The sequence below is a fragment of the Miniopterus schreibersii genome, assembly GCF_964146895.1.
Source record: "Miniopterus schreibersii genome assembly, chromosome: 19".
NCBI classification, from domain to species: domain Eukaryota; kingdom Metazoa; phylum Chordata; class Mammalia; order Chiroptera; family Miniopteridae; genus Miniopterus; species Miniopterus schreibersii.
In genome coordinates this window covers 20,766,469-21,343,184 of record NC_138119.1, presented here as the reverse complement: position 1 = coordinate 21,343,184, position 576,716 = coordinate 20,766,469, and the positions used below count along the sequence as shown (strand labels likewise).

General features: G+C 46.3%; 1 protein-coding gene across 1 annotated transcript; it reads right to left on the bottom strand.

Annotated features, from left to right (window-relative positions):
* Positions 1 to 165,514: 165,514 nt before the first annotated feature.
* CACNA1E (calcium voltage-gated channel subunit alpha1 E) lies at positions 165,515 to 517,051 on the bottom strand. Its single transcript, XM_081120447.1, has 50 exons — positions 516,981 to 517,051; positions 456,105 to 456,534; positions 410,295 to 410,561; positions 384,548 to 384,653; positions 383,951 to 384,090; positions 340,363 to 340,466; positions 338,852 to 339,004; positions 337,515 to 337,696; positions 288,603 to 288,706; positions 248,644 to 248,759; positions 244,413 to 244,466; positions 243,731 to 243,820; positions 242,910 to 243,119; positions 242,078 to 242,190; positions 240,386 to 240,498; positions 239,898 to 240,029; positions 239,346 to 239,418; positions 238,391 to 238,508; positions 236,584 to 236,651; positions 235,777 to 235,874; positions 231,638 to 231,694; positions 229,827 to 230,480; positions 229,154 to 229,461; positions 227,097 to 227,250; positions 225,838 to 225,967; positions 225,356 to 225,415; positions 224,548 to 224,654; positions 216,081 to 216,092; positions 214,367 to 214,463; positions 211,868 to 212,028; positions 211,207 to 211,344; positions 209,948 to 210,149; positions 209,061 to 209,225; positions 208,296 to 208,406; positions 204,829 to 204,912; positions 203,943 to 204,068; positions 200,807 to 200,872; positions 197,085 to 197,176; positions 196,389 to 196,554; positions 193,106 to 193,233; positions 188,102 to 188,198; positions 185,953 to 186,058; positions 185,017 to 185,124; positions 184,444 to 184,544; positions 184,163 to 184,269; positions 180,601 to 180,712; positions 177,827 to 177,955; positions 176,650 to 176,830; positions 175,614 to 175,804; positions 165,515 to 174,567 (listed from the first exon to the last, which is right to left on the bottom strand). Exons 2-50 carry the CDS (start codon positions 456,518 to 456,520, stop codon positions 174,022 to 174,024), a joined length of 7,353 nt encoding a protein of 2,450 aa, XP_080976573.1. The 5' UTR covers positions 456,521 to 456,534; positions 516,981 to 517,051; the 3' UTR covers positions 165,515 to 174,021.
* Positions 517,052 to 576,716: the final 59,665 nt, after the last annotated feature.

Sequence of the window (576,716 nt, the reverse complement as noted above, 5' to 3'; positions counted from 1 at the left end):
GATCTTTGTACTTGACTTTCAAGAGAGAAGCTTCTCACAATATTACTATATGATTAATGCTGTTACTAGAAAGCTGTCTGCAACAGGACAGTTATGTGAGAATAAATAAATTACAGATAACACTGCAAATAATTTGTCATGTCTTCCCTCTGCTCTGAAAACAAGAAGTTTTCAGATTTTAAATGAAAGTTTGCCAGATCTGTGCTCCCTCAGTTCCAGCCATGGCCTGCCATGTACATGCATCAAGTCCGTCCCTGAACCCAAGGGTAATCTATCCATTCATTTGATCTATCCATTCATTTGGCCATCCAATCACCTATTCTTACTCTATCTCCTTGTCAAGACCAAGTCTAAGAACCTTTGCTCAACTATTTAATTCTGATTTCCCTAGCACACAGTAATTTATAACTTAGATTAACCTTAGGTTTAGTCACAAACACAAGTGCCTCCCAAGGGTTAGGCATTTGTAAATGAAGTCTTCTCTGTGAGTTAGCTAACAGAGAGCTCTGGGGACTAGAGAGAATTGAAAAATGGGCACTCTCATTAATGGGCAGCCTCACCTTCTCTCCAGTCAATTGCTTTCTTTTGGGACTGCAAATCAAGGGTCTTAACTCCTAGTTTTTCAAGAGAAGCCAGATAGCTTTTTATATGATTTTTTTTTAAAGCAGTGATTCAACTTTACAAAAGCACTGTGTAGGGCAAACACAATGGGTGTGTCACACTGTAGGTTGGCAGCCTCTGACATCAATTTTCTCTTTTCATGAGGTGATGAGCTTCTTGCGTTTGTCATTTTCGAACTCCCCACAGCAGCTCATGTGCTAACGAGCAGCATAGTAGGCACCGGATAAATGCTTGTCCGACTTTCCAGAATACCACATCCAAGCCAAACAAAATTATTGCCTCGGCTGACTCTGTTGCCTATAGGTAGTGCAAAGACAAGTCTTCCCCTAAAACTCATTTATGTGCTAAAGCCTCCTCCTGTCCCCAAATCTGGTGGGTCTTGATGCATTTACCTGGCAGGCGTAAATGAGATATCAATGTGTTCTCTGTCACCTTTACGTAAAACTCTCCTTCAACCTTCCATTGCTCTAGAGCTACCACTAACGGTATAGACTCATTACCTCTTTTTTGTCACTCATCCTTCCACATATACTACTCCCCAGAAGTCACTCTCAATAATAAGGCCGCCAGTGGCCTTTCTGAAGTTGCGTGCAGTGGTGCCAATCAGCCCCGCACGTCCTCTTACCTGACTTGAATCATCTATAGCATTTCACTCTGTTCATGATGTCTTCCTTAAAATTCCTATGTTCCTCAGTCTTTGGAACTCTGCTCCCTCCTAAATTTTCTTCAGTCTTCTTGGATATTCCTCAATAGGTTTCTTTTCCTGCCCAATCCCTAAAATGTGAATTTTCTGCAGGTTTCACTCTAGGCCCACTCCCCTCCCCCTCCACAGATTCACCCTCGATGACCTTATGCTCTCCCATGTCTGTCTCCGGCCCCTGGTCCCATGAGTGCTGATGACGCCTAGGTCTGCCGTCTCCGCTCCAGATTCATCTAACCAGCTGCCTTTGGCAGTGTCTGTCTCCATTGATAGTTCAAACTTGCACGTCCAGTCCAAGGCTGAGCTCATCTCCGATCTGCCTCCTGCTGCCCCTCTTCCTGCGTCCCTGTTGTTTGTGAGACGCATGCTATCACCTAGCGGCCCACACGCGCATTCCATGGCTTTCCCAGTGCAGGACTATCCAATAAGCACCAAAAAGCACCTGCTTGAAACACCAAGAAAACAAAATTAGGGAGCCAAAAAATCATTTTGAAAGTGCTTAGTGCTTAAATGTATCCAAATAGCCATCCTAGAATAACACAGAAACTTTGGGGAATGCCTTATAGCTGTTTTATGGCTAGATATTACCTTTATTCTGAATGATGTATACAGGAGGGTGGGTGGGCATAACCTTTTTCAGGAATTAGAACCACTAAGTTCTTAGCGGGTCGTTCTCAGCCACCACTCTCCAGCCTAATTGGTTCCTGAGCCCTTGTTGATTTTGCTTCATTGAAAACAATTGAGCCAACTCTAATGCTGCCTTAGGGCTTTTGCTGTTTGCTACCTGGATTGCTACAGCAGCTGCACAGAGCTGTGGATCTGCTTCCTGCATGTCTCTCTCCTTCCTAAGGTCTTTCCATTGCAACTTAGTAAATTCAAGGGAAGTTCCAATGACTTAGCCTAGCTGACAAGGCCCTGTGGGCCCCACAGACCCTGCTTGTCCTCACTTGGCCTCTTCATCTCCATGCACTAGTTCACTTCTAGCCTTCACTCTACCCTTCTCAGGCTTATTCCACCTCCTACCACTCCCACATGCCCCCACCTGAGGAGAGGGTCTGCAGGAGAAGTGAAAGAGAAGGCAGAGGAATCTAAACTTGTGGTCTCCAGAAAAGAAATTGACCCCTAATTCCAGCTCTTCGAAGCTTGTAAAAGAGGAATAATCAGATATGCAGAGGCAGACCTCAGCTAAGAAATCTTTTTCTCTGTCCCTAGGTTGTCTTTTGGTCATGGCTTTTGCCCATCAAATGCAGGTAGATTTGCTTCTGGGGCCACATGCACAAGAGGGTCATTGTCTTCTTTCCCTCAATGCTCCACTCAGTGCGAGCATCTTCACATCGCCAGCCACAAGCCAGCCCCTCAGCTGACAGAACCCGTGTCTGCTGTAAACAGGGCCCGGGAGAACACTCTGTGTTCCTCCGGTCAGGGCTCGGCCTTGGCTAGGGAGGATGGCATTACTCACTGGAGCCCCATCCACTCCTGTCCCCGACATTGTTTGCCCATTTTCACCAGGGTGCTAAGATGGCAGATGGAGGGGGAGGTACAAGGACACAGAGGAGGGGGCTGTTTGTTTTCTTCTTTGTGTTAACAATACAACATCTGTTCCCCAGCCTGGCAGCTGGACCAAAGTGAAATGATGTGAGCTTTCATTGCCCTCTGGATCGGGGGTGGGGAGTGGGAGAAGGAAGGATGGAGAGTGTGGCAAGAGCCAGAGCATCCCTGAACAATAGCAACAGCAACAGTAATGAAAATACCTTCAACTATTTGCCAGGCTGGAAACCCACGGAGCTGGGTAACTGGATGTTCCGGCTGATCCACATTTTGCAACTAATACACCAAACAGCAGTCTGTGTGCCTTTGTAGAAGAATCAGCCAATTAAAAGGACAGTGTTTACCTGGCAAATATCTCTTTTGGCTCATGCACTTTGATAGAAAACTTATTTAGCCAAAAGTGATGCCGAGAGAGGTGAAGTGGGAGCTGGAGCCAACAAGAAAATGAGAGTTGGAGAGAGCAGTGATGGGAAAGAAGGGCCCACATCCTCCGAGTTTTCCTCCCACCTTCTTCCCTTTCCTTCTCATTTTCTGATGGCATGCTCAGGTTGGCATGCCCCTGGACTCAGTCAGTGGGCCCTGTCTTCTACCTGTACTCATTCTCAGTGTTTTCATCTAGTGTAATGACCATAAGTACCATTTAGGACCTTTTTATAAGGTCCTAACTATATCATTGCACAGACCTTGAATTCCATCCTCATATATCCAAATGCCTGCTTCTCTCCAATTGGATGTCTACAGGCAATTCCAGACAAGCATCCCCAAAATGAGAATCTGATGTCCCAGAACCTAATCACTTCTCCCCACCTCGTCTACTTATCACTCCAAGCTGTCATTAGTTCTTACCTAGATTGTCACAACAGCTTTTCAACTGCTTTGCTTTCACTTGTGTGCCCCCTTCCATCTTGTTTATTTTCAAGACAGCAGGGATTCTGTAAAATTGTAATGTAGATCAGCCTCTTCTCAAAACCCCCAACAACTCCCCTTCTCAATCAGAACAGAAGCCAAAGTTCTTACAGTGGCCTACAGGTTCTCTTCAATACGGCCTCCTCTTAACCCTGACCTCACACACTGTTAACTCTGTAGTATAGGGATAGTAGTTCCTACATCAAAAAGTTGTTACAGGGATTAATGAATGTATATTGGTAAAACGACAGATTGGTTTACTAGGGCTGCCATAACAAAGTGCCATAGACCGTGTGGCTTAAACAACAAATTTACTTCTCACAGTTCTGGAGGGTAGAAGTTCAAGATCAAGGTGTGGGCAGAGCTGGTTTCTCCTCAGGCCTGTCTCCTTGGCTTGTAGATGGCCACCTTCATGCTTTGTCCACACACGGTCTTTCCTCTGTGTACACAGGCCCTTGGTATCTTTTTTCTGTGTCCTAATCTCTTTTTATAAGGACAAAAGTCACAATAGATTGGGGCTCACCCTAACTGTTTCATTTGATAGGACCTTTTAAAGGTCCTATCTCCAAATGCAGTCACGTTCTGAGGTTGTACAGGGATTAGGGCTTCAACATGTAAATTGGGGGGGGGGCATAATTCAACCTGAAACAAGTACCTAGAACAGCGTTTAGCACATAGTATGTTAAATAAATAAATAAAATCCAATGTCTTGTTTGGATTCTCAGCCTCTGCTGCTTTTTAGGAGCAGTGAGTTCTGCAAGTTCATTGCCACGTGTGCACAATTACACTTCCTTCTCTTGTTCTAAATGCATCTCTCTCCAGCTTCCAGACGGTTTCTAGTCCAGGTATTTTTACACTATTGGGTTTTGGAAGATGCTAAGTTTACTTTCTCATATCCTTTGTGATTCTCTAGAGTTTGGTGATATCTCCTTTTATCTTGCGAGACTGAGTGGTTCCATGGCACAGCAGGAAGACCTGGCCTAGGAGTCAGGGGACCTTGAGCCAAGCCTCAGTTCTGCTACAAGCCAGCTTTGGGCAAGCTCCCCCACCTTCTGAATCTGTGATTCTCTAGATGAAGATGCGGAGAACGGACACAGTGGTAATGCTCCATGTCCAGTGACCATTCAATAGAACATGATGGCTAAGAGTATGGTCTTTGGAATCAAAACAGATGTGAGGTTGAATTCCACCCCTGTCACTTTCTGGTTGGACTTCCTTAACCCCTTTAAGCCTCAGTTGTCTCAACTGTAAAATGGGGATAATAGTATCACCTCACTTCATAAGGTGGCTGTGAACCTTCCGTGAAATAATGCAAATAAAGTCCCCTTAACACAGCCCCCTTTAGTATAAAGCCTGGCACATCCTAAGTGTGCAAAGCCCCTTCCCATCTTCACTCTTTCCTCAAGTCACCATCCCTGTATGTGTCTTTTCAAACAGGAGCACCCAGAACCATGTGCACTGTCCATTTCAGGTGGAGCGAGTTTGGTTGTGTTTGAAGGAAGAATAGTGTTCACTCTTTTGTTTCTGGTTCATGATGATGTTCAGTATTTTGTTTGCCTTTTTTGGTTCAAAGCAGTACATTCATCTCATGTTCTCTGCTGGGTCATAAATAGAAAAAAATTCATCAGCCAACTGAATAGGCTTACCATAGTGAGACTGCTCAGTTAAGGCCTCTGTCACTATCAGGATATGGAAATTAGTGTCTGCAAGATTCTTTTCATTGAGTTTTATTATCATACTTTTTGTAGTCTTTTATTATAGCAAAGTGCCCCAAATTTTCTTTTTAAATTTTTGTCTAACTTTCACTGCGATGTACAATTTAAATTAATAAATTAATAGCAATATTAACTTTGGAGCATTAAATCCATCTTATGTTCCATCCACAGATAAAGAAAAATAGAAAAGGTGTTGTACTCACTTCCTTGACAGTCAAGGCACATATTTAACATAAAACTTCTTGGCCCCATCTGAAAGGCTGAGACATTTTATCCCTAAGTATGAGTCACAGATCTTGTATCTTAGCAGCTCTTGAGGTAGTTGCAGGAAGAGATGGTTGAGGGGGTGGAAATAAAGTGGGGACTCCTTAAAGTAAGTGACACAGTTTCAAACCAAATGAAATAACAATTAAGATTCAGTTGGAAGAACATTTTGATGTTCTAGGTTTATTCTGCTTCAGTTGTTTTTAAAAATGAGAAATTTTAATGCAGCTAAAACGGTTTCTCTCTGTTCTCTAAAAATATTTCTGATTTTGTGAAAAAGTGTGTTAATTGTAGCTAAAGGGATGCCAAAGACGCCTAAATCTGATTACCAAATGACAACCTATCAAGTTTTAGAAAACAGTTATGTCACTTGGAAGTCTGCAATTTTCTTGGTTAAATATCTTTAATTCCTTCAACTATTTCTTATATGAAAGGGCTGTCCAATTCTGGGTGTTTTGTCTAGCTGTCAGTCAGGGTGTTTGTCAGTCTGGAAGTTGAATTTACCACTTCAGATGTGGATTGATGTGATTTTAAAAAAAAAGTGGTACTTCTGCAATCCTTTGGAATTTTTTTTTATTTTTAAAAAATTTTACTTTTTAATTGTAGTTTACATTTAATATTTTGTATTAGTTTCAGGGCTACAGCATAGTGGTTAGACAATTATATATTACAAAGTTCTCCCCAATATTTCCAGTACCCACCTGGCACCATACATAGTTATTATAATATTATTTACTCTATTCCCAATGCTGTAGTTTACATCCTTATGACTGTTTTGTAACTGCCAATCTGTATTCTCAATCCCTTCACCTTTTCACCCAGTCCAGCACTCTCCCATCTGGCAACCATCCATCTGTTCTTTGTGTCTGTGAGTCTTCCATTAACTCTATCCACATTGGCATTAACTTGTCAACCACATCACAGTATTGTAGTCAACTAAAGCCTCTAAAATATCTGCTGTTTTCTTCTCATGAACAATATTTTCCTTAAACTTTTTATTGTGAAATAATGATAGATTCTCGGATGTTGCAAAGATAGTACAGAGTGGTCTCAAATACCCTTCCTCCAGCCAGGTTCTCCCAGTGGCTACACCTTGCTTAACTATAATACAATATCAAAATCAGAAAATTGACATTGGTACAATGTGTGAGTACAGTTCCATGCTATTCTATCTATTTTTTTGACTTAAACAAATCAGAGTTCATTAAACAACAAACCTTGTAACTACATAAGTTTCTTCAGATGCACCTTCTTTTCCCCATATTGGAATCATTTGTAATTATATTGCCAGATTTGGATGCTTAAAACTTCTCATTTCACTTAAACTCTCCTTTCTTAATATTTCTTGACACCTCCTTTGACAAAAACCAACCAACCAAACATAAAATCCTCCCCACTTAGTGTTTTCCACATCAGTAAAATGGTACCGCCATTCACTCAACTCAAACTAAAATTCTTGGAGACGTTGTTGTTCCTCCCCTTCACTTATACCCTATATCTAATTCATTAGCAAGTCCTGTCCATTTCAGTTTAAATTTATCCTGAAGCTGACTATTTTTACCACTCCCTCTATGACCACCTTGGTCCAAGCCACCATCACTCCAGCCTCAACCACTGATCTCTGGCCTCCTACCTGACCTCTCAGTCCTATTCTTGCCACAGAGAACATAGAGAGATCCCTTGCAGAAATAATTGAAGCCATTAGCACTCTTCTGCTTAACATGTCCGGTGGCTTTCCACATAATAAGAGCTAAATACTTATTTATGCAGCACTTGTTATATATCAAGGAATGTTACTTATATTCATTACATATATTCATTTCATCTTCACAAAAACCCTCTGAGGTGGGTTCTAGTATGATTTACATCTTAAATAAGCATTCTTGTCAGAGAGAAGTTAAGTGACTTCCCCTAAGCATGCAGCTAGTATGTGGAAGAGCCTGGTTGAGGTCATGGGCAGGCTAGCTCAAGAGTGCACGCTTCTGCTTTCTGCCTTGTGCCTTTGGAAGGAAGTCACTACGCACAGCCCACACTTAAGGCCTTAAGGGGTGCGAGTGAGGTCCCACCTCATTCAGGGTGAATTAGCTACATAAATTATTGGGAATTCTTCTGCATGGGAGACTTGTATCTTCATTTATTTATTTATTTACATTTTATGGACTCACAGATATTTATTTTATAGTTGGGTAATAATTTAATACTGCTTTATTTTATTGCTCAAATTACTCCAGCTTTGGCCATTGGGAGTTCTTTGGGTGTGCTCCTGGGGCCCCTTGGCATTCTCCCGTTAGTGTGGTTGTTTCATTATTGCCTTTCCTTTTTGTTCACTTCCTTACTTTTCGGCACCACAAGATGTTTCAAACTTACCGTGTATATTTCCTGCCCTAGCTCTAGAATCAGCTATTTCTCCAAAGAGCTTGCTCTATTTTTTAATGACACTTATCACTACTTGACATTATATATTTATTTGTATACTTGTTTTTTGTTCCTCTCGCCCCTGACTAAACTGCAAGTTCCCTAAGGGCAGGAACTTTGCTTTAGTCAATGTTGTTTCCTAGCCATAGAACAGTGCCCACCATATAGTATGTGCTCAGGCAATATTATTGAATCCGCTTCTGACCATGGGACCAGTGGTGTTTTCCCTCAGTACTTTAATTTGCCTTCCAGGAGTTCGGAGTACGCAACTCAACATTTACTTGTTTGGTTGTTGGTAGTTTTGGCTATATCATGAATATTTTTTTCCTAAAACTTTTCTCATCACTATGATTCTGATGACTCCTTACTTGTTGATCAGATTTAAGTCTAAATTTAAGCAGTTCCTTTATTGCTTCCTCAATTTTAGGTGCAAAAAATTTTGAGAACTTCTGTTTTTAGAAAAAGCAATGAGACTTACAACAAATTTCCAGATAACTGAAAACAATCTCTCTTACATCCATATTTTCTATGTTATGTTGAGCTAGCATCATGCTCAGTCCAGCCATGTTGCTAGCTACTGGCTTGTCTTATTTTTAGATGTCCCCTAAATGGTCTCCTTTGGACTTACATCCTGAGTTCATGAGTATCTAAGACTTGTCATGTCCTGTAGGTCCAGCAACAGCCACCCTTTTATGGCCATGCCGCAGTTGCCAGGCACTGTCCACCAAGTCTCTAGAAATCCTTAAGATTGTATTTTCATTCTTACATGGGAACTTCCAGTTTATTTTGTTACTTAAACTCTGGTATTACTACTGAACTCTATTACGTATGCCTTCTCCTCAGCCATTTTCCACTATGGTCTCTCCTGGCTGCTCCTAATAGCCCGCATAGAATCTGGTTTTGTACTTTTATCAAGGACTCTCTTCTCACTCTTTAGACACTAGTAGAAAATTCCCCTTTACACCTACATGAGTAACTTTTCTGTCACCTCCTTTCTTGTTCTTCTTAGACTTACTCTAACTTTGGCCAGAACTTCATCTTCTCTTATTATAGGTTAGAATGCTAAATCCTGTGCGGTGTTTCATTTTTGTTTCTAGTGCATTTCCTTGGGCATCTTTTCTCTTCCTACATTCTGAGATGGACTTGAAAGATTAATAGCAATAAGAGCTAAGGAGGAAAGATGAAGGAGGCAAAATTATGTGACATGCCGAAGTAGGAGTTGGCATTTTAGATGGCATGCCCGGGACGGCCCCAATGAGAAGGGAATGTTGGGTACAATGCTGAAGGAAGTGAGGGACTGGGACATGTGTTTTTCTGGGGAAGAGCATTACTGACAGAGAGAATAGCAAGTGCAAAGGTCCTGAGGCAGGAGCAAGCCTGACACGATCTAGAAATAGCAAAGTAACCAGTGTGGCTGGAGCCAAGTGAGGGCAAAGGAAATCAAAAAGAAATAAGATCGGGCAGCTAACGGGAGGGGAGGTTATATAGATCACAGTAAGGACTTCTTGTTTTTATGCTGAATGAGTGATAGAATTTCACTAGAAATTTTATATGTGAGTATACTTGTGAGAGTGCATGTAGGGAAGGGGAGATTCCTTGTGTCTAGGAGGCTTGTAGCTCAGACGAAGCTGAAAAAGTGGTAAACTAGGGCTAAATTTTGCCAGACTAAGATTACACTGGCTCCCCAACATGTACCAGTTTTGTGAATTGGTATAACTGGCCTCAGCTTCATCATCTATAAAATGGAGATCATAATGGCATCTATTCTCTTGTATTTTACAGGGAATAAAAGAGAATGTTTATGTAAAATGCTTAGCACAGTGCTTAAATCATAATTAAGCTTTGAATAAATGTTAACTCTTACCATTTTTTCATAGATTCTGAGACACATCCTGAAACTGAGTCTTACAATTGCAATTGCCAGCTTTTTTGCTTTCTTAGAGACAATCAGAGCTATCTTAGATTTGATGAAATAGGTATGAATGCTTACTAGAATACACCATAGTCAGTGACTTTAGCAAACACAAATTTACACATAACAGTTGGGTAAATTTCTAATATTTTGTTTGAATAACTTGAATAGGTCCAGAAAATATCCACTTGTATCAGCAATTATATCAGTGAGCCTATTCAATAATAATAATAAATACTTTCAAAAATATTCCAAAATGTCATCCTTTTATTAATTCATGGGGCTTCCTTCTAAATAATGCAAATTGATGGCATTTTTCACACCTACAAAATTAATTTTTTTTTTTTAGGCATTTGATGGCAGCCAACTATATTTGGATCTAGTGAGGGTGGTATAATGGTCTTTGGTTGCAACGAGAGGGATTACAGTCAGACAAAGGAGGACTGGATTAAAGTACAGGTAGAACTACTTACGGTGGGTTCCCCTTGTCCTTCCTCTGAGCTGACCTGACACTAATTAAGAGTCCTGGGAGACTGCTAGCAGCATCTGCTGTGAGGATGCTGCTAAGGATATATCCATCACATTTCTCAGTGTCCCTTTTATGAGGACTTGTCAGAAAATGCTTTTCCTCGTTTTTAGTACCAGCTTTTGTTCAATTATTTAACAAATATTCACCGAGGCTTCTACTAAGTGCCAGCCTCTGTCCTAGGAGGTACAGACCAGGTCCTTGCACCCATAGACTTTCTATAATGGGAGAACTACACAATAAACAAGTTATCAAATAAGTAAATTAAAGTTTTTCTTGTAGTGATTAGGTGCTATGGAAAAGACCAGACATGGTGAAGCAATAGCACATTGGGACTGGAGAAAGGGGGATCACTGTCGATTAGGCAACCAGAAGCTGCTGATCTGAGGAGGGGACTTTGAACTGAGGCCTGAATGACAAGAACAAGATAGATATGCAGAGATCTGAGGAAAGGGCTTCTGGGAAGAAGAAAAGAATGGTGCAAAGGGTTTGAGTCAGGAATGACCTTGGTATGCTCAAGGAACAGAAAGGTATAGGGAGGAAGCAGGGGTGTGAGCTGCTGAGACTGAAGCCCTGGAGGGACCTGTGCAGCAAGCTTTCTAGGTGCGGGGGAAGCTGCTAGAGTTAGAAATGCACCTGGGCCGCTCTACCATACTAATCTATGGACCCCACGAACTGATATCTTAAGCCATTTCCGATTCTCACCTACTGCTCAAAAGTGTAGGGCCAGACTTGTACCTTTGGTAAGCGCGTGGAATCCTGCATTTTGTATTAACTTCATTCCTGGCACTATCTTGTGCTGAACTCTGTGGGCCCTTTTTCTCTCTCTCTAAGACTTCTCAGTGTACCTAGTCCTGCTCCACGTTATCTTTCAGGCAAGTCACTTCAAATCTTTTTGGATGAAGGTGGGTGTACAGTGCGTACATGCAGAAACAGGATAGATTTTTATCTATCCAGATGAACTTAGAGGTTGGCTCCTCTGTCTATGACTTTCTGCTCCTTGGATTTTAGTATGTGGCTATGGCTTTGGAAGGGATACAGTGGACTCTCATTATTTGTAGTAGTTATGTCCTATAAAGTTGTGAACACTGAATTGATGAATATTGAACCATTGTTCCAAGGAAGATACAGGGTTAGGGGGTGGGAGCCTCTGGTCACAACTTTTTAATGAACGAAATAATACATCACCTTGTTTTATATGCCTTTCTGTTTAAAGACACCTTTGTAGTAAATATTGTTGATTCATTAACATTGAACTCACAGCCGAGAGCACTGTGACTCATGCCTGAACCTAGTTTATCTAACATGTATTTCCTCCATAAGTTACATCGCAGGCTTCTTGTGCTTGGGAGCACCAGACAGCACTTTAGCACTAGGCATGGCGACCATTTTAAACAGTGAAATTATTGACAAAAAGTACAAAAATGTGGAAAACCTGGCATCAAATAGATTGGTAAAAGGACCCTTGTTTACAATATGAAAGCTAGAACAAAAGGGCAGAGCATCACCTAGTTCAACCTTAGCTGGTAGCAAGCACGCCCAGAGATTCAACTTTTTCTCCACTCTGCACATGTCTGTAAATAACTGAGACAGGGCCACTAGTATTGATTTGGGGGTACAGATACATTTTAGTGAGTAGGTAGATTTGCAAATACAGAATTCATAAATAATAAGGATTGACCGTATCAAAAAACATCTTGTTACCTTCTAAGTAGCCCAGTGTAATTCTAGTACTGTGACATATGTCAGCAAGACTGAGAGCTCTCTATTTGTTCATTGGATTTATAAGACCCTCAAGTAGAGTAATCCTTCAGGCATATTGACCCCAATGTGAAAAATGCGATTCATAGTTCAAGTTTCTATATACCAAGAGGCTGAGTGGTTCAGGCCCTGTAGTATTGGTGTGTAGAGATTGTTTTCACTGCTTAGAACAGTCTACACTATTGGGAACATTTGGCTGATGAATCTTAAAACTTGTTTCTCACTGGTTTTTTCTAAGGAAGTTAAGGAACCAGAAGGTGTGATCAGAGTGGTCTGTTGGATCAGAAATTCCTTGAAACACTGTGGTCAAGAGGAGAGTAAAAAAATTCCAGCCTCTTATACAGAGAGGGCTCTCACTCTTCTGAAAATCTGGACCTCACACACAGGTGGCTTCACGATGGCTGTGCAGATGGGGTGGAGAGGAGGGACAGGAGAGTCTAAGCTGGGCTCTTCAGACTGTTTCCTCTTTGTGACCTTCCCTTGGCCTGTGGTTGTGGTTCCCAGTATTTTCCTAGTGTCAGTCTCAGATCATCCTTGGTGCCCCTTTCCCTCTATCCCATTGATAGCCAAATTATATTTGTTCTTTCTCTTGAATTTGGGTCCTGCTTTCTATGCCCACAGACACTGTATTACTCCATGCCTTCATCAGCACTCTCCAAACTTATTGCGATAGTTTGCACAGGCAAAGATGCCCAGTGTTTTTCTCTACCTCTGGCTTCAACTCCCTTCAAGCCTAATTCTTTCTAAAATCACCCCCTACTCAAAAACCTCTGTGACTCTTCATATCTACTGATTTAAACTCAAATACCTTTGACTTCGAACTCATCGATCTTTATTCATAGTTCTTCCCAAAGTGATTCCAGATGCTTTTCTAGTCCCACCTATCAGGATTCCTCTACATGTGTTCATATACTCTAGGCAAACTATCGTCCTTGCTATTTTCAAAACATAACTAAATATTCCAACCCTATGCCATTGCTCATCTTGTGCTTTTTACCAGATATAACTTCCTTTTATATCTATTGTTTAAGACTAGGAACAGCATTAGTGACATGTTTTTTAATTCTCCCCAAATAGATGAAGTTTCTGATCCCCAGACCCTCACAGCATTTTGCTTCTGCCTCTAGTGGAATTTTACATATTTTGCTTTATCTTAATTATTTTGGTTTATATATTTCTTACTATTAGTTCTCATTATAAGGGACATAAAACTTTCTCTCTCTCATAATCCTTAAAGGAGATCTTATGCAGAATAGGTGCTCAATAAATATTTATGGAACCTGAATGAGATTCTTAACTATTCTATGGTAATTTGGTAGCCACCTCTCTAGGAAGGAAAGGAGAGAGAGGGATGCCATCAGGAGTCTATACCTCAAGAGGTATAAGACAGGACCAGACAAAAACTGGGGATGGCCCTGCCCGGGTGGCTCATTTGGTTGGAGCATTGTCCCATACACCAAAAGGTGTGGGTTTAATTCTTGGTCAGGGCACATATCTAGGTTTGCAGGTTCAATCCCTGGTTGGGCACATGTGGGAGGCAACCAACTGATGTTTCTCTCTCACATTGATGCTTCTGTCTTTCCCTTCCTCTTGTTCTATAATCAATAAAAACATCCTCGGGTGAGGATTTAAAAAAAAAACAACCCAAAACTGGGGAATATATTCCACATCCCAGATTTCTAAGAGGCCAGAGATGAGTCTTAGAATTCCAGAGAAATATAAATTAATTTCACAAAGTCTGGAGTGAAGGGTCAAAAAGAACTGGAAATCTCAGGAATTTCCATCAAACGTTATCTTGAACTACTATGGACATCCCAGAGTTTGTGGTCTCCCTAGGCCTTGGCTCAGGGGTGATTCCAGGTGTGGCAAAGCCACCCCAGGCTGACTACATTCCCCTGGTCATCTCTAGTCCTTGGCTGAACCAAACTGGAAGCTTTGAGAAGATAAACAGGCCAGGGACCTTGTCATATTGTGGTGACCACCCTGTTCTTCTCTATCCAAACTATCATTTAAAAAAAGGGTGAGTGTGTGATTAGAGGAGGGGCAGGGGAGGTTTACTTATAGGTCCTCCCTAGGATAGTGGACAAAGATAAAGGACAGAGATGATTCTATAGGCAATAAAGTAGCATATCTGTTTTACTTTAAAATAACTATATTTCTCTAATTCTAATGTTAACCTGAGGTGAAATGCTTCCATTCACTTACTCCATAAATAGTTATTGAGTGCTGGTTATGTGCAGGCACTTTTCTGGGCATTGAGACACACTGTTGACATTACAAGAACCTTCTCTCCAAGATTATCTGGGCCTTCTGCCTATAGTGACCATAAGGCTGGCAAGGTTCTCTGCTGCCCTGAACTTGGTGATTGATTCCCTTTTATATAAGACGGTCATGCTCAATGAACTGCACAAGGACTTAATGAAGGAGAGGCTGGGGGAAAGTAGGGAAAGGACTTGGATATTAGTGCGACACCCTGCCATTTAAATATCTGAGTGAGAGAGCTGCACGTGGCTAATTCCTCAATGGCTTGGGCCACTTCCAACCCACCGTGAGCCCTCTTTGCAAACTTTACGTGAGCCCATGTGTACATTTGTTTTAAGACATGAGTTAAAAAGTGGAGGGTGCATTTCTTCATTATTTTGCCTTTTCATGATCCTCCTCACAGCTGGCTTCTGCCACAGTTGGCAGCAGAAGAGCTGACCTGTCATGGGAAAGGCTTTCTGGGGGACATGTGGCCTGGGCTGCAGCGGTGACAGCAGCAGCAGGAAGTACAGGAAATCTCATGAGACGGTCTGTTCTTGAACACTCGTCAGCCTTCTTCTGCACACTCATGAGTTAGAGAAGCATCCAAGTTACTGGGGAGGTAACTGGAACAGAGCCCCAGTTCTCAACAGTCTGAGGTTCACCCATGACCGCAGGGCACAACTGTTAGACTCCAGCCTGTGGCCATGGGCTATAGGTTGAGATACTTATGATGCTAACGGTTCAGCATCCAGGGAGCCCAGCAGTTAGCACCAGCCGTAAAAGGCCTCAAGCAGGGTTTTCTCTGCAAGCATTATATTGTGCTGGCTCCTGGCAAGACCGTTGCTATGGAGTCCTGGGGGAAGGGATGGTGGCCTGTTTTTGTGAGGCAACAAAGTAGCTCCTTCTAAGGGGAACACAGGGCAGTCTGGGTCATAGATTAGAGCTGACTTCTCTACAAGACTCAGGATGGGGCCCTGTGACTGCTCTTTGCATTTCTGGACAATTTAGCTAACTGATCACACACAAATATAAACTCTGGGATGAAGAAGCTGGTTCCAAGCCAGCAGACTTCTGAAAGTTTCATCACTTATTGAGGGCGAGAATGAGAGAGAGGGAGGGAGGAAGGGAGGAAGGGAGGGAGGAAGGAGGGAAGGAAGGAAGGGAGGGAGGGATGGAGGGAGGGAGGGAGGGAGGGAGGGAGGGAGGGAGGGAGGGAGGGAGGGAGGGAGGAAGGAAGGAGGGAGCCTTTCTTTGGCAAGTATTGCATCCTAATACAGCAAGCTCCATTCTTACAAATGGTTGGGCTTCCCTTCTAAAAGCTTCGCATTAAAGCCAATACAGAAAGGCTGGCCCCAGGCTGAATGCTCTGACCCACCTAAGTTTCCCAGGCATGTGCCCAGCTATAGCACCTTTTTGGTTTTTGACCACATCTGATCCTCTTATGCACACCCGCAGAGCTGGAAATTCTGGGATGGTTGGCTCTTTCTCACATACAACACAACCACTGGGCCAGGCACAGCCCAGCCCCTACCTTACAAAAAGCATCTAAGGAATACAGTGGCTGACTTTTTTGAGCAAGACCAGCAGGTCAACCTAACTGGAGGAAGGATGAAAAGCAGGTCAAAATACGGCCGGAGACCAGAGAGGGGTCCTGGACCAACCATTTACCCATCGTGAACCTGGGATTCCAAAAACTCTCTGCTACTTCTCTTGCCTGAAGGGGGCCCCTCTCCAGGTTGAAAACATGAAGAGCAGAGCTGGGTATTATCAGAAGAGGGCAGCCTGTAATGGTGGCCTGCCAGTCAGGAGACTAGATCTGTGGTCCCAACATTGTGGTCAATTGAAAATTATCGTCTGACTCGCCCACTGGGCATACTGATGAGGCCCTTGACCTTGTGGCAGGGCTTACTTTGAAATAGACCATCCATATAATTAAGTTCTGAGGTCGTTTAATCAAGGGAGCTGAAACAAATACATAGATACAGAAGAGTTTATGGAATTGAAGGAAGTCTCCTGAGATATAAGACTTAACACCCTGGTAACACCCTGGCATGGATCCCAGGAGAGACCTTGAACTTGCCAGTAGGATGGCTCCTAGAATGATGAAAAAAGTAATGGTTCACATTGAGAGAAGTTGAAATGCCAGAATTATAGTGGTAGACAGTGGGTGAAGGGATCAAAAGGGTATGGGAATGGTCATGCGGCAGTGAATATACTAGGTATGGCCAGATGATCCACTGAATGCTTGTTTCAGAGCAGTGCTCAAAGGATGGTATCAGAAATTGCTACAGACCTTGGCTTGCTTATATTATAGCAACAGAGGTGATAGGATCTTGACGTAATAAAGGCCAGGAGGCAGCCTTTAACTGCCAACATCAAAAGATTGTAATTATTGAAAAGACTGGTGAGATCAGAGTGACAGCAACAGAGGTCTGATTTGCAGAGAGTTATGGGAACAGTTAATACAACATGGTGCTCCCTGGAGAAAGTAAATGGGATGCTGATCAGGGTATTACTCAGCTTGAATCAGCAGGAAAAAATGAAGATGGATGATGGGAGATGAAGTGTATATTAGAAGAGGGTGGTCATCCTGATATAATCACCATCCCTTGCATAGCTCCTCCTAGATATGAGCCAGTCTTTAGCTTTGGGACGCTGTCTGATGAGGTGGCTGGGTCTCTAGGTAACAACTTGAAGGACCCTGTAACACCATGACAGGTGGACAGGCTATTTCTCTAGTTCTTTCCCAAAAGGAGCTATGGCTATTTTTTTTGGTAACTATACAGGGCAAAGGAAGATATCCAGATATTTTGAGGACTGTTGGGCACAGGGTCTGAACTGATATTGCTATTCAGTGACCTGCAGTATAATCTTGGGGGTTATATTGGGGCATATGAGGGCCAGATATTAGATGGACTCCTAGCCAAAGTTCTGCTTACTGTGGATGCTAGTCTTGTCTTACAAAGGACAATTTGGGAAATTACTCTTTGTATTATAATCTTCATGACTACTGTTCTTATTTGTACTTATTTACTTGGTTAGCATCGTTATCTCAATAGCAAAAAACCAAGAGAAGTGCAAATAGGTGACCTCAGCAAAATGCCCTCAAAGACAAAATTATCTTAAAGGTTCCTTCTCTCCCAGGTTATAAACAGGATGGGGCAAAAGTAGGTTTACAGCTGTTTGTATGGAAAATAATACAATAATTAATAAATAATAATATAAGAATAAACTGTTTTGTGTATTCACACCTGTAAACCTACTTTTACCCCACCCTGTACAGGGGTAATAGTACTTTCTATGACCCAGTATCTACTCTTATACTATGCAAATACACGTTTAAAGGCCCAAGAAAAAGCCAGTGATTTCAGAACTCATGATCCCAACAGCAGAATTCTCCTCATAGGGCTGTTGTTAACATGAAATGAGACAGTGAAAATTCTTTGTAAACTGTGAGGCCCAGGACATGTGTGGGTGGTGATGATGATAGTGGTAGTTATGAAGATGATCGTCATATAGACCAATTTATTAATCCTGAATATCCTTCTTCCCCTGCATGCTTCTCTCTAGATAGTTTATTAGAAGCTTTGTCATGCATGTCTCCTGTTCAGCTAAGTCCCTCCTCCCTCACAGTCTCAGGGGGTCCCACTCTATGGATCATAGATGTCAACATTGGCCAGTCTCACATAATGTGTGTCAACATTAGTCAAAGGGCGGAGTACAGAAAAGAAGGAGCATGGCAATGGGGAAGGCCTGTCTACTGATCCCCGTGAAAGTTTCTTAAATTACTTGTCCTTGCACCACGCTGACTGCTCACTTTTTAATGGCTAAACTCTCTTGAGACAGTTACATAGAAGTTTCCACTTTGGTGGGGAAGGCAGACATGGCAAAGCATTATAAAAGTACACATAAATACTGCAGGTTCCCAGAGCAGGCAGCTACAATTTCATTACGGTTGGAAGATAAAAAAGACTTTATGGAGGAATTAGTAGTGAGAACAAATGGAAAAAAATTGGAATAAAAACTAAACAAATGTGAGAGGTTTATTAACCTTTCAAAGTGGTTCATTTGTTTTTTCCCCCCAAAGAAAAGTATCATTTTCCTTGTGTCCGTGCTTCTTCCACATTGATTGTATCCCTTATTCTGGCCGCTGAAAACCTCTGCCTCTAACATTTGGGGACTTTCTCTTCCAGAGAGCCTTTCCATCTGCATGTTGATGCTGGTTGATACATCTTTGTCCAAAACAACTGTGTATAGGAAAAAAATCTCAGTTCTTCGAGCTCAGGGCAGGAGGTTGGAGGTAATAAATTTGACCCTCCCCCAAGTCATGGCCAGCAGGTGTGTCCATCGAGCCATCTCAGCCTTGTGGAACTGGATCAGTGACATAACTGTGCTAGGCCCTGCTGCTGACAGCACCTCTCTTTGGAAGGACATGGGGTATTTATAAGAACTCTTGCAGCTCACTGTGGGACATGAGGAGGTAACGCCCCATCTGTCCTCATCACAGCACTTGAACCTCAATCCTTTGATGATGGCTTTATCAGATTTTTTTGGTTAGTTTTTAAGCTCTGGAAACATTCCCAAATGCTATTGTGTTTCATCTCGCTGGCTTCATCTCATTCTGTGTGTTCTAGCCACTAGTGTCTGGTGCTTCTTTCATAGCAAACCTTATCATGAGAGTTTTGGGGGACTAAAGTAGGTGTTCTTCATATTGACTCTTTTGATAGGAAGATTAGGCAGGAGTCCAGGGATGTAAATAGACAGACCCAAGAGAATGCTGTGTGTGTGAGCAGATCCCAGAGTGTCATGGGCTGCACTGGGTGGAAGGTAGAGTTCGACCAGAGACCTGGTGAAGGCTTACCCTCTCCCTAAGCCCCCCTGGCTCACTGCAGAATGAAATGATGGTTCCATAGAGTCTGTCTCCCATGTGGTCAATATGGCCTCTTGCAGCAGTCTGCTTTGGCTTTGCAGACACAGTTCTTCATGTGAAGTCAAGACTGGAGGAGTCACCTGAAATAAGTCAGAGACAAGTTCTCATTCTATTCTGGGCACTTGTGAAGGTAAACCGAGAAGGGAAGTGAGGGGATCAAGTGTGCATGGTTGGGGTCGGGAGTGAGAGGGAAAGAGAAATGTACAAGGTATCTGGGGGTGTTTGGGCCCATTCACAAGAATGCTGTGAGGTGTAGAGAGTGAAGGGTGTCTACATGATCCTGAAATGGACTAAGATGGCCATTTGTTTATTTATTCTATATAAAAACCTCTCCATCCATACAATAATCTTCCATAGGAGAGAGCTATACTTTTATGGTGTGTGTATTTTTAAGTTAAAGGTGTGTATGCATTTTTAAAATTAAGTTTTAAATTACCCAGCAAGGTATATGCACATTTACTAAGTTAAAAGATACCTCCTGAGTGCTCCAGGATAGACTAAATTTAGCAGGTTTTATTGATACTGTAATGAAGATGAATAACTAAAAATTAATGGTATGATGTGTGGAAAGTTGGGTCCTCTCCTGAGCTTCTGGAACATTCCATACCAAGAGACTACCTTGTTCCCGGCTTCCTAAGGGCCAGAGGATAAAGTAGTTGGGCTGTTTTACCTTGGGCAGACTGATTTGGGTGACTAGATTTTATGAAGAAATATAAAACAGCAATGACACATTGCTTCAGATGTGCTCGGGACCCAATAAGAGTAAATGAGATGAAACAGCAGCAAAGAGGAAAACTCACTGATGCAAAAAATTGTATCTTATTATATCTTATTGCCCTCGTGAGTGGATTTGGACTCTGTGGGTCGATCTAGTATTAAATAGGAAAAACATCTATTCATGAAGGCATGGATAGAGTTAGGTGACTAGACTGAGCACCCTGAGATCCTGCTAATGTTCAGTGTCTATCGGGTTACACTTTTTCCTTTCAGACCTTACCGTGCCAGTGGAGGTAGCACCTTTTTGTAGTAAATGCTAGCAGAGCTCCATCTGACAGGGCCTTCCCAAAGGTGTACTCCTGCACAGAATCCCCCACCATAAGCTCTGTTTAATTTGAGGCATCCTGGACTTTTCTCAAAGAAATAGGCACCAAGAAGACACTTCCTTCCTGTAGATAGCAGAAGCCTTCAGTGCCCTACAAACATTTCAAAAATGTCAGGAGTCCGTCAAGTACGCTGAGCTGGCACTTGGGAGAACTATATCCTACCCTGGCCTTGTTAACTGGCTGTGAAACAGGGGCAAGTGGCTTAACCTCTCTGGGCCTTGTTTTTATCACCTGTGTCAGGAGGGTTTTTTTAACTAGGTAACTTCTAAGGTCCTTCCCAGTACTGGCATTTATAATTCCTTTGTAACCTGTGCCTTCCATGCTACACCCAACTGGGTCCAAATAGGGTCATATCAACAATATAGTAGTCCCCCCTTATCTGTGGGGGATACGTTCCAAGACCCCCATTGGATACCCAAAATTGTGCATAGTACAGAACCCTATACTTTTCACTTAAAGGAAGCACTTTAGGGCTTGTCTTTGGCATATTCAAGTTGCCAGCATCACTGTTCTTGCACTTTGGGACCATAATTAAGTAAAATAAAGGTTACTTGAACACAAGCACTGTGATACCACAACGGTCAGTCTAATAACCCAGACAGCTACTAATGGGCAGGGAACACACAACATGAATATGCTGGAGAAAGCGATGACTCATGTCCCGGGCGGCATGGAGTGAGATGGCACGTGATCTCATCATGCAAGTCAGAATGGCATGCAATTTAAAACTGTAAACTGTTTATTTCTGGATTTTTTTCATTTACTATTTTCAGACCATGGTTGACTGCTGTGGTAATTGCTGTCGCACTGGCTCCTCCTCCTGTCCCCTCTGTGAGATCTCTCCCTCCAGTTTTCCCCCCGGAATGCCCAGGGATCTCTTGCAAGTGCTCATGTGCTCCCACATGGCATCTGCTATGTGTTTTCTCGTCTGCCATGTACTCTGATGGATGCCCACTGCCTGAGAAGCCACTTGAGGACCATAGCTGCCAGTGCCCTCCATGACAGTGCTGCTGTCCCCTCAGTGTCCCCAAAACTCTTTAGACCGGTGAGCTGTGACAGTCTCAGAATAACCTCAATATGCCTGAAATGCCACAGCGCTGACATGGAAACAGATGGAATGTTCCTCCTTCCCACTTCCAGTTGCCCTCTGTTGTCCTGGCATCAGATTTCTGCTTTTTACATCTCCTCCAACTTTGAAAACTGTTGCAGCTTCAGCTTGCAGCTTCTCTTTCCCTGGGGCCAAAGCAGGGATCTGCTGCTGCCTGAGATCCCCACTCCCACTCCTGCCACATAAATCCCTTCCAAAGTGACTCTTGCCCCCTTTATGTCACACACACCCAGGTAGTCCTGAATCCCTGAAATGGGCACTATTTAGGCTGAAGGGGGGGGGCCCTGATATGCTCTTCAAAGGGGAAAAAAAAGAAAGAGCAGTTATAGGAATCCTGAAGCTATTCATCTTAAAGACTATTCATGGAAGCAGGGAAATGAAACACAGCATCGTTGAATATATACTCTCCTTCCTTACGCTTGGCCTATTGTCTCCTTCATAATGACACTTTACCTCTGGGAGTTGGAGAAGCGGGCACTGACTGCTGCGCAGCACAATCGCATAGGGCTATTGCAGGTATCAGGAGGAAACAAGAACAAAGCTGCATTGTCAGAAAGCCTGAAGGCTGACCCAAACACAGCAGAACTCCAGAAATTATTGTGGAAAGTGTTTCCTCCATAGCTGCCTGTGGTCGTTCAACCCAGCCCTTAGTCAGACTGGACTGGGAGAGGAAAACTACCTGTCAATCAGCGGAGAAGCCTGGGCGTTGCTGTTCCATTAAGGAGAAACATTCAGAGAAAAGCAAGGATAGTGGAGAGAGCCACAACTCCGGGGAAACCCACTGTCTGCCCTCAGTCTCTGTCTCCTCCGCTTTCCAGGGCTCACACGTTCTAGCTCTATAGGCCTTTGTCATCAGAAGATATTGATTTGATTTAACCACTACCTTTTTTTAAAGGAGCTTCTACCTGCTCACCTGCTCATTTGATTCACTGGGGGCTCGATGAGAGTAAGAAATCCCAGAGGCAAATGGGAGGTGAACCAAGAATCTTTAGTAGTAAATTGTTGGGCTGGAAAAATGGTCAAAGTGGAGTCTAAAATGGGCTCTGTCATCAATAAGATCCTCTATCCCTTTTGCTTCTCTTGAGAATCACATGGCCATCCCCAAGTAGATTTAAATGCCCTACCATAGGACATGGAAGCTATTGGGTATGTGTGTTTAAGCCACAGTTTGGGCAAGATTAAATTTCTCTAAATCACAATCTATCAGGACTTCCTCATTGAAATGTTTGTAGTATTAGTAAATCAATTCCTTTTTTAAGAGTGTGGAAGCTGTGGAGATATCCTACAAAGGGAGTGAAGATGAAATAAATATGAAATGAGAAAAGGGGAAGAACTTCTATGAATGAATTAGTCAGTTCTTATAGGTGACAGCTGGCCTTGGGGATTCATTTATTCATTTATTTATCCATTCACTCAACACCTATTCATGAAACCCCCTAGTATATGCCAAGCACTATGCTGTTAGGAGTAGATGAGTGAACAAAATTAAAAAAGGGTGCTGCTTTCTCTGAGCTTGAAACCTGGTAAGGGAGATAGACTAATATGACACAAATTATGTAACTGTAATTATGATAAGAGTTAGGAAGGAGAAGCACAGGGTGCTATGAAATCAAATAGCAGGGGTGGTGATAGGTCAGAAAATTTCCATGTGGAAAGCTGATCCCTGAAGGATTAGCCAGATGAAGGGGAGGGGAAGTGATCTAAGCAGGAAATAATAGCATGAATAAAGAGAGAGGCAACTGAAAAAGTGAATCTCAAAAAAAATAAGAAAAGGAATGAAACCATCCATAAAGGGCAAATGGGCAAAACTCAATGGGGAGAAGTCAAAACAAAATAAGGACAAACCACAGGGGCACCCAAAATCTGCTCCAGAAAGCTGCCAACCATGGCAGGGGTGTGGGTGAAGGGCCCTCTCCATCCAACCTGCCTTCCGTCCATTCCACATTGAGAGCAAGAGGTGCTTTGTGGAAACACGAGGTCAAGTCCTTCACTGCCGCATCCCCAAGATGTTACCCTAAGCCAGATGGATGTCGTGAATTATTTATAAAATTATAAAGAATGGCAAATGACATTATCAAATGACAGAGTGGCACAGTTGGAGGTGGGAAGGGAGCTAAAATTCCTGAGCACCTCTGCTGTGGCAGGCAGTGTCCAGGCACTCTGTGTGCATCATCTCATTTGCCACTCACATAGCCCTGCATGGTGGATCGCACAAGTTTTGTCCTCTAAAGGGGAACTGCGGTTTGGAGAATGTGAGTGACTTGCTCAGAGAGTTAACAGCAGAGATGAACCAGCCTGTTGATCTGACTCATATGAATGATGGTGCTCCCACAATGCTTTGCAACCTCAGAATAACCTACAGAGTTATCTGGTCCCTGCTACTCTTTAGAGGGACATAAGAGACTCATGTAGGGAGTGGGGGTTAGTGGCAAATGTAGGACTAGACTTATGGTTCCCAACTGCTGCCCCGTACATCTTCCCTGTTTCTCCCTTTTTTATAAGTGTAGTAAAAACCCACACTTGTGAATGGTCAGGATGCCAAAACTACACCTAAATTCACCATCATGTTTCTTGAGTTACACCCTTTCCCTCCCTGAAAACTTTAGTGTTGAAAAATGTAGTGGAAACTTCCTATTTAAAAAAAAAAACAAGCAAAAAACAGAATGATACATTTTCTAATGAAGCAGTCGTTTATTTTTGAATTTGGATTTTTGTATTTTGAACTCTATTAAAGCAAGACATGCTTATATTAAACAACTGATTTGTGCCTTTTATATAATATTCTTCAATATTCACTTAATAAAAGGAAAAATCTTAAAGTATATTTAATTGATTAGCTTCTCTAATAAAATCTCGTATCCAGAATATCTTAAAGTCATTGAATGAGTGAGCCAATATTGTGAAACGGGACGGTAGAATATGGCAACCATTGCTCCATCAGAGATGAATTCTACATTTGTCATTACATAGTTGCTTCTAATCAGTTTTAACTTTGAACATACCATTCCACTCTCCTGGCTTTGGATTCTGTACCTGGGCAATGAAGGGATTATACCTGGTGGTCTGCACCATCCCTTTCAGCTTTGAACTTCGATAAGACAGTGGGTCTTAGAGGTATAGTCACAACTAGCCCACCCTCTCCTTCTCTTCAGAAGTCCCTGGTTATCATTCTCACCTGCGGGTCCCTTAACTTCAATTTCCAGCTCTTCCCTACTGGGTCTTAGAAATACTAAAGGGAAAACACCGACATTATCAATTTCTGGGCCTGAGCGCCCCCTAGGCACACATAGGCAAACTGTTGTAACTGTAAAAAACACACGTAAGTGTGTAACTGTCCTAGGAAGATGGTCTCTAAGGTCAGCACCAAATCCCTCAGCTTCCCTGTGTGCACTCTGAGGCAAGAAGGTGGGACTTGCCTGTCTTGGGCAGGAAGGGATCTTGGAAAGACAAGGGGCGCGGGTGGCAAGCTCTGTCATCAAGCAGACACTGCAGGGCTCCGTGGGGCTGCCCCTGACAGCAGGTACACTGAGAATGGGAGGGGGCGAGCTGGAGGCCTAGTAGATGCTGCCTGTGGAAGTAAGTCAGTGGCCTCAGAGTGCGTGTGCTGGGGCTAAAGAGCAGTCACTGGAAACGCGTCCTGTTCAACTAAACACATTCGCAGAGGACAGTTCAGAGATGATTAGACATCAATTATTTGTGTTATTTCCTGTCCCTGTAAATATCTTTTCTCCAGAGATTTTTATCTTGTATGCGTACCATTTTTGCTGCTTTCCCCCATTCTTTTACTCTTTTGTATCCATACCTCCTACATTCATAGTCCACATAACCATTATTTTAAACCTTTATGACATGGTTATACCACATTGAGGCGCTTTTTGAGGAGTCATGTATATGCAAGAGCATGAGTATGTATATGGTGTTGTGCACTGTGTATGTGTTTATATGTGTGGTGCAGACATTTGTGCATGTGTGTATATTTGTGGGGTGTGTGTGTTCACTCCTGTGTGGTGACTGCTGTAGCCCTGCAGGTCCAGATGCTCCGCTCCTCCCTCTGGCCTTAGCACCTATGCCAGAAAACAGAGACTTCCCACCAAGGCTGTGCTCCGTGTCTAGAGAGAGAGGCAAAGCATTTCTCATGGCAGGTGTTTAAAAGCCTGCAGAGTCACCGTGTGCCTGGGCATGTGGCCTGCCAGCTGCCCCTGCAGAGGACGGGTGTCTGGGGTTATCAGCAGCGACAGACTCTCAGGAAGCCATTATCACAGGCCCCAGAGTGCTTGTGTGTGCTTTCTCTCTGAGATCATATTTTTATTCTCTATTAAAAATAAAAAAAGGAAAAAGGAACTGGAAGACATGACTTGGGAGCATCAGCCAGCCATTCTCATTAGGCCCATTTTATCCTTTAATCTTCTTCCAGAAGCAGGGAGAGGCCTTTCCCCCTGCATCCTGGCCCCAGTTCCCTGCTGGACTTGCGCACCCAGCTCTGCCTCACCCGCACGAGTGGGCACAGCTCCTCCATGTGCCTCATCATCGGCCTCCTGCCTTCCTGACTCCGCTCAGGCCCAGAAAAGGAAGACACTTTAGGCCATAGATTCTAGGTTTAACTTTCTGTTTAAACCCATGATGAATGAACTCTTCTAACATTCACTGAGCAGGTGAGGCCATGTGCTGGGTTGGGCATGCAAGATACAGTGACGAGCAGTATAATATAGTGGTTGAGAGGGTGGCCTCTAGAATACGATAAAGCCTGCTCACCCCCCATCTTCGCCCCTCTGTGACCCAGGACAAGGCAAATTCTTTAATGCTCTGCCGCCTCATCTCTAAGATAAGCACGTGGCCCACTGGAGTGCTGCGAGGCTGGGCTGGCACGAAGTCCACAGCAGAGTACCTGGAATGGGATAGTCAGTGCATGGGAGCTGTGGTGAGCACTGGCTCACTCCACTGCATTCCAGCCTCCTTCCAGGTGGAGGGGTTGGAAAGCTGAGCACCGTGTTTTCCATACGTCTTTGCAGTCAAGAGTTCTAGACGTAAACTACTTGGTCTTCCACCAAGTAGATGGACTCAGCATATAAAGTGGAAGGCAGAATCTGCTCCCTTTTTAGTCATTTTTGCTGGCAAGCAAAGTTGTGGAAGTGTGAGGATCTTCTGCAATGCTGCTCCGGAGCCCATTCTCCAGCTTCTCTGGCATTGAGAAGCAAGGGTTGTAGGAGAGGTAGCCCCAGCTTCTTGATTCCAGCCCAGCCCCAGAGGTGCCCCAGAGGTGCCCCAGAGGTGCCCCAGAGGTGGTAACTGCCCTGGTAGGTTATTTCTGTATGGCTTAGGGAGCTGTTTCTGTAGCCCCAATCTAGACTCTGTTCCTTCACCCCTTCGACTAACTTTGCAAGCACTTTATCCCTTGATTAAATCCCTTCCTACTTAATATAAATAAAGCAATTTCTATTTCCTGCATAAAACCCTGATGGATACAACTATTATTACTTGCAAATAAATGAAAAATTAAAATAATAGCCACCACCTATTGGTTATAGCAGAAGTCCAGATTTTTCCAGATGTTATCTAATTCCATCTTCCCAGCAAAATCATACGTCGTGAAAGGTCCTAATCAGGGTATGAACCTAGGTCTTTCTGCCCAAAGGCCAGGTGCCTAACTACTGCACTCTGCTGTCCCTTCTTAGGAGTTGCTCACAGCACAGCGAGGATGGCTACCATGCAGTCCAAGAAATGCTAAGAAGAGCTGTGGGCCCCTAGGCCTGTGGGAGCCCAGAAGAGAAAATGTCAAATTATGCCTGGGGCTTGGGATTTCCAAGGTGGTGTCTGCTTTCCACTTGGTCAGGGGTCACAACCTCTAGATTCCTTAATACACTGAGGGACCCTACCTCAAAGATCCAGTGGTCTGTTTTTCAAGGAATCATGATTTCGGAACCCCAAATCTGCATGTTTGCATTAGGCAACCGTCTGCTTTTGTGTCCAGTTGGGACATCGCATGCCCTGAGACATTCAGATTCCTTTGTGGGACTCATTCCTGCTGGCAGCCAGAGAGGCTCACTGAGCCGAGGTTTCAGCCAGCCTGGGGCAGGTGCGTGCACTCATCTTCAGTGCGGCTCTCTCCCTGTTTCTCCTGAGACTTCTCATCAGTGACATCTCCTTGCTGAGAATGCCTCAAGATCAGAGACCTTGCCTTATTCAGATCTGTTCCACTAGCACGTTGCATATGCTCAGTGAGAGTGAGTGAGTGAGTGAATGAAGTGAGTGGAATGGAAGAGCCCCAGCCTGCAGCAGATTTAGGATACCTGGAGAGCCGGATCCTTTCTATCCCATTCTCAGTTTTTCACCCCTGCTCCTGTGCCATGCTTCACACACATACCTGGCCTTCCACAGACCGCAGTCTCTCATCCTCTCCCCAGCATCTAAAAAACTGGGGTTTGCCTTTACTTGGTGCTTCCTTTAATGTCCATGAAATGATCTATCTTTTCATGGATTAAAATAATTTTCCTCCACTACAATTTAAAAGCTTAAGTGTTAATATAAAAGGTTAGGACTTCCAATGCGTTCCTGAAAGGTCTCTTGATACTGAAACAAACAAGACCTTTTTTCAGCTGAAGGACTAGGGAAGGTTTCTGTCTCTAAATGGGAGGTTCATCTCAGCAACTAGTTATAGCTGGCCTTCCCTCACTGGGGGCCTGGGGACCCTGGGCTACAGAAAATAAATGTTATATGCCCTTGTAGGCTTCTTGATCAGCTCCCAACTGATCAAAAGATGCAGAGCAGGGATTACCCCTGTTTCAAAAGAGTAGCTTTTGAAGAGTCCCCACAGCCAGTAAGTGGCTGAGTCACAATCTGTGACTCTGAATCGGTTCATTTTCCAACTTTCCTTGTAACCGAACCTTTCCCAGAGCTGCTGGAACAAAGGGCAGGGCATCTCTGTTTGCTCTTCCCCTGCCTGCTGCAAGCGTGAGGGAGGAGACGGCTCTGCTCTCCCAGCTGGATGCCGGAGCAGGAAGCACAAAGCCAGCCTGCAGCCTCAGCCCAGGGAGCGGTGGAAGCGGGCTTCTGCTGAGAAACAGGGCCCAGGCCCAGGAACCCTGGCTTCCTGGCACTCAGCTCCCTCATTTCCAGGATTCACTCCCACCCCTTAATTTCCAGTCTATATGAGTCTTGCAAAATTTTATAAATTGGACAATCAGGAGCCTAATTATGGAGTACCTTTTCTAATTCCTAGCCCTTGGGTAATTGGCTCCCCTACCTCCACAGTTAGCCCAACACCCATGACCACACCCTCAGCAGAGCCCTGGGCAGGCATGCAGGGAATTGCAGCAGATTCCGGTCCCAGGAAAACTCTTAGGTGACGTGTACCTCAAATAGTCCTGGGTCACACAGGACCTGAAATACCATGGTATTTTATAGGGGACACAGAAATCATGCAGCTTCTAGAAGATGAGATGATAGGAAGTTACCGTGGAGATGATGGCACACTTTTAAAACACTGATACCAAAAATTGCATGTGTATAGTACTTGAAAATTTAAAAAGCTCAAAGATATCGTTTCATATAATTCTTAAAGTAACAGCCTTTTAAAGTAGGCAGAGCAGACATCATGATGCCAGTTTAAGATAGTAAACCTGAAGCTTGGGGTTGAGGTCCTCTGATCCCAAATCCAGCTCCCTAGTGAAAAATCAGGACCAATATGATATAAGGTTACACAAATTTTTAAAAAAAATCTGTAGTCCAGGTTACCTGATTCTGGGTCTCACTTGTGTATGCAGTTCAGTTTCCTTCAAATTCCCCCTTGACTAGTTCTGGAGGACATTAAGGGGTTTCTCACATGTGTTCAGGAACAAGGCCACTTGTGGAAGTTTTGCAGCTGGTGACTACCCCAGGTCAGCTGGACCTATGAAGGTCCTACCACCAGGACCCACCAACACTGCTCTTGTCTCTGGAGCTGTTCTCTTTCCTGTGACTCCACCAGGCCCAGCATTTCTGTCAGTGCCTGTTTTAAGGATATGTGGTGGTCTGTGGCAGAGTAGGGGCAGTGACTCTCTCTTTGTGGAACTGCACTTTGTCAGAGGCTCCCAAAGCATAATTACTGTGATTGCAGTGTCATACAAAGGTTAATTTAAAAGCTGTGACAGTTTTCATGTATCCCCAACCACTCCCATCCCTGATTCCTGGCAACCCCTAATTGCCTAATTATCTGGAGGTTCATTGAAGTTGTTTTATCAGGAGCTCATTCTTTTTATTGCTGAGTAGTATTTCACGGTATGGATGTGCCATAGTTTAACCATTCACCTGTTGAAGGACATCTGGGTTGTTTCCAGTTTTTGGCTATTACAAATAAAACTTCCATTTTACAGGTTTTTATGTGAATAGACGTTTTCATTTCGCTGGGACAAATGCCCAGAGGTATCCTTGGTGGGTTGTATGGTAATTGCATGTTTAGTTTGATAAGAAATTGCCAAACCGTTTTCTAGAGTCTCACTGTACATTGCTACCAGCATGTAGGAGTGATCCGGTTTCTCCACATTATCACTAGCAAGTCAATTTTTGACTGACGACCCCACTGAATCACTAGGCATGCCCAGATAGATCAGAAGCCAATCAGGGAGCACAGCTTGAGGCTGTTGGGCATTTTTGCCCAGCAGGCTCTTTAGTCTCCATGCAAATTTGACTTCTACCCAGCCCTCCTGCCATTTCTTTTGATGTGTCCAGACTTGCCTGAAGCCTCAACAGTGGCTAACAATAGTGAGATGTTTTATCCCCAGAGCCCCTTCCAAAGAACTGCCCTGCCCCACATCCCCTACTGAGACGTAGGCCCCAGAGACTGGTTTGGACCCACCCGCCTGACGTGAGGGAGGTCCTCTGTGTTCAGACAATCGGCTCCTTCCTCTTAGTATCTGCTGTATGTCAGGCACTGTTCTAGGTGCTGCAGATAAAATAGTTACCAGGCAAGGCCCCTTCTCTTGTGAATCTTAATTCTATGAATGGGAAACTGACAGTAAAGAAGCAAGGGGATTTCAGAGAGCAGTAGATACTACAAAGATAACACACAGGGCATCGTGATAGAGGAGAGGAAGATGGACTCTCAAGGAGCTGAGCCTTTTTAGTATCAGGATTCCTACAGGCTTCTTGTTTTTCCAAAGCTAATCATTTTCATTTCTTCCACCAGTATGTTTTCTGAACCCAAGATACCATGGTTGACCTTTGCTATCAACAATTCCTTTTATTTGTTTAAGATCTTTTCATAATTTACTCTTTGGATTAAAAACACATTTTTTCCAAATATGGAATATACACTACAGATAGAGTAAAATGCATTCCTAATTTGGACACCGTATTTCCGTGAATGCAGCCAAAGATTGCAGGCCTTTGGTGGGCCCTGACTTCGTCCATTTCTTGTTGTGTGTGTGTCAATATTCTGGGGTCCTTTTCAAGTGAATACTATGAAGTCCGATGTCTCACATCCTGTACTAGTTTCAGTGACTTTTGACAGCAGGGTTATTATATAGATATACATCAAACTCGGTCTTGCTAGCCTCAGCCTGCCAGGTTTTTCTGCCCCCTGAGCCTGTCATTTAACATACATATCAGGCATTCACCCTGCCCAGCTTCAGGATCTGTGGGTGTGATAATCTGCATTCTCAGGCCAGATTTCATGCTCGGGCGTTGAACAGGACAGAACACGGAGGCAAACCTGGCCTTCAGCTTCACACAGGCTGCTGAAGACTCTCCGGGCTTAGTTGCTTAGGGAGTTAGGAAGCCACCCTGGTTTTCCTGTCTTGCCCACGAGTATTATGAGAGCTTGGGTAAAATGCTTTGCTCAGGTCAAGCTACCTTAGATGACCTGTTTGGTAATACCATCAAAAAAGCAAATGAGAGTTTGATAAGACTTGCTCTAAATGATACCGTGTTGGCCTCCAGCTCTTTAGTCCTGTTTGCAATCTTACACCATCTGCCTCAAGCAGTCAGCCTAGGTTTTTTCTTGTTCTCCCTGCTCTGAACACAACTAAAACAAAAATATTTGTTGTCCTTAGGCTTTTTGCAAGTCTCAGCTTTTTCTTACACTGGTCTTTTGGGGCCTTTTGTTCCATCTTTTGTGCTCATCTTTTAAAAATCTGAGTACCCTGAACAGCCAAACTGTTAGTTTCCATGTATTAGTTTTGGCATGGTTTTGAACACATGCACAGCAGGTTGGGTGACTTATGACTATATTAATAAAAATGTGATTTTAAAAATAATCTTCCAAGCCCCTTGAGATGTCCTGCCTCTCAGAGTCATTGGCCATAGATTCATTCTCTCTTTTCTATTTATTTTCACATCCACTTTCCTAAAGTTTAACACGTGTGGCTGATTCTCCTAGAATTCTCTTTCTTCACTATATGATCTTTAAAACGGCATCGTTCTCTTTCACCAATTTAAGAGGCCTGGCTAACAATATGGGCATCGGAGGTAGATCAGGGCCTTATTGCTAGCTTAGTAACCTTGCACTTGTTAACCTCTTTGACGGTCAGTTTCCTCATCTGTAAAATGGGCAGAGTTGCATAGGATTGTTGGAGGACTAAAGGAAGTAATGCTTGACACATAGTGAGAACTCGATACATGTTAACTTTTCTAAAGGTCTCGATAAATGTAAACGATCAGTATTTTCACCATCCTTGTACATTAGGGTCGAATGCAGAGCAGCATTTCCTCAAGCTACTTCTTTTTCTTTCTTCAAAAAGGAAAGAATGGACCAGATTCTTTTTTTTAAGTATTAGTCTTTCTGGTGTTCAAATTCTCTTCTCTATTGCTATTAAGTATATTATTACGTTAGTTTTCTAACCATTCCATTTCTCTATTCTCTAACGCTCACCCAGAAGCATCTATTCTCTGCTTTACAAATGTCCTTAAAGGTATAAATTATACAAGGTGGGGTAAAAATAGGTTTACAGTTGTTCGTATGGAAAATACATAATACAATAATTAATAAATAATAATACAAGAATAAACTCTGTGTTTTGTGTACTCACAATCATAAACCTAGTTTTGCTCTACCTTGTATTTTGCAATTTTTTCGCCCTTAAGTTAGTTGTACTTCTTTTGGGCAATGGATGCTGTCTCAGGTGATGCCCGCCCCACCGATGGCACAGAATATATTCTAGCTATAAGTCACTTTCTAAAAAGTCTACTTCTTCTTTATAAAAGCATGACTTCCTTTTTATAAGAATGACACCTTCACTTTTATTATCTATGCTTAGCTCATATCTGAGATCATATGTTTTGCTACCAAACCTTTCTCCTCTTGTTTCCTGGAGATCTGCACCACTATTGTTCTTTCTGCTCAACACCCGAGCTTCCCTTCATGTCACGTTGTCAGTTTTATCTGAATCTTTTCTCCCCCCTCATAAAATATTAAGGTAAACCTCCCTTGATCAGTTTATGAACTTTCTGCCAAATTCTCTCTTTCTGTTCTATTTGTTGTCAAGAGTCCATTGCTCTATTATTATAAGCCATGGCCCAGGAAAGGAAAACTAATTTTTCAACTTGTTTATGAAGCCAGCAGTTCCCTTCCATTATCTCCTATTTTCTTCCAAGGTCATTACTTTTGACTGTAACACGAGAGAAAATGATCCTCAGTGATACCCAAATGCCCGTTTCCTGTTCATGATTTCACAGCCCTCTGAGAGGCACTGTCAGATTTCTTTATGCCGCATTTTCCCTTTCCGTGAAGACTGGGGAAAGCAGGTAGTGGTGAGCAGGCGTGGCAACTCTTGGCAGGCTCTCTTATGTTCAGGTACCTGTGTCAAAAAACAACAAACCTCCTGGGTTTCCTGCTAAGTTCTCTTTCAACACCATTTTAGTCACATGGGCCTCCTTGCTGTTCCTTAAATACACCGGGCGTAGTTCTGCCTTGGAGTCTGCACCAGACATCCCCCAGAGGTCCCCGAGGGATCCAGTGACGAGTAAGACAGGATTTTATGCTCAATGGAGCTGATGCTCTATGAGGAGAGAAACAAATGAGAAATGAGTAATAAAGTAGGGTAAGTGTGAGGAGTGGTGATGGGGTCATTTTTAGGGGGCCGAAGAAGACCTCTCTGAGGAGGTGCCATGCAAATGTCTGGGGGAGAAACCTTCCTCACCAAAGGATCGCCAATGTAAGTCTCTGAGCTGGGAAGGACCTTTGGTGGACCAGGAATAGCAGGCTAGCTGGTGTGACTGCCGTGGAATGAACAAATGGGAGGTATTAATGCGCGCAGCCTTACCTCTCTGGTATCTTTGAAGATGCATTTCCTGTCTGTCCAAGCCCACGGTTTATTTTTAGAGGGCAGGGAACCAGTACCATTGATATGGAACCATTGTTATGAAATCAGAACATCTTAAAGTTGAAAGAACTTTAGAGATCTCAAGATCAAGTCCACCTACAACAGAAATTTCTATCACCACAGGATTTTCCCAAAATTTATTCATTCAAGTTCCACCTACATGACTTTTTAAATTTATTTTAAAATAAAACTTTGTATTACTAATGTAAATGGAAAACTAGTGTCTTTTAAATGCATGTTAAAATAAATACTTAAGTATTAAAAAGTTATCCCTTGTGCCACCTAAAATCATCTCCCTATTTTAGAACTTGAGGTTTAAACTTCTTTTATTTCTATAAAGTTGTTACAAACAGCCTTATGCTACATCTCCGTCTGTAGTTATGATGACCTATAGGATAAATCCCCAGGAGCGAAATTGCTTAAGCATAAGTAACGCACATTTTAAGGCTTTCGCTGTATCCTTTCAAAAATTGATATGGATTTATGCTTCTCTGATCCGTGTGGGAGAGTGTGTTTCCCCAAACACTTTTCAAACCGCATATTTTCACCCTGTTATGCTTTTTACAGATGAGCTCAACTGGAACTCAGGTTGTCTGCCCAAGTACTGATCATTCTCATCATATTTGCAGGACACACTTCACACAACACACACACAACAATAGAAATTATACAGGTTCTTTTGTTTGTTTCTTTTAACCTTAAAATAAAAATACTGAGGATGATTACTATGAAATTCTAATTTTATTCAAATTAGAATAGATTATCATGCTAAAGAAGACAAAAGGCAAATTATTTCTGTCTCAACCAGGTGTCATATTGGCAAACTTAGACCTTCAGTGTGTAGATCCACTTGTACATATATAATTCTTTGCAAATGGCATGGGGGTTATATTTTCTCTCCTCCAAAGAATCGAAACTCCTTGAGGTCAGGAACCACTCCATACCTTTAGTAGAAAAAGCTAGCGAGCCATAGGGTGTTAGAGCTGAAAGTGGGCTCAGTGTTTCTCTGGTCCAATTTGTTCTACAGATGAGGAAACTGAGTTCCAGGAAGGGGTAGAGACCTACCCACACTTAACAGCTAGTTAGAGGCTACTGGGAACTAGAATTCATGGAACCTGACTCTTCCTCCCATGCCCTTAAAGGGTAAACCTGGTAAGCAGAGAGAGCGTGCATGCCTTTGTGAGAGCAGCTTCATTAGAAGTGGCTCTGAATCACACACAATCAGTGACGACTGAACCTGGCATCCAACCTTTCCAGTGGCCGGCCTGTCCTCACAGCACGCCATCCAAAGCAGATAAGTACCTGGGGACATAAGAAAAATATATTTAATTGAATTGATGTATATCCTTCTATTTTTAAGTGACATTTTTGATGCAACAGAAGCCTTATGATTACCAAAATAAGGACATTAAATGGGAATGCAGAATTAAGAAACAGAAGCCTAATTTCCAATGATCCTAAGAGGTAAGGCAGAGGCTGAGATTAAATATAAAACTTGACCAAGACTTTTTAGAAACTATAGTGAAGGGCAAAGAAAAGAAAAAGAAACGAATAAAGGAAAGGAGAGAGGGAGAGAACAAGTAAAATAGGGTCATTCTTTTTACCTAATAAGTATTCAGTAGTACAAGGTTTTCCTTAACAACTTAACAATGAATGAAAAAGTGGGATTTATAGCTTTCACAGCAATTTTTGATAAAAGAAAAGAAAAGACCTATGCTGAGGGATAAGTAGAGAAAAGCAGATCAATGGGATGTTAGGAGTACTTAGAGGTGTGGATAGATATCATGCCTCCCGGGCTCTCTTAACCAAATATTTCGAAGTGTGATCACTGTCAGCTAGGTTTCTGAGAGCAGTTGGTGTTTGAGGTTAGACTTTGTAAGGCATGCCACCCTGCCAATTAACAATGCATATGTTTTGGAAACAGGATGAATGGGTAGGAAGGTCAGCATGCAGGGACTTCTACTTGAATATCTCCTATGCTGGGGAACTCTTATGAGTCATTAACTCATTCATTGAATATTTTTGAAGGCATTAGATCTGCCAGATACAAGGTGACAAAAACCTAGGCCCAGTACTTACAAATTTCATTGTTCAGAACAAATTTCTCTGCTGTTTTTGTCTGTTAAGTAGGGTCACATACTTTGCTCCTGCCGATGTTGCCTGCCAGTGTTCCCCATTCCCAGGCCATCAGCCATCTGTGTGAACTGCAAGCACAATACGATAGTCCTCTCTCAGACCCCAAGCGACCTCACCCTAGCTATTCCTAGAAAAGTCCATTCTACTCCCATGGGGCGTTTAGAAACTGCCTGCACAGCATTTTCCATACCCTCTTCTCCCCAGAGGACTTTTTGGAGTCAGTCATTTGTCTCGTTGCAACATTGCTTCTCCGCAGCCTTTCCATGTAAGGTTTCTAAATCCTGCCCCTGGGTCCATTTCAAAACCTGTAATCGGATCATCTAGGGGCTGAGCCTGCCGTCCAGTGTCTCAGTGCCCTTCCCCATATTCATCTTGGAACAAACCCACACCAGACCTTACTTTTCGTTGCAAAACTTGCCTGTGCTTCTTATTTCAAAACCACTGCATGAGAAAAATGGCCACTCCTCAAAGCCGCCTGCCACTTGAGTTGCCAATTCAAAATATAATCTGCGTCTAGAAACCAGGGTGCTTTCAAAATTGTTTTGGAAGATGTTCTAGAGGGTCCGTTTAAAACCCTCAGGATCATCTTCCCTGACCACTCCCCGCACCCCCAGCTCTCCTTACCTACTGTCCCTTACTTTAGGGTTCTAGGTCTGCCCACAGATAATCTTCCCAATCTTTGCTCTCAATCTCGTCACAAGAAAATTTTCCCTGATTAGTGTGAGGCTGCTCTGCTGTAAAGTTGGCATTTGGGAATTGATAAGCAAAAGTTATTTCTAAGTCTCCCTATTTCCACTTTAGGTGGAGCCCACTGTGTTCTTAAGCTTCACCAGCACTCAGCTCCTTCTCCTGGCTGCCCCTGCTCTAACCTGCCCCAGGCCCGCCATCCTGGCACACTGGCTCCTTCATCCCGGCGCCGCGGATGAGATGAGGCAGAATCCAGCCGATGGCTTGCCTAAGTCCTCCTACCTGGCAAAAGGAATGCAAATTTGCATTTGTCTGACTCCTGAGCCAAAGCTCTTTCTGGTGCTGTGTCCAGCTAACTTCCTTATTTGAAGGTTAGAGCTAGTGAGGCCTGAAACCTTGGGCAAGCCAGTTAACTTCTGGAACTCAGGTTCCTTCCCAAGTGAAGATGGTGGACCAGATGACTGCTCAGTCCCTATCTCCAGCATCTGTTTCTTTTGCTCTTGGCCTGGCTGAGTCCAGAGGAAGAACAACACCCACCTGAAGCAGTAGCAACAGGAGTAAAATCAACAGTAACATTACCGAGTGCCAACATTATATGAGGTAAATTATAACTTTACGTATGTTAAGTCTTCTAACAAGTCTCTAGGCTTTTCTTATCCCTATTTTATAGATGAGGGGAAGGGAATCAGAGAAATTCAGACACATCCCTGAGACATACATCCAATAAGAAGCAAACCCAGGGGTGTCTGATTTCCAAACCCAGGGGTGTCTGATTTCCAAACCCACACGTATGTGTCCACCATGCTATGTTCTGGGGGGGAGGGGGGGTAAAGGAGGACAGGCATTGTGAGAAGTGGTCATGCAGGGCTAGAGGAATGTATACTACTGGTGGGATGACCAGGTAAGTCAGTTGAAATGAGGGAAGGCTCTTAGGAAGCCAGGTCATTAAAGCTCTCTCCTAGTCTCTCTCCACTTGGCTCCCAACTCTAGGCAGATATGTTCTTTACTTGCCTGCATGGAGTGCTGCCCTGCCAGGAGCTTGGCCTGGGGAGCCTGGCTTGGTACCCAGTCTTGCTCGCAAAAGCCACTTAGACCCTAAGTCACTAAGCTTTCATCTCATTGCTTTTTCATCTCATGTCATTACGGGGGCCATGATTTTCTGACTTCTCTGAACTTTAGCCTAAACTTCCAGACCCCCAGCTCAAGCCCTACCGTTCCCAATGCTTTTCTGGGGCAGCCTGAGTCTTGGTGCACAGTAGGTAAGGCTGGCGGGGGGGTATGAATCATTACCAGCTATGATGGAAAAGGACAATCAGCTTCAAAGAAAAAATGGGTTTCGAGAACAAGCAGGGGTCCATTGGGGTTATTTTAAGCTGATTGGGAAGGGCTGGCCAATTGTGAGGGAGGGCTTAGGCGTGGTATGAAGGCTGACACCTACAGGGTCTAAGGTCCCACCAGCCTTGGGGAAGGAGGTCGAGTCAGTTTTGTAAAGACAGGTACATGACCTGGGGGGATGCAGACATGGGCTCTGGGACCAGGTAGATCTGGGTTTGGATAATACTTGGTACTTCCCCTTTCTGGCCTCAACTTACAGCCCCAGTCGGTAAAGTGAGGGTGACTGAAACTTTGCAGGGTGCCTGCAAACATTAGAAATAATATGCATGGTGCTTTAAGCATGCTGGAGAGACAGAAGGGAGGCAGGAACTGTTATTTACTATTAAGGAAATAGTATGAGAAAGGCTTTTTTCCTGCCATGAGTACTCAAGCAATCATCACCATTTTTCATGCTGTTTTGCTTGTCCAAAACCTGGGGTGTGACCATTTGGTGAGTAAAAGCTGACAATATGCACTGGGCACTAAATTTCAGAATGGAGCAAGTCTCTGGAATTGAAAACCAGCTCCTGGAGACTTTTGGAACCCAGTGCCCAGAGCTTACGTGAGGGAGTCATACAGCTTTTATATGGGAGATTTTGAAAACCTGCCTTTTCCCTACTTCAGAACAGAGATTCAGTTATTGCCTGAGGATCACTGTTGTACAAGGAAATGAAGGAAGGTTAGACCAAGATCAATAAAGGAAAAGGGCCAATCCATCATAGCAGAAGAAAGGTCAAGCAAGGCAGGACTGTAGAAGGGTGAGAGTGACATGTGGGATGGGAAATGGACCCACTAGTCATGCAGGTCACCCTATGCCCTAGTTAATGGCTTTGCCCCAGAATGTTTTCAAAAGCACCCCCTTTTACTCTCAGAGGTGTCCCAGTGGGGATGAGTTCTTTGATCACCTAGTCATATGGAATATAGAGCGTCACTCACACATTTATGTGGTGGGAAGGGGAAACTATGCCATTTGGACTACAAAGCCCCAGATTTCCTCAGGCAGATGGACACTCAGAGAAGGAACTTTCAGAGCTTTGTTCTCTGAGTGGTAGCACTTTTCTTCGTATTTTCACTAAGCCCCTCTATTACTTAGGCCCATCTGCTGGCTGGTGAAATGGAAATGGAGACAGGAGAATATAGGGGGTGTGGGGTGAGCCAGGGAGGGTAGGATAAGCCAGAGGAACCACAGGATCATCAGTCAGTTGTTTTATGCCATGAAATCAAATGGGGCAATGGACTGAATGACTGCGCTTCTCTGCTGCAACTCTGTTTGTCCTTCTGGAAGGCAGAAGTATCCCTTAGAGAGTGGACCCCATTAGTCAGTGGCCTGACTTGGCCTGAGATCAGTGTCTCCTTTGCACGCTCTCCTGTTTGGGGTCCTTGGGAGTGTCCCTAAAAGGAGGTCACCAATTTCTGACCAATGTAGGAGAGACCGTCTGAGTTTTTGGAATTCGCCCAAGCCCCACTGGAAGTGAGGATGTGTATATGTGTGTCCGGTGGGGTGTGGGTGTGCCTCCCGGTACAGGAAATGTAAAAAGGCAACTCCCACAACCCCGGCCCTACCCAGCCAGCCCCCTGGGTTCTATTTTACCAGCTCCCGGGTTGCCCGATCTGAGGTCTGTCCACCCATCCCCTCCTTGTTTACTGGAACATTGGGTCACGGCAGTGCAGCTGGAATGCGATCTCTGGGCGATTCAGCAAGGCCGAGGCGGGCCCTACAAGGCGTCATGTCGTTGCACTGTTTTCCTCCCCTCCCACTGAGTTTTCTTGGAAGTTGTGAGCCAGGCCCAGTGCGGGTCCCCAGAGATGCATTCCAAATTCCCAGCTGCTGGCCTCAGCAGGCCTCGCTGCCTCTCCTTTTCCACCAGGTGCCCTGAGAGGTTAGAGATGAACAAGCCTGGGCAGAGGGGGATCTGAGACTCTTGGCGTGTCTGCTGCTGACCACTGTCACTCATGGTTGAGCTAGGTCCCCTCTTAAAGAGCAGAGGAAAAGAGCCCTTGTGAGATGCCTCTGTGACTTGGTTGAAAAGACTGAGGAGCAAACTTGCCTTCAGCCTGTGCATCTGTCCCCGCCAAGGGGGACGGGGTGGTCCCAGTAAAGGGCGACTTTGCTGCCCTTTCCCTTCCTGAGTACAGATGTCACATGATTCTCTACGCCCCTGATCTCTCACAGTCCTGCTCCCTGTTTCCTTCTAGCCTTTCTGCCCCCTGAATTTCTTCCTTTCAGTCTTTTCTCATTATAGTCACTTCATCCCTTCCTGGGCTAGAGGAAATAATGGGGAGCAGGGAAGAAATAACTAAACACATCGGTTATGTAAAAATCATATTTGTCTCATTAAGAGTGAAAAAGGAACCTTGCCTTTTCTTAGTCTTCTTTTTGCTGTTGGATTATATACTGATTGTTTAGGTCGCCCTGGTTCTCAAAGCGTGGTCCTCTGACCTACAGCCTCAGCGCTGTTGGAAATGCACATTCTCTGGCCTGAGCTCAGACCTGCTGAATCAGAAAACCTTGGGGTGAGGGACAGCACTCTTGAGTTTTAACAAGCTCTCCAGGGGACTCTGATGTATGCAAGTTTCAAAACCCCTTGGTAGAGGATTCTCCATGGGGGTGGGGAAGGGGAAGTTTGAGGTTTCTCTCTGCCCTCCCCATGTCGGAGTTAGTGTGAGGAGGACAGCCTGTGCTCTGCTCTCAGGCCTAGCTTATGCACCTTGCCTTTCACACCAGGGCAGGTGCGAGGGTGAATGTCAGGAGAAGGGCTGGGAGATGATGGCAGCCCTACTGGATGCCCTCAGTGAGCTGGCTTCATGGGCTGCCCTCTGGAGCTCCCTGGTCTCCTTGTGTTCAGCACCCCTCTAAAAGTACAAGGACACCTGATACGAGTTATGCAATGGAGTAGATTCCACCCCTCAGCTTCTCATCTGCTCTTAGGCAACTCAGCCAACCACTAATTGTAGATGGAAATTGTGGAGTTTATTCCTTTTATTTTTTTCTTGGACTAAATTAAGATAGTAACTAGAAACATGTTCTTCATCTTGCCAATTCTTTGCTTTCTACCCTCTGAAGAGTCCCCAAGGTTATTAAGAGTTGGAATCCATGAGCTTAGACTGGTGATGTCCAGTTTGGTAGCTCCTAGCCACATGCGGCTAGTGAGCAATTGAAATGCGGGTAGTCTGGACTAAGACTCACCATATTGCCAAGGCTTAGTCCAAGAAAGATGTAAATTATTTCATTAATAACTTTATATTGATTTTATGTTGTAATCATAACACTTTGGATATATAAGGTGGGGCAAAAGTAGATCTACATTTGTGAATACATGAAACAGATTTTATTCTTGCATTATTTATTAATTATTGTATTATTTTCCCTATGAACAACTGTAAACCTACTTTTGCTTCACCCTGTATTGAGTTAAATAAAATATATTATTAACATTAATTCTCCCCATTTGTTTTTATTTTAAAAAATGTGGCTAATTGGAAAATAAAAATGACAGCGTGGCTCACATTTGTGGTTCACATTATGTTTCCATCAGACAGTGTTGGTCCGATTATTCTGGGGTTGTAGGCAAATGGAGGGTTTTGAGTAAAACTGGTGGATGTGCCAGAAGCAAATATAAGAAAATAGGTATAAACTTCAGCATGTTCAGGTGAGGCAGTACAGCCTAAAGCCTGACAGTTCATCTGAACCTTGGAGCTATAGACATACCAGACTTGAATCTAGACTCTGCTACTTACTTGGTCAAGTAACTTAATCTCTGTGAACCTCAGTTTTCTCATCTGTAAAATAGATTGTCTTGGTTCCTGAAGCAAAAGGTTTTTGTAAGTTAAGACAATAAATGTAAAAGGCTTAATACTATTCCCAGCTGTTAATAAGTACTCAATTAACACTGAGTATCCTTAGATAAGAATACATTCTATTACTAGGTGGTGTTAGATACTGTTCCCGGAATCTTCATTTCTGAGGGTCTTTTACATTTAGATGGATTTTCCTCTATCTGGAATGGTTCATATGTCATCCTACCTCAAAGCAACTTAGAAATCTTCTGTTACTTAATCATGCCCTGGGGGACATCACTCCCCACTCTTAGCTGTTTTTCACAGGACTTGCTATAATGGCCTCTCCTTTATGAGTTGTGACAATTCTGTTCTCTGTGCCTTGCTACATATCTAGTAATGTGTTAGAAAGCCTTAGAGATGGGCTCCCTGAGGGTTTCCCCTTACACCAGCTCCAAGAATGGCTAGAACATAGAATTTACAAGAGAAGTGACAAGAAATGTGGTTAGGTGGCCTATGAGTAGGAAACAAGATTATGAAAACCTTTGAATTCCAAAAGTGGACAGAGAGGGCCAAAGGAAGGTTAAGCCGTTGACTGAGCCTCACTGACGAAGACTGGCTTATTCCTAATTGCTCTAAGGTATGAGCTGTCCTCTCATTTTCTGGGGACAAAAATCCTGCCTAAAATTTCCTTGCTGCCTTCTATAATTCCAGATACATGTTTGGTGGGTTTGAATGGGCCACCAAGAGAGGCTGTACATATTTTTAGAAAGAAATCCTTTGCATTGCAAAAAGTCAGATTCTTAAAAGGCAGAAAAAGTAGAGTCTGTATGTTTATCTAGGGTCTAAGATCCCCTCTAATCCCCCCAGCCTGTTCTAAAAGGCTGTTTCAATTTTCCACTCTCTCCCACTAGGAGGCAGCACCATTCCCATTTTCCTCTGGAACGGGGATTCTCTGTCCCATAGTACATAATATAAACATAAATACATAATATACACATAAATATATATTCCACTTTAAATGTTGCACGGTGTCTTGGCCAACTGGCCTCAAAACTCAAGACAGAGAGTTCTGGAACATACAATTCTCTGACCTCTAACTATTGCTGAAGGAGCTGCCCCACACACCAGTAAAAACTATTTTCTGCAAAGCATCTGAATGGTAGATTGGTTCTATAAGCAACAATTGGCAAGTTCAAAGATTTCAGACTCCTGTGCCGGGTAAAGAGGGTTTAGATGGAGCTGGGCTGTCTTTTCCTGTTGAGGTTTCTTTTTGTTTTGTTTTTTTAAATATATCTTTATTGATTTTGGAGAGAGGAAGCGAGAGGGAGAGAGAGAAACATCAGTGATGAGAGTCGTCATTGATCAGCTGCCTCCTGCACACCTCTGTTGAGTCTTATGCAACTCTGGGTCCCTAGGGAGTTTCCACAGAAAATTGGTTCAGAGTGTGCTGGCCTCTTGTGGTGTAGCTTTCTGTTTATTTCATAGTGGTTGCAATTTAGTGGCACTTGTCCTTATGCCAGCAGCTTGAAGCCTTTAAGCAAACTAGAAATGTAATTCTCTAGCAAGCAGCAAAAGTATACTCCAAGCATATTTTTCTCAAGGCCCAGGTTTTCAGGATTACCTCTGCCAGTGGTAAAAGGAATACTCAAGGAAACCTATTTATTTGATCAGTGCTGCCAGTGTGTCAATTATATGTTGTCTGGGTGTCTCAGACTGTCTTGGAAAAGATTTGTCAATCAGTTGAACAGAACCTCTCAAAGCTTGTTACATCAGAGGAGTTCAGGTTATTTCTGAATCACAAGGTGGGACAGCTAAGGCCAAGGACATGGTCAGCCTCACTTGGACATACAGCTTCTGTCCAAAAAAAAGTTTTAGGTGGGCCTCTGGCTTAAGTCTCTTTAAGAAAGATTTGCTTTGGTAGGTGACTGGTGCAAAGACCAAGATTATAAGCTACTACATGTCCGTGGGAGGGAGACAATGCAAAGTTTTAGGAGGAAATCCAGCCTTTCTTCCTTTGAGCTTTGCTGAAGTCCTTCCAGAATTTACAAAGGCAAAGTCAGCACTCTTCCTTCAATAAACATGTATTGAGCTGGAGCTCTTGCCAGTGCTGAGGACACAAGGGGAGTAACACTTGGCGTGCATCTTGGGCCATCACGCCTGTTGCAAATGGGCTTGCACTGTGCTAACGGTACGAGCAAAGGTAAGTCCTTTCCACATAACACATCATGAGAATAAATAATAAAAGGAAAGGAAACACTACTTTTGAAAAGGAAATAAATATTAAAACAAAACAAAAACATTGCTTCTGATTTTTGAAGCTATTACAGTAGAAGAGTAACACATGTATATAATAATAAAAAAGATTGATTATAATATAGATAATTGCTATCAACATAATATAAGTATTTTCTAAATTATTATGAAAATGCAGAAGGAGTTATTGAGACGAGTTTAACTCTTCTCCCACAGAGAATTTATAATGCTGATGACAGAAAGCCTGGTAGAATCACCTACCGGGAAGACAGTGTTCTTACTTCAGGCAAATCTTATTCATTTACTCAAATATTTATTGAGCACCTACCATGTGTTGTTAGCTTCTTGGGATTCATTAATTAATAAAAGGAAAGAAGATTCCTGTCCATATATTGTAGCAAAGAACACAGGCAATGACCATTAAAATATTACTTCTTAAGTAACAGGTAGAAATCTAATTGTTTTTTTGTTGATAGGACTACTAAAAGCCATAGGACATAATATCTCTTGATCCGGAAGCCTAACTAAAACAATAGTATCAAACAGTGTGTTAGAATAATGATTGTCCCAAATAGATCCTGACAATGGTTTTAAAGTCAGTGTGGGTTAATGGTGTGGTGGTGAACATTTGATAAATGGCTCTCAGAAATTAAATAAAAATAAACCCTGAGGGGCAGCCAGCCGGATGTGGGGAGCCGGCTGGCTGCCCCTCAAAACCCATCATTTGTAGCATTTGCTATTTTTTGTGTGGTGTAAATACTCTCACTGTGACAATTTAAATTACCAATGAGATGTCACTGAACACAAAGTTGGGAAGAGATGTGCACAGTGGCTCTTAAGAGCCAATGGAAGCTCACTCCAGCACACCACTGGTAGAGGGCTCAGAGAATAGTGAAACATTCCAGATGGAAGGCACCTTGGCAGTCCAACGACTAGTATGTCTTGTTCATGGTGTGTACACAGGGAACTTTTTCATTTCAAGGCTGAAATATGAGATAATATTTTGGTGAATCTGTATCCAAATTTAGGGAACCAAACACCATATGTAGTATAGCTTTGGAAATATAAAAAATATGAAGACATAACACAGCAACCACAAAAACATAACCTTTGACTCTTAGAATCAAAACAATATCCAGTAGGTTAAGTATCAGCATTTAAAAGAGATGCAATGTTTCTGGCTTTCAAGGTAGAGGAAGGAGGCTGCCAGCCAACGAATGTGGCAACATCTAGAAGCTGGAAAAGGCAAGGGAACAGGTACCTTGATTTTAGCCCAGTAAGACTCATATCAAACTTCTAACCTTTAAGATAATACACTTATGTTGTTTTAAGCCACTAGGTTTGTGGTAATTTCTTACAGCAGCAATAGAAAAAGAATGCACAGGTGTTCTTCTATATTTCCCAATCTCTCTACAGTGATAGTGTAGGTGGAACCGTGAGACTAGCTCTGGCTCATGGAATGTGGGTGGACCTGATATGCATCCTATCCAGGCCTGGCTTCTGAATCCTTGTGCAATGTGCTATAATCTCTTTCTCTGCTGGGTTAGACATCAAAATGCAGAAGGTCAGCTGAGGATCCTAAGGAGGCTCTAGTGGATGGCAGAGCCAGTGCTTGCAAGGAGCCTGGATTCCTGAGTCACCATATGGAGCAGAATTGCCTGAGGGGGCTGTTCCAACCAAATGCCTGAGTTTCCAGAGTTCATTTTTCCTGTAGGAGAGCTTCTCCTATTCTAACTAATACCCAAAATCAGAGATTCTAGAACAATTTTTAAAAATATGATATTTAAGGTTTTTAAAATTAAACTATTCTAAATGAGCAAAGTAAGAACTTTGTTGGGCTTCTTTAGCTTTATTTTGTAATTTAGTGTTTTTAAAATGTTAAGTAGCATATGAGGAGCACTGTAAATTTCTATGCTTAGGGCTGGTGAAGGTATTAACCCAGTTATGCTTTTTTGGCCACTGAGGCACTCACAACTGCACAGTGAGGACAGATAGCTCATTGGACTCTTACAAAGTTGTGTGGCCCTTTTCTAAATATGCTCTCTACTCCCATAGATTTCTACTTTTGTTCACGAATTCCCTTTTCTTAGAATATTTACCTCTCCCCCTCCTTCAAGCTCAATTCAACTCTATTTCTTCCAAGAAGCCTTTCTAGATTCCCCAAGGAATAGTCAATTTTTTTCCTCTATGATTCCATGAATTCTTTCATAATACTCTTACATTTGTATCTGTCCCCTCCTGCCAAGTATACACACATGCACACACTAAAATGCAGCTTCAAGAAGACAGGTAATATTTCTTACTGTCATCTTCACCATAACATCATGCCTCTGAATGCAGGAAAAGTTCAATGCATTTATAAATTTTAATAAAAGCATCTTTTGCTAGTGGCAGAGTTGGTTGATTGGCTGGTTGGTTGGTTGGTTGATTTATTGGTTTGTATTAGCAGACAGGGCAATGTGGTGCCTTTTAAATGATCACATAAACCTCCTGGCACTGTGCTAAATGCTGGGGCACTGTGTACCCTGTGTAACTATCATATGTCACCAACTAGGACAGCTGCAAACCACATATAGTGTATACCTACTAAGTGCCAAGCTTTCTGCAGATGCCTCATGTCAGCCTGAGATTCTGGCCAAGGCTTTGTTTTCCAGGACTTCTTCCTTTTCAGGGAGAAGTGTGTACTCCCAACTTCTAGAGAGCTAACTGCTTATTTGTTAATGTTTGTTTACACATCACAATTTTTTACTTTTAGGAACAGGCTGTTCATTTCTCTTTGGCTCAGATCTCTGTGTTCCAATACCACATTTATGATGAATCTGTCTTATAGAATTAAGCTCAATTCAGTTTTGAAATTGTGCAAAAGATCTACCCCACCCATTTTCTTTCCATTAAAATGCAAGAGGGAGGTGTAGGAGCAATTTATTAAGGGGCCCTGGGGCTATTTCCAGCCCTTTATTTCGCCATTTCCTTACAGATCACTGAAAAGGGTGGGGGACAGCAGGAAAAGGGAGACTTGTTCTTTCCTGAGTGATTGTTTGGCCAATCCACAGGGACCCTACCATCCTACACCCATTAGGGAAGCAGCATTTGTAGGGTCATCCCAGGGACAGGGCTGGCTGTGTCAGGCTGTGATGAATAGTCCAGACTGGGAGGTGGAATTTGGGCAACAACAAGGAGAGTGTAATAGGAGATGATAATTGTTAGAACATTAGACTTTCAGAGTAGGATCCAAGTCTGTTCTGTGTATTCTGAGTATCGACACGAGTTGGCTTAGTGGCTGATCCATAATGTTTAAATAGATGCTAAATGAACCACTGAATGAATGAATGCCGATTCTTGCTTCCTTCTCCAAACATTCTTTATAAAAGCATCTTATTCATGTCTCCTCTATAAGTCAGGGACTTGGCAAGGCATGTAGACCATTGCTCTGAAGTCATTCTGCTTAAGCACAAATGCCCCAGGGGCTTGGGTGTTGTGTTAAAAAGCACCAGTTAGTGGGGGAGAGAGTGGAGTAGGGTCTTTCTAGAACCTTTTCAAATAGGCTAGAGCCCCACCCCACTTTCCTATGCGGTTAGTTTTACGCTTCTCTGCCATCCTTCCAACATGTTGAAAGCTCTGTAAGAACCAGGATCAGCAGTATATGACGATAGTCAAATACTCTGCAATCTACAACTCTGGGTTCTAGTCCTGGTTCGCCAATGATGACAGAGAAGTCACTTAACCGTTGCCTTCAATTTCTCATCCATTAAATGGGAATGAGAATAGTACCTATCTCATAAGGTTGCTATGAAGATTAATTTATATATTATTGACATAAAGTACTCAGCCCAGTCTCTGGGACACAGTAAGCTCTGAATAAATGGGAGCTGTTACTATAATTAGCTCAAAGCATAGCACACAAAACTTCACAGATTTTTTTTGATTGCATAAGTGAAATAGGGCCTAGCTTGGAGGAAGCTGAACAAATTAGGATTAGGCAGTCGGTTGGGATTCCTTCTAGATTTGTGATTATGGTGCAGTTCAATCTTTTGTCCTGGCTTGGTCGTTTCTCCAAATGCAAGTAATTTGGGCTCTTCACAGTAAGGAGAATGGGTACATTTGCAGGGACGAGCTACAGTTTTAGGAAAGCCCTCTGAAGGGATGGTTTTTAGGGGACCCATTCTTGGCTTAAAGTGCCTTAAAGAACTTGAAGGGTGTCGAAGAGCTATTATCCATCTTCATTAAGGGCAAGGTAAGAGGAAATGGAACTGATGGCAGCTGGAGCACCCCTTGCTATACAGGAAGAAATTCCTTGAAGTAATTTAGTCTCCTCAGGAGGGCAGGGGATATAATTACATACAACAAAATGCACTCCTTTGTTGGGTAAAGCTTAATGAGTTTTAACAGATGAATACACTCATGTAACACTGCCACAATCAAGATAACTCATTGAACTGGCAGGTATGGGGGGAGAGCGAATATCTTCGGTTGCTTTGTCTCACACACATGGTTTATTCCACTTGTCTGCGGTTGCGCTGAGCCTTTAAACCAGGTCTGCCTGGCTTATACATACACTCGCTCTGATGTTTAGCCTTCTCCATGCCAGACACTGTCAGGAACCCCCTCAACAGTGAGGTGATTGTGGGGTGTGCTGGTTGACACTGGGAAAGTGGGAGGAGGTGACAGAAGGAACTGTGGTAGGAGTTCCAAAAGCAAATATTGCCTTTTTAACAAGTTTGCCAGCTCTCAGAAGGTTTGTAATTCTATCCATTTGGACACAGAAGTTCCCACACCTCTGTCTATTATGGGACTGCCTGGTCTTGTTTATCTTGATATCCCCAGTACCCAGCCCAGAGCCTGGTGAGTGGTCAATACTCCATAACTGCTTGTTGCACTGCATTGAATATCACCTGTCCTAGTCCTGAATAGAGCTCGAGGGATCAGAGCTGGAACAAATCTCAGAAATAATGGAGCCCAAACTCCTGCTGGATTCAGGAATTCCCTTGCATTGAAAATCATAGTGCCATAGGTTAAAGCACAGGATCTGGAGACAGACTTCCTGGGTTTGAGTCCTAGCTCTATTATTTCAAATTCTTTAAGTACAGGCAGATTACTTAACTTCGATATACCTCAATACCTTACAGGGATATTGTACAATTTTAATAAGATAATATATATAGATTGTTTAAAACAAGGCCTGTACATAGGAAGTGCTCAGTAAATGCTGACCATCACTATCATCAATTATTATTATCAGTTATAGGAATACATTGAGGAAAACCTTTCTTCTCATAATTTTCATTCATTGGGGCATTAAAAGCATCAGAATTACTTCTTAAACTCTGCCAATTAACATTGAGTTTTTGAATACCTACTAGATGGCCAGCACCATGCTGAATACTCTGATGGGTACAAAGAAATGTGGCATGGTCCTTACCCTTTGTTAAACCAGCCCCTAGGAACCTACACAGGGTAATGGAAATAAAGGGCTTAGTTTTCTGACCGGTGGGCACTGAGCAGGGAAATCTCTATATGTTAACTTTAATATGTGATGCCAGCACATTTTCTCCATAAGTCACCACTCATCTTTGTCTCTAGAGAAGAGATTCAATCATTTCCCACTTCCTCACTGTATATTCCTTGTGAATCGATCACTTTAAGAATTAAAATATACTTTTGGAGATTTCCTTAATTTTTTTTGCCTTAAATGGCAGGACAATCAAGGGCCAGATAAGGCTCAAAGCAAAATATACTCACTGCACACAAAAATAAAAACAGCCCGCTATATAAAAACTAATCAGCACCAAAGAGGAAAACCAGGTCAACACAAACATTTCCTCCCTGAGAGAAATTTCTCATTTTTCGGCCATGCTCATTTCTGTTCATTTTCTGAGACTTCCCTGGGTCGTATTTGGTTTGTTAAAATAATGAATGACGACCAGTGAACCCACTTTGACTTAAGCAAGCACCCCATGAACCTGCCGTTCTTAGAGATCCTGGAATCACTTTGGAAGAGGGAATGAAACATTTCTCTAGGAAGAAAACAAAAACTTCCTTCTTTTAAAAACTTCTAGTGTCAGTTGAGAGATGCTGAAGGATAGGGGGCAGCTCCACATGGCCTGAGGGGTACACCCTCTATAATCTGAGTCCTGGGCTTATATGCTTGGAAGTCTGTTTATCCCATGGCCTTGGCTACATTTAAATCTAGGTGACCCCTGAGAACAGTGTTTCCTCAGTGTGTGCCCAGCATTCATCAAACCTGCATAGACTAGGGTGCTTGTGAAAAGTGCAGATTTTGGAACTCCACTGAGGCTTAATGACTCTGAATCTTGGAGGTGGGGCCAGGAGTCCACTTTCTTTAACTTTCCCAGGGTGCTTTCCCCTCCCCTTAATCTGTCAGCCACTGAAAGGGCAGCGGGACTTCAGCCAGCTCAGACTTGGGGACAATATCGGGCAGCAGAGCATCCCTTCAGCAGGCAAGAATGATGGCGAGGAGGAAGCAGTGACCAGTGGCCTTTGGCTATAAAAAGGAGCCTAAATAAATGCCAGAACTGGAAGCAAAGTCAGGCTAAAAAAACCCAAAACAACAAAAACCAAAAACCCCCCCCACAGCCTGATTATATGCCTGCCTAGAGATCCCTTGGCTTTTAATTCTTAAATTTAATAAGAAAACCAGATTTCTTCTTCCCACACTCAATACCCCTTCAGATACCCATTCCCCTCCCAGCACCTCTTATCCAACCTGTACCCAAAGTGACCAAATGGAAAGTTTAGTCCAGGAGGAGAAAGGATGTGGAGCAGCAGGGGTGGGGGTGGGGGTGGGAGCGAGGGGTTGCCATGGAAACCCTGCCCGCCGCAGGGTCTGAATGGTTTTCTGTTTGCTGGTGTCCAGTGCTTTAGGGCAGACGCTGGCACCCACAGGGGCCTGGACGCCACATCCTGTTTCCAGCATCCGGCCCGGTGGCATCCACCCCAGCGGGTCTCCTGGTAGCCGGCAGGGTGTCCGGGCCTGAATGCTTCCTCTGCCCCCTTGGCCTGCTGCTGGTGCCCTCCCCAGCTGGGAGGTGACGGGCAGCAGAGGGTGTCCCCCGCGCTTTGAAGAGAGAGCGCTTGTTTTCTCTTGCATTTTATCTTTTCTTCCCTTGTCATCCAAACATGAACCTTTGGCCATTTGCCTGTCCCCCTGCCGGGCAGCTGGCCTCGCCATCCTCAGTTCTGAATCTCTTTTTTAGCTCCTAGGGACTACAGAGTGTGTTTTCATCCCGTTTGGTACACTGGGCGAGCTCTTGGCTCTAGTTTGTTCTCTGAAATTTTGCCTCCAGCAGCTGATTAGAAAAGCTGGAGTGACCATCATCCAAATGATCCCAGTAGACATTCGATGGTTTTAGCTTATTTGAAAGGTTTATTAGACTCAGGTTAGTGAAGATCAGGCCTCCATGTGCCCAGCTCATGCTGTGTATGGAGTTTATGTCACCACACTGCAGGTGACCGTCGCATATACCAATTCCTCCAACTGCCAGCTATTTTCACATCTCTAGGCCTTACACAGGCTATTACTTCTGCTTTGCAAGTCCTTGCTGCCCATTTTTACTTTGGCTTACCCAGCCCTTACCAGAGATGTGGAGCTACTACTTAGTTCAAAAGGAGACAGATACATTTCAGAAGAAAGCTCTTGTACAATTTGGTTCTCATGTTTCCTGGTCTTTCATTATATCTGATGATATTTCAGTAGTCTAGGCAAACAATGATCTGATAAGGTCTTAAATTAAACCGAGTCCCAACTCCTTTACTACTGAAATGATCCTATCATTACAGGGTCTTATGATGCTCAGTCCCAAATCTTGAAACACTTGGATGGGGGTTGGATTTCACACACCTCTTTGGGCCTCAGTTTCCTCATCTATAATAAAGACGGTGGATAAGACCATCTCTAAAGTACCTCCCAGCTTTAACATTTTGTGATTAAAAAAATCAAGGTAACTAACATTGACCTTTGAATGCTTTGAACAGTTTCCCAGTGTCCCTGGAACTCACTGTGGGTGCTCTAGAGCCTGGGAACCTAGCTGGGAACCCCAGCTTTGAGCATCTCACGTTTGCGGTCCCTCTCAGAGCATACATGAGTCACCTTTTTCCCACATCAAGTGAGATGTGGCCCAGAATACTATGGGAAAAGGGCAGAATGTAGGACCAAGTACACGAAGAGGAGAAGAGAGACTTTCAGGACATGATGTGACTCCTTGGTCCAGCAAGGAGTGATGCTGAGGGTGCCATAGGTGGGCGCGGCCATTTCAAGAGCACATGCCTTGAGTGTGGCTGGAAGGGAAGGAGAGACGACTTAGCGGGTGAGGAAGATGTGGCCTAAAGTTAAAATGAATTGAGAGGAAGAAATGCTGAGACAAGCAAAGGAAGAAGAGGGAAAGAATAACAGCCAGCCAGTAAAATGTAGCAGAAAGACCATGAGCCCAGCAGTCAGAAGACTACCTATTTAGCTCAGGTTGACCACCAACTACCCGTGTGAACCTGAGCAAATTTGTTGACATCTCTGGGCCTCAGTTTCTGAGTCTGTAAAAATGGAACTAATAGCGCCCTTCCCACAGCAACAGGACTATTTTTCAGATTAAAATAAGCTTATGGACATGAAAGTGCTTGAAAATAATACTTAAAATGAATGGAAGCAGAAATGATTGTGTCAAAAGGCGCATGAACAGTTATGGAATAATATAGAAAAAAATGCCACCACATTAAAGAAAGACTGCCTTGAATTTATAACTCATGAGGAAATGGACCAAAGAGGTCAGGAAAAAGTTTTTTCCCCCACCAAAGGCTTGGTCATATTTTTCCAATTGTTTAAAAGAAAAAAATGAATAAATGTTATCTTTATGTTACCCAAAGGTGACTTACAGGAACTGCCAGGGTTGGGCCAGGACAAGGAGTTGATGGATCAAAACGTGCCTTTGATGGAGATAAGTCCTAGGTAATTACAGTCCTGGAAAGGTTCCCTAAACCCAAGGCCCTGGGCTAAGCTATCCCTCAATCGCCTGCAGATCCAGCCAGGACAACAAAAAACCCTCAAGCAACCAGCAAAACCCGAACCCAGAGCCTGAGAGGAGAGCTTTGAAAGAGGTTGAATAAGCTCATCACCAGATAAGAACAGGACTTTAGAGACAGAACAGTGACAAAAATAGAATAGACAGCTGCTGTTGTGTGTCCTCATTTTAAAGCTAAAATTCAAACCCATAGGTAAATGGTCAGGTTCCTAAAGTTGACCAAGTCCATCTTCAGATCCCCTTCTTCCATAAGGTGACACCTCCAACCCTGGCCTTGGTCTAATACCCTGCCACCTGGTGTGTCCCACTTTGCTCCAAGCCCCCGTGCTAGGCCTGCCTGACTTTCCTTTCTGCTATGGCATTTCCATCAGTACTCCATGTTGTTGGCCACCCCCAGAACCTCTACTGTCCAGCCTCCCATCTCTTTGGGTTGAGGTTTGCTAAATTTTCCAAACCACACATTAGCCAAAGCCCTGGTTATATGCAAGTGGCCAAGGGCCAGTGGTAGCCTGCCCTCCGGGACCAGCTCTTAACACCTCCTCTCTGGGATCTGTAAACTTTTCCTGTGATAAACCAGACAGCAAATATTTAGGCTTTGTAAACCCTATGATCTCTGTTTCAACTACTCAATTCTGCCATTGCACAAAAACGGCCATAGACAATATGTAAATAAAGGGCATGGCTATGTTCTAATAAAACTTTATTCGTGGATCTGAAATTTGAATTTCATATAATTTTCATGTATCATGAAATATTTTTTTTCTTTTCATTTTTCCCCCCCAATAGTTTCAGTATGTGAAAACCACTCTTAGCTAGTGGGCCATACAAAAATAGGCAGCAGGGCAGATTTGGCTCTTGGGGAGTTTGCAGATCCCTGCTCTCCAGCCACACTGTCACAGATGGCTCTTAAGTACTTGAGATGTGGCTTGTCTGAATTAAGATGTGTTGAAGTGTAAAATATATCCAGATTTCCAAGTCTTAGTAGAATAAAAATTTAAAAAAGAATATAAAATCACAATTTTTATATTGATTACATTTTGAAATGATAGTATTTCAATTTATTTTTGATTTTATCTGTTTCTTCTTAGTTTTTGAAATATGGCTACTAGAATATCTACTCTTCCATGTGTGGCTCGCGTTATGTCTTTGTGGGACAGTGATACTCCAGAGGTGATGCCTGGGCCTTTGCTGAGTGATTTCATGGGTTAATAAAGCACTGGTAGAGATTGTCAGGCCCGGATCTCTCATTTCATGAAGGATAATCTGAAGGTGAAGTGCTCCCCCAAATCTTGCAGCTGGTTGGACAAGGACCCTGGTCTTCTAGTTCTATCAGCCTATGTCATTTCCATGACACCATTTTGACCCCTGAAACAGGTTCTGGTATTGAGCAGGGGGCAGACGGGGCCTTGTGCTGACCTCACAACTCACAGAAAGTAAGCACCTTTCTGTTCTGGTATCCCCGGGTGTTGGGATAACTCCCTTGCAATCTTTCTCCTTTACAGTTTCCAAATCTGTCTTAAAGTCTTGTCCCAGGACTGCTGATCAGAATCCTAGAAGGACATTTAAAAAAATACAGATTACAGGCCCCATCCCCAGAGATGCTGAATTAGTGGGTTTGAGGTGGGACCTCTGAGTCTGCAATTTTCACAAGAAGCCCCTTATGAGACTCCTTCTGCACATGAACCTCTGAGTTCTTGCGCCCCTTGAGTGGCTTTGGAATCCTGATCTACACAACACAGAGAAAATTTCTTTTTTATGGTAGAAAAGTAGACTAGAAATTAAAATGGGTTGAAAGCCCTTATTTTGCAAGCATTATGATCTCCTTGAAAGAAAGTGCTCACTTAGGTAACACGACTGCAGCAGTAACTATTGATAATCATGCTTTCTTTTTCTTCTTTGCACACCCTCAGGTCTCTCTAAAAGGAACAAATTTTTATCTGAAAGGTAACTCTTAGGCCTTTGAGTCCCTTGCAGATTGTGCCTTTCAGTATTCTGTACAGTATCAACTGCACGTGGGAGCACAATATATTTTGAATAATGTTTGTCAAAATAGTCCCAGTGTGTGTGCAGGGAGCAAGGCTTAGCCAGTGCTCTTCAGAGTTGCTGCCATGGTTGACAGTTCTGCATTCCAGCATCAGCCAGAAATTCAGGCCAACTCATCGCAGACAGTTTCTTTTGCCACAAAAGTGTCTTTAATTTTGAGACTGCTGGTAGTAATGGCACAAGAAACAAATGATAATATCTGTGTAAGATATATAATTTGAAAGAGTGCCCAGTGCAATCTTCATCTTGTGGGTAAGGTAGAGTGTTTTCAGGTTCAAGTTAAGCAAAATCATGCATTTGTGAGAGAAACAGCTACATTCCGTTTTGGCATGACAAGCACAGAACTCTCAGTTCTGATCCAGGAAAGGGCTCAACCTTTCCAAGAAGACTTCAATTCAATGTGCTACTGCAATTTTAAATGACCAATAAAATGTGGGAGATTGTCAGATAAAAAATATAAAATATTGTCTTAGCCTTGTATAAACCCACAGCAATCTATCACATGGAATGCTTCAAGAACTTAGAGTTATCTAATTCTGATAAAGAAATCAAAATGTTCCAGAAAAGAAATCAAGCAAAACCATTGATTCATATACAGAGCGTCCCCCAAAAAATGTATACATACTTTAACAGCTGATTGCTCTATTGAAAATGAAATGTATTCTACTAAGCACTGCCTTTATAATTATTCAAAGTGTGTGTATACATTTTTGGGGACACCCTATATTTTTTATGTATTGACTAATATGCATGTACCTAAAATAATACGAGTTCTTAGGAAATAGATTCAGGCTTTGCCCTCAAATAGCTATAATCTAGAAGGAGAAATATGAAATGTTTAGTATAGCTAAAATCAAGAGAGGAAGTGAAAAGTACTATATGAAGGATCCAAAGGTATATATAGTCCTGTGGTCATTTCACATGAGAGTGAAATCACTTCCATCTGGGGAGCATCAAAAAAGGCTTCGGGGGGGGGGGGGGGGAGGGATAATATCTGAGCCAGTCAGAAAGTGTAGGTTTTGGATATGAGAAGATAAAGGCCAGGAAGAGAAAGGGAAGGGATTTCAGTTTGAAGGGTCATGGGAAACTGATGGCATAAACAGGGATCGTCTTACAGCTGTTGGTTTGCCTAGACCAGGGGTGAAGAATCTTTTCTCTGCCAAGGGCCATTTGGTTATTTATAACATCATTTGAGGGCCATACAAAATTATTGTTGCTATAAAAAAAGTTCCTAAATTTCTTGAATTTCGAGTCTCGCCTGTGGTTGACCTGGCAAGGCCAGACCAAATAATTTTGGGGGCCTTATAGGGCCCTTGGGCCTGGCATTCCCCACCCCTGGCCTAGACTATGGGGTCATGAAGGGAGGTGTGAGATGGCTGCCTTACAAAAACTGAAAACATGATTTTTGTGCATGGGAGAATGAGGCCTTAAAGCGAATATAATAAACCTAAAGAAAATCAAAAGTTTCTATGAGAGGGAATTGGAATTTACAAGTCTTAGAGATTTAGAATTAAGAGCTTCTCTTTAAAGATGGAAGATAGTAGCATTAGCTCAAAATAAGAGGAAACACATAGTACATACTAATCTGATGAAAATCATCTGTGCAAGCAGAAGATTTAGATTCAGGAAGGATTTAATTAATGTATAGATAACCAGACGGTCATGGTTGTTGGACCAAAACAGTTTGGGGACCCCATCTCCAATCTTATGTGGCTAGTGCCTTGCAGAGAGTATGAGTCTTCCCTAAAAGCCTTGACCCCAGAAAGTAATGGGAATCTGAGAAATGGTGACAATGATGTCCATCCCTCAGTATTGTTATGTGAACAACATATTAAATAAGAAAATGCTTGAGAAGTGCATAACAGAATGCCAGTACTGCATAGTAGATGTTGGCTGTTATGTCTATTGCTTGAGTTGAATGGACCATGGGATCAATTTGGGGTGATATTCCTAGGATATGAATTTAGGATTTCAAAGGAGTCAGGAAATATGTCAGAGCTGGCCTTCATAAGGGGCCTAGCAGGTATGTGTTTTATATGTAACATGCCCAAGGGTTGTCACTACTTGTATGTATAGTGTTGAGTGGCTTGGATCACACGTGAATTTGATTTTTGGTATCTAAAGTTTTCAACTGTTGAGCTAAAAAATCCACACAAAACTAATCCTATCTTGTGCCCATGGCTGAGCTGAGACTGAGGGTTTTGAGAGCAAGGGCTGAATATATCAGCTATAAGAACGTCTAGGCCAGGCTAAAAAAAACATGGCCTGAGCAAATGTGATATTGAATGAAGATTAAAGTAACAGGGAGCCATGGCTGGCCTGGGCAAAAAGAGAAAGTTGAAATTGCTTGTCGGGGGTGGGGTGGGGTGGGGTGAAAAACACCAAAGTGAACAGCTCTCAGGAGTCAAGGTAAACAAAGGGAGTAATGGGTCAGTGGGAGAGATGGCCCAAACTGGAGGCCACAATGATCCTGTCCGGAAATGCTAAATTCAAAGCTGAATTCCCAAACCAAAAATGTACTCAGAGCTGGGCTGCGAGGAACAGTCCTGAGAATCTCTAAAGAATCGTAGTGGACAGAGAGCAAAGATGTTAATTGCAATTACTCAGTAGAGCTGGACCCAGCTCTTCCTTTCCCTTCTAAGAACTCTTTTGTCATGAGTTTGATGATTCCTGAGGAAATCGGTTATAATGAGACTCTCCTTGACGACATGAATTTGGAGACCCTCAGGACTCCCCTGGGGCCACCATGAATTCACTTCTCAGAACAGTATCCACTCTCCCAGAGTGAGCTTCTCCGCAAGCACCCCTGTCCCCAGTCCCTGGGGATTACTTCCAAAGGGACCTCCTTCCCTCCCCAGGTGCTCCCATCAAAGACAACTCCCTTCTTCTCCATCTTTCTCCAAAACCTAATCTGGCTCTCCTCAGAGCCATCCTCCCCAAGCTTCCCCTGAATTTACATATCTCAACTGTTTTGAAAAGAAACACAAGCACTCAGGAATAAGACTTGAAAGAAATTAGAGTCAGAAAGAAGTGTGACCTTGATAGTAACAGTACTAATCACAACTTGTAATCTTCCTGGGTTCCAGGTAGGACTAGGCCAGCATGGATTTACAAGGGCAGAACATCCCACCCTGCTTCCCTGCTCTGAAGCCTAGTCTCATGAGAATGACAAAGACAGAACTGTAGCCTCAAATGACATTGTGGGTCCCATGAAGGCAGAGGAGCATAGAGATATAGAGCAGGCCTGGGCACTGGTGGACAGACCTGAATTCCAGTCTCAAACCCATCATAGTATAATCTTAAATTAGTTAAACTCGTTGAGCCTCAGTTTTCTCAGCTGCAAAATGGAGACAAAGTACATAAGCTATTGGGTTATTATAAGAATTTAAAAAAATTTAATCCTGGCCCTGGCCAGTGTGGCTCAGTTGATTGGAGTGTCATCCCATGCACTGAAGGGTCGTGGGTTCAATTCCTGGTCAGGGCACGTACCCAGGTGCAGGTTCAATCCCTTGTTGGGGTATGTGCGGGAGGCAACTGATCGATGTTTCTCTCTCACATTGACATTTCTCTCTCTCTCCCTTCCTCTCTCTCTAAAATCAATGAAAACATATCCGTGAGTGAGGATTTTTTAAAAAATTTAATCCTGTATAGCACAATTAATTCTCAGTAAGTGGTAGCTGACATCAGAAGTCACCAAGGACCCAGCAATGTGTCTTCCAAGCTGACAAACCATTCGACTAATTTTAAATATCAGCAAATATTTTAATTATCTGAACCATATGGTTATAAACTTATCTGAATAACTAACTCAAAATTATTTTGAATATTATAGAGAGATCCTTTGAAAATGAAATAAAATATCTTTGTGTTTTTCTAGACTGGGATGCAGTGACCTTGATGAGAAACCCGTTTTTCCATCACTTTCCAAACATTGCCAGGTAACTCAACACATTCCAAGACTAGATTTCAGAGATTGTTTCAGAGGCCTTATTAAAAGAGAATTTTGTTGAGCAAAAGTCACTTCCATCATTTTGGTTAGGAACTGACTCTTCATAACCAATCTTACCAGGGAAAATAGCTAAATATTTGTTTTTCAATCTTTCTGACTCTATACTCTATTGAGTAGGAATTTAAAATCCATGAGTACAACTAATGCTAATGCTGATTCTTATTACAGCTAACATTCAGTGAGAGCTTACTAAGTCCCGGGCCTGGCACTGCCATAAGTGTTTTGCATTATTAACTTATGCAGCTGTCAGAAACAACTCTTATTGGTGCTAACATTAGCCCTATTTGACAAACAAGGAATTAAGGCACACAGATGTGGAAACACACAACTTGGTGGCTCCCAGCTGCAAAGCAGGGAGCTGGGACTCAAATCCAAGCAATGTGGCTGCTGCGCCTAGTAACAGCCTCCAATAGATGGATGCCTCAGCCTTGCAAACAGTCAGACAGTCCCCGACTCAAGCATCGATAACAACTTACAATCTTTCAGCTCATGACGGCTCAACTTATGACTTTTTGGCTTTATAATGGTGCAAAAGTGATATGCGTAATACATTTCATGAGATATGTAATGCTTTATTACAAAATAGGCTTTGTGCTAGGTATTTTTGCCCCGTTGCAGGCTAATGTAAGTGTCCTGAGCTCATTTAAGCTATGCGAGGCTAAACTGTGATATTCTGTAGGTTAAGTGTATTAAATGCAGTTTTGACTTGGGATATTTTCAACTTATGGTGGGTTTATTGGGACATAACTGCATCATAAGTGAAGGAGCAGTTGTACGTTGAGCCAAATATCCTTATTTTACTGAAAGATTATAAGCTCTTTCATTTTTCTCACTGAGAAACTTATTTTCATAAGCTGATTAGATTTATTGCTATGTGCAAGGTACTAAAACATATTGTTTCCATGGTCTCATGTCATCATTTCTCCGTTTTTATGCTTACTTTTTATTTACAAAAGTGATACTTGTTTTACTCTGACAGTGAAACTGTAAAGTTTTGTTCTGGACCAACTGGTTTAAGTTTAAAAATCTGCTTCCAGTCAAGTGCTGAGGCATTCAATGTCTGACATTCCTAGTCACCTTGTTACCAATTCCTGTGGAAATGTGATTGGCCAGAAAGGACTCCAGCCCCCTTGTAGGGATAAACATACTCATGCTTTAATTGTTAACTGTTCATGTTTTTATTGAAAATATTTATTTTAAAACTGCTCTAGAAGGGTGAACATTTTTCAGGTATTGCTCCACAGCTGATTTCTTATCTAACACTGCCAAGAACAAGAAAGGAGAGAATAAAGTTGAGGAAGGTGCCAGGCTCAATAAACATTGCATTTAGTTATTATTTTAAACATTTAAACCCCGCCCTTATTATTGACAGGACCACCTTTGTAATTTTGTAAAATTGCATTTTGTAAGAAAATGAGAAAAGGGAGCACTAGTGCGGGGGGAAACTAGGGTGTTTACTGCCTAGAGGAACCAGGAGGTCATACAGGGCTGGCTGGATTAAGAAATGACAGCTCAGCACAGGGAAGGGGGGGGGGAGGGGGGCAAAGACGGCAGCAGCAAAGCAAGAACAAAACATTTTAAGAGATCTGGCCAGAACTGGTCCACACAAATCCCAAATTGTGCCCCGCCTTCCTCCTCCACTCTTCTGGAAGCAGCAACAATCTTGGCTCCTGCAACAAACCTGCCTGCAGCTCCTCTCTCTGAGCCAGCTGTGCACCCTCCCTGTGCATCTGCTCCCGCTGAAGGCAGACCACGTGCGAGGGAGGGTGAGGAGTGGAAAGGGAAAGACAACTCAGCTGGCTGGGCCTGGCCCTTGAAGAAAACAGAGGCAGGGAGGGAAACATACTGTTCCCTGCAATCTGATCACCGCTGTGCAAGCCTCTGGGTTACACACCCTGGGACGCCCAGGCCCAGAGGCGAAGCTGATTAGGCCAGGCAGGAAAACCGAGTGTGGCAACTGTTCCTGGGCAGACTGGAAACACACTGCTGGAGAAGGGGGGTCAGAGGGGTGTGAGTGTGCATGGCATGTGGCTGTAGGTGGGGTGTGGGGCTGTCGCAACTGGGCCAGGGCCAGGGCAAAAGGACCTGGGATAATGCTTTATTTGTGAGCTGAGAACCCAGCTCCTGGGGTGGCCCCAGGCAGTTGCCTACGCCTCACAGTGAGAAGTCGGCATCAACAAAGGCACTGGGACCAAAGGTCTCTGGCCAGAGGGGCTTCGGGCTTTAGTGGCCAAGAGCCCTTCAGTTCTGAGGGGCACAGATCCACCCGGTATGTGTGAGCAGGGAGGCAGACTGTCCAATGGGCTCATTGCGGAGAGAACGACATTTATTGGGCATTTTCTGTAGCAGGGCTCTATGCTGGGCTCTTCTTACACGTCTGGAGTTTGCGATCACAGTGTGGAATTCTCACTGAAGTGGAAAACAGGAAGCAAATGGCTTTTCCCCCAGGTTACTGACACCTAGAGTTGCCCAATATCATCACATCAGTGTCTTTTGAAATGTTAACTAGGGGCCAGCTGGGAAGTTTGTCACTGGAAAACCAATACAGCATGCGCCCCTTTAGCTTCCAGCCAGGGCAAGGCCATTCAGAGGTGTGAGGACCAAAGTGTGTCTTCATGTCTAGCCTCTGAGCTGCCACCCCAGGGAGCCCAGGGAGCTCAGCCCCTCAAACTCCCCCTTCCCCCGGCTCCTCCCACTCGCTGAGCCACCGCTGCTCTCCTACGGCCTCTACTCTAGTGCCACCTGGTGGCTGCAGCTGCTCCTCCCTGCCCAGGCTGGGCGTCTCTCCTTTATGGCAGCCACCGGATGCCACCTCACCCAGCTTTGGGAGGCCCCCGGCCTTTTGCTCTGCCTTTTACCCCCGCCTTGTTAGCACTCTTTCATGTTTCCAGGCTTCGTCGGTTCTCTGCTGCTTCAGCCTCACTAAGGCGCCTCCAGTGTTATTTTGCCAGTGGACCAACTTTTTCCTTTGGATCTTCAGTTTTCTGAGGGCTCCATCTCTCCCTCTCCCCCAAAGATTTGGGACATGTTTCTGAAAGCCTGGTTTTCCTCCGTTTGAGTGGCACAATGTTGTATCCCACCCTAATTTGTCCCCTCCCGCCAGAGCTCCATCAGTGTTCACGTCCAGGGGCTGAGACTGAGGACAGAGGCTCTGTCCAGCCACAGGGTGCGTTTCCTGCCCACCTGGGAGCCCCCTGAGAACGCAGGGGAGAGCCTTTGCCTGGTTTGGTGTCCGATGGTGTGTGATTCCGATTCCTGGGGCCTAGCCAAGCATCGTGGGAAAATCAGTCTCATGGGCAGTGGGCGTGGTGGCCAAGCTTGAGTAAGAAGGGAGTTTGTCCACAGCAGCAGCTGCAGATGCACTCTGAAGGGTTAATGCCCATTGCAAAACAGAAGGGCAGCCAGAGAGGCGGGGTCAGGACAAGGACACTGAGAGTCAGAGCCAAAGAAAGGAGAGGAAGCACAGGGTCAGGTCTGAGGAGGCCAGATGAGACCCAGGAGGAGACCACAACAGCATGCAAGACGCTATGTTAGGGCTCTTAGGGCCTGCTGCCTGGCAGGGGGTTCAGGTGGACAAATAAGGAGTTTGCAGAGCTGGCCCTGACCCATGGGGCCAAAAACACTTCCCAGAGGTCTGGTTACTGTTTCTTCAAGGAGGCCTATCGAGACCTCATGTAGAACCCCCAATAAGCCACCTTATTGTACATAATGCCCACAGTGGAAACAGAGCGCAGGCATCTCTGGGGTCCTTGTCACACTGATGTAGTAGGTTGATCAATAGTGCCTTCATTTATATAGGGCTTCAGTGAAATGTTGGCTTGTTTTTAATTATTTATTCATTTTCATTCAACCAGTGTTTTTTAGCATCTACTAATATGCTGGGTACAATGTTGGCTAATGGAGCAGTAGGACAAATAAAATAGGGTCTCAACTATAGTAACTTATAGCTTTGGAGAGAGAAACATATATATAGTATAATATCGCATCATTATCTCCCCCAAATTTCACAGTAACCCTGTGAAGTACCCAGGGTAGGACTCACTATGAGCACTTAGCGAACTCAGCTGACTTCCTGAGACCTAGTTTTCTCTTCTGTGGAATGGTGTTTTGGGATCATTAAAGCCAGTGATATCAGTAAAGTGCTTAACACCGTATCTCTATGATGATTTTTATAAATTTGAAAGTCAGAAGGGTAATATAATTGGCCCAGGGTTATCTAGCTAATAATGCAGAAAGTATAGACTCAAAGTCTGGATCTTCTGTTTCAAAATTCCGTGTTCTTCCATTTACTCTTTACTGCCTGGTAGTAAGGTGCTGTCATAGAGATGGACACAACAGCTGGATGTTTTTAATCACTTCTAATGTTTTTAATCACTTTTCAACTATAAAGTTAATATTTTTTTAAAAACACCATGATTTAGGAGGTAGAAAGGCAAATTACTGTTGGCTCACAAAATATGTCATAGCTATGCTTCTTCCTATGAACCAGGGTCACACCTGAATCAGAGATCACATAAAATATTTATAGACATGAAAGGCAGCTGTGAATTCCGTATACAAGATTCTCCTCTGTCCAGGCTAATTGAGGCAGGTGTCAGTTTGGATGAGAAATACACCAGTTCAGTGGGGCACAACCCCGAGATTCCTGCTCAGTAAGTCCCTACTAAGGTATAGGAATCTGTGATTTTAAGACTCTGATGATAAGACTGGACCAGACACCCCTCAAGGGCTTCTGTTATTCCATAGACTTGCCTCTCCAAGGAAGGTAGGGTCAGTTTAACTCAAACAAGGCTGGGAAAGAAAGGCAACTGGACCATGGAGGATGGAAGTCAGCAAGAAGCTCTGAACTCAGAGAATTGATGTAAATTCTGGCTGTGAGAGGAGCATTGCCAACCTGAGCCCTCCAAGGGCAGAGCCGGCCTTGGCCAGCTCAAAGCTGCTGGCGAAAGACCAGCCCTTGTGATAAAGTAAGAGAAGAGTAGGTGTGTATTTGTCTTCTAAGTTCTCAGCAGGGTCTGATGGAGCTGACCTAGGTTAGCCCTTAAGAGCAATTCATCAAGATCACTGTCTTAGGCAACATGAACCAACGCTCAGAGAGATAAGAGGTCTATACAGTCGCATTGGCTAACCTCTCCTGAAATTTTGCCGCAGGGTCCCTTATTAACCCGCATTGTCCTTCCAGCCAGTTCTTTGTGTGGGGTGAGGCAGCACAGGGACAACAGCTCACAGATGCCCTGAGCTCAGGCAAGCAAAGAAACAGCTGGGTCCCGGCCAGACCGCATGGGGACCTTGCCCAGCCCAAGGTCCCAGACTTCCAGTAAATCGCATCTGCAGGTAGTATGTCCACCTCAGAGAACTTCTCCAGGCTCCACCTCCTGACCTTGGCTATAAACCTTTCTGTGCTTCTGTGCTGTTGCTCCTTAGAGCTCCCTCTTGAATTCTCCTTGCTTAGGTCCTCTCTTTTCATGACGACTCCCTGGATTGTTTGCCCTGGGCTTAATTCTGTTTCCCCTTGAGCTCCTCCCCTCCCCGCCATGCACTGCATCCCTCTGTGGGGTTCCCGGAGCCCCAGCACCACTGGTTTCTAGGACACAGCACCCTGGCTTGTGTCTGGCTCCTAGGGAGCTTGTCTAGAGCAGAGAGCAAGGGCTGGGTTCCACAGCCTGAGCAGGAACTGGGTGCTTCCACCCAAGGCAGCACATAAACTGAGAGCCAAGAGGAGAAGAACAGAGTAAAAGTTAGAAACAGGCAAGGAAGCCACGGAGCCCTGGGGTTTTCGGTTTGCCCGTTGACCAGCAGGCCGAGTGCATGGCTGCCTTAAGGACTAGGTCAGAGGCTCTCAGTCCTTGCTGCCCTTTAGACGCACCAGGAGAGCTTTCAAAGAAAAATGCTGATATACAGCCCCCATCACAGAACAATTAAGCCAGAATCTCTGGGGATGGTCCTGACTTGTGTGTGTGTGTGTGTGTGTGTCTGTACGCATTTTAAACCTTCCCAGAAGATTTTGATGTGTAGCCAGGGTTGAAAACTGAGATGATAGCAGAATCAGTTCCCTTTGCCTGGTCTTCAGTGTCTCTTGTCTCTCTCCTTCCCAGCAGGGTGTGGCCAGGTCCTCCCAGAAGCAGCTTCGTGGGGTAGAGAGAACCAAGACTTTGGAGTCACACATGAATTCAGATCTTGGCCACATCCCTTACTAGTTGTGATCTTGGGCAGGTCTTAATGTTTCTGAGTCATTTTGAGAATTAAAAGAGATGGAATATTTAAGCATCCAGTGTTGGCAGGTTTATGTCATATGTCAATTCCCTTCCTTGTCATTACATAGATCTGTCTTGGTGCTGAGAAATCCTAGAAGAAATGAGAGACACACAGAACCATTGCCCCACATTCTGTGGGGACTGAGCCTCATGCTGTCCCAAAGTCTGTTTCACTGTCAGTCCTTCCTAGAATCCAGTGTCTCCCTAAATGGCTCATATTTCTCCTTGCCTCCCCCCCACACACACATTGTCCCAGAATACATGTATCTTAACCTGAGCTAACTGTTGTTGGACTCTCCCTAGCCATGTCCTCTTTAATGAGAACAACTGTCAGTGACTAGCCTGGAGCCTCACTTAACTCATGTCATCGTTCTTCTCTGGGACCAAGCCCAGAACCACCGCAAGCCACCACACTATTTGTGTGTTGTAAATATTTGGTGACAATTTTGTGACTGTTGTGGAGTTTGGAGAGAAAGGGAAAAAACCAATTGCATTAAGGTGGAGCTGTCTGCCTGAAAGGGCTCTATAAATTAACACGGACACTACTGGACTTCTTACCACTTTGTATGGAATGACGAGGTGCCTTTAATATGTTATAGGAAATATCTAGGAATACATTAATCTTTTCCAAAATTCAAATCAACTCTAAGTCTTCAACAAAGACTTCTATCTTCTGCATTAATTCAAACAACCCAGATATGTGGAGCATGTGACATAAAGCCATAGTTTCTTTCTGGAATTACCTCTGGAATTTTCTCACCAAAGTCATTCTTTATGGGCAGTAAACTCATACTGACTTCTTGAGGATAGCTTGAATTCCTTTTTTTGTTTTCCCACACCAACAAATTAATCAATGTGGATAAACTTGGAAAACAGGCTACAGAGGATTTCTAATGTAAAAACTCTAAGTAAAAGTGTTTAGGATACAATCTATGGTAGCAGATCAGCTTTTGATGTTGCTCAGGCTCACACAGCTGAATCAGAATCTGAGGCTCCACCAGAGATAATAGTAGAGTGTAGGCCAAGCACACAAGTTGGTCCTGTCTCCTGTGCCAGCTCCAATCTGTGTATGTTGGCCTCCTAGAAAACTATACTCAAAGAAGTTGGGAGGCCCAGTCTTGGCTAATGAAGAAAAAAAAAGTGCAATGATCGCTTAGCGATGCCTGCCATGAGCAGGAGAGCATGATAGTTCATAGCCGGGGTGTGCAGTCAGAGAGACACCAGTTCAAGTTCTGTCACTGCCGCTTATTAGCGGGGTGACCTTGGGCTACTTACCTGATCACTTTCAGGCTTGTTTCTCATCAGTAAAATGCACATAGATTATAAAACCTGCTTCACAAGATTATTATGAAGATTAGCTGAGATAATTCAGGTCAAGTGCTTAGCAATGTATCTGGTACAGAGCACTCAATAAATAATAGCTATTATTGTCATAAATATTATAGGCCCAGGAGTGGGGTGAGGCAGCTTGTGCTCAGCACATCTGTCATCCCAGGTTCAGGCTTATACAAGTCCTTGGAGAGACTTGTGTTTAAGATACCTTTTAAAGGCACTTTAGAGGTTTCTGGAACTTCTTTGTTCCTGGAATATTAGCAAAAGGTGTTCAGTTGGTGTTGGTATTAAGTCTTATTCTATAGATACAGTTTTTCCTGCATAAATACCAAGTGATATCTCAGGATCACCTGGTAGCAAAGACCCTCATTGTAGGTAAATGCAGGTCTGATCTGACCTTCTTGTTGGAAATTAATTGCTTATAGGGCAAAATAAAATTCCTCTTTGTCCTTAGGATGGCTTTAAAATATTTACTCCTGCCTGACTTCCCAGCCTCATCTTTTGCTTCTCTCCGCTAAGTACCCTGAGCTACAGTTCTACTCAACCACTATTTCCCAAATTCATGGTATTCTTCTCTACTTCTGTGCCTTTGCAAATGCTGTTCCTGCCTAGGATGCCTTTCCCCACATTATCCGTCTATACATTACTCTCTGGAATGCTTTACATAAGATTGGAATTATTTCATATTTGAGTGTTTGGCAGAACTTTCCAATGAAGAATCTAGGATAGAGTTTTCTTTGTAGGAAGATTTTTTTATTAGGTATTTAATTTTTTTATTGGCTAACAATTGCTCAGGTTTTATACACATATATATACATATATATATTTGAATCAGCTTTGGTAAATTATAGGTTTTAATTTTTTTAATGAACCAACTTGGCTATTTATTTTATGACCACCATACTATCAAAATATCTGGGAAGAAACTTTCAAGAAAAACTGGAAAATTACAAGTACGATACAAATTTGTGTCTCACTTGGAAAGCTCTAGAAGAACGATTATTATTTAGGTTTTTCTCAGTGTAAAATCATGAGTGACTAGGTGTTGAGAAGTTCAGAAAAGCTCAAGGTTTGTAAAATTTTTCAGCCTAGTAAGATTCTATAGTGTGGCAGATTGCTTATTTTTTTATGTAGATATTTTAATTTATTGTATACAGATTAGGTGCACAATTTAAAAAGGAATAAAAATCTTACTCTCTAGAACATGAGAAGACAATAAATAGAAGAGAGGTGCTATTTTACAAATGGAATATACGAATATAGAGACTATGCATATGATTTTCAACCATACTCATATTACACACAGTTTTGAAGTTATCTAATTTCTTACAATTACTAACTGGTTATTTGAAACCGTAGAGTTAGTAGAGAATATATGCCATTTAAGTATCATTTCAAAGACATAAACAATTTTATTGGTGGTATTTTTGTGTGTGGGGAGGAGAGAACTGTTTACAGTGTATACCTGTCATGTTTCAGGGGACGTGATTTGGCAGTGAAGTTTTATATTATGGAGCAAGTTTAAGTATTAGCTATTTTAGAAATACCACTGAAACTAGAATGACATTTCTTAACTATATTCAAGGAACATAGTAAACTAGTTGACAAAATTCACCTATCTTAGACAAAATCTTAGCCTGTTGAGATAGACAATGTGGAATTTAGCTTGCTGACACACAGCACACCTGCTATAATGTGAGTTAGTGAAAGAGCTACTGCCATGAATACTTGGCCAACTCCTGACCTACATACAAAACCACAACAAATGAATAAAACACCCTTTCCTTTATTTCTCTTCTGTTGTTTCAGTTCCCGAATACATCTGGCACAGGGCTGCATTAGGGCGATGTATAAAATCATACATTTCACCTCCCAACTCTGTTAACTGTCCCAATGAAGACACACGAAGATAATGGTCTTTGAACACATCTGGCAGCTTAGAGGTCTTGTTTGGAAGATGTTGAGAGCATCTAGCTGGTGTTAGAAACATCAGCTCTTTAAACGTAGAATTCATTTCTTCAAACTGCCATCTTCTTTTTTAAACTTTGCAAGTATGGTGTAGTAGGCACATTATATTTAATGAACAACTCCCCCTAGTTTGTTTGGATCTAGTTTTGTCGTCTTGCTCTTTTTTGCAATCTTGAAATACTGCATTTCCTTTTTATTTTACATTTTCTGTTTTCCTGATTCTTCAATGTTGACCTCTTGGATTTGTACCTTGGTAGCACAAGTCTCCTCAAAATTTCCTCCAAGTTTAACTTTTTCGTGACTCTTCATTGTTAGAATATCTACAATTGCATGTCTCATCTCTTCAACAGGCAGAGCCCCTGCCAGAATGGCCTTCTCATAGATTGAGCTAATAATGTCGCACATTGACTTTGGAACTCATCTCCGTAACCACGACAGAGCCTCATTGTTAGTCTTCAAATTATGTGTCAGTTGCCATAGTTGAATTGGTTAATTCATTATAATTTTTTCCATTATTATATTATTTTTGTTCCTGTAGGTCTACTGACATTTTCTTTATCAGCCAATTTTGTCTTAAGTTTCAGAATTTTGTCTCTTCTTGGACCTGACCCTCAGATGTCATCACTCTCTGGTCTCTACCGCTCTGAACGCAAACTGAGAGAAAGTGAAGATGAGGGCTTTGGAGTCAAACTGACCTGGACCTACCCTGGCTCTGTCATTTACTTACTCTGTGACCTTGGGGACATCCTTTTTCTCATAAGTGAAACAAACAGGAACCCCCGAGTTGCAGCATTACTGTGAGGATTAGCAAGTACGTGTGGCAATCACCTTAACCCTATGTATGTGCTCAGTACATAGAAGATACTTGGGAAATAAAAGCTGTTCTTATATTGATTTGGGGTTTGCAAGCTTCTAAGAGCCTGGCATGCTTCTCCTTCCGTTGTACTTTATTTTAAGAAAGAATAGAAAGCTTCTAATTATACTTATCCTAGAAAGAAAAAGGTTGACTGACACCAAACCTCATATGCCTGAGGCTGCAATTTTCAGCAGAACCTACTCCAATTTCAGTATTCAGTTTTACTATTAATCAGCATTTTCTAGCAATGGACTTAGACTGCCTGTGAAAGTCTACTTTTATTTATTTATTTGGATTGGTTTTATTTTAGTAAAGAGAATCTCTTATTCAGCAAAGAAGGTGTCTTATGTCACAGGAATCAAGTATTCATTCATTCATTCATTCATTCATTCATTCATTCATTCATTGATAGTGCCTTCTTGAGGCCTAAACACCCTTCTAGCCCTTTCCCCAAACCCATGTTTACTACCCCAAGTTTACTATTACAAGAATCCCTGGCCCACACAGCAACACTTCTTAAGAGTACCCACTCACACCCCAGACTTGGATTTTAAAACTTTGGGTCACCGAATCCACATTAGAACCTGATATGCCTAAAATTAAGATGCATCCTCATGCCTAGTGCTTCTTAGGGTGTTTTCAGGTAGATTCCCCAAGAGTCTGGAAGCCCGCAAATGACGCTGGCCTACTGGTGGCTTTCAAAGCCAATGAGCTTCAAAGCTCGAGAGGCATGTACATCATTCAAGCTACTGCGGTTAGAATGGCGTTAGGTGCTGCTAACCAGAAGGAAAATATGCCCCGAATTTTACACTCTTTCCACTGAATGAAAGTCCAGTGATTCAGCCACTCTATTCTCCAATAATCTCCTTGTGAGATTCAAATTCCATAGAACAAGGAGGCGAGACTGTGGTTTATACTTGCAGGAGTACACAGTGTGGGGGTTCAGCTCCTAGGACAACAGCCCAAGTTCCGCTAAGTGAAAGACTCCAAGAGTCTTAAAGTATTCAACAGTTAGCTAATAATGAAAGTAGCAAAAGAAAATTGGATTCAACTTTAAAGCTGACCAAGTGAAACAAAACAAGCACATACAATAGGGAAATCTTATAACTGGTGAATTTACAGGAACTAGGCAGCAATTTGGAAGCGTTATATCAAGGCCAAGGGTGGGGTTAAAGTCGGGCCTCCACCTGGGTTACCTTGGAAGCTACTTCTCTAGTCAAATAAGCTTATGTTCATATCAAATTTTTCTCTTTTCCACTGATGAGACAGGAAATATGGTCAGACACAGAACACCTCAGGAACATAACTTTCCATATTTTACTGTAGTCCTTATCGGAGATTAGATGTTAGAGGTCAACTAATATATATATATTTTTTTTAGTCAAGAATTTGTGTAATTTGCCCAAGGTTATTATCAATAATTAACCAATGAATATTTGGTAAATAACCACTTAACCTATCATTCTGAAATGACATCATTGTGTGGTAGCTCTGACCTAGTAAAGTGGTTCCTGGAATGTTTTAGGTTGAGAAAGATTCTAAGGTATTGACCTTTCTCAGAAGGAAAGGAAACCCACTCTAATTAGTGACAACTCCATGAGTACAGGAGGGAAGAAAAGCAGCCTGTACAGGCCTTTGCCAACCTTGTACGAACCTTGCATTCCTGCTATATTGCCAGTAGGCACACTCTCTTCTTCCCTCCATCCCAGTTCACTGCTAAAACCTGGGGACTCCATCCAGCCTGACTTCCTTTGATTCTTCACCCCACTCACATCTGTGTCATCAACAAGGCCTTTCTGAAACCTCACTCCCTTTCCAGTCCTCCAGCCCTAACGTTGGCCCAGGTCGGCTTTTTAGACTTCCAAAGATGTTGTCATTTAGAGGGACATAGTATACAGTCCAGGTGATGCCAGTTGTGTGCCCAGAAATAATCTAAGTTAGCAGATCCTTGAGTCTCAGAGAGAGACTTACCTTCCTGAAGATAGCTTGGCCCAGCACAAGGCCTGGGGCCATGCCTCCTCTGCTACATCTTCTCCCCCATTCTTTTTCCACTAAAGATGCTGATGAGCCCAGCTGAGCGTGGCTCAGCGGTTGAGCATGGACCTAGGATCCAGGAGATCGGGGTTCGATTCCCAATCAGGGCACATACCCAGGTTGTGGGCTCAATCAATGACTCTCTCATCATTAATGTTTCTATCTCTCTCTCCCTCTTCTTTCCTCTCTCTGAAATCAATAAAGATATTTTTTTTTTTAAAAAAAAGATGCTGATGAAAGTTCCTATTCTCTGCTCAGAGTAGAGAAATTCCCAGTGATGGGTTTTGAGGCCCCCACCCTACGTCTGACTTCCCGCTCTCTGTCCCCCAGATTTTTTTCATTCTGCTCAGTCATGTGAACCCTGTTCCCATTTTCACTTGACCCCGCATTTCAGCTCCTGCTTTGGCAGCTGCTGAGCAGAGAGAAAACAAGTTCAGAGTGTGCTTCTAGGTCCCATTTGAGCGACATGGGGTATCAGTTTGGCAGGTCGCCTTCTACTGGCACCAGGCTCAGGACCCTGAGATGGTAAGGGACAAGGAAGGGACAATTAGCTGGGAACTGAATATTTTCAATGCATGTTTGATTCTCATTTCCATTCAGGGCTCCTCATTAGGCCACCGAGGCAGCACTGACCTGTTCCTCATTGTGAGCTGGCAGGGCCCACAGCCCCATTAGTGGTGGCATGTACCAGCGGGACTCCAGGGAGAGGAAGGAGGCTGAAAGGACTTGAGTTTCTGGTCCAATTTTTTTAAAGAAAAGAAGGGAATAAAAGACCTACAAAACTTAGAAACACTCTCTTCCCTTGGCTCATTCACATGGAAATACAAGTCGGATGATCACGGACCAGGGGGTGATGACCCCAGGAGCAGGGATCAGGGTGACCTTCAGCTCCTCTGCTCTAAGCCCTCGTGCCAGCAGGACTCACCTCCTGAGTCACCAGTGCCAAATGAGAAGACTTTAACGCCACATCTTTGGACACTTGGCAGAAAGAAGCACGAGCGTCCCAATTAGTAAACTCATAAGCACTCAAGACCCCAAGCAGCCCTTCCTAGTGCACGTTCTCCCAAGTATTGGGTGCTGGGGGAACTCCTCAAGCACAAGAAGCCTCTCTGATTGCTGTATTCATGATGCGGAGCAGAAAAAGGGTAGCCGCAGTGACACTGGCGGCAGCTGTCGAAGGTTCCTCAGACGGCTGCATACGCTCGGTAGGTATAAAGCCCAGGCCTGGTGGGTGTCCAAGAAAATGCAGAGAAAGGAAGCTGTGGATCCTGTTTCTTGAAACTTAAAGAAACAGGTACTGAAACAAGATCAGCGTTTTGCAGCCTGAGCTCTTGATGACAGGCGTAGTCAGCAGCATCACCTCTATGACAATCAACCTGCTTGTCACCTCACCTGGAAACACACCTGCCCTACACAGCATAACAGACAGTGCATGGAAAAATGCCAGCCCTAGTTTCAGCGGCACAACCTTCACTGAAGTGGACTCTCAGCCCACCCTACAGCCACCTAGAGGGGCAGTCAGGGTGGCGTTAACCCTCCCATCTTACAAATAGTGATATTGAGTCACTGCGAGTAAATGACTGGTCTATAATTAGCAGACTTAAGACTCAAACCAAGGACTTCTTATCAACTCCAGTACTTCTTCCAGGAATTCAACTTTCTAGAAAGATTTCAAGCTAACCCATGTGGTCAGGATTGGGAAGGGGCATCAACTTTGGGACTATGAATAACTCTGTTTGAAGATCAGTTGCAGGACACAGGCTTCCTGAAGATCCACCAATTGGCTGACTTTCTGTAAGAGACCCGAGCTGAGGCTCTCATCTCAAGAAGCAGCCTTAATAGTAATACAATCAAACAGATACATTGTGCCCTTCAGTTTACCAGGCTGACTTCCCAAACATGGTTCATTTTCTGCTTTCCAGCTGGCCTCCAGATTTCAAATTCCCTTGGCTCCTCCTACGACTGCTGACCTATTTCTTTCCTTTCCTTGGGTTTATTGTCTGTCTTGCTACCTTCTCTTCTGTTTGTTGTTAGAGGCCAGAAAACATGAATCCATTGGAGGAAAGAAAATAAAGCCATTCAGTGAAGCTACATATATGTGGATGTCCTACAAGCACTAGAACTTCTCATGAATGCACTTACCCATCAGATTAGACGGCTGTAGAGCTGCACCAACCTGCATGTGGCCTCAGCCTCCTAGAGGGGTTTAGAAGATGGAAACTGACTCATTTTACAACTGTGGACCCCGAGAAGATTCATTTGATGTGAATCCCAAGAAGGAATTTATCTGCTGAGCTGAACTCTCCATGGTCAACTTAGGGCCCAAATTACATAAGTAACAAGAACCTAGGGGGCATTTGCTGATAGGGGCTTTCATGTGCTCTGTCATACTGGGAAGAAACTCTGACTGAACCCTCAGCTTCCCGCTTAGCTTGTTTACTCTGCCTGAGTCAGCCTCTGCGGGAAGTCCTGGTTTCATCTTTCAGCCAACGGAGGGAGACAGGCCCTGGCCAATCGGAATTGCCCATCCCCTCATTTGCATCTATACTACCCAACAGAACGGCAGGATGTAGGCCAATCAGACTGTTGGAATTTGGAAACTGGATTTGCCTAAAATTGGACCAGTTGGGAACCTGCGCAAGGACTTTGTCTATAAAAGGTGGCCTCCCCTTTGTCTCGGTGGAGGACACTTTTGTTTTTTACTGGAGGCTGCCTTTCCCCCAGTTTGCAAACTGTTTCAGCTGAATGAAGTCTCTCCTTCTGCACCTCTTTGGGGATTTTGGTTTACACAAGTGAGAAGTGATTTCCCTGAAGTTACAGGGCTTGTCAGTGGCAAAACAGATGCTCATTTCTACTTGTGGCATTTTCTTTCTTTTTCCTATAATATGTAAGACTGAAGGATTGAGAGGAATATTCAGCTCCTTTTTAGATGGGAAAACAAATCATGCAAGTCCACATTGCCAGTACAAAAATAAATGAAATCAAGACTGTCCCTCTTAAAGTTTTTCATGGAGAGAATCGTGAATTGCTAGGTTTTTTTTTCTTAAGTTTAATTTTTAAATATATATTTGGTTACTTTCTTTTTAAAATAACTTTTATTATAAAATTTAATATTCATTGTAGAATATTTAGAAAATACATATAAGCCAAAATAGTGAAATTTTAAACATTTATGATCTCATCCCTTCAAGATACCCAGTGTTAGTAATTTGTTTCATTTCCCTTCTAGGCACCCACTGGATTACAATGTTCAAACAGCCTCACATTTTTGCGTTTAATATACCAAGAAATATTTACCCACAACATTACTCCCATGACTGATTTGTATTCCTTTCTATGGTGTTCTATTATCTTATTAACCGATTCCATATTGTTTGACTATTTTAAAGCTACAGTAAACATTCTTGGAGTTAATTACTCCAGAGATCTCTCAAAGTCTGAAGCAGTGTTTTCCTACAATGCTTATTTCCAACATTTTGACGTTCAGTAGTAGAGAAGGCATAAAAACTGTCAAAGACCTTCAAAGCATCATGCTGAAAATAACTTAGGGGGTGACTGAAACAAGTCAGGGCCCTAGAAATGAAACCTTAATAATAAAGGGCAGCATTGCCCATAGAATGGTATCCCTTCAGGCACTCACTCCAGAGTGAGGGGGAGGCAATGCGGTGCTGTATGAACTGGTGTGAGATCAACAGCTCACCCCGCACACCATCGGCACCATTATATTCCCTTATCTCGCAAGGTGCCCTTCTTGCATTTATTTTTCTCTTCTATGTTGACCTTCACTAGAGAATAAAAGTTGTAGAGAGGTCAGGGATTGCCTGTGTTTTGTGCTGAGTTCCATGACCCACATCCCCCATCCTACCCCCATTTATCAGGGCTGGCCCCAGTGTGACATTAATAAACAGAGGGAGGCCCTGGCCAGGTAGCTCAGTTGGTTAGAGGGTCGTCCCGATGCACCAGGTTTATGGGTTCGATCCCCAGTCAGGGCACATTCAAGAATCAACCAATGAACGCATGAAGAAGTGGAACAACAAATCAATGTTTCCTCTCTCTCCCTCTTAAAAAAAAAAGACAAAAAAAAAGATTAGTCATCAATAAACAGAGGGAAGAAGGCAGATGAAGACACGGCAGAGAAGATCTGAGCATAGTCCCTGGGAGCCTGGTGCAGGCCGGCCTGGGTACAAGTCAACAGAGTCTCATTCCCTTTGTTGCCCTAGACTAGGTTAACACTGCTGGCTTCTGCACCGTTCATCAGTTGTCAAAATTACAAGCATAATAGCTTCAGTGACACACGTTGTAGCCCAAATACAACAGAACTTCCTTTATTACCCCAATCTAAATGAATACATTTATGAAAAGAGGCCACTTCACATTAGCTTCTTTAGGCTACTTTGGGGCAATTTTGGTTTTCAACTACAGCCTTTTCATTCCATAAAGTACCTTGCTATGTGACTGTTCTAGATGCCTGATTTTGGCTGCTAGTGAGAACTACCAAGGGATGCCGCCAGCCCCTCTGTCTCTTCTCCCCGCAGGCCTGGAGTGTAGCCCTCTCATACGGGGTCTGCATTCCTTTCCCAGGAGAGGGCCTGCCCCAGGGAGGGGACCTCCTTCCAGAGCACCCTTTCCCACAGTCCCTGATGTCTACGTTCTGAGATAAAAGCAAGCCTTGTGCTCCATCCCCTTGCCGAGCATCTGCTTATCACCAGGCAAGGCAAATATCACTGGAATGTGTTCAAAGCACTGCTTGCTAAACAAATTCCACGCAGCCCGGATCACCTGGGTAAGCGTCCTGAGTGCCTGCCAGTCCTGGCATTGCCAAGCTCTTGAAGGAGATCAACAGCTTCCGCGGAGATAAATGTCAGCTTGTCCTTTTGCATTGAACCTGGCAAGCTGACCTGGAAGAATATAAGCCCCACAAGGGTGGGGTGTTTGCTTGTTTTGCCCTCTAACCATCCCCTAGTACACCAGGAGTGCCACCAAAACAGTACCCAAGAGAGTGCCAGGGACATAGTTGGTACTCAAGAAATGATTTTTTTTTTTTAAATTGAGTTAAAGTTTCCTTACAGTGAACCATCTGTTCTTGAACTTCACTATAAATGGAACCACTTAGTATGCATTCTTTCTGTATCTGCCAGATTTTTAAACTCAAAATGTTTTAGAGACTTATCCACGTCATTCCATGTATTAGTAGTTTATTCCTTTTGATGACTGTGTAATATTCCACACATGACTATTCCACAATTTGTTTATCCATTCTCTTGTTATTTGTTTCCAGTTTCTTGTTGTTATTTGGTTGTTTCCAGTTTGGGGCTACTGTGGATAAAGCTGCCCAAAACATTTCTTGTGCAAGGCTTTCTGTGAGCATATGTTTTCATCTCTCTTGGGTAAATACTTCAGAGTGAAATCACTGGATTACAGGGTAGAGTTAACTTTATAAGATTCTGCCAAACTAGCAATAAATATTTATTGAGCCATATCTGAAACATATCCAGATAAGTTCTTTCCATTTGAAATATCCTTTCCCTTTCATCAGTTATAGTAAAATTAATTTTTCAGAATTTTGCTGCCTCCTACATAAAGAGTTCCTAGGTTGCCACAATTTGTATTCAGCACTTTTGATGTTTAATGGATATATATTGCATATCTATGAGGTTCCTTGTATTTTATTATTTTCTGAGGCTTATAGAGATGAAAATCATTCCTTGTCCCCAGGAAGCTCACCGTCTAGTGGAGAAGACAGTGACAACAGAGGAAATGGGGTGTACACAGGAGGCTAAGGGGCTACAAGTACATTATTCAGCCTGAGATGTTTTTCTAGGACTGGACACCTCAGTTGAATCTAATAGTTGGGGTGGAAAAAGAAGATGACATTCTAGGCAAAGAGAACGAACTGCAGATGCAAAGAGAGGTAAAGGAGCGTGCTTCATTTGAGGACAGGTGGGTCCCCGAGGCTAGAGCACTGGGTGTGAGTGTGGGTTAGGGGAGGTACCAGGGAGACAAAGCGGAGTGGTGAACAGCCAAGACCCAGGTCACAGAAGGCCTTGAATCAAGGCAACTGGACTTTACCTTAAAGGCAATGGAGAACCACTGAATGACCTTAAGCAGAGGGGGTGACATTATCAGAATGAACTGTGCCCCCTTCCCTGCTTTTCCACAGCAATTGGCTTGACCCTGATCACGCCACTTGCCTCAGTTCGCCTCTTGCTGCTGTGGTTCGCACATGCGCCTCCTCTCCATCTGGCCTGCAGGGTGAGCCTCGTGAAGGCCTCTGGGCCTCCCTGACCCCCGGGCGCCTGTCAGCAGGCGTGTATGCCATAGGCACAGTGCTTTTAGGGTGTCTGGTACGTAGGACCGAACCGTGACTTCCTAGACCACTGTCACCCTCAGGGCCGCTAGTCTGGGATTGAAGGAGGGTGTTATTTTCATTGGGGCACAGGGCCCATTGAAACGGATCTGAGAGAAAAGTTCTGTATCTAAGATTAAAGGAAGGGGAGAAAAATCACACACAACTAACAGCCCTCGTAACCTTATGTGCCTCCCACCCAGAATCCCACTGAGGTATTTTGGGGCTGTTTTGCAGCCAAAACCTGGTTGCTTTTCACTAGATGGAATTTCCATCTAGTGAACAGATGGCATTGTTTTCATATGAGGAGCAAAAGAATGTCATGTACTCAAACACTGAAAGCTTCAGAAAACACACAGAGCACGGGTAGTAATTAGAGTGGGGAAGGAACATGATATGTCAACAGAGAGCTAGACTCTGTACAAAGCAAGAATGCAGCCAGCAGTGAGGACTCTGCAGGGGTGTCAGAGTTGGGGGGTGTAGGCACTGAGGGGGTGGGTGCAGCTGAAGCAGGCTGTGGGCCAGGCTAGGGTCTCATTTACAAGCCAGCTGAGTTGCTCCCCCTCTCCCTATAATGTCCCTGTTATTCGGGTGGCCCTGAGAATTCAGAGATGAAAAGAGATAGTCTCTGCCCTCAGGGGGCTTTCAGCATGGTGGCGGAGGCAGTCTTGTAAAAGATTTGCACAGAAAATGAACACAGAGGCCCTACCCCAGCCTGGAGGGATCGGGAAGGGCTCCAGGGGAAGGTGACATCGGAGTTGAGTCTTATGAGTTGACTGGAAGCTGGCCAGGAGGGGTGGTAAAAAGGCAAATAAAGGACATGATTAAGGGCATTCAGGACCAAGGGGACAGTGCGAGAAAGGGCAGGGAGGTCCCAGGAATGAGGTAAGTACAGGGACGTCATACAAACAGTTTGGCATGGCTGGAGAGGGAGTGGCAAAAATGAAGCCAGAGAGGCAAGAAGGGGATTAGAAATATTTGAATATAGGGAAATATCTGAGCACAACAACATCACACAAATTCATGAAAATTACTTCTCAAACAAGGTGCACCCTATCAGCAAAACTGTGCATGAGATTGAGGCATGGGCATATTTGGTGACAGAACCGCACTGCCAAGATCAACAGGCTGCCCAAGGGAGAATTAGTCACTTTGTTATTTAATCTAAACACATACATAGAGCATGTGCATGTGCCAAGCACCAGGCACGGGAAGCCCCATGATGAATGCCATATTCCTAACAAAATGACTAGCACTTGGCACTCTGTGTTGGCAACTAGGTGTTGGCTGCATAGACAGTTTTTTGAATGAATAAATGAATGGTCAGTTTGGACCCCTGCCCAAGGAACTCACAGTCCATTAGGAGAATCAGAGAGATAAACCAACAATTATGATATCAAATGATTACAACTGAGATAGAGCTGGAAATTCATCCTAAAAATGTCTGCTAGAGCCAGCAAAGTAAAATAAGTAAGTGAAGAGACCTTCCGGGTGAAAGACAATAGGGACTAGTGGGGACTACAGCCAATGAAAAGAATATGCTCCTTCTAAAAGGAATAGTTGCTACTCAACTCCAGGCCAATAGGATCAAATAATGCTGGAAATTTGTGTTTTTATTGAGTAAAATATCACTGTCTAGACTGGTTGCTCCCTCGTGCCCAGGATTCCAGGGTGATCAGCCTGGTACCCACCTGGAGGTGATGACACACAGAGAGACATTTGTTAGCAAGGCACAAGGCCTAAAAAACTGCCTTTGTGGATGGACATGGCATGGGCCACAGTGACCTGCATAATCAGAGGGGGATATCCTAACCCTCACAGCCAAGAGGGCAAACAGTGTCAGGCACGGCCAAGCAGCCAGGACCCCCACCTCCCCACCAGCCCATCGGGCTCATGTGCACCTGGCGAGGGCCTGACTCTAGGTCAATCTCCGGCCTTCTTGGGCCAGGACTGGGCTCCGGTGCGGCTCCTCCCCCAGAGAAGACCCATTTTGCAGTTGCTAATTCTCTGGCCATGGGGATCTGTTTGGGGCTGTTTGTTCCGCAGAAGGAAATAGGAGATTGTAGTGTGTCCGACTCCTGCACCACTGCCTCTCCCACATTATAAAAGCTGCTGAGCAAACAGAGAAATCAAAGATGATTATAAGCTGCTGGAAACCCGAGTGCTTCCGCCTGGCTGCGTCCCCTGCCAAACTGTTATGTAAGCTACAGCCCCACTCAGGCTGGGAACAGAGATGCCATTGACCAGCTCAGGACCCTCCGTGACCGCTCATCGCCCACGGCTTTCTCAGATCCTGTCCCACCTGCAGCAGACCTGCACCGGGGAGGGGAGGGACACAGCACAAGCCCACAAATGGCTTCCCCTTTTGTTTTGGGACACCCCCCACCCCCCCCCCCCAGCTCCGAAGCCTGGGTGGGTCAGCAGTAGGAACTGCCTTTGGCCTGATTCCAAGTGACTAAGGCTGTCAAGTTCCGACATTCCTGGGTAGGTACATGTTTTTCACCCTCCGAAGTGAGTAATTCACTGTGGCTATTCGGATACCAGAGCTTAACAAGTAATTCCTGGAGCCCAAAGTGATCTAGCCAGAAAGGGCCTGACCACACTGCTCTGATGACTCCTGCTTATTTCTATTTAGGGAATCAGGGCATGTCCTTCAGCCCTAAACCACGTAAATGGACTTAGAAGAGCTTTTCCTTTGATATGTTAGTGACTTACGTAAATGAGCTGAATTCTCAGGGCTTTGTTTTTTCCTTTCTGCAACACAGGGTTAGGAATACTCAATGGCTCCTGCAACAAGTGCGCTAGAGATTTTCAATGTTAATTCTGACTTTCAGGCATGGTTATAATTATATCTGAAATGAGGTCTCAGCTACTTAGTGTCAACCATGTTCAGGAGTTCATAGGTCCCTATCTATTCAACACTGGGCTTCCATTTCTCTCCTTTTTTGCAGCCTTCACTGACCACACCCCATGTGAGAGGCTCAAATCTCAGTAGAAGAGGCCTGGACATTGGAGCCTGTAGCTTGGAGATGTAGCTTGGTCATTCAGAGCCTGTGTGACCTTTTGCCATAGCCTAAACCTTGCTGAGTCCTTGGAATCTACTGGTTTCCCCTAATTTTCCTACTTCACCTTAGAAAAACACAAGGCTTCCTAGGAGGCTGATTGTGGCTTTAGAGAATGGCTGACGGTGTCCACCTCTCGCTTGTTTCGTCATGGGAAGGGGAGTGAGTGGGTCCAGCGTGCAGCACCTGTAATTCATTGGTTAGGTTGCCCCAAGAGTGAGGAGCTGGACTGGAATCTTGGGCTCAGTCCCCTTCTCCTGGCTTTCATCTCTTCTCCTATTAGCCCTGCAGGGAGCCCCTCACAAGCTAAGGGCCTGGGTGGCTGTTCAACCCTTTCTCCCTCTTGATGACCTGGGTGCCAGATCCTGTGGCTGATGTAGATACCTCTTCCCGGGAAGAAGCTGGCAAATTCATATTCCTTGCGAAGGTATTTGAAAAAGCTCAGACCAAAGAAGGAATTTCCTTTTCTAGATCCCAATCCATAGAAAGACTAGTCAATAAGTCCCTGAAGCCTGATAAGAGAAGGGATTCATGGGGGTACCCCAGAAGCACCATGTCAGGGAGAGAGACAAACTCTAGATATCCTGAGAACTCTTTTCACTAAGTATTGCGTTGTAACCACACCATGGAAGTAATAGATTACTCTCCCATTGAACTCTCCTCAGGCCCTGATCTCCGTCAGGGACGCTTTGCTTCCCACTGCTGCAAGATGACTTTTGGCTGGGAAATCAATGTGGATTTTTTCATATGGCCCAACTCTCCCAGTCCAGAGGGATAAAAATTCCTGCTCCCCAAGTCCAGTGGCTTCTGTGAGTGAACTCGACCAGCCCCTGCTGGTTTATTGGATAATAATAAAGTTCATGTCCACCAGCCTTGTTATGCTATTATCTAAAAAAGAGATGTGGTATCTAAACAAGTGATGTGATTGGGATGGGGCTCCGGGAAGCAAGCCTGCTTGAACACCTTTCTCCCTCTACCCAGCTACTGGCTTCCTGCCTTGCTATACAGCCTTGGACAAGAAGGCTCCCTCTTCCCTGGCTGGTGTTGTTCAGTGGTTAGAGCATAGGCCCACAGAATGAAGGGTCCCAGATTCGAGTCCAACCAAGGCCACGTACCTCGGTTGCAGGCTCAATCCCAGGCCCTGTCTAGGCAACCAATTGAATCAATGTGTCTCTCTCACACATGGATGTTTCTCTCTCTCTCTCTCTCTCTCTCTTTCTCCCCCTCTCCCTTCCACTCTCTCTGAAAAGCAATGGAAACAAAATATCCTCTAGTGAGGATTAAAAAAAAAGAAGCCTCCCTCCTGGGTCCCGTCAGATCTCCACCAAGAGATAGGAGATGAGCGTGATAGGAAGTTGAATAATCTTGACTAAGAGAATTGGTTTCTTCCTAAAATCGTGCTCCCCTGAATCTGGGCAGGGCAGGCAACAGGCAAAAGCAGCCCTGTGAAAGCATCGAGGCTGCATCAACCTGCCCCACAAACAGGCGCAACTAGAGGGGAATGTTTAGCACCAGAAAACACTTTCACGTGCCTGAGAACTAATGCAGTGAAAAGATGAGCCCAGCCTGCAAGGCTGAATTCATAAGCTCAGGAAGCATGACTGCAATTCAACAGCTCTTAAGAGGTGGACAGAGGGGCCTGGATCAGCAACATAGGCGGCTTAATTTCCAAAGATATAGAAAACGAAGTTAAAAGGTATGTTATGCACAATTTTTGTCAATCACATTTTGTCTATAAAACAAGAGCATCAGGAATCAGAGTGGTAAGATTTAGAGATACACAAACAATCCATTGCACAATTTTGGAACTTCTGCACTAAACTTGAATCAAAATAATTACTGCTTGGTCTAATCTGGGGCATCATCTTAGGTACAGTAAATCAGTTGTTCTGGAAGCTTCTAAGAATGCAGCGTCTGCTGGAACATATATGTGGCTTTGGAGAATGAGGTGCTTTTAAAAAGAAATGAAACAAAAACTAAAACTAAACTTTATTTTTTACAACAATTTTAGATTTGCAGAAAAATTGCAACATAATACAGGGTTCCCATGCAGCTCTCTTCCAGTTTCCCCTATGGATAACATCTTACATGAGTGTGGTAATTTTTTTTTTTTTTTACAGTTAATGAACCAGTATTGACACATTATTATTAACTAAAGCCCAAACTTTAGGGAATGGGGGCTTTACAGAAAATTGGCATTAAAATGCCTTAGAGGTATCTTAACTCAGGCTTTCCTGTGCCAGAGAGAAGTACTTTGCTGACCTCGACCTCCTCTCACCTCTTAGAATATTCACTGCTGTTCATCCTTTGCTACCCTTTTTTGCAAAGGAGAAAAAAAAAGTTTTCTGGTCTAAGAGCTTGACTATTCATTGTGAAGCAACTCCCTTACATCTTGTTTCAAGCGGTTCTCCTTGAAAATATTTTAAAACAGCAGGGGAGTGAGCTGGTGAGGAGAAGGGGTTTGGGAATCAGACAGAATTGTGCTTCTGCCATTTCTAAGCTCTTGCTTTATCAGGCCTTATTTTTCTCACCCATAAAATGGAAATAATAATAGTATCTTCCTTACTGAGTTGCTGTAAGGATTGAATAGTTCAAAAGCACCGAGCTCAGGGCCAGGCATAAAATAATAGTCCAATAATGGTAGCCACCTTTAAGTTTAAAAGGTGAGGCCCCTTTGGAAAGTAACCGTGGGCAATAGACTAGTCATTGAGCGATCTAGATGAACTTGATGAAAAATAGCTTTTCAACAAGGATCAGTTTCAAAGATGAGTTGGGAGAACATGACTACTTATAGAAGCATAAACTTAACTGTTTGAAGAATTCTCTTTAAATTGGAAAGAAAAAGGGTAATTAGAGGGACTCCCAATGTGAAAACATGTGAGGAATTGCCCATGGGCTTTCTCTGTTTCACCATTCTGCTTAAAGGATCAAAACGTTAGTAAATCTTTAGAGCAGTAAATATCTCTATCAAAGGCATAGTTTAGGGAGAAATGATGTCTCAGGGCTGATTAGGAATATCGTGGAGATCTGCCCTCCCTTCCCCCCAGCCATCTACATCTCCGGTTCCCATTCACCACATCCCCTCTCGCCGCTTCGTCCCACACTCCAGCCATGTGGGACTATGGGACTTTATCAAACACTCAGGCTCCCTGCCCTGCGTGCCCTGGCATGCTCCACTCCGGCCCGGGAGCGCCCACGCCTCCGCCTGGCTAAGGATTCGGCTCAGGCCGCACCTCCCCTGGAAAGTCCTCCCAGCCGCTATGATTTGGGTTAGACATGCTCCCACAGGCTCGCAGGCTTCGTCCTCAGGGCATTTAACGCATTGTGTCACCTCTCTTCCTCACTGTGTTGCGAATACCATAGTGCCTGGGACGTGATAAGTGCTCAAAACACATTGGCTAGTGCAAAGGCTTTTGACCCTTCCGTCAAAGGCTGACATGGAAGCCATTAGGGGAGGCACCAGAATTTGGTGAAAGTTGCCTTTTTATATGTGAAGCATACTTGAGAAAACTTTAAAGGTTTCTTTTTCAAGGATATAATTAGAGCCAGTGTAGGACCTGAGGGCAACAGATATTTTGTGTAGTGGCTTCCAATCCCAGGGCATGAAACGATGTTGGTCTGCATGCAGTTTTCCCAGGTCAATGGGATTCTTCTAAAAAAATTGCCACCTGTCTCATGAGGGTGCCCAGTGCTGCGAGCAGGTCCTCGGCTGAGAACGGCCTCAGAGAGGGAGTGTCCTGCAGGCCACTTCCATCAGCTCTCCGAGGACAGCGGCCCGGTGGCCCTGCCCATCTTCCTAATGTGTATGGTGTCCATTGTGATAAGTTCAGTTGAGGAAATAAAAGTAAAGTAACCTCTTCGAGGTCACATAGTGGCCAAGTTTTGAAATTAGCACCCAGGTCCATCTGTCAGATTCCAGAGCATTTCAGCACTGTCTGTCCTCACCTGGCACCTGTTGTCGTAGGCTTGGTGCCCAGAGGATGGAGCCTCCCTGGATGGGGCTGAGCTGACAAACCCACATCTATTTCACATGTACACGTGTCCCAGGCTGGACTGTATCGGTGCCTTTTAGCATCCAAGAAGCCTTTACATCTCCTGCCTCTGCTCTCTTTTTCCCTGAAGTGCCTGCCCTCTGGTCCTGGAGGAAGACAGCATCCCAGAGTAGATAAAGAGGGACCTTTATACCTTCTAATAGTTTAACTTACCCCACAGCTGAAACCACTCTGCACCAGAGGATTGTGGTAGGATTTCTAGTGGTAGGAACAGTGCCATGGGTCAAATCATGCCACAATGGACTCCAAAAACCTCTTTAAATAGATAAATTGGACAAGAGCCTTGTACCAAGATCAATAGGTCTTTGCTGGTTTTTTTATAAATATATAAGATTATTTGTTATAACATTGCTATTTTCTTGGCATGAAATTAGTCTTATATAAAACAGTAACTACAGGACGCTCATAACTTTTTGGTTGAATTTTCAGCATTTCTGGTTCATAAGTCAAGGCAGCAAAATACATACAGTTACAGTATAGATTCCCATGCAAATAGCCCCAGGACCCAGCAGCTAAGTATTTTCTGATTGTGACTCCAGACACAGGCCCAGAGCCATGGCAGTCCTGTCCTTGGGCTGAAGAGCGCCTAGGAACAGGTGAGCTGAGCGGGGGTGCCGAGGAAGGTGCACCGCGGTCCTGCTTAGCATCCTGCACTTAAAAGAAGTTATTACTTCTGTCCGAGTAATCACCCTGTCTGACAGCATTCTTTCCCTTCAAAGTGGTGAGCTAGCAGAGGTAAAATATGAGCGGATTCAGAGATGAAAAGCCATCCGGTGTTGACAAAACAGACAGAAGCACAAGGCGGGCCCACAGCAAGTTAGGCCTGCTGTCCCCTCACTGGGCGATCGCTCCGTGCATTTGGCACGGGACACCGACCTGGGGGAGAAGGCAAAGTCTATGGATATGGTTGCCTTTTCTCCTCCAAGCCAACCAGTGCCTTGTTTTTCTGGGAGCCTGCCACTGTGGGAAAATTGTGAGAGTATAAAGTTTCCCTCTTTGTCCCCAGAGCACTTCATTTACCAGGGAGCCAAGCTGGGAACAGAGCCGCCTCTCACACAGCTCATGAATGACTCCGTTTTCTCAGGGCAGCTTCTGCCTGCCCATTGTCTAACTGTCATGCCCTCTTGTGTAGGTGTTCCTGCTGTCCCCACGGTTATGTAATGCCTGTGCAGGGAGCATGGCGTGAGAGCGAGAGGAAAAACCCAGGGGACAACCAAGACAAGCATGTCTTCCCAGAGAAGGAAAAACCAATGCTGGCCACTTGTCTGCTCTTTCCCTTTGGCTGGTTCGCCTGAGCGATACACTTTGATTCCTGGCGTCCAAAGCCCATGGCTGGCTCGAGTGAATGTTGTTTATATCCATGAAATAGGACATGCTGTGCCCTCGTGCCCACAATGGTGCAGCTACCACCTAGGTCCTCCCACAAGACACTGACAAGAAATCCTACCCCCTTTCTCCTACGGCCTAGAGGAAAGAACTTTCTCTCTCCTCGGGCAGCACTTTCTATGCCTCCCTCTCCTGCTACATCACTGGCCCGCCGAGCCTCTCAGTCCTGCTCAGAGAATCACATGTCCTTGAGCTCGCCTAAGGCAATTTCCAGGGGCCTTGTCTCTCCATGAACGATGCCCCCCTCCCTCACACTTGCACCCTCTGGCTGCCAGGCTCTGGGCTTAACTGTGATCTGTCACCCCTTTGGTCACAATATTGTGGTGAAATGGAGAAAGATGGGGCTGGTGTTTACCGTCCTTTCTCTCTCTGCCCCGGCGTTTCCCCCGAGCTTGTGTTGCAGAATCCCAGCCCCGATGCCCAGGGAGCCATGTGATGGCACATAGACTAGGATCCCACGCCACTGCAGGGTCACAGCGCAATGCACCCCCTGGGGGGGGGGGGTGGCGATGCTGGTGTAAGCAAACCTACTGCGCTGCTAGTGTGTAAAGAATAGCACATACGGCTATATACAGTACACTCTACTTGATAACGATAATAAATGACTATGCTCCTGTGTAGGTATTTCTGTACCATACTATTTATCGTTATTTTAGAATGCGCTCTTTCCACTCAGAAGAACTTTGCTGTAAGCAGTATGTCATGTTATTCTGGCAGCAGCCCCGTACATCTCGTGCTTACCGAATCTTTCGATTGTATCATTTTTTCTTTTGCTCGATTTTATCTTGGGCTGTTTTGTACAGTAGCAGGCTGTGCAGGCTTGTAGCCTGGGAGGATGGGCTATACCATCCGGCTAGGAGCGTCGCGGGCTATACCATCCTGCGTCGTGCACGTGCACTCTGATGTTCGCGCAAAGATGCCATTGCTTAATGGCACATTTCTCAGAACTTACCCCGTCATGAAGCGGCGTGTGACTGTGCTCACAAAGAAAAGAGAACAAGAGCACAGCTGGGCCCCAGCTGAAGACATTCTGTCCTCACAGGAGAATCGGCTGCAGAAAGTAGCTCTGTCTGCAGCCCTTTCTAGTGCCCAGCTCACCCAGGAGCCATTCCAAGAGGAGAGAGTAGAATATGCCATCTGTAAATTCAAGTAATAGGACTGTTTCAGAAGCCCCTATTTTGCTCTCATGTTCAAAAACACCCAAAGAACCTGGTGGTGCTTTTTTTTTTTCTTTTTCAAACATCATGTTAAAATCTTGGCAAACTATTACATTGGCCAGGGATACTTTCTAAATAGAAGAATGTGCTTCATCTCGCAAAACCTGTTCTTGGTGAACCAATCTTAAATCCTAGTCATTACCACTTTCTTTTCCAAGGATCCACTGACACTCCTTTTAACCAACCGCTCCAATGGTCATTTTTCAATCCTCATCGTGGTTGAGTTTTCAGCAGGAGTTGACACAGTCGATCCCTCCCTCCCTCAAAGCCTTGTCTCCCTTCACTGGCCTCCAGGACACTACTCTCCTGGTTTTCCTCCCACCTCGCTGGCTGCTCCTTTTTGGTCTCCATGTGCTTCCTCCTCTTCTCAACATCTCATCGTTGGGATCCAGCTCAGTCCTTGGGCTTCCTCTCTTTTCTTGTTATTTTAGTCCCTTGATAATTTCAGCATTTTCTCGGACCTAACTCTCTAACCTTGGCCTCCTCCCCAATCTCCAGACTCGTGAATCCAACTAGATGGCACATGTCTCTTCTTGGATGCCAAATAAGCATCTCAAATGTAACGTATCTAATGACAAGCTCCTCACCTCCACCCATCCCCTAAGCCAGGTACTCGTGTAGTTGCCCCATTTCAGTTAATGCCACCCCACCGTTTCAGTTGATCAGGCCAAAAGCCTGGGAAGTAACTTTGACTCCCCTCTTTTTCTCTCATCTTCATTCAGTCTTTTAGCAAAATCCAACTGTGTCTCTCCAGGATCTGCCTATTTCTTAGACCATGCCTCATCCTCTTTAGCGACCAGCCTGATTCGAGCCACCGTCACTGAACAGTTTATTACAGGAACCTCATGACAGGCCTCCCCGCTTCCACTGCAGCCTCCCTTCAATCTATTACACCATGGAGTGAACTTCTAAAATGTGAATCAGAGCATGTCACTCCTCTGGTCAAGGGCTGCCATCTGTCTAAATCACACTCCTAGTCCTTACAAGGGCCTGCAAAGCCCTGCCCCGTCTCACCTCCTTCTCTGTCATTCTTTCCCTGAGTCCCTCCCCTGCAGCCACACTGGACTCCATGCTGTGCTGGGAACACATCAGGAATGTTTCCCCCTTGGGCTCTTTGCACTTGTAGTTCCTTCTCCAAGAGCCACCCGTCTTTAGTTTTTACTAAAATATCTTCTTATGCCAAAGACCTTGAGTACTGAAACCCTCTCCCTCGAACATTATGTGTCTTCTTTTGCCCTATTTTGTTTTTCTCCATACTACCTATCAGCAACCAACATATATATTTACTAATTTTTTAAAATTACATGTCCCCACTGCTAGACCTACTACACTGACCAAGGCATGGATTTCTTTTTTTGTTCACTGCTGTGTTCCTCGGGTCCAGCACATGATAGAAATGTAATAATATTTGTTGAGTAACCATGTAGTCAGTTCTGCCTGGCACTGACAACATTGAGAAAATTTAATTCTTTTATTTTCAAAACCTCAATGCATTCGTTCATCTCTGTCTTCTAGACTTTTCTTGATTGTCACCATGTTTCAGAGACTGCTAGGAGCTCAGCCATATAAAGTAGCAGCAGCAGCTAACAGTTATTGAGCACTTAATAGGTACCAGGCTGACTGCTAAGAACAGATAGAGTCTTATTTAAGCCCTTCAGCAATCCTATGAAGATTGTTTTACCCATTTAACGGGTGGAAAAACTAAGACAAAGATTGATTAGGTAATTTCCCCAAGGTCACACAGCTAGCAAGTGACTGAGCCAAAGGTCAAACCCAGATAGTTTAGCTCCAGGGCCTGTGTTTTTAACTACTCTTCCACATCTACCCTAATCCCTTATTGAAAATTTTTTCAGAATTCTGCAATGTAATCATTCAGGCCAGGATATGTCAACCAACATGAGGAGTTAAGTTTCACTCTTGCACACCTCTCATTCTTTGGGATTGCAGTGTTTTCTGCTCTTTTTGGTCCTGAAATCATTCACTTTGATAAAAGGAGCTGATAGCAAAATAAACTGGGCTGTTTTCCTGTCATTCTTAATACCCCACCACCCGTCCCTAGACACAGACCTGTCTCCTTTGCCAGCTTGAACAAAGAAGCTTTAAGAAGCCTTGTTAATCTTCTGCAGGACGCCTACATTCCCGACGTCACTCTTACAGCCCCATACCAGTCTTTTATATTTTTACGTTGCTTTTGGTCAATGGCCACTCTTTCCACCTTTTGCACACGTTAGACACTGAGCTCATCTGAGAGTTAGTTTCCTGAGTAGCCACTCTTGTCGGTTTATTTACTTCTCCACGTTCCTTAAGGTGGCCTTTTTAGATCCCTCCCACTCTCCTTCTACCTCAGGGGCAGGTGAGGTCTTATTCCCATTTGGCTGACACCCCCCGAGTCATGTTCCCTGTCCACAGCATGGAGCCGGTCATTGCCGGGAGGGGCTTTGCAGCAGGGACTACATTTCGCAGCCCCACACAAGGCAGGGAGCCTTGCGGTTGAGTTCTGACCAGTGGAATGTGGGTAGAAGTGATATATACTGAGTGCAGGGTTAACCCACAAAAGCCCCCTTCCTGGCTCCCTGCCACCCCTTCCCCCCTGTGGAGAGGGGGTCTCCACTCCAGCTGACTTATAAGCTGCACGTCACATGAGGTGGGGCCTCTGCCAGCCTGGGTGCCTGAGGGAGCCCTTTCCTGATTGGATTCTGTGGGACTAGGAAATACAGTAAACTTCCATCTGGTTAAGGCACTGAGACTTGGGAATTTATATATCACAAGATCTAGAATCGTCTTAACTAAAACAAAGCACATGTATGTTTTCCCATGAGCCTATTGAAGCCTCTCTGCAGCCTGAAAAATGCACGGGGCCTGTAGCCCTGGTTTCTCGCCCCGGCCACCGCCAGCTTTAGAGCGAAATGGATACATCCGCTCAGTGGTCCCGTTGCCACTACGTCCGTCACGAGCAGTTCCTTTCCGTCACAGGGAGGTCACAGTTTCCCCATCATGCTTTCTATCTGCTGGCAGAGGAAACTGTCAAAAGGAATGCAAGAGGCAGCTCTCTAAACAACAGGCTTGGGTCCGGAACCGCCTGGATCCCATTAAGAGAGGGGAGAGTGAGAAGAAAGCCAGGCTGGAGGGAAGAGGCTCGTGTGGGTTCTTCCTGTGGGGGATCCTGGGACCAGCTCCAGGGTGCCTGAGAAACTTGGCATTGGGCCCCCAGCGCTGGGCCAAGAAGCAGGCCCTCACCCACCCTGCGAAGGCGGCGAGGCTACGGGCAGGCCGAGGGGCTGGATGGGCTCTTTGTGCGGCCTTCAAGGCGCAGTGGCAGGCGGGGGAACGAGAGCAGCGCCCTGGTAGGGAGGGTGCCAAACAGAGCTTCCTCCCCAGCGGAGAAGGGAGTCCCCAGCAGGACGGTCCAGGCGCACTGGTGCTCCCCAGCGCAAGGGAGCTCATGGGGGAAGTGGTGTGGCCAGGAACCCTAGTTTGGGCAGCTATTGGCTATTTGGCTTCAGCTTTTCTCTTCTTTTCCTGCATAAAATGGGATTAAGGTAACAAGTTTGCTCTGTTTGGAAGTAATATTAAATATCAACTATAACCGGTATCAACAACAATAATAAATATTTATTGAACCACAGTTCTAAGTGCTTTCCAAAGCAAATTAATTCAGTTCATCCCCAAATTCTATGAGGTGGTGCTATTATAAGGGAGTTGAAGTCCGGAGGGACAAATGGCTTGTCTGAGGTGACAGGGAGCTTGTGGAAGTGCGTGGCTCCTGAGTCTGTGTTCTAAACGACTACACCAGGCCTCCCAAGTGCACTGTGATGACTGTCCCCTGAAGGAGGGCAATGAGCTAAGTATCTTTACCAGGCCTGACACACTCTAGGCACTGACTACACCTCACCCCCCTCCTCCTGCCTTGTCTCCATGCTGGGGGACTCGGAACAGGACTCAGCACTCATAACAGTGGCACCATCCCAGGTTTCAAAGGAGGAGGTGGCTTTGTGTTGTGGCAAAACCCCAAACTAGAAACCAGAAGACCTGTGTCTGTCACTTAGCTTCGGGATCTTAAGCAAGTTACTTAAGCAATCTGAGTCAAGAAAGGAAAAGATGCCCCTTGCAGGCCTCTTATGAGGCCTGCCCCTGACAAGACATTTAGTGGCACTTAAATGAGTTGGTTGAGGGTGAGTCTGAATCAGGATTCAAGTCTGTGGAGATGGGAGACTGAGAGAGGGGCAGGGGCCTTCGAGCAGGAGGCTCTGATGTTGCTTGGGAGGCTGATGTCCACACGAGTCATTGCACTTGGGCTACTATCTACTCCAGTCCTCAAGAACAAATGTCATGCCATCCCTGAGCAGTTTGGAGCGGCAAGGTCAGAGCAGATGGCCAGGTGGGCTCAGCCTCCCTGGCAGAGCCGGCTCTCGCCTGCTCAGCTTCCAGGTGTGGCTCAAGCCTTGAGGCCCATTTCTCAGGAGGTGATCTGGAGCACGTGTAGCTCCTGAAATGCATGGCCCTGGGCTCATGAATAGTCTTGGCTGTATGACTGGTCCCTGCCCAGGAAATTAACCCTTCTCCCTGCCCCTCTGAGCACTCCCCAGCACATTCAATGCCCCAAAGTGAAGCTGACAACTGTTGTTACCTCTGCTGCTTGCTATCGCAATAAGGGATTAGACAGTGGGCTTCTGGCCTAGACGGACAAGGTGGGACTCTAGCTGGTCTTTGGGCCTCCACATGGGGTTTTTATGGAGTCCACATTCACATGTCATCTGTGGTCTGATCCTATGGGTGATTTTGTCCCCACTCCTGCCACCATCTATCCAATGGGCAGTTACAGTTCTCAGGGCCCCACTCTGTTGATAGGATTAACACTCAGCAGGCGTGTGCTCCCTACTCCCTGAGCCAAGAAGGCCCATTCCTGAGCTTTCTGTGCAGCAGAGAGCTCAGGGCTCAGAGGAGGTGGTGGGAGAGCATGTGACAGATGTGTGAGGTGTCGGTCATGCGGCCAGTGCTCATTTAATGAAACACCCAGGACTAGACAGCAGAAACCCGAGAGCGTCTGCTGGGGCCGGCTCGGCTGGGAGAGCTCCTTTTTCTGTACATGAGTCTGTCCCGAGTCAGAGGTGGTTCCTGCTGCTTCAGCTGGGCTCAGGATGCCAAGAGCAAGTTCCAGGTTCAGGTCCAGATTCTTCAGAGCCAGTGGGCTCCTCTGAGGGATGTGGGCTCGTGGTGGGGAGGGGAGGAGATGTATTTTTCTCACATGTGCCCCAAGATGGTGCCGGTGATCCTTCAATGACCAAAAGGCATTGGTGAGCGTGATGAGATCAATGATCCATCTTCTATGTCCTGGTGAAGAAAAGAGATCAGAGGAGGGGAGGGCACAACATACCGGGCAGTTTGGGGGTCAGATACAAGGCCCCAGGTCTTTTTCCCCCCTGAGAATTTCTTGAGCCTCTGTAACACAGAATGTGTATTTCCTTTCCTCCATCAGAGCATCTTACAAATATTGGCTCTGTTGCGAAGGGCTGGCCAGGGCTTCAGGAGCCCAGGGAACCACAACCAGGCTCTGGGCAGATGGTGGGGCGGGGGGTGGGGGAGAGTGAGGAAGAGGAGCCACCCCCGGGGTGCTGTCCTGGGATGTGTAGGGAGGGTGGGTCATCCTGCTCGAACAGCAGCCTTGCAGCAACAACGATGATAGCGGCACACAGACCCAGATACAGAGGTGACACGCTTGGCATCTAACGGGCACTTGCTGGACGCCTGGGATGGGACAGCCCTGTGCTAGAATTCAAAGTGAAATAGACCTGGACTTGTGGCAGAGGCACAGTCGAGGGGAGGAAAGAGCAGCTATTAGCAGCCTGGCTCACCCACCCACCCACAGGCCTGTTGTGCTTGCAGGGTTAGCAATTCCAAGAATGCGACCTCCTGCCACAGACACTTTCTCTCCCCTCACTTTTGGAGGAGGGTCCAAGGGGCCACATGACCACCCAAATCAGCATCCCAAGTTCTGCAGCATCACTGGGCTGCTGTCTGGAGCCTAAGCGTTCATTCGTTTACTCCAAATACGTCCCCCGAGCGCAGGTGACAAGCCTTGCTGTAGGAGACGGGAAACCTGGGGCTCTCCAGGGGGGAAGACAGACCCATAAACAAATTACGTGCCTCAAAATGAAGAACAAATCCGCGATGCGGATGCAGAGCTGGGAGAGGGTGACACCCTGGCATGTGCGTGTTCAGGGTGAGCCATGAGGGCAGAGCTGCAGCTTGTTTACCAAAAGACACTGGTCAGAGTGATGGGCTCAACACTCGTTTCCCTGGATTCCACCTGGCACCATTCTGATCGCATTATTTCTACCCTTCCTGGTTCCTACCCGTGAAAGGGCATTGGATGGTGCTGACGTCAGAAGTGACAAGTGGGGACACACACCGAGTTCCAGCACACTTGTCCAGCTGCCCCTTCCTATTGCCCCAGGGACAGGCCCGACTTGAATGGACGGCAAGGAATGCCCAAGCCTTACTCGACCCTGGGCTGGGACGGCTGCCTCAGGCCACTGGGTGGTTGTTTTCCTCCTGTGGTTGCCTTGCTGGTTGCCTGACTCACGCATGGGAGGCGCAGGCCAGCCTGGGGCAGGGGAGGGTTATGGCCCAGCGCCAGCCCGGGGCTCCGGCCTGGGCTGCCCCGCATGCCCAGGTCCTAGGGGAGGCCTGCTCTCATGTGGACATGCTCGTCTGTTTTTCAGGGCTCAGCAAGGTGGCCTGATTAGGACACATGGGGCCCTAGGAGGAAGAAAGGAAGGGCAGGGAGATACATGTTTTTGGCCGGAGCTCCATCAGATAGAGGAGAAAGTGCATTTTCTGGGGAATGCGTGGTACACTCTGTCCTTGAGGCTCCATTTCCCAGACAGGCCACGGTGGGCGGAGTGCTGACTGCGACGTGGGCTCGCAGCTCCCCACCCTGCCCGCGGCACGCACACCTGGGCCGCGGCTGAGAGTGGACTCCCTGGAGGAAGCTTTCCTCATCTTAGGCAAACTCAGAAGGAAGCACAATGAAGGCAGGTAATGAGGTCAGGGTGGAGCCGAGAAGGCAGAGAGCAAGGCTTTCACCCACCCTGCAGGCCTCCTCCTGTTCTGTTCTCCCCTCCGAGCGCCCTGAGCTCATTGAGCAAAGACCTCAGACTTGTCACTGAAGACCAGAAGCTGGTCGCAGCCCTAATGCTCACAGCCTGTACCTCGGGGCAGGCGAGGAGAAGGGAGGAGGTTCATGAGGGTGCAGCGGCCCTCAGGCTCCAGAAGAGGCATCTCTGAGGTGCTCAGGGACCTGCATCCACCTCCCAGCAGCTCCCTCTCTGGTTTTAGGATGTGGCTCTGCTGGGCTGTGTCAGGCACGGCCACACCACAGCTCTGCTTCCAGCACAAGGGCTGGGTTGGGGTGCTGTGCCCACTCGGACAGCATTTCTGCCTCCACCCCTCTCTCTGGCTTTGTGCTTGATGACCCTTTCTCAGTGTGAACTGGTCCAAGCGAGAAGCCAGGCCCTGCTCTCCACGGGCTCCTTGCTCCCTGCTCTCCACGCGCCCCTCACACTCCACAGAGTTCTACCGGGGACTGAGCAGGAGCACCGGCCCCTCAACCTCCCCAGAACATCCCAGTGTTGACTTAAGGAAACTCTGCTCACATGCAAGGGATCTTTCTCCTAATCACCTAATTCATCCTTCAGGGCCCAGATCAATTCCTACCTCCACGAGGAAGGGTCCCCGTCAACTGCAACCAGCCACGTCTCCCTCCCCCTTTATGCATTTGCAGTCTTTAACCTCCGCACCCCTCTTCTGGCTTCCTTCATCACTTCCCGCGGGCTCCTCCGGCCGTGCCCTCACAAGGGCCTGCCCCAGGAGCTGGGCGGATGGCACATGGTACCCCACCCCTCAGAGTTGCCTCAATGCAGTTGAGAAGATGTGTGTACAGAGCAACCATCTCACATGGTTCCAGGGGGAGAGCCACAGAAAATACTATGGGATAAGGGAGGCAAACACTGCATTGACCTGAAGGGGCCTCACAAGTGGCATCCAAAAAATGGCATTCTAAACACATAGGATCCGGATAGCAGGAGTCAGTCTAAGAAGACTTTCTGGCAGAACCAAGTGGATAAAGACATGGAGACAGGAAAGAGTAGATGGATACGTGGGGAGCCACAATATGAGCCCCGCCAGGCCAGCTCCTTCAGGTTGGCCCAGTTGGCACTTGGACTTCCCTCCTGCAGGCTTGACTCACTTTGGCAGCTTTCTGACCATGGCCACCTGCACACAGTGACTTGGGGAGGCCACAGAAAGAGGTAGAAACAACAGTGCGGTCACTGTTAGGTCAAACTCAAAGTCAGCCTCCCAGGCCCACATTTTCCATGCATGGGTACACTGACTATGGTTTACCCCAGGCAATACCAGGATGCCTTCCAGGGGCCTCCATTTCATGAGGTCCTGCTGAGAAGACTGCCTGCCTGACAGGTGGATGAGCTGAGCACTAAACCAACACTGCTCAGCTACCCCGTTTGCCCCTGCAGACTTGTCCTGAACCCTGCAGCTGGTGGAAGTCCAGCCAGTCAAGGGGTGGGCTGTGATCTCGCTGTAGCAGCTTAAGTCGAGGCTGACATAAGAACAGAAAAAGAGGAATGTTCTTGGGGGAGCTGAAGACTGTGCCCAAACACACCGCTTGTCTTTGTGACCCAGGAGCCCTCTCCTGCTGGAGACCTGGAGACACCCTGCTTGGCCTTCCAGGTTGAAGTTCTGTGCCAGGCAGAGGGATGGGCTGGGGGTCCAGCAGTACTAGGTTTTCCTAACGGATAAAGTCAACTTTGTAACTGAAAGGCTGGCCTATGGAATAGAACCACACAAGTGAGAATTTGGCCTGCCTGCCTCAGAATCACCTGGGAATCCCCAGGAGCCACCTGGCAGCCTCTGATTCAGTGGCTCCAGGTGAGGCCTCTGTGGTTTTTCGTTTAGTTTTTTTTTAAAGAAACATACAAGGCCCCTAGAAGAAGCCTTGGCATTAGCGAGAATTGGATCCACAAATGGCTGCAGAGGCCTACTGTGTGCAGGGCAGCAGCGCCCAGGCCTTGTCTGTGCCTCAGTCACACTCTGAGATTGGCCTAGAGTAGGTCTCCCGTGGACTGCTTCCCAGAGCGGGCGAGGCGTCCTGTGCCTCCCTGGAAGGGTCCCTCATTCGTAGGGCAATGCTGCCACCTGCTGGTCTATTCTAGAAACATCTCCCATTCGCCAGGTGCCTGGTGTCTATCCAGACAGGAAACCAGGTGTCATGCCTTTACTCTCCCCCTCTTGTTCTGATTCCAAAGCCCTGTTCTGAGAACTGCAGTGTCCTCCAATCTTGTGCCTCTTCTGGGGCCTCTCATTTAAGCCCCTCTTCTCTGGGTAGCCACCAGTCAACAGGCAGATCCTGCTAGTCCAGCCTTGCCCTGCATTTGGTTCAGTTTAGCACACACTTGATAAGAACCAGGTGCAGAGGAAAACAATGCAGAAGGGGGTGGGAAGTGGGGGCAATTCAGGCACGTGGATAATTTCTGAGGTGACAGCTGAGCTGAGTCCTAAGTGAGAAGCCAGGTGAAAAATAGGAAAGGAGATTCCAGGCAGAACGACTAGCAAGACAGAATATTTTGGCTGTTTAAACATAGAAGAAACTCAATCATTTTCTTTTTATTCCACTTCTTTGCCACCCCCAAAAAGATAGAATGCAAACATTTCCCCTCAATTTCTGGGCAGATTTAAACATTAAGAGAAAGGAAAACAAGTTTTTCAGTTGCTAAAATTTGATTCTGGGTGTTCAGGGCCTCCTGGTCTATTGGGAAAGAGCAAGACAGAGGCCTGGGTTTGCAGGAAGATGCTGAGTGACAGGGAAGCAGGAGGCAGAGAAGGTGTCTGCCTACTAGAGTTTTCCTGGTCAGCATGGGGCTCCTGAGTGACAGCATGGGGACACCATTCCCAGTCTGGTCCCTGCTGTGCCCCAGAGAAGTACCAAGGTCCCAGAGGGAAGTGGCCGCATAGTACCAGGATGCCCTACCCTTCCAGCCTTGCAAAACATTTCCAGGTCCCAAGAATGGCAGAGAGGCATCCCAGAGCCAGCGGACCTGTGCACTCACACTGAAAGAACCCCATGGGGACAAATGCCCAAGGACCGGGCCCCTTGGCCCTGTGAAGGACTAGAGAACCTTGATGTGGACCCAGAAGTAGAGAAATACAAATTCAAACCACAAGGAAAAACAAGGGAACTCAGTGTTCTTGCACATCAGGCTTATGGCAGGTTCATGCTGGTCACAGTAACAAAGAAGGTCAAGGTGTGGATCAGATAAAATGCAGAGGGTGTGCTCATTGCAAAGCCAACTGTCTGGGTGGTAGGTGGGAGGCCAATAGTCCAGGACATTCTGTGGCTCTGGAGGTTCCAGAGTCCTAGCCAAATGTTTTCCCCAGCCCGTTCCGTGCCCCAGACTGTTATGGTGATCAGGCTCCTGAGTGTCAGCTCTGCACTTGTTCTGGGGCCAAGCTCAACAGCGGCCAAATTTGATAATGTTCTTCTTCTGCTCACAATCCTTCAGCAAAAGAATGATATAGCTTCTAAAGTAAAAAAAAAAAAATCATCCTTCAGTGGCCGCCTCCCCACCCCCGTGGTCCCAGGATGGAGCCCAAACGCCCACAGGCCCTGATTCAGCATCCTAATCTCCGCAGCCTCGCCTTTTCTCACTCCCTCTAACTCCAGCCCTAGGAAGGGCTCCCAGCTCCCAGCAGTCTCTCAACTAACTTGTGCAAGTCCTTTGGGCATTATGTTGAGTCATTTTCTGAATTCCCACCTGCACCACCATGGCCGAGTTCGGGGTTTCTCTCGTGCGTGCCCACATGCTCTGGGCTTGCCTTTAGCACACTCTCAAGCCGCCTGCTCACTTCTTCGTCTGCTTTACCAGACTGTGGATGACAAGGGCAGAAACTGTGTGGACTGTCACTTCTAGGGCCCCAGCACAGGACTCTGATTTAAAGAGGGCGTTCGGCAAGATTTCTTCGAGGAAATGACAGTCAACGTGAGACCTAAAGGATGGGGGTGGGGGCAGAGGTGTGATTTTAAGAAAAGAAATTGCAAGCCAGCAAATGCAAAGGCCCTGTGGTTGGAGGGAACTTGGCACATCCAAGAAGCATGCTGAGGACACTGGTTGGAATGTAGAAGGAGTGGCGTGGAATTTGTTCTGAGAGGCTCTAAGCACGGCAGGAAGTCACTGAGATGTGTTAAGCTGGGTAAAAACATACTATATCCTCAGCGTCTTCCCTTCCTCTTTTGGCTGTCATTGAACACTGACTCTCTTCTGAGAACAGTTCCCTGAAGCCGGCTCAGGTGGACTTACGTGTGTCTTTCATATCCTCCTTCCACTGGGCGAGGCAGGCATCTTCCTCATTCCTTCTTGCTGTTTCAGACCATTTTTCCTTAAACCTTCCTGGGTTTAAGGTTCAAGTCCCCAGCCTGCAGCACCCACCACCCCTTGCTGGTGCAGGCTCCCAGAAGCCCCAGATCCCTTTCCTGCATTCCTTCTATGGATCTCTCACCAACACCCTCCTGTCACCATTATTCTTGGGAATATAACCCCACGGAGCTGGCTTCTCAGTCCCCTGAGCTCCTCTCCTCTAATAGTCTCGTCCTCTATACTCCCTCAAATATTCACTCAGATGGCCAAAGACTAATGCCTGATGTCAGCAATAACTGCCCCCCCCCCCCAAATCTCAAGCTGGTGCCTCTCCCTCCCTGACCAGCACCTCCCCCCTTCCCAGCTCACTGCTCCTGAAATCGCATCACCCACAACCCTTTGTGGCTGGACTGAAGGGCTCCATTTGCCTGCTTGCATCAAAGCCCAGTAAGACACAAACAGGAGTTTGCAGCAAAGAAAGTAAAGGTTTATTTCAGGAAGCGGCCCACGCCCGGATGACGCAGGTGGGCGAATGCTAAAGACCTGGCTCCAGGGGGTGGGCTATGTAGAGGAAAAACCATTAATGATGGTGGCGAAGGCAGTTAGGGTCATGGTCAGGGTCGTGGTCTCCACCGATTCGTGCTAGGGTAGGGGGTAGTGGACCATCGCATCTGGTACTGATGTCAGCAGTGACCTCACTTTGTCTGGTTTCACTGCTTTTCTGGGCCCGGAGCTGAAACACAACCGAGGTCTAGATGTTATCTCTAGTTTGACCTAAACTGTGTCTCTGGGGTCAACAGCCCGGTGGCTTTGGTCCTAGGCTGTTCTCTCCTTGCCCTGAGGGCTTAGTGATTAGGAGTGGGCGTGCAGGGGAGAAGGGAGCAGGGGCGTCAGGGTGCTGGAGGTCAGTGCCAATCAGGGACAGGAGAAAAGGCCATGCTAGAGAAATGAAGTTTGCACGCGGCCACGCCTTCGCCACGGGGGATCTGACTCTAGCTTGTCCCACTCCCCTCGAGCTCTCCCCACCCCACTCGGCTTAAATTCCATGATTTATCACCTCCACAGCTTCTCTTTTTCATGCACCCTCGTCTTCAAAACCCCTCTTTAGCTTCACTGGGCTCCTTTGGCGAACCCGGGGAGCTCCTCTCCCGAGCCCACCCCATGCCCGCGCCCACAGCCCCGGCCACGGCTGGAGCTGGGCGCAGCCTCCTGGGCTTCAGTTCTGGGCCCTGGCTCGGGTGGGCCTGTACTGCTGGTGGTCACGGCCCGTTCATCCTGCCGCTCCCGATGGAGGCTTCACACCTCCTTTCTCTCCTGCCCTCGCAGCGATGGCCTCGATGGCCTCGCTCCCCTCCGCCCTGAGCAAAAGCAGCCCGGGACCCCTGTCCCCCGCTCCCTCAGGCTCCCTCCTCTGCGTCTCCCCCCTCCTCCACCTGCATCTGTTCTGTGGGTGACCGGCCTGTGCTGAGACCAGCCCTTGCTTGGGCACTGGACCCCATCCGCTCTCACTTTCCCAAGGACATCACCCCAGAAACTCCCTCCAGGCCTAACTTGTCAGCTTTTCCCTCTCTCCTGGGTAACTGTTCTCAGCGTACAAACATAGCTCCCATTTCTCAGCTCCCTCTCAGTGAAACTCCTTGAATGAGCCGTCTAAGCTCATTGCCGGCAATTCTTCTCCCCTCTGAAATCAACTCCAATCAGCTTTTGATGCCCATGTGGCTGAATCTTACAGTCACTTAGTTCTCACTGAGCAGGAGCTCTCCGCGGCATTTCACTTAATGGATCTCTTCCTTCCCCTTGAGCCATTTTTTCCCTTGATCTGGGAACATCACACCATTCTGATTTCCCCCAAATCCCTTTGTTCTCTAATTGTCACCGAGCCCTGTCTTCTCCCCCACTTGTTAGTGCTGAATCGGTCCAAGGCTCGGGCTCGGACCTCGTCACTGCGTGTACTCTCTCGGTGACTCGTAATCACGCGGCTTTAAATGCAATCCATACACTGATAACTTCATTTTTATGTTCGATCAAGACCTCCGCCTTGAAGTCCAGATGCTTGTATCCAATCCAGTGCCGATATCCAATTGTCTCTTCGGTGTTTTCTCTTGGATACATTTTCTGAGCCTAAACTCCTGACCTTCTCCCCTCACATCTGTTTCCCACAGTCTTCCCCGTTTCAGTTAAGGGCAACTCCATCCTTCCAGTTGCTTGGGCCCCAAATCTTAGAGTTGTTCCTTTTCTTTTTCTCTCTCACCCAGATATCTGCACATTTTACTCTCTTGCCTCCTTCAAGAGTTTACGTAAAAATCATCTCAATGAGATCTAACTCACCCAGGTGATTCGAATTGCAACCCCACCTCCACAGTTCCAAGGCCCTCAAACAGTCCTATTTTTTCCACAGCATTTCTCAACATCTAACAGATTCTTTTTCTCTTTTTATTAAATTTTTTGAGGTGACATTGGTTAATAAGAGCTTATAGGTTTCAAGTGTACATGTCAATGATATGTGATCTGTATCTTGCATTGTCTGGCCACCACCCTAAGTCAAATCATCTTCCTTCACCATATATTTGGCCCCCTTTACCCTTTACTACCCCCCTTTCCCTCTGGTAACCACCATACTGTGGTCTGTGTGAGTTTTTGTTTGCTTGTTTTTATTATTTGTTCATTTGTTGCTTTCAATTTTATATCCTACATATGAGTGAAACCGTATGGTCATATGGTTCTTAATTTTTTCTGTCTGATTTATTTTGCTTAGCATGATATTCTCAAGGTCCATCCATGTTGTCACAAATGGCAGTATTTCATCTTCTCTTATGGCTGAGTAGTGTTCCATTGCTTACATGTCCCACGTCTCCTTTATCCAGGCCTCTATCCAAGGACACTTCTGTTGTTTCCATGTCTTGGCCACTGTGAACAACGCTGCAATGAATGTAGGGGTGCACATGTCTTTGCAAATAAATGTGACATCTAACAGATTCTATAATTTGCTTACTTATTATGTTTATTTTGGATGTGGAAGGTTTAAAATTATAAGTTTACTTCTCTCCCATGCTACATGCTCTCTGTGGGCCTGATGAACCGAGGCTCTGCTCATCACAGCCACTCAGGAGTCCAGGTTACTGGATGGTGGAGCTACCATCATCTCCATTGCCCTGTGAGAGGGTACAGGGGGCTTGGAGTCCCAGCGAGGCAAATGCATGCTGTCCGAAGGACACTCTCACCTCACGGGCCAGCAGTAATCCCATGGTCCCCACTGTCCACAAGGGGCCAGGGAATAAAATCCTGCCATATGCTAAGAAAGTGGGAAGCTGGAAATGTTTGATGGACAACAAATGATTGCTAAACAGTCACTATTTTTATTAAAAGAACGAATGAATCAATTTGACGGAGTGAGTTAGAGGTTTTTGCATTTGATGAATGCTTGTCTAATGGAAATGGAGAACAGGGAAGAAATATGATACGGGAGTCATCAACTAATATAATGTGCAGACTGTGAGAAAATCCAGTTTGACCATCAGATTTTCCATCTACGTGAGTGGAGGAAGGGTAATAGTGACTTAAAGGAGAAAAAGATAGAGTAGGTAGAAATTTAGGTGTGTTCCTTTGTACGTACTGGGTAGAATGCAGATAAGACAGCTGCATGTTGACCTCACTTGTTCCTAGATAAAATAGGACATTTTGGCATCAGGCCATTTGTTCAGTAGATTGTGTCTACTTTGTGGTCAGGCACTGGGGACCTGGCTCAGAATCACAGCTGACCCCTGCTCTGAAGGCAGCTCACAACCTATTATGGTTGCAATTTGCATGTGTCATCTCACAACATTCCTTCAGTGCAATGTTCTTATAGAATTTATCACTGGAGATGCCTGCCTGGTCCAGGACCACATCCTTCCAGGGGCTCCCTGCATCAGGTGACCAGGTGAGGGACAGGTAGAAAGGCCTGGCCCTCTGGACATGGAGTTTTGTTTGTGGCAGGATCACAGAATTGCTGGATTATTCTTCAGTTTTTCGGTACATTTTGCTTTTTCCAAGAAGCAAAACACACCTGAAGCTTTTATTTCTCTGACGGATTACAATTCTCATACATAAAGCACCTGACAAGTCAGACCTGCTCCTCCAGCTTTCCATTGGTTTCAGTTTAAGGCCACACCAAAGCAACCTTAAATCAGAGCTTCCAAAAGAAATTCTTGTCAACAGAGAACTCATGTTCATTATTTTCTTTATTTTCATAGTATGTGTTCTTAATTTTATGGGAATGCCTGTCTAGTAAGGAGCATGTAGAACCACAGGTGATGTCTTCTCGAGCCAGGGTAGGTCATGCTGCAGTGGTAGGTCATGGCTTATCACTCCCATCTATGCCACGATGAAACTAGATATTCTCTCAAAGCTTAAAAAGTAATTTAACAATACAAAAGTTGCATATTTCTGAGTTATATATGTTAAAGTCCATTACACTTTTCTATGAAATTACCAAACTCTTGCTAATAGCTCCCTTAGTTCAATATTTCAAGTTATGTCTACGTAATGAGAGAACTTTATTTGGCTTCCTAAATGACATTTTTAAAAAAACTCGTACCTACGATACCTCCACTAGAGAGAAATATGGTAAAGCTTAAAATTGGTCTATTTTACTATTTGTTGGGAGAATTAGTTACATTTTAGTGAGAAAACAAGAACTGAGGTTAGGAGTAAAGTTGATCTGCTATTTAACAGAATATCCTTTTATATTTTAACAGCAATGTTATCTGGTATCAAGAGAAAGTTTTTTTTAAATAAACTTGGCGGGTCAATCTTTATTGAGCAAAGAAAAACAACCCCCACATTCTCAGAATTGCATTTTATGATTTCCTAATTAAGGGTGAGAAGACAATTCCCAAGCTTCCTTCCGAGGAGATTGGTACCATAAGCATAATTAACTCCAAGAGGTTTAATAATAAATCACCCAACCTCCTGAGCATAATAAATACAACCAGGGAATTATTTTTATATAGACTCAGCGGAATAATCACAAATTCAACTTCAAAGCAGCATGAGTTAGAAATATCTTGCAGATACATTGAACTTTTCTGGAACTCCAACTTTTAAAGAAGCTTAGTTTTCTTAGCATAGATCCTGCGACATGCTATTTTTGAGGCCGTTTATTATTGAAAAGAGAAGGGTGTGTTGATGGATAGGTTGGGCTGTCCTAAGACAATGTCAGCCAGGATAGCAATGCCCTCCTACGAACTCTTCACAGTACCTCACTGGAGGGAAAATATGTGGCTGAATAAAGAACAGATTATGGGTGGATATAGGCCAAGAAAGACCTTCAGAGCACTGTAGGACTTTGCAGTCACACACACAGGTTTCATTGTTAACGGTACGCTGATCTCTCTCATCCCCAGAAGTACCCTGATGGGGTCAGTATTTTTGAGGCTCTTGTCCCACACGTTCAGGTCAGTGCCTGGAACATGCATCTGATAGACGGTCCACTGATGGATGAGACAAATGGTTTGATGTGATTCCAACTGTATTAGATCTCACAAACCCAGAGCAAGCTTATGGCCAGTAAGAAATGTGCTGGTCCGTTGAAACCCTCGACTCTGAACCTCCCCCCCCCAATCTGATATGATAGATATGTAGACAATTGGCTGGATCAATAAAAGTCTGATTTAAAGTACTTAGGTTTAAGTATCTCCAAGTCAAATTAACAAAGGGCCACTTAACTTGTTTTTAGCTTATAGATTCTTCAAAACAGAAGAAAAGAATCTTGGAAGTCATCTCCTTCAATCATCAACTTAATGCAGGAAACTCATACAGACGGTCACCTAACCTCTTCCTAGACACTCAAGATGATTTGAGTAACCCCAGGAAACAGAACCTAAAGGGATTCACAAGTGATTTATTCACTAGGGGTGGGAGGTGGTGAGGAGGGAGAGGAAGCAAAGGAAACGCCTGCAGCATCCTGCAGAGGCCACCATCCAGGGCAAGAGGCTCGCGTGGTTTCCATGGTGATAAAGATACCCACCCCTGCAACGAAACCTCATTCGCTTCGGGGCCAGAGAACCTGATCTGATGATTTCACTCAAGCTGTGGAGTCAGAACCACTCAATCCTGTGTCAGCTCCGGGTACTGCCTCTAGAAAACGCATTTTATTTTAGGAGGTCATTATTAATGATTCTTCTCTCTCATCTCAGAAGTGTTCCCGTGCTCAGTGATGTGCTGGGTGAAAGAGGGTTTTTTGAAATTTTCCATCTTCTTCACAGCTTTCAGATTTGGCGCATGTGAAAAGAGTTGAGAAAGTGGAAAATTTCCTTCACCCAGACCGAGATCTTCATCACCTGTTTTGTCCATATACGTGACTCTACACTGTGCCATTTCCCTGTTAACATCCATAGCAGTTTTGATGTCAGTGGTGGTTTGGGTTCATTTCCTAGACCCATCCCTTCCTAGTTCTGTGGTTTGAAGCAAGTTAATAAATCTCCCAAAGTCTCAATTTCCTTATTTATATTATGGGGTATGAAGCTAGTACTTGCTTCATAATAGAAAAACGGATATAAAGTGCTTCATGCACTGCAGAAAGCTAAATAATTTACTATTAATAACACATCTAGACTGTTTTTCTGGCTTTTCCATTACTTAATGGAGAATTTAATTTCTTAGTAATTTTTAAACACCTATTATTCAAAGGAGTTGGGAAATGTGGTATTTCAGCTAATTGAATATTATGAGTAACAGAGTTGATACACACAAACACACACACACACTCAACATATGAGATCAAGATTTAGGCAATGAGATTCACAATTAGATTCAAGAGATAATTTTATTGCAAAGCACTTCAAACTTAGACTTCGAATCTAGCTGGCTAACTCCGGAGTCCCTACTTTAAGCTTCCAAAGATATGAACATAAATGGGTTCTGTGTGCGCCCATCTCACAAGTACATAAGCTGAGGAATCCCCTTTTTATCTATGAGCTTATGACACCTGAAAACACAGACCCTCATTGTATAATCATTAGAAAGCCATTTAAACGCTCAAGCATGATTTGCCTGATCTGTAAGATGGAGACAACGTTAATTCCTCCATCCTGGAGTCGCTGTGAAGTCTCAATGTGACAGACACCGAAAGAGAAGGGAGCATCTGGTATGGATGAGCCTAAGGATCCTCTCAGCGCCCCACCTGGATCCTCTTTGCAGGCCGCGCGCCCGCCCCCTGGCCGCCGTTCCCCGCATCTGAGAACAACCCGCAGCGGCCCCTGCTCCTCACAAGTCCTCAGCCAAACAGAAGTTGCCCAGCCCAGGAAGCAACACCTCCCAGCCCGCAGGGCAGGTCTCAGCCAATGGCCACAGGCTGGCTGGTACAAAAGGCTGGGCCCGGCCTCGAATTGGGCTTAGTTTTGCGGTGCAGCTGCAGCCTCTCTGTGGATCCCAGCAGACACTAGTCTTCAGCAGGTACGACACTCTCATTTAAGCTTTCTACTCGTGTCCCACTCTGCTTCTTTCACTCCTGTGTCCTGGGACCCCTTCCTCGGTCACAATAATTTTTTCATTTCAGGCCTAGGGGCTCAGGAAGCCAACCTAAGACACCTGGCCTCAGAAGCTGTCTTCGGAAGCCGACCCTGAGGCCGCGACTCTGGACTCGGCTCACTTGCTGGCTGGACGGCCTAGAGGAGCCCCCAGCTGAAGGTAGGTGGAGAGCCGGCCCTCTCTGCTGTGCTGCACACCCGGATGCTAAGGTGTCCATGTGGAATGAGCAGGGGTGGGGTTCAGGAGGAAGGGCAATGTGCTATGCGGTGCAATGTCTCAGCATGTGAGAGGTGTGGGGAAAATGACGACGACAGGGTCTCTGGAATTGGGTGGGGAGTTGAAGGGAGAACATCACAGGCTCAGGTTTATTGGTCAGAAATGCAAAGCAGAGCGTGAGAGGCAGGAGGCCTTCACTGCAGCTTCCATGAGGTGGGAGCAGAAGCAGCTGAAGCTGGGGCGCGGGACTTGTGATGGTGCAAAGCTCTGGGAAGGCTGAGTTCTGAGCCGAGGCAAGTCTCTTAAGCCAGAGTTGGGGCCTTAATGGGGAAAGAGTGCGACCCTGAGGTTTCTGATACAGATCTCTCTGTATCGCTGCACTTTGAACTTTCATTCCCCTGACCCCTGAACCTGAAGAAGTGGCCCATTTCTCACTGTTGAAGATAGAGCCTCCTACCCACTTTGCTTAAAGACTATAAAGAGACTTCAAATAAGCCTTACAAAACAGTGCAGGGCTCTTTTCAGAACATGCTCCCAGTTTCCCTCCTACCACCAGACCCATAACTAGCTTCAAATCTCACCATAACTTAATCAGCCAAGGGGGAGGTGATATTCTATGTTGAAGGAGCCTCAGAACCTAGAGAAAGTTTATAGGCAGAAGCTGGGAGAATGTGTCTAAGAGGACCCTGAGAGTGTTTTTGACCAAGGGGGAACTGAATGTAGTTTGAGGGGAAGTTTGTGGATGTGGGAGCACTCGACCACAGCCCTAAGTTAATACCCTAGCAAGGGCCCAGGAGATGACTCTAAATTGTGGCTGGGATAACTCTTGGGAGACTGGAGAAAGCAATGACCTACATGCAGTGAAGTAAAAATGCAAGAACTGCTGTAGCAAGTGATGAAAGAAGGAATCAGCTCAGAAAAGTGGATATGCAGGATTGGATCTGCCTTATAAGACCAGGATGCCCACTAGCTGGGCAAATTCTCAGGAGGGACCAGAGGTGACTCCAGTTAGCAGGGCAATAAGGAATGCCCTGGTGAGGAGGACCTCAGCATCACGGAGAACCTCAGCAGTAGCTGAGTTTTGTGGGCTAGGACTAAAGGGTACACATTTGGACTCCCTCAGGCAATGGGATGGTAGGATTCTGGAAAAGCCGAGGCCACATGACAATCATCAGAAGCCAAGGTGGGTATAATTATGCTAATGGGCAGCAGGCTCGGAATGCAGCCAGAGACTACAAGACACTTGCTTCAGATTTAAGGACCTGTGAGTTGGAACAGGTGTGAGGTAATATAGTGGTTACAATTTGCATTTTCCTGATTAGGGATGTTGAGCACCTTTCCATGGGCCTGTTGATCATTTGTTTTTGCTTGGAAACATGTCTATTCAGATCATCTGCCCATTTTTTAACTGGATTTTGGGGTGTGGGTTCTTTGTTTTTGTTTTGGTTTGGGGTTTTTTTGCTATTGAGGTATGTAAGTTCTTTATATTTTGGGTGTTAACCTCTTATCAGTTATATGATGTACAAAGTATTTTCTCCCATCCAGCTGGTTGCCTTTTTATTTTGTTGATGGTTTCCTTTGCTGTGCAGAAGATTTCTTGCTTGTAGTTCCACTTGTTATTTTTGCTTTTGTTGACTTCCCTTTGGTGTCAAATTGGAAAAATTTATTGCCGAGACCTATGTTAAGGAACTTACCACTTAGGTTTTCTTTTAGGAGTTCCGTGGTTCCAGGTCTTACATTTAAGTCTTTAATCCATTTTTGAGGTTTTTTGTTTATGGCGTAAGATGGTGGTCCAGTTTTATTCTTTTGCATGAAGCTGTCCAGTTTTCCCAATGTTTGTTGAAGAGACTGTCCTTTCTCCATTGTATATTCTTGGCTCCTTTGTTGTAAATTAACTGACCAGGTGTGTGTGTTTATTTTTGGGTGTGTTTTTCTATTCCATTGATCTGTGTCTGTTTTTATGCCAATACCATACTGTTTTAATTACTTTGGCTTTCTGATATAGTGCCTCTGCTTTGTTTTTCATTCTAAAGATTGCTTTGGCTACTTGGGGTCTTTTGTGGTTTTATATAAATTTTAGGAGTGTTCTATTTCTGTGAAAGCTGGCATTGGAATTTTGATACAGAATACACTTACATATAAGATTTTGCGACATATGACATATCCATGAGAAAAGAAAGCATTCTGCATAGTGACGGTGCTGGGATGAGCTAAGAATTTGTAGGAAGCATCAGTTGTATAAACTCATGGAGGGCAGGGACCTCTTCTACCCATCTCAGACCTTTAGTGCCTGGAACATAGGCACTCATTAAATAAATATTGAACTTATATTACTATGGGTTTATAAAAAAAATTAATGATAGTGAAATAAGAAATTAAATGGCTATCAATGTAACCACTTAGAAATGCCTGTTTATAAAGTACTAAGTTACTTTGTCAGTAACTGACACAGGGTTGATATAGAGAAATTATGCAATGTAATAAGAAAAGCACTAAGCACTACATGAATAAAGAAGCAGAGTTATGGCCTGGCCAGTGTGGCTCAGTTGGTTGAGCACCATCAGATGTACCCAGGAGGTCACCAGTTTCGATTCCTGGTCAGGGCACCTGCCCAGGTTGCAGGCAGGATCCCCAGTAGGGGGGTGCAGGAGGCAGTAGATCCATGTTACTCTCTCATCGATGTTTCTCTCTCTCTCCGTTTCCTCTCTCTGAAATCAATAAAAACATTTTTTTTTTAAAAGGCAGAGTTATGGACAGATAATTAAAATGAAATCATTTTAAACAAACATACAGAAAAATATATTAAAGACATTTCCTCCTAAGTTAGCAGAAAATTTTCAATAGAAATATACAATGCTGGTGAATGTGTGGGTAAAAAGAGACATGCATCTATGCCTGGATGTATTACGAATTAGCATAAACTGACTTTTAAAAAAAATACCAAGAATCATGAAAATGTGAATCCATTTCGCTCGCATCTTTATAGTTTTGGGAATAATCCTAAGAAAATATCCATCCTAGGGAAATAATCCAAAATTAAAATTAACATTTAGACATTAAGAAATTCATGGCAGCCTTATTTATAACAACGAAAGACTGGAAACAACATTCAAGTCTACCCTAGTGGAAGGGGTAAGTAAAATATGGCAAATCTGTTCTATGGATGATCTGTAGTCACTAAATGTGTTTCAGGAGCAAGGCGCGGAAAGGAAATTGAAGGGTTCATTGTTTAAAGTGCAAACTTTCACTGAATTCCCGGTTCAGTGCCTGGTGTTTCCAAGTCTGGACTCTCTCTTGTTCAGTTTCACAGGAGAGTCAACTTCTGACCTTTTACAGGGCTGGGTCGACTGGCTGTGTGGTTTTAGAAAAGGGGTTGGGAGGACCCCCTGCCCTTTCACAGATTCCAGCCCGGCCCCTATTTCCAGGCCTCCCCCTCCCCTCTTCGGCAGCGCCTGGCCCCCACCTGCTGAGCCTTTCCAGGAGGCTGTTAGCAAGTCACCTTTTTCTCTGCAGGCCGTGGCTGGTGCTTACTCCAGTCGGCAGTGTCTGTCACCGCGCCTCCCTCTGGTATTTAAGCTTAGTAGAAACGAGATATAAAACTGCCAAATCTTATCTATGCTTTCCTTCTGTGTTCTCTTGTTCCTTGTGGATTTATGTATTTTTGGTCCTTCACTGTGAAAGAGAAGAGGTTCTTTTAAAGGATAAAAGATAAGCCACCTTGTTTACCTGGAGACATATTGCTTTTGTAATGGAAAAATCTGGGAAAAAAAAGACATGGAAATGCCAACACAGCTCAGCTCACCTCGGTTAACAAATCTGCATAAGTACTTCGGGAAAGTGGCCAATGCACCTAATTTATTTGACCTCCCATCTACCTCCCCCCTCCAATACCAACAAAGGTTTCACAGTTATGTAGGTGCTTGTGCAGTTCTTGGAATATCAAAGTGTAGGGATTTAATGTCACAAATATTTATTGATGAACAAAATCACATCGTTGAAATCCTTTTCCAGAATTGTCTTCTGCAAACTGGCGCAAATGGTGCAAAGCAGAAATTAATATTTTAGCTTTTTATTGCTTTGATCTTTGGTTATTTCTCCAAGCAAAACTGTAAACATGAAAAATTGGCTTTTTTGGAGAAGGGACTGGATATAAAAGTTTATCATTTGAATTGACTGTCTTGTAACAAAACCTTAGGCACATTTTCTGAATGTTTCTTATGTTTTTATTGTACCGTTCCTCTATTAAATTTATTCCATAAGGTTAATTTTTCCGTTCATATTTAACAGTGAGCTAGAAGCTGCTTACTCCCCTGGACATCCTCCCACCAACTAGATTACCATGAAAACATAATTTGCTCCCATTATGATACTTCTGAGGATTGTGGGAGGCAATGCAGCCCCTGCTCTACTGGAGGCGCGTGTGCATGCGGGCACACACAGACGCACACGCACACATACACAATCACATATACACACACATATATATTTTCTTTATTTGTTGTTGGACACTTAGCTTGTTTCCATATCTTACACAGGAGTACAGATATCTCTTTGAAATCTAGATTTCCTTTGGATATATACCAAGAAATGGGATAGCTGGATCCTATGGTAGTTTTATTTTTAATTCTGAGGAACCTCTATACTGTTTTCCATAGTGACTGCACTAGTTTACATCCATCCCCCCAAAAGCACACAGGGCTCCCTTTTCTCTGTCCTCACCTACACCTGTCTTTTGGATAATAAACATCCTAACAGGTGGGAGGTGATACCTCGTTGTAGTTTTGATTTCCTGAGCACCTTTTTTATTACCCATTTGGCCATTTTTGTGTCTTTGGAAAAATGTCTATTCAGGTCCTTTGCCCTTTTAAAAGTTGTATTTGGTCTACGTGTGGGTGGGAGTGAGGCATCGGCTGAGACAGGGAGCGGGTGAAAATGTCAGGGCGCCGTGTGGGGAAGGGCGCGCCGGGCAGTGCAGAGGACGCGGCTGACACGGAGATGGTTGGGTTTCTCCCTTGCAATCAGCTATCCAAGCAGAAAAACGTGACGAGATGGCTGGAGTTCCTTGGGGTTAGAAGTTCGCAGAGTGATGGCAAGATAAAGACAAAGACACAGGGCTCTGTAAAGTGCTGGTGAGACAATGGCTGATGAGATGAGCTGCGGGCCTGGGGTGGGGTGCAGGTCGGAAGAGGGGCCAATGGGAAGGAGAGGAGAGAGGGGAAAAAATAAGATTTCATTAAGTCAGAAAAATGAGAGTTGTGAGAGGAAGGGCAAGACGGAGAAGGTGGTGGTCAGCAAGGGGGTTCTGGAGTTAAGGCTCAGCAGCTGGTTGGCCCTCCTGGCACACTGGGACCTGAGCGCCCATGCGCTGGCATCACCCCTGAGCAGCAGGAGGCTGGGTCCCAGCTCTCCCATTCCTCCCTGGAAGGCTCTAGGCTGTCAAAGCTGCAGGGGCATAAAGTGGCCCACCCACTCACAGAAGTGAGATGAGAAAGGTTCATTAGGAAATCTGGGTCCCCTCCCTGGGCACCACACATGTCTTCAAGTGGCCGTGGTGTGTAGGAAAAATGCACAGGGGCCCAAGAGCTGCTTTTCTCCCCCCCCCCCCATCTCTCCCCAGCACCCACTCTCTTTCTAGGGAGCAGTGTTCTGTCTTGGCTGCTGCTGCAGAGACTGGGGTAGGGGGAGTGGGCATTCCCATGTCAAGTCTACTTGACACTGAATACATCTCTACTCCTGAAATTCTCTCCAGGTCACATTTGCTGGGTTTTATCATCTTGTGGTCCTATTGCTCTCTCCCTTCCTCCCCCCACCAGGCTCCCCACATCTTTGTTTCATTTTTCCAATTTTCACTTACTGCTCTTCCAATCAGAAGTCATCTGTTAACACTGTATTGGAAGAAGAGCAGAAAGGGCCTGTCTTCCTGAGCGATTGTTGGAGGTGGACTGTTTAGAGGTTCCACCTGCCACTGCTGAGTGGCTGTCATCTGTGCGTCCTGAGCACATCTTTTGGGCCAGCTTTTATCTCTGTGGTGTTTGCCCCTGAGTCGCTAAGGGCTTGATTCGTGTAATGTCATGCCTATGGCACAGTCAGGGGCTACTTTAAAGTTATAACAAACGCTCTTAGTCATGGGGCCATATGGAGACTTGGTGGGTGGTACCATTAGCTGTAAAGCCTGTGGCAGGTTTTCAGTTGCCTTGCCCAGAAGAGAGAATCCCAAATCAGAAATGTTCTGATAAACTATACTTGGGAAGGATTTTAAGCTGCTCCACCATCTAACAAGAGTCTTCCTGTTCTCAATGAAATTTTTCCCCCCCCAAATGATATTGAACATGACATTTATGGGCAGAAGCTTCTGATCATCTTGTCCCACAATGGCCACACTTGATGATGGCTCTCCCCAGAACCAGGAGGCGGCTTTCTCAGCCCAGCATGTAGGAGATTCATTGGGAAAACAGTGATAGTTTCCCATTAATATTTCGCCACAAACCCACATATTTCTGGTGCACTCACAAGTAAACAGCAAACGTCGTAAGGCAAGCTCTTTATTATCAGCCAATGAACTATAAATAATTCTTAACTTATGCTATGCTGCATCCAGCTCACCCGTCAAAGTGACCTCATCAGCTGATTGGGCTATCACATGGACCAGAACAGCCCGTGACTGTAAGCAGCCTGCAGGCAGGGCATGAATTTAGCAAAAAGTGGGCCCTCCTGGCAGAAATGAACTGAATCCGGGCTGGCAGGAGCCTACAAGGTCATCTACTTTAGGATTTACACAGATGGGTTCCTTGAAATGTTTGGGCCCAGTGAGATAGAGGTTAAGAGTTAGAGGGAGCGGGAAAGAGGGGGTACAGGGGCTGCTTCATGGCCAAATTAGTTTGGAAAATAATGTGAGAAGCAAAATTGTTTTTCATCACAGGACATACTAAGTTTTTTAAGTGCTTCTGAACCTTGTGAATGACCTGACGAAAGTGGTAAAAATGTGACCGTGTGTTCCCGCTAGAGGGCAGTGTGCCCATCTGGGAAAGGCTGCTCCAGCCCCACCCTCCCATTTTATAGATGAAAATGAGGCCGAAAGAAACATTTGACTTCTTAGTAGCACGTGTGGGATTAGAACCCAGACCTCTCCTCTCTCTGCATTTTCCACAGGAGGTCTCTGCATAGCCCTCTGCATCCAGGTACTAGGGAAAGAGCCCAACGAACGAGCCAGTAGCATGAGTCTGATGTCGAGAGCTTGTTTCCAGCCTGACATTTCAGAGACGGATGCCCTGTGACTGTCGAAAATTACCCCAAACCTCCCCAGGCCCTCAGCGGAGGAATGCATTTTCCCTTACAAGCCATGCAGCTCCCAAATTTCTGATCCGCGGGCAGAGATGTCATGCTGTGCTTTATATTTTATTCATGTTAGTCCAACATCACTTCACCAAAAAAAAGACAAACAGAACCTTTACGGACTCATGCAAGGCCCTTTGCTGAAACAAGATGACAAATAAAATGCCAAGAAGAACGGCAAAAACGTGCACGGAACACTAGACAGAGCTGCGCATGTGATGGAGTGGGGGGGACTTCTGAGTCATTTCCCTAAATTTAGCAATGCAGTTTAAAAAAATAAGGCTTTAAGATCTGCTTCCCAGAAATTCTGCTATTTCTCTGCATATGTCTTATGTAAGCCTGTGCCACAGGCCTGCAGGAATAATTGGATGGGAAAGGCACAGCCCAATTTCGAAAGAACCGAGTGAAATCCAACAGAGTTGCAGAGGATAAGAAACTCGGGACAATCCAGCCTTTGCCTTTTCTACCCATTCAGCTGTGACTGGTGCCATCTGTTGGAAGTGATGTCTGTGAAGTGCTCCCACCTCTACGTTGTAGGTGACTCTAAGATTTATTCATTTCTCCCTCCTGAATAGAGCTGTCATTGTTGTTAATCCTTTCCAAGAGACTTCATCTGTTCTTATTTAATTCCTAAAGAAGCATCTCTGCCCCCTCCCCCCTCATTCATTGGTCCTGTCAGGGTCCCCTCCCAATTTCCTTTCTCTAGGCTCACCTGTGAATGGCTCCAGAAAGAGGCCTCCAGGGTTTTCAGGACCCCATATTTTCAGATTCCTCTTCAGCTCTCATCTAGTCATTGCTTCCATGTTTTCCTCCTGGTGAGTGGTACCGCGGGGTGAGAGCCCTGATGGTCAAGGCGGGATTGTGTTGGAGGCCGCTCGGGTGAGATCATTGAAAGAAGGTGGCATTTAGGTTGGAACAAATGTGGGGATGTTTCCTGCCTCTCTGAATGCCACGTGTGGGGTCCGCTTTGAGCTCACTGGTGAGGAGAGTGGATGTGGCAGTGATGGCTAACTCCTCTCCTCTCCAGAAGCCCCTGCAGGTGTCTCCCCTGCCTGCCCCCTCTTCAGGCCATGCCTCCCACCTGGGCCCCTTTTCCCTGCCTCCCGTAACGAAACCTCTTTCCCAGGCTGCAATCTTATTTAAGTCTCCTTTGCTTCCCCACGGAGCCTCTAGAGAGAGGCATGAATCCCTGCTCGCTGGTGCTCCGGAAAGAAGCTGATAAACAAATTCACAGCATTCTATCAGTGGCTGGTACTGACTTCATATATTACCTGCTTAGGACACTTCACATTTTTAATAGGAGAGAGCTAATTAATTCATAAAGTTACTGAGGTGCCTACCATGTGCCAGGCCTTGTTCTAGGAACCAGTTCAGGCAAGGTTCCTGCTTCTGGTGTAGGGGGAGAGACAGACAAAAGCAAGTAAACTAATAAGGCCACTTGTGACAGCGGCAAGTTCTGTGAACAAACTAGAGCCAAGGTAGCCTGGCAGTGATTCAGTGAGCTGGAGTGGGCGGGAAGGCTTCGCCAAGCAAATGACATTTGGGCCTTTACCTGAATGACCTGGGAAGGGTGTTCCAGGCAGAGGGAAGGGCGAGTGTAAAGTTCCCGAGGTGGGAACAACTTGTATGGGGATAGAAAATAGGCCAGTGTCGCTAGTGCGGTGAATGAAGACAAGGTAAGTCTGGAGAGGTAAGCTGGGGTCAGGCCATGGAGCACCTTGGCACCCATAATAAGAAGCTTGGATTTTATATAACTGCAAAGGGATGCCTTTGGAGGGATTTAAGAAGGGAATTGGCATGATCGAATTGAAATCTTAAAAGACCAGGCCCTAACTTAGTAGAATGGCTGTCCTAGAGGAGGAACTTTAAGCCAGTGGAGGAAGAACTGGGACATGATGGGTTGAGAAGTGGGTCCGGGAAGCGTGGATTACAGTTGTGACTCTGCCCGAAACAGCTACTTCAGCTCAGTGCGCTTTTCACATAGGGGATGAGTTTGGACCCACATGGAAAACGATAGTTGTACAGGACACCTGGAAATAAATGAGGCTCCTCAGGCTGCCTCTCCAGTGCTTGCCCAAACCTTCTGACCCATGATCGAATCCCAGCCCCCCAACTTACTCCTTACTCAATCGATCTTTACAAGGTACCAGATATTGGTACCCTGCCCTATAGAATTCCCAGGGAGATTTTCTAAGCCCCGACTTAAATAAAAGACCTTGTATCCTGCAGTCATCCGCCATGAGCTCTCTGAATTTCCTTTCTCTCAATCTTAATATTTATTTCTATCTTCCTTTAACTAGGTAACATTTATGGAGCAGGCTAATAACACTGGATACTATGCTAAGTGCTCTGCCAAATATTATCTCATTGGTTCCTTATAACAAACTATGAGGTGGGTGCAATTTCTACCTTTAAAAGATATGGGATTCTGGCTTAAAGATGACAAATTGCCTAGTTCACATAGTTAGTAGGCAGCAGAGTTGGGAGATTTTAAAGCTCCTCTCTTCTTTGTCAAATTTCAGTCCGTCCGTCCGTCCATCCATCCATCCATCCATCCATCCTACAAGCAAATACCGAGCACCCACCTGTTACAGACACAGAACTAGGTGCCTTGTTGGATACAAAAGTATATCACATGTTCTTGCCTTCAAGAGTTAGAGTCCCCTACTTGGCGGAGTGGGTAGTTGAGAATGAAGAAATGCAGAAAGACTAGAAAGGGGGGGGGAGAGAGAAGCCACTGTACCCAGAGACATCCAGACAGCACTTCCAATACAAGTAACTTCTATTTCTTCCGTCCAATGACAGGCTAATCTAAGACTTAGCCCTTTGGTTCTTGAGAATTTCAACCCAAGTCAGAATATCAAGAAAGTCTTCCAAAGATGCTAATAAAAACACCCCCCCCCCAATAAATGTTTCCCAACCTAGTCAAAAACAGAAAGGTAAACACTAAGAGGGACTGTCTTAGAGCTAGATAGCGCCAGTGCCACCTCTTTCTAATAGCCATGTCACCAGGAAGAGCCACCAGCCTATGACCCCCTCTGGAAAAGCAGCCCCTGAAGTTGCCATCTTTGCTTTCTTCCTGGACCTGTAGAAACCTGGGATGGGACAGACCAAGTTGGAGAATTGAAGACCTATTTGTTTGTGTGCTCACTCCAGGGGCTAGTATCACAGGCTCTATTAGTATTAATACAGTATACATTAGTAGTAAATATCCTAGTGTTCTACCTGATCTTAGCTATTTAACGCTTCAAAAATGTCCAATTCTGTAGTTACAATGACTTAGGTTTGGGAACCATCTATAGAGATGAAGATAAATGATAAACTAGGACAATGGGTGAGAGAGAGTAAATGAGACATGAGAGAAGAGGGCATCCTGACACCTGAAGCTAGGAAGGATACTTGGAGGCCATTTAGAGGTCACTTAGGGCCATACCCATTCAGTCCTGCAGAGTGGAGTGGGCCCAGCAAGCTCTCAGGACTGTCAGGGCATTAAGATCTAGTTCTGCTCTGAAAGTGGGTGTATGTATTGCAGCACTCTGAGAGCAGGTAATTCACGTGACAGTAAGTAAAAGCTGGCTCTCTGAGCTCTTAATTCCTCCTACCAGGTGAGTGACACCCCAGGAAAAAGTGTTTACCTTTCATTATCATATAACCCATTCTCCTATTGCTTAAAAAACTGCAGACAAATATAACGCCTGTCAACAAGTTTTTTTAAAAAAAAAAAATTTCTAAATGAAAATACATCATGGAGGTTCCCATTATGACATTCACTTTATAAGCCCAAATATTTTTCTTTCTACCATCCACAGAACTTGCTTCCTATGTTCCTACCTGTGAAGCTCTCTGCTTCTCCCAATGTCTCTCCCATTTCTTCACCCAGTTCCTTTTTCTCCAGAGACTTGGAGCAGACAGACCTGATGCACCTGACTGGTTAGAACTGAACTTGTTACTTAACCTCTCTGAAAGTCAGCTTTTGCTTCTGAAAAGGGGGTTAATAGTAGTTGCTTTATGGTTATTGCAAGGTTATATGATATAACACAGGTAAGGACTGTAACTCGGCATTTAGACCATAAGGAGAACTTATTAATCGCTGGCTGTGATATTTAGCCATTGCTGTCATTGCTACTGTTTTCATTTCTTATTCATTCATCTTCCCTATTTTCTCTGTTTCCTTTCTGTTTTCCTACAACAGAAAGCCATTTCTGGACTTTCCCCAATTTTCTGCTTAAGGCAGCCCCATTTATAAAGCCCAGAGGTTTGCTCATGCATCACAGAGTTTTCAACCTGTAACTGGAAGTATCAATGATGGAAATGGAAATGTCATAATGTTTACTCAGGCTGGGGGACCTGGGTCTCCCTCTTCAACTTATTCTAGTGCAAGGTTTCCAGTACAGCCGTTTCCAGTAAAAATTGTTGCCTGAGGACCCAGAGGCACCTTATTGCCCTGCTCTACCCCAGACTCCATGGAAATTTGGCTCAAGCTATTGCAAAGCTATTAGTTGACAAAAACAATCTAGCCAGGCTCTGGGAGGGCAGAGTCCATCCCCTTGCCCCCACCCTATGTATGCATCTTCCATCTGTCTTGGGGCTCAGTCCTGGCTCCTGGGGCCACACCCAGAACAGAAACAAGGAACCAGCCAACCTAGGTTCTCAGATGGCCCCAAGGGTGCCTGTTGAAATATGCATAACCCTAGTCACTTAGAAATACATCTTATTAAATGAAATATTTTTTAAAGAATGGGAAATAATTTATAAAGATAAAAATAACTAAGCCTTGCCACAAAAGTGCAAAAATAAATTCTGTCCCTTCTCTGCCTGGTTCAGGAAGGGAGGAAAGAGAGCAGGGGAGAGAGAAAGAACATGAGAGGAAGAGAAAGATGACAAGAGAATATGTTTTGGCTGAAGCTAAGTAAGAATAGAAGCTTGACCCACCAGCAGTGGTGCCTTGAGGCCCAGGGATCTTGGGCAAGATCGTGGGAGAGAATTAAATTGTTAAAAGATCCATTCCTCAGTTCTGAGCTCATCAAGTCATTCCCAGTGTGGAGCTTTGTTTCTGGACAATGGTGCATCACAGAGGTATGAGTACATGTGGCCCTAGTTTCTCTCCCTCCCCAGCACCTTTTAATTATAGGCCTCTGAAAGCAGAAAATAATAGAGACCTCTCAGAGGGTTCTTTCTCTCAGTGTTTTTTAAATACGCTGCTTGGAGCATGTTCTTGCTCTCACTTGACCTCAGTTTCTGCTTAAAAAACAGCACCATGCTCCTGCCCCAGGGCCTTTGCACTGACTATTCCCTTTGCCCTCCAGGATGTCCTTCCTTCAGACACTCAGAGCTGCCCAGGCAAATTTTGGTAGCACCTGTGACTACCTATAAGGTTTGTTCAGCTCAGATTATACCAGGTAACAGTGGCCACACTTGTACTTTTAGAAATTGGAAATGGAATTATAAGGAATCAATCCATTCATTCATGAAACCACTATCCAGTTCAAAATATAGAACTGTATCAGCACTCTTCCTCCCCATAAATAACCTCCAAAGGTAACTGCTATTTGACCTCTGTCACAGAGATTGGTTATACCTATTCTTGACCTTCATATAAATGGACCCATACAGGACACATTCTTTTTTTTTTCTGACTTTTTATAAAATACTATGTCTGTGAGAGTCATCTATGTTGCATGTAGCGGTGATGTTATATTCCTGTGTACTGTATCATCATATGAATAAACTTTATTCATTTTGTTAATATACATTCAAATTCTTTCTAGATTTTGCATTATACATAAAGCTGCTATGAACATCCTTGTGTCAGTCTTATGGGGGCGTTTTTTATTTCTTTTGAACATAAACCCAGGATGGAAAGTGTTGGATCCTGGATTTATAGGTGTTAACCTTTAGTAGAGACAACCCAGAGGTTTCCTGAGATGATTATATCAACTTGAGCTCCCACCAACAGTATGTGAGAGTCCAGTTGCTCTGTTTACTCACCAACACTTGGTATTAGCAGTCGTCTTAGTTTTGGCCATTCTGGTAGGGGTACAGTGGTATTTCACTGTGACTTTAAATTACATTTCCCTGAAGATTCATAATGCTGAGCAACTTTTCATTTGTTTATTGGCCATTTGCCTTTTAAATATTGTTGCTTTGTATTGTCCTTTGGTTTATAGGGGTTCTTGATATATTTTAGCTATAAGCTCATTGTAAGATATATATATATGTATATAGCAAATATCTTCTCCCTGTATTTTGAATTTATACTGTTAATGGTTCTTAATTTTTAAAAAAGTCCAATTACTGTATCCATTCTTTTATAGTTATTGATTTTTGTCTTCCTTCTAACAATATTTAACTACCCCGAGGTTTATGAAAATGTCCTTTCTTCTAGAAGTTTTATTATTTTACTTTTAATTCTAGGTCTATGATCCATTTTAATTTGTATGTATGATGCAAGGTGGAGGGAGACGGTTTTCTTTTTTTTCCTATACTGACAGGCACTTGATTCAATGCCATTCATCAAAAGGCCCATCCTTTCCCCCCGACTTGTAACAGTATCTCCATCGTAAATCGCGTGATGGTACTTGCGTGAGCCTGTTCCTGTGCTCTGTTATATTTTATTGTTCTATCCTTTCATCAGTACCACATAGTGTTTATATTACTGTAGCTATAAAATGGGTCCTTGAACTTTTCTGCAAGATTTTCTTTGCTATTCTAGGTTTTTTTTTAAGTTCCATATGTTATAAAATTAGCTTATCAAGTTCTACAAAAAATAAAAACACACAAAAAACACCTGACAACTTGAATGGAATTACACTTAATACATAGTAGATATTCTTTAATTTTTTTCAGCAATGTCTTGTCATTTTCAGTGCCATATATGTTTTTAACCCTCACACAAGGATATGTTTTTATTGATTTTAGAGAAAGAGGAAGGGTGAAGGGGGAGAGAAAGAAACATAGATGTGAGAGAGAAACATTGATCGGGGATTGAACCCGCAACCCGGGCATGTGCCCTGACCGGGAATCGAACCCCGATCGCCTGAATCCTAGGTTGACGCTCAACCGCTGAGCCACACGGCCAGGCATCGGTGCCAGCGTTTTAAGCGCTACACTTAATCTCCTGAACAACCCTGAGAGACAGGTACTGTTATTCTCATTCTTACAGCCAAGGAAACTAAGTCTCCCAGAGGTTAAATGACCTGCCCAGGGTCACCTAGCTGGATACAACATAAGGATGCAGGGACAAGCTCTTCATAGAGTCATAGGTTGTAAAGTGCTCCCCAAGCGTCAGCTGTGATTATGGCTCCGTGTCCCTGAGCACAGGGGCCTAGTGCTCCTGCTTAAACATCCAGAGCCTGCTCCTCTGGGCACCCTGAGCCCTTGACATCTGGGTGTGGCTAGTTGTCTTCTGGACTTTACTCTGAATTCCCCCTTCTGAGTAAAATTTGGTATCCTAAGAAAGACACCGTTGGTGCAAGGACCGTGTTTTTCTCGTTCCTTTGGTCCCTCACTGTCTGGCACGATGTTTAATACATAATCTGTGTAGTAGGTGTTTGCTGAAAGGATGGTTTAGTTTTGATCCTGAATTTTGTTAACACTAATCATACTTTCCCAAAATAAGTCCTTTGAGAGCAAAGATCACCATGGTGCAGCAGAAATTTAGGAATCCAAAGACAATTTGTCTATGCTCAAGTTCAGGGGCGGGTAGGAACAGAGGCATGGTCGGGGAATCTTCCTCTCTGGCAAGATTCCTCTTCTCTGACCTATTTCTGAGTCACTGCAGTCCCATTTCTGTTTTAGCCGCCCTATTTCATTAGCAGGGATGCAATTTAGTGACCACTAGGTTATAGATCAGGAGGGAAGTTATTTCAGGTCTTTCAACTAACGACTGTTTTCTTTTCGAAAATGTCCCAAACATGCAATTATGGAAGACCATTTGCTGCAGAAAAATGGACCGCAGAACTCAATGCTAATGGCTCATGGGGTGGGCAAGTTGTGTGCATTTCCAAGAGGGTAGAGCAGTCAGGGTTTGAAATTAAAAAGAAAAATTTCCACCTAATCTCCATTACTGTAAAACTGAAAGTGTAAAGTGAAAACACGTGATCTTTTATAAGCCTGTCAAGCTCAGGTTGTCTGAGCAAGGAAAAGATGTCACAGTGGGTTTCATTGCCACTGACCCATGGTTTATAGTACAGAACCTGAGCAAGGAAACTTCTAAGGTTTTAAGGGAACAAGTCATCACCTGTTCGTGTGTGTGTTTTTGACTATGCATGTGACCCACAGACACCCCAAAATCTGAGCTAGAATTACCTCATACATTCTCACTGGCAGTTTTAGGCATTGATGATTGCTAAGATGGACAAATAAAATCCAATGATGGGGTAGCAGGAAATCAAAGGAATGTAGGAAAAACTATGTACAATTAAAAAGACAGCGAGGCAAAAAATGTACACATAAAGAAATAACAAGTTTCTTTAATTTAGAAATTTTATTCATGAATTTTTTTATTTACTTATCCAATATCAGCTCCCCCCCCCCTTTTTGTCTTTTTTCATTTGTGGGAACTTCAAGAATTAGAAGGAAATTGTCTCTATTTGTGTGTAGTTTATATTCTGAAAATGCAGCAGTGCCAATAGATTCCTCTCTGTGAATTTTTCTCACCAGCCCTCTGACATTAATAACTATTGCCCTAGAGAAGCACAGAAAAGATTAATGATTATAGTAAAAATAATAGCACTGACCGTGAATTTATACAAGGACTTTCTTATATCAAGTGCAAGATGGTTCTTGTATATTTTAACATGAATGTCACATAAAATCTAGGTGACTTCTGGGATTAGGTTCAAATAAATCAACTGGCTTAACATTACACATAGTTTCTCTGGATAAAATAGGTCAGATAATTCCCAATTCCCTCTTCAAACCTCTTTCAAATGGGTTCTGCCTTTCTCCGCTAAGACACTCGTCTCCACTAACACACTTTCCCTCTTTTCTCCTCTCATGTTATAGGAAATTAATATCCATGTCCTTTCACATTGTGTCCCCTTTACTGTTATTGCAGGAAATTAGCAAATGTCTGGCGAACAAGTAATACAATCTAAAGTGCGCTGCTGGCAGTTAAGGTACCTTTGAGCATTACAAAAATTTAACAGCTAAGAATGCAGCTTTGGGGCACATTTAATATTGAAACTTTAAGAATGCAATGCAATCACCCAATTTTATTCTTGTTTTCTTAGTCCGACATTTTCTGATGGTGATCCTAAGTTATTTATAAATCTCAGGATTCAAAATATTAATTCCCTATGTACATCTATTTAAAATAGTTCCTCAGGTAGAAGTTACAGGCATGCAAATTATGAGACATTATAAAGTAAAGATAACTAACAGTATCTGGGAGACTCAAAGGATGAGCGTACATTTGAGAAGGATCTGTTGCAGGATTAAAATGATTTCAAGAGCCTGGCTGGCGTGGCTCAGCAGTTGAACATTGACCTATGATCCAGGAGGTCACTGGATCATATTCCAGTCAGGGCACATGCCTGGGTTTCGGGCTCAGTCCCCAGCAGGAGGACAGTGGATCAATGACTTATCATTGATGTCTCTCTCTCTCTCTCTCTCTCTCTCTCTCTCTCCCCCCCCCCCCTCCCTTCCTCTCTCTGAAATCAATAAAATATATTTTTAAAACTTATTTCAAGAAACCATTCAGCCTCAAAAAGTTGAAGGTTGGGAACTCTATGAATTAAGAGGAAAACAGTCACAAAGGGAGACTAAGCTGCAATATGAGAATCATAAAATGAGATCGAGTAGATATAAAAAAGTTTGCAAGGAAACAGCAATACAACATTACAAATTTACAGATTTAAGACTTACCATGATGGACATAAAGAGAAGTGAAATTGTAGAGAACTGAAAACAGTGGACAGAATTGGGAAGATCTCAGAATTCAGATTAAAATGACAAATCGAAAAAAAGCCCAAGAAGATGATACATGTGCGTGGTAGGAAATGGAGCTCAGTCTATGGATATATAGCAGATATTCTTGGACAAAATATCAGTAAGTAGAACCAATGCAGATGTCCAAAATAAAAGAAGAGAAAAGATTTTCCATTATTTAAACACAAAACCTGTGTTTGCTTCCAGGCTTTAGGCAAAATAACTTTAAGAGGAAACCCATACCTAGATATAGCCTGATGAAACTGGCTTTAGTTAAAAATGATCCTACAGGCATCAACAACCAGACTGACAGCAAATGATTTTTTTTATAAAATGAGCTAGGGCTACGTTTTAAGCAAGGGTAGACTAGGTTATTTTCTCTCTTGATACAAACAACAAGAAAATACTAAATATTCCCCTGGTCGAAAGCACTGGAGAGCTTCCAAAGCAGTGAGAGTTTGCAGGGCTAAGATCCCGGGAGACAAAGGAAGCAAAGGGGGAGCCCAGCCTTTCATGGACCCCTCAAGGCAGCTGTCAGGTTCAAGAGCAGCTGCTAAGAGCATGGAAGGCTGAGCGAGGCTATAGGCCCGTGCAGATAAAATGACAAGCACTGGAGTTAGGGGCTCACCTAGGAGCAAGGGACCAGGTTTTCGGCTGGGCCCTCAGGGTTATGTCCTAGGAACAGGCAAGCTTTAGGAATAGATCGGCTCCCACAGGGACAGAAAACCAACTTGGCAGCATCTAGAGCAGGGGCGGGGAACATGTGGCCCGCGGGCCGTATACTGCCGGTGAAATCATCTGGTCCGGCCCTGCCAAGGCAACCACAGGCAGGGCTCAACATTCAGGAAATCTAGGCGCTTATCTCATAGCTAATTTTTAAGCTGATAATTTTGTATGGCCCTCGAATGATGTTATAAATATCCAAATGGCCCTTGGCGGCAGAAAGATTGCCCACCCCTGCTCTAGAGCCTCAACTATCTATACAGTTTTCATTAACAATCATCTAGCACTCAGTCAGATATAACCAAGCGTGTGAAAACACAAGATCTGACTGAAAACCAAGAGAAAATAAAAACTGGCAATAGAAACACATTCATGGGAAATGCAAGGGAAGTTAGTAGGGACTTTAAAAGCTTTGATTACCATGTGGAAGGACTTAAACAAGAGGGAGAACTTTGGCAGAAAACTAGTAAAACTACTTAAAAATCAAATGGAAATTTTAGAATTGAAAAGCAGCTGTAATTAAAACTATGAAAGGGTTTAGATACAACTGAAATGGAAGATGGAATAACCGGGAAAGGGGAAAAAGAATCTATTAAAGGGAACTGATGAAATCACAGAAACACATTTAAGATACAGAGAGTTTATGGCAAAAAGGCCTAACATACACGTGGCTTTAATCCCAAGGAGAAGAAAGAAAGATCGAAGGCAGAAGCAATATTTGAAAAGATAATGTCTGATAATTTTCTAAAGCTGAAGAAGGGCTGTGAGCCACACGTGGAGGAGCAGTCGTTCCTCGGGGTCCGGGGGGATCCGTTCCAGGACCCCCGCGGATGCTCAGGTCCCTTCCATAAAATGACATGGTATTTGCATATAACCTAGGGCATCCTCCTGTGTATTTTAAGTCATCTCTAGATGCCTCATAAACCTAATGCAATGGAAATACCATGAAAGCAGTTGTTCTACTGTATTGAAAGGAAAATCTGTACGTGTCCAGCAGGGACTCGCCCATCACAGGCCTAAGTCCATCGTGCATGCCAGCAATGAGGTCACTTTTTCCCCCCAAATATTTTTGATCCACGACTGGTTGAATCCACTGATGGGGAACCGGTAGGTATGGCTGGCTGGCTGTGCTATAAAATTCAAGCAAGATAAATACACAGACAATTATACCCTGGAACTTCAGAATAAATTTACCAAAAGTTGATGATACAGAGAAAATTTCCAAGGAACCAGTGTGGAGAAAAATCAGGCTGGATCATAGCAAAGGGAAAGAAAAGGAAGGATGAATAGATTTTATTATATTAAATCTTTATTATATTAAAACTTGTGTGTGATCAGGGTATTATAGTAAATCATTGTAAATGGGACGTTGGCAAGATATATTTTTAACACACATGACAGATTAAGTATTAAGTCTTCACATATAAAATAGTACTTCAAATCAGTAGAAAATAGGGAACTTTTATGTTTGAATTTACTAGATATCAAAAATGCATATCAAAGCAATAAAATTTCATTGTCACTCATCAGATCTACACTATAAAAAATGATACAAACCAGTTTTGGCAAGGACATGGGGGAATGTGTACTCCCATTTCTGGTCAGGACTGTAAATTCAGACAAATTTTCTTGATGGCAATTTGGCAACGTGTATCGAAAACTCTAAATATTCCTTTAATTCTGTTCAGCAATCTTTCAGGATTTTTATCTAAAGGAAATGTTTAGACAAGGATACATTAAGTTGCAACATTTAAAAAAATAGCCCAAATTGTAAACAACATCAATACCCAACTGGCAGTTTATCATGTATCTCCTGAACGTGAAGACACCCCGTCTTCCCAAATTGAATGCGCGCTGCGGTTGATATTAAGAGACTGCCTGCGGATGCCAGGTGGGCTAGTAGGTTATGACGCACTTGCCGTTGCTTTGCAGGCGTGAGCTTCACTATAGACCATAACTTGGCTTGGAATTGTCATTTTAATTGAGTTGTTTGCATGGGTGCACCACTGCCAGATCCCTCACACTTGTAACTTCTTTGGCATGCCTCTTTAGTGTAATGGGGTTCTCAACGTGGGACCCCGAAATGTGCCCCCAAACGTGCCACGTTGTGTATTTCAAGCTGAAGGCATTGGGGCAGGGGCGGGAAGGATTTTCTGACCTTCCTCTAACAGGTCAGAGGCCTTCATGTGTGCGGCGCCCTCCTTATACCCGGAGGAAAGAGCGTCCTGATTTCCCAGGACACGGGACCGCAGAGGGGAACAGATGGCCTTGCCATCCCTCACTTTACTACGCTTAGTTCATACCCCACCCCACCCCCCTTTTTTTTTGGTCCTACCACATTTTTTCAGAAAATCCTAGTCCTCAAGCCGAGCATAAAAACACTCAGGCTTAACCATTTCTTTGCATCTTCATTTCCTTATTAAATAAATCTGGAGCTTGGCCAGCATGGCCCAGGGGTTGAGCGTCGACCTAGGAGCCAGGAGATCGAGGTTCGATTCCCGGTCAGGGCACATGCCCGGGTTTGGGGCTCGATCCCCAGGGGGGGCGCGCAGGAGGCAGCCGATCAGTGACTCTCATCATTGATGTTTCTCTCTCACATCAATGTCTCTCTCTCCTCCCCTTTCCCTTCTCTTTAAAATCAATTTAAAAAAATAGCCTTGTGTGAAGATTGAAAATAATAATAATAATAATAATAAAATAAATTCCAAATAGGAACTGTAGACAAAATCCTGGCATTCTTCAATATGCTTTGAAATTATGCTATTAATTCTGATGGTGCCAAAAGATCACTGTTATGAACATAGGCTTAAGGAAACATAAAATTACTGTAATTTTATATGTGATTTTATATTGACCAAAATGTTTTATAATAATCTTTAAACTTTAGATGAGAAGACTTAGATGCAAACACTGGCTCTAATACGAAAATAAAATATTATGTGAACATATATATGTTTTATTGTCTGCTAGTGAAAATGAGCAAATGAAAACAAATAATGTTTATATCATTTAATGCCTTTTTCCCATAAAGCTGTTATTAAATTAATGGTATATATCAAGGTTAATGTCATCCTAGAAATGGAATGCAAAATCATAGGCATAAAACAAATTAACTATTACACTTTTCCTTTGTAACTGTAGATTCTAGACAACAATGGAACACAATCTAGAAAATTTTGTAACCTAAGAATTTTGTGCACAGCTGAGCTTTCTTTCCTTGTATGTCAGCAATACAAAGATATTCTCAGATATTTAGGGACTCAGAAAAGGCCCTACTTACACATATTTCTTTTAATACCTACTTGAAGTTTTGCTCCAAATGAATGTGGGAACAAAATTTAAGTTCAAGATTAGGAAAGTCAGGACATGAAGGGGACAGCAATGACTGCTTAATCCAGTTAAAACAGAGCTGCCTAAAAACTTGCTCTACGTCTGATTATAAAATTTTATAAAAATTTAAAATTATTTAGAAACATTAATAATATAAAATAGCATAATAGCAATATAGATAAAAAATGTCCAGATCATTGTGACAAAGACCTCAAGGTTGATGGTGATGGAAGGGTAGAGTGGAGAGAAATGGTGTCAAATGAGGGGAATTAAAAAATATTGTTGAATTCTTTAATTTTAAAGAAATAGAAGTTAACAGAATGCTTTTGAGAAATTTATAGGAAACCAATTATATAATTATGAACTGCTTATATATATATTTAGGAACTGCTTATGTGATTCAAAAACTATAAATCACAAATGTAGAGAAAATATAGTTTATTAAAGGGCTGAAAGCAGAAATAACAAGAAAACATTTTTTTAAAATATAAAACACCACAAAAGAACTACGACCAAATTTGCAATATTTAGAAATAAATGTAAATGAGATGAATTCTTCCATTTAAAGACAAAGAAGTTTAGGTTGAGTAAAAAACAAAACTAACTATATTCTATTTATCAGAGACATTTAAAGTGCCAATAAAATTTATAAGCAAACATAACAAAAGTATTTATGCAAATATAACTAACGAGAAACAATATCAATATCAGTAATAGTAATTGATGGTGAACAGTATCAATATCAGGCAAAACTTACTTTTTTTACATTTTTACACAAAGAGGACCATTTTACTAACAAGGTAATTCTCAAAGCTGAAACTGTCAGAAATCTTTAAGTGCCATATAACCCTACCTCAATGTATTTAAGGGTAACGTGTTAGAAATATGTGAAGAAACAAATATAATAGTGATTTTGACATATTTTAACACACTAAACAGCTAACTAATAAGTAAGGATATAATTAAATAACATGTACAGCAAAATGTCTACATTATGTATCAGGATTCTCCAGAGAAAACTAACCATCATGTGCTACAAAAACACACAGATTTTTTTTTTTTTTCCTCCTGTAATTCATAGACTATTTCAATGAATCACGTATTAAGCCGCAAAGAACAATCAGATTCTAAAATTAGGCCACAATCTCTGACCAAAATGCATGGACTCAGCATCATTAGTCACTAGGGAAACGCTAATGAAAACGACAGTGAGATACCCTTCGCAGCCACCAACATGATTAAAATCTTTTAAGAGACTAAGCGTTTGCAAGGATCTGTAGGAAAAATCGGGGTGCAGGAATCTGGAGGAGCTGTTGCGTTAAGCAAGATGGCCACTAGGTGGCAGTGCGGTTCCACCCACAGGTCATCTGAGCTCCTGGGTCAGGAACTGGCCCTCGCTGCTGGAAGTTCAAATTCCCTGGGGCCAGGAACTGGCCCTCGCTGTTGGAAGTCCAAATTCCCTGGAAAGCTGGAGGACTCATGCAGTACTTCCTTTGTTTTAATTTTTTTAAATAAAGCAGTGACGGAAAGTTGTCACAGAGGTCACTGTAAGCATTTCTTCTTTGTGCAAAGGACATTCTTCATTTCACCCTAAGCTGGTGCTTTCAGCAGAGGGTGGTGGAGGGAGACAAAGGTATATGAGGGTCTTACCGCTTCTTAGACCAGCTCTCAGCCCTTCTTCTGCTTCCACTTCACCTTCACCTTCATTGTTGGAGGCGTCCTGTTCCTCTCTGGTGTTCGGCAGTGTAGTTACTTCCACCGGCAGCTCCCATTTCAGCCTCCCCGGCTCTGTGGGGTCTGTTACCAAAGGCCCCTCTGCTTTTCCCACTTTAAAATGGTGTGTTTGGTGTTATTTCCTTTCCTGTTTTCTTTGTCGTTCAGGATTTATTCATTTTAAAATGTCCTGAATTGTCATGTTTAGTACGGTTTCAGGAGTTAGCAGGCAGAATGTGTGTTTGGTCCACCAGTTTTAACGGGAAGCACGTGTGAGTGTTCCCTGTCCTTGTGCAGCACGACCTCCTGATAGGACCTTCCCTGACACCCACCCACAGAACCAGCGCTTCCTCCCTTACAGCATCCCTGTGCCTGAGCCTCGTACACACTTCTCTTCTTGCATATATAACGTGATTACATAAGGACTTTGGCTTTCTTAGTGGATTATAAACTGCTCGAGTGACAAAGTCCTGTTATCTATGTTACACCCTCAAGATCTAGCACAAAACCAGGTACCTGGATGCTCACTTGAATGCACGTTAAATTGAGTAGAGATTGGATGGTGTTTTTTATAAGTAACTCAGCTTGTGGAGAGAGGAATGGCCCAGTTGTCCTGGAAGCAGAAAGCCCCTAAAAGAGGGTATTTTCAGAAAACCTATTTCATCATCCCTGAAATTGCAGGCTTAGTCTTTCCTAAGGAATTTCCTTCAATCCCGGGACATGCGGGGGCTTGGTTACCTCCCTCAAGAAGAGGGAAGCAGGGTCTGGAACTAAGGGTGGCCTTGGGACAGAGGCCAAGTTGGGTTGTTTTTGTTAATGAGTCAGGGTGGCATGGTTCTGGAAGGATGGGTGTTTATGATCACCGTCTCATGTATGGGGGATGGGATGGGGTCAGGAGTGAGTGTCGTATCCTCTCAAGCCTCCTTGAATGCTCTTTGGCCCCAGAACACACTTATCTAGCTTGTTCTGATGAAAGCAGAGACATCCAAAGCTGGGCTGGGCCGAAGAGCCTCCAGCAGCTTGGAGGCCCTTTAAGTGACATAAGCAGAGATCTGTTAGGTGTCCCTGCTTGTAATCCAGCCCATGATGGTAATGTGGGACACCCTCCTTGTGCTGAGCTGGTCAATAAGTCTGCCTCTTTCTACTGGGCAGAAAGTCAAGAAGCACAGCTCATACTGGGGACCAGGAGCAGCACTAACATGTGGGAACTGCAATCTTTCAGTTGGAGAATCTAGACTGTCGAAAGTCAGCCTGCACCCCTGAAGGCCCACTCGGTTAGGACGGTCTTTGGAAGCGGGGCCTGGAGCCGGGCAGCGTGAGCACGCAGGGCCAGGCTCTTTGGCGGAATCTGAGATCGGAGGCACCAACCCACACTTGGGGACCAATTGTGTGCCTCTAATCTGATGGGTGAGGTAAGGATGGAGAGGGATGGAGCGTAAAGAAGCTGCTCTGGGCCGAATGCCTAAGCTCAGCAGCATTTCTCTCTGCTTAGTTTTTCTGGCTTTAGAAGGGTTGCTTCTTCAGATCTCAGGCTCCTGTTAGCAGCTGAAGCCCCCTGCAGTCTGACACTTTATTCCACACGATAGCTCACCACTCACTGTGGTGACAGTGTTTAGGCTGGGCCTGTCCAGAAGAGAGATTGTAAGAGGGAGCAAGCGAAGGGGAAAAAAACATTCCGTTTTCTTAGTAGTGGGCAGGGATTATACATCTGCCTGGGGGAATAAACCTGTCAGAAATCTGTCGGCCTGGTGGGGCCATAGGCGTGTGAAACGCTGACGCTGAATCCGAGTAGCCTCGCCAGCCTGGAGGATGACTGTTTTCACACCATCCAACATGCACGTGCTGGAGGGAACGAGGCTCTCAGAGCGGGGACAGCCACACTGGGAGGGAAGCGCTGTAGCTGTGGAGGGGACAGTCATCAGTCCTCCAGCCCCTCCTTCTCTTTCTCTGCCTATTTTTCTTCTCATAGATTTAAACAATAAATGAAATTTGGACATGGATCTGGATCTTACTGACTTGCAAATACACAAGTTGCCTTTAGAAAATCAAGAGAATCTTAGAGGAAAAGCCAAATGAGCCAGGAATTTCCCAAGTGGCCTCTGTGATCGTCTGAGCTTGTATACTCCTTTGGGTGCAGAAGGCCCTCGAGTGTCATGAGTGAGGACATGGGTGCGGGAGCCAGGCCCACTGCCCTCAAGTCCCAGCTCTGCCTCTTAGCTGAGACCCTGGGCAGATGAATTAACCTCTCGAGGCTTTAGTTAACACTTAAAAAATGGGAAACGTAGTAATAGGCTGGTTAGGAATGTTACTCAAGAGCATGTAAATAGCAAGGTTCACAGAGAGCTCGGCACAGAAGCGCCCAACACATGCTACAGCGTGTTGGTTTTGTTACCGCTATCATGGCTGGAGGCAGTGATGGCCCGCCCGTGTGTCACTCTACCCTTCTTCGGTCACTCAGAGGACATCATCTAAATTTGGCCCAAGAAATGTCTCCCAAAGAGAGTGGGGAGTAGAAACTACCTTGAAAGTTGTAAGACTCCCAAGAGGAAATAGCTACAAAAGCATTTCATGAATGTTAATATCAGTTAAAGGTATTATTTCCTGGAAATCAGTGCAATGGCGTACACAGAGCCAGACTGTAGACTTAAGACATCTGTTAAAATGGTACCACCGATACTTAGCTTGCAGGTGGCCACTAGGATTTAAGAGGGCAAAACATGTGAAAATACTTTGCCTATTACCTTGGGCATGCAAGGCTTTCCTCAGTGAACGTTAGCTTTTTTCCTTCCCATAGCCTCTCTTCTGTTGCCCACTCAAGAACCCCTGATGCATAATTCATAACCCAGATGCCAGGGCAGAAAAAGCAACTGCGAGATGACAGGATCAAGATGAAAACACCCAGCAGGTCGGAACACCGAGGCCGAGGAAAGCAGCAGGCGCGCCCGGCTGTGGGATTTTAGGGAGAGCGCAGCTCCCACCTTGGGCGTCAGTGCCGGGCGCGCCACACACCAGGTACTGGGTTCGTGGTTCCACGTGGCCAGCGCTGGCCAGGCCATCCCTAGAGCGCTGTGTCCCATCTGGGAGTCACGGTTTTCGAAAGGGAGCCCTGATACCCCAGGACCTCTTCGGGGACATTGCCAGTGTGGCGAGCAGCCGGCGGAATGGCTAAGGAATCAAGGGAGTTTAGTCTGAAAAATAGGAGACTGAGGGAAAACATGGCAGCTATTTATTTAAATATTATTTTATAAAAGAACAGTTGGGCATCGTGTCATACAAAAAAAAAAAACAACCACCACCACATAAAGTTGGAATTTGCAGACAATTTTCACTCCCCAAATTTTTATTCTCTCGTATGTTCATTCACTCACCCAGCAAACAGTGATGGGGCCGAGTGCGCACGGGGCGTTAAACGCGTGTCCCTGTAGGCATGGTTTGCCAGTAAGGATTAGTAACCAGATCTCCAGGAAAACAGCCCGGATTTACAGCACTTGCCAATCTCTGTGGTGTAAATACTCCCACTGTGGCGGATTACAAGCTACCAGTGTAAATGTGGGGTTGGGAGGAGGCGAGCCATTGGCCCTCCCTGGCTGGGGCCGTGGGCCTCAGCGCACATCTGCCTGTAGCTCTGAGGCCGCAGAGCTCAAAGGCACAGCCCTGCATCGGAGGGACCCGCAGTTTAGCGGAAGAAACCTCTCCAATTCTGCTGTGGCCTGGAAGCACACTCGGTTCTGAGACAGGCCTCAGATGTGACTGGGAGGATGTGACTAATTGGGGTTGGATAGGTAGAAAAGCAGGGAGATTTGCCTTCTGACGGGGAGGGGGGAGCAGCAGTGACAAACCTGGGTCACTAGGGGAGATGGGGAATCGTTACTCAAGCTGCCTGGTTTGATTGGAGTAGAGAAGGTTCGCTCGGGGAGGCTGACACTGGAGACATGCAGAAGCCAGAGCACAGTAACACATTTGAGCCCAATTTCAAAGGCAGAGAGGGGCGGATGGAAGGTTTCTACCCGGGGAGTGAGGTGGTGGTGTCTGCACTTTAGAAAGCTCAGTCTGAGGCCAGGATGGAAAATGGACTGCATGAGGTCAAGACTGGAGGTAGAGAGATCAGTTAGAAACATCTCTAGACAACTGACAAAAAGTGATAATGGTGTGAAGGCAGTGACATCGGCAAAGACAAAGACGGGTACACATCTAAGTGCTGCCAAAAATATTAAAAAACACATGGGACGAGATGACGAGAGGGCAGCACAGGGTGTGGTCATGACCGGTCTGCAAAATAAAGGGGAGAGATGGGTTAGGGAGGACATGCAGGCTCCTGGGTCAGTAGTAGACACATTCATCTTGTTAGGAAATAGTTCTCCCAAGAACAACCTTGGAGTGCTTTTTACAATACTAATTCCTGGCCTCCATCCCTAGAGATTCTGGCTTACTAGGTAGAGCTGAGCCTATGTACCTGCATTTTCAAAGCACCCAAGGGGAATGCTATTGGACCTACTTTCATTCATTCCCTTACATACTTACTGGGCACTGGAGATGCTGCAGTGAGTGAAACAAATTTCCTGCCTCTGTAGAGCCTTTAAGAGGGAGAGACCGGGAGTGAACAAATAAAATAGCATATACAATAAACAATGTTGTTTAGGAAACGATGTAATCTACGAAGAAAATCTAGGATAAGGGGATGGAATGTGATGGAAGGTGGGGATAGGGTTGCTATTTTGGGTAAGGTTGTTGGAGAGCCTTCTCTGAAAAGGTGGCATTCATCCCAGGACATAAAAATAAATGAGAACCTTAAAGAAACACTGAGTTATAAAATATGGGGAAAGTTACAGAATGTAATGTAAAAATGGCAGGGATGGGGGAGTGGTGAGTTCTGTGTTGGCCATGACTTAAAGCTCTGTGTCAGCATCTGACTACATCCAAGCTCATGGAGCAGGTCTGGCTCGGTGTGGTTTGGGAGACACCTGAGATAGATGGTGGTTGAAGCCATGAGAGTGTGTGGGATGAGAAAGGAGCCCAGGGAAAGGACGCTAGGAAGGAAAAAGGGGCAGCAGTCAGAGAAATGGGAAGAAGACAGTTTCAAGGAAGGCAATCCAAACAGGTTCAAGAGCTGCCCAGAGGCCAGGTGTGGCAGGGAGAGAAATCTGTGGGTTGTTTGGCAAGGGAAGGTACTTTTCCATCTTGATGAGAGCAATTCAGAAGGATAGTGGGGGTGGGGAGGGTGGAGCATAACAAACAGAGGAGCTAAGAAGTGAAGATAAAGATAAGTTGGGGAAGGAAAAAAAGTCCTGGAGTGTGAGAGAGGACACAGGGTTGAGAGAGGATTTGTAAGGCGGAGAGACTTGGACATGTATGTGTATTGAGCGGAGAGAGCCAGTAAAGACAAGAAGAGAGAGAGAGAAGCTGAGACACTGATGAAGGGGAGGGACTGAGATCTCTTCCCGAGACTAGATGGGAGGGTGGATGCCTGTGCAGGGATGATTCTAAGTAGGTTTGGGAGGGAATGTATTTCCAACCTAAGGACTTTTTTGCTGTGAAATGGAAGCTTAAGCTGTTTGCAAAGAATGGGGTGGGCAGGGGTCTAGGCAGAGCTGGGGAAAGTGGCAACGGGATGTGAAATCTGTCCTTGGAGTTAGGTTAGTGAGGCGACAGGGCCAGGGTGTGCTGGCTGGGTCCTGGCTCAGCTGAGAGAGAGGCCTTGCTTGCCTTTGAGGACCAGCAGTCTGCCCGGGACGCGTGTTGGCGCAGCGGCCCTCAGTGTCCCAGGCGTAGAGAGCAAGGGAGAGGGAGCTGGGTAGATCTGGGGTTGAGGTTCTGCCCATGAGGTTAGAGACAAGGAAGGGAAAACCAGCACCATCAGAGGAGGTCTCGTGCTTCGGGAAGGGGAAACTCTGGTCATGGGATGACCCTGTGGGCCAAGGCTCCCTCTTGGAGTGTCTGAGCTGATCGTTTGTCTCAGGGTCACCTTCAGAGCTCATAACACCTGCAATGGACCTGAGGGCGGAACCTGAGGATTTGCATTTCCCTGAGTTTCCTAGATTATTTTAATGTATACAAAAGTTTAAAAACTCCTCCCTGAGGCCTAAAATCCCTGGACAGCATCTGATACATCTCTAGCGCCATCAAAACACCCCCAAATGGCCTGGCAACGGATCATGCTGTGGAAGGAAAGCTGCTCACCTGCACCCCAACCCCAGTGTAGGCGTGCCAGGCCCTCAACTTCCCCTGGCAAAGCGGAGATCCCAGGTTCTGTGTTGATGCGGAATCAATAGCAAGAGGGCAGCCCCTGGCCTCTGGCATCCTCCTGCAGGCCTCTCTGCAGGTCTGCACGCCCAGGGCTCCCCAGCACAGGTTGCAGAAATGCCCCCCCCCCCCCCAGCAGCTTCCCTGGGGAGCTGGCCGGGCTCCAGCAGCCCCCTCCTCTCCGGAGGAGCCCCTCCAGGGCTTCCTGTCCTTTCCTGGGCTCTGCCACCCTTTCACCTGAAGCTCCTGGTAAATCTGCCTCCCCCCAGTTCCCAGCCCGAGAGAGAGCTGGAATTTAAAAGCCAGAATTAATTAGGCAAATATCAGGCGGGAATGAGTCACAGCTGCCCGGAGTATTTTAGTCCCTTACTAATGGGAACCCTCAGAGCAAGGCGGAGCCCGCCCCACTGTCGCCCGCCCCCAGGGCCCTGATTTAGGAGCCGCGCTAGGGGGCGCCTTTCCCTGGCCCAGCAGGCTCCAGCCAGGGCCCGGTGAGGGTGCTGGTGTGGGTAGGGGGCTATGTGACCCTAACCCTCCCAGGGAATCCTAGTCAGAGTCTGTTGGGGTAATAGGATGCCGAAATAAACCACCAAGCCAAACTGGAGGCTTGCATAGGCTAGAAATTGGAAGCCTTGTCGTGGACTAGGAGGGGCGCAGCCAAAGAGGAAATTCTCAGAGGCTTAAGGGAACCAGCAGCCTGCCCATTCTGAATGTCTTCTTGATTATTTTTTTCCAGACTCAGTGGGCTAGATTCTCATCCTGCTATTTTCTAAGCGGGGGAGGGCATCAGGGAAGTGGCTGTGATTTGTGTCATGTCCTGGCTTGCAACAAGAGCAGAGTCCTTTTTCCCGCCCCGAGGAATCTGCCCCCTTCCACTTCCCCTGCCACCAGGCTCATTCCCCAGACCAGGCAATGATTGTCAAATAAATGTAAAAACTGGGGGGAGTCTTCAAGATCCATTTTCCCACCTTTTAGTGAATTTCGTTCACTTATGCAGCAAAGTTATTGAAAATGGTATTATGTGCCATACTGTTGATTAATGAATCTGCCATGAATTCTGCTCTTGGTGGTTTTAGTCTATGAAAGGAATCAGGACATGCACATCCTAAAATATAAGAAGTGGAGAGCGATGAAAGTACCATGGGAGTGGGGAGGTAAGAGTCAGGAAGGCTGTGATTGTCAGAAGAAGTGGAGATTACATCAAATTGGGAAGTCAGGGAAGGCTTCATGGAGGAGGTGGCATTTAATACATTTGGGCCTGTAAGCATGGCTCCAGGCAGAGAGGCTGGACCTCTTTGAGCTCAGAGAATAAGTGGCAGAGTAGGACCAGTGGTAGAGCCCACTTATCCTCAGATCTACTCCAGTGACGTTTACCCATTAGATGGTGGGTTTTCCTTCATCAGGAAATTCAACCTAACACAATTTATAAAGTATTTACGACACCCAGTACCGGGCTGGGTCTGATGAGGCATCTTTTCTCAAAGAACTATAACTAACAATAGCCACAATAAGCTCAGCCAAAGTGTCCTGGCCTTTCCTGCACTCGTAATGGCACCTTCTCCGCAGCCACACAAGCAAGGCCTTTGGAGTTGCTCCAGCCTCCCCCTTTCCTCCTCTCTCCCCACATCTAATTGATCACCAATTCCTGTTGGTTCTGCCTCATTAAAACTTCGATCAATACATATATATTGGACATCTCTGTTAGGTTCTGGGAAACAAAGATGAACAAGGCACAGTCTCAAGAAACCCATGAGTAATGATGGAAGCCGACTTGCAAACCAAAACTATGGCATTATGTGCGCTGGAGCGATACCTTATGCCAGGAGTGCTGCGGGAGCACGAAAGGGGACAGGAAGGCAGCCAGGTGGGGGGTCAGGACGAGCACCAACATACAGTTTTCCAGTTCCTGCCTCCTCTCCAACCCCAGTGCCACATGTCCCATCAGGCTCTAAGCAGGGATGACTGGACAGTGGCAAAGCCTCTTACTGGTCTCCTTGTCTCCACGCCTCTACCCATGTATTTTCCATTCTGTTGCTAGATCTTAAAAGTGCAAATCCATTTACATATGCACTTCGCCCTCCTTAAAGCTCATCGTTGGTTTCCTGTGGTTTAGAATAAAACCAGAACTCCAGGTCCAGCTTACAAAGCGGATGATGATATGGCCCCTGCTTAGCTTTTCAACCCTGTAACAGACGCCCCCCTCCCCACAAAGTCCTGCCTTGTAATTACCTTGCACATGTTACTCTCTTGGTCTAGAACCCTCTCCCTATGTTTCTCACCAAGGAAACACTACTTTTCTTTGCAGATTCCATAAATGCTCACCTCCTGGGCCCTGCCCTGTGCTTCTTGGGCAGTCACTGGCTCCATCAGAGCTTACCCTCAGCTCTGTCTTCAGTTGCAATGGTCTGTTAGACACCTTCTTCATCACCAGGCATGAAATATCCTCCAGACACGGCTGTGCCTCGCACAGCATCATACTTGCGCGGCCCAGACAGTGTCTGACACATCATAGGCACTCGATAAATGTTTGTCACATAAATATAAGTAACCTGAAAATCAGTATACTCTCAGAAACCACCTACGAATTGAGAAGGAAATTCTTTTTAAAGCAACTAGGCAACTAAAAGTATGTGAAGGTAATTTGGTGTTGACATTACCCTTTAATTTTTAAAGATGTTTCCTTCATCTACAATTAACGGCAGCTAACTTGAGATGGCCTTACAGCTAAAGCTGGTAGTTGGGAATCCTCAGGCCTCAGAGCAGCCGCAGAGATATGGTATATGTCATATCCTCTCTTTGCAATTCTGGTTTTTTCAGCAGTAGCTTTGTGATGGGTAGTTTAACATCCTGGAGCCATGGTTTCCCTATCTATGTAATAATAAGTTGAATCGTGGCCCCTGAACTATATGTCCACTAGGAACTTCAGAATGTATCTTTTTTGGATAAGAGTTTGCATATGTAATTAAGGATTTCAAGGTCATCCTGGATTAGTGTGGGACCTAAGCCCAATCATGGTTGTTGTATAAGAGATAGAAAAGGAGACAGAGACACAGGAGGAGCCCAGGGAGAGAGGCTGTGTGAAGACAGAGACAGAGATTGGAGTGATATGTGTATCAGCCAAGGAATGCCAGGGACTGCAGCCCTGGAGCTGGGAGAAAATGCAAGTCCATTTACAGACACACTTCACCCTCTTCTGTGGTTTCCTGTGGTTTAGAATAAAACCTGAACTCCAGCTTGGCCCCTGCCTTAGGAGCATCCGGAAAGGATCCTCAGTCTCAGAAGGAAACAAACCGGCCAACAGCTGGATCTCAGACTTCTGGCCTCCAGACCGAGGAGATTAAGTTTTCATTGTTTTAAGACACCCAGTTTGTGGTCATTCATTATGGCAGCCACAGGAAACTAATGCACAGCCTTACCTGGCCCAGTGTCTCTGGTGGTGCTCTGCGAAGCTCTGTGAAACACTGGGCCACAGAGCTGGGGGCGGAGGGGGAGCTCCTCCCATCTGAGGGGAGCCCGGGTTCAGTCCCAGGGGACCCCTCCTCTGCAGACTCCACGGGAAGCGTGCCCAGCCAGGGCTCTGCTTTAAGGGCCCCAGCCCATGGGTGCCATGGAGACAGAGGCCTACCAACTCTAATCCATCCCATTACTTCCTGAGGGTTTCTTACATAGTTTCTGGCTGTTGAACCTAGGTTAAATTTATTCAGTTTAGATTATTTCTTTTCTTGGCTGCTCAGCTGTGCTCCTCTGAGCACTTTGGCCTGACCTGGTAAGGGACCCAGGAGCTTGCATCCGCTCCAGGCTGACTGAGTTTTTGTTATTATGTAGAGCATCCCAGACTCGGGAGCAGACAGGCCCTCTGCAGATCAGCACGGCTATGAGGTCGCCTCCCCGTATCTCCAAGAAACCTGCCTCAGCGCCAGCCTGGGCCTGGCCGTGAGGGTCAGACAGGAGACAATCGTTTGCAAAGCAACAGCCTCCAGTGTCGTTCTGGCAAGATGATGGCCACCACCCAGGCCCAGCTGGGCTTGGAGAGCCACCTAGCTATTCGTCCTCTGAAGGGGAGAAAGGGCCTATGTCTGGAGCACACCTGAGAGTAGAATTCAGTTGAACAAGAAAGACATCCCTACTGCAAAACTTTCCTGAGTCGTGCCTCTACCAGGGAATAAATAGATCAGTTCACTAGAGAGCATCGCCTGCCCTCCGCCCCTGCCAGGGTTTTATGGGGACCTTGAGGATTCTTAAGGAACACTGACTTCTCTTCCCGGTGCCTATGGGAACACCACCAGCAGCAGGACTGAGCTGATTTGGGCGAGTAGCTCTGCAGCTGCTTCTCTGCGATTGGAGGGCAAAGAGCTCAGCCAGGGGTCTGGAAGGCTCACGGGGAACAGGCATCCTGGCAGTCAGATGCCTCAGTCCCCTCCTGCCATTGCACTCAAACGCGCTCAGAAGCTGGGACATGTCTCAAGGCCGAAGGGTAGGTCTCCAATTTCCCACCAGAGTAGTAACTGCAGTAAAAACATACCTCTTAGTGCCTACCAGAGCCTGTGCCGATCTTTTGTTCTAACAGGGTGAAGGGAATAGGAATTATTTCAGTCCTGTCTGGTTAGTCCCCCAGGGCGTAAGGGAAAGGCAGCCCAATCACTGGAAGCAGGAGGCGGCAGCCACCGAAGGTCTCAGGCCAAGCTCTTTTAGGGGAAGAGCTCTCACAAAATCCAGATGATTCCAAATGAACCCAGCTTGAATTTTACTTCACCCGTCAGCTACTCGCCAGCCATTCTAATGACCCATGGTCAAGGTGTTAAATAATTCAGTTAGCTACAGGACAGTGTTTTTCAACGCAGGCTGAACGATAGAATCAGAGAATTTGTGAAAAATATTTGCTATCCAGGCCATACCTTCAAAGATTCTGATTTAATTGGCCTGCAGCAGGGCCCAAATACTGGTGTTTTTAAGACCCCCTGGTGATTCTACTTTGCAGCTGGGGCTGAGAACTACTGGTATGAAGCATACCTGACCTTAGCCTCATCCTTGTGACTGTTAATGCCTGGTGTGGACTGGCTGCTGTTGGGGTTTGCTTTCTCAGCACTTGACCCACAATTGGTTGAACCAACTGGCTCTTCATACATGACTTAGGGATCTATAACCCCATTTTCAGCAGTTTAGAGACTTAAAAGTCCTTCTTGGAAAGAGGAAGTCATGTTTGGTCCAGGGAAACCAGCCTCACATACAAAGATGTGTGAGTTCCAAATCCGCTGCTGAATTTAAATTTTAGATGCAAATCAGAGCAAATGGAGTGTTCCCAGAATGAGTCTGAACACCTCTGTGTGTTAAAAGGCACTTAAGGCCAGACCCTGGACTGAGGTGGCAGAACCAACTCCAGCAGCTCCTTTCTGCATAATAACCACATTTTCTAGTTTCTGTATTTCATGCTTTGTCATCTTTGGGCCTTGCTGACTCTGGAGGGATTACCCTTCCCAGGGTTAGCCAATTCCTAGAGACAGTCAAGGACTGGCCTAGAAGCAAGGCTGGCATATGCAAATCAACCAATCTGAGCCCCCCCTCCAACCGCCCCCTCTGTCTGGCTCTCACACTCAGGGCCAATACTCTCCTGTCTTCATCACCCCAAGGTGAGGTACCAGACAGCTAGGGATAGACTGTGCCCCAGAGCCTGGCAAAATTATTCAAACTAGACAATACTAAGCCTGCTTTCTCTGTGTCAACCATGTTTTCCCCATGGAAACCCTCTTCCTCATGTGTTATCTATCCCTCTGCCTCCTGACTGACCCTGGTGCCTCCCCATGTCCCCCCCCCATGGCATGGCTTTCCTCTCCTCTCGGAAGTTTTGAGTATAGCCAATGGCAATCATCTCCTTGTCTGTTGGTTTTGACCTATTCGAATAATAATAAAACCTACATTTTAAAACACCTTCCTGGGTCTGGAGAAAGCAGAAAACTAGGAATCAAGCCAAGGGCAACTATGAAAGAATTGACATCCCTGTCTCAGGGTGGGCATGTGTGTGTCTGAGAATAACCTTGGGTGAACATAAGTTTTAAACCCTGGAAAGGATTCCACCAGTCAGAGTTTGATCTATGAGTGTTTACCTAGCAGAAGGCTGCCCCTGGGTGGAAGTCAGTAAGTCAATGGTGCAATCCCATGAGCCAAGGAGCCATCTGTTTGTACTAAAGGCAGAGTGCCCCAGACAGGATGTCCAATGAATGCAAAACAAAACCATGGGAAAGCCCTCCTGGAGGGAATTTGTGGCATCTGGAGCTAATTGCTCTTTGCCGATCTCAATGACCATTAAGGGAAACTTTGAAGATATGAAAAGGGACACACTGTCCCAAAGGGCTGACATCCACATGGTGGGGTGTATGTGGCAGGAGAGTGGGGTTACACTACTAGTAGTTTTCTCAGGTTCCCTTGAGGGTCAAGGGCAGGTAAGGGTGGCTTTAAGCGCTGATCAGATATAATATCTTAGCATCTGAGACATGAAATGTGGAAATGCAACCCTGTCCTTAGCTCATTTTCTCTCTGCGTTGCCACCTTTAGCTCCTTGGTACCTGCATTTGTGGGAGTTTCGCACACGCAACATTTGGAAAGTGAGGTTCTTTGTCTAAATTTGGTGCATAGCTATGATTCAACTGATGAGTCAAGAGGTTTCACATCTTGATTTCTAGAACTTCTCCTAACTTAACAAATCTTATTCTGGGTCTCAACCAGTAGACCACCATAACCTCAAAACCAGGGTTCATTCCAGATCAACCTTTCTTCTCTGTGACTCATTTTCCTCATCTGTTCAATGGAGAATATATTTACTACCTGCATATATTGAGTGAGTGTGTGTGTATGTGTGTATGATTATGCTTGGTACTTAGTAAACACTCAATAAATACTAGCTCTCATTAACCACTAAGAAAACCACAGGGTGCTAAGAAGTAACTTGTTTGATTTTGTGAGGGGTAAACTATTCCTGACCTTCACATGAAAGGTAAGAGTGGTCAGGGTTCTTGGTCTTAGTTTCAGGGATGCTTAGGATCTGCCTCACAATTCTCAGGTGCTCAGGAGTAAATAATACTGTGCGAGTTTAGGAGTAGAGTCAGATGGGACCGTCGGAGCTTATCTTGCCCCCTGGAAGCTTTGGACTCTGCTCTGACTGGAGATCTTCCTGTTCCTTCAGAGGCAGCCAGGTTCAGGGAGCTGGGGAATCTCAAGGCTGGTGGAGCAGAAAGACAAAAGACTTCCCCATCAGGCTGAGCCAGGCTCAAAATCTATTCTGAGATGTAATAGCAGCTCAGGACTGTCTGGAAAGTGCTTCTGCTCTCTTCGCCTGGATAATCCTTTGCCTTTCAGAACAAGTTCACCACTCCTTTCTCTAGTCTATCTTCTTTTATAACATTGCACTGCCACTCAGATTGAGTGAACAGGTGAACTAAAACAGTTACAGAGCACTGTATTGTAGTTTTGCTCTTGATCATAAGCTCCTCTAAGTTAGGTACTATGTCATTCATCTGTGTATCCCCAGTGACCGTCAGGGCACTGACACATAGAAGCTGTTCAGTAAAAATTAGGGTCAGTGAATAAATTAAGGAAACGCCTCTGAGCGTCAGTTCTAACGTGGGGCAAAGAAGGCCTACTTCACAGCATTACTGTCTGGATGAGGTGAGGTGCTGCCTGTAGCTTGTGCAGGATAATCGGAGCTCAGATTCCTCTGTGCAGGCCTTCAATCAATGCTTATCCCCTCTGTTCCCTCAGGACCCCTCCATGGGGGTCACTTTCCCATGAGGGTCTCCAAGTCCTCCTTCCAGGGGTCCTGGGGAGGCCTGCAGCCCAGTGACCAGAATCCCACTCGGGCATCTTCCCTTCAGTCCTCGTTGCCGAGATTCACCTTCTCTCAGGGCATCTTTCTAGACACTTCGGCCACATGTTCCCTAGATTATCTGGAAATTATGTCTTGTGGTTCCTTCACGCAGATTCTTTGAGGGCCTGCGAAATTATTTCTTCCAAAAAAACCTAAGTCCTCAAATTCAGCTAAATATTTGATGGGAATCCTCAGAGATTAGGAAGAAATTGACCAGAAATAGTATGACCCCAGGGAGCACCTTTTGGGCTCCAAGACTATTTCTGGACAGAAACAACAAAAGTTATTTGCTTCCGGTAGAGACCACCCTGCCACATGAGCTACTTTAGTCTGTCAGAACTATGGGTCTTATTTATCTCAGAGCAGATGACTCTGAGACGGTCCCTTTATGGATGCCCCACGATACTGTTTTCTCCTGCCACACCATGGCCTTTGGGGAAACCCCAGGCCTCAGTGGCCCTGCAGGGTGACCCCAGCTGGGGAGCCCATCATCTGCAGTTTTATGCAAGACTCGGACCATGCTGCTGATTTGCAGCCACACCCCAAACAGGAAGCTGCAACACAATGCAAGATGCTGCAAGACACTGCTGAGTGTGCCCCGAGCTTGCTTTCGAGTTTGCCTCCCAGCTCCAGACGGGGGCAGAGTGATGGACTGCAATAGAGCCAGCAACTTGTGCACCTGCAGAGCACCTGCGTGCTCCCCAGGTGGGGGTTGTGGTCCAGTGGTCATGTCGTCAGGAGTCGGATGACAATGCCACCCGTTGAGCACACGGCTCCTGAGTCCTTGCTGCACTGTCCAGGGTGTGCGCAGTAACACGTGTGCTAACACCATTAACTTCCTTGATTCTACAAGGGCACCCCAGTAACAGAGCATCTGTTCTGCTACTCCAAGAGACCAATCTGTCACACTCCCAGCGCTGCCAAGTGTTCCTGAGACGGGCTGCCTTGGGATCACTTACAGTCATCAACACAGAATTGAAGTCAATCTTGACTGAATGCTCCTAGGAATGCCAAAAGGGCCATATTTTGGATGTAAGTGTCCTGAATCCAAACTAACCTCGTAAATATGTGTCAAGAAGAAAACAAAGGATCCGAAAAAATAATAATAAAGCCAATTGAATGTGACAACACTGGACAGAAACATTGCTTGGAAACATTTTCATCTCTTCTGGAAAGTGCTTAAATAGCTGTGTGTGTGTGTGCGTGTGTGTGTCCCACAGAATAAAAGCATTCTTAGAATCCCTTTACAATAGGATTTGCTAGCTACAGCCAACTCACTGGTTAATTTTAGTAAATCCTTTCCCTCCCTTATTCCCCCTTCTCCGCATCCTCTCCATTTTCTTGCTTTAAGTTACAAATTTCCAAAGGCTCAAAAATGCCTGGCATCAAAAGCAAGACCCATGAAATAACAATGAATTGAACTTCATCAAAATTTTAAAAACTGCTCTTTGGAAGACACTACTATTAAGATAATAAAAAAGCCACACATTGGGAAAATATACTTGCAAAGCACATCTCTGATAAAGGACTTAGAATATCTAAAGAATTTTCAGAACTCAGTAAGAAAATGACCAAATAGTAAAAATGGTAAAGTATTTGTGCAGACACTCCACCAAAAAGATATACAGATGGCATTTTTAAGCACATGAAAAGGTGCTCAACATCATTAGTCATTAGGGAAATGCACATTAAAACCAAGTGAAATGCCACTGCACACCTTTTAGCATGGCTAAAATGAAAGACTGGGCATACCAGGTACTGGCAAAGATGTGGCCAAGCTGGACCTCATACGCCACTGGTGGGAATGTAAAATGGTATAGTAATCACTTTGGAAAACAACATAGCAATTTCTGAAAAAGTTAAACATATACCTGCCATATTTTCCTGAGAAATAAAAGCATATGTTCATATTACTACCTGTTCACTGCTCATATCAGACTAATTTGCACCCCCAAACTGGAAACAACACAAATGTTCATCAACAGGTGAACGGACAGACTGTGGTACATCCATACACTGAAACGCTACTTAGCAAACAAAAAGGAATGAACCACTGTCACATGTAGCAACATGGATGAATCTCAAAATAACTATGCTGAGTGATAGGAGCCAGGAAAAAAGAGTACACACTGTGCGATTCCATTTGTGTAAAATTCTACAAAACGTGAACTAACGTATAGTGACAGAAGCACACCCCTGCTTTCTTGGAGAGAAGGGCGGGGAGAAGGGCTTGGGGAGGGATCGCCAAGAGGCAGGAGGAAACTTTGGGGAGTGAAGCATGTTCACTGTCTTGACTGTAGGAATGTCTTGATGTAGGGATAATATTTAAAATATTAAATCATCAAATTGTGCACCGTAAATGTATATAGTTTATAGTGTGTTAATTATACCTGAATAAAACTGTTACAAATGCCTGGGAGTGGTATCCCACGGGATGCTTTTTCCATGTACAGTTAGAAATGGGGATGGTCAACATATCCGCCCTGCACACAGGCCCTGGGGTTCTGGATTCACGGAGAGTCGCGTGGGGCCATCTCCAGGTCACTCTGAACCTGCAGCTTGGGATGGTTTCGGGGGTGGAGAAGAATCTTGGGATCATCTATTGACAGCTTAGCTCACCTTGCCACACATCCGATCTAGTCCTGTACTCAGTGCTTGTGGTTTAAAGCCAAGGAGAGTCTAGTTCTTAGAGGAATTAATGAGTCTAGTGGAAACAGCAACTCAGCCTCAGCATATAATCCCACGTAAAAATGATGTAGTAGGCTAAGATCTCAGTTCAGTCCTGTGATCTCTTTTGGGATTATTCCATCATTTATAAAGTGGATGGTAATACATACCCTACCTCTTGTGGAGGTACTATCAGCATCAAGTAGATAACTGTGGGGAAGAGTTTGATAACTACTCCGATGTCAGATAGCATTATTACAGGCACACAAGGAGAGGCAGGAGGTGAGGACCGTGTGGGTGAGGACTGGTGGGCTTATCAGGCAGACCCTCCTGGATTAAGTAGGGAACACAGGAGGAGAAAGGAGCTCTAGAAAGCACGTTAGCTGAGGAATTATACTAGCTAAGAGTAGAAACCCTGGGCAGGACTTATGAATGTGGAACATCATAACTTGAGATCAAATAAGTGGTAGATATTTGTCATTCCTTGACTGCCCAGAAGCTGTCCCCTCTTCCCAAAAAGCACTTGCATTTTCTTTAGGGGCACTAGTTCTCCATAAGCAGATATGCCTGGTGGAGAGGGATCGAGGGTCTTGGACCCAATCCGAGGGGCTGAGGCTGTTGACCATTGCGTCTGTCCAACAGCCTTTCCTTCCCAGGAGACCAGCAGCTCCCCTTTTACCTGGAACCATTTTTCTCCAGGTGCTCATGTGGCTATAGGAACCCCCACATGTTCATAGCACCCCCCTCTGCCGAGGTCTTGGTGATTGCTTGAGAAGTGGGTGCTGGCCCGAGTCACGCCTGTCAGGGCCCTCCACTGGCCCTCTTGAACAGGGTCTTATCTAGAGGTAAAAGCTATGAAATGTGAGGCTTAGGCACTGGTGTCCTGTGGAGGAAGCTGAACTCCAGGAAGAGAACAGAGGAGAGAGGGAGGCAGAGCCCTGATGGCATTCCGGGCCCTTCCTGCCCAATGCATCCCTGCCCTGCTCTGGTGTGGTTCTTCAATTCTTATGGGATTGATTTTTGCATTCTTAAAAAACAACAAACAACTCAGCGTTTGCCTAGCTAGTTTGAATTGGGTTTATGTATCACTTGCAACAAAATTTTCTACTTAATAAAAAAAATAATGAAGAGAATATGAATTTTGAAGAAATCTAATTAGGTAGCTATTTATTGAGCACCTACTCTTTGCCTACTGCTTAATATATACCTAATGAAGTCTTCTTTGAATGGTGGAATTATTTCTCTCGTTTAACAAATGTTGAAACTGAAACTGAGAAAGACTAATAGAGCCAGTAATAGGTAATAGAGCTAATAATCAGATTGGGACTCAGACCAAGTCTGTCAGTTCCAAAGGCACCCACACTCTCCTCCCTGTACTTACACCCTCCCGGGAGCAGAGCTCTTTCTGGACCAAATGCCGTCTACTCTGGTATTTTCAGCACCTTGAAAATTACTTGTCACCTAATGGCCATCTTCTCCATGTCTGTTCAATGAGTGAAGTGTTAAATTTAATTAGAATAGTTCTGAATTAAAGAGCTAGGATAGGACCAAGCACGATTGGGTAGTCTCTGCAAATAAGACATTTTACATAATTGATGTATTACTCACAGTGAGTCTAGAATTAGGTTTCCCTGAACCTAGTCATATTTTAAATACAGGGAAGAACTTGTTCCCTAAAGGAACTTATGATAAATTGTTTTAAGCAATAATTATGCCTTTTTTAACAGCTGCATAAATCTAGATTTTTTCGTAATAGGTTTATTGAAAGTAGGAGTTGTGGACCCATAGCTTCTGGGCTAAACTTGGACTTCAGATATGTTGAGTTTAGTTGGCATAGTGTTAAAAATTGAAACAACTGCCAACATTTACAAGCAGGACTTTTCACAAAAAAAGTCTGAAGTTTGTTTTTGTTTTTTAAAAAATGGGATCACATGGCAACAGTGGGCCTGTGTGGTGGCAATGAGCTGAATGAAGTAATGACTGTCCCCTTTGGTCAGAGTGAGGCCCCTGTCTCCACCCGATTCCCTCCCCCTGGTTACCTTCCTGGGTGCATTTGTCTTAGCAACCCCTGGTTTAAGATGTGGTATATGGCTCTAGGTCAGAAGAGCATGGGAAGAGCGCAAAGAGTAGAAGGATTCTACTCCACTTGCTCCCCAAAGAACCCCCAAACTTGGAGGCTAGCAGAAATATTTTTAAAAAGCATTTGTGTTCCTCACTACCTAGAAATTTCTATTTGGTTAAGTGCTAGCAAGCTCCTTCTCGCACCGATTCACTCGATAAGCAGTAGGCTTGGCTTTCTCATTGGCATATGTACCAGCAGTGGACTCATCCTGTAAATTATTATTTTTTCTAATTTTCCCTAATGGCATTGAAGTGCAAATCAGGATGAGTGTGAAACTCGGAGTTTGGAAACCTGGCAATTAGCAAGCTCATCTGATGACTTGGCAAAGGAAAAAATGCTGATGTGGAAGAGAAAAATTCTTTGTCACTCTTACAGTGTCTGGACTGGCCTTTTTATTTAGTAGTTTCATTATCTTATTTTGGTTTTGGTTTCTTGTGCCGTCACCCTGATGGAAGTAGCAAAGGGCTGAGAAGAATGAAGGCTTATTGAAATCTCCCTTCATCCCATTTATGAATTACCTCCTCGGACTGTGTAACAATGACACAAGATACAGTAAAACACAGTTGTTAAGCTCATGGGTCAGAATCAGAATAACCAAGTTCTGACACTCACTAGAGCCGCATGTTATTAGTGAAGCTGCTTAACTCTTCTAATGTCTCAGACTTCTTAGAAGAAAATTCAGAAGTGAAATGTGTAAGTTCTGATATACTGCCTGGATTTGCATCCTGGCTCTATTACTTGCTGCTGTGTGTCCCTGGGCAAATAATGAACTCCTCTGTGTCCCGGTTCCCACAGCTTTTATACACAGATCATGACTATAGCAACTGCGTCATAGGATCATTGCGAGTATTTTCAATGTGTAATTTTCAAAATGTTGAACATGTAATTCTCATGGGTGTATGTAGTAAGGATTACACCGAAGATTGATTTGACTTGTTGATGATGGAACCCAGGAGGATGGCAAAACTGGTTTAAAGGAAGAAGAATGCTTCAGTGAGGTGGCGACATTTAATACACAGCTGGTTAATGTCCTACAATTAAAAGAACCATGATCTTTGGGGTCATTTTTGCTAGCAGACAAAAATCGTTTGCAAAAAATCATTTGTAGCACGTAAATGTTCTAACAGTTAAAAACTACTTAGAGCCTGGGAACTGAACTACAGTAAATGGTAAGTCAAAGTTACTTTCCCTAGAGAATCATAGCAGGGCCCTGGGGCAGGTTGTTAGACTCTGAAAGGTCATGATGTAGTCTCTTTGCCTTAGTTCCAAGTTTTAGATCATTTTATTTAAAGGGATTAAATGCAATAAGTCTTATAAAGCCCTTAGAATGGTGCCTACTAATTGTCCAGTAAATGTTAGGTGTTTTCATCATTATTTGTAAGACGGGGAAAATTAAGTTTACCCCTTTTGGTTGTTATGATAAATAAAACTATATAAGCTCTTAGTACAGTGCCTGGCACATAGTAAGCACTCAGTAAATGTGAGCTGCTGCTGTTGGTGGCTAGAATGTCAGAAAGTATATAATCAGAGTATAACCATGCTGGAACTCCATGACAGCAGGTTTGCACAAGATCACAAATTCTGTGAATTTTGCTATTATTGAAGTAGTTTCAAGGTCAACGCTATATATTCTTATCAAGTGGCCTTACATTGTTCTAACTTATATGAGGAGCACCAGAAGCCCTCAGGATAAAGGCCCTTTTCAGAATGATCCGTCTGCCAATCAACCAGTCAGGTCCACAGAATCACACTGGCCAGCCTGGCTTCTGTGGTCTTGTTCCATGGAATTCATTTTCACAGGGAGCAGATATATTTTCTACTTTCCTGTAAATAGCTTTGAGTGAGGATGTCTATCTCCAAGTCTACCGAGCATGAAATGTAACATTGCTCATCCTCGAAAGGCCTTGTGAATGAGATCCATGAGCTCTGCTGCCATGGGGACCATGCCCACTTTTTGTGATCCTTTCTTCTCCAGGGAATACCTAAAATCTGCAAAGTGTTGGAGGGGGAGAAGGAGTTCTCGGATTAAGAAATGAGGACATATACTTTTTTCACTGTCTGTATTGATTTCATTAGCAATGTCTATGCTTATTGAAAACTAGATTATATTTAGAGCTAATCCCCGATAATGAAGCCTTGGAGGTAGGATATTCTTTCTCATTAACATTTAGCTATTACTGAGCACTCACCCCATGCAACATCCCACTATCGTCTGATACCTCATTTAATTTACCCCAAGGACAGAGATTATGCTTTGGGTGGGACCATTTCACACCCAGCACAGTTATGGGATTGAGCAAAGACTGTGTGTAAGGCAGATTGAAATGCTCAACCAGACAGTGAAGACAGGGTCCTGTCTTATTTTCTGCTATTTGGAAATCAACATCCTTGGGCTTCAGCTAACTTGGACCATCCTAATAACATCTAATTTATATTTTGTTTTCTTCCCCAAAAGAATATGATGAGGGACCTTGTCAGAGGGCATGTCAAATGCCATATTGAAATCCAGATATAGTATGCTTTATGCATTTCCCCAATCTCCTAGGATAGCAGTATCTGTGATTAATTACTCCTATTTCCTGGGAGATGGAATTGTCAGGAAATCAAGTTTAGAAACTTGTCAGACACTTGGGTTTAAGCCAACTAATTCAGCCCACAAGTTATTAAGTGTCTATTGAGTACTTGCTTTGTACAAGGCACTGTTCTCAGTCCTGGGGTACCATGGTGGTCGGAATAGATGAGGTCCCCAACTGCTTACAGAGGTGAGGTAGGGTAGTGCTTATTACCGATGAGGTTTCCTTGTGTGTAATATGAGGGAGCACGTACCTATATTTTCTTTTGATTTCCTTGCCTGTGGAGACATATCTGAAAAAATATTACTAAGAGCAATGTCAGAGAGTTTACTGCCTATGTTTTTTTCTAAGAGTTTTATGGTTTTGGGTCTTACATTTAAGTCTTTAATCCATTTGGAGCTTATTCTTGTATATGTTCTAAGAAGTGATCCAGTTTTATTCTTTTGCATGTATCTGTCCAATTTTCCCCACACCATTTATTGAAGAGACTATCTTTACCCCATTGTATATTCTTGCCTCCCTTGTCAGAGATAAATTGACCATATAGGCATGGGTTTATTTCTGGGCTTTCTGTTCTGTCTCATTGATCTATATGTCTGTTTTTATGCCAGTAATATGCTGTTTGGGTTACTTTAGCCTTATTGTATAGTTTGATATCAGGTAGTGTGATACCTCCAATTTTTTTTTTTTCTTTCTCAAGATTGCTATGACTATTCAGAATCTTTTGTGGTTCTATATAAATTTTTGGATTATTTGTTCTAGTTCTTTGAAATATGCCATTGGTATCTTGATAGGAATTGCATTGAATCTATAGACTGCTTTGGGTCATAAAGACATTTTAATAATGTTAATTCTTCCTATCCATGAGCATAATATATATATGCTTCCATTTATTTGTATCTTCTTCAGTGTCTTTCTTTAGTGTCTTATAATTTTCTGAGTACAAGTCTTTTGCCTCCTTGGTTAAATCTATTTCTGGGTTGTTGTGTTTGTTTTTTTGATGCAATTGTAAATGTGATTGTTTTGTTTTCCCAGAGTGGCAAAATCTTAAAAAGGAAGGGGCATAACATTTAGATACATATAGACACATACTCATACATGAAAAACAAACATATGACACCTGCGGCTCCAGACTAACATGGGTCATTTGACCACATTAGACTCATCAAGAGAGGAAGCTAATATCTTAAATGATGTTGGTTACCCATTAGATTCTTTGGGGGAAGTGTTCAAGAAATCAAACCAGGAAAGATAACATGTTCAGGTTGGAAATTAGGGCAGATTCTGTTTTCTTTGGGAAAAACATCCACTTCATTTCCTTCTGAATAGTTTCATAAAATGCTCTGATTAACTCGATTCTGTTGGGTTGCAGGTGGGAAGACTTTTGATGACTCCTACAGGGAATCTTTCAGCCACACAGGCAGCCATTGGCCCTAATCATAATTTAGATAATAATCAATATTTCCAAAAGCACTTTTACAGGCATCCCAGGACTTCATTGATTAGGAATTTGTTTCTCCATGCCCCGAGGTTTTGTTCTGATTTACAAGCTCTCCCTTCATAGAGAGCATAATTCAAGTGTGCTAATATGATTTCTGAGAGGAGAATCGGTCTAAAAGTCAGGGTAATCTGTTGGCTTATTTTTGTATCACTTTGCAAATACCATAAGCAGATAAATGAGATAAATATTTCTTTAGTGTTGAGGAAGATAAAACTGTTATTAAAGCAGTAAATATTACTCCCTTTGTCCCCAGCTCTCTGCTACAGGCATAAATAGGAGTGTTTTACCCACTGGCCACTTGTTTGACTAGAGGCATCTATTATTTCTAATTGACACTTGAATCTATAACATTTATCCTAATCATTAGAGTCAACATTCTCCCCACTATTTGGACCTTCTGAGCCTTCATCTCATTTAGGGAACGACTGTCAAGTTCACTGCAGAGGGGCTCGACCAGCGCTATTGAAGAGAACCTTCTATGGGGAAGGAGATGTTTTTATATGCACATCCAGTATGGTAGCCACCAGACATGTGGCTATTGAGAACTCGAAGTACAGTATGACTGAGAAGCTGAATTTTTTTAAAATTTAAGTTTAGTGGCCACATTATCAATCAGTACATGGGCTATGCATGATCACTTCTATCTACATCCCAATGGCCAGAACCCATTTTTAGTGTTGCAATCGAGCTGCAAAGTGTACTGGGGAATATAGATTTTTACTGTGTGCTCAGAAAGAGGAAAGCAGGGTTGGTGAGCATCCAGCAAGTCTCTGCAGCAGCTGCCAATCTAGTCAGAGAAGATTTTTCACCCTGGCTTTCACACGTAGGACATACTCACCAAAGGGACACCCAGAGCCCCGAGTGTTACGCAGTCCTTTCCATAGAGTGCAAATGTAGCTTTTCTTAGACGTAAAAGTCCTTGCCTTATACGACACCTATCGAGCCCTCCGGGCACTTAATACAGTTTCTGGAATCTAGAAAGGTCTCAAGAGGTGATTTCCATTTGGAATCACCTTTTAAATACACACACGCATTTGTGCTTTTGCCTGTGTAGACCTCCGCCCTTGCTTGTCTGCATTCCTTATGTACCCTTGCAGCCTTCACGCTGAAAACCACATGGTTCTTCCTAAAAGTCATCTGTTCTCAGCGGCAACATTTGCTGCTCTGCAAGTTCCATCAAAGCAGAGGAAGCCCCCGCCCCCCCCCCCCCCCCCCCAGCCCTGGTAGCGTTGAATTTAGGAGGAAACGTGCTTTGTTTCTTATGGACATGAATACTTATTAGAGGAATATGCTTGGAGCGCTGCTGCTGAGCATTCATCTGTGGGGCAGGATCACTCCTGTTGAAGCGCCACAGCTCCAGGCTGAGAGATGGCCAGGGTGGTCCAGGCAGATACCGATATGGCCTGTCTTTCCCAATCGCTTTCAGCTCAGACTAAATGAGAAGAAACGAGGGCTTTTAAAGGACACTTCCAGTAGAGGTTATTTCCAGCTTTATATAGGCACTATTGACTTACCCACTTAGTTATTTTACACATTTTCCAGGGCTGGGGATGGCTTTGGGTTTCTGTCGTTGTACCTCCTTGGTGCACAGCCAGGGCTGATTCAGTGGGTCTCTGCTGCCCTAACTTCTCAGCCTCCAGGATGGGTTTACTGCTCATCACTAATTCTAAATCTGGGGAGTCACAGGCCCATGTTGAAACCCCTCTCAAGGCACAAAGCTCCTTTTGTTTACCTGTTCAGTCTAATAATTTTTAGAATCTGCAACATGTATCTAGAGGCCAATGAAAGGAAACTCTTGCTAAAACAGCTAAAAAATATCTTCAAAACAGTGCTAAAGATGATCAGAGTCAGATTGGGGTTAAAAGATGAGGGGCCTAAACTCATATTTTGCAGACTCACTCTTTCACCCCCTCTTTTTCTTTGTCTATTTTTTCTTCTCTATTTACGTTGTACATGACTTTCTATTTACATGAATGAGTCAAGATTCAAACTTTAATTTATAGTAGAAATGGGTTAAGAAACAGGTCTCTGACTGGACTTCTGTTTAAAGCCACGATGCAATAGCGAAGACTAAGGCAAACCTCTCATCATAAAACAACTAGAAAACCAGGCAAAATATTTCTTATTCCATTCAGGCTGCTGTAACAAATTTCATAGACTGGGTGGCTTATAACCAATAGGAATTCATTTCTCGCAGTTTTGGAGGATGGAGAGTCCAAGATCCAGGCACCCACAGATTCAGTGTCTGGTGAGGACCCACTCCTGGTTCACAGGGAGCAGTTTTTTCACTGTGTCTTCACCTGAAGGAAGGGGCCATGGGGATCTGTGAGGTCTCTCATAAGAGCATTAATTCCATTTATGAGGGTCTACCCTCACAACCTAATCACTTCCTGAAGCCCTCACCTCCAAATACCATCACTTGGGTATTAGATTTCAACATATGAATTTTGGGGGAATGCAAATATACAGTCTATAGCAATATGAAACAACTATTTTCAGACATTGTACAATAGGTAGTACAGGACTGTGACCCCTAATAGCTAAATGGAGAGAAATGTTTAAGGGGAGCCCCATAATCACCTTGGATTTCTGCCTGGAGGCAATTTCTGGACTGTGGGCATATGAAGTCAGTGCCCTCAATGAAGTCAGGAGATAGAAAATTAAAGTTCTCAGCAGGTCCCATGGTGTAATGGTTAGCACTCTGGACTTTGAAAATTAGAGCTCAAGGCAGCTAGGGTGGGTGGGTATTGTAGTGCAGAATTTTAGAAAACTGTGAAGTGAGCAGAAAAAGGACTCCAGAAACCTGAAAAAAAGATCCTCATGAATTTTTGCTGAGGCCTAGGATATTCACAGAGGAAACTGTACAAAGCTAGGCAAAGAACATCCAGAGAATCGTAATCAGAATAATCCCTAGAGCTCACACAGGTTTCTGAGATCTGTAAGCTGTGAGGAGGTGTTCAAGCTATGAGCAGCCGGATTGGACAGCCACTGGAGATACACCAGGGCGTTCAGTGGAGACCCCAGGCTTTAGCAGAGGGGCTGTGCTATCCATCATAAGATGAAGGCTGCCCTAGACCTGTTCGAGAAAAGTTTAAAGACAAAAGGCAGGAATCAGGTAAAAAGGAACAAAGACTAGATAAGACAAATAGAAAGGTAGTAGATGTTCAACCATATAAATAATTACATTGACTATAAATGTTCCAAATACCCCAAATGAAACACAGAAATCGTCAGATTTGATTTTAAAAGAAAAAAGGGGGGGAAGGAAGACCCAACGATATAGTTTTTATAAGATACTATTAAATATAAAGACATGGATATGTTAAGGAGGAGATAATATAAATCCTACCTAAACTTTTTCAGAAAATAGTGGGGGAGAGAATCCTTCCCAACTCATTTTATAAAAAGCATTAATCTTATTCCAAAAATATTACATAAAAAGGAAACTATAGACCAATATTTCTCATGAACATAAATGTAAAAATCATGATAAAGTATTAGCAAATTGAACCCAGTAATTTGTAAAATCAATCTAGCAGTGTACAAAAGGAGTCAATGCAATCCCAACCATAATTATAGCAGGCTATTGTTGAGGAAATTGACAAACTAATTATAATATTTATATGGAAACACAAAGGACTTAGAACAGCCAACATGATTTTGAAAAAGATAAAGGTGGAAAACTAACAGTACTTAATTTCAAGATTTATTATAAAGCTACTATAATCAAGACACTGTGCTAATGGTGTTAATATGCACATACAAAATAATGGAACATTTTAAATGTTCCAGAAATAGACCCACATGTATATGGTCAATTGATTTTTTTTTTTTTTTTTTTTAACAAAGATTCAATATAATTTATTGGAGAAAGAATAGTTGTTTTTGTGGTTTTTAAAAATGGTGTTAGAACAACTGGATATTCATATGGGTGGAAAATGAACCTCAATCCTTAATTCAGTGCCATAAACAAGCAAAATATACAGAATGTTTGTCCTACAAGAAAACAGATGATCATTATGAGAGGCAGGCAAGTTTCACCCACATCCTTCTTAGGGGAGGCAGAGGAATGGTCCTCAAAATGCCCACATTCTACTTCCTGGAAACGTGCTACTAGGATCCAGGGTGTGATTATAGTAAGAATTATATATATATTTGGTCTTTGTCCCTGTTTCTGGCACAGAACAACCAAAACCTTTGAAATTTTCTGAGTAAGGAGAGGAATAAAGGTGCCTTTTGTCATGTTGCTGAGGCAACTTTTGCAGCTCCTCTAAGTAACCTGAGGATCTGGGCTGCCTGCGAGAGGAGAGGGCTGGAGGCTGAGGCAATCACTCATGCCCGTGATTTAATCAAGCCATCCTATGTAACGAAGCCCCCATAAAACCCCGGAGTAGTCGTTCTTTATTCCACTGCGGGAAGCTACCAGTCCCCAGGGGTGCCAGGAGCTGCTCTGTGCCAGCCCCAGCGCGCAGCTAGCTGAGCTGATCCTTCCCTGGCGCTCCGTTAGCGAAGGGTCAGAGGAACTGTGTCCCCCTGGCCTGAGGACCAGCTGAGCAAGCACTGTGGCCACTCGAGGGGCCCCCGGGAGTCATCCCCGGCGAGGCTTCGGGAGGCCTCCTCCAGCCCCGCAGCCATCTGTCCAGTGCGACATGAGCGAACATGAGTCATCTCTCCCGCAGCAGCGCCAGCCACCCACGGGAGTGCGACCTCCGCCTCCTTCTAGAGAAGCATTTAACGAAGGCTGACCTAATTCCGACAGAAATAGGCCTCCATTAGTGTGTGACTAACCGCTGATTTTTCTAATTACAAAAGAACCTTTCTGCCCTGCTCCGTGGCTAGATTGTGCTGCTTGGTAACACCGCACCTTGGATGTGTTAACTCTTCTCCCCCTCCTCCTTCCCCCCCTTCCCCCCTTCCCTCCCCCCTGCCTTCCTCCACCCCTCTGTCAAGGGAAATGTGCTGCTGCTGACCAGTCATGGTGCCTGAAAAGCCTCGATTGCTTGTTCCATCTCACGGGCTGTCCGAGTGGGGCGCCAACTGGTCCTGGGACCCCTGGGTAAATCATCTACCCCCGCCAAGCCAAGCACCTGTCTGGGAAGCTTTCTCCACCCCCCAAGAAGCACTCGAGCCCATGCAAAATGCCTGATTTTAAATTAATTCTGAGAAGCAGCAGTTATTTAAAACTGCACGGAGACTGTTCATGACGTATTTATGAAGACCCTCGCCTCCATTGGTACTAAATGTCTCAGTTCCAAGCAAAAGCAAAGGACTACATTATAAAGCAAAAGGAAAGGGGTTGAGAAGGAAAAGACAGATTCCAAATACCTAGAAAATAAGAGAAAGCAGCTCACAGGCCTGAGGCAGAAGTACAGCAGGGAAACATATAGTCCTTGGCAAAGGGATTTTGATACTCTGAGTGGGGCGTCAAGTACAACTGGTGAGCCAGTTTCATCTCTGCCACTGGTGTGTTTCTCCTGAGACAAACATTTGAGATGTATTTCACCTTATGTGTAAGATGTGCTCCTGAAAGTTGTTTACGGATCAGTTTGTAGTAAATTCAGTCATATTTTAAGCATATAAAGGGACTGCTATTGTACTAAGCTTTGATGAAGCAAAGATGCTTTAGTGACATAAAACAAGCTTCTGTAATTTATCTCGACCACTGGTTACGATCTGACAGAGGATTTGCTTATTAGAAAATAACTCACTGGTCTGATTTCTTTTGGTCCTTGTTGTATGTGAGGGATGAAGGAGAAGCCCGCAGAGGGGGAGGCACTGTGATGCTGGAGGCAGAGTACTTGGAAGATGGAGGCCAGGGCCGCAAGCCGAGGAATGCAGGCGGCCGCTGAGAGCTGGAAAAGGCAGGGAGCCCTGGCCTGCTTGGCTCAGAGGCTAGAGCATTGGCCTGCGGACTGAAGGGTCCTGGGGTCGATTCTGAGCAAGGGCATGAGCCTCGGTTACAGGCTCAATCCCTGGCCCGTGTTGGGACACATGCGGAAGGCAACCAATCGATGTGTCTCTCTCATATCAATGTTTCTCTCTCTCTCTCTCTCTCTCTCTCCCACTTTCTCTGAAAATCAATGGAAAAAATATACTCAGGTGAGGGTAGGGGAAAAAAAGCAAGGAAACACATTCCCCTCAGGAAGGAACCAGCCCTGCTGATCCCGACTCCAGCCCAGTGAAGCTGATTTTTGACTTCTCAGAACTTAAAACAATTTGTATGGTTTTAGGCCACACACACACACACACACACACACACACACACTCACTCACTCACTCACTCTTGCTGTAGCAAAATGAAATGAATACATCAACTCGATTACCTGGCTCGCTCACTTGCTGGAACCACAGATGACACACCAGCCAGTCATCCTGTCTTTCCCTCCTCTGAACAGACTGCTCAGTTCTGTTTGCTGCTTTCAGTCTCTGCTGTCACCATCCTAGCCCAGGCCTGTCGCCTGCTCAGCTGCGATGGACTTCCCCCTTTGTATTCATTCTCCTTCTCTCAGCCAAAGTGTGTGTGTTTGTGTGTGTGTGTATGTTTTGCAAATCAGACCCTGTCGTTCCTTTGTGTCAAACCACCCCCTGGCTGCTCGCTGTCCTCAGGATGAAGCCTGGGGACAGAGTGCCCCAGGGCAGAGGGCTCCTTGGAGACGCCCGTGCTGGGCTCTGCAGCACCAACCTCAGGGATTTACACGGCTGGGCCGCGCTGGGCTGGGAGGCGGCAGGGTCAAGAGCGATAAGTGAGACCGGTTCTGCAGCCCGAGGGTGCTGCCCCGCACAAGCCCCGTGGCCACAGCCTCCTTCCAGATTGATGGGGTGTGCCAGCTGAGATGTCCCCGGGCGCTTCTCCAGAGTGGGCCACGTGGAGAACGGCTTCGGCAGCATGTTTATGAGTGGAACCTGGAGGAGACAGCTAAGCCCCCAAAGGTCTGATGTGACCCTTGTTCACATTCTCCCCTTCAGCTGGGTACCCCGAGTGTGGGAATTTGGTGGCCAGAAGCTAGTACCGCCAGGTGTCTTTGAGAGTGTTATTTGACTATCCTGACTTTCTTCTTTAACTTCTAGGAGAGCAAACCTGGCTTGGCTTACCCACGTGATGTCCGTGTCCCGTCTTGTCATGATTTGACACTTGCCGTTTGCCAGCAGTGATTGTGCGAAGGCTCAGCTCTGAATGTGGCTTATGAGCTCTTCTTGAACGCTCCAGCCTTATCCTGCCGCGTGCCCTTGTAAAGCTCTGCCCTTGAACTACAGGAAGCTACTTTCTCCCACACCTCTACCTGGCACTCTGTCCCCCATCCTTGTGGCCCAGCTAACCCCTGTCATTCTTCAAGCCTCACCTCAAATACTAGCTCTCTCGGGAGCCATTTCTGACTCCCCAGGTCACTCTTGGGGCTTCCATAGTACCCTGCAAGATCCCCATCCTCACAAGCATCACACTATGGTATAATGGTTTGTGTTTTTTCTGTAATTGTTTCTTGTTTTAATTTTTCAATTACACTTGACATATACAATATTATATTGGTTTCAAGTGTACACCATAGTCATTAAGCATTTATATAACTTATGAAGTGATCACCCTGACACCATACATAGTAATTACAATATTATTGACTATTTTCCCTATGCTGTACTTTACATCCCTGTGACTATTTTTATAACTGCCAATTTGTACTTCTTAATCCCTTCATCTCTCTCTCTCACATCCCCCAACACCCCTCTCATCTGGCAACCATCAAGGAGTTCTCTGTACCCGAATTTGTGTCCATTTAGTTTGTCCATTTATTTTGCTTTTTTTAAGATTCCATACATAAGTGGAATAATATATTTGTTTTTCTCTGTCTGACTTGTTTCACTTAACATAATACCCTCTAGGTCCACCCATGTTGTCACAAATGGCAAGGTTTCATTCTTTTTTATGTCTGAGTAATATTCCATTGTATAAACATACCACATCTTTATCCATTCATCTACTGATGGACACTTAGGTTGCTTCCATATTTTGGCTATTGTCAATAATGCTGCAATGAACATAGGGGTGCATGTATATTTTTAAATTAGTGTTTTGGATTTCTTCAGATAAATATCCAGAAGTGGGTTTGCTGGGTCATATGGTAGTTCTATTTTTAATTTTTTTGAGGAGCCACCATACTGTTTTTTATAGTGGCTACACCAATCTGCATTCCCACCACCAGTGCACGAGGGTTCCCTTTGCTCCACATTCTCACCAACACGTGTTGTTTGTTGATTTATTGATAGCCATTCTGATTGGTGTGAGGTAGTATCTCATTATGGTTTTAATTTGCATTTCCCTGTTTGGTGAAGTTCAGCATTTTTTCATATGTCTATTGGGCATCTGTATGTTCTCTTGGGAGAAATGTCTATTCAGGCCTTCTGCCTGGTTTTTAATCGGATTGGTTTTTGTTGTTTTGTTTTATTTCTTAAGTTCTATGAGTGACTTATTTAGTAGGTTGTCTTTTCGTTTTGTTGATGGCTTCCTTTGCTGTGCTAAAACTTTTTAGTTTGGTGTAGTCTCATTTGTTTGTTTATTCTTTTGTTTCTCCTGCCTGAGGAGATATATCCAAAAAAATATTACTAAGAGCAATGCCAAAGGGTTTACTGCTTATGTATTTTTCTAGGAGTTTTATAGTTTTGGGTCTTACACTTAAGTCTTTAATCCATTTTGAGCTTATTCTTGTGAATGGTCTAAGAAAGTGATACAGTTTTTCTTTCTTTTTTTTCTTCATGTATCTGTTCAATTTTCCCAGCACCACTTATTGAAGAGACTATCTTTACCCCATTGTATATTCTGGCCTCCTTTGTCATGGATTAATTGACCATATAGGTATGGATTTATTTCTGGGCCCTCTGTTCTGTTCTATTGTTCTATGTGTCTGTTTTTATGTCAGTACCATGCTGTCTTTATTACTGTAGCCTTGTTGTATAGTTTGGTATGAGGTAGTGTGATACTCCTATTTTGTTCAAGATTTCTGTTGCTATTTGGGGTCTTCTGTGGTTCTATATACAATTTTGGATTATTTGTTCTAGTTCTGAGGAAAATGCCATTGGTATTTTAATAGGAATTGCACTGAATCTGTAGATTGCTTTGGGTAGTATGGACATTTTAACCATATTAATTCTTCCTATCCATGAGCACAGTATATCCTTTCATTTATTTGTATCTTTTTTAATCTCCTTGGTTAAATTTATTCCTAGGTATTTTATTCTTTTTAATGCAATGTTAAATGGAATTGTTTTCTTAATTTCTCTTTCCAGTAGTTATTGGTGTAGAAAATACAACCAATTTCTGAATAGTACTGTTTTCTTGCTACTTTACTGAATTCACACATTAGTTCTAATAATTTTTTGAGAGAATCTTCAGGACTTTCTCTATATAGTATCATACCATATGCAAATGATGACAGCTTTACCTGTTTTCAATTTGGGTGCCTTTTATTTCTTTTTCCTGTCTGATTGCTATGGCTAGGACTTCCTACACTATGTTGAATAAAAGTGGTAAAAGTGGACATCTTTGTGTTGTTCCTGATCTTAAAGAAAAAGCTTTCAGCTTTTCACTGTTGAATATGTTAGCTGTGGGTTTGTCACTTATGGGCTTTATTATATGGAGGTATAATCCATCTATCCCCACTTAATGAGAGTTTTCATCATACATGGATATTTGATTTTGTCAAATGCTTTTTCTGCACCTATCAATAAGATCATATGATTTTTATCCTACATTTTATTTATGTGGTGGATCATGTTAATTGATTTGTGAATATTGAAGCAACTTTTCGTTCTGGGAATAAATCCCACTTGATCATGGTGCATAATTTTTTAAATGTATTACTGAATTTAATTTGCTAATATTTTGTTGAGGATTTTTGCATCTATGCTCATCAGGGATATTGGTCTATAATATTTTTGGTAGTGTCTTTGTCTAGTTTTGGTATCAGGGTAATTCTGGCCTTGTAAAGTGAGTTTGGGAGTCTTCCCTTCTCTTTAATTATTTGAAACAGTTTGGGGATAGTTTATTTATATCTTTAATTGTATGACTTCTGTTCAGCTAGTCTCCAGGTGGTTCTCAATGATAGTTGTTCCTATAATTTAGCTGTAATTTTGATATGATTGTGGGAGAAGGTGATCACAGCATTTACCTACAGCCATCTTGACCAGAGGTTCACAATAGTTTATTTCTTATCTGTAGCTCTCATTAGGCTGGGGACAGCTTGAGGCCACTACTTCGCCTGGCTTGTTCATTACTGAAACCCTAGTACATGGCACTGTGGTATGTAATTAATAAAGACATTTAATAGGTTAATGGGTTCATAATAGAAATCAGGTTTTATTAAAATGCCTGCTACATCATAGGCACCATGCCAAGTCCTATGTGAGCATGTGTATGTGTGTGTGTGTAATTATGTAATCTCTAATCCTAAATACAACTATGCAAGGTTGGTCTTATTCTAATTCTATAGTTAAGAAAAAAAAGGGTTAGAGGTTAAGGTGGCTGGGCTCACTATTCAATGCACAGCTAGAATTTGGACCCAGGTCTACCTGTTGCTTATGTCAGCATATTTACTGAGCTATATTTATATGAAACATCCTTCCTAGTCATCCATACTGTACTCCCACCCAAGTCAAGCCATTTGATCTGGAAACAAAGGAAACCAGTGTTTCCAACATACCTGGGGACTGGACCTGGATTCTGTCTGTTATTTCCAGGCCTGAAGAGTTTGATCTCTCACAGCTCTTCCTTTAAATTCCTTTGATGCTGGTAGCTCTGTTTTGTGCCTGGTCTTTCCCTTATAGCTCCCAAGACTCTTGCAGGGGCTATAAACGGCTCTGGGGTGGTGCTGGGGGAATTGAAGACTAAGATTTGTTTGTGCCTTTTGCAAGGTAGAGGGTCAACAGTATCCATTAGATTCTCAAATAAGTCTCTGGACATGTGAGCAAAAGGGCCTCCTGGGTGTTTCTCTGATGTTTTCTTCCACTCTTATGTTTTAGAAGGTTGTGCTAGGGTTGCTGGGACCACTACAAGAGCCTACTATGGCTGTCCACATCCACAGAAGACCTCCTTGCCCTCTGGGAAATCCATTTTAGAGTTTTCCTAAATCTCAAATCTCTCACATATGAAATAGGCTGGGCCATTCTGCTCTACCTTTCTGAATTCTATGGTTCCTATGTGTCTTCAAATCATTTAAATATCAGCAAATGGAGGCTACAGTTATTATATTTATGTACACATATGGTCTTGCACACGGAAACAGAGGCCAGAGATCTGGGAGCAGTGCCCTGAGGCATGGGAGTCTCTTTGCTGGATGGACTGACTCATGGTGGTTGGCTTCAGTCTCATGTGGCTGCTATGCCTTTGTGGTGTCCTGAATACTTTCCCGGCCTGAAAATTTCCCCAGCAGTCTTCTGCAAAGCACTGCACAATTTATTCATGTTCAGAGCTGATACCTTATGAATGAACAGTTCTTTATTAACCACCTAGGAATGGTCTTTTAAAAGAATTATTCCTTTTTTCTTTTAATGGAGCAACAATCAGGCCATTGATGCTGAATTTTATGATTCACTTACGTGTGCCATTAATTTGTGAGATGTTTGATATTTCAAATTACCTTGAATATTGCTGATTATATGTGTACAATATTTTTAATGTCACCATTAACTTTATTGCTACTTTTACAATTACTATCTCTCACTAATGTTTCTTCCATTTTGTTAGTAAATGAATATGGAAATTAGAATCGAAGAGTAAGCACATTAGCACTTGTTTCTGAGACAAGAGTGGAGGCACTATTTAAAAATAGATATATAATAATAATGATTTGGTTGCTTTTCAAAGCTAATTTATTCCCTTTTCCTTAGAAACCTGTCTGAGGATCAAATTGTCCTCTTTCCCGAACAGAAGGGGAACACCCACTCTTCTGGTTAAACGTGTCTCTGAATGTTCGGGTTCTGTGGGTTTGGGAGTGTAGTTGGCGACGATGGTGGCATTGATGGTGGTACTTGACTTTTATTGAATGCCTCTTATGGGGCAGACACTGGCTGTTCTCTTCATATGTGATAATTTAGTCACTCTGTACAGTGACCCCATGAGGTAGTTGCTACCACTGTTCCCATTTTAAGGATGAAGAAAGTAAGTTTTCGGCTGAGTGGCTTGCTCAGGGCACACAGTTAATGGTGGCGCAGATTTTTCAGTTGCGTCTGACCCCAGAACTTGCATTTATAGCCTCTATTCTTACTTTCTTCTCTTTGTTGCCTCTTATGTTTACGGTACTCTAGATACAGTAACCTGTGACTAGTCCCAGTATTTTGTGTTTAAGTGTTTAAGGAACTGCAATCTTGGTTTTTGGTTTGAGAATTTTCCCAGCTAATTAGCAAAAGAATGTAGTGTGCAAGGAAAGACAAGTTTGTAATATCCTAGAGGCAAGATTTTGGTTAAGGAACATGTTATAGGGTAACCAATAGATGCTAGAATCATAATACAAAAATACCAGAGAGAAGATCATAGTGTTTATTTTCCTTTGTGTTTCCTACCACCATTCCCCTGGGAGATAATATGGACCCAAGATCTCAATTAGAAGGAAATAAACAAAAAAAACCCATCAATCAATGTAAAAATTCCTTACAAACCAACCTTTGCTGAAACAAACCAATCAGTCATCCCATACAAGTGGGCAAAACTGTCCTCAAGTTCTGTCTTTCCAACTCCAATGGTGATGGAAGCCATGGGAAAGAGAGTATGATTGGAACATAACACAAAATCAGAACTGAACAAGATCTTAGAGGTTTCCAGTCCAGGCTCCAAGAACCATGACCACTTGACAACCCACTATATTTTGTTCATAAGAAAACTGTTACCTAAAAATATCCTATCTTAGGGCTTGAGGAGACACCTTTGAAGCCAACTTCAGAAAAGAGGGACTTATCCTAAAATGCTGGTTTCTATTAAATTGATAAGAGAATTATTCAGATTAAAATAATAAACCCAACACTAGGATTAGAAGAAAGTATTGTTTCCCCAGGGAGAATAAGTTTTTCTCAGAATGGGGAATCAAAGGGACCAGTGGACTCAGGCCTGCCTCTTTCCTTCCATTAAGGGCGCTTTTATGGTTAAATGAGGACTGAGAGGCAGAAGGAAAGAATGGACAGTATCTCCTGAAAGTCTTGGGGAGTCGGCTCCCTCCTGACCTTGGCAGCCAGGCCGGTGTCCCATAATCCTCCCTGCTTCTGGCAAGGCGGCTGCGATAGTTCTAGTCAGGAAGCCCCACGCTCCAGAAAGAGATCCTGCACCTATTTAAAACTCCACACCTGGAGATAATGTCTTGGGTTCGAAAATCTGCTCAACTTTTTCAAGGAACAAGTTTGTCCGGAGCTTTTTTTTTTTTCTTCAAAACAAGGACTCTTTCAAGAAAAGAAAACCTTCCATGGCCGGGTGTCCTTGGGCCTTTGAGAAGCTCTGGGATTCTTCACAGCTGGCTGAGCTGAGCAGATGTCAACCCACGTGCTACAGAACCCGCTGCCCACTTACCCCGAGAGTCCCGGCAAGGCTTCCCGCCCGGGCTCCCCTTTCTTAGGGAGCAAAAACCCAAATCGAGTGAGTGAGGGGCATCAGGCCAATTAATTCTTTACAACAAGGTTTTATTTACTCTTTTCTTTGACCCCCTCCCAAAACACATTCAAGGTGTTCATCTTTCTTTTATTTTTAATGGTTTTCCTTTTGGATCCAAACGAGCATTTATGTTACAGGATAGCCACCTGGTCAACATGCAGTGCTGAGCTCTGGCTTTAGGAGAGAGGCACCGGTGCTCTGGGTGGGCCAGCACTGGCTGCGTTCACACGCTGCCATGAAGGGGCGTCAGGCGGCGCCCCAGGGGTGCGAGGAAGTGTCTCATGCGCCTTGGCTCACACGCTTTGCAACGCGGGTGGCAGTGTTTCAACAGCCCGAGGCAGAGCACCCAGCTTCCCTCCTGATTCCATCTTCCGTGCTCATCCTCCAAGAGCAAACCAAGGAGGGAAGGGCCTGACCTCGGGTCCAGAGCATGGCCTGGACACCCTGTCACCCACCTCCTTGCAGTGCTGTCCTTTGAGGCTAGTACTGGCGCACCCTGCAGAGTTTGAAACCTATTTTTGATAAAGCTCATGCCCTGTCCCACTCGCTGCCCCCTCTACTCCCCTGGCGCTTGCACCACTAGGAAGACCAATGACATCTCTCCGCGATCGGCACTATCGCACTGAAGATGCTAAAGTCGTAGATTGTCTTCGGGCTGCTTTAAAGCAAGACTCTCCTTTCTCTCCATCTCCCAGATTTGGAATTTTTTTCCAGGGATCTCTTGAGCCTCTGAGGCCTTTAAATCCACTACTCTAGGTGAGTTTAACGGAAAGAACCCCCCTGACTCCAGTACCAGGCTAACAAGTTGGCCGTGACCTAGTGAAAAAGAGGGTCCCAGGTCACACACCTCTAAGGTGGCCTCTTCCTGGGACTAGCTGGTCTCACCTCAGCCTTGTCTTTTGTTCTGCGCTTGTCTTTCTAGCCGCTACCTGAGCTGTCCCAGCCAGGAAAGGCCACATACACTTGGTGTGTGAGATTTTCCTCCCCCATTTGATTTTCTGGGCAAGTTCCAAATGTTGGATTCAGTTTGAGTGGACTTGGACTGCTCTCTAATGTCACCAAGGGGGAGGTTCCTCTGCAACTGCAGCACTTACGGTGGCTTTGTATAAATTTTGGCTTGGTCACAAAACACCAGGATAGAAAAACACTGATTGACATTTGGCCTGTAGGCTGAGTATATGTCCCCATTGGTAGCCATTAAAATTCAATACCTATGTTTTTACTAAATCTGCTGGAATCTGCTTAATTTATACAGCTCCATAGCAAATGTAACAAAGACCAGGACTACTGTATACTTGAATTGGCAGTTAGATTACATGGTTTAGCCCTCATTTCATATTACCTTTATTTTTATAAATTGATTAACGGCACTTTGAAATTTTCGAGTGTTTTTTTTCCTGCTCATCCCCTGTGAAGATTTCTAATAGACTAGAGCTTTGAGTGGCAGTTTTGATGTAATACAGACCATCTCTATAAGAAATCAGAACTGGAAAGAAAATTGAGTCACCAATTAAGGTCAGATTCAGATTTGGCAGTTTTGTCTGATTTAGTCTGCTTTCCGTTTGGGGGCCCTCCTCTGGTGAACCTAGAAGGGAGCGGCACTACCTGGTAAAAATTCTGGGATCTGGCTCCAGAACGTAGAGAGCAATCCATTCCCATCTCTCACAAGCTGGCAGAATGAGGGAGAAAAAGACTCCCTCGGATTTCCACCATTGAGTAGTTCTTGGTGAAGAGCCTAAGTATTAGCTTGTGGCGATTTGATCTAAGACTGGCTTCCCAGTCCACAAAGAGACGATAGAGGGAAGCTCTGAGTATGAAAACTCAACTTTCTTCCTGGACTCAGAAACAAAAAGTCTGGATTGATGTTGTTGTGGTTAGAAAGCATGTGAAATCAAAGCAAATCCTGGATTCAGGTTCCAGTAAGCATAAAGTTTCTTTTAAAAATTAAATGTTTATAGCAATGCCAAGAATTTTACAGATTTTTTTCAAATTGATTTGTGGAGACTAAGAGCTTTAACTGACAAGTTAACAACTTTCTTACAAACACCTGACACATCCATGAGCTAGGCAAACATTAGTATTTCAGTTTTCCTAACATGAAAAAGGAGAGATGGCATACCCTTGCTGAAGGCACAAGTTCCTATAGAAGGCTGGAATATAATTTTTTATTTTTGACTCCCAATAAATTTCATTTACCTGATTACTACATGGTTTTATTAATTTTTTTTGGTCTTCTCATCAAGACATCAATTTTGTATTTATTGGTTAAAGATGTCCTGAAAATTTTTATATTCATTCTGTTATTTCCTTGGCTTTCACTGAAGTTTTTAGGCAGCTTTCCATTAATCTAGATTATATTTTAAGTCCCTAGAAGGAGAAGAGACAAAGAGATAAGGGCAGAGAATCAGGTAGAAAATGGGAAAGACAAAAAGAAAGCCCGAGAGAGAAGATGGAGCCAGTGCTGTGTAACCTCAAATATGTGACTCATATTACATCATTCAATTTGACAAGAATTAATTCCTAAGGTGAAGTTGATTCAGAAACACCGCAGAACACACACTTATCCTTCTTTGCAGTTCTAGAGCAGATCTACTGCAAAAACACAACCAACCGAACAAAAACCCAAGTAAAAATAAACACAGATCCCCTTACCTCTTTTAACTGATCTACTCAACTCTTTCAAACTCCCGGAAATAAGAATTCAAACCTCAATAATGTATTTACATAGTAGCATGGCTTATTATAAAATGTTTTTGCATTTTGAAGGTCAAGATACTAGCCCCCCAGATTTTACCATGGGGGAGGGAGTAGAAGGAAGCAAGACTACAAAAATAGAAGGGCAGTTTGGGGCACCAGCCTCACCAGCAATGCAGCTAGACTCTGCTGTGAATCCCACGCTCAGTTCTCAACTCACCAGCTCGAGTTTTGTTAAGAGACTTTCCAGGCCCTTTGGGTAGGTTGGGACTGTCTGTGAATCTGTTATCTTTGGCTTAGAGTGATCGCTCTGGGATGCTTAAGCCACAGAGGGTCGGAGCAGAAAGAGAAACTAGGATGGCCATCAGAAACCAAAGATAGTGGTTTCTGGTCCTAGTCTCTTGTCCCCCAAAGCGCTATGTCCATATTCTGTGACTGGGTGAGAAGCAGCTCACGACCCCTGCAGTCTGCAGCCGAGCCTGTGACAGCTACTCTGTTGGGTTAGACCTGGCTATGCTGTACTAGGCAGTTCAGAGAGGAACAAACAAAAAGACAGAGAGGCTAATACAGGCAGTGCTTCTGACTGTGCAATCTCCTCTGATCACTTCATGGATAGGTTAGGTACTAACGCCTGAGTTCATTCTGTTTGGCTTTTCTTGCAATAAGAGTCTCAGTGCGGACACCTAAACCTGGACCTGATTCTTTAGGGGGCTCTTGTCTGGAGTTAAACTGTTATGCCCTGACTGGCCACTTGCAAGGAGCCCACTTTTCCCTTCTTTTCTGTATCATAAAGTCCTTAATGTCCCGGAATCCAGGAGAGAAGGACAGACAGGATGAATGTGGAGCAAGTGAGGAATAGTTTACCGCAAGACATGGCAGTGCCTCTCCTCACCTTGATTCCTGGCACACGTGGGTACTGGGCCCTGGGTCTTTGAGGATCTCAAAACCCAACAGATGTAAAGCTGATAAAAATAGCAAAGTTCCTTAACCTTCAAGTATCACAGGATCCCTGGAAGCTAGGTTGCCTGTCTGCTCTCCTGCCTTTGTTTTTATACAACCTTATCATATTTATATATAACATATTATAGCTAGGCTGAGAAATGGAAGAATCTCTCAACTTATCCCTAGCTTGATCCACTAAAGAAATACTCTGTCCAAAAATGAGACATCCTGAGCAGGCTTTAGAAATAGGATGTGATGAAAAATTGAGAATGTTCTTTAAAAAAACCAAATTATTACATTTTGTTCCATTATGCCTAGAGAGGCCTAATTTCCTGCAGTGGGCCTTCACTGAGTCTGGACATTTCTCACACACTCCCCACACACCCCACCAATCCAGCACCTCACACCATTTCGAATCGCCTGTTGAGTTCTCAACTGTACTTCATGAGAATAAAGCACTGTCCAGTAGCACTGAGGACAGCAGAGGCAGGCAGGTCAGCAAATAGGCTTGGATCGGGTAGATTTAGCCACCTTAGGAGCTGAGCCAATGTTAACATGCAGCAAAACAAGGCTGGGATGGAGAAGAGGGCACTTAGGTTCACCACACCGGCTATATGCAGGGGTTGGGGATGTGTGTAAGGAAGGGAGATGCTGGCAGAGTTGTGGAACATGGGGTCTTCCTTTTGCGGCCTCAGTCAAGGGAGGGCAACACCCGGAACATCTGGAATTCAGCTTCAGAGAAATGTTCTCCATGATCTCAGGACCCCACAGGGACATTGAGCAGGGAAGCCCAGAATAGAAACAGATTCTTCAGCTAGAAGAATGAATAGGCCACCATCCCTTCATGGTGTAGTACATGTTTCCTGATCTTGGTTAAGAGGAAACCTTGATCTGGGGTCTTAGGTTCACCCTCATGTCTGAAGGCTAGAGTCCAGGACACACACACCCCTCCTCTTCTTCTCATTCCCTCTCTCGTTTTGAGGTGCTGAGGTCTAATATAGCAAAGGAAACTCGGACGTTCAGGTAACGATGCTTTTGAAGGGACCTACAGTGTTGAATGTGTCACGTTGTATATCTCAAACACCAGCAGTCACTCTCAGTTGCTTGGAATTTCTAAAGATGCTGCCATAATTTTTAATCCAAATAGAAGCACGGGTTTGGAGAGCTGAAGGGGCCTCTTCACGGGAAAGCGACAAGGCAGAATGATATCCTGAAATATCCTGGCCAATTACTCGAGGGAAGGTTGAGTTCATGTTCATTCAGAGGCAGAAGGAAATTTATGATTATGATAATGAGTTCTGTGACTTAAGGGAAATTCTTTTATTTTCTGGTATTGAAAGAAGGGTAAATGCAGGCTAAGGGATAAGAAACCTGATTTCTTGGTCAGGGGAAGTTGGATAGAAGACTTCATAAGTTCATTGGAACTAGAAAAACCCAGGTGGTTGGTCAGGGGATTGTATCTGCAGGGCTTTCTACCGCTTTGTTCAGAATTCAAATGCATGTGTGAGTTTCAGGTGTTTGGGTGGCCAGGAAGGCTTCCTGGCCCAGTAAATTTAGTGTTTGTACTGTCTGCAGGCAGATTCCATTTCCAGTAATTGCCCTGCCCGCCCAGATTTCCCCTACTCCTGAAATGGCTCAAGGTATCACTTCAATTCCCTTTCTCCAAACAATGCAATAGACTCGTGGGCTCAGAATGGTTGTCCTGTTGCAGGCCTGGCCCAAGGGAAAGCTGCATTTCCAAGGTGGAAGAAAGCAATTTTGTGAACGCAAAGCTGCCCCTAGCAACACGTTGGCATAAAATGACGCAGAGCAGAGGAAACCTTTCAAACAATACAAGGCCCGGTGTCAGAGTCTTATGTAACAATCATGCCTGTAGGATCAGGGCGCTGTATAGTCCTGTTCACATCCCCAACTGCTCCTGAGCTCACAGGCCAGGTGGGAGAGGGTCTGAGATGGGAAGGCCTTTCTCTCTGCCTCATTGCTCTCCTGCCCTGGGACTGCTTTGGTTTGGGGGCAGACCATGGGTCCTGAGGCTCCATTAATATCTAGGCAAGAAGGCAGGGCCATGATAAATGAATCTGCAGCCACGGGGTTGAATTTGGCTCTCAGAGCTGATGTGGCAATGCCTTATTTCTATTTCAACAACAAAAAAAGGAAAAACAGGGGCTCTTTCTAAGAAAAATAACAGTCACCAACTGCTCCTGCCCAAGGGGTGGAGTCTGGGCTGGAGGAAGATGTGTTCACCCACTGGGATCTTAGTCCAGGGGCCTCCGCTCTTCCTACGGAGGGGTTGAGAAAGGAGGGTCCTTCCACCTACTGTAATGGTGCTGGGGGACTGGGGAGGGACTACGGGGACAGTGCATTTCCACCAGATAAAGACAGGGATGTGTTGATTTGCCAAGTAAGGGCTCGCTCTTTCTCAATGTTTCTGAGTTTTGGGGGTTAGGAAGGATAGCCTGAGGCTGTCTTCTGCTCAGCTCTTACTCTGGGAGGGGATAAAGCACAGTCCTGGCCCAGAGAAATAGGGCCCCACAGAGCCTGCTTTGCTAGAAGTTCCAGCCCAGGGCTAAGCTGAGGTATTTTTACTCACCACCCTGCAGTTTCCTGACACCAGCTGCAGAGCTTCAGGCAGGAGGTCCCCGGTAAACTCTGACTCTTACTGACACTTCTGGTTCAGTGTGTCAGCCTTTCCTACCTCTATCATAGTTCCTACTAAGGGTGTTGTCCCCTCAGGGGAGTGGCAGGGAAGGCTGGGCCCCTGGTGCTTGGCCTCACTCTGGGCAGAGGCCCGCTGCCTCCAGTCAGGCTGTGCTGGTCCTGCCGCAGCACTGTCCCCCCCACTCTGAATTACTTCTATTCTGGGCTGAAAACAGACCCTGCCCTCAGCACTCCCCCGAGGCCAGCACTAAGGTCAGACCCCACTCTCATCAGCTGGTGCCCTGGCCATATGGATTGTAAATACTTTTAAAATATCACCTTTACCAGAGCCTCAGGCACGTCTGTGCACCCTGGGGGACCTCCTTAGCCTATCTTAACACTCAAAGCACCTACTGCAGGGGTGACAGGCCTGCCCCCACCAGCACCGCCGGCTCTCTGCTTCTGACCCTCTCCTCCAGGTGTGGGCTGCTGGGCTATGGCTTTGCTCGTCCAGACCAGCCCTGGCTGCTGCCGCCACAGCACCCTGACCCTCCACGTCAGCGTTGCCTCCCTTCCTGCCCCTACCCTGGCATCCGACGCTCCTGAACTTAGTCTGTGCTTCTCTGGGGAAGCAAGCCCCAGGGTGCGGCAGGAGATGCAGAGGCCCTGGTGGCGATGGTGCGAGCTGGGGAGCTGGTGAGAGAGGGAGGAGACTCTCCTCCTAGGGTCTCCACAGCCCCCCAGTTAAGAGCCAGGGAGGCTTCCAGGCCTCGCAGGGCAATGGGTGTCGACACGGGCCAGCGCACTTCCTCCACGGCTGTTAGAAACGTGGGAAGGGGCAGTGGAAGCAAAGCAATCCTGGTGTCCCCTCCATGGGCATAACCCTCCATGTTCTTGTATCTTCTTTCCCCAGCAAAGAGGCAGAACTATGGCAGTGCCCATCTTGCAAAGGGAAGTAAAGCAATTTGGTGGGTTCAACTGGTTTGCCTCTCGCCCTCTCCTTTCCTGATAAGCACACTGTCCTTCCCTCTTCCTCCCCCCCGGGCCTCACTGGCTTCCCAATTCGGTCTTGGTTTTCTCCGTGTGAGAGAAGAGCATGCATCGGAGGGGGGAGCAGCCTCTAGCATTTGTCGTCTTCTTCCGTGTCACTCAGGAGGTCGCTGACGGCTCCGCACATCATGCCTGGCCCCGGCCCTCCGCGCCTCCGCCGTCGGTAGTGCCCATTGGGCATCTGCCAGCTGTGTCGCAGGGGCGGGGCTGAGCCGATGGTGTTGGCACGGCCCAGGCTGGTGGCCACGGCCGCTTCGAAGGTGAGCGTCTCCTCCTCGCCACAGTCTGAGGCATGGGCGTCTTCGTGCAGGGCCAGGTAGGGCTCAGAGATGTAGCGCTGTGGGGAGGGGTGGCCGTGCTGTGCGGGCCGGGCCCTGGCAGAGTCAGGCAGGCCGGCCTCCGAGTCGTTGCTCTCCAGAGCTTGGGAGGCCAGTGGGGAGCCGCCCTCACTTCCATCCGCCGGGGGAGAGATGCTTCCTGTGTGTCGAATCAGGGAGCTGTAGGAAAGGAGGGGCCGAGGCTTTGGAGGGACAGGTGGGAGCTGCCGACGACTTCGTCTTGGGGTGCTGGTGTCAGAGATGGAGGGGATGGAGCTTTCACTCAAGGAACAGGTGCCCTGTACAATAGGAGAGATGTGGCATATAAGACTGGGCTTGGCATGATCTGTGGGACCCTGCTAAGTTCCCTCACCATCCCACAGCAAGCCCTGGAAGTCTGAATTCTGGAGCAAGGGTCCAAGCTGGAGTCCCCTCTCCTCCAAGTTGCAGGGATTATAGGAGACTGAGAAGTCAATACCATTTAGACTGGGGCATGTCAACCTTTAATATGGGTATGATTTTCTGGGAGTGTTGTTAAACTACAGATACAGGCTCAGAAGATTGGGGGGAGGCAGGCCTGAGATTGGGCCATGAACGAGCAGCACCTGGGAACCTGTTAGACACGCACAAACACTGAGCAGCAAGGATCTGGAAGCTCTATAAACATGGGGGGCAAAAGCAGGTTTACAGTTGTGAGCAAGTGAAAGTTTAATTTTCCATAGGAACAACTGTAAGCCTACTTTTGCCCCACCCTGTGTATAACAAGTGGCCCACTGAAAGAAGGACTTGAAAGTGTTGGGAAAGTGCAGGAAGCTCGGGAGTTGCTGTCTGGAAAGGGGTTGGCATTTTTCCGTGTCTTCACTTGTTGCCTCTGTGTCTTCAGTGGCTGGCTGAGGTTGAATCAGCTTCTATGCCCACACCCTCATCTGCTGGTTCAGGCCTTACCTGACCTGCTCAGCCATGCCCAAGGGTCCCTGAGCCCAGGTGGGTATGACCTAGGAGCCACCTGCTCCAAATCTCCTGGGGAAGGGTCCCTCCAAATGCAGAATTCTGGGTGTCACTTTCTGGCGGGCTCACTACTGAAACAGCATCTTCCAGGTGCCAGGCATATGCAGTTTTAATGAGCCATAGGTGATTCTGTTCTGCATGAAAAACCTGAAAACCACTGCTCTAGAAATCAACTCCACTGCCTCAGTCTCAAAGTCCTAGCTGCCGCTTCCCCTATCAGAGAACACAGCATTAAGTAACTAAGCTCCGTGTGGGTGCTGGGTGCTGCCCTTTTGCACCCAATGCTAATGGCCACCCCTGTCTTTGGGCAGAGGCTTGGCTGCCTCTCCATGCTCACCTGTCTATTGGGCGTCTGTGACCTGCCCTCGCTGGGAGACCTGGACTGACGACGCTCTGGGGACTCCCAGTCAGCCTGGGTCCCTCGCTCCTCTGAGTTGCAGCGGGAGACGTCGGGGGAGAGAAGATGCTTTCGTTCTTTCGATCGTCCCCGCTCTCTGCCCCCCGAGCGGTGGGTGTCGGACTTGTGGCCTAGGAGAGATGACATAAGCAACTGATCACAATTCAGCTCATACTGGCCACTGGAAAGAAAGAGAAGTCTTGGAGCCTGGGCCCCAAAGATCCTGGCTTCTCCAGGCACATCAACAGGAGGTCCGAAAGGGAGATAGAAGAGAATTACCCTTGGGTGGTGAGGTGAGAGTGCAAGTTGCCGCTGGCAGACATGCACGTCAAAGGGTGTAATCAGTTCTCTTCTGTTTGGGCTGAGACACAGTTTAGAATCTTTGCCAACAGTATGGCCCAGGAATTCATGTCCTGAACATGGGTGTGTAACTTTAGGGGGGTGAAGATGGTATCAGTAGAAGGAAATTAAGAAGTTGCTATGAACTAAATACGCTGGCATCATATCAGCTGTGCCATTGAGAACCCTGGGACTGAAGTCCACGGATTTCAGTTCTAGTCTCAAGTCTGGCACTTACTGGCCCTATGATACGGGGAAGTCACTGCTTTTTTAATCTTTCTTATTTTGCTAGATGAAGAAATAAAGCTCCAATATGCAAAACCATTCCAGATAGCACTATCTGGGTTGAAGTGGAGTTGGTGGTAAAAGCCCAGCCCCTACCAGGGGTCTCAATACAATCCCAAGGAAGCCTGAGGGTTCTGCAAGCCATCTGAGAATCTCGATTCTAGTGATGTCTATAGCCTGACTCAAGAAGGAAGGAGTCTCCTAGGCCTGTTTCAGGGTGTGAGTCAGACATGGGAACCCCTTTGGTAAGGAGCACTCTTCCTTCAGTCTCTTCCAGAGGTGTTCAGTCCTTGCCAGAATCGCCCCATCAGGGCAGGAACCCGAAAGGCAAACAGGAAAAAGACCTCCTTACCTGAGTCTGAGTTCAGGCGGTGGGCTGACAGCCGCAGGGAGGAGTGGTAACTCCGGCGACGGGACTTGTAGGTGTTCTCACTGCTTCGCTCCATGGAGAATTCCTCCAACCACGAGGAATTGGAACGCTTATCCCGAATCGTGGAAAATGAACGTCTCATGGAGCTCGGGTCTGTTACCACCTGGAAATATGAGCCCCCAAGGAACACAAGGTATGGATTAATTACAGAACTGGCCTAATAGAAAGGAGTGGGACTGAGATTGTTGAAGACTGCAAACCATAACCACCCTTGAATCCCTCTTGCTCAGACCTTAGCTGGAGGAGGCTATTGCAGAAAGTGTCTTTATGTTACATCTTTGCATCTCTGGGCCTGGTCCAGGTCCAGGATCTTCTCTTTATGGTCAGGAATGCAAGAAGCTGAGTGCACTGTTCAAGCTTCCCACAGAGCCACCTATTGCAGGGACTCAGCCAGGACCTTCAGTGAACCTTGAGCCACTTTGAAATATGTAAGGGCAATTGTCAAAATGTCTACGCCATGAAAGAAGCATGGCTGTGTCTGTTGCCTTCACCAGGGAAGGCCTGTCCTACAGCCCCAGTGCTTAGGAGACCTTGTAATGGAGCAGCTACTAAGAACGTTTTGCTCTCCAGCATCTGTCCCACCCCAGCCCCACCTTAAACTTGGGTGTTTTGATTTGCTACAGATGTTAAAAACAGATCCATGCAAACTTCTTGTCTCTGTCAAAGCTTAATGTAAGACAGACAGACAGAAAAAAGAAGCCAGGAAAACAGACAAAGAAATGAGGCGTGGCCTGCACTGGTTAGGACAGACAATCCCGACACCGAGCTGTGTGTGTTTAAGTAACTGCCTACGTGCTCGAGGAGCCAGGAAAGGAAGGGGAAATCCTGGGAAATATTTCTTGCATGGCTGGTTGAGTCTTGAGGAGGTTGAGCCCATCTGGAGGAAATTATGCCATCCAGGCTGTTGTGCTTAAGGCTTCACTGAAAGCACATACAGGAGGAGCAGGCTCTAGAGAGAAGGCCCATGAGCCAGTTTCTGCTCAGGGAAGGGGTGAGGGCAAGTCAAGGGCTCACCTGAAAATATCAGATGTTTTTCCATAACCCACCAATTCAATACAGCCCAGGATGCCACTGCATATGGTAGGTGGTTGCTTTTTACCTGGGGATCCACAGTCAGGCGTGGCATAGAGGATGCCCTCCCAGATCCCGCATGCTCCTGGGTGTCCGGAGGAAGGTAGATGCCATGGTTAGAGAGCTGCACGCTTTTTAATTCACTAAACTCTGGCTCCTAGAAATAAACACAGCCAAGCTTGTGGGACTTGGTTCCATCTCATTGCTTCTCATCTCCAGTGGATGATTCTACCTCCTCCATACTAAGAGTGGTGTTTAGGAGAGAGACCTGCATCTTTAAGGTCTGGTGTGTGTGTGTCTATATGTACAGATATCTGGTATACCAGATGTCCTAAACAGAAAGCTCTGAGACTGAGAGGTAAAGATCACCTTATTTTATCACTCAGCAATGCCTTAGATTTTATAGCTTTGTAAACAAACATTATTGGTCGTGATGCTTTTTAGAAGGTGAAGTTTACTTTGAGAGTTGGTAGTGGGGGTGCATTTTCTTAACCCAAAGAAGCCATTTATCACTTACATGGAAGCCAGTATTCTAAGGAAAGTCAGAAATATCCGATGTCAAACGTGTTTTCTCAAACCTTAAAATACACGATCGTATTAGCAAAGAGTTTTCTTATTATTGGAACCATCCCCCCAAAACGCAGTGGGTGGCCATCTGCCAGGGATGATCTAGACTGGTACAGTACAATAGAAATATAATGCAAACCACTTATGTAATTTTAAATTTCCTAGTAACTACATTTAAAAAAATGAAAATTAATATACTTATATAACCCAATATATCCAAATATTCTCATGCCAACATGTAATCAATATAAAAAAGTTGAGACATTTGACATTGGTATCTATTTTCCACTTGGAGCACATCTCAATTTGGACGAGCCACATTTCAGGCCCTCAATCACCACATGGGGGCAGTGGCCATTGCACTGGACTGTGCCACGCTAGAGAGTTAGGTGGTTGGAGTGAATATCTCTATTTTCCTGGGCAAAGAATGTCAGTTTGGCAAATGTACATGCTCTAAAGTGATAGCTAGAGGCAGTCCATAAAGAGTGCCTTAGAAATTTTACGTGGGTCACCAAACAGAGACCTAGGAATATCTTAGACATGGGAGATTATACCAGAAAAAAAGCTATTGTATGTTAGGAAATGACAGTCTAAAAACAGGTGTATGAGTAGGGCGTGGCTGAAAGTCTGCCTCCGTGACCATTTGGCTGAGTGGCTTCTGGTGTCAGTGGGAGGACACCTCGACCTGTGATGCGTGCACTCGAGGAAGTTAGTGTTTGCAGGATACACTGTATATAGTACACAAGTCTGACTCGAAACACATGTGGTAACAACACTGGTGTCTACGGGTGTCAGAGGTGGTGCAAGACACACACACACACACACGTCATGGCCACGCCTCAGGATGGAGAGCAGGGGCCCCAAGGGATGGGCAGGAGTACACAGTGGTGAGTGTGGAGCACAGGCTGACACCTGAATCACAGACACCAGTACCGACAATGAGATGGACACATATCCAAAAAGCCCTGGCACTACGGCTCAGCCCTGGGCAACCCGCAGGAAGGATGTGAGAAAGAAAGCTCCCTGTGAAAGAAAGGACACGTTAGTGAGATTTTTCCCACCAGACACATCACCGGGGAAGCCTTAAGATGCTGAGAGGCGCTTTTAAGAATCAAGCTATCTATACCAATTAGTCCCTGGGCCTCGGTGCTAAGTTCCTCAGAGAATTCCCCCCAGGGTTCCTACCACTTCACTAAGAATTCCCTCAGGCACTCATGCTGGGAACCCACGGCGTGGTCTGGCTGTCTCGCCAACCATGTACAATCCCTTGACTCAGTAATCACAGAAGAAGAGTCACCCATTTGTCTGAGCTACTGAAGTGTTTTGCCCCCTCTGACAGGTACCCATCCATCAGACATGCAGGCCACTCTTCATCCACACCATCCCTTCAGAGTGGCTCTGGGGTTCAGAGTAGCAGGGGGGAGGGGTCAGGAGAGAAATGAAGAGGAGAGAAAAACAGATGAATCATAATCAAAGTGACATGGAACTCAGTACAAGCTGTCTGTCTGGACTTCTGCAAATGTTGGGTTTTGTCTTTTTCTTTCTAGGCCAATGAACACTCAGCTCCGGAGGGAACCTGATAGATAGCTCCTGAAGTAAGAACAATGGTAAGGAAAGCCTGTTATCTTTGGGAATCACAGTTTAAGCTTTAGGTTTTGCTACTATCAAAGCTAATCTGTCCTCTCTTCTTCAAGCTAAAACTGGACTCAATAGGTTTCTCAGTAATTTCACCATTCATGCTAATGAAAAGCTGTAGGCTCAGGAAAGTGATTTTCAGGACCCCTTAGAATGTATTTGGCCCTGTAGAATTGTGGCCAAAAGGGCCAATTTTCCTGAACCTACAGAGGCAAGAGACTTCCGTCTCTGCGGGTGGACAGCTGCCACTGTTGGACAGGATCCCCGGGGGGCTTCCTGTGTTCCCCCAAGCTGCCCCTCATCCTAAAGCTCCTTATCAAAGGCAAGATTTTATGATGCTTAAGGGCATACATGTAGAGGGCTTGGACTGAAGCAATATAAATTCCTTCAGCAGATAAATGCTTCCTCTTTACGTTTTACAATCCCAGGGGCCACTTGTCAGAGAACATGAGAAACTCTGCCATAAAAGAGACAGCAGGAAACTGCCAGGGTTCTTGGTTTTCCTGGTGGATCGTGGCCATGAAATCAGATTTGAAAAAGAGTGGGGAGGGATCAGGGAACCAAGGAACCATTCTGAAGTCTTGTAACTCATTCACTCACCAGAGACTGCTGCTCTTGGTACTGTGCGTCATCGGGTGGGTCCATGCACGCCAGCTGGAATATTTCCTGGGGGGAGAGCGGACTCATCGAAGGGTATCCACTCCGGCCACTCCTAAAAAGCAATGCCAAGTTCAAAGGTAATGAGTGCATGAGAGGGAAACAGACATGCCATCGCTGCCACTTCCAAGTCCCAGCCCGGGCGGGCAACACCCTTAGTCTTGGCGGGCTTGCAAGCCTGGTAACTTACAGGTAGCTGGCCCTAGGATAGAAACTTTTTAAAAAACAAACACTGGAAAAGAGACAGCATTGTTTTCAACCTGTACTTGGAACCACTCATCACTCGGCTGGTGACTCACCTATCTGTGACGAATGACATCTTTTGTCACACTCAGCCATATGGAAGACCAATGCTAGACTGTAAACCGGTTTCTGCTCAGTCTCTCCATTTGGCAGAAAAATGCCGTACTTTAAACAGTGAACAGTTTTATTTAAATATTAAGCAGTCATGGTCTTTTAAAAAATTTCCTTCACGCTCAGTAAGAAGATGGCTCTATTGTGCCAACATCCCGGCCAAACGAAATAATTCAATGCCATGAACATTCACTGAAGTGTCTGCGCCAGACACTGCCTGATGGATCATAAACTGGATGGAATGACCTTGGAGGTGGTGGTAAGGAGGCGACCACCTCTGGGTTGATGGCTCTGTAGGAGGATGCTTAAATGGTGACGAAAGAGAACAGGGACAGTCAGCCAATGAAATGAAAAGTACAGAGAGCTGCCTGTTACCAAACCGCTGTTTGGTCCCTACAGACACTCTTAGCCAGTAGGATCCACAGGGCAGGTTAGGGGAGAGAGTCAGCCAATCTTTCCTAAAAATGAGGCTGCTGCCATTCATTGGTAAATAGGTACCCTCTGATCTGTTTAAGGATGAACTTCCTGATCAGGGGAAGGGACAGCAGTCAGTGACTGGGCAGCTAGGAAGGAGGGACGGGAGACCATCATCTCATAGGTGAGTCTACTGCTAATGGCTCTGAGTCTTGAGCAAGGGCTGCCAGTTACTTCAAAATACTCTATAGGTGCAACTAACTTACTGGGAGCACAGGAAAAGGGTTGAATAGCAGAATTTTCACTGCTACAGAGCATCTGATATTTAAGTGACTTACTTTAATGTCCATCGTCTTCTCCTGAGAACCACTGGGAACAAGATGAGCACTGCTATTATAAGAAATAGGTCCCCTTTGGTCCTACAGAAAATGAGTAATTACCCACAGAGAGGACCCTTGGAATCACTGAACAACCTCAGAATTGAATACTTTGACCTCCTACTTCAAAAGCATTGTCTGCTTGTTGTTAGGATCCAGGCCAGAATTCTGAGTGTGGCCTCCCCCGATCTGGTCCTTACCTCCCCTTCATTACTTTAGCCCTTGCTCCCTGAATTCCAGACATATTGGACTCTTAGCTCACTGAATATGGCAGGCTTCTTTCTACTCCAAGACTTGAATACAGGCTGCCCCTGAAAACCCTGCCCATGTTATTTTGAATCCATATCAAAAGTCACCTCCTTAAGGAAATCTTCTCTGTCTCTCCCTCCTAACTGGTCAGATCTCCCTCTCACATGCACTCAGCTCATACTGCATTTGTTCCTACCATTTATCAGAACTGTGATTCATCACTGAAACACGATTTTTCTTTCTAATAATTCTGTTTCATGTCTGGTTTTCTACCAGATGTAAGCTTAATGAGGGAGGAGCTCTGCCTGTCATACTCACCGCTGTATCCTCTGAGCAGTCTCTACTTGAACAGTATAAAACTCGAGAAGCACAGATGGTCCTGAGAAAGGATCTGCTGCTCCCCATCTCAGGAAATGTACCAACATCCACCAGAACCCTGAGGGTCATCCTTGGCCCCTCCCTCTCCGTCACTCCACAGAGCACATCAATCACCAGGGTCTCCATTACCTCTCAAGTCTGACCTTCTCTTCTCATTTCTATCCTATTGGTCCAAGCCACAGTCATCAATAATTTACACAATTGCAGTCACTCACTAAGTGGTGTACCTGTCCCTCAAACTGCTCCTCCAATCCCCTGGATCCACACATGATCTTTGTAAAGTACAAATTGGATCATGTCCCTCAGATGCATAAAACCCCTTATCCTTGGATGAAACAGAACTTCTGTGTCCTGGCCCCTGTGTAGCTCTCCAAGCTCAACACCTGCCTCCTCCATGAACTGTGCTCCACCCATCCTAACAGTCTGGATTTTACACACCTTCTCTCACCTACGTGTTACCTCTCAGGGAAGCCTCCCCTCTCTCAAACTAGGCGCACTGCTTCCTTTACTTACAGGTCACCACAATAACCTACCTTCTGCACTTTAACTGTTATCTCGTAATTTCTTTTTCAAGGTCTGTCTCCACAGGGACTGTGATTCTGTTGACTGTCACATCCCCAGTGCCTAATCCAGCTTTTGGGTCACATAAATATTGATCAAATCAATGAGGAAATGAATCAGTAAACACGGGAGAGAAGCTGGTGTGATCCTCTGATGGGAGGTAATTTGTATATTGAATTGTTGTGGATAAAACAGATTGAACTGGGGGAGAAGGTGTCCTCCGTTTCTAAGCCAGGAACCCTTGAAAACCACTAAATCCTTCCAAATGAGGTGGTCCCGCTCTGCAATCTTACCTCCTTCCTGCACAGATCAGAGAGAAACATTGACTTGTTTTCTGTTAACAGGAGAATCGGTACCCTGCCACCTCATCACATCAAATGTTTATTAAAAGACCCATGGCCTTGGTCACGACTCTGGGCCTTTTCTTCCCAATGTGTTGGATTGTGACCCCTGAAAATGCTTTTCAAAAACAGGTCCCCAACACCACAGGCAGAAGGAGATGAACGGTGTGAGATTCTAAACGGCATTCTGACAGAGGTCTCACTCCAAGGCCTCGGTTTCACTCCCCTGATAATTACTGAGGCTGTGGTAGTGATTATTGGTGCCTGGAAAAGCAGGGCTGGAGTAAACACAATCACAAAAGCTCATTTTCACTGGGTAGAGGGACCTCCTGCCCTTTGGTACTCCATACATGCTTGATGAAAGATAATGTTCCCATAAGATGTCCATGACCAAATTGGGGAGAAGGCCTGCAACTCAAAAGAACTGGCAGATTCCTTAACTGAGTTTTGTGTCCACTGCCAATACAGAAAATAAAGAATTTTTTTTGCCTGATCTAAGCCTCCTTTTGTTCATTTCACATATTCTAGAGTTAAAAAGAAAGGACTTCATTTCTGTTCAGCTTTCTACTAGCTTTGGGCCACTCACTTAACCTCTCAGTCTCCAGCTTCTTCATTTATAAAGTGATACTAACAGATACCCTTCCTTCCCTGGTGCACCCCCAGTGCTCACTGCCTCTCAAGCTGGCCCCAGTCCTAAACACGCCCGGTCTGCTCTTCTCTGAGAGTTGGGATCATTTCTTTGGCATTCCTGGGCAGTGGGTTTCTAGGCCTGCGCACAGGCCTGAGTGACAGACACAAACAGGAGAGCCTGGGCCGCCTGGTTTTACTCACAGGCCTGGCACGGGGTCCTGCTGGAGGTAAGGCAGAGCTTTGGCGTTGGCGATGATCTCCTGCGGCAGAGACGAGGGCTCCATGCGCTGGAACATGGGTGCGTTTTTCTGCCGTGGAAGAAAGGAACTCAAATGACTGTGGGAGAAAATGCACTTCACTTGGGTAAAATAGGAGCATGGCTGAGACCTTGTTGGTTTCTAATGCCCCCGGCCCTGAACCCCAGGGATGCGCAGGCCTGTCCCTCGCGACCTACCCACGACCATGCTATCGGTGACCGTCACCTGTTCCTCCAGCTGCTGCCTCTGCTTCTTCACCTTACTCTGTCTGTAGTAGTCCATGATCATCATTGCTGCATAGATTTTGCCCACAGTCAGGTCAGAGGCTGAAAAACACAATGTGGCATGAAGGACCAAAGAGAAGACAGGTGGGGGGGAGGGAGGACACCTCTAAAGCAGGTGTGCGCTAGGCGCTGAGCATACAAAGTGGACAGGTCCCCACAGGTCTCTTCAGGGAGCTGTCACAGCCCAAGGAGGGGGATGACGTTAGTAACCATCACCTCTGCTGATCTAGATTTCCATCTCTCATGATGACACCCTTTTCCCAACCCCATGAGGGTGGTTGCACAGTATTGTGGGAAGGAGAGGGCTACACACCCAAACACTTTCAGCTAAAACCACAGTGACCCAATTAATAATGACAAAAAGGACTTAAGAAGTGAGGGATTTGTGTTTGTTAAGGAGATAACAGAACAAGTTTCCCTTATCTCCTCAATCACTCTGTGTCCCTCCGCAAAAGATGTGGTTTTAGCATGCTGGGCCTACTGTGACAAGGACATCCAGGAGGAGATGCCATACCTTTGGGCATGGGCACAAGCAGGTCTAGCATCTTCTGGGAAAGGTGAGGCCAGATGGCCAGGGTCTCTTTCTGTAGCTCCGAGTCTAGCTGCTGCCTGTCAGCACCACCTAGAGAGAATAAGATAAATTATTAATAAACAGCACAGACACAGAAATAACAAGGGCGGAGGGAGCAGGAGCTGAACCAGCATGGCACCTTGGATTCTCAGGGGACATCCTGGCTCTTAGTGACAGTGGATCTTGCAATGCTGGGTCTTTCTGCTGAAGCAGCAGAACACAATCTGACTCCCATTTTCAGTAACTTGGGGATATCCTGCCACGGGTCTGAGACCAAGACCAGCTTCCTCATTCATTGGAGAAGCCTCCCAGTTGCTCAGTATATCGGGGGAAATGAAAAGAGCCACACGGGAGTCTCCCCTGCATTATACGGACATCAATTCTTTCCACAACTCTGTGGTAGGAGTGACCTGATTTTAAACAGGATTTGGATCAGGCATGAGCAGGAGGTCCATTGGGAAGCAGAAAGCCTTTTCTCTCCTAAATCACTGAGTTAAAAATCATCAAAGGAACCAAGTACCACCATGACAGCACCAGCCACGGAATCCTTCCAAGGCGTTAAAGGTGCCACATAAGAAAAAAAAGACAAAATTAGAACTCATTTGTTGCATCAACACGTATGTCTAAAATGCCTATTATGTGCCAGACACTGAGGATCACATACTGAAAGATGAAAGGAGCCTTAGTGATGAGTGAACCACTCCTTTCACCAGGAGGAAGTGAGCAATGTTGTAGTTACTGAGTCTCAGAGCTGAAACTAAGGCCCTAGTATTTGATTTCCAGGTCCCTGCGTTGTGGGAGGGTGACAGTTCAAAAATCTCTGTCCTGTACCGCCCTGCATGGGCCCCTCCAGAGCTGCTTTTTCCTTCCTGAGCTCACCTTTGGCGATCTTGATGTCCAGAGCTGTCCGGATCAGAGCCATCAGGGTGGAGGTGAAGTGGACAGTCATGTCCTCGGCCACGGGCATATTCATCAGGACCAACCTCTGTGTGTGAGAGAAAAGAAACAGCAGGGGGGAAGCATATCAAAAGAAACCTTGGTGAGAAGGGAGGACAAGTGCAGAGGTTAAATGCAGAGACGAAAAAGAAGGGCAAGGATCCCCACCCTCTTCCAGCCCTACTCTCCCTACTTCTCCCCAGAGGCGCATTTGCTGCGGTTTGGGGTTTGCTTTGGTTTCTCCCTGAGGAGTGATGCCAAATTCCAGGGCCAGGGGCACTAATCATTCCGCAGGACTCCTCCATGGTCCTAAGAATGTCTTCCATAGGGACCAGAAGTGATTTCTAGAAGGGGCTCAGGGAACGGAGTCAGCTCTGGGAGGTGGCTCCATTCCCTGTTTCAAGGCCTGCTCCCGTGAACACCCCCAAAGCTCAGACGGAAAGACAGTGAAGGGGGAGATTTTGCTTTGCTTCTCTGACTTGAAGACACATCCTGATGCCCCCTTTTTGAGTCTTCCAAAGATGGAACTTGCCAGCACAGGACGGAACATGCAGAAGTCCAGCTTATCCAATGGATGAGGTGGAGCGGGATGGGAAAGGGCAGAGAGCAAACAGGGCGGGTGAGGGGGGGAGCAGCGAGAGAGCATGAGAGACGGGTGAACAAGGCAGGAGCAGAGTGGGCAGGCCGTGTCCCCTCGCCCAAAGGAAGGGATCAAACTGAAATGGCCAAATCCACTTTCCAGAGAGTATCTTGCTTTTGGAATTCTTTCAACGTTTCCTCCAATCCCAACACTCCTCTTACTAAGCTTCATCCCAGAAATTCAAAGAACTCAGGGCCACATTCTACCATTTGGTACTTTTGGATGTGGCCATCATGAGCTGAAAGGATGTCAGCCCTTAAGCTGTGTGTGAGGAGCCATGTGGATGAGCGTCTCTAATGGGCCCTGTCCCAATGAGATGCTCTCTGGACCTATACACCTTGGAGCAGCAGGAGAAGGTCCCCTAGAACTGCCAGCCTAGCAGGGAGGGATGTATGTCTTCCCCAGGCAGGGTCTCTAAGACCCCATTGGAACATGTCGCCTAAGGTGATCCCACAGACATGGTGCCTTAAAGGGTCAAGGCAGTTTCTTGTTTCTACCCGAGCTCCATCTCCCTCCCATGTCCTTGAGCTTCTATAGTAGTAGCAGCAGTGCTGTGGAGCAGTCCTAGGCGGATGAAAGAGCTCCAGTGTTCTGGGTCAGTCTCAACACCAAAGAGGAATGAATAGTAACTATTACTAGTTGTGGAGGAAAAAAACTCCGGCCTCAAAGCTATGAGCCCCTGAATGGCAGGTGACTCCCACTGGACAATGCTGCTCTATGCAAACCAGGGGGACTCCACCCAGAACTGCAGGGCCAGGCCCTATAACTCAGTCATGCCAAGAAGGGAAATCTAATCCTGAATGCGACATGGCCCAGCGTCACCCTTCCCCTTGTGTTGCCCAGAGAAGCTGGCGGCTGGGCTGGTGGGGAAAGGGAGCTGCATCCTGTATCACACCTCATGGGTAGAGGTCAGGCTCCTCTTTTTTTCTGCTACCTAGAAGGAATCAGGCCTCACTTCCTTTCTATGTCATGGAGGAAGAAATTCGTTAAGTTTTCCTCTCATAAAAAATTTCTCCTTGAACCACATTAAGAGGAATTTCCGCATTAGTTCCTTGGCTTATCTGATTGAAGGGGCTCCCGTTTTTATCTGCTGGGAGAGCCGGTGTGCTGTAGGTTCCCTGCAGGCCACCACTCTGCCTCCTCTAAAAGCAAACACGCCACTTAACACTTCCCTCTAGGAACCCACTCACAAGAAGCCACGCACTTGTCATTAAACACAGATAACATGTAACACAGCCCACGGTGAACAGTATTGCAAACCATCCAGTGTGTCATTTCGGGGCGGCATCCTTCCGTGAACCTTCCTGACCCTTTGGTCTCATCATTTCTTTTCACCTTGGTTCCCTCCTCCACCTCCCGAGCCCGGCTTCCTCCCCCCCAGTCTGGCCTCCCCACAGCTGGATCCCATTTTCTGTTGGTCTCTAGCCCAGAACAAAGGAAGGGGTGGTCTACCTTATATGCCACTTTGGAGGGACATCTCTTGCCGAGGCCTAGCGGTGGTGACATGAGAGTCAGCATTTCATACATCTCAGTGTAATGGATGCGGCCACTGCTCATGAAGGGGCGGCGGGTGGGGTGGGAGGGCAGGTGGCAGGAGGGAGTGGGGAGAATGCAGACAGGTGGGGAGAACAGGCATTCCCAGGAGAGCCAAAACCAGACAGACGGACAGTCATACGGAGAACAGGAGAGGAGAACAGAACAACATGGACAAACGGGAAAAGAATAGGAAACCTGTTAATCAAGGCAAATCATACGGGTGACTCCATCCTGGTGAGGGTTTATATCAGCCCCGCACGGCCCCGGGAACGCTGGCGGCGACCTGTGGTCCCTCTGACACGTGCGCACTGTCGCGGGACCCGTCTGTCCGCTCCTCCTGGGCTAGCATCCCCGCTTCCCCGTCCCTCCATCGTCCCCCATCCCACACAAGCTCGCTTCATTCCCGGGGCTGTGAGCGAGCGGTATAAACCGGATAGACGGCGCTCCGGCGGTGGGTCAGGCTTCCAGGCTCTGGCCGGGAAGTCCGGCCTGTCTCCCGCTCTGAACCCACAGACGGGACGTCGGGTATCCCCCTCTGTGCCGTGTGTGCAGCAGGAGCGGCGACGTGGACGTGGTGGCCTGTGGCTGCTGTCAGGTCGCCCGTTGCTTCCACCTGGCTCTGCGAGGAGCAGCGCTCTGGACTCCCCAGCATGTCCCAGGGCGCTGGCGTGCCGGGGACAGAGGAGACAAAGCCAGGAGGAGAAAGAGCGCCCTGCATGCCATGCTGCCCTCCCGGCCTCCCCTCATGCGGCTGCGGGTTTCACCAGGGTCAAGTTTAAAGAGTCTCAGCAGAGGCAGCTGTTCAGCCTCCCGAGTTCGGGAATCGCTGTGTCGCCATCCCAAGCCAGCTCCTGCCCGCTGCCCAGGTCATCACCTTCCTGGGCCTAAGTCCTCTTCCAGCTGCAGGGCTGTGCCACACCCCAGGGCGCCCGCGCTCCCCTCTGTAGCACCTCGAGAGGCTTTCTGATCTAGCAGGCTTGGCCTTGGATGGCAGCTGGGCAGAGGCACTGGGGTGTTAGAGTTCCCAGGGCCTGGCAGCGTTGGAGAGGGAGGTCCTAGATGCCCCGGACATGTATGTTCTTGGTTTCACAAACCAACAGGCCCCCTCAGCCCCCTCGACAGTATATGGCAGAACCCTAAGGCAAGAAATGTGTTGAGGAGCCTTCAGTCCTCTACTGAGACCTTCCCAGCCCCTCTGAGCTATTAGATTCTTCCACACGCCCCCCAAAGCGATCCTTTTACCTATTCTCACCTCTTGCCCTAATTCTTCATTGTTTCTCACCTCCTCTCCTTCCTATAGCTTCTATAATCGCTTCTGGCCAAACCGTCCAGGCGGTGGAGGGCGGGCAGAGGTGGGGTGACTAGAATCACACCTGGAGACTTTACATATGGGGCGATGTTGTTAAAAGGAGGCGTGTCTGTCTCTAGTGAGGGGAAACCAGAACACTCTGCTTTTTAAAAAAGATTTCTGCATTCTTGGGAGGAGAGGCCCCACCGGTTAAATGTGCGGATTACAGGGTGTGGGAAGAGAGTGTGAGAGTGTGTGTCCACGCACCAATGAGTGCATGCACATGAAGAAAGTGAGGTTGAAATGGCTTTTGTTATTAAGCCCTTAGCTCTTTTTTTCCTACCTACCCCCCACCCCCCCAAATGTGTCCTTCTCCCTCGTGTAACAGCTGCTGGTTCTGGGAGGGTTGGGACCTCTTTAAACTCAAGGAAAGCAACATGAAGGTTCCCTCATGTGGCGCGGTGGTGGTGGAGCGGGACAGAGAGGAGGGGTTCCAGGTGGCACCCCACCACCAGTCGCGGCTGGGGACTGGGAGGCAAACCTTGCAAGCCACCCTGTAGGGGCAGTTCTCTCCCAGGCCCAAAGGCGGCGAGATGACCCGCACTAATTTGTACATATCCTTATACGGGATCCTGCCACTGAAAAGGAAGCAGAAGTGGGTTAATAGGACACTCAGAGAAGGCGGGAAAGAAATGACAGCTTAGCCAAGGAGGGCATGGCCGGAAGAGGAAGGGCAGCTTCTTCCTGGGGCTGGGCGAAGCCGAGCCAGGAGAGACTGAGCACAGTGAGCACCAGGGAAGCACCAGCTTGAGACCTGCACTGCTCCCAATTTCCCAAGGCAATCGGGCCTGTCCAGTGTGCAAAGGGGCTGCCTCGTGACCAAGGGCACCCTGAGAAACGTATCAGGCTCACACCTGTCCAGATGCAGGAAAAGGACCCTGGCTTGAGCTAGGCCTCAAAGAACATAGCCTGCCAGTTTGCAGCTGCTCTGACCACTGTCAAGAGCAGCTGCTGTGAAGTGGACAACTGCAGAATTGTTTCTCAGTCACGGCCAACAGTTCCACAGCCCCAGTTGTCGGGCAGAGAGGAAGTCTGTGCTTTCTGCAGACTGCAAGAGACACATTTCCCATTAGACTAATTAGCAAGGAGCATAGTTGGCACAAGGGAAGCTGCAAAGGGCTGTGCTGCTCTTTGTGGCAGATCTGTCTGGATCTGTGTTTAGACAGCAGTCCTCTCCCCCGCTCCACACCACTGCCCAGCTCACAGGCAGCTCCGTCTGATCCAGTCAGAATTCCAGGAACTACGAGACCTATCTTACCAACTCCTTTCCCCACAAGCCAGCTGCAGAGCTCTGGTTTTCTGTAAAAAGCACAGGATCAACAATTGATTCATTTTCCGTGGCTAAAGCTTCTGGTCCGTAGGGGCCACGACAAGAAAGCAACAGCCAAGAACCTGGACACATCCTGGTGTGAGCCAGGGTCTCAGCCTCTGGTCACCAGTCCTTGCCAGCAGCCATGTGGAGACCAGGCCTCAGCCCCAGCCTCGCCTCACTCTTTCTAGCCTGTTCTTGATTTTGGTATTGATTCCTCCTCTTCTTCCTTATAGCAGCTCATCAGTACTTCCAAGTCTCTCGACTCTTAAGAGAAGGTTAATTTAACCATTTGTTTTTCTTACTGTAATTGGGACGTGGATGGGTTGGGACTGCTGTCTATAGGCCACTGGTCTCTATATCAGTCTTCTTTTTGAAGACGTCAGCTCATTGTATCTTTGTCAGTGCCCCCAGCCCCTATCTTATAGACAAGACCAAGGAAACTCTAACCAGAACAAGTGAACGCCATGAATTTCAGAGAAGAGGTTCTCTTTTTTTTCTTTTTGCTCTCTCGCAGCTCATGCATCTAAATCTCATGAGTACTACTCATGGAATTGTTTCATCCCAGCAGCTGGAATGAGTGGAGAGGGACATGCTTAATGTGCATGGCATTTGGGTCCCAAGATAATGTGAAACCACAGAAAGCTGGGATTTCTGAGGGCCAAGGACAACTGAGTGAGGCTAGGTGAGCAATGAACTCCTTTGCTAGCAGCTGGTGTCTCCTCTCTCAGGCTCCCAATCCCATGACAATCCATGCTTTACAGACCAATTTTCCACACTTTCCAGTCACTTTCCCATATGGTTATTGTGAATGATAATAACAGTTACGCACATGATATAATATAATCTGCACAACCAGCCTTCAAGGTTGGTATCATTATCACCATTTTACAGACAAGGGAGCTCAGAGTGGTTAAGTGCCTTGTCCAAGGCCACATTGCTGAAAGATGCAGGCCTGGCTGCATCCCCCTCTGATACCCCATCCTGTGCTTTCTAATCAGCCCATCTACTAGGAAGTAAGCCCAAAGATAAAAGCATTGCTCAGCCATCATAACAGGAATGGACTTGGAGAACTCTGCTCCCTAAGTCACTACTAGTGACTGAAGGGAATGGGACTTCTGATTCACAGTTCTAACCTGTAAAGAAGTGACCCAAATTCCACAGCCTCATAGAAGGACAGATTTGAGGAAAAGTCTCAGATAATGAAGGGGTTCCAGGTGGAAGCAACGTGGCCCATTCCTGTGAAGGGTAGCATTTCTTGTAGTGTTTTCAGAGGGGCCCCAAAATGGATAGATTGGTGAGGTAAGACCCTAAAGCAAAGATTACATGGGACAGAAAAGAGCCTGGGGAGGGAGCACTCATAGGACTCTCGCCTGTCTTCAACCACGAGGGCCCAATGTTGCCTCTAAACTCTAAAGCAGGGATCAGCAAACCTTTTCTTTAAAGGCCCAAACAGGAAATAGTTTTGAACTTGAAAGCCATTCCGTCTCTGTTATAACTACTCAAGCCTGTCTCATAGTGTGTCAGCAGGCTAGGACAACCCACAGATGAGTGAACATGGCTGTGTTCTAATATGACATTATTTTGGAAAACAGACATTGGGCCACATTTAGCCCATGGGCTGGCATCGCCAACCTCACTCTAAGTCCAGAGGGCACGGCATCACTGGAGAACTACTGAACAGTGGAAGAGAACGGGGGGGTTATCGCCACAAATTCCTGACATTTAACTCAGTTTCGTGCAATAAAACCACAAGCATTTAAGGGATCAATCAGTTGGAAGGGCAACTTGCTTGGTTTTTTATATAATTTCAGTTATCTCAAACTGTAGCTTTTGAGAGGGATGAGAGACATAAACACTACTGTCAGTGGCCATGGTGACCAGATGTCCAATTGGCCCAGAAATACCCTAGTCAACCCCCCTGATGATTCAACCATTAGGCAGGAAAAGAAGAAAGATTATTGGAAGCTCCTCTGGGGATTGAACCCAAACACGCTGAGGTGTGGACATTGTGATGAGACTGGCAAAGAAAGGGAAAGTCTGTCACAGAAGGAAAGAGCGGGTAAAGGGAGAGAGAAAAAGCTACGTCTCTGATACCAGAGCCAAGCTGACGGCCTGGCTTCTTCAACGGGCCACAGCCAGGAGGAACCCCCTCTCCTTCTGTAACAGGCAAGCATTTGGGTGGCTCTAATGCCAACCTCTTCCTTAGAACTTGGAGGCCCCTGATGCAGGCCCCAGTGGAGTGGCAGAGTGGCCTACTCACCATGCAGCTCTGTCATATTCTGCCCAGACACGGACAAATTCGTCCAAGTGGTGAGGCCCCAGGATGGATGAGTCCCGAGTCAGGTATTCAAAGTTGTCCATGATGACAGCCACGAACAGGTTGAGCATCTGAAGGGCAAGAGGGCAGAGAAGAGTTAGGGGAACCATGAAGCAGAAAAACAGGCTTCAAGGCCCATCCACAATTCCAAAGTTCCTAAGGCTGAAGGCGCTGACCCAAGCCTGTGGATTTTGCTGAATGCATCGTATCTGCATTGTCTGCACCACACATTTCATTGCACGAACAGCATTATTCATATTTTCTGTGCCACTTTCTATTTGCAGAGTACTCCACAATGGCTTTTCGCTTTTGTTATCTGTTCCATTTATTTGTTATTGTAGCAGAGAGGGGGCAGCAGCGACAACGTGCTCAAAGGCTAGAGGAAGTCAAGCCCCTCCCCTACCCTTGATCTACCAAAGGAGCCAACGGGACTTGTGAGATGTCTCAGAGCCCACTGCATGGCTCACTGTGTGCCGACTTGAAGCTATTCATGGCTCTTTAAGTGGCTTCCAAGACCCTGTTCTCCTACTTACTTGTTCAACAACATTTATTGTCCACTCACCATATTCCAAACAGACACCCAGGTGCTGGGGGTTAGGGGTAAAAAAGTTCCTATCAGGAGATCTAGTCCCATGCCTGGCACACAGCTTAAAGCAAGCAGACAACTAGCTGTTGTCACTTGAGTACTCTTAGTATTTAGTAAAGACTGTGACATTTTGCAAATATACAAATGTTACAGATTTTTTTAGAAGATCCAGGAAAGCAACATATGCAGGTTACAGTGTAAACAGAAAGGAGTATGGATTTGAATTTCATGTAATTTTCATGTCATGAAATATTATCTTTTGTTTTTCTCAACCATTTAAGAATGAAAAAGCCACAGTGTTTTATAAACACAGGTGGTAAAACCGGGTTTGGCCTGTGGGCAACAGGAACCACGGAAGATCAAGCTAGGAGAGAGACCGAGGGATATCTGCGTGTAGAAGGAACGTTTGGTCACGGTGCGGAGGGCCTCACCATGCCCTGAACCAAGCCAGTGGCAGGCCAGCAGCCTAAACTGCACAGCCCAAGGAAGTGGGTTAGACAGGACTAGCTGGCCGCAGTGAACAGCACTGTCTTGTTGATTCTTGGCTGCCCAGCACCCGTTGACTGTACTTCTGCTCTTTTGAGGACCCACCCCTTGCCTGTTCCTACTTAGTGTGGTTCAGTGGGGCACCACTTGGGACCCAGGCCTCAGCCAGTCCTTGGATCCCATCCCTCTGGGTCATAGTGACTGGTGATCCAGTCAAGGCCAGTAAAATAGTTTTGAACATTCAGGGCAAAACACTTGTTCTTCCCCGTTGGTCTTGAATGTGCAAGGACTGCTGCAGTTGTATTGGGGCCAGAGGCTGGAGTGTTTGAGAAAAGAGCTCCCGTGGAAGAGCCTGGAGTGAGAGCGCTGTGGTACATATACACAATGTAACACTACTCGGCTTCCTACACACACTGGCATCCTTAGGGCCAAGCACACAGCCTGACACCTCCTGGCGCATCAGTACATCTTTCTAGGGGAGGGCACTGAATGAAATGAGCAGCTGTGTGACTTGCCCAAGGTCACAAAGTCAGTCCCCTGAAGGGCTGAGATTTGAAGGCAGATCCTCTCGGACTGAATATAGCCTCTTTAAAAATAACATTAGTGTGAATTATGCAGCACCCTCCATCTCAAAGTTCTAACAGTACCTTTATAGTCTCTAATTAATTTTTCAGTTATATCTCTGGTTTCTTTTAAATATTTATTATTAAACATTTATATCATGCAGGATAAAACTGTGATGTCTATATGTTCTTCTATACGCCCCATGTCACCCCACCCATAAGTGCTGAGACCCCTGAATGCCTTTCACCCTCCGACTGGAGGTGACAGAGGGACCTTAATTCACAGCATTACCCCAGTGCCTAGCTTTTTAATAACCACTCAGTATGAATGTGCTGAATAGGTGAATGAATCAACTGAAAACTCTAATTAATATCATTTGAAATTACTTCTCAGTTATTTTCATTAGACATTCTACTTCCATATTTCTAAAGATACTGTTTTGTTTTTCATTTTAAAACCTCCCGCAGGGAGTGTACTGAAACACATGTATCACTCACCAAGCAAATAATACTCTTATCATCAAGTCTTTTTCCTTCCCACCCTACAGAAGCTACAATAGCAGCAAAGCCCAGAACTCAAAGTGGGCTACTAACGTGGCAGTCAGCTCACTCTCTGTGCACTGCCTGCAGGTCACCCTCAGTCTAGCCGCAAGTCACTTCCCCACGCCTGAGAGCTGGACAGGCCGCAAGTCCCCCTGAGGATCACTTTAGGGGCAGAAATGCCTGGACGAGAGATGATTCATTCACTCCGTGATGCCATGAAACTGCCCACTTTTCAGGGGCATTCCTTTAGTTTTTGATTCCTGTACAGCCAGTGGGATCAGCAGCGCAGCTGAGCTGAGGGATGTCAGGGTGACCACAAACACCAGACTGACCCTGCTATTGACTTGGCAGGAACACCTCAACCATCCTCCTGTTCATCTCCGCTGGCTGGATTATGCAGCGTAGAGATTTCTGGATGCTGCTGTGCTGATTCATGCTTTCTCCCAAGAGAGAATGCAGGGGCACCCGGGCTTCTCACTATTCTATAAGTAGGTGTGCACCACAGATATTACTCAATATTTAATAAGACCTGAAGCCATCATATCCTCTCATGTCTATCAAGCCAGCCACCGTCACCAAAGAGAATGCAATCCATTACATTATGTATTGTCATCATTCTACTCTTATTAACACTGTCACCTTATATTTTCAAGGTACCTTTTCGCAAATAGTTCAAAAGTCTCCAGAGAGCGCGATGTTCTTGCCTTACTTATAAAACATCCGATGTACAGAGGGGAAAGGACTTACCATGGGCTACAACAGATTCACCATGAAGTTTGCAGCTCTCTTCACTGACCTCTCCCCCACCCATCACCCCTTCTCCCAGTGATCTTCCCGAGAAGCAGCACAGGCTTTTCTCAACCACAGCTAGCCAGCCACCCACCCAGGAGTCGGACAAGCACGTTGGCCTCCAAGAATTCTCGAGAAAAACCTGGTTCTCAGCATGGGCTGTGGCGTGGTGCGACCGTCCACCAAAGGAAACGTCCCGTGACTATCGGGGCAGGTTGGGATGGGCCACGTGGCAAGCCGAGAGCACAGTGTTACTCACCAGGAAGGAGCAGAAGAAGATGAAGGAGACAAAGTACACGTAGGCCAGGTCGGTGCCGCAGCGCTCGCTCTCGCTCTGCCCCGACGGCGCCGTGGTGTCCGGCTCACAGCCTTTCTCCCCGAGGCACGACAGCATGATCTCCTGCCAGGCCTCCCCCGTGGCGCTCCTGAGCCCAAAGGACATTCTGGTTATTAGTAGCAGGTCCGCATGTCCTGTCCTCTCCTTGCCCCTCCTTCCCAATTCACCCATCTCTCTCTTGCCATAGGCCCAACAGGTCCGCTCGGTACTCATGGTACTCAGTGTTCTCCATCCAGAGATGGAGAGTGCCAACGAGGTCTCTTCTGGGTTCTGCCACCTCACCCACTGCTCCTCTGTCTTCCGAAGAATCTCTGCTGACCATGGTGGGACTTTCTAGATCCCACAGAAACCAGGCCATCCAAGGATGCAGGCCTTAAATGGAATTTGATCTGCAAGAAACCGTCCTCGCCTTCGCCCTCTCAGAGCCCCGAAGGACACGTCGAAGCTGCAGTCTGCAAATTCGCTACTGAGTTCAAGATGATCCCCCTCCTGCCCCCACTCCGCTGTAATCCTGCTAGGAGCAGAGCAAGCGGAACGACAAGGCAAAGGCCGTGGAAGAGACGACCAACTGTGTCCCCAGTGGGAGGGCCCGGCTACAACAGTTCCGCGTCCAGGTACCTGAACAGTAGCATGAGGGACCCAAAGAAACTCCGGAAATTGTTGTGCCGGTTGATGTGACTCTCCTCATCTAGTTTTATGTTTCCAAATACCTTGAGGAGAAAAACAGAAAGCAACGAGCATTACTGAGCTGTGGGATGCACCCAGCGCACGGCTATTAGATGCAGCGTTGGCAAATCCACACGCATGGCTCTTCCTGATGGCCTCACCCCGAAGCAGACAGCTCACACCGGGAGGCTGGTGACCCCATACTCGTGGCCAGGTAAGCAAGAGGACAAAGGAGACCACAGATCTCTGAAATCTTCTGCCTGTATGTATCTCCTCCCACCCGATTTTGTCTTTTGATTTCCATGGTACCTGTCACCATGGCACTCACCATGGTGCTCAGACAGCCTGTCAAAGACAGCACCCCGTAACAGGAGTCGCCGCCTGTCTCGGGTGGTAATGATGGGAGCATCTGAATCTGCAGAAGACGTGACTCATGGCTTGGGAAGATGCTGCCTTCGGTTCGCAAGCTGTTTAGGGCAGAGGGGGGCACCTCTATCTTCCTTGCGTGTGTTCCTACCCAGAGAGTCAAATTTCAGAAGGTCGATATGTCTGTGAGCTACTCTCCATGGGGATGAGCACACACAAAACCAGTCCAGGCCAGTAGGAGGAAAAAGGTCAGGCCAACGGGATGCTTGGCAGAGGAAGAAGGAAATGGGTTTGGGCAGATCTGGCTACAGAGTGAGTTTACTAATCTGTCATTGGTCGCTGGGCGTAGAATGTGGTCACCATGCAAATGCATGTGAAAGAAGAGGGAAAACCCAGAGATCTTGATCTGCAGACATGGTGCTGCCTGGAGCCAAGGTCGACCCAAGGTCCCTTTGGGTGAGAAGGGTGCCCTTCCACATTCACCATCCTCCCCACCCAAGCTTCCGACTTCAGGGTTTGTTCTCGAAAGTCACTGTTTGTACAAATGAAGGCTTCACAGGTCACTTTGCCAGCCGATTGAGACCATTTTCAGCCTATATATGCTAAATGCAACACATTCCCCCCTAACAGTTTTCAGAATATGCAATTGAGGAAAAACCTCTGCCCCCAGCTATTTTGCTCATATAACTCCTGACACCTGCTTTGGGAATTTGTTCTTAATGTTTTTCAAAACCCCACTACTACTTGTCTCTCAGGGAGAATGAAGGGGGCAGGCTAGGCAGCATTGGGGAAGTAGGGAAGGAGGAAGCTAGGATGGGAGAGGACCCCCCAAACAAACAGCAGCACTGAAAAAATCCCAAACGATCAAATCTAATTCTGGATGCCCCAGGAGGAAGCCGTCAGGTCCCCTCGCCTGTGTCTGCATCTCCTCTCTCTTTTCACCCTCCTGGTTCAGAGCCCATGATTTATCCCTGATTCATCACATACACTAAACTTAGTGTATTTTCTCCCCATGACCCACCTGAAGCCATCATTAGATGTCTTCATTATGACTTTCTCAAACACCTTCTCCAATCATGAACTAATTAGAAAGCAGGCTGTGATGTTGCATTAGGTATGTGTGTAATAGTGAAAGAAACCAAAGTTTATATTCAATGTACTCCAAGAAAATTTTCAAGCCAAAAATGTGTATTTATTGTGAAGGTAGTCTTTAAAGTTTTTTCACTTTTTTTTTTTTTTCTTTAGCTTTTCACTCAGTCCTTGACACTAACCCAAATCTCCTATATCGAATGGGTATAGAAGAGAAAGAAGAGATACTGAGACCCATCAGAAAACTTACTGGAAGTATAGGCTTATATCCATTTTCACTTGGGATCACAGAACTTGAGAACTAGGAAGGACCTGTGAAGCTCTCTATCCAACTCCTCTGCTGTACTGGTGAGGGTGTTAAGCCCAGAGACGTTCAGTGACTTGACTGAGTTTGCACAGCTGTCAGTGGTGAAGCTGAGGCTGAAGGCCTTACCTAAGGGCCTGTAGCCCCAGGGTGCTTTTCCATACCCCACAAGTTACCCCTTTCTTCTACATTCAGACTTCTCTGACAAGCTCTCTTCTCCCAAGATGACTTTGGAAATTCAGAATAACAGTCCTTCTCATAGAGACATCTTATTGCCATTTCTCTTTCATGCTTTGTCTACTGCCTTTTCGCCTTTCTGTTTGTATGGATCCTTCTGCTGTTACGACAGTATGAGATGCAATCTTTCTAGTTAGAAGCTTTGCATCTCTCTCTCCCCCTCTCCACCCCGCTCTCATGTGTGTATGTACACGCATATACACACACAGGGAGGGAGGGGGTAAGAACATGCATTTAGCATAGTGTCTGGCACACTCAGGAATTCAAGTAATGATAAACAGCATTATCATCATCATCATCATTAGTATTAATAACCAGTTAGTATTGGTGTAATTCTAGTTTATTTTGATGAAAATGAAAAAGGGGGTAACGACTATTTTTAAGCATAAGCAAAAAGAACTTAATCAAGTTTCATTTGGCTGTTCAAGGACATTTTAATTCTAGAATCAAGGATTTGAGAGTTTGAAGGGACTTAATAGAAGTCACCAAGCCAATCTTTAAGTTGCCCAGGATTCGGCTTGTAACACACCATGGACTTCATCATTAAATCTTAGCTGAAATGTCCTCCGTGAAGGAGAAACTCATTACTTTTCAACCCAGTCTCACACTTTCTGACACTTGACATTCTCTCATATTTTTGGAGAACAAAACTCTCCAGTCATGGGGTTAGAAGATGAACAAAATTGAGATGTGCAGATGAGAGGGAGGAGCAGAAGGGAGAGCCTCTCAGAGGTTCTCTGGAGAGGCTGCCGACGCAGCAAGCCTGGGAGATGTCTCTCTCCAATGGCTCCAGATGGCAGGTGCCATGGAGAAGACAGCTGAGTCCAAAGGTGGCCAGGCTGCCTGACTGCAGGCACTGCCACTTGGCTGAAGTTCTGTGCTGGGGTTTAGTCTCCTTCCCTCCAAGTCAGAAAGTTAGTCTCCCCGAGACAAGCCGAGAGCCTGAGTGCCGGCGGGGTAGGTCCATGGACTATTGCTGCTTGTCTCAGTGGAGCGCACCCACCCTAAATGAAAGTTGCTTTTGAAAGCTCTTGTGGCCTCTTCTGCTCAATGGGCCTCTGGCAACTCCATGAATACTCAGGGTGGGAACCTGACCTCCACTTCTCAGTTCCCAAACGGGAAAGGATGTGGTGACAAGCAAGCTGCACAGCCCTTTGAGAGGAATCAGCTGGACTGTGGCCCTTGGGTCTAGGGTTTGCATGCTGCCAGGAACTCAACAAGCTGTTCCCAGTGGTGAGTCTCACGGTGTAGATCTCAGCCATTCAGCATTTTACTGACATATTTTGTGTCACTGTATACAGAACGACAATCATCTGACCTTCTTTAAGGCCTAGTTCAAATATGTAAGACCCTGAGTATTGGGTCAGCAGGAGCCCTGCTCCCTCCTTAGCCTCATGGGGACCCTTCTGGCCAAGAACACTGGTGCTGACATTGCTGTGGTTTTGTTGTTGTGCCCACGGAAGTCCATCACCACTGTCTCACAACCTCGAATGAAGTCCCTGGGCCAGACCAACCTGAGCAGGGAGGCAGGGACATGGAGAATTCCCAAGGTCATATGGCAACAAGACCTCGGGAGCAGGCCCCTTTAACATACCCTCAGTCCTGGACACTCAGGCTGGTGAGCCAGAGGCAGTCTGGGCCACAATCACCCCCACCAGGCCCTACATGCGCCGCTCACCTGCATCCCAATGATGGCATAGATGAAGAAAAGCATGGCAATCAAAAGGCAGACGTAGGGGAGGGCCTGGAAGGAAAGCAGAGATAGGACCATGAGCTCAAAGGCAGGCAGGTCCCAGGCTCTACAACCTGCAGTCACTGGCAGCACAGGGAGTCTTGCCCTGAGGCTCACTTATGCAGAGACTCTGGGAGCTGTGTTCCCTGGGGTGTCCTGTTTTGGGGTGCCACACTTTGCAGATGTCCACAAGCTGTGACAGATATGGAAGCTGCTGGCCACAGGGAGGCTCCTAATTTACCTTCTGTCAAGAGTATTTCCTCACCCAGAAGGGTGGCCCAGATCTCCTGGGAGATCTGGGGAAACTACCTGGGCCTGGGACTCATCCCAGTTTGCATGCAGAGTACTAATAACGTGGGCAATTGTGATGCAAATTACACAGAAAGTATCCAGCAGGGCTCTCAATCCTGGCATTACCCCTTCCCACTCCCTCACTCAACGAGAAGCCCACAAGGAGAATCTGGAAACAAACTCAAATGCTGGGGTCTTGGCTGTTTGTCAGTTCCTAGCAGGCTCCTTCACCCTCTGAGAAAACATCTTTTCCCAAAGTTTTAGCCTCCTGACACTTCCATGTGTGTCATGCAAAATCCCCAAACCACCTTTCAGGTGTCAGCCACCACCAAGCCGTGAAGTCAGGTAGCACAAAGTTCCCCACTGTGCATGCTAACTGCCACTTGGGGATGACATTTCAATCACGGGGTGGAGGGGGCCAGGGAAGGAGAATAAGGCAGGAGACTGCCCCGGGGGTACGGGCATGCAGACACAGGGCCCTATGGTTTGGGGGCTGCTGGGCACTGTAATTCTGCGGTGATCTAGGTGCTGACATGGAAATCCCTCTTCTTTATTGTCCAGGAAGCTCCCCGGAAGACAGTGCGACTATGTGTCTCCACTCTGTCTTCAGCGTGGACAGCACAGATCCCAGGAGATCAATCACAGGCTTTTAGACTACAGGAGCGGGCAGGGGTTACCAGCAGATCTCACCAAATGGAGAGTCCTGGGAGACTTTTGTAATGTGAATTAAGGATAGAAGTCGGTGGGAGAACCCCTTCTCCACTGAAGTGCTGACTCCCAAGATCTGTGGGCAGAATGGCTACATTTCGAGGGGCCATGGGAAGGCGAGAGTAGGGAGGCAGGTTTCTTGCCACCTGGGTGCGGCTTCCTTCTATCACCTTCTGTGTTGACCTCCTGTCATTCTACCTTCATGCCAATGGCTCCAGTCCCTAGTTCATCTCTGCCTACCCACAGCTTTGGGGAGAGCACTAAAGATTCATTCTGATCGCCTTTCTTATCACGTTATAAAGTCCAACACAAAAGAAAGGCAAAGGGGGAAGAACTGAGTAGGGGCCGGTGGTAGAGAACTGGGGGAGCGCAGGGCTGGGGGGGGGGGGACAGGCAATGGCCATGCTGTTTGTATTGTGCGGCTCCCGCTGTGTATTTGCAGAGGTAGCCTCTGTTATGCCAGTGTTAGGAAAACAACTTCTATGCTGTGCCCCAGGACTGTTCCAAAAAGGAAACACCTGTCCATCAGTGTCACCTGGGGGCAGATTTGCTGTCTTCACGGTATCCGTGTATTCACCGAAACAAGCCAACCGCCAACCATTTGGCAACCCATTCTTGACATGCTTTTTCCTTGCCCTCAACAGGACCCAGTTTTGCAGAGAACTGGCGATCAGGATAACATGACAGGCTGACACATTGTTCTTAAGAGACTCACGAACAGCGGTAGTTTGTTGGGCGGGTTTTTAAGAAAAAGGCTTTAAGAGCATCTGGTTTCAAACTCTTAAATCTGGACTCGCCTGAGACGCGTATGGCAAGTTCTTGCTAAGGTTTGAGATGTCTCCTCTGCAATTTAGCTTTGGCAAAATGGTTTTCCAAAGGCCTCTGTGGGAGCTATCACATCAAACAATCACTCTGAATACGGTAAAAATGTCGAGGTTGATCCTAGGAGCTGGAACATCCTTACACCTGGTCTCACATCTCGAACCCGCAGGCGCTGGGTGCAGGAGTGAATCAGTGCCGAGGGTGCGGGGTGAACCAACGCCCTTTCCGAGTGGTAAGAAACCGCGAACTCGCTGGCTTGCCTTCTGCATTACACTTTGTGATTAAAATACAGGGTGGGCAATACAGTGGCACTGACATTCTTTTGAGTTAATGCAGCTTTGTTATTGTAATAATCATAGCCTGCATGTTTTTTTACCATACAAAAGCTGTAAACCTACTTTTGCCCACCCTGTATATAAATAATTAAAAAAGACAATTCTGTGATTTCTTATCTTTGAACCCCTTAATAGCATCAAATTTATTTTTAAAACACATTCGTGGAGAAACTTGTTTTTTATAAGAGGAAAACAGTAGGCATTTGAATAACATTTAGGCCCCCAAAACCTTAAAAATAACTAATTATGATATTATACTATTTATTTAAATAGGTTTGGAAAACTTCTTTTACCGGAAGTCTCTGCCATTCAAGAGGGTTTTTAACTTATATTTAATTACACATGCACCTTTCTACTGCCCATGTGATCGTTGCAAAGACGCTCCCCGTGTTAACCTTGCCACGCATCCTGTCGGTGTGCAGGGCACAGAGGTGACCGTGAGCACGCCATGCTCTCAGTGGTTCAGGGAACACACTGATGAGGACATGCTGGGACTGGTGTGGCTCATCTTGCTATAAAACAGAACTCAAGGGGTCCTTTGAAGCACTGTTACGTGAAATAAAACCACTGTCACGCCCCTGAAAATGCAGAGAGTATGTGACAACAGGTGCCTGGCTCTCTACACGGCAGGGCTTTGGAAGTCCTGGGGAGGGAAGCACGCCTGCTAAGACACACTCCCTGCCTCAGCGGACAGAGAAGATAACCGAGTTACAGAGTTGAGGTGGTTTTCTAGAATGAGATCTATGCAGGTGGACATCAGTGCCCGCTGCCCGGCCGAGCTGAGCTGTGTTTATCTAACCCTCCTGACACACACCCATCTGACTAGCGTCAGAGGTGAAGGGACGCATGTGATGACGCCGTGATGCCTGGCTGTGCCGTCTGCTACGACAGGGCCGCCTCAGCAAGGAGGAGCTGGTGCCTCTCACCTTAAAGGACTGAACGAAGGTCCAGAGCAGAATACGGATGGTGTAGCCCTGACGCAGCAGCTTGATGAGGCGGGCGGCGCGGAAGAGCTTCAGGAAGCTCATGTTGAAGCCACTGGTGTTCACAAGCTGGTGGACCAGAAGGAAACAGAATTAGCAACATGATCGTTATTCAGAAAATCTAAGCACTAGTTAGGATTTGCGTATTTAGCCCCCATTCAGATCATAAAATTGGGATGTGGATTCTGTCTTTGGTTTTAAACCTGTCTCCAGCTGATGGGCCAGGGAGGACCACCTTTCTCAGCCTTCCCAGGCCCGCCTCCCATTCCCAGGGAGAAGGGTAGGGAAGTACCCCAGAGGGTGCCCTGCATTAGACAGAACCACCTCCTAGTCTTCTTTAAGTGGTCCTAATGCTGCACTTAGACGCCAAAAGAACAGATCTAATAGTCCCTCCAGCACACGGTGGCTCTCCAGCATTCAGAGAGTTACGATGAGCTCTCCAAGTCTTCTTTAGGATGAACAATTTTAGGGAAATGATTCAGGTCTAACAACTTTGAGGGCAAGGATACTGTGGCTCTTTTGTATCTCTTACAGAATCTAGCACCACACTGGGCACTGGGTCTCTTTTGGCACCCTCTCTATTCATTCCACTTACCCTATGAGATGTCTGCTATGGGAGGCATGCAAGTGAAACAAAGCTTCCATGAGATCCAGGGCCCTCCAATGTTGGCATTTTCTGGCTAGAGCTCAGGAGTGAGGAAGTGAACTCCCCACACTCAGATGGCTACGCATTTGGTTTGATGAGTTTAAAATAAACTGAACGTGCAGGGGATTTCTTTAAATGCTACTTCAGGGCCAAGCTTAAAGATGAGCTCTATGAGCCATTCACCTTGCTGTCTGTCAAGATGATTTCTGTGATGCTGCCGATCACGGTGATGAAGTCGAAGATATTCCAGGTGTCTCGGAAATAGTTCTGCCAAGAGAATTCAGTCACGGGAGCATCACATAACAGAGGAAAAGAAAACCAGGAAGAAAATAAAAATTGGAGAAAAGATATCTTTCATTACATAACTGTCACTTGGAACTGCAACTTGTTAATTCATGTACAAGTTCGTTCTATCATTGGCTTCAGTTTCCTATTTCTAACCAGAAATGCTATTTCCCCTTTACGAATTTGGGAATTTCTCATTTGGCAAGCAGTTTCATCACTATTTGAAGTCCTTGTTATTGAAGGTGTCACTAAAAAGCTCATATGTAAGGAAGATTTGTGGCCAAGAACATCACAACTCCAAAAAAAAGAGATTGGTGTCACCTACAAGACAATCAAATTATTTACAATATTACTTCAAAGTTTTCTACAACTATAACTCTAAAGTATCCACCTTGTATCATGTGACCCTATAAGTATACAGTTCTGACTTTCAATTATTAATAAGAGTCACAGAGATGTCCTAAGTGACTAAAGATCAAAGATGTGCCAAAAATCTCCTCTAACTCCACTGAGCCTTTTCAAACCAACTGCTGATTTGCAATAGGATGAAGAGACTTAATCTTTTCCCTCTTTCTCTGCTCTGTTACACCTTTCAAGGAGGTGTAATGAAATTAATACAAGGAAGCAGTAATAGAACGAGTGGGTTGAAGGAGATGGAGGATAAATAAAGGACCCAGAAAATCCACCGTTCAGGTAATACTCTGCCTACCAGAAAGAATAGGCTATGCACCCATTCCCAGGGCTCAGGTGAACACAGACTCTGAACTATATGCCTTAAAAGACACAGGTCACTTGGGTCTCCCCAAAGTCACCTGCTTGCCCTAAGAGTCTCTCAGAGCACTGCAGAAGGGCACCCCCTCCCACCCTCATGACACATCGGTGAATCCTTGCTATGTGTGCCAGATACTGGGCCAGGCCCTGGGCATTCATTCAATTCACTTATTCCTCCCATGAAGTCTATAGGTAGGTAGTGATACCTATGTTTATAAAATACTGAGTGGCAGGGTTGGTAAGAAGAGTGGGGAGAGACAGGCAACCCAGTGGGGAGAGACAGGCAACAAAGATAGGAAAGGAGTGTGGAGAGAGGAGCTACGTATAATGAACACCTACTCAGAACCAGACGCCTTAGATGCCTTGGGCACACTGCCTAACTGGATACACACAACAACTATCTGAGGCTGCAAGGTAGCTACTGTTATCCTCATTTTATGAATGAGCAAAGTGAGGCTTGTCTGATTCCAAAGCCACATGTACCTGCCAGGTATGTAGAGAAACTGAGGCACACAGCCTCACAATCTCACTTTCCATTACAAATACCTACTCCTTCACGACTGGAGCTAAGGGGAGTCTCCGAGTTCCTCCATTCTTAGGGCTCTCCTATGCCCAACCTGGGGGAGCTGCCTAGTACTTAGGCCTCCCCCATATAGCAGAGGGAACACAAAGCTGGGTCTCAGAGGATGGAAGGCCTGGATTCCAGGTGAGGATGCTTCCCGACAGTATGGTATAGAACCCACAGTATAGTAAAGACCAGTACATTATGGTGGACGGCGTGTGGGCTTCCAAGTCAGCCAGGCCAGGATCTGAATGCTGGCTCTGCCTTTTAGGAACCTTGGACAAAGCGCTCAATCTTCCTGAGCCCCAGCCCACCCAAAAAGGAAGACCATTGCCTACCTAATAGAGCTGGTATAAAGCTGAAATGAATATGTAAAGCGTTTGGACTTAATAGACAACTACTGTATGTTCATTCTCTCCCTCTTTCTTCCTCTTTCTATCCCCATTACACTTTCCGATTCTACTGCCTTTTATTGTGTAATCCTCAAAAAGCTATACAATTTTTCTGAACTTCAGTTTCCTCATTTAAATGAATAACAATAATGATGACGATGGTTCCTGCCATGGCTATTTCAGAGTCAGAGAAGACCTGACACACAGCACATGTTAGGGCATTTTGAACACCTAGAGCACTCTCTCAGAGTAAAGACATACTTGGGACTGGCGGTGCCTTTCACAAGTGTGGAAATGCCTCAAGACCGTGCATGAAGATTCGGGGGTGACAGTGGAAGGAGGCAGGCCTTGGGGCCCAATCATCTGGTTAAGCTTGTAAGTATGTATTCAGCACTCACCATAATTAGATACGTAACTGGGGACTGAAGTCACAGACGGAGTCAATACCACATGCAAGTAATCGAGATGTGCAGGAAAACGCCCCTCCTGGCGGTGCCACTTTGCCCTCCCCCAGCTCACTCGCTCGGGGCTAGACTGTATTACCCAGGTATTCTTTTCACTCTTTTTATGTCCCCAGGTCTCAAGTCTCAAAACACTCCAAAGGGAGTGAGGCAAACAACAATACAGCCACCTGCAGTGGGTTTCCTTCAACTCTCCTCCCCAAGCCATCAAATTAATGACTTTTCAGAGGGCCACGAGGAGAGCTAAAGCAACCCCACAATCAGCCTTCACAATTATCAAACCCTTATTCAAACAACAAGCGAAGTTTGTTTTCTTGCAAGGAAAGCCAGATACATATATAATTTGGAATAGAAGCTCACACACGAAGGAAGCGTGAAACAGCTGTCGAGTGGGTTTTTCCGCATCCCACTGGTCTCACTGTAAACGCTGAAGCCAGGGTGGGGGGAGCAGAGAGGACTATTTTGTTTATAGGACGCTGAGGCAACGGCTAGGTTTGCTTAACGCTCTTGAGAGCAGAGGCAAGAACTTGCCGATTATAATTAGTAGCTGAAAAGTAAAGACTCATGCCAGAAAAACTCATCCCAACCCTTCCCAAACCCAGTTCCAGAATCCACACACCTCTCTCTCTCCACCCACACATACACACTTCAAAGGTCATTAACTTTTATAAGCTTAAGAAACGTTTTTGTTGGCAGAAATTACTCTTTGTGTAACTAAGGGGAGAAGGAAAATTAGATAAAACCTATTATCAACTATGTTTGAGGCTAAGAGGGACAGATATTTTCCCATTTGAGTTATAAAATTTTATACCTTTTACAGGAAACTCAAGGTTTATTAGTCCAATCCTTGTTTTGCTCCCTAGCAACAGATAAATCGTCGTGCTAGTGAGACCCAATGACTGTCACCCCTTGACCGCTGACAGAATCTGACAAGACCAGAGCTGGTGGCTAGATGAGCTTGGAGCTGGGGCTCCCCTTTCCTTTGCCCTTTCTCCCAACACCCTCACACATCGTCTCGTCTCTACGGCAGTTTCCCGAGCAGTGGGAAGGAGCCCACAATTAGTGAGTAGGTATATGAACCATTTTTGAGTCGTGGAGCCCACCCTCCTTCCCACAAAGGCTGGGGATACACCCAGAAGGAAAGGGAGACAAGCATGGAGGAGATGTTCCATGACGTACCAAGAAGCCAAATGCGATGATCTTCAGGACACATTCCAAGGAAAACACCATGGTGAAGGCAATATTGAGGTACTTCAGGGCCAGTTCATAAGTACAGGGAGCAGAGTAGTACTGCCAGGAAGAGAAGAGAGGAGGGAAAGAGCCAACCCTTAAGGTGAGAGGGGTCTCCACGTCACCGAGGCCGGCCACCTCTCACCCCTACCCTCAGGGGACACTGGTGCGCGGTGTGGGAGACATGGTCATGGGATTCTGGAGAGAAGTCTTACGTATTCCATGTGGCAGAACAACACAAGACAGGGAAACACAGACCATGCCCTGCCCCACCCCACCACCAAGGCTACTAGTTAGCAGCAGACATTCTTCCTTGAGATGAAGGTGGGCAGGACAGAAACCTTTTCTAGAGTTAATTACTTGCCCACTGAGTATTAAATAAGGTCAAATCTCTCCTGGCACTCCGTCAGATCCCGTGATCATCTCTATCTCCTGACATTTCCGCCCCTGCCCGAGTCTCATTCCTGTCACCACCTCTGGTTTGGGAACTACTAGATGGCTGCTACGTTTCATGGTATTTTGCCCCAAAGACCCAGAGGCTGGGCTGTTGAATGAGAGAAGATCAGGAAGAGACTCCATGATTGAGGAGTAGGTAAGGACACTCGAACTGGTAAGTGGGAGTGTTTCCCAGTATCTGGGCGCACACACAACTGCTCTGCGAGGGAAGAGTCCCGAGGTTGGCCTGCCCCAGCGCCTCCCGCACCGGCCTCTCACCTTCATCATCAGCACGATGGTGTTCAAGGCGATCATGGCCATGATGGTGTACTCAAAGGACGGGGACACCACGAAGTGCCAGACGCGATACTGGAAGGTGTGCCTGTTCTGCGGCATGTAGCGGGTGAGCGGCTTGGCACTGATGGCAAAGTCGATACAGGCCCTCTGGAGGAAAGTCACAGTTGGTTACTGGCCCGAGCCCAAATCCCCCAAACTTTGCACACTGGTGGCTCTACTAGATGGTTACAAGAGGATGGCGTAGAAAAAAAGTAGGGTTGCACAAGCAGATGTAAAAACAGCAGCAGAGATTAGACAAAACTGCAGGCGAGATGCCACCTTAAGTGAATACACAGAACTGGGGGGGGGGTGTTTGTCACATGAGGTAAGGACTTAATGATTATTAATATTGTCCTTTTCACATGGCGCGTGGCAGAGATGTTTAGGCAGGAAGCCTAACCCGATACCCTCAGCCAGAAGTCAAGATCTCTCTATGCATTCCCACAGCACTTTTTGCATTTCTCTTACAGTCTCAGTTTCTAGTTCAGGTCCAATGGACCCTACAACGTGCCAGAACTATGCTTGTTACCAGAAGAGCTGTCATGAGCGAGCCATATCCCCTTCCCTTACAGCACACACACGCCACAGAGGGGACAGCCAGGTGACCGGTGTCTTAACACCCCCCACCCCCCCACACTTCTAGACTCTGCACTGCATCTATGGGCCTTACACAGAGCAGATGCTCAAAACATGCTTAATGGCTGAATCATTTCCCCCATCCTCTCCCTATAGTTATTAGGTTCAGAAAAGTCAGCCTTCCTTCTCAGGGCTGGGCCCGTGCCCCCTTTCTGGAGGCCCTGCTGCCCCCCGCTGCAGACCTCCTGCTTTACCTCGTTCTTCTCCAGGCTGCACTCCTCCATCATCTTGTCCCCCTGCTCCTGGAAAGTGATGATGATGAGAGCCACAAAGATGTTGACAAAGAAGAAGGGGAAGACTACGAAGTAGACCACATAAAAGATGGACATCTCCATGCGGTTGCTGCGGCTCGGGCCCCGGTCCTCCTCTGTCACATCCACAGAGTGCTGCAAAACCCTGTGGGGACAGAATGACGGGGCACGAATGGTGGATGGCCATCTCGGCCACTGCTCTCACTCGAGGTTTCTTTAGGTCATGTGCCACCTGTCACATTTTCTTATCTGATCTCTTTGTCTGTGCAGATCCTCCGTTAATATTTTTGGGGTCCATAATAACCAAGTTGGTGAAGACTCAGTGACCCTCAACCCACTGCTTTTCTAGCCCATTCCATCAGACATCCAACTTCTAAGCAACAGAGTGACATTATTTTATAGTTTAGGTTGTCATATTCAATACCAGGAGACTCCTGGATTTCCAGTTGGCATTTTGTTGCCAACTAGAGTATGCTGCGACCAAAAAGGGGTGTCTTAGTAATTGCCAAGTCTCTGAGAAGTCACTCTACAGCTATGGCAGCATCAGAAATTACATTCTGCCCTGGCCAGTGTGGCTCAGTTGGCTGGGTGTCATCCCATCCACCGAAAGGTTCCCAGTTCAATTCCTGGTCAGGGCACATGCCTGGTAGGGGGCGTGCAGGAGGCAGCCGATCAATGTTTTGCTCACATCAATGTTTCTCTCTCTCCCTCTCCCTCTCTCTTCAAAAATCAATTTAAAAAATCTAAAAAAACAACAACAACAAACCATTTTGTTGTCTTCTTTAGCTGTGTGATCACAGAAAGTATCTCTGGGTTCTGCCATCTCACTCCTAACCCTCAATCCCCAGGTGTAGGACCAACTTGGAGGTTAAATCTGTTTAAAACAGCTCCCAGGGACTCTGGTAAGTGGTGGAGAGCTGTTCAAAACTCATTTGTTCTACAGGCATCAGATGGCTCCACTCAACTCAATACTTGGCTAAAACATCAAGAGTTTCAACTGTTTCCCAGACTTTGTCATCTTCCTCATGCTTTTTGCCTTAAGGATTTCCACTCTTCCTCTCTTCTGCCTCTCTCCCCCACTCATGGCCACTTACTCTCCCTGGAACAATAACAAAGGGTTGACTTTGTTCATCTTGAGTTGGCTTCTCAAGGCAACCACGTGGCCCCACCTCAGCTCACAGACAAGCACACTCATCACTCACTGAGGCCATCCTTCCCCCGTGGAGACGGTGAAGAGCGTGAGAAGGGCCCAGATGATGTTGTCGTAGTGGAATTCATGGCGCTTCCATTCCCGACCCTTCACTTCCATCTTGTTTTTCTCATGATCCACATAGTTGCCTCTAAAATCAGTGCAGAAACGAAACAGAGCCTCTTCACGACAGCTCATGGGAGAGTAAGGAAGTTCTATGGACTTCAAAGACGCAGGGTAACAACGGTCAGTGTACACATGCAACAAAGGAGGATTTTATTAAAGGCAGTGGATAAAAATGGGATTCGGTGCCTAACAGACATGGAACATGGACTTCTAATCCTTTCTCGAGTCACCATGCAGCCTTGAGTAACTTAAACTTTCTGAGCTGCAGCTTCCACATCTATACTATGCAAATAAAACCTCTCTCAAAAGGTTGTTATAAAGATTAAAAAAACCACACCAAGAAGTAAAATGCCAGGCACCATGTCTGACACAAAAATGGTACTCGATCAAAGTTTAGCAACTTCCTATTTTGCCTTTTTCCTAAAAGAGGAATGTGAGGGGCTCAAGAGAAAGAACAGACCTATGAACGGAGCTGGAGTGGGCCTCCTGGGAACATGCTTCAGCAGGAAGGAAGGGAGTGGTTGGACAGGGGTGCTGGTGGCACTTACATGCACTCCTTCTCTGTGTCCTTGGAACTGTCAGTGCAATAAAAGAACTTTCCCTTGAACAGCTGAACAGCGATAACAGCAAAGATGAACATGAAGAGCTTGTAGACAATGAGTATGTTGAAGACGTTCTTCAGTGAGGTCACCACGCAGTCAAAAACAGCCTGTGCACAGAAAAGCCAGGCACGTAAGTCCCCAGAATGGCCTGTGTGTTTGCCTAGGGCTGAGCTGGGGCCACACCCCCACCAGCCAGTCCCCTGAGAAGGTGCCTTAGGAGACATCGCCTTGCTAAGCAGTGATACTCATGAGATTCAGAGCTGGCTTCCAAGCTGGGACCCACCACCTGGGAAGGGGACACATGCTCTGAGTCTGACAGCAAACCCAGAGCAATAGGGACAGATGCCATCAGGCAATGGAGGGACACCTTTGAGGAACCCCATTAGGTGCGCTCTGCCTAGTGGGAAGTCAGACATTCATTGTAAAGGGATCTTTGAGATCATTTAGCCCATTTTAGCCATTAAATAGCTTCTTCCCTGACCTTACACTTATTTGGTGACATTCTTAGATTTGATTCATATGCTGAATATGTAGTTTTCTCTTTACCTTTCTAAATGGATTAGAGTGATAATAAACTATCATTTTTGTGCATTTTAATTATGTTTTATAAGAAGTTTGTGCATTTGCTCCAATTATATTCAACCCTTTATGTAAATGTCCTCCAGTTTAAAGCTGTGATTAAGATGCAACCAGCGATGAGGGAAGGGATGGCCAGCTGCCCTTGCATGGCCATGAGGACCGGGTGGACCGAATCACCCGGTCCTCACCCGAATATAAGGATATTCACTTAAAGGCAATAGATCCACCTCTGGAGAAGCCGTTCTAAGCCCCAAGCCATGAGAAGTTACATGGGACCTCGACACATTTCAAGCCATTTTTAGGTTATTTTCTAGGTTTTTAGGTTTAGCACAGTAGAGAGCCTAGCCCCACGGTGGCGTCACATCTCTGCAGTCGCTTCTTCGCAGGGCTGGGCAAACACTGCTGGCGTAATTAGTCCAACACTGCAGGGACTGTGAGTGACAAGCAGCCCGTGGAACCATCAGAGCCACCTATACTTCCCCCAGGTTACAGAGTAGCAGAGAGGAATCAGCACTTCTTAATTAAATGGAATTAACCAAGGTTGGGGAGGCCCTCCAGTCTGGTAACTAATGTCACTGTGCAACCTGTACCCTCCCCAGGACCCCAACATAGCTTGGAGGAGATGAGACCACTAGACTGCAGCTAACAAGAGTGGCCAGGGCCCAGGCCTCCCGGCCAAATCTGGCTGTGGATGGGACAGAAAGGAATGAATACCTATGGGCACTGCCCCAGTCCAGGCCCAGGGCTGAACCCATTACCAGGTGGAGGGTTGTATGTAAAAGTCTGCCTGACACTGTGGGAGGTGCCTCCTCCTGGAGGGACGGCAGGGCAGGAGGAAAGCAGGTGGCGAGGACACTTCCTGTGGGGCATGAGCCTCTCCTGGGAACCCATGCAGGTGGCCAGGGCCCTGGGCTTAGAGAGGAAGCCATGTCCCTGCCAGTTAGGGGCTTTTCAGAAGTGACTTTCCTGCAGTCCCCAGCCTTTGCTAAACCCAGTTGGTTTTGCCACCTCTCTGTACAGCCAGAGGGTGGAAAGGGGAGCAGTGTCCTGAGGGCAGCAGGGGTGGTAGAGGGGTTGGTGAACCTCATGAGAAAGGGGAACTAGTAAGCAGGGTGAATCTGTTCCCTCCCCAGCGGTGGCTGGCTGTCATTCACAGGAATTCAGGAGAGAACTTCTCTCCTAGGACACTTCAGCTTCCATAACAGCAATGGATGTGTGTAGGGGAGGCAGGTTCAACCTGTTAGCAAACAGGACTGAATGGGAAAGCACACCCCAAGGGCAGGAAGCACCAGGGAAGGAGCCCGGGGGGTGGAGCAGGAGAACCAGGATGGGGTACCTATGAAAGAAAGCTCAAGTCCCAGCAACAGGAAGAATTTAATTCACCCTTGCTCACTTCCCCTCTTCTCTGCTTCTGCCCCAGATGTGTCTGTTCTTGGGCAAGTGACTGACGTGTCTGTGCCTCCAAACCAGGAGGGGTCAGTGCTAGAAGGTCATTTCCTTCTCTAGAATCCCAAGGAGAAACCTAGTGTGCAGACCACAGACAGTGGGCTCCGGCTGCTTTGGTTTGCAGAGGCTCGGAGACAGTCGCAAGGTTTCTTCCTGAACAACAGGCCACAACCAGGGTGTACAAACTATCACCTGGGGCTGAACTCCAGAGGCAAAAGCCCCTTATAGATTTCTTGGGAAGCTGGCTATTTCCCTTTAAAACTAAGACCCGTAGCTCAGGAATGTAGATGAAATGAATTTCAGTCCCCTTGTGTGCAACAGGAACATTCCCAGCAACAATTCTATAAAAGCCAGCCAGCCATGGCTGCATAGAGAGGACGGCAAAGGGGACTTGTTGGGAAGAAACTCAGAAAACATCACCTTGAGCTTGGGCAGGCGTTTGATGGTCTTCAGTGGCCTCAGAACCCGGAGCACCCGCAGAGACTTGATGGTCTTGATGTCCCGCCCCTTGTTGGTTCTGCAGGGGAAAAGCCCCCAGGGAACCACAGGACAGAGGGGGAAATAAAAGTGACAGTCACATTACTGCATTAACAACAGGGTAAAGGGGAGGGGTGAGGCACGCAAAAGGCCAGAAATTGGGTCAGTGTAGACTCCTTCTGGGAGACCCCACAAAACATGCTTTGGGAAACTTTTCAAGACACTCCCCAGTGTGCACACACTCATATGCACACACACCCATGTACCCTCACACAGAGGAACACACAGGCACACATGCACACACACAGAGGCATCCATGCACACATGTTCATAAGCTCTTCCTTTCCTTAACTGCCAGGGGAATGCTGCTCACTAGCTCACTGGCAAAAATGAACAAGAAAAATTGACCAGGGACCATGACAGTCATCCACTGTGGATCCCACTGTGCTTAGGCTACTGCTTCTGCAGTGGTCAGCTCTCCAATCATATTGGTTACAGGAATTAGTAACCCAGGGTTGAGGGCAATTCTCCTTAGGGGACTTCACCTAGCCCTTTCTTTGGCTCTAGGTTTGTCACCTCTGCAGAGTTTGTCAACTCAGGGAGAGCAGGGTGAGGAAGGCTGGTGGGGACCCGACACCCTTGCTGTGCTGGGCTGTCTATTCCAGAGACAGCATGTCATGAAGGCTTCTTGCCAGGACTTTGGCTCACACCCCAATTGTCTGTGTGGCTGGCTCTTTCCGCAGTCCCTCCCCATTTCAGATGCTACGCACAAACTGCAGAGAGCGCCTCGCCACTGGAGAAGGGCCAATCTGCAGCGCCTGCCCCCTCCACCCTCGCCCTACAGCCAATGACCCATCCTCTGCAGCCTCTTGGCAATGCCTGCTCCAAGTAGGTAAGATACATTTCTTTTTATTTTGAATGAAGTGGATAAATCAACCTGCAATTTCTCTTTCCACCTGCTCATCCCCTGAGATCTTTGCATTCAATTCAAACAACTGCAGTTTGTAAAACACGCGGGTGGTAGGAAATGACACTCTCAGTAGTGAGCTCAAGCTCTGCTTCTTTCCTCATGTTGGCCCAGACGACCATCACACCAACTACCCGAGGAAATGGGACCCAGTACATCCGACGGGAACTAGCAGGGCCTCTGCCTGCTCTTTACCGTCCTTCCTGCCATCCCCATCCCCGACGGGGAGAGAAGTCCATCCAAGATCGGAAGACATTTAATATAATTCAAGGAATGCTGGCTCTGCTCAGATTGTAAATTTAAAGACCCTCTTAAAGGTTATAGGCCATGACCAACAAGTCACTTTTACTCAATCTTGGATGTGAATATAGATAATCCAAAAATATCACACTGATAAGGTCTTTTGCACGCAGGGGCTTTATATATTTTATAAACTCATTTATTGTATCAGGATCATCTATCTACCTATCTAAAAAAAGGTAACTTGTAAGCCACATACATATCCAAACCAATAAGAAGGCTTGGCGACTCCTAATTTGTGTGCTCTTAGATTTCAGTGAAAACTCACCACTCACATACACTCACCGAGCCTTCCTCATGAGCCACCCCTTCCCTCCCCACCATGCTTTCTCCCCCGCCCCCCAACTCCTGAGTTGTTTTCCTTCAAAGAAAATTGAGAATAATATTTACCCCAAAGCGTTCCTATGGAGGATCCGAGCAGAAAGCAGTTTAGAGAGAGAGAAGGGTGGGGAGAAGGGAGCGTCAGGAACCTTATGGAGCAAAAGGGAACCTTATAAGACAGGGAACTAGAGGCACACAGGCCCATGAGACCCACTCACAGTTCGTGGCCTTGGCACCTGCGGAGTCCGCAGGCTTTGTGAGAGGAGGGCCAGCACACACTTGCTCCCCACCTCCCACCTGCAAGGGCGGCCGAGTGAGGCTGCCTCTAACTAGATGGCATTGCCTACATTGTACTTTATTCCAGGAAGCCTAGTGTACCTGAAGTTTTCTAAATGTGGGCTCTTACTTCCATTTCTTTAGCCATGTTCAGACAGAAATGCTTCTTGTTTCCAGTGAATGTATAAGAAACCAGCTAGAGGAATTATACCTATTCTGGGCCAGAAAGCACCTCTCTGGAAAGGCATTCAAGTCACTGTGGCCTATTTATACTCATGAAGGACTTCATTCGAAGACAGGCATGTGACCACCCTGAGAGGGTCACTCTGACATCTCCCAAAAGCACAGATGAGCAACACCATAAAACCACCTCAAAATGTGGGAGAAGGCGTGGTCTATCTGGGTCCTGATGTCACACAAAGGGATGCTTTTTGATCAATTAAATGACCAACTGTCCATTGTCAGCTATTTACTGTACACCTTGAAGGAAAATCATCTGAGCTGTACTGGTGAGGTTTAAAAACAATAAGAGGGTCAGAGTATAAATGTACAATACCTGAGAGAGAAATAATGAAAGCTAACTTTTTAAAGGTTTATTCCTGGCTAACCTGTGCTAAGCACTTTCAATGCAACTCTTTATTTGGACTCCCTAATAACTTTAGGGCGTAGGTGTTTCTATCCCATTTCACAGACGAGATTCAGAGAGGCTCTGGGAGCGCTCAGCCTTAGCAGGGCAAGCTGGATGTGCACCCGAGACTGCATGGTGCTCAGAGCTCTTGCTCTGGACTGAGCCTCTGCACCAGCAGATTTTGCTTGGGGCTCCGTCAAACAGATCACCGAATTCCAGAACTGGAAAAGATCCCTGAAGTCCTCTTAACTGCAGAGGAAACCGCGGCCAGAGGAGATATGCCCTGCATAAGATCGCCTAGTTATCGAGCTGCGGCGCCACGGTCAGCTGGCCTGCTGCTGCGAGGAAGTGCCTAGAATTCAGGCTCGGTTCTTAGTTGCTGGCTGCAGTGAAGGTAATTTTTCTTACTTTTCTTAATTTTTTTAAATGTACCACAAACCTATGCTATACTACCATGTGCTACAAAGACTTCCAAAGACTATTTTATGCAATAAATGATCCCGTATTCAAAATTATATTAATTTCACTTCAAATGGCAAATGAATAGTGATTTTGGAAGTAAATCCAAGGCCTCATAACCTTAAATCACACGTGATAATCTCTAAATGTTAAGAGGGCAGAGATAATACCTTCCCCTATATTATAACAGCATCTCCTCACACAGGAGACCAGGCAAGCCAGTCAAGCTACCTTTATGTGTCCATATAACAGCACTGATGGAGGCCTTTATGTGTCAGGGGCTCTTTCTAGGTGCTGGATACACAGTTGTGAACAAAACGAATGAGCTCCCTACCCTCTGGAAACTTACGTAGTCTAGTAGGGAAGGCCGGCCTCCAGTAAACAAGAAAACAAGCGAAAGTGTAACTAAGCTCAATGCTATGGAAAAAATGGAATCCTTTGACTGAAAAGTGTACGGAAACAACCACATAAGACATAGGTTACCCTCTTTCCCCTGGCTGCAATCGTCTTGAGCAAAAGCTAAGGGAGAACCTTCCCCATCCCTCAGAGAACAGAGTGGGATCAATGGACGGGCAGGTGGTCAAGGGTCACACACTCCAGGCTTTCACTTTTGCTTGACTAGGTCCTTAACCCCAAGACCTTTATATCCAGTAGCATTAGAGCAGGTTCTCAGAGGTCCTACTGACACCCATCTTATGAAGAAAGGCCCAATAATTCTCACTCCTCCAACACACCTGGACAAGGACAGAGTGTGCTCTCTACAATTAATTATGCCCCAGAATCCCAAAAAAATATCATGCTACGGAACAAAGGGGACCTCTGACCATCATGGGGTGTGTCCCTTATTTTGGAAAATGGGTTTTTTTGATGGTACGCTCTGATCCTAAGGGCTGATTGTAGCTGTCAATGTACTGTGAAGAATGGGAACTCTGTCCCACTCTGACTCCTACAGATTTGAGGCAGAGACAGTAATCAGAGATGGGTCAAAAGTAAAACATTTTCCAACAGGTCTCATACTGCAGAGGAGCTGGTGAAAACCTCTGGGTTTAGTGGCTGCAGAAAAGCACGCTTGTGGGCTCGATTGTGTTAACATGTTCAGCACCAATTTGAAAATTGCCATTTGAAATGAAAGGAATACTGGGTGACAAAGCCAAAGTCAGGAACAGCCTCAACAACTTAGCCCCTGTCCATTAAAACGCATCCTAATTTACACATGGGCCAAGTGACCTTTCCCAAATCTATGCATGTAGGAGTTATTTAAGCCACTGTCAAAGTCAGCAAGATAGCACAGGAGATGTCTTATCAAACTAGCAGCACAAACTCTTCCAGCACTTTGAACCACATTGTTTCAAAAATAATTCATGTGCTTTTTACAAATCATTTAAGTATAATCATCTGATAATCCTTTGCTAGTCTTTACTACTACATGTATAATCAGATTTGTTTTAACACTGCCTAGCTAATTAGTGAAATTTTGCCACCTTTAAAATTGACTGTTAAAATCTGAGGATCATTTCACAGGCTAGGATGCCCTGGTCCCACTTTGATTGGGACTTAATTGGGCCACCTACCCTTCTATTTATTTCCCACATATTTGGTAAGTTCCCGGCAGCTCTCCAGAAAATAATGCCATGTTTCTCTTCTGTCTCATCAGGAAGATGAGAATTTTCCAGCTCAGTTGTCAAGTTGCCCTCCGGATCCTTCATGAGTAAGCACTCATCATTCACTGTAATCTTGCTCTTTAGCTTCCAGGCCCCCCTTTCCTCAAAGGACATGCTCTCAAATTGATTTCTGCTAGAAACAGACTCTCCTTCCATGAGGGACTGAGCAGGGACATCAGGTTCCGCAAACCTTTTCCTCCTTTAAGGGGCATTGCCTTCTGTCCCCTCCCCCCACATGCCCAGCAGGGGGGTCTGAAAGCATCTCTTGCATTAGGGAACAGACAGCCTTCCTGGAGGGGAAGAAGAGGGGAAGGGGTCACTCTGGGAGGAGCCTTGAGCCCTGCTAACGTGTCTGGAGTATTGTTATGCACTTACTAAATGTTTGGCACTATATTGAACACCAGGATATATTTTAACTTATTTAATTCTCACAAGATCAAAATAGCATTATTTTAAATTTCCACTTAGAGATGAGCAAGTGGATGTTCAGAGAGTTAAGGCAGCTAATAGTGAACAGTGCTGAGATTCAGACCTAGGTTTACTGACTCTGAAACCTTTGCCTTTATGTCCAATGTCATGATGCCTTTTCAGAGGGAGACCTCGGGAGGGTTTTAGCCAAAAAAGGAAACAGCTAAGAAACCAGCAGTTCCTGAGCTCAAATACTGAGCTCTCTGTTCTAGGATCCTTAATCAGTCTAGGGTCTATGAGGACTCTTAGGAAGAACGCGGTCCAGGCAGAACAGCAAGATGGACAATGTCAGAGGTGACCTTCTCCATCGGGCACACGTCTTGTCTGTCTCCAGGCAGAGATAGAAGCACCTGCAGGCTGCGGAGAGATCTGCACCAAGCCACTACTTTGAGTTTACAGGGGTTAATGACTTGGAACTAACTAGAATATCAGAAATAGAGAGGAGCTTAGTGTTGCAGAGAAAGCCCTGAACTTGAAATAAAATTTTAAAAAAGCAATAGTTTAGGAACTGGCTTTGTTACATATAAGTCAAATAGTCAAACCTCAAGCAATCCATTTCTCAACTGTAAAACAGGACTGTCCGGGGATAAACGGCATAGGGTGTGAAAGCACTTTAAAAATTCTAAGACCCGTGGAAACAAGGATGCAGCTTTCCCCTCTGCACTGGCCATGCTAGTCTCTGGAGAGAGAACTTGACGTCCAGCACTCTGACCTTGTCACTGCTCAGCTGTGGCCGAGTGGGGTCACTTTTCTTCCTGACCCATACCTCAGCATTTCCTGGTCACCCATGAGCTCTTAAACCCTCTGCCATCTTTCTTTGCTCTGGGACCAGAGCACTAGCTCTACCCTAAATGGTTAGTGCAGAATTATTTCCTTCTTGCACATGGACCTCAACAAGTTCCCTGAACACATGTTTGCCTTTGCAAACTTTCTCCTTTGCAAAACACAGCACCATCCTCTAACTGGAAGGTACTTTTGTCCAAGCACAGAGCAGCCGCAGGAGACAGCAGAGCATTGAACTGTCTCCTAGCAGATCTGTTATTCAGTCTGGTCAGTCTAGTGACCTGATGTCTTGGTTCTTAGTCTTCATATTCTAAGCACCCCAAACCCCCTCACATGCTGATTTTTTCCAAGAAGGTCTACGTGCTGGCTGAAGTCCAGCCAATACACCCCCTCACACACACCAGCTGGAGACTAATTCATAATGCTAGGCTGTCCCTCTGCCAGTGTGGATTAAGCAGACAGCTGGCAGGTCACATGATCTGAGCTGACACTTTCCAAGTCCCATCATGACCTCTTCTGACCTGAAATATTCTAAAACTAATTTTAAATTTGAGGGCGGTGTGACTGGTTTCTCCTAATCCTGCAGGATCTGGCTCTTCCTGTGGCTGGGAAGGCTCCCCTCCTGCGCAGGGTGCTAACTTCTGGGTCTCGTGATCCATACTGTTGGTTACTATGTGGATGGGCTGTGTTCTCTGATTGGGCCATTTCATTTTGCTTGGTTCTGTGGCCACAGGCTGAGATGCCATTTACGACCAACCATCTCCCAAATCTGTGCTTGTTAATAAAGAGAATACTTGGGCATTCACACCCATTGCCTTCACATAATAAAGGTCTCCAAGTGCACACTCTACAGAGGGTTTTCCAACAGCACCAACAACCCATGTAACAGACAATACACGCGTACTGGGACTCAATGCCAAGAGCAGGTAGAGTGGGCACTCTCTTTCTTTCAGGCACTCCCTCCAGGTGACCCTCACTTTGTTCCTCCCTCTACCCTCCCAGGGCAACTAGAGTATAATATGACACTGGGCACCCCAAGAGTCCATAGACATTAATCATCTTTAGTGTCCCTACCTGGGTGTGAATTCAGGTAAGGTCACTCTCAAGGTGACTCTTAAAGCTAGTCTTGCAGAACAACATCTTTTTACCTGCTCACTGCTGGAAATTTCCAATTCCAGGTCAGCCGGCTTCCTAAATCCACAGTTAATGGGCTACCTGATAGCTAAATTTTCTTTTAATCCTTCATTTTCCTCCACAGAATGGTGGAACAGGATGGCCTGTCTTGCTCAGTGGTAAATGGGTCTTCTTTGCATGAAGCAGAACTTTGCCCACTCTTCTGTCCCCCCTGGCAAGATTGATGTGCACTCAGCTTCCTTGGGAGATGCCCCTTTCAGTTCTAGAAGAACGGGGGCTGCCAAGAAAGAAGCCCCAAGGCAAAGCCTAGGGTTGGGGGGGACTGCCTTGGACACAGGCAGGCAGTGAACGAGAAGGAGAGTCAGCCAAGTGACAGGTGAGACTGCGGTTCTATTGTTTCCACGCTCTACTGAGCTTGAGCACAGACTCGCATTTCAGTTCTAAGTAGTCACTCCTTTCTCGGGGGTGCACATTCACACCTTTGCAAACACAGAGCCCCCAAAGCTAAACCAGGTCAGAGAACCAGATCCTGTGGCTCCTTAAGGGCCCTTCCAAATCTGAAATCGTCTGTGCCTGTGTATTTCATTGAACAAATTCAGAACCAGCTCTGGCGCTGCAGCTGGCTCTGCATGCATTCCGGAGACCTTATCCATTGTAGGGCAGTGTCAGCAAAGTGACACACTTCTAATGAAAGCTAATGTGGGGATTCCCGATCCTCTGGCATCAAGAGGCAGATTGACTCATGTTTTCCCTTTCTGGCTACAGACTGAGTAATAAAAGGCCAAGAGCGGCTGTGATCCAGCTCCCCTGCGTGGCAGGGAGTCCTGACCTCACCTCCTGCCCCATGAGGATGGTGCACAGCGATGGGAAACTTCGGCATCAGCTGCCAGAGCCTGCATTAGTCTCACTGATGCCCAGGCCCATGTTGGGGAGGAGGTGGGAGCAGAATTGCTATTTTTCTTTTAAACTATTTGTGCTGGCAGGCCACTATAAGCAGTGAGTTTACTATTTAGAATCCAATGCAGGAGAGCTCACCTGGCTAACCTGACTTGAGGCAGGCAAGTCATGTGTAGAACAATGGAAATGAAAAGCATGAGAGCCTGGGGTGGGGGTAGGATCACACACATGGTCCACTCCTCTCCTGATTCCCTCCTGAGATGCTGTCCCCTGCCCACCTGCCTGCCCAAAGCCCTTCACTAAACACTGAGGACCCAAAACCTAAGGGCCAGACAGCACTGCACCACCACGCAGGATCCCAGAAGGCCCACAAACTCGACCTGGTGCAGTGGCCACAGGACTTCCCTACAAGCCAGCCGAGTCTGAGGTGGAGGGTGCCCCTAAGGGAGGGAAGGTGCCTGGCGTGCTGATACCCAGAAATGCCAAGGCTGGAACCACCTCTGTTCTGCCACCCAGGAGCCCAGGTGATGGCAATGGGGTGTGAGGAAACTGGGAGAAAGTTTCTGGTCCTCCAGTGCAAAATAAAGATCAGACAGAACAATCCCCCTTTTGCAGAAAGCAGAAGATGAAGGGAAGGTTTCAGAGATCCAGTCACTCACCAGGCTTCTTTTGAAACCTCAAAGATGAGAAGGCACAATAGGCACATTTATAGCCAGCAACAACGAGTCTACATATGGCCAGGAAAGTGGGATGTTGTGGGCAATGGAACGAGGGAGAGCCATCCCCAACCTCTGCCAGCACCCTGCCCACCTCCCTGCACAGCCAGGTACGGGGCTTTAGGAAGGAGACCTGAGTGTTCTTATAAATGCTTTATCATGTAAAAGTGGACCGGGAAGAACAGGAGAGGTGCAATACAGGCATCTTCCCATTGCTTTTCTGAGCCCCTGGTAAGCAGCCCACATGTATAAATCCCCTGCCTCCTCCACCTCAAAAGTCATAAAGTTCCCAGACGGAATTTGTCAGGTTTACATTATAAAGAGTCCCTTCACTTGATATATGCAGCTCTAGAGAAGACAAATTTCCCTTCAGCCACCACAGAAACAATGCATATGCTTATGGAAAATGTATGTGACACTGGGCAGGCCCCCGCCACAGCAGGACGCGTGCTTGGGAGAAGGTGGCACAGGTGAGCCCTTTCAAACACTGGGAACTGGGATGGTCAAACCTATGGAGATATTTTATTCCTTCCCTTCTGTAGTTGCCATCAATGACAGCCGCTCCCAAAGGCTTTCTCTGTCCCTTCATACCATGCAGCCAGCCTCCCTTAAAAGACCTGCTCCCTCTAGTACTCAGAGGCTGGAGGGGATTCTGCTGTGCCACCTGGAGAGTGAAGCTGCTCTGGCAGTGAAACAGGTGCAGACAGAGCCCCAAGGCTGTCACTCCCTCTCTGGGGCACTCCACACATCCGCTTAGAAAAGAGGTCCTGATGACATGCCCATCTCCTAGCCACACCCTGGAGGCCTGGGAGAGCCCCTTCCCTGGCTGGATTCCAGAGGAAAGGTCAGAATGTGTTTGAAAACCTGCTACAGTTGGATCAATGTTTGAAAAAAAAATTCCCCAAAGAAAATGAACATGGTTTAGTCCCCTGAATCAGGGTTTAAGAGTGTCTTCCCAGGTGTCTTATCAAGGACAGTTGGGAAAGTCTTTCCTCTTGGAGTTAAATGTAGTAACAGGGCTCTTACGTCCTTCGCATAGCTCGGGGTACCCCTGCTCATGAGCAGAGAACCCCCACAACCCCCCGGCGAGGATTCTGTGATCCTCAACTTCACTCTACCCTCTGCATATTTCTTTCAAGCTGCCCCTCTATTTGATAGAATCAAGCAATGAAAGGGTCCATCAGCCACACTTGGGTCCCTCCCTGAGCCCATGAGGCACTGCCCACACAGGTTAGTGCCTGCCCAAGCTTACTCATCTCCAAGAAAGGAACTCCAGGCCTCTGACTTCTCCCTAGTGACTCTCCCTGTTCCTCCTTTACCAGCCCTGTCACTCAGGGCATGTGAGCTGAAGTTAAAGTGCTCTAAGGGCTCTGCAAGGGTCCACCGGGGCAGCATTCCCAGGGACCACTCCGCACGAATCATTTCTCAGGCTGGCCCTGGAGATGGCCTCCAATTGGCCAAGGTCTCAGAAAGGAGGGAGGGAAGGTAATCCAATAGGAAAGATAGTTACTTACGCCAAAGCAAAGGCCACCAACGCACCAACTACCACCACAAAGTCCAGGATGTTCCACAGGTCTCGGAAGTAGGAACCATCCTGCAGAATCAAGCCCTGGTCTATCATCTGCAGAGGAAGTAGACAGCCACCGATGAGCCAGGATGTGGGGGCAACGTGTGCCCTGAGCTCTGGGGTCCCCATGGCAATGCCTCCATTGCCATCATCCCTACAACCAACCCCACGTGGGACCTGAAGAGCAGAGGACAGGCTCTCTTCATGTAACTGTGAAGCCACCAGGGTTCAACTACACTCCTGAGCTGGCACAGAACCCTGACAATGTTCCTTCTTTGCTCAGTGGCTCAGAGCATCGCCACATACTCACAGATGGGGAAAATCTGTAAGGCTGGGAGCAAGATAGAAATGTGGGTGTTAGGGTGATGGGGGACAGACTAGAGGAGAGTGAGTGCAGCCAGGACTGGACAGTATCCAGGAAACTCAACCCTGCCTAACCCTTTGCCTTGGTACATACCCAGGTTCAAACCAGTGAGCGCTGGGGAGGTGACTGCTGTCCTCAGTCTGTCTGCACTCCCACTGCCTTCTGAGAGGGCCACACCCACAGGTCTGCCCCAGTCTAAATAGCCCTCTCCAGTCACATCCTGCCAGAAAGACTTCATCAGGATCCTGGGGCCAGAGAAGGGGTCTGCAGAGGCCGCACTGAGGCTCTGTCATTGGCCAGTAGGTGACAGCATTGAGGAAGGTCACTATGCTACAGGAGCAGAGAGGCAACCCATCCAAACCCCACCCAGGTTTCTTCTAGAGGCTTTTACCTTTATAACCATCTCAAAGGTGAACACGCCAGTGAAAACATAGTCAAAATACCGCAGGACCTGTAAGATACATACAGTGGAGGGGAAGAGCTTATGTGTGGCCACCAGGCTCCACACACTCCTGCCTGCCCATGGAGACATGCGGTCTGGCCCGCCCACCAACCCCCCCACATTTCCACTGCAGAACAAAAGCTTGGAATTTTAACCACAGGCGGGAGGCAGAGAAATGAGGAGCCACGGGTCTTGCTAGAGCCGCATAATGTGGTGGCCAGTCCTGGGCCCTTCCCTCCTCTTGGCCAGAACTCAACTCCTTAGGTCTCAATTGGCCTGCAAACCTTTCCTCTCAGTTCTGGCTCAGAGTCTGAAATCCTTGTCAGTTTCAATTCTCCCCACCTCCCTCCTATCTCCTGACAGTTGCCCTTGGGACCCCCACTGGGATGGGGAGGCACTAGGGAGGTTGGCAAAGGGCCCCGTGCACCCACTCTGTTGCGCTCCGAGTTGGTCAGGACAGGGTCCTCGGCCGCCAGGGCAATGCTGCTGGCTGCGATCACCAGGAGGATGCACATCTCGAAGTAGCGCAGGTTCACGATGTAGTGGCAGGCCCTGCGGATCCTGCGGGGTGGGTGAGCCCGCTGAGCCGCCTCCCTCCATCCCTACCCCGCCCTCCCCACCCCCACGCACAGGCACATCAGCCTCTGCCAGACAGCCAGGCCCTGGCCAGAGGAAGCCTTGGGAAGAGCAATTTAATTTCTCAGGCACCACCCTTGATTTAAAGCCCCAGAGGGGGAAAGTAATCAGATTGGCTGGAGGCTGCAGTACATAAGCCAAGATACATTATCTGCAAGCACGTTCCAGCCTTGGGGAGCAGCCAGCATCAGAATACACACATTTGGGGTGCCTTTCACTGTGTCTCAATGTCTGCTCCCCCACTGGACAGAAACTGGGGCAGAGCAAGCAGATCAGAAGAACCAGGAAACATAAAAATATACCTTGGCTCTAAGATTCTTGATGAAAGCAGCAACAGGTATTCATGAGTTTCGGGGATTCTGATTAAGGAGACTACATCCCCTGGACTGCATTCTGGCCTTGGGGGGGGGGGCTGACAGTCCTCAGCCCAGGTTCTTTCCTTCCCAGAGCCTCATCCAGACACTGCCCGTGTGGCCACTGGAAGCCCTGTCTCGTCTTCCTAGCCCCAGAAGCTGGGCCATGTGTATATCTTGCTCAATTAAAGGGCAGGAGACAGCTTATCTTTCAAAATTCCACCTTTCCTCAATCTAATCTTCCAGACTCTTCTCTGCCAACCCCATCTCATGCCCCTAAACACACCCCTTTCAGAATCCACAAGGATTCTGCATTAAGCAGGGGAATCAATACTCTTAAATGCCAATGGAGGATCTAGCCATTCTAGGCTCGAGAGTCTCAGCTATGGACCATTTGGCAACACATCCCAAGTAGACCCCCCCCCCCCCCCCACTGACTGAAGAATAGGTGACATGTCCCTTCCTCATCGCATTTCCTATGCTTTCTTGTCTTACTCTTCTGACTACGGGCACAAGTTCAGAGGACGTTCAGTCCCATGACCCACCTCAACCCGGGAGCGCCCTGTGTGCTGTGCGCGTCTTGTCTATGCCACCGGGGAGCATCAGGGGGGTGACTGGACCCGCATCCCTCCATCTCCCCGCCCGAGCCCAAGCCCTGCTTGTCCACCCCGGCATGACGGGGAGGGTGCGAGGGGCCTTACGGGTTGGTGGTGCTGAAGATAAACATGGAGCTGTGGGGCACCATGGCTTTGCCCGTCTCCCGCTTCTCCTTTGGCTTCTTCCCCTCCTCTTCCTCCTCCTCTTTGGTCTCCGCCTCCTTCAAGGGACTGGCTTCACCATCAGTCTTGCTGCTGACTGCAAGGGGAACATGCGGGCGCCTTCAGAACCCCTGCCGCACGCGAGGATGGAGCCCTTCGTTTCCCACCGGGGATGGGACGGTGAGGCGGGGAAGGGGCCCCGGGAAAGTGCAGAGCGAGGTGCCCCGCACACATCCTGGTGTTTGTTAGTTACACTGGGTTCTGCCCTTTTCCCTCCTAGCCTTACCCTTGTCCTAATTTTACATGATATAGCCTTTGCCATATAAATCATTCATTCTTATCACATTTCCCTGGGTAACAGAAGGGTGGTTTCTGTTGTCAAGTTTACAAAGTTTATTTATATCTAAAATCTGGATTCTTTGCATTTATTCACTTACTGAATGTTCACCTCAATACCTGCTGAGTGGCATGTATCATTGTTCCCATTATACAGATGGGAAAAGTGAAGGTGAGGGAAGTCAAGTACCTACCCTAAGGTCATGCAGCCAATATGGGTTCCTATCTAAAATCTTATATCCTTTCAATGCAATCACATTGCAATGGAAGATTTTTAGAAACCATTCCTCTGTTTGCAGCTGCCTTCCTGGCTGTGCTTTTCCGGGTCATGATTAATGTAGGATGAGAATGTAATATTCATGTGAATATGGGCCCAAGACTGCACTCAGGACTGAGGGGATGAAGGGGCCAAGCTGAATGGGGCTCTTGGGGCTGCTATTCCTTGTTTCTATATGCGAGTGACAGTGGGGTCCAGTGGCAGAGAGGTCGAGACCATCGAGTGGGGCGAGGGGTCCAGTCAACCTCTCCCACCGCTCCATTCAGTGGATGACTCTACCCTGGAACCTTGTGCAAGCAGCAAAGCTCTGAGGTTCGGCCCCTTCTGGGACCTTCTCTAAAATAAGTCATCCAAAGTATCCAAAAGCCCTCTGATAACATGCTCTTACCTATGACCAAGGCCATGGGACTGGCACCAGAATGGGAACAGAGGGAGGGTCAAACTTTCTTAATGTTGTTTCTCATAGAAGAGGGTCCAAAACACTTATTTATTGGAGCATAAAATTGAACAGACTCCAAAAGAGGTGGTGAGTCTGAGATCCTGAGACATGACCAATTCAAGCCCAGGAGCACTGGACATGGGAGAGGTCACTTGTTGAAGCAGTACTGCGGGAGGAAAACAAAGCAAAGATGGAATCCTGTGGTCACCATTCACTGACCATGGGCAGCAGGTGGGATTAGCTGGGCAATGAGGGTGGGGTTGGGCCGAGATGGGGAGGGGGTTAGAACAGGGATAGGGAGGGGTTAGGGCAGAGATGGGGTGCAGGTGTAGTGCTTTCTGGCCCTATTTCCTTTCAAGGGCTCCTGGATTAACATCCTTTGTCTGAGGGAACTGGAGAAAAATAGCAGGTGAGTAATAGATTCATAGTGTTAGTACTGAGACCTCAGAGCCCACCAGTGTTCCCACTTTACAGATGACAAAGAGTCCAGATGAGGGACAGAGGTTTTCCGGAGGCCACGCGCTGAGCAGAGCAAGGGGTGCCGAGCCCTCCTATCATCTCTGCCCTATCAGGGGTCCCCTAATTTGTCCAGGGGCAGAGCACCTTGGAAGTCCAGGAAAAGGCCATCAGATATTCATACAAGTCAAAGAGCTCAGTGTATATCTGGGCACAGAATCACACATGACCTTTCTGAAGTCTCTAGGGCAGTGACACGGCCAAAGGCTTAAGGACATTTTATGGGCTAAACTTAAGATTGAGAAAATTCTAACTTATTTTTCCTGCAAATTTGGATAAAACTGTCACCATTTTCACTTGTTGAATGATGATTTCATCCTGCCAGTGGGGTTTTCCATGCAGCTTTACTGGGGTAACTCCAGAACCATGACTCCCCCCAGACTGGGTGGCATGGGTGGTAGGGGTAGCAGGGGACAGAGACTGTGTCCTCACTGTGCACCACGGTCGAGTCCACCAGAGGGCCCACGTCAGGGATGGCGACAGTGACGCTGGTGCTCTCGGTGGCGGCCTTGTCCGTGTTGGCAGTAACGCAGGAGAGGTCGGGCTCACTCTGGCTGATGACCCGGCCCACATCCAGCTGCACGTCCCCCAGCAGCGCTTGTTCACTGCTGCCCTCGGGCTCCTGCTCCGTCAGCGCCTTCCCCACTTCCAGCTCTGCTTCGGGCAGGACGAGGGGTATGTCAGCCTCGTCAAGGGCTCCTGCCAGCCCGGAGCCTCGGGGAACCATCAGACTATTGGTCCTGTCAAGACAGAGGACAGCGCTGGGGCTCAGATCTCAAGATGCTGTTTCAAAGCAGGGAAAAGTGAGGGGAGCCCGAGGAGCCCTGTTGGGGAGCACAGGGCATCTGCTGCCTCCCACCCAGTGGGCACTGCCCACCACCTTATTTCCGTCCATCCTTCCATGACCCGCTCTCAATGGGAGACAGCTCAGAACAGAGACTCTGGTGTTCAGGGGGACAGATGCCACTGCCTGTCATATGTGCACACACCCTATAAAGGGTGTGTTAGCATCACCTCTTTTACAAAATGAGGCTCAGAGAGGCTTATACTGCAGAGTCCCTAACACCAGCTATGTGCCTCCAGGGTGCTCCTGGGACTAAGTTACCTCCTCAAGTCCTGGGCTCCCTCTTCTTCCTGGATCGTGGGTTCCCTGCTCGCGTGGCTGCCCCTGGGCTCGCGGTCCTTCTCCCCCTCGGTGGGCACACCGTCATCCAGGCCTCGCTCCTGGCTGGCCGACCGGCTCTGGGAGGCGGAGGAAGGCTCCTTGCCCTCCGTCCTGACTCGGCGGTGCCGGCTGCGCCGCTGGCTCTGCCTGTGCCTGGCCCTGTCCTCAAAGGTCACCACAGTCTCGCCTCCCCCAGCCTCCTGCTGGGCCGGGTCACAGTTCCCAAGACAGGGTCTGGCCAGCCACGGCGGCTCCCGTTTGCCCAAGGACAAGGGGCTCCTCTGGTTGTCCAGGGCACTCGAGAGGTCCCCTCCGTCCCCCTTGAGGGACCCCCCGCGGCTGATGCGCTCCTCCTCACACTTCTCCAGGCCCAGGCCCAGGGCCAGCCCCTCAATGGGCCGGGATCTCCGGTAGAGGCTGGGGTGGGCATTGAGCGGGTTGAGGGGGCTCAGCGGGTTGAGGGGGTTGAGCGGGTTCATGGGTGGGGCCTCCTCCTTGTTGAGGGCCTCCTGGCTGGACATCTGCATGTGCCGCCTCAGCTGGCTGGTGCGCTGCTCCCACACTGACATGTGGTGGCGGCGCCTCCGCTCCCTCCTGCCAAAGGGGAAAGGGTGATGGCCATGGTCAGAACCTGACAGCTGGAGGCCAGAGAGGGCAGCCCTCAGCAGCCATGGGAAAAGGGCGGGGCACATGGTGCAAGGGGCAAACGGGAGAGCCCAGGACCTGCAGACAGGAAGCACAGAAAGACGCAAGGAGCAGAGGGGTCCACGCAGGAGTGGGTGGTTGGACCAGTGCCTCCCAGCTCATGGGGCTTCCCACTCACATCCCTGCTCCGCAGTAGCTGGGGCAGTGGGAGGGGGTGGGGTCAGCCCAGGACCGAGTTCCTAGTCCCTGGGGCCTGCAGGGCTGAAGTACAAGGTGACCAGGTTTCCACTCCCCTACTCTAATTTGCTTTCAGGGCATCAAACTTTTCCCACTCTGCCCACCACTGGCCCCTAGTTCAAGGTCCGAGACCCTTCTTCTGCCTGCTCTCCCTCTCCTTTCCCTCTCAGATTACAGCCTGGGATTGCAAGGACAGAGAAGTACAATGGTCAGGACCATCAAAGGGTGACGACAGTGACAAGCAGATCCATGCTACAAAATGTCTTGGCATCACCCTCACAAAATAAGAGTGCTGTGGGTCTCCCACAACAGCTGATTAAAACCTCAGAGGACCCTGTGCAAAAACCACTAGCAGCTCATCCTCAAAACCACTGTGGAGCATTTCGGCTCATGGCTAAGAGAAGCATTCATGGGGTAGCGAGAACACACAAACGTGGCACACAGGAGAGTACATGGGGCTCACGCGGCGGAAGGGTAGCCACCTACTCCTTCATCACATGTGCCTGTGCGTGCACAGCTACAAACTGCTAAGGGGACACTCACATGTGCCCACACACGCGCTCAAGGAGGCCCATGCGTGGCTGTACACAACTGCCTATGTGAAAAGTACAGCCACGCCGACATAAGCCCACTCACAGGCCACACACAGAGCGAGCAATGCGCAGGGTCACATACCTGAGACACACACTGGGACAAGCACATACTGAAAGGGCCAGCGGGGCACATCCACAAACCATGTGCACGAAACACGCACGCACACACCACTAATGTGCACACTGGTGCCACTTTGTCCACGGCAAGGACAAAGACACGGTGTCCCCGCACCCACACATAACCACTCACAAACACGCAAACCGGTCCACACATACAGGTGGCTGCTGCGTGGCTCCCACATCGACATGTGGTGTCTTCTCCTTCTGTCTCTTCTGGGAAAGAAAAACGAACAGGTTCAGTTCACCCCAACCTCTAGAGCAACCACAAGCCCCACAGCCACCTGCCGGTCTCCAGGGAGAGGTACAGAGCCCCCAATGTGCCCACATGTTCTCCACATGCCTGCTGCCCTCTGCAGGCTCCCAGCCTTCCAGTGACCCGATTCCTTGCTACGTGCAAACACGTGGATCTAGATTTTGAAGCAAACGAGCAGAGGCGAGGGACCCATTTCTCATTTCATTGAGTAGACTACTTCAGATGCTCACCTGTCATGCCCCACAGGCACTCACACCTCCACCCAAATATCCTTCAGAGACCTGCTATGGAAATCCTGCAACATCAGGTGAAGAGTCATATTTCCCCATTATTTCTAGGGTAGCACAGCACAGTCACATGGGTGTGAGTCCCACTTATCACTCCAACCTCACACAATGTTCAGTGGACAAGTACTCTGCCACGCACACCATAGAGGCCATGCACATCACAGAGTAGCCCATGGCCAAAGGCAGGCCCACCACTCCACGGCCACCGTCCACATACTTCAGGATGCGAGTGGTGAGCCTGCGTTTGTATAATGCAGTGGCCCTGCCAGAGGCCTTGAAGGTTCAGTATGTTAAGCTGGGTAAAGCCCAGTGTTAACCTTCTTAGCCTTGCACAGGGAAAAAATCTCTTCTACACACACTCACTTGCTGTGCCCTTTCAAATAGGCAATGGAAGGGCAGAGCAGCAGGGTGCAGGTACCACCTGCAAAGGCAGACAGGAGTCCTGGAAAAGTGAGACTGTCAGCTCAGGTCAATGCTCAGGTGGAGGAAACGCATCTGAGACACCTGCGGAGAGAGCCTGCCCCAGTTTCTTGGCACACAGGCCCAGTCTGGCCCAATGGACCCTGCCTAGACCTGGAGGTTGGCAGATGCTGCTCCTTTCCTGATAAAAATGACACCCACCCATGGAGACCATGCTAGACAAATTAGCACTGCCCAACAGTCATGTTCTGTATCTGTTGAAGAGCCTGGTACTCCATGAGGAGGGGGAAGCAGGGGGAGCTGGCCTGAGCCTCCCTCAGGGTCTGGCAGAGGTGTGATGCACATGAGCACCCACAGAACGGATGCAGACACCACTGTGCAGACGCCTGTGAGCTCCCCAACTGAATGCACCCCTCAGCTTCGACAGCTGCAATGCAACGAGGCACACGTGAGGTGGCGGTGCCGAGAGGCATGGGTAGCACATATAAATAGAAGCCCACACTCTAGGCAGGCATCATGAACGCCCACTACAAGCAGCACATTCTAACATCTAATTGCAAATTCTCATATATTCAAATACTGGAGGCAGAGGCATGTGTAAGAGTTTAAGTACATGAAGAATCCTCTCTCTTGCATATGCACGCCTGTGCAAGCTCATGTGCACACACACACAGTTATGCACCAGGCAAAAGAGAAACCAAATCGATAGTCCCCACACAAATTGGACACACACTTCAAACCCCTCTTTACTTCTCCACTCACACATGAAAAGATCCAAGTTCAACCCCATCGGAATCACTTAAATGCATTCGTTCCTCAAATCACACAGAGACGCCTCAACGTATCTCCAATCCATGCATCTGTGGCCTTACACGTAGCCCACAATTATCCTGTGGGCCTGGAAGGCCAGTTAACATTTGTCCCCTTCAAAAATGGGGAAACAGGCTCAGATCCTAAGGGATCTCACCAAGGTCACGGGGCATATAAATGACAGGACTATGACAAGCACTCAGGCCTTTCGGTTTGTCACGACACTCTTTCCGTTTCTTCAGGGACAGGCACATTCTTGCTTATACTCCTAAGCAGTGAGCACGCACCTGGCGTAGTACCTGCCAGAGGCACCCACCTCACAATATACATCCCGCAGCCAGAGCCTGGACCTCTGCTCATCCTAGGAGGTTCTTCCACTGCACTGTGCTGGTAACACATACAGCTCGACACCTACAACCCTGCTACCAGCATTTCATTCATTCTTTCATTCCATAAATTGTGAGTTTCTACTCTGGGCTGAGCTTCTCTCCAACTTCCGGCTCCAAACCCACTCGGCCCCCAGGCTTCCTCGTCACAGCAAACAGAACCACCCACTGCTGAGTGACAGCTGGTCCTACCCAGCTGCATGTCCGGATACCTGTGTGTGTGTTTTTAACCCAAACTTATGAGTTCAGGGAAGGTAGGGTAGAAACTACTCAAGGGCCAGAGGATATTCTAGAGGAAGGAGTTGTTCTGCTTTTCTCCATCATTTTTTAACAAAGTTTTTTTGGGGGGGTTAGTGGTGGTTCTCACTCAGAGGAGGGGTCTAGAGGCCAGACTGTCATAGTTTCGAAAAGTGAGGGCAAGATGATGGCCATGTCGGGGAGGGAGGGCTCCACGTGTAACTCTGGAATGCCCCAACCAGGTGAGCCCTTCGCACGAGCACTGGGCAAAAAGGGAATCCTTCCTCACTAGCTTCAAGAAGTCAATGACAAGGTCTGGTGCCACCTCTTGGGGATCTCAGACCCTCTCCATAGATACCCCAGGGCCACCCACAGTTCTCAGGCAGGCCGAGAAGCAACAACAGAAATTCTATGGCTCCATAGTCACTTCTCAGCCTCTCCCCCAATACCTTCCTCCAGCATCACACAGAGGGGTCACCCCACACAGGCGGTCAGCCCCACATGGGGCGTCAGCCCCCTGCCCCCAGCTCTATCAGCAACCACAGGTCCAGGTTGGATCCTTAAGAGTCTGTCCTCACTGACCACTTCACCACCTCCCATTTGCTCCCTAGATTATTCCCAGGGGCCACTCAACCTACTCTTGCCAAAGAGTACTCTTACGTACAGCTTTCGTGTTGCCAAACCCAATGGTCCCTTGCTGTCCTCATCTCACGTGATCTTTCAACAGTATTGAACGCCACTGCCCTCCCTCCTTCCAGAAGAGTGTCCTTCTCTGGTCTCCAGGACACCGTGCTTCCTGGTTCCTTCTCCCACCTCCTGGCAGCATCCCGTCGGCCACAGGCCTCTGTCCTCAGCTCGTCCCTTCTCCAGCTTGACTCTCCCTGGGTCAGTGAGCCATGCTGGCAGCTGAAATTCCATCCAAATGCAAATGGCTCCCCCCAAACTTTTACTTCTAATCCCGACTTCTCTTCTAAGCTTCAGACTCACGGACCCAACTGCCTATTCAGCATCTCCACTTGGATGTCTTATAAGTAGCTCACATTTAATGTGGCCAAAGTGAGCCTTGGCTCTCCATCGATCTGCAGGGTACCCTACAGACCGCCGCCATCTACCCACCTCTTAAGCCTCACGTCTTAGAACCTGGGAGAAATGCTTCTTCTCCCCTTTTATTCATCCACCCCCGTCACATTTAATCCACTATCAGCTCCCACTATTGGGTCAACCTCCAAACTGGAGACTGAGGGGATTACCTCTCACCTATTCCATTGCCACCACCCTACCTTTAAACCCTGTGATCATTCACCTACTTTAAGAGTCAACTTTCTGTGTCCCTGCATCCACTGTTGGCTCCAACAGCCCATTGTCCACAAAGCAGAAATCATGTCATATCCATCCTTCCACTTTAAACTCTCAGGTTACAGTTGAGTACAAGCTAAAATCCTTCACCTGGGCCATCGGGGCGCCCCAAGCTGGCTCCTGTCTGCCGCCCTGACCTAATCTCATTCTATTCCTCCTCGCTCCTCCACACCAGCCGCTTGCTCTTCCTTTAAATGTCACATGACACTTTATACACATTTAGGTCTCTGCTTAAATGTCACCTCTTCTGAGAACCCCTCCCAGACTGCCTGAAGGTGCTCCACCCAGCCCTTGTTCCTCTGCCTTAGCACCCTTTCACGTATTTAACAGCAGCTACCACTATTGAAAATCACTTGTGTTTATTATCGATCTTGCTCACTGAAATAAAAGCTCCACGAGAACACGGAGCCTGTCTTGCTCACTGCTGTGTTCAAGGGCACTTCCTGGCATGGAGTAGGTGCCCTCAGATAATAACGATTTTTGAATTGATTAACTGCCTGTGAGCACAGGAGTGTGGGGGCAGGGAGGTGGGGACCGCTGACTCACTCGATAGAAGGCATGTTGGGCGCGGACATCGGGCTGACCTCCTTGGCCTTCTGGAGTGCATGCTTCTGGTTGAAGGCCTCCTCTTCTTCCTGCTCATCCTAGACACAAAGAAGACATGCTGTGCCTGGGACCCCCATGAAGAAGAGGTGGCTCCCTTGGCTCTCCCAAGGAGGAGTTCTGGAGACCAGGAGGGGTGAGGAGTGCAAAGGGCGAGGTGAAACAAGGCAGAGTGAGGTGAGACTGGCTGAGAGGCTGCAGATGGCCATTAGCCAGGCCTCCTTAGCCCTGGCATGGCCATAACTCTGGTCTCCTCCCTGCTCCATAGGCTGCCCTGGAGAGCCTTGGAAGTCAAAGCCAAGCCCAGCCCTCAGTGAAGCTGGACACAGCTGTGGAGGTCACAGGCCCGAGCTGACACCTGTCAGGTGTTCTGTCTGGAAGTGGTGGAACAGGGCCCTTCCAGACAGAGCCTCTGAAGCACAGCCCCGAGGCTGCGCCTCCCACCACACCATTTTCCCTGCACAGCTAAGTGTTCCCAGGGTTGAGTGTTTTCTTTATTTTCCAGGTTATATTCCTGCAAAGGGCCCCCTTGAGTGTTCACAGTGACTAAACTGTTATTTCATGTATCCCATGGGAGACCCAGACTGGTCTGAGGCTCATCGAACTCAATGAAAGTGAGTCAGGTTTCCTTCATGGTCGTGTGGCTCTCCAATTGTCCAAAAGCTCCCAGAAAGGACCAGACAATGCAGAGAGCCCCAAAGGCCAGAGGGCACCTAGAGAACCATTGCAACCCCAGAGAGCAATGCTTACCTTGGTCAGCTCCTGGGCATTGGCCAGATTGTCCACAGCGATGGCCAAGAACACATTCAGCAGCGTGTCTGGCGTGATGGGTTAAGGATGGGCAAGTAAGAAAAGCAGGTGACTTCACAGCCGGGCTGAGAGGGGATCTCCATATCATTTCTGCTGGGGACACTAGAAGCTACCCCAAAAAGTCACTTAAGCAGGAGTTGTGGGAGGAGGGACAGAGATACTATACAGCTCTGTTGGAAGGAGAATATGCTTTCCCTCCTTCCATATATCATCTCTTTACACAGGACAAATAAATACATGAATGGAGTGAGAAGGCCTTTAAACGGCTATGATGTCTCCTCACAGCAGTATCAAATAGAGGATCATTGAACAACAAGATGGGAAGAGAACTCAATGCAGGAGCTCATCTCTTTCTGGGAGGCTGGAAATGAAGCCCAGCTAGACCAGTCACGCAAACTGTTCTTCGAGATGGAAAGAAACGAGAACTCGCAACCCCATCACTGACCGCTCGCAATAATGGGATGCTGACTGGTTTTTCCCATTCTTTTCGTCCTGGACTGCTTCCATATTTCATTTAACAAAATGCCACGGAGTGCACAAGATCACTATCGCACCCATTTCTATTCTACGCTGTAACCTCTCAAGTCCCACTTTTCCAACGGTCTTTAGGCCCATGTGTTCTGGAACCTTAAAGAACTGGTTCTCACGTGAAAGTCCAGGTCTGACTGCCTCAGGGTGAAAGGAAATCAAGGTGCCACTGTGACAGACTGGCCTTCCATTCCCGTGACTCACTACACAGCTTTCTTCTTATGGGGTCTCTTCAGTCTATAGTCTGCTCTGGCTGCTATCAGTTACCAGGAAACCTAAGGGGGCATCCTTTCTCCGGGAGATTGTAGAAGACGCCAACCACAGCTGTATCACAACAGCTCTTTGTTTTCACTCTACCAACCCCAATTCAAGGCAGTCCCACTCCCCCCAAACATCTAATGATCCTATAGAAGTTTGTAGTTTACAAGGTCCATTCAAATAAATTATCTCATTTACTGTTCATAACTAACAAAGAAGATACTGTTATTCTCCTTTCACATGTGAAAACTAGAAGCTCAGAGAGATCAAGTCACTTTCCCAAGGCCACACAGCTGGCAAGCAGAGTTGCTGGGATTAAAACCTCATCTTCCTTGATCTAGATCCTGTGACCAGACATGGGCTTTGGAGTTAAATGGACTTGGTTTCTGCTCTCCCTTTACAGTTGAGTAATTTTTGATCTTGATCAAATCATTTCTTCTATGGTGCCAGTAAAGCACTGAGTACATACAGAGACTCATGAAGAGCACAAACACAATATCAGTGTTAGATATGCTTAGTAGCATTAGCATTAATCATATTGCTAGTGTTTTTGAGATCTTACTACGTGGCAGGCTCTGTTCTACGTTAACATGAAATTAACTCATGAGTATTACAATCTGCCCACTGTTTCAGCCTACAGTGATCACTTACTCTTCTTTCCCCCAGTTCATAGCATCTCCAGCCATTCGTGTGTGCTCTAGATTTAGAGGGTGTTCTTTCTTCTTCATATTTATCCCCTTTGCCCAACTAGTGTACACATCCTTTAAGATCAGGATCCTTATTTCTCTTAGTATATGGAGCACTGTCCGTGCCCCCTCCCTGCCCCAGTCCAGTTCTACCACCACCATCACCACCCTCCTCCTTCACTGCCGCCTCCGCAACCACTTCCCCCCTTGCCTCCCTCCTCCCACTTCTCCTCAAATGCTGGACTGGGCAAAGAGGAGCATCTTTAAAAGGATACAGTTTCCAAACAAGGTGAGCACAATGAAATAGATAGCTGACCACATGCCCGAGCTGACCCCACCCTGGGAGCGGATCCCATTGTACATCACCTCATTCCAGTCCTCACCTGTCAGGATCTACGCAAAGCAAACGACAGGCAAGTCAGAGACCTGGGCTGGTTGAGGAAACGGGGCTATGTAAAGGGGAAAAGTCTGGGCCTGAGTCTTTTCCATCTACCCCCTTGCTTGGGTATCCTGCCAGGGAGAAAAAAATGTCACTCCCATGAATAATCTAACTTCCTTCTGATATGGAAGAGAACTTTAGGCATTAAAATAGAAAAAGAGCATTAAAAGGAAAGATTCTATTCCTCAAACTAGAGAGTCCCTCCCATTTCCACTTTGCCAGGCCTACAGGAATCGCTCAGACCAGGTAGTCTGTCTGGTCAGTCCACACCTGTCACCAGAGCTGCCAAGGTACAGTTCCTAAGACAGCAACATGTGGGAAAGAGCTTTAGGGGCACCAGGTTGAGAAACTGGGTTCTGGTTCAGCCTCAGATTCTGGCTAAACAGCATTTTTCTTGGGTCTAAGACATTACTGATTTTGAATTCCCCCCATTATTTATAAAGTCTTTGGGGGAGGGCATTAAAAGTACTTCATTAAATGATCACGTGTTAGATGATGCTTCCAGAAAACCATAAATGAGATATGTTACTGAATATCTTGGATTTGATATCTCTTACAACCTCACAAATGTAGGGAGAAGGCCAACGAGGTCATCACAATGGGGCTCTTCTATTATTGGTAAGAATAGAGCTACAGAAGTCCTAGGAATTACTGTGGTGACGATTCTTCAACAAGCAAGGTAGCCAGGTGCCTGGGAGGAGCCTGGAGGGGAAGAGTAGGACTCTCCTAACCCGTATCACCTTGCAGGGTGCACCCAGGGACCTCACGGAACCTGCCAGTTGGCCTCATACCTGGAACACAGTCATGATGGCTGCAGGAAAGGTGTCAAAGTTTGCCGAAGGAGTCCCATCATTAAAGTTAAACCTGAGAAGGAAATTCAGAGGGAATGGAATGAAAATTCTTACGCACCAAGTTTTCCCTTCCCAAGGTTAGGCCATTTTCATCACGTCTTCCCCCTTTCTCCACACACGCCCCTTCCCTACATGCCCCCCATTCCGCGTAACTTGTAAAGATGGTATTAGAGACTATGACTGTGCACTTTGAAGAGCATGTCTTTGAGGGGCATGGGTAATGAGATAGGGTTTGGGCTGAATATGAGGTACAGGGCCCTGTGCTGCACATTTCAGGGACAGTTCCAGAGGAAGGGTTCCCCGGAATAAGAACCCTGTACAATGTGAAAAGATTACAAGCAGAGACACTTGTTCCATGATACACACAGTGATTGATTTGGGGCCATGGACAAGAGCAAACAAGATGGTAACATGGTGACTGAATTAGTGACCCTGGGGCTCACAGGCTGAAGTTTTAAGGCTCCTTTGGATGGAAAGCTGGCTGGTGCTTACCTGCCTCCAAACAGCTGCATTCCTAAGAGAGCAAAGACAACGATGAAGAGGAAGAGTAGGAAGAGCAAACTGATGATAGACTTCATGGAACTCATCAAGGAGACCACCAAATTCCGTAGGGATGCCCAGTACCTACAAAACCCAGACGACATTACAGCAGTGAACAGCGAATACCATGTTATCCCCAAGTCCAGCTGGACATCTGTCTGGCAGGCTATGAATGAGCTGCATTTTTTATCCTTATAGGAAGGAGCGATGGCAGCAACAGTGTGGCTCCCCTTGGGGGTGTGGCACAGGACTTGGCATCATAGATGTTTCTTCTGGTTTGATCTTTGGAGGAGGAGCTGAAGAACGGAGTGGAGGGTGTGATAGGGAAGGGGGACATGTGGTAAGGGGGGGGGTGAAGGGATGAAAGGAACTATAATAAGGCAGAGAGAAGCTTCCACTCTCAAAGGCGGTTGGGAAGAGTCCACATTCTGATCACTTACTTGGTTATTTTAAATATTCTTAGAAGCCGGAGAGCTCGCAAGACACTGATTCCAAAAGATGTCCCAGGTCTGAAGATTGCCCAGACTACTTCAAAGATACTGCCCACCGTGACCTAAAGAGGCAAACCCAGTCACAGTAAGGAGAGGAGGAAGAGAAGAGAGGAACATTCTGGTAGTCAGCAAGCAACAGTTGTCACTGGTGAAATGAAAACTCTCCCCTCCCCACCCAGCCCACCTCTAAAAGGACTACCTATTTGAGAAGGCTGTCAAAGAAAAGTGAGACTCTGAAGTCTCTTCCCACTGCTCTCCACTCCCCTTGTTAACTTTAATCTTTAAACTGTGGACTGGTTTACTGGCAGCTGTTCAGTCCTTGGCGAAGTATACAAGTGACCGCTTCTGCACAAGTATAAAAACCAATAACTGTTCTTACATTGTAACACCTTGAACAAACGGACAAAAGAGACATCCTCAAAGCAAGGAAACATCTGAATTAATTTCAGGTTGCATTCCAATATAAAAATCTCAGAGAGGGCCCACATTCTCTCCTTGTTCTAGAATTTAGTGCTCACAAGAATGGTTTAGTCACCTGTATAATAAATACCTTTCAGACGCTCAGGTCCCTCACCGCCTAGTGTGATGGTGCTACTGGGTGGGATAGAATCTGACTGCTGTAGGAATCAGCAGTGTCAAATTAAAGGCCAAGTTTGTTTTTTGTTTTGATTATACTCCTATTGATTGTGTACTATGTAGTCTAATACGTTGCACAGGGGAGAAATAACCAAAATTCATCCTCACAGCAATTCTGAAAACATGCAGATAAAGAAACTAAGGTTAAAATGGTGTTTCACTGGTTGTTACGCTGAAACTTGCCCATACCCAGAAACATATGTTCCAAGTTAAAATGCAGATTGGCAAGCGCTCAAAATCCTTAGCAAGTAACTGAAATTTTGGCAGAAAAAGAAGTCTGGCAGAGAGAAGTGGCCCAGGAACCCAAAGTTTTGTGACCCAGTACTGTTGGTAATGGACTATGTGAACTGGGACACACGTCCTCTGTGAATGGGCAGGCTAATCCTGACATGTGACACAGCGGACAGGGCTCCTGAAGGCCATGGGGACAAAAGTGTATGTGAAAGCACATGAAGACTGTTAGCGATATGCACAGTTACGTATCAACACTATTTAGGAAGTAGGCACTGTGGGGACTTTCTAACATAACGTGTGTGTGCACAGCCATGTGCATGTCTATGAGGGTCTATCTAGATAATTGTCCCAACTGTAACTGAACGAAAAGAAACCCAAATGTATAAGCTTCTCTTTTTTTACTGAACCACCTTCTGGAATCAAGTCTTTTGTCTTCCTCTCCCAGGCATCCTCCAGTATACTAAGTGGTTCAAATCTCTGGCTGTGGGTCGCTTTGTCAAATTCACTGAGCTATCCATGTAAGTGTGCCCTTTATGGTGTGTGTTACGCTTCAGTAAAAACATTAAAAATAAAAGAACTTAAAACCAACCAACCAACCCTACTAAGGCAAGGATTCACTCATTCCTGACCTCCTGTCAGCTAATCTTGTTTAGTCCCCTTGTATGATTTCTGATTTCAGTGCTCCATGCTGGGCAAGCGAGCAAGCTGCTTATCTCACCCCGCTGCATATCGACAGGAAGCAGGAGGACATGAGGGCTCCTGAGCACTTACCCCAAAGTCAAAGCAGTTGAATGAAGAGTGAAAATAAAGGCGAGGCCCCATGCCGTACATCTTCAGGGACATCTCCAAGAGGAAGAGTCCCAGAAACAAAAATTCTGCATAGTCTGAAAGCATCAAAAGCAGGAACATTTGTTCCCTGATGGCAGGCTCCTGTATCCCCCAGCCCAACACCCCCACCTGCAGTGGAGCCCTCAATACCAGCAGGACCCACACATGTGCGGTCAGTGACCATAGCAGGTCAGTGCCAGGCAACACCCAGTGACATCCAAATTCTCTGACCCAGCAGGAGCTTCAGGCACTCCACAGGTCAGCTCTGCTCTCCTTCAAGAGAGGGTTTGCCACTGCCCTTTAAACGGTAGGTGGCTCTCGGAAAGACCATATCTATGATGAGCGAGCCAGATTGGCCCTATGCACACCCAGCCATGACAGTCTCCTGGAGCCCACTCACCCCCAGGGTCAGCCTTACCCAGAGCTAACCTGGAAGTCCCCGTTTTGGTCTATTAGAGGTACCTATTCCACTAAGGACTTTGGTGACCAAAACTCCCAATACCATTGAGCCTCCTTAAAATACTAAGTGAACACCTTAGAGAACCCGGGTGGTAACACTATCTTACTGACCCATCGGCAAAGATTTGATTCAATTTGATTCAATAATGTATGACAGATCAGAATAGTTATGGGGACAGCTCTGGCCTCCCTCACTACACGAAGAGGGAGAACTCTGGCTGAACAGAACCACTGCCAGGCCCAGCACGCTCCTGGCTCTCCGACACTTGCACCTCAGTCCAGCTGCCCCGAGAGCCAGCAGACACGGGTCACTTACAGAGGAGGTGGGTGAGCCACTGGGGCTGGTTGTGATGGACGATGGCCACACAGGCGGTGTTGAGAGCCACCAGGCTCAGCACGATCCAGTAAAACACTTGGGATTTAACCATGTGGCGGACAGAGATGCGCAGGAGCCTCTCCTTGTGCCGGAAATAGGAGGCCCCGTCCACCTTTGCGCTTTTGATGCTGGCTCGGGCCAGGGGCGTGCCTGTGGGGGCGACGTGAGGAGGGAACATGAAGCTGCCAAAATGCCCACCCTCTGTGGCAAGGGGCATTCAAAGGGCAAGGTGGATGAAGGCCCTCCCCTTTTTCTGGGGAGAAAATACCTGCCGTCAGCCACAATCTCTAAGAGAACCTGGGATTGAACACCTGTCATGCTAAGGGGTTGTCAGTAGGAATTTGTTTAAATATCACATGGAAGATGGCGATGGAAGGGGGTGGCTGCTGCTGTGGTTAAGCAAATAATTGCAGGTCCTCAAATGGGGGCTACTAGGAGTGACGAACCCTCAGATCCTCTGAACATGTCTCAGAGTGGGTTCCCTTTACCACACAGGAGAGACAGGCCAGTGGAGCACGTGGCCACACGTGACGAATCTGCGTTGGATTCTTAGCCCTAAGCCCATGTTTCATGCAAACAGTATCCCCTGGTCCATTTTCTTCTAAGTCACTGTAGTTTACATCCCCACACCTTTCTCTAATTACAACCCTTGGTTCTGGATTCTTTGGATTCTCTTCTTCCCTGTGATGCTTCTCAAAAGACAGGCTCTTCCTCTTTATGGGAGATTCAGAGAAGTGAAAGACCTAGCTGGTGCCACTCACCCACGGAGGAGATGTCAACACAGTGCTCGTCGCTGGAGTCTCGGGTCATGGCCTCTGTGCGGCTGCGTTTGATGGTGGCCCGTCGAAGCACTGTGCCAGGACACGGGGGGCGGTGAGAACATGGGCAACCAGGTCATTCGGCTCAAAACTGAGGACTATGGGCCAGAGGCCTCTGTGACACAGGCAACTGCCCTGAAATATCTGGGCCAGAGTTACAGAAGTCGCACATGTCTACAGAGACCTGACCCATGCTCAGGGGTACCTGTGAAACACAAGGGCTCTGGAATCCGCGCTAGAGTTATCTCCACGCAGGAGAGAAACAGGCACTCACTCCATAGCTATCTGCGCTGGCTCCTCACACGCGAGGCCACTTCCTGGGAATGAAAGTGGTCCCAAGAGGACCCCTTTATATGCCATGGGTTGTATGTTGGACTTTTTATTACATGCTCTCAATGACACACCCTAGAACCAAGTAACTCTTGGATGTGGTTTTCATCACTTTAAAAAGCATTTAAATTTGTGACTCAATTCCCTTCCTTTTAAAGGATTTTATGACAGAGAGACTAGGGTTTCAAATCCCAGAGCGCCCCTCTTTTCTTTCTTTCTTTCTTCTGATTGAGAGGGACAGCCGCTCATAAGAGGGGGCACCGCCAGTGGGCTGAGGCGCTGACTGGAGCCTTACCTTCCAAGGCCGACGTTCCAGAGTTTTTATTTTCCTCAGCAAGCATGACTTCCTCTACATGGAAACAAACGGTTTACTCAGTTATCTGTAAATGGCAAATTATTTTGCAAAATGAAGATCCCTCAGGGAGGGCATGGGCTCCAGGGCAACAGAGATGGGAAAAAAGGATCATAGTCAGTCGCAGGCAGCAGAAAGCCACTGAGGTCACGGCTCGAGCCCCCGAGACACATCGGAACGAAAGTTCCCACTCAGTGTGCGGGCACTTGGGCAATGAAGGTAAAATGCAGCTCTGTGTCTGACACGCTTGTTCAGGAGGATACTCATGAGAGGAAGAGCTGATTTTTTTAACTAAACCCCCCTAAATGGACAGGAATGAAAAATTTCAATTTCTGTTTTTTTCTACTCAGGTTCTTGCCTTCCTAACCCCTTAAATCTTTTCCAGCAATGGGAGCTTCCTAAGTTTCTTCTGTCTGCAACATAACATCTACCCACTCATTCAGGAGGTGAGACCATGTTTTGGGCCCTGGCCTGTCTACTTTGTGAGGACAAGGCAGGGGACAACACCTATGCACTCTCGGAGACAAGAGCAGGGCTGGAGGGCCGGCTTCCTCCCATCCCTACCACTCCATCCGCCTTGCTGAGCAGAGCCTGAGCTGACCATGCTTGGGACCATCATGAATGTGTCCCTGTGATACTGGTTTTTATTCATGATCTGCTCTTGGCACAGAACTATTCAAACCCTTGGAATTTACTGTCTTTTTTACGCTAAAGAGATGACTCATTGTGGGGGAGGCCTAGACAGTTGAAAAACCAACCTCAGGATTAGAAAGTTATAGCTTTTAGCCCTGTCCCCCTCCCACCTCCTGGGAAGGGAGAGGGGCTAGTTATTATTCAATCACCAAAGGCCAATGAATTAATCAATCATGCCAATGTGATGAAACCTTCACAAAACCTAAACGGGGGCTCAGGGAGCTGCTGGGTTGGTGACCACACCAGGGTACTGAGAGGATGGCATGTGTGGATAGAGAGCATGGAAGCTCTGTACCCCCCGACCTCTGCTCCCACACGTTGATCTGTTTCTTTCTTCATTTTGGCTGTCCCTGAGTTGTACCCTTTCTAATAAGCTGTAGGAGTAAGTATAGTTTTTCCTGAGCTCTGGAAGTTGTTCTAGTGAATTATCAAACCTGGGACCCTCTGAGTTTGTAGCGTAGAAATGCAGGTCATCGGGGGGCTCTGCTTGTGGCTGGCCTCTGACGTGGGGGCAGGCTGGTGAGATTGAGTCTTTTACCTGTGGAGTGTGCACTAACTCCAGGTAGTACCCAGTGTCAGAACTGATTGAATTGTTGGGTATCGGATTAGTTCGAAAAATGGCAGGACTGGATGGTGGTGGAGCAACATATTTGGTTGTTGGTGTTTGGAAAAGAACCACACAGTCCCCTGGCCTCCCCAAACGCAGCCCTGTACTCCACCAAGATGCCGTTATAGGTAGGATACGATTTTCTAAGACTTGTTAGAATTAGCCTCACGAGCATCCCTCCAAACTTGCCAACAAAATAGTCCATGTCTGGTGGGACTCAGAGTCCCCTACTTGGCCCTACCCTCACTTGGCCCAAAATAGACCAGTTTAGGGACCTAAGCAATCATTGCCGAGGATTCCAGCTGCCGGGAGAAAGCTTGCAGCAGGCCCTGTTAAAGGATGGTTTAATTTAAGCACTTGTAACAAGTTCAAGGGCAAGCAGAAGAGGGTAAAGTCATTACCACAATTCCACCTGCATATAAAATCAAGAGCATATAATGAATGTATTTCCCAGGGAGGGGGGCATTTTGAGCTTGGAGGGTACCACGAAGGATGGCCATTATACCAAGTCCTAATGTTTAGCTTCCTTTTTTAAGTATAGCCGCGGGCGAAACTCTAAGTTAGCATGTTAAGTGTTATTGGCGGGATGCTCCTTGATGCAGACAAAGAGGGTTTTAAAGTTATTGGACTGTACAGTTTGAGGGCAACCTTTTAAAATAGGTGCCTGTTAAAATACCTCCTAGCAACCTGAATGACCTTAGCCAGAGTCTTGTTGGCTTTGTATAGTGACTGGGCTTTGGGGTGGGCAGATCTGAGGACCCCCAAAGCAGAGGGAGGTGTGTGGAACTACTGAGCCTCTGGGAAGCGCTGGATGTGCTGAAACCTCCCCCCTCCCCAATGCCTTTTGCCAACTTTGCTTTCGAACTTGAGAATGTCTTTCCAGGGAAATGTAACCCATATGTCTCTGATTCACTCACGCTCCATTTGCACAGGGAAGGGCCAGGAAGCACAGGTTGACGGCGCAGTGCGTCTTTTTTCTTAGAAGGAGAGAACTGGCTTTGCCAACTGGAAGAAAGTGCAGCCTTACAATCCTGCACAGATTTGAGAAGCAGAGCTACAGAGAGCAGCACCCTGGGGCCACCTGACCCTAAGTGCTCGGAGGTAAGGGCAGGAGGGTTCTTTCTCACTTCTGCCGCCGCCCACTCGCTGGGGTGGTCTGTCAGATGGCAACTCCATCCAGGAAGCCAATGGCAGTTGGGACTTCAAGCTGCCTGCCTGGCCTGGTGGCAAATCTGCTCAGTAAGGCTGAGCTACCATTCTAGGAAGAGGGGAGGGTTCACCTCCGCTCAAGAGCCTTGCTGGGGAAAGGGCGAAAGACAAAGCAGTTAATACGAGTGGCTCAGGCTACCAGCAGATAGTCCCGAAGAGGGGGTGGTGATTGTCATCTGGCTTTGAAACAGTATTTTCAATCACACACTCTCTCTCACCCCCGATGGATAATCAGGCATTGACTCCGGAGCAGAGAGAGCACTTCATGTATTGGACAGAATGGGTGTCACAGCGTCATCCCAAAGCTCTTCTAGAAGAATAAGGCTCGGGCAACTAAGCAGCAAATCAGATTCCAAATTTTTCCCGGGAGACCTCACAGTTGTGCTGTGGTTCCTACCAGGAATAGAGAAAAGGTGCTGACTGTCGCGTGTAATTTTTTATTTAAAAAATTTACTCTTTGCTCAGGAAGAGAATGAAGATAAATGGGACCAATGCAATCCAGCCTTTAAAACAGCAAGGCAAGCGAATGCAGTCTTTTTTACTGACAGAGATGAGGTGATCGATGTCCCTCATACACAGCTGAGCCACAGTCCCACTCGGAACTGGCAGCAACGTGGGCTAACGCAACCCTGGTGGGTTTGGACCTACGCTCAGGGCTGGGTGAGAATCATTCCTGATGCGGAGCCACAGAGGGGGGAACTGGTGACAGCTCAGGAAACAGGCAAAACCAGTTCTCACATCATCTGTTCCCTGGCCTACTGGGATGGCTTCACAATTGTTCTCCCTGCTTCTGGCCTTGTCCTCCTATTGTCTATTTTTAAGGCAGCCACCAAGCACTCCTTCAAAATCTTAAATCAAAGCATGTTCCTCCTCTGTTTAAAAACCTCCAGTGGTTCTTGCCTCACCCTCCCTTACAATACTGGTCATGCCCGACCCACTGCCCTCTCTCCCTGTGATTACCCTCATCTTGCCCCGTCCCCCTCCCCTTGCTCAGCCCCTCCTGACCCTGGAGCACTCCTGGCTGCTCCCACATTACAGGCATGGCATTAAGATTCCTCCCTCAGATCTTCCTGTGGCTGGCCCCCTCATCTCCCTCAAGTGTCCCCCAAATAGGTCTACCTTGACCCCTCTATTTAAAACCACTAACTTCCCCTAAGGTCCATGGCCCTACCTGGATCTGTTTTCATTGGATCTTCTTACAAGTTACTTATGTATAATTTTGTTCACCACTGCCTTCCCCAACTAGAGGGTAACGAGCTCCACAAGAGTAGAGCTTTGGCTCACTGCTGTACCCAGGTGCCTGGAACAGGACCTGGCACAAAGGAAGCCAAAAGAAACAGTTGTGGAATGAATGGGTTGTTATTAGTACAAAGTGTCACCAGCCCAAACTCAGCCCCAGGACTGGGATACGTTACCTTTGACTCAGTGCACCTTGCTGAAATGCCTGTCTCGTGAAGGTGGTTAACAGAAGAACAGGGACTGGTAGACGCCAGATAAAGGAAAGGGGGACTCGCAGGGAACCCCAAAGCAAGTGAGGCATCTAGAGCTTCTCCCTGCTCTGGTCTGGGCTGCCCCTTTGCATGGAGGTGTTGGGCGTGAGCAGCAGGAAGGTCCCTGCCACCTGGGTGCCCACTGTGACCAGCCGCCCCGGCCTGCCAGCCTCACCCGCTTTGTCGATCCAGGCGCGGTACCCATTCAGCTCCCGCTCAATCTGCTGCTGGCGCCGCAGTTTCATGAAGGCCCTCCGGTTCTCCACTCTCTCCCTCTCCTTAGCAAATTCCCTGTGGGCAAGGAAGATACGATTCACTAGGTTCGGGCAGTGCCGCGACCAGGAGCAAGGGCGAAGCGAGGAGAGAGTGTTAGCAGACACCTCTGGGCGCCCCCTTTCCCCTTCCTTGGCCCCAGGCTGCACCTATGACCTCCTCAAAGGGTTGCTCAGAAACTCACCTCATCCGGCCTCGCGCAGGGACCTCCCCAGGTCAGTGTCATTTAATCAGCACTAACACCTTCTCCTTGCTCTATTTGGGAAGGTGTTTTCTTAGTCACAGAACAAACCAGGTCTCAAAATGCTCTATGTTCCGCACCCCCAGCTATAACGGAGGCCCTCAGCTTTCTGAGGGGCACGGCTACTCTTTAGCTTTTAATTACAATAGTGATTAATGTGTATTGGCTGCTTATTCTAGGTTAGAAATTTTTCAGACCCATTAACTCATTTAATCCCCACACCTGCCCTATGAAGTAAGCACTATTAAAACTCCTGTTGAACAGATAGAGGAAACACGGCTTAGAGAGGAGAGAAACTTGCTGGGGTCTGCACTCTAACCAGAGCGCTGTGCCTCCTCTGGGCTCCTGTATGCTGTGGTGCTCAATAATGGCTGTCACTGAAGACCAGTGGCGCTGAAGGGCTGACATGCTATCTGAAGATGGCTGGTAAAGGATATAAGGAAAGGAGCAGGAGAAGGGCACCTGGGCCCCAGGAGAAAAACAGTGGGAAGGTGAGCAGAGTGGAGGGGAGATGGTGAGACAGAGGGAAAGCCAAGGTAAGAGTCAGGGAGGAGACAGAGCCCAGCGATGGGCACAGGGGACTACAACTCTGTGGCAGAAGACAAGAGACTAAAGCCTGATGGAAAATGAGAGAAGAGGAATGAGTGTTGCCTGCCAGAAGGGAGATGATTTAATTCAATGGGTGAGCAAATAGGGATCAGGAACTATTTCATTTGCTAGTAGACCTCCAGAAACCACCTGCACCAAGCACCCTTCCAGGCAAGAACTCTCCTGGCTAACGTGGCACCTCCCAGCCGTGGCACAGGCACTCCCCCACTGCTCTGGAAGCTGTCAAGGAGCTCCCCATAAACAAAGAGGTGCCCCTTGAAGATGAAGGACTCCAGTACTCAGTGTGGGTCCTGACAATTACTCCCTCATACCCAGGGAGGAAGAAATGAGCCAGAGGCTGAGGGACATGCTCCTGGCCCTGTGCAGGGCAATGGGAGGGACCTCATCAGGTCCCTCCTGCCAAGACAGAGATGGAGTCCTCGGCACAGACACCTTATAATGGTCATCATCAGGCTGAGGGCACGGGTGTAAGGAATGATAGAAGGAGAAATTCTCCTGGGTTTGGCTTCAGGTTCAGTGGGTTCTACTAAGGGTATGGAAAGGGAGAGGGTCAAAATGAAGAGTGCCAGGGCCAGTGAGTGACAAGATGACAAATTCAAGCCCTGGGGTACCTCCTTTCCCCACCTTTGTTTATGGATTTCAGCAATCAGAAAGTGACGAGGGGCTGGCTTCGTTCATGGTGCCTTTAGGGACCTACCAAAGTCCTCAACTTTGGCTCCTTTTCTTCTTTGTATCCCTCCTACCCAATTAGTGTCAATTGTGTCTTGGTTCTGTCTTTCGAAGGACACTAGATCCACCCTCCCTCTTCATCCTCACTGCCTTGGTCCAGGACCCCACCCTCTCCTACCTGGACCATTTCAGTAGCACCCACCTGGCCTCTCTACCACCTGCCTCTCTTCCCTTCATTTCCTTGACCTCACAGCTATTAGAGTCATCCTTCTAAAACATGTATTGATCTGATCACTTCCAAACCTAAAATAATAACTACAGGGAGTAATATTTGTAGAACACTTTCTAATTTTCAAGCACCCCTGTATACTTCCTCATAATCTTTACAACTCTTCTGAGAAGCAAGCAGAACATGTATTTTCATCCTCAATTGAAAAGCTAAACCACTTGTGCAAGTTTAAGAAACAAAGCCAGGGCTAGAGCCCAGACCTGTCTGTTCCACGAGCCCAAGCTTCTTATGCCCCACGTATCTTCCCAGTGGTGCATCTGTATGTTGTTTTCTTTATTATTTCACATGTATGTGTCTTAGTTTTTCAACTATGCTCTGGGGGAGTCCAGGGAAGTTTCAAGCAAGGCCTCGAGAAAGGGGACTTTAAGCAGGCGGTGACCTCTGCCTCCACAGCCTCCTCCACCTGCTGCTAATGCGGTACACACAGCGAACACGGCCTTCAAAGTCTTGCACAGTCTGATCTGGACGTTTCTTTCCAAGCCTTACCTTCCATCAGTCCTATCCACCCCCATGGCTTTTCTGCCTGGAACCCCTTCTTCCTGGCCCCAGTCTGTTAAAATCTTTCAAGGCCAGGCTGAAATGTTACTGTTTCTGTTTAGTCTCCCCACCCCCCCAAAACACACACCTGTCCTTAGTCTTCTGGCCTCTCTTCTACCTTTTTTAAATGTTTTTACAGCCCATCACACAGCCAGACCTTTACTGGGTTGAGCTGTGCCTGAGACTCTCTGCTTTGTGTGAGCTTTTTGTGAAAACGTCGTGTCTTTCTTAACTTCGTGTCCTCTCAGACTAGGACAGGCCTGGCACATAGTATATGCTCAATAGATTTTTTTTTTAATTAAAAATATCCAGGCTGATTTGGTGAGCATACTGATAGCTCTGTCCTGAATCCCAAAGGCCTAAACAAAGGCATGCTCCCTCTCTGCACTGACCCAAATTGAGCCAGGTGAGTTTGTGGGAATGTACTAGTTGCCAGGTAACCCCTAGACACTGCCACCACTGTTTCTCTCTGGCTCCACTAAAATCTCTACAAAGTCTATAAAGTATGCAGCATCTCACCTCTAGTTGGCCCCTGCAGTGACCATGTAGCGTGATTTCTGGTGGGATAGGCCAACAAGCCCAGGCTAACTACCCTGTGTAGTTGGAAGTTTCCTGGCTCCGGGTCTCACCATCTGGCTTCCCTGCTCTCCTCTGTCATCGCAGGCCCCCGTTTCCTCCCACCCTCCCACCTGGCATCTTCACTGGGCTCACAAGCCCAGAGCCAAACAAATCTGGCCTGGGCTTTTTAAGAATCCTCTTGGATAAAGAAAGTAAACAAAGAACGTGCAGTGGGGACAGTTCCTGCAGCTAATGCACCTCAGTGGAGGAAGGACCGTGTGGGGTGTGGGGTGGGCTCCTATATTATGTTGATGGAGTGCCCTCTTCTGTTTTTCCGTTGGGAGCCTAGGGCAGAAAGTCTGGCACCAGTGTCTTTCATGACACTTCTCCCTCCTTCCCTTGCCATCATCATTGTTTGTGCTCATGGCTCATCGCCCGACTAGTCTGCAGGCTCCACGAGGCCACGCAGAGCCTCTATTGTATCACATCCAACAAGAACCTATGAAAAGCAACCTTAGGCTACTATTATAGCAGATTCAATAGATGACGGAAATAACATATGAAGAACAGCTAATATTCATGTAACACATTTGTGAATTTTTAAACTTATAAATCACTTTCATGTAAATTAGTTCACTTATATTTGCAAAAACCCTGGGAGAGTCAGAAAGGTTCTTGTCCAAGATCACCCAATTAGCCAGAATTCAAACCAATGCCGTCCGATTCCAGGGTAAGTGCTGTTTCCACAAGTGCTGTCTTCTATGCTATCTAGACATTAACCTTTAAAATCTACAAAAGGGATTTCATTTCAGCCCAAGGTTGTGGAAAATAAGGATATAAAAACAAGAGTGTTTGTGTATTTTTCTAAAGGGACTGTCTTCTTCATAGAGAAGCAGAATAAGAATCCATTGCTCTGTGTTGGGTTAGTAAAGACCTAGTGTAAAATTCATAGCATTAGTCAAGACAGTGATGTACTGCTTGATTTTTGTATCCATAGTGCACTCATCATTTATTTATACACATATTGCATTCCACAGAGAACACAGACCAGCAGGATTTAGTTCCATCACCTGTCAAAAATAACAGACTATTCAAACTTTAAAGTCAACATACCCACCACTCCCATGAGTGGATACATGGCCCAACCCAGGAAAGAAAAATATGTTCCTCCCATTGCACCCCTTTCCAGAGGACCTGAGTATACTTTTCCTCTTCCCAGAGGATCCTGGGAGTCAGATGATGATGCTTTTGTAAAGATAAAACATATAACCATTACCCTACTTATTCATTCAAATGACCACTGCCAAACTTCCTATTGAAAGGTGCCTCAAAGAGAGGTCCTTCAAATATCTCAGTTTATCCAGTTCCCTTGGACTAAGCAATAGGAAATTGTAAAGGAGGCAATCTGGCTGACAGTAGAAGAGTATTCATGGCCCCTAAGTCCTCTAGGCACTGGCCTGTAGCTTAGGGTAAGAGGATGGGTAATCAGTCCTTTCCACTGGCTCCATCCAGTGTTTCCACCCCCATTGATGTAACAGAACTCAAAATGGAATGCACCAAGGCTCCAGAATTCCAAACAAGGGGAACGGAAGTAAATCCCCCTATGCTCTAGCAGAAATGCTACCAGGTCTATTCTCAGGGCTAGGCATCTGGGTGGCATCAGCTATTAATAACCTGGACAGTAACCTCTCAGTCTCAGTTTCCTCATCAGTCACTGCTGACATTAGAAGGACACAAAAACCCTCATAACCAGGGGCAGGAGTAAATCTGATTTACTCTGGGAGTCCTGCCTGATTCTTGAAAGGCATTGTATAATAATAAAAATCCAATGAAAAGGCAACATAAGAAATGGGAGAAAATATTTGCAACTCATATATCTAAGAAGAGGTTAATGCCCAATATCTATAAAGAATTCATACAACTTCAATAGCAAAAAAAAAAAAAGAATCTGATTAGAATGGGCAGAGGAACTGAAAAGACATTTTTCTAAAAACATACAGATGGCCAACAGGTACATGAAACCATTCCAAACATCACTAATCATCAGGGAAAAGCAAATCAAAACCATAATGAGATAGAACCTCACACCTGTTAGAATGGCTGTTATAAAAAAGATAAGATGTAACAAATGATGGCGAGGACATAGAGAAAAGGGACCCCTTGTGCACTATCAGTGGGAACATAAATTGGTATAGCGACTATGGAAAAAGAGTATGGAGTTCCTCAAAAATTTAATGTAGAACTACAATATGATCCAGCAATCCCACTTCTGTCTATATATCCGAAGAAAACAAAAACAGTAATTCAAAAAGAGATATGCATCCTTATATTCACTGCAGCATTATTTACAATAGGCAAGACACACACACAACCTAAGTGTCCACTGATGGATAAGTGGATGAAGATGATGTGACACGTACACACAACAGAATGCTATTCAACCACAAAAAAGGAAATCCTGCCATTTGCAACAACACAGGTAGACCTTGAAGACGTTATAAAATAAGTCAGAGAAATACAAGCTTATTTATATATAAATAACCTTATTTTTATATAGACTCTAAAAAAAACCCTGAATTCATAGAAACAAAGAGCAGATTGGTGGTTGCCAGAGGTGGTGGTGGTGGACGGGGGAAACTGGGGGAAGGTGATCAAAGGGTACAAACTTCCAGCTATAAGATGAATAAAGTCTGAGAATCTAACATGTAACATGGTAACTGTGGTTGATAAGTCTGCACAGAATCATACACACATATCAAGTCGTCATGCTGTAGCCTTAAACTACTACAAGCTATATGGCAATTTTATCTCAGTAAAACTGGGGGGAATGCAGTTGTGTTGCACTGTAGATGCTTTCTACCCAGTTCTGTTGGCCATAATTTTTGGCTGCTTTCCCCCGGGAAATACCCTGCAGTTCCCCTTATCTGCTCTCACACAGTAAGAGAAAGATGAGCTGGAGGGGAGCATGGACGAGCCTCTATTCTGGTTGTCACATACACAGGCACAGTTCGGGTGGTTAAATTTTAATTCCAATTATGGGAACTTAGGAAGAGACTGATCTCCACATACTGCACGCTTAAGTACAAATTTCTTCTTTAATCCTAGTTAGTGAATTTACATTTGTGACCACTTTGGTTTACCAGCAGTTTACACGAGAGGCGTAATTGGTAAAAATCAACTATTGATACATAACGCATTCTATATTTTCCATAATTAGATGAAGTGTTAGAATTATATAGATACTCACAGGCAAGGTATAACACCCCGAACTTGTATCATGTGTGACTATGGGTGTGTTTGCCGGGATGGGGGAGGTGGAGTTGTTTCTCAAGTCATATTTAGGTTAAGATTAAAGTTCATTAGTATTTCTAGAACTTAGGGACCTATAACGGAGCCACATCTGTATGTTGAGAAATTAAAGTGACTGGGTTTAGTCCACAGGGTGACAGGAGGGGCTAGAAGTTATCATGGGGTGACTAACTTTTGGGGATTAGAAGTGAGGTCCACTGCAGCCTTACTCCAGCCTGAAACTCCTGCCCTTGCTATGTCACCGCAGTCACAGGGCACCTGGGCAGGCAGGTCTACACTGACCTCGTGAGGAAGGGGTTCTGGGAGCTCTGCTTTGACAAGAAACGCTCTGTTGCTGGACTGCTTGGCTCCAGTTTGGCCTCCAGCGCCAGGCCCCTCCTCCTGGTTCAACACACGGGGGGAGCTCTGTTTGCTGAAGCCGAGGCCCTCGCGGCTGTCATGGCAACCAGGAGGACGACAAAGCCCGCCAGGATGGGTTGCCGTGTGACTCAAAGATCTGTTTACTCACACTCCGGTACACAACTTGTACGCTTCATCGCACACACATTGGCGTGGATACGCACATGCTTACGCTGGCACCCACAGGCACATGCAGGAAGGCTTTGCCAAGCCTACAAATGGCCACATGATCATATCCCTATTAATCTTCAGAGCCCATATTTCCAAAGTGTTTCACTGCCCCCAAGGGAACCTTGCCACCAGTCCTCCTGTAAGATGTCTGCTTCGCGAGGGAGGAATCTGGGTGAGACATCAAGAAAAACCTCTTCAACCCTGTATTAGCTCTAAAACAGACACTGGGGGAAGTCAGATAGGCAGTTGTGGGTTGGCGGTGGTTTAAGTTCAGTCTCATTGGGAAATGGCTGGGGGATGGGGGGTAGAAGAGCTTTTCGGAGTTCTTATGAGCTGGGGAATATTTTCTCCCATTTTTCAGAGAAGCAAACACAGCCCAGAGCAGGTAAACACCTTCCTGAAGGTCACACACTCAGCTGTGTTACAGTTATTCACACCTCATCCCTTGACTTGTTCCAGAAAGGATTTAAGGAGACTTAGGCTGTCAAAGTACCCAGTCTTCTAAAGGCCATCCAGTGTTGACTCTGATAAATAGGACAGAGGGGCATCCAGGTGAGGGATGCACGAACTCAGGCGCCACATCATACTATGTCACTCTTCCTGAGAGATCAGGGGCTTGGGAGGGCTCCTCTGATGAGCAAGAACCCCTCCCTTAACACAGCGAAGGCAAAGAACTGCCCTTCCACAGAGTGCAGTCTCCCACCCACTCCTCTACCCTATACCCAGAGCAATGGAAGAAAGGCTAGGGGCCCCTAGACCAGAATATAGGGAGGACCTGACAAGTCACCTCTCCCAGACTCACCTTTTTACATGCAAGGAAACCAAGGCACAGAGAAGGCACATGGCTTCCTGGTCCAAGGCCTATGGCATGGTGGCTGTCCTGGAGCAGCACTTCGATCTCCAGGTTCCAAAGCCAGTGCCACTGCACATCCCCATGACACTTCAGTCGTGAAAACTCAGAGGCAGATTCTTTAGGGGTCTCGGTATTGGAATACACTGTCTTTTTTCCTCTCATTCTTCTTGGCACTGAGATTTTGTCTATGTATTTGTTTGAGTAGGTGCAGGGGAAGGCCTTTCAATTAACATAAAGGAGATAATGAAGGAGCTGGACTATGTTTCCAGTTTTGCCTTTTAACCTTGAAGTTGGTGTCATCCAGACTGTTGGAGCATATGACTAAAAGCTCTGAAACTGGACAGAACTGGGTTCAAATCCTGGCTCCATCAGGGTGGGATCTGGGGCAAGTTCCTAACCTCTCTGTCTCAGTTTCCTCATTTGCAAAATGGACACAGACACAAGACTGTCTCAAAGTGTCGTGAAGACCAAGTCAAAGAATAGATGGAAACTGCAAAGTGTAGTATCTAGCACAGAGTAGGTGTTCCAAGTGCCTATTTGAAGTATTACTGACACTCCTGAGAACATATCATAATACACACAACCCATGATCAAGGCCTCCATTCATATACATAAATATTTATTCTGCCTCCAAGATGTAATTTATTGAGTGCCGACTATGTGGCTGGCACTGTTTGAGACCATGAGGTTACAGCAGCAAACAGAGGCATCCTAGACTCTCTCCAGCACTCACCCTTCCTTTCTCTCCCCTGCCGGCATGTGCTAGAAAGGTGTTAACAGGTTTTCAGCAAATATAATGAAGAAATCACTGCAAGTAAAATCCAAAACAGAAGAGTCCTCATGTACTCTTAAATGCCGCCCTATTTCCTTCCAAGCGCTTTACCTTTCCTTCCATTAGCGGGGACGAGCAAGGAAGAGCCTGAACTAGGAACACTGTCAAGTTCTGAGAAGGGAACCGGGACTGTACGTTTATCCCTGTTTTGCAGGCTGGAAAAAATAAAGGCTGAAAGAATCCACGTGACTACTGAAAGACACAGAGCCACAAAACAGAATTCAGATCACCACACTGTGTGATGACCCCCAGCCTGTGCCCCCTCGCGCAGCCAAGGCACCAACTCCTGCGCACACGTCTCTCTCGCTCTGCTCGTTATGTGTATAATAGTGTTTCAGTCACAATATTTCAGCAGGTTTCAAAGTCCTGTGGTGCAGGAAGAATGACCCACGGCAAGAGCGAGCATCTGGTATTCTTTCTCCCCCATCTCCACCCGCCACCGCACTCTAACTACAGCATGAAAGAGGCTTCTTGACAGAGAACAAATGGCTGTGTCCTTTCAGGAGACACTTTCTGTGCTCCTCCCAGCAGCTGCAGCAACCGGCACCCTCCCCGAAGGTTTGGAGGCCCCCGAGGAGTGGGTGCGGCTGTGCCCAGGGGAATGACTGAGAGTTTATTACCCACTTCATACCGCCTGGGCACTTTTCCTTTGTCAAGAGCTTTGAATCTCCTTCCCAGAGCCTTTGTTCCACAGCCCCAGATCATTTACACATTAAAGATTCCTTTCAGGAAGGTAAAACCTTCCCGGTTCAGTAGCAAACCATTCTCTGTTAGAACAAGCCCTTTCTTCTGCTTCGGGATGGACAAGCAGAACCAAAGAGAAGGCCCAAAGCTGACAGGATGGGAGTGGTGCAGAGCGGGGAGAGGGGCTGAGATCTGAAGGGAAAGTGGGGCACAGAGAAGCTGATGAGTCCTGAAGGGAAGAAAGTGTGGAGACTCGGTGTAGGTTAAGGCCCCGAACACGAGCTCGCCACACAGAAGGGCATGACCTGTGGAAACGTCTCCCTGGTGGGCCATACAGGGGTTTCATTCACACACCTGTTCATTCGCATCTTCAGGGTATGGTAGAAAGTCCCCAAACTTAGTTCCATTTCTCAGACAGAAAATCAAGGCTTAGGACAGCAACTCTGTTTGGCCCAAGTGACACAGGCCCGTACAAGCAGCAGCTGCACCTCCTCCTTGTAACAGTCCGCTTGTTGGTGACCCTGTTATGCTGGAAACTCGGCGAGGGCAGGGACTGTGCCGAGTTGTCCTTGTTCAGTGTTGCACCCACAGTCCCAGCACAGACTGGCTGCTCAACAGATGCCTCCTGAGTGGGCTGCAGCCCACGGGACAAAGAGCCATTTCGGATTTTGGAACAAGGAGAACAGGTCCAGTGGAGTGAGTGGGATGTCTGCCCTGGGTCTCGGTCGCGAAGACAGGTATACGGACTCAACAGGGGCTGGGAGGTCTGTGGGGATCTTTTGATTCTAGCTCATTCGTCCAGGAGAGGCTTCTCCTCTTAGGCTTCTCTGGTTTGCTCCTTCTCAATCTTCGTTGCTTCTCTAAACAGACATTCCCAGAGCCCAGGTCTAGGTCCTCTCCTCTCGTCATTCTCCCTGTAGGTACCCTAAGCAGGCCCATGGACTCACCATCACCTCTATGCTAAAGGCTACCAAATTTATACCTCCAGCCCCAACCCATCAATGAGCTCCAAACCCATGGACTACAACTGTCTACTTGACACAAGCTGCTTGGATGTCAAACAGGCATCTCAAAAGTAACACGGCCAAAACAGAATTTCTCCTCCACTCTGCTCTTCCTCTCGTCTCTCCCACCTCAGTCAACAATACTACCCAAGCTCGGAGTCGTTTCAAGTCTTCCTTTTTCCTCACTGCAACTCCAATCCAATCCGTAAGCGATTCCTAGCAATCTTCTCTCCAGCTCCACTGCTATCACCAGAGTCCAAGCTACTCTGGTCTCCTGCCTGGACGCTTGCTACCTTCGGGAGCCCCGAATAACCTCCCCAACTCACTTTTTGTTTTCACCTTTGTCCCAATCCCCCTATTCCCCTCATAGGAGAAAAACAAGGGGAGACTTCTAAAATACAAAATAAATTTTATTATCCACCCTCTCTCTGCTTAAGACACTCTCCTGGCATCCCATGTTTAACATCCAAGCTCTTTACTGGAGGTTACAAGGCCCCATGTGGGTCTGACCATGTTTTACCCCTCTGACTTTAGGGGGCCTTCCTGATCCCAGAATCAAAATTTATAATCCTCACTACCTGTCATATTCTACTACAATAACCTGTTCTATTTTATTAGTAACGTTTGTTGCTTAAAAAATGCCTTGTTCAACTACTTGGTATTTTTACTTTTCACAACAATATAAGCTTCATGAGGAAAGGGTCTCTTCTGCTATGTTCGCCATTACATCCTCGGGGCTCAGAATAGTGCCTGGCACTGAAGAGGAACTCAACAAATATGTGTTAGGTGAATGAATAAAGGTAAGCGAATACTCAGAATTATGTATTCTTTTCTCTGGAGGTTACCTTGAGTCATGACCACTATAGACCCTATCTACTGGTAGTGTGGTCAATCTCTCCACTACCAAGAATTAATTCTCAACCAAGTCAATCTAAAAACAAGCTCAGCATCTTTTCCTGGACACTTGATATGAACTTTCAAAACCACAGAGGGAAATGCTTCAGTATAGTCAGCTTAAATATTTCCTGCTGCACTTGAGACCATCTCCTGTCGTCTCACTTCAGTTGATGGTTATCTTTTATTTAGAAGTCTTTCTTAAATTGAGGCTATTTTAAAAATCAACTTCTTTAGCTTGTTTTACAGTTAATCAAAGTTCTTCATTAAAATGTAATTATTACCTCATTGAAAATGTCAATGTCTAGTAGACAAATGCTACAAAAGAGATGTAGAAGCAAAGACGTCCTCCTGAAAGGCCAGCAGGTGGTGGATGGGCGCGCTTAGGACTACTGTGGGCTACACACTTTCCAAAAAGGACTCGGAGACACTAAGTACACAACCAAAGTAACAGAATGTCAGGAAAGATAACTAAATGTGTAATATAGTAAAAAAAGAATTGTATTTGGACTCGGTACACATAACTTTGAATCAGATCATGGGGAAGTCATTTAACCTCTTTGAGGCTTGATTTCCTAATAAGTGACCTTGAGCTTCACCGAGCTGTTGTGCCAATGGGCTCACAAGGGCAGAGGCACCAATCGTGGTGTCTAGCATGCCAAATCTTAAATCTATGCATGCTGAATCCAAATCTGAAGCCCCAAAGTAGCTGGATCTCTTAAATTCTAAAGCACTGAGTGAATGACTCTCACTATTTTATCCCCTTGGGATATTAACTCAAAACAGATATTTGGGTCAAAGATAATATAAATCAACACCAGAAAGGAAAGAATACTGGTGACATTCAGTGAGGAGGAAAGTACATCTTTTGGCAAAGTCTATGTTACCAAACATTATTGACTGCTTCTCAATTCTGACTGCTCACCTCATGGATTTCTGAATAACTCTGCCACCTTCAGAAGAAACCACTTTTGCACAGGGTTTTTGATGAGGATTTCCTTCAGGGAAGACTTTCTAAAGTTTGGAACATTCTGGGACATGTGTGCAAATGAATGCATTAGGGAGGGAGCTGCTGGCTTGTACCATAACCCCCACCGCAGCATAGACTTCTAAGAGATTCAAAGGGCCTTCCCTCACCAAAGTCCACCCTTACGAATTTACAGCCATTGGTAGGTCTGCTCCTCACAGAGCAGTGGTACTCAAAGCGTGGTCCATGGGCCGATACGCATCTGCATTATTACTAGTTCATGGTAAGATAAATTCAGACATTGAAAGTGCGTAGTGTCTTCTACAGCAATGTAATAGATGTTTTATATAGTAAAAATTGGGGCTTAGAGTTTATATCTCTTGGCATTTTTTATTTCATTTTTATGTTAATCCATGTTTCTCACGATTGCATTTCACACATGTTTCAACACACACTAGACACAGATGGTTGAAGGAACAGTGTCTGAAGCAAAACCATTTTGTCGTGGCTAGAAGATGTGGGATTGAGATCATCATACTAATTACTATTTATTTTGTGTTTATGATGTTGCAGCAACTCTGCTAAATGTTTTATAAGCACTATCTCATTTAATTTTCACAAAAATACAAAATACATGATGTCATTCTCATTTTGAAAATGAAGCCAGAGGATGCTGAAATGCCTGTACAAGGTCATAAAACGAAGCAGTGACAGAACCAATATTATTCATACCACAGATTGGTCTAGAGAGACCTGAGCCACTTAAGATTATATTGGTAGCATTTTGCCCCATCTTCTCCATGTAGCTAACTTTCTCTTCTTTATTTCTGTGTACCCCTCCTCTGCCTTTCGCTCTTCTTTTTTCATCCTTTCCTTTCCTGTCTTCCTTTCTGTCTCTCATTCTTGAGGATGGACTCAACCAAAAGAACAGGACCTGAAGTCACAAAAGCCCTTGAACTCCATGACAGGATGTCCCTGCCCTGCTCTGTGCAGGGGAGGAAAGAAAATCATAGGAGGCATTAAATTCATATTCTCATTGTGTGCAGAGAGTAGGAAATTTACATTGCCCTTTTATTAAGAGAAATGATTCTCATTAAAAGCACCAATTTTCAACAGCATAAATAATAGCCATATCCTTTTGCAAGTAAACGTGTTCTGCTAATAAACACTGATCATTTTTATAGCTCTCTTGCATTCTAATATTCAATGAATTCTAACTTTAAGTTAAAATATTACTCCTTCATAAATTTTCATTCTTACCTGAAAAATACTTCTTATCTGAAAACATTACCTGTACATACATGTGGCTACATCCACAGAACTGAAAAGGTGCGAGCACATATGGGTATACACATACGAACGTGCAGAGCCAGAGCCCCACTTGCATGCAGGAAGGCTGACGCCTAAAAACATACACCATGCCCACATCTTTTCCCTGAGTGTGATCTACTCCTTTGTAGTAGTAATGCCTCCTACCTGGGAAACTAGTAAATACAGGCTTTACTTCTGAAGGGGTCACTAAACAGGACTTGGCTAAATAATTCTGCTTATATACAAAATGAAGTAGTCACTACAGTGCTATAACTGAATTCCCACCGAATGCTGCTCAGAAAACTTGTATTTTATGGAGAAGTTGAAAAGTCAAAGAACTGACTTCTACTTCTGGCAGAACAATGCACTTGTGTTCTGAAATACCTTTTACAGAAAACTCCCATATGCCTGATAAACTCAACAGGCATGCTAATGAACTCACTCCTGAGCTTACAGGAAGGTAACAAATCTCCATGGTTAACAAAACCAGAAAACCAGATACGTGCTATATAAACATCTTCTCCCAGTCTGTGACTTATCTACATTTTCTTAATGCTGTCTTCTGATGAACAGAATATTTTTAATTTTGACGAAGGCCAACTTATCAATTGTTTTGTTCTATTGTTGATGCCTTTTGTATCTGTCCAAGAAATGTCTACCTCAATTCTCACAGAGATTCTCAAATTAATATTTATCTACAAAGAGGTAGAAGTATGAATTCATTTCCCTCCCCCCCATAACAATATCTAGTTGATTTGGGGTGATTTATTAAAAAGACTTCCCTTTCCCCAATGAACCAACTTTACACCTTTGTCAAAATCAACCAACTGTCTATATGAAGGGCTCTCTATTCTGTTCCACTCACCTATTTGTCCATCCTTGCACCAGTACCATATTGTCTTAATTACAGTAGCATCCCAGTAAATCTTAAAATCAAGTAGTGAGAGTCCTATAACTTTGTTCTCCTTTTTCAAACTTGTTCTGGCTTCTCTCAAGTTTTTGCATTTCTTTACCAATTTTAGAATCATCTTGCCTATTTCTTCAAGTTGATCTACTGGGATTTTGATAGGGATTACATTGCATCTATACTTTGAGTTAAGAATAATGGATATCTCAATGATAGTAAGCCTTTTGATCCATAAAAAGATGGTATGTCCCTTCATTTTGTTAAGCACTTCTTTATCTCAGCAGTGCTCTGTAGTTTTCGGCATAGATGTCTTATAGACCTTTGGTCAGATTTATTCCTAGGTATTTGATTTTGTGTTACTCTTTATAATTTTAAGATTCATTTAAGTTGAAATGGATTATTGCAAGTATATATAATCCAATTAACTTTCTATACATTGACCTTATAGCCTGTGACCTTGCTAAATAGGCGTATTAGCTCTAGTAGTTTGTGGATTATATTGTTAGAGTTTCAAAATATATGATCATATCATCTGTGAAAAAAAATTGGTTTTACTCCTTCCTTTCCGATCTGTGTGCCCTATATTTCTTTTTCTTGCCTTATTAAAAAGGCTCAGATCTACAGAACAATGTTGAATAAAAATGAAAGTGGTAAAAGTAAAGGTTCTTGCCCACTTCCAGATTATAGGGAAAAAGGGATGTTTTACCATGAAGGTTAGGTTTTTTTAGATGCCCTTCTATCATACTGAGAAATTCCCTCTATCATTAGTTTACTGTGAGTTTTTATTAAAAAGAGTATTGGATTATGTTAAATTCATTTTGTGCATCTATGGAGCTGTCATATTTTTCCCCTTTTATACTGTTAATATGACATATTACATTGATTGATTTTCAAATGCTAAACCAACCTTGCATTCATGAATTAAGCATCACTTGGTAGTGATGTATTATCCTTTATATTCTGTCAGGTTTGATTGATATTTTGTTAAGGAATTTTGCATCTATGTTCACGATGGATATGTTCTGAAAATTTACTCTCCTATGATATATTTGTCAGGATTAAGTATTGGGATTATGCCTGCCACATCAAATGAGTTGGGAAGTGTTCTATCCAACTCTATATTCTAAAGGAGCTCATGAAGGACTGATATTATGTTTGGTAGAGTTGAATGGTGAAACCACGTAGCCTGGAGTTTTCTGTTTATTGGTGGGAAGGTTTTAAATTTCTTTAATAGATATGGGCCTATTTAGATTTTCAATTTCTTGTCTAAGTTTTGGCAATTCATGGTCTCGAGGAACTTGCCATTTTATCTAAGTTGTTGAATTTATAGGCAGAAAATTATTCATACTATACCCTTATTATCTAAATGCTATAGGATCTGTAGTGATAACCCCCTTTTCATTCTTAGTGTTGATAATTTGTGTTTTCTCTCTTCCTTTGCAATTTAAATTTCAAAGTTAAGTTACACAGCAGAGCAGATAGCATTAAAAATGTCAGTGAACTGTGAGTTAGGTTTGTGTTGTGTGTGTTTTTAATGCAGCACAATCAAATAAAAAGATAGAAAAAATGAAAGGGTAGTAGAAATGTTGGATAGAGTGAAGGTCTTAAATAAGTCATAGTTCCATAAAAAGAGAGGCAGCCTGGCTGGGCATGGCTCAGTGGTTGAGCGTTGACCTAGGATCCAGGCGATCGGGGTTTGATTCCCGGTCAGGGCACATGCCCGGGTTGCGGGCTTGATCCCCAATCGGGGGCGTGCAGGAGGCAGCCGATCAATGACTCTCATCATTGATGCTTCTATCTCTCTCTCTCCCTCTCCTTTCCCCTCTCTGAAATCAATAAAGATACATTTAAAAAAAAAAAAAAAGAAAGAAAAAAAGAGAGGCAATATAATGAGAGAAAACATTTGAAAGATCATATCTAAACTTCCCAGAACTAAGCAAATACTCAAATATATAGATAGAATAAGCATGATACATCTAAAAGCAGGATACATTAAAAGAAATCCATAACTAGAACCATTAGAGTAAAACTACATAACACCAAAAAGTCTTTAAAAGAGCCTAAGAAATAAGAAAAAAACTGATCACTTATTAAGGAATGACAATTAGATCTCATCAACAATGATGAAAGGCGGAATACAGTACTTATATCTATAGAACGCTGAGACAAAATAATTGCCACTTTGAGTTATGTACCCTGACAAACTAACTTTTAAGAATGTGGTCAAAATAGACATTTTCAGATGAATAAAAACTGAGGGAATTTGCATTACTAAAGGAACCTCTTGACAATGTACTTTAGAAAGAAGAAAAACAATCTAAAAAGACAAGTCTAAGATGGAAGAGAGAATGATTAAAAAAAAAAAAGGTGATACACATGTGAGAAAATCTAACAAAATATATCTGTTTAAAATACTAAAGATTATGTCTCAATTGCTAGGTTCAAAATATAAATTAGGACTGTATCTTGGTCAATAATAGCTTATAAGCCAAAACAGCGTAGTATAAATCACATTTTATGCTGCATGGCAGGAGGTATTAAGTTTTAAAAATGTCATTAATTTAAAAATGCCTGGAAAAAGTTAAAATGTAGCCACCGAAAGGAGAAAAAAAGAATGCTAACTTCAAATGCGACAGAGGGTACCATGCAGAAAAAGTGAAAAAAAAAATACAAAGCCACGATTCTCTGATGATAAGACTGTTATGTCAAAACGCCAAAGAATCTACAAATAATTTAACAGATATCCCCAAATCATTACAAACTAGATGCCAGAACATTTAATAGGAATAATAATAAGTTAGCAACACACATCATGAGGTCCCCAGGAATAAATCTAACAAAAGGTGTCCCTTCTGGAGTTACAAAATTATATGGAAAGATATTAAAGATGGTGCAACTAAATGGAGATACCTGTATGTCCAAGGACGGGCTTCATAGCGTAAATGTTAATTCTCCCTAAATCGTGCTAACAGAATACAAAGCATCCAATGCAAATCCTAACAGAAGTTGTTCTGAAACCTGATAAGGATGTTACAATTCCCATTCCACTCGATGATTTCCTGTGTGGGGACACACCTGGGTAGTAAAACAGGAAAAGCGCAGAGCTAATGAGCATTACCCTTGAGGGGGAGGCCCAGCTGAGGCATGCCCGCGGGCCTCCCTGCTACTGGTGACGCCCTCCTAAGCTTCATGGCACCCAGGCACTCGTCTTCTTTATGTTTGTATATGGGACTCACCATATATGAAATTACACACATGGCTGTCTTTTGTACATAGAAAGCATTTCAGGCCCAAGGGGTTTTGTAAATCAGTGAACCATGAGTCATGAAAAGACACGGCTTCCTCGTTATGGGGGCGTCCAGGTACCTTGTCTACTAAGGAAAAAAGCACCGGAGCGGAGGGAGAGCTGTCCAGTCCCGACTCTGGCCTGTCCTGGCTACGGGATTCTGGGAAGCCACCCATCAGCCTCAGTTTCTTCCTCTACAAAATGGGGATGATCATTGCTCTTGAAGTTACGGTGGGGATAAAGGAATAAAACATACACAAAGGTGTTCTGGAAACGACGATAAGCCATATAGTACTACCAGAGACGACCAGAGAGACCCTAAAAACACGAACAGGAAGTAATTTTCTTCTAGTTCAAGAAACTGCTCAGTCAGATGCCTTCTTTTATAGCTGCCTCAATGCCCCTTCTTCCAAAAATGTGTAAAGGCATTCAGAAACCATCAGTGTTTACCCTTAGCAGGTGGAGGAGGCGCCTCTGGTGCGCCTTCCTCCCCACAGGGCCAGGCCCAGGCCCAGGCCCAGGCGGCTGAGGAGTGGGCCTGACAAGCCCAAGGAGAATGGTGAGGAACCTCCAGGCCATTTACACATAAGCAACCACCGGACCGCCCAGTAACTCTCCAGAGCATAAAGGATCAGATTCCAGAGCTCAGGAAAGGAGCATGCAAGGGCAGGACAGGACAGAGGAAACCTCCAGAAGCCCGTGAAGGCTGGTGGGGAAGGTCTGATAAGCCCGGGCTCCCAGCACCCACCGGCTACTGCAGGTCAGACGGCGCGCTTCTCAGGCGGCGGGCGGTGGTCCGTGCCCCACCAGCCACCTCTCTTGAAACCTGTGAATGGAGGGGAGCCTGGTGAACCTCCCTCTCTGTCTCATGTTCTCAAGCACATTCTTCTTGCCAAGGAGATAACGAAAGACACACCTATAGTGCCAGGAGGCATAGCAATAAAAAGTAGCATCACAAGTGACCCAGGATCCCCCACCTTGATTTGAGGTAAACTAGAAGCAATTTTAATGTAGAGTCTCTAGAAAGTTCTCTTTGCTCCTTACCGACAAGCCTGCTTCCCGAACACCTCTGTACAGGGGCATTTCCCACATGAAAGTCCTGTTAGCATCACCACCTTGGCCTGTCCTCAGCCCTAAAGCCACACAGACCCCTTCAAAGTCTATCAGATTGCAAATTAGAATTAACCTGTTTACTTCCTATAGCACGATACTCAAAAGGCTCAAACAAAACAGAAAACCTTATGTTTAGGGAGAAAATCTATCTTGAATGGGAATGTGGTATTATCACCAAAGGAGAAATAAATAAACCAAATCAGCAAGCCTAGCGAAGAAAAGAGGCAGAAAATCTGATAAGAAACAGTCTCTTAAACCCAAGCCTGGGATACAATTCTGTAACAGGCTGAAAAATTACAAGCTGAAGAAAATTCAGTAGCAAGTGTTTGGGAATTAGAACTCACGAGGCTGAGGCTTTGGTGCCAACTCTGCCACTGTCCATCTGTGGGGCTGTGAGAATTGGTTCCCCCCCAATCATTTGGACACAGAATCTCATCCGGTACCACTGAGTAAAGAGCCACTTGCTAGACTGGAAAATACAAGGATGTGTAAGACCATCCTGTACTCATGTAAATCCAGTCTTCCCAGGGGACAGACAATAAAACATGGCACATGCTATAAATGGGACCTGGGTGAAACCGGGAAAGAGACAGACCCCGATTCTATGGGAGGAATCAGGGAAGGTCCAGGGAAGAGGTCAACTGTGTTTCAAAGGCTAACAAGAGAATCAGTGGTGACACCAGCCACTGAGGAAACACAGGCTGGATGACGGGACTGGTTGGAAGGGGGGATGAGGGTCTAGCAGTGGACATGCTGAGTCTAAGCTGCCAGGGAGCACTATGTGGGGATGTCCTGCACCCCCTGGCCCTTCAGCTTCCTCACACATGATGAGTAGGACTAACTAAAAGATGGTTCACATCTCTTCTAGTTAGAGCATTTCTAAGTTATCTTGAAGTCCTTCACATGCTTAAAACTATTACGTGTCCCATCCTTTTTTGAAGACAGCTAAGAAAAACCTGAGAAGGTTCACTAACTAACGGTCACATGGAGTCCCTGCGTCAGAGCTTGATTAGGGACGAGGCCATCCATCCAAAAGACAACGTCTGCACTAACCGCTGTGGAGTAATGGGGCAGCCATTAATGCTGTTCACTTTATTTTTGGCTTTCTGCCTTCTCTGAGGTTGGATATGGCCACATGACAAGGCCCGGCAAGTACATCTGAGGCCAAATATTTCAGAGCTCTGTTTTCCCTTTACCACTGTTTAAGAAAGTGTGGCTGAAGTGCAGTGGGCAAGGAGACGATAGGAGGTGATGAGGGCAGGGAGTGGCTGCTCCATCAGCCCAGATTCTAGAAAAAGTCCTGTAACAAGTTGGCATAGAGCCCCCAGCCAACTGGATGATGGGCATGTAACATGAGCAAAAAATAAAGCAACCCTGTTAGGTAGGGAGTATCTTCCTTTTTAGAAACTGGAAAACTGAGTCAATGAGATTAAATAGCTTACTCACAGCTAGTAGGTGGTAGAGCAGGATTCAAATCCTGGTCTGGCTCTGTTCAAATACAACCCCCGTTCCCTGAGGGCCTGATGTGATTTACTTTATTCTGTGCGTCGTGGGAAATTCTCAAAGGTTTTTGCATAAGGGAGCAACATGATTAAATCTATTCTTAGGAAAGTAGCTATGTTTGTACCAAAGATGAAGATGAGAAGGGGGCAGTGTTTGGTAGGCTATGGCAGGAATCTGGGCCTGACAAGATCAAGGGCATTGAAAATCGCAAGGAGGATGGATAGACCGATGGACGTTTCACAGGATAAAAAGAAATCTGCAGACCAGAGAAGAGCAAGAAATTCCCAAGGCCTCCAAGGTGGCTAAGTGGGTGTGTGAGTAGAGAGAGGAGGTGTTTGGTATAGGAAGTTAGTTTGATCTGCAGTGTGATGAGCTTGAAGTAATTCATTCAGATGTAGCACATGGTTGAAAACATGGCTTTGCAGCACAGGAGAGGGGTAAAAGTTGGGGATATGGATCCGAGGGTCATAAGGACACGGACAGCTTAAAGGAGACCTTCCTAGGAAGAGCAAGACAGTAAGGCTTTGAAGGGCTCCCTGTGGGCAACCAATGTTTCACCAGGACCTAGAGACAGGACTTGATGTAATTTACTTCATTCTGTGGGTCACAGAGACCAGCCAAGACAGTGAGGCAGCCACTGCTGATATTCACTCCTATCCAGTTCTCCTCAACTTCCAAGGGTTCTTCTGCCCCCTTGACTTTAGGCAAGACCTCATGACTAGTTCTGACTAATGAGATTCAAGCAGAATTGGTAGGTGACACTTTTATGCCAAAGCATTTGTCAGCTGGAGTCTCTGAGCAGCATCTATGATAAGCAACTTTGACCTTGCAGCTTGAGCAAAAAATAAGCTTCCTATTGTTTTAAGCTACTGAGACTTGGGGGTCGTTTTTCAGCCACACAGCCTAATCCACACTAACTAATAGTGAGGGGGAGTGGTCAGAAATGTAGGAAATGAAAAAGAAAAAGAAAAAGAAACCTAAGGGGAGAGGGATGAAGTTGTTAAGGTTTTCAAATGCTTCAAAGAGCTTCATGACTGAGAGGCTACTGATCTGGTCACCGGGGTTCCCCGGGATAACTGAGGACAGGTACAGGGCTGTGGTGGAGTTTGCTGTTGAATAGACCTGTGTCTGGAAAAGCGTAGGAACCGCTGTCAGGTGGCTTTCTTTTTTTGGCTCCTCATTTCTGGAGGCAGGGAGCCTGAGAAGCAGGGTCAGCTGGGCTGGGGCTGGTGTGCATGTGAATTAGAGAGCACGGGCTGGCGGAACACACGGTTCTTTCCTCTCCTTGGCCTGTTGGTTGGCAGCCTACACATTTCTTACTGTGACAGTTTTCACTCGCTCAAGCCCATTTGGTTGTCATGTCCTTGGCTGTGCTCACCCCAAGTCACATCCTTCACCCCAGTGCTTGAAGGTTCATGAGTCACAGCACACCAGACCTGGATCCTTGAACAGTGCCCTGCCCACCTTCACAAGGACATAGAAACCATGCGAAAAGCCCACTCTCTGCCCAGGGAGTACCTCCAGGGCCATCTCCAATGCCCACTTGCTCTCCCCCTCCTACCCACTGGTTCCTCCACCTATATTCTCACTCCTGTCCTCTGTCTAGCTCCTTAGAGCATCAGCCCTCTCTCTGACTTTGGTCCCCTTCTGGGCATGGATTTGTCAATTCTGTACACTGCTGAGGCAAGTAACAAGCGGTATGCCTATCCTAAGCTCCCCAGGCCACCGCCCATTTAGGTCTGATCTTTGCCCAGCCACTGATAGGGGTATTAAGCAGACCCTCTCAGTACCCCAACCCGTGATAGGTGTTGTACCTTAAGAGAGTGGTTAGGGGCTCAATCTGTCTCCCCCAGACCAACCCAGCCCTAAGAAACACTGGAAGTACTGTGAAAGTATACTTTTCCTCCACTTTCCCCCCTTTTCCCTGTTAACATGTTCACCTTTTTCCCATGTTTACAATGGGCTGGCATTACTCCCTGAGCCTCCCCCCTTAGCTTTCCCAGGACACATGGCCCCCTGAATGTCCCTTCCTCCCATAGGCACTGTTGCTCTGTGCATTTTCCAAGGCCAGCAGAGAACAGGACAAAGCACGTGAGCTTTGGATTAAGAAAGACCTGGATTCAAATCTTAGGCCCTCCATTTACTGGCTGGGGATCCTTGGGCAAGTTCATTTAATCACCCATAGTCCACATTTCCCTACCTGTAACATGAGAAAAACACAGCCCATCTTACTAAATAGATAATATATAAAATAGATAATATATAAAAACTTTCCTACCATATAAATAGATAATATATAAAAACTTTCCTATCATAGTGGGTTTGTCAATGCATTTTGTTAGATTCCTTCATCTTTTTTTTCCAGATTCCTTCATCTTTTACAACTTCATGCCCCAGCTATTAAAATGAGTCTGTCCTGCCTCTTATCTGGGGCTCTGTTATTCTAAGGTGCTAATAAATGAATCGTGCAAAGGTATTATAGGAGTGTGACAGGAAATGTGTCTCTTTCACCATGTGTCATATTTTTAGTTATTTCCAGGCTCTTGCAAAGCCTCAAATTAAAAATACAATGGATAACAGAAAAATTATGTTTCACAAGAGGCTAGTTAAGGAAGCTCTTAATAATAGCTATGCATTATTAAAGATCTATCACATTGTCAGGCACTGTGCTAAATTCTCTGAATTCATTATCTTATTTAACCAACACAGGCAAAAAAAACCACACCTCTATGAAGTATTATGACCCCATTTTATGCATTGGAAAACTGAAGCTTAGAGAGGTTGGGAAATTGGCCCATGGTCATACAACTAGTTGTATGAAGAGTTAGGATTCCAGCTGGAGCCTTCTAATTCTAAAAGAACACCATGCTAGACTGCCTCCCACTTTTGGTAAGAGGCCCTTTCAGAATCTTTAAATCAAGTGTTGCCTTTTTTGTCTGTCTTTACCCCCAACACACTGAAATCCTAATGCCTGTCCAGTGTGTCCTTGTTGGAGACATACATGTTAGAGATGTACCAAAACACAGTAAAGAAAGCCCTAACATGCAGCAAACACTTTATAAACAGCAGCTGCTATTATTACCATCACTATCACATAGAGCCCCAGATAGAGGTGTGTTAACAGGTGAATGGTGACTTTATTGGTTCTGATTTTTCATTTTTCTAAAATACAAAAGGTCTTTATTTTGAAGTGCATCCTGATGTCCAATCTCAAATCTCAAAGCCATGGTCTGGGAGGAAGAAATGCTCTCTGAGCCCTTTTAGAATCAACCTAACCTAACTTCTGTGCCAGGCATGTCTGCCCACAGCTGAGAGTGGCTGACAAGGGGATACAGCCTGGGTCCTTATGCAGAGGCAGCTGGGCCATGTCCACAATTTAACCTTCCTAAAATACCGTGTCCTGCATGGTCATCCTATATCCTCTCTCCAGTACCCACAGTAACTCACCCGCCTGAAGGATCAGGCCTAATCCCCTCTCTTGTAAGACCCTCCATAATCTGGCTAGACCCATCACTAATAAATGGTTCTAAAATATTGTTATGCAAATATATTAAAATATATTAAAGTTAAAATATGTTAAAATGTTAAGCAAATAATAATTGAACTGGATAATATCTGAAAAGGGCTAGAGAATCAGTAGATTATTCTTTGCTGATCCAAAGAACTCTCAAGAATTTGCTTAGTAGAGCTGCCGTCCCCCTCAGGAGTATCAGTTTGCCTGTACACTATATGTCATCTGTTGACCTTGAAGTGGATTACTGCCAAACGGCCAACTGTTGGAGTCTAGCCAGAATACATATAACAAGAAGGGCTTGATACTTTAACCTGAATCAAGCACTCATTTCATTCAACAAACATATATTGAGTAATGACCATATACCAGCTACTGTGTTTGGCGGTGGAGACAGAACAGTGCACGACTAGTGGGCACCAATATCAAGCAAGCACAAGGTGGCAGCAGGGCCCCCAAATTCACCCAGTTCTAAGAACAAGTATGTTAACTCATGGATTGCTTCAAAACGCTGCAAGACAAATGTTGATTATGTGAGAGAGGAATACGTATTGCAACGTTTATAGCTATTCTAATGAGGAAAAAAAATGAACGATCTCTGAACCAGGACCCAGAGTATTGAAGGATTTCTTCATTAAAATACCTTTTGGAAGAGTAAAAAAATTCCAAGATGTTTTGGGTGCATTTCCAGTTTCAGTGTGGTAGACAAAGCAACCATGACCCACGAATCCTCTGGGCCCTCACACCACCTGCTTCCCAGTCCTGCCTTGTCTTGTCTGCAGCCCACACTGCTCCGGGCACTTGCCTTGGGGAGAAGAGCCTTAGAGGTGTGATAAGTGCCCAGTAATGGGGACTTGCTGTTCCACACTGTTGCGCTACGAGTGATGCTGCACAACTATCAGTTGGGGAACAATGGAACCCCCCGAAAGGAGTGATGCTGGGCTAACAGCAAGGAGGACAGGTGCGAGGGAAGAAAGGAAGGAGAAACGGCAGGAAGAAAGCCTGGCTTTCAGAGGCTTCTCCCACACCACGCTTCACACACAACACAGTTTCCTTTGTCAGGATCTCTTAGCTGCACACTGTCCAGGGCCCAGGAGGCTGTGAGCAGCTTTCCAGCCCTGGACCACAACCCCCGCAGTCTCCGCCCGGGTCAGCCAGGAGCAAGCAGCTTCGACAGCCCAGGCCCCCAGAGAGCAGCAAGAAGCGCTCACAGCCTCTTCACAAGTGTCCTTTACTTCACGATCACTGTTTTATTATTTGTATTATTTTAATTCCTTCCTTCTGGGCTCCCCTGCCTTCCCATGCGAAACTAGTTCAGAGATGCCACTTTTGGAGCTCATTACGTTGCCATGGCAACTGGAATTTTCAAAGTTTCATTCTCCTGCTCGTCTCCCCTCCGTGAACTCCCCTTTCCCTGTTCCCATCTCCTGCCACATATACGTTTTTGCACAAGAAATAAAACATGGAAGGAAATATGCCCAACATCTCCGCCAGGTAAATGTTTGGTCACATGCTCTCTATTTCAGCACAGCACGTCCCTACTGGGTATTTGAAATTGCCCCTATTCTCACTGTTTCCAATTAATATTCTCAGACTCCAAATCCCCGTGATCTCGGGAGCAAGTCCCTGGGCAGCCGCCCTCAGCGTGCCTCCCTGTCCTCTCCTCCGAGAAGCAGACAGGTCCCTTCCCGCTTACGTAAGCCCAGCCATGCCGGTCTGGTTACCAGTTAGCCCTGGGACACAGCCTTTAGAAAAGCAGCCGTACATGCGGGAGACTGGAAACGCCTCAGATGTACTTCACAGGCGCTTTCTGCAGATCACAGTTGCCGAAAGGAAATCCCTAAAGAAAATTTGCTAAATTGATTGTTTAATTATAACATTAGCCTTTGCTATCAAAAACTGGATGAGACAGAGAGGGAAAAAGGCACCAAAACAAGAAAGGGAGAGCCTGAACTTCCACAGGGAAGGTGAGCCACCGAAGAAAGGCTGGCCCTGGCTCCCAGGTGTGTCACTCACCCACAGGACAGAGCCCTTGGGCTCCACACGTTGAGCGGGGATCTGCAGGTGACACGGTTGTTCCGTCTACACAGCTGCTAAAGGGGTTAGCACCCTAGGACCTCTGCTCCAGCCCTCTGGGCTGGGGTCCAGGTGATCCGAGAGGTATAGCAGTCCCTCCTTTCTCCTGAAGACAGCCTCACGCCTCTGCTGCTCTTCCCACAGGGACAGGAAAGGTGATGAGGGCCAGAAAACACAAATTCTGGGATGAGGGGGGGGTGGTGAAACTGACACATACAGCCTGGCCCAGATTATGGAGACAGTGTCCAGAGGCTCCAACACAGAATGACCCTCGGCCTCCTGAGAACCAGTATATTTCATTTACACACCTATTGACTTTGAGATTAGGCTCTTGTGACATGAAACATGATAGATGAGAATTTTCATTGAGACTGTTTACTTATTATATCTCTCATAGTTGGGAACACAAGGAGATCCCCAACTGCTTAAGTCATAAAAGCCCCAGACTCTAGCCATGCTTAGACAGACCCTTAACAGGATTAGCTGCGCAGACGGGAGACTGAATCATGACAATGGGCACATGCACTTCACAGTGAGGAGGTGGAAAGGGCAGGGCACTGAGCAGGCCCAGCACACATGGATGAAATGGAATGGCGGGAGTGCTGGGGGGACAGGGCAGAAGAGAAAGGGCAATGACTTCAAGCTGGCAGGGCGGTGTCAGGTGGGGGCTGCTGAATGGGGCAGGGAGGGGGAGTCAGCTGCAGGAGAGGGGTAAGGCTGTGTTGACCTAAACTTTCAGGGCTCTGGTTGGCCTTGTGGGATGTGACAAGCATGTCCTGCCCAGCTTTCCAGCAGAAGGATGGAGAAAGGGAGAGGTGACATTGAACTGGGGAGAGCAAAGGTGCATGAGCTCAAATACAAAATGTCACCTACTTTTCAAATTTTGCCAGGAGCAAATCTTGACCAGGGTTGAAAGACTGTGGACCAGAAATTCCTAGAAAGAAGGGCTAATTTTTGCCTACCTTGCCTGTAAAAATGACCAGCACAGCCCAACCTAGACAATACCTGATGCTCCTTCTGAGGATCATGCTGAGAAAAGGGGCCAGGAATGAGTGACTGAATGAATCGCACACTTCCTCTCGGGGGCAGACAATCTGGGACACGACTTGGCCTGGAAGTCACCTCTGACGTTTCAGACGTTTTTCTTCCTATTCATAGGTGAATGCAGAGGGAAGGCAGAGGGTGGAGACGTCACTAAGAGCAAAGTCCTGGATTCCAGCTCACTATCCAGGGAAAGAGTATGAAGTTGCTTAATCCACTAGTGAACCTCTCACTGCTGGGTTAACACAGAGTGCCGAGTGAGGAACAGGCGGTGTCCCACGCTGGCTGAGTAATGATTCGAGACACTGTTGCTTGGTAACCTGGTCTAGTCCCGTTGGTTGTGAAGGGACATTTTCAGAATAACAGACACTTTCCTCTAGGGAAAGACACAAGGCATTTCTCCTGTGGGGACAGCTGTGTCAGCTGAGAAAAGGGCATCCACCTGGCCGGCGTGACTCAGTGGTTGAGCATTGACCTAGGATCCAGGTGATCAGGGTTTGATTCCCAGTCAGGGCACGTGCCCGGGTTGTGGGCTCGATCCCCAGCAGGGGGCGTGCAGGAGGCAGCCGATCAGTGACTCTCTCATCATTGATGTTTCTCTCTCTCTCCTTCCCCCTTCCTCTCTGAAATCAATAAAGACATATTTTTAAAAAATAAAAGAATAAAGAAAAGAAAGAAAAGGACATCCACACATTTGACCCAGAGGTCAGCCCCACGCAGACTGTCAGGGTCTGGTAGCTATTCCCTCAAGTCTGATCTATTGTATCCCAAGACAGGAGTCAGGCTACTATTCAAAGCCTGGTCATTTTCTTCGTGGCACTGACGATTCACATTGTGTTATTTGCTGGTTTAATCATGTATTTGCTGTCTTAGCCATTAGAGTATGAAGCTCATGAGAATGAGGGGCCACATCTCATTCACTTTCAAACTCAAAGTGTCTGACATACAGGTGAAAATATTTTAATAAGTGATCACATGAGTATTTCTTCCACTTAACTCTCTCTACTTTAAAAAAATTATCTTGTGTCTTCTCCCCTCAATTCTTGATCCCAGATAGCTGCTGGCTGAGATATGAATGTCTGGTAATAAGATCCTCACTCTCCAGTATTACATTTGATCACTGGACAGCTTGGTCTAAAGGAAGAGTGGTGTGACAATGTGGTGGCCAGATGACAGAGAAGATGCTTCTGTGTGTACATTACAGAAGGTCGTAGGGGAAGTGGGGAAGGACCAAACCCCATTTTACTGACATTCCAGTCAACTGTGGTGAGGGCTAGGGGGCTCCTATGGACTTGTCAGCAGGTAAATAGATTAGTTATCAAGTTTAGTTTAATATGGGTAAGAGTAATGGGGCCCCTTTAGCAGACCCTGGGGTCCCACCTGTTCCCCCAAATGCTCTCCTCTCCGTGGCTGTTCATTTCCTGCATTCTCTGTGGGGCATGAACTTTCCCTGGCTCCCCAGTGCTTTCCCTGCTTAGCAGAGTTTGCTTCTTCAACAGGAAAGAGTAATTTCAATATTTTGGCTAAATGAGGAATATTTTGGGATGCGATGATAATTAAGTGTTGAGAATGTAGTGATGCACTTGACATCAAGGGGAAAATAAAGAACTTTTAATTCTACTACAACTCTAACAGCATCAGAACTGAACAAGAAATGCCAAGCACCCAGTATATAACCACGTTGTAAAGACTGTGATTATCAACCGGGGAAATTGGAAGGTATTATTTCAGCCACCTCAGTGTGCACATGTCTACAAATGCACAGAAAACATGTCTAATTATAGGGGCGATGGGCTATAAGCTTGGAATGAAGCGAGGCTCTAACTATTACGAATTTCCATGTGGTGAAATCAATTGCTATGCGAGTCCATAGACCAGAAAGAGAAAAACAGATTCAAGCAAAAGAAATTCTTCTAATCTTGAGAAGCCTAAGACTGTGGTTTGAGCACTACAGGGAAATGAGCACACGGGATGCATTACGACAGTAAAAGAAAGCCAATAAAAGGCCCCTCAAATAGCAACGATTTGATTACAGTGGGTCATGTCTGTCCCACTGATAATGACAAATGTCCCCTCTTTCTCCCTGTAATAGAGAAAGTCTAAGCACAGTTCTTAGATTCATCCCTTGACACCAGCAAAATAATGGAGTGCTACTACGGTAACCTGTGCCCAGTTCTCCCGCTAATATTAAACTTGGGCTTCGGGGGAATTAGACCCACTGCCAACTTCAAAAGCTCATTTTTCGTCATCTTCGTATCGATCCCTGTGGCTCATTCAGCACTTGGGGTTGCGCATTCCTTCTGGAAACCCTGCACCTCCGTATCCTCTGGTTGTGACGCTTTCCTGACGCCCTTTTGTCCAACCTGGATATTCTAGCTCTTTAGTGGTGTTTCTAGAAATCTCTATCTGTGGCTGTTTTTTCTTCTCTACACGCCCTCCGTGGAGAACCTTATCTATTTTTATCATTTTCTCTATCATTTACTGACAGGGTCACATCTTTTCTCCCTCTGTTCTTATAACACAGATACTGGCTGATCCTATGTAGTTGTCTGGCCCTTTTTAACCTCAAACTCTGTCTGACGCTGAACACATCTTGCTCCTAGAGCAAGAGCTGTATTCCTTCATCTATTACCCACCTTAGTAATGGAACCAGGTATCTCCAAGACATTCGTGACGGAATCTGGGATCTATGGTAGGATGATCTTCCCTCACTCATTAGTGTCAGTCACCATGTCCTGACTATTTTAGCACCTAACGTCTTCACCTGTTTCCCTTTACCTTTCAGCTATCAGCTATCAGTGCTTGAGATCCTCATTTGCTCTCCACAACTAGAGCTTTTTAATAGTCTTATTACAAATCAATTACATTTTTACTACCTTTCCTAATCCTCTACAGACTCAACTGAAAATTCAAAACTAACTTGAGTTTTGTCCTTTGATCTAAGGAATTATGGCACTCAGTGATGTCTGGCACAGTGGAGACTGGTGGAGGTGGTCGGAAGTGTATTTTTATTTTTACAAATTCAAAGTTATCAATTGTTTCCTTAATGGCTTATTGATTTGCAGCGTGCTTAGAAAGGCCTTCCCCCTTGGAGACTTTTTAAATGTCCATAATCTCTTTGAATACTTTTATGGTTTAGTTTTAAGATGTTATGTACTTGTTCCATCTGCAATTTATTTTGGTATAAAATATGAGAGTTGGGATTCAATTCAATTCTTTCCTTTCCATGCGACTGCCCAGTTAACAGTACCATTCACTGAATAATTTATCTTCACTAACTTGAGATGAATATATATATAGTAAATACCCAAATACAGGGTGGGGCAAAAGCAGGTTTACAGTTGTGAGTAAATAAAACAGTTTATTCTTGTATTGTTATTTATTAATTATTGTATTACTTTCCATACGAACAACTGTAAGCCTACTTCTGCCCCACCCTGTGTATATATGAGTCTCCTGCTGGTCCTCTTATTCCTATATCATATCACACTGTTCCAATTATTGTAGCTTCAGAATATACTGTACTACTTGTAGAAAAAGCCTGTTCCTCACTGTTCTTCCTAAAAAAGTCCTGGCTATTCATACTTATGCTTTCAGATAGATTTCCATTTAGTAAAAATCTTATTTATATTTATTAATATTAAAGTTAAAGACTACACTAGGAGACATAGACATTTTTGTAAACTGAAGTATTCCCTTTCAAGGACGGAGTTGGTCTTTTCATTTAATTAAATGAGAATATACACCTCTTAGAATCTCCCCATGTTGGAATTCAAGCTCCATGAGGGCAGGACTTTCTCTTTGTTTTCTTCTCTTCTTCTAGAACACTGCATGGCACATATAGAAGCTAATACCTATTGAAAAACTGAACAAAGGAACACATAAATGATGCTATTATTTAGGCAGTAGGAAGCCATTATAAATAATTAAGGCACACAAATCATGTAATTAGATGTCTAGCTTGGAAAGACGGTTTTGGCCATGGAGGAGGCTGGCTTAGAGTAGGGGGAACATTTAAAGAGGCAACTGCTAGTCCTGGACACAGTTCATAAAACCTTTCAAAGGTGGAATCCGTAGGTCTTGATGAGCAATTAGATGCAGAGAATAAGTGAAAAGAAAGTATAAAGATTAACTAAGGGTACGATCTTGGATAATGAGTGTGATAAAAGATAGCAGAGGAAGAATATGGAAGAGCAGTGGCTGTGTTCAGTGGTGGGGCAGGAGAAGGAGACAATGACTTCGACTGGGACATCCTGAGTCTGAGACACCTAAGGGATGTCTAAGCAAAGATGTGCCCTTTGGAGCTTAGTAGCAGGCAGGCAAATAAAATCCAGCTCTCTCTGTTAGCTAAGCCATCTTCTTAAGCATTACTTCATATTATATTATTCTATTAAGTAAATATTCACTCCTCCTCTACAAAGCGGATAAGTAGAAGGAGGTTTTAAAATGGAAATATTATGGAAATAGGTTTAAACACGGTGTACAAGTGCGCAACATAGTGTGCACTGTGACAGGCAAATTCAGAGAATGTCACAGTCATTTGCTGGGTTCCTAAGTGCTTCATGGAGAGACAACAACTGCAGTACAGTATGAACACCGAGTTTGAGCATGAATATAAAGCATCATGTACACAAGTGAAATATGTGTGCATATGTGTATATATCTGTGTGTATAGACATGTGCATATATATACACACACACATGAATAAAGATATCAAAGTGATAGAGGGTGAATCTATATTAAGTTAGTAAGGGTTTGGCAGAAGAGATAACAGGATTGTTTCAGCCACCTAAGAACTTGGTCAACTAGAAATTCCATGAGCAAAAAATCCTTTGGCAGAGAATGGAGGCATTTTATATTTGGCCACTGTCTTCCATCACCAGAATGTCACTTAATAAAGTCCCAATCTAACTGTTCAAATTTTTCCATAAAAAGGTGAGTCCATGTAAAACAGTACCTTGTTTTGATGATTTATTGAGATTAGTCCTACTCACTGATTTCTCAATTCTTTCTCCCTTAACACTCTGACCCTGCCTCTCAGAGTTCACCTTTCCAAGTATGATTGTTTGTTTCTACCAGGTCTCACCTCACTTCTCCATCCCTATCACACATCTTCAGACAATTATCCTCCTACCTTGGCCCAGGCCCCCAGAACCACCTATCCTGGTCCAGCTTCTGCTTCCCCAGATAGATAAGAGGGCACTAGAGCTTAATTTTTTTTAGAGGAAACAGAATTTAAACAATAAAAAAACCTAGAGCCTTTCTCCTCCAAAAGCAGCCACATGACATTTCCCATTCACAGTCTCAGCCCATAAATTTATCAACACAGGACAAATTCAGGGTACTGGTACTGATTATATATCTTTCTAATATATTGATACATTCCAAAATGGGGAGGGGGATATTCTAGAAAATAGAGATTACATGTGCAGTCCAAGAATATAAGCTCCATGAAGGCAGGGATGTTTAATTCCAGTATCCAGAAAAGTTATCTAGCGCGTAGTAGGTGCTCAATAAATACTTGTGGACTTAATAAGTTCCCATACAGGAAATACTAGTATCCTTGTTTGCAAGTGAGTAACTGAGGCTACAAAAATGTGATGTGACTTGCCTAAGGACATACAGATGACAAGTGATGGAAATGGGATTCAAACCCGGATACACTATTTACAGTCTATATTTTACTAGCAGTTGATACCTATAGTGCAGAATAAAAAAGCAGTCTGGACAGGGAGCAGGATGACTGAGGCTAAAGTCAAGATCTGCCACTAAATAGCTGGGTATGACCTCAGCAAGTTGCTTATCTCTATTCAGGTTTCCTTAATTGTAACATGGAGCCCAGGAGTTAAACTCCACTCAACAGTTCCTTCTAGCTCAATTTTTATCACACTCTAAGATATAACTTCAACAAATGAGATATAAGCCAACATCTTAGGGAAATGTAGACTCTTTCAACAAACTCTCATAGCTTTATATGTGACCTCCAAGGTCACACAGCTCATCCAGGAAAGTGTCCTTCTTGTCAGGGCAGAAACCAGAAACACTCTGGTCATCATACGTGCTTAACACAGAATCTCTGTCTGCAGTGCTGGAAGCTCTACTTGTCTGGGCCACCTCGAAGGGCCCCTGCACCTCCATCAAGTTCTGCTGTACTAGATGCCAGGTAGTTTCCTTCCAAAAAAGCCATTTAAACTCTATGGAAGATGTGTTTGAAAGCATAAATGTTTGGACCTCAGTCCCAATTCTGAACCTGCTGTTTAATAGCTTTGTGAGTTTAGATTTAATAAATGAATTTGGCAATGCAACAGGATACAAAATTAACACCCAGAAAGCGATGGCATTTTTATACACCGATAATGAACTCTCAGAAAGAGAAACTAAAAAAAAAAAAAAAATCCCATTTACCACTGCAACAAAAAATTTAGATACTTAGGAATAAACTTAACCAAGGAGGTAAAAGACCTATATTCAGGAAACTACAGGACATTGAAAAAAGAGAGAGAAAAAGATATAAACAAATGGAAGAATATACCATGTTCATGGATTGGTAGAATTAACATCATTAAAATGTCCATACTACCCAAAGCAATCTATAGGTTCAATGCAATCTCTATTAAAACACCAATAGCATATTTCACAGATTTAGAACAAATACTCCTAAAATTTATATGGAACCAAAACAAATTAGAATAGCGAGAGCAATTTTGAGAGAGAAGAACAAAGTTGGAGAGATCACAATACTGGATATCAAGTTATACTACAAAGCCACTGTAATCAAAACAGCCTGATAATGGCACAAGAACAGGCATATAGATCAATGGAACAGAGAACCCAGAAATCGACCCATGCCATTATGCTCAATTAATATTTGACGAAGGAGGCAAGAGCATATAATGGAGTAAAGACAGTCTCTTCAATAAACGGTGTGGAAAAATTGAACAGGTACATGCAAAAAAAAAAAAAAGAAACTAGACCACCAACATACACCATACACAAGAATAAATTCAAAATGGATAAAAGACTTAAATATAAGTCATGAAACCATAAACATCCTAGAAGAAAATGTAGGCAGCAAAATATCTGACATCTCACATATCTTCCTGCCTCCAGTCTTGCCTCTCTTTACACTTTCTCTGGGGTGATCACCCTCCAATGCGAACTGGTCATCTTCTGAGTTTAAACCTGAGGGCCTCCCTCAAGCTTCTGGGGTCAAGTTCAAAGTTATTAGTGTAGCCCATGTGGAGGGCCCTTCATGATGGGTCTCTGCCTCTATTTCCCCTAATGTGCTTCTCTTATAAGGTTTCCCATTGTTCCCATGTGCATTTGTAAGTAGTCCCTGGCCTGGCCGTCCGTATCCCAGTTTGGGGACAATGCCAATGCTCCCCAAGCTGACCTCCTTCTCTCCAGAAGCCCTGGGAGTAGCAGGTAGGTGGTGGGACAGCTCAGGGTCATTTCTGTCTGTGTGAGTCGCTGCCCTGGAGCACCTGACCTGCTTTCAGGATGTGCCTGTGCAGCCCTGGTTTGTTTTCATGGAGACAGGAAGCTCTGCTTCTCCTCAAACCTAAGCTAATGGTTTTCATCAAATCCCACTTCCTCTCAGACAAAGTAAAAATGCTACAACGCCACTGTCCACACTTCCTTTTAAAATACACTGGAGCCGACAAACACACCTCACAGCCTTCCTTCCACCCACACCCACAGCCCTGGGACTGGTGCCAGTGGGCCATGGCTGCCAACAGCCCCTCACTTGGACTCTTCTCATCACTTGCCTAACACAGGGGTACCTCCCTCCATTGCCATCTCTCTGCTTTAGGAAAGCCTTGGGATATAACATTCAAACTGCCCACAGCTCACTGGGAGCACATCCTATGAAGAGAAACCCTTCGGAACTTGTCCCTGGCTTTCTAGTGCAACTCCCAACCATGCCCTCACTCCAAGGAGAAAGCCCACATCCCCTCCAGGGGCATGTGAAGCCAGACCAAGCAGAAGAGAGTGCGTGCCCCTCCCACCCCTGTACACAGAACCCTCCACAGACACCAGATAAAGCCTCGCCACGTGAGTCAAGCATCAGAACGTGAAAAGGCAACCTGGACAAAAATACTTTAGTCGCAGCGTGTAAGGTCTCTATTGTTAACACTCCTATAAATGTCAGCATTTACTCGCACCAGCTGTTGCCAGCTGCTGTTGTTACTTCCTAGGCTTCCCCAGAAGTGCTAAGGAGGCAAATGTCACTTCAGCTCTGTTTCTTCTCCAATCCAAGGAGGCCATCTCCCTGTCAGAGAAGAGCTGATGGCCTCACAACTGGTACGAACCAAAACGACAGCCTGCTATTCAGATGACAGCCACTAGACCTAACAGGTGGAGAAAACCAAGGTCAATATTATCAAAGGGTATTAAGAGTTAACGGCTGCTCCACGCAAGACCCTGGGTGAGGTGACCTTTTCTTATGAGAGAGATAGTGATGTCTCATTTCACAGAGGAGGAGCCAGCCTCAGGGCAACTTGTCTGAATGCACAAGGCCAGTAAGTGGCAGGGTTAGGTTCTCCTCCGTGACTGTCAGACGAGGCTCCCAAGGCCCTTTTTCCCATCCAGAGGAGGAGGTGGGAGGATTAAAAGATGCGATCCCACACCAGAGAGCATCCATCAGAGTGCACACGGCCAGACATAGGACTCGTCCTGCGGGGCAGCGCTGTCCCATTTCCCGCCCCGTGAACATACAGCTTGAACCCATCCTGGAGTCTTATCTGGAGCACCAAGGATGTGTTAGCACAGCATCTGCTTTCTTGCTCTTCAAATAGTAAGAATCTGACTTGAATTTTCTGAACTAAAACATGGACACACTTAGGAACTGAATAATGATCCAGAACAGCAGGTAAGATCCCACCAACCAGAGATGGTCCCCCCAGGAGAAAGAAGAGTGTGGTCAGGCCCTGCCGTAAGCAGTCCCTGGGCTGCACTGGAGTTTCCAGTACGGGCTGTGTGCAGAGCATTGCCAGGACCAGTGCTTGGGCACGAAGGGTGTCAACAGTGCTCAGGGGACGAGCGACTATGCGATAAATTCCATAATGTCTGACCACTCTCCACTTAAGGTGCACACCAAAAAACTCCACACTGTCTCCTGATTTTCCTTCACAGCCACTTCATGTCACCACAGGCTCTGAGTCCCCATAGTTGGACATGGTTGTCTCCTCCTTAATTCTACTGAGTCTGGTCTCTGCCCATGCCAATCCCTCCCCCCAGGTGCCAGATCAATGATCGTCTATAATATATTCCTCCAGCCCAACACCTTTTTGACGGTGCAATTTTTACTTTTACATTTAATGTCTATTTTCTCAAAGTAACACATGCTAAGCTTTAAATTCAAATATTTTTAAAAGACTTACAATGGAAAAAATTGCAGCTCATCTCCCCCCCCCCGCCCCCCCCCAATCTCTGAATCTCAGTCCCCAGGAGCAAGCACTCAGTTCTTTTACCTGTTTCCTCTGGTATTCGTTTCCAGTTTTCAAAACGTTATACTTACACAACTGCTATTTCTTTATCTGTAAATTTTAGATGTTGTTTAAAGACTGCCTTACTGCGGAACCTGAGATTTTAGTCTTTGACATTCCCTTTCCCTTCCCACACTTGTCCTCCCCCATCCTCTCAAGGCCATGATAGGACCATAGGGGCTATTTCAAAATCCAGTTTGCCAGTGTAAATGTGGTTGACATCAGATCTGCCTCGAGGACTTACTATGCTTTTGTTCCTTTAGCGGCAACACTTTCATATGTTGTGGAATTAATTGCTTAGCTCAGGGGGTGCATGTGTATAGAAATATATACATTTATATATTCACATATATTTTATTTATATATTTGTATGTATATATACACACACATTCATATATATATAGTTTTGATAAAAAACCATTAAACTCTTTTGAATATAATAACCAGGAGATATATTCGTTTCATGTTTTTTCTTAAAGAAATCATTTGGAGAGCCCTCTGTCATCCTACTCAGATCTGACCCTGCTTCTCTCTAGGCCTCCGACAGCTTTCATCCTACACTTCCTTTTATCACCCCGGGATCCCCTCTGCCTCTCTCCTCTAGTAAATCCCTTGTTTCTGTGAGTATCATGTCCATCTCTCTCTTCAATTACTTCCTTATTTTTAGTGACTCACATTCTCCAGTAACTTCTTCAGAAAGAGTGTCTGAAAATATTGCTATTCCATCCTCACAAATAATTGCTATTTTGGCTGGGTATAGACTTCTGTCCTGGAAACTTTTCCTTCAGAAAGTTTTAGGGACTTCTCTATTAGTTTCTAATTTTCAACGTCATTTAGGAGTCCAAGGCCACCCTAATTCATGATTCTTTATAAGTAAAATCCATCCACTTCCCTATCACCAGAAGCTTTTAGAATATTCTCTTTACCCAGATGCTCTGAAATTTCACGATGATTCATCTTGGTGTGGTCTCTTTTTATTAGTTCGGCTGAGTGCTCAGTGGACATTTGCATTATACATTTGTTCCCTTTTATCTCCACACCCACCTCCCATCTTCCCGCCATACAAACTACTATTACAATATAGTCAACGTCTGCTTTTTATTTCAATGCATTTTTACAAACTGTATGGTGTGTGTGTGTTTCTATTTATATAAATGATATATCACACTGTTTCCTTCTTGTTTTCACTAAACTCTATGTTTTTAAGATACTCTATGTTGCCATGTGTAGGTGGTATTTGTTGCTCCTAAGTGCTGAATAGTAAGTACATCATGGATTGCATCCAATAGTTTTCCTACCTACTCTCACAGTCATGAATACTCAGGTTTTCTCCAATTCTCCACCATCAAAAAACAGTGCTGGAAAGAGTATCCTTGCACACGTGTCTCAACTGATCTTTTCATTTGGTACTGTGAGTTTACTGGTGCTGGGAACATTTTGGTGTTTTTCTTCATTAATTTCTTCTTTTGCATTTTATGTAACCCTTATTAGTTGAATGTCTGACTCCTCCTCTGATTTTCTTATTTTCATCCTATTTTTTATATGATTGCATCAATTTTATATTCCAGCCATTTACTATCTTTATATTTTTATTACACATTTTACATTAATTCGTTTTACATTCATGTAAATTTTACATTAATTATTTTACATTAAAGTCCAAGAACTCTTCTTAACTGCTAAATGCTTTCTCTTTATAGCAATCTGTTACTTTGTGGATAAAATTATTTCTCATCTATTTCTGCTGATATCAATTATACTTTTTAAAAGTTATCTTCTGCCCTCTGCATTGCTCATATTCCCTCAAGTTCCTTTTTTCTATTTATTATTTTGTTTTTGTCCTTTGTGTTAAATGTTTTCTTCAAATGATAATGATCTCTAGCTATGTGTGTTCATGTTTAAGAGCAAAGGCAGAAAAGCCTTCTTGGAAACTCTGTGTGCATGGTTGTGGTTTGTAGAATGGTGACTATAGTGCCCCCTTTCCCCCAAAATATGTCTATATCCCAATTCCTGGAACCTGGAACTGTTACCTTATTTGGAAAAGGGCCTTAGCAGATATAATTAAGGTAAGAATCTTGAGATGAAGAGGTCATCCTGGATTATCCAGTTAACCTTAAATCCAGTGACAAGTGTCCTCATAAGAGAGGTAGGCAGAAGAGAAGGTGGCAATGTGACCGCAGAGACAGAGACTGGAGTGACACAGCCACAAGCCAAGGAATGCCTGCAGCCACCAGAGGCTGGAAGAGGAAGAGAGAGCCCTTGGAGGGAGTATGACCCTGCTAGTGTTTGGACCTCTCGCCTCCAAACATTAGAGAATTAATTTCTCCCCAGTTTTAAGCCACTTAGTTTGTGGTAATTTGTTTCAGTAGCCATAGGAAACTAATATCATGAGCCTCACCGAGGTGATAGGTGGGAACCATTTCTCTGGTCAACCTCAATTATCAGTATACATAGGTCTTTTCTCAAGCTTAATAGTTTCCCCACAAAGAAAATGAATTCCCCACCAATGCTCTGAGCTCCTGCCAGATGGCTCCAGTTCTGAGAGTCATGCCATTGAGGTAGGCTGGGAGAACCAGAACTCAGTTTGTGGACTTTTACTTAACCCTCCTGTTCTCACCACAATATATCATCCCCACCCTCAGAGGCATCAGATGTTACCACCCCCAGCTTCTCCCATTCAGCCTCTACAGGGAGTAAGACTCCTAACCATGTCTGGGGCGAAGGCTGGGTGTGGCACATACCTGTCAGCATTGTGGGGGGGGAGAGATCTAGGGTGTCGGGAGAGGGCTGCTAAGTGTTCCTTTCAAGGACTTTTGACCAATCCTGTCTCCTTCCCAGTCAACCTCCCAATAAAAGCTTTTTACTTTTCTCAAAAGCTGGTGCCACAGTATTGACTTTGGTGCCCATCAGGAGCAAGCCCTGCTAACACACTGTATATTCCAAACAAAAACCCAACACTTCTCAAAACCATCTCTGATAACTTCAGAGGATATTGATTTGTCCCTTCTCCAAAACACCAATTACCTGCATCTTACATTAGTCAGTAAAATAACTGCCATTCCCTGTTTTAAGTATCTGTGTTGTCATCTCCCCAAAACATAAGGTCCTTAAAGACAGGAACCAGGCCTTATACTTCACATGCCCCTCACAATTCTTCCCATGGCTTTGGACACTGAGTACTTGCTGATTGATGTACACTAACCCAAGCCTCAAATACGGGATCTGATGTCCAATACATGACAAAAAATCATTCGAGGGTAAAGCCTGTATCTTACTCAACTTTATATCCCTAACAGGCAGCACAGAGTTCGACACAGAAGGCCTATGACTGCTGAGCGACTAAATGAAAAGATGGATGGAAAATTGAATTCTCAGTAGATACTGTGTTCAATGCTGCACCTGACCTGAAGATTTTTTTACTTCCTAAGAATAACAAAGATGACTAGACAGGCAGTTCACTACTGCACTCCCGACATCAGGAACATCACTCAGCACACAGGAGCTGCCCAGTAAACATCTTCTAAATGAAGCTTCAATGAATGAATCTGACACGAGTCAGGAGCACCAGTTTATGGTTAGAAAATGGTTAAAAGAAGCATGTGGCTTACCCAGAAAGCACTCCCAGGACTAGGTTGAGAACAAAGAAGGATCCAATGATGATGAGGGGGATGAAGTACAGCCAATTCCAGGTGGCTCCTAAGGCATCATTGGTCTGAAAGAAAGAAGAATGGTTCCTTAATAATTCATCAAAACCTGAAGGCCTCTATTCTCGCAGCTTCCCACATAGGATAATGTTATAAGCACAGTGCAATGCAGTTAAACATTGCCTCGCTCCACTCCCAATCCGGCGTTACTGTGAGTTAACTCCTCTCCCATATGCCTAGTGAAGGACATTGCATCAGCCTCATGCAACATCCTCAGTTGGAGTAGTTGAACACCCTCACTTAACAGATGAGAGAACAGAACGCGGAAAGGTCAACTACTTTTCCAAGATCATGCAAACGATAGCTTTTATAGTGTTTGATGCTGTGGGTTCTAAGTTTCTGCACTCTGAATTGGACAAATTCTTGAAAAGATAGGGGCAGGCTGTGTCCATCACTCTATTCCACAGATGCTGGCCAAGGCCTTGACAGGGCTGCTTGGGAAAAAGTAGGGTCACCCACATCCTGCTCAGCCTTTGACCTGACCTCTAGCTTTCTGAACTCTGGCTTGCTTTCATCCATCATAGTCCCATAGTACAGAGCTGGCCCCAGGCCTGGCCCCAGCAAGGCTCTGGACAAAACAGAAATAAATCTAGATTTGAAGAGTGATCTCTTACTCTCTTTCTAATGCTAACACACAGTGACCTAAAAAATGCAGAGAGATCCATATTCTAGATTCTCATACTGAAACTTAAATGCAAGGCTCTTGAATGGTGGGGGCTGAGGTGCATTACACCACACAGAAGCAACTCTTGGCAGGATATCTTACTAGGACATTGAAACAGAGTTTGGGAGCATTTTGCAAAATTCTAACACTTGAGCGTCTCAACTAAGCTTCACCTTGACTCCCCCTCCCCATGATATCAACCCCAAATCTTTCAAAATAGTCTCCTTGAATTGCATTTTACATATCCAGGGCTTTAAAATTCTCCCCACCACATACACACAAAACTCTAATACTTAATTGAAACTCAATTTCTGGAAAGATATTTTTATTCCCAATTCACTGGAGAAAAAGGCATCCAAGTCAAATGCCCTGCCCCAAATTCACGTGCTAAATTAGTTAAAACGAAGCTGCAAGTTCGGTATTTCTATGGCAACGTGTTTCTTGTCCCTGTGATTTACCTTCCACTGAACTTTGCAAACATACTTTGATTCATTGAACTCACGCTCCCTGTGGATTTCTATGACAGTCTACCTTGTTTTCTCCCAAATGATCTCATTTCCTTTCTGCCTCCCATTCAAGTGTGCCAGCCCATAGGCCACAGCCTCCCACTGGTTATCATGGCAGCCATCACCGTACAGTAGATTTTTCCATTAAAAAGAGCTTTGAGGAAACCTCTTTTCACCAAGCTTGTGTCTTCTGTCTTGCCCCTACACTGTTTGGAGAGATATGATGGAGCAAAATAAAAGTTAAAAACAAACACTTCCCGACTGGGTGGGACAAAGGCAGGGACTTGCTAATTTCAGTGCATAAGATGTAACTCTTAGGGTTGAGCAGGTCTGCTCAGGTCAATGTAAGCAGGGAAGACGTGGGCCAGGCCTCAGAGAAAACTGACCCTGACTCAAATACGAAAAACCAGATGCCAAGGGGCCAAAGGGCTTTCAATGGACATAGAAAACTGTTTTTTCTCCGAGATAGTTGAGGCATGGCCCTTCCTGTGCGCTGCAGGATGGACTGAATATTAGTACAGTTAGCTCTGTCTTTATTCATGATTATAAATGCAGCACTATGTAAAACTAGTTAGCTAGGGTGGTTCACAAGTGGTGCTCAGACCGACAAGTTTCATTCACTCTATGGCTTAGCCAGCTCCCTGCTCAGCGACCTTTGTCAGCAAGGAGCAAGCCTGCTCCCAGCACCTGGATCAGGGCTCAGTTGCCAATAAACATAAGTTGGTGTCAGCGATGGCGATGATGACATTATGCCCTTTAAGGTGTCTTTGGGCCCAGGAGTGATTGAGCTATAGTTTGAAGGGAGCTAAAGCAATTTTTCAGTTGGGTGACTATTTGCCAGAGACGCTGTGGAGTGAAGAGCATCCCCCAAACTGTGTTCTCGTTGCTAGAGGTCCGTCAGATGTTCAGGTGTTCTGTGGGAAATGGGCTTCTGTAACCGAAAAAACTTGGGAAACACAGCAAATTATATTTTCCTCTTAGCCTATGAGAAGACCCACAATAAAGGAACACTAACTTTGTTTATTCCATCATTTTATACACTTCCTTGATTATGAAACTCCCTTTCTCAAGGAAAATCCATGAACGTGTTAGGAAGTAGAGCCTGTGAAATGCAGAGATCAAAGGACTCCCCTCACTGCTCCAGAGTCTGGAACACGCTTCCCAATTCTTCTAGAAAATACTGATGATGAACAGCGTCTTTTCAGTCAGTGTTTTGTGAGAATGTTTTGATTCCGCTGTAACCTACACTCACTAAGGCAAGAACCTAAACCGTCTGCTCATTTCTGTACCTGGCACTTAAAGTGTTTGGCACATATAGCTGTTCAATTAATCAATAAACAACCACAATTTGAATAAGATGATTCTCATGTTTGAAATATACCCAAAAAAAAATCATTCTGATATTCCCCTCTCCATCTGTGCAGCTCTGTCTCAATTGCTTAAGAAAAAAAAAAAGTCATCCACTATGGCATTGGGGCCTGTTGGATGAACAAAAGAAGAGGGAGGGAAGATGGGGAGAAAAAATCTGGGAGGACCCCAGCACAGTGGCACTATGCCCTGGGGGGTTGTTAGAGATGACTGACAGCTTAAAAGGTTCTTTTGGAGAAAGCAGCTTGACAGCCCAGAGATTACTCACCAACCTTTTTAACAGACTTGCCACCCCCTCTCCACACCTTTCTCCTCTCCCTTCCATCCTTCCTCCCCAGGTGGCCTGACCCTCGAGTCACCTGCCTGTCACTGGGTCGATGACACATCCAGTCCAGTAGGGCAAGGCCACGTGCCTCAGCAGGAGGGGCAAGCAGAGGGCCTCCCCCTTCCCTCCTCCAAAGGCTCTTTCTGATGCTAACCAGAGCTTCACTCTCCTTCTGATTCATCATTATTAAAACCTTTAAATTGTCCAGTGTAGGAGAGACAACTACTAAAGTGTCTTCTGGGATCAAAAGAGAAAAACTTAACCGACAACTCCCAAGGCAGCAAGTGCTCGGGACCACGTGAGGTGGGAGTCAGGGATGCCATGCGGAAAGTTGACAGTTCAAGTTCTATCACTGTGGAGGTGGAAGAATTTCTCCCTTCCTGTCTCCGCTGTCCCCCCTGCCGCCACCCTCTGCCCCTGTGACTCTGACAAGAGGCTTACATGTAGGATCATCACACTTTATGTTCCCCAGCGACTCTTCCTTCAGAAACGGGGGACAGCCGTGCTAAGGTCTCTGAGCAAGATCCCGAGGAAGGAGACCCACCGCTTTCTAAACATGTCCAGCCCGATTCTGGCCCCAGGAGAGTCTCGCAGTGAACCTTTCTCTGCCCAGGTCCCTACTGTAGAGCATGGACGTGTGAACCAGGCCCCTCCCTGCAAAGAAAGTGACACAAAGAGTGCCAGCCTCCTGCTTCCCACCATTGGCTGGACACCTGCCACCTCGCCTCAGGCATTACAGAAGCCTGCTACTCTCTGGGGGCAACTTCCTCTTAATGTAAGGTGCTGATTCTCCTCCCACCTGGCCCAGCCGAGCCCCTAGACCGGCAGGCTGGCTGCTCCCCAACCTTCTCACCTGCTGATTCCCTGAGTGACACACACATGCACCTGTGCGCGTGACGGGGGTGATGACAGGCAGAGAAGGCAGTCGGGGGTGGCAGCCCACCTGCACAGGAGTGCTCAGTGGGCCCCGGTCCTGACACAGTGGGAATGTGTTCCTCCGGGAACCTGCTGACTGGGGGTGGGGAGCGCACCCACTCCCTGCGTAAACAGGCACACACAGCAATTATCACATTAATCTCGGGGGACTGGGAAAGCTGGAGGAAGGTGGGGGTGGGGGAGCAGGATGGAAGAGAAAGACAGGGATGGAGACAGCAAGAAGGGGTCCCCTGGTTCTCCGGGTCGGCTGTAATGGGCAGGGCTGGGCTCCACCCTTGGAAACAGGTCTCTAGAGAGGTTCCACAGGGCTCTGGGAAAACACGTGAACTTGCCTTTCAGAGCAGCTCCAGCTGGAGGCTGAGTTGGGACTGGACTTACAATGCTGATTCCGGGGCCCCTTTTTTTGTTTTTTAAAAAAAGAAAGGTTTCTGGGGTACACCTACTCCCGACTGAAGGCAGCACCTGCTGGCAAGCCCTGGACCAACTAACAGCCAGGTTTCTCAGCCTGGCTGGAGAGCTCTTTGCTATGGGTGGGTGTCCTGTGTGGTGCATTAGCAGCATTCCTGGCCTCTACCCACCAGATGCCAGGAGTACCCCCCCCCCCCCCCCGGCCCAGTTGCGATAACCAAAAATGTCTCCAGAATCTCCACTGTGATGGGAGTGAGAGGGCAAAAACAGCTTCCAGCTGAGGACTACTGGCCTCCAGGCTCCATCTCAAAAAAGATATCTTTGGAATTACCAACCAAGCCCAGGTCCAGGGATGGTTAGAGCAGCCACCCTAGCCTGCCAAGAGGCCAGCCATTCATCTCAGCCAAAGCATCTGTGCAAGGCCTCTGCTGACCAGAGAGAGAGAAAACTCAGAGAAGGGAAGGGTGGGGAGGAAAAGGTGGAGGCTGAAGACAGATTCAACTGCCCAACACCTTCCCTATGGGCAACACACCCAGGCACTTGCTTTCCCTTGGCCCCCACTTCACTGCAGGGCCCAGCCCGACAGCTTCCTCCCCACCCCAAGGGCCTTGGAGTCCACGGCTCAGAGCTGAATGCCATATTATGCTCAACAAATCAGCGATCACACAGCGTGTGGCAGACACTCTTCTAGGTGTGGGAGATCAGTGATGAGATCAGACAGTCCCAGGCCGTGCCCATGAAAAACAGAGTATAACAGACGGGTCCACACAGAGGAGGAATCAGATTCCCCAATCAAGAGGAGAGTTCAAGGAGAGGGAGAGGGTGGGAATGATGACCACAGAGAGCTGCTGTTAGCACGAGTAAGGCAAGACGAGGAGGGGCGGGGCACAGAGGACTCCGACAGTGGCCTAAATGCCTTTTTGGATGTGTTCACCCCCTATGAGTCCTTCTTCCCTGCCTTCTCCCCTCCCTCTGCCACACCGTGAGTTCTCTCCTCCAGAAAGCACTGCTCAGCCTCTCCCAAGGCCTCCCCTAAGCACAGCGCTCTACCTCACTGCAGATCCAGGCACTCAGGCTCCCCCCGCAGCTGCATGCACATTCATTCAAAACTCTGAGTGTGTATTTTACACAAGATGAGTAAGAAAGGAAAACAGTCCTCTAGGGCCTTGGGATCCGTAAGAAGACAAAATCATGTGTATAAATACCTATAATAGAAAACAGAACATTAAGTGCTGCACTCGGGGTTTTATTTGTACTTATTTACACACCTTCTTTTTATGTCTTCAATCTCTTTCACATATTGGTCCTACCTTCCCATTAGGGTTGAATGTTTCTCAAAGGCAGAACTGCATCTTTTATTTTTCTGTTCACTCTACTAATGCCTGAAGGAGCCCAAAGAGAGTTAGTTTCATTTATTTTGTGGCCACAGGAAGCACTCTTACTCCTTAGTTAGAACGGTTTGAAAGCAAGACACCATGGCTTTTAAGATTCTGTATCTTCAGAATCCAAGACAGATCTCTGGAAAGCATGCTCAATAAATGTGCATTAGTACTGATGGTGATGATGAAATGCCCAATCTTAGATGCCTATTTATCACCTGAGTATTTTGGGGAAGGCTCTCCACTCTGGCCCTGCTGGATCAGAGTTTCTCAAAGCACACGCTGGGCTAAAGATGTGCCACAGATACCGCTCCACTCACCAGAGATGGCCGCTGGCAGAGCCTGGCACAACCAGAGTCCCCAGGCTGGTCACCTCCATCTGGGAGCAGTCTTGTCCATTTACCCCAGTGTTATGCAAATATTTTCTATGTGTGCCATGATGTGAAAAAGAATGGGAATCACTGTGCCAGATGACCATCTGTCAGGGACACTGAGGAGGGAATTCCTCACTTGGGTAGGTGCCTACATCAGACAACAGATGTGGGGTGCCTTCCCACTCAGACCCACATTCCTCTCTGCTTCTCAAGGGCTCTAATGCTCAGGTTCTGATTCAGCCACCTCCCTAAGCCCTCCTCTTTACTTATGTCTCAATTTCTCCTGTCTTGTTCACCCTGCTTAGAAATTTATCTTGGTCCTTCCTCTTTCCCCTAAGATACACAAAGTTCATTCCAGCTGAGAATTCCCATTGGTTTGGGCGTATAACCAGGTTGAAATAGAATACAGATAATAAAATAATAATGTTCATTGTTTCTCCAGTCTGGGAACCATTAGAAAGAATCCCCTTCAGCTCTCACCATTATTTGCACAACTTTCCTTGCTATGCATTAGGGTGGAAAGTACTGAGGTCAACAATGACAGGTGACTAACACGAGGATGCATATATGTTGTTGGACAGCAACTACAACATGAACCTAGTTACACCTGTTTCTGGAAGTACTAAGGGAACCCAAATGAAACATCCTTAACTAAGTACTTTCCTGTGACTTGTACCCTAAGGTTCCAGTGTATCTGAGGAGGAAATATAACCATGGCTTCCATTTGTTAAAGTACCCATCTATGCTGGACACCAAACCAGCATGAACTCTGATCTTCACAACCATGTGCAAGAGAGATGCAACTGTAAGTTTACATGTTAAACAACAAAATCCAGGCTCGGAAAGGCTGGGAAATTCGCCCAAGGTCCCACAATCAGGATACTGTGGACCCCAAATCCAAACCCATGTTTGACTTCTCAAGACACTACCTTGTGTTGCACCTTGTGTGGTGAGTGGGGGGATAGAAATAATGTTGTTTTAACTTGGAACGTATTTGAAAACAGAGCTACGAATGCGGGTAGTCAACCCTTGGTGTCCATGGGGGATTAGTTCCAGGGCCCCCATGGATACCAAATTCTTCAGATGCTCAAGTCCCCTATATATACAACAGCACAGTATTTGCATATAACCTCTATTTGCATCTAGGCTGCAACAGGGCATGCCACACACCACTCCATTCACATGAATTCAGTGTAGTGCTCAGCAGGTGGCAAACTCAAGTTTTGCTTTTTGGAACTTCCTGAGATTTTTTTTCTCTCCAAGATTTTAGATCCGAGATTGGCTGAATCTGCAGATGCAAAGCCCACAGATACGGAGGACTGACTATTTACAAGAGCAAGGCCAGCAGAGGAAATAGTTTCTGACCAACCTCACATAGTAATCCTATCCAAATGTCAGTTTCCACTCCTTTGAGGCCCACACCTTCACTCAGGGGCTTCTTCTCTGGCCTGGATGTCTAAGAAGACTGAAAGACTGTCACAGCGAGCTCCCTGGCCAGTAATGCAACAGCCACTCCGTTGCCAGGGTGATAGGGTAAAAGTGGGACAAGTGATTTCCACCCACAACTGGCTTCAGGCTTCAGGGCAGGGGCAGTTGTCCTTTCTAACCGATACATCTGTCCTGTCCCCCCCTCCTTACCCTGCTGTGGCTGCCCTGCCAAGTCTCCCACCAGAGCTGACCCCAGTCTAAACTCTCTAGGTCATCCCACAGCCCCTGCTCCCTGCGAACCAGCTCACAGGGCCACACGCCACTCCTTGTAATTCCCTCCTGTGCTGTGCTCTTTCACATCTCTAGGCTTCTGCTCCTGTTTTCCCCACTACCTGGAATACCTTCTCCACCTTTTCCACCTGAAAAGCCTCTATGCAGACCATGATTAACTGTTTCCTTTGCTAGGAAACCTTCCCAGAGTCTGTCCCTCTCATGTCCCTGTACTGAACGCTACCAGACCTCTTAACTCTGTGCCGTGATCACTGCTTGCTCGTGTGTCGTCTTCTGCAAGTCTTGACAACCCTCAAGAACAAGGCATAAGTCTTATCTGTCTATGTATCTGCCCCAGAACCCACCTCAGTGCTCTGTGGGTGCTCAGCAAGTGTTTGTTGAATGAATAAACAAGTGAATAGGTTAATAAGCTGAATGTATGTCTCCGATTAAATCTAAGGCAAGCAGAAGGGAGGAAAGGAGAAAAGGTTGATGAGAAAGAGGATTTCCCTGAGTTAATTAAATGTCTAGAGGATTTTTTCATCACCCAGAGGGCAGAGTCAGTGGATGATCAGTTATCAGCGATTACACTTAATAAGCCCTTCCCAGGTGTATCTCGCTACAAAGGACTTCACCTTCTAAGGCTCTATCACTCTTATCTCTGATGAAGCTCAGGAAAGGTTTAATACAAGACTGGTGCATTCTGCCATCTCGCCCAGCTAGTTTCATCTGGGAGGCTGTATCCCAGGCCTGCAGAAAATACAGACTCTACACTCAACACGCAGGTGGCCCCTATAGGGCCCCAGGCAAAGATTAAGGGTACACTCCCTGGCCTCGGAGTAGGAACAGGGCACCACAGCTCTCAGGGAGAGGGTGATATCTAAAGGGGAAGAGGGCAGGCCCTCCAGGGAAGCATCAGAAAGTACAGCTTCTCCGCCTGGTTCACTGCTAGGAAACACCCAGGTAATGCTGACAGCACCAGGCAGATGGCATTTGGGCAGGAAGGCGATGGGAGAAAACGTACCTCTCAGGGAAGGTGACCCTGCTTCTCTCAATGCCAAAGCTAAGCTTGAAACTCTACATCCCAGCCTGAGCGTCTACCCTCGTCAGCTTTGTGGGGTAGAGATGTTCTCTGCTGGGAATGGTTCTCTCTACTGGGAATACTTTTCAGCCTCAATCCTGAAAATCCCCCCTCATTCTCTCAAAATTATTAATAATAAACACACTGTCAAAATCCCAGCCATTCAAGGCTTTTCTGATATCCTATCTGCATTAACACACTCCCTGGGCGCCCAGCAAGGGCTGCTTCCTCCGCCTGGTGTCCCAGGGGTGCTTCAGGCTTGATCTGAGGTCCTCTAATCCCCACATTCAGACCCGGCCCCAAGCCATTCTCTTGACTAAATCCTGACAATTGATTTAGTCTGGAGAGTGTACATTTTTCTAGGCCAACTCTCTAATACTCAGCACGAGGTCACAAAATATTGATAGGAAGAATCAGCATTTTTTGGAGCAGTCACTCTGTACATTTTACCTACATTTACACGTTAATCCTCTCAAAAAATCTTTGAAGCAGATACTAGTACTACAGCATTTTTCTCTGATGAGGTAACTGAGGCCCAGAGTGGCTGCACAGACAGTAAGGGACAGGGCAAGCACTGCAGTCAGCAGTCTGACCCCAGGACTCTTAATTGATATCCTCTGTACTTGGTACAGTAACTGAAACATAATAAATGCTCCACAAACATCAGATGTTAATATTGTTTCAATAGATTAAGTTCAGTTCCCCTTACATAACCCTTAAAAGGTAGGGGAGGAGGAAGGATGAACACATCATTTATATTCATCTGATCTAAATATTTTACTTGTCTTGTGCTAGGAGACTGGTGCCCACTTCTTTTATTATTTTCAGGTTACTGTACTATTTATCACACCATATAATAATTGTTTCCTTGTCTGTCCTCTGTACAAATCTGTGAACTCTTGGAGAACAGGACTTTGTGTTTCTTTGAATAGCAAGTCCCCGCCACAGGCTCTGAACTGGTGCTCAGTAAACACTGATGTATGAAAGGATGAATGAGCTGATCAAATCATTTAGAATCAAAATGTAAAAGAACAGTCCAGCCATAACTGGTTTAAACTGGGCAAACATAGCCTAGAACAGCGGTTCCCAAAGGGTGGCCCTTGGCCTTGCACCATCAGCACCTTTTGGGACCTTTTTAGAAATGCAGAGTCTTGGGTCCCAATGTTGACCTTCAGATCAGAACTCCAGGGATGAAGGTCAGCACTCAGCAATCTGTGTTTTAACAAACCCTTCAGGTGATGCCTGCTCAAGTATGAGAACCACTGGTCTAAGGAAAAACAAGAAGTCGCCACGGGCAGCCTTAGCTGCTGTGCTGATATATCCAGAAAATAGAGATCTGAGAACGGAGAAAGCCTGAGGTTGAGTGGGGAGGAGGAAAGATGACAGAAGGATGTGGGGAGGGATGGAGAGGGAGGAGACGGGAGTGGGTGAGATTGATTCACCCTGGAATCTCCTGGGAATGAAATGGGTTCATGATCTCAGCTGGGTGCTGCCATAGCAACAGGTTCAGTCCCTCTTCCCACCCCATGCCCAGGATGACCAGGCATCAGACACGCCTACGCTGAGGCCTGGCCCCGCAGAAGGATTTAAGCTTCAGTGAGTTGGAAAAACACAGTGAGGGGAAAGTTTAAGGAGAAGCTCCCACACAGGCTCTGGCCCCCAGCTGGGCTCCTGGGAAGGAGGCTTCTTCCTCAGGGCAGATGGGAGCGATCAGTCCCTACAGACGGGCAAGACACAGCAGTGTGGGGGCACCTGCATTTGTTCCTCTGCACCCGGCTCACACCGGGCACAGCCTGGCCGGATGGCTCGGTGGCCCTGTGGGACTTACTGGGAGAAAGGCTGAGAGGCTTAAGAGGAAAACAGCCCACAGAGCTGCAGGGTTGGAAGCAGAGGGGTTCACAACGAGGCAGGGCTCAGAGACCAGGGAAAGACTGATTACTCCAGAAGCCAAGAGAAGAGAAGGAGACTTATGGGGAAGGAGAATCAGAGCAGGACTCATAGGGAGATTCAAGGCCAGAGGCTCTGGTGGGAGGGGAGAGGGACAGCGAGCGGCAGGCTGCCCGCGGTATTGTCACGGCCCTTTGCTGGGAATGGCTGGGGCTCCCAGGGCACCCACAGGCCAACACATCTAATTGGCTCCTTCCCCAGTAAAGGCAGGATGGGGCTGCAGAAGGACACAGAGATAAGCAAAACGCACAATGCTCCACACAGCCGATGGAAATAACTTAGTAAAAGCCAGTTTACAGCCAATTAGACATAGAAAGTAAGATATAATTGCTGTTGCTATGTTTGTTTCCAAGAAGAACTGTATTATGATTAGACTAACAGTCCAGTGCTGGAATTCTCAGCAAACCGCCTAGAAGACACTGTCTCACTTTCTTTCTCTCTGCTTGAGAGACGAAAGCAAATGAGGAAACCTGGGATCAATAAACCACTGCTATGTCCAGGGTATCTGCCCTCAGAAAATCCTGTGCAGCCTTGGACCCCTTTGGGGGGTGCGGTGCTGAGAGATTTCTCGTATCTGATTTCTTTTAATCCTCATAATAAGCCAATAAAGATGTCATTATCACCCCCGTTTTATGGATGAGAAAACAGCTCAGAGATGCCAAGTTGCACGCAGGAAGTAAAACTGAGCTAGTATTTGAACCCACATCTGCAGAGAGGGAAGTGGTGGTCCATAAATCACCTGAGGGCTGAAACTCCTATTCCAGACAGAACTGGGTGTCTCTCACTGGACAGGTTGTCTCTGTGAGACAGTATAGTCTAATGGGAAAACCCCGGCTTTGCCTGTGACCTTGGACAAGTCATTTAACCTCTCAGTGCCTCAGTTTCTCAATCTGTATAATGGGACTGATAAGCCCTGTCATGGAGCAGCGCTATGAAGATTAAGTGAGGCCTGGCCAGCGTTGCTCAGCAGTTGAGCATCGACCTATGATCCAGGAGATTGCAATTCGATTCCTGGTCAGGGCACATGCCTGGGTTGTGGGCTCGATCCCCAGCGGGGGAGTGTAAAAGGCAACCAATGACTCTCTCATCATTGATGTTTCTATCTCTCTCTCGCTCTCCCTTCCTCTCTCTGAAATCAATAAAAACATATAAAAAAAAAGATTAAGTCAGAAGTGTAGTCTGAGAGGTAACAGCCCACCGCACCCCTCTACCCACCATGTATCAGCTGTGCAATCTTAGGTAAGTTACTTAGCTTTTCTGCCCTTCACCTGCCTCAGCTCTAAAGTGTATGGAATAGAAATAAAGCAGCCAGGGTATGGCAGGCAGAAAGCGTTGGATAAGTGGATGCCTTGTGCTGTAGCCAGTTCCTCCCCTCAGGGAGGACACCCATTCCCCAGCTGCTGGGAACAGGTGCCTCTGGCAGCTCACAGCCTCTCCCCTCACTGGGAATTGCTCTTGAACCTATGAGGGAGCACTTAGCTCGCTAGGGTGGGTCAGCCTCTCCTCTGCCCACCTCGGTTCCTCAGGGGAAACTCCTGAAAGCCAGCTCAACACACATCCTGCATCCGAGGCTTCGATGCAGAGCTGACTTCCAGGGACCCCAATCTCAGAGTACAAGCACCCTCATTTTATTACAGTTCACCTTATTGCGCTTCACCGGTGTTGTGTGTTTGGAAGGCAAGACCCTCCACCATCAAAAAGCTTATGACTCGCTTCATTGTGATACTCGCTTTATTATAGCGGTCTGGAACCGAACCCACAATATCTGTGAGGTCTCCCTGCATCTACATCTCAGGGAGCGCTCAAGAAGGGTAACTGATAACAGCAATCATGACAGCCTACACCCTCAAAAGGCTGACATTGTATATGCAAGTCTGGGAAGTGTTATAAAACTGTTGAGTGGACTGGACATTCTTTAGGAAGAGGGATTGTGCCTGGAATGACTTCTCCAAGCACCCTATGGACAGCAGATCCTCATGAACTGTATTTAACGTGTGCAGGCTCTATTTCCACTCCGCTCAGAACCAAGTCAATCTGCATGGGTCCGGGGGGGTACAAATTCATTTCTGCACTGTTGACACACATGGCTCATAACCGGGGAACATGACCTCAGCAGTAAGGAACTTTATAAATGAAATCCCTCTGCCCAAATAACTGAAAAAGTGGGCCACACCAGTGAAGCAGGTTATCTGGGCTGCTGTTATTCTTAGTTCTTTAAAAATTACATATTAAACAAAGCTCACGTCAGTAAAGACAGGTGTTGCTGACCTGATCCTTCAGCATCCCCATGAGGGAGGCCTAGGCTCCTTGGGGTACAGCTGATCCCAGCAGAATTCTCCCTCCACCCACCTCCTACCAAGGTGACACAGAAAGCCAGTGGCGGGCGCTTGGAATAGAAACCGACTCCCTTATTCCCAAACCCGAATCTGTGGGTGACGCTGTATCCTCTGTAACTGGCTCCTCTGGAAATGCAAGGGAATGTGCACAGATGTTGCTCTTTCCATGCCATGAAGCAGGTTAGCTCACCCCGTTGATATTCCTCAGTCATACCCCTGTGTTGGCTACGGGTGGAGAAAGGCTGAGCAGAGACAACTTGTGTGGGGAATGTGTAGCTGCCGGTGCTGCGTCAGCTCATTCGGTTCAACATGCATCTGTTCAGTGAAGTCCTTGGGGCTACAGCAGATGAGCCCTTTCCTCTGGATGCCCAGATAGGCTCGCTGCTATCTGCGTCCATCTCCTGAGCTTTGGGCACTGACTCTGGACCCCCTGAAATTCTGAGTTCTGGTGGAGTCTTGAGATTCGCTGAGCAGTATTCCTATCACTACAGAACACCTGAGCTGAGCTGATTGGATCCTCCTGGGCTTATAGAGCCAGACAAGGGCCCTAGGGAAGGCCTCATGGACCAGGAGCCTGCCCTAGGGCCCAGCCAGAGCCACCAATCAGAAAAAGTGGTCAAAGTGAAGGTTCCTTAACTCTCTCCTTTTGGCTTGCAATGAGAAGGGATAACCTGGGCATTTTAACAGGTGAGCTTCCAGTGTGGTCCCTGGAAGAGAAGGACCCAGCTTCTCCCTCCCCTCAGCTGCTCCTGGGTCCACTTCACTCTGAGGGGCTGACGGTAGGGTCATCCCCACTGCCCAGCTACTGAGACAGGCCCCTGCTGTCCAGGAGTACAGCTCAAGGCACAACCCAGATCCTCAAACACTCTGGCTCTGCCCCAATACTATGCTGCTGGGGTCGTATTGATAGAGAATTCCCTGACCTCAGGTTGGCCTACTGTCCAGGTGGGGAGAACGGAAGGCGTAACAAATAATATACCAAACAAACATATTCAGAGAGGAGGGTAGGGTCTGAGGGCCCGAGTGGTCGTACAAGACTTTCTCAAACGAAAAGTCCTTCTGAGACTTTTGCAGAGGAAGCCCATTCTCAGCCAGAGGTCTCCAAGGTCAGCCCGGACTCAACGCACAGCCTGGGCTGTGGAACCAAGGATGGTCACCTAATTAGCCTAGGGTCACCCACCTGCCTGGCAGCTTGGCCACCCTGGGCACCGTGCTCATGAAAGCGCCCTATCAGGTAGTGTCAGGTCTGTTCTTGGAGAGTAGACCTCCAAGTAGCACCTTCCAGTCAGGGCTTCCGGCTACCTGAGGGCAATTCCAGAAGGTGCCTGCCCACCTGGCGCAGGAGGAATTAGGCCAGAGCTGGAAAAACAGCACCACTAACCCTTGGGAGATGAGCAGGACTCAAAGCCAGGATACACGGAAAGTACACCACTGAGATATATAAATTATAACTAAGGTGAGAAACTGATGAGCCAACAGGTGTAGCAGGTATGTCAATCACACTGCTTTGCTGACACATGACGGGAAGCCCCTGGGAGGCAGGATGGGCACCTCACTGGGCATCAGGGAACTGTTTTTAGCTGGTTTGAGCAACACTATGGCCAGGCAGTAGCAGAAAAAGTGTCCTAACCAGTCCTTAATTTTCAAGGACTTTTTAAATTTTACTTGTGAAATTTTAAATTACAAAAGCACTATGAGTTAGGAGTAATAGTCAAACAATACAAATATGTATAAAGAAAGAGTTTAATTTTCCCCTCACCTGCATTCCCATCCTGCTGTGTTTGCAGCCTCGTATATACGCTTCCCCACCATCCTCTCTGCACATTAGGGTCACATATCGCATTCTGTTTGGTTTTGTAAATGGGATCCTGCCATCCAGATTACCCTGTAACTTGCTTTTCTTAATTAAAGCACATTAGGAATGTCCCTCCAGAACCCACACACAGATTTAATTCTTTCAAATACACATACACAGAACCACAGCTAAGCAATGCTCCACTGATCTCCCTCCTGATGTTTCTTTGCTTTTGTTTTTGTTGCTGTGAATCTAAGCTGAAATAAATACTCTCCCTTACATATTATGTCCCTGCCGATAGTCCTTTCCATTTCAATAGGTGGGTGTCTCAACAATGGGCTTACAGGGTCAAGGAGAATATGTACTTCCCAGTACTGATTCCCCCAAAGGTTGTAGCAACCCACCAAATACTCCACCAAAAATTCACGAATGCCTCTTCCTCCACATCCTCACAGGTAGTGGAGGTTATAAGCCTTAAATGTTGATCAATCTAAAGGATGAGATATGAGTCCTATTCATTGCTTTAATTGGCATTTTTTCTGAATATTAGCATTATTTCACGTGTTTATTAGCCATATGGCTTCATTTTCCTTTGAATTACTTACTCATATCCTTTGTATATTTTTCCATGTGGTTGACTGTCTTCTTATAAATTTGTAGAGCCTCTTTGTATATCAGTTATATTAGAACTTTGTTTTGGGTGTCATTTTTCTCAGGCTATCGTCTTATGATGTTACATATAACGTCCTTTACCATAGAAAAATCTGTAATTTCTATATAATAATTTCTTAAAGTTGCTGAGTCAAATATTAGACTTTCTATTAAAGATTAAAATGTTCATATTCTCCTCAAACTTCCTCGGGGGCCCTGCTTCATGAATTCGATCTTATGGGCTGAATGCACAGACTGAAGTGAGACAATTCAAGCAACAATACTCCACAAATGTATCCGACAGAAAATCTGGGAGAAAAACAGGAAACCAACCCCTCTTGACGATTAGGGAAACAAAGGTTGGGAACAACCCTTTACCAATGTCCACTCCATGCAGAAGGCTAAGTGAAGACCATCGATGGCCAGCTGCTTGTCCCAATCAGGACTATTCAACACCAAAGTCCTTGCAGCCAATGGGTCCCAGCTACGCCTCTGATCCTGGTCACCCTTGGGTGGCCGTCACCCAAGCAAGCTCCTCCTCCCATCTTTGTCTCCCTCAGCACTCAGCACAAGCAACACCCACTCCTTCTCTCACCTCCCTAGACAGAGGGACTCTGCTGTCCTCACCAGTGACAGAAAGGGAGGAAAGGAAAAGAACATGAGACCAGGAAAGGAGCACAAAAATCCAAAACTGAATGTTCGCCGTTAACTGCCAACTCAAGATCGATCAGGAACGAATGTGCAACACTGCTGAAATTACAGGGTAAGTTAATGGGGAGGGAAAAAAAAAGATTCCATTTACAAAAAGCTGATTGACACCAAATCTCGAGAGCATGGCTGGTTCATAATGAAAGACCTGCCTACACTTCAGGATCGCTGAGCTGCCATTCTCCAGCTACCACGTCTCGCTCTGGGACAAACGGGTTTTGGTCTCAATATGCATTTTTCCAGCTCTTAACGAGTTTTGGGATGATCACTATCATTCAGCCCTAACTGCAGCCAATTTTCTCTGCATTAATCTTGACATCAACACCCCACCCAAAAGACTTCTCTATGATAAAAAAAAGATTCATGTGATAGCATTCACACTTCAAGCTCACATATTCCAGAAGCAACATATTTTTGAGCTGACTGTGAGACTACAATGAAGGCCACTGGCAGTGAGCTCCTGGAAGAAAATTTTCATGTTTTAATAGAAGAAAGACATATGGAGTCCTTTTTTTGAAATAGAGCCCCTGTTTCCACTCTGTAAGTGTATTGGGAATTTACTCCCTAACGTGGTCTCCTGTATTTGAGAGTGAATTTCCCCTTCCCTGGGGCTGCTGAAGAATCTGAGAAAATGGAAGGTTCCTGAGACAACCCCCGTGATCACCCGTGTCCCAGCTCAGAATGACACATGAAAAGACAGTTGAGCTTTTTTCACCTGGGACAAGAGCCAAAGATTATTGCCATTGGCCAGTCACCTGCAGGACACACAGCCCATCTCAACACTTCATCACTCCATCTAACGTCTTAGTAATATTTGTCTTTTTTAAAAATACGACTTAACCAGGCCACAATTCTGGCTTACAGCATCACGGAATATTTCTCACGATCTCAGATGTGTATTTCATAACAAAGAAATAATTTAGTTCACTTTCATCCTAAAATGAATATAAACTAAATGTCAGTAATGGGAGGAAGACGGCCAGACAGAGAAAGCAGGGGAGGGATGGCAAGAGGCCACACTAAAACAATGAAATTACTGGAGCACAATCCCAAAAAGTTGAGCAGCCATTAGCCTCGCTCATTGGATAAGCATGTCAGAGACACGGCTCAAACCTCACTCTCCCTGAACTTGTAAGAATTAAGAACACTGGGGAGAAGCCTGGTGCTCACAGAGGCATCTACCATCTCGAAAGGCCTTTTTCTAAACTCTGAAGTGCCTTGACAACATTCCCTTGCACCTGAACCCCCGAGCTGGCCTGGTGAGTTCTCCACGGCCCACCCTGAAGCCCCTGCCAGTCTCGCCAACACACTGCCTAGTGCGTCCTTCCTCTGCTCAGAACTCCGCACTGGCTACACTCTGTTCATCCGCTAGAGGCCACAAGCACAATCTGGGCCCAATCTGTCTGTTGAGTCTTATCGCCCCTCACTTCCAGATAGGATCCCTCCCACGTACCTAAACTTGACCTTTCCGTTGATAACACATTACAGTTTTCCAGAGACGGGTGCTGTTCCCTCTGCCTGAGATGCCCACCTTCCATATTCTACCAATTGCTAGCTCTTCCCACGAGGCCCGGTTCAATAGCTTTCTCTTCTGTAAAACGTCTTATCCTGTGAACGGCAGTACTTGCAATATCGTAAATGCTGAATAAATACGTAGTGAACGATATGGATAAAAATCTTTGCTGAAATGAACTGAATTTTGAAATTTCTCATTGGTCTTTTACCTTGCGATATTATTTTTTAATCCTCATTCAAGAGAGAGAGAGGGGGAGAGAGAGAGACAGAGACAGAGAGAAAGAGACTGATTGGTTGCCTCCCTTGCATTCCCCAACTGGGGATCGAACCTGCAACCTAGGTATGTGCCCTGACCAGGAATCGAACCCATAATCTTTTTGGTGTACAGGACAACGCTCCAACCAACTGAGCCACCCAGCCAGGGAAATGTTAAATATTCTTTATCAGATTTTGTTCTTCTGGTTATAAAAGTAATACATGAACATTTGAAAAGTACAGAAAAGCATAATCAGAAAAAATAAAACCCTACAATCACTTAGAAATAGCCACTCATTACCCTCTTAATTGTACATTTTACATCAATGCAATTAAATAAGTTTACATGCGGAAGTCCTACACCCTGTGCGTGCTTTCCTGAATTTAGATCAAGTCACACACTATGTACTCACCCAGCATTTGGTTGACCAGAAATCTCTGCCAATGAGCACTCCTACATTTTAACAGCACAATGCAAGCAAATGTTCTTGGTGATGACTGTGGGGTCCCTCAAGTTTCTGCAGTGCTTTTTCTGAATCATAAATTCAGAGAACTTTATTGCTCAGAGTGACCTCAGAGAACTTCTCCACTAATGCCACCTGCCCTTCCTCCCATGCATTTGGCGAACATGGTCAGTCACTCAAGATACTCTTCAAAGATGGCTTTGGACATAGTCTCAGAATCCTTCCTCAGGTAACCAAATCCATCAACTGAAAACTGCATGCAATGTGAATCCTAGTTGTCATCTGAGATTCCTTCCCCTCTTTTTGCAGATGATAAAAGGTCCCAGGAGAGGCTGAGTAATGTCCCGAGGTTCAAAAGTCCATGAAAAGCAGAGCAGGAAGCAGAACTCTCTAACTTTGCTCTAATGCCCTTCACTTTATGTCACACATCGAAGATAAATGGGATTAGTTTTACATTGTTTGAATTTAAAATGTGTTTTACGGTGGTTTGACTTTTTCAAAATTCATAATAAAAAAATCTATATTGCAATGTATTAAGTACTGTATTTGATTAAACAGAAATTTCTAAATTTCTGGACCCAAAGAAATGCCCCTGCTTCAGACAAGTCTCCTAATCAAGTTACTCATTCAGTAAACATTTGAGAAATTTGCATCTACTCTCTGCTAAACTCTGGCAGAAAAAAACAACATAAGGAATGGTCCTTGTCCCTGAGGAACTTATACGTAGGGTGTTTAAGCAACCACTTCAGATCCCACTTTTTTATCATCTGGCTCCAGCCCAAACGGACTCCCAGGAAAGGTGTTGGGGGGTGAAAACAACAGAAGATGAAGCTGCAGTAAGAAACAGCTCCGCCACTGTGATGGGCTCCACTGTGGCTCCAAAATTCATGCTGAAGTCCTCACTCCCAGTATCTCAGACTGTGGCTGCATTTGGAGGGAAGGTGAAGAGGTGCTAAAGCGAGGCTGTCAGAGTGGCCCTAACTCAATCTGACACATGAAGCAACACCAGGCATGCACACAAACAGAAAAGACCACATGAGAAGCAGGCCCATCTACAAGCCAAGGAGAGAAGCCTCAGGAGAAACCAAATCTGCTGACACCTCCATCTTGAACTTCTTCCTATTGTTTAAGCTCCCCAGGCTGTGGCATTTTTGGCCTCACTAGAAAACTGATACACCTACCAACTACTCTGCCTTCATGATCAGAAAAGGTCCAATGGAAGAACCTTGACTTCTCGAATGAGAACAGTCCTCTACTAAGCCAAGAGGTGGCTTCCTGAGAGTTCCAAGTGACTGTGGAAAACTCCAAGAGGAAGAAAGTGGCAGGTATCACCTTGGATATGCCAAGCAAAACTTGAGAACAGAGTGGAAATGAGGCAGCTCTGGTAGATCGGTGCCAAGGGGAGTTAGTAAAGCCCTTGTTGACCTAACACATCCAGGAGAAAGGAGTAGGGACTTTGCTACTAAAGGGCACTCTGGGCAGCGAGAGGGGCCCCATATGGATGCCTTAGTTCAGCAGGGTCTTGTATGCCCCCTGAGGAGGGCATACGCTCATGGTGGGGCTGAGCATGACCCTCACCATGGCTGACAGACCGGCTCCGTGGGTATATATATGCTCCTTCACCTATGCATTGTAGAGAGACTAAGACTGAGACAGGCACGGGCTCTGGCAAGAGTCGGGGCTCCACCCCACAAACCAGAGCTACTAGTGAAGAATGGCCCCTCCCATCCTCACACACACACAACCCTACCTACACTTCCTGCAGGGTCTCCATGGCTACAGAGGAGATACACAAAATACAGCACAAGGCAACACGGGAGCAGAAAAAGCATCATTTCAGGAGTCAGCAGTCAAGAGCTTGAGACATGCCCTGCCGCTTCTGGGCCGGGTGACACAACAGGTTCTTCAGCCTCGCTGTAAGGAGGGCGGATCCATCTCACGGGGTTGTAGGGAGTGAAAGTCAGGTGTGATGATAGATGTTCATGTTGGAAGCCATTATGGAGCTCCGTAAATGCTAGTGGTCCTGGCAATTATTAAATGTACTTACCATATCTCTTTCTGCTTATTAAGTTGTCTTCTCTTACTGGCAGAGTGACTTGCAACATAGACATGCATTTTATAATGAGACTTAGAGCAATTGAGGGAGACAGCCATATGTTCCTTTTTTCCTATCTTCCCTTTACATGTATTAGAGAACTGTGGATGCAGTGAGCATTTAACAAGCACCTCTTTCACTAATGTCCAGTCCACCCTGGGGCTCTACGCTTGGAAACAGTTCCATGCCTTTCCACCAACCCTAACTGCAGTATTTTAACACTCTCAACTCTCCTCTTACCCTATGGCCTTCCTTCATTTCTCCACCACCAGTCACCTCATAACCCAAGCCAGCCAGCACACTGCTACCAAGATCTTTTTAGAACACTATTTTTAAAACATTCAATGTCTTATGCAAAAACTTCTAGTCAGTGACTGACTGCTCACAGGGAAATGTTCTGACTCCTTAGCTTGACATTCAAGGCTTCGCATAATGTAGCACCAACCACACACATTTGTCACGACTTTCTACAGGAATCTTCCACTATGGTCAACGTGGCCTGCTCATTAGTCGAGGAATATTTGCTGAATAAGTAGATGGGGCTTGACTGGCATCACACAGATGACTACATCATGCCCAATCCTACCTCCTTGTTTTTGTCCCAGGCTCTTTGTCCTACCTAGAGTGTCTCTCTGTCAGGGCCACTGATTAAGCACATGACCAGGACCTGTACGGCACTGTTTAGAGTTTTGTACATACAACCCGCACAGCCCCATACGGGAGCCTTCCCTGGCTTTCTTTTACCTAAGTCCCTCCAGTGCTCAAAGGCCAGCGCAGACCTCATCTCCTATGGGAAGGAGCCTTTCCCACAGGGAAAAGACAGTCCATGGTGCTCAACACTGTCTCTCTTTTCATCCCACATAACACACATTGCCTACACCATGTCCTTGGCTTCTAGCATCTTCCCTCTTGCATTCTTATTTAAACTCCCAGGTAAGTCCACCAGATAATAAGTCCTTTAAGGGAACTCTCGTGTCTTCTGCCTCTTTGCACCCCCACACTCACCCCATTGCTACGAATGCACTGCAACCCATTTGGGACTCCTTGGAAGAGGACACTGTTTGACACAAGTTCTCAGTTTCATAGGCAGTCAAGTGTCGACCAGCCCTAAGTATGCTTTGACCTGTGTTATCTCTGGCCCCTTTGTCAACTTTACCTCAAAGTCTCACCTTGAGATGAATGAATCCTACAAGAAATGACTTCAAGTGCACATGTCAGCTCAGGTTTCAACATGTGGATGAAGGGTGTCGGCATGGTGAAGTGACATTATCCAGGTGAGTCGTATCTGCATATCTGTCACAGCAATCAGGACGCACTCCCCTTCGCAGCAAGGAAGATGACACAGCTGACTCACACGGGAGGCTGCCGTCCCCGTGGTGAGGCTGCTTCTGCTGGCCCAGCCCTTCTCTCACCAGGCTCACCTGCAGGTGAGCACGTTCTTGCTCTGTGCAGCTAACTTGGCTAGTGACCCCGAAACCGAGCAACAGTTCCCCAAGTAGGAAAACCCACTCGGGCCATATACTAATGGAGTGCATGATATAAACGTTGTTCTCATCTAGTTTTCATGGCCATCTATGTGCTACAATAGCAAATATAATAATGTAAAATATGTATAAAACAAGATAAAAATAATAAAACCACTTATACACTATAATAGCCAAGAAATATATATGTTCACCACAAATCTCTTCTCTGAACTCAAGTGTCCTGGATCCAGCTGCCTATTCAATTCCTCTGGCTGTGCGATACCATCTCAAACCTAACACGTCAAAAAATGAGCTCCCAGCGGTCCCCTCACAAGCCTGTCTCCTACAATTTTCCCCACTTAGTCATTCCAACACCATTCTATTAGCTGTTCAGGCCGAACACCTTTGGGTCACCCCTGACTCCCTCTCTCTCACATCCTACTTCTGGCTCATCAATAAATGCATCGGCCTTTCCTTCAAAGCCCACCCAGAATTCTACTCCCTCTCAGCCACCACCTTGGATCACTGCCCTGGCTCCTCACCGATCCTGTTCCTTCCTGTTGATTAGCTCTACCCACCCCATCCTCACAGCTCTTCCTCCACCTCTCCAGGCCTTCTCCCACCTCGGGGCTTTCAAACCTGCTATTCCTTCTCAGAATGCTTGTGCTCCCAAACAGGCCTATGTTTTAATTCCTAGCTTTCTTTAGGTCTTTATTCAAAAGTCTATTTCCCTTGGAGGCCTTTCCTAATTATCCTTTATAAAATAGCACCAGCAGGTCCTCCTGGCAAAACCACCCAGGCCCCTTCAGAGAGAATCCCCTTCTATCACACTACGTGTATCACCTCTTTTTTTCTTTTATGTTGTTTAGAATGTAAGTTCCATGAAGGCAGAGCTTTGAATAGTTTTTGCTCCCTACTATATCCCCAGTGCCTAGACCAGTGCCTGGTACATAGCAGATGCTCAATAAAAATTTGCTATGTGAGTAAACTCTTAAACTGAAAGCCACTTATTTTACCTATTACTACCGTGTACCTATGGCCCCCCAAATTTGATAATCTTGAAGTACTTTAGGACCAGATTAAGCAGATACTCTGACAAATATCTTCAAGAATAACTAACCGTGAAGAAATTTTTTACTAGCAGCAGCTATGTGTTTGGTATTCATTCAACAAACATTTATTGAGCGTCTAATACACACCAGGTACTGAAACAGGTGCTAGAGATACAATAGTGACCAGAGAAAATATAGCCTTTGACCTTTTAAACATATAGTCTAACAGAATCAGATTTTAACTTCACCAAGTAATGAAACATCTCTGGATATCAATTGTGTTGTCTATAAAATATAGATGAGGATACCTGACTTACCCAAGGCCAGAGGACTCAACCAGATGATTTTCTGATGTCGCTTTTATCACTATGAATCTGGTCTGCGACACCCACTGTCATCCCTTCTCTGGCATCTTCCTAACTCTCCCCAAGAACATTTCTCTCTGGTTCATCTAGTCCCCCCGTCTCACATAAATACAGACACACAGCCAATTCATGGTTGGTTCACCTGTAACATTCAAAACATCCCTGCAAAATAAATGCCATGCAGGGCCTCACTGTCTGCAGCTTTGGGCCCCGGGAGCGAGGCAGGGGGAAATGCCACCTCAAGTTTGGAGTCTTACAAAAAAGGAATTGCCATGCAGTTCCAAGAAGCTTTTCTTCCCACACTGAAAATAAACTCCCTCAGCTCTGGGCTCACCCAGCTAAATGTGGACAAAGCAGCAGTCACCCAGATGACATGAAAAGGCCTAATGGCACTTCCAAAGGAGTCATTGTGCTAATACCACATCACTCTGTCACTGTCACAACGTTGTGCCCCTTAAAATACCCAGAATCATTGGGCTCTTTTGTAATGGAGAGAGGTGTGGGAGGCAATCTTTCCTTGGGAGAACACGGAAAAGGGGGGGCCTTCGGGAACGTGGCAAAGAACATGCTATATACACTTAAGCCTGCAGCACCTCTCGCTGCTATAATTGTGCAAGATGGGGGTGTGGGAGAAGGGAAGCAGAAGTCCTTGATGAGGGATTAGTATGAAACAGATAGGTGTAAAAGCTGCTAAATCACAGAGGGGCAACCAAACAGAACAAAGGTACCAGTTCACTTGTGGCTGGACAAACGCAGATCCCAGACTCTCTGTTCCATTCTCCTGCTCTTGACAAAGACCTGGATGCTAATTTACTCATCCATTCTGTATTTTCTAGTGGAACATATGACTTGCCATAATGAACAAAACAGGCACTAAAGACACTAGTTAAAAGACACAAATTGCATATAAAACACACCTTAGATATAAAGTGTATGGAAAGGTTGAAACAGAATAGCACATTAAATCCCACAAAATTAGAAGGAAATAAGGAATGCAAATATAGATAAAAAACTTACAATACAAAGAATCAACAGAACCAAGAATTATTCTTTGAGAAGACTAGTAAAATTGATAAACCTCTAACAAGACTAAGCAAAAAATAAATGAGAAGCAGAGATTATCAATATCTGAAAGAAAAAAACCAGAACATTACTCCAGATCATATGGATATTTAAAAAGATAGCAATGTATGATTAACAAGTTTATGCAACTACATTTGAAAATAAAGTAATTTATCCATTGCATCTTAAAAGTCACAATTTAAAAAACAGACATAAGAGGTAGGAAAGCTCAACAGTCTAATGTCTAGTAAATAAGTTAAATCTACAATTAGAAAAAAAAATCACAAAACAAAACAAACTTTATTAAATTCTTTATATCGATCTGTGCATTGATCATGATTTTTCTCCTTTCTTTTTATATAGTGAATTATATTGATTAATTTCCCACTATTAAACAAAGTTGGAACTTGGATAAAGTCAAAATAAAATTTGGGGTGGGTGGGGACAACCACACAGAGCCCAGATGGCTTCATGAGTGAATTATAAGGAAACAACTTCAATCCCTCAATGTTACAAATTCTTCCAAAGAATAGGAAAAAAGAGGGAATGTATCTTGCACTGATATCAAAACCTGCCCAGGACATTTCAGGAAGAAAATAACAGGCCAATCCCTATTATGAACACAAATGATGTAACCCTAAACCAGAACACAGCACATCAAAGCCAGTGACACAGAAAAAGCACAGCACAGCAAAGCTGGTGCTAGTCTAGTGTTGAAAGCTTAACACGGTAAAATCAGCGTAATTCATTAGATTAAAAGAATAGAGAGAAAAAGTGTGATCAGTGCAATAAATAGAGAAAAAGAATTTAATGAAGTTCAACCTCTGTTCATGATAAAAAGAACACAAACTAGTAACTTAAGAATAGCAGAGACTTTCTTAGCCTGAAAGACATTATATATGAAAACCTACAGCAAACATCATATTTAATGAGAAAATACTGAAAGCTTTCCCAATGGGACTGTGAACAAGAAAAGAACATCCATTTTTACCATTTCGATTTAATTTGTACTGGAGGTCCTAGCTGGTGCAAAAAGAAAGAGAAATACATGGTATAAAGACTGAAATAGAAGAAATAAAACTATCATTATTTGCAGATGGCATGATATGTATGCAGAAAATTCAAAATATACATCAGATATACTACTAAAATAAGTAAGTGAATTTAGCAATACAGCTAGATACAAGTTTAATATATAAAAGTCACTTGTATGTTGATATACTAGTAAAAAATATCAGAAAACAAACTTTAAAAATAATACCAATTGTAAGAGCATTATAACTATTGTTTAACAGAAGATTCATCTGCATCAGACCTCTATCTAGAATACTACAGAAAGTTACTGAGAAAAGCTAAGGGAGATCTAATAAATGGAGGAGCGTACTAAGTGCATGAATAGGATGGCTCTGTACTGTGAAGGTGTCAATTCGCCACAATAACCTACAGATCCAATGCAGTCCCAGTCCTCACTCCAGCAGGATTTTTTTTTTTTTAAGCAAAAATTGACAATTCTAAAATATATGTGAAAGTGCTAAGAGAAAAAAATTAGCCAAGAAAAATCTGAAAAGAGAACAAATTTGATATTACCGCATGTCAAAATTTATTACGAAGCCTCAATGATTAAGAAACTGGTACGTGGTGCAAGCAGACGCACAACAAAATGAATAGAGAGTTCAGAAATAGGTTTCTACACTATGGTCCCTTGATTTAGGTCACTTGATAAAGGTGACAGAGAGAGTAATGAAGAACAGTCTTTTCAATAAATCGTGCTAGGTCAATTGGACATCCATATTGGGAAAAAAATGAATCTTAACTCCCACTTACAACATATGTAAAAATCAATTCTGGGTAGACTGAAAACTAAATGTTGAAAATAAACCAATAAAACTTGTAGAAAATAAGACAGGAGAATATCTCCGTGACCTTGAGGTGGGAACAGATCCTGCGAAAACCTGACAGTTTCGTGTATATTCAAAAGGTGAATGAGGGGCCTCTTGCTCGGTGTACAGGTTATGGTAGCGACGCAAGAAAGAGCAGTTATAAATGTCATATGTGTGTGTCTGCTACTGAAGAAGGCCCAGAGGCTGGTGGCATCAAATCAGAAAAGGGATGACACCAAAGGCTATTGCCAGAGGTCAGACAGGATTCTAGGAGGCCCCCAGTGACCCACTTCCCTGAATAAACTCCTCTACACTCCAAAATCTAGCCCTGGGCCTGGGCTGCTCACAAACCTGATCCCCAAGAGGTGACTTGTTTCTCAGGTCAGACCGACTGACTGACCAAGCTTTCCAATAGCAAATAGAACCATGCAAGAACCAGGGCCCATGTATGCTCAGTTAACCCATCGCCCTTCCTCAGGTAAAATACCCGTGAAGCCAATTTGTAATTTAAATGTTTCCCAGAGCAAGAAGAGTGAGTCTCGTGATTGGGAAGGTCAGTGGCTTCAGCCATTCCCTCCAGGAGGGGGAAAGCAGCTGTCTGGCTTGACAGCAGAGGTATATCTGCCCAGAACATCTCACCATCTGCCTGCTGCTGGTCACAGACAAGGTTTTCCATTTTCTGATTAGAAAACCTCAGCAGCAATTGTTTCCCAAGAGAAAACATTGACTTAAACTCAAGCAAAAGGGTAAGTAATAAATATTAGCACCTTTCCTTAGAGCAGTGCCCACAACGGAGCCTGTACATACGAGCAATAAATGTCGGTTGATGGAATGAATGAGAGAAGCATGTGTTGACTGTGGTGATGGGGGTGGGGAGTTTTACAAAAAGTTGAGTCTGAAAAGGAAAGGAAGGTTGGTAGTTAGAAGACACACGTCCCCATTTTTCTAAGGGCTGCTCACGGTCATGGAAATAGATCAGCATGTAAACTATCCCCTGTAGGGGCTACTATGCAGGAGAAGGTGGGTCTTTCATAACAGGATAGAGCTTGAAAGTGTGGACTGAGGAATCTTCAGACAGACCTACTCATTGTGTGGCCGTGGTTAAGTTATAAACTTCCAGTCTCAGTTCCCTCACCTAAAAAGTAATAATGATGTTACATCATAGTTGTTGTAAGAACTGGAAATAGTGGATTTAAAGCCCTCCAGCTCAGCCCCATGCACAGCAGCACCAGGTTTTGCTCTGATATAAATAAAAACAGTGGAAAATGGCTATTCCCTGAACTTTTACTATACAGTAGGCACTCTACTTCCTAGCACTCTATTTTCTCAGCCTTTCTTGACCATCTCCTGACCAGCGCCAAGCACAGGGAAGATGGACAGGGTAAGGGTGGGGATGAGCTCTGTGTTGGCAACTCTCACTCCATCGGGTCAGTTAGGAGTTCCTGCCAAGGAGCAACATCCAGACCCCTCGGCAATCCTGGTTTCCCCCACCCGAGGGTGAGGTTCACCTGTGCCGTTTACCAGCTGCACGATCTTAAGTGAGCTACTCACTCTCAGCCTGTTTTGTCATCTACAAACTGAAGCTAATAGTTCTCTCTCATAGAACTGTTGTGAAAATTAAATAAGGTAATGCATAAAGGAACTAAACAGTGCTTAATGCCACAGTGAATAAATGATTATGATTATCTGCACTGGCTCATTAGCAATTTTCCTCCAGCTTGCACACAAGCACCCAGGCAAAGCCCTCCCTACTCCCCACCCTGGCCCAGAGCCCCTTCTGCTGCACCGAATCTGGGGTGCCCCGCCCATCTACCCACTGTGCCTCTCTTGCTATTTCTATTCTGCCACACTTGGGGCTTTTATTCCTAACCTCTTCCCCAGCATACCTGGCTGTTTTGTGTCTAACATCCCCCATCAAAAATTCATCCTTTCCAAACATCTTGCCTCTGTTCTCTCACCATTGATAAAAACAACAAAGGAAATAAAAACAAACAATCTCTCAAATAAAAAAATAAAAGGTTTTACGTGAAAGGGAGCGTAGAGGAGCCAGCCAGCCCTATTGCCACTCTTTCTGCCAGGGCCCTCACCTCCTGGGGCGAGGCTTTATTTTCTTGTTTGTCTGATTTCAGGCCTAAGCCCAGGAGGCACCTCCAGCATTTCACTTTGTTTCCACCGGGCCATGATGCACCTTTTGTGCTAGAAGGATGATAAATAAGAATTGGCATTACAATAAAGGCATGGCACCAGATAGATGGGCAGGAGGTGGCCCTGCTGGGCAAAGCTCAGGAAAAATCCAGGAAAGAAAAATGCTCTGTCTTCATTTCTTTTTCCCAAGCTCAATATTCTTTGCGGATTGGAGGGGCTTTGCTCTGGACGTGGCTGGCCTGAGTCTAAAGCTGCCCCCTGGTCCAGGCTGGAGAAGGGTTCAGACAGTCAGGAGAGAGCACTGCCCTGGCCCCGCAGGCTCAGAAGCCCTCAGTCAGTCATTCCTGAGTCCTACAGTAATAACAGAAATGTGGAAGAGGCCTCCAGACGTGAGAAAGCGGGCAGCTACAGCAGAGATGCCCCAAGAAGAGCAGAGCAGAGCAGAGCAGAGCACTGGTCACAAAGACCCCTGACATGGGACCAGAATGGGGGAGGGGCAAGCGAAGGGGTCCCACCCAGAAATGCCAGGATTGGGGGCTCTCTGTGAACATACCTAGTGAATGGCAGCTGCACTTCCAAGTCTCATCCATTTTCAATGGTCCTCGAGTTCATCCAGCACTTTCCATTCTCACTTGGCTGTCTTTCTGTCCAGGCCCCTTGTCCCCTCCCATTAGGTCCCATTACAACAGCCTTCCAATCACACGTTGGTTCCCTCAACCCCCATACCTCTGCCTAAAACACTCCTCCAAACAGAGTTTTCATAATGGGACTTCTCTGTGGAAGCATCTTTTTTAATGTCCCTTGTCAGCAGGACAAAACCCAGCGGCACAAGCCTGACAACAACAGCCTCTGTGCTTTGGTCAACGCCACCTCCTTAAATCCTATTTCCCACTGATTTCAGCTGCTCCCTAAATATGCCCCAGCCTCTCTGCTTTTGCGCACACCATCCTCACCTGGACATCCTCACTGATCCTTGCTCAGGTCTTCCCAAATTGTACCCATCTGTGCTGTTTACTCCCCATCTGTCTCCCCTCCCCATCTATTCTCCGCCCTTCTCTGTGTCCCGAGAGGCTAGGCCTTCAAGCCCCATCACCTGGCCCTGGCTCCCTCCAGCAGGAGAGAGCTGGCGAGTCTTCCCCAGCTGCTTCCAGCTCCAGTGTGGCAATTCTGGTTGGGCTGGGTTCCTCTGTGAACACTGTCTAGCAGCCCCTTGACCCGTCTTTCCTGCTCCCAGCTTTCACTGGGCTCATAACCCCATTTCCTTGCCTTTCATGGGTGAAGATGGCAGCCCACGGTATCTGGACCCTGGGGTCTCCACATGGCTTGTAGGCCCTGACCACATTTCTTAAAGACTCCCTTCATGAAATCCTCTTCAAACCCAGCTGAAGGTGCCTGCTGTTTCCTCCCAGGATCCTGCCTGAAACACCATCTTTGCAGCTTCATTCCAAAACCCACCTCCTCCAAGAAACTTTCTTTCCCACTGTAGCTGAGAGATTGCTCATCTCTCGTCACTCCCCAACAGCCTTACTTTAATTCCAACCCTCTGTGGAGCTTTACTGTTTTCAAAGCATTTGACATAAATGAACTCGTCTTTTCCTCACGACAACCCTGAAAGATAGACAAGGTATTATTACCATTAATAATCTCATTCGCATTTTGCACAGCTGAAGCTTCTAGAGAGCAAGAGTCATGGCTGGGAACACGCAGCTGTTAGGTCGTCATAACTCAGGTGGTCTGGGCCATAAGGATGTGGGGATTCCAGAGAGACACCAAACAATAGCGCCAGGTGAGAAGGAGTCTTAAGGCCAAGACTCTTTGGTACACGTTTCTGAATGTCCTGCCCCACCCCCACCCTGTGCTGGAATCAAAGCCCCAGACACCGAGGTCAAATCTTCCATTCACTGGTTCAGTCTCTGCAATGGGCCCGCAGGATGCTATCTCCTGGCGATGCCACAGTGAGCAGGGCAGACACTGCTCTGCTCTCATGGAGCTCACCTGAGTAGGAGGCGTGCACTACATAAAACCTAACACAAACCGCTGGAATGTAGTACAACGGTGGCCAGTGCTCCAAAGGAAAACAGGAAGAGTCATGAATGTGATTTCTGGGGACAGCTGATTTTGTTTAGAGCAGATACTCAGGGAAGATTTTCCTGAGGGTACATCCTTCAAACTGGGATCTAAAATATGAGTAGGAGTTAACCGGAAAGGAGGGGGCTCCAGAGGGAAGAAATTCCCATGCATACAAAACAGTAAGTCCAAAGGTTCTGAGGTTGGTGTCGTGGGGAAGGAGATGAGGGGACAGGACAGGGTGGGGGTGGGGGAGTGCATAATTCTGACAAAGGCTAGTATGGCCACAGTACAAAAACCAAGGCCACCAAGACCAGAAAGGCTGGCAGAGGCCACATGCCTTGAAGATCATGTTAAAGATTTCTGTCTATATTTCAAGTGCAACAGGAACCCAATAAAGGGTTTGAAAAGGAAGTGACCTGGGAGATGTGCATTGTTTAGAAATTATTCTGGCTGCAGAGTAGAGAAAGGATTGAAGATGCACAAGAGGGGAGACCGGGAAGGCAATCAAGAGGTGGCTGCAGTCACCGGGGAAAGAAGACGGTGGCTGGATCAGAGTGTTATAGTGGGGATGGAGACCTGGGAACAGGTGGGGCTATATTTTGGAGGTGGCATCATAAGACTTGATGTTTGATGGGGACAGAAGGTGAAGGAGTGGGAGGAAACAAGGATGACACGGAGGCTTGTGGCTCATGCACCTAAATAGATGGTGGGGCTCTTTTATTGGGGTGGGGAGGCTGGGAAAAGAGGATTATAGGGGGGTCCAGATGTCAGTTTAAGGCTCATTACTATGAGGCATTTAGGAATGGTGCTAACAGTAGGTGATTAGCCATATAAGCCTGGGGCTCAGAAGAGAGTTCTGGGCTAGAAATATAAATTCCAGTCATCAGTGTATGGTCAAGGGACTTTCAACTATGTCCCCCAGAGAAAGAGTGTGTGAAAAAAAATGAGGGCCCGAAGGAGAAGCAGCCAGAGAGATGGAAGGAAATAGGACCTTGTGTGTCACTAAGCCATGAGCTTCAAGAGGGAGGTAGGGAGCAACTGTGTTGCATGTCACTGAGAGACAAAGCAGGATATGCAAATCCACGTGCATATACCTGAGGTAACACCACACCGCTGAGTTTCAGAAGCTCAAATCACCTCATTTATACCCAGCACACCAGGATGAAAGTCTGCATTAAAATCTCCATCTGCATAAATACCTTCGAGGTGGAGCCCGAAACCTCTGCAGCTGAAGCTTCCCCAGACAATGGCCCCCCCCCGCGCCCCCACCCCCCCCACCCCCCGCCCCAGGACCCAGGACAAGGACTCCCAGGCGCTGCCTTCCAGACTCTGGGCAGTGGCGAGCGATGCTCTGAAGCCCCTGGGAGGTGACAGAAATAGCCGCAGAGACAGATAATAGGATCTGTGCTGGCTCCCAAACTGCTAAGAACACTGGGTGTTGATTAAATTTTCATACCTCCTTGACAGATTTTCCCCCTGCCTCTTTTCCCCCCATTTTTTTCATTGTTATTCCTGTTTCAAAAACATGAAGAAGAGAAACAATAAAAGGGATTCTTTGCTAGCATGTGTTTTGGCTTGAGGCTTTAGTGCTGGTATGGGCATCACCCTGGCTGCCAGGAGAAGTGGTGTCACAGCACCTGGAAAATGAAGTGTGTGCACACACATACACCACACACACACACACACACACGCACGCACGCACACACCACACTCATGCACACATGTGTACAAACGCATGCATGAACACACGTGCACATGCATGCGTTCACCACACTTATGCCTGTGCACACGTGCTCACACGCACGTGCACACTCACAGGACCCTAGCCCCCTGCTTTCTGCCCCTGTCCCGCACTCCCTCCCCTGCTCCTCTCCCCTCTGCAGGCAGCTCTGTCCTTCCTCTGTCCGTGTTCTGCCTTCTCCCCAGCTCAGTGCTCTCCCTCACTGTTCTAATCTCTCTCCTCCGTTAAGCGCGTGAATGCACGGGCCTGCACACACCCACTCAGAATTCCTTTCTTTTCTCTCCTTCCTCCCTCGCTCGCTCATTCTCTGGACAGTTCTTATTTCTATTCTCAGGGAAGAGCATCCACTGGAGAGTGGGGCTCTGAGCGAGGCCCATGGGTAACTGCCCATCCCTTCCTCCACGCTCAGAATGACTAATGGGCCTTCTTGGATCTCCCACACACACAGGGCTTTAGGGCCACTGTCCTCCCTTGTTCTACAAATCATACTGAGACAGGATCAAAGATTCACTCTGACCTCCCTTAGAAACTGCCTCCTAGGTTAAGGAACGCAGCCCCGGGCCAAGTCCCCGCCCAGGAGATCAGAGTGGCCCTGAGAGGCCTCCTCTCCTCCCTCCAGCTGAAATCTGGGATTAGACCCAGTGGAGGCTGGAGTAGGGCAAGGTGTGTAGTAAGCACAGTTCTACCTCAGTCCCCCAGGAACTGTGACAGGCGACCTAATTTCATCACAAGTGACTTGGCAACTGGCTCGCTCTTGTCACTAGTAAGTGGCACTAGGAGCCTAATTACAGTGTGAGGCCTAATACTGTGAGAAAAAAACACCCCACTGGCCTCAATGGAGTACTGCCTCCAGGGGCCGGGCCCAACCACTCCATCTCTTCCCAATTCCCAGACTTACCCCAAGGGAAGTGTAGCCAACCTGGGCTCCTATTCCCAAAGGATTCCCCAGCACCCCCTCCACACAAAGCATCGCCAGCCTGCCTGAGAAGGGCACTGTTCGCGCTGTGCTGAACTCGGACCCATCTCCAGGGAGATAACGAGTCTGAGGGTCCTGATTACTCCCCCAAAAGGAAGGCCGACAGAGGTGGAGCAGGTTCCCCAAAGGCCCACACTTTGGCAGTGGATGGGACCCCAGTCTGAGGCAGGGTCGAGTGAAACTATTCACCTGCTGCAGGCCGCAGATGGCACTGGGGCTGGAAGCTGGATTATCTGGGCACTGTTCCCGGGACTCAACAAGGACCTTCCTTTCCAATCAGGATGAGTCCAGCAAACACGAGAAGCCCAGCCCCTCTCTTAAAATCAGTGCTCGCAGAATGAGAGAGCCAGCCTGCTGTCACCCACGGTGGAGGGCAAAGTATAGAGAGGAACAGGTTAGAGGGCAACCCCCGGGCTTCCTCTCAGCTAAGTGCTTGTGTCTTCTCCTGCCACCCTCTGCTTGAGCTGCCTTCGGAGGTCCACAGGTGCTGCTGTCAACCTGATCGCCCTGCCCTAGCTGCCTGGTGAGGAGCCAACACATCACCCGCGATGGAAAGGCGGGAAATGGGCTCCTCTGAGAACTACAGAACCCTCCCTGGGTAATTAAGAATTCCTTAGTACAGAGGATCAAAGGTGAAAAATGCTTAATAGCATCTGACTAGTCTTCAAGTGTCCCAAACCCTCCAGGACATTTATCAAAAGGACAGTCCTACTTTAACATTCTCTCTTATGAAAATACCAAAAAAAAAAAAAAAAAAAAGTGTCGTGAGCAAAGCCTCCAGCTAGGAGCAGTGAGGGTGGGGGAGAGACCAGTTCTCTCTTGGAAATACTAATTACAGTGTTCACACATGCATGCCTTGTAAAATAGTCAGTTTTCACACACAGCTACTCCCTACAACAATATCACAAATCAAAATATAACATGTAAGCATATCAAACAACTTCTCTACTCTCCTAAACGGCCCTTTAGCGATAATCATTTTGAGACAGTTGTAACACATGGTTTAAAGCACAGACTCTGGGAACGGACTGCAGTGGTTTTCTCAACTGTAAAATGGGATATAACAGTCCTATCTCAAAGGGTTGCTGGGAAAATCAGTGCATTTATCTCTATAAAGGGCTTAGAACACTGTGATTCCCCACCATGGTCCTTTCCCAACACTATATAGCCCCAAGGATGTAAATAATAGGTCTTCCAATTCTTAAGGCCAGTAGGTTCTCATTTCGGGTTTTAAGGTTCACTTACCTCCAATTCATTCACAGATTCAAACTCTACCTGGCAGTGTTTGAGCCTTGCTGTGGCTCCAGCTCAGAGCTGGGACGAAGGCATCATGAGGACTCCCTTGGGAATTCTGATCTCCTCCCAGAGACCATAGTTATCTTTAAGCATAAATATGGATCTTGTGGACCCACTAATTAATGACTATTGCTTTTGTTAACAGGACCTCAATGAGGCCCTTTATGGACTGATCTAACCTCAAACCTGGGATGGTCAGTGTGCTAACAATACTAAGGACACCCAGGTGAATGGCTCAGCCCTGTGGAGGCCAGCTGGCTTCTAGAATGGCGATGCTGTTCTAAGAGCAAAGATTAGGTCCCTAATGGCAGCCACCCATCTCACCAATGCAATGGTCACCAGAGGACCTGGTGCAATGACCGGGGAAGTTACAGTAACTGTAACAGACACAGTGCACTGACCTCCCCCAGATCATCATTTGGTCATTCAGCAGATTCCATTGCCTCACTGAGCCAGCACTTGGTCTTCCCTCTTAGGACCCCAGTCTACCCAGGAACACGAACCTTGCCTGCCATCCTGAGCTACTAGAAGCAGCTGTGACTGTCAGTTCATGGAGCCCGGGCGAGGTTACCGCAGAGAGTAATTGCCCGTGTTTAGTCTGTGTGCGTGTGACAGCGAGAGTGAGGGCGCATGCCTCTCTTTTGTACCCAAGATATTTATTACACTTGCCTTATGACTTCCATTTAGAGCTAAATAAATGGCAAAGTAGGTTATTTAAACTGGATCTTGGGCATCTTTAGCAAGGGGGGAAGTGGACAGTGAGGAGGTAGAAAGGAGGGAGGTTGGGCTGAGGAGATTCAGAGGAAGGGGCCCAGAGAAACAACGTGGCTCCTTTCCGCCGTCAGCAGGGTGTGCTGTGCGGCTTGCATACCTGGAGCCCTTTTGCTGGAGGATCTTGAAGAACTTTCTCTGTCTTGGGCATTTGGGAAGTAGGACATATCTCGATTTACAATTTATAAATAAATAAACAAAGGCATGGCTAGCACTGCAGATCTCACAGTCTGCAGGGAGCTGCCCCATCTGGAAAGGTAGCTCCCCACCTGTTTGGGACCTGACGTGATCACAAACGTGCCCGGCCTTGTGCATCCTAGCAGAGGGCAGCCAGGTAAGGGAGTGTCCTCGGGGAACACTGTGGTCACTGGACCCAAGTGCAGTTTCATCTCCCCAGGCATGCGGCTGTGTGTGCACATCGAGCTCCAACTCCCTGCAGGCCGGGACAGCTCTTTGTCATTTCCAGCGACTCTCAGTGGATCAAAATCACTCATGAATTTCCTTTTGTACGGATTTGATAAAGGGTCTTTCTTGAGTACCAGAAGTACTGTACATAATTCATGACATGAAGCAGGATGAAGTGGAAAGCGACAAGAGATAATAACTGAGGAATTCAAAGCTTTAAGTTTTGTCACATGCGGGGAGAATGAATCAGCAGCACACGTGTCTTGAGGGGCGCTGCACACAGGCTGGTTTTGGGGTTGGGACCTAGGTCTCCAGAAGACAAGGACAAGGGGTGTGTGGAGGAGAGGGCATGAGGGGCAGAGAGAAAGGGGCAGGTTGTAAGCAGACTGAATTCTAGCTCTGCCCTGCTTGTCCCCTCGCCTCGAAGGAAGGAAATGTCCTGGGCCTTAATCATCTGCCCATCTCTCATTTCTCTGGCGGTTTAATTAAATTCCAGCTCTAATTTGGAAGAGCTTGCATATCCTTTTCTGCTGTGGCGACCGGTCTCTTCTGTGAGATCCACCCTGCACTCAGAGGAGCTATGGCCTCTGCGGGGACTTGGAGCCCCTGTGGCTTCTGCAGTGCGGAGCAGAGGCTGGCTCGGGAGGAGAAAGGGCATCTCTTGCTGCTATCAGTCATCCTGCTTCCCATGGCTTCAGCATGTCACTCCTCCCATTCATACATCTTTTCTTTCTTTTAAGAATAGTTTATTGATTTTTAGAGAGAGAGGAAGGGAAAGAGAGAGAAACATCGATTGGCTGCCTCCTGCACACCCCCCACTGGGGACCAAGCCTGCAACCCGGGCATGTGCCTGCCCTTGACCCAGAATCAAACAGGCAACCTCCTGGTGCACAGGGTGACGGCCGACCAACGAAGCCACACCGGCAGGGCAACCATTCACACATCTTTATGTCATTGGCATTGTGCTACCTCTCCTCTCTCGGAACAAAACACACTTTGTTGGGACCTCTTTGACCATTAAGGGATGCTTAAAAGAGAGATGAATGAAAGACAAGGAACATGATCTTGGCGGCTGGGCAAGCCACGAGTGGCTCTCAGCTGTTCCTTCCCAAGGTCCTCCAGTGGCACGCTCCCCGAGGCACTGTGTGATGCCACTCCAAAGCAACCCGCTGAGTCAGAGGAACCTGTCACAGGGAGAGGAGAGTGGGAGACCTGGGGAAGACGAGGAAGGTGAAGAGACGGAGCCCTGATTGGAAAGCCTGGGAGAAACGGAAGCTTCTGACTGAGCTGTGCCTGGCGGGCTCACAACTCCAGCCCGGCCTTTGTTTGGGGGACATGTATGGCCAAGGACTCAAACATGACAATGACTGGTGGTACGAGGTATGATCACCTGGGTGCACATGTGCCTGCCGCCCTTTGGGTGCTGCGTTTCCTCCTGAATCGGGAAGGGCAGCCTTTCTGATTCAATAAGACAGTTGTAAGTAGCAGCAACCCACGAGCGGGTGGGAACACACCTCAATCATTCAGATAAAGGTGGAGTCCCCTGGGAAAGGACGCAAGCTCCCACACTCCCTTTCTTTCCCGCCCCATCTAGAAATCTGCTGTTTTTATACAAGTTACTTGGGGGGGTGGCTCTAATTTATATCATCAAGGAAACGGCTGAAAAAGGTCATGGTATTATGGTGCTTTGTGCACAAAGGAAAAAGAAAGATCCCAACAATATTTTGAATATATATTCTACCCTTCTTACCCCATTGGCCATATCTGTCAAAATGCATTTAAAGACGATACGTAGAAAATCTGCATTGTGGAGTTCAATAATAGAAATCCTAATATAACTGTTTAAAAGCTTAAAGTATTTTAATAGTACCTTAAATTTCTAAAGCATGTCTCAGTGCACAAAGCATTTTCACATACGCATCTTCATTTACTTCTACAACCGTATGAACTTAGTACTGAGTTGGTGTCCAATTTCACAGAAGAGGAAAATGAGCCTTGCTGGGGTCATGTGACTTGCCAAAGATCACGGTGTGGGGGAGGGGAGGTTAATAAAAAAAAAATCTGCCTGGCCAGCATGGCTCAGTTGGCTGAGCCTCTTCCCCGTCTTACCAAGAGGTCACCAGTTCGATTCCTGGTCAGGGCACATACCCGGGTTTCAGACTCCATCCCCGGTAGGGGGCATGCAGAAGGCAGCCAATCGATGTTTCTCTGTCACAGATATTTCTGTCTCACTATCCCTCTCCCTGCCTGTCTCTCTAAAATATCAATAAAAACATATTTTAAAAAAATAAAAATAGCCCGGCTGGGCGTGGCTATCTAGTTTAGCAGCAACCTAGGATCCAGGAGATCGAGGTTTGATTCCCAGTCGGGGCACATGCTCGAGTTGCGGGCTCGATCCCCAGTAGGGGGCGTGCAGGAGGCAGCCGATCAATGACTCTCATCTCTGATGTTTCTCTCTCTCTCTCTACCTCTCCCTTCCTCTCTCTGAAATCAATAAAGACATATTTTTTTAAAGTAAAATAAAATAATAAAAATAAAAGTAAAAAACAAAACCCAGGCTTGAACCCAGTCTTCTGAGCACAATCCAATGTCTACCGCTGCCTATTTCTATGCTATTCACTCTACGAGCCTAAATGGTTTGCCAAGATATTCATTCTTCAGTGACGAGTCACATAAACCACTACTTACTCCTGTTCAAATTAATGTAAAAAGCTCAATGTCATGGGAATGAAAAAGAAAACCCAAGCACCAAGCTAACAGCAAAATTGTGTGTCCGCAGTAAATTATTTATATCACTATAATTCTGTTAATACATTAGTCTATTAGCTAAATAAAATCTGTATTCCCACACATTGTTCTAGCTCCCACAGATCAGAGACTTTTTTCACAAAACAGAAACAGAAGAATACAGGCTTGCACTAGGCTGGTTAACTTTGTATTCTGCCCAGAGAGCACATTATCATTTCTTAAAGTCACCTTCAAGTTGAACAAATTTAGTTTCATGGAAAACTATAACGTCATTATTTTCTCATTACGCCAGACTGGTAAAACTTTGTCAAGGGCTCAGTCCCCGCCCACTTGGGAACACACGCGCGTGTGTGCAGGGAGTCTTCAATTCAGGGGCTCTTGGGGGCTGTTCTTGGTCACGTTTCATCACAGAGACAGGGTCTGCTCTTCCTTCCTTCTGTTTCAAATCTCTAACCATCTCTCGGATCGCCTCGGTATGGGTCTCTTTAAGAGCGTTTCCGAGCCAGGTTCCAAGCCAGAGGGGCCAACTGTGTCACAGAAACAAACTGCTAATTACATACAAACCCTCTATAAATACTCAAATAAATTACCGTCCCGCTGCTGGTTGGTCCCCAAACCCCCCCCCCCCCCCCGCCACCTGTCAGAGGGAAAGGAATAAGGGAGGTGAGCTGGAGTGGAGCAGGAAACGCAGACAGCAGTTAACAGTAGCGACAGCCCAGGGTCGAGCATGAGCGCCCCCCCCGCCCCCCCCGACAGCAGCTCGCTCATCTGAACACAGAACCCGGTGCCCATGCTGACAGCCGGGCAGCCTGGGAGCCGAGGCCCCTCTGCCGGGCTCTCAGAGCCACTCGGCGCAGTCAGCCCATCGATGGATGCCTACTGAATACTTAACCACGTCTGGGGAACTACGCTTGATGCGGGAGATGAGATGGCATTTCCATAGGGAAAACGACAGAGAAACCTAAACGACAACTCATACGAGGGGAATCTTGGAAAACCAAATGAGGGCTACTAACATCTAGGTCTGTGGGTGGGGGCGCAGAGGAAAGGTCTCCTCTCCTTTGAATTTTTCAGGGACAGTCAAGGAAGGCTTGGTGGAGGAGGTGACGCCAAAGTTTTGGAGGAAAAAGTGAGCTCAGGTAATTCAAAGAACATGGATGCAAGACTGGCAAAGATGCAAATGAAAAGGTACAGAGTGGCCAGGCTGAGAGCCAGGCTGATCTGTGCAGTGGGCGGCGGAAGATGCTTCACCTGTACCGTGGGTGAGCGGTTTTCACAAGACGGTCCGGATGATAATGTAACCCCACAGTTCTTCCTATGCGCCAACTTATCTCACTTAATTCTCACCACAAGTCGATGAGGTGGGTTCCATAAGTATCCTCACTTTACAGGCAAAGAAATGAAGGCACAGAGGTTAGGTACGTTGGCCAAGTCACACGGGTAGGAAAGGTGGGAGCAGGATTCCTGATCCCTGGTGTCCCGCCTCTAGCACAAAAGTCAGTTTTTCAAACAAGATCTTCATCAGAACATCAATGCATACAACTTACAAAAAGGGACACCTTTGCCTGGCCGGGGGGTCACAGTGGTTGAGCGTCGACCTATGTATGAACCAGGAGGTCACGGTTCGATTCCCAGTCAGGGCACATGCCCGGGTTGCCAGCTCGATCCCCAGTAGGGGGCATGCAAGAGGCAGCCAATCAATGATTCTCTCTCATCATTGATGTTTCTATCTCTCTCCCTTCCTCTCTCTGAAATAAATAAAAACATATAAAATTTTTTTTAAATGGACATCTTTTGGCATAAAAGTATTTTACCTACTTAACATAAATATACTTATAATTATAATATAAAACATTTATTTGATGTAGAATCAATTGCTCCAAAACTGAGGGGTTTTTTTAGGAAGAAAAAAATTTGAAGCCTGGGTGAGAGATGACTGTTGCGAGTCTTGAATCAGCTTTGGCATCCAGTTTATTTCTGTGTTTTGTTTTAGTTTCACAGTATTGAGAAAACCCTGAATCATACAGAAGACTAATAGCGTGCTCACTTCTATCACTTTATGTGAGCAAACAAGCTCAGGCCTGGATCTTTTAAAAGACTAACACAGGACTACACGTTTTCTAATCATAGCACGTTAACACAAAGTTCAAATGAACGTGGAGATAACACAGAAGCTTTACAACAAGGTCTGCGCAAGACAGATGAAGCCAGCACAGCCACGGGTGGTCTCCTCGTGTGAACATTTGGTCCGTAACACATTGATTATGTGTGACTTTTTAAATCAGGGTGGCTTTCTTTTCTGCAACGTTCTACTTCCTCAATTCTAAAGTATACCCTTCTTTACAGCTGAAGGTTTCAGAACTCAGAATATAGAAATGTGTAACATACAGAACGTAGTAGGGTTTTGTCCCTCCTTGATGTGCTGTTATTAAATGTTTAGTAGATCTTATAATCACTGGTATATATCTTGGATTCAAGAAAATATGGTAGTAAAAAGATATATTTTGAAAACAAAATTTGAGACAAATTTTGTAGAAGCCACCAGAGCCATCTACGGATCTCAGATGACAAGTCTCCTGTTCAGGGCAAAGGGCAGTGGCCTGGGGACAGTAAATGGGAGAGTGAGACCCAGAGGGCAAGGGAGGAAGGCACAGGGCAAAGTGCCCTCGGGAAGATGGAAATGCCAGTGGGCCTTGGTCAGCTTCCCTGAGATACCCCTTTGTACCTGTCATTTTATATTAGACAAATACTGAATAAAGTATGACCTCATGGAAATCCGTCTAGTGGGGAAGGGGCAGGCTGAAGGCTTTTTCTTCGGTAGTCTCTCCGAGACCTTGCACCCCAACTCACCCTCCCCAAGCCTGATAATTGCAGTCACGTGGAACAGTGGCTTTCAGACGTCAGTGTGGCCCCAGAATTATGGGGAGCTTGTTACAAATACAGATTCCTTCTTCCTCCTTCTGGAGCTGCTGGTTCATCAGATCCAGGCAAAGCCCAGGAATCTGCAATTATACTAATTGCCCCCAAGTGATTCTGAGATGGATCACACTGAAAGAAAGTGCCCAATAAATACTTTTCCAGAGAATGATAAATTGAGGAAAAAGGGAATAGAGACCTCATGGCTTGCCCAGTGTGCTAGAGACAGGCACGGTGCCATCCCTGGCTGGCTGAGATTCCGTAAGGATTTGGGCTCCAGAGTGAGCCAGTGGAAAGTGCCTGAAACAGCCACTGAGTCACCAATGCACCACCCCAGTTAATTTCTGCCCTTTAATCCTAAGGCCTGGTGTCACCTCAACACAGAGAGATTATAGCCTTAGGCTGAGTCACACGTCAGGCACCGGAGGCCTCTGGTCTTGGATCAGAAATTAAACTGCATATTAGAGTGGGCTAAAAGAAAGGAGCCCTGAGCCAGCCCGATGGCTCTGTACAGACAAGATTTGGAGACTGGCCTGGTGCGTGGTGTGAAATTCAGGCGCACGATCAGGAGGCAAACTTAGCATATTTGGAATATGACGGCCTCTCTGGTTTGACAAATTATTAAGATATCAAGATGGATATGAAAGAGTAGGAATAATTTCGGGGGGGAGGCAGCTATAAATGGGGAAATGTGTGTGAAGGAGAAAGAAGGAAAACCAGCTTCTCCCACCGAGGGAGCCAGGGAGTGGAGGGCTGTGGGCCAGGCTCCTGGCCCAGTGGGCCGAGAGAGAGGACAAGTAATTAGCATGGAGAACAGGCTGCCAAAGGCGGCCGCAGAAGCTGCAGCTGTAAATGTGTTTTAATAAAGACTCAGACAGACACTCCGAGAAGGAAAACAGGATTACCGAGTACAATGCCTGTGAGGAAAGTGGGTGGGCCTGGGGGGATGTCAGTCCCCAACTGTTCCGCCAAGTCGGTGTTCTGCATGGGACCGAAGCCAGGTGCCCGGGGTGAAATCTCGGAGGGCTCGGGAGGCGTGCGGCACGTTCTGGTCACAGCTTACTCTGCACGTGGGCACACACGCCCATTCCCTTACACACTCGTTCGCCTTCTGCCGGGGGCAGTCTGAGCATCAGATTAGAAATCAGAACATTTGGTTTCAGAACTCACTTCCTGCTTCCTCTGTGCAGTAAGACACGCTTCCCAACTTACTCCACAGATGGACTCTGTCCAGAAGATTCAAGAGTAATATTTCAAAAAGGGCCTGCAAGCCAATTTATCCTACTCGCTTTCACAGTCTCTCCCCCACCTCTCTCCTCCCCACCTAGCTCAAATTCCTCTGCCACGCTGAGAGCACGGTCTGGACCCTCTGTCACATTACTGTGCTCCCCTGGCAGGAGCATCTGGTTAAAGCCAACTCTCTATGTAGGTCCTGCCTGAACCTCAGTGGCCAAATGTGACCAAAGGAAAACATACCACATTCACGGGTCTCATCACCACTAACCCCAAATGGGCCCTGAATGCTGGCCAGCAATCAGATTTTACCTCCACTTACTCCCTCGCTCTCCTAGAAAACGATTTCATGCCTTCTCCTTGAACTTCCAACATTCTCCACCCCTCACCCTCCACTGAGGACCTTGGCTTCCTATTTCATTGAGAAAATAGAAGCATCAGGAGAATTTCCACAAGCTACCATCACCCCATCTACATGCCCGTGTGGCAGCCCCTGCAGCCTTCCCTCCGGGATTGTGATGAAGTGTGGAGCTTCGATCAAGCCGAGCCTTCCATGTGGGCTCTGAAGGCTCAAGCCCATCCCGTCACCTGCTTTTGGAGGTGGCTCCATCAGCTGTCCGCCCCCTCCTTCATCACCAATAATTTTTAATCTCTTCTGGGTCATTCTCATCAGCAAATGAATAGTATTTTTCCACCTGCCCCATTTTCTCTGCTTCCCTTCCAAACAAAACTCAACGCCATGGTCTGTAGTCGCTGTTTCCAACCCTTTTTAAAATCTTCTCCAATCAGGCGTTCAGCCTTCAACTCCACTCAACCCACTCCCGGTCCCTGATGGTGAATTCTCATCTGTCATGCTACGTGACCCAGTGGCAGCATCTGACTCAGGCGACTCTGTCTCCTCTTTCCTGAAGCCGTCTCTTGGCCTGGTCTCCAGGATGCCACACTCCCCGATTTTCACCTCTCCTCCCTATTGCTCCTCAGTCTTCTTGCTGATAACTCCTCAACTCACCAACATCTTAACCCTGAACCTCACTTCTGGAACCTCTTCTCTCCAAGTAGCTAGATATTCACTTCCTTGCTGTCTTATTTAGTCTTATGACTTTAAATACCATGTATACACTGAAAACTCCCAAATGTATATCTCCAGCCTAGACGTCTACCCTACACTCATTTATCCAACTCCCTCCTGACACCACCATATCAAATAAGCATCGCAAATTCTGAATTCATGTCCAAACTCAGTTCTTATTCTTCCTCCCAACCTACATCACTTCTCAGCCTTCATGGGAAAGGGAACAGACTAACTTCCAGGATCCACTTATCAGCCCCTCTGTGTATAAAAGACAAGCCACAGGTGAACAGACACTAGTATCGGATTCTAAGGGTCATCTGTATTACAGGGTCCCAGACTCAGGACACAGGAAAAGGGCAGTGCAGGCAGGGATGTGGGGAAAGAAAAGCCTGTTCTAGAGCATGACTGATCCTGGACACAGGAATCTACAAATTTTACCAATTATATTCCTGACCTGAGGTCAGCCTGTGCACCTTATTGCTCTAGCACCATAAGATGATGGGAGGCTCCTGCTCCCTATTTGTCAAATGAGTTTTGAGTATGTTCTGTTCCCAGGGCATGTGGAAGAAGTGGGGGTGGAGAATGAAGTAAAGATGTATAAATACACTCCCGGTTTCATGGACCCCAGAACCAACGGCGTTCTCTGTGGATACCACAAAATCAGAGAAGTTCAGGAAGTTGGAGATGGCATTTTTTTCCATCAATCTCGGATATGGTATTATTCTTAGGAATGACACACATCAGCAAAATGTCAACGAGGCAAAAGTGAGTCGCTGTTAACCACTGAACAGATATTAACCATGTGCAGTTGGGAGAAGGCAACTGAAAGAGCCGTAGGCAAGTTACAGACCAAAGGACTTCTGAGGACTCAGGAAGACTCTCAGAAAGCATCCAGACTACAGTTGCCTCTTCTTGCCAAAAGCCAGTAAAATCTATAAAAATGTCTTCCACCCCAGCAGCATAGCGTGTCCTAGGCAGTCATAATAGATACAGCTGGCAAACCTGCAAAGCTGAAGAAACAGCAGGTCTCCAAGAAATGCCTGTATCTGCATAAGTTTATCAGCACCAAGTGAGGAGAGAAATAGCTCAAGCTACAGGAATACAGGTGAAAAGATACTGGATTTTAAGAGCACAGATGAAAGGAAATGCAAACAGAGACTGGGAACCTCTGCAACCTCTATATTAGTCCTCATAACACAAACAACAGATGACACACACCCAGAATGACAAAGAGAAATAAGACCAGAACCGGGAGAAAGCCAGTTCTCGGAGTCAGTCTGACCCAAGTGATGGTGGTTACAAGTTAATACCTGAGCCACAGTCGCATCTGTAGGGTGAGCATTGTTGATCAGAAAGAGAACATATTGTACTGGAGAAGGAACCCCTATCCAGACTAGGAGAAATACCTGAATTAAATGAGTAAGAACAGAGGTGTTTGCAAGTTGAGGAGACCTTTGTTTGGAGAGACAGTCAAAACAGGAAGAAGCAGCCAGAAGAACCCCAGACTGCTTTGCATTCTTTCTACCACAAGAGAGAGGCAAGCCAAGAATACAGTTGGAGTTTGACCAAGCAGAGTGGAAGTTTTGGTAGAGACTAACTGGAGCACAGAGGACTCGGGTTGCCATGACGATGGGAACCCGCCAGCCTTACAATAATGCATTATAAGGAGAAAAGCTGCATGCAAATGAAGTTAAGAGTCATCAGTGGCAGAGCACCACAAGGTCACAGGAGGCATTTAGCAAGAGTCTGTGCAGCAGATAAAGGATGCAGCCCTGGCAAAGCACTTAGGTTGTATATAAAGGGGTTAAACTGAGTCCGCATGCTTGAGAGAGCATCTATGTACAGTGAAAACTTGAAGGTTCTCCTACTGGTTTGGGCATAACTGGCACCAATAAATCTCCCATATTTGTTGCCACCAGTGAATAGAAGGGGTGTTGGACTGGGAAACAGGGGTTCCCCTTTTCTTGTGGCCGGTGTGAGGAAATAAGCAGCTGGATGAATTGGGCCTTCCCAGACTGGGTGGCAGAAAAGAGAAAACCCAGTTACATTTGTATCTTATGGTGGTGGTGGTAGTAATGGCACAGTGAGCAATTTCTCTACATGTAGAAACATACATATATATACATATATTTATAATACTAATTTGACTAGCTAGCTATTCATTGTTCATTCCATGGTGTGCAACCAGTTCTAATATATGTGCAAAATGTTGTCATTACAAAGTTGTGAGTTAAAATTAAAAGAAGAGAAATACTCAGGTAGTGCTGACATGGACCACCAGAATCTCTGATTTTCAGGCAAGATCCCAGGAATCTCTCATCTCACACCTTCAGTGGGCAAAAAGCTCATTGAAAGGATTGGTAGGTAAAATTAGTCTGTACTAGTTAAGTCATTTTCTCCCACTCCCTGACCCTCTTTCCTGTCCAAGCTGAATGGCTGAATTTGGGTAAATTAAAAGCTTATATGATGTGACTCCTCCATATATTTCTAGCCCTATGCTCAACACTAAGAGTCCAGTACGCTGAACCCGCTCCCCCAGGAGCAGACAACCCTAACTCCAGAATGTGTGTCCTGCTCCTATAAAAGAGCACCGCCTGGGTCATGCTTCACACCCTAGTTCCCTGCTCAAATGAAGCCCAGCCTTTGCTGGCTCTCTCTTTCTAGGGAGGCAGGCTTGGTTCTTGTTTCACTGGCTGAAATTGGGGTGCCTTTTCCATACAATTTCTCCTGAATCAAGGTAGTCATCTACCTCACTATGACCATCGCCTCTGCCTGTGGACTCCTGGCTCCATGCCCTGTCACTAGATCCAATGCTTCGGAAAGTGATGTCATTTCAAAGTGGACATGAGGTCATTCTGCCAATGAGCAGCCTGCTATGTTTTGGAAACCAGCCCTGCAGCTCACCTAGCTCCCTCAACCCTGGATCTAGCCACAGGGGTAGCAGGAGGCATTCAATTCAATGCAGTTCAATGGCTGATGGGGTGGCTGGGAGCCCAGGCAATGAGAGGTTTCAGAAGGTCTACAGCTTGACTGTTTTTCCTCCCCACTTCCTCGGTGGCACAAATCTACAGAGGAAAGCAGGGTCACTGTCCCTTTGTGTGACCTCCATACACATGTTGGCTAGATAACTAAGGAGAGATGGAAATTTTCTCCCTGTTTCCCCAATGCCTAGCACAGTGCTTTAGATATAGAAGGTGCTCACTTAATATGTGTTTAATGAATGAACAAAGAAACTAATACAAACGATGAGTGATTCAGCTGTGTTCCTGCCTGTCTCAATGTCCTCTGAGTCTTGGCTCTGGAGGACCAACAGATCACACCTGTATCTTCAAAAGCAACACTTCTCCTTTCAGGCTTTCAATGCATTTATCACATCACTTAGGTGAGTCAACACATATAACTGAACTGCATCACTTCTAAGCCCCACAAATGACACCCACCACCAATGACGTGGGGCCAGTGCTGTAATTCCCAGAGGCACCTGGCCAATCTGAGTGACATGGCCTCAAGACATCCTTCCTGTCCCAAATGAGGAGTGATGGCACTGATCAGTCTTGCCTTCCTTCGCTCCTTCCTGCCACCCCACCGCAGCTGGTGAAAATCCTCAAGGCTTTTCTAGGTCAGTCACACATAAGCCCTGGGCATCGCGGGCATAGGCTGGTCCCTGGGACTTCTTCACTGCCCTTTAGAGCTCTAGCCTAACAGCCTGTGGCTCTTTTCTGCCAGCTCCTTCCTGCCTTGTTCAGCCTGTATGGGGCTGAATCCAGGTTAGTAATGGACATTTACTAAGCACCTACTTGTCCTGGCTCCTCAGGCATTACATTCTGGGTGAGTCTCTCCTGAGACATAACATTTCCTTTTTCTCCAGTACAGATTATACCCAGAGCTCCTTCTAAAGAGGGGCTTTGTAGAAGCCACACTGTGCCCCACCCAAAATACCTTATGAAGATGGAATTAGGTTAAAAGAAAACAGAAGGTACCTTAAGGTAAAGGCAGACTGTGGGAGTGCAGGGAAGAGGGATGATAGTTCCAAAGGTATCTGCCTGGGGGTGGGCTGGCTGGATGCATATGAGGGTACAGACCTTTGTAAGCACCTGCTTACTAAGGCAACCTGCCCAAATGGCTCTGCCCACCTAGGCTCCTTAGGCATCAAATCATGCCCACCCCCAACCCTGTCTTACTTTAGAACTTAGACCTGCACCACACCTTTCATAACTTGTTAAAATCAGACTCCAGGATGTACAGGAGCCTTCAGTGGTCACCTACCTAACTTCTTTCCCCAGGCAGGCATCTCCTAACATCCCTGACAGGCCGTCAGGCAGTTGTCTTGTGTGCCAACTCAGAACCTTGCAGACATGTCCGATCATGTGAATCACAAGGGGCACTTGTAGAAAGCTCACCAACTATTCAAAGCAACACAAAATCAAACCCTGCTTAAAAAGGGCCTGTGAACCTGAATTTTTCACCAGCATCCCTAGTGAGTCTTATAATTAAGCACATTTCTTATGTGCCTATAATACAGTGGTTCTTGAAGGTAGCTGAATATTAGAATCAGCTAGGAAGCTTTAGAAAAAAAAATCAATGACAGGCCTTTACCCATAGCTATCCCTACTTAATTTGTCTGGAGTGGAGCCCAGGGGGTGTAAATTTTTAAAGCTCCCAGCTGATTCTAATGTGCAGCCAGGGTTGAGAACTACTGTAATATCCTCCCAGACCAATGGTAAGCTCTTAGGAGACAGTAACCAAGAAATATATACCCCTTGGTACCCCTCACTGAATCCCACCACCATGTCAAACTGTCACAGAGCATACTCTCTGTAACTGCTGGGGTTACCTGATTTAACTAGCTATTCATCCATCCAATATGCGGCGTAATTTCCTGTATTAAGAAGCTGTGTACTTCCACTTAGACAGAGGCCAGACAATGGAAGCTAAGATTTCCCACAACTGAGTACACACATACACAAGCGCACACCCACATATCTGCATGCACGTGTGCACGCTCACACACATCTCCAGCCCTCCTTTTCCCGAGATTAACCATCCCAAACAATGCAGGAGCCACCTGCCCCATTTCTGCCCTCTGCTCCCGCCCCTCGCCAGCTCGACTCACATTGTACAGCACTGTGGTCCACCCTTCCATGGTGATGCACTGGAAGACAGTCAACACAGCAAAGAGGATGTTGTCAAACTGGGTGATCCCGTCGTTGGGGCCGATCCAGTCCCTGCATTCATAACCAGCTGGGCAGCCCTGCACGCCACACGGGTGAGGGGGGTCGAATCCTTCGAGAATACCTGCACGCACATTTGGAGGGTGGGGGGTAAACCACATGGTATTTAGCATGAGCTGGCAATGACCCCAGGAAGCCACAAGCATGCAATTCTATTTCCCACAGAAAGATGTGTCCTTTGCTGTCTCGGGCTCCCTCCCATCTCTGGCCTCTCTGCACCTCACACGTCACATCCCTTGTGTTCAAACCAGTATTTCCCAGCCTCCTCCAAAAATGAAGCTGGTCCTGCACGTGGTCCCCATTCTCCACAGGCCACAGCCTCTACCCTCAGCTGCGTACCAGAAATTTATAGGACTGGTCACACAGAAAGGTCTGAGGTGAAGGCAGGATCTTACTGATTTTCTAAACTTCAGACTCTAGGATAGACCATGAGTTCTTTCTGTGTCTCTTGGGGACCATCATAAACTACAGTCCCTTTGGTGAGCCTTAACTTTTTTTTTTTTTTTTTTGGCCTAAATTCCTGGTCTTGAATAAAAGACCAAACTGAAAAATAAATCCAAGGTGGAAGGTATCCTTTGAAGATTCTTTTCATAAAAAACATGGTGCCTAATTGGCCTTCTTCAACCTCTCCCCATCCCCTTTCCTCCTAGGGCTCTCTACTCAACTTGCAAAGAGCGATGAGATACAAAGAGATAAGAATTTGGAGCCTGTGTACCCCACCAGTCTCCCAAGCTCCCCTGCCAAGCCAAGCTCAGAGCTGTCTCAGTTCCTCCACACTGTTTGTCGGTCACAGCAGGGAGGAAGGTCATGAGATGGACCACAAAGGAAAAACATCTCCACAGATATGAAGGGACCCTGACTCTGAGCTCCTAGGTCTCACTAGCCTGTGGGTCGGAGAGGGTCTGTCTTCAGACAGATGGTTTCTCACACACACTCCTATAGCCTTCCACTGTGGATGGGGGAGCGGAGACCTCCTGTTTGAAATCCTCCAACTGCAAACCTAGGAGAGTATTAGCTTTGCAATCTCAGCATCCGATTGGGATGTTTAGTCTAGCCTGGCTGTGCCTCCAAAGGCTGCTGACTAGGAAGTTTCTGGTTCTATTTGTAGGGTGGGGATAGAACCTACTATCCAAGCAGTGTCTGATTAATGCCCTGAAAGGACCCCCCTGACCCGAGGGGAGAAGGGAAGAAGAGGGAGACAAGAAAGCAGCGACCGTACCTGAATTGTTCATGAAGCAGGCGCGGTGCAGCTTCCCACTGTAGAACTCCAAGCCAATGATAGCGAACATCAGGATGGCGAAGAAGAGCAGGAGGCCGATCTGCAGCAGGGGCACCATGGCCTTCATGATGGACTTCAGCACGATCTGCAGGCCTGGAAGGGAGGCAAGAGGACGACTAACGGAGCCTCGCTTGGGGCCATCTGCCCACGCGGGCTCAGTCTCCCCTCTCCCGGGGGAGGGCAAGTCTTGGAGGGAAAAGAACCATTGGTCCCAAAATGATCAAGACAGTCCCCAAAGGGATAACCAGGGCAAGTCAAGTGCAAACTGCCAGCCCTACTTCCTCCACGGACCAATCCCCTCCTCCTCCTCGCCCTGGTCTTCTGCATGCCTCCTGCCCTTCCCTCATCTGTTTCACCCCTGTCGTCTTCTGGATTAAACTTACTAGAATGTGCTTGTTTCCTAAAGGGAATCGGTCCCAGCCCTGCGAGGCTGCAAGTCCTGTGAGAGCAAGGACAGAGTTCACCCTCCCCACCGTTCTATCTCGGGCCTGGCTCTCCCAGTCGCCACTGTCACAGCACGTTCAGTACAACCAGTATTCATAAAATACCAACCCTCTGACCCAGAAATGGTCCTTCTAGGGTTCTAGCCTAAGAAAATAATCAGAGATGTGCATAAGATCGAAGCAAAAAGATGTTTGCCACAGCACTATTTCCAGTTGGAAAAAACACACCTGGAAATAACCTAAATATCCAGCACCATAGCTAAGTCCGTCATGACCCATATGACAGGCAATAGTGCAGATTTTGAAATTACATCTCTGAAGAATTTTTAATGTCAGGAAAATAAAATACTTATGGAGGGATCTAAAACTATATATACAGTATGATCACACTTATATTTTAAATGCACAGGAAAAAATATACAGAAATGTTAGAAGTTATTTCTGGCCCTGGCCTGTGTTGCTAAGTGGTTAGAGCACCAGTCTGTAAACTGAAGGGTCGCTGGTTTGATTTCGGGTCAAGGGCGCGTACCTGGGGTGTAGGTTTGATCCCCGGCCCCAGTAGGGGCACCTGTGGGAGGCAACCAATCAACATGTCTCTCTCACGTCGATGTTTCTCTCGCTCTCTCTCTACCCCCCTTCTTCTCTTCCACTCTCTCTAAAAAAATCAATGGAAAAAATATTCTCAGTAGAGGATTAACAAACCAAAAAAAGTGATTTCTGATAGGATAATGAGTGCTTTTCATTTTCATAATATATCATTTCCTGAATTTTCCAAAGTTTCTATAATGATCTTTCATTATCTTTAAATCTGAAAAGAAAAAAAAAAAGCTGCTAAGTTTAAAAAAGAAGTATCATGTCAGGTTGCTGCATACACTATTTATTACCACAGGGGTTAACTCCCAGGAAAAACTGTTTCTTATCTATCCCACATTCTCTTAGACCCAGTCCAGTTAAGGACATATCAAGGAAGCTATTAGCAGAGTAGAAAGAAGAAAAAACGGTGCTTACTGGGTATCCCCGACACGAGCTTCAGGGGCCTCAGGACACGCACGGCCCGGAGGGTCCTCAGGTCCACATGCGTGTTGAAGTGGGTTCCCGCAGTGGCCAGGATGCTGCAGATGGAGACACAGAGGGTCAAGGTTACCAGTGTCTGGCTTTCTCCCCTGTCCATGGGGGAAGCTGGATTAAAGAAGGATCAGCCAGGAAAGCACACAGAGCTGATGCCGGCTGTATGTGGGCGCACCTGAGCTGGGGTGAATCACCGGTGGTTCCAAGTGGAATTGAATTTAGCCCCATGGATTTCACTTTGCAAAGAAGGAAAATATATCATCATATTAGAATCCTAGTTCCAAATTCTTAGTAAAACACAAGGTCTCCAGCACCTGTCCCATTCCTGTTCCCTACACTCCTCTCTGTTCCTTGCAGACCTTCCACCTTTCCAACCACCAAAGCCCTCATATTTTTTATTTCAAAATTTTCTTCGATTCCCCTGTCTCCTATCTCCATCAGAAAACTTCCCTGGATTAACTACAATAAAGGAGTAACTCATTCCTCTCCACCTTGACACTTAGAATTTTGACCAGACAAATCAATCACACGGATGCTTATAATTAGGGAGTAACTTTTCTGGTCCCCATACGATATTTTTATAATTGTCCAAAATCACTGTGTGACCTAGATTTGGTTTCTTTGCTTCCATTTTCCCCCCTTCCACAGCCATATCAGAAACACACACACACATAAAAACCACACACCCAAACCATTAAAATCCTATTAGATTGTGAACACCAGTTCCTTGTCTTGAGGAGACAGTTTATTTCGTTTAATCCCATGACACTGCAGATACTTTGGAGAGACAAAGACATTCAAGTATTAACAGAAGACACAGCAAAAGGCCAAAAGCCAAAAGAACTTGGTATAAGTCCTCACTCATGCACTTGAGAATTGGGTGACTTGAGGCAAGTCACTGAACCTCGACGAGCCTCCCTACCCTCATCCACAGAACAGGGGAGTACCAAGGCCTAGGTATAAAAATAAAATGACATGGCATAGAATATGAAGAGTGGTCAGTATACTATAATGTGCCAAACAGGCATTACATCCAACACAAACATTAATAAAATGAGTTTGGCAACTCTAATTTTAGCCTTCTGCCTGTGGGATAGTTCCCTGCTCTCCCTCAGAAGCACTCCAGGACAATTTCAGCTTTCTGGAACCACTGGGAATGAGTCATTTAGCAAACTGAGTTATCTATATAGTCAAAGGGTGCCAAGAATACTTCATTCCACTTAATTATTTTTGGTAGAAACCCTCTGAAACATTTCAAGTATTGAAGAAGATACTTGAAGTGCCTTCCATACTTGAAAGAAAATGTGAATGAAAGGCTTATGCTATGTATCTCTAAGAAGCAGACAGAGAGTCCATAGGATCAAAGCACACAGATCCAGGACATCAGAACCATGAACAATAACTTTGAAACAGGGAGAGCTGCCCAGCACCAAAGCAGACTACTTCCTAACATTCAAAGTACTCAAGAATAGACTATAGAACTATCTGTTAGGAAGTTAAGAGGGTTCCTGTTTGGGTTGAAGGGTATTTTGAAGGACCAATAGAGATTTCTTTGAACTTTAAGATTCTGTAATTCTATGCTAATCCGATCTCAAAACAAGAACCAGACAGAAATCCTATTCTCATAGAGAATCTCAGGAGGGAGGCAAGCTTCCCAAGTCTTCTCCATCTCTCCTGACCCAGATCCCAAGTGCTCATCTGAAAAGGAGGGAATCGGGAATGGAGTCTCTGACACTCCTTTTGACTCTATCTTCCAAGGCCAACGAGGAAAATTAAGGAGGGGAGTGGCATAATTTCTAATAAGTAAGGAAAAACAAGAGAAGAGAGATCAAAGAGAAACATGGAAAATAGGACAGAAATAAAAATAATAATAAAGGAAAGAGGTAGAGAAAAATGTCAAGTATAGGTGGAGAGACAGGGAACTGGAAGGGCAGGAAATGGGGTTGTTGTTTGGCCAATTCTGCTAACAGGGGAAGGAGCCTTGAACTTGGAGCCTTCTGAGGTGCACGTGGGGTCTCTGCTTTCCCTCTGGTTCCTTCCATCATCTTAGAAAAGGGAGGGAGGATCTGCCCAGGTCAGAAACCAGAGTTCTGTTTCCTGGGACACCCAGATACACACGAGATGCTCTTTCATAGCATAAAAGGGGCTGTGGAAAATGAAAATGCCCTCCTAGCCCTGAGCTGAACAAGATGCATTTCAGAACAAGGAGGTAGGGGCAGAAAGGCAAAAATTAAAAGGCAAAAAGGCACAAGTGTAGAGAGAGGGAAAGACCATAGAGGGAGAGGAGAGAGAAGTGAGCAGTGAAAGAAAACATGGAGATGAAAACAGGAGGGAAAATATGAAGAAATGAGAGCTGGCGGGGAAGCAAATGTTGGAGATAAGAAAGCTTACACAGGAAAGAGAACATGAGTAAATAAAGCTAACCTGAAAGAGAGAAGCAAAACTGAGGTACGCATTGCAGGGGCCTCAGGAGCCAGCCACGAGGTAGGTCCATGTTCTTTCCACCAAGCGCAGCCCTGGGCTGAACCGACCTGCTCCCCAAGTCCTCCGAGCCCCGCTTCAGCCGGGGCCATGCCGCCTGCGCCCTGCGCCCTGCCCCCCGGGCCTTGAACTTGACCTCCTTCCAGAGCAAGAGGGCTGTCTGCTAGGCCTTCAGCCGCTACCTCCCCGTGTTCAGAGAGTCCTCGGGGGTGGGAATTACGACTTGGCTCCCCCCTCCACCTGTTAGAAGCAGGAGCAATGGGGATTCTTGGGGGGAAAAGATAATTGAGGAAAAGGACCCTGCTTCTGTGCGTCCATAAAATTCTGAGCCCACCACCATCATGGTCCTTATGAACTGATGGAGAAATTCTTTGTTTTCTAATCTGGCTCCCCTGCGAGATCGGGGACACCTCAGGCAGAGATACTGTCCTTCCTCATCTCTATGTCCCCCACACCCAGCCCAGAGTGTGGCAAGTAAGAGGTGCTCCAGGGGTGACTGATGAAAGTAATAAGCGTGCAGAATACCACAGAAATCCTTGAAAGGAGCAGGGACCACAGCTGGGACGCTGCTCAAACACGTGTCTGTTTGGTCACACAGGAGTGCACTGGACATGCGTCCCAGAGCATTTTAGAGTCTAGTGAGGATGGCCCAATACAGTCCTAAGGCTCCCGCTCTCAAGCAGATGCAGAGGACAGGCTCTGCCCATCTTTAGCAGGGGAGTTAGAGAAAGAAAGAGGGCAGGAGGAAGACCCCAAATGTAAAGGCTTGTCTCCTGGCAAAACCCAAGTCCTGAAGTGTATACAGCTCAGGACGACTCTGGGCCTCGGATATAGCAGGCCCTGGGCAGGAGGCGAGGGGAACGTGAACACTAGGAAAAGGCCCGGCCCTCAGTCTAGTAGAAGGAGACAGACATAGAAATGAAATAATTATAATTCACCATGAAGAAGGTCATAACGGAGGAATTTATAAAGTCCTATGAGCATGGGAAATGCTGCAGTGACAAACACAGTGCTATCTGCTAGCATCTCAAATACACTATCTCATGAAATCCTCAAAATTATCCTCATGTTACAATTGCCCCCATTTCATAGAAGAGGAAATGGAAGCATAGAAAAAATGAAACTGCTTATAAATGGCAAGACCAGGAGTTAAAGTCAGTTCTCTCCTGATACCAAAGCCAATCCCTTTCTGGCCCTGCTAGAGCCTGACCACCCTCCACATCCCCAAGGGTGTATTAATTCCCTAAGTCACAATAAAATCTTGCCGTCACATTTAAACTTCACACATATGTCTTTAAAATTCTTTTCTCACAACACCACAAAAGAACTCATTTTTCACTGAGAACAGATTGCGTGATGTCTTCTCAGCACTGGACAGCTCCCCTGATCCTCAGTCCAGCGTGTTTCTAAAATAATACCAAGGCCACAGTGTTTGGTCCCCAAATAAACCAAGAATTTGGTTCCCTTCATTGCAAGGCCACAAACCACGACCTCCCACAGACTTGCCATGAATCACTCTCAAGATCAGCAGGGTGGGAGGCTCAATGCCCCTCAGGTGACGACTATCACAGTATCTACACATACACTCATGAAGAGACAAAGGTGCCACAAAATCAGAGTGAGGCCACCGAGGATCACTCCAATTCTCAGTTAATAAAAGCCTAAGCTCTTTTTCCATTTCTTCTGTCACCATGAACACAGAGCCTGGTGGAGAGCTCTGTACACAGAGGAGGGAGTGCTTAATTACTATGTTACCCCAGAGCAGAGGAGAGTCAGAGAACAAACATGAACCTCTAACCACCAGCAGCACAGATGCAGTGTTCTGCACATCGTAAATGTTGAAAAGCGGATTCCTGATGGATGTCGTGGCTCAGCCCTACTGCTAAGGTGTTTGCTTTTAATTGTCAGCAGGTAAGAAGAGAATGGAGGCAGATGTGATGCTGAGGGTGTGGCATGACCATCACTGTAGTGGCATGGCAGGGCAGAAGATGGAAGTAAGGCTCTGGGCAATTATAATCGAATGGTCTCTCCCCAGGACAGTCACCCAAGACTTCTTCAACCCTGCGATCCTTCTGACCTGGGTTCTGTCTTAGCCACCTTGTCAACCCAGGTCTAACAGTCTTCTTTCACACACATATTTCACTGTGCACGTCCATGGCTGAAAAATACCCTGAAGTATTATATAAATGTTACACTAAAGTTATCCACTGTTTATCTGAAATTCAAATGTAACTAGGCATCCTGTATTTTTATTTGCTAAATCAGACTACTCTACTTAAGTGGTAAGAGAAATGACCAGGTAAAGAGCTTCCCTCTCAGTTGTTACCCAGGCCATAAACACATGGGCAAGTTCTCTTCTGAGAAGAGACACAACCCAGGGGTCTGCTCCCATTAGGTCCAGGATTCCCCCCTGAGCCCCAGAACAACCTGTTTTGTCTCTGCCCATATAGATCCCAAGGGAGAAAGAACCTCATTAGCATTCAAAAGGCAAGTAGTTCCTATCTGTGGAAAAAGGTTGATTAACACTAGCAGCTGGTAAGATGTATTTAACCAGCCCATGTTATGAGGAGACCAAGAGAAGGCAGGAAGGGATCTAATTCTAGTGGGATTTCCAACACAGAGTTGAGTCAGGATGCCACGTCCATGGGTCATCAACATAAGTGAGCTGCTGCATCCACTTAAAAGTGTTCTGTAAATGGTTAGATTCTTCATGTCTTTTACTATTTTACCTCCAGAGAGGCACCAAAACCTATCATCTCCTTCCTTTAACACACGTCTTAGATTCACCTCTTACTTTGCAGCCTCCCTCTTGCCTGAGAGAGCCCCTCCTTTGCCTTCCCTCCCCTGCCTAAATAACATGATCCAGACTTCAGAAACCAAAGGACATCCTACCTGTCTTTGGAACAGGTTTACAATCGAGAGAGACTTGAACTGGGATTCTGAGAAAGCAGGTGAACACACGCTCTCACTGCTGGTTTCAAATACCTGTTCCATCAGTCACACTAGCCATCTGGCCTTATGCAGTGGCCTCTCTTGAGCTATAGTTTTTTCATCCGTAAAATGGGGACAGTGCCTTCTGAAGAGGGTTAATGTAAGAAATGACTTTCAAATACTTTTGATCCATAGCCTACAGTAGGAAATATATTTTACATCACAAGCCAGGGTGCATTTATATATATGATTACATAATGTTTTATAAAATAACTTTTTTTTTTCTATGTGTGATATACTCATATTTTCTCTTCAGTTCTTCCTCTCTTATTTTTTTTAATGCTGATTGCAACCAACTAAATGTACTTCATGACTCTTTAAGGAGGCTGACCCACAGTTTGAAAAACCCAGACATAGAGAGACCAGCCAGTATACTGCTCACGCTCGCTAAGGAGACTGTTTTGAAGAAGACAAGTGAACCAACATGAATTGCTGCCTTAATAGCACCGTGAGGCTTCTTGGTGCTTTCCCAGAACCATGAAAGAGTTGGCCTTGAAAGATTTTGCACCTTTCCAAGAACTGCAGACATATTCTAGGAGAGAGCCCAATCCCACCTATGGTACCTGAAGAAGCATCAGTATCCTGCCCTCCTCCAGAATGGGCCGTCTTAAAGAGATCACATACACACCCACTAACTTCAAAACCCGCATGAGACTCTGTGTGTGTGTGTGTGTTGGGCTTGTGTCTGAGCTAATTTATAGCCAAAACAGAGTGTGGATCTTCTTCTAAGCCCACAAACAAGCCCATAAACAATACATAAAATGTTTTTATGACTATAGCAAATTATCTTATATTTGGTTTAATAGTTGATAGGGTTTTTTATTACCTATTTTTTTTCTCTTTCTTTTTGCCCCTCCACTATTTTTTTATTCCCATACCCTCAGCCCCGCCCCCCCCTTTGGCAATCATTTACTTTACACACACACACACACACACACACACACACACACACACACACACACATTAGGCCAGGAAGCTCTAATATTTCTTAGGAGGATGGGAAGCAAGGTAGGTCAAGTTGTCTCTTTCCAATAAAGAAGATCTGTGCCCTTTCCAGGAGGGAATAAGTAGTTCTGTACTTATCAAAGGTAAGGTAGCCCTTTTTGGAATTTAAAACGTGGTTCCTAATTAAGTTTCATGAGAATCTTAGTGCATATGAAATGGTCTCAAAATATGCATTTTGAGGGACAAAAAAATCATAGCCTAAAAATCCCCTTTCCTTTCCCACCAAAAGAAAGTTCAGCAATTAGACCATGTCACACCAAGGAGAGGAGGTTGTATTGACATTCGAGACCAGATCTTTGGGGGGGAGACTGTGCATTGTGGGATGTTTAGCAGCATCTTTGGCTTCTGTCCACTAGATGCCAGTAGTAACCCCTTCTCTAGTCTCCCCCTTTCCAGGTTATGACAATTAAAAATGTCTCAAATATAGTTAAATGTCCTTTGGGCGGCACCCCTGGTTGAAACTACTGCTGTAGGAGAACCTCTCAGATAGCAATTCCTCCACACTGAGCAATAGCCTGATTAAACGCAATGCACATGTTTCACACCAAGTCCCTAGCCCCCCAGGATAAATACACACAGCCCCTCTCAGGCAGAAATAAGGAGGTGGCCAGGGTGACCCCCAGTCACAAGGCATAGATTTGAGGCACTGCCAGCAGTGACGAAAACGCCCTCCGTCTTCTTCCTTAAACATCATTCGAGGTTCCATGAAGCTTAACTTACCCAGCACATCTCCAAAAGAAGCTTTAATCCAAAAGAAGTTGCCCTGAATGATGCGAGGACACAAACAAGGAAACATACAGGGGAGGGTTTTAGTTGCTTAACCTCCATGTAATGGAAACAAAGGTTGAGTCCCTGCCAATGGTCCTGGGTTTCTTTCTTTTTTATGAGAAAGCCCCCGATTATTCACTCAGACACAGCAAAGGGAAATGCCAAGTGATGGGCAGAAGCTCTATTGCTGCCATTCAGGTCCGGAGATGACGACGGCGATGGTGATGATGATGATGATGATGATGGTAAGGAAATACCTCATGACTGTTTCAGTTTCCATAGCTTTGTTCCATACATTTACCATCAGCTCTCATCTTATAGCTCAGAAAGAGAAACTGGCCAGCCCAAGGTCACTGCGATAGTAAATGGTTAAACTGAGACTCAAACCCAGAAATTTAGATTCCAAATTTGGAGCACTTTCAGCAGCTACAAAAGATAATAGCTAATGCTAGAAATATATCCCAAAGGCACATGTATTTGACGAATGCCTTCGCTAAGAAGACCACGGGCTGCCTCTCTGCAGAGCGTTACGGCGCCCTACGATTGCAGCATCGTATGAGTGTTACCAGAACTGTGCTTCGGAGAGTCGGCAAAGACGGAGAATTGCCGGAGAGGGAAATCCCACGTTATAAGAACTCCCTGACATAAATACATGTTCCCTGAATTGTTTTCCTAGTAGTGGTGAGGGATTTCTGTTCATCTACCACCACCCACACACTTTCTCTCCCCAGGTCTCCCTCGGGGCCAACAATGAGCATTTGTGAGATGGCGAGTCAGGGACGGAGGCAGCTGAGGCACAGAGCCCAGCCCGTTATTCACGTGGAGGCCGAGCCCCTAAAGCTGGCCTCGCAGGAGAACGCACTGGTGAGCTCCAGTACCCGATCAGAGGCCAGCTGGGGATCCAACGCCGCCCCACAGCGACCACCGATTATTTGCACTGCCAGTCCCCCCTCTGCCTCTGACAACCACACTCCACTCCCACCAACCTTTTCACAAACTGCAATGGTCTTACGTGATGATGCTGGCCAGTTCGTAGGTTCAGGGGCAGGGGAGATCCTCCCCTGGGATGTCGGGACAGAGTTTAGGTGATGTCTTTGGAAGCAACTAAGGCTATGACACAAAGGCTTCAGGAGCTGTCATGGATCATGTTTCTCTTACAGAATAAAGCTGGCTACAGTGAGAGGGAAGAAAGCTGACCCTGTGCAGGTAGGAGGAATGAGAGAGGAAGGAATCCCGCGGGGGCTAGCACCCTGATCCTGCACTTCCTGAAGCCTGACTACTTCCTGACATTTCTGCAACTTCATGGTTCTCTGAGACTCTCCTTCCTTGAAAAGCCGCTCCTTCCTAAAACTAGTCCGAGTTCGGTTTTAGTCACTCACAACGACCCACTCACCACCTGGATAAGAAACCAAGGTGAAAACTCATAGCACTGGCATGGCCAGACAAGAGCTAAATAAAATACAAGACAATGAAAGGCTCAGGACCATGCCCCTGGCATGGAGCCCACATACCAATTAGAGATTGTGCAAGCTTTTTTCTTGATGTCACCTTAGCAAGCAGCTAAGATACTGAAACACTGCTCTCTCTCTTCAGCTTTAGAAAGACTGAAAAATTATACACATTCCTGATCCTGGAGAGAGCCAGAGTCCTCTCCTCAAAGCATCAAATGCAGATGTGTGAGCAGGTTAACGCTGGCGGAGGGTTCACTGAAGGGATCCTTCAAGGTGGGAAAGAAAAACCCATGAAACTACCTTCTCACAGTGTTGGGATAGGGTGTTTTGGTTTTTTAATGTCTGGGAAATATCTGGCTGAAAGAACCTGAGTTTATAAAACCTTCTCACCCTAAAGATTCCTTCAGACAAATCATAGATCCATAAATTTTAGAAAAAGTATATTCGTCCCATATTCCACTTTCCCAGTTCTGCCTACAATGCCAGAGAGATTGATTTGTATGGCAAGTATATGCCATCTGTCTGCTAATATGACATGTATTAAAAAAAATACCCAGATAATTTCCCGCACTTGCACAGAAGGCGAACCTACAATTACAGCGCATGGCGGCCATACACTTGCTCTAAAATACCCACTGTCTACAGAACACCCGAATGGACCAGGGCCGCTGGTCAGAGAGAACAAAATGCTTTTTACTTTTTAGAGTCATTAAACCAAAATTCATTCTCATGCTTCTGAGTCAGATCGCATCCCGTACCACCTATTTGGAAGAGAAGAAAACACAAGCCATTTTAATAATTAAAAAGAATGGTGCCTATATACAGGAACTCTTTCGTTGTTACCCAGACCTATTTGACAGAGATACGTGAGCCCGCGCACAGTGGGTGGCTTTAATTCTACTCTCACGGTGATAAATAAAATGCTGAGTGTTGGAGGAACCCGGAGGGTGCTCTCCCAGCAGAGGAGCTGAGTGGCATGGCCATTTTCTCAGAAGGGAATTTAAAAGAGCACCTTTTTCTATTTATAAGGAACAAAGGAGTTTATTAATAATGGAGTCTAGACGAAGGGACTGCTGTCCTTGTAGAAGGGCTGGCACCCAGGGTCCAGTTTAACTTGATGGCAATGATCTTTCTTTTCAGCTCTGAAGTTATTTTTACCTGGCCAGCTATGCAAATGAGCTCATGGCCTCTGAGCATGAAAGAAACCAGGCTGAGACCAGGTTAATATTTTATGAAAATACTGTAAACCACTGTTCCTGGCGCTGAGCCTCACATCCTCTATAACTGACCCTGTACAGATACAGCCACGGCTAATGTCTGTGCCAATCTGGCATCAAAAAGGGCAAGGCTATCGAGAATTCACAAAAGAAGATCCACAGAATGTTTAATGATTGTATGAAAAGGGCCCATAGCATTATAGTCAAAGAAATTAAAATTAAAATGACACAATAGCCTTTTCTGCTTATCGAATTGCTGCCACTAGAAAGACAGGACGTTAGTATAACCATGTGGAAAAGCTACCAGACAATGTACACATAGGACACCGAAGATGTTTACTCTCTTGGATGCAGTTTTCAGAATTATTTTAAGAACACACTCCAAAATGAGGTCAAAGTTTTATATACAGTGTTGTTCACTGAAGTATTTTGATGATAGCAAAACATTGGGGATTCAAATTATAGTCCTTCATAATTCTGTGGTATTGGTGCCCTCTGTTGTATAATTCCCCCTTTCCTTTTGAGGCACCCTTCTATCCTCAGGCCTCCCTCTTCCTCCACTGCCCTTCAAAAACATTGTCCTCGGGTTTTATGCCTGCGCCTCCCCACCCTTTGTTTCGTCTCCCTAAGGGGCCTAACTGAAAGCAAGCTTCCAACCATCTCCTAGACGCAAATGACTCCCTGGTCTTCATCTCCAGGGCGGACCTGTCTCCTTGAATATCAAGTGCCCTGTTGGGCATGGCCACTCCGCCAGTCTGCCAGCCTCCTGCAGGCCCCTGCATGTACCCTCTACGGGTCATTTTTTTCACAGAGTGAACCCTGTAAAGTGTAAATCGGATCAACTCGCTTACAACGCTCTAGCCTCTCATCACGCCTACAATAACATCAGGAACCTTTCCACGAGTGACCTGGGCCCTGCTCCCTTTCTCGGCTAGTCTCCCTCCACTATTTCCACTGCCCTCTGTGATCCAGCCAAACCGTCTCCTCTCTGTTTCTTGAATATGCAAGATTTATTTCTTCTTCAAAGACTTTGCGGCTCCTTTGGCTTGGAACTCTGACCCACCTCTTTGCACGGATGCTTTCTTCTCATCGTTCAGGTCTCAACTCAACTGTCACCTCTCTGACTTCCTCTAGTGATTGTCTTATAGCAATTCCTGTGCCTTTGTCTCCATTACTCACAGGATCCCATCTCTAGACCATTACTAGAGTGATCTTTCTAAAATTCAAGTCCGTCCTGCAGCTTCCCACTGACTTTAGAATATATACTGCCATGATCTAGCCCCCAATCTAGTCTTCTAGTCTTTTACCATGTCCCCCCCATGCCACCCTCCAGTCACCTGAACTAATTATGGTTTCCTCCAGGTCCTCACAATTCAGTGCTTTTGCATGTACCCTTCCATGTTTAGGTATAACCGACTCTTCCAAAACATCTCCCTCAAAACTCTGTTCAACGTGCACTTCCTTTGGGAAACCTTCCCAAGTCGCCCTTTCCCCCAGTCTTGTATCTTATAACTCAGTTTTCTTACGGGTCGCACCTACTAGACTGAGTTCTATTAGGAAAAAGTCTGTGCCATATTTCCACTGCAATGCGGGTAAGGTATGTCTCAGTCCATTCTGGCTGCTATAACAAAAATACCATACACTGGGTGGCTCAAAGAACAGAAATTTGTTTCTCACTGTTCTAGAGACTAGGTAGTCTAAGGTAAAGGTGCTGGCAGATTTGAGGTCTGGTGAGGGCCCACTGCCTGGTTCACAGCCAGCCTCTGTGTCCTCACGTGGCAGACAGAACAAGGGAGCTCTCTGGGCCTCTTCTAATGGCACTAATTCTATTAACTAATCATGTTGCAAAGGCCAAACCTCCAAATATCATCATACTGGAGATTAGGTTTCACCATATCAATTTGGGGGACACAAACATTCAGTCTATGGCAAGGCACAGTAAGGACTCAATAAATGTACGTTGCAGGGAAGAGTGAGTGACTAGATCAACTTCAAGTTGGAAATGATCTTGGAAAACATCGAGGCCCAACTCCCAGTCACTAGACAGTGTTTTGGGGCTACATCATCCCACCCTATTGGAAGCCTTGCAGGGAAGAGCAGCTCTCATCCTTCTAAGGAATCCCCTCCTGACCTTGGAGTTACACAGAATGAGCCCCCCTGAGCGTAGCTGCAAGACTGTCCTTCCCGTGCTCAGAGACAAGCTTTCCCGATGAGCTCTTTCTGGGTGTCTTCTTCACAAGGCTTAAGGGCTGCATATTACTCAGATGGACAGTTCCCCTGAAAAAGAATCCCTCTCATTTATTCCTTCATTCCTGCATGCACAGATGCTTAAATTTCACATGCATTGGGTGCCAGGCAATGTGAGGAGCTAAGTAGGATGCAATGGTAACAAGACAGCCGTGGTGCTGCTCTCCTAGAGCTTACAATCCAATGGACCATGACTTTTAAAAGCCAGCACCCAGGGTGGAACAGGGCAGCTACTGGCTCTGCAGGTTTTGTGACACCATGGGAGTCCTTGCCCTTTCTTTTGTGCCTTGGTTTTGCCCAATGAGGAAATAAGGCTGCTGGTGCCGCAGAAGTAAAAGCTGGTTGCTCCCTCCCACAGTAACACCAGAAGAGCCTGCAGGGAGCACCAGGCCATGCTGGGGGAGGGAGGGAGGAAACAGAAGAAAATGTGGGCCCCTCCTCCCGAGACCGATGTGGCTTGCTTCTTGGAGGCCTTCTGCTGAGGAGAGCAGGCAAGGAAGCTGTACTGTGGACGAGGAGATTCTAACAAGATACCCTCTCCCACCATGAGTTAGCAGCTCCAACTCTTCCTCCCCCAGCACAAACCATGGCAGGTGGGTACTTCTCTCTGGGTCTGATGACTGACATTCAGCCATACTTCTGTGTGTCTTAAAAGTATATAAAATAACTTAAAAAGGGTAGGACAAATTCTGTGAAAAGTGAAACCCAGGTAGGAGATTACGTAAGAGAGAATACCTAAGCATTTTCAATAACAACAATGGCTCGAATGTGTCTGGAACTTTGAATCTGAGAGGCATTTTTACATAAACATTCTCCCAAGGGCATCTCGACATCCCTAGAAATATTCAGGGAAGGGATTATGGTCCCCATTTAAAAGAAGAGGTGACCATGGCTCAAGAAGGTTGAGGGATCTGCTGTTAGTCCCATAGATAAACAGCAGCAGTAGAACTGGATTAGAAGCTTGTCTCCCACTCCCAAGTTCAATGCTCATTTAGACTCAATACTGAAGGAACATCCCAACCGGCAGCTTGTAAGAAACTGGGGATAAAATCAGAGACCCTAAAAACCTGAGCAAATATCTTGATTTCCAAAAAGATGATTCTAGAATGATAACCAGTGAGCTCATTGTCAACCCCAAAAGAACATGGTAATACTTTGTAAATAGTGAGCAATGAGAAAGCGAGATGATTAAATAATGTGGGGGAAGCGCTTAGCTCAGTACCTGGAACAGGTGAGGGCTCAGTAAATGTGAAGACTGTTAGCATCACTATTAGCATGGTTTCTTATGATCAGGAATTATCATGGGATTGCTTGGAACAAACCCATCCAAGCACTTTGTTTCTTTTTTTAATAGGGTTATTAGAAGAACAAATCAGGAAAATGCTAAGGATCTGGTATCCCTGTATTTCAGCAAGCCCTTTGACAAAGATGCTTATGCTATCAAAATGGTGGAGAGAACCACTGGGTGAGTTTCTGACATTTGAAAAATCTTGCCTAAATTACAGCAATCAGTGAATTAAACACGTAGTTCAAATACTGGTTTAGCTATTTAGAGCCTGTGAGATCTTGGGCAACTTTATTTAACCTCTCTGTGGTTCCACTACCCAATCAGAAAAATAATGACAATAACAGCAACCATCTCAGAAGACTAGTGAGTGTTGATCAGATAGATAGATGATAGATAGATAGATAGATAGATAGATAGATAGATAGATAGATGATAGATAGATAGATGATAGATAGATAGATAGATAGATAGATAGATAGATAGATAGATAGATAGATAGATAGATGATAGATAGATGATAGATAGATAGGTAGATAGGTAGATAGGTAGATAGACAGATATAGATAGATGATAGATAGATGACAGACACTAAATGTTAGCTATTAATGTAAATATGCTACTAATTTCAACCTATAGGGTGGTCTCTAGAGGTATGCCATTGAGTTCTATCATCATTTCTGCCCATTTCAACATATTTATCAACAGCTTGGATTACAACAGCACAAAAGTAGAAAACCAGAGGACAGTGACAGCTGTTCGTATGTAAAAGACCTGGGATTGACCATCCCAAGCTTCATATTTGCCAGCAGTGAGATGACAGGGCTAAACAATAAACGCAGACGTGTGGTATCATCTAAAGGAACTCTCCGCGAGGCAGCCCGGCTGGGAGGCTATGCTCAGCTCTGAGGGCCGAATTTTAGAGCTCTGCTGAGAAACCTGGGGAACGGGGGTAGCACAGGGGTCTTGAAATGATGTCAGGTGAGAAGTGGTTGAGAAAAGTACGAATGTTTTGTTTGGTACTACATGGCTGTCACTTGAAGACTTACTCTGCTTTCCTGGCATAGCTTGAGCTAGTGGATCAAATTAAAAGGGGCCAGATTCTGTCAAGACAGACAGACGGGAGGAGGAGGGGAAGGGAAAAAGAGGAGAGGGGGAAGGAGGAGAGGGGGAAGGAGGGAGAGGGGGAAGGAAGGGAAAGTGGGGGAGGGGGCAAGGGAGGAGGGGGAATGGGAGAGGAGAGGGAAAGGAATGGGGAAGGGAGAGGGAGGGGAGGGGAGGGAAAGGACCTAGGAGCTATCCAACAATGGAATGGTGTGCCTTGCCCAGTAGTGAGCTCTCCATCATAGGGAAAGTCCAAGCAGGTGCTTGGTAACCAGCTGTCAGGGATGTTGTTGAAGACATTGATGAACTAGATGATCTCAAAGTCCACTTTCAATTCTCAGAGGCTATGATCCCACCCTCTCTGCCCCTCGCAGAGCTCTCTTCCAGGCACTCCTTCCCCATCAAGGTCACTGGGAAGCTCCTAATCCCGTAAACACCTGCCCAGCTTTGGCCTGTGAGATGCATATTCAACAATGAAGGATTTGGCTGTCTGAGGATTTCAACTCCACAGCCAGTGACCCTCTGGAATCCTAAACAAACTGTCCACAGCATCAGGAGCCTGGGCTCCAAGCAGCCTGCATGGGGGACCTCAGCCACACCGGCCAAATGCTGCATCACCACCTCCCCCACCCACCTATCATCACCATAGCAACCACTGGGGCTGACTACCTCACAAGGCATTTCAATTCAGGCAGAGAGAGGCCCAGTTTTTCCTGCAGTTTCCCAAAGTAGTGAGCCCTAAGGGTGTGCAGGCAAGAGGGAGTGTTTCTCCTGCCCTTCCCCAACTGGCTGCCCTGAGGCCACAGGGAGACAAAGCCTGTCATGCATAACTTGACCTTGGCATCATCTTACTCTAACCAAAAAAAAAAAAAAAAAAAAACACACAAAAAAAACCCCCAAACCCAGAGAGAGAACCACTGGGCAATTTCATTATTTTTAGAAGCTCCATCACTTAGCAACCTAAACGTCCTGTTCTCCCCACCCCTCCAAAAGCCCAGGGAAATAAATACAGTATCGAGGGCTCCAGTGTTTGGCTCTGATACAGTGTGAGGATGTAATAATAATAATACTTGCTATTTATGTAGAAACAAAGCTTGCCTTCCAAGGAGCTCAGATTGTCTGGCTAAGATTAAGGCACTGGTCCCTCCCACCCTGTCCCTCTGCCTCTCTGTGCAAACTGGCCCAGGGTGACTGTTCTCTGCTCTTTGACAAAAGCCTGGAACCAGAACGAACTTTAATTTACGCTGGGAATCAAAGACAGAAACAATAACACTTCCATGTGTCGGGGCGGGGCCCCTGTAAAGAACTGCTGCTGCACAGAAAAGGCACTTCTTTCTGGCAAGGAATAGAAAAGGTCAGTTCCTCACAAATGCCCGTGTTTGACCCTGTGAACCATTTCCTTCTGGAAGCTCCTCCTTCATTTTCCTCTTAGGGGTCTCCACTCATCTATCTGCCTGACTCTGCCTGCTGCCTCTCAGCCTGGCTCCCAAGTCCCCCATATCTTACACACCAGTTTAGTGAAGGGGCCCCTGGAGTCTCTCCTGGGCCTCTCCTGTCTCTGCCCCTCCCTGGGGCTGTCTGACCCAGGTCTACGATTTCAACTGCCAACCACCCCACAGATGTCCACACAGGCTCCTGGGCTGAGCTCCACACTCACTGGTCCAACAGCAGGTCCCACCCAACGAAGACGGAACCTTCCTGGCCCTGCCTGTCCAGACTGCGTGTTCTCTCCCGGGGAGGGACCCCATCCACCAGGCCCGAGACTCACCTTGACTCTCCCTTCCCGTTCATCCCCCAATTTAAAGATCCCTAAATGTTATCTGTCCCCTCCTCTCTGGTCCCTCTGACGCAGGCCAGGTTCACACCGTCATCTTTTCCTAGACAGTAAGACAAGTAAAGGATAGCCCCAACCTGGCCCTCAGGCTCCAGGCTCCCCCCCTTCGTCTCTAATCACCACCCCACCCACACACGCACCACAACAGGAATTCACGCCTGTTGAGAGCTGGGAGGTCCATCTATCCAGGGAGTCGGCCCCTCTCTTGCTTTAAACCCTCTATTGCTTTGTAGTAAAATCCAAATGTGTTTCCATGGTGTTCAAGACCCTGATGTTCCCACCGGCCCATTCAGCTACATCTGGAATCACCCTCCCTCATACTCCCACACGCCAGCCCTGCACACAACACACAGGCCATTCTCCACATGCAGCGTGTTTGCTCTGGCCTCAGTGCCTTCATCTGCGCTCCTTCCCTGTGGCTTTCTTCCCCTGCCCCTCACAGAGCTGAGAAACCCCTTCTGAGTAAGCAACAGTGGAGCTTGAGTCTCCACTCAAGCAACAGGGAAAGTGGCTCTTTCCGGGACTCCTCCAGGATCCAGATGCCTCCTTCTTCACTCTTCCTGAGCACCTTGCACTGTCCTCTCCTGCAGCCCTATCACCCTGATTGCGATGGCTGGATTCTGGTCTAATTTCTCTAGACACTCTCAATCCCACAGGGAGAGGCTGTGTCTTCCATCTTTGTGTCCCCTGAACTTTTCACAGGGGACTTTTCGCCATTTACTAATGAGCACTTAAGAACACCTGTCAACAAGGCACTCTGGCTTCCAGAGCTCCACACTGCTGTGCCACCTCCCCTGAGGGCTCCCGACAGCCAGGATCCCTCATACGGCATGGCCCCTTCAATTAGCACATCGCTCACATGGGGAGTGAAGCCAAGGGAGCACATGTACTATTACTGCCTGTCCTCTGGACTCCCTAGTTCTACTAATGCAAACGAAATACCTGTAGTTAAACCATAAAAACACCAGTCCTTCCATCTGCATTGCTGGAAAGCCATAGCTCTGCCCCTGGCTCTTAATTCAGGACTTAACAACTTGTCATTTTATCATTTAATCACTTATTTAGGACTGTGGACCCTTAGAGATTTTGGGGGAATAAGCATGGTTACCTTCTCCCTTCCCCCAGAAGACACATGTCCAGCCCCGAGGGGCTCCACTTAGCAACAGCTCCTTCTGCCGACACCCCTTGTTGCAGCAACTATGATGGGAACCCAAGGGTCATTCCCCCTTTGCCCTCCTCCCCCTTTGGACAGTTCACTCCCCAGAAGTTTCCAGAAAGTTCTAAAACTGAGGCATTATCATCTTAAGGAAAAGAGATAAGTGAGTCTGGACGTAGCCTGGAGGTGAGCTGCTACATCTACACCTCCCCCAGCCCCGTCCAGACTCCTGATGACCTGTAGCAGGCCCGTGGCCGCCTCTTATTCTTACCTGTTGCCCTGTCCAGAGAGGAGAAGCCTCCCGAAGCAGAAGCAGATACCCCGGCTCCTCCCCCTGCAGTTCTCTCTCTGGTCCCACGGTGACTCCTGCACTCCTACTGGAATCTATTCACCTGTCCCTTTCCTGGTGCCTCCAAAGCACGGCCTGCCAACCGGGTCGTGATATTTCTCCTAATGACCTGACCGAGCTGTGGTGTCCAGAAAAGCCATCCCAGCCAGCCAGGGCGGTGGCCGAGCCCTCCGAGCTCTTCCTGCTGGTCCCCACCCCACTCCTTCACCGCCCGTGACTGGCTCCGAGCTGTCCCAGGGTTTGGGCTGCCTGTCTTCCTTTGGGCCTCCATTTCTTCACTCAGAAAGGGAGGTTAGACCTTCCGGCTCTCAGAGCTGGAATCCTCTTTCTGTCTGTTTCCCCCGGACACCCCTTTCCTTCCCAGACCATTTCGGTTTGGGGACCTGGGAAAATGCTGCCGGTGCCCAGTTACCTGGGAATGTGCCTCGTTCTCTGTGCCACACAGTAAACAATAAACATGCCTTCCTTTCGGTATCTGGGCAGACGGAGGGAGAAAGAGGCTTAGCCAGCTAACCAGGATGGATAAAACCAAAGTAATTTATTGCATATTTGACTTTGAGGGGCAGTTAGAGACACATTCAGAGACATATGACTGTTTCTGCCCATCTGGAAACCGTCCCAAACCTCCCACCCTGGCCTTCGTCCCAGCCTGGGGTTTGGCCACAGCATGGAAAGAGGCCCTGGGCTGTGCAGATAAACCACATGTGGATAAGATGGTGTGAACCGTGTCGTTATTTATAACAGTCAATTCAACAACCACGTACAGAGCACAGCCATGTGCAAGAAACTGTGTGGCCAAAGAAACCCATGGGCCACACAGAGAAAGACTTATTGTCCTCAAAGGCTCAGAACCCAGGAGGAAGCAGGGTCTGTTCATAATGAGCCACACGATCCAAGCAGCAATCAAGGCGCTAAGAAAGAGCCGTGAGGACAGAGGGGAGGGTGCCCCGAACTCTCACCACGAGGCACTGGGAAGCCTCCGACCCAGAACTGAGGCAAAGCCAACCCTGGGTGGGTGGGCAGGTCCTCGGCACAACTAACAGCCTCGCCTGAACCGTCCTTGAAACCCAGCAAATCAACAAACAGATAGTGAGCTCTGCTCCATGCCTGGAACCGTGTGAGATGCTATTGGCTATAAAAAATGTTTAAGACAGTTTTGACTTCCATGCATAAGGCAATTAGTGAGCAAGGCGGCACCATATTCTGATATAATAAAGGGCTAAATTCGTGGAACTGACAATCAGAATGAGATCAGACTATAATGAAGCGCTAATCGCGTGACAAAGGCAATGAATTAGAAAGGCTCCGCAAACACTGTTATTTCCTTCCACTGTTTCCATTGCTGTGGACGGCGACACGCCAGCCAGCTGTGGGTGAGAACTCTTCCTCTAGGTCGTCAGGCGCCTGTGGCTGGACAAGGAATGAGAGGCCTGCTTCCGGAGTCACCTGGTGTGTATCACAGGCAGGGGACGTGACGTCCCCTCTCAGGGCCCCTGGAAAGAAGTTGGCCTCAAGGGTCTCCAAGGTCCCTTCTGACCGAAGTGTGGTCCGGAGGCTGCACTCAGCTGGTGTCGAGGAGGGACGGCTCTGAGAGTGGCGGGACTGAGGCTGCACGGGATGACTCAGGAGGGACGACAAAGGGACTGCGGACGAGCGGAGGCCGTAAGCAGGGGTGGGAAGGTCAGAGTCACGAAGGCGTGTCTAAGAGAACAGAGGCGAGCAGGTGGGGACACCATGGCCCACTGAGGAAGGCTTCAAAGGCCGTGCAGAAGAGGTCAGACGGCAGGAAGCAGGCGGCGTTCCAGGGCTGTGTCTTTCTGGGGAAGGAGCTTTACAGAGATTCTCATGACCATCAACAGACTGAATCCAGGGAGGAAATGAAGGCAAGAAGCCGAGAGAGGAGCCACTAAATCACCCAGGTTACTGAGACGAGGAGGATGGGGGCCGGTGGCCGGGAGGGTGACATTGAAGGGAAGGACAGCCGCTCGTTTTAAAAGGACGGACAAGACTTGAGAAGCTCACGTAGGAAGAATGCAGGAAACTGATGAGTCTGGTACCTACGCCTCACCACTTCTGATCCCAGGCTAACACCCCAAACCCCCGAGTCTGAAATAGCCCAACACCTTTCCCACAACATCTCATGCCCCGAGAGACGGGCAGTTGGCACGAAGAGGCAGAGCAGGTTTGCTGGGTGTGCTCTGGCCGCACAGACTCCTTTGTGTGGAGAAGAGGCGTCTAGAACATCATATCCCCGCAGCAGCTGGCTCAGTGCTTGGCCCCGAACGGATGGAATGATAGTTGTCTGTCAACGCAGGGCCCCCTTCTACTCTGAACCCCAAATAATCCCATGGAACTCTAGAAACCTTGGAAGTCATCAAACATAGAAGAGAGAAGGTCTGTGAGGAGAAAGGGGAGCTGAAGTGGAGAGACCCAGGGCAGGAGGAAGCTGGGAGGGGGGAAAGTTAAGAGAGGAAAGGCCTCGCAGCATCTACAGGGTTGTACGTCTGCAGTCTCCCAAGCACCCTAACTTACTCTGCTCCCCTCTGGGAGGTAGACGGAGGACACTGCCTGCATTCAGACAGGAGGGCAGAGGTTCAGGGAGAGAAGCTGGCAAGAGCAGAGTCTCTTCATTCTCAGGCCAGCGCTCTCTGCCAGACCTCCCTCCTTCTCGGGATGGCACTCCCTGGCAGGCTTCCCAACTGGCCAGAGGCTGCTTTAAAACTTGATGACTTGGCATGCAGCCCCTTCCAAACCAAGCTTTGCATCTGCTGGACGTGTACTCTCTACTACTCCCCATTGACTGAAATGTCAGAGGCCAGCCTGACGCCTCCCAGAACTCTTGTGGCTCACTCAGAGCCCCAGGTCCCCAACCACAGAGGTGGCTACCCTAACCCCCCAGCACCCAGTCCCAACCTCTCCTCACAAGGTAGATGGTCACAGTTCAGAGCCTTTCATTCATCCCCAAGCCCCAGCAGGCAGCCACCCTGGAATAGTATCTGGTTACCTCATCTGCACATCAATGCAATGCACAGCCATGCCTGAGGGGACCAAGGAAAAACACACTTGAAGAAAACAGCAAAGAAAGAGACTGGATGGCAGGGGGTGGAGGGTGACCTAAGGTAGCCTTTGACCAAGAAACACAAATCTCTCTCTCCTGGAGACGAAGAAAGGGCAGGGTCTTGAAACCTATGAGGGAAAAGGAAGGAACATGCTACTAGAGATGTCTCCTGGGACCAAGCAGGCAGGCTGTGGTTTGCTTGTCCCTCCTGTCTTTCCTGTCCTGTCAGCAGAAATTCTATCCTGAGGCTTCTAGAGTTCCTGGCTCCTGCCCTGCGGGAGACAGAGCAGAGCCGGGTGGAGCCAGGAACAGTCACAAGGGCACCCTCCCTGCAGGAGGCCCGTGGGAGGCAGACTGAGTGGGGCCAGGCCCGGGGTGGGCTTCCCAGCTGAGTGCAGCCCCACAGGAAACAGAGCCCAACATGGGATCCCCGAGAAAGCCCTTAACCCTAAAATCCTATAAAATACTCTGATATACTTCTCACTGAGATACTTCAGATAGAAAATAACGTAAGATACAACGTACATAGTCGTGCACAGCCCCATATTTAACAGGGTGACCACTTTCTGATATTTGCTTCAAATCAACTTTTAAAAGATATGAACATTTCAGGTACAGCTAAGCCTCCACCCCAACCCGTGCTCTCCTCCACCTTCCTAGAGTAAGCAGCGTCCTGGGGTTGGCGTTACCGGTCGCATGTAGACTATGTTCTTTCCCAGTATAATGGGGTGTTATTCAAGCTCAAATGTTTTCAATGGGGCCATGAACCACCTGCGTGAGAATGATCTGGGTGCCTGCTCAGCGTGCAGATTTCCCACCCTCTCAGGGTCAGGCCAAGATTCTGCTTTTTCAACAAGAACCTCAGATGATTATAATGCATTCTAAAGCTATAGTTCTGACTTAGGACTTTCAGCCTTTTTAAAATGCAAAACAAGCAACAGCAATCAGCAAAACAAACCAATTAACCCTGGGAAGGGTAACCCTTTAAACTAACTTCAATGATCTGTCACTTACTGCCCCGTGAGAATGACAGACTGAGGCTCAGAAGTCACACCCTCACTCTTGCTGTGTTCTCTAGTCACACAGACTGGCCTGGACATAAGTGGGAAAGGACTGCACAAGGACACGGAGACCAGGAGGTGAGGATCACTGCCAGTGAGTGACTGACCTGCAGTGTGACCCTGGCAGTCTGGATCCTGAGTCCAGGCCCCTGTGTCCTGTGGCCTCTCTGTTCTTCTTACTGAGCGTGCTCTCTGATGTTCCTTTAAGGATGGATAACTCAAAAAGACTGGCCTTCGGAGGTCAGAGCTCAGCATGTGTTCCTCTGCTTGGTGTTAGCGTGTCCACACGCTCCTGCAGCTGCTGCTCAGCACCACAGCTTGCCCAGAACACAGTACTGGAACCATTCATTAGCTAATTAGGCTCTTCTTAGCGAATCTGGGAGATGAGATTCAATTTGTCTGTGTGTGTTCTCAACAGTCTTGTCACTACTACACCAGGAGTCCTGCCCCGCTCTCTGTTTCTCCCATTGTCCACCTACCCAACTGGGATTCTCACAACTCCTAGCACCTCTAGCTCCTAAAACCCTGTTCCTTAGAAATTCCCTCCAAAGGTCTATCTTTAACGGCCATTATTATGGCAATAGAACGTTGAATATAAAGCCTCAGCTCCTTTCAAACTGGAAAGCACAAGATTTTTGCCTAAAACCATTTTAAATCTTAGGACCCTTAAGACCTTAAAAACATTCTTGAAATATCTGCCCGCCTTCCTAAACTCTCCCCCTTTTCACATCTACCATTCATTCATGGGCTGCTCAATATTCAGCGAACACTGCTGGATGCAGACTGAGAGCTAGGCAAGCAGGGGACAGCACAGACTGGCCTGGACATAAGTGGGAAAGGACCGCACAAGGACATGGAGACCAGGAGGTGAGGATCACTGCCGTTATAAAATCATATGACGCAGCATCTGCCTTCGAGTTTGGCAACTACGGTCCTAAACAGAGGGGAAGTCAGATGCGGACACAGGAAGTTCCTGCTGAGGCGTCTAACCGAAGACCTTCAAGTTTATTGTATGGTATTCGAGGTGAAGGGATTAGGAAGTATAAATTGGCAGTTATAAAAATAATCACTGGGATGTAAAGTACGGCATAGGGAATATAGTCAATAATAATGTAATAACTATGTGTGGTGTCAGATGGCACTGGACTAATCCAAGCAATCCCTTTATAAGTTATATAAACGTCTAATCACTGGGTTGTATACCTGAAACTAAAATAATAGGGTATGTCAACTGTAATTGAAAAAAAATTTTTTAAAAAGATCCGCTCGACAAAGTACGTAGGAAACATGGTTACGGGTTTTGTGAAGACCCGCCCCCTCCCTCATCATAAACAGGCTCTACCCGCGCACCGTATCACCACCTCCCCCCTCACGATGGGACGTCAGTGCCATGGTGCCCACTGAGCATGGGCTGATGGTCAGAATCAGAAGGACAGAGACCAAGCAGGGACTGACTAGGAACCACTTTTATTTGCTGTAAGACTGAGGACCTGAAATCAGACATCCTGGTTTCCCTTCTCACCTTTCTCCTACTTTAACGTATGGTCGCGGGTCAAATAACGCAGTGGCCCTGGACACCACCTCTTAGCTACTGCCACCGAGAGCAAAGTCTCGACTCTCGGCCTACCTTCTGTAGCGAAAAGGAGTATTAACTGGAGTTTTAGCCTTTAAGTAATGTAATGGCTTTATATCTAATATTCAGAGGTTAATCCTTCAGAGAGAGGATTTCTATTAATAAGAAAAAAGCTTATCCGTTTTTTCAGGTTGCTTTCACTCTGCTCAAGGCAGGCGCTAGTGGGACTCAGACACTGTAGGACGCGCGGGATTGAAGGGCTCCCGTGCAGCATTAGGAACACTGAAGGGCCATTAGAGAAACGAGAAGGAGCCTGAGGAGGATATATTCTCCCTCCCGTGAAGGCGATCCTTGGATGAAGATTGCATCAACCTAGCATTTCTCCATTGGGCCTTAAGAACATCCTTGAAATATTTTGTCTGCCTTCTATAATTCTTCCCCCTTTCATATCTGCCATTCATCAATTCATTCATTAAGTGCTAGGCACCCAAGGAGGTCAAATAAGATTAAGATATAACCTCTGCCCTCAAGCCCCCAGCAATAACCCGGCTAGCGAAGGAGATACTATTAGCAACTGTGGCAGTGAGGTTCGAGTGAGCCTGCTCAGGCAGGAAGGGAAGGTAGAGCGAAATGAAAAATTAGCCAAAGGGGTGGCAAGGCAAAAGAGCATGTTTGAAAGGAAGGAGGCATGAAAAAGCACAAAATTCAAAGAACTAGACGTCACCAAGTGCAGTTAGAGGGCAGGCTGCGTATGGTCAAGGATCTTGAATGGCTCCTACACTCTGCTGCAGACATCAGCAAACTACACCAGGGCTTTAAGCAAAGTATTTTGAGGTCATGTTGCATTTTGAACATTCATGGTTATCATCTTCTGCAAGATCTTTTTTCAAAATTCCACAGAAGTCTTTTCCAATTAACATGGTATCATTGAACACATTTCACTTTGAAGAGTCTCAGGATTTTGCAATTCACTTTGTTTTATATTGGGAGACATCCTCCCTTTTGCCCAATTGAATATCCTTTCTCACAGTCTCCATGGCAACCCCTTACCCATCTTCAATACCCAGCTAAAACAAACATCATTTCCCCTGTGATATCTTCCCCCCCAAACATAGTTACCTTCTCCTTCCTCCATGTTCCCATGATACAGACTATAGAACATCACCGCAGGGATGCATTTCAATTACTTCTTACAAGTCTCTGTCTTCCATTAAATTAGGAAGTCTCTGTGTTCCATGAAGGCAGAAACTTACATTCTAATTTACACATATGCTCAGCAATACTTTATCGGACACCTGCTCTGTACCAGGCATTGTGCTGGATGCTGGTTTTCAATACAGCAATACTGAATGAAGGAACTTTTTCTTATGCAGGCCATGTAAATGTGAATGGAATGTATATGCATATGAAAATTAGAATGAAAGTTCCCTGAAAATCAATATATTTTTCAGTACTCTGAACATGAAAATTTATAAACAACTGATGTTTTAAAACTTAATAACTAAGTTATTTGCAACCATACCACATGACAAGGCAGAAAAAGTTTAAATGTTTTCAAGTACCAGGAATCCACTATCTAAAAATCTGAAATGTTGAGCTGGGACAGTGGGAACCAAGTGGGTAAAGTCCAGAAACCCAGTTATTTTTATTACGTAAGAAAACCTCCAACAACTTCTGCATGACCTTCTGCAGACCAAGTGGGATGTGACTTTTTGGTGTCTTTTCATTCTTTCATCACATATTTATTAGTACCTGTTACTAGCCAGCTCTGTTGTTGGTCCTGAGAAGAACAATACAGTAGCAGCCACTTTTTTGTGGTTTTGTTACTTTTCAATCACATGTTACTGCTTTACATATATGAACTGAACAATCCTCAAACTAACCCTGTGAAGTAGGTTGCCTCTTATTTGAGTAAATTTCTCAACTTCTCTGTGCCTCAGGTTTTCATCGACAAAATGGCAATCATAATAAACATCATTGGGAGAAATGCTAATTGTCTGTAAAGTAATATTCAGGTCGACATTATAATTGTCATCAACCACAAAGGATAAAAAACAATAATAACAGGATGGGTTAAAAATTTAAAAATTTAAAAATAATCATCTGTGTGTGTTGAAATGACACAGAACTTTCTTATAAAGAATAAATTTTGGTTGCATTTTGTTTAAAACCAGCTGGAAATCTCTTTAGTAGTTACCCCTAAACATTTAACAGACATTCATGCTGGTATGACATAAAGAAGCATAACTTTTACATCTTCTTAAGTGATTTTCTTTTATAAGAATAAAGCAGTCATCACTGTCCCCTTTAATGCTTTCACTTTAATGTTTTTTAAAAACTGTTATATTCACTTTCTTTTGGTTGGCATTTGTCCAGCACATTTTACCACCTTTTTCTAGTTTTAATTTTCCATTATCATTTTTATTTAGCTAAATCTTTTAAACACAAAAGTTAAAAATTAAATATAATCACAGGGTCTCTATCTTTTAAAAAGGAAGCTCAATCTATTTACATTTGTTCTGACTGCTATTAAGTTAGGACTTAATTCTACATTTACATTATCTGTCTTACTAATTGTTTTTCTCTCCTTTCTTGCTTTTTAATAAACTTTCTGACTTTGTTACCTTTTTTCTTTACTGGTTCTATTTGCCTACAGCTTCTATTTCAGCTTATAGAATACCAAACCTGGCTGTGACTAAAAATTATGTGTGCATCACAGCTCTATAGATTTCCATTGCATAAGGTTCTTAATTTAGTAAAAACTTTGTTTATACAATAACACCATATTGCACCAAAATTATATGCATATTATCACTCCAAAAATAAGTGTATTGTTAATGTTAAACTTTTAAATTGAATTTTCAATAGCATTCATAGTACTTTCAATGTTTAACCTTCTACAGAATAAACTTCTAAAACCTTTGAGTTTATAAATTAAATTAAAATACTGACCTATTCATGAAATTATTTTATTCTTTACTTAGTTTATAAAGTGTATCAACCATAACACTATATCAAACACCCATCATAATGGTGAAGCTTTTAAAACTTTCCTTTAATATGAGAAACAAAATATGAAATCCTCTATTATTGCCTTTTTTCAACATTTTCCTAGAAGTTCTAGCTAGTACAATAAGATAAGAAAAAGTACATATAATAGATAAATTGTGAAGAAATATAACAATTATTTGCAGTTGATGTCATTTTCCACATAGATAACTTAAGAAAATCTACAAATAAATGATTTTAATTAATGAAAGGGTTTGACATGATTGCTGGATAAAATATCAACAAACAAAAAGAGTATTATTCCTATATGCTAGTAATGTTCAATTAGAAATGCGAAGAAGATTAATTCGTTCACAAGAGCAATAAAATTATAAGAAATAACAAAATTACATAGAATTAACCCTAATAAAAGATGTGCATGTCCTAAATCGCCAAAATCTCTTCTAAGACCTAAAATGTATCTCAAATTAATGAAGAGGTATTGGTAAACTCAACATTGTAAAATGTCGATTCTTCCCAAATTAGTCAATAAATACACCACATTTCCAAACAAAAATCTTAAAATTTTGACAAGTTAATTCTAAATTCATATGAAACTATAATGCCCAAGATTAGCCAATTTTAAAGACAAATGGAGAGATGATTGACACTATCAGTTATCAAAAAAATTATAAAAATATAATCATTAATGAGATAAACAAATTATAACCAATGGGATAGAACAGAGAGCCTAAAACAAACCATGCACATATGGGAACTTGGCGTATGAACAGAAGTGGCATTATAAATCAGCAGCAAAAGACGTACTATTCACTAAATGCAGTTGTGAACCTCTGGGAAAACATAGGTATATTCATACCTCACATAATAACACAAAATAAATTCAAGACGGATTGGTACTTAAATGTGACAAACATAATTTTAAAACTGTATGAGAAAATAGAGGAAAATATCTCTATGACCTTTCGGGAAAAACCCTGCCATATCATCATTAGACTCTTGCATTTTACTCATCCACTGCCTCTGTCTCCACTCCCTCTAATAAAATGTGGAGTCTGACTGCCTAAAAGACAGTGAACTCTGTTCAGGTAACAAAATTTTTTATTTTTTCTTAGCTGGCTTCCAAAAATCAAGGCATATTCAAGAAGGGTGTTTTTTTTCCCTACAAAATGACCAAGTTTTCCCTACGAAATGACTAAAAGTGTGAAGGTTTGTACGAGTTAGGTTATTAGTCCCATGTTCGTGCACATAAGTATTTAATAAGTTTTCAAAGACAAAGAAGAGCTATAAATGAGTAGTAACCAGGGGTGCTCCGTCTCCAGTGAAGGAGATTTACAAGGAAATTAAATTAGTGCAGCAGCAGGGAGTGTCTAGGTTAAGACCCTAGGTTAAGATAAAAAAGGCCCCTGACTAGGAAGGTTTAAAGTAGGTAAGGTAAAGGATGGAAGGCAATACATTCCCTTTCCTCAGATGCTTTGAAAATCAAATTAGCCATTCATCCTGGGGCGGACCAATAGCTAGTTTAAAGGAGATAAACCGCAATTCATTGATTGATTAACCTGACCGAAAACAGAACCACTGATCCAGAAGGGCTGAAATGCAGACACCCAGAGAGAACATTGCTTTCCTGGGAGAAGCTTCAACCTCTCACCTTTGATACAACCCAGAGAGAAAGACCACGTGCAACCTGCTCAGAGCGGGAGGAGCCTCTGACCTTTTGTACGAGGCGCTGGACACAAACAAACTCTCACACGCGTATCCTGTTGCCCCGCCATATGGGCCATGAATCATTCACAAAGCTTCTGAATCAATTATTCATCCAAACCAAGGACCAAACACTTTGGTAATTGTCCGGGGAGGAAGGGTGCAGGGGGAAGAGCGATGATTGAAGGAAAAGGAATCCGTGCCAATCTGACAATGGGCAGTATTAGTACTTCATTTATTTTAAACAAAACACAACAACAAAGAAGCTCAGAGAGAAAGAAAGTCGCCTCCTCTAAGTTATTTGGATAACTAATACGGGATATGGGCTGCCTCTGATGCCCACAAATGCGAGATGACTGAGGAAGTGACTGGCAAGGGTGTGCATGCCTGCCTGTGGAGCTGGGGGCAAGGGGAGGGGGTGTGGGGATCATGGGCCCAGCTTAGCCCTGGTACCCCAGTTTCACTCCTCCTCTGCCCAGGTGTGCTTCCCAGTCCTGAGCCCATGTAGCAGGAGTAACAACGTAGATCGTGACCGAGCCCACAGTGTGTATGTGGGTACTGAGCTGCCAGGGCACTGGAGGCTGGTGAGATTGAAGGTGGAGAAGGGGTGCCACGGGGTGGAGTGCCTTAACTAGGACTGTGGGGGGAGGGCAGTGAGTTTCTCCCCTCCTGCTCCCTATATCCCATGTTAGTTACCCAAATAACTTAGAGAAGGTTGTTTTCTTCTCTCTGTGCTTCAGGATCGGGAGTAAAATAAGGACTGACTTGCTGTCCTTGTTGTGGCAAATTCATTTTCAAATATCCATCCAGGCTCAGGACTTGCATCCCAGAGCTGATGACCTGGGGGAGTTTATCCCCAGTAAAGTCTTAGGGTTGGGTCCTCCTGGCAACGACAAGACCAAACTGGTCAGGGCCAGGGTTGGGGCTGCTACTGGGGTGGGGAGAAGAAAAGGGAGATGCCCTCGACGCAGTTTACAGGGAGGCAGGGGGACCCAGCCTTGGAACAGTTCACAGAAACAAGCTCTGGTCTCTCCAAAGGAAGGCAACAGCTTTTAAATCCTTTTGATGAAATCACTGATTCAGAGAGCAAGCTGCTAAGGGAACACGAGTGCCATGCCGCTTGCATTCGAGAGTTCTCCTTGCGATCACGGGCGGTATGAAGGGTGCCCATGAAAGTAGAGAGGCGGCTGTGCTTGGATGCAGCCTCGGGCAGGAACACACAAAGGACCCACCGGCAGGCACACACGGGACAGGGCATACCATGAGCCTGTGCCTGTCTTCTTCAAGAGCGGAACCGTTTTCTATTCTCGTTCTTATTTCTGATTCTCTCTCCCATCTCACCCCTCCGGCCCAGCAGCTCCTGGAGCACCGTCGAGCGCTCACGGCGCCTGCAGATAGTGTCCTAGGTGCTCCAGGACTCCTCCTAGTGAGGAGCGGAAGGCACAGGGGGCAGGCGGGGACAGGTGCCAGCAGCGGGAAGGTACCAGACTCTGTCACATACGCCATTCCATGCAATCTCCTCAACCCTTCTGGAAGGCTCCTGTCGCTGCCTAGGAAGGTTAAGCAACTAGCCTACAGCCATGCCGCCAGTAAGGACCAGTACCAGGACTTCATCACTTTTGGTCTAGATGGGTTTTCTTCTGCAACACACAATTTCTCACCAGAACTGACTGAGTCTGTCAAACTGTGGGCTATACAGTAAGTATTAAAAATCACTATAAATTCAGCATCAAGTTTAGTGCTAAATCTTGGATGTGCCCATGTTTATAAGTCTACAGAGGAGTGGGGGAGGGTATGGGAAATAAATCAGAGGAAAAGTACTGTGTTCACCACAGAATTTAATAATTTGGTCGGTTATTACTATAAGAAATTTATTGATGAGATTCTGATCAAAACAGAAAAATAAGGAAAATTTTAAAAAATAGTAAGGTCTAATGAATAGCAAACATCATATCAATGACAGAAATGAAAGCAAGTGAATCATTTATTACAATAAATATTAAGGCATTATGCTCTCTCAAAAGAACAAGATTCAGATGTATAATTGAAAAGCAATACACACAAAAAACAGAATTCTCGGAATTTGATTATGTAAGTATAAAGGGCTGGGAAGTAAATAAGGAATGAGAGAGGAAATAAAATAAATCGAGTCTTGAAATGGGTAAATTTATAACCAGAAGTGGAGAGACAAAGTTTTAAAAAAGTGACAGAGAGAAAAATGCCACACATGTCAGCCTAGCATTGTTCATAGTGAACTGACGCTGTCTTACTAGGTACAGACCTGCTTTGTGATCATTAGGTGAATATAGTTACTCAGCTGTAATTTGAAACCTATATTCTAGGTAAAGTAAGAGCTGTGAACACAGGTCAAACATGGGGTGATTCCAGGACCCAGAAGCCCATCCAAGATTTAGTACATTCGAGAAGCTTGTATGACTCAAAGCAAGTAACGACAGACGAAAAATACAGGGACATCGACTCCATCCTTCCCGGTTATACCAAGAATTCTGTGGGGCTTAGAGTAATTCAAAAAATATATTTGCTCTTTTTATTTCTCAATTATAGTTGACATACAATATTTTGTTCATTTCAGGTGTACAACACAGTGATTAGAGATTTATATAACTCACAAAGTGGCCACCCCAAAAAGTCCGGTACTCACCTGACACCATACATACATAGTTCATTACTGAACCTGTGACTTCTCAACCTTCTCTGTGCAAATGAAGGATAGAAAGGACATCAGTAAACTGAAAAGCTGGTTTTCCCTCGGAAACTGGCTCCTGACCCTCTGTCTGGAGTTTGACAGACGTTAACCAGCAGTGACATCCAGGCCAACGCAGATATTTTATAAATAGCAGTCATCTAATCAAGATCTATATTCAAACTGAAAAAGCTTGAGAATGAGATATATCTTCTGTTGGGAAAATGAGACAGGGTGTATATACACACAGGATCAAGGAAAGATGTCGCAGCAACCACTGGAAGAGAATTAGCTGTCCCAGAAGCCATTTCTGATCAGTGGTAAAGACAAAGACTGCAAAGGCTGACCCTGGGACACCTGACCTTGGACAGAGATCAGGTGTCACTGGCTCAATTCGCATCGTTCGCTTCTAGCCACACCTAGAGACCAGAGCACCCAACCCAGAACTAGACTGTGTCCTGGTGACATTGTGCACGGTTACCTTGTATTATATATATTATATTCTCCTACGGTCAGCCACTCCCTTCAGGAGTGTGTGCACCGTGTCTAACTTCTACTTTCCCACCACACCCGATCAAGTGCCAGAGATTTGTAAGGTAACTAAAATCAGGCTTTAGCCACAGGCGGTGGCCTTCGGACCAGGAACAAGAGCACCAGACATACGCTGGAGCTCAAGCCCCTAAAACCTTCTCTGGGTCTCAGCACCTTCACCTGTAACAATGGGTCCCCCTGAACCAGCAGTTCTTATCTCTTCAAGTGTGAGGCTCCTTTTTAATGTCAAAACCCAGGACCCATTCTACCCCTGAAGGAGTTATTTCATTAATACAGCCCCACACAACTTTGCTAAAAAGATGATATTACCCACCACTAACCCCTCTCCCACTTTTAAGAGACAGGAGGACATTGAGGCTTAACAGAAGCTGGGTCACTTGCCTCGAACCACAGAGCCGGTAGATAGTAGAGCAGAAATATAAAACCAGTTCTGCTTGTCTACAAAGCCCAAATTATTCATTTAGTCAGTATGCTTGACTAAACAAAAAAAAAGCCACCATTTACTCAACAATGTTTTTAAATGTATTTATATTTTACAAATCACAATGGCACCCATGCACTTTAGAAAAATGATACCAAGGCACACACTTAGGGGAAACATTACTCAGGAAACAGCCAGTGCTGGGTGTGGCCACGGCCGGGCACGCCCACTGCTCAGGAGCTCGGGAATCCCATGGCCCACACACACTGGAAACCACTGAAATGTGACGAGGTGTTGCTTTAGGTACACTCCTGCTTTAACTCTCTGCCTGCGGTCCTAAAATATGAATGCCTGGGTGGCTTCTTGGTGCTTAGCTTCAGTTTGGCTTCAGGTCAGTCACAGCTGGAGGGAGGGGAAAGCATGAAAGTTCCTCCTGTATGTGCAGTAGCAGCTGGTCAACTTTGAGCGATCAGATTCCCAACAGGGAGGACCCACCCAAACTTGGATTTGTTTGTTGGAGAAAAGGGGCTGGATGTCAATGTCGCTCTAATAGGCAAAAGTCTAAGGAGTCTATCAGAACCAGCATCACACACACACACACACACACACACACACACACACACACACCCCTCCATGGCACCTGCCTCCAGCCTACCCAGTCTTTTATTTTTGAACCAGGGTGGAAAGTGCAAACAGAGAAGGGTTGGGGAGAGTAGACAGAGAACAAAGAAAGTGCAGGAAGGAGAGAGAAGCGCATTAAGGGCCTGGCTGCACTCATCCGAGCAGAGGGTGTGGAATGTCAGTTGTCAGCGGGAGGGACCGGGCTGAGCAGTGAACACCTCCCCATCTCTAGCGCCAGAGCCCAGGCGTGAAGCACCCACCTGGGCGGCCTGTCTCTAGAACAGAGAATAAAACACCCGCTCAGAAAGGAAACCTGGAGGGAGACTCTACTTCCTTTTTTCAAATGAGGAGCAGGGTAGAGGGGGGATTTCAGAGCACTCAGAGCTCTCCTCGGAAGGGGCCCCTAAATCACAAAATGCTACATTTATGGTGGTTATTAACCAGGGTTCAGCTGGGATCCAGACTCATCATGATGTGTCATGGGCTACGAGGGCAGAAAAGAGACACATCCCATAAACAAGCATGTGGGCTGGCTCAATCTTCTGACTATTGTTCTATCAGAAAAATAATAATCATATAGCGGTGTTCTCAGCAAAGCATTTTTAAAATAATTTCTCTGCTGAACATCAAAAATAAAAGCCCACACACTCATCACTTCTTACCCATTATTTGGATCAGTAGGTGATGCTCAGATTGTGAACCCAGAAGGCAGGACGATGTCTCGGCTCCGGGCAGAGTTAGCGGATCTTCAGCATATAATGGGCTAGACTGTAAGGTCTACTGACTGGGTTTTGCTACAGCTCCAATAGGTTAAACGAAATTACAGTTGAGGGCAGTGTTGGAAGGAGGAGGCAAGAAAGAAGAGAGGGAAGTTTCGAGGACACTAATCCTATGCACCTAATGCATGGGACCCCACAGTGACGTAGGTCACGGTTCTTTACTGCAAATGCCATCTGAAGTGGGAAGCAGCTACACCCGTCACTCTGCCTCCCAGTCACTGTCCCCGAGTTTGAGGCCAGGGAGAAAAGCCGCGGCCTTGAGTCTCTCTCCTAACCATACTGTCATCAAGGCCCAGGTTCTCGACAGAAAAGTGGCAGCCGAGACAGAAGGAAATGACAAGGGGGAGCAGTCAGAGCTGTGTCTCCTGTTAGTTCTCCTCAGAGCGATGACCAGAGCTCTGTGCAGGGTCTTTCTGATCGGGCATTCTTCCTGGGCAAAAGGGACATTCTCTCTGGCCATCCTCTGTAACACCCAGACCCCTCCGACACCTGTACGTGTGGGTGTGAAGTGGGGGTCAGAAGACAAAGACAGAGACAGAGACAGAGACAGAGACAAGGACAAGGACAAAGACAAAGACAAAGACAGGGAAGACCAAAGAGAGAAAAAAAAGGAATCTGGGAAGCATATTGTTTTCATTATTGATAATGTTAAAAATGAAGGCCTTTGTTTCAACTTCTCCTCTCGGAATTTCTTTGTTGTTGTTGTTAACTGTAGAAGGCTTTGACTGGTTTTGATAAAATTAGATACACTACCAAGAGGAACTAAGATATATTCTATGCTCAATTTGTAGTAAACGTCTGTGTTGAAACAAAATGACAACTAATGAAAATTTTTAATTCACCACAGTTTTGAAATTTGCAAAAGGTTGCAGTGAAACTTGTCTCTGTGGCTGCAAGTTTAATGGAGATAAATGACTGTTCGGAATGAGGTCTACGGAACCATACTCTCAATTTTTATACACCTTTTATCGAAGGCACTCAGGTGCTTTATGTGTAGTTTAACATTTATCTTCATAACATCACTGTCGTGGGGGAAGCTATGTTGCCTCCTTGTCTTTCAAAGCACTTCGGCTGAGGCAGCTGTGCTGTGCAGCAGATACAGCACGGGCTTTAGAATTGTTGAGAACAGACCTAAAATGCTGATCCCTCCCCTTAGGAACTATTTGGCCTTAAGTATGTGACTGAGCCTCCGAGCTCTGGTTTCCCCATCTGTAAGTGGAGACGATGTCTGCCCTGTTTTATGTTTCTACATTTAAAATTATGCATGCCAAGTACTGAGATGGCATCTGAAGGCTTCCACCTACAGAAAAGACATGCAAGGATCCTGGAAAACAGGGAGCCGTCGCCATTGGCATCAGCATTGTCATTATTCTACTTGCTGGTCACAAGACCTGGTGAGGTAGCTAGTGCAGGTGCTACCTTTATCAGTGAGGTTTCATAAAGGAAACTGAGGCTGAGATGGTGTATGTAACCCCTCGTATCACAGAGAGAATGTACGACAGGGTAGGGACCAGGTCCTAGGGCCTCCCAATCCATTTAGTCCACTAGATTAAACAGTTTCCACGTAAGTTGTGCATATAAATTGCAGTCACCGAATAAAAACCAATCTCATTTCTTAACACCGCCAGCTTGGTGGCCTGAACCCCATCAAGCAGCGGGTACCCGCTGCCAGAGGTAATGGGACATAACTACAACTGAGTCCTGAATTCGGAGTGACACAAACCAGGATCCAGCGCCCACTCACCACCCTGGATAAGTGGCTTAGCCACTGGAGCCTCAGTTTTCTCTTCTGTGGAAAATAATAAATAAGAGGAAGATGGACAAATCCACCACTCTCCCAGGTCTAAAGGCAGTGATTAAGTTTCAGTAAGCCCGGCCTACACTTCCCTTTACCTGCCGCTCTCTTCCTGCCACACCTGCCCTGCTCCCCCCGCCCTCGCCACCTCTGCCGTTTCCTGACTTCAGTGCTCCGTACATCACACAGAGCTGCTGCGTCTCCCATCTCCACTGACACGTTTATGCTGAACTGTGGGCTGTATTTACCACACAGACACAGTGCACAAACCTCTCCCCGGCGAGGAGACGTTTATCACCCACAGAACAGAAATGCAAACACGCCTTTTCATATTCAACTCTCTCTTGTGAATCTACAGAACAGGCGTTTTGCTGTATCCGGCTCTGCTTTGCAAACAGGCCCTGGAATTTTCAGCCCCGTGGCCCCCTTCCCCACACACTCACAGCACCAGGCCCAGGTCTGTGGTCTGTCTTAGAAAACACCTTGGCATAATTTCTTCCCTTAGGTGACCCTGAATGCAGAGCCAGAAAATAGTCCCAAAAGAAACACCCGGGGGTTCTGAAGCTCTATCCACTCTCTCGGGCTTTCCTCCCCTTTGCTGACACCACGGCCAGTTCAGGCCCCCACTCAGTTCTCTCAGCCTTGAGCTCCTGTCCATTAGCAAGGTGGCAAGAAGCAGCCTTTCAGCAAAGAGAAACATCCCAACACCAGTGTCTTACACTAGAATAGAGTAGGTACTCGATATATATCTGTTGAATGACTCAATGATGAGTCTCAACATAGAAAACAGACAGTACATATAGGAGAAAACTTATCACCCAAGGAGCTATCCCAGCTCAGCCGCCTGTCACCTACCAATGGGGCCCCTCACAGGGACGCTCCATGAAGGAGCAGGGTTTGTCACCAGCGCAGAGCTCTCCCCTAAATCAAAATCCCAAATTTAAACTCAGTCTTTCCCATCATTCACCCATCTGGAGGGAAATGCAATGAAAAGAGGACTGTTCCAATGGCAGGAGAGGCTGCGAGCAGCAGCGTGTTCCCCAGCGAGGAGTGAGAGATGAAAGAGGAGCCGTGAGGGGGCGGAGGTCTGCCAGGGGAAGCCCCAGCTCTGCAGGACAGAGGACTGGAGAGGCAGCCTGGCTGCAGGACTGGCACAGCACCAACATCAGCATGAAGGCACGGGAGACCTCGTCTCCTTCTACTGACCCGGCTCCTCTGAGCAGCTCCAAGCCCCTCACATCGCCCCACTCAGCCTCAGTTTCCCCATCTGCAAGCTCTCCTATCTCCTCCCCCCACTGCATCCTGACCTTGCTCCCCACCTCCCCGATCTGCCCACTGAGAACAGAGAAGGTGAGTGGAAGGCAGATCTGCAGAATCTTCCCGGGCTCGATGCACGGGGGTGCGATATAAATACCAAGCGCTAGCACACTATTATAGCAGGGATTTAAATCGGGCTGGGGGCCCCAGGCCTGCAATCGCGACACCTCCCCCACATTCTCAGCACCCCAGAGACTGTGCTCCGGGAGGAAAAGTGTGTGTTCCTCGATCGTTAGCTGCTCGGGGAACTCGTGTATTAGGGCAGCCTCCTTACAGAAGGCCTCTAAAAATACCTATGGGTGTATATTTAGCTCCAGATAGCGTCCTCCTACCCGCAGGCTCCAGGCTGCACAACTCTGCACGTGCCACCAGCGACAAGCTGGGGCCCTGCCATGGCCGCTCCCAGCAGTTCTGCAGTATTTCCTCAGGCCTTTTCTCTCCCCTGTTCCCTGGTCCCTTGTCTTCTCTTGGCCTGCTGGGTGAAGCACATCCTCTCCCAAGGGCAGCTAAGGATACGGCAATGGCTTCCTTCTCCTTTCCACGCCCTTTCCTCGGAGTTGATTCCGGGGTAAAGAAGACCAGGCAGCACTACACTAATTGCCCCACCCCCGCTCAAAGCCTGCAGTGGCTCCCCACTGTCCTCCAGCTGAAGTGCAAGCTCTCCAGCGCAGGCTAAACTGGCCCCTGATGACCTCTCCAGGCTCAGCTCCCACTATTTCACTCCACAAGTCTCCAGGAGCATCCCGTTAGCTCGCTCGCTCTCACCCTAAGGATTTGCATGTAGCACTCTTTCCCAGAAAAGCTCCTCTCTATTGTCCAGCTAAACCCTACCTGCCCATCCTGACATCCTAACTCAAGTATTGCTTCCTTCGGGAAGTTTCCCCAAGTCCCCAAAGTGAGGCTGGTGCCTTTCTGGGTTTTCATGATGTGGCATCCTAGTGGGAGGCACTCAGCCCAGCCCACCCACACCCAGCACAGTGCCTGGCATGTTGTGGGTACTCGATAATGTCTCTTGAAGGACTTGAAGGAAGATGGTGGGATGGGGACAGGTGACTGCCTGGGCCCTGGGGTGATGGCCTTGGCAGAGGAAGGAGGGCGAGCCCCAGGCTCAGACACACCTGCCCACTCTCCAGCCCATGTACTCACAGTTAAGGGTACAGCAAAGCTGGAAAAACTGGTGGCAGAGCATGTCCTGAGCTGATTTTGTTTCTTGAGGGAAAAAGAAACAGTATCACCAACATAACTGTAGCTCTGCAATATCACCAACACTTTAACACACAGCTGAAAATAAAGAGTTCCCAGATGGAAGGGGCAGTGCCTTCCCACCATGTGGCTTGAACCCAAAGACGTGCAGGGGAACTAAGGAGACAAGATTAAGTTCCTATGGTAGCACAGGTGACATCATGGAGCTTGGGAGGCCACGTAGCTGAGGGAAGGCACCCTGAACTTAAGGCCTGGGTTCAAATTCTAGCTTTACCATACCAACCACTTGACTTTGGGCAAGTTACTGAAATTGTATGTGTCTCGGTCTCCTCATCTATAAAATTGGCATGGGCAATAATCAGGCCGAAAAATTCTTACCCGGCAGTACGAATTTTAGGATTAGAAATAACACATATATTTTTATGTGGATATAAAATGTAGTCTTTGGCCTGTGGTTCAATAAATGGCAGCTGTCATTCTCTGGCTTAATGCCAGGCGATGTGGCACCGCTGCTTTCTCCTTACGCCTCTCCCCACCCACAGCCACATCTAGGAGGTTGGGTCTTTATATTCAGCCCTGACACCACCACAACCCCATCACCCAGGAAGCAACCCCAAAGAGGAAACACTGAGAAACCCCATAAATAGCCCCAAGTACTGGAAGCTAATGTTCTTACAGCCCTAAAGGTTGAGCTCCCAGCTTTCGTTTCCCTAACAGAGTGATCAGAACGTGAGCAAATGGGGCCAAGTCATGGGTACGCAAGATGGGTGTAGATACGGCCTGGCTCAGCCCGACCAAGGGGAAGGAAGGGCTGGAAATAGACAACCCACAGGTAATGAGAGAAACCGGGATGAAGCAAATAATCAATTCAATTAGCATCTATTAAGTGCCTACGAGGATCCAGGCACTGGGGCTGCAGAGACGAACAGGGTTGAAAGCCGCAGTCCTCACCCTCACTTTACTGTTCTTACCCACGGCTTGGGAGGGCCTTTGAGCTCTCAGCCCCCTCTATCATTTCCTGTCTGCTCTAAGTACTGTGACCTATTATTAAGACTAATACACAATAATGACTTAAAATTATTTCAAATTCTCCAGGTGGCCTGACAAATGTTTAGAAATAGCATCTCCTGAACTGTTACCAATACAAGAGAAGATCGTGTTATGTAAGCTCACAGCTTGTCAAAAAATGGCAAATCCTACTGTTTTTTAGAAGAAATGAGACTGCATTAACGTTGGTGTGTCTAGGTTCCAGTAGCTGCTTGAGTATTGAACAACACAAGTTTTGTTAACTAAATGAATGGATGGATAATGAATGAATGAACCAGCCAATTAATGAAGAAACCAGCCAGAACGTCTGATCCAGTCTTTACGCATTGAGCTACGAGAGCTACGTGCCTTCCTAACCACAGACCAGAAAGTTGTGTTCCACAGAGAGGGGTCACAGGATGGATACGTGGAGTTCTGGTCGTCTTCAGGTCACCCCTGAACCCTCAGCTTTGGGTCAGGAACAGTTGCCTGACGATGGCCCTCCCTAAGCCCATCACACATGCACCAAGGGGAGGGCGGGATGTGCAGTCCCAGAGCTACAGACCCACGAAGCTGGGAAAGCTGCGAGGTGACTGACGGGGTGGGAAAGTGAGTGTTGAAGGGGCTTGGAGCAGAAGACATGGGCTCGAGCCCTGGAGCCAGTAACTCCCAGTGGGTCGGGAGCCCTCTCTGAACCTCAGTTTCTTCATGTATAAAATAACAAGATCCCATCTGGGGGATTATGAGGACTGGATGAATACTGTACATAAATGAACTTTCGCACCATGAACTCCTACAGCTTCCAGACCTAAGAATAATAGAGGCTAAAGGGTCAGAGGTGAAGGCAGAGTGTGGTGCCCCATCTCTTAGCAAAGGTCAGCGACAGAGGCCTCTCACCAAGCCAGCTGTGTGACACCTCAGCACCCCCCCCCCCACGCCCGCCCTCCCTCTGCTTCGGTCACACACCGAGAGCTGAGAAGTCGAGAGCTGAGAAGCCCCAGGCACTGTGTCGTGCTCCAGCACCTGTCACTCCTCTTGTGCACAGGAGGAAAATGTGAGGTGACGCCTGCCGCTGGGATGGGAAAGAGTTGCCAGCAGGGACAGCTGTGGGGTGGGTGTCAGGGGGCCTGGAGGGAGGGCTGCATGGGGCAGGGGTGAAAGCACCAGCCCCAGGTCAGAGGGCACAGTTCCAACCCCTGGACCTGCTATCAAGAGGCAGGTGGTCTCTGAGCACGAGGTGACTCATCTCCAAAGCCTGCTGACCACCTCCCTGGGCTGGCATCACTAACTTTTACACACCTCATACCCCAACAGCTATACGATGCCCCATGATTGTATGTACCACAAAGAAAGAAAGAGAGATGCTGTCAGTTAAACTACATCACGCCATCGCGGTAAGACACAGGCTGATTTCAGAGACGTTCCAGCATGAAAATGTGTGTCTGACAGGCCAGGCCACGTGGCAGATGGCAGCACCACGTACACGTAAGACTGGACCTAATTATCCAAGTCCTGTGGGACAGAACGTGCCCCAGGACGCCAAGCCTTTTCCCTCGAGCCGTTCACATGTGGATTGAGGGAAGAAAGCAGCAGGTACAGGAAGAATGGCGCAAAGTCCTGTTGGCTCAGGTGGACACGAGCAGCCTTCCAGCAAAGTCTCAAGAGCCACTAAGAACAGGAGATGTGAGGGCTGGGTGGAGAGAGAACAGAGGGGACAAGTGACTTGGCCGAGGGCTCAGCACCGACGCCCCCATACGCATAGGCGGGGACACAGAGGGACTTCTTGGCCAGGCTAACAAAGGGCCCTGCTGACCCCCACAAATCCACTCCTTCAGCTACACGGCAACCCCTATTCAAAGGCAGCGCTGGGCTCCCGCCTGTCCGTTCTTGTCCCGTCAAAGGGTCCGGTCCTCCACCTTCCCTCACACAGCCTAGTTCCCAGACCCTGTGCCAGAAAACAGGCTCACCTTTAGAAGCACTTCAGCCTGTCACAGTGCCTCTTAAAATGTGACATCGAAATGACGCACATTGGAGCATCTGAAATAATTACTTATAATAGCAATCTAAGTGTCAAATAATTGCAAAAATGGAGAAATACGCTGTGTCTATCTATTTAACAAACTGCTGATCAGTCAGTACAGATTTTCACAAAAACATGGAGTAATATATAATATGCTCTTACTATATTGAGAACAGGCAGAAAAACTGCAAGCATTGAAAAGAGAGCTTGCATAGCATGAAAGGGCTGGAAGGAAATACCACAAAATAATCAGGACTTTTTCTAAATCGGTGAACTATATTTTTCTTCTTTTGATTTTTCTCTATTTTCTATATTTTCTTTAATGAACATATAACAGTTTAAAATAAAAATAAGTAGATGAGATGGGAAATTTCACATGGCTCTATCTGACACATATAGAACTCAGGGAGACAAGGAGTCACACAATCTTAACGTATAATACATACACATCACAGTACTTTTCTTCTAGGCAGAATCACACTTCTCAATTACTCACATTCTTATTTATGCCTTTGACTATATAGCATATGTTATTGGTTTTAGGGATATTTACAACATCACCCAGTTATTATCAAAAAGCAAAAAACAATAAGTGTTGGCGAGGTTGTAGAGAAAAGGGAACCCTTGTGCACTGCTGGTGGGAATGTAAATTGGCACAGCCTCTGTAGAAAACAGTATAAAGATTCCTCAAGAAATTAGGAACAGAACTAACATATGATCCAGCAACCCCACTTCTGGGTATTTATTTAAAGGAAAAGAAATCTCTATCTTGAAAAGATTCATCGGCACTCCCATATTCATCTCAGCATTACGCACAGTAACCGAGACCCTGAGACAACCCAAGTGTCTGTGAACAGATGAATGGATAGAGAGTGGGGCATATGTATGTGTGCGTGTGCGTATATATACACGCTACATACACAATAAAATATTACTCAGCCCTAAAAAAGGACATCCTGCCATTGGTGACAACATGGATGAACCTGGAGGACATTATGCTAAGAAATAAGCCAGACACAGAAGACAAATTCTGTATGATCTCACTTATATGTGGAGTCGGGGGGAAAAATCAAATTTATGGTAACAGAGAAAAGAATGGTTGTTACCAGGGGTGGGAGAGTGAAGAAAAAAGGGAAATACTGATCAAAGGGTACAAACTTTCATCTATGGATGAATACATTCCGGAGATCTACAGTACAGCGTGTGGTCACACAGTTAATAATAATGTATTTTATACTTGAGATTTGCTAAGAGAGTGATATCCAGTGTTCTCACCACACACACACAAAAGGTAACTAGGTGAGGCGATGGATATGTTAATTAGCTCCACTGTGGTAATCATTTTACAATGTACAGGTATATCAAAACATCACATGGTACACCTTAACTGCATACAATTTTTATTTGTCAACCATACCCCAACAAAGCTGGAAAAACTAAATAATAAGACATCACCCAGGTGGTGAGGCATTTTCTATGACCATGTACTTCTGAAACACTACGTATAAATTGTATCTTTATACAGGAACTCACATTTAAAATGGAGAATTTTATTTTAGAAAAATAACCTTCAGAAAATCCTTTTGTAAGGCAACAGGTGTTTTTCCAAAATTAATAATCATCTCTATCTATTTATCTGTTCCCTGTATTGAGGAGCTGGCGGCCTATGAGCTCCCATTTGTAAATTCCAGTTGATTACGCCTTCAACCTGCTCATTTTATCGCAATTGGTGTGAAGGTTAAAAATACGAGTACTTTGTCTATCCCAGGAGACAATGAATACATGCAAACGTTCCCAAGTTCCTACTCCTCTCAGACTTTTACCTACCCCATACCCCTGGCTATTCCCTGGAAGAAATTTCTACCTTGCTCCCCTCCCCTTTTGGTCAGTCATAATGGTGGCTCGTATTTCTCCCCTCCTCCCTTTCTACTCCACTCTCTTCTTTCTCTCAGAGGTGTGAACTCCTATCTGACAGGCCGCTGGATAAGAGGATTTCCATGCCCCACCTCCTGCCGCCACACCCACGGAGGACACAGGCTCCCTCAAGGGCTGGGCTTGCTCCTCTGCCGCCCTGTGTCAGGTCCACAACCACCTGACACAAAGACGAAAAGAAGCCACAAAGCCCAATGAGGACTGCCCATCACCACCAGTCCAAGGCCCATCACATAAGCCGCCAGTGGCCTTGGATCAGCGCCAATACAGGCATGCTCTATTCATTTCCAACAGGAAAGAGGTGTCAGATACTTAAATAAATGTGCTGCTATGACTCTGGGTCAGCTACGATGTGGTAGTGCTGTATTAATTCCCAAAGGAATGATTTATCAGACATTAGTGGGAGCCAACTGTATACCTCCTCATGTTGATAAACCTGCAAATCATAAAAAATTCTGTTGTCCGAACATGAGTCTCAGCGATCAGTTCAGAAGATACGGTTGGGGTCTTCTGCCAACTCTGAAAGAACACTGCACCTGATACATCTTTTGGCCCATCTTTTGGGGGTGCCCCTCAGGCTGAGACCAGCTGGGAAATGTGTTCAGTGCTAGCCAAGCGCAGGATGGGACACCAGAAGCAGCAGCCGCCAGACCCTGGTTCCAGAGCCTCCTCGGAAAGCCACACGCACCTCCACAGAGGACCCGCAGGCCCCTGCAGGCGGCCGCCTAAGGCCCAGCCCCAGGGGGGAATTTTACCCTTGAACTTTTTCCTCTGCACCCCCTCTTCCCACCCGGGGTGTGCTGCATCAGCCACTTCGGGACACCACGGCCCCCCCACCCAGAGAAGAGACAAGAAGAAGACTCACCCGCTGAGGACCACAATGAAGTCCATGACATTCCAGCCATTGCGGAGGTACGAGCCCTTGTGGAAGATGAACCCCAGGGCCACGATTTTGATCCCAGCTTCAAAGCAAAAGATCCCAATGAAATACGGTTCCGTCTTCTCCTGCGGGGTGAGGGGCAGAGGACCGTCAGGGGAGGGTGTGCTTCGTGACGCAGGCAAAGGCACGCCCGGCCGCCCCTCCGCCCTGACCTCTCCTCTGTCCTCCGGGACACCTGCCCGGGCCGGGAGCGAGGGGCGGAGGGCACCGGCTCTGAGCATCGCCCACCCTCTCTCCTCTCACTTCGCAAGTCCCTCAGGAAGAGAGGAAAGAGAATGGACCCTGCCCGGCCCTTCCTTCTTGTCTGGCTGCCCTGCAGACACTACACATCGTTTGCAGTGCCCCCCCAACTTGCTGGGCGCAGGGGTTCGAAGGTCAGTCCTCTTGCCCTTATGTATCCCAATGGGGTTCCTCAGAGCACAGCAGGGCAGGGGGAGGGAAAGGGGCCAGGCGATGGAGCAGAGGAGAAGGGACCCAGGGAAGAGGAGGAGGGAGGAAAGGCAAGAGGGGGGAGGCACATACCAGTCTGCGGGACATCGGGGTCTTGTCATCCTCGGGAAGATGCTGCTCCAGGGCCAAGACGATGCAGTTGGCAATGATGGTGGCCAGGATCATGTACTCAAACGGCGTGGGAAGCAGGAGTTAAGGAACAGATTCACCCGAGAGAGGGACGCAGCCTCCTAGATGGCTGTGCGCATAAAACAAACTTTATCAGCCCCCACGGCGCCTGTGCAGTCGGCGTGATTTACTCTAGTACACGGGACAGCGAACGGTCCTTAGCCAGGGAAACTGTAACCATTTCTGATTGGGCTCTAAACACAACACATCTTATCCAAGAAAAAAAAAGGGGGGGAGCCAATAAATAATATAGTTAGACATATGGTAGACACTTCAGGTCCTCAGTGAATTCAAGGACATGTCCGGGAATCAGCTAGGGCTGAGAATGGAAGGAAGGAAGAGAGGAGGAGCCCCTGGCGCCACTGCAGACTCCTTTTCTTCCCGGTCGGCAAACCCCTGGGCTGTCCGGTGCCTCAGCAAGGACACAGGTGTGGCTGCTGCTGCCTCTGGGAGTCACAGCTGCAGTCCCCGCCTCTGGAACCTCTGCTGGCCTGAGTAGAAGAACCACTGGAAGGAACAACTCTCTCCATGTGAGCTCCCTTCCATGTGAGTATCCAATTCAGAAGAATATTTTTTAAAATATATTTTTATTGATTTTAGAGAGAGAAGAAGGGAGAGGGACAGAGAGATAGAAACACTGATGAGAAAGAAACATCGATCAGCTGCCTCCTGCACACCCCCTACTGGGGATCGAGCCCACAACCCGGGCATGTGCCTTGACTGGGAATCAAACCAGTGACCTCTTGGTTCCTGGGTCGGTGCTCAACCGCTGAGCCACACCATCCAGGCCAGAAGAATATTTAAAGGGCCAGGAGAGCCTTGCCTTGCCCACCTTATTCTCTGCTACACTTCTACACCCACAGAAAACAGACACACCATCATGAGTCTGAATCCAGGGCGGCAATGCTGGGGCCTCGGTGAACCAAACTACAAATGAATGGATAACACATTCAGGCTTTCTTTCCTGCTGCATTTTTCTGAAGACAGGTGAGGGGCTCCCCGTGCCTTTCTGAGAAAACAGCATTATGATTCTAGTGCCAGCATCCTGACTCCCGCAGGAAGGTTGTGCCATAAGCCCAGGGGGCGGCAGGCTCGGGGACTGTTAGCAAAGCGAGAGCAAGGGAATCACCGGCTCCCGAGTTGAGTCACTCTGCATGCTGGATTTTATTCTTTAACTATTGTTGTGACAAACACAAGCCAGCTACTGCCACCGGCCCTGCCAAGCAACCTATGCTCTGTTGGAATTCAGGCAGGAGAGAGGAGCAGCTGATCTGGCAACGTGGAGGGAAAGGAAGGGACCATTCTCCTTGTCGCCTGACCCATCAGGGTGGTTGTGTAAGATGTGGGACCCAGAGCCTTTTCGGGGGAGCCAAAAGGAGGGCTGATCCTAACACGATACCTCCCCATCCCCATCATGACATCAGTGCCAGCGAACCTTGATGGCAATGAGCACTCAGGGCACCTCCGAGGAGAGGCGGGGCACAGGGCATCTACAGGCAGGTAGATGCTGCTCCAGTCCCCGTGCTAGAACAGGAGGCCACAGGGCCTGAGATGACTGGGGGCATCCCAGCCTCGAGGACTTCCATTCTCATTAGGCAGAGCCACCTCCTCCGCCACCCCATGCATCCCTGAGTCACAGCCCATTCTCCAGCAGCTGGCCATCCTTCCTTCCCACGCACCCCTGACACTCACGCAGGACCCCCTCACGGGGCTCAGCCATCAGATCTGAAGACTGGATGGGCTCGGTGGACCCCAGAGGCAGCCCCCCTCCTCACCCCACTCTGCTTGTTTAAACCCTCCCAGTCAGAGTGCAGCCTCGCTGCATGGGAAGTCCCCCAGCGCACCTAGCCATTCCTCCTCCTTGCCTCTCTGGGTGCCAGGAGAGACCGAGAGCTAACCATGCCGGCAGACACCCACCACAGGTGCTCTTCTAGCCTGCTTGCCCATTTCTCAGGACAAACCCCTCGCACGGCTCATCCGGGGCCACCACTGCCCGCTGATCACAGGACATGTTCATTCTCCCCCTCCCATCACAGGCTGTAACCCAGAGCTGGAGCAGGCGTAGAGCAACCAGGGACCACACCAGGACCCGGTGTGCCATAAGCCCTCCTTATAGGCTAGCTTGTCCTCGGCCTGGTTCAGGCATCCAGAATTCCCCAGACCCAGATGGTACAGTGAAGATGGGAACATGGCAGAAGAGGTGGCCCAGGGTTCCATGCCCTTTTCTGACACCAGGCCTAGATGATAGGTGAAGGGAACTAAGAGCATGCCTGCAGATCACTGACAAATGACAACAGAAGCTGAAAGCATTTAGGGCAGTGTTCCTGAAATGCATGTCACAAAACACCAGTAATCTAGGAACCTGTGATCAAATAAGAGGGAAATCTGGGGCTTGGTAAAGTGAAGCAGGTTTCCTCACAGCAGGACTTCTCAGAGCCTTTAACACTACTGCATACAGTGAGCACTGCCTCCCCAAAGGGGGTTGGTTACACCAAACTCCCAAACTCTTGTCACCATCTACCCCTGTGGTCAGAGCATCTCTCTTGGGAATGCTGTTCACAGGAACCTAGTGTTTGGGAAGCCCCAATACAAAGGGCAGATCTCACTGCCAGTCCCCACGTGTAGGGGGAGAAGGGCTGGTGGCTCTGACAGGAGTGAAACTAGGGCCTGTCCTTGTTCCTAATGAAAGTGCTGACAAAGTGTGGGGCTCAGCTGGCTGTTCTCCATGGCTGGTGAGGCCCCGTGCAAGCCCAGAAAGCTGCTCCACAGGACCAAGGAGCCCAGCCCATGAGCTGGGAGGGGGGACCGGGAACGTGCCTGTCTCATTCAAGCTGCAGATGTCACGAGCTCTCATTGGTCTGACTAAAGTCAATGATTGCTTTGTAGGGTTCAGGCTTCTTCCCCTGAAAACCTTAAAGTGACAGCCACAGACTTAAAAGTAAATGAGCTCTTAGCTGATGACCTGTAGGCGAATCGATCCTGGCGCCTGCCCACCTCCAAGGCCTCCACCCAGCAATGCCGCCTGGACTGCTGCAGCTCCTCTGCGGCCCCCACTCCTGCTCCCACTCACATACCTGCATTTTCCTAGTTAGAGAAGCTAAGTATACAGCTCCCTGCTAGGATCTTTAAACTCACCCAGCCCCTAAGTCCAAGTGCAAGTGCATGAGGCCGGTCAGGGAACACAGGGCTAGCCTCAAGAAGGTATGGTGTCACCACTGCAGGGTGCTCAGGGCAGGAGATCAGCTCTGGGCCCCAGTGCTCATGAGCCAGATTTCCTGGGGCTGGCAGTGTGTCTGGATGGCTGAGAATTCAAGAGGTTTCAATGAATGGCACTACCTAAGGCCTGGGGGCTAGAATCTAAAGGTGAAGGTTTGATGATTCAGAGGTTCTGATAAGACCTCATTTCCAACCCCCCATCCCATTCCCCCAACCTTCTGTCTATGGTTTGATGTTCAAAGACCCATTCGGAGCAGTGAGCCTTTGGCTTACAATTTTGAAAACTGTTCAAATGCACGTACCCTTGAGAGGGATGTATGTCCCTTTAGGTCTCATAGATCATCTACAGCTCAGGATGAATTCACGTTTGGGGCAATTAAAGGGTGAGAGTCTGATGCAGAAGCAAAGGTCAGACTCTGGGAGTGGCGCGTACCTGTGGACTAGATGCAAGAAAGGGTGAAGAAGAAATTCTAGGTGAGGACAGCAGGAGAGGACATCCGGGGCTGCCTGCCCCCACCACTCTCCCTCACAGCCCTGTTCTCCATCCTCTTGCCCACTTCTCTTTCTGAAGAAAAGCCCGAAGAGAGGGCACCTGGTGCATTCGCTTCTTCATGCAAGTTATTTTCACTTTCCTCCTTTCTGGTCATATGTCAAGACTGAGCTGAAATGTCACCTCATCTATGAAGGTTTCTCCCTGTGCCCCATGGCTCTTTGCATCGTGCAATTTTATTATTTCTCCTCATATTTATCTCCCCCCCAACAACTATCCCTTGAAAGAAGAGACAGTGGTCTTGCTCATGTCTCCACTGACAGTGCTTACAGAGCTCCTGGTACACAGCAGGAGCTCATTCAATGTGCAATGCAGGCATGAATGAATGGGAGGCATCCCCATGCGCAGCAGCTCCACTGAGGAGCCATCACGACAGGGTTGTAGTCACTCACTGGCTCAGGCCAGGAACGCCTGCTCACCCCCACCCCTGGGACTGACTCAGAGACACCACTCCCATTCCTCCTGCCCGCAGAACCTCACATCCCTTAGGAAGGGCTCTACTGCGTCTCCAAAGGGAGGAGGGAATGTACCTCACAGGCTCGACAAAGGTACGACTTGGGAAGATCACAGGAAGCTCCGGGTTGCCAAGGCCTCAAAGAATAAAGGTGGGATGCGGTAGATGGAAACCTGTCCAGGACTCTGACCCCTCTGCCCAGGAATTCCGTGATTCCCATTCCATTCTGTGCCTATCTCTCCCTGGTGTCCACAATGATTGTGGTTTGAGATCTTGAACGAACGGACCTAAGGAAGCAGTGAGGTGTGTAAACCTGAGGACAGGAGCTTTGCTTGTCTAACTCACCTCTGTACCTACGGGGACCAGCACAACAGCTATTGTTTAATCACGCAATCAACTGATAGGTGACTAGCTCAGGGAAACCAGAGCCAGAGGTATGCTTAAAAAAGGCACCCTGTACGTTCTCCACACTTCTACCCATTTGAACTTTTTGTACTGTGCCCTGTGTATGCACATTGGTTATTCGTAGAAGGAAACCAGCATGCACAGAAGATCCCTTTAATGTAAAAATAAAAAATTTTTAAAGGAACAAAAGAGGAAGATTTGTCTTGCTAGAAGGAAAATAAGTTTTCTCAGGGAAGTAGTTATTTTCACTTTCTTCTTTACTCCTTTATGCATTATCTGAGTGTTATAATGAGCATGTATCAATTTATAATTATAAAATCAATTAGAGTTATATTTATTCAGGAAAAAACCCAACCAACACAAAACCCCACCCCAACCTGAGGGTCATAGAAATCAGTGCAAGATTTCTCAGAGGATCAAACACAAGAGAACAAAGGGACCAGACCCATGAGGAAGTGGCCATGAAAGTGCTTTGAAACTTGCAAAGACACCTCCTCTCCCTTATCTGTCTCTGTCTGCTGCTAGGGGCCTCATTTCATAAACTTCCCTGGCAATCTCCCCAAACACCCCTTCACTCCTCTCTCCCTCTGAGCCTGCTAATGAGGACTGTGTCTTCCAACTTTCTTTCCTGTCTAGCAGCTCCAAGGCAATCATTAGGGAAATGATAAAAATAGGTTCACTTATTGATTTATTTCCTTTACCCAAAGCTCCTTCCTTCCAATGGTTGACTTGTTTCCTTAGCAACACAGCTAATTTGAGCAGCGCTACTTGGCCTGCACACCTGCCATTTGTTCACTCCTTCCTGAGGCACAGAAAGCTGGGGAGAGGGAGAGGGTGCCCCACCGGCTACACTGGTGGTAGTGGCTCTGCTTGTTCACAGAGCGCTGGGAGCCTGGCCTGGGAGCTGAGCCCTCCCTCTGCCTGGCCCAGAACAGCCTCCCTATCACCACCTCTCAGGGACAGCACTGGGAAGAACTTAGCCTCAAGCAGCAAATCTGGGTGCTCCAGGGGGAACATCCATCTCTAGACCCCCTAGGTGCCCTCTGCTCTCAGCTGCCAGCTCTCAGAGACTGTGACATCAGAACACTAAGGAGACTGAATGTGTTCAGAGGGGCTGAGAGCCACCAGGGACCAGCAGGCAGACAGAATGCTGTTCTCTCTCCCAGACTCCAGGCCTAATGGAGATCATGCTTCTGTGGGGAGCAGCCTATGGCCACTCAGGTACTGCCTGTAAATTCCTGGGGAGTCTAGAATAGCCCACAGTCTCAGGGGAAACATATCTCAGCCTCCTGTACCCACATGTGCCCCTCACCCCAAGCCCAGAACACTCCCCTTACAAGAACGCCTGTCTCCTTCCCCCCTCCCTTCCATCCCAGCCTCCAGCGTTTGGACCCCTAATCCTAAAAGATGGAAGAGTCTCAGAAGATGGCCTGGGTGTTTTTGTGCATGTCTTTCCACCCCTCTCTCATCTGCACATAAATATCATTCGAATAAGTGGGAGTTGACTCAAAGGCTGTCATAGGGAAGGGGCCCTGTCTAGTGTGTGACTCCCACAAGCACTACTCCAGAGAGACATCTTAAATATGAACAACAGTGAAAGACAGCCATCCAAGGCTAACGTGCTACTTTTCTTACATGAGAAGACTCTGAATTTCCTTGAGACCTGCAATGCAATGGGGAGAATGAAGCTTAGCCATGGAAACCCGGAGCCAGGGTTCTCACCATGAAAACTGCCCAACATGGTACTCCGGTCAGGGAAAGGAACCCCGCCACTCCCACAGAACCAAACAAGAAATACAAACGGGTCAGGGTCTAACATCATGCTAGAAGACGAAAGCCTTTTGAAAACTGTAAGATGCCACACAAACTCACATTTTATTATCCAACTAAATCAATCTTCAAGCGCCTGCTATGGCTGCAAGCTTTGGGGAACGCATCTGAGTGTGGTCACACCTCTGGGAATGGCCTGGTTGGCTGCAGCCAGGACTGACACTGAAGAGACCCATCACAATAAGGGATTTAAAAGAAAATTATGGTAATGGGCCTCCGGGAAGACAGCAAAGACATTTGGCCCAGAACCTCCCGGGACTATGGAAATACATCCCAACACCAGTCCCCAAAGAAGGATTTATGAAGCTGATGGCTCTGATGCAATTTCTCCTGGTGATTAGGAGGGGCATTAATCACACCCAAGGCCAGGCCTGAGAACAGGAGGGGTTGAACCATCACAGAAGTCCGGCTCCAGCTCCTACAGGCCATGATGGAAAAGCAATGAGATCATGCTGGTGAGATCACATTCCCCTTGGGTGGGCTGTGAGAACCGTCCATTTGTCCTGAAAGGACCAGCAATAGCAAAGAGACAGGACCTTGAGCCTACAACCCAGACACAGCTCTAGCCACCATGAGCATTTCCAGAGTATGCCTGCTCCCCTCCTGGTCGTCCCCACCACCCTTAGAGGCTGGTGTGCTCACAGGAGTATCTGCCCCCTGGCCTGTGAGGACGGCAGGTCTTCAACGCTCCACAGACTGCAAAGAAAATTAAAACCAGCCCTGTTCAAACAGGCCTGGGGCCAGCTGTCCTTCCTAGAAGACTGTGTCACCTGTGCTCCAGATCCCGGTACGAAGCAGGAATGAGTACGAGATGAAAAGATGCGATTCCAAGAGGGTCTCTCAGCAAGACTTCTCCACCCCGCCCACCCAGGTGAGACACTGGGTAAAGGTAAGCAGAGGTCCAAGGGGCCTCAGCCCAGAGACGAATGTGTGTCTGGATGGGCTCCTTCGGGACTTCCTTGCACTCACTCCTGTGGCTGACCTAGCAGGACACTGAGGCCCAAAGGAGACTAGCCGGGAAGAGGGAATAAACACGGGAACTGTATTCCTTGAGGTTCTAAGGGGCCACAGATGAATTTTTCAATTTCCTGAAAAACAACGTCAATCATCCAAACTTATCAATGTGTGGCCACCCTCAAATCTGGGGCAAGTCACACCTTCAACACCCATTTCCATCTCTTTTCTCAGTCCTTCACTTCAGGTTCCCAGTCTCCGTCCTGGGCTGATCGGTAGACGTTAGACCACACATCGTTACCAAAGAGCAGGAGGGTGAAACCCCTGTGACAGTCGTCAGTGCACAACTCTGGCCGCACACCTAGAAGTCCACACTGTATTCCCCTCCACGCCCACCCCCCTGCCTACTTCATGCTGGCCCATTTCATGAGCTCCTCACTTTCCTTATTGCAATTTTTCTCACCACCCAACCTCGCCTTTAAAAAAACAAGATCAGACTGAAAAACCAAACCCCTTTTCTTTCTTTAAAACAAAACAAAAATGTATCATGTGACTTCCAGCCTTAACATCAGTTTTTTAACTTTGGTTTCCATGGTGGTGGGATGCAACCTGCCATCGCCATGACAACAGCTGCCTCTGTTCAAATTCACCATCTGACAGGCAGTCCTGCACACACACACTCACACACATTCTCCCTCTCTCTGGCTGTCAAGAAGATGGTAATGCCATTACACCTACTTCTAAAACTTAAATCCTAATGAATAAAAGGCAATAAAAGCAATAATGAGGACACAGCAAAGAGGCAGAGACCCAGGCTTTCTGTTGGCCAGCACTGTCCGCTGCTCTTAGGGAGGTCAATGGATTCAGTTACACAAAACAAAAGATCCCGAGCATCATTACTCTTTGAATATTGATTTTAACACTGCATTCAAACTTTCATTGCTTTAAAATTTTTTTAAATATATCTTTATTGATTTCAGAGAGAGAAAGGGAGAGAGAGATAGAAACATCAATGATGAGAGAAAGTCATTGATCGGCTGCCTCCTGCACGCCCCCAACTGGGGATCAAGCCCGTAACCCAGGCATGTGCCCTGACCGGGAATTGAACCCCAATAGCCTGGATCCTAGGTCGACGCTCAACCGCTGAGCCACGCCTGGCCGGGCAAACTTGCACTGCTTTTAGACCAAAGAATCCCCATCTGACTCCCATGTCCCTGTCCTCTATACAAAACAACTGAAAAGAAATTCACATTAGTGCTACTTTGCTTAACTGACTGAGGTCAAGTCCAGGTCATCCGACCCCAACTGCAAAAGGCAGGGTGGGCAGTGGCAGCTCGGAGGCATGAATATAGCACCCACTGCCTCAATTTCAGCCTCAGTTACAGTCAGCTGGATAAGTCTTAACAAATTCACTTTTTATGTGTCTGACTGAATCACGGTTTCAGTGATCAGGAGACAAATGATTGACCGGTACAGGAATGGGAAGAAAGCAAAGGGGAATATCAAAGGCCTCTGGAAGAAAACAAAGCAGCAGTGGGAAAATTACCTGTTTCAGAAACCAGGCTCTGTGTTTTGATGACACTCTGATGAATTCAAGCCCATCAAGAGTTCTGGCAGCAACGTGCATTTTCGGGAAAGAAGAGTGTGGGCTGCAATCAGCAGTCACACCCAAGACTACACCCTAGTTTGTACCAACGCTCACTTCATGGGGCATCAGACAGGGCTCTGAATATACAGAGAAAATGAAAAGCCTTTTGTGAGAGTCCACAGATCATCTCCTAGAGAATTTCTGTTTTCCTTTGAAAACCCTGCAGCTGTACCCCAGTTTTCAAGGATATCCACTGAGCCCCAAGCCACATGAGAAAATGTAGAAGGCATGAAGGATATTCAGCTTGGAAAGGGAACACTTGAGAGAGACCTCGTATCTGTTTGCAAATATCTGAAGGACTAGCTTGTAATAGGGGGGTTAGATGTGGCCTAAGTTATTCCAGAGGGTAAGACTTAGACCAAAGGGTGGGATACCCACCCGTAGGCAGACTGGGGCACACACCGTTCCAACAGGTGAATGGACTACATATTTTGTTAAGTAATAAACTAAGTGTTGTACTAAAATGTTTACCACCCAGCCTCTCCAAAGAGACAAAAGCCCTGATGTGTAGCATTTGGCAGTTTCTGGAGTATAAATACTCTCTCCCTGGCCAATTTCAAGCTACCACCTTGACATCAATGTGCATGGAGCTGGGAAGAGACAGACACAATGGACATCCAAGAGCTGGGACTAGCCAGTCCCAGCACACTGCTTACTGTAAGTTCCGTGTCTCTGGAGCCCATTAAGGATATTGAGGAAGAAATTCCTGTATTTGATAGTAGTCGAGCTGGATCAACCCTCAAATGCACATGGGTTAGTTAACAAACGGGTAGGAAGCAAGGTCAGTGAGTCTTCAGTCACTTGCTCAAGGGCCCCTGGGATAACATGATTCCCTCTGTCCCTTAGCCTCAAGTTGTCCCCTTAGCTAAACTTGAGTTCATAAAGTCTACAGCATCACCCTTATCGCAGAAGGCTGGTACCTGAGCAGCTGAGTGTGTGCCAGAAGCAGTCATAGGTGAATGGTTTGCTGGTGCTGTGAAACATAAGAATTAACCACCCCATTCTCTCAGGCTGAATTTGGGAATGCCCAGGGGACTCCTGCTATTTCACTGTAGCCTGCAAAGGAACTGAGATGAATCAGCCAGGACACGTGATGAAAGCACAAACCAAAGAAACAAATCAGGTAAAAAGCTCATACTTCAATCAGTGGATCTCAGCCTTGGCTGCACAGTATAATCACCTGGGAAGCCTCTAAAAATTGAGGATACAGGTATCCCATCTCCAAAACTTCTGAATTAATTTGTCTCAGCTACAACCATAACGGCATCAGCATTTCTAGAAGGAAGGACTCTAGGCTGATTGCAAAGTGCAGCCAAGGGAAAGAACACTGCTTTGCATGCTGGAGACAATGAAAGCTAATGGTGCCCTCAACTGAGGTGACATAACAACCAAGGAAAGGAGAAGCCCAGAGACACAACAGCAAGAATGGAAAGATGCCTTAGCATTCAATTAACTACTGGAACACATTCATTTTACAGATGTAGATACCGAAAGCAGAGGAGGAATAAAACTTTTCTAGAGCCAGGACTGGAAACCTCTCTGGACACTCAGCCTCACGCCCTGCAAAGCTTAGGAACCTATTATCAGAGCAACCAAATAAAACTCCCTGGCTTCTTGCTTGAATTGAGGGTTCTAAAAGAAAGGGATCTTTCTGAGTTTACTTCCTCCATCCCAGAAGAATCTCTTCCTCATCTCAGGAGAGTCTCTCTTAATGTAGGGTCTCGATGGTTTACCTTCCTTAGGGCCACTGAAGAGTCCAGATACTTTTGGCAGTGCTTGCCTGAGCACCCATTCTTCCATCTGCAGAGATGTGACCTTGGCATTATGCTGGGTAGAAGCCTGTTGAGTGCAGCACTATGATTTCATCGAGTTCTCTGGAGACTCACAAGGGATTCTTTCCAGCAACATTTTTTGAAGAGGAGAACATTAGCTATTGTTCTGAATCACTGTTTCCCATTTTCTTTGGATCTGTGCTGGCTGACTCCTCAAATTCTTCTTCTCCTATTCATTCCTAATTTTTCTTTTTCATTTATTTGTATTACTTTTATTGAATTTATTGGGGTGACATTGGTTAAGAAAATTATATAGGTTTCAGGTGTACAATTCTGTAATTGATCACCTGTATACTGTACTGTGTGTTCTCATTTTCGTTTGTTTAAAGTTACCTTTTGATTTCTTCCTTGGTCTCATTGTTAACTTAGTCACCGTTCAGTAACACATTATTTAGCCTCCACATCTTTGCGTGTTTTTCAGTTTATTTCTTGTGATTGATTTCCATTTTAATACCAATATGGCCAGAGAAGATGCATGATATGATGTCAATCTAATTAAATTTATTGAGACTTGTTTTGTGTCCTAACATGTGGTTTATCCTAGAAAATGTTCCATGTGCACTTGGAGAAAAAAAAAAGTATATTCTGCTGTTTTGGGGTACATTCCTATTTTTTTCTTAAATGTTTTCTTATTCATCATGATCCCTATATCCAGCCTCCCAACCCAAGTGAAACACCAAAAATATATACTTGCTAACTAATAAAAGGATAAGCAAGGCCCAGGAGAGGATGAGGGGCTAGAAGAAAGGTGAGTGTGCAGAGAAAGGGTACTGAGGAAAGAAAAGAGCAAATGTGGTCAAAAGTAGCCCTGGGCTTAGAGCCAGGAGCCCTGGGTTCCAGCCCCTGCTTTGTTATTTACTGAGAGACCTGTGGTCAGTCATTTAACCTCCCTGGCTCTCAGCTTCCTTACAGAAAACTGAGAGTTCGATTAGAGTTTCTCTTAAGTCCCTGTAACTCTCATATTCCATTATTCTGTGGTGCTCATAGGTAACATGATGAGAAGGGAAGTCAGGGAGGAAAAAGGAGCACCCATGATTACAACTGAGAGAAACCGGTTTTGGTGAAGCTACTACCAAGGACATCCAACAATAACATTCAAAATGGAAATCCTGCCACACCTAGGAATACCTTTAAAGTATCTAAGTCAATGGCAATATTACTAAGTCTTCAAGAATAGGAGCTCCACCTGGAGAATATTATGCTAAGTGAAATAAGCCAGGCAGCAAAAGACAAATATCACATGATCTTGCTTATACGTGGAATCTAAAGAACTTAATAAACTGATGAACAGAATAGATTCAATGACATGGAAGCATGGATGAGACTGATGAATGTCGGAGGGATGGAGGAGGGCGGGTGGGTGGAGGGGGAGAGAGTAACCAAAGAATTTATCTGCACATATGCACAGCCCAAGGACACGGACAATGATGGGGAGAGGGACTGGGGAGGGGGAAGGAATGGGGTGGAATGGGTCATTGGGGAGAAAAAGGGACATCTGTAATATTTTAAACAATAATAAAATTTTTAAAAATAAGAAAAGAAAAAAAAAAAAAAAAGAATAGGAGCTCCATGACAAGCTGTACTGGCTAGAAACACCTCTAAGGGCCAGTTAATGATAGCTCGGAATCCTCATAACGGTGGCCTGCGGGTGAACATAAGGCTGCTTCGCCATAGACCTACGGCAAGCCTTTTCCACGCTATTTGGACACTAAAGTATTTTCTGCGCCCGACACCCATTTCCTTAACAAGCTGCAAAGGCAGAAGCACTGAGGAAGGTGAAAGTCCACGAAAACGTCATTAACGTTGGCTCCTCCACGCCACACTGCGGGTGCCCTGGAAAGAGGGCCTAGGATAGATTCTTGGAAGGCTGGAAAAAAGGAAATGGGCTTTACGTGCTAATGATACTAAGAAAATGTTAACAAATTTTCATAAAAGGGGGAGAACGGGCATTTCTAAATCAAAGGTCCTGTGCCGAGTGACAAAGAAAGGGTGACAGTGGAGCTTTCGGTGCAGGGAGGACAACACAGCAGAGGCCCCCGATTCCAACTCAAGCTCCCATTCCAATGACGCCCAGCAAGATGCATCAGACCCAGTTCATGATGACCAGAGATCTTGCTCTTCTCCCATCTATCGGCCCTTGACTCCTCCAGGGATTGAGTCTCCTATGCAGTGGGTGCTACAGACACAGCAAGCAGTCCACAGTGTCATCCTAACAAGGGAACAGTACCTGCTAGTCTCCTGGTCTGACCTGAGGCAGTGCGGTACTGGGAAGAAAACAGCCAATAGAGTCCATCAGACCACATCTACCTGTGACCCTGGGCTAATCACCAATAAAATGAGAACACAGGGCTGCGTTAAATGCTCTATGTCTCTAAAGCACCCTGTAGAGTGCCAACCACACAAGAAGCATTCATTAAAGGTTAGTGCCTCTGTCCCCTCTAGGGATACATACTGAGGAGTGGATGACTCTCCAGGCCTGGACCATGGATCCTAAAGAACGTTGGGGAAATCACATGGCAAAAATACGTGAAGGTAAAAAAACAAGAGAGGTGATCAACCTGATCGCTGTGCAGCATTGTCGCGACCCCAGCCTCGTTCACAGTGGAAATGCGGAAAGCTGTCGTACAGTTCTCATTTCCCCAAATCAATTCCTTTGCTTTGCTCTTTTGAGCCTGTCTACTGATGTTTGTGACAGAAGTGAGCTCAGTCTTTCCGAGCCTGTGCACGCAGGGTGGGCATTTGTCTGTTTCTCTCTAGTCATCATCAGGGAAAGAAGTTACCCAGAGAAGATGTAACACCCTTATCCATAGAACTTTGTGGGAGGAAGGGCAGATGGTGATCTCAAAAATAAACAAATACATACATACACAAGGATCTATGACAAGGGAGCATCATCTTGCCAAAATGCCCAGATCTTCTGAATTTACATCGGCCCATGTTCCCCAGAAGTGCCCCCTCCTCATGTTACCACCCACCCCACCTCCAGACAAGCCCACACCCTTCAACTGCTCCTCGTATCAACAGACCAGAACACATGCATCCCTGAGCATCCATATGGCTCAGTTATTTCATAAACACAAATTCCCATGCAAATACAATCCAAAGTTAGCAGAAAGAAGAGGCAGTTCCTTTTATTTATTTTTTATTTTTTTTTAGGCCCACTCCCTAATTTCTTTTGAGCCTTCTCCCTGGTCTCCAGAAACCAAGGGGCACACCTTAGAGCTCCAGTCACATCCACACCACTGTGCAGCTTCCTCAGCTAAAATGTCCTCTAGTGTCCTGGTCAGATGACCTTCATCAGGCTCATTAGGCAGGGGTCCAAGGGCTCCAAGACATGGAGAGTTCATGCCTCCCTGTCACATCCCTCCAATTCTTTCAGAATCTTCCGCAGCAGTTCACGGATCCCAACCCTGACTCCCTTCTCTGACAGAACAAAGATGGAGACACTAAATACCCACCAACCTGCACAGAAAGGGAGTAGTCAGCTAGGAGGCTGGCAACCCCTAAGAAGATAGCTGCCCAGAGTTCAAGCTGGGACTCTAGGAGGGATCCTTCCATACATCCCAAACGAGATATCGGAACCTTCTGGCTACCACTTATGTACCAACAAAAACAAAATCAAGTGAGCTTGTTTCAGGTTGATGGTTTTGAATATCTGATCCATTTTTATCAAAAGGTTGCTGGGAAAATTCTGTACCATTGTTGTGCCTGAAGATATTTTTTCTGGGTTATAAATCCAATGAGTCCTCAGGGACGATATTGGTACAAAATCAGCAGTACAAACATACAACGAAAAAGAGGTTCTGATGTAGATGTTTTAAAATTTACCTTAAAAAATGTAAACCCAGTAACTTTGAGAAGAGACATAGAGACTCGTGGGAAGACCACCTAGCTGCGGTGGTTGAGAGCACGGGCTATGATCAGGCCTCTAGTTCTCACTCGCTATGTAAATGGGCAAATGAGTTAACCAATCTCCAGGCCTTAATCCCCCCAACTGTGAGATATAGAAAATGGAATGCATATCTCTGTAGGAATAAACGCAATAGCACATGGGATGCACTAAGAACAATAAATTGGCACCTAGTAAATAATAAATGTTAGATATCTACAATCTCTGTCAACATTAACACTAGTACTAATATCTAGTATGTTCATAAAGGGCTTGCATGCACATCCCCTGACCTTGATCAAGAAGAAAAGAGATTGGGGTATCAAAAAGCATGGAAACAGCAAGGCACAAAAGGTGGATAATTCAATCAAGTTGGGGAAGGTACCTCAACCTCTTGCTGAGATGCCTATTGGAAGCTCTCTCAGAAATCCTGGTGGTTCATTTTCAACATTAGCCTACAGAAACATGCACACTCAGTCAGATGCTATACAGCTTAGCAGCTGGAGAACTAACCCAGCAAATCTAAGGCCTACTGAGCTATCCATCCATTTAAAAATAATGACTTTGTCCCAACCACCACATGGCAATATGACAACTGTACCAGGATTCATCTCTGGGTCCTATAGTATTTCTAGAGCGGAAGAAAGGATGATTTCTACAACAAGGCAAAGATTCTTCTATTATCTGGTGTAGCTGGAGAAGAATGCTTTGGTTAATTTAACAACAACAAAAAAGTGCTAAAGAGCTACTTTATATAATCAATATGGATTATAATTTGCGAAAGCTATGAATACAATAAAGTGCACACGCTGCTCAAACCATGTTGAACATAATGTAGTGAATGCTTCACTGGCGATATTCAGAAAGCACTAGGCATTTTTGCTACCTCGGGGCCATCGGTACACATCTCATTTGTTATTATACTACAGATCTGTGGGTGCCAAATAATAAAGAGTTCTGTATAACAAAATGCCAGATAGCAACAAACACAGTGTACTTTTTTCACAGCTTGTGTTGGGTTACACAGACCTGGAATGATCCTTAGCATAACTGTGAAGTAGGAAAAGCTTGTCTTTTACAACTTCCAGATGAAATGACCCTGCAATCTCCTCCCAGCCAGCCAGTGCCCTCACTACCTCTTTGACACCTTTTCTCATCACACTGGGGCTACACGGGGTCCTACAGGTCCAGGTCAGTGCAACACTAGGCACATAATAGGTAGAAGGAAGGAAATAATAAAGATTAGAGTGAAAATAAAAGACACAGACACTAAAAAAAAATACAAAAGATCAATGAAAGCAAGAGCTGGTTCACTGAAAAGATAAACAAGATTGACAAACATTTAACCAGACACATTGAGAAAAAAAGAGAGAGGACCCAAATAAAATCAGAAATGAAAGAGGACAAGTAACAACTGACACCAAAGAAATACGAAAGATTGTAAGAAAATATTATGAACAATTATATGTCAAAATATTAAACAACCTGGGCGAAATGGGTAAATTCCTAGAAACATACAACCTTCCAAAACTGAATCAGGAGGAATCACAAAATCCAATAGATACATTACAACTAATAAAATCGAAGCAGTAATCAAAAGCCTCCCAGCAATTAAAAGTCCTGAAAGGTTTCACAGGTGAATTTTACCAAACATTCAAGAAGAACTAACACATATTCTTCTCAAACTATTCCAAAATATTCAAGAGGAGGGAAGACTCCCAAGCTCATTTTATGATGCCAGCATTATGCTAAGTCAAAAACCAGATAAAGACACTACAGAGAAAGAAAATTATAAGCTAATATCCCTCATGACTGTAGATGCTTTAAAATCCTCAACAAAATATTAGCAAACCAGACCCAGCAATACATTAAAAAGATCATACATCATGATCAAGTGGGATTTATTCCAGGTGTGCAAGGTGGATACAATATTCGCAAATCAATAAATGTGATACACCACATAAACAAAATGAGGTAGAAAAATCACATGATCATATCAATAGATGCAGAAAAAGCATTTGATAAAATCCAGCACCCATGATAAAACCTCTCAGCAAAGTGGGAATAGAGGGAACATACCTCAACGTAATAAAGGCCATATATGACAAACCCACAGCCAACATCATACAGTGGGGTAAAGACAGTCTATTCAATAATGGTGCTGGGGATACTGGACAGGTACATGCAAAAAAAGGAAACCAGACCAACTCCTTATACCATACAGAAGAATAAACTCAAAATGGATTAAAGGCTTAAATGTAAGTCTTGAAACCATAAAAATCTCAGAAGAAAACATAGGCAGTAAAAGCTCAGACATTTCTCATGCCAATATTTTTTCTGACATTATCTCCTCAGGCAAGGGAAACAAAAGAAAAATTAAACAAACGGGACTACATCAAACTAAAAAGCTTTTGCACAGCAAAAAAACCTAAGGACAACCCACTGAATGGGAGAACATATTCACCAATGATACATCTCAAAAGGGGTTAATTTGCAAAATTTATAGAGAACTTACACAACTCAACACCAAGAAACAAACAATCCAATTAAAAAATGGGCAAAGGCCTGGCCAGCATGGGTCAGTGGTTGAGCATCGACCTAGGATCCAGGAGATTATGATTCGATTCCCGGTCAGGGCACATGCCTGGGTTGCGGGCTCAATGCCCATTAGGGGGTGTGCAGGAGGAAGCCGATCAATGACACTCTCATAACTGATGTTTCTCTCTCTCTCTCTCTCTCTCTCTCTCTCTCTCTCCCCCTCTCCTTTCCTCTCTCTGAAATCAATAAAGATATATTTAAAAATAAAATAAAATAAAGACATGTTTTTTATAAATAAAAATAATAAAATAAAAAATGGGCAAAGGACCTTAAGAGACAGCTTCCCAAAGAGGACACACAGATGGGCAACAGACATATGAAAAAATGTTCAATGCCACTAATCATCAGAGAAATGCAAATTAAAACCACACCTGTCAGAATGGCTAGCATCAATAAATCAACAAATAACAAATGCTAGCAAGGATGTGGAGAAGAGGGAACCATAATGCACTGTCGGTGGGAATGCAGATTGGTGCAGCCACACCGAAAGCAGTATGGAGTTCCCTTAAAAAATTAAAATGCAACTGCCTTATGACCCAGTGATCCCACTTCTGGGAATATATTTGAAGAAACTGGAAACACTAATTCAAAACAATGTATGCACCCCTTATGTTCACTGCAGAGTTATTTACAATAGCCAAGATCTGGAAGCAGCCCAAGTGCCCATCAATCAGTAGATGTGTGGATAAAAAAGCTGTGGTTCATTTCTGTAATGGAATACAACTCAGCCATAAAAAAGAAGGAAATTTTAGCTTTTGTGACAGCATGGATGGAACTGGAGATTATTATGCTAAATGAAATAAGCCAGTCAGAGAAAGACAAATATCACAGGATCTCACTTATATGTGGAATGTAATGAACAAAATAAATAAACAAAATAGAAACGGAGTCATAGATACAGAGGAGAGACTGACAGCTGTCAGAGGGGAGGGGGTTTGGGAGGCTGGGTGAAAAAGCTGCAGAATCAAGCAAAAAACAAAAACAAACAAAAAACCAGACACAGATAACTGTATGGTGATTGCCAGAGGGAAAGGGGAGTGGGAGAAGGTGGGAGAGGGTAAAGGGGGGATAAATTGTGGCGGAAAGTGACTTGACTTGGGGTGGTGAGTGCATGATGCAATATGAAGATGATGTTTTATTGAGTTGTACACTAGAAGCCTGTATGGTTTTATTAACCAATGTCACCCCAATAAATTCAATAAAGAAAATCACCTGTTCTAAAGAGAAGTCGCTGACAGAACAGTGGCAAAAGCGTTCCCAATAGCACACAGCTGAAAACTGCCAGGACATTAGTGAGTGACTGTTGAAAATCCATTTCATGCTTTTTGACTCTGACCAGCCCCATGAGACAATGGTGTGGAAATTGAGAGAGAGGCATGGAAAGTTTGAAAAACTTCAAGCCTCCCGCTAAGCTAAAGGCTGGAAAAGACTTCTGAGGACTAATTTCCCCCTTGTGCTGTTTTTCAGAGCCTCTTCCCTGGGCCCAGGAGGCGACTCCCAGAACCCTGTGCCTCAGCCACGGAAATGATACCAGCTCCTGATCCCCGATCCCTGACAAGCATCTTCAGGTCCCGGACAGTGACTCTAACTTGTTACCCACTGCTCAGCGGAGTGCTTTTCAACCCTCTGGGGAAGGAGATGGTGTTGAAAGAGGGAGTCAAAAAGATACCCTGCCCCACCCCCACCCCCTGGCTTCAAGGACACAACCTTCCAGAAAGCCAATGAATACCTCTGAAACAGGCTTTCCAAATTCTCCAGGGAGTCAGGGAACTAAATGCAGCAAGACCAATTGCAGGGGTGAAAAAGTACCAAAACTATGCGGAATTGCAACCAACAGCAATCCAAATCAACCTGCTACAGCAAAAAAGACCACACTCCACACTCAGCACAGGTGCCAGGCAGGGCCTTTCCCTGGAGCCCTCAGGTGGCTGGAACACTGGAGTCTGTAACTGGAGCTTAGCCTGGAGTTATAATCCCAAACTCTGACCATCTGCCTCCGGATGAACTACTTTAAAAATGGGTCTTTTTTCTTCAATATTCAAGAAGGCTAAGAGTGGAACTGTTTAGTCCTACAAACTTGGAACTCAAAATACAGTAAGAGAAGAAGCTCCTAAGAAGTGCCCAATGCTCTGCAGGATAGGGCTGTCTTAGGGAACTGACGTGTTTTAAAGTCATTCAGTGCTGTTCTCCTGGACCTGGGCAATTATGGGTCAAGAGTTCACAAAGATTGGCCAAAGATGCAGGAAATGGAAAACTAGGTAAACATTCTTGGGGCACTCAGTGGGCACAAATACACCATTAGACATCTCCTTGAAGTGGCTTAAAACATAAGAGAACACGAGGCTGGAGGAAGCTGAAACCTTTGTGCTATACTTTCTGTTTTTAATTAAAAGTGATGCTGGAGCCTTGGCTCAGTTGGTTGAAGGGTCATCCCGTACACCAACCGATTGATGTCTCTCTTTCACGTGGATGTTTCTCTATATGACTGGTGACCACATACAAGTCATCTCTGTGCACGTTCAGAATACTCAGGAAAAGAGGCGCTGACACAGGGTCCTGGCATATTTATCCCTCTACCGAAGGGACTGTTTCAGAAGCCATGTGGTGCTGGTGGTAGTGGTGGTGGGATGGGGGGTGATGCTATACACTAATTTTGGTGCCTACTTCCCCTCCAAATTCCTGTGTGAATTGACTGGAATTTCACAAGAAACGGTTACAGAGCCTGCTTCTTGGCTCACTGGCTCAGCATTTACCAGCATGAAGACCCACGACAACCAGAGGATTCTGAGTGGCAAGTACCTGAGGACATAAATATCTTCTAGTTAACCACGTTCTCTGAATAGGGGAGGGGAGTAGCTGTATATTTATGGGCACCCACCAAATGTAAGAGGACTGGGTAGAGGCAGTCATTCTAAAAACAAGCAAGAGAAGGCTTGTTAAAAGAGAGATTGTTTCCCCCCAGGATCCTTTCTCATGTCCCAGTCCCAATTCCCCAAAAGATACCTTGCTCACATCCAAAAAGAGCACGAACGGCCTTCCTTTTCCAAAAGTCCTGGGAAAAACTCACATGGGTAATGAATCATTCACTAAGCCTGAACCTAAAGATGAGAGAGGGAGACCTGTAAAGATGGAAAGGGTGGAGAGGAAGATGGGGAGAGAGAGAAAGCGAAGGGAAGGGCCGGTCTCGTGCCGTCAACAGAAAGGTGTCAATTATAACCACGTGTAGGTTCCCTCTGTTGCATCTTTGTGGTCAGTGATAAAATAATATGGTCAGTCGCCTCTGATGGGCTGGATTGTAAGGCTGGGCTTTGGCTGGGCTTTGGCTGGGGAGCTGCCCTTTCCCAGGCGGCCCTGGGAATGACAGAGAGAGGCTACTGGTCTGCTGAGGGAACACAGGGGTCAGAGGTTCTGCAAGGGTTCTGCTAGCTTAGCAAATCTTGACTCAGTTTTATTTTAACCAAGAATATGAAGTCGGAAAGAAACCAGCTGTTTCTATAAAGAAGGGGAAAGCAGCAGAGTTTGAGGGGAGGAAACACCTACATTTTATACAGCAACAGCTGAAAAGAGATAAGCAATTTTGGATGGAGCTAATAATTCTAGAGTCTGGATCTTTCAAAAGAAGGAAAAGCAGGCCCGTTCTCGGCGTTTCCCTCCTCCTTTCATTCACAATACGCCCTGACCCACTGCAGGGAAGATGATGGCATGCCAGCCAACAGACAAAACTGCCACATCCAAGATATTCCTGTTGCCATCCTCAAGTCAGCCATTCCTGTCAAACTCCTTCACTGCACGTCGATTTCCAGGTTGCATGCCAATTGTAGCTGGTCCCCACACAAGTCATAGCTTGGGTTCCAGAGGAAACATTACCCACACCGAGTTTCAAGGGCAGAGACAATGGGCCATTTGGAGGCTGCCCTGGGAGCCTTAGAAAATGAAGACTGTTGTCCTGTAGCCTTGGTGCCAGTTACAGTGGCTGTTTCACTGTCTGTATCTGAAGCCAGGTACACAGCAGATGGGAAACCTTCCTGCAGTATCTGATCATAGGATATAATTACAGGCTCTGTCATTGTTAGTTGCCACCCTCTGCCCTAATCAAGGTACTGTGACTCATGATCCATTAGTTACCTCAAGCCCGAAATCCTTGCCAGGATTACAGTCTACTATCCTGCAAGGTGCTGCATATTTTCCGGCAACCAAAGCAAGAGAAAAGCACATGCCAAAGTGGGAGATGCGGGAACTAAAGTTTTCAGTAATCTTCACCAAAATTCTCCAAAATAAATGGACAATTTTCAATGGGAAATTCACCACAATACAGCACATAACTTCTGGCTAGAGTTCTTTGGGGCTACAATGAAATTCTCTGCAACAAGAAATCATCGGTGAGTATCCACAGGTTTGCTGTAATGAGCTCCACCATCCCAGTGATTGCCCTACTTTAAACCACGTTCACTTCCACCGGAAACGTGCTCCCCTGCTGAGACGACTCACACCACCCACAGGGAAAAATCTCCCCTTGGCCATCACCAGCACAGTCTCTGAGTCAGACATACCATTCCTTCCCCTCAACCAAGCACCTGGCAAAGTGCAAACAAGTGCAAGGCATCTCACAGACCATGAGGGAGACCCTGTCTGTCCACAGGGTAACTGGGCCTGGGCACAGAGGGCTAGGCTGGTAAGCATATGGCACAGGGAACGTGGAATGACATTCAGAGCAGCCAATTCCCTGAGAATAAGAGAACGTTTTTGTTAGAAATACTAGATGAGCAAGAAAGAAAAGGAGGAATCATAATATAAAATGTAATACCAAGTTTTAAATCAGATTAGCATTTTCAAAAAGGTTATGGTCTCCACTGCAGAAGAGAGTGCCATAAGAAAATAAAATTATCTCCCGATGCAGATGTCGCTTCCAAGAAAAATGAAACACATTCAGAGTGGGCTGTTGACATGCCACCATCTTTCATGCCAAATCTGGGCTATCTTAGGCATTTCTTCCCATAAGAACTAGACCTTCCATATTAATAACTGGATAACATTACCCTCTGCAAGTTTGAGTCCTACAAGTATAAATTAAATCATTCCTTTTAGTTAACTCATCTTTTCCACCCAATCTGATTAAAGACGAGTAACATGCAGTGTTAAGGGACCACTAATAGCACACAAGGGTGCACATTAGTTCCCAAGTCTGGAGACCTTCTGCAGCCTATTAAGGGTGTATAAGTCTCAGAAAGCATAGCACACCAAATATTGAAAATCCTCCAGCATCTTGCAAGTGCGCAGGTCAGTTCAAGGCAGGTCTTGACAAGTCTTCTGAACCTTCTTTTTTTCAAAATGTGCCTCTTACAGTGAGCAGTGAAGTGCTTCTCAAACTTTAATGTGCATATGAATCCCCTGGGGATCTTACTCAGATGCAGATTATGACTTAGTAACTCTGAAGTGGGGCTTTGGGATTCCGAATTTTTATCAAGAGGTGATAAGGATGCTGTTCCTTGCTGTCTTTGAGAAGCAAAAATCTAGAAGACTTAGTTCACCTGGAACTAAGACCCCTCCCTTAAGGTATCCTGAGATTTCTGAAGAGCCTCACTAATAATAATGGCCAGTGTTTGTCAGGCAACTGGGCAATATTCTAGCAACTTGATACTTATTAACTCATGATCACCTTCCTCATTTTACCAATAAGGAAACTGAGTCTCAGAGTAATGAAGTGGCTTTTCAAGGTCACAGAGCTGCTGAAGGAAGGAGACTTGAACCCAGACAGCCTCACTCTAAAGCTTGACAGGTAACCGAATCTCACCCTGACTCCAGGTAGGTAAAAGCAAGGTATTTCGGGAAGCTGGGTGTTTAGAAGGGAAGGGAAGAGAGACTAGGAACTTAGATGCGGGTGGTATTAGAGAAAGTGCAGACCCCACGGGAACACAATGTTCCCCCATGGTCACCCCCAGAGGGAAGGTATGTTGGTTACATTGTACAGTCAGGAGAAAAAAAGCAAACGTGGTGTATTTTAAATCTGCCAACCAGGCTCCTCTACACACCTTAACAGATGTTCTCTGAACACTGTTACAACCGCCTACCTGCTGTAGAACCGCTGGGAAACTTCCAACCATGGGGACAGAGGGGACCACTGGGGAGGGCTCACAGCCAAGGCACTGAGTATGCGAAACGAACTCCCTGGCCTCCCCTCGGCTCCTTCTGACTCTTTAGGCCGTCCTGGCCGCGACAAGGAAAGGGGGGAAAGCCCACAGCCCCCCCTTTCGCTCCCGCCCCTGGCGGGAAGGCGGCGCTTGGCAGCGGGAGAGGAAACGTGAGCAGCAGCGACCACGTGGCTGGAGTAGGCGCCGCGCAGGGAGTGCCCGAGGCGCTGACCTGGGTGACTGTGGAGCCCTGGCCTCCCGGGCAGTTCGGTGGCGCTGTCCAAGGTGCCAACAATGACTGCGGGCACACTCTGTCACCCGCGGGACCGCTGGGCGGCTTTGTCTACCGCGAGGAAACGCAGGCGCCGGTCTGAGTACACGCGCCCCTGGGAGAGGTGCGCGATGAAGCGGCACCGGAGGGTGGGCAATGTTAGGGAGCTGTAGCGGGCGGGCGGGGAGGGGCCCTGCTGGGGGACTGAGCCCGGCTGGAGGCGTGTTTGCGGCCGCAGCGTGCCACACAATGAGCCCCGTGTGCTTTGTGCAGCGCAAAGGCAGGCGGAGCTGCAGGGACCCGGTTGCTTCCCTCCCCGATACCCCCACCCTCCACGCGTTTCACTCAGACACAGAATGGCCCCGTCACTCTGCGTGGGTGGGAGGGGGAGGGGAGTGCGGGGAGTAGGGGAGAGGAAGCCCAGCCAGGGGTGGCTGTGGGAGGGTGCGTGCAGCAGCAGGAATATCTGCTTAGAGATGCTCCTTCATTTCTAATGAGGGGTGCTGCCTGGAAGTACCAGGCGCCAGCCAATCACGGTGCTGCTGAGGCAGGGAACTAGGGAGGAGGGAGGGGAAGAGCAGAGACTGGGCTGGGGGAGCAGAGAGATGCCCAGGCCCTGAAGGGAGCTAGCAGCATGCCTCCTTGACAGTAGGGACCCAGCGTGGCTCCAGCTGTCTCAGTGACGCACACCTGGAGGGTGGGGGTGTGGAGGAGGGAGGAAAGGGAAAAGAGGTGGGGCCTCCTTTGCAGGTGCATCCTTCCCAAGAAATCTCTCTCCACAAGCATCAGAGTCCCGTGTCTCCAAGCTATCCCCATATTTACCATCACCCCACTGACTTGCTTCCTACTAATCCCCCTCACCACCCATCAAGCCCCAATTCCTAAAGATCTTGCCAGACAGATGCCCAAATTCTCAGTGAAGAACAGGCAGTGAGATGCCTAATCAGCAGCCTGCATTTGGTGCACTTGCTTAAACCTGCAAAGGAGCTCCTATGCCGGTTTACCCTGACACTGCCACCACCAGAGACGCCCCACCAGCTTACTGTGGAGAGTAGTTGCTTTGGAGCTAGGGAGAGGCAGATTGCTTGCACACCTCTGGACTCAGCTGCTGCAGTCTTCAGCAGATGAATTCAGGCCCAGCAGATCTGCCTGGATCCTGGGCACTGGGAGAGCACTCAGTGGGGTACCCCATTCAGGGCTAAGGAAAGGAGGGACCCTGTGAGCCACTCTTCCCAGGCTCAGAAGAGAACTCCAGCTGAGCTGTTTGGGCTGTGTCATTAGAGACTGCCTCCCCTGACACACTCATTCACTTTACTTTCAATGGAACTTCAACTTAGTCCCCAGAGTTAGCTGGGTCTCCAGGCAAAGCCTGTTTTATTTTATCTATTTGTCCACAGGGTTTTGGCCCAGAGGTCTTGAAGTTTCTGAACTGAGAAATCCCCTCCTGGAGCCTGGACCTCTGCTACAGGCAGATAATGCAGTTCTCTCTCCAGCTTGTGGGGATGGGAGTAAAGGGGTGACTCTGAGGCAAGTATGAAAGAAAGCCCTGAGGTTAGGGCAACCCTTTCAATGTGAAGGGACTAGGGGGCCTTGGGAATCAAACAAAACCGCAACAACCCACACCCAGGGATGCTAGAAATTGCCACACAGGAAATATCAAAAACCAAAAGTCTTACCTTGGAAACCACTAGTGCCCACACTGGTCTCTATGGCACCAAGCTTGCCCCTTAGATGCACCGAAGTAAAGAGTGCACTTCAGCAAAGGGGAAAATTGGCACCAGGAAGGGAATGGGGGATAAATTCCATGCTTGTTTTCCCCTCTCACCCAAGAAATGCAGAGGGAGAGAGGGGAGTTATGATGGGCAAGAAAGGATATGGCCAATCGATGAGCTTCTTGGCGTATTTCCTGACAATGTTATCTTCTCCAAAGATGAACAGGGATCTGTTGACGGTGAAACAGTTCTGCCGGACAGGAATGGGGTTGTACAAAGCCATAGTCCGCGCCCTCTGCGCTTTCGACTGCTTGTAGGCGGCCCCCTGCCCCGAGGCTGGCACGGGGGTTCCTTGCCGGTTCCTGCTCTGGTCCGAGTCTCCATCGCCAGACCCTGGCCTGCCGACCACCGCCTCCCCGAAGCGAGCCATCCTGAAGTTTAAACAGACAGAAGACACACAAAGGTGATCGCGGCCAAACACCTGCACACAGCAACAAGCAGAAAGACACACGGAGACTCAGAGCCGCATCCAGACGGGCGGGAGGGACCACCGCCTCCGGGGAGCCTCGCGAGCTCTTTGGAGAGGCAGCAGCAGCGACCCCGCCGCTCGGAACTGTTGAATCTAAATACAACCTCTGCAAAGCTCCATTCCTCAAGGAGTTAAAAAAGGGGGGAGGAGAGGACTGGGGGGTGCTCAGTTTCTGGAGGCAATTTTTTTTTTCAAAATGCCAGTGTGCGGTGGCGTTCAAGGGCTGGAGAGGAGAGGGGTGGAGTAGGCTGCTCTTCCAACATAGCTCCTCTTCTGGCAGACGAACCACCTAGTCCTGGGAGAGGCAGGTACCGGCCTGCTAGGTAACAGTTTGGTGATTTATTAGTGGGGGAAGGAAAAAAAAAATGAAAACAAAAGAACTTTACCAACAACAAAAAGACAAGGACAGGGCTATGGTGACATGCTTGACAACACCAGCCCCTGCAAGTCCATCCAAGAAATTCCACAGCCAAGACTTGGGTCTTTCAATCTGCCAGTACAGACGCATCCAAAGGTTGAAAGAGGGAGAGGGAGGGGGGAGAGCGGTATCGAGGTTCCTGCGTAAACCGCAACGCCCAAAATATCAAAATAAGAAGTCGATCCAACCGGAGAGAGACAAATGACTTCAAAGCTCCTGCGCCTAGGAGAGAAGTTGAGCGGCATCCAGACAGCAGCGAAGCCCGAGTGCCAGCATCCGCCCGGAGCGCCGGCCGCGGCCGCCTCCCCGATCAGCAGGCAACAGCGATCCGCGGCTGCGCCGGAGAGGGCGGGCGCCGCGCGGGCGGCGGGCGGCGGGCGGCGGGCGGCGGGCGGCGGGCGGCGAGCTCCGGGCCGGGAGGAACAGGTTGCAGAGAGGAGCTCAGCGGCGGCCGCGGTGGCCTGCCGAGGGCCCAGCTCGCTTACAGTGGACTCGGTCTTCCTCTTCCACTCCCGCCGCGGGCTCGGCGCGGAGCGGGGCACAAGGCGCAGGCGGGGACGGGGGGAGCGAGCCGAGCGCAGAGGCTCCGCGAGGCCTGCGCGGGGGCTCCGCGGGAAGCGGGGGCGGGGCTGGCGAGGCTTGGAGGGGCGGGGATGACGCTGGCAGGACCCTGGCCAGCTGTCTGGAGGTCCCTGGGATGCGGGACTGGTTTGGCTGATTGTGCCACAGGGGAGAGGGCCAACACCTCTGCAAAGGTCCGAGAAGAGTGGCCGTCCCCGAGTAAGGCCAAGAGAAGAGGAGCGGGCGCAGCTAGCGGCGTCTCTGCAGAAGCAGAGGCCTGGAGGGGGCGCACGGGCACGCGTGCATGCGCTGGCGCCTTCTGTCCAGGGGCCAGCTCAATGCGCTGTCTGGCCTGCTGCCGTAGCCCGGAGTCCACGCCTTTGCGCCCTGCACCCCGTGCACCCGGCCGCGTTCACGCTCCTACGGACCTCCCAAGCTCCACAAATGATGCCCAGGGATTTCCACAGACGAAGTGCCCACTCAGTAACTCCCCATTTAACAGCCTGGAGGCCCCTTGTGGGACGCCAGGACTTCTGGGGGCTCCACACTCTGGTGTTGGTGCCAGCTCCCAGGCCAGAGTATCTGCCCTCCCTCTCCATACAGTGCGATCTGTGGCCGCCTCTTGGATTTGGCTCTAGCAGAGCCCTGCTCCTCTGTTCCTGGAAGGGTGGTCCAGATGTCTGGGCCCTAGATGGCGAGTTCTGGGCTAAAACTCCCCTTCTCAAAATCATAACAATTGGGAGGATCCTCCCACTCCCATTTCTACCCCCAAGCCAGCTCCACTGACCTCCTCAAACCCACCACATTAATGAAGATAAAAACAGAATTAGTATGTGAGCTGCAGAAGTGGGTAAGGTGGACTCTAAGCCCTAGAGAAAGTCCCTAGTTTAGCAACCAAGTCCTTCTCCACAAGTAGCTCAATGGTTTGGATCAAGGACAGGTACCAGCTGTCCTTTTCCATGTCCACACCAGCTAGAGCACACCTTACCCTTTTTTCTGCCTTGGCCTCAACACACAGTCCTATCCAAATCCTCCCACCTGAGCAACGGAAGAGAAGGAGCTTTCTCCCTCCCCCTTCTCTTGCACATCCTGGGCAAGTCTGGCTTCCCTCCTATAACAGGCAGTGTCTCTGTGCATGAGATGACCTGGTGGGAGGGGAGGTGTGTCTGAGTGACAGGCACGTGTGTTCCTAGGTGTATGTGTCTGTGGGTGGGCAAGGCCATGTGAGCACTGACAAGGGTCTACTGTGAGACAATGTATGTACCTGTGTGAAGGGAAATTCTCTGGGTTCTGGAAAAACCAAAGGAATGGTCTCAACATGTCCACCCCACTAGGCACTGCTGCCCTTGGGGACAGCATGTTGACCTTTTGATTCAGGGAAGCCCATTTCAGGCAAATTACGATGAAAAGTGAGTCGGTTCTAATTAGACCTGTGCTTTCACATGACTGCCTTCCCCTGTTCTACCTCCCTTAACTGTCTGAATACCTACTTAGTCAGAAGGAAAAGGAAAGATGGTGCTATGAACCATGAAGTCCCATCATCCCGTTAGTCACTGAGAACCAGTCACAAGTGGCTGTCTCAGTAACCCTGTAATATATAGAATTAGAAAGGGCTTTCAGAAATGATCAAATCCATGCTTTCAGGTGGAACCATAATCCGTAGCACAAGATTCATTCAAATCATTCCATTTGGCAAATGTTTTTGAGCACCAGGCACTGTTTTAGTCACTGTGGATACAATAATGAACAGATGACAAAAATAATGCATCCTCTTCTTGGATTAAATTAGATCCTTTAACCTTACTGGCTAGAATGATGAACCTCATTCTCACACTGCGACTTCACCTCTTTCCTTGGTGTCCTGGCCTCAGCGGGCTGGAGAGCGGCAGGCCTGTTTGTTCCTGCTCAGAGGAGGCAGGGCTCGCCAAAGTTCTCCCTCCCAGAAGAGGTTCTTGGGTGATCAGGAACCCTTGACTTGTGTCTTCAAGATCACCCACTCAACAGAGATTCAGTACTCATGCCCACTCCTCTCTCTACAACGTCCTGTGTCCTCTGTGGCTGCTAGACAGGGTATTATTACACACGGAAATGTGAGGACCCACGGGATTGTGACTTGCCTTCCTCCCTTCTGAGGAGACAGGGATCACACATTCATGGGTTGGGGGCAATATTGATGACCCTTAGGACTATGAGCACCTCTACGGGAGTTATAGATGAGAATTCTTGCAGCCCAGGAGGACAGAGGCAAAGAGGATGGCATAAATGTCTTTGGGAATGGACTTGGCCTAAGGGAGCAAAGCACATGCTCATATTCCCCCATCTGGGCTGTCACAGCTCTTGAAACTTTTGAGATCCATGAGCTGCTTTCATGTTCTCCAATGCCTCCATTCTCCCAACCCCAGAGGACTACAAGTTTAATAACTAAACAGTACCTTATGTGTGTTCAGTTTACATAAAGCCAATTCTAAACCTCTGTCCTCAGCTTGGCAACCCATTTTTTATAACTCTGATTTGGTGGACAAATCAGCAGTTTCAGAACGTTAAGTAGTTGGCCCACATCTGGTAAGAGGCAGAGTTTGGACGTCCAACATATCCTCCGATTTCCACTTTATGGCACTTTCATATACCCATACTAATCTCTTCTAGGCAGTAATAATACTAATTCCAAACCATTCATTGTCTAGAGAAGAAACTGTACAATCATGCTAAGCCTATGGGAATGCTGTGCTTACCATCCTCCAGTTGAATTTGATCATGGGACCATGCTGGGATGATGCTTAACTGGGAACACACCCACTGTCCTCAAGATCAAGGAGGATCCTGAGAAAAAACCCGAGATCAGGTCATTGCCATACTGCTCTTCATAAGGGACCATGCTGGGCATTTTGATTCCAGGGTCCCTAGTTCCACTGTCCACTTAAAGACCCACAAACGCAGATGTAGATAATCAGCAGTTGGTCATAACTGATTGGAAACCAGTTTCGGAAAACCTTTCCAGCCCAGGAGACAGAAGCCATATTTTCCTGTTGTTAGAGCACCATCTACTGGTCACTTGTGAGCACATCACTGTGAGCCCAGGTACCACCCAGGCACCACACCTCAGCACCTAGACATTCCTAAAGAAGTGACCTCTTGTCCAGCCCTCTACACCCCTGTGAGATGGTTGAGGTCCAAGCCCCAAATTCATCACAATGCAACCAGCGCATCTCACAGTACTTGGAAAGCGCAGCCACACACACTGTGCACAAGGTCCACACACACATACACACACATACACCGAGTTAAGGTAATACAGTGAAATGCTCTACATGCTTTCTTTGCAAGCAGTTACCTGCAAACTAGAAACCCAAAAGGATCTGAGGAAGCAAGTGAAAAACTTTCCTAAAGTAACCAAAGCCTCCATCCCTTAGCCCCTCTACACCAGTGTCCCATGCAAAGTACAAACAGGAGGGGAGGGAGAGGAGGTAATGGGTAGGGGGTCCCTCCAGCCTCCTCTGGAAAAGGAAGGAAACAAAGGTGGCCACACTCCCCCAGACTAGGTAGGCCATGGGAATTTGTACTAAGATAGACAGGTGTGAGTGGCAAGGCTGGAGAAGCACGTAGCCTATTTTTTAGCTCTTTCCAGATCTGTCAGGCTGTGGGCCATCTTCACATGAAATTTTTAGCCCATCTCTGAGGAATCTGCAAATCTAACTCATCCAAAAGGTATGTGCCCCTCCCACCAGGCCCACGCCCTCATCTTCCCATTCCCTGACAACTACACTCAGGTAGCTTATGCCGAAGCTATCAAAACCCCTTTTGTTCTATTTTCCCTCTGTTGAGCTTTTCCAAGAAGGAGACTCTTATGCAAAGCAGTGCTCTAAGAAACATAATGCAGAGAGGACTTGGGAGTGGGTCCTTCAGACAAAATTTGGCAGGAGACCACGTGCAGATTCAGAGCTGAGCAGAGGAGCATTATGGCAGTGCAGACATCCCGGGAGTCTGGTGGCTCCCACAGTACCTGACAGCCCTTACTTGGGTGAAAACATGACTTCACCGCCTTATGTAATGCCCATCTCTGCAACCAGCTCTTCTCAAACCCATGCCTGAGAAACCCCACAGCTCCAACACCCTATCAGCTAACTATAGATCTGCAAAATTTTGCTTTAAATGTTTTAAAAAACATTCATTTATGACAACTCAATATTTCCTGAGTGCCAAGTGTGGTAATGTCATCTCACTGCATCTTTGTTGCAGGACTGTGAGGCACACTGTATTATTTGAGGCTGAAAGGGTCAAGGACTTGTCCAAGTGCAGAGGTAGGACCTAGCAGAGCTGGGTCTCCTGGTAGTAAGGTGAGGCTTGTTCACTATGTGTGGCCATTATTTACATACGACACATCAAAATAATGTTCGCCTTGCTTAAGAGTCCAGTCATAGGCATGATCTTGGACCTTGGAGAGGTAAAGAATGACCTTGAGACAATCTCTGAGAGTTAAATTTCTATGAATGCATACCACCTGTCCCATAGGGCTGTCATGAATGTTAAGTTAGTTAGTATGTGTCGAGCTCTTAGAACAGTACCTGGCACACAGTAAGTGCCACATAAGTGTTTGTGAGATGCATTTCAGCTATGGTAGCTGTGCTCATAGTAGCACCCAGCAAACCCTGCAAACCTGGCCGCGCTCTGTTTCTGAAAGCAGACCTCAGAGGCGCAGCCCAGGGACGGCTTCAGTGTGTGTGGAGTGGATGGAGGAGTTGATAAGTGTAAGTGTCTGAGAGTTGGTCAGAAAGACAAATGGGCAAAAAGAAAAAAGAAAAAAAAATATTAGAGACCAGTGTCAGAAGAGCTCAAAGACCTTGGCACCTGGGAGAGACAGTGTTTGTCTACTTACCCATTAATTCATAAGCCCAGTTTACTGAATCCTCATTAACCCCTTTTACTGTGCCAGGCATTGTTCTCAAGGATGCTGAGGCTCAAGGACAAATGAGACACAGTCACAGCCTTTAAGAGCTTACAGTTTAAGAGAGGAGGAGGGAAAATCACATCCGTGCAGGGCTCTAATCCAAGGCAGACTGTAGTGTGTACCATGAGAGAGCCCTGGGCGAATGGAAGGGAGACTTCCCCTCTGCTGGAGGCACCCAGGAGAAGGGAAGACTCAGTGAGCTCCCCTTAAAGAGAGGGCACTGCAGGTGCCAGGAAGCAGTGTGGGACCTGTGCCTGGGCTGTGGGGGGTGGGCAAGGTGCGTGAGATTGATGAGCCAGTCAGCATTTTTGCTTCAGTGCATCTAGGATCACAGAGATTCTAGGATTGCCAGTTGAATCCTTTCTTTTCCAAAAGATGAGGTCACTTTTCAGCCTGCACAAAAGTCAAATATGCTTAACCTAGGAGACATTAACCCTTATTAGCAAAGTCAGTTTGTAGGCCCGATGTTTAGCCCTGTCACTGTGCACCTGAGTTCCCACCTCCAGGTTGCAGCCTTGCTTCCCGGCCAAACTGTAGTGTGGCAGGACAGGACCTCTCTGCAGCACTCCAGCTCGGACAGTGGTGAGAGGAGGGCGCACCCCTATCTGAGGGTGAGAACACTGATGGAAGCACGCCCATCCTTCCGCCCCCTTGGTCTCTTGATTCAGAAAACAAAATGCAGCCCACACATCGCCAAGCTTGCTCAGCCTGGGTGGGCTCTGGCTGACTCATTCATTCAGGAAGCAAAATGAGCCCCTTCCACGTGTCAGGCGTGGTGTCAGGTGCTAGAGCCAAGGAGGCAGGGCCCAGGGTGAGAAGGTGCCGGGCTTGATCCGCTCCCCACATTTCACTCTTGAAAAGAAATTCCTAATTGCAGGAAAACAGCCCCCCAGCCGAAAGGGAGCCCAGAGGAGCTCTAAAGGCCCAGGAAAGGGAACTCGATTTCACCACCCCCACCAGTCTTGCCTCTCACAGGACTCTCTGGGTTGGAATCATCAGCAGATTAAGCCACCACCTGTCCATCACCACACCCTTTCTCTCCCACTCTCTCCCACGCTGAGCAGCTGGTGACACCCACCTGGTATAAAATAATCCGAGTGAATAAGGCAGTCCCATATGATACGGACTTAAGGCCAGGTTTGAAATGTGCACCCGGCCTGACCCTGCGCTGGCTCCGCCCCTTCCAATCCCCAGAAATTAAACTGAGACGCCCCCATCCCCTGTGACTTCCTATTGTCCTTCTCCTTTTCCTTGGCCACTCTGCACCATTTGGCACCACGGACCTCCCCTCCTTCTCAGAGTCCCCCCGCCCCTTGGTGTCCCAATCTCCATACCTCCCAGTTTCTCACTGTCTGTTTCCATCTCTTATTCCTCCTACTGTGTTGTGGGAGCACCTCAGGGGTCTCTCCCTGACCCCTTTATCTTCTCTCTATCTTGACCCACAGTTTCAACTACCCCTCTCCAACCACATCTAGTCTCTAACCCTGACCTTCCACCTCACGTCCAGGTCCAAGCGCCCAGTAAGCACTGGGCAGCTCCACATGGACTGTCCGCCATCATCTCAAACTCAATATGTTTAAAAGTGAATTCATTACTATTTTTTCAAAGCAAGCTCCCTCTCCTAAAATTACAGTTTCTACTCAGGTGACGTCATTCTCCCTGTCGATCCCTAAACTTCAGTGGTTCCTCCCCACCTAAAAAAAGACAACTCCTTAGCCTGACAATTCAAGACGATCTGAATTCAATCTACCTTTCCAACACCATCTCCCCACGGAGCATAGTATTAACATGTCCATAACGAGTCATGCCCACTCTGACTTCAAAACTCTTGCTCGGAGCACCTGATATAGATGGACCCAAGAACACCCTTCCTCTTTTCTGCTTCTCCAACTCCAAGTGTGGTTCAGTTCAATTCTGCCTCCTCCATGAAGCCTTCCATAAGCTCAACTCTACAATCACTACCTCTTATAAACTCACAGAACTTCAGTATGATTCCTATAGTTCCCTGTTTCTTCACTATCATTGCTGCCATGAATATAACTTCACCGATACATTCCTACGTTTTCAATTATGTATGCCTTGTCTCCTCAACTACAGTGCAAGCTTCTCAAGAGCAGAGGACCTGTCTTCCCCTTCGTGTAACATAGAGTGCCTGCATTCTGTTATCCCCATAGCAGGCCTTTACTAAACACACAGCCAGTGAATGAGTGAATGACTCAGTCTCCTGCAACCCTATTTGGTGAAATAAAGTGCAGCCGGTCCCTGTCTGAGGGGCTGCCCTTCCCCTAATACATTCTGGCTGATTCTGAGCCTTTGTTGTTACAGGTGTTTCCAGCTGTTCTTCCTGGAGTGAGTTTTCATCTTCCCCTTTGTCTCAAGAGAGGATGCTGACCTCTCTCATTGGAGAGCAGATGATTCTGACTCGGGGACTTTTCTAGCCCCATAACTGCTCCACTCTCATTTTATCAATCGTTATATTACTGGGTTCATGGTTCAATCTCTTATGAGGAGTATCTCCTGCTGTGGTACAAATAAGCTTTGGGAACTCAGTAAAAAGAGACATTCAGACCCCCGCATAAAGATCCCTTTCCACTGAAAATGAAACAAAGAAGAATAAAATTCTGCTTCAAAAAAATCAACTAGTCTTAATTGTTCTCTCTCTTCTTTTACAAAACAACAAACAGCATACCTTTCTCCTGGGAAAAATTACATGTGAAAAAGACATACTCTTTTGCCTACATGCAAACGCACGCTAGGTTTGATCTCATCTCAAGTTCTGCCAGCCAAGCGTACAAACATGTACAACTAATTTTCCTATGCTGTCGGGAGCTCTCAGGCAGGCTTAGTACAGTGCATTCAAAGATGAAGAATTACAAACTCTTTTGAAGATTTCAAAATATTCCTAATGTGCCATTTAAACATGGGATCCAAGGAAATGTAATTCTTGAAAGAATTTCTGAAATACTCAACCCCTTGGACACACACACACACACACACACACACACTATATATGAATGTGTCCCTTATAGACTTAATTGGTTTTTGGTTTTTTACATAATCACTCCATCACTTAGTCACATTCTTCAAAACAATTCTGCCAGATGTAAAGTGGCCAACTATTAATATAATAACCCAAAGCTTCCTATTATGCTATTTTTCCTTTGTGAAAATAATCAGGACTATAAAAACAAAGAGAAAAAATGGTCAGGCGTCAAACGGAAAAATACAAGCAAGTGGGTTACTACTATTAACTGTAATAGGTATTAAATACTTATTATGTGCAAGGCACCATGCTAAGCCTTTTCCTTTCCTTATTTCTCAGAATGACCCTAAGTGGTAGGTGCTATTATAATCTCTGTTTTACAGATAAGAAAAGCAAGTCTGAGAGAGACTAAATAATTGCCCTTAAGGTCTGAGAGGTGGTGAGTGTCGGCAGAAAGCCTACCTTAGGTCTATTTGACTCCAAAACCCATTCTCTTCACTACCACACTGCAGGGCCTCTCACTGATATTATTACTAGAGATTTGCACTAGTCACTTTATTTCATAATGATCCTACAGTTCCAATGGGCAAGAAAATGTCCAGACACTAACAGCAGGTGAGGAAGGGCCTCAGAATAGGTGAGTCATTAGAGTGTGAGACAAGACAAGAGACTTGCACCTCGGTCCTGGCTGGGTTTATTACCCCATGTGCAACAATGACCACAGTAATGCCTGTCCTCAGAATCCCAGGGGACTTCTGACAGAGCAACTGTGACAACAGACACTTGAGTGTGTTGTATTCCAGTGCGTGCTGGTATGGGGATCCCGACCGGGCACAGCCTCTGCTGCTCAAGGCCTGCATGTGATGCCCCACAGCGGTGCGAGCTGTGCCAAGAGATCCAAGTCCTGCTCCAAACACCAGTGAAGCTCTTCAAAACTTTTCCAAACCCAAAGGGTATATTACTGCACACAATTTACTCACGATGAGCTTGGTTTTACACACCATTTACTCGTTTTTCAATGAATGGCCAGATCTACCCCAAATGCCCCCCAGTCCCTGAGCTTCCTGGTGGGTCGGTCTCAGGTGGCTGCCTAGAAAAGCTGTGAGCCACACACTGGAGGGGTCAGTAAGGGTGGGAAGGGGGGGGGAGATGATGGTTGGCAGCAGAAAAGGAGGGTCCACTGCAGTGAGACCCAAATATTACCCAGCGCTCTGTGCGCAGCAGATCCAAGGGTAGCCCTATTCCTCCCATTCAGGAATATTGATCCTGATCCTTATGTCTGGCTTTTTTTTTTTCTTTTCACGAAAACTTCTGCTGCCACACGCACCACTAAAGGATTCGGCAAATTTAAATCCTCCTGCCTCTCAGCTTGTTGTTTTCCTGCCTGCACTCCAGCAGGTAAGACACCCACAGACTCCCAGTGCTCTGGGCTGTAGAATTCACAGGAGTCTATAATGTTCAGGTTATTTTTAAACTTCCAGGCCACTCTGCCTCCCCACGAACAGCAGGCCTGCCATTTAGAACAGTGTTTAACCCACACCCCACCTGCTTTCAAACTTTAGCTTTTTGTGTTAAAAGAAAAGAAGCTATAGTTCAAGTTTGTGCACAGGCGCACACACACACATGCGCGCGCGCACACACACACACACACACACACACACACACACACACACACACACACACACACTCTGAAGGCAGTCACCACCTCCCTGGGGTGAAAGACCTGACTTCCAAAATGATGTTGAGACTGTTGAGATTGTGTGTGTGAAAATGGTTTATAAACAGTAGGTGTCACACCACGTGGGCGGTGTCATTGTTATACTTGCAGGGACAGACATCAGGCATTACAGGTGATGCCAAAGGACATAGAAAGCTTTCTGTTTCAAAAAGGGAGTCATACCAGAACAATGGAAGCATTCAAAGCCTTTCATTTGCCCAGGGAGCCAGACAGCAGCTGGCTAAGGGGCGTTAGGTTATAATTTTCTTCAAATTAGTTATTTTACTTTTTTTTTAAGTGGAAAACACTGGGAAAGAAATTCTGAAGACAGTTCAACAGAAAGAGACTGAGCAGAAGAATGATAGAAGTTTCAAAGCAGAAACAATAACTAACATTTGTGAGTTAGGTCTAACTTATAAGCCCTGCGTATGCGTTACCTCGTTTGATCTTTACAAGAGTCCTCGGAGGCCGGCATATTTAGCTCCCACCACTCCACTGAGATCAGAGAAATGAAGTCCCTGTACTGAGATCACACAGCCAGTAAGCAGCAGAGCTAGACTTGGAACCTGGACCTGCCTGATGACAGAAGTTACATGTTACCACCACATCTCAGTGCAAGAGACAGGCCAAAGAAGCAAGGGTGCCTGTCCCTGATGCTGGACAAGAATGGTTTCCAGGGCCCACAGTGCAAGAGCTTAGGGTCACACCCAGGAGTCAAGCAGTGGGCACAAAGCCTCCTCCCTGCCCAAAAGAGAAGAGAGAAAAAGTGTGTTTACCTGGAAACTATAGGTTTTGCATGAGCTACAAATCCCCACAGCCATTCAACCATCCAGGCTACAGAGAATAGGACGGCGCAGACAAAATCAATCACAGACAGTCCCAAACGTCTTCCTTTTGGTGGTCTGCCACTCAGGGGCAAAGCCTAGATACCTTCCATGATGCTATTGTTGCCAGGGTGCCTCGGGAACCCATTATAAAATAAACCAGGCAGCTTTCTCTCACAGCAAACCTTTTAGCCACAACTCCGAACACACACGAGGGATGACTCACGCCTCCTCCTCTCCCTCCCCCTCCAGCTGAGGCACCAAGAAGTGATAAAATGATCAGGTGGCTCAACACTTTTTCGGGCTAAATGCATCCCAAGGGATTTGAGCCTGTTTCCCTGGAGGCTATTAGGGTGTGTACACATCCTGCTGCATTGGGGACTCCACGGGCACTTCCAGTCCGGCGTCCTCCCGCCTCCCCACCTTCCCTTCGCCCTCCTCACCTGTCCTCTTGCGCCTCCTCGAAGGGACCAACTCCTCAGAGCCCGTTTGCTACCTTCCCTGAACACGCCCTCCCGGAGACCCGGTCCACCCGACGGCTTCCACGAAGGCTAATCTCCAAGACACCCAAACCTCTGCCTCTGGCCCTGCTCTTTGTAAAGTCTGGTGCCACATTCGCAGGGGCTCCTCCACCTGGGTACTCAGGGAGCACTGCGCATCGATCAGCAGGCCCAGAACCAAGCTCATCTTTTCCTCCGCACCAGCTCGGCCCCGGCCCCCGACTCTGCAGGGTCACAGGCTCTCCCTAACTCAGGTGCAAAGCTTTGGGTGCACCTTGCATCCTCCCCCAACCCTTCCCCGAGCGCTGGCACGTTGCCCTCCCCCTGTTCCGCGTTCACAGTCTTCCTTTCTCTGCATTTGCACCACCGCCTCTCAGGTTCAGGCCTTCATGCCTCCTCCTCAGGAGATGAGAAGAGCCTTCGAACCCGCCCTCCTCTGCCACGGCCCAGCACGATTCACCGCACAGCCCGCCTGGGGCTCGATCCCCACCCCCGTGCAACAGAATTCAAGCGCCTGGTCCATGGTGTACCCCCAAGGCCTGGTACAGTGTCTGGTAAAAGTCATTAAACACGTTTATTTATTGAATGAATAAATGTTTTTCTAGTACCTATCAAATATGACTATGGAATCATGACCACTTATAATCTTAGGGTTGAAAGCAAACTTAAATGTCATCCAATCTAAGTCCTTACCTTAAGCACCAGGACTGATGCCCCCCCCCATCTACGCCCCCAGCAATATCTCCTACTGCTCCGCAGCACTCACCGTCTCCTCCCAAGAGACAGGACTGTCCGCTACCCCACTAATACACCTTGGACTGTTCCTCCTGCAGATTAGACCTCATTTCTTTCTCCTTGCCTGTCAAAATAAGACTTAAAAGCCCAGTTCCTGTGGTATCTCATCTATGAGGTATTTTTGATGATACAACAAACATGATCTCTCTCTCCTCCAACAATCTCTGACACTTCATGTCCTCCTGCCTCAGAGACTATGGGGTACAGTTCTCTTCTCCCCAACTACACTGCAAGGGGCATGACTTAGCCAACCAAGTATTCACCACAGCAACTAATGCACTGCCTTATGCATTGTGGGTACTGAATCCATGTTTATTGAATGAATTAATTAATGCATTAATAAATGCATGGTAACTATATGCAAAGCTAAGTGGACACAAACAGGACATGGACTTCTTAGAGTCTATGCCCATGCTGGGAAGTTTGTATGAAAAAGCTAGAAGTGCCTATTCTGGAGGAAATCTGTTCAGCTCAAGGAAGATCGTCCTCAACTCTTGCCTCACAGGTACAAGTGCAACTTGCAGGCACGAGTGACCCAGTGTGTGGAGGCAAACACAGTGGGCACTGTGAGCCTACAAAGCTCCCAGCACTTTGAGTACAAGATTTTGTTCTTTGGTAGAAAAGGGGGCAGGGAATGTTTTTCATTCACTTCAATTGCCTCATGATTCTAGGGGTGTAAAGTGGGTTGATGTGGTCCATGTTAGATAGATGGGTAATTTGAATACAGAGGTTACCTAACCTAGCCACACACATATCAATCTCCTCTTCTAATCCCTCAATTTTATAAAGGAGGGAAGACATGTAGAGCAGTGTTTCTTAACCTCGGCACTACTGACATTTTTGAGTCAGATATTTGTCTTGGGGGACTGTCCTGTGCGTTATTTGGCAGCATTCCTGGTCTCTTATCACTAGATATGAGATGCACGCACACACACACACACACACACACACACCCAGTTATAACAATAAAAAATGTTTCCAGACATTGCCAAATGTCCCTTATGGGGCAAAGCTGTCAAGGGTCAAGACCACCAGTGTAGAGTAATTAAATGAGTTGTTCAAGATCACACAACTCATCGCACCATCACCTGGAACACAGCACCTCCCGGAGGAATGTCCTTGCGACCAGGCACTGCCTTTCAGTTCCCTCCCTCACACCCTGTGAGTCACAGCCTTTGGGGCTGGAGTGAACTCGGGGCTGTACCTCTGGCTTCCTAATGGCCTCACAGCCCTACAGGGGTGTTCCACACCTCAGTATAAAAAAAGACATATTCTTAGCAGAGACTGCAGAGAGAACTCAAGCTGAAAACACAAGAGTGATCACAGTCCAACACCATCTACTGAAAGCTTAGCAACTGGATCTCCAACAATAGCATTTCTCCTGATATTCTGGAGACTAAGAAATATGGTCACAAGGTCCCATGGAGAATCCAGTTTCCCCCTCAAACTGGCTTAGTCTCCCGTGAAAATTTCTACACTCATGTTTTCAACTCAATCCTTTACACCCTCACCCCTGCTTTGCTTTTGTTTGCTTCCCCTTCTAATTTTTAGTAGAGCTTTCAGTCCTCCAACTTCTCTCACCAACACCCTGTGTGGCCCCCATTTGGCTTCTAGATTTCATCTTCACTAGAGCTTGAGAATCATCTCCCTGCTTCCAGATTCTTATCTTGCATTTCCTACAAAGGCCCAATCATGTCAGACAAGAAATTTTTAGAAGCTGTCAGTAAAGACTTATCAATGATCACTTTTCTAAGTGAACAGCCATTAGCCAAGCGCTCTTGTATCATTTGAGGGGGGAAAAAGTAATTGCCCATCAATGCACTTGCGTTTCTCCCCCACGTCTTTCCTTAAATTTCCCCCTATGCTCAGTCCAGCACCCTGCTTAACGTCTTCATTAGGAACATCACATTTATAAGTCTTGGGGGACTCTGTGTATCCCCCAAGAAATATCTTATGCTCTCCTTGTTTAGAGTATTCTCTTTGTAAAAGTCGTTCAAGGATCCAGCACTAGCAAGATGGCAAAATAAGAAAAAGCTCTTGCTACAAATTTCTAGAAAACTAAATAAAGTACAGGAATATCTTTTTAAGTATATTTTAAGACGTGTTGCTGAACTTGCAAAATAAAAAAGGAAATTCCTAGGAGGAAATGAAAAGCATAAGACTAAGCATATGAACCAAAACTGCAGCCCCACGGGCAGTGATTAGCCCTGGTGCCCCAGAGGATGTAATGGGTGGGTTTTAATGCCCACTCGAGATCAGGAGGTGAGGTTTTAAGAGCACGTGCAAACAGAAGCAGAAACTAAAGCTCTGCATTAAGCGGGGACACTTGAAGGAATACATCTCAGTTAAACAATGAACTGCAGAAAAATCAACTCTACAGCAAAAGGAGGGAATGAGGGAGCTTCTACCTCTGAGTGAATGAGAAAAGCCAGACCCTGAGAAATCAAAACCCAAGATTGTATGTTACGTGAATTTCTGAGCTATATTAACAGGTTATATTCAGGAGTTTCAGGAACCCTTAAACCAAATAATAATATTAATAAATAAATAAATATAAGTCTTAGTAACTATCTTGGGTCAATAAAGAAACCAAACAAAACCACTCTATGAAGCTACTCTCACAACCCAGACTACACTGCGCTTCTACAGGAAAACAAGCATCGCTGGACATGAGCTCGCAATCAAAACTTTTTAATCACACAAGGAAACGATCCACTCTAAGGAAAAGTCAGCTGGTACAATAAAAGGTATATAAAGAAAGAAAGTAATAGGATACAATGAAGCAGGTTAAGTGGCAAATACATTGTCTTATAACGAAAAATGTAACCACTGGCATTAAAAGCAGTAGCTAAGTTAACTATTAGGTTAAGACACAACGAAGGAAAGTATTAGTAAACACGTAGACACATCAGAGGAAACCTTCCACCACACAGCACAGAGAGATAATGACATGGAAAATATGATTAAAGATAAGAGACAGAGAAAACAGAATTAAAAAAACCCAGAATATATCTACTGGGAGTTTTAGAACTAGATAATGGAGAGAATATAGAGAGACAATATTTGAAGAGCTAAAGAATAAATTTCCCAGTATTAATGACAGACATAAATCTCAAAGTCAAAAATTTCAGTGAGTTCTAAGCAGGATGAACAAAAATATATCCAACATATACACATTCTAGTGAAATATCAAAACATCTAAAATTGTGAAGAGAAACCTTAAAAGCACCTGAGGGAAAAGACAGATTACCTACAAGAAAACAACAATTAGATTATCAACTATAATAACAGAGGACAGAAAATAATAGATTAATATTTTCAAGTGTTAAAAATATTCAGCTAAATTATTACTCAAAATTGAAGTTGAAATAAAGGCTTTCTCAGAAAAATAAAGAAAAATTTACCATTGAAGTTCAGGTGAAATAAGTACTATACAACATTCCTCAAGAAGGAAATTTAAATGAAAGAATTGAATGTAAGAAAATGGTTAGGAGAACACGAGATAACGGTAAATATGAGGACAAACCTAAAATAAAGATAGATAAGTAGATAGATAAACAGATAGATAGATTTGTGAGTACACACATGCACACACACAGTGGAGCTATATCACTAGGCAACAGTGCCATGCCACATGGGAATGGTGATCAGAGGGTATTATCCAGAAGGAGTACAGGCTTAAAATCAAGGCACATCTTTGAAGTGAGGTGTGTGACAAGAACACCCACTGAAACCATTTCTATTCAGTATTGTGCTTGAAGTACTAGTCAATGTAATAAGCAAAGAAAAAGAAAGAAACGGTATGTGGAGTGTAAAGGAAAAAACAAAGCTGGCATTGTTCATACTTGATTCTGTCTACATACTAAATATAAGAGAGCCTACAAAAAAAAAAAAAAAACCATTCAAAGTAATAAGAGAGTTCTAACAAAGATGCTGCATTCAAAATCAGAATACAAAAATACAAGTTCTGATACAACTACAACAAAGAACCAGAAAACACAATGATAAAAAAAAAAAAGTCATGCAATAGTATCTAAAGAATAAGGTACCTAAAAACAAATCTAATGACAGATGTGCAATGAAAGATGTAGGGGGAAAAAATTTTAACTCTTAAGAGACTTTAAGAAAGATGTAAGCATTGGAAGAAATATATTATGTTCAGGGATGGAAAAACTAAATAGCTTAAAGATGGTGATCCTCCCCCAAATAAATCTGTAAATTCAGTTCCAATCAAAATCCCATGTTTTAAATAAAATGTGACAAGCTTATCCGAAAAGTCATATGGATTAAAGGGCAAATATCCAAAAAATTGGGCAGGGGTGTGGGGATAATCTACCCTAACATATCAAGACTACAAATCAATAAAAACTAAATTAGCGAGCCATTAGTGAAGCCGATAAACCTCAGACCAGTGGAATAAATATGATACCTAGAAACAGTGGAAACAAATCGACTAGTCACTAAATGGTGCTGGGACAAAGGACTAATCATGTGGTGGTGGGGGGTATAAAATTAGAGCCTACCTCACACAATACACAAAAGTTAATTCCAGATGGATCAAAAGAGCCAAATGTTATAAGCAAAACTGCCAATTTAAATGAATTTTTTTTGGTCTCAGTATCTGGAAGGACTTTTTAAACAGGACAAAATGAACAAAAATCGTAAAGGAAAAAAAGCAGATAAATTTTACCACACTAATATTAATCACATTGTATGACAAAAAGCGCCATAAACAAAGGGACAAAGACAAGCGATGTGAGGGGAAAAGATATTTACAACCCACAAATCCTGTCTGGAATATATATAAGAACTCCCACAAATCATAAGAAAAACCAGAAACTACCTGATAGAAATATGGGGAAAGGAAATGAACCTACAACTTACATAAGGAGAAATCCAAATGGGCAATAAATATACGTTAAATGCTCAGTTTCTTAGTAATTAGGGAAAATGCAATTAACACAATAATTGGATTTCATGTCACACTCAGAAGATGGGCAAAGTGGAATAGTCCTGATCACCTCACGAGTTGTGGAAGATACACAGAAAGAACCCTGCAGAGGGTGGGAGCATAGACGACAGTCACTATGGAAAGCAATGTGGTGACACCCATCAAAGCTGGAAGGGTACATTCCAAAACTCAGCAATTCCACTTTTAGGCATCTATCCTAGAGAAAAATCTCACACGTGTGCCCAAGAAACATGGGCGAGGATGATAATTTTAACATTGCTTATAATAGCAAAAGAATTGGAGCAACCCAGCTCCCCTCAGAAGGGGAGTCGATTAACAACCTGCAATTTATTCCTACAATGTAGTTCCAGGCAGGAAAAAAGTAATGAGCTAAGTGTGCATGTAATACCACTGGTAAATCTTAAAAACAAATGTTTACTTTGCTGCAAAAGGACACATTCCATATATCATTTATATAAAACTTTAGAACTCACCAAAAATTCACACACATACTTTCCTAATACATACATATGCAGTAAAATTACAAAAAAATGCACACAGTAATGAAATACCAGTTTCAGAGGAGTGGTGACTTCTGGAGTGAGGGATGAGACACGAGGGTACATAAATGCATCCGTAACATTTTCTTTCTTTAAAATGGGAAGGGAAATAAAGGAAATATGGCAAATACTATGATCCTTTCCGTCTTGGTGGTGGGTATACGAATGTTTCTTCTTCTCTGTACTAAATGTTTGGAATATATCATAATTCAAATACATGTCTAAGAGAAGTTCAGCAGCCCCAGCCAGTTTGACTCGGTGGTTAGAGCATCAGCCGGGAGACTGAAGGGTCCTGGGTTCGATTTCAGCCAAGGGCATGGACCTTGCTTGCAGGTTCAATCGACCCTCGGCCTAGTCGGGTGCGTTCGGGAGGCAACCAATCCATGTGTCTCTCTCACATCCATTTGTTTTTTTTCTCTCTCTCTTCCACTCTGTCTAAAAAGCAATGGAAAAAATACCCCTGGGTGAGGAAATTTTTAAAAAAAGAGAGTTCAGCAGATCTTCTTACTAATTAAAATACACAGAGTTGGCAAAGATGTGGGCGATCTCACCCACTCCCGGCAGGGTGTAAGTAGTACAAAATTTCCTGAGAAGATGGGCAGTGCTTCTCAAGAGTCATACGACATGCCCAGCCTTGGCCCCAACAATTCAACTTCCAAGAATCTGTCCTTATGATACCATCGAACTGGCACACAAAGACGCGATTGTAAAACTGTCCACCAGATTGTTGATTCTAATATTAAAAAAGTACAATCCAAATAAACAGTAAGGAACCAGTTAACATATTATCACATAGTAACAGAATGGACTATTTTTTAATTAATAAAAATCATATGCTAAAATAAATCATATGGTAAAATATTTAATGACAGAGGAAATTGCTCACAGAAGATTATTAATCAGTAAAGCAGGTTACAAAAGCAATATGTGCCACCTAGAATCCCCACTCAGTAGAATAAAGTGTACTTGGGTATATGTATGTGAGTGCACATACATATGTATGGGGGGGGGGACCCTGGAAGAAATATTTATCCGATGTTAGTGATTAATTGTACATGATGGGACTGTGGAGAACTTAAATTTTCTCCTGTGCACTTTTCCGAATTTTCTAAAATAAATGTAAAATACTTCTGTAATTTCAAAAAGCCCCACATTATTACATCTAAGATGGGTCTAAGGCTCATGGGAGTTGCTCACATCAGCCACCATTAGCGATTAAGGATTCTTCCGCGGGAGCCAGCACTGCTTTCAGTTGAGCAAGTGAGAAAGACAGAACCAAGGAGAAAATGCCTCAGAGTCTGACTGCAAAGTGGGAAGACACAACTGTCAGAAGTATTAGAATCTTCCATCTACCAAAAGGATTGAACAGCACTTGTCTCAAACAGTCTCACTTGGGCACCATCACAGTAATTCATAGATGGATGCCGCTTCGAGCCTCTCAAAAGGAAGGGCTCTATTCCAGCCCCCTGAATATCTCCAGAGGAATGTTTTATAAGGATCTATCACCTCCCTTAAGGGCACAACTCCAGAATCTCCAGCTGAACACTAAGTTAGCTGTTCCCCGTGCTGGGGATGCTTTTCCCTCCTCTTCCCGTGGTGGCTACTTCCCGGCACCCCTACCTCAGTTTACACACTACCCTCTCACAGGCCTTCCTGGGCCACCCACCTAGCACCCTCTATGACATCACTGTATGTTCCTCTTTCATATTTTACTAGATGTATCTTGCTTATTTGTTGTTGATCTGTCTCCAAGGAATGTAAACTACTTGAGAGCAGAGGATGTCAAATTTGTTCACTGCTGTATCCCCACAGTTGGAATTCATAGCTGTAGTAGGTACTCAACTATTTCTTGAATAGATGGGTGGGTGAGTGGATGGATGGATGGATGGATGAGCCAATAAATGATTTAAACTATAGGGTGTCCCAAAAAATATACACGCTTTAATAGCTGATAGCTGTAGATTATATTACATTTTGAAAATGAAATGTATTCTGCCTTTTTAATTATTCAAAGTGTGTGTATACATTTTGGGGGGGCACCGTGTATAGCCTGTGAAAAGCAGCCATGGAGTGTGACAGAAAACCAAAGTGAAAGATGGGAAGGTTATACCACGTGTGAGTGCAATGCACCCGAAACACAGGACGCTCAAAAGCAAAGTCCAGAGTCCATAGGAAACTTCTATATTCCCGGCCTCAGAAATTCCCAGCTAGGAGCTGCTTAGCTCCCAGATGCCAAGGGCCCACAGCGCAGCAGATCGTGCACCTTTCTTAGAACTATCTTTTCACAGGCTAACTCCCAGCTCCCTCTCTTCCCGGTCATGGATAGACAAGTAGGCCCAACTTTTCCCTTGGGGTTCTACCCCCAAACAGCCATCCCCACCAACTTTTCCATAGCCCACCCTGGAAGAGGCGTCCATGCCTCTCCAGGCTGTTTCTAAACGGCCAGAAAAGAAACTATTGTTTCCTCCCCTGCTTTCGCCTTTTGGTGGGTACAGGTTGTAGGAACTGCACGGAAGTGGGAGTGGGGGACACAAAGGGGGCTTAAAGCACTAGGAGTTTCAAAAGTGCCAGCCCAGGGTCACCTGCGTCTTCTGCCCCCATGCCCTGCCTGCAGGACAGCCCCAGCCAGCTGGAGACCCTTAGCCAGCTACCATGGCAACAAGAGGACAAACTGGGGCGAGAGAAAATCATGACACACAACCTAAAAGAGCAGTCTGAAGAACAGAAACAGGCTCTCTGGTAAACGGCTGGAGAGGCGGGGAGGGAAGGCGAGCGCGTGGAGAAGGGGCACCTGGTTGGCTGCGGGGAGCCAGCTCACAGACGCAGAGGGGCCACCCCGCGTCCAGACTCTACGTGGGGCGACATCCCACCCACTCCCAACGCTGAGGCTCCTCTTTTCACCCCATCTCCCCTGCATGTCCCTTCCTCCAGCATCCCTGGGAAGCCTTTGTCATGGTAGGAACATAACAAGGTCTTAGATCATCACCAGCGACTCGCCTGCCATTCACAAACCACGCTGAGCTGAGGCGTTTCTCCTATTCCTGGCTTCAGACATTTGTTCAACTTACTATATAATTTCGACTCCTGAGAGGTGAGCAGGTGGCTACTCAGGCTGAGTGAGCACCAGACAGTGAGCTTGAAGGGAGCTTGTCCTTTATGCAACTCTTCCCAGGGGTTAGGGGGCAGGTGTGTACCCAGCCATGTAAAATCTTCCAGGCCTCCCCTCCAGAGGGTATCTAAGCTGGCCAGGACCAGGTGAGACCAGTCCTAGGATGCCTCACACTCTATCACCCACGCCATCTAGTCCCCAACACCGGAGTCACTCCAACTGTAAGGAACAGTGTCCCTTGACTACACCTCTTCCCTGGGATGCCCAGTGGCTGGCCCGATCTCTAGGGCATCTCCCAAAAGCCACTTCCTTCCTTGCCTTTTAGTCAGAAAGCTAGCACAAAACCCCCAGCAACCTGAATCCTCAGCCAGGCAGTCTTGAAGATTAGTTATAATTTTCCCCTTTTCAAACCTCTAGGGAAAGACAGGTGGAGGAGGGAGAAAAGGCTTCTCCACCTCCAGCTGTCACATCCCACGGCCCTGCAGCTAATGCCGCAGGTAAACATTAGCTCCCATTGCAGCTGAAGAATTGGGAGAGAGGGAGAGAGGGAGAGAGGGGGAGAGGGTAAATATGAATTTCTGCTGCTTAGCACCTTCCTGGCAGCATGGGGAGCTGGTTAGATAAGCAAAACATGGGCTCTCAACTCCAGGCACATAAATGAGCTCAAGCAGACCCACTGCTTTTAGCAGCCCGTGAGGGAGGCCTGAAGAAGGATGCCCCGTGGCTCCTGCCCTCCCGTGCCCTGCAGCCACTCAGCTCCTGGAAGCAAGGACTTCTTTCCCCTGAGGCAGCAGCAGCAGGGAGAGACAGGAAGGCACCAAGCAAAGGAGGCAGAGACTTGTGACAAGGGAGGACCTCGGATGACACAGAGGCTCACAGAACAAATCCTCAGGCTTCTAGTCCAGAAAGTGCAGGTGCTGCCAAGCTGTTTATGACCGCTAGGTTCGTGGTTTCTCTCATCTTGTCCCCCGTGGACTCCCCAGCCTCCTGCCCAAAGGCCCGGTCCCTCCTGCACTCACAGTTTTACTTTTAGTACGGAGCTACTATTTCCTGAGTGCCTACTACATGCACAACACTTTCCCTCTGCCACCTCCCATCTTCTCAACAACCCAGCAAAGCAGGCATGATTTCCCTTTGCACTGTAAGGAAACCGAGGCAACAGAAGTTTAACAACCAAACAGCAGAGGGGAAAGAAGAGCAGAGATGTGAACCCGGCTCTCTGATTCCAGAGCCTGTGTTCTTCCATTGGTGGGTCTGAAAAGTGAGCTGTTCCGGGGTATGGTCTTGCACAGCTCCAGTTTGTCAGGAACTACTGGTGATCAAGTCGATTTTCAGAAACACCCCATTGAAATATCCTGAGTCTGTCCCAGCACGAGAATTTTATTTGAGTCTAGAACTTTCCACCATCACCCACACCAGCAGTTGGGCATTGATTTATCAGTATCAGCTGTCCTTTGCTGGACCTCTCCTGCCCTCTGTCCCCAGTGGAACTCTTCCATCAACCTCTGCAATTCTGGAGTAGGATATTAAAAGGTCACCTGTCATAAAACCAATGTTCTAATTCAGAGCCTTGAAATAGATTGATTACTTCCATTTTCAGGCCACCCTCAACACTTGCTCCATCCACCCTTCCCCGCCTCCTCTTTGTATCATTTAAGTGCATGCTGGGGCCATAAACTCCTTTGAGGGCAGAAACCATTTCTTAAAGTATTTGACTCGTCTACAGAGTCTAGAACTAAGCTTTGCATCTATACTACAGGAGCTCAAAAAGTGAGAAGAAGGGAAACACTTAGGCAATTCTCAGAAATGGAAACCACAGAAATATTAATTCTTCATTTTCCTATATAATTAGGAAGTAAAATTATTTCCTTTAATTCTGGGCCCTTTCTTTTTACTCTCTAACTTATACCTACTGGGGCATCAAGCAAACTGTAGCCTTAGAAAAAATGTTTTAATGGAAAAGGGATTGTTTTAATTAAGGCATAATTCCTGAAGACAAGGGAGTTGGTAAATTGAAATGCTTGCGATGCGGTGGTTTCAGGAAAACACTACCTCTAAGTGTCCAAACACAATCCTTCCAGATTCAAAGATAATGGAACTGTCCAGGGTCAGCAACAATGCATGTCTGGGAAAGAATCCAAGATGGTAAGTTTTTATATTCATTCTTCCAGTGTCTGGAGTGCCAGGAATCTACAGGAGGGGGAGGGAAGACACAAAGCAAGCGCGCCCTGCTCGGCAGAACCTTCACCCAGAGCTGGGGTCAGGAAGGGAGAGGCTGGAGCTGGAGTTGAAGGGCCAGGCAGAGAACAAAGGAGGGAGCCCCTGGGTCCTATGTGTGCTAAACAAAGGAACCAACACCAATGGGAGAATGGCTTACAGACAGGCCTGCCTAGAGGAGTCTTAAAGGCAGGACGGGGTAGGTTCCCCACACTGGGCAATGCTTCCCTGGGAGAAGTCGTCCACAGAAGGCTGACACAGAAGCCTGGCAGATGCTGACGGCGCTGGCTGACGTAGGCTGGGAGCGGAGCCCTGCTTCCTAGAAGAGTGCCAACAGCTACAACTCAACACAGTCCCTTCAGGGCTCCAAGGAACACAATTTGCAAACCACTGGACAAGTGTGAAAGAGCCAACCCTAGGATCTAAAGACCCAGACTTGAAGGCTGGCTCCATAACTCACTAGCTAACTTCAAACTCCTCTGAGCCTCAGTTCCCTACCTGTGCAGTATGCTCCACCTACCTGCTGAAAGGATGAAACACATCAGGGGGTTTTGTCACTTGCAAAGTGCCATACGAAAGCATTTACTTTTAGTAAGAACCTTTCTTACTTATTCAAGAATCTAGGCTTTGAAAGGGAACTCAGAAGCCATTTAGTCTCAAGGAGCCATCTTTACCATTAAAGATGCCAACAATGGCAAAATGACTGGCTTAGCCCTCCAGTGACCCTCACCATCAGGTTGAGACAAACGCTTCTCACTGGGGGTCCCAGGCTATGTTGCGGGACAGAACTACCTACTGCTGAACAGTGCTACTCACTGGCTACTCAATCATTACATGTGGCGAGCCAGTTCCTTTCCAAGGGGCAGGATTTGTCTTGCTAACCCCAGGAGCTCTTAAGCTCCTTGGGGGCAGCAGCCTTTGTCAGACTTCTTTGTCACTCTTCTCAGTCCCGAGAGATCCACTAGTTGCCTCATGCTCCCGCTTAAAATACTTTACTGGCTCTTCATTTCCTGTGGGGTCAAGTCTAAATTCCCTAGCCCTAGGCCCTCTCTTTTTATTCTGTACACACTTCTTAAAAACTCACCCACTCCAAGGCTTCAACCTTTAGGTCGATGACCTCAACTAGAGTATTCCTAGCCATGACCTCTCTTTCTCCTGAGCTCTTAACTTTTTACCATCCACTGCCTACAGGATACTTAGCTGTCTGCAAGGGGAGATGTGAAAAATATTGAACTGGTATGGCAAGGGAACTAACCAGTCAGAAGGGAGACCTCCTGCTATGCCGCACATTATTTGTATCATCCATTTAGTTTCGAGATCTTGGGGAGGTCCTAGCGAATGGGTGAGTTACGGCAAGCAAGGCAGTGGAAGGGGGACATGGAAGAGGGGCTGCTCGGGGCAGTGGTTCTTTACCAACAGTACAGAACTATTTTCTATTTCAATAACCAATCCAGCCACATGAACTCAGTCCTGGCTCTCCCACACCCCGTCACATACAACATGCCCTTACTGCTCTCGTCTTTTCCACCCCAGCCTCCCACCTGCTCCTAATGTCCCTGTGGCAAGAATGGCTCTACCATCCATCCAGCTGCCTAAGACAGAAACCTGGGTAAATTCTTATTGCCACCTCCTTCCCCTGAACCCTGCTGAATCAATCACCAAGCCCCATCCTTCGCGATTCTTAAGTGTTTCTCAAGTTTACCCACTTTCTCCATCCCAGAATTTAAGGCTATTTACTGCTTTTTTTTTTTCACTTAAGACGATGACAGGGAGTCTCCCTGACTCTGATGCTGCCTCCTCCAAGCCACTCTCCACATCCCACCTGAAAGAATTTTCTTCAAAGCCAAATCTGGTCATGTAACTACTCTTCTATAACCATTCATTAGCACTCCATTTCTCTAAGGTCAGAGCATAAATTTCTTCACTTGGCCTATGGGTCATCATCTAGTATTTTAGCTAATCTAATCTCTCCCCACTTCCCATCCCTAATCCTACTGCCCATAAGCTCTGCTTCTAATTCTCTTTCATTTACTTCTCACTGGCCTCCAGAATTTTGCCCCTGACATTTATTCTTCTACCTGGTCTAGCTTGTGTGTCAATTCCTGCCCATCCACTGCCAAGACTGAGTTGGGCACCTTCCTTTGTGTCCCCATAATACCCTATACTTCCCTGTCTCCTACAGCATTCATAGCACTCTATTGTATTTGCCTTTTTAATTGAGGGAGAGGTGTGTTTTTTAATGTCTTTTGTCTTTGAATATCCAAAGTAGATGTTTAATCAGTGTTTGCTGAGAGGAAACAAAGGAGCCCATAGCCCAGCTACCTTCACATGCAGGGTGGTTAACAGAAAGAGGCCCAGGTGTCTGTCACCCGGGCTCCATCTGGGGCCCCCCACTTTCCCAAATGCTTCATACAACACTTCTGCCTCTCGAAGCAGGAGCTAGAGGGAGAAGAGATTAGGATAGACATTATAAAGTCTTCAGCATCAGAGCCTAAAAGCAAGTTAGCAACTTACAACCTTGGTCTGTCAGGATCACTTTAATCAATGTGCAAAGACAGAATCCTGGTGCCCTGCCAGCCTGTCGGAGCAGTACCAAAACTGGAAGAAAGAGGCAAGAATACTGAAGCGGACATAAGCTGCTCACATTGTTTAAAGTGTGTGCTGTGTGCGTGAGTGTGCATATTTGTGTATACAAGACTGAAATAGCTGAGCTTCTCTGAGCTGTTACTGTGGCAGGTATCTTAAGGATGGGACTGCACGCCACTGAGGATCTTCCTAATTGAGGCACAAACTGAATACCTTTGGCTTAAACTATGAACGTCCAAAGTGCCCCAGCATCAACAGATCAAACCAACTGCATACGCAGGAAATCAATGATGGCACCACTGGGGTGTCTTACAGAACGGGAGGCGTCCAGATGTGGCCCTGCCAACAGCCACATCAAACTTGGCATGCCCTTCCGCCCCACCTGTCTCCTTTGTCCCTGCAATTCCTGGAAGGATTTCCTTTGCTGATCTCATCCTCCACATAGCTGGCGTCACCACCCCAGGCCCCACAGTCTAGTCAACTGGAAGAGCAGGCATTGCTGGTCCAAGGCCACCCCTGCAGAGAGCCCCAGGCAGCTGAGATGAGCAGAACTGAGGAGGGGCTTTAACCAGCTTTCCCGCCCCCCAGGGAGGGCACAATCAGCCAAGATGCCTGTTTCCACCTTAGGTCACTCTGAAGTGACTTAGAGCTGGGCCCAGCCTAAGACCCTGAGACGGAGTTTGCTCACTTCCTTCATGACCTTGTCCAAGCTCAAGTAATGTAAACTTGGTCCTGCTGCAAGTGGGGAATATGGGTGACCTGCCCTCCCTGGGAGGCCTAGACCTCAAGCAGACTACAGTGAACCCAGGGGAAACAACTGAATTTAAACAAGCCGTTAATTTTGAGGCTCTGGTTTGAGATCCCAGCAGAAACATAAGATGTGGTGGGAAGGGTAATGTTCACACCTTGAAGTCTTACCCAATCCAGCTTAAATTCTCGCTCTGTCATTTACTAGCTTTTAGATTTTAGGCAAGTTACTTAAACTCTCCAAATCTTGGTTAACTCATCAGCAAAATGAGGACAGTGCCTACCTACTGCACATAACATATGTGCAAGTCTAGCACGGTGCTTGGCATACAGGAGGCACTCACTAAATATTAGTCTCCCTCCTCCCCATTGTACTCTCTAGAATTAAAATGAATGCACTGAGGACTTTGTGAAGTAATGATATGTTGTAAGCAGGATCATGCCCCCCCCCCAAAGGTGTTACCATCCTAATCCCTAGAACCTGAATGTAAATTAAGAGAATTAAGGCTACAGATGGAATTAAAGGTGCTAATCAACTGATGAAAAATGGAGAGATAATCCTGGATTATCGGGGTCTTCCCTATCTAATTACCTGACCTCTGATCTCATCCTTGACCTCTTAAAAGCAGAAGAGGAAGGGAAGAAAGTGGGTCAGAGAGATGTGACTAGAGAAAGACTCAACTGCTATTGCTGGCTCTGAGGATGGGGGAGGGAGGTCGCAAGCCAGGGACTGCGGCAGCCTCCAGAAGGAAGAGACAGCCTTCAGGTCACCGCTGGCAAGAGAATGGGGACCAGGAGCCTACACTGCAAAGAAGTAGATTCTGCCAACAAGCAGAGCAAGCGGGAGACACAGTGTCCCCTACAGCCTCCAGCAGGGACATTCTGCTGACACCGTGATTTTAGTCCGGTAAGATCCACCCCCGAATTCTGCTGCACAGAACTGAAAGACAATAAATTTGTGGTCATTTGTTATGGCATCAAGAGAAAAACTAACACCATACTGTGTATATATAGATTTAACTTTTGAATAGAGTTCTATTTTGATAGGGAAAAATCCCCATATGGAATAACAATCAGGTTTTCTTTGGCTCCGTTAACCAGTCCTCAGAGAAGCCTGGATAGTCTTCTGTTTGAACCCTGAGATTCTCACCCAGGCCCCTTCCTCCTGGCGTCTGCCGGTAAAATGAGGCACAACATTTGGGAAGAACTTAAGAGCTTTGAAAGGATAGCTCTTCCAAACCACCCAACAACACAGGCCAACAGCTCGAGCTTGGACCCAATGGCCCAGATTCTTCTGGCATCGAGAAAGGCTCCAACAGGTCCAGTTCCCAAGAACATTGGGAAGAGTGGTGGGATTGGAGAGGGGAAGCAAACCAGACACCATTTATTCCAGACACAGGTAACAGAATAATGCAATGATCCAGTGGGAGCCACAACCCCACCAGCCAGCCACTCGGGAGAGTTTCCCTGGGACACACCTGGCACATTTCATGGTGTCCTCAATCATGCCGAATGTGTTCTGCAACCAAATGACAGGATGCAAGAGTCCCCAAGGGCACAGGTGCCAAAGAATAATGGGGGGTGAGCAGAGAGAGAAGTCGGCAGAGACTAATTCATCATTTTTAGTTCTGAATACTTCTAGACTTAGGGAGCCAAGCCAAGACACTCAACACAGACAGTGGTGTGGTGAGGGACTGGGGGGGGGGGGGGAGCGGGTACGCGGTGAAAGGGGTCAATGGGGGAAAAAGGGGACATCTGTAATATTTTGAACAATAAAATAAAATAAGAATAAAGAAAACAGAAAAAAGGAACAAGATGGGGAAGAAAGAGGCAGCCCTGTGCCCATCACACCTGTGCCCTCCCCTAAAGCAATCTCCCCACCCCCCCCAACCCCCCCACTCCACCACTCCCCACCCCCCCACCCCCGCTCCCCGGGGCCGCCCAAACACCAGGAAGCAGGCTCCATTCTTACTGCCCCTCACGGCGCAGGCCAGACTCCAGGCCCACGCGGGCTCTACTGCGGCCACCGCCTTGACCCGCGCGACCTTGAATGAGAAGACAGGGCCCCTTCTGTCTCTGAGCTGCCGGATGAGGCCAATCGAGGCTTCCCTACCTCTCCCCTCCTCCTTTCTTCCCTCACCCTCTCCCAGGCTGCTTCGTGTTCCCAAAACAGACGCTCTCCTACTGCCAGCCACCGTCTCTGGCCCCTTTCCTGCTGTGTTGTGTAGAATCCGGCAAAGAACACACAAGAGTTTGCCTCCAGCCCAAACACGCTTGCAGCTGCCCACAGATCCCACTTCCCTGCGAGCCCCGCAGGGCAGGAGGCGGAAAGCAGAGAAGGCCCTGAGCACTCAGATTCCCTTGAGGCCCAGTCCGCAGTGAGCTGCCCCGGCAATGCGATGCCTTTTGAGTTCTGAGCCCCGACGGCCGGCGCTGTGAGCCCCGCGTCTGCGTCAGCCACATGCTACAGCAGGCACACCTGGCGTGCGACGTGGGCAGGGAAGGGAAAGCACGACCACCACCATTGTGTGCTTAGGCTGAGCAGGTATCGACAAGCAAATGTTAAAGGCACTGAATCAATAACTTAACCAATTGGCAATAATAATAGTACAGATCTCACATCCTCTCTGGGGGCCAGGGAGCCTGCTTTTCCAGCCTCTGGGACGAGCTGGGCGGCTTAACGGCTGTGGCCCCAGACAGGGCATCTTCTGTGCAGAGTGCAGTCACCCCGGTCATCTAACAACTTATGTCAACTTTTCAGGAACTGACACCACCCCCTTGTGCCTCTGCCTACTCTGCAGATGTGAACACAGACCAACCACTCCCCCAAATCTGAGGGTTTTTCAGTTCCCTATTGTTCTCTGGCTGACTGACAGCTTCTTTGACACACATTCAACTTCCAGTCCACCCCCTCTGGGCCACCCCTGCCCGGAAGCATTGTGCTGTGCAGCACATATGGGTATTTTAAAAATTGAAATAAATTACAATTAATTTCCTTTGAAGACTTTCAAGACACCCGTGGGGAGGCAATAAGCAGGGCTGGGAATCATTAATGTAGGGTTTCACTCCTACAGATGGAAACTTCTCAGTCTTGGCTCTTTCATCTCTTTCTATGGACACGCATGACATTGTCTCTTTCCCCCGCACACTCAAGCAACCCAAAAATTAGGTAGCCCGATGCTGGAGACCATTTTCCAAAGAAAACATCTACCTGATCACAGGTACAGCCTGAGACTATGGTCACCAAATCACACTGAGATAACTGACATGAAAGTACTTTTGAAAAATATAAAGCATTCTATAAATATGTCATTATTTCCTATTATACATATTATTGCATAAAGACTTGAACTCCACGTACCATAATCTGTTTACCACTCACTTTAGAGAGTTCTGATCATCTCGCTGGAACAGCCCCCTACTTCCATCCCCTTGCACTTAGTAGGCATTCAACACATATTTGTGAAATTGGATGGACTTGAACAGAACCCCACAAAGGAGTTTCTCAAATGGAAAAGACGCCGTCTCCTTGTGGGGATGGATTTGGTCTTCTTTCAGGAAAGTCTGTTTGAATGCTTTTTACCTGTGACCAGAGGGTAGGTAGTGCCATACTGTCTCTCTGGGTTAGACCTGCCCTTTGTGGGGGGAAATGCCTGATAAACCTCTTGCCTGGGCAAACATAGATACTAGGAAAGTTGCCAAGGAAGTGATGTGATTAAAAGTGTCGAGCAAGTGCAGAGAGCCCGTCATTGTCCATCACTGCACTAGATACGGGGACACCGAGGTGAGTGGGTGCAGCCTTGTCATTAGGAGCTCGGCCTCTACACCAGAGAGGGAGTGACTGTGCCTAGTGACTTCACATCATCTGCAACTTGGAGCAGTCTGGGGACAGAAGGGAGGCAAAGTCCAGCCCAGCAGCCATCTCAAAGGCACGGCCATCTCACACTAGTCATAGATCTGGGCTTTAAAGGTAATTCTTTAAAAAAGATACCACATCCGAAAAATGTAAATCTAGTCTTGTGAAATGTGTGGGAGAAATATTTCTAATCTGAACCTTCTTTGATTTTATCCATGTTACCCTCTGTCCCAGAAATGACTCAGGAGGCAACAAGGCTCTTTCCTCTTTGTCCCTAATACCCTTTTTCCAACCCCCCCCCCCCAGCATATCATCTTAGATATTCATGAATCTTTATAAAATAGGAGGTGTTGGGGGGGGTGTAAGTTACCTAAGCCGTATTATGCTATGAATTTCATTCGGTTCCTAATTTTTTCACTCATCACTATTTATTTAAACCTGCCCACGGTGCCCCGTGTGTATGTAGACTCCTGCGTCTCTGCCACATATCCCAGAACTGCTTCCCCACACTGCACTTCTCTGTTCCCTCTGTAATGGGCACCCAGGTTACCACTAACTCCTTGCTATTACAAGCAACACTGCAATGAAATCTTCGTACATGGCCTTTGAGACCTAGGCCAAGGATTTCTCTAGCTATACATACCTGAGTGGGATTTCTGGATCCTAGGTCATACACATGTTTAATTTCACTAGAATCTGCCAAAGTACTTTCCCAAATTGTACCAGTTAGGCTCTCACCAGCAGTCTCTGAAATTCCCATCTCCCCACACCCATGTCAACACAGGAATCAGCCACCTTTCTGAATTTTGTCATTCTGATGGGTATAAAGAAGTTTCTCATAATTGTTTATATTTGCATTTTTCTGGGGATTTTTAGCTTACAATACCATCTGACTGACAGATTTTGATGGGACACCAATAAATGTTAAACATATGTGTACAAAATGTTACAGCTTGTCCAGAACTCAGAGAAACAATTTACTTAGTAGATTACTGATAACATGTCAGAAAAAAGTATCTTGTTCATAAGAGCAATAAAAATTATATCTGAGGGGAAAACCTTTTACAAGGTACATAGAAATCGGATTTGTATAAAGGTAGGAAATTATAATATTTTACTGCAAAAGGTAAGAGAAGTCTTGAATAAATACCAATGTTCCAAGACGAAAGAAACAGGTTTTACAAATGTCCTTTCCAACCAAACCAATCAAAGGTTGTTGCAATTCCCAACAAAATCCTTACTCTTTTCTATTATTGCAAAGTGATTCTAAAGTGTACTAAATGGGACTTGGCCTTATCAAATATTCTAATATATTACAAAGCTAAAATTTAAAACATCATGATAATGAGAAATAATAGATCAATAGAAGTAAACAGACAGAAACAGACTCTAGTGTACAAATTGTAGACGATACAGGTAACATTAAAAATCAGTGAAGAAAGAAAGACTTGTTCAGTATATAGGGTGGCAAAAGTAGGTTTACAGTTGTTCGTGTGGAAAACAAAACAACAGTTAATAAATGGTAATACAAGAATAAACTGTTTCGTGAACTCACAACTGTAAACTTACTTTTGCCCCACCCTGTATAGTGCTGGGAAAGTAAGTTAACCATTTAGAATAAAGTGTTGAATTATTACCTAAGATCTTAAAGCAAAATAAATCCCAGATGGAATAAGGATGTATTTTTTTAATGTAAGTAAAGCGTAAATGAACATTCCTTTAGCCTCAAGATGGAGAAGTGTTTTTTTAACATGAAGGCACTGGAATAAACAATGTAGATCTTGTTCCATATAAACATAACACCCCTGTATATTTAAAAAGATTAAAAGAGTAAAACTTAAACTAAGGAAAAATATTTGCAATGACAAAAAAATCAATACTTTTAATGTATAAAAAGCTCTGACAAATCAGTAAGAAAAATATAAACACCCATTTTAAAAATGGAGCATAAGAATGAACAAACAATTCGATAAACAAGATACACAAATGAGCACAAACACCTGATCATTCATCATCAAACAGGACACCAATTCTATCTAACAAATTTTGCTCTTTCTTTTTCTTTTTTCTTTTTTCCTTGCTAATAATCACTATTAGTAAGAGTACAGGAAAATTTTCTCTTTCACTTATGGTGGAAGTATAAATTGTTGAAAGCTTTCAGTAGGGAGCAATTAGATAATTTTATGCAGTAATATCACTTCTAGTAATTTCTCCTAAAGAAATTCTCAGAACTATAATCAAAACAATATGTTCATGGATGTTCACTGCAGTCTCATCTCCCTATAATTCATTCTCCACAGAGCAGCTAAAGAAATGCTTTTAAAACCTAGATGGCTTGTTCCAATGCTGAGATGATAAGTATATGTGTAGCATCTGCTACATATTCCAGTGGTGTAAATACTCTCACCGTGGCTGTTCCAAATCACCAATGTGATGTCACTCAACAGTTAAATTGTGTGATATCACTCAAGTGTTGAATTATTACCTAAGATCTTAGGGACAGGCATAACTGGCACTGTAATAAGCACATTATATGTCCACCTCATTTAATCTGTGCAAAACCCTATGGGGTAAGCATGTTTGTTATCCCCATTATACAGATGAGGAAATACCCAGAGAGGTTAAGTAGTCTGCCCAAAGCCACACAGAGCCATGTAAGAAAATCACACCCAAGGCCCATCCAGATCATCTAAGATTCCAGGGGTGGGGAAGTAGAGGCTTCCCTCAGACCAATGAGCACAGGAACACGGACGTGCTGGTGCCAAGTGCTTGGGCCCAGCTGAAATATGAAGTGGTTGCTTATTTCACAGTAGGCTGCTTCCTTTGCTGCAGAGCTCTGTGGGAAGGAAGGCTAAGAAGCAGGACAGGAACTACGTCTATCTGTGTCTCCAGCTTAACAGCATCGTAGCACCAAACTCTCTCTCTGAACTTCAACCATCAGCCATTACAAATCAGGTTTTCAAACAACATTTGACGATATTATTAGAATGCTCCGAATATAATGAAAAGTAAAAGAAGCAGGATAGAAAACTATATATTCTGCCAGAGCTCAATTTTGGGGAATAAAAAGAAATTAAAAACACATTTGTACGTTACATGTAATGCTTAGAAAAAAGCCAGCGGGAAAAGCACACCCAATGTCCACAGCGTTTGGGCTGGAGTGAGTGAATTCGGAGTGATTTTTATCTCTAAACTCATCCATATTTTCCAGTTGTTTCCCAATGAGCATGTCTTTTGTAATGAGAGGGGAAAAAATCTGTATCATTACACTTCTTTAAATGGCTGAAGATTTTACAGGCAATGGAATACAAAATTAAGAGAACGTTAAACTGCCCAGATAAAGAAGGATTGAGAGGCAGCAAATGGGGCTTCTCCAGGGCCAGATGAAGACCAGACACCAGGGAACAGGCCTCACTCTCTTTGTCTGGGAACAAAGCAGGGAGGGAAACAGTGACAAATGTGTCAGGCACAGGGCAGACAGGTGAAGGTGAAGAGAGATGATTATACTTCAAGGGGTGGTCCCCTACCCCCACACCTGAAGGGAGGTAAATTCCAGGTTCGGACAGGTTTTTAGGTCCCTGGACCCAATTCCAACGTGGTCGGGGGGAGCGTGTTCCCATACTAAGAACAATCTCAGGGCACCAGCTGGGTGGCCTACGATTCACCCCAATTCAGACACTATCTACCTGGACACAGCATCAGACTCTACAGGTTAAAGGTTTAGTCCCACAAGACCCCTCCCCCCCTTCAGATGCCAGCTACAAGTCCAGGTTGTCATCACCTGTGTTTCTGACCAACTGACTATAAATCAGAGGTTCCCATGACCCCGCCCTCCTCAGGTTGGATTAGTTTGCTGGAGCAGCTCACAGACTCAGAGAAACAATTTACTTACGAGAAGGCTGACTTATTTTAAAAGACTAACTCAGAAACAGCCAGATGAAATGATGCATGGGGCAAGGTATAAGGAAATGAAGATGGCTGGGCAGAAAGACCCTGATGACATCACAGAACCACCTCCCAGCCCCAGGCAGCCTCCTCCAGCCTTCTTGTCATGAGAAAATGAAAACCCCAACCTGTTCTCCAGGCCACTGCACTCAAAAGTCAAACTCAAGTTCTCACACAGGAGGTCACAAATGCATCTCGTGTCTGTCCACTGCACGGTATAAAGAGACTTTATGAGAAGACTCTATTTTCAAAAGCAGGAACTTTCCCAAATCTCAGGTGCCCCAAGGCAAAAACCTTGTCCTGCAACATCCTATAGAAGCATCTGAACGCGGCTGCAGAGACCTTCCTGAAGCCACGTGCCCTGGAAATGGCTGCGTGGCTTTGTGGCTCGGTGCAGAGGGGGAAAATGGAAGTGATGGCTCCATCGCATAGCATCCAACTCCCAGGGACAATGGCGTGTCTGTTAGTATCTGATGCAGGTCACAAAGAAATCAGCAGCCATGCTATTTCCCTACAACTTACAACTATCTAAAACTCCCAGGGGTGGCCACTCAGTCAAGCCCTGGTTGTGCTTTAAAAACTGTGGGAGTCTAGACTGCATCTCCGAAAGGTCCACATTCAGCTACTGTTAGGTGGAGCTTGGCACTGAGAGCTGTGTATGTGTAGGTGTACGTGTGCATATTTATTGATACACATACTTCTACAGCTCCTCGGGTGATTCTCGGGTACAGCGGGGCTTGAACTATTGATCTAGACCTGTGGCCACAGGGAGGGCAAGCAACTGTGCCCAGCCTTTGTCAGGAGTGAGTCCCATCTTTCCTGGGACAGCAGATTGTCCGAGACTATCTCCTGGTGACCTTACATATTCTTTTCTGTTCTTCTGGGTCTTTTAGGAGGAAATCAGAACTTCTCTGGGAGGTTCTGGATCTCTGTACATGTAAAATAAGGGGATGGAGCTCACTAAATGGTAACTGATGTCCCTTAGGCTGAGTCCTGGGGTGATGGGCTGGAGAAGGCGTATCTGGGTTTGAATCCAGTTTGAATCCAGCACTTCTTAAGGTATCTGATCCTTGGTCAATGACTTAGCCTTCCCAAACCTAATTTTCCTCATCTGTAGGACAGTATGTGCCCTATAATAATAACATTACACTTCGAGAACATTATCTAGCTGACAAAGCACATTCACTCCCTCGTCTAATTTGAGCTTGTAATGCAGCTAGAGGTAGGATTGAACTCACATTTTCATTCACCTTACAACTTGCCCAGAATTAACATCATGCACCCTGGGGGTGCTGTGTTGGGATGAGGGCTGTGGGGTTAGAATATACTTAAATGCAGGCAATCTTCCTGGGCCACCTCCCCCGTGAAGGAGCCTGTGGTTTGAAGGCAGGCTCCTCCCTGAAACAACTTCACCCAACAAAGCTGGGCAGGTACCATTCACCTGCAGCAGAACCAGAATCACAAACCCGCCACGTGGGCCCGAGAACAGCACATGCAGCCGGCACCGCCTGGACACCAACCCCCATTCCCGCGCCCACCCCAGCCCGTTTCTCTGGGCTCCACCAGGTAGCACACAGGGTTCCCTGAAGGAGCCTCTGACTTCAGCAAGCCCCTTGCAAGGCTTCCCTACCCCACCTAGAAGGTTCCAGGGTTCCCCCCGTGCGCCGGATGCCACAAGCTGAGCCCCACGCGGCCCTGAGGCATTGCCCTGGCTCGGGATGAGACGGAAGCTGTCAGCGTGCTCATTAGCGGCCCGGAGAGGTCAGGCTCACTGGCTGACAAGTAATGACTCCATCCCTCTGTTTCCTGCTGGCAGATTATTAATTCATGGGGCCTCTCCGGTGGGGCCCGAGAGGGAACACAGGCTGCAAAAGTTCATATTTCAATTCGAGGCCGAGATGAGAGGAGGAGAGTTGGGGAGGGGCACCAGTCCTCAGGGGCGAGGGCACCGTGTGGCCTCCTCCACAGACCTGCCTCCAGGACTCTGTCCTACAGAACTAAAGGCGCAATCGGAGCAGGTCCCTGCTTGTAATTACAAAGCCACCAGAAGCTCCCCTTGGGAGGGGGTTGCGTGAATAACTGTGGCTCAGCCGTGCGAAAGGTAACTACGCCGCAGTAAAGAGACAGTATGGACATCTTTCCAGACTGGCCAAGGAAAGGTGCCCGTGATATAGTGTTAATTTTTTAAAAGCAAAAGAATAAAATAAAAATGCAGGCCTGTATGTCTAATATGATTCCACTGTCATGACAGACAGAAGGAAAAGGGAGCAAAGTCTTCTAGCTTAAGAAACGGGAGCAAGAGCAACCCTGTGACCTGCGTCAGATACTAACAGAAATGCAAGTGGATGACAGCTGGGGGAGGGGATGAAATGGACTTGACCCCGGCATACCCAAGCCAGGCATGCCGGGCTAACACTGCCCCACACCCAAGAGCACTGTCCCCGAGGACTAAGTATTTCTGTATATTACTTCTGCACTCTATGAACAGAAAGGGAATTTACCTAACTCCTCCCTGTACTCTTCATAAACTTGGGAAGGGATGTAGGTTTCCTGTCACTAACGTCAGCAGGCAGTGAGGTGACAGTCTGGCAGGAGTGGGCTGGGTACCGGAATGTGTGCAGCACTGCAGAGGGTCTGCACAGAGGTCCCCAGGTAAGAGGCAAAAGGAAGGAAGGAGGCAAAAAGGTCCCCAGCTCTGCATTTATTCATTCTTTCTCCACTTTGGGCTTTGAGGAGAAAGGGGGGGGGGGCAGCAGCAGGTCAGGTAGGAGTGGGCTGTGGAGTGGTCCTCCCCAGGGGGCCGGGGCTGAGAGGAGGCACCACCACTGGAAACAGCAAAATCTGAAGAGCACAGCAGACTGGCTGTGTGGCCTGGGGCGATGCACTTCATTCTCTGTGCCTCACTTTCTCACCTGGACAGTAAATGAAGAATTATGTGAGATGGTGTTTTGAAAGATCTTGTTTATCATGGTGTCTGGAATACTGCAGGTGCTCTGTGTGTGTGTGTGTGTGTGTATGTGTTCTTCAGCACAGGTGTCTTGATTCACTCAGTGACATCGAGAGAAAAACACCCCAGGCTCATCTCCAGCCATGTGTCTCCAGGTGAGCTCCTGGGAAGCCCTGGATGAGACCAGAATCCCCGGGTGCTTGCCCTGCTCTGCAAGGCCCTTCTACCTTCTGGCTTCTGTGTCCTTACCTGTGACGTGATGGCTGACCACTAGGTTGCTCCCGGGCTCCAGCTACCTAACATTTTGTGAAAAGCTTCCAAGTGAGACACAGTAGGTACAGTACACAGAAATGACCACTTGGGGACACCATAAAACAGGAAACATTTTCTTACAGAGGGAAAGTGTGACAAATTGGGCCGCTAACACTAGAGGGCGCCACTTTTTCCATTTTCTTCTAAAAGGTGGCTTAGGGAGAATCGCTTCTTATCTTGACATGTTCAGGAGGCTGAATAATCTCCTGCTGAAGATACTCAGGCGTGGCCCGTGACAGCTGAATGGAGGTGGAAGGGGTGGAGAGGAGGAGAGACTGGCTCACCTGCCCCTCAAAACTAGGACAAGACTCTGATGGTGCCATAAAAGGGAAGCACAGTCATGGCCTGGGCACCTGGGGCCCGTCAGGACTGAGCGCCAGGCTGCATCATAAACTCTTTCCCCTGCTGCCTCCTTCTTGGTGTGACCCTGAAGGAAAGAGCCAGGAAAACAGAGAAACACTTGACCCCACTAAGCCCTGGCTCCAGGCACCATGCTCTGGAAAAATGAAAACACCTCTGCTTTCTCTAGGGGCATCCAGTGGCTTCCGTGGAGAGCAGGTGAGAGTCACCAGGCAGTGAGCCAGGGGCTGGGCACCGGCTCAGGAAATCCACTGCTCACCTTCCCACCATGCATCCCCCACAGCCTGTTCTCTAGGGGAAGCTTTTATAGAACTGCCAGAGGTTTGAAGGAGGGAAAGGGGTAGGGAAAGGACAGTCACTGGAGACCAGACCTAGAAAGAGACCCTTTTTTGAAATCCCTGGAGGACAGAAAGAAATTCAAGGACGTATGTCGAGGTTCCCCCAAAAGGCCCATCACAAAGGCAATCTCCAGGAGTCACCTGAACTGTGTCAGTTCTCAGGGGGAGCCCAGTTATCAGGATTCTCGGTGGCTTCCTGTTCTGCTGAGAATTCTAAGAAGGTAGGGCATATGCTCAGGCCCCTACTTGGCTTGACTCTCAAATGTGTTGTTGGCTGGTGATAACAGTGTGTTTCGGGCTCAGGATTTCTGTGTTCCGTTGGCATATGTTCAGATTTCTGCAAGTCTGTTCTACTACAACCCTAAGAGCCTGAAATGCCTCATCTCTGAGTGAGGGGGCTGGACTTTCCAGGGCTGCAGACTTAGGTGCCTAAGTCAAACTTAGGTGCTGGTCATCTAAGTGAGTGAATTAGTCCTAAGGTAGTAGGGAGTGGTAGGGACTGTAGGACCTAGAGAGTTCCTGCCCCAACTAAAAGCATACAAATTTAAATGGTATTAAAATATCAGATCATTCACCCTCACAGGTGTTGCTCAGTTGGTTGGAGCATCATCCTGTACACCAAAAAGGTGGCAGGTTCAATTCCTGGTCAGGGCACATACCCAGGTTGTGGATTTGATCTCCAGTCAGGGTGCATGCAGGAGGCAACTGATAAATGTTTCTCTCTCACACGAATGTTTCCCACTCTCTCTCTCTCCCTCTTCCTCTCCCTCTCTTTCCCTCATCCATTCCTCTCTCTAAAAATCAATTTAAATTTTTTTAAAAATCAGACCATTCAACAAAGCACTTCTATTTAATTAAACAAATTCTCCCCGTGAGCCTCTCTGGCAATAACATTTCTACAGATTCTGGTATTCTAAGAACTAAACGAGGTGATGCCTGATTTTGCCAGCAAGTGGCAGCACGTAGAACGAAGTCCCCACTTAGTCTGACTAGGTGTGCAAGGGGTTAGCTGCCTTTCAAGGGTTCAGAGAAGAAGTGGCCCAGTGGCTTTTAAAATGCAATGAGAAGCTTCAAGATTGAGACATTAGTCATGACTGATAAGCACTGGCTCTTTACTACATGCTGGGCACTGTACGTTTCCTCATTTTAATCACCTGAGAGGTGCTGGGGCCACCGCCATATACAGCTGATCCCAGCCCTGATTGTATGCCAGGGGCTGCAGCAACCCCTGCAGCCCTGCAAATGTGAGGAACGAAACATTAGGAGAAAACGACCAAACACTGGACTAAGTATTTTACATGCTCTTAGCAACAATTCAAAATGGTCACTGTCCCCATCCACAATCTCACGAAGGAGGAAAATATGTCAGGAAGTTGGAATATTTTCCCCAAGGCTGAATAATACGTGATTCGGTGGTGATCAAACAACGGGGTGAAGGAGGACAGTGCCCAAACGACCTGCAACTTAACCAACCCGGGTGTTCACAGTCCAGCAGCCTGCACACCCCAGGGGGGGACCCTAGTCTAGACCTAGAGCCCCTGGTGTCATGAGCTCCCTGGAGGAGACCTGACAGTATGTCTAGGGGCCGTCAGAGGCGGGGTGAGCATCTATATCATAATCATAATCACACCAACTGCTTACTTAGCATTCATTCATTCATTCATTCACTCATTCATAAGTACTCACCGAGAGTCTAGGTGTCAGGCACTGTCCCCAGCACTGGAGCTATGGAGTGGACAAGGTAGTGTGACACTTCCACTATTGTTGGGGAGACAGTCAACTGCACAGGGTGATGTGACCCACAGTTACCAGGTGTCTATTTTAGACTATGTGGTAAAAGGCAACCTCTCTCAGGAGGTAGCATTTAAGCTGAGGTCTCAATGATAAGAATGGACCAACCTTGATAAGATCTGGAGGAAAAAACATTCCAGGCAGAGGGAAGAGCCAGGGAAGAGACATAAGCAGGCTAGGCCTGGCCTGAAAGAAGGTCAGGAAGTAGGAGTATAGGGAGCAAGGGAGAGAGTCATAGCAATGGGGTCAGGAGCCACTCAAAGACCAGGTGGTGCAGGCTTTGTGAGCCAGGGAAGGGGGCTCGGATTTTTCTCTGAGGGCAAAGGAAAGTTACATCATAGAATCATGATTTGGTTTACACCTTTTTAAAATGTCCCTGTCTATTGTGTGAGCAGACACATTCCTGATTACAGAGAAACAAAGATGTAAGAAGAGATGCCAACTGGGGGGCCACTGCAATGGCTTAGAAGAGAATGGCAGCCGTGGGGATGCAGAAGTGTTCAGACTTGGAATACGTTTGGGAGATGTGTTGACCAGAAGTAGGGGGAAGGGAAAGAGAAAGAAAAGATCATGAAAACCTTTGGCTTGAGCAACTGGGTAGATGGGGACGACTGAGGGGACCAGGTTGAGTCAGTAGAGGACCACGAGTTTTGCTGTAGCCGTGTTAAGTTTCAGATGCTGACTGGACCGCACCGTGAAGATGCCAGGCTAGCAGCTTAAGAAATCTAGCTTTGCAAGTCACCTGAAGATACATAGACCTGGTTGAGGCAGCCCAGGGAGATGGTGGGGGCAGAGGGGAGGCCCAGAACAACCCTGAGCATTCTGAGGGTCCACACCGGCCTTTGTGACTGAATAAATGTGGTCAAAATTTACAACACACCAGCAAAGTAAGTAGTATTACCCACCTCCACTCCAAACACGCAGAGAGGCCCCATCATTTACAGGTAGCATTGCTAGAATCAACCCCAACTAGTATGAACTAGGTTCCTGTCATTTACTAAGTGCTGTGTGGTCACTACAGGGGACACTAACGTGGGCAGAAGGTGCCAGGGGAACGAGATAGGCCTTGAAGCCAGAGGTTCCTGATGTGAATCCTCACTAGGTGTGTGATACTGCGCTGTCACTCACCCAGCCTGCGTCTCCTAGTGTGTAAAATCCTGTTGTTTGTTTTCACTTTGCAAATACCTAGGAAGCGTCTATTATGTGCTGGGCAATGCTGTAAGCGACAGAGACACAATGGGGAGCAGCCAGGCTTCTCTGCTTTGCAGTCCAGCAGAGGATGCAAATGTGTAAACAGGCAATTACGATAGAGTGGGATAAGCACTGACTAGGGAACCACCGCTTCCCTCTTTACAGGGTAAGTGTCACCCACCTACGCAGACTTGCAAAAGTTACACATACTTTCCTTTCTTCCAGATCCATATGCAGTAACGGTCCCAGATGAAATGTTTCTAGGCTTTATAATTTCTGTTAGAATGCATAATACATGCAAAGCCCCTGGCATATGGCCAGTGCCCAATAAATGGTGGCAGTCATTACAACATGGGTCCTTGAACCTAGCACCACCTCTAACTTTGAGGCCTGTTTGTCTCCGCTCTAAATTAGGAATGACAACAGCTAGTTCACAGGGTCATTGTAAGGGTCAGGTGAGATGGTGCCTATGAAAACATTTTGCAAGCTGGTCGGAATTATATTAAAGTACTAATAAAACATGGTTTCATGCCCACTCACTAAAGCTACAAAACTTAGCACACAAGGGATACTTAGTGTTAGCTGAGAGGTCTGTAACCCACACACTGGTCCTCAGGAAAGCTATTTAAAAGGTTCTTTGGGAAACACCAGCCTGCACAAGAAAATCTGCTTCATCTGAGTTACCTACAGCCTGTCCACAGGAAGGCAAACACCCTTCCCTTGAGGTCTCCCCTCTCACCTCCTGCTACCAGCTTTTGGCTCACCCAGCCCAAGGCAAAAAAGGCTGGAAACCTCCCAAGTTGGTTCCTAGTCTGCTTCATGCATCACCAGAGTCCTGAGTCGGTGCCAGGGAGGCAGGATTTGAAAGCTGGCGGGTGTGCTGTGGGCTGTCAGCTGTGTAGGCGGTGGGTGGGCCCTGCTGGGGGGGGGGGGGGCAGGAAGCTGGCAGGGACACTGACAGAGAATCCTTCCTGGCTTCCTGCTGCAGCAGGAAGGGCCAGGCTGCTCCGTCCCAGTGCACAGGATCCTGTCTACAGAACCTAAGTCAGGGAAGCCAGAGGCAGGAGAGAGGAGAGGTGGAGGCTCCGTCTCTCCAAGGTGTGCAGCAGGCACAGGGTCCTGGGCAGCCCTGAAGGGGGGCAGAGAACAGATGTTTGACGGGCTCTGCTGATTGTGCAGGTGGAGAGCCCTGTGCAGTAAGCAGCCTGCAGAGCCGCCCGGCTGACCCAGGAAACTCGGCTGCCTCTTCCCCTGGAAGCCAGCTGGCTGGAATAGATAACAATTCCCCTCGCTGCTTTTATTTCCTAGTTCTTAAGACAAACATTTACTGTGAGCCAACTACATACGAGGCATTGTTCTGGACACTGCAGACGAAGTCCTGCTTTCAAGAGGCTTACGCTTCAGGTTGGGTGGCTCCGTTGGCAGGAGCGTTGTCCTGTATATCAAAAGTTTGTGGGTTTGATCCCGGTCAGGGCACATACCTAGGATGTAGGTTCTAACCCCAGTCAGGACACGTACAGGAGGCAACCGATTGATGTTTCTCTCTCACATCGATGTATCTCTCTCTCTCTCTCTCCCTTCCTCTCTCTCAAAACTCAATAAGAAACATCCTCCAGTGAGGATTAAAAAAAGAGAGAGAAGCATACACTTCAGTACTGGGAGACAGACACACACACACAGAATGCAGGCGTATGTTTCTGCATATGTGCGTGTACGTGTTTGTGTGCATGGGTGTGTGTCTGAGAGATGATAATAAGACTGTTTTGAAAAATAAAGCAGAATAAAGAGAGAAAGAGAGTGAGATGCAAGAGCGTACTATTGTCTATGGGACGACCAGGAAGGTCTCTCCGAGCAGAGACCTAAGGAGGGAGAAGCTCTCAGGCTTTCCTCTGACCCCCCCCCCCCCCCGGCCACTCCTTCTCAACTTCTATGTGGCTCTTTCTCCACAGCTACACTAAGGGAAGTAGATATGGCCATCGGCCTGTCTGCCCTGTTCCACCTCCTCATGGACCTGCTCGGGTGAAAACACAGTCCCCCAACCATCCCCACTCCCACCCCCCAGCAGGTGGCTGCTATTAGAACGACATATCCTCCAACTGGCAAAAGTTTAACTCAGAGAAAGACATAAGAGCTATTCACATAGTGCTAGTCATGGTGAAGCTAGTCTTTCAGTGAATATCGTAGGGATTCTTGAGTTAGGCCATATGATAGACATTGAGTGACACAAAAAATGTGCAAGACAGTCTCTGCCGCAAGTTGTCTTCCTGAGAGTCCTCTTAGGAAGACACGTCGTAGGTGTGCACAGATACAGTGCTTCTGAATATAAAGGAATCCCAGTCGTCAGAGCTGCAGGACATCTACTTCCTCCTATTGGTTTTCAAGGCCACGAGGGTGACTTACTCGAGGCCATACCACTGGTTAGGTTAGCCTGGGAATTAGACCCTCAGCCAGTGCTTTTGCCACAGCATCTCAGTGGGGGTTGAGAGAAGTTAAGTGCTGTGGGAATGGGAATAAAAAGTCCCACGTCATTGTGGTTCAAAGCACGGATTCTAGAACCAGACGGCCAGGACTCAAATCATGAATCAATGACAAATCACAGTAACAATGCAGTAATTACGGGAGTGACCTTGGAAAGTCACTTAACTTCTCTGTGCCTCATTGTTTAAATGTGGATAATCATTGCCCTACCTCATAGTAATGGTGAGGATTAACCTGAGTTAATAATACAGGTAAGGTGCTTAGAATGTTGTTGGCACTTAGAGACAGCTGGTAAGGTTTTAAAGATTAACAGCACTGGGAAGTGAACAACAGGAGAGGTTTGTTGAGTGCTGGGTGCCCAATGCTCTCTGAATCCCAGGATTCCAGCCTGTGTCAGGGCTCAGTAAATGAATAAATGAATGAACACACAGACTAACATGCACAGGAAAAGACCACCGGAGATCAGCTAATCTACTCCCATCTGCACCATGCAGAATGTCCACTGAAACCAGGTAGGTAGGTTCCACCATGACCACCACGATCAAAAAGCACCTGTGGCTAGTTTCTTAGCTCTTGATGGTATCTCACAGCTCAACAATCTAACGCAGGAGGAGATAAGCACATACAGGCGACAGAACATGTAACCACGCAGAATAAACACTGGCAGCCAAAGGACAAAACCAAGCCCTGAGGTGTAGGATAAACCTGGGGGAGAGGGGGTTGAGAATTAAATAAAATACTATCTGCCTTCAATTTATGACTTCTGGGAATAAAAACCCAAGTTCTCAATGGGCACAAATTAGGTTAAAGGTGACCAAAAACAGAACATAGATCCTTTCGCTCTACACAAAAAGATCAGAGGTAATTCGAATGTCATCATTCACCCAAATAGGACATTAGAAAGAGCAGGGTCAGATGCAGTTCCAGAAGGAAAGATGAGATGGATGATACATTTCTCCAGTGTTTTACAGAGCTCTTCTTTTTCAGGAAGTCAGTGTGAAACACACCCCAGTCCTTTCTTCACAGGCTCTTAGTACACTAGGTGTTTTGGGAAGCAAGCTTCATTCATCCCATCTGACAGGCACTGACCTACTGCTGGTTAGTGAGGTGGGGGCTGACCAGGGACCTCGCTGGAGGTCAAACCCCTCTTGAGAGGCCCATGCATCTGTCTCCCTGGGCCTTTTCCAAAGGAACCCCAACCCCAACCCAGGCTGGGCCTTGCCCACTGCCAGCCTGGCTGCCCGGCTGGGCCGCTCCCCATACCCCAGCCCACCTCATGTGACCCTGCTTCCCCCGAGCCCCCACAGTACTCACTCCCACTCCTTGCGCCGGGCCTGCGGGGTGCTCTGCATCTTGTGCGCCTCGTGGGCCTTGATGATGTCGCGCTGCTCGATGAGGCCCCCACGCCTCCGCTTTATCACCTCGGGGCTCACGGGGAGGAAGGGGCTGGAGCCACCCTCCCAGCCTGCGCCCTCGCCCTCCTGCACCGGGAAGCAGTTGTCGAAGCCGGAGGCGGTGGTGCGCGGGGAGGCCGGCAGCATGCCCACCTCTTCCGAGGCGTCCGCATCGAGCAAGGCGCACTGCTGGGGCCGCCATGCCTCCTCCTCGGGCAGGGGCAGCACGTGGCGGCGGCCCGAGGGCCCTGGCTCAGGGCTCCCGCCTGCAGCTGGGCAGGGGACCGGCTCGGGCAGCCTGCGGCCTGGGCTCAGTCCACGCATCTCGGGCACCATCACAGAACATTGCTCTGCGGGGGGGGGGGGCAGGTGAGGGATGGGGGAGGGGAGGAGAGGGGGGGCACAAGGGAAATAAAGAAGAGAGAAGGGTCAATGACACTGTCCTCTGGAGCAAGACTTCAGACACTGGCAAACAGGAAGAAATCAATGATGGTTGAACCCAGGAGCATCCCTGGTGGACCAGGCTGGATGCCAGATGCTGGTACCAACCAAGATCTGAACACAATCAACTTGATTTCTGCCCCATAAACTTCACAGTCTAGTGCAGAAGACAGAGGTTAAAGAAATATTTATATGCAACAGTGATAAATGCCTCACTGCTGCCCTCACTCCCACTCTCTCCCCCCAGGACCAGCGCAGGTGGGCTGTTCTTGGGAACTGGGTCCAATGTGGGGCTCCTTACGCTTTTCAAACATGTGCATCGTGCAGGACCTGGGGAGCCTGGTGGAATACAGTGCCTCTGCTGGCTCCCTTGAGCCTCATGTCCCTCTTCCATGCCAGGAAGGACATGGACAGATTTGCCTCTGGAGGATGTACTCATTCAGTCAACACTGACCCAGGCAGACCCTGTGGCAGGCACTGGGCACAGCAGGGTGAGCTGGATTTAGTCCAGGTTCCCCTCGATGGAGAAACAGGAAGAACTTCTATTCTGGCCACACAACAGACATGCTGTGACTGAGGGAGGCCTGTACCTGCATGAGCTCAAAGGGACACCTCAGCCCATCTAGGGGTGGTCGGGAGGGTTCGGTAGAGGAGATGACCCCTGGGCTGGGTTTCAACACAGCTTGCCAGGTGAGGGACAGGAGAGGCTTACAGGCAAAAGGAAGAGCGGGTGCAGGGCGGATGTAGGAAACCCAAAGGATTCAGAAACACTTTCCATAGCAAGCCTGAAGTCAGGGACAGTCCTTTGGGCTTGAGAGGACCTGAACTTACCACCTTTGAAAGGTATCTGTTTACGGTCTCCCTCCAGGCCAAGAGCCCAACACCTCAATTCCCAGGCCTTTCCCCACCCACATTCCAAACCATGCCCGCCCCTAGTGACCACACATGCCCCTTGGCTGTAAGAAGTGCCCTGGGCTCCATATCCTTAGAGAAGCCCTGGCATCCAAATTACTCAACCAGTGCTTGGTGAGCTCCCACTCCGCACTGGGGAGGGGACGGGCCCTCCAGCCCCTGACCCTGCCTCCCTGGCGACGCTTCTTCCTCCAGGGGGACGGGCTGGTCAGCACTACATACGTGGCCATCAGGGCCGGGTCAATGGCACAAGGGGAGGGAAGCAGAGGGTCCAGGATGAGCTTGGTAAGGAGCAGAAGTGAAGGAGAATATACATTATGAATCCTGCAAACAGTTGGGTGGGTCCCTAGAAAGAGTGATTCATGTTCATCACGTTGTCATCCTGTCTCAACTGTGCTTGATGGATTTTAAATTTATCCTTCATTCCTACGATGTTTAAATGTCTCTCCCCCACCACGCACATGCACGCAGCCCTCCCCGGGTTGCTCCCACTCCCTCCGCAGGCTTCAGCTCCACCAGAAACCCGAGTGGTCTCCTCTCCCTCTCATCTGCCCTCGGCAAAGGCTCCCGGCCACCCGCCCAGCTCTCGCCACGCCACCAGGACCTGGCCCGTGCCTCTGCTCCTGGCCCACCACACCCTGTCTCTCTTTACTGGATCCCCCTTCCCAGACGCTGTGCCAATCTGAATTACATCTTTGCCAAAATTACAGCAGCAATAATATGCACTGCAGAGCTCCCGTTTCAACGGAATCAATTTTACGAATATCAAAACATGAAATTATCTCATCTTTCCCTTAAGAATTCCTGTTAAACAATCCTTCTATTATTGATATAAATGCTCATCAGGGAAATCTGTCGCCCCCACTGCCTGCCAAGCCGGCCAGTCCCCAGGTCTGGCTATCATCTAGCAAAGAAAACACCTTCCATCTCAGGCAATTTAGAGAAAAAGAGTCTAATATTCCAGGGAAGGACACTTGAATCTACTCTATACTTACTCCCCCAGCCCCCAAATCCTTACATTCCTTGAGTTCTTTGAGATCAGGTACATGGTCTTATCTTTCTATATCCAGCACCCAGTACTGAGTCCAACACATATTAGGTTGTTGCAGTGGTCATTAGTACCAAATATTCTGGGTATTCCCCTTCTGGGCACACAACAGGATGTACTTCCAGCCTACTATGGTTGAGTGGGGTCATGTAATCGTTCTGGCCACTGAGTTGTGTGTAGAGTGATGTGAGTCACTTCAAGGCTAAGCATTTAATGCCAGTGAAAGCTCTTGAGATCTGGAGGGACTGTCAAAGTCTTTCCATGAAGGACCAGACAGGAAATACTTGAGATTTTGCAGGCAGTGCAATTTCTGCTGCAACTACTCAAATTCTGCTGTTGTAACTACTCAAATTCTGCTGTTGTAGCACGAAAGCAACCAGACAATGCGTACGTGATGTGTGTGACTGTGTTCTGATAAAACTGTATTTATAAACCCATTTACACTTCGCACCTTCAACTGTGTCTCTTGGATTCCATCGCTGTCGCTCAGTCTATGCCCATGGGAGCAGGTTCTACGAACACCAGGCAAAAGGAGGGAATGGAGATCCACAAAACAGAGTCAAGGGTGCCCATACCCCGTGAGAAGCTTACTGAGGGCAAAGTGGCTGTTATGGCCCCCACCCCTCGTCCCTAACAAATGTAAAACAGGCCCTCCTGCTTTGAGATACTGGCCTATGAGCTCATGAAAGCCCCAAGGGCACCTGTCTTTCTCCTCTAGCTCATGCTTTCCATCCACCTCTCTTCTAATTCTTTTTTGCTATGTCTGGCTAATGGGCAAAGGATGGGATTTTAAATGATGGGGGTCCTGAGCAGGAAAAGGGCCAACTGACGCATGAGCAATGCAGCAGCCCCATCAAAACTCTTCCCTTGCTTATCAGGGCTCACGGGGTTGCAGGGAAGGGATCTCCTCCACCACCCGACCCCTAGCACCCTGCACTGCCAAAGACAGGTGAGCCAGAATTGAGCTTCCCTCCTGCCTCTAAACTTCTCCTCTCTCATCCTTCCACAAAGGAAGATTTTCCATCTTTGCACCATATTTCCCTTGATATCCTATTAAGAATTCTCATTTTCATTCATCCAGTTCTGGTGGCTTTAGAAATAATGGCTCATATATCCCCTTGGCCAGTCTGTGCCTCTCAGGCCTAGCAGAAGGGTCCACCATGTTGAGGACATGCATCTTCCTCTCGTTGGGTTCATGCCCATCCCACTCCTGCCCCTCAAGTGTCACTTTCTGGTTCTGCCAGAACATGTACATCCTCCAGCCACCCTATGAGAAAATCAATACCCCAGGGAGTCAACGAAACTTAGGCTCTTGTGAATGTACTGTCTTCATACTCTGAAAGTTTGGGGTTCAGCAAGGAGGAAGAAGTCTCCACTGCCTACACCAAGGGGCACGGGCTGGGAGGCAGGGAACAGAAATAAACTGACGGTCAATACAAGGTGAGTGGTGGGCACACAAGTGTTCCCAAGATGACTCTAAGCTATATCCTGAACTATCGGTTCCCTCTGTCTGCCCTGGGCAGGAATAAGGCAGAAGCATCCTAATTCCCAGCTGTGAGAAATGAAAAACCACAAGAGGCGAGAATATTTTGAGATGCGTACTACACAGCCGAGGTACCGTGCTGAGTTCCTATCTACAAACGACTCTCTAGAGAAGAGAACTGGCACAGTAAACGGGCTTCTGCCCAGCTAAAGGGGAGGCAGGGAACGACCCTCCCATAGCCCTCACCTACCTGCTCAGGGAGGAAATACTCCTGGTGAAGAAATCAATGTTCATGTGGGGATTTTTCGTACCTGAGCCAGCTTGCTACCCAACCATAAGGGAGGATAATAAAAGTGGAACTTGATTGTCACGTGCTGTGACCTCCTAAGGCCATGGTTCTTCAGGGCACATCAGAGTCACCTACATGGCTTATTTTAAAATGCAGCTTCGTGGGACCTCCTTCCAGAGATTCTCATGCAGTAGCTCTTGGGTGGGCTTAGGAATCTATGTTTAATAAGCACCGTCTCCCCCTAGGAATCACATCTTGATAAACACTGTCCCAAAAGCAGCATATAATCCTGAGAGGTTGTGCTAAGTTCATAAGATGTGTCATCTTGGGTGAATTAGGATGTTAAAGGCACCCGGACAGTGTCCCCTCTTACCCATTTTCTGTCTAGAAATGAAATGAAGTTACCAAAAATATCCAGGATGAGTCCTTGACTCACCCCCACGTCCTGCAAAACTGTCCTCCCCTGGACTGGCGTCCGTTGTTGCCCACCGCACATTCCTCTCTATACGTCTATGTTGTTATGGTGACTGTTCAGGGATGGGCTAATGTCCAACAGCAATTCAACAGGCTGGTGCATTTTGAATGCAAACCAAGAGCCGAGGAAAACATTCTGCTTCAATCGTGAAGTGATTACTAAAACCACCAGAGTCCTTGTGGGGGGTAGAAAGAGTCATGAGCTGGTGTCAGAATCTCTGGGTTCAGGGCACAGTCATGCCACTTACTAATCAAGTAACCTTTGGTGATTCACTTCTCTCTAGGTCGGTTTCCTCACCTGAACAATGAGAATAATAATATAACCTGTAGAAATCTGTGGTGAGAACCAGTTAAGACAGCGTCTGGGAAAGAACCTAGAGACTGTACCTCATGTTATTATGGAGGCAAGAGTAGAGGTTGGAAGCCTACATGCCAAAGCAAAGGGATGATTCACACCTGGACAGGACGGAGGGAAATGGTGGCAGATTTCCCCATGCCACTCAGAGCAATGTGCAATTTAAAACTTATGAGTGGTTTATTTCTGGAATTTTCCATTTAATATCTTTGGACTGTGGTTGAATGCAGGTAAAGGAAACCACAGAAAGTGAAACTGTGGATAAGGGGAAACTACTGGACTCACCTCTGCCTCTGTATGGAAAAGCAGCCATAGACAATACATAAAGAAATGGGCATGGCTGTGTTTCAATAAAACTTCATTAACAAAAACAGGTAGCTAACACCTAAGCCTAGAGTTTCAGAGTTCTCCACTAGACTTTTTCTCTCCAGCCTGGAAACAAAGCAAAAAAGAAAAGAGCTTGGCAGCTCTTGCAAGAGGTCTAGAAGCCAGACCTAGAAGTGGTGAATGTCACTTTCCCTGCATTCTATTAGAACTCTGTCACCTGTCACCAGGTCCTGCTTAACTGAGGGAGAGCAGAAACGCAGTCCGCATGCCTGCCAAGGAAGGAAGGAGAGGAGAGGAGAAAACCACCACCCATGCAATCTCCATTAGCAATCTCCATTCAACTCTTACTGTTTGTATCATGATAAAATCACAAAAGTAAATACAAAGAAAATATTTATAAATATGTCAAATCCAATGAATATTGGCCAGTCTACTGGGGTATTAATCCAATGCTGAAAATTAGCCACATCATAATGTGTACAGAGATAAATAGATATATTTTATGCAAAACAAAAAGGAGAAACCCTAAATGTTGTGATAAACAATCAGTTCGCCAAAGGATTCTGATGATTTGGGAAATAAGACCTCAAAAACGTAAAATGTTGGTGGGGCTTAATCAGTTACATAGAGGGGTCCCATCCAAGACACATCTGGCTCTACAGTCCTTTGACTCAAGACTGACACACCAGCTCCCGGAGGCATTCACGACATATTTATAAAAGGAAGAAATGCAGGCAGGAGAAAGAGAAGGGCCGGGGCGTAGAGAGGAAGGAAGGAAGATGCTCAGCAGTTACCCATACCACAATTTTGCTTTTGTGGCAAATAAGTCCTCTTTAAGAGTTAACTTCTGCAGAAATCCTCACAACTATACTTGAGTGGGTAGAAGTGGTTTTAAGGAGATTTTGCTTGCAACTTTCCAATCTGCTTAGTCACATTTACTATATTTAAATGTTCAGCATTACTAACTTCCTTTTGTGTACTAACTTCCAAACACAGTGAAAGACTTCATTTTAATAATCTGAGTAATTAAAATATTGTTTTATATTTTAGTCAATTTATTTAAGAAATATAAATTTCAACACTGTTCTGAAACAACTTCATTCTGATCTGGTAAGCAATTTTTTTTTAAATGTGCTAATCATGTTTGATATCCAAAAAGAAACAGGGGCTATTCCACACTCTTAGTAACTAATGCATTTGTCTAAGTACTCTCAATAATTACTTTTGGTTTTGAAATGCATTTTAAACTATTTTCAAAATTTTAATTATTTAACATTTTTATAACTCATGTCAGAAGAATAAATAAAATATAGTGCAATGTGTGAAAAAAAATAGCGACATTTACTATTCTGCTTCAAGAAGCTGCTTAGAACCTCCTCAGGACCTGCCTGACTTAGAGAAGGGAAGGAAGACTCTACTAAGGGAGGGGAGCCTTGATATACCACTGTGCAGAAATCACCATAGAAAAGGAAAGAGTCACTCAACAAACACTTCTTCAGCACCTCTGGACAAGGACTGGGCAAGGCACTGGAAATTCTTCATGGTCCCCACAGCAAGAGTCCAGAAAGAAACCCAAGAGGTTAGGCCCAGCAAAGTGACTTTGAAAAAAAATTAAAATAGCACAGTTACTTTTTAATATAGACCAAGAATTACTTTTTTTACAAGAGTATCTCGAGATTCCTTAAGCATTTGTCACTTCTCCAGGATCTGTCACTTCTTTGAGTCCCTCTGCTTCCGTAAAGCACCAAGACATAAATAGACAAAGATAAAAAGGGACCTGTGCTTTTCCTAAGGAACTTATAGGAAGTAGAAAACTAAGGACAGAATACTATTACTCAGAGTCTCTGGCAGGAAAAGTCACTAGGAGTCGGTAGTGGTTAGAGCTGGAGGGGGGAAATGCCACAAGACCCTGGCCTTGCAGGGAGAGTGGAGGTGCCACAGTTGCCTGGCTGGCACAGAGAAGGGCTGAGGGCCAACATCCAGTAGACCACATGTGTTCCGAGAGGTGTTTGTCCAGCATCAGGCTCAGACAACCGAATCCAGTGTTGCAAGACTTCTCCAAGAGCCTCTTTCCTATCAAAACACTTCTCAAGTGTCAATCCCAGGAGCACTGGGGATCCCGGCTGGTGCCTGCTGACATCCCTCCTGCCCATGCTGACCAAGAGGAGAGGACTTGAGATGATTTCCTTGGAAGTCATTCTTTAAAGAGGAGTAGGTTACTGCCACAGTGAAGTTTGGGTGGGAAATGGCACTGTGTGTGCAGCCAGATGGAATCTTCTTTCTTTTTTTTAAATATATCTTTATTGATTTCAGAGAGAGGAAGAGAGAGAGATAGAAACATCAATGATGAGAGTCATTGATCGGCTGCCTCCTGCACGCCCCCAACTGGGGATCGAGCCCGCAACCCGGGCATGTACCCTGACTAGGAATCAAACCGCGATCTCCTGGGTCCTAGGTCAATGCTCAACCACTGAGGCAAGCCCGGCCGGGCTGGAATCTTCTTTCTGATTCTAATACCAGTGCAGCTTTCAGAGACCCTTGCCTGGCAGCAGTCCCTCACTCTGCGGCTACAAGTAGGGAATGAGGTTTGTACTGAGAGCACCGGTCTAAACTGCCACCTAGAGAAACCAGTGCAAAGCCCCCAGCCTGGCATTCAAGGTCCTCACAGTGTGGCCCCAGGGAAGGACAAGCCTACAGCCCTCAAGGGCCTTGCGATTGAGCCAGCTGTGAGCCCGTGTGGAGCGGCCATCCTTCCAGATCCTGAGCTCTTCCCCTGTCTGCCAGTGCTGGCCGCTCCTGCTGGGCAGCGCCAGATGACAGACCAGTCTCAGAACCCAGCTTTTGTCCAGCCACCTCCTCGGCTGTGATCAGACACATGGGAAGTTACACAGAAGCCTGCCAACGCGTGGAAAGATCACGGGTGATGAGCGGGATACTCGGGCACCCACGGAAATGGAAAGGACAGCCAGCCCCCTCCCGAGCCGATCTGGTCTCTGAAAGCCCTTAGACTCTGTCCTTCAGCCCACCTGCATGGCTGTGCTCTCTGACTGCTCATTTTCATGCCTTTTCCCTGGTCACTTATTGTGTATTTTACCACATAATCACTAATAATGATATTGCAATTAACCTGTTTTTTAAGCCAAAGAATTCATTGAGAACAAAATTCACATTTTCAGGGATAATATGTACCGAAGGATTTTTTTTTGGCTCAATAAATACACACAGTGGACGATGCTGGCAATTCCAGTTTTGCAACTCAGGCCCGTGTTCCCCAGAGTTGTGCAAAATGACACAGGGCACTTGTAACATTAGACCAACAATCAGACCAAATTGAAAGTGCCTGCATATGTCCAACAAGCTAAAAAAAAATTTGTAGCAAGCAATGTGGTTATGTCCAGCCCACCCTGTGCAATGGCTCCAGGGTGGGTCCTAGTTGGACTAAACCACTAGAGGTAACCCCATCCCTTTGCCAGCGGTTCTGGTTCACCTTTTATACACAAGACACTAGTCCTGCATCAAGTTCTTGAGGCTAAGACTAAGAATCCTGGGTATAATGGGGAAATGACTCAACCCAAATGAATCAAGTTGAATTTAACTGAGCCCCCAGGAAGGTTTCGGTGGGGAAGGGCACATTATGATTGGATCATGTGAAAAAGACCTTGCTACAATTCAATGCAAAAAGACTTAGGGATCATAGTAGACACCCCCACTATCATCATTATCATCATCAATAAATATAATGGTTAATATTAAATTCTTATTTTATGCTAGGCACCATATCAAAGGCCTTTCATGCAATAGACCCTTTATGATTTCATTTCATTCTTTTTACAAAATCCTACAAAGCAACTATTATTAACTGAGTTTTACAAGTGAAGAAACTGAGACTAAAAGGATGAAGTGTTTCCCCAAGGCTGGGGTCACAGTCGCGCTGCACTGCCCTGAGCTCTAATGAAGCAATAATGTAGCAATAACAATGGTAGCAATAGCTTTCACTTATTGAACCCTTACTCAGGGCCAGAAATTCATGCTTATTAACTCCTCTATAAGATTCCTTAAGCATTTGTCACTTCTCCAGGATCTGTCACTTCTTTGAGTCTCTCTACTTCTCAGATTGGCCTCTTTCACTTAGTGATATGCATTTAAGGTTTCTCCTTGTCTTTTCATTTCTTTTTAGCTGAATAATGTTCCATTGTCTGGATGTGGCACGGTTTAGCTATTTAATCTTCAGCTACTGAAGGGCATCTTGTTCCCAAGTTGGGGCAATGATGAATAAAGCTGCTAGAAACTTGTGTGTGCAGGTATCTGTAAGGACATAGTTTTCAGCTCCTTTGGGTAAAACCTAACAAAAGTGATTGCTGAATCACATGGTTAAGAGTGTGTTTACTTAGTGTTGTAAGAAACTGCCAAACTATCTCCCAAAGTGGCTGCACCATTTTGCATTCCCACCAGCAATGAATGAATGAGAGTTCCCGAGGCTTCAAATCCTCATCAGCACTTGGTGATGTCAGTGTTCTGATTTTTGGCCACTCTAAGAGGTGTGCAGCGGTATCTTACTGCTGTTTTACATTTTCCTGTTTTGAATAGTAAATTCCTCGCCAATGAAAATCATCTAGCATACCACCGTGTGGGAAACACTGTTCTGATTGGCATGAAGGCTCTCCCTAAAGTGAGTAAGCCATCCAAGATTTTAATGTTGAGCATGAAACAAAGGGCATTAAAGATGACCCAAGCTAGCCTCCCAGTCATTGCCTGAGTCAGCTCCAAATATCCCTGCACAGTCAGTCTCTGTTTGAACCTCCACTGACAGGAAGCTCACTGCCCCCAAGGCCACAGTTCCAGCTTTAGATAGCTCTATTAGGACAATCTTTCTTATTCTGAGCTGAAATCGATGCGTGTCAACACAGAAATCAATGGACTGTGAGAAAAACTAATTCATTCACCTCTGCGCTCTGCTAACCATCTGGAAAGAAGATGCAATCAGCAATAAAGACAACGAAGAGGAGCCAAAAGCCCGTGCCTCCTGCCGGAGCAGCGCTCTACTGAAATAATTCAGTGTTCTCTCAACTGACTCGGAAGACCGCAAGATTCTGCAATTGCTTCTTTTCCTTCTTCCACTTTTTTTCCTTAAAAAAAAAAATCCCTTTGAGCTTTCTTCCCGGTGAAAATCTAATTGTAACTTTGCTGTAAGCCATCACTTTGTGAGTCAGGTTATTTTGGGAAGAGTCAACTCCCACAACTCTAGAAGAAGGGCAGGAAGGTCACAATACTAGGACAATCTTTAAGGGGGTTGGGAGGTGGGTTGAGGGGACTCACGGAAGGATCAAGGTCTGAGACAGGACAGCAAGAAGCTAGGAAAATTCCTTGGCAGGAGGCTGATTCAAACTGGCCCCATCCGGCACCCTGACTCACCTGTCTCCTTCTCCCTTGCATGACCACTCCCTTAAGCATTAAGACAGTGAGGTTCTGATCAGCATCAAAGAACCTGAGGAACAAAGCCTCGGTTCTGTTTGAGAAAGATTTTTGGTCAAACTACAGGTAACATCTAGGCCTCAGTGTGTCTCAGCTCCAGGCCCAGAAAAGCAGCAAAACCAGATGAAGCAATGCCATGGCTGACATCAGTACCAGGTGCACTGAACAATGACCCCCTACCCTACCGCCAACCAATCAGTAGAAATCAGGACCCTGAAAGGGGACCAACCTGGAAAGTTGATGAATATTCTATTGAGATCCTCCCCTGAGATTCCCCCTAAAATTCCAGCCTCTAGAAAACAGATAAAAACCCTTAAGACAAAAGACGCAGTGCGCTCATGCACTTTTGTGTTCATGTTTGTGCCCCTGGCTCTTTTTCTGGAGCACACCCACACCTCCCCCTCCCCACCCCTGCTTCTTTCCCAAGGCACATATATTTGCTTTCTTTCTCCAAGGATCCTTCTTTTGCCTCAGTAATGTGTTTCCTGAGTCCACACAGCCCACCTGGCTCACTTCTCTGCCTCTGTAACTTTCTTTCTAAAAAGCCAAGGCAGCTCTCTGAGCAGCCCGCTCTAGTCTTCCTCTCGAGAGTGCCTGCACTTTGCTTAATAAACTTCCTCTTGCGCTAGAGTTCTTGGCTCTGAATTCTTTCTTTGCGGAACTCAAGAACCGAGGTTGCCAAACCAGGAGCTCACATCGCCACTAACAGGTCCGCTTAGAATCCACAGAGAAGATTCTCCCTAATATTCATGTAATCATAGTATAGACAGAATTTCTTAAGTGATGTCCTACACAGCAAGACCTCCTGGAAGGGAGGAAGGGAGGAAGGGAGGGAGGGAGGGAGGGAGGGAGGGAGGGAGGGAGGGAGGGAGGGAGGAAGGGAGGAAGGGAGGAAGGGAGGAAGGGAGGAAGGGAGGAAGGGAGGAAGGGAGGAAGGGAGGAAGGGAGGAAGGGAGGAAGGGAGGAAGGGAGGAAGGGAGGAAGGGAGGAAGGGAGGAAGGGAGGAAGGGAGGAAGGGAGGAAGGGAGGAAGGGAGTTCTATTTCTAGTTGGCTGTCCATTGCTTTTTGTCCTTCGATCAAAAGAAAAGCCTGATTTTTAGGGATAGGCTACAAATTCCAAAGAGGTACTCAGTTTGGGGGAGTTTTCTGATGATGTGAAAGCCCTTTGAAACTAATACTGGAGCAGGTCCAGCAGCACTGCTCAGATATCTTCCTGAAAATGAGACAGAATGGAAAGTTGTCACAGTGAAAGGTGACTCAGGTTGGGAGTGGGGGAGGCAGGGAGGTGCAGGAGCTCCCTGAATGGTCTGCCTCAGCAAAGGCCCCAGAGGGAGAGCACTACCCCACATGCCCGGGCTCCGGCTGCCGAGGATTTCCCTCCAGAGTCGCTTTGCTTTGAATTGCCCTCTCTGGCCCTTCTTCCCCTTCTTCTAGCCCCAGTTTTGTCACTTACCTTCTTAATGTTCTTGAACAAGTCAGTCAGCCTCTTGGAGCCTCTGTTTTCTCATCTATAAAATGGAGATGACTGCCCTTACCTCCAATAGATAAATTATGAAGATTAAATAAAGTGTGAGAAAGCACTTTCTAAGCTCTAAAGCTTATGGAGAAGTGTTATTGTTATTATTATTATCTAATTTAAAGTTTTATCATATTTTTCCTATTTTTCAGGAAAGAGGGACGAAAAGAGTAACTGTTCCTCACACTCTGGAGACTGTATGAGGAATGGGGATTAAGCTGCCCTCCCTCAGCTGAAATTCCTGGGCAGAGCCCGAGGTCTTCATCAGTGGTGAGATGGCAGTGATTTCATTTTACAACTGACCTCAGAACAGACAAAGGTCAAGGGTCAGCCCACTGCCAGAATTTCATGGTCTGTGGAGACCCCCAGAAGCCTGGGGTTGAAGCAACAGTGGAAGACTGGGCATCAGGGCAGGGATGGGAGGGAGAAGAGGCGGTTGTTCTGGGCCAAGCACCAGCTTGACAAGGTGACATTAGCACATTAGTGTCAGGCTGGCTAACTGATTCGTTCTTGTTACAAGAGCATCTGCCTCTGCAAAAGTGAGGTGGCCACCAGCTCCAGCAAGGTTGCTAGGAAGGAGTCCAGGATCTCCAGAGTTGCATTCTGCTCCAGGCAATGGGGCAAGGGCTTCTGAGAAGCAGGAGAGTGCCCATGGGAACAGCCTGCAGGACAAGACAGCCAAGGGCTGATCTGAGCTGAGGCCTATACCTGGATGCCCCAGGGCTGCAGAGCCAGGTTGGGGACAGGAAGGATGAGGAGAAGGCAGAGGGAAAGGTGCTGGGTCCTAAAGCTGGATTCTAGTCATCACAATGTGGCCCATTCAAAAGCTCCTGACACTGTCCTCCTTCTGCCTAGAGCCTTCCTGCGGGCTCAGTAGACTGTCGTCACCTACTTAGGCGGGAGGCTGGGCTGCTTAGGAGTCCAGGGCAGAGTCCTAATCACCATTTATTCTAGTGAGATCTAACAATAGGAGAGGACTGAATAATGTAAGACCCACAGGGAGCATGGCAGGAGTAGGGATGGGGCTAATGATGCTCCTGCCTCTTCCAGAAACACTCTGACAGCTCCCACAGGTCCCTGCACTTTTTCACTGCAGGCTGAAGAGACATGTTCCACTCCCGAAATAAAAAGACTCCAGTCTCCTCCCAATTCCCAGAAGAAAAATTAGTTAATGAAAAGAATTTCTCGATATTAACATTTGTCTTCTGTAATTGGTTTTTCTTAAACTCTTGAGATGTTGCCTCTTGTCTGTATAAGAATGCGAATAGGTACTTTTATCAGGTTTAGCATAAAGTATTTATTTTGGGTTAAATAGATCTGTGTCTATGCTATTCCACAAAGGGTACCATGACTTTGCGGATGCTCTACCATCTGGGCGAGTTATGAAAATAAAAATTCTACCTTTTGACTAAAAGCAAAAGGAATAGTAGGGAAGGTGCCTTAACTGCAGTCAGAGTTACCCATCATAAAAGGTATCAAAGCCACAAGTTTTAAAAAATACATACCATCCAACAAGCCCAGCTGATGACCTGCTTCCCAGTTGGCTGAGAAAAATGAAGCAAATAGAAGATAACTTCACAAACTCCCATAACCATATCTGCCCACCTACCATGTAGTTTGTCTTCTCAACTCTTACTACAGATGAACCCAGCATGCCTGTATCTAAAGTCAACCTCTCCTCTTGACACAAGTTCTTAGCTCTCTCTCCTACTCAAAAACAATGCTCCAGTCATTCTCTTCTACATCTTCAATTTTTCACTCTCTACTGGACTATTCTCATCAATATACAAACATAGTATTATCTCTCTTGTCTTAGAAAAAATACTTCCTTCGCCAGCTGTTACCCCATTTCTTTGCTCTCTTCTGCATCAAACTCTTCGAAAGAGCTGTCTACACTCATTGTCTCAATTTCTCTCCTCCAATTTCTTACACCAAATTTCATCAAACATTTCTCTTCATGGCTTCCGTTAAGACTTCCACATTGCTAAATCCTAGGATCAAATCTTGTTATACTTGATCTGCCAGCTAACTTTCAAGATGCCCCCAGCACCTGGTAGTTACCCCCTTGTGTAGTCTCCTCCCACATTGTGCCTGGGTTGGACCAAGAGCATCCAGATGGTATGACACTTCCAAAATTAGGCTATGAAAGACTGTGACAACCATCTTAGGTGCTCTCTTGCACTCTCTTTCTCTTGGATCACTTTCTCTGGGAGAAGTTGCTGCCATGTGACGAAGCCACTCAGAAAAGACAGCCTACGGAAAAACTCACATGGTGAGGAAGTGAGGTATCTGGCCAACAGTCAGTGAGGAACTAAGGACCATCAAGAACTCCAAGAGTGATGCCTAGCCAGAGTGGCTCAGCAACTGAGCATTGACCTATGACCCAGGAGATCACGGTTCTCTCCTTCCTCCCTCTCCCTTCCTCTCTCTCTGAAATCAATAAAAATATAATTCAAAAAAAAAGAACTACAAGAGTGAGCTTGGAGTAGGATTCTCCAGCCCAGTAGAACCTAGAGATGACTGCAGCCCCAGCTAACTGCTAGAGCTTGACTACAACCTTGCAAGAGATCTTGAGTCAGAACCAGCTAGCTTTGCCACTCCCAGATTCCTAACCCTCTGAAACTTTGTGAGATAATAAATGTGTGTTGTTTTAAACTACTAAGTTTTGGAGTAATTTTTTCCACATTAGATAATTAGTACACTTGACCCAGCACATTTGACACAGTTGATCACTCCCTCCTTAAAACACTTTCTTCATTCAGCTCCCATCATACCATTCACTCAGTTTTTCTTCTACCTCTTGAATGACCTCCCCTCAACCTCCTTTGTCGGTTCTTCCACTTCTGCCCAATTTCTTTAAACTGGAGACTCTAAGACTTGGTCCTGGGTCCTCGTCTCTTCTATGTCTACACTCACTCCCTTGATGGCCTCATCCAGTCTCGTGGCTTTGATTATTACCACCTATATGTTATCAACTCCCAAATTTACATCTCAGTGAGATCTCTCTCCCAAATTTCTGACTCTCACAGTCAACTGTCTACATGACTTCTCCACCTGGATATTTAATAACCAGCTCAAATTCAACATGCTCAAAAGTGAACTCCTAATTATTCCAATTCAAACTTGTTCTACATTCTTCTGAATTGATGGCAGCTCCATCGTCCCTGTTGCTCAGACTATCCTTGACTCTTATCTTCTATATACCCTGCATCCGATCATCCGCAAATTTTAATGACTCTACCTACAAAAATATAAGAAGATCCAGATGCTTCTCATCAATAGCTGCTACCATCCTGGTTCAAGCCACCATCATCTCTCACCTGGACACAGCAACAACCTTCTAACTGGTCTCCCTGTTTCTACCCTTGCCTCTCTACAGTCAGTTTTGAGCAGTGTGCAGGGTGATTCTCTTAAATAGGGAGATCACATCATTGCTTTCCTCTTAACATCCTGCAATATATCCTATTTCACCTAGTGTAAAAGCCAGCGCCCTCCCAATGGCCAGCAAAGCCCTACACAGCCTGGCTCTCCTGTTGCTTCCCTGACTTATCTCCTTCCTTTCTCCTTTTACTCTGTTTCCACCACCCTGGCTCCATGCCATTCCTGCAACATGCCCGGCAACAACCCCATAGCATTTGCTGTTCCTTCTGCATGGGATGCTTTTACCCTAAATATCATTATGACTAAGTTCCTCCCCTTCTCCAAGTCGTTGCTCAAACACCAAGGTGTCAATGAGGCCTGTGGGGCCATCCTGTTAAACATGCACACTGCACACAGCCCCCCCGCCCCCAGGACTCCCAGGCCTCATCCTGTGTTCTTTTTCCCCCATAACACTTAACATCTTTTAATACACTAGAAACTTTATTCATTTGTTAGTTTAGTGTCTATCTTCTCTTGCTAAAATTTAAACTACAAAAGGCAGATATCCTTGTCTCTTTTATGTGCTAATATTCCCTAAGCCCTAAGACAGTGTCTGGCATATAGTCAACATTTTAAAAACTCTGTTGAATGAATAAATGAATAAGTATTATCTATAATTATCACAAAAGCCTCACGAGATTTTTTTATTATCCACATTTTACAGATGATGAAACTGAAGAAAAGGGAATTAACATTTCTGTCTTGCTACGTGCCAGACACTTCACATACATTATCTTATTTACTCCTCCCATGTTCCAAGTCTCAGAGAAGTTAAGTGGCTTCCTAGAGTCACATCAGTGATGAGAAGCCAAGTTCTGATTTGAATCCAAGCCTGGCTGGGACTACTGCCCCTGAGGATACCCTACCACGTCCCAGTCTTCCACCAAACACCCGCCACACCCTGGACAGGTCAGGGATCAATGGTCACCTGAAACAACTGTCTTCCCCCAGAAAAATCCACCACATCATCCTCTCCTGGTGTCCCTTCAGGGTCCTGTCTGGAAACCAGCAGACAATCCCTACCTTTCCTCCTGGCCCCAGGTACAGGCACTAGTCATATCTGTGACCCAAGGTGACTGATGTCACATAAACCACTCCCAGCCCCTCAAACCCACAAACCCAGAAAAAGGTTCTTGATATTCACTTTTTGAAAGTGGCAAACATTTTTCCAAATATTTGGAATATCAGGGCTTTCAAAGCCTTTGAGGCCAGACAAGCACACGTTGGCCCATGAAAACAACACCGGCCCTACCTGCAGTCCATCCTCAAAGCCTTGAAGTCAGTGTGAGGTCGATGAAGACACCGACCACGAATGGCAACAATGACTAATGTCATATTGGCCTCAAAACAGTATTGGCTCCTGAATGCTTTACAGACATTACACCTCATTAACCCTCACAACAGCACTATAAGGAAGGGACTGTTGTTAACTTAATTTTGCAGATGAGAAAAACTGAGGCACAGAGTGTAACATTCCTAAAGTACCACAACTGGTGAGGAGAGAAGCCAGGACTGGAACCCAGGCAGCTTCTCCACACCCGCACCCTGCCGCCAAGCCGCACTTCAGCAAGAAAACGTGTGCGGCAGGAAACCAACGCCTGCAGCTGTTTAAGGCTCCAGCACACCACAGGACAAACCCATTCATACTCACAGACAGCACCCAGGCTGGTAAACAAACTGACACCATAGCCTACTCACATTAGCTCCATTACCATCTCACACCCTCCATTCCTACCTTCCTAAAGAACCAGCCCTTCACTTTCTACTAGATCAGTCATCTATGATTCATTGCTAAACATAACATTTCAAAATTACCAGCACCACACAAGACCTCACGAGAAGCTTTCTCAGCCTGCTCCCCATCTCAGCCTCTCTCACCACTGTCTTTTTGCAGCTACCCATTAATTAAGGGCAGCCTCCCTTCTCCCCAAGGGACACAATTTCATATGTGCTTCCAATCACTGCACTGCTGTCTTATTCTTAAAGCATGATCTTTGGGGAGGGGGCTCATTAATCATTAATCACACACATTTCTACCTGCTTAGCTTCTTTTTTTTCTTTTTTTTAACACTGGCTTTTTGATCTTCAGGATTGCATAAATTCCCACTTACCAGATGCTGCTCAGGTGTCCACTCTGTGCCTGCACATAGTGGTGGCATTTCTGAAATAGCTCTCTTTGGAAAAACTATGACTTAACCAAGTAGTGAAAGCAACTTTAAACCTTTTAGGAATTCTGAGAAGAAAAAGATCCCTGTGGGCTGGAGGAAACCAGGAAGGCTTCATGGAGGAGGTGAAGTTTGAGCTAATCTTCAAGAATGGATAGGATTTGGCCAAAGGGAGTTGTATATGCAAAAGCAAGGAGGTTGAAGTTATCAATGTTTAGTCCATTATCAGGAGAAAAATTCCAGTTGGGGAAACAAGGGAGGTAAGATTGGAGAAAGGCCAGAGGTTTGCAACCAGCAACACAAGTCTGTCAGACTTTCCCAGGCACCTCAGGCAGCAGGGAGCTACCTTGGTGTCTACTGGGCCACAAAAGAGTTGTCAATCATAGCTGCCAGCTCACCAAGTCCCACTGTGGCCAGGCCTCGTCCCACCCCCATAAGCATCCTGGACCCCAGGTTAGGTGGGAATAAATCCACCTGTTCCACAATCCCAACCCCACTTTGCCATACAGATGGACAGACTGCCCTTTGAAGCAGGTCAGTACCAGCCCCTTGGCCACAAACATCCAACCTCTGCCATCCCCGGTGCCTGGGCCCTGGCCTCCAGCCTACACCGGGCAGAGGGAGCCAGAGGAAGTGGGGAGGCTGCAAAAGAGTGAACAACAAAGCTTATGAAAACTGCAATCCCTGACGACAATTTTTGGTATTTTTTTTGTTGTGATAAAATATACATAATATGAAATTCACCATTATGAAGTCTACAATTCAGTAGCATTAAGTACATTCTCAGCGTTGCACAACTGCTATCACTATCTGGTTCCAGAACTTTTTCATCGGTTCAGATGAAACTGTACCCATTAAGCAAGCTCTCGCCAGTCCCCCTCCCCCTGCCCCTGGCAACCACTAATCTGCTTTCTGTCTCTATGGATTTGCCTATTCCAGATACTCCATATAAATAGAATCATACAATATGTGTCCTTTTGTCTTTGGCTTTCCTGATGATGTTTTGAATCCATCCTTATATGGTTTGAGGACCCTGAGGGTCTAGGCTCTAATGACGAAAACCCCAACCATATACAACCTTAGGACACATGGCCCACCTGCCTCTAGACAAAGTAGGTAAGTGTCCGTCACACTAAGGAGAGCCAGGCCCACCTGCCCAGCCAAGTCCTGAGAGGCCCCAAGACATTTAATTAATCCAAGGCAGGAGCCACAGCTCCCCTGACCAACCCAGATGCCGGGCTTCAGCTTACAGGAAGGGACAGGGAGGTGAAGGAAAGTCATGGGACAGTCAAGGGTGGCTTCGAGGAAGGAACAGCACTGCCTCTGGCCTGGGAAAGACAGGCAAGACTCACAGAGGTAGCATTTAACTGCCATCTATATGCGGACGCCCCCAAACGTCCACCTTACCTTTGAGCTTGCCCCTGAACTTCACACTTGTGTGTTCAGATGCCCGCGTGGCACCTCCACTTGGGTGTCTGACAGGCTTCTCTGAATGAACTCTGATTTCCCTACTCTCCGCTCCCTTACAAACCTGCTTTCTGTCAGTGCCACTCCTCGCAGTAAATGGCACCACCGTTCACCCAGGTGCTCAAGTCAAAAAGCTTGAAAATCACCCCTGACTTCTCTCTTTCCCTAACACCCCACACTCAGCAAATCTTACTGGCTCCGCCTCCGAATGTGTCTCGAGTCTGACTGAACGTTTCCCCCCCCAGCACGGACGCCACACTGCATCGGGCCCGTCGTCTCTCACCTGCACTCCAGCAAGTCTCCCAGCCCGCCCCATCAGAAGCTATTGCTCACCAACAGTCGGCATGATTTTTTTTTTACAATGGAAGCCACATTTCAGCACCAGATTTTCAATGGGTAGAAGAACAGTGTGCAGCATATAATAGAAACTTATTAAATATTTTTGGGGGGGAAATGAATGAATGAGTGCAAATTGGTGTGTCGGGGCCACTAAGAGACCTGCTCTGCTAGGAGCAGAAGTCAGGCAACGATAGATAGGAAGCACTCCTCTTAAACTCCTCACCTTACCAAGCATAGGAAGGTCTTCATTACCCGCCCCTCCCATCTTCCTGACCTCTCCGGTTTCCCCATGCCCAGGGTCACCTGCCCGCCCCTTACCCCCACACGCCCTTCCCACAGAGCTGCTACTTCCCGCCCTCCAGACGTCCACGTTCCTGAACCCTCTGGATTCTATGCTGTCCTCTTGCTTTCATTTCCCTTCACCCTTTTGTTCACCCGCCGTCAACCACTCACCTTGCAAGCTCGGCCTCAGATGTGAGCAACCTTCTCGACACCCCAGGAAGAGCTGGCTGTGCCCCCTGCTCTGGCCCCAGACGCTGGGATGCAGTTCTGTTAGCACACATCACATTGCATTGAAATGATCTGTTTACAGGTTCATCTCCCTCAATAGACAGTGAGCCTGTTCTTACATTTACATAACACCCTGTTTTACATGTAAATGTGTCTCCTTTTACACTGCCAGAACCTGGTTCTAACCAGGCACTCTAATCCTTGATGAATAAATGATTCAAGCAATTACCCAAACTAGAGTTCCTCTGAAGTTCACCAGTCTTCGCTAATGGCATCCCTGTGTCGAAACCAATTACAACTGTAGGATGGCTGAAAAAATTTTACCAGTATTAAAAATGAAGTAAATCTTTAGACCCTTTCTATGCATCTTCCAAAGTACAGTTCTGACTATGTCATGACTCTGCTCAAAAACTCTCCATGGCTCCCTATTACCTAATTGAATAATATTAACAGCCTTTACAGTCCTTCACAATCTGGCCTCAATGGGACTTAACTTACCATCCATCATTGTTTACACACTAGCAAACCAAAGTTCTCATCTCTCCCAAAATATACAAGTTCTCATCTTTCCCAAAATATACAAGTTCTCATCTTTCCCAAAATGTACACTCTCCAACATCTCTGCTTGAATTTTTGTTACTCCACTGTGTGAGAATATTATTTCTTCTCTGCCATCACTGCTCACTGAGAGTCTACTCCACTTCAGCACTATTTATTTGTTCACGCCACAGTTAGCGCTAGGCGCGCACTCCGCCCGGCACCATCCCAGGTATGGGGCAAGTTCACAGCTCACGCTGCTGAATGGGACGCGCAGGCCCTGCTTCATGGAGATAAACAAGCGGCTTTCATGGAGCTTACAGTCTAGTGGGGAAGACAAATACGAATAATAATAAAGCTGTGTAATGAAACAGGGCGTGATGGGAGGGGGCACTACTTGGCATGGGGGGTCACGGACAGCCTTTCTGTGGAGGCCACATTTGATCTGAGACCTGAATGAAATGAGGGGAGACAGACAGGAAACAACAAACAGATAAAATAATTTTGATGAGAGTAAGTGGCAGAAAGAAATGTCAGGGTGATATTACAGAGTAGCCATCATTGAGGTGGGGGGCTACTTTAGGTGGGGTGGCTGGGGAACGTCCCTCTGGGGAGGTGCCAGTGGGCTAAGACAGGATGTGAAGAGACAGCCAGCCGCAAGGGCAGCCAAGAGACGCGTAGTCCAGCCCGGCCGGGCGTGGCTCAGCAGCTGAGCATCGACCTAGGATCCAGGAGATCACGGTTTGATTCCCGGTCAGGGCACATGCGCGGGTTATGGGCTCGATCCTCAGTCAAGGGCATGCAGGAGGCAGCCGATCAATGATTACTTTCTCATCACTGATGTTTCTATCTCTCTCTCTCCCTCTCTCTGAAATCAGTAAGATATATTTAAAAAAGAGAGAGAGAGATGCATATTCCAGAAACAGAGGGCACTGTCCAGAGGGGTGGGGAAGGAAGGGCCAGGCAGGTGCTCCAGGCCTGGAAGGGGCGTGGAGGAACAGGCCTGCCAGGAGCAAGGGCAGTTTGGTATAAGGCAATGGGGACAGGTAGCCAGGGGCAGACCATGTGAGGCCCTACAGGCAGTGGCAGAGGGCTGGGTGTGTTCTTATTTGTTGTTCATCTGTTTCTACCCTTCCTGAATTCTCAGGCTCCCTTGATAATATGCTTCTGGCAAAGTTCAGCCATGGGGAGACCCTAGCAGGAGACTGGAAGACAGGATGACGGGAGACGCCAGAGTATTCCTCCCTCTCCCTCCTGGCTCTAGTTGTCATTTTATGGCAACGCTGGTATCTCCTCTGTCGTGGCAGCTTCCCACCAGACAGCCCCTCCCTTCAAGGTCCCAGCCCCCACCCGGCAGAGGGGTCCCTCCATGGAAGTGACTTCCTGCTCTGGATTGCCTCCCACCTCCTAAGTGTTTCTATGCAACAAAACCCTTGTGTGAACATTCCCTGGTGGAAACACCTAACGTGTCACTGACTCATCCAGGAAGCCACAAAGGTTTTTGAGCAGGGAGTGGCAGGATCTTGAATTACCTTTTGAAAAGATTACTCTGCCTGCTGTAAAAGCTACTGATAGATGGGGAAGATGAATAGAATTTTAAACCACCAAGGCGGTTCTTTCAACGGTCCCAGCAACAGGTGGTTGTGTCCACAGCGTCAGTGGCGTCAACGAATGCAGGGTGAGATGGACAGAGGCGAGCTCTATGCTGGAGATTGACGCCAAGCACACCGGCGATAGACTGGAGGTGAGGATGCGGAATAGGGAAGAGTCAGCAATCACTCCTCAGATTTTTGGCTCGACCAACTGGATGGGAAGGGCAGAGGTGGAAGGTCAGAGCAGGGGTAGGCTGGGAGCCAAAGAGCATGTCAACTCTCCTTCACGAAGCCTCCAGCAGCCCTTCTAGTAGGAAGCAATTTCTACTCCTTTGTAATCACACAGCGGTAGGAAAATATAATTATATAGCTGCCTGTTCATTTGACTTACTTCCCCAAATGGACTATAATTTGCCATAGCTCACTGTGTTTTATTCCCCTTTGTGACCCCTACAGCACCCAGGGGTCTCCGATGTGGAGCCAGAGGGCAAAACACTAAGCTGGCAGCCAAATAAAACAAAATCAATCACTTCTAGGCAGCAGACTCCAAGGTCCAGTCTCTCACTACACAAAAGCATACGGCTTTCAGCAGCCACTTTGAGCCTTTGCTGTCCTTCCCCCACCCATCACAGATTAGACCCACCCCCAGCAATGGCCAGGTGTCAGTGACAGAAATGCTCAGAGTCGTCCCGGGGAAGTGGAAAGCCACCGCCTCTGCTTCTCGCAGTCCCATCCCAGTGCACAGTCTGCCTCTCCTCACATCTTTTTTCTGCGGCTGCGGCCACTTCAGTCTCCTCCTCCATGTCCTTCCACTACCTCTTCATTTATTTTTTTGATTAATCTCAAGCTCTGTGTCCTCGCTTTAAGTGCTCCTCTGGTCCCACGTACATCATTTCATTCTCTCCCTTGGTCCCTCTCTCTGAACCAGCAGAGACCACCCCCATGGTCCCAACAGCAAATGTTCACCAAGTGCCCACCCTGGGTGAGACAGACAGTGTCCATGCAGACAAGAGGCATGGCCTCCTAGGGCTGAGACCCTCGGAGGACACAGGACATCAAATGACAAACATTCACTCACTATGTGGACAGGACCACTGCTTCGGCCCTCCCTGTGATGGGCGCTGCACGGGGTTCCACACCGCTCCTGGCCATGGCACTCACTCGCCACGTCTCCACATAAAGCTGACCCCGTTGTGCTCATGATACAACTGATCCTCATTTTTCACAGATCCCACATTTACAAAATCACCTACTCACTAGAATGTATATGTAACCTCAAAATCAATACTCAAAGCACTTTCACGATCACCTACATGCAGAGAGTGGCAAAAATCAGAGTCGCCCGACACACACTTCCCAGCTGACACTGAACAGGCAATGCTCTGCCTTCTCCTCTCAGTTCTCATTGTAAACAAGTGTCCCTTGCACTGTCCAGTCAGTGCCATGGGTTTTGCACATTTGTGCTTTCCTGTTGGTGATTTCGTTGTATAAAATGGTCCCCAAGCCTAGTGCTGAAGTGCTGTCCGGTGTTCCCATGCACAAGGCGGCAGTGATGTGTCTCACGGAGGAAATACATGTGTTAGATAAGCTAGGCTCAGGCTTGAGTCACAGTCCTGCTGGCTATGAGTTCAATGTTAATGAATCAACAAAATATACTGCATAGGTGTCTTCAAACAGAAATGCTCATAAAACAAGGTGATCAGCCCAAACAAGGTGTTGACTGATGAACACGTTGTAGGCAGAGGCGCACAGGAACCTGACCCTGTATTTCCCCTAGGAGCAGAGGTTCGTGCTCTCTAACGCAGGGTTCAGAGACCCCCCAGAACATAGCTGCTGCAGATAACATGTATGGGCTGCGACTGGAGCTCTCTAGGCTCCCTCGGTTCTGCTCGGCTGTGCTAAGGAAGGAGAGCATCGCTTGCAGTGAGCGAGGAGATGGCTCTGCTCTACGTGCTCTGCCGAGGCCACTGGTGGATGGCGAAGTTTCAGCTCTGGGTGCTCCACTCCGGAGAAACTAAAGACTGTCGGCCAAGATGACCATGGAACTTGATGCCTTACCCTCCAAGAAACTGTTAAAGGTTGCTCTGGAGAAGGAAAGAGTGAGCTATCATCAAATACCCAGGCACTTTCACATGAAGGAGGGGTCATCGGGCTGGGTTTACAGGTTTCCAAGGAGAAAGTCAGGATCCCGGGGTGAAAGCTGCAAAGGGGCAGATCTGAGCTCAGTGAAGTGTGTTCCAATAGTCGGAAGGGCCTGAGGACTGGAGAGCAGCCTCATGTGGTAATGAGGTCCCTGTCAGTACGGTGACAAAAATGTGAGCATTGACTAAATATTTCAGAATCTGTTATTTTAGAAAGATAAATTCCCCAAGCGGAAACCAAGACTCTATCGCGGCAAGATCCCTGTTCCATCACTACAATTCCACGTCTCCAGTCTCCGTGTGCTCTGGAAATGGGGCGGCACCATCTGCACTTCCAGAGAGAGGATGATTAGCCCTGAGCACTGTGTCATGTGGCCTTCTGCCACCACACAGGAGAACTGTGCTCAGGAATGGCTCTCCCTCAGGGCACAAGCTTCACTGTCTTTGGCTCTGATAGTAGAGAGAAGCTAGAAAGTGGCGGATCACTGATAATCCCCCAACCAATTGAGAGCAATTACCATAGGAACATTTCCTTTCATGCCTCAAGCCGAGCCAAATACATAAGCGTGGAAATAAGCCCCTTTTCCAATCATTTTAAAACCGTAAATCTCACTGGGAAAGTGACTTGACTGTCAAGAGAAAATACAGGAATGGAAAGCGAGCTCTGTATCACCAGAAGGCTTTCAGAAGCGCGGCCAGTTTTTCAGGATGGCAACAAGGTACCATAAGGTGACATCTTGCCTTCCCATGGGATAGCAGAGAATCCCTCCACCTCACTCCATTTACAGCACTGAAGAGTTCGAGGGATGGGCGAGCAAGAGATTCTGGAAGGGTTCCCACAGGCCATGTGGCTTGGCTTCTCATGGGCATATTATGCACCCTGAGGGGGCCGGGGCTCACTGGCCAGAGTCCAAGCTGGTCCTTGAGCTTTCTACCCATCAGTCCATGAAGGAAAACAGGAGTCAATCAATGAAAAAAAAAAGTATCCAGCGAACACAGGCTTAGGTAACCTGCTATGGGATGAAAACAAAAGCCAAGAGCAGTCCCCACAAGGAGAGTGTGAAGCCTCATTGAGGAGAATGGGGAAGACACGTAAAAATTGGTAGAAAACTGCTACCCAGTTAACCGGGAGACTCGTTTGATACATTAGGCCCCATGCTTAGGAAGGTGTAAGAGGCGTCGAAGGGCCCCGTGGGGGTGCTGTGCCAGAGAAATCTGATTCCTCAATATGAAGACCAGATAATACAGACTTGCACTGTCCAGTATGGTAGCCTCTAGCCACATGTGGCTATTTAAATTTAAATTAAATAAAATTTAAAACTCAGTATCCCAGTCACACTAGTCACATTTCAAGTGTGCAGTCATTACTGGCTAGTTGCTACCATATTGGCCAGAGGAGAATTTCCATCCCCACAGAAGGTTCTACTGAACAGCTCGGATCCAAATTGTCCTTACTCTCTTCAGCGTCCTTCAAATGCCCTACAATGAACTCCAGACTCGCTGCCATGGTGTAAATGGCGCCTGCCTGGCTCTCAGGGCTCATTTTTGCCACGCTGACCTCACACCATATGCACCATGCCAGCCATACTGAACACGCTTCTTTCTGTCCTTCTCACAAGCTGCTCCCTCCGGCAGCTAGATGAACCACTCCCCTGGCCCCTTCTGCCAACCCAATGTCTTCCATCAAAGCATCCCTTCTCTGGGGTCCCTTCTTGACACCTTAAATGAGACAAGGTCTCCTACTCTGCAGTCTCAGAGAAGCCTGCATTTTGCCCATCAGAGCCCACTACAGCTGTTCAATGATGTATCCCAAGTGCCTAGAACAAACACTGCCTGGCTCATGGTAAGCTCTCTGTAATTATTTGTTGAATGAGTGAATGCATAAATGCATAAATAAACGAACAGCTCTTTGTCAGAATTCCTTGTATCACTGCTTGTCAACCATCATAGTTTGCAAATTACATGAGGACAGGGGTCTTGTTTATGTCATTCACCACCTTATCTCCAGTCTGTTTGATATACTAGAAGATCCAAATTTTTGAGGACTAATGAGGAACTAATGTGAAATGAAAGAAATGAAGAAAGAAAAAAAGGGAGGGAGGGTACTAGAGAAGAGGGAGAGATGGAGAGAAAAAGGAAGGAAGGGAGGAGGAGGGAGGGAGGGAGGGAGGGAGGGAGGGAGGGAGGGAGGGAGGGAGGGAGGGAGGGAGAAGTAAAGAAAACCAAACGAAGACGTAGGTGAGTAAATGATGAATGCAAAGCTTCTGCCTTAGGAGACAGGAAAAACGAAGGTGCTATTGAGCAACAGAATAGCTGGGAGCTAATGGCACCAAGCAGCCAGGCTCTGACTATACAACACTAGAATAATCGTCTTCCCATCACCAACTCAAGGACAGGCTTATAGAGCCTCCCTGAATAGCCTCATGCTTGCCGCCCCCACTCCCCAACCCAGTGCAGCGAGAAACAGAGCGCAAATTAAGCTTTTTATTACAATTAGCAGCCTAACACAGGCATCACCTGTTTGGTGGAAATGTGATATTTCATCTGAGCTGCTCATAATCAAAGCCCAATGGTTGAGGCTGTGAATCAATTCACTGCCTATTTTTCCAACAGCTTTATATGAAATGATTTTTATTCTATACACTCGCTAGTTATCCCCAAGGAACTCAAGGCAATTTACAAACTTGTCATCCTCCTGCCACCCTGGGAGAGAAGAAGGTAAGCGTCTAGAACTTACAGATGGGGGAGGAGAGCCATGGGACAGCATTAAGTGTCTTTCTTTGCCCAGTCAGGAGACTTATCCTATCCCCAGAGCCCACCCTTTTGAAGTTGATTAGAGGAATAATCATTATAGCAATAATCCTAAAAGCCAGCTCAGCAGAGAAGGAAGAGCAGAGGCTGGGCTGGAGAGGCTGAAGGTGAGTGAGGTGTGAGGCAGTAGTGACAGCGGGTATGAGCATAATCATTGGAAAAGAGGAAAGAGGCCAAAAACCAGAAAAGACTCCAAGGCTGAAGACAGAGGCAGAGAATAGAACATGGAAGGGCCTGGGAGGGGCTTGAGCCAGGAGGGCTGGGAGTGAGGATAGTCTCTTCAAAGGAGAAGACACAGGGTGCAGGAGAGAGGCAGATACTTGAAAGACGCATTTTAGAGAGACAAGCAAACCCAGAAATCACTGTTTTAAAGATGAAGAAGCTAATAACCAGAGAAGCAACGTGACTTGCCCAAGACCACACAGCGAGCCAGGATGGAGGGGAAACCAGAGCCCTGAGCAGCTTCTGCTACCCTGTGCAGGAAAAAGAATTAGTGCTCACTTCGTGGCCTCCTCCAGCCCCAGTAAAATAGAGTGGGGCAAGACTGGGAGCTCGAGAAAGCAAAGGAGGTTTGATTGTCCATTTAAGAATGATACTACACAACTGGATTTGATATTAGGTATTGGATTTGTCCAGCCATATTGTTGCCAAGCGGAAGATGCATACTATGAGTTTTAAGTGTAGGTCAATCAGCAGGTATCCCTCACTTTATGAATCAGATATTATATTTCAGTGTCTTAACCCAGTAAATATTTCTTTCTCATACACATCGCTGCGCAATATAGGTAGACCAGACTCTGGCAACAAATGTCCATGATTTTGATAAGACCCTGTTACTTCCTCTTTTAGAACCAGTGTTATTGGTGGGGTGCTCTCCGTGTCCCACCTGTTGCCGGTGAAGTGGGCTTCTTGCAATGTCACGAGAAAAGGAATTTCCTGAGACTTGCACGGGAGAATGAGTGGCATTTATTTACGTGGAATTAAATCCTTGAGTTTTCAAGGTCCCCTCTCCCTCCATCCCGCCATGGAAAAAGTCCAACTGTGTCCTGAGCAGAGCTAGGATTAAGGCCATTGCCCAAAGTTTCTATCATATTTGCACAGTCCAGTCCAGCATCAGGCCAGCTTAGCCTGTGTTCCCAGCTGCAGTCCCTCAGTCCATTGCATGTGGGGTCCACTTGGCCATGGGCCATGTGGCTTCTAGGAATACAGGCGAATGCAAGGAAGCAGGAGCAAAACCAGAGGGGGAAAAAAGAGAATTTCCTTGTCTGGGCATTTCAACTGGGAGCATAACCAATTAAGCCTTCAGAATTTCATGCATTTACAGTGGCTCTGCCCCCTCTAGCCAACTATCTTTGTTTCCAGGTTAGACTGACAGGCGCCTTCTCTACATCACCCCGACTTTACTGTGCATGCATCCATCCTTCCCTTCCCCTAGTGGTCCACAGGGAATGGATCGGTGGTTCCCGGGGAGTGTGAAGTTGCAGCTTCCTGGTGAAGCTGCCCAGATGGCCATGCTTATAATGTATGGCCTCCCTTTTGCTCCTTTCCTGTTAATAACAACTAGCTAATTACAATGGTAACACTAGTAAGCACTCAATAAACATCTACTCAATGAACAAATAAATTAATTTGACCCAGAAGACTAATGGGGAAAGTCAAAGCAAAAAACCTTACAGTGAGTTGTCTCCTCAGCCAGCTCTTCCTGGGAGAAGCTGAGCTCCTCCTCATGCAAATGGCAGGAAGAACTGAGCCCCAAGCAGCCCCAGTATCCCTGGCAGCCTCAGGGCTACAGAAGCAGCAAAGGCCATGAAATTCCACTTGCCAGTTTCCAGGCTCTTGAACTTGTCTAATTAACGCAGCCTCACCGAGTCAAATGTGCCAGAGAGAAACAGAACATCCCACCAAATATAGACTCAGTCACCATCCTCCCCTGGAAATAGAAACTGGGAGGGAGCAGAAGCTCAGGATGCAGAGGAAGAGTGACATGGTGTCACAGGACAGGAACTGAGCCCGTTCCTGTCAGCCCTACAGCCAGCCAGAGAAAAGCCAGAGGCAGGAATCACTCCCTACCCCCTCCTATCCCAGCTTTGAGGGACATTCCCAAAAGGTTGGGGAAGGGGGGAACAAAGCCACCTCCCAGCATGAGGTCCTCTCTGCCTCTGTCTCCTACAAAAGCAAGGAGGAGGAGAGAACTGAGATATCAAGACCTGTCCGTGCTGGTTCTGTACCCCTAAACTGGCTCAGAAAACATCTGGTCAATGCTATCAAAGAATGCAAATTGTCACTGTCCACCTCCTTCCCTGTTTCTTGTATCTGCCCAGAAAACTGAACAGCTTACCTTCTGGGTGGGCAACTCTGGCAGAGGTTTATTTTATTATTTTTTTAATGTTTTTATTGATTTTTGGTGGCTTTTTTACAGTGAGGAAGGGGGAGGGGAGAGATAGATAAACACTGATCGCTGCCTCCTGCATGCCCCTTACTGGAAGATCAAGCCCACAACCCCGGGCATATGCCCTGACCAGAAACAAACCGGGGACCTCTCAGGGCATGGGATGACACTCAACTAATCGAGTCACACCAGCCAGGGTCAGAGGTTTATTTCAAAGCAAACAATAACAAAAAGGCAGCCACACAGACGGCCTGATTTGTAGGTTTGTTCCAAATATCTCTCTGCCATGTTAGGCTTCTACCCAGTCTTCATAGAGCTCAGGCCCTTTCCTTGCTCCACTCATGCAAAGAATATTTGCGGAGTGCCTTGTATGTGCCAAACTCTTGTACTAGGGATCAAATAGTAAGAAAATGCATATAGCTTCTGCCCCAGTGGAGACTGAAGTCTACCGGGAGAAGCAAACATTAAATAAACGATTGAGCAGGTAAGCATATAAATATGCATGGTAAGTTCTAAGAAGGAAAAGTACACAGCACCATTAGGTCACATAGCCAGGAAACCTGGCCTCACCTGGGGTCTCAGGAGAGGGTCCCCAGAGGAGATGATAAGAATGAGGGGCTCCACTGCCTGACATCACTTCCAGCAAGGTGATCCAGGCACATGCTTAACTCCCGTCTGCTTCAGTTTCCTCATCTTTAAAATGGGAGTCATACTAGTACCTCCTTCACAGAACTATTGCGAGGACTAAAATAAGTTAATATGACACACAGCACATGCACAAAGTGTTTAGGGCAGTTCCCAATAAAGTAAGCACCCAGTGTTTGCTATTCTTGTGGCTGTTACTAGTCCTTCAGGAACCAGCTCAAGCTTCTCCTGGCCACCCCTCCTTGACTCCCTCTGGAAGAGTCAGACATCCCCAGAAATCTCCATTCACACCTCTGTAATTGCACCACTCTGACTTACTTGCCTGTGTCTGTTACCTGCACTGTCATGTGAGGTTCTAGAAAGCCTTGATGACCTGACACTCATCTCGGTGTCTCATAGTAGCTAGCACAAGTGCTAATAAATATGTAAGGAACCAATGAATGAATTCCTTTTCAGTTTTATAGAGGCTCCTATCAAAACTTAAATACCAGACAAGATCAGTGATGAGCTACAACCAACATGCCAGAACTCTTTTGCCACATAAAACTTCTTTTGCCAGAACTACTTGTAAGGTTTATGCCCTGAGCCAGCATTGACCAACCTGGGCACAGGTACATGAAACCCAGTGGGGCCGGGAGCTCTGTGAGGACAGGACTGAGCCTCACTCGTTGTTTCATCCCCTGCACCTGGCACGGAATCAGACTGTGCACACTCTAGAAATGTTTGTTGAATGAATTAACAAACGCCATAGTTTTGTTATTTGTCTGCTACATTGCTCAGCACCTTCTGGTCTCTCCATCTTTGGTGTTTGGAAACCTTCTCCAGAGCAACTGTTTTCCTTTCCCCTTACAAAAATGTGACTCCTGGGACTACTTGTGCTTCTCTTTTCATTCTGGCTGTAGAGAAGCTCGGAGCCAAATCTGAAGTCCACTTTCTAACTAAGAAGGCATTTATGGTGTACAGTGTACCAGATCGGTTTGCTCTTAATGACACTGTGGTATTTTCCCCTTCACTCTAGTCATCCTTATATGTCCTTTATCTTCATTGCTTGATATTTGCAGAGATGCAAAATTTATAACTGCACACAACTCAGGTATGTAAAAAGTATACCTTTATTTTTTAATTCATTTTCATTTTAAAATCATTTTTATTATTGACTCCAATCCCTTGGGTAGTGAGGGGGGGTGGTTTAAACCTACTATTGAAAATTATTTAGACTCTACTGACTTAAAACAGTTTCTTTTAAGGTACTTCAGGTTTTTAGGCGCAAAAACTAAATTAATTCTGAATTGAAATTTCCTACCAAGGCTGTTGCTACAAATCAAATGATGTTTGAGTTTCAGGAGGCACTCAGGCATCTGGATGGCAATGGACAAGGGGCCCAGGGTCCTTACACGCCTTCAGGGCAGCGTGGCTGGTCTGGCCCTGGGAACTGGAACTCCTTGGTTCTTTCGGGTGTCATGCCTCATGCTGGGCGCAGCTGCTGAGGAAGCACCTCCTTCGTGTCAAGTGAGGTCCCCTTTGAGGCCTATATATTGAAACCACAGGATGACTTTCATTCAACAAAGTCACCTGAGAGGAAAGTTCTACAATGTGCCTTTTGAGCTCGTAGGTCTGATTGGCTTATGACACAACAGGCGTTATTTTCTCCTGTGGCCCGTCGGTCGGACCGGGAAATAGACTGACGAAGGCTGCCGTTAAAAAGATTTGGTAGCAAGCCAGGCGATTTCTCATTTTCAACCCCCACGCTGCATTTTGTGCAAGGCTTGAATTAGTGGAAATTTCCAAGCTACAAATACCTTGGAGCCAACTTAGCTTTGACATGCCACTGTTCGCTGGTGTACTTGCAGGCCTGCGTGACTGAGGAGTGTCCCAGCCTGACCCAGGGGAGCCACTGAGACCAAAGAATCCACTCTCCTCAACAGCACGGGCTTGACTGTGCTTCTTTAGACAGAGTCATCATCTTGATACATCAGCGTGGACACGAAGCCTGGCGGTAATCCAAAAAGAACCTACTGTGTGCTGGGTGCTTTACATACATCATCTTTACTCCTTTAAGAAGCCATGGAGGGTATTATAAGGTCCATCCCACAAATGTGGAACTGAGCATTCTGACTCCAAAACCCACACTTGTAAGCACAGGCTGCCTCGAAGATATTTCATTTCTCTCCTTGGAAAACTGGAAACAAATTTAGTGTAAATCGAGACCCCCCCCCCAAAATCTTTTACACAAAATTATTTTTCAAGGTCAGTTCCATAGCCACCTGTAATAATGCTGACTGTGGTCACAACACTGCCATCTTCCTCAGCATCCTGTCCTCCACCCTCACCTGCTTTCCTCTGTCCCCACAAGACAAAAGAGGGAAAGTGTCAGATGTAAAATTTGAAAAGCAGCTTTTATGAAAAGCTCCATAAGGGTGTCTGAATTGTTTCTGTTGCACAGCCGAACAACCTCTTTCTCACTCAAACTGATACTCTAGTTTCAGGCTAATTTTGATTTTCAGCTGCTTTTGTTATTTCTAATCTAGATGTCTAATATCTTTTAAGAAATCTTACCAACAACACAATTTTGCACCACAGGTTCTCTGTGGAAGAGTTTTCATTTGCCACCTAACTATGTTCTTTTCGGTTATTCTGGTCAGTCTGTGATGCATTTTCTCTTTGCCAAGTATTTCACATGGCTGTTCATCCAAAGCATTGATTGGGCAGGTTATTCTGAACTACGTAAGAAATAAAGCTTTTTCTTTTTTTCAAGGAAAGCAGAGGAAATAACAAATAAGTTGGCATATTTCTCATGGTTCAGTAACAATTATATTTGTTGCGCTTGAAAATGATTAAAATAGTAAAGCTAATTTACCATGTCGTGCCCTTCCATTATAGGACAATCTTTTAAGTAGTCAACTAGTTACTCTCTGTTATCTTCACTTCTAACTAAAGTATAAGTTTAATGATTAACCCAAATCGAATTCATCTGGAACACTTCAAACTTTGATTTTTTTTAATTCATTTTTAAGCTTCCTAAATGTTTTTCAAGATTGCAGTGCACAAGAAAAATAAATGTCCAGGTGGCCTTAGTACAAACTGAGAAAAAATTCCTAAGGCCCAAGCTGGGAGGAAGAAAATGTAAAAGGAGAGATGAGACACCACCAGCTCAACTCAGAAATGACTTTCATGAGCAGCACTTCGGATCAGGCACCAGGCCAAAGATCTTTGACAAACTCTAAATTTTGCTGAGTCTGCCTTGATAGGAGCAATGGGTCCATGAATGCAGAAGGTGTCCCACAGTGCTCTTTGGAATGGCAACTCTCCAGGGATGGGGAGGAGTGGCCAGGAGATGCAGATCAGGAAGATGGGTGTCCAGGACCCAGTTGCACACCCCTCCATGAGAGCCTCAAAAAGAGCTAATGGGATATGTCAGGCAGACGGTCACCTCATTCAGTACAGACACAAGATGACACAACGGAAAGAGGTCAAGTTCTAGGAGGTGCCAGCCTTCAAATCATTGTCCTTTCGCTTATAAAAGTGAGCTAAAAGAAGCTCAGATGGCTGTTGCCCACCAAGGCAAATACAGCTTCTTTTTTTTTATTGACTTTTTTGGGGTGACATTTGTTAATAAAATTATACAGGTTTCAGGTATACAATTCTATAATAACATGATCTGTATATTGTACTGTGGGTTTACCATCCCAAGTCAAGCGTCTTCCATCATCTTTTATCCCTCCTTTACCCTATTCTACCTTCCCCCACCTCCCCTTCCCTCTGGCAATGACCATACTGTTGTGTATGTCCATGAATCTTTTTTTTATTTTTTGCTTAAACCCTTCACCTTCTCACCCAGCCCTACAATCCCCTTCTCCTTTGATAGCTGTCAGTTTGTCCTCTGTATCCAGAAGTCTGTCTCCATTTTGTTAGTCATTTTGTTCATTAGATTCCACATGAGTGAAATCATACAGTACTTGTCTTTCTCTGACAGGCTTATTTCACTTAGTATAATACTCTTCAGGTCCATCCACACTGTTGCAAAAAGTAAGAGTTCCTTCTTTTTTATGGCTGAGTAGTATTCCATTGAGCAAATGTGCCACAGCTTTTTTACCAACTCATCTACTGATGGGTACTTGGGCTGCTTCCAAATCTTGGCTATTGTAAATAATGCTGCAATAAACATAGGGGTGCACACATTCTTTCAAATTAGTGCTTCATGTTTTTTGGATATATTCCCAGAAGTGGAATTGCTGGGTCATAAGGCAGTGCCAGCTAATACAGCTTCTTGAGCTGGCACCCAAGGTCCCCTCCCCACTGCCGGCCAGATCATGTGTCCCTGGGGTGGGGGAGGGAGGGAGAACAGTCCACCGCAGCCGAGGTCTCCCCTTGCTCACTTTTCAGTAGAACAAGAAATCATGCCCCACTCCAGCTCTTCAGATTTCTCTGGTGCTTCTGAGCTCCAGGTAGCTCTAAAGGCTGGGATCCCCAACCCACTAGGGGCTTCCCCACCTTCTTCCACACACACGTGCACTATTAAATGGCTCTAACACCCCAAAGTGCATGCTTGATGCTGCTACCTTACCATGCCAGGAGTGAAAGAAACCCACCAGGCCCCTCAGAGGGAGTGGGACGCTTGGCTGATGAATGCTTGCCAGGAGCTTTCTGCAGAGGAAAGCCTGGGGAACCACTCCTTATCCCAGCAGCCCTGTCAGCAGGCAGGAGGCTGCAGGCAGGAGGACGGCAGAAGCCTCCTGTCTGCCCGCCTGTGGTACTCGGCTTCCCCCGGCACAGGCATCAGACACAGGCCCAAGTGGATCTGAGAAGCGACAGGTCCCTGCCATACCCCACCGCCCCCTCAGGGGAAACCTCCCCCGCGGCAACTCATTGTATTATGTATTCCTCCAATGTGCAGCTCCACCTAGAATTCTGTCCCTGGGCAGAGCTACTCAGCAATGACACAGGTGCTGGGTGCCTGCCCCACCCTGTCCTGCTCCCCCAGGCCCTTGACTGGTTTCTCCTAGAAGTGCTTCCTTGATAAATTACTTGCAAACCAAACTGTATTTCAGGGTCCGCCTCCAGGGAAGCAACCTAGGACACTCACAATTCAGTTCCCTCTTGTTCCAAACATGGATTCTCCCTTCCCCCCTCCCTCCTTTCTTTTCCTCCTTCCTTCCTTCACCAACTGGCAGCTCTGTGTCTCTCTCCCCTGAATAATTATAGCAATAGACAGCTCATACACACATTTTGCCAAGTTTTCAAAAAGGAGTTTGTTTTACTTTTGTTTTTGTTTTAGTAATAGTTTTCATAGATCTATTTCTTATCTTCCCAATGAGATTGTGCCTTAGAGTAGCAATGGCATTTTAGGCTTCTTTATAACCTTCAGCCCCGGACTAGGCACAAAATATGCCCTCAGAACTTACTGGGTGAAACCTGAAATGAATGTGGGCCTATCTGTCCACTGGGCAGCAACCTGAGCAAGGGGCTTCAAAGAAGGAGACAAGAGGCGACTCCCTGCACCACCCATCTTGGAAACGCATCTGTGTCATGCTCCCCCAGGGAAACTGAGTCCACAGGGCCTTTGGGGGGCCCATACCCTCTCAGTCTCTCCCAACCTCTCCAGTGAACTCATAATGGGCTTCCTGAGGAGGCCCCAGGGTGAGAGTTACAGCTGAAGGGCTGGGTGGGTGGAGAGAAACTGCACAGTCAGAGATCTGTCTGTGGTTTCTCCCATCTCCTCTGGCACCTTCTTCCCCAGCTCCCAGTTTCCCTTCCTAGATGTGCATTTCTAAATCTTCCCATCATGCTTCGTTCAAAACTGCATATGAGGCCTCCAGCGAGCTGCCTCTGAGATCTTTTTGTTTCAAGAGGGTTGGCAAAACTTCAGGTAGTCGGAGAGTCCAGAATGATAATCCCTGAAAACTACCCCTGGCACCTTTCCACATTTGCTGTTCCACGAGATGCCAGTAAGAATCCTGTAGGATGAGACAGGATGCTGCTGCACACTAAATAAACTACACTGTAGGGTAAACACAGCTTATGTGCACTGGGAAACCAAAAAATGTGCAGCTCACTTTATCGCGGTCGGTGGTCTGGAACCGAACCTGCAACATCTCCAAGGTACACCCGTACTCAACAGAACTCTCAAAACATAAGGCACACACCTTAATTTTAAAATACTTTGTTGCTAAAAAAAAAAAAAAAAAAATGCATCCTCTGAGCCTTCAGCAAGTCCTAATCTGTTTGCTGGTGGAGGGTTTTGCCTCAATGTTGACGGCTGCTGGCTGATCAGGGCGGTGGGTGCAGAAGGCTGGGGTGGCTGGGCAATTCCTTAAAGTAAGAAAACCGTGGAGTTTGCTGCGCAGATTGGCTCTTCCTTTCGGGGATGACTTCTCCGCATCACACACTGTTGTTTGCTAGCATTTTACCAACAGAGAGTTAAGCCCTGCTCTGGATTAGGCTTCGCCCGAAGGGAATGCTGCGGCTGGATGAATCCTCCGCCCAGGCTGCTAAAACTTCCTCCAGATCAGCACCACTGCTGCGTCGCTCTCTTATCACTCCTGTGTGCACCCGAGTGGCACTTTTCATTTCCTTCAAGAACTTCTCCTTTGCATTCACAATTTGGCTAACTGGAGCCAGAGGCCTAGCTAGTTGTTCCATAAATACCTGTTGAGTGAATTAATCGGGCCCAAAAGTAAGGGACTTCCCAAAGGTTCTCATAGTTAGTGGGTGGCTGAGCCCGTGCTCACACCCAGCACATCCAGGGGGCTCTCCAAGGAACGGCCCTTAGGGTCATTTGGCATATTGCCAAGGTCTTGGTTAAAGCTCCAGAAATAGTTCTTGACAAGGAACAGGCGCAGCGGGTAGAACTCATCCAATCCAGACAAAAGAAAGGCTACCTCCACCTGGCCCACTCAAAATCTGAGGAGTGTACGCGGCTCAGGTCACTGCCTTGACGCAGACACGGCATCCTCCCCCGGCGAGGGCTGCAGACAGCCAGCGAGTGCCCGCCTGTGTTCTGGAAGGGCAGGTCAAGCCCTCTCTACCCGCCTCCCCTTCCACTCGGCAGATGCGCAGGCCTCCTGTTTTGTGACCAACAGGACCCTGCCCCAGTCAACCTCTCCTTCCCTCCCGTGGTAAATGTCAGTGGCTCACCAGCCTCTGCTCCGCTCACCGTGAGTGAGCAGCAGGAACGCAGCCCTCGCCGGGGTGGACCCAGCCTCCCTGCTGCCCTCACTCACAACGCCAAGAAGCAGAGACTCCAGGCATGGTCTAGCCAGGGTGGGCACCCCAGGGACCTCAGGGAATTGGACTTTGTGGCATCCAGATTCCAAATGCCATTCGGCTGTGTGGGGTTAATCTCCATAGCTTGGAAATCCAGGGAAAACCAAACACCCTTCTATTTGTCTCAAACTGAACAGTGATGGGTTAGGATGGGTAACAGACGGCAATCCTATCTATGAATGATATCAGCGGCCCACACTAACAGCTCACACAGGGTGTCTGGCAGGGTCCTTTATTTCAAAATGAGAAACAAATAAAAATAAAAATGAAACAAGCACAGGAGTCTGTCCCCACTACAGGGGCTGGTAGCTCAGAACAGCAGCAGCGGGACTGGGTCTGTTCACCAGGTGGCCTGAGAAGAGTCAAAACCATGCCTGTGCCTTGCCTTTCTCAGACAGAGATGGGAATAAATAGTGGTTGGGTGTTTAAAGTCCCCCAAGTGCCTCACTGGGGACTTCTGAGCAAGCTATGTGAGGTCCTGCCCATTCCTGGGGGCTCTGAACCCAAAAAAGGAGGAGTGGGCACCAGCTCCATCAGCCAGGGCTCCCAAAGCTTTGCCTCAGCCCACTTGCTGCTCAGCCAGCTGTTGGGGTTAATGCAAGAACAGGAGCGAAGACTCCTTTCCAACAGGGGGTGGGCGAGGAAGCAGCAGGTGGAAAACAAGGCAAAGAGGAAGCCTGGGTGAGGGCAGCTCCAATTATTGATAAAATAACCAGAAACAAACAGTCCTTTACCCCGAGTACAACTTCTCCAAATCCTCTAGCTGAGCCTCTTTGCTGAACTGGTTATATTTAGAACGGATTTGAACAACCAGTTATTTTGTCCACTGGAGCTAAAGAATAAGGGCTCCTACCAGGGCTTGGGAAGGGGCTGGGGAGACACAGGAGTGGAGAAACTGGCCTCCCCCTGCCTCAAGCCCCAGGACAAGGAAACCCTGGGATGCCGCAGGAGCCTGGCCCAACGGTGGAGGCTGGAACAGCCTCCGAGGCAGCTCCGGCTCTGAAGCCAGTGGCAGAGACATCTAAACAAGGCTGAGTGAGCCTGCAGGGCCCAGACCTCTTCTCCCAGCAAGGCCCCGTGGCAGGCGGTGCCAAGGCCAGAGTTCACAAGCCTAGAGACAGTCAGACCAAGAGTCTATCATGCATCTATGTGTCCCAAGCACCAGGCACAAAGTTGTATGTTAAACGAGGGGAAGGGGAGATTGTATGGGTTAGACACAGAACAAATAGATGATACAGGAACCACCTTCTACGATGTCACAATCAACCTGGTCAGACACACAGAAACAACTGGAAGCAACAGCCAGGGAACAGAGTGGCTGGAGAGAGTCCTGCCACCCTTCTCCATCCCTGCGTCCTCATGCTCCCCTTCCCAAGGTTCGAGGAAAAGTAACTCTGCCACAACCACCTCCAAGTCACCCAGGACATTCTTGATACATTTGTGCGTGGAGGCACACCTGCATGAGTCAAGAACATCACCTGCTGACCAGTGAGCCAAGATTAACCGAGCACTATCAACATGCCCACTCCCACTGGACACCAGGCATCGAGAGGACACTGGCATGCAAAGGTGCGAAGATCTACCTGTACCTGCTTTGGTGGGGCTCGCAGGCGGGCAGGCTGTGCTGAAAGAGTTATCCTTGACTTCAGCAGAGTAGGGTCAGCTCAGGTTCTCAGGCCACTTCTCACAAGAAACACCCATAAGCCCTCACGACTGCATGGATTATGTAGTAGAGCCTCACCACGGGTAGCTGAGGACCACCAGACCACCTGCCCACCAGGTACCTCAGCTCAGCATAAAGGTGTTCCTGAAAAATGGGCTGTGGGAGGTCGTCTTAAACCAGAAAAGCAAGATGCAGAAAAAATGTACATACGACGATCTCATTTTTATAAGAAAATGACAAAAGCAATTCCTAATCTATACATCTGTTCTTAAATGACAGCATGACAGAGAGAAGGGCACAAAACGATGCATGTCAGGCTGTGAACAGGGACAGGGGTGTCCTGACGGTGCCGATGAAAAGGTAAAACGGGGTATTGCAAAAAAAGGAAATGGATAAGTGAACAACGTAAAACTACTCGGCATATGTTATATGAAATTTTGGATCACAAAGTAGAGTACAAATTGTCTTATGAAGTGGGTGTCAATGTCCCGTTAGTTGCCCCAAGTCTCAGAGATGCGTCACCTTCGGTTCTGATGCCTGCACACTGGGCAACACCTTCTGTCGAGTTCGCCGTAACATCCTCTGTTCCCCAGCACCTGCCGGGCAGTTGCTGACCTGCAAACAGCACCGCGGTGGAGAGCTCGCTTTTAAGGAGTCCTTTCCGGAGTGCATTGCTAATTACCTATTAGTAAAACGAGAACTTAATCCACGGGGTGCCCTGGGCTAAGTGCCCTGTGCACTGCGCCTCATGGAATCCTCGCCTCCACCCTGCGAGGAAAGGTTCACTGTTTTTCCATGTTTCAGATGAGGAAACGGACGTGGAAGGGATCATGATCTCCCATGGTCACAGCTACTACAGGGAGGGCCAGGATTCGAACCCAGGCAGTCAGCTCAGGGCCTCGTCCGGCTTACCCACCTCACTGGACTCTTTCCCCGGGGGCTGTTCTAGTTTGTGGAAGTTCCCCTCCTCTGTGGGTTCTCCACGTGGGGCTCAGCTCTCCTAGGGAGCCGGGCCCCAGTGGGCTCCAGCCTCGCCCATCTCCTCACACAACTGAACACAGCCAGGTTTCCTGGAAGTCTTGCCCAGGGGATCGCAAGATCCCGAACCCAGTTATTGATGCCACCCACTAGGCTTGGGGTTGGCCATTTAAATTTTTCTGTTTTGGTCTCTTCATGGGCAAAATCCTCCTTTCCCCCTCCTCCCTCCTGGTCTTCCCACGAGGAACTCCAGCTCCCACTGTCCCACATCACAGTCAGCCCCCCCTCCCCAGAACCCCTGTCCCCCTAGGAAAGCCTACTCTTGCGGTGTGATCGGCCAAGTCTCCCACTCTGGCCCTAACGACACCTGCAGCTCAGTGTTCCTCAGAACACTCGTGGGGAACGGCCCAAGAAAGCATTTGGTCTGGCCCTGCCAAGGCAACCGCAGCTCCAGCCATCACATTAGGGGTAAGTTATAGCAGGCTAATTTTTAAGTTTATAATTTTGCACGGCCCACGAATGATGTTATAAATATCCAAGTGGCCCTTGGCAGAAAAAAAGTTCCCCACCCCTGCTCTAGAAGAACAGGGTGAGGAACAGGAAACCCAAACTGCAAGAAAGATTCTCTAATTATGACCTTTCTGCCCCCGGGAAGCTGGTGAGGAAGGTCTTGATTTTGATGAGGTGGACTCCCGGCACCCCAAACACATCTCCCCAAGTGTAAGCTTGTGTGTTCATTTCTTCAGGTGTCTTTTTGGCATCTTTGCAGTGAGGCCTTCCCTGAGAGCCCTGTTTAAACAGCAGCTCCTCCCTGGCACTCCCTGCCCTCCTGTCTGGGTTTTTTCACAGCACTTAGCAACATCTGACATACTGTAGATTTTACTTATCTGTTGATGATCTGTCTTTCTCTATGCCCAGAGCATGCCCGGCACATGGTGGACGCTCATATCTACCATGATAGATATTGGTTTCACTCTCATTCATTCACTGAGCAAACTTTGACAGAGTGCCTGCCTATTATGTGGCAAACATTATTACAGCAGACAAGTAGTTTAAAAAAATTCTCTGCCCTTATTCAGCTTCCAGTCTGAAACAGAGATGAATATTAAATTTAAATAAAACACAAATAAAGTAAACTTCCACTTTGTGTGTCCAGGGGTGGAACCACGTCAGCCAGGGCAGTTAGCACTCAGGAGCTCAGGGAAGTGGCTATTTATCAACTAGACACAAGCTGCTTAGGGCCAAGCCTGTAGTACACTATGTGGTATCCCCAGAGCCTGACCCATAGCAGACTACCATTAAATGCTTGTGGGATATATAAATGAAGGCCTCTCACAGGACCCCAGAGAGATGACGGCCCTTCTAGGTTAGTGGAGGAAGCCATGGTTCATCAGAAGTCAAAGAGATATCCATCCCATAACTCCCACTATATGTGGCTGGCAATGATCTACATAACATAAAGCAGACAGTGGCACAGCCAATAACCAGCAGCTGTCAGGGCAGAATGACTGGAGGTCCCAGAGACCACTCTAAAAGGGGCACTGAGGGTCAATCCAAGTCCCTGTCCTGCCCTCCCTCAGTTAGAGCAGGGCTCACTAGTCCCTCCTGGGGACAACCCATCTGCTCCTCTCCCCCAGCCTGCGGTTACCCCACTCCTTATCCCAATCAGAAAGGATGTCTTATTTTAAAGGGCTCACCGACCTGTGCCCTGCACTGAGACGGATCAATGAGAGCAGACATTGGTATGTCCCCCAGGAACTTACAGCCAAAGACCCCTCAACCCTCAACCCTCCAATCACAATCGCCACCTCCACCCACATCCAGGCAAGCAATTTAGCTGGTATCTACAAACTGCACTGCCACACCTCTGATCTGTTTCTTTCTTTCCTCTTCACACCTTAAAATGATATAGATGCTAACAAGTGGCAGAGGAGGCGGTAAAGAGAGAGACCAACATACTAATTATTCAAATTTATTCTTGTTTAACTTCAGAAATAATAAAAAGAAATTCAATATTTCTGGAAAGACTGTCTAGGTAGGAGACCTTAATGTTTCTTTGACAGATCTAGGAAATACAGTATTTTCTTTTTCACTTCTTATCTCGTGTAATTATTTAAATTCATGAATTCTTAAAATCTAACAATAAAGAACTCAGAACTGATGCCGGCAAAGGATGCTGTTAATGGAATAGAAGTCCCCACCCTCCGCCACCCTCCTCACCTGCACCCACTTGGACACCGTCATTCCCCACTGCTCTGTGCCCTTTTATTCGATCAGAAGACTTTATTGAAACCACAAAAAGTTGGTATAATTGGAAGGCCATGGCAAACTTCCCACCCCTCTTTCCAGCTGGCCAAATCTTCTCCTGGGATTGACAGGATTAATATGTAATGAAAAATTAAAATATGATAGTTGGAGATATAATCAAGTATTCTGACCAGTGTTAACTGGGGCTCCAATGGGGCACCAAGCAAATCTACTTCACGCTGGTGTGTGGATTCTGCCCTCTCTCTCCCCAACCACCTCCTCCTCCTCTGCAATCATGTGTGTGGTGGCCTAAATATTGTATCCCAAATATGGCCATATTCTAATATCCCCAGAACCTGTGGATGTTAATAGCAAAGGGACTTTGCAGATGTGATTAAGGATCTTGAAATTGGGAGGTTGTGCTGAATTATCTGGGTTGGCCTAAGTGCAATGACAAGTGTCCTTATAAGAGAGGGGCAGAGGGAGATTTGACATAGAAGAAGGCAATGTGACCAGGAGGCAGAGATGCCAAGGAATGCCAGTAACCACCAAAAGCTGGAAAAGGCAAGGAACAGATTCCAGGCAAGGTCAGCCCTGCTGACCCCTTGATTTTAGCTCAGATACAGATTTCTCCCTTCTGGCCTCCCGAACTGTAACAGAATAAATTTCTGCTGCTTTAAGTCACCAAGTGTGTGAAAATTTGCTACAACCACTGCAAAAAACGGACACAACATCTCAATCACTTTTTCTCCATGGTAAAAACCCAAATTCTGCAGTTCCAGGCAATTTGTGGCCTTTTTCCTCGGTCTTGGAGAGTCCAGGGGAAGACCATTCTTTACCCACCATGCTTCATGACACACCTATGGACCCTGAGCACTATTTGTGGACCCAGAGGTGGTCTGGGCTGCAACTCAGCACGTTCATGCCCCACTGTATGAACTACCCACCCTGCCTTAATTCCACTACTGTCCATAAGTGAGGAACCCAGACACACTAGTGCTCTGGACACACCAGTGCTCCCGGCCACTCTGCCTGGAATTCTGCTCCACACACTCTTCAAAGGGCTGGATGCTTCCTCAAACCTAAACTTAAATGTCACCTCTTAGAGAATCCTTTCCTAAGACGGCGTCAAAAAGAGTTCCCCCCTGCCACCTCCCTATCTGTTTTCTTCATAGGACTTACCACCATTTATAAATATTTCATTTATTTGCTTGTCTACTTTTAAAAGTTTTTTGGTAGCCTCCCTCCCAAAGTACAGGAACTGCATTTGTCCTGCTCTCCCCTGAACCCTCAACCCCAGTACAGTGCCTAGTAAATGGCAGACACTTAATACTCATTAAATTAATTAACTAACCCCTTAACTGTAAAAGTTATGGATGGAAAAAATATGGGGACAGGTAAGGCAAAGGAGGCAAGGGGACATTTCTGACCATTTCCAAGGCTGAGTCATGGGGATGGCCCAGTCTAGCTGGCTAAAAGGATACGTCCTCACTGGCCCTTACTTGCATGCTCATTCTAACACTGAGCCTTTCTCTACTTTCCCGGAGTCCTCTCCACTTCTCTTCAAGGCCCATCTCCAGCTCCTCCAGCCGCTTCAGCCTGTCACCGATAGCCTCAGCCCTGCCTAGACTACACCGGAGCAGAGAAGACCAGAGCAGCTTCAACCCCCAAGGAACAGGGCCATGATAAGACCAAGAATTTATACGCCCAGGGTTGGCCTCACCGGTTCCCTCTTCCCTTGCTAGATCTGTATATTATTTGAGGCTGCCGCCATTCCCTGATTTTCACTTTAGCCCCGATCCTGCTCCAAACCAGACAGCTGGCAGACCATGGGAGCCACGGCCCCTGCACACTCACCCCTACCTCATGGGTATGGCCACCACCTAGAAGCTCTTGCTGCAGTGCCCCCATTCATCACATGCTCTTGGATCCGGATCAGAATCAAGGTCATCGTGCCCCTTTGGACACTGTGATATGCAATGCTGACCACCCCACTTCAGGACCCCAGGGGAGCTCCCCTCAGCCCAAATCACCCAGTCTCAGGTGTTCCTCCTCCCGCCCCAAGCTGCTGCTTGGGTCCCAGAGCACCTCAGAGGTAAGTCACCATCATTATACCTGGGTCATCAGAGCCCCACAATGGGCATCTGCGTCTGTTGCCTGGCCAGCACCCTCTCTTCTTTAGAGGCACCACTCCTCTCGCTCAGTCATGCCATTCTGATGACAAGGGCATCACAGTACCTACCTGACCTTCCGTCACAGGGTTGGACATGCGCTGGAGGCCCAGCCAAACCAGCTCATTCTCACAGCCTGACTGTCCAGTGGATGAATGTCTGATCCAAACCAGGTCAATTGGAGTCCTTCCCTAAGACTTTATTTATAGATACTGAAAGACAGAAGCTCTCTCTTTTGTTGTACTGGGATTAGGAGGCCTGCAAATACCATCCTCCTCAGCACTCAAAGTGTATTTGTAATACTGCGGGGTAAAGTCAATACTTGGAAAGAAACAAAAGAGAAAACATGAGTAAGGGTAAGCAATCAAGAGGAAATGGGAGGGCGGCATTGTTTAAACTCTTGGTCTATTGAACCTGAAGCTAGATCCACCCCTATTCTTCCCAGGTACAGGAACAAAAACCTGCCTTTTTCAACTTTCAGCCAGGTTGAGTTGAATTTCCGTCTCTTTTAACTGAAAAAAATCCCTAAAACTTCATGACCAGGTCCACATTGATCTCCCCCAACCCAGCTCTTTCCATTATATTCTCTGGGCCACTTAATGCAACACTTGACCTTTGCACTGGTTCACTGCTTCTTGATAATCCTTGCTTCCCCCTCCACTGGGTGGAAATGTATCTGTGGGAGGGGGTATCCTGGAGCTACTCTGACACCCAGATTTTCTCAGTCCTGGGTGAGGTGAGGTCCATGAGTCTTCAGGTTAGTCCAGGAGGTCAGACCAGATACAGGCAACCACAGGGCACACCTGAGTCCTCCTACCCCTGGACATGAAAGGAGGGAGGGGGGGACAGGAAGGAGACAAGGAGAGGAAGAAAAGAAGAGAGGTGCCCAAAACCCCAGAGAGCAGGGCTTCCTACATCTCTTGTTTCTGCCATAGGGGACCCATTCTTGGGGAGCCGCTGCCAGGACCCACTGCCTCTCTGGAAGATAGAGGGCCCCCGGGACCAGGAGCCATCACTTATGTCTTCCACTGTGTTCCAGGGCAGTGCTTCCAGCCTGACTAATGATAGAGCGAGGAAAGAATATCACATACCCGAGTTTCCCAAAATTAAAGTGGAGAATGGGGCCTCAGGGAAGGCGGCCTGGATAATTAAGGCATCAATTCAGACTCTGGTTTGCCTGAGAGCAACGGGCTCCTGAGAGCGCCACTAAATTTCTCCCAATGATACTGGTGGCTCCGAGGCAGCCTCCAGGTCAGGGTGCTGGGTCATAAAAGACTCCCTTCCTCTCAGGCCCCTCCCGTCATCCCCAGGGAAGTACTCAGAGGCAGTAATGTCAGGGGCTTGAGAGTCTTTACTTAAAATGTCTCTCTTACAAGTTATGACTGGAGGTGGTCTGGAAAGACAACTACACATCAGGAAATTGCAGCACAGAGAAGGCAGGTGACTTGCTTGAGGTCACACAGCTGTTGGTAAGTTAAAAGGGAAGACCAGAATCCAAAGGTCCTGGTATCAGGATAACTAACACCTTTTCTGTCTTTTTGTTCCATCACACGTTTCTTGGAGCCTCATCTGCAACACCCTGATGCAGGCACACGTGTGCACAAGCATGCACACATGAATCCCTTCTGCACAGGCCTGTCTCCTGGTTGTCACTCAGTACCTCTGTGCTTTTGCTCAAGATGCTCCCCCATCTGGCAGCCCTCACACCTTCACTGCCTTTCCATTTTCACCTGTCTTCAGGGCCTTGGTTCAAAGCCTCTACTCTATCATCCCCCCCAGCCTTTAAAAAAAAAAATTATTTTTTATTTTTCCAATTACAATTTACATTCAATATTATTTTGTGTTAGTTTCAGGTGTATAGCACAGTAGTTAGACAATCACATACTTTACAAAGTGGTCTCCCTGATATTTCCAGTACCGACCTGGCACTGTAGATAGCTATAATATTATTGACTCTATTCCCTATGCTATACTTTACATCCCCATGACTGTTTTGTAACTGCCAATTCGTACATCTTAATCCCTTCACCTTTTGACCCAGTCCCCCAACCCCCTTCCCTCTGGCAGCCTTCAGTCTGTTCCCTGTATCTATGAGTCTGTTTCAAGTCTGTTTGTTTACTTTGTTCTTTAGAGTCCACATATAAATGAAACCATACGCTATTTGTCTTTCTTTGTCTGACTTATTTCACTTGGCATAATACCCCCTAGTCTGTCCATGGCCAAGAAATATTACACTGTATATAGGTACCACCACTTTTTACCCACTCGTCTACTGATGGACACATGGGCTGCTTCCACATCTTGGCTATTGTAAATAATGCTGCAACGAACATGAGGGTGCATACATTCTTTCGAATTAGTGTTTTGGGTTTCTTCAAACAGATACCCAGACGTGGAATCACTGGGTCATAAGGCAATTCCATTTTTAATTTTTTGAAGTACCTCAACACTATTTTCCAAAGTGGTTGCACCAATCTGCATTCTCAGGTGGGCTTCTTAATCTGCCCAAGTGGCAATTACGTCCTCCTTAAAATGGACATAAATAAATACCCTCTTTGTTAACATCTCGAGGTTATTATAAGGATCAAATAAATAACATCTATAGAAGAGCTTTTTAGACAAATGTGAGATGATAAGAAAGGGCCTGAGACAAACCCATTATTCAGAAAGTAAAAACAGAGAGTGAATCATTGGTCAAGTTTGGAATAAGTGTTCCTGCTTAGAAGGACTTTTTTTTTTCTCTAGGGACAATATAGCACCCAGGTCAGGAAGGTGGGAAACGTGTAGTGACTAAGTTTCCAAGGCCATAATGAGATCTCTAGTATGGATCCTTACAATAACGAATGAAAACCAAACGAAAGCCCTCGGAATGAATTTAATAAAAAATATACAAGATGAATGAAGAAATTTTTAATTTAAAACACTACATAAGGACACAAAAGAAGAACTTGAACAAATGAAAAGTCACACCACATTCACGGACAATGAAATTTAACATCATAAAGATGTAAATTCTCCCTAAAATTGATTTATAAACTGGATATAGTCTCAACAAAATCACCAATAACTTTGAGGCAGAGATAGATAAGTTTAATCTAAAGTTCACATGGAACAATAACTGAACAAGAATATCCAGGAAAATTCTGGGGAAAAAATCTAATGCAAACCACTAGCCCCACCACATATGAAGACATATTATAAAACTGCCTTAATTAAAACATACATTCTGGCACAAGAATGGACAAATGGATCAATAGAGCAAAATTTTAAAATACAGTTCAAACAAAGTCCCAAATATGTATAAGAAATACTACATTTCAGATCACTGAGGAAGACATGACTATTCAAGAAATGGTGCTGGGCCCTGCCTGGCTGGTTTTGCTCAGTGGTTAGAGCATCGGCCTGTGGGTCATGGGTTCGATTCCCAGTCAAGGCACATACCTGGGTTGCAGGATGGGATCCTGCTTTTAAGAACCTCACCCCCTTAGTAAAGGGCACCCTAACTGATTATATCCTCACTTAAGCTCTAACTTTAGAAAGTTTTAAAAGTCAAAATGGAAGCACCCTGTCAAGGAGAAAAACAAGAGACTCAATTATTGAAAGTCTAAAGTGTTTCCTAATAGTGAGACCTGTCTGAAAATAGAATGGGCTATCTTCAAAAGCACTGAGCTAGTCTGGATAGCTACTTATCAGACACGTTGCAGAGAAGGGCAGAGGGTTAGTCTAGATCACTGGGCCCCATACAGCTCAGAGAGTCTGTGATGCTATAAGCTGAGGTCCAAGGACTAAACCATGAGCAGCTTGGCTGGGGAAAGGCTCCAAGGTGTCAGCTTTGCAGACATCTCTGCTTCGTGACATCATCCCAATTCTTCCCAGCAGGAACCACAAGTCTCCATATGTCAGGTGTGGGTTCACATTCAAAATGACAGACAGGATTTTCACACAGATGAATGAACAGTAACCAAGGCACAGTCATCCCTGGATGACAGGCGGAAAGGGTAGAAGGGTCCAAAGAGGAGGCCACCATGGCCTTTTTCTGGGCCAGTGCAAACTCCAGGCTCCAGGCCTTGGAATAAAACATTGAAGTAGGATTCATGAGTGAAGACCGAGAAGACAGCACCCCAAGGCTGGCTGTGAACCCAGAGAGGTACCCCACGCCAGCCCCAGCCCTGGGGCCGTCCAGCAACCCAGAGGAGCCTGAGACCTTATTTTTTAAGGAAGAGAAAAGAGGTCTCTTCCTAGGGGGTCTGAGGATGTCCTGCTTGGAGAGAGCCAGTGTCCCTTCTCAGCCTCAACACTTTAGCAGCGGCCTAGACTTCAAGTGCAGGGCCAAGGAAAAGGAAGGGCAGGAAGATGTTCCTACATGGTCTCAGCCAGTCAGCCTCCCTAAGGGTCTCAAGGGAAAGACAGCCCAGCTTCTCTTTGCTGAGCTCCTGACTTTCTTCTTTCCTGGGGTGCAGGGGTGGAGGGGACAGTAATGTGGTTGGGGAAGCCTCACTGATAAGCTGATGTTTCAGCAGACACAGGAAGGTGGTAAAGGGCAAGCCACGCAAACACCTGCAGAAGAGCACCCCAGGCAGAGGGAAAAGCAAGTGCGAAGAGCCAGAGGCTAAGAGTATGCCAAGCATATTAGCTACCGCAAGGAGTCTGTGTGACTAGAGCAGAGAGAGACATGGAAAGAGTTATAGGATATGAGGCCAGAGAAGTAAGGGGCGGAGAAGGGATTCAGAGCCTGTAGGGCTTGTAGGCCACCCTAGGAGTCTGGCTTCTCCTCTTAATGAGATGGAAAGCTGTTGAAGGGTTTTCAGCAGAAAAGTGAGATATCCTGACTTAGAGTCTTTAAAAGGTCCCTTGGGCTGCTGGGTCAAGAATTCACTCCAGCAGGGAAGCATGGCGACCTGCTTCAGTTAGGAAAAGGCTGTTGAGACAATCCTGGAGAGAGGTGACAATAGCTTGCACCAGGGTGGTAGCAGCAGAGGTGGCGAGAAGTGGCTACATTCTGAAGACAGAGCCAAAAGGATCTGCTGACAGACTGGATGTGGGGAGTGAAAGAAAAAAGATGTTGGGGATGACGCTAAGATTTTTTTGGCTTGAGCTACCACAAAGATGGAGTTTTCATTAACTGAGACAGCAAAGTTGAAGAAGAAGGTTTTATGGCGAAGACCAAGAATTCATATTTGGACATGCAAGGTTTGACATGTCTCTTGGACATCCAGTGGAAATGTCTCATAGGCAACTGGATAGACACTTGCAGGGTTCAGGGGAAAGACCGGGCTAGAGCTATGTGTTTAATATCATATGAAATATAATATTTGATATCCACATGTATTTAGCTATATATTTAATATTTGGAAGTCATCTGCATCTAGCTCTCTGGATAAGTGATTGTAGATAAAGAAGAGAAGAGTCTGAGGACTGAGCCTAGGGTATCCGAGATTCACAGGTTGATTGATGAGGGAAAATTAACAAAAGCCCCCCAGGAGTTACCAATGGTGTGGAAAGAACCCCAGCAGGGGACACTGTGTCCTGAAAGCCATTTCAAGGAGGTAGGAGTGATCAGCTGTGAAATGCTGCAGGCAGGTCAGGTATCTCAAGAAGAGAACTGAAAATTGACCACTGGATTTGGCAACAGGATGGTCATTAATGACCTTAGAACAAATTTTGGTTGTGGGGGCAAAGGGGAGACTCATTAAGGAGGGTTCAAAAAGAATGGGGTAGCCAAATAGTGCAGGGAAAATCTATCTATAGATTATTCTAACTAACAAGTAAGGAAGGAATGAGAGGATTCAAATATCCACATTTTATTAGCCGCCTAATGAAACAAACAATCCTGGCAGGGATCAGCAAACTATGGTCCTTGGGCTCTATCTGGCCTGCTCGTTTGTGTACATAGTTTTATTGGCACTCATCCATGCCAGCTTATGTATGTATTGACTATGGCACTACAGTGGCAATGTTGAGTAGCTGAGATAGACTGCATGTCCCACAGACTAAAATATTTACTGTCTGGCCCTTTATGGAAAAGGTTTGCCAACTCTGATCCAGGCAATGATCTTCAGTGGCTGCTAATGTCACAAGAGGAGGAAAAAAACAGACATTAAGTGCCTCTGATGGAAGTACATATTCCCCCAGGAAATCATCTTGCAAAATAATAAAAAAATCAAATCTGAATCAAATGGAACTAAGTACCAGTTTATAGAAAACACAGGGAACAAAAACATTCAATAACACAAAGGGGATGCAAACAGCAAAATCCAGAGTGTGGGAAAATGTACAGAAAACAAGACCAAGTTTCTTCAACAAATAAACTATAAGGCCAAAAGCAAAATGGGGGAAGAAACCTACAGAATAATTTTTTTTTAAACCTTTCAGCTAAATATAATGTGTGACCCTTATTTGGATTCTGATTCACACAAACCAAATTGCTTTAAAAAATTATACGATTGGGGAAATTTCAACACCAACTAGATATGTGAAGATAGTATGACATTATTGTTAATTTGGGCAAAGTGTGGTAATGCTATTATGGTTCTTTTTCTAATCCATTATCTGTTAGTGACTGGTACTTAAATATTTATGAATAGAATTATATGATGGCTGGGACTTGTTTCAGAATAGTCCAGTGGGGAAGTAGAAAAGGGAGATTTAAGTGAAGAAAAAAAAAGGGTTGATAATTATTGAAGCTGGATGGTAGTACAGGAGGGTTCATTTTACTATTCTCGCTACGTTAGTATATGTTTGAAATCTCCCACAATAAAAAGCTAATTCGAAAAGAAGAGAATAAGGGGAGAGAATGTGGACCCAACAACTACAAACAGCTCTTTGGAGGAACTGCACTGTATTGAGAAAAGGGGGAATGGAATGATTTCTGGAGGAGGAAAGGGGAGTTTTAAAAACTCCTCCCCCAGACTCTCCGTTGACCAGCCCTGTGGCTTTCAGCGGAGTTGTCCTGCTTCCCCGGCTGCTCTCCTAAACGACAGCTCATTTCTGCTCAACCCTCCCACTCAGGGCCTCGGGGCAGCCAGGCGGGAGGTGCAGTCTCAGCCTCCAGCAGCTGCCCGCTAACTGCAGTCAGCCCACAGCCGAAAGGTTCGCCAAAAAGGCAAGGAGCGGGAGAGCCCGGAGCGCAGAGCATGTGCGGGCCACAGTGTCTTGGTTCAGGGAAGCAGCGACGGGGGTGGGCTGGCGGAGGTGCGGGTGCTTCCTGGAGGAGGAGAGGCCCTGGGACATGGCCAGAGAGGAGGGAACGGCGCCTTCTAGGAAGGCAACAAAGGTGAGCGGAGGCTGAGGCCTGAGGGGAAGCCCAGTCCACAGACTCCTACAGAGTTCCTACTGGAAGGGGCTGGCTGGGAATGACCCTCTGCTGTGTCACTACCGACTGCTTCCTGTCACTAGGGATTGCTTTCTGGATGGCATCTGGGCCCACAGCTGCAGAAGGGAGCCTCTGTCCCTGTGCGGTGCAGGAGGCATCCCCAGAGAGGGGGACTCTGAGCATTGTGTGAGTCCCGTACACTGGACATGACCCTTCAGTGAGGGCGCACCAGGCCTGCCGCTCCACCCGGCACCTCCAACCTCTGTGCTCTGCCATCCTCCTGTGACTCACAATGCTGAGAATATTCTTGAAATGGGCGATCCAACCAGGCTCCAAGTTCAATGGGCTTCGCGAGGCCCCGGGGTCCCCTAATATTATATGAACATTTGGGGTGTGCATTTTACCAGGTCAAGTCCACAGCCTTCATTACATTTTCAAAACTTTCTATGACTCCAAAGGTTAAGCATCACTGTACTAGAGGTTTAATAATTTTTTGATGTACTGGACTTTGGGTGAGGTCTTATGTATAATTATATGTTAGGGCTCCTTCAAATGTCAACATGGGCCCCTCCTATCTGCTCCCCTCCCAAAGAGAAGATTGCTCTGGGAGAGTGTGTACCATAAGAAGTGAAAAGGGTCAGGGCTGGGACCAGGAAGCACCTATATTTAAGGATCAGTCAGTCAGTCCCATCTGGAGGAGGCCCGCAAGAGCTAACCAGAGGAAGGATGGCCAAGCAGTGAATGATCCAAAGATACCACTCCACCTGGGCTGCTTCCACAGTCTTCTCAAACATCTATTGTAAATGGTCAAGAAAGCAATTAGCACTAAGGCGTTCATGGCTAGCAACAGATGCGTCCAGAAATATTTGCATTTTAATTAGGGTCTAAACCCCACAGTAGGGCTTTGAAGCTAAGACTTGAGTCAATCCTGGCCCCACCACCTACGGTGATCTTGAATTCTGGAGGCCTTTGTTTGCTTATATAAAACAAGAATAACAATTTGTACTTTATTAATCCCATCACCCTTTTCATCCATTCCCCTCTCCCCCCGTCTGGCAACCGTCAAAATGTTCTCTGTATGTGTGAGTCTGTTTCTGGTCTGCTTGTTAGTTTATTTTGTTTTTTAGATTCCACATTTAAGAGAAATCATATGGTGTTTGCCTTTCTCTGTCTGACTTATTTCACTCAGCACAATACCCTCTAGGTCCATCCATGTTGTTGCAGATGGCAGGATTTCATTCTTTTTTATGGTTAAGTTAAATTCCCTTGTATATGTGCACCATAAGGAATATAGTCAATAACACTGTAATAACTATGGATGGTGGCAGATGGGTACTAGATTTATCGGGGTGATCACTTCATAAGTTATATAAATGTCTAATCACTATGTTGTGTACCTGAAACTAATATAATATTGTGTATCAACTGTAATTGAAAAGTAAAAAATTATTTAAAAAAGAAAAAAACAGGAATAACAATTCCTGTTTCTCAAAGCGGCATTAGAGATACCAAGTCTGGGGACATGTCTTCATCTAAGCCTCTCAGCGGTGGTTCTAAACTTGGAGGGTTTGGTCCCAGCCCATTTCTGATTCAGGATGTCTGGATGATGCTAACACTGCTGGTCCAGGAACCACACTTTGGCACAGAATGTTCCCCTGAAGGACCCCACCATGTGAGTGAATACTCCATGTACCCTAAAACTAGTCTTGTGACCCTAGAGAAGGGCTGTGGGATTCAAGCTCTAGGTTCTAAGTGCAAGAAACATGATAAAACAATGGGAAGGAGAGGGACAGGGACTGGAACACAGTCTTCTCCCACAGCTGTCACCTAAGACATCTCAAGGGCTAAAAGTTGAGTGATTCACACCTGCGAATGTGAAGAGCCATGACTAACTGGATTCAGTAGGTGGGCTGCATTGACTCAGTCCTCAGGGAGGGTGGCAGGGAAGGGAGCAGGTCTGCAAAGTCACAGCCAAGAGCCAGCAGAAAGGACTGAGGTCTCCTGAGCACCTGATGGCCAGGCCTTGGGCCGGAGAGAAGAGGGAGATGGCAGCAGGGCCGAAGGAAGGCAGAGGGTGCGGAAGCACAGAAGGGAAGCCTTCTGCCCAGATGTGGAGGGCGAGAGGGAGCCTGTGGCATCTCCTCCCAATTTCAAATAAGTTAGCCTCTGCTCTGGGTTAAGAAGACCCTGAAAAGCAAGAAAAGCAATCTGGAACTTCCTTGGGAAGTCTACTCCCTCAAAATCGTCCATCCCTCTCGGCCCTGGTGATGCCCAGAGAAACTTTTCCACTCTTCCCAAGACATCGAGGATAAAAATCGCCAGGAAGGCCCAGTAGTGGCAAGAGTGGAAGGAACAAAGGTGAGTCACAGACATCATCTTATCTTCTTTCTTTCTTTCTTGTTTTGTTACAGTTTACATTCACTATTATTTTGTATGAGTTTCAGGTGTACGGCGTAGTGGTCAGACAATCACATACTTTACAAGGTGCCCCCCCTGATACTGCCAGTTCGCACCTGGCACCACACAGTTATTTCAGTGTTATTGACCATATCCCCTCTGCTGTACTTTACATCCCTGCGACTATTTTATAACTACCAATCTGTACTTCTCAATCCCTTCCCCTCTTTCCCACAGTCCTCCACCCACTCCCCTCTGGCAAGCATCAGTCTATTCTCTGTACCTTTGAGTCTATTTCTGTTTTGCTTGTTTGTTTATATTGTCCTTTAGATTCCACATATAAGTGAAATCACATGGTATCTGTCGCTCTCTGACTGACTTATTTCACTTAGCATAATACCATCTAGGTCCATCCATGCTGCAGATGTTAAGATTTTGTTCTTTTTTATGGTAGAGTAATATTTCATTCTACCACAGGTTTTTATCCACTCATCTTACTGATGGGCACTTGGGTTTGTTTTATTTCTTAAAAATCCCCTCTGGACTCCCAATTATATATATGTAATTTTTTCAGCCCACATTTACTCCCATGCTAGGTATTGAGATTGCAAATATTAATGTATCAAAACGCTTACCCCTCAAGGAACTTTGCTTATTGAGATACGAAATGTGGGGCACTTATTTTATAGTCCACAAGACACTTTCACATACAATTGCACTTATTCCTCACAATGGCCATGGAGACTTGGTGATGTAGATCCTATTTCATTTTTGCCATTCTGATCAGAATTACCTCCTCAGAAGCCTTCCCTGACATCCCAAGCTAAAGAGCTACCCAGTCAGTGCCACGTCACTCTAGATTAATTTTGTGAGTGACATTTATCACAGTCTGATTTTTTTCTACAAATTTACTTGTCTATTTATTGTCTCTTCCTGCAGTACAATATAAAAGTAGGAAATTTGTCTGCTTTGTTCACTGCTGTACCCCCAGGACCCAAATCATACCTGGCCCAGAACAAGAACGCAGGATGCATTTGCAGAAGGAAGGTGGGGAGGCAGTGGGAGACAAGGAGAAGGGACACAGGGAGAGGCTGTGATTTTTCCACTAAGTGGCAGAGCTGAGGCTCTCATCTGGGGCTTTGCTCCTCAGCCTGGGTTCCTTCCCCTACACTGAACTTGGGGGCCACTCTGGGCCAGCACCCAGGTTCTGAGGTTGGCAGGCCAGTAGCCAGGACTCTCAGACTTAGCTCAGAACAACTCATTAACCCAGAGTCTGAGATCTAACAAAAAGCGAAGCAGGGAGCAGGTTATGTGTTCACCTGTCACCACAAATCCCTCCCCTAAAGAAGGCATGAAAGTTTGTCTGTATTTAGGATCATTACACTCAAGAAAACATCAAAAATCAAGGACCAAATAGGTCAAGAGAGATTAAATTTACTTTCTTTTAAGAGGAAGAAATATAAAGTGTTATTTTTAAATTAAGAACAAAGAATAAAATTCTTATTCAGTAAATATAGCAAACAAAAAATGTTTTATTGTATGACTGACTAGGTAAGAGTGAGAGACAAAAAGTAAAGAGAAAAAGAGGATAGGAGACGAAAATCATAGAATGTCACTGCTCTACTGGAAGGGGCTTCAAGCAACCAGTGGACCCAGGCCCCTTATTTGAATGATGGGGTTGGGCCTGACTGAGTATTGATAATGTAGCTGAGGTCCAGGGAGTTAAATGATTTGCCCATGATCTGTAGCCAGTAAGGACTACAGCAAGACCGGGTCCATTATTCCATGGTCAGAAAACACATCATTTGACAAAAGAAATAAAGACTTCTTCAAAGTTCTGTACTTAGAGATAGAAACCAATTATCTGAGAGTCAGAACCATGTCATTTTCATGTTTATTTCCCCTCCCTCCTAGCAAAAGGCTTATGCACACATTTGGTTCATGAGAAAGTGGGGGTGCCCCCAAAAGATACATAAGAGAGGCATAAACACAGGTCCCCTCTGCAGTACAGAAAACACAGAGAGCTACTCTGACCTCAAGTTGCATTTTTGCAACTACAATGATATTTCTATCATTAAAGGCGTGCCCTAGATTTTGTTACCCAGGTTAGGTGGATACACTGCCCTGCCACAGGCTGCAGTGCTTGGCCTGTACCCAAGCATCTCACCTTCCTGCTGGTGCTCCTAGCTCGATGCCCTCCCCCAACGCCCAGTCAACTGCTGCTGCTGCCACCACTAACCCTATATTGAGGATCTGGAGTCTCTCAATCTCAATTTCAGACTTGCATTTATAGGGGGGAATTTTTTTTCAACTGTATACTTTATAACATGTAGTTTTTTAAAGGCTCTGTGATTCCAGAGGATGGATCTTTCCAAGTAATATCATCTGAACATAAGTAGGAAGGCCTTTCCTTGGTAAAGCCCAATTCTGTCCTAGAATCTCATTCATTGCAAGAGCCCCAAGTCCATGCATGTACAGCAGACACCAAACCCTTCAGAAGCCTCGTGTCAGAGACAAGGGTTACACCCCTAACACAAGTTGTCCAGGTTACAGTGAAAAGGACACCACACGTTTGCTTCTGCCAGGAAGGTACTTGATTTGCCCATAATTAACTCTACTATAACGAACGGATCTGTAATGGGATTTTTGGTTCCAAATGGCTTTATATATTGTCACATGTATACTTCATCCAATGGCCTAGATCCAAGCTCCCCAACACATTGTAAGCGCCATGAGGACACACATTCTCCCTCTGTCCTACCTCTCACCCCTTCCCCTCCACTAGTGCCTTAGCTGTGCATGTTATAGATGTTGATTAGCAGAGTGCTGTGTTTCCTGCTCTTCCCAATTCTCTGTCACTTATTGGGGATGCAAGGTGATATAATTTCTTGGGGATGTAAGGTAACACAAGGCAGACAGAAGGAAAGGCTCTCCCCTGGCTAGATAAACTGCTCCATTTTTGAAACCAGAACTGGGCTGAGGCCTGCCCACAGGAGACCTGGGGCAGTCACTGCTCCTCCCCAGGATGGGTCTTGCATGGCCCCTCCATCTACCTCCTATTCATCTGCCCCATCTGCTTCCCTGCCCCCAGTGAGAGAGAGGAGCATCTCTGCCTAGGATCTGCAGAACACAGAGTGCGAAGCCACCCTGAACTGTGGGCTCTTAGATTGTTGAAACTGGGCAATACCTTCGGAGCATCTGCCCAACCTTCATCTCCAGGCAAAGTAAATGAGGCCCAGGGAGGTTAGTGACTTGCCCAAGGTCACATGGCTACTTCATGGGGCTGAGTCAGGGCTAGCAGGACTAGAAGTCCAGTCTCCCAGGCCAATGCTCTTTTATCTACCCCTCCCCCAGTTGTTAATGTTCCTTCCCCCAATGCTGTTCCAGGTCTGGTGGATTATGGTGCTACTGGGTAAACAGGAATGATGAATAGGTGGAAACCATATCTAGAATTACCATTTAAGGCTCTATTTTTGCCTTCAAGACAGAGAGAGGCTCTGAGGGACCCTAACCAAGATACTGTCAGCTGGGTGTGGTCAGGTTCCCTTGATAATCTATAGAATTGCTTCTGGGCAAACCAAGGGCTGAGAAGGCTCTCAGAGTCTAGACCATGGTCAGTCTCTGAGATGACTGGAGTCACTCAATTGTGATCCCTAGAGAGACAAGCTTCAATAACTAAGGTACACACCAGATGGTGACAGAGGCTCTGCCTTTCCTGAGACAACCCCACACCCCAGGCAACCAAGAGCAGTGGAGCGGAAGAGACCCCTCCAGTGATGGTCCAGGCAGCAGGGGAGGCACTGGGGGCATGAACTTCAGACACCAAGAAAGGACAATGTTGACAAAAAGGACAGGGGGGCAATATGAGTCAAGATTCAGGCAGGATGGTCAGGTGGGCGGCCCAACCCCCTTGACTCTGGAATCATCCATCGCCCCAGGCCCCAAACAGGTGGGACTAAATCTGTGACCCAAATACTGACCATATCAACCTCAACACAAAAAGGCCCCATTGCAGGGAGGGTCAGCTAGCCTTGGGTTTGAACCTAGCTGTGCCCCTACTGTCTGGGTGAACTTGAGCAAGTTACTTAACATTTCCGAGTTTCAGTTTCCTTACCTAGAAAATGGAGATACCTGCTTAATAGGACTGGGTAGGATTAATTATGATAAAGTATAGAAACTGCTTGGTATACTGGCTGGAAAACAATAAGCATGCAATAAATGGCAGCTCAAGTTTCTGAGGACTGACAGGGACTTGGCTGCCTGGCAGACCCATGGGCTCCCGGGGGGATGGAGCTGTGACTGACACATCCCCTCAGTATTCTCATTGCTCCCTCAAACAGGCCAGGAAGTAAAAGCTGGGCATTTCCCTGCTCCAGGATGCTTCCTCAACAAGACACACACACCCCACCCCCAGCCTCGCAAGAGCCCAGGAGGTCTGATAGCAGGGATCCAATAGCTCAACTGTGTGACTCGAGGGTCACTATATCTTGCAGCCACCAACACAACACTCACAATTCCTGGCAGACAGATGGTCTCCTGAGAGCCCCAGACTCATAAATACCACAAAGAAACAGACAGATAGAAAGAGCTCCATGTAAATCACCCTCTATTTGTAATCCCTGTAGTCAGAGCATGAAGTTCCATCCTGGGGATGGGATTTTTGTCAAAGGAAAGAGATTTCTATTCAGAGCTGGGTTCTCAGAGGGAACTGAAATAAAGTCCATCTGAGATCTGAGTCAGGAAGAATCATGCCAGGAAGGAAGATGCAAGATACAAATGATGTGAAACCATCATATGTTGCGTCTCAAGGGGTTCCGACTGCTAACCACGTAGTCACTCCCAGTTTAATCATCCATCCCTATCTGTCTGGACGGTCTCTATTGTCCACATGTAATTATTACTAATGTCTCTGTCCACTCTCAAAAGCATCCAGGCTTGGACAATAAATTACATGATTACCCAAAGTCCAAAGTGGTAAGAACATTTCAGCAGGCCAGAGACTGTGGATGTGAGAGAATAGGATAGACTCAAACAGGAAAAGGTGATCTTCTTCTAGGCCCTAGAGAAGGCTGCACAATCCTAGAAGACCCACACATTTGCAGAAGAGAAAGTTCCATATTTTCCATTAGTAATTTCTCTTGAAACTGTCAACCGGAAGTTTTCCCACAGTGTCCATCCTAGCTCCCAGCCCCAGTAAAGAGTCCCTTTTCTCTGGCTCTGATGTCAACCAAGATAAAGTGATGCTCTCATTTAAGCATTGGAAACATCCTTTAGTTCCATGAAAACACTTCTCTGTGCTAAGCCATCCTGGCTCCTTTCCCCTAATGGCGAGGCCTCCATGACAGGGTGCTGCTCTGGGCCCCCAAGAGTAGGTAAGAATCAATGTTCCAACACCAAGGCCTCCAAAGGGAAGAGCATGAATCATTAAAAGCCCCCAGATGTCGGTCATCCACCTACCCACTCCGTCTGAACCACCCTCACCGAGCTATCAGAGTCACAGGCCCAGTTAGAGGGGGGATTCCCCCACTTGAGCAAGTGGTTAAACTGTCCCCCTCAGTCCCCAGAGAAAGGCAGAAGCCTCTATCGCGAGGGGGGGGGTATGAAGGGGGGGTGTCTCCCATCATCCTCTCCTGGGCAAGGGCACAAAGCCAAGAGGCGAAGACAGCAGGGGGTTCCATGCCCAGAAAAGGACACCAACCACTCTCGCGCGGGGAGACCAGACTTCGTGGAAAAGCAAGTCACTCCAGGGAGCCTGGCTTCTCCGCACCCCCTTCCTCCTGAGCCTGACTTCCCAGCCCTCTCCCAGGACAGGGTCTGCTCGCTGCCCGCCCACCCGCCGCCGCAGGGACACCCAGCCCCCCAGTCCCGGGACGCCTCCAAGGCGCACGCAGCTTCCTTCCCACAAACTTCGCTCAGTCCTTGCTCAGCGAGCCCTACCTTAGAGTGTCCCCCCCCCCCCAAACTTCCAGGTGCCCAGGACTGAGGCGAGAGGCCCCAGGCTCGCGGAGACCCGCGGTGGCACCTACTCGGAGCTCGGGTGCGCTCCGAGGCGCCACAAGCCTCCCTCGCTGCGGGCTGAGCAAACGCACGACCGCGAACGAGATGCCAGCCCTGGGCGCCCAGCAAGGGGCACACCGCTCACACCCCGAAACCCCAATGGCGCGGAGCTTTCCCACACGCGGAAAATTGCCACCGAAGTTGCCAACGAAAGGGTAGCGCGTGGGGAAGAGGAGCCGGCTGGGAGGACGATTCGGAGACGGTTCGGGCAACTAGGATTCTCCACGGTGCTCGCAGCCCCAACAGGTAGCAGCCCCGCGGACGAGCCGCAGCCGCGGCGCCGGAGGGCAGCGCAGCCCCGGGGCGGCGGGCGCCACTGCGCCAGGGCGCCCACGACCGTGTCCTTGGCCGCAAGACCCGAGCCCGGGGCTTACCTGGAATTACCGCAGAGTCCCGCGCGCGGCTGAATGAGGCGTGTGCTAGGATTCCCGAGACATCCTTGAATGATTTCAAAAGAGCAAGCACGTGGGGGGAGGGGAACGGAGAGCGGGGCCGGGCGAGACGGTGAAATTCAAGGGGGGAGAGGGAGCAATAAAAAAAAGGCAGGGGGCAGGGAGGCGGGAGGGGGTAAGGGCGTGAAACGGAAGATAAAATAAAGAGAATGGAGACAGTTTTCTTAAAAACCTGTCTCCTGCCCACAGAGTGGAAAGGAAATTTCTGACAATTCCAAGGAGAACTGGCACACATGCCCCCCCAGAGGGGCGCACGGCGAGGGGCGGAATAACAAAGGAGACGGGAAGTCCGGAGCTGTATCCGAGCCTGGGAAGGAAGAGCCGTCCAGGCCCGGGCAGCAGCCGCGGGTGGGCGCGGGCGGGCTGCGGGCGGGCGCGGGCGCGGGGCGAGCGAGCACAGGCCCCCTGGGGCGGGGCGCACGCGGCCGGGGGCGGGGGCGTCTGGGCGGAATCGCCTGCGGGCGGGGCTCCGCGTAGTAAACAGCCTGGGGCGAGAAATTTAAGGCAGGGTTTCAGTGCAAAAGTTCTGTGGCCTCAAACTTCCACAGGCCATTTTCACTCGAAAACACCGTCCCATTTTGTGGGCGGGAGTGGGTGCCAAGGTCCTGCTTGTGGGTCCCGGAGCTGGCATCGCTGGGCAGGAGGACCTTGAGGAGAGCATGATTACACCTAACTAGAAACAGGGGCGAGTTGGGGGCTTTAAGGATCCACTCAAGAGAGGGGGTACTGTTGGGGGGACCAGTCCAGCCCCTGAGCCGGATGCCACCCAAAGAGAGGGGGGGCCCAGCCACAGTGGGGAAGTATCTTTGCTACCTGTAGAGGGACATAGAGGCTCTCTGAGGGTCACCAGGGGCCATCTGAGGATTCTAAAAGAGACCCTGTTCCCAGGTGGAGGGGGGGGGCAGTTAAAGAGCACAAAAAATAAAATAGCCCTAAAAACATTCAAACTGGAATCTCCAAAGCTTTCTAGATCTGAACCCCTAAGAGTGCCCTCACTCCCACCCTTTCTGATTCTTTGCATATTTTCCCCTCAAGAATAGCAGAAATGCCTCCCAGAGCCTTTGCTGGTAAGAACCCCACCAGCCCATCTCTTCAGTCCAGCCTTGCCAGGTGGCTATACAGAGCTGCCCACCCTGCAGCGGTAGCTTAGAATCAGAGGCCAGAAGGGGGGTGGGGGGGAGGAAGGGGGGGGGGATTGAAAGGGGCCAGAAGAGAAACAAAGGAAGGGGGGGGGGGACAGACGGACTTCTCTCCCTGGCAGTTCTTGTTCCTTAGGCCTTGGCACAGATGGGGCAAGTCCTCTAAAGGCTTAGTCTGAGGTTTGCCAGAATTGAATGAGGACAGGCACTTTCCTACTCAGCAGTGAGCTCCCTGTGGCTAAAAGCAGGGATTCTAGTCAAGCTTGTACCATGTACACCAGCCACCCCCAGCCTGGCACATGTCAAAAAACATGCACTGAAGGGAGCTAAGTAGCCACAAGACCCAGGGCTCCTCTCCCCTTCCACTTAGTTTCGGATGAAGGAAAGGAAGTGAAGACCAAGAACCATGCAGCCTCCTTGGCTGGTTCCCATTCACCCCGAGAAGGTCTTGTCGGGCCAGTCTGTGGGGACCCAGGACTTTGATCTCCGAGTCAGGTAAGTCCTGAAAATTATCACCAACCCTGAAATAAGGTGAATTAGACTTTTAGAAAGCCAGGCCTTTAGCCCTGACATTAAAAATGCTCCATCTGGGCATTAGAAAAAAAGAATCAGTGCTATACGTTAAGTTGTTCAGAGGCTGACAGATTTTTGGAAAGCCTTGCAGATCTGGTTTCCCTTATTAAGATAGTGTTTTTTTCCAGTTCAAGCATCAGAACACAATGGGAGCCTCCCTCATGACGATCTTGGGCCCTGCCCAAAGGGAGGTAAATCCTAGGTCATCCTGGGAATCAGAATCCCTCCTCTCAAGGAAGAAGCCGCACAAAGTGGGAGCAAAGGGGAGAGATTTTCCCATTTTAGGAAATCAACTGCAGAGTCTACAGGGAAGGGGAATGACGCCACTAACCCCCAAATGGACTCTTCATGCCCCTGCCCCACCCCAACATATGGACACACAGACACAGTGCAGTCACCAGCCACTGAGCCCCTTTTCCATCAGCCTGCAAACAGGAGCATTCGCACTACAATGTTTGGGTTTCTTTTTTCTAATGACAAAGTTTAAAGAGCTAGGATACCAGAAGGCTGATGGTTTTCCTGGCTTGGAACCTCCTGAAGAGAAGAGCATCCATGCTCACCCCCCTCCATCATCAAAACAAACAACAATTGTGCCCACAAACAAGACTCATGGGCCCATTCATACTCTCAGGAGAGGGCCATGCCCACCAACCAATGGTTCCAGGACAGATCGCCTTAACCTCTCCAGGAAGGCATCACCAGATGCCCAAGTATGATGAGCCCTTGGACACACCTGTCATTTTATTGTTTGCCTCTGGTTACAAGTAACAACTAATTGGAACAAATGGTGTCCTTTCAGACATAACAAAAATATTGGTTTTGCTTCCATTTGGATGAGCTGTGGCTCTTGTCCAGCGCCTTTTGCTTTAGGCAGAGGAGGTGGGGAAGTAGGCTGGGATACAGGGGTTCCGTTCAGCATGCTCGGCCTGTCACCCTCCACCTCTTCACCCCAGCAGATGTCTGTCCTCCCCACTCCTCGGCCTGTTCTATGCACAGCAGGGGGAAAGAAAGGGCTCAGTGCTAAAGACACACTGTCTTCTCTTGAGCCAGACCAGCAAGGGAGTGCCTTGGACAGCCCCGATGCAGACCTGTGCCCCATACCGCGCCCCCCAAAGGACTTCGTTCTTGGGCTGTGGCTTCAAAGAAAAGACCCTGGTTTAATAATTCAGCTTGCTTGAATGCCATTTAGTAGCCATGGCAACCAGTTCCCTGACATCTAGTTGTACGTAGGATGTGGCTGGAAGGGGAGAGAAAGGGAGAGAAAAAGGAAGGTAAAGGAGAAAGGAAGAGACGCAGCTGAGATTCCATCTAAACTTTCCCTGCTTTCAGGCCACAGGGTGTGGCCGTCCTGCCGGTGCACTGCCTCTCCCTGCCTCTGGTCCCTGTCGCCCTGTCTCGGCTGCGTGCCTCTCCCTGCCTCTCCTCCTGGTCTCCATGTCCCTCTTTCCCCACTTATTCCGCTCTACTGGAGGCCAGGAGACCTGACTCAGCATTCCAACTAAACACTTTCTGATTGGCAAATGCCTTTCTTTGCCTCAGTTTCCTCATCTGTAGAAGGGGAGGCTTGTGATGTTCGCTATGGCTCCTTCTAGCTTTGACAGTCCGTGACTGCATGGTCCTCCCTCTGTGTCTGCCCAGCCTTTCATCTCTGTCCAGCTGTCTCTTTCTCTCCCTCTCTCTGCCTCTTGGTTAGTTTCCTGTGTTTCTCCATAGCTACACCTCTCTCTCTCTCTCATTTTTTCTCGCTCATGAATATCAGATGCCATCAGATGTCATCTGTAAAGCAGTTGTTTTTTTTAGTAAACATTCCATTCGCCCTTACTGGAAAGCGTCCCATCACCTCCCTTCCCCTGGCTAATCCCCTCATCCTTCAGGTGACAGATCAGACATCAGTACCTCTGAGAAGCCTCCCTGCCTGTCTCATCTGCTCCTACAGGGCCCAGATGGGCCCCTACTCTACCTACCTCACTGGGTTGTTGGTGCCTTAACTGGCGTGAGAGCTCACTAAGGGCATAACTAGTGCCTCCTTCGTTGCTGTGTCCCCAGTGGCTGCCATTCGGGAGGCACTTAATAAGTAGAGGTTGAATGAGAGGGTAAGTCGCCTCAACCACAGGTTTCTGAATCACTGCTTGCGAAAGACTCGAGACGCTCCCTGGAAGGCACACAGCACGAGGAAGCCAGACAAGAGCCCATTCGAGCCTCAGCTGCCCCTGTACTGCTATGGGTGAGGGGAAAGAGCTCCTCCCCAAGCTGTTTTGGTCAAGTGGTGAGCCAAGATGAAGGGGCCCTTTCAGACATGTTGGCGGGGACACTCCAGAATGGAAATAGCTCCTGGGGGGACCAAGGGTGGGCTCCACCCAGAATGGGAAAAGTGTATGACGCCAAGTGGTGGCTCCCATCAGCCCATCCCTGGGGTTGCCCTGCTACCATGTGGGCAAACTCAAAGGACAGCAGTGGGAGTTCCCTCCAAGGTGTCAGAGTTTTCGGCAAGTGCCTAACATCAAATAACTTGTGGCCTTTTAGCCTGACTCCTTTCTTCCTGGAGCAGGGCCATCAGGGAAGCAGATGGAGGCTGGGCTGGTGCTGCAAGAGGCACATAGGCCATCAGCCGAGCAGCCAGGGCAATGTTTCTGGCCCCTGCTGGGAGCCACCAATGTAGATTTCTGTCATCCAGGAAGTGAATGCTTTAAGAAAAAAAAATAATCTTTTGATAGTCATCCTTTGATGGACGGGCAAGATCTATCCATTCTAGAAACCTTAGCTGTAAGTGTGAATGAAAGGCAAGAATTTGGAAGACAAGAGTTTCTTCCCAATGCTCCCTAATGAATTCTCTTCTATTCATGAGTTACATAAAGGTGGAGGGGCAGAGCTGGTAAACACACAAGCCTTATACTCCTGTGCACAGAGCTCACATGAAGTTGGGACAGCCCCAAGCACAGGGTCAGGCTTTGCAGCGTGTACAGTCCACATTCATGACTTAGAAACCCAGGCATGTCTCTCTGCAGCCCCTGCCTGCATATAATCCTCCCAAATAATTATCAATCCAGATGGAGCTGCCTTACCTTCAAAGATCTGCCAAGTGACACGCAATCTTCCTGATGTCATGCACATACTGAATGACACATTTCATCAGCAGACTTCCATGAGTTGTCCCCACCACCCTCTCCCCAAGTGCCACATTCTCATAACCCTCAAGCCATTGGCAGGCTAACCAAACTTCAGAAGGGAAAGATGTAAAGCAGAAAGCTAAAAGAGAGAAAGAAAAAAAAAAAAAAGACCAGCACATACCCTAAAAAAAAGACACTGCTTTGTAAAAGTGACCCCCCCAAACCTGAATTTGCATCCACACTAGATTGTTGGAGAAGCTCAAGATGGGTCCATGCTGAGTTTCCCCATCCTAGGGGAATAATACCTCCCAGCTGGTGGAAAAAAACAAGTCCTTTTGTACAATAGAAACCTGATATGGAAAAAATCAGCTAAAAACCCTTCTGGATGCCACAATGCTACCACATCACCCTCCACTACAGGAAATACTCGTCCTCTCCTACATGCTCTAAGCAGCTCCGAGTGCAGCACCCAAACACTAGGACAAACCTACGCTCTTTCACCACCCCTGAGAGAACCGGAAAGCCTGTGGCAGCAAACGCCCATGCTAATTTCATTTGATATACACACATACACAGACTGTCAGGGCGTCACACCCCACATACACAACAAGTGAGACATGGGTGCACACACACGCATACGCACACGTATACACGGCCTTCCTGGGACATATGTGCACGTGCGGGTGTGTGTGTGTTTTGCTTGGAGACTGGTGATGCTTTGGATTATGAGGTTTCCATGGTTACCTTCTGTGGAGGGATCTGGGGTAATTGAACTCTTGGGTTCACCATTCAACAGATGCAGCTCGCTCACTCCTGCATGCTCACTCGCTCACTGACTTGCTCTGTCTGCATTTTACCGCCATCAGTGTTTAGTTACAATTTCACGTCAAGTGCATTCTAATCGGGTTGAACCCGCCTAGGGCTCTGGCTTTACCTTGGAGGAAGGGTATTGAAACCTCTGATTTCAACACTCTGGCTGCTTTAGAAGAGCCTCAGACTAATAAGGGTCTAGCAGCAGCCAAGGTCATATAGACCCATCCTTTCTCCCCATGCAAGAAAGACAACCATTGCAGAATGTGTGGGGAAAACCGTATTACTAATTCATAAAAAGATCTAAGAGAATAAAATTAAAGGACCCAGGCTCGCATAAACCACAGGAATGGGAACAGGGTTTCAACACAGTATTCCTTCCCCTTTCCACGGCCCCTTCCAAGAGCCCCGTCTAAATGGTTATCTTATACCAACTGGGAGCAAAGTAATTTCTCAGGATAGTGTTAGCCTCAGACATGGTCCCATCCATATATACATATGGGAAACTGTCCTACTTGGCTTGTCAAATAAATATTTCAATCCACTTCAGATACTAATGTCTCATTTCTTCCAGTGAGTCTAACAAGACAAGCAGAGCTGGAAGCCTATTGGGAAGTAATGGCCAGCCTCTTCTTCAGACTTTTATGACCTAGAGGAGTGAAGAAAGGAAATAATTTCACTTGATCAATGGAGCAGTATGGTAGGGCTCAGGTCGTTGACAGGAACAGGGAAACTCACTGTACTGGGTAGTTAATGGGAGACTAGATTCCTGTCTCAGTTCAGCCATTAGCCAGTCTGGAGGCCACCAGCAGGGCTGGCTCTTAGCTTCCCTCAGCCTCCATATCTTATGTTTCTGTGATTCTTGGTTTCTGGGGGTCCCAGATGTTTTCCACATATAGGAGAAACCCTTTGACCTGGTAATTAGGCATGTGGTATAAGACAAGGACTCAGCTCAAGGGCTACGGGGGCACCTGAGTGGTAAGTTAAGGTAGAAATCAGGATTATTTTCCAAGTGTCCCTGCTCTTTTATACTCTTTTATGTCCTCTATCTCTACTCTAAATTTTCTCTTCCAACCCAGAATGAGCAATACCTAGGAATCAGTAGGAGGAAAGAGAAAAATCAGATGTAAATGAGTAGAGTCTGCTTTCAATTTTGATCCAACTACTTACAAAGCAGAACATGAAAGGAAACACACTCATGGAGAAAAGAACAACGTAGATAATTAGCCAAATGAAAAAGAGGACCCGGAAGGCAAACAGCAGAGGTGTGACTATCCCCCGTACAGAAGAGAGGAACGGGAGGCAATTCATCATTATGAGCTACAGAGAGACCCACATTCTGCACCCCACCCCCGGGCCATGGGCTGCACTGTGTCCCCTCCCCAGACCCACATATTGAAGTCCTAAACCCCAGCACCTCAGAATGTGACTGTATTTGGAGACAGGCCCTCTAAGGAGGTAATGAAGATTAAATGAGGTCATTGGGGTGGGCCCTAATCCAATATGACTGGTGTCCTTATAAAAAGAGACTAGGAGGCAGCCACACACAGAGGGGAGCCCATCCATAGGCCTCAGAAGGAAACAATCCAGCCATCACCTTGATCGCAGATTTCCAGCGTCTAGTGCTGTGGAACAATACATTTTTGTTGTTAAAGCTACCCATTCCGGGGTGATTTGTCACCATGCTGACTACTACAGCCTGAGACAAACTGTAGGAGGTGCATGGAAATGAGACAGTGAAGAACGGCTCCCACTGCGGTCCAGGGGGTGGGCTCTGGAGTCAGACCACCTGGGGTGCAACTGCCGCTCAGCCACTAACTAAATAACACAGGAGCTTGGGCAAGTTAGTTAACCTCTCTGGGCCTCAGTTTCCTCATCTACATAATGTGGTTAACGACACCTTTCTCATAGGACAGTTGCCAGGATCACTTCGAACAGTGCCTGGGACATAGAAAATACTCAATAAATATTATTACAAAGACAGCCAAGCAATTTTTTAATTGAAGCTAAAAAAATAAATAAATAAGCTGGGATTGAGTCAGCTATTTAGGTTGGTCCTGCCTGGAGACAGGGAAATAGGTAAGATAACTTCCCATGCACCCTCCTGGCTGAAATTACACAGAGGTCCAAGAATCACCTTGCTACCCTTCAGAGAAGGCTGCAAATTTAAATCCTGCAGTCACATACACACCGATTACTTTAGAAAAGACCAATAAGCCAGGGTACCCACAATCCTTCAAAACCACCGGTCTGTGAACTCTTCTCCACAGATGCTCTCACTCCTCCCCCACAAGCCACTTGGGGCTTCCCAGGTTTTCATTTTGCATCCCTTTGAACACATCGCCCCTGATAGATCTTTGAAGGAAGCCCCCTCCCAGGTCTCCTCGCTCCAAGGACAACTGATCTGATTCAGTCTCCATTCTGTTCCTGTGGGATGTTTAGAATCAGAGAAGGAGCCAGGGTTTAACCTAATGGCACCAGACCAGCACAAGCAGGAATTCATTTCCATTGATCGGGACAGATGGTGGCCGCAGGGTCCTGGAAACAGCAGGCAGTGCTCCCAGAAGCCTCTGCCTCAGCCTTATGGACACTCTGATGATGACTCACCAAATGTCCCCTCCTTTCCATCACCTAGACTAGAGGCCACCCAGTCAAGTTTCCACCTTGGGGGCCTGTGATTTGATTGCTGCCAGTTCTGCTCTACAGTCTCTCTGGTCTCTGTTGCCCTCAGGAACCCTGTCAGGAAACCCAGACCTACACACAGTTCTTGGGAGCCCGATGATAGCCAGACTGCCATGGGCCATGTCTGCCTAAGGAAAGGCCAAGGCCAAAGGCGCAAATTAGTTCCCCATCCTCGGGGAATGCTGGAAATGGCAGTGTGTCCATTCAGAGAGCCCAGCAGTACCCAAGTCATCAAGGTCCAGGATCCTTGAGCAAAGAGCCAATGAGCCATCAAAGGAAGAGTTAAATGCTCTCTTCCCAGCCCAGAGTGTGCACCTACCTAGAGCCAGTCTGACAGCAGGTACATTTATCAGAAGATGGTTGGGCCATCCCTCAGCGTGTACCAACCCTGCCTTACAGGTAGACATTCTTAAAATGTAGTTACGTGCACAGGTGGCAATTTAGAATCTATGGCTTTCCTAGCCCATGGAGGTGGGGGACAGGAGAGAGAGGAAGAAAAGAGGAAACAGTAAAGGCAATTGTGCAGAGGAGGCCCTCCTCAGTTGTTAATGTACAAGGCAAACACCGCCTTGCTTCTCTTACTGCACTGAGATATTGATGGCAGTGGTTTATTTTTGAAGAGCTGTTTGGGGAAGGAAAAAAAGGAAAGCACAAATATTTTGACAGGTGAATCTAGCTTCTTGTCCACCAGAAATTGATAGTTCCTGAGTCATTCGTTAGCTTTTTCTTTCCAGAAAATGTATTAATAGCTCAATCCTCTTAATAGGAAGGTTTCGGCATCATTCCATCAAATCTTTATCTTGCATCTTCCCCAGACAAGCTCTACGAGTGTTGGGAAGCACTGGCTTGGGCTTCAGTGTCACTTCGCTGGCTTCGCTGATCTAGAATCCTCCCCCTTGCATCCGCTGGCTCTGTTATGTAATTGATTTAATAAAAATCGAGGAAAGAGACCCACGCTCTCACCAGCCCCAAAATTACTCTAATCTTTACTTCCCCTGGTCTAGAATCCTTCTATTTCTCATGCTTTTTGTAGGTAATATTGAGTCCATTTCCACCAAATGAGCAAGCTTTTAGACTGGCCAAATGAATTTAATTCTGCAAATAAAATTCTGTAAGGATATTGAATCCAAATATCCCACCTTTGAGACACAGGGGCCTTCACACCAGGGTCAATGGCAGGGCCTGAATGTCATCTCTGCACCTCCTATGCCCCCAGATCTCTAAAGATCTGGTGACCAAGCCCAGCACCCACATACATTCATTAATCATTCATATTCTCCCTCCCTTCCTCTCTCTCTCATATGATAAAACATGCAAAACATAAAGCTTACCCTTTTAATCATTTTTAAGTGTACAACTCGGTGGCATTAAGTGCATCCACACTGTTGTGTAATCATTACCACCATCCATCTCCAGAACTTTTTCATCCTTGCAAACCGGAACCCTGTAGTCATTAAATAACACCTCCCCATCCTCTCCTCTTTGAATTCCTGGTGACTGGCCTATTTCACTTAACGTAATGTCCTCAAGGTTTGTCCATTTGTAGCTTGTGTCAGAGTGTCCCTCCCTTTTAAGACTGACGAACATGCCATTGTACATATGTATGTGCCACATTTTGTTTATTCATTCATGCGCTGATGGGCATTTGGATTGTTCCCACCTTTGGGCTATTGTGAATACACTGCCGTGAACACGGGTGTTCAAATATCTCATTCAGACCCTGCTTTCCATTCTTTTGGGTATATCCTCAGAAGTGGAATTGCTAGATCATGTGTTGATTCTACGTTTAACTTTTTGAAGAACCACCAAACTGTTAATTATGTTCTCACGCATAGCAAAACCCTTCCCAGGGACCTAATAACATCAGGTTTCCAAGAATTCCACATTTGGCCTGGGGCAGACCGCCTTAATGTCCTGAGTCCTTTGCTCTGGGTATCCACTCCCTTTGCTGAGTAGCTTGATGGCACCTCCCACAAGAAGGCAAGGAAATATTCCTGGCCTTTGATTGGCACAGCCATGTGACCTTCTTTGGGCAATGGGATGCCAGCAGACATTACACTAGCAGGAGCTTGAATATGCTTACACATTCAGGCTGTCCCTCTGCCACTATGGTGAATCAAGAGAACATGCCCTGATTGGCGCCCCCTGGTCCCAGGAAGAAGAGGAATGACATGTGACACAGAGCTAGCCCAGCCACTGCAACCTGAAGCAAAGCTGCCCCAGCTGACCTGCTGCTCCTTGAGAAAAAATGATTATTGTTTTAAGCCTCTGAGTTTTGGGGTAGCTTATGAGAGAGGGTTATTGTGGCAATAGTTGGAAGTACAGGTACACTCCCATTTATTGTTTATCCTAAATGTAGGTGAGGATGCAATCTGGAGAATTGGTAAACAATATAAGAATCTCATTGACTCCAGGATTTTTTTCTTAATCCACCCTACCCTGAATTAAAATCCAGGCATCCCCTCTGTCTCACAGCTCTCTAGACTGCCTGGGGGGGGGGGGTCCCTCTTAGTCTGTTCTCTATCTGACCTTGTCATCAGGCCTTATTAACACCAAACCCAACCTGCAGAAAGACTGTTAACTTGGCATAAAATGGGATAGTCCAAACAGAAAACATCAATTAAATAATCTTTGGAAGGCTGTGATTATTTGAAGCTGTTGCAGTTCAAGAAATCTTCATAAATGGCCAAGAGGGAGGCTGGCTGCTGTGTAAAAAAGGCCCCACAAGGCTGTCTCGGCTCAGCAGAGGCATCTTCGTTCAGAATCTGACCTCAGCTGGGCAGTCTCAGAAACTCCATTGTGTTAGTTCCCTCAAAATTAACCAGTCTCAGGGGAAAGCCACATAAATCAAAGTTTCCAGAGACTGAAAAACTGGAATTTCAGTTTATTAATTTATACAGGGGGTTGCCCTTTCTGGGGCCTGGCATAATGAACTAAAATTCCGTAGCCAGCATACCTCCTCCTTGCTATTAGCGTATCTGAAAGACCAAATTAGTCATTGGAGGCTGCTTAGTGAGCACAAAGTCATAACAAAGGAAGGAGGACAGTGTTGGTACATTTTATCCAGACCATGGAAAATCATAATAAGTATTCCCATCCAAAAATAGAGCTCCATTCTAGGAACCGAGTATTGGCATAGTGTTACTCATCTTAGGGGCCAGCCTTCTAATCAAATCAGCATTATCTTGATCAAAGTTTCTAATTTTTTTATTGATTTTTAGAGAGACAGAGGAAGGAAGAGAGAGAGAGAGGAAAAAAACAACATTAATTTGTTGTTCCACTTATTTATGCACTCATTGGTTGATTCTTATATGTACCCTGACTGGGGATTGAACCCACAATCTTCATGTATTGGAACAATACTTTAACCAACTGAACTACCTGGCCAGAGCCTTGATCAAAGATTTTAAGAACTAATTTAATAAGTAAAGCATAAAGACCTGGACCCCCTCTGGATTTCTAAAGTTAAGACAAATATCTTGTCACCTTTATCAAATCAGGCCAATTCCACTTCTAGAATGTCTCTGGAATCCAAACCCACTGCCATGCCTAAGGCCTGGCCACCATCATCTTGCCTGGACAGCTGTACCAGCCCTTCCCTGGTCTCCTTGCTGCCACTTTGTCCCCTCTACTACTTTCTAAACCCACACTGCACCCCCAGAGTGACTGTTCTAATCACAGACTAGGTCACATCCTTGCTTAAAATCCTTTAAGTTATGAATGGATAAAGAAAAGATAGTGTATACACACAATGGAATATTAAAAAATAGAAATGAAGTATTGTACAAAAGCGTCACATTATTATTGTTATGACATGTTGATAATATGTGTGGGCAATGCCACGTAGGTAGAAGTGTAATAAACTGCTAGTGAAGACTCAGATTTTCATCCCAGTTTTGCCATCAAATTACTGTATGACATTGGAGAACTGACTATGGCATTCTGGGCCTTTGTTTTCTCATTTGTAATGTGAGTGAGTTAAGTTGGGTGAGCATCAAAGACAGGATGACTTGAGTCTATGAAGAGTAAGTGCTGGGAATTCGGAGGAAGGAGAAATCAATGAGGTGTATTGACAAGATGGATCTTGAGAAAAAGCACATGGTATAAAACAAAGCCAGGAGCACGCCTGGCAAAATACTTTAAAGAGTATATCCTGTTGGGCCAGCCAAGCATGGCTCAGCGATTGAGCATCGACCTGGGATCCAGGAGATCGTGGCTCAGTTCCCAGTTGGGGCACATGCCCGGGCTGAGGGCTCGGTCCCCAGTGGGGGCCATGCAGGAGGCAGCCAATCAATGATGGCTCTCTCATCATTGATGTTTCTATCTCTCTCTCTCTCTGTGTCCCTTCCTCTCTCTGAAATCAATAAAGATATATTCATTTATTTTTTAAAAAGAGTATATCCTATTGGGTCAGGAAGCAAATTGATGGAAGCAGAATGTTAAAAAGCCACTTGTGACTCGAATAAGAATAACATAATTATAGTTGCTGATCTGAAGGCACCCTGCTCAGAAAATTCCTTGGGCTCACAGAGCCTTTTGGGTAAAAATTAAGAAGTCAAGTTGACATTTAGTGTACAAGGTGAGAATATATGCTGCTCTTATTCAGTGTTGTGTCCTTATTTTATTGGTGTTAAACTTTAATTTCAATTAAAGTGTCAGGATCATGCCCCAAAATTTAACTTGTTGAAATACTTAGTTTTACTTTCTTGATAATTCTCATCTTGGCTTTAAGCTCCTCGACTTAAGTTGAAATCTTCAGATACATGGGTCCATTATTTACTTACTCCTTTTAAAGCTTCTCTCCTAATAGCCTGCACTGCATACTCGGAGCCCCGAGTTGGTAATATTGGCCTGTCCTTGGCGTGTTCTCAACATAGTTTCAAGACCACCTACTGTGAAATTTGCAGACATTACTTTCTGCGGTAAATCCAGAGCTCTGAGCTGTCAAAATTGTTTCCTGCAATTGTTTCCTAAAGTAGAGCTCAGGTCAACTCTGCTTTAATAGCATGTCCTATGCTAGGCATTGCTGGGTAGATAAATTGTTTTAGAAACGGGGCCCAGACTTCAAAATTACTATAGTCTGGTAGAAAAGATAGGACATGTGCATATGAAATTATAAGAAGACAACATAGGGGGCAATATAGTCCCCATACACTCTGTTCTTTGATTTTTAAAAGAATGACTTCAGTGACAATTGGAAAAGGCTTAATGAAAGAAGTGGGACTTGAGAAAGATCATAAACTACAAACATTACACAAAAGGCAGAATGTGTGCTGGATCCAATGACTGCATTTCTCACGGTTCAAGAGAGAAAGCTTTGTCCTTGATCCCCTTTCCCTGGGCTTTTGTAACACTGTGTTCCCCTGATGGAGACAAGCTGGTCATCTCACTGTCAGCGTCCTCAGACACAAGAGATTTCAAGAGATTTTGCTCCTATTGACCCTACACCTGTTCTGAAAACTGATACTTTTGAGCACGAGGCCCGCACACTCAGAGGTGGAAGGTGTGACACCTGACACTGCCCCAATTCCATCCAGTTCCCATGGCTAGCAAAGGCCACACTGAGGTTTGGGACACAAGGGGCAGGAAATACCCTCTTCGGAGACACAGCGAGCCCCACCACCAGCCTCAACCCAGAAAAGGCAGGCTTTGCTATGGATGGAGTTGAGAAATCATTGTTGAAAGACTTATAACCAAAAATAATCTGCACTGAGCCTACCTCAGGCTAGATTCCTTTATGAACTTCATACCCTTGGGCCTTTTCAACTATAAAAGATGTTCTGCTTCTGCTATGGAGTAGTAAACACCAAACAAAATAACAGCTCTAAGCCCTAGGGAAAAGTACAACAAAAATTACCTGGGAACTCTGAAGGCTGAACAAAAGCAGGCCTATTTTGAGGGGAATAAAACTTAGAGTAAGTGACCAGTATGGAATGAGTGTCGGGTTTATTGTGACTTTGCCCTGAGGGAGACCACAGTTGCAGCAACACTGGTGTGGGATGGCTTCAGTTCTTGTAGAAAGTCCAACATCTTTCTGACTGTAGGAACCATGCAAATGTTCCAGGAAAATAAAGGCTTCCAGTATGTAAAGGGGGAGAGGGAGAGAGCAGGAAAAGGAGAATCTTAAACTCTACATATATATCCAGCTAAAGTCCTGGGCTCACCCCTGAACCATGCATATGTGGAACAAACTAAACGCAGATTATAGTTATGGCTTAAAGAACTGAACTAAGATCTGAACCATCACCCAACAGAGGTATGATAGTTGGCAATCTGAGTCTAAACCGAGTTAATCATCTGCCAAAAAGCAAACAAACAAACAAACAAACAAAAACACTCCTTGGAGAAATATAACAGAACGCAGAGTCTCTACAATATAACGTTCACAATGTCCAGAGTATAATCCAAAATTATTTGATAAATATTTGATAAAAGAAGACTCAGGAAAATGTGACCCATTCTCAAGGGAAAAGATTACCAACATATGTCAACCCTGAGATGTTCCAGATGTTAGAATTCTCAGACAAGGACTTTGAAACAACTAGTATAACTATGCTTAGTGCTGTAAAGGCAAATACGCTTGTAATGAATTAAAAGGTAGGAAATATTTACGATTAAATAAACATGACTTTTTTATGTATGAAGTCCTCAGTAAACTACAAAACACTTCCTGTAACTAATAAATGAATTTTATCAAGGTTGTAGGCTACAAGGTCAATATACAAAAATTAATACTACTTTTATACACTAGTAGCAAACAGTTAGAAAATGAATTTTTTTTAACAATAAGTATATGTTGACTGATAAATCTAAGACTAATTATAGTTACAAAGAAGAGTATGTAATAGTATATAAAGTAATACATTAGAGATATATGTTCTGACAATTTCTGTGCATTACAACCATTCAAAACAGAGGGAGGCAGGAAAGAATGTGTGAAAAACAAAATAAGCTCACTGCCTTATAGGAATCAATTGGGAATAAAAGGATGTTTCAAAATAGACTCAATGGAAGGGAAAGGAAGGAAGAGATTATTAGCTGGTTTCAATGTAGAACCAATAGAAAAAGAAAACAAGAAACAAAAATCCTAAGTCCAACATCTTGCACATGAGGAAACATCAAAGACTTTCTGTAAAACTCAGGAACGAGACAATACAAACTTTTCGTTTCTCTATTTAACACTGTCTTGGAAGTAATGCAATTAGACAAGAGAAAGAGTAATAAGAATAATAAGAGTAATAAGAGTAATAAGAATTGGCGTAAAAGAGGTAAAATTCTCTATTTACATATGATAGAATCTCAAATTTGAAAAGAATCAATGGAAAAACTACTACAAATAATAAGAAAATTTAGTAATTTAGCAGGTACCCAAAATACCATATACAGAGAAACCCAATTAGAAGTCTAATGGAAGATAAAACCCCATTTCATTATAGCAGAAATAAAATTAAATACGTAGGCAGAAACTTAAAAGAAATGCCCAAAATCTATATGAGGAAACCTATAGAACAATCAGAAAGAAACAAAAGTAGGATTGAACAAATGAAATATTTTTGGAAAGACTCAACATCCTGAAGATGTCAGTTCTTTACAAGATATTTTGTAAGTGTTATGCAATCTCAATAAAAATACCAAATTTTTGAAACTCCTGAGCTAGACAAGTCGATCATAAAGTTCACTTCGAAGAGTAAACAAGCAAGAACCACCAGGAAAAATCTTAAAATTAAGAGCAATGACCGGGCCGGGGGATGAGGGCTAGTCCTACCAGCATTCAACCCTACTGTAAGCCTTTTCAATCAAATAGTGTGGTATTGCTACATGAACAGAAAATAAAATCTGGAAAATGGGCTAGGTGTGCACATTTTGTATACGATGTGAACATTTAGTATGTGGTAATGACAGCATCTCAGGTCAGTGGAGAAAACAAGGTGTAAGATAACTGGATGACCATGTAGGAAAAGATCAGATCAGACCCGCTGTCCATCCTGTACTCCAGAATAAATTTCAAATGGATCAGAGATTTAAATATAAGAAATTAAATCATATGAATATTTGAAAAATATGAGTGAACTCCTCTATACCCTTGGAATAGGGAAAAACCTTCTTATGACTTAAAACCCAGAAGCAATAAAAATACTGACACATTTTATTACATAAATAAAACAAACTTGTGCGTGGGGGGGGGGGAACCCTAAGAAAAGAAGAAAGGCAAATGGCAAAGTAGGAAAAACTATTTGCAACTTATTCATAAACGAAGGGTTAGTGTTCTTAATATAGAAACAACTTTTAAATATAGAAAGGAGACCAACAACCCTTTAAAATATGTAATACATAATTAAGATAGGAACTGACTGAGATACCAGCTCTCAACAATCAGATGGGTAAAAATCTAGTTTCACATCATATTCTGTTGACAGGTTAGTGGGAAAGCAAAATGACACAACCCCTATGGGTAAGAATTTAACAATATCTAACAGAATTTCCAGAAAGCAAAAATCTATCACAGACTACTAGAGTCACATCAAATGGATGGACGCAGAAGACAACTTGAATAGGCTCCTACTAGCCAAAGATGCGACGATTTGACCTTAAGGGCAATTATAGCCAATTAAAACACATTAAATAAGTTTAAATCTACAAATTTATTATTAATTTTTTTAAAAAACCTTCACTGATCACCCTTGGAAATCAACTCATTCTTTTGAAAATTGGTAATGAAAGAATCAAGCATTTATTCTGCTTTCCCTACACAAACTAGCAAAGGAAAGTTAAGAGGGACAGTCTCTATATATTAAGGATATTGACTCTTTGTGTTAAAACAAAACCAAAAAAAGAAAAGAAAAAACAGAAACAAACTCATAGACACAGAGAACAGGTTGGTGGTTAGACAGAGCGGAAGGGAGTTGGGGGGTGGGGGAAATGGGTGAAGGGGTCAACTGTATGGTGATGGGTGGTAATGGGTGGTTTCAGGTGTACATTATAATTCAACTTTGTAGTGTATACAACTGTTGAATTATAATGTACACCTGAAACATACAATGTTATATACCAATTTTATATCAATTAAGAAAACAATGTCTCCATCCCCTATACCGTTCCCTTAGAGCCCTGAGGTCACAGTGTCTCTAGTAATCAACCCTGCTAATGCGCTAAATCTTTCTGAATCCCTCTCTTCTGTAGCAGAGACTCACACTCTTCCAGCAAACCTGCTCCATAAGCAAAATTGCTCAGAGAGAGTGAAACCCAGAATTTATAAAAAGTCTAGGATCTGACGCATCCTCTCTGAACTTTACAAAGATCCAGGAAATTACAAAGAAAATCCAGTTCCTCTTAAGGGTGGGGAATCCCACTTCTTTCCTGGGATGCAAAATTGAATCTCAGGGAACCACAACTGAAGGTCAAGCCTTAGGGCAGGAAAGGCAGCCAGAAAGAAAGGGAAGGGAAGAAGCAAAGGAGAGAAGTACAGAGCAGGAGGTCAGGGAGGCCCTTGGGAGAAGGCAGAGGCTCCGGACCAGAACCAGGAACCGATGCCATAAGTCCATTCTCCTCGTACTAGTCTGTCTTGAGCTAGAGGACTAGCTGGCAAAATTTTCCTATTAAATTGTGCAGGTGGCTGCTCAATGACCAGAAACACGCGTGGGTTTGGTGCTTTAGTTTAGACATGCTTACGTGGCTTTTTCATCACAGTCTGATTCAGAGCAAGCGAGTTCATCTCATCTTCGGCTGCCTCATTCTTGTCACCAGCCCAGGTGAAGTCTAGGTCCGGCCCCACGGGGTCACAAGCACAGCTCGCATACCTTGTCCCTGTCTCCACTACGGGAGTCACTCTCATGGCTCTGACAGACAGGCTTTGGCTGCTCGGGGCTGGGAGGGCGGGCGAGGAGCCAGAGCCATTCCTGGGCTCATAATGATTCCCTGTAAAGAGCTGTTTGAGCGCATGACAAGAGCCACCAACCAGACAGATCAATGTGTCGGAAAGCTAAGGTGGACTGGGGTCTCATTACAGTCCCGTCTGCGGCATCGACATGCTCTCCCCATTCCCAGCCTCCTCTGGGAAACTAGCTCTCGTAATTAGGCCCCACGTGCCCTGAGCTGCCCCTCTGGAGGTCTCTGCCTCCACCTCCTACCCCACTTCGCTGCAGTGTCTCCACCGCCCCTAGGCAAACCTGCATGTCAAGTTAAATGTGCGATCATGGACCGCCAAAAAAAAAAAAAAAAAAGTGATATTTTTATTGTCTATAACAGAACTCCCATTTCCTTCTCTGTAGCAGAAGCCAATCTTTCCAGTGCAAGGTCACTCAGCCTCTTTTGGATTTAAATATGGTTAATTTGAGATGTACACTCCCCCTGCCTGCTCTCCTTCCCTTCTTATTCTGAATTCCCATTTTGGAGAGGGGCAGGTGTCGCCCTGGCTTCTGGGGAGGACAGCTGCCCGGTCTTCGGGCCGGCCGACCCCACAGAGGCGTGCCCCATCCTCCTGGCCCCACCGCTCACCATCCCCCCAGAGCTGCTCACCGGCAGGGCCGTGCACCCTGCGTCTTCCTTGTAGAATCCAAGCCCAGGCTCCTAGGACCTGTCAGCTTGACCCCAGCCACTTCTACAGCCATTGTGGGTGCCATGGAAACTCTTTGGATGTCCTCTGCCACCACATTGGAGAGGACGGGGGCATGTGGGATTCCATGAAGCTGTCCTCCTACTGCCAACCTAGGCTTTGCCCACCCATCACTGTCCTAGCCCGGGCCCACGTTGGGGGCAGGGCAACTTGGTCTTTGGCCTACGGTCCAAGAAGAGAAAGGCACAGTGTCTTCTGCTCTTGCAGTTCTTCCAATCCATTTAAAGTTTCAATGCCCAGTCCACCCCTCTTATAATTCAGCCCAGGAAATAGGGATGCTGAGCCCCTTCACAGAAACTCTTAAGTTCTAATGTTTATGTTCTAGCAATATCCACTTTGCTTTGGTTCTGCTCCTCCCGCAGCTGGTCACATTTTTATCTCCTTTTGAGTGGGAAATAAATTATGTCATCCTACTTTCTAAAATCTCAGCTCTCTAGACTTTGGCTCTTGATATTTAAAGATGAGCTGTTTAGAATTGTAGAAAGTAAAGCCTTAGCTTTTAAGATAATTGTTTATGCCAGGCAAGTAAAAAGATTTTATCAGAAATCCAATGGACATTTGTGTTCTAGCTCCAGCCATCTGCCCCCTGAGAGCAGTGTAATAAAAAGCTATCGGTGTATTCTGAATGGGAGGGAGAAGGAAAGAGAAAAGGTAGTGTGGGGATGGGAGCAGGCACTCAAATTCTAAAGATCTGAATTATGATAATCATCAGAATACCTTCTTACCCTCTCCCATCTCATGCTCAAGTCTGGCGGGATTCTGCCTTCTCCAAGGTTCTGTCTCTATTCCCCTGGACCCCGAAGCAGAACACTCACCACCTTCAGAATATTTCTGGCAGCCCACCTCCACCAGGGCACCTTCCCTGACTACACTACCCATCCTGGTCACCACTTCATATCGGCAGGCCTCACTATGGGCAACTTGTCCACAGCTGTTACTGTCTGGATGGGGTGTCCAGACAGGCCTACTCTGCAAAACAGTCTGCCTCTGAACTGTTTAGGGAGGCTGCAAGGTCACCTGTTTACCTGAGGGCCCCCTAGGCCAGCTGAGAGAAATAGAAAAGAAGACTTTGGGACTCACAGACCCTCCAACTTGCAGTGGGAACAAGGAGATGGAAAGGAAGAAAAAACCCAAGAGAGAGAAGGCTGTCTCTGGCCTGTTGTTGCTCACACCCTACCCCTGTCCAACTTCTCACGTGCTTATAATTTTTCTGTTTTTACTTTCTATCATGACGCACAAAAAATTGATTTTTAAAAATATATATATTTTTGTATAGCAAATGGAGCCACGTTTCTGTGTCCCAGTTTTGATAGCTTTTTTCATGGACTTCTAACACTTCCCATCATAATGCCAACCATTATTTCTGTCCTTTTGGGAAACTGACAGTGAGCGCGCCTTGAAGTCAGGGAGTGGTGCATGTGTGCTCCTGCGTCTCCCGGCACACTCCCCACCGAGGAGTGCTCAGCAAGTGTCATCCACTCACTAAATGTCAGCAGGAGATATTTGGGTTTGGCAAAAGGAAGCGCTTCAGAAATTGGCTAGGAACTGGGGCAAAATATGAAATTAGTCTTTGGAGATCTCTAGAAAGGAGAACCATCTTGTCCTCACTAAAGTGAGTTTAGCGTCATCTTTTGCCTCTGCCCTCTCGTTTCCCCTTTCCTCAGGCCAGACACTGCCAAGGGCATGGACTATTGCTGCTGAATTTCCCTCGGAGCCCTAGAAAAGAGGCACCACTGCTTCCTGACAGTTGCCATTTCCAATAATCCTATAATAGCAACACTGCAAGAAACCAGCTGTGCACCTTGGAATGCACTCAGCTGCTCCATGGGGCCCCACAAATTAGACTGTGCGTCAGCCACTTAGCACCCCAGGTTCCCAGTCCCACCTGCTGTTTCTTCCCAGATGATCTCAGCCAAGGTTAGAAAAAGACCATTCTAGGCCCATAAGAATGAGTAGAGAGGCCCTGGAGTTAGCGATCTGAAGTTACTACTCCAGGAGAGGCATTTTGGGAAGGGTTTAAAGAGCATGGAGCAGTCAGACAGACCATGGCAACAGATTAGGCAGCAGGTATCTTGCTTCCTCACGTATTTGTAGTTTGGGGAGGTGTGCATGTTTGCAAACTTAATGAAAAGCTTAGGATATAAAGTTGGACTTACCCACTTAATAGTTTCATGACTTTAAATTATTTAGCATATTCTGTTTCCATGTCTATTGAAAAAAATGATATTGATGATAAAAATAAAAATACTAACTACTACTATTAATAATAATAATAGTTCTACCTACCTCACAGTGCTGTTAAATTAGGTAGGAAACACTTTTATAACTGTAAACACTATAAGATATAAAAATATTATTATTCCAATTTCTGACATGCTATTAGAATATTTTTATTGCAATTGAACCAAAATCTAATTTCTACCAATAGTGTACTCCTAAAACACACACCAAAAAAAAAACCTAATTCTTCTTTCATATGACAGTACTTTAAGTATTAGAAAATTGTCCCAATGCCATTCCCAAGGCTTCTTGCTTCCAGGTTATAGGTGCTTAGTATTCTTTGTTTCCCCAGACATGTCACAAGTCATATAGTATCATGTGTTTAGTCGTGGCCTTACTAGGCTTCTGTGAAGGTTCCTTTGGTTTCTCCAAGTCTCTGGATTGCTAAGAACCCCTCGGACAACTCTGGTGTCTCAGTGAGGGAAGTGGGCTCCATCCATAGCTTGTGCCCAATACCAGGCTACTGTCCCACTCTCGGTGCCACACCCCACAGCCCTAGACCAGCTTTGGTCCTTCTTATTGTAGCCCAATTAAAATGGGCCTTGAGAAGCACAAAAAAGGGGGTGTGGAAAAATCTACACCCCGAGCTTAGGCACCACTGAGATCTCATTTTAGCCTCTGGAAAGCTTATAATTTAGAATGAGCGAAGAATCATGTACGTATTAGATTTATATAGCTTCTCTCCTCTAAAATGCTCAGGGCACTGTACCAGGAAATTTTAATGAATGCACATGTTATTTCTTCCGTACTGCTGGGCTCAGCTTCTCAGGACTTTGCAAATGCCATTTCGCTCACTTGGGCCGAGCTCTCCCTCCCTTGAGACGCAACCACGTTTGTCTGCTGCACACCGTGGGGCCTGTGCTACGGAGCAGGCGTGGGGAACACCGAGCTGAAGCAGAATCACAGGCTGTAGGGCCAAAGGAACCTTCAGAGAGAATCCAAACTGTGCCATCATTTCAAAGACAAGAAATCATGACCCTGAGAAACAACCTCCTCTAGGTCACAGCTAGTTAGGGACAACACTAGACACTTTTTTTACTACTTCTCATCTGAAAAAACAGAAGAAAAAAGGCAGGGTTGCTTCAGCGCTCTGGAGAGAGAGAACTGGGAGTGACAGGACACTTCTTCACAGCTGTCTTAGCTTTTGCCATAAAATCCGGCAAGTTTCCAGAGAAGAGCAACCATAATGATTAGGGAGATACACGGAACAGCTAATGTCAGGGTCAAATAGCCCAGCCAGCTAGGTCAGCTCTGGCAGTAACGATTTAAAAACATGGGCCAAGGCAATGGTCCGGTGTTGAGGAGGGAAAATAATCTGAGTGACACAAGGGGCGGTGATTGGGCAACAGGGACGAAGCAGCTGAATGAAGGAAGGACACACTAAGGCTGAGCCTAGGGGAGTGCCTCCCAGCACAGGCTCCCAGGGGACCCGGGCACTTTATTGCCAACAGAAGTCTTTGTGTGGACAGTAAAATGAGTTTGCCATGCTGCTTCTTCGCCTTCTTAGTTTTCATAATGATTTATAGGATATATACACACACAGGCACACAAAGCTAACGTTCAATCACTCCTACAGTCATGAAAATCCCTCCCTGAAAGCCTGTTCTCTTTTTTAATTAATACCCAAAGCAATTAAACCAGGGTGTGCTCCTGTTACCTGCCAAGTTTTGTTATTTTTAAAATACAACAGCACAGTTTTGGATTCTGTCATTTGGTCCACACGCAGCCTTTCAAGGTGGTTTCCTTGGTTTTCCCCACACATGAACTTTCAGGTAGGCTGTAAAAACAGCCCTGCTTTGAGACGGTTTGCTTTTGCTTGAAAATATTCTCCCTTAACCAGTACCAAGCCGCCTGCCCTCTCCCTGAAGCCTTTTCCAGGGGGAAATAAAAGGACCGAAGAGATGCGGTGTGTAAGCTCACTACCACACTGCAACACACACGGAGCCAGCGCTTGATCATGACTCTAGCTGCCTTCTAGACTTCTTTTCCTTTTGGACATTTAGGAACTTAATAGGTATGTGTGGCTTCTTGAAAATCCTTCTATTTGTTCTGGGGGCAGGTAGTGTAATATTGACTTTGAATAAATGCGTGTCATCAGCAGCAGAATCCCCAAAATACAGTGTAGCAGAGTCAAACAGACCTCAAAGGCGATCTCCAAATGCTACGGCGGCTGCAGGAATTTTCAAATGATATAAGCCAGTCAGTACACCTGAAGGGCTTTTTAAAAAGAAAATAGCTGGTGTTCAATGATTAATGTTCATAATGAAGAGTCCACATTTCTCTAAATAAAAGCTAGCCAGTGTCATCTTCTTTCCCCAAAATATCTACTCTGACAAATTGGCATTTGTTCTTAATACTTGAACAGGCACCTTCATTATGCAAGAGCACTGGACTAGGTGCTACGGGAGACACACAAAAGTATAAGCCAGTCCTCACCTCAGGAGTTTTATAAGTTATTGAAGATATAAGACAAGTACATATAAAGAGAGACCCCCCCCAAAAGCAGTGAATGAAGAATGTGTTGTTGATTTAAGTGAGGGAAGGCAAACTCGGGGATGTTCACATGTACTGGGGATAAGGCCCCTACATTCTAAGAACTGAGAAAGCCCGACATGCCAAAGGGAGAAAAAAACAACTGAAACTATCCTGGTGCCAGGAAATAGCAAATGCAGCTTCGGAGTTGGTGTAAGCTCTGTCTCCTGTTAGTGACAACAGTTCTATACTCACCTCGCCCACAACCCGAGGGCCTAATTACCTCCCAGATGGAGAGCAAAGGTTGTTTAAGATCAGCCTCCTGCCTTTGGAAGTTCAGACCGAGAGAGCGGTCAGTGCACCAGCAGCCAACCTCCCCCGTAGGGCTGTATGAGACTGGTGGTGTGGTTTTAAATGTTTGCCAAGAGCAGCAGAAGGTGTTTCCCTCTTGGAGTTTTTTATTTTCCTCCCTCCACCCTGCCTCTAAGGGTAGCTCAAATGTGCCTCAGAATTGGGGCCTCTGGTAGTCACCCTCTTTATCTACTCATCCAAGGTCCTCTGGTTCCTGTGAGCTCTATCTCTCGCCACTCAGAGGGCACTGAGGCGTGGCAGGATTCACCATAGAGTAAAAAGGCATAAATCAAACAATCCTAGTGTCTTTCAGATATTGGAACCTTCCACAATATATCCCCTAGGTGCTCACAAATCTACCCAGGAAGGGGAACTTACCACCCAAAGGACAAGTGAATCCCTCTTAACACTTTTCATTGTGAAGTTCTCCCTTACTCGGGTTTCCCTGAAGTTGCTCCCAGTTCCACCTCTTGGGTCCACCCAGATCCAGTCTAATTCCTGTTCCACAGGACTGCCTGTCAGATGCTTGAAAGTTCTCAAGCCCTTTAAGTCCTTTCTTCTGCAAGAGCAACATACAGACTTCCTTCAACCATTTCAGATACCACTTGGTTTCAAATCGTTTCATTTTCCCGTTTGATTTCTTAATGCATTAAAACATCAGTTTGCTATATCTCTCTTAAAACTGGCACCTAAAAATGCATGGAACACTCTCAACTGGCCCATGTAAAATAAAATGAAAACTCTTTATTTGAGATATTTAGATATCATGTCTTTACAAATATAATCTAAAACTGTAACTCTAAATTGTGGTCACACGGCATGGCATGCGCTTACTATAGACTTAAATCCTTTAGCTGCAATTGCTTCCCACCTGCTCGTGAAACAATTGAGTTTTATTTATTATGACTCCCTCACACAGCTGAGCAGTATCCCCAAAACTGTGTAAGGAAGTGACATCTTTCATGCTTTTTCCATCCCTTCTACTTCAGTCCCAGTTATAGATTCAAATGGCTGTTTCAACAATCTAGGAAAAGAAACACTGTGCCTGATCAAGAAATCTCCATGGGAGGATGTCAACATGGAGTTCTGTGATATGAGCATAAAGGCTTCTGCAGCCCCAGAGGACCCGAAAGGTTGCCAGTTCAATTCCAGCTCAGGACACATGTCCAGGTTGTGGGCTCGAACCCTGGTGGGGGGCGTGCAGGAGGCGGCTGATCGGTGTTCTGTTCTCACATCGACATTTTTCTCTCTCTCCCTTTCCCTTCCTCTCTCTCTCTCTCTAAAAATCAATTTAAAAATCTTAAAAATAAAATAAGGCTGGGAACTTAGCAGAGATGGATGAAAGACTTCTTTAAAAATAAAAATAAAATTTATATCAAAGTTCAAAGAACTTAGAATATCCAAAATAATTTTGAAAAAGAAAAGCAAGATCGAAAGCTTACACTGGTTTCAGGACTTACTATAAAGCTACAGTAATCAAGACAGTGTGGAATGAATACAAGCATAAACATATAAACCAACAGAACGGAGCTGAGCATCTAGAAATAGATCTGCCCTCATATGGGTCAATTATCACTTTTAACAGAAGTGTCAAGAGCAAATTCAGTGGAGAAGAAATAGTTGTTTCAACAAATGCTACTGAAACAGCTGGATATCCCTGTAGAAAACAGTGAACCTCATTCCTTCCCTCATATCATATAAAAAAAACCCAAACCCACTGGATCCTAGAATTAAATGTAAAAGCTAAAATTTCTAGAAGAAAACATAGGGGGAAATTTTTGTGACTCCGGGATAGGCAGAGATTACTCAGAGAGTATATAAAAACCATGAATCATAAATGAAAAAATAGGTACATTGGCCTTCATCAAAAATAAAAGCTTCTGCTCTTCAAAAGATACAAGTACAAAAATGAAAAAGCCACACAAGAAAATATTCACGGTACATGTGTGTGACAAAGGACTAATACCCAGATATTTAAATAATGTCTCACACCCAATAGTAAGTTTTCAAATGAGAATATACTTAAACAGACACTTTACAAAATAAGACATACAAATCTCAAATACATGTTTATCATCATTAATCATTAAGAAAATTTAAGCCCAGCCGGGTGTGGCTCAGCAGCTGAGCATCGACCTAGGATCCAGGAGATCTCGGTTCGATTCCCGGTCAGGGCACATGCCCAGGTTGTGGGCTCGATCCCCAGTTGGGGGGGGGCGGGTTGCAGGAGGCAGCCAATCAGTGACTCTCTCATCATTGATGTTTCTTTCTCTCTCTCTCCCTTCCTCTCTCTGAAATCAATAAAGATATATTTTTTTAAAAGAAGAAAATTTAAGATAAAACCACAATGAGGTACCACTACACATCCATTAGAATAACAAAAAAAATTTTTTAACTGACCATATTAGGTGTGAGGATATGGAGCAACTGGAATTTTCATAGATGGCTGGGGTTATATAAAATGTTTTAACCACTTTGGAAATAGTTCAGCAGTTTATGGAAACGTTAAACTTACACTTATCACACAACCCAGCAGTTCCACTCTTAGGTATTTAACCAAGAAAAATAAGGGCATATTTCCACAGAAAGAGTTGTTCACAAATCGCCACAGCAATTTTATTTGTAATAGCTCAAAACCGGGAACAACTTAAATGTCTAACAACAGGTGAATTGATAAACAAATGTTGGTATATCTATAAAATGGAATATGATTCAGCATTTTAAAAACTATATATTACACACAAAATGGAAAAAATCTCAAAAACATGCTGAACAAAAGAAGCCAGCCTCACAAGAGTACTTAGTGTTTGATTTCATTTATATGAAATTCTATGAGGCGAATTGATGCTATATTTTTTGCCAAGTACTCTGAGTAGCAGGGGTATTGATTGCAAAGATGTATTTATATCTTGACTGTGGTGGTGTTTACTTGGGTGTACAAATTTGTCAAAGTTCATCAAACTGTATACTTCAAATTTGTTCATTTGATTTTATGCAAATTATACCTCAATAAAGTTGTTTTGTTTAAAAAACAACTGGGGAGAGGGAAGATGGTGCCCCTGCTCCCAGCCACAGACTCGATTTACTCCTAAAATCCTACATAGCCAGCTTGGAAAAACCAGAGAAACATACCTGAGTGGCCAGAGTGCAAGTAGGGAGAACTGAAGAAACATCATAGAGTCTAGTAAGAGAGGGGGGCATAGGAAGGGGGAGACCCCCTGAAGCTGAATGGATAAGAAAAGAGGACCCAAATATATTCTGTCTACAAGAGACCCACCTGAGAGCAAAAGACTCACACAGGCTAAAAGTAAAAGGATGGAATAAAATATTCCATGCAAATGGAAAGGAAAAGAAAGCTGGAGTAGCAATTCCTATTTCTGACAAAATAGACTTCAAAATAAAGACCATAACAAGAGACAAAGATGGTCACTACGTAATACTAAAGGGATCAATTCAACAGGAGGAAATAACCCTTGTAAACATTTATGCACCCAATATAGGGGTGCCTAAATATATAAAAAAATTTCTTGGTGGACTTTAAGGGGGAGACTGACAGCAACATAATCATAGTAGGGGACTTTAACACCCCACTGTCATCATTGGACAGATCATCAAGACAAAAAATCAACAGGGAAACACAGACCTTAAATGACTCACTGTACCTAATGGATTTAATTGACATTTACAGAACATTTCATCCCAAAGCAGCAGAATACACATTCTTCTCAAGTGCACATGGAACATTTTCAAAAATAGACCACATGTTAGGGCACAATGCAAGTCTCTACAAATACAAGAAGATTGAAATCATATCAAGCATCTTCTCGGATCACAATGCCATGAAACTAGAAATCAACCACTATAAAAAAAACTCAAAAATATTCAAACACATGGAGACTAAGTAGCATGTTATTAAACAATGAATGAGTTATCAATGAGATCAAGGAAGAAATCAAACACTTCATGGAGGGTAATGAAAATGAACAGACAACAACCCAAAATCTATGGAACACGGTGAAAGCAGTCCTGAGAGGAAAATTCATAGCATTACAGGCCTATCTCAAGAAACAAGAAAAAGATCTAATGAACTATCTAATACAACAACTAAAAGAACTAGAACGAGAACAGCAAGAAAAGCCCCAAGGAAGTAGAAGGAAGGAAATAATAAAGATTAGAGCAGAAATTAATTTTAGAGACTAAATTAATTAGAGAGTAAAAAAAACAATACAAAAAAATCAATGAAACCAAGAGCTGGTTCTCTGAAAAGATAAATAAGATTGATGCACCTTTAGCCAGACTCACTAAGAAACAAAGAGAGAGGACCCAAATAAATAAAATCAGAAATGAAAGAGGCAATATAACAACTGACCCAACAGAAATACAAAGTATTGTAAGAAAATACTATGAACAACTATATGCCAACAAATTGGACAACATGGGGGAAATGGACAAGTTCCTAGAAGCATACAACCTTCCAAAGCTGAGTCAAGAAGAGGCAGAAAACCTGAATAGGCCGATAACAACTAATGAAATTGAAGCAGTAATCAAAAAACTCCCAGCAAACAAAAGTCCTGGGCCAAATGGATTTACAGGCAAGTTTTACCAAACATTCAAAGAAGAATTAACACTTATTCTATTCAAACTAGTTCAGAAAATTCAAATGGAGGGAAAACTCCCAAACTCTTTTTATGAGGTCAGCATCATCCTAATCCCCAAACCAGATAAAGACACTACAAAGAAAGAAAATTATAGGCCAATATCCCTGATGAACATACATGCTAAAATCCTCACTAAAATACTAGCAAACCAGATCCAGCAATACATTAAAAAGATCATACACCACAACCAAGTGGGATTTATTCTGGGGAAGCAAGGCTGGTATAACATCTGCAAATCAATAAACGTGATACATCACATAAACAAAATGAAGGACAAAAATCATATGATCATATCAATAGATGCAGAAAAAGCATTTGACAAAATCCAGCACCCATTTCTGATAAAAACTCTCAGCAAAGTGAGAATAGAGGGATCATACCTCAACATAATAAAGGCCATATACGACAGACCTACAGCCAACATCATACTCAATGGGCAAAAACTAAAACCATTTCCATTAAAAACAGGAACAAGACAGAGATGTCCACATTTACCACTCTTATTCAACATAGTACTGGAAGTCCTAGCCACAGCCATCAGACAGGAAGAAAACATAAAAGGTATCCAAATTGGAAAGGAGGAAGTAAAACTGTCATTATTTGCAGATGACATGATATTGTACATAGAAAATCCTAAGGACTCCATCAAAGTGCTCGAGATTTGATAAACAAATTTGGCAAGGTAGATGGATACAAAATCAACATCCGGAAATCAATGGCATTCATATACACCAACAATGAGCTTTCAGAGAGAGAAACTAAAAAAACAATACCATTTACCGTTGCAACTAAAAAAATAAGATACCTAGGAATAAACTTAACCAAGGATGTAAAAGACCTATACTCGGAAAACTACGTGACACTGAAAAAAGAAATAGAGGAAGATTTAAACAAGTGGGAGAATATGCCATGCTCATGGACTGGAAAAATTAACATCATTAAAATGTCCATACTACCCAAAGCAATTTATAAATTCAATGCAATTCCTATTAAAATACCAACAGCATATTTCACAGACCTAGAACAAACATTTCAGAAATTTATATGGAACCAAAAAAGATCCCGAATAGCTGAGCCATCTTGAGAAAAAAGAACAGAGTGGGAGGGATCACATTACCAGATTTCAAACTGTATCACAAAGCCATTGTAATCAAAATGGCATGGTATTGGTACAATAACAGGCATACAGATCAATGGAACAGAACAGAGACCCCAGAAATAGACCCACGCCATTATGGTCAGTTAATATTTGACAAAGGAGGCAAGAGTATCCAATGGAGTAAAGACAGTCTCTTCAATAAGTGGTGCTGGGAAAACTGGACAGATACATGCAAAAGAATCAAACTAGACCACCAACTTTCATCATACACAAAAATAAACTCAAAATGGATAAAAGACTTAAATGTAAGTCACAAAACCTTAAAAATCCTGGAAGAAAACATAGGCAGTAAAGTCACAGACATCCCACGCAGTGGAATTTTCACTGATACATCTCCTAGGGCAAAAGAAACAAAAGAAAACATGTGGGACGACATCAAACTAAAGAGCTTTTGCACAGCCAAAGAAAACAGCCTCAAAATACAAAGGAACCCCACGGTATGGGAGAACATATTTGCCAAGGATGTATCTGATAAGGGGCTAATTTCCAAAGTGTACAAAGAACTCATACTACTCAGCAAGAGGAAGACAAATAACCCAAATTAAGAAATGGGCAAAGGACCTGAATAGACAGTTCTCCAAAGAGGACATACGGTTGGCCAAGAGACACATGAGAAAAGGCTCAACGTCGCTAATCATCAGAGAGATGCCAATTAAAACCACAATGAGGTATCACTTCACATCTGTCAGAATGGCTCCATCAACAAATCAACAAATCACCTGCTGGCGAGGTTGTGGAGAAAGGGGACCCTAGTACACTGCTGGTGGGAATGCAGATGGCGCAGCCACTGTGGAGGTTCCTCCAAAAATTAAAAATGGAGCTGCCTTTTGACCCAGTGATTCCACTCCTAGCAATGTATCCTAAGTATCCCGAAACACTAATCAGAAAGAATATATGCACCCCTATGTTCATAGCAGCGCAGTTTACAATAGCTAAGATCTGGAAGCAGCCCCAGTGCCCAGCAGTAGATGAGTGGATAAAAAGCTGTGGGACATTCACTCCATGGAGCACTACCCAGCTATAAAGAAGGATCTCGTGCCCTTTGGGAGAGTATGGATGGAATCTGGAGAAAATTATGCTAAGCGAAATAAGCCAGGCAGAGAAAGACAAACATCACATGATCTCGCTTATACATGGAATCTAAAGAACTTAATAAACTGATGAACAGAATAGATTCAATGACATGGAAGCATGGATGAGACTGATGAATGTCAGAGGGATGGAGGAGGGCGGGTGGGTGGAGGGGGAGAGAGTAACCAAAGAATTTATCTGCACATATGCACAGCCCAAGGACATGGACAATGGTGGGGAGAGGGACTGGGGAGGGGGATGGGACAGGGTAGAACGGGTCATTGGGGAGAAAAAGGGACATCTGTAATATTTTAAACAAAAATAAAATTTAAAAAAACACAACAACTGGTCAAAAGAACAAACCCGGACCCTTTCAGACTTTCATTCAGGACCCTCTATAACATCTCCCCGCACAATTTCTCCAAGCTAGTTTTTCATATGCTCCACGTTAAAAAAAAAAAAAACACCTCAAATTCAAACAAATTGGCTTACAACCTCTCCTCCTCAAACAGGACTCTTCCTCAGTGCCATGCTCGCTGCCTGGGCTACGTAAACCTCTTCATTCTGCAGAGCCGGGTTCGTGCCCACTCCTCACACTCACTCCGCTCTAGCTGGCCCTGATTTTCCTGTCCTCTGTTATTTGTTCCACTTTCACCGTTGCAGTTGTGCATTATTTGTTTTATGTGTGTTCCTCTCATCTCCCGAGGTAAACTGCTACCCTTTGATATACAGCCAGCTCTGGTTTTCCTGGTATTTATGTTCTACAGAGTTGCTGTGAACACTGAATTAACCGATACCGAGCCATTGCTCAGAGGGGAAAACACAGGGTTGGATTTCTGGGAGACTCGGGTCACAACATTTCATCAACTAATCAATACATAACCTTGTTTTATGTGTGTTTCTGCTCAAAGACACCTTGTTTAATATATATTGTTGATTCATTGAACTTGAGGCCCACACCAGCGCTGGAGCTAATGCCTGAATAAAGCTTTCTCTAACTCATATTTTCTCCTTAAGGCAGCCTTCCTGTGCTTGGGAACGCCAGGCACCGCTTCAGCACCAGGCTTGAGGCTATTTTAAATAAAGAAATCACCAAGAAAAATGCAAAAACATGGCACTAAACACATCGCAGAAAGAATACTTGTTTCGAATATAACGTTTATTTAGGGGTTTCTTGTTCTTTATTAGCAACCTGAAAGTTACCTACTTCTGACTGAGGGGAATGGATAAAAGAAACAAATTGATTGTCATGTTTCTAAAGCAAAGGGATATTTGCCATCTTATTATATTATTTTTTTAAGAGAAAATAAGCTAGAGAGAGAGAATACAAATGATTCAATTTAGCCCATTAAAAATTTCTTCCTAAGATGTCAGTTGCATTTCTATTCAATAACAATAAAATGTCTGAAAAAGAAACAATTCCATTCACAGCCTCAAAAACAATAAAGTGCTTAGGAGTCAAGATTTGAACTCTGGCCTCTCTGATTATAATTGTGTCTCTCGGGCTGCAGAGCCCTTGTCCTGTCTGTGGGTCTTTTTGTTACAATTTTTTTAAAAATTCTACCAAGTAAACTGGGGGTGGGGAAGTCAAATAGTTACTATATTTATGCCGTGAATGGATTTAGGTGATAATAAAAGCAGATGTTGCCATAGCAACTAACGTTCTAGGATCCCATACACATCCCTCCGCCTTTGTGTGAAGTGCACTGGATTGTAGCTAACATCTCCCCGAATGGGCTGTGTAGACCGGGAACACTGACCATGTGGCAGGTGAGGGCCAGCTCGCACACACGGGGCTCCCCGGCGACCAAAACATTGGCCGCAGCCTGCGGTTCCAGGGAGACCTGGGTGCCGGCACCACCTCAGAAAGAGCCATTGGGAGGCTGCCCTCTCCTCCTGGCTGAACTGGTCCTTTGCTTGCCTTTTCTTACCCTCCTTTTCATGCTGGTTCAAATTATGCTAACTGGCTAAGGACAGCCTGGGTTATTTGCTGAATACTACTGGCTGCCAGTACAAGGGAAGGATACTCACCCTGACAATAACCTGGCCTGGTGTGAAGGAGCCAGCCCCAGGGCCTGCCCTATGTGCTCTGCCCAGGCCCCTTTCCCTGGGACCCCTCCCCTCCTGGCTGAGAACCCATCACCCACCCAATCAAAGCACAAAGGGGAAAAGACTTGGCTGGAGTTTCAAGGGCCTTGTTCCAGTCCCAGCTCTGCCACCAGTTGCTGCGTGACCTCCCTGGGGCTCAGTCCCCTGACCCGTGAGAGAGTGCCTGCCACAGAAAGTACGAACCTAGCAGGTTCATTCATTAAGTAGGTGAGAATGATAACATGTGGCACATGCAGCTCCCACCAGCATTTGCCTTTTTTCACAGAATAGGAGCCTTAAACCAAAAGAAAATATTCCAAATTGTAGAAACTCAGCCATCAGCTAACAGGCGGGGGACATGCTCTCAGTGTGACCATCTACACATGCAGCCATCACCCAGTGACATGAGCTACACTCACCCACCGTGAAATGGCTGGGTGCTTGAGAGCTCGGCGTCTGCTGGGGGAGGCAGGCAGGTAAATGACAGTGGGTGCACAGTGTGATGGATGCCACGGTGGGGGGCTCTGAGGAGGGACACCAAAACCAGAGGGAGGTAGTAGCTTTGTGAACTTGGGCAAGCTACCCAATCTCTCTGAGCCTCAGTCTCCGCATCTGTAAATGGGAGACAATGTCTGACTCACAGGGCTGTTTCCGGATGATCATATCTACTCCATGCTTTGGACTACCACCTATTTCTAATGACTCCCAAACATCTAATTTCCCACATACCCACCCCAGACCTCTTCCTTGGGCCCTACATCCTTATGTGAAACTGGCAGCTGTATTCCTCAGACACTTCGAACACACCCACAGGGCCCACCAACCACCCAGTTCTATGGACTTCACCTCCCAAATAGTTCTGGATGCCTCCTCTCCAATTCTGAAATAATTGCCCTGGTCCTGGCCTTCAGTGTCTCTAGCTCTAATGAGAGAGAGAATATCTCCTCCTGGTCCTGTTTCTCTAGTAGAGCCTTGACTTACACACTAGCCTTCAAAGCCCTGCCAGACCCTGGACTGAGCAGACCCTTATCTTTGCACCAAAGCTCTTCCAGAGAAGAGAATATGTAAGAGCGCTTCAGATGTCCCCAGCATCCACGAGGAGTGGGTGGGTGGTGAAGATCATGCTACATTTGCCGCAGAAGAACCTCAGCACAGAGTGACTCAACAGCGTTACATGGTGGCACAGTGGGACCACCTGTCAGATACCCTGCCTCCCAGGCCAGGGCTCCCAGCAGACCTAGTCTGAAGTGTCAGTCGTTTGTATTAGTGAGAAGAAAAGGCCACTGTAGAGTATTGAACTTGGCCAATTAACAAGTAAACAAACATGCAATTGCAGCCAGAGCCTGGACTAACCTAATGTACTCCGCTCCTTTAATGTGACATGAGCCATTTAGTTTTAATTAGGACACTGCTTCACGGCATATTAGTAGGAGTCCTGTAGTATATGTTGTAGAAATAATAAAGGCTTAGCAACGAGACCTGTTTCAGTGCTCTGCTATTAAACCTTCACTGAGAAGGCAGGTAAGGCTGCCAGGCTTTTTCTGGAAATGATTGGGTTTGGAAATTAGCACTATTAGAAAGAGCTAGGTGAGACAGAGTCTGGCAATGCCCCAGACTCGAGCAAACAAACCCGGGAACACTGAGGACCAAGCCCACTGCTGAACCTCAGGATCATCCAGCTTCTTAGATCTCAATGAGGCCTGGAACCCACCCCTCCCCCCATGGCCAACAGGACAAGAAGGATGCTTCCTGCAAGAACACTGGGGCAGTCACCAGGAGAACATCCCAACTCGGATCCTACTTGGTCACACTCAAACCCCTGACCTGAGCCTTCCTCCGCAGACCATTTGTCACCTAATAGGAGCAGAATCAAGATTTATACCACAGTCTCTCCCCCTTTCTTCTGCCTCTCAAATGTGATCAGTTGTCGCTCCATCATGAGATGGCTGAATTTGGGCTCAGAAGAAGGGGAGCTAGATTTGCCCACCAATTTCAACATGAATTCCACACCTCTAGCCTTTCCTGCCCTCTTCTCTTCCTGTTCCCTTAGGAACTACCATCATTTATTCCTTAATGGAAAAGCATCCCAGCACTGTTTTCTCTCCATCATCTGCAGTTTTAGCCTTTCTGTTTTCATTTGTGGGACCAAAGGTTGTCTTTTAAAACAGTTCCATGCATCACTGAGTAAGCAGAAGGTACTTGCCTGGGGAAGGAGACGACACTCCCATCTCCAAAGTCTCCACCAAATTACAGAAAATGCACTGAACTGAGAGACACAGGCATATGGTCCGGACCAGCTCTGCCACACCAACTCTAAAACCTTGGGTAAGTCATCCACTTCTCAGCCTCAGTTTCCCTTTTGTAAAATGTAAGCTAAACCATTTATTTCTGAGATGCCACAGAAGAGGAAGCTCATTTCTCCAAGACCACCTCTCTCACACTCACTGTGCCACTACCCCTGTCTCTCTTCTTCTCCCTCCCTCATGCCTTCCCTCCAATCCTGCCCCCCGTTCTCTCTCTCCCTCCTCCTCTCACCTCCTACCTGCCTTTGTCTCCCAGATTTCAGTGAGTCACCACCACAGCAGACAATCTATAAACCTGTATCTCCATGTTTCTGTAGCCCCACCCTGTGGCACCCAGGTTGCCTGACCTTGGAAATTGCCCCAGAAGCTCTCATCATCATGAGGAAGAGAACTGTGGGTGGGGGCCCCCACTGCTATCATGAGAATGCTTCAAAGGCCCCTGGAAGGTGAAAGAAGCGGGAGCTTCAGCTCCTGGGAATAAAACTTGGAGCCTTGGAGAGTGAGGGAATGTGGGGGATACAGGGTTGGGTGTGTACAGCATATTGATTGACTGATGTATTTTGTGCACTAATGTAAACTTAACACTACTAAGTGCGTGGCATTGAGCTCGGTGTCATTCATGAGAAGGACACCATCCCTGCCCTCAAGGAACCCAGTGTACAGTGGGGGAGGTGGACATGGCAAGACGTAACTACAGTAGCAGTGGGTAAGTGAGAGCACATGGGAAGGCTGCTGAAGCTGCTCTGCGGGGTCCAGCAGACCTGTGGGAGGAGAGGCCAGTCAAGCTAAGGCCCAGAAGCGTCTTCATCTGACTCAGTCTCTCAGCAGCATTTGATGCAGTGATAATCCCCCCTCCTTGAAACACTTTCTTCACTTCCTTTTCCTCCCCTTCAGCCACTTCCTCCTAATGCCCTTTGCTGGAGCCGTCTTATTTTCCGAATCTTTAGATGTTAGAATGCCCAGCCCTTGAGCCCCAGGCCTCTTCTCTCCCCTGATGCATAGATATCTTTGCCTATTGTATCAGGGGTCCTCAAGAGGCACGGGTGGAATAGTCCGCTGCGGTCTTTGAAGAGGTCTTTTCATGACAGTGCTGTTCATCGAGGAAACCAACAAGAGGTTTGGGTCCCCAAGGACTAGCAGCACTGGGAGACTGACACCACCCTTAGTCATCCTTAGTCCCGAAGGAACGAGGCGAGGAAATGGTGTCCCCGGAGCCGTCTGAGAGCTGGAGCCATGGGTGTGCTAGCGCTCAGTGGAGTTGTGGCTGCGGGAATGCACCCACCGCAGGAAGGGGCTGAGCAGGGGGAGCAAATGCCCGGCCTGTTCCCACCCTCGGGTCTCCTGCTGGTCAAATCCAACTAGGAGCCAGACGGTAAGGGAGCCCTGGTGATACAACTCAGGCTCGAGAGCAGAGCAGGGCAGAGCAGGGCAGAGGACAGATCTGGGGCCAATGAAGACTCCTCAGCACATCGATATTTCTGGCTCCTCTCCTTCCAGGTGTAAGGTAGGTCCCACTTCCCTGACCCCATGCTGAAGTCAGGTACTGCATGTACGACTTGCTTTAGCTCGTGTCACTTCCGGACAATAGTCATCAAGCTCCCCCTTCCACCTGCTGTAACGGCCAGTGACCGTCCAGAGGATGAAGACGCAGTTAGCCTGGGTCCCAAAGTCATAACGATGTGGAGTAGAATCCCATGGTGTCCCTCAGTGGATGTGTCACTTGAGCAAACACATGCCCCTGAGATTTGGGAGTTGTTTGTTAATATAGTTTTGCCTAGTCTATCCTGACTGATATATTGTAACCTCCCTCACCCCTGTACCTTAGGGTCCCTTATTTTCTTTATCAGGCTTATCGCCACCTGATAAACTTTAATGTTTATTGATTGTCTGTCTCCCTCCTCTGAATGTAAATCGTAGGGGCAGACCTGCTCGGTGACTACTGATTTGCAGCAACTAGAAGAGCACCTGGTCAAGAGCAGATGCTACAGTTCTTGGTTAAATAGATGAAAGAATAAATGAGCTCATAATGATTAACCTGTGTTAGTAACTACATCCTAGGCCATTCTCAGGAAGTATGTCTAGGCAATGCCAAGGAAGCGAAGGATAAAACCAATCACTAAGGTCGCCCTGCTTAAGTCATGGAGTGAGTTGGGAAGGCATTTTGACTCCAGTGCCCATGCTTCTGCCCAGTACAAAGGGGTCTTGGTGGGGTGTACAGGAGAGGCCATCCGGGCACAGGCCAGAGGCTGGAGAGAGCCGGTGCAGCTTACTGCGATGTGTTAGCTATCACGGGAGCCAAGAGCGATAACCAATAAACTCTACAAGGTAACCGGGAAAATTAAAAACTTTGACTATGTAAAAAAATAATGCTAATTACAGTCATTTATGTGAATTGCTTACCATTTCTGCCTAATTACCAGGCAGCAGAACAATTACGTAGACCTTTAACTAATGTCAACCTAACTTTGATTATAACTGTAAAATCTAAAAACAAGAGCATTGTCCAACAATGAGTTGGTTGCTCATGGAGACTGGTTCTCTGCCCAGAATTTAAAAGTAGAGAGTAACTACTTTGTCTTTAACAGTTGCTGTCTGTATTAGTAGTGATCTTCCAGGTATAAGGGTTTAATCTGGACTAGAAGATCCTTGAGGCAAGTGCTATCTAATTTTTCCTGGTATCATTATCTCCACCCCACCCAGAGCCTAGTTCAGCCCTAAATAGAGGGGGGCCCTACAACAGTGTTCATCTGTTGGTGTTCTCTCTAGAAGAGATGGTCCTGACCTGTGTGCCTCAGTCCCCTCTTGCTGCCTGGCCCCACAAGGCAACCACAGGTGGGACTCAAAATTCAATAAATCGAGGAACTTTTTTCATAGATAATTTTTTTATATATTTTTAATTGATTTCAGAGAGAGGAAGGGAGAGAGAGAGAGATAGAAACATTGATGAGGAGAGTCATTGCTAGGCTGCTTCCTGCACGCCCCCTCCTGGGGATCGAGCCCACAACCTGGGCATGTGACCTAACTGGGAATCAAACTGTGACCTCCGGGTTCACAGGTCCACGCTCAAGCACTGAGCCACACTGGCTGAGCATCATAGCTAGTTTTTAAGTTAATTTTGTATGACCCTTGAATGATGATGTAAGTATCCAAATGGCCCTTGGCAGAAAAAAGGTTCCCCACTCCTGATCTAATTGAAGGTACCTGGTACCTTGATGGGGCAGTCAGTGCTCAATAACTATTAGAACACATGGAGAAACTGAGGATAAAGAAAGATGAATGATTCATCCAAGTTCAAATTACAGTTGGTGACAAGTCTAGAATTCCAGCCAGGGATGTGCTCCCCAAAGTGCCTTGAACACAGTGAGAATCTTGAGTTTTCTGGGTACTCAATAAATGCCTATTGAATGAGACTAAATTTCCTATTTGAAATCAATTCTTTCATCATAGAATCATTTAAAGCTAAAAGAAGTTTAAGAGAATAAATCATTTAACCATAACAGTTAGGAAGGCCAAGACAGAGAAGTCACGGACTTCCCCAAGACCTCACAGCAGGGTGGGGCCAGCCTCTGGTCTCCCAGCTCCCATCACACCACAGCTCCCAGGTTCAGAGGTGCCTCCTGCTCTCTCCCGAATTGCACATCTCCCTCTGTCCAGCCAGTGACAGTGGTGATTACTCATGACATCTGTCCTCCTTATGCCTCTGGAAAGCTAGGTGAGGCCAGGTGTATACTGGGGGTGCCTGAAGTGAGCGCTTGGACGAGTCAGCTTAAGTCACCAGGATAGAAAAGGCTCCAATGGTAATAAGGACATGTACTGTGTGTCAAATGGTATTCTTTGCCTGCATCATTTCACTGAATCCTCTGAATAATCTTACGAGAGAGACTTGATTATTCCTTCTTTACAGATGAAAAACTGCCACTAAGTTAGAGCACTGGTCCAAGGTCATACAGAAAATAAGTGGTGGAGCCAGGATCTGAACTCCTGAGGCCAAGACTTACCCACTGTGCAATGCTGCCTCTTTTAACAGGGTGTAGAGCATCCCCACTGGGTGGTAACCTCTCAGCAACAGTGACAGTCCTCAGTCGGATATAAACCTACAAGACGGAGAAAATAAATCTGCACATATATTTGCCTTCTTGCATTAACATTCAAGTTCAAGTTGTTGGTGGCCCACACACTGTGCAGTTGGGCCTAGAGTCTACAATCATCTTCCCAACCCCTTCGTTTTTGTTTTCACTTGAAAATTATTAATCAACTGCTTCTATGGTTCTCCATATGCCATTGATTATATTGAGGTTTCCATTTTTTTCTGGGCATTTTTCTCCATAGTCACAAATGCCCCTTTAAAGACGCTGAGATGGGTTGGCAAGTATCCCAGTCAAAACCACACACTTCCTGGGTTTTCACTCTGCCCCTGCCAGCAACCCATCACTCTAGTGTGTTAAGTCTTCCCATCGTATGCTTCCAAACCCTCCCCAGAGCCAGCTGCTCCCATCCCACAGCCTCCTGTCCCTTTCAAAGTCACAACCTGCAGCAGGAAGGAGAAATGGAATACATCATGAGCCCTTCAGTTCCTCTGTTTTCTACGAAAAATGTCAAAGTTGTGGAGATATAGTCAAGGTTTGTTTTTACCCCTTCTAGATTATTTTTCCTGCCTGAATCAGCAGAATTGGGCAGTCATGGGAGGCTTGAACAAGCATGCTAAACCCTCTTCATCCTGGATGAAAAGAATTGATGGGCAATGAGAGCGTTTTATAATAGAGCATTAGTCAGATGTTAGATGGTGACAGCTATTTGAGATGAGCTGTCCAGGAGGACAGTGGTATGTTTCCTTTTTAGTCCTGTCTGATCAGACACAGCTGACTTCATTCCTTAAGGGGAGGAGTCACCAATCTCCACAACCCTACCTCCAGGGAGCCCACCAGGATACCTCCTACTTTCCAGAGAGTGCCTGCAGACAGCGGACATTGTTCTGTTGGGGAGCATTTGTTCAGCCTAGTAGACTAAACTGTTCTTGGATGTGCCTTTGTTTGCTCTTCTTTGCCACTCTGAGGCCCTTGAGTTCCTGCCATGTCACCAAATACCTCCCCTCCCTTTCCTGGTTAAACAGCTAAGACCTTCCCACACAAGGACTTCTCACTTCTTACCCAAAGACTTTGCTTCCCGTGTTTGTGAAATAACAAATGCAGTTAACATTTATTAAACAATGTACACATTTCATCTCATTTGATACTTAGACCTATTTTATGATATCACTAATAGATCAGGTTTTGGGAAAATTGAGGCTGATATGTGCCAGAGCTGAGGTTGAACCTGTGGCTGTGTCATGCAAAAGCCCATTCTCTCAACCATTTTGTTAACCCCCCTTCATCTTCATCACTGAAGTACTAAGACCACAAGCGGTTTACAACTGATTAAAAAACAAGCCCCTGCACTTTATTCTAGGAAGCCTGGGTAAGGGGCAAGCTGCCCTGCTCAAGCTACAAGCCCCATTCAGGTAGCTCAGACTTTCAAGTTCACAGGAATCACCCATGGATCAAGTCCAGAAGCAGATTCTGGCTCTAGGTACAGGTGAGCCTGAGAGTCACATCTCTACCAGGTGATGCCATGCTTCTGGTCCTAGGACCACGCTCTGAGTAAAAGGCTCTAAGAGCCTGGGGCTCTGACTCATCTGACTGTGAATGACTGACCAGGCCACCCTCTAAAGCCAGCTAGGGAGGGCCTTTCTGGGCTAGAGAAACAGCAGGAGCAAAGGCACAGAATCCTGAGCATGTGTGATGCAAAGTTTGTCAGACACTCCACAGGCTGGGACCCAGTGAGTGTGAGAGAACGCACAGAACAGGCCTTAGAAAACCAGACCAGAAGGAAGATTTGAGTCTGACTGTGAAGACCTTGAATATAATGCTAACATATTAAGAGTCCAAATTGTTCGTCTTTTTAACCATACCTCTCTTAAGGTGAAATATCCACTTCTAGCTTCTCAATACCTGTCCTCCCTACTAGAAATAAGATGTGAAGTCTCTGAATCATCTTTTTACCCCCTAAAATGCCTTGCCCCTGGTCATCTTCAGTAAAGAGCAGAGCCTGGGGAGAGTCCTATGAAAGGGGAGTGATGGGATCAGTCCGTGTCACAAGCATTAGGAACGGAGGCTTGGAGATGGGCATTAGGGGGTTGTCCCAACAGACTGGGGGTGGGCCACTGAGGCTGGAACAAGGACGATGTATTCTGCAGGGACTCAGTCACGCTGTGGACTGGTTAATTTGCATGGCCGCCCCCTCCCCCACCCTTCTGGCTCTCTCTGCCCTGTGCTGTTCTCCAGAAGACCGACCCCTGTGGACGCAGTATCCAGGCAACCTTTCCCTCTGCTTCCAGTTGAATGCAGCCAGTGAGAGGCACCGGTAGAAGACTGGAGAAGGAAGGAGCGGAGGAGCGAGGTTAGAGTATTTCTTCCATACCACCAGTCCCTCGCTTCTGGCGACCTCACCAAGGTTTGGGCAGTGGCTGCGTTCGTCTGCTGCGATAGCTTCAGTAGGGCGGTTCCTTTTCCGTGGTGCTGGCTGGAGGCCCACACCCTGTAAGGTCGGGATGCTGTCCTACAGGATGAGGTACAGTGGCCAAGGCATGGTGTTATTTCCCCTAAGTCAGATAACCCAGGTCCTTGGGGTCAAGAGGCAAGGGTGAGAATGACTCCTCTTAATACCTAACAACCCACTTTAAGGATTTTTTGCTTCCCTTGGGCTCAGTGTTGACACCACCCCCTGGTCATGCCACGCTCCTCTTCCCTTGGCCACCTGAGTGCCACCCCCCAGTGCAGCAGGCAGGTCCCAGCACGCTGTAAGCCTCTAGTGCTGTGCCTATGGGGTTTCTCCACCACAGACACACCTAGAAGGCAAGGAAAGCTCACACCCAGGTGAATCCCTCTACCAACGAGGGACAGGAGTCAAAGCCCTGCCCCCTGCTCTCTGGTAAGATGACCCTGAAGTGTGTTCCACCGGTTTCTCAGAAAGTCTCTAATAGGACCAAGTCTAGTTGCTCACAGTAATCTGCTCATTAATTCGCCCTTTACTGGCTCTCTCCCTTCCTGTCTCACTTCCCCACACCCTCACTCATGTTTTCTGGGATCACTTTCCAAATAAACTATCTGCACCCAGGGCCTTGACCCAAGGTCAGCTTTTGGAGGAACCCAAACAAATACAGGTAGAGCAAGGCTTCCACCAGAGAACACAGTCAGAGCTACATTCAACTGGGAGCAGAGCCTGCCCCCAGCCACCTGTGGCTCTTCCTGCTGTAAATGGACAGTTGGAGAAGGGGCGGTCAACCCCAAGTACCATGGGGAAAATGGTTCCTACAACTGGGGCAAAGAGGACAAGACTGCAATCGAGAGGCTTCCCTGTGGCTTCTCAGTGCTCCCATGTCCAATAATAAGAGTCAATGGGGAACTGGCAACCAGATAGATAGATAGATAAAGATGATGATAAAGATAAAGATAAAGATAAAGATAAAGATAAAGATAAAGATAAAGATAAAGATAAAGATAAAGATAAAGATAAAGATAAAGATAAAGATAAAGACGGGACCACTAAGGTCATGGATCCCGTGGACGTGAAGGTTTGGGTTGTCTGCCAGGAGCCCAGCAGTCACAGCACTGGCAGGGGTAAGGGGAACACCAAGTGGGTGGTGGAAGAAGACAAGCTTTATGCGGTTTCTTTCCTCTCCTTTTTCCTGCTGTCCTATATAAAGGGCAACGGCCAACATTACAGGTAAGGTTCCGGACTGGAGTGAGACTGAACCAGCGTTGAGAGAGGGGAGAGGGGATTCCCTCGTGTTGGAGACACAAGTTTCTTCACTAACGAAAGGACAAGGACAGATGCCAAGGGACACGGAGGGTAGACCGTGCTGATTATTCTCCGTGTAGCCACCTAACTGCCAACCTCTCTGTCCTGCTCTGGCCTCAAAGGCTGCCCTCCGTGGGCTGCTGCGCTGGCATCCGGGCCTCCAGTTTCTGCTTTGGCCCGTGCAAGGCAGCAGCAGGAGGTCAGAGGGCAGCAAGAGAGATGCCTGGGCACCTACCCCTCTGCTCCCCCGCCTCCTGCCACGGTCAGGGCAGCAGCTGCATTGCTCTATGACCGTAGCCTGGGAGGGGCGACCCCTCCTCCAAGCTGCAGCTCTCCAGGACCCCCAGCAATGTGGCTCCCTGCCCTCGGCCCTGGTGGCCTGTGGGTGGTAACAGCTCCCAGCGTTTGCTCGCTCCTGATGCGTCACCATTCTGTGTGGGTGTCCATACGCAAACAGACCCTTCATTAAGCTTCGTTCAGTTAAACCGTCTCTTCCCCACGGGATCTGGACTGATGGAGACAGGGTGGTGGGCAGCCCATGGAGAGGAAGAAGAGGTGAGGATGGCCCAGGTCTCCTGCCCACCCACCAACATGGGAAGCTGGGAGCAGGCTTGTCTGACACATGCTTCCAACACATACCATTAGATACCTGCTTCTCACCCTCCCTCAAATCCCTTTTTCTGAGGTCACTAGGGCAGATCTGGTTTTGCCCAGAAAATCTTTTTAGAGGAGGTAGGTGGCTTCTAAAGAAAAAAAAACAAAGCAGTGAGATGGCAGTGCTCAGTGTCACATTCACTGTCCATGGAGGTGAAGCATCGGGGCCGAATCAAACTCGTTAAGCTGCCCCCAAAGCCACCCTGCCACCCTGACTGCCTCGGGAACGCCAGGCCTTGGCATCTCACCGAAGCTTCTGCTTCCCCAGTAAGGAAAAGGCACGTCTTGGTTGGCGCACCCGCTGGAATGGCAATGCCCGCTCCCCTCCACTGTCCCTGGAAGGTTATATAACAGCCCAGAGGACCCTGTAATTGGCCTGGGTGTGGCTCTCTCTCTGATTCTCTTGCTGGGTGCAAATGATGAGAAACAGCAGGTTCCCCGCGCCTCTTAGTAGCTCAACGTGAACAAGGACCCGAAGTGCACCACACAGTGGAATAATGAGATTTCATCTAAGGAAGATGTTAGGTCACTAGAAATCAGCCCATTAGCCATAACAAAACATCAGAGAAGGTCAGACAGACAGACAGCTCCATTCTGAGCTATCCATCCCGGCTCTGAGCGGGGCGAGGGTGGAGATTAACAGAGAGCCCCCTAGAGAATCGACTCTAAGTTATTCAACTTGACCGTCCCCTCAGATGCTGCAGAAGGCTGGAGGGATCTGAGGAGGGACGGGCTTCTTTCTCCACTTCTCAGGCCTTACCTTTCTGCTTCCCTCTGACCGGTGAGAACAGTTATTGTCGGTACTGCTGGCCCTCAGATGTTTCTACCTGACTCAGGAGGGATGCAGGGAATGGTGAGGACAGGGGGGCGTTCATTCTGAATAGCACTACGTACTGAGAGGGAGAGAGAGACAGAGACAGAACAAGAGATCTCTACATCGTGACAGTAACACAGAAACAAATAATGAGCTTTATTCACTGACCAGACAATGGAATGAGCTTTGGGACAAAAGCCCACATCCAAACCAGTCGTTACCATAACTCCGTCACAGCAGGTGGGTGACAAAGGGTTACCTCATACGCATACGCACACTCACTCTCCACAGACAAAAGTAAAAATCAAACTCAGGCAGAAAAGACAAATCAATACTACCAGTGAGTTCCATAGCTACTTCGATATCCAAATCTCCCAAGGACCTTTGAACACTTATTTCCAGTTCCCGTCCTCAGAAACTGGGCTCCAGGGGACTGGGGTGGACCATGCAGGCCCACCGGGCAGGCTGGCTCAAGGAGCCACCCAGGTCCCCCCAAGAAGGCTTGCCTGGGGTCCCTCTCCTTCACTGACACAGAAGTGTGGTCCTTCAGTTCCATTCACACCCAGTACCACGCAGTTCCAAGAACTGAGGAAGAAACTTCCCCAGGTGAGGAGACATCATTTGAGAGGTCAAGGTTCACGCTTGTTAGTGGCTCAAGCATTTATATAATGTCCCTGTACTCTAGGCATTTGTTCTACACGCTTTACTCATGTTATTCATGCCTTTAATGCAGCCCTTAGCCCAATTCTCAGAGGCAGCTACTATCTTATCGTGCCATTTATAAAGGGGAAACTGAGGCACAGAGGGCTCAGTGATTTGCACAATGTCATGCAATTAAGTGCCCAAGCCAGGATCTCAACCCAGATAGCATGACTTTAGAGTGAATACACACGTGTATTTGTTGCATGGAAAACTCACGTTCAGCAAAGCTGTGAGCTCCTTGAGGCCAGGATGGAGTGTTAGTACCAGGCACACAGGCCCTCAGGACACATCACCGACCCACGGGCCTGCTCTGTACCAGGCCCTTCCAGATCAGTTCCACCTTAGCCCTCACCAGCCCTCCTCACATTGTCCTCATTCCCGCTCTGCCTCGTGGCCTGGTGACGAGTCTCAGAGACAGAAGAGTAGAGAGTCACAGATACACCCCAGCTGTGCTTTCCTGACTGCTTTTGCCTTCCAAGCTCGGAGCTATGGCGGCCTCCCATTCTGTGGGAGCCTGTGACATGTTTTCTTGACAGGGAAAGAAGGGGTGACAGCAGGTGCTAAGACGAGGGCAGAGGAAGACGGCAGATCCCGAGTCCAAAGTTCCCTCCCAGGCTGTACCATCAGGGAGTGGAGAACCTGTGTTTGTAGGAAAGGGCTGGTTCCATGGAGATGCCCTTCACATTCAGGGGGGACCAGTGGCCTTCGGATGGTATCTCTGTCCCAGAGAGGCTGTACTATATGCATTCATGCCGTTTTACATGCCACATTATGGATTTTATTTCTTTATTTCTTGAATATGAGATTCATCATGTGACTTGCTTTGGCTGATAAAATAAGGTGGAAGTGACCTTGTGTGTTTCTGCTTCCCTCTTGCTCTGTCCCAAATGCCACAGTCTCTGGGTCTACTGGGGGACTGAGTCCAGGCTGCAAAGAGTCATCTCATGAGTCAATAATGTAGGAAAGCAGAACCTGCCCAAGCCTGGGCCCTCTGAAACTTCTGGGGACCCGATTTCATTAGAAATGAGGAGGTGGAGGATCCAAAAAGGAAAGGCGGGCATTGTTCTCAGGAGATGGCAAAGCTGACAAACGCTGTGGCTTTAATGGAAAGAGCAAGACTGGACCTGAGCATCAGAAAAACCAACTTCCACTGACTAGCTAGAGGCTTCTGTAACTCATTCAATCTCTCCAGGGCCTGCTTCCATATCTAGGAAATGGAGATAATATGTTCTTCATGGGCTAGACTTAGGCAGCTGACAGGAACTTCACCAAGTATAACCAAATGTCCTCTGAAGTTGTGACACCCACAGCCCCAGGCACCACTGCCCACACTGCTCTGGGGTAGGAGTGACATGTTCCATCCCCTCCCCAGACACTGCTGGTCCTTCTGCCTGTACAGCTTCCAGGCCTATTGTGGCTCCCCTGTTTCAAGCCCCCACAAAAGCCCCCGCGCTCCATGGTTCTGTTTCGGACATGGTTCTGTTTTGGTTTCCCAGCTCTCTCCCTGCAAGGCTGGGCCCCTGGCTGCTCCACCCTCGGTGGGTGTAGATTTGCCAGCAGTATCTCTTGGCTTGACTCTTCTGGTCGTCCCAACAGGTTGACCTCACACACCCCCATTAAAGGTCAGCTCTTGGACAATATGATGGCTGAGCAGCTGGAAAAAGCCTCAGAGGTTGATTTCTGTTTCTCTAGCCACTAAAGCATTCTTTTATCCATCAACCCCCAAGTGAGACGCCAGACACTCAAATGGGCTATTCCCTGTCACTTCAGGCAGTGGCATCTTTCAAAATCTCATGTGGACTCATCTCCCTGAGTGACCTCCACCTCCCCTTGGGATGACAAACCACCAAATCCATCCTGTGTGCCTGGTTGAGTGGCGATGCTCACACCTGGGGGCCTCAGGAAAAGATGGGGTTGTGAGAGGGAGAGAGTCTCCCAAACCGCACTTTCCCAGCCATATGAGCAGCACCTGGAGCTCACCAGCTCCCGTCTGGCCTTCTCAGACCTGGTGGATGAGGCCAGGGAGGGGGTGAATGTCTAGACAGGGGCCAGAGCAGAGAGGAAAGGAGACCCCCGCCCTGTCAGCCAGGCCAGCTGACTGACCTGATCCAAAGATGGGCACCTGTCACCTGGCGGCCTCTCCGACTCAGGTGAGCCTCTTATGACCAAATTCTAAGGGGTGGGTCCTAAGCTTTCCTTTACCCCAAGATCAACACATTAAATACTTCTCTCCTCCAGTTTACAAATATGTATTGAGCCCCTGCCATGTGACAATAGGGGTGGGACTAGGGATGATGCAAAAGAGAATAAAACAGGCAGGGTCCCTGCCCTCGTAAAACTCGTTTGTGGAGAAGATAGGTTATAAAAAGCTGAAGCTACCAGCAATTACAATTATTTTAGACTGTGAAAAATTCTGCCCAGGAAATAAATACAGTGCTGTAATAGAGCCTGGCAGAACAGTGGCCTCCGCATGATGGGTGGTCAAAAAGGCCCAATGGAGCAGGTGATGTTTAAGCAGAGACCCCAAGGATGAGGAACAGCAGGCAGAGGGGCTGTGTGTGCAAAGGCCCTGAGGCACGAAGCACTTGGTGTGTCCTAAGAAGTATAAGAAGAGCCGTGTGACTAGAGCCATGTAGGCTGCAGGAAAAGGGGGCAGGAGGGCTGGGCAGTGGGCAGGGCCAGCTTGTGCAGGATGAGTTTTGTTCAGCTCATTGGAGGATCTTAAGCAAGAAGTTGTCATGCTTAGTATTTTGGAAAGATCTCTCCAGTGGTGCGGGGCAAATGCAAGTAAACTTTAAATCAGAGCAGAGCAGATTAGGACAGGAAGAGAATAGGGAGCTATGGGAGAATATAGGAGGACTCAGCCTCCCCGGGTGTGTCAACGAAGAGTTCTCTGAAGAAGTGGTATATAAGCTGAGCTAAGGGGGGTGAGTAGGGGAAACTAGTAAGTGAGGTACCCACAATGTGAAGGCCAAAGTGCTCCAAGGGCAGGCACAACATGTGCAAAGACCCCGAGGAAGGAGGGAACATGGAATGTTTGAGGAGCTTTAAGGTGGCCGGCCTGGCTAAAGCTTAGCAGGCAGGAGTGCCCCTGGGTGCCACAACCCCAAGAGATGTCATTCAGGTAGAAAACCATGTTTTATTTTTAACTGAGATTTTTTGTTTGCAATATTGCTTAAGTGCAGAGTGGTTAGAGTTTGGCATTGACTCTTAATTCAAAAGTGGAGGGACATGTCTGCGGGACCTCTTGGTGTTGTTGGTACTTGGTGATGGTTCATGATCAGTCCTTCTAGTTCCTATATGGCCTTGTCGTCAAAGTTGAGGTCGCAGGCAAGCCCTCAGCAAGGCTTCCAAAGAAAATGTGCAGTAAAAAAGATACAAACTTACTTTAAAAAAGGCTATGTGGTTATAAAAAGCCTCCTTCATATTGCCTAATGCCTCAGATGCTTCAGTCCCATTAACATCTCTTCAGAAAAATGAAATGGTTAAAAGAAAGAAACTATGGGTAAGCTGGTTATCAGGGAGACCAAATGTAAAGGATGCTCCAATGGTCCAGAAGGCACCAAGGGCCTGCTTGCAAGCTAAGGGGGAACTGGGCTGGCTGAAGAGGACCCCAAACTTGGGAGTGCCACCCCAGGCTAGAGTCTGCCACTAGGGGCACCTCACTCTCTGAGCATCCGAGAGGCCCCTGGGTCTCCCTGACCCCAGACTCTGCGGCCTACCAGGCTCTGGGGAACTGTCCCCTGTCTAGATTCCAGCTTCCTCCTGCCCGACTGCCCCTCACTTTCCCAGCTCAGCCACCTCAGACCTTTCCCAGTTCCTCACAGCTTCTCAAAGGCTTTTCCCTGGCCCAGAGCACCGCCTTCCCCTTTCCCTCCCCTTTCCTCTCAGCTCAGCTTTCTCCTCTCAGGAGACCTTCTCTGACCCTCAGACAAAGGGGCAGGTCCCCCACTTTGTGACCCCCCAGCATCCTACTCTCCACCTCATCATAACACAATAAGGACCTGCGGTTACCACTTCTTCCCTCTCAGACTGCAAGCTTCCCCCCATAGCAGCCCCCACTCCTACAGGTCCCACCGGTTTGTCCAGCACCCAGCACACACCTGACAGCAGGGCTCAACCACTATTTCCCAAAGGAACGAGCAATTCACTTGCAGCACCGGGATTTAGTTTCCTCAAAGCCAGGAGTCTGCATCTGATTTGCTCACAGCTACATTCCTAGCACCTAGAGCAGATATTTGTTGAATGAATGAGTGACCTCCTGAGCCAGAAAGGGCAATTTAGATGCCTTCATTTTACAAGTGGAGAAACTGAGGCCCAGAGAAACCCAAGACCTTCATACAGTTCCACAGCTCAAACAGCCGGGCTGGGCTCTCGGTGCCAATAAGTGATGTCATCTGTAAGACTCTGCCTGTCTCTTTTTTTGGAGGAAAACATATGCAGGTATTGATCCTTTCCAGAAGCAGCTGCGCAAAGTATTTATGGATCTAGGAGTATATTTATTTGTGCATTCCTCACCCTGCTCTACAAAGTCTGGAGGCAGTTGGCCACTGCAGCTCATATTAGTGCTGTTTTTCCAAACTCAGGAACAAAACATGAAGTAAAAACAACCTGTTCGGAAGGAAGGGAAGAAAGGGCACCTCATGAGCAGAAGCAGTTTCCTCGGCCAGGGCAGAAAAGCTCAAACAGAGAGGGTTTTCTCTATAAAGCACCAAAATGAATGTCTCACAGGAACAGAGCAGATGTGGAAGACCTCGGTTTTGCTGAGCGCTTTGGCATAACATCTCAAGGAACTGACTTTGCAAAACTCTTGCGTCAGAACAGTGTCATGTGTAATAAAAATCTGGCTGCAGGACCACAGATGGGAGCAATGCCAACAGCCAAACCCATCAAGTGATGTCGTGGTCGTCGACACAAATCCCCTCCTCCTCATCTGCCAGGGGCAGCAGAGGGCACCCTGAGGAACTGCAGCCACAATGACAATAAAACACCGTATATTTCTATATCGCAGTTAATTTCTAAAGCCATTGCAGCCACACCATCTTATCTGAACCTCGCCATCAAAAGTAGAGGCTCAAAAGAATTAGGCGACCTCCCAAGTTCACGGAGTATAGGAGTGGCTGAATGTCTCGGTGAAAGCTTAGTCTTTGATCTCATGGAGCTCAGAGTCCAGAGAGGAAACAGTTCTATGAACACTTCATTGCAACTTAGTAGTTAAGTGCTAAAACAAAGGTATGTCCAAGGTGCTGTGGAAGCCGGGACCTCTGGGGCAAGTTGGGGAAGGAGCTGCCCACAGGCAGTGCCACCGAGGGCTGCAAATGACCCTTCTCAGCAAACTCCCACCCCAACCGAGGGTAGCTCCTGCTGTCCTACAGTGACACATGGAAACAAAACACCCAGAAGAGCAATGACTGTCCCCAAGTGAGCCTTTCAAGTGTCCAGACCAAAACCAGAAGGTTCTGGTGGCTCCTCTTCACATCCAGAGAGGTCAAGGAGAAGTGAGCATGCCACTTAGAGGAAGAAAACTGAAGACAGCAGGTCAGAGGCCGTGAAGCCAGCTGCTGGTGCAGCGGTTGCCAGCCCCCATGCGACATGGGGCTGGATTGTGTCCACCATCAACCTCAGAATGTGACCTTATTTGGAAATGGGTCTTTGCAGATGTCACCAAGATGTGGTCCTACTGGATGAGGGTGGGCCTGATCCAATGATGAGTGCCCTTATTGAAAATCACACAGACACACGGGGTGAAGAAGGCCATGTAATGATGGAGGCAGATTGGAGTGACACATCTGGAAGCCAAGAAGCACCAAGGATTGCCAGCGACCACCAGAAGCTGGGAAGAGGCAGGGGAGGATTCTCTCCCAGCGCTTTCAGAGGAAGCATGGCCCTGCCGGCCCCTGGATTTCAGACTTCTGGCTTCCAGAACTGTGAGAGAATAAATTTCTGTTGTTCTAAGCCATTCGGGTGAACCGGCCTGGTCAGGAGTCCACTGCAGAGCGTGGCCCACAGAAAGCGGTGGCAGTTACTCAGCTCCAGCCAACTGCTGCCAAGAGGCAGCGATGCTGCCAAATAGGCCCATTTGTCTCGCAATCCATACTGTTATAGGAAACCTCTGACTTCTAAGTGTGAGCTCAAATGGCTTTTTCATTTGTTTTGTTCTTGTTTTTTTGCTTTTTTGAATCCATGTGGGCCAGATAAGGCAAGACCATTTTGCAGAGATGCGTGAGACAAGGAGATTTATGTCTCACAACTCGAAGCGAGAGCCAGAACTGACACCCACACCGCCACCTACCGCTGCACCCCTTCCATCCGCCGCACCACAGCCTTCTCTGCCCTGGGAAGCAGGTGTCCGCTCACCCCACTCGAGACACACTCCTGATGAAAAGAGTCGACCCCTGGGCTGGAGGGAATAGACACAGACCAATGTCCTCTATGTCCTGGCTGCCATGGTGTCCAGTGGTTCCTGCCAGGCGGGGTCCCAGGGATGCTACCTGGGTTCACACAGAGAGGAAGTGCTGGGTCAGGGCCTAGGGGACAGGAGAGGTGCGTTACAAGTGTGGCATCTGCAGGAAGCAATTCAAAGAGCCTCCCCTGGTGGCATCTGTGAGTGGTCAGCGGCAGTCTGGGGGGCAGTCTGGGCAGGCAGGCTCGGTAGGGAGAGCCTGTCCTCAGCAGGGAGCACAGAGCAGGGAGCACAGAGGCCACTCTAGCAGCAGCAGTCAGTTATTACAAGAGACGGAGCATGGCCGCAAATCAGGGCTAGTGCGATGCCAGGGCAGGTGGACCCAGAAGCACATCAGAAGTGCCCACTCTCCCCAGAATGCCATGCTTGTTTGGAGAGATTTTTGCTTTTTCTATATATTTCCAAGAGCTCTTGGAAATGAGAAGAGAGGCCTATTCAGTTCTTTGGATGGTGCCTGGTATGGAACCAAATGTCAACAGCCCCTGAAAGACATTCCTTTGTGACAATGAAGATGGTAGTGCCGATGCCACAACCACACACTCAAAGACCTCACACCGTCACACTCTGAGCAGCGTCTTCTCTTATGTGATGGGGATGCTGCTTGGCAGAGCAGGAGAGAAATAAAGACAGTGACTTTTTTTTTTTTTTTTTTTGGTCCTCTGACAAGATGCAAGAAACCTTTGCTAAAAGCTTTTCCTGAGATCAGAAATTAAATTCATAGCACTGCTTGGCTCTAGCAAGCTCATTATATCATATAGTTCAATAGCCCCTGTCCTCCCACTCTCACTGGTCTTCACAAAGCTGTGAGGCCAGGCACAAAGCAGAAGTGGTCAGGGGGCAGCCTGTGACTCTCACCAGGACCTCTGGCTAGTGGAGATGCTCTCATGCCAGGTGGCTTGGTGAGACCCCCAAACATATACACACATACACACTTAGGGACCCACAAACACACTTAGGCACACACAAGCACACTGCCTGCAGAGCAGCTACTAAAGGTGAAAAACCAGGGTAGGTCCGAAAAGACAGCAGCTCCTGTATTAAATAAAACACGAGTGATATGCAGAAGCAGGCCTCTCTGCGAAGCCCTAATCCCCCTGGCATCTGTGCCCTGCTATTTGCATAAGTAAATGGCAGCTCATTAAGAACACATTAGTAGCTTTCTAACCATGTAAGGACACCAACCTAGCGAACCCTGAGCCACTGGAGAGTTCTCTAATTCAGTTGTGCAGCCTTGGAGGCACGAAGCAGAGTCCGCCATGTGCCATCTGTCTGTCCAGCTAGGAGAGAAAAAATAGGCTCTCATGGAAACACAGAAGAGACTTAATAAATATTTGTTGAAGAATGAATGATGGTAGGCCAGGTTTGCAAAGGGTAATCTTACCAAAAATAGAGAAATGTTTGAATCATGCTGGTTTGGGGAGGCATTTCTCCTGTGTCTAGCCATCCACTGAAGGCTCGAGGAGAGTGGTTACAAGTCAAAGTCACGAATCCAATCTCCTGTTAGCTTTTCCAACTGATTGCCATATGGTGGCTCTGATTCAGGATGTCACAGATGGGGTCCAGGATTTTGGAGTTTTAAAATGCCTCTTGGGATATGGAAGCAACCTAAATGTCCATCAATAGACAAATGGATAAAGAAGATGTGGTGTGCGTGTGTGTGTGTGTGTGTGTGTGTATACACACATATATATACATAACAGAATATTATTCAGCCATAAAAAAGAATGAAATCTTGCCATTTGTGATAACATGGATGGTCCTAGAGAGTATTATGCTCAATGAAATAAGTCAGACAGAGAAAGACAAATACCATATGATTTCACTTATATGTAGAATCTAAAAAACAAAATAAACAAACAAAACAGAAACAGACTCTAGATACAGAGAACAGACTGATGCTTGCCAGAGGGGAGGGGAATTAGGAGCCTGGGTGAAAAAGGAAAAGGGATTAGAAGTACAGATTGGTAGTTACGAAATAGCCACGGGGATGTAAAGTACAGCATAGGGGATATGGTCAGAAATATCCTAATAACTATGTATGTTGCCAGGTGGGTCCTAGACTTGTTGGGGTGATCACTTCATAAGGTACAGAAATGTCAAATCACTATATGGCATACCTGAAGTGAATATAATATTGCATGCCAACCGTAATTTTAAAATAACTTTAAAAAAGTCTACAATAAAAATAAAATAAAATTCCTCATGGAAAGTCTCATTTGCTCTCCTGTTTGAGAAACGTTGCCCTTGAGCCTTTCAACTCACAGGTGCTCTATGGAAATGCAACGTCGGCACCACCAGGAGCTGGTGAGAAATGCAGAGTCCTGGGCCCCACACAGCCCTGCTGAGTCAGAACTGCATTTTCACAAGTTCCCTGGCAACTCTTTGGCTCATAAGGTCTGAGGAGCACCAATCCAGAGGCTACTATTAGGGTGAACTGTATGTGAGCTGGGTGGGCCCTGCAGGGAGAAGCCTGTCACCAGGTGTGTGGTCGTTTAGTCACAACCTCAAGTCCTTATCACTGTCCCACAGGGCACAGGGGTTGGACTCAATGGCCTGCCCTGGGAGTCCTTGTCTGGTGAGACGTCAGAATCCTGGACACACTGGCACCCACAGCATTTCGGGGAAAACCATCCAAAGCAGATCTGAGCGCTCCCATCTTATCACGTGCAGCCCCAGAAGGGGGCTGCCTTCAGCAGCACAGGCTGCAAGCCCGGGACCCGCAGGGCCTTCGGCTCATCTCTGTCTCTGTGCATGTTCCCACAGTGCGGAAGGAAAGGAGCAGAGCGGGAAAACCACCGGGTCAGCAAATCCCGGCTGGCCTGGGAGAGCCCTTCAGCTCTCAGCAGCCACTCAGGGATGGGGGGCAGGCAGGCGTGAGAGCATTTTGTACCTGTGTCCAGTGCCCTCAGGAGCTACCAGAGGTTTTATTGTTATAAGCAGAGTGCCCAGAATGCCCAAGCTAAGACTTCTGGTGTGGTCAGGTAAGGCCACCCTGTGTCTACCAGGAAAACAGCGGTCCCCCTCCTGCTCACACCAGCCCTGCCTCACTCTTGCAAACCATGGCCATTACAGTCACCATGAGTTTTCTCAAGTACCTGCCCCCCTCACTCCAGGCAGAGGCGACCCCTGCCCTGAACATCAGAACCGCTGGGGTGTGAGACACAGGCAGAGGCTCCCAAATCCCTGCAAGTGCCAGTTGTGGGGTATTTTTAGCCTAGATCCCTCCGGAAAGGCAGCTCAGGAATCCTCCTCTGTCGGCACTGCCTTCCTCTGTCCCAGGAGGAGCCGGCGTTGCCTTGGTAACCACAGTGGGAGCCACTGCTTTGGAGGTACCTGTAACCCACACACAGGTATCAGACGGAGGGATCCAGGGCGCCTTCAGCATCAGGCACCAGCCTCTGTTCCCTGTGCAGGCCCCCGGGAAATGGGGCCTACAGCTCGGGAGCCTAGGAAACCTGGTCAGAAGCCACAGAGGCCTCCATGGGAGACCATGAGGCTTCAGGCTTTCAAAGGTGTCTAAGCTGCCATCAGAACGACACGTGGTGCCTGCTTCAGTCGGGTCTTTAAATTTTCATGAAATCTCTGCTTGCTGAAGATGGGTTCCTCAGCCTGTTGGACCCTTAATTATTCATGCGAGGGGCTTCTGCAGGGAAGCAGAGGTCAGACAGGGGAGGCCCTGCCCGCCTGCTCCTAGCTCTTTTTCCTTGCAAGGGGCTGGGGCGAGGGACCAAGTGTTGCTCTGAGACCCAGAATTTCTGGGAGGTGGCAACTGCTTCTTCAATAGTTTCTTCACTTTTAATCAGGTGCCTGGAGAGGTCCAGCCCTAAGTCTCCAATCCATTCCCCTTACTTAGTATTGCACCTCTCGACAGTAATGAGCATGGAGCGATGCTGACGGGCTGTTAGTGAACTCGCAGCACAGACAGGAGGTGCTCTGCAGCCGTGTGCTTCCCCCAGCCCAGAACAAACCGAGTGAATCCTGCTGGCGCTAAGCCCACGTTAACAGAGCTGTTTGACCAACTGAAGAATTGTCACCATCCCCAGTCAATCAGTTACATCCCACGATGGAGTTTGGTTTCTTAGGGGCCTGAGAACATTAAATGTACTAGCAGAACTAACCACAGAGTCTTGAGTAGTTGCATTGATTCCTTTTATTATTCCACAATGAAAACAGCTCTATTGGATTTTTTTGTGGTTATATAAATAATAACTGCCTATTATAAAAAATTTTTAACAACATAGAAATGTATTAGGGGAATATGTCAGGATGATCTGCCACCTAGATATAACTACTGTACTGTCTGCCTTTGATGGCCAGTTTGCATACACCACATACTCCTTCCATACATATGTGTGCAATTTTACACAGGTGGAATTGCATGAGCACACTGCAGCTTTCTTTCTTATTTTTGTCACAGGGTGTTTGTAAATTTATTGCTGTTTCCTCACCCAACCTCCCTGCCACGTACCCAACATTAACAGCCTGTCATATCAGACAGGCTCAGCTAATGAGCAAGCCCCCTGCTTACATCCGCTCTGAAGGTATCCTCTCCTATCTCACCACACTCCCATAGCAGGGGCCAAACACTACATCAGTCTCCCTTCAACATCCCAGGGAAAGTGATCCTGTAAAATCCTAAGTTACTTCTCTGCCAGAAACAGTCCAACAGCCTCCTTTCTCTCATCAAGACAAAAACAAAGGTTTTGAAGTGACTCACAAAGTCCTGTGTGATCTGCCCCTCTCTCTGTACCACCCCCAACCCTCTGCTCTCACCCTACTGGCCTCCCCTACCCCAGGGCCTTTGCACCTGCCATTTCCTCTGCCTGCTCCTGTCTTTCTCTGGATATCCATAAGGGTTGTTCCCTCACCTCCTTCAGATCTTCATTTTGGTATCACCTTCTCAGGGAGGCCTTCATTTGCCACTCCATTTAAAATTGTACAACCTTTCCCCAACATTCCTTCCCTGTCCCTTGTTTTACTCCAGACACCTATCTCCAGCCGACATGCCATATATTGTACTTATTTATCACCTGTATCACCCCACCAAGAGGGGGAGACTCAGTGATGAGAGGATTATTGGTTTTGTTTGTGCACTGCGGTATCTCCAGCACTCAGACACCTGCCACAGCTAAGTATTTGCTGAGTGAGTGAATCATGTGATCTTCAGGGTTAATCAGTCCAGGGTGTCCATCATGGCCTACATAATCAACAAGTGCTTATCCAGTAGCTGCGACTTCCTTCTACAGCTACATTTTCAAGGTCAAATGGTTCCATCAGCCTTGCTGTTCACAAGAGCCGGCACCTGACTTGCTCCTACCCTGCCCTCTCCAGTCCTCACACTCCAGAAGCAACAGGTCACTCCACCCCAGCTGAGTTAATTAGTCCAAATGCTCCACATGGGCTCCACATAGAATCTGGAGGGACCCCTGCCTCTGAGTCCTTGGAAGGGCCCCTTCATCGAGCCCCACCACACACACACTCTTTCATGGGGCGGCTTCTGTGGCTTTCTGGGAAGGCCAGCCCATTTTTTCACTCAGCCTCAGCTGTGGGCTGCAGGCTGGTGGTCCTCCATGAAGGCACCCTGGACTATTGACCAACACTGTAGCTCACTACGTCCCTTCCTGTTCCCTGACTGCAGAGAGTGACCTAGGGACATTGGCCTTCTTCCTAAGCAGCAGGGAGGAGACTGCAGCAGATATCTTAAGCCTGAGGTTGGTTTGTCTATCTTGTTTTGGTTTGTGTCTTGACTTTACCGTTGATGATTATGAAATAGAGACTTCCTTTTAAAAGCTTATTACCTGGATCATAGCTGTAAGGCAACAAACTTCTTTTGAAGTGTAATCTGTTCTACATTTTGCTTGTGGAAAGTGGCAGGATGGGTGCAGTTAGGGGGACAGTTGATCGAGATCTCCCCTGCCCCTGCTTGGAGACCTTCCAACATCTGGCCAGAGAGCCTTTCTATGGAAAGACACACACACACACACACACACACACACACACACAGCATTCACAGCCCAGATGGCAGGAGCCTGAGTGCCAAGCTCTCTCTGGCAAAAGGCTGTCTGCCTCCACTCCCCACCACATCCAGGATCAGAAGCACAAGAGACTAGAAATTGGCCCTGCTGTTGGAACACTCTCTAGAAACTTACAGATATTCCAGCTGCCACCAGGGCCAGTCCAACCCATCTTCCCCCATGCTCTCCTCTCTACAGCCTCCCTTGAGAAGGAAGAGCCAGCTCCCTTCCAGAGCCTTCTACCCTCTTCTTCCAGGGAGAAGCAGTCCAGACTTGTCAACCTCGAGCTCAGGAAGGGAAGGAGATGAGGCCACCCCACTGAGCCCAAGTCCCTTCCAGCTGACAGGCAGATGGCTCCTTCTATCACAGGAGGCTGGTGGCCAAGGTGGACATCACTTCCTTAGGCAGGTCAACATCGGGAGGACTATATTCTCACAGGGTGCAGCACAATTAAATATTTTTAAATGAAAATATCACAGATTTAGAAGAAATGTGAAAGTGGAAACACAAGTAAAATCTGTAGTTCTACCAGTTACAGAATTTTTTCAATGTAATTATGTCTCTTTCAACTTCACAGGTAATATGAACTCCAGGCTAGACATTATACATAAAACAGCTCATTTAATACTCGCAAGCGGTCTGCAGGTGCATATTAGGATGCTATTGTACACTGGTGAGTGAACCGATGTTCAGAGAGGATAGAAGCCAATAGCCGGTAAGTGGTGCCCCCATAACTATTTATGCTGCACTGATCTTGGATGGATAGATGGATGGATGGGTGGATGGGCAGACGGGCAGATGGATGAACAGCAGATGGGGAGAAGAAAAGGCAACTAAACCACATAACTTCCCAGTTAGCTAAACTAATGAAGCAGTGGAGGAATGGATTGGACTGATTAGTAATTAGTATTTCAACAGTTAAATAAAAGAAAGGGGGCTCAGGAGGAGGAGGAACTGCTATTAGAACCTGTACTCTGGAGCCAGACTGCCGAGGTTCAAATCTCAGACCCACCGTTTACTGGCTGGGTAGCCTTGGGCGAGTTAGTTAACCTCCCTGGGCCTCTGTTTCCTCATCTGTAAAGTGGGGATATTATACCTTAGAAGGCTGTTGTGAGAATTAAATTAATTACGTAAATAACATGTAGAGCATTTAGAGCTTTGCCTGGCACCCAGCAAGTGCTCGATGATTGCTGGTACTATTGTCCCCGTTTTGTAAGAGGAAACTGAAGCCCAGGGTGGGCGATGACGCTTATTCTGTAACTGATCCGGTTACGCCACTTTCAGTGCTACCTCCTGGCAGCGCGTCCATTCAGCCAAGGTGCCGCAAGAGCTCGTGAGCCGTCTCCAGTCAAGCGATCTGCAGTGGTGGCGAGGATCTAGATTTTAAATACGATCTCAATTTTCCAACTACAGGTTGCCCCCCTTACCCATGATTTTGCTTTCCACAGTTTCAGTTACCAGCAGTTTGAAAATATTAAACGGAAAATTACAGAAATAAACAAGTCCTAAGTTTAAAATTGTGCGCTGTTCTGAGTAGTGGAAGGAAATTCTGCACCATCCCGATTGCCCCCGCCCTGGCTGTGAATTATCCCTTTATTTATGCTGTAGATGCTGCCGCCTGTCAGTCAGTGAGTAGCCACCTCCCTCGTCAGATCGACTGTCTCAGTGTCGCAGTGCTTGTGTTCAAGTCACCCTTAGTTTACTTAATAATGACCATAAAGAGCAAGAGCGGTGATACTAGCCATTCAGACACGCTAAAGAGAAGCCCTAAAGTGCTTCCTTTAAGTAAAAAGGTACGGCCCTGGCCAGGTAGCTCAATTGGTTAGAGCATCGCCCCGATAAGCCAAGGTTGTGGGTTCAATCTCCAGTC

Coding starts and splice junctions, on each gene's coding strand:
- CACNA1E (XM_081120447.1), bottom strand. CDS start 456,520: ATGGTGCCCGAGATGCGTGGACTGAGCCCAGGCCGCAGGCTGCCCGAG. Junction 231,695..235,776: donor CCCAACATGCCTTCTATCGA/GTGAGTCAGCGG, acceptor TTTCTTTCCCAG/AAGAGACAGAAGGAGAAGAC. Junction 188,199..193,105: donor GAATATGACAGAGCTGCATG/GTGAGTAGGCCA, acceptor CTTCATGAGCAG/TGGCCGCATCCATTACACTG.